Below are 538,855 nucleotides of genomic sequence, written 5' to 3'. Positions count from 1 at the left end.
AAATTAATAGAAAACTTCTCAGGAGGATTTGGTGGTATTTTAGAGAACGTACTCTCTGCAAGTGAAATGCTGAATGACCCATTTCGGGGTGGAGGGGAGCCTTGTTTGGGAACGCCTTGTAGGCACACGTGTGATAAACTAATTGGAATCCAGATTTAAAAGGAGGAGAGTTACTGTCCATTTTAATCCACGAACCAGAAAGCAAATTTGAGGCCCTCCCCCCTCCAAATCCTGAAGAGAATTCACGCCTTCTGTTAAATCCATTAACCGGATTAACAATGTTACCACGAACTCGCGACCGTTTGATTGAGTCAGTATGACGTCTTAGACACTCAGTTTTTTCCTACAGAGTAAGTTGTATGGTAACTCCTATCCAGCAGCCTCCACAGCTTAGCTCAGACAGCAAACTGGCGGTCTGTGGGCTGAATCGTTCTGCAGGCGTGTGACTCTTCCAACGTAATCTTCCAACTTCTAACGCACTGAGTGTTTTTCTAACTTCTCACAACTCCCAGTGAGAAATAGATTCTACACTGAAACCCAGTATACGCACAGATGCATAGCTGAAATACAGGTTTCACAGAACTTACCTTATTGTGTAAAATAAAGAACAAAATTCATACCGCATAAATATGTTTTGTAATACAATGTACAAACCAATCCATATAAATAGCACAGAAGATTTTATTTAATGCTGTGGAAATCCTTGCCTGTTCATGGGTTTCGGTCCACAATGCATGAGGGTAATGTTGCACGTTCATCTCGTCTACCATTGAGCCTGATCTGTAACTTTATTTTTCAAATGAGTCAAAACTGAATTTCTTAGTTCATGTACATAGGCATTGTGAATAGTAATGTGAATCCACTTTCTTTGCAGTAAATTCTTTCATCTTAATCCAACATAATGATTAATTTCATGTATGGCAATCATTTTTCTGTGTAAATGAGGTACTAATCCCCAATAATTTATTCTCCTCATAGACATCAACTTTAATAAAATTATTTAAGGTTTTGAAGACCAATTGAGTCTTCTATACATTTGTTTTCATTTAATATTTCAAGTTATCTTCTGTTTTTAGTAGTTTTCAATAATTTTTATATCTTTATGGTTTCCTGATTAATAAACTTTTTTTTTAACGTTTATTTATTTTTGAGACAGAGAGAGACAGAGCATGAATGGGGGAGGGGCAGAGAGAGAGGGAGACACAGAATCAGAAGCAGGCTCCAGGCTCTGAGCCATCAGCCCAGAGCCCGACGCGGGGCTCAAACTCACGGAGCGCGAGATTGTGACCTGAGCTGAAGTCGGACGCTTAACCGACTGAGCCACCCAGGCGCCCCTATGGTTTCCTGATTATATTTGTTGTCCCATCACTTGCAATTCCATTATAAATTGTAGTGGTTTTTTTTTTAGTGACTTAAATGCTATTTCCTAATTGTGAATATATTTTTCTCCATACAGACAATAACTCCTCTATAAAATTGTCTTGCTACACATATCTGGCATAAAAGTATTATATAATTTGCAATATTAGTACTGTCATCGAGTTGGACTGTTACTGCATAAGAATCATTGATTCTTCTCAAGGTTCTGTGATAATTGAGTTGATATCGTGTTATTTCCAGGAAGTATAGCTTTGAACTTATCAGCTTGTTTGCCACCAAAAACATATGTACCAACATATTGGATGAAGCAGCTTTTTAGCACTTAGCACTAAACCATTTTTCTTTTGCCACAGCTAAACACAAAGATTGTGTTCCTCATCAATATTTGTGAAGCAACTGATAATTGTGCCAATAACTTTATGCCCTTTTCCTTAAGAACATCTTTTTGGGGCTTATTGACAAGTTGATCATGCTGTATTTTCAAATGTCCTTTTACTTTTGAAGGTATTATTAAGCTTTCTTTGCAGGAAATGTATTATCTTTTCTTCTTTGAAATGTAAAGTCTGTTTTCTGATTATTAGAATAACGTATTTTTCTCAATATTTTCACTGCACATCCAAATCTAACAGCTAAACTTGAACATGGGGGCGCCTGGGTGTCTCCGTCGACTGAGCCTCCGACTCCTGATTTTGGCTTGGGTCTGGATCTCAGGATTCGTCGGATTGAGCCCTGTGTCAGCCTCTGTGCTAAGAGCACTGAGCCTGCTTGAAATTCTCTCTCTCCTCTTTCTCTCTCTCCCTCTCTCTCTCTCTCTGCCCCTCCCCTGCTCTTGCTCACTCTCAAAGCAAATAAATAAGCTTTTTAAATAAATAAATAAATAAATAAATAAATAAATAAATATTTTTAAAATTTTTAAAAATAAACGAACACAATTTTTGTATTTTTCTTTCTTACTTTTTTTTTTCTTTTTTGAGAGAGAGAGGGTGAAAGTGAGCGAGGGGAAGAGAGAGAGAGAGGGAAAGAGAGAGTCCCACAAGGGGCAGAGAGAAAGAGAAAGAGAAGTGGGGCCCACCCAAAGTGGGGCTCGAGCTCATCAACCGTGAGATCACGCCTGAGCCAAGGTCAGATGCTTAACTGACTGGGCCACCCAGGTGCCTCTATATTTCTCACATTATTATTTCTTCTAATAACAAAGAAACTTTGAGAACAACTGATACCAACTCGATTAATAAATAGTACACATTCACGATATGTATCTCACACACACACACATATACGTGATGACACCCCTTGCTCCAAAAACAGACTTTAAGTTCTTCATTGGCACTCAATTGAAAATTCTGGTTTTTCTATCAGCAAGTAAAATTTCTCCTGTACTTCACTGCATAAATCACAGGCTGTGATAGGTAAAATTAGGCTCTACACTGTTATCTGTACAACAAATTAACCCAGGAATTCCAATGAGGTAACTGTTTATCTACCAGCTTCCCCTCCTGCACTCCAGCCTTGAATAATCCAGGATTAGTGTGGCCACTGGAACTTTCGATTCAATTAAGTGCTGCTGTAGCCTAGTTCATTTTTTAAAAATGCTGCTTGTGACCCTCAAAATTGATTTCACAGTCTTCTAACTGGTTGCGATCACCGGCTTGAAACCGATAGCCACCTTAGCAACCACCTTATTAGAACCTGAATAGATGAGGAAAATTTAATTTTCTTACTTTTGGGATGTTTTAGGGGCAGAGCATGGGTACCGATGCATTTCCTTGGGAATTTGGGAAATCCTAAATACTCTTGTTCAGTAGTAAGGGCCTTTGAGGAGGCCAGGAAGAGGTCAAAGTCAATTCCTCTTTTTTTTTTTTTTTTTTAATGCTTATTTATTTTTGAGAGAGAGAACTCAAACAGCAGAAGGGCAGAGATAGAGAGGGAGATAAGGAATCCCAAGCAGTCTCCGCAGTTTCAGCACAGAGCCCATCGTGGGGCTCAAACTCAAGAACCGCGAGATCATGACCTGAACTGAAATCAAGAGTCAGATGCTTAACTGACTGAGCCACCCAGGTGCCCCAAATTCAATTCCTCTTGAATGCAAAGTTAGAATACCTTTGTCTAAGATTTTAGATTATCTAAGATATCTAAGATATTAGTGTTATTGAACTGTAATGCTATGAGATCAGGCGTTACGTTTTTGTTGTATATAAAATATCCTGTGAGATCAAGCTACTCATACCCTTTTCATGCAAAATTACCGTCCACCACATCTTTAGCACGGCAATGTAATAATTTTCCAAACTCTCAAATCTCGTGTTGAGGATTAAAGTTCAATCCAAGGTGTGGTGTTCTTGCACCTGTGGAGAAGTGTACTTATAGAAAAGGGACACACCAACCCCACTCTTTGGTGCTTCAAATTTAGTGGTATATCCTACAGGCAGAGCGGCAGGACTGTCCCCAAGTTCCTGTCTCCCACCTTCCCCAAAATGAATGAGGTAAGATGGTTGCCTTTTGGAGCTGAACAATAGGAAATACCTTAATTGGCAATAACAGCGACAATCGACGGCAAAAGGTAGAATGGACCATAGTTCAATGTTACTGTAATCCTTCCTGTGTTGGTTCTGCCTGAGGAACACCCATTTGAATCAAGACCAGAATGTTTTGGGAAGATCCAAGTGAAGAATATCACAGAGAAAGAAAAGCAAGTGTAAGTGTATGAAGGGAGTGAACTTGGTGGGTTGGGAGAAAGGTCAGAGTGGCTGAGAGCACAGTGAGCAAGGTGGGGAGAGATGTAAGAGATAAATCTGAGAGCGATTTAAGAGTCAGCTTACACAATGGTGTAAGGAGTTGGGATTTTATTATAAATGAAACCAGAGCCATTGGAAAATTTTAAGTAAAAAAAGTAACATGATCTTAGAAGAAAAGCATTTCTGGGTCCCTGGGTGGCTCAGTCAGTTAAACGTCGGACTCCTGATTCCGGCTCAGGTTGTGATTTTACGGTTCATGAGATCAAACCCCACATCGGGCTCTGTGCTGACAGTGTGGAGCCTGCTTGGGATTCTCTCTCTCTCCCTCTCTCTCTCTCTCTCTTCCCCTCCCCGGCTCTCTCTCTCTCTCTCTCTCAAATAATAAATAAACATTTTTAAAAGAAGGAGAAAAGCATTTCAAGAAAGTGGGTAGTCAACTCGCTGTTGAATGCTACCAAGTCTAGTAAGATGAGGGCAGGGAGATGATTCCCTGGCTTGACAAAATGGAGATTTTTGGTAACCTCGAGGCTTTGTTTTCTTCAATTCAGACAACGTTGAATTAATCTTACTTGGTTTATGGCACATTATTATCATTGGTCTATTCAAGACCCTTGTCAACCTCTCCTTCCCTCCCTCTCTGAAATTTCACCTTAATATCATTCCTCATCTCCAATGACAGAAATTATGAAGTTTAACTCTTTGTTTGTATGTGACTTTGTAATATGTGATTTTATATGCATATATTTTTAGTAGTAAGTTTATTATGTTACATATCTCATTCTGTTTCTTTTTCACTCAACATATTTTTAAGATCCACCCACATTGCTGTGTGTAATCATACACCAGTTTATAACTTTTTTTTAAAATGTATACTAATTTTTTGACAGAGAGAGAGAGCACGAGCAGGGGAGGGGCAGAGAGAGAAAGGGACACCCCGAATCTGAAGCAGGCTCCAGGTGCCGAGCTGTCAGCACAGAGCCCGACGCGGGGCTTGAACCCATGAACCACGAGATCATGACCTGAGCTGAAGTTGGACGCTTAACCGACTGAGCCACCCAGGCGCGCCTATAACTTTTGAGTACTCTGCAGTAGCATGTTTCGCCTATTTTCTTAGCGATGAAGCCTCGAATTATCTCCTGCTTCCCCACCACCACCACAGTGCAACTATGAACACACTCATTCATATGCCCTTTGGATGTGTGTGAAAATGTGTTTTGGGGACGTATGCTCGGGTGAGAACCGTTGAGTCCTAGGACACACGTTTGCATTGAGGGACTGCTCTCCAGGATGGTAGCACAAGTGGGTAAGGGTTCCCATATCACTTCAGCCCTCCACTCCACCACCACCACCACCGAATCCAGTTTAATTCTTGCCAGTCCTTATTATTCCAACTTGCATTTCTCTGATGACTAAGGGAGATGAGTATTGCTTCAGAGAACCTGTTGGTCTTTTAAGTTTTCTCTTCGGCAGACTGCCTGTTCATAATCATTTTCCACTTTTCCATTTGTGCATTTTCCATTTCCTGTCTTTCTCTTGTTGAATATACAATAATTTCAAATCAGTGAGGAAATAATGGATTATTCAATAAATAGATTAAGACAAGTGGATGTAAAAAAAAAAAAAAATTTAAAAGGGGCGCCTGGGTGGCTCAGTCGGTTAAGCATCCGACTTCTGCTCAGGTCATGCATGATCTCACAGTTTGTGGGTTCGAGCCCCACGTTGGGCTCTGTCCTGACAGCTCAGAGCCTGGAGCCTGCTTTGGATTCTGTGTCTCCTATCTCTGCCCCTCCCCCACCCATGCTCTGTCTCTGTCTCTCAAAAATAAATAAATGTAAAAAAAATGTTTGTTTGTTTTTTAAAGACAACTGGGTAGCCGTCCACACAGGAATAAAATTGTATCTTATGCCGTATGAAAGGCTACATTTCTACTGACTCAAATTTTAAATGTAAAAACAGAAATAAAAACTTCAGAAGAAATCAACTGAGATAAAAAAAAAAATAATCTCACACTGGGGAAGCCCTTTCCAAGTCTGGTTGATAATTTCAACCATTTAAAATAAATTGCTACATGACAAAAAAGCAGGACTAGTCAAAAACAAATGACAAAATTGAAACAATTTTGCAACACATTTCACAAAGGGTGACTGTCTCTAATCTATAAAAAACTCTCACAGATCAAGGAGCACCAACAATAATAACCAAATAGAAAAGTGAAGAAAGATATGAACAGATAGTTCACAGGAAAGGAAATACAAACAACTTTTTCGCAAAGGTAGTCTGTTCAACCTGACTCAACTGTAGAATCAAAGAATACGTGCACTTTGAATTTAATAAATTGCCCTCCATAGGAAGTATCCGTTTATATTCCACTAGCAATGCATGAGGGTTTCTATTTCCCAATACCCTTGGCAATATAACTTTTTGATCTTTGCCAAGCTGAGATATTTATTTAAGTGATTTTCGTGTACCTTTCTCTTATGATGACATGATCCATACAATGGAATTTTATGCAATCTTCTAAAAATCTCATCACTAAGGTCTATTCTTAAGTGAAAAAAGCAATAGGCGGAACAACCTTCAATATGCTACCATTTGTGTAAAAAGAGGAAGAACACTGTGTTCTTTCTGGGAGAAATGATGTATTATGTATATATATATAAAATATCTCTGGATGTATATTCACAAAACTAAAAAGCGATCTGGGGAGAGACACTGCACAGCCAGTTGTAGAAACAGAAGAGGTTTATATCGGTTGGAGGCAGTCTAGCTGTGCCTGTTTTGATTTGAAGCCACCTCTGGTAACTAAACATTTGCATCTTTTTTTTTTTTAATTTAGGAATTCTAAACGTACAAGAAAATGCATACTTGCACGTTTTTTTATATTTTATTCATTGAGACAGAGCGAGCACGAGTGGGGGAGGGGCAGGGAGAGAAGGACAGAGAGCAAATCCCAAGCTGGCTCTGCACTCGGAGCTCGAACTCAAGAACTGTGAGATCGTGACCCAAGCCAAAATCAAGAGTAGTTGGACGCTTAACCGGTGGAGCAGCCCAGGCGCCCCAGAGCTTTTCCTTTTGTAGACAGCCCTTTACCCTAGTACTCACTCCAGATAGGTAAGATCTCCTTCACCCCAGAAAGGTCCTTCGTGTCCTTTGCCGCTCAGTATCCTCCCAAAAGTAAGCCCCATTCACATTTCTATCCAGCATATATTACTTTTGTCTGTTCTTGAACATTACACAGAATCACACAGTATGTACTTAATAACACAGTATATACATATATGTGTGTGTGTGTGTGTGTGTGTGTGTGTGTGTGTGTGTGTTACGCCTGGCTTCTTTCCATCAACATGATGGTTTCGAAATTCATCCGTGGCATATTACCAGTAGTTTATTCTTTTTTCTTGTTGTGTAGCATTTCAGTTATGAATATACCACAATTTGTTTATACAGTGGATGTATTTTTTAATTTTTTTAATGTTTTTATTTTATTCTTGAGAGAGAGAGAGAGAGAGAGAGAGAGAGAGACGCAGTGAGAGCGGGGGAGGGGCACAGAGAGACAGAGACAGAATCTGAAGCAGGGTCCAGGCTCTGATCTGTCAGCACAGAGCCCGATGTGGGGGTTGAACTCACAGACTGCGAGATCATGACCTGAGCCGAAGTCGGATGCCCAACCAACTGAGCCACCCAGGCACCCCAGTATACAGTGTATGTATTAATGGATATTCTGAATGTTTATTCAGCTTTAATGCTTATAAAGTGTAATAATTTCCTGTTTTCTAATTTTAATGGAAAAGTTATGGAATGCACATGGAACAGCTCCCTTGAGCAGAAACTGTTTTGTTGCAAATTGTGCTATGAGTAACGAAATACTAAACTAATAGTAGATTCAGTCTTGAGCAGGTTCATGAGGTTGTACCCATGGGGCAAGGGTATGGGAATTTCACACTGCAGAAGCACGAGGACCGGAAGATTCTGTGTGAAAGTCAGATGCTTGAGTTGGAAAACGCTACGAGTGTTATTTGGCATAGCTGGGCCAACGTTTTTCAGTTCTTCCTCGAATGTGCGGATGGTACATAGACATTCAGACAAGGGAGAAATCAAAAAGTTTGGAATAGTTAGGGAAATGTTATGGAGGAAATGCACTTACGGATGATGAGGTGGTGGATAAATAGAATAAGGGAAAGCATGGTGATGACTTTGAGATGGACTGCAGTGACCCAGGGGGATGGAATGGGCGGCCATGCCCCACCAAGTGGGCTAATAGTAGATTATTCAGAACCAAATAGATGAGAACTTCTGTTTTCAAGTGTCATAAAGGAAATCAGCATAAGTGGGTTGAACACACAGAGCAGTTTATAAAGCAGATGCAAGAATATCTCCCAGAAGCAAAGGGAAGGAATTGCAATCAGTCCCCAAGAAGATGGAACCAGAATTAGGGATAGAAAACCTGCCGGACGCCAGACAATATTCCTTCTGTCTCCTTTCTGCGTCTCTTTCCGATCTATTTCATTCTGCGTTCCTTTCTCTGTGACTAGCTTTCTCTGCTCCCCAAGTTACAGGATTAAAAACATGGCCTTGTTATACTTCCTCCAGTTTTTCTTTACATCATCTTTGTTGGAATGACCGGCCCAGACGAAGACAGGAAAATTTTACACTCTACCAAAATTGTAGAGAAGGTTCTCTGACTGGCCTGGTTTGGGTCAGGTGCTCACCCCCAGATCAAACAACTGTGAAGAAGCATGGCTACCAGGAACTTGGGATCAGGTGGATGGGGATGGGGGTGGGGGACAGGACACTGTTCCAAGAAAGGGTAAGGGGCCTCTCAGGAATCCACTAGATGTCCACCGCACGAGACGGCAGAAAGTGTGGATGACTCTGTGGTAAAATCATTGTGAATCACGGTGATGATTTATCCTAGAACAGAAAACACATCACGTATAACAAAACTAATTCCAGAGATGACAAAAAATCCAGACCAGTTGCTATGGAAGAAATCAAGAATGTTGCCAAAGAACAAAGAAAGACTAGGACCATCCAGTTTCACAGAAAAATTCCACCAGGCGTTTATAGAACAATAGGTTTACTGTTATGTAAAGTGGTACAGTATAGACAATAGGGGAAAAGCCTACAGCTTCTTTTCATGACTCAAGGAAAACACTGATTCCACTTCTGACAAAGACTGAATTCATAAAAGAATAAACATTAAAAACCAATGCAGAGGAGTGCCTGGCTGGCTCAGTCGGTAGAGCGTGTGACTCTTGATCTTGGAGTCGTGAGTTCAAGTCCCACGTTGGGGATAGAGTGTACTTAATAACTAAATACATATATCTTAAATATGTTTAAATATGCTGGTGGAGACCGGAATCAGAATAACCTGCGTGCACAGCGATTCAGCACCGTCTGTGAGAATACTTGTGTATGCTCTCTTTAACCAAGTGTTTCCACTCGTATGACTTTATCCAAGAGCTGTAACATTTTGTATGTGTGTGCTCCTCCCCATCCCTCACCTTGATTCATTAGCTAAAGGTTAATCTATTCGTTTTTCAGCCAACCAACCCCTTCACTTACTTATTAGTTGTACCATTTTTCTGGTTTTAAATGAATTAATTTCAGAGTTTACTAGTTTTTCTTGCAGAGTCCTTATGTTATTTCAATGTTCTTTTTATTACTTCATTTAGTTTATTTATTTATTTATTTATTTATTTATTTATTTATTACGTAGGCTCCACACCCAATGGGGGGCTTGAACTCATGACTGAGAGATGAAGAGTCGCATTTCTACTGAGGGAGCCAGCCAGACACCCCCCACTTTTTATTACTTCTTGGTAAGTTGCTTAGGTCACTTGTTTTTATTTTTTTCTGTTTTTATTAATATATTAATATATATTAATTTCTGTTTTCTGTTTTTATTAATATAAAAATCAAAGGCCTTCACCTGTCCTCTGAACTTTATCTCCAATCCAGTTCGAATACAACTTGGCTTTTCTCTTTTACCCTAAAATTAAGAGAGGGTTTTTGTCTAAGTTTTTATTTGCAATTTGTTTGTTTTGTTGTTGTTGTTGTTGGTGGTGGTTTATTTTTATTTATTTTTGATTTTTTAATGTTTATTTTTAAGAGAGAGAGAGAGAGAGCAAGGGAAGGACAGTGAGAGAGGGAGACACAGAATCTGAAGCAGGCTCCAGGCTCTGAGCTGTCAGCGCAGAGCCCCACGCGGGGCTGGAATCCACGAACCATGAGATTATGACCTGAGCCCAAATTGGACACTCAACCGACTGAGCCACCCAGGGGCCTCTGGTTGGTTGTTTAAGTGGCTTTTTATTTTCTTTTTTTGATGTTTAGGTGGCAGAGCTCTTAGTTTTGTAGGTAACTTCTACTTATGACATTGTGATTTGAAAACCTCCGCATTGCTTTTAGTTATTTATTTAAAGGTTTATTTTTGAGAGAGAGAGAGGGAAGGAGAGAACAAGTGGGGGGAAGGGAAGAGGGAGAGGGAGACAGAGGATCCAGAGTGGGCTCTGTCTGAGAGCAGAGAGCCTGCCACGGGGCTCGAACTCACGAACTGTGAGATCATGTCCTGAGATGAAGTCGGGCACTTAACAGACTGAGCCACCCACCGCCCCACATTGGTTTTATTTTTGAGACTCTTGGTTACTAACTAACTTACCTCTGTGACTGGCACAAGCAATTTCAGCATTCTGTGCCTTGGTCTGCAAAAGGGGAATAATACACATACTTTAAAAGTTGTGGGGATTAAATTGAGTTAATATGTGTGAAGTGCTTAGATGTGTAGCTGGGGCATAGTAAGCACTTATATAAATGTTTGATGTTGTTTGCTTTGTGGCCTAATTTACTGACAGCTTTATTGAATGTTCTATGGGTTCTTGAAAAGGAAGTCAGTCTCTTTTCAAGGCATAAGCTACATTAACAATATATTCCTTATTAGTTGTCACGCGTAAGTTACCTATATGCTTTTACTTACATTTGTTTCATTTCAACCATTGTGAACTGTAAGCTTTTATTACTACTGTCCTTATAACTCTTATCATTTTTGTTTTTTGCTGCCATTTCTTTCATTTCAGATTCATAACTGTTATATCTTCACTGAGAAATGGGCCTTTTATCATTCAAATTGTGTTTCTTTGACTTGCTTAATGATCTTGACCTGGATTCAACCCTGTTTGGTTGTGACACCTGCTCCCTTTTATTTGCATTTGCCCAATTATACTATTACCCATATTTTTATTACCACTACTTATGTGTAAACAGCAGAGTTAGGTTTTGCTTTGGGATCTAATCTGCCAATCTTCTTCTCGTAATAGGTGAGTGGAGTCCATTAGCATTTTTGACATGAGAGGTATGTTTGTGCATAGATCTGACACATTATTTTATGTCATGCTTTCTTCTTTAAACCTCTTTAAGAATCCCCCTTGAACTGATCTCTTTGCTTTGTTTTGTGTATGTTACTGCATTGGTAATTTGGAAGGTTTATGTTTTTGTTCTAATAGGATAATGTTATAGCGCACTTAATCCTCAATTTCTTTTGGACATTGTAATTCCATTCTATGACGAATGATGAAATTTAGGACTTTCTTTTTTTGTTTTTAAGATTGAATTTTTAAGTAATCTCCATACCCAACATGGGGCGCTAACTCACAACCCTGAGATCAAGAGTTGCATAAAGAAGAAGAAGAAAAAAGAATCACACGCTGTACCGACTGAGCCAGCCAGATACCTCAGTATTTTCTCTTCTTTTAATTTGGTATTGCAAGATATACTTATATACTATTTGATTTATTACCTTTAATGATACCTTAAAGATGATATCTCAGTGAACTACCACTATTTTCTACCTTTCTGTAAGAGTGAAATATTTGGTTATGGTTTTCATGTACATATTACCAAATTTTCTGGTGATATTTTTGTTTAGCACTTGACTTCCTTCTTCCTTCCTTTTCTCTTGTATTAATTTTCTATAGACCCTTAGTTGTGTTGTCCATCTGTTTGTGTGAGTTGCTCATCTTTGAGGAAGCTGAGGTTTCCTGGACCAGCCGCTTTGGTGAATATGCATATCCGGGGACCCCACGGCCATGTGCCCACCTGGCAGGTACTAAGCTTATGACTCAGGGGTCTGCATTTACTCTTCTCCACCTCTTTGGTGAGTAGCTGTGGAGCCGTTCACAATGTTGCCTTCTCTGCTACAGGGCAAAGTGCTTCCTGCAAATATGGCTTGTCTCTGCAATTCTTTGGTTTGCCGGCCTCCTCTGTTTATCAGAACTAAATTGAAGACTTTTTTTTTTTTTAAGTTTATTTTGCGAGAGAGAGAGAGAGAGAGAGCACAAGCAGGGAAGGGGCAGAGATAGAGGGAGAGAGAATACCAAGCAAGCTCTGAGCTGTTAACAGAGCCTAGTGTGGGGCTTGATCGCGCAATTTGACTTGTGACATCATGACCTGAGCTGAGATCAATAGTCGGATGCTTAACTGCCTGAGCTGCCAGGGTGCCCCCCCTGTTTTTCCCTCTCATTTTATTTATTTAAGTAATCTCTACACCCAACGTGGGGCTCGAACTCACGACCCCAAGATCAAGAGTTGCATGCTCTTCAGACTCAGCCAGCCAGCCACCCCTCTTTTTTTTCATTTATTGTAGTGCAATGAAATATGAAGACAGGTTTTTCTCACGCACAACCCCATACACAGACACGTTCCAACCCCCCTGCTCCTAATACTGTTGGATCAGATTTTGGTTGAATCAGTGTTCAGTGCTTACAGTTTTATGAGCTATAAACGCTTTTTACAGCTGAACCATGAAGTACATTATGATTACTTTTCCTTTCTTGCACATTTTAATAATCATCTCATTTGCTTGGTTTTCTTTAGAGCTTCTCTAATACTCTCTTCTCATAGGTTAATAAATGAGGTATCCTATTTAATCTTGAATGAGTCTCTCTTGGAGCCTCTGACCCGCTCCAGTCTGTGCTGGTTGATCTCTGGGACTGTGCACAGCTGTCTTGAAGTATGTCCCCCATCGTTATCCTGGGCCTTCCCCTCACCCGCTCTTAACTTGGAGCCCCCGCTTCTCAGATGGTATGTCACCTTTTTCCTTAGTTTGTTCCCATATTCGTGGTCTAGCACATAATTCAGGAGAAAATTTTATGTTATATACATGTCTGAAAAGATATCTGTTCTATTACATATTTGAGTAACAATTTCTAGGCAGAAATAACTTTTCCTCAGAATTCTTAAGGCATTGCAGCATTGTGTTATAGCTTCCAGAGTTGCTGTTGAGAAGTCCAACGCCATTTATCGATCGTATTTTTGATGGATTGTTTGCAACTTGTGTCCACCTTCCCCCACACGAGATGCTTTCGTTCTTTTTGTTGTCATCAATGTCGCTGTAATTTTCCTTTTTTGTTTCTCTGCCACCCTGGACAAATGCCTGGGTCAAATCCCAGCCTCTGAATAGTGGTCGTGACCAAAGAGTGTGAGCATAAACTTAAACCTGGGATTCTCTATGAAAAATAGTTTGTATTGTACAAAAAAAAACCCATCAATCTATCTCTCTGGTGCTTGTTACGTGACTGTATATATTTGCCAAAACTCATAGAACTGTATGAGTTCGTATATTTGTATTTCATGATTTCCTCAGTCCTTTCCCAAAAGGGACCTATGGCCTTTTTCTCAGATGACAGGACACTAAGGAATACCCAGCTCTTCTGAGGACTGTGAGACACAGGGTCCTAGAATGTATCACGACCCCGTTGCTGGAGTGCAGACCCCAGCCAATGAATATAGTCCTGGCCAAAGTCTATCTTACTTTGGGTCCACTGGTCCACAGACCCACCTAGTGGTCATTTTCCCTCCTTTAATATATAATTAGGATCCACACACTTGGTAACTACAGAAACTCCAATAACGGGTCCTCAGCCTTTAAGGCACAGTGGAGCGTGAATTATTTTGTGTCAGATCAGGTGGCAAAACATTATGCTTTTTATGTAATGACATGATAGCACTGGCGAGAGAATACAAGTCACATTAGCAGATTACCCAGTCACTGCGGCAATCGCAACTCACAGGAGAGCAAAGGCCAAAAAAATTAGAAAATTTAAAACGGTATTTCATCACAGCAGAATTTCCTCGGCTGCAACCAAGTACGTGTCAGGACATCTGGGTGGCTGAGTCGGTTAAAAGGCGGACTCGATTTCGGTTCAGGTCATGATCTCAGGGTCAGTGAGACGGGGCCCCACGTCAGGCTCTGCGCTGACAGCATGGAGCCTGCTTGGGATTCTGTCTCTCCCTCCCTCTCTCTCTGCCCCTCCCCTGCTCGCGCTCTGTCTCTCTCTCTCTCTCAAAAATAAACATTAATTTAAAAAAACTTTAAAAAAATATAAAGAGCCAGATAATACATATTTTAGGCTTTGCAGACCAAGAGGCCAAATTGAGAATATTATGTAGCTACTTATGTGATAAGAGGGAAAACAAATTTCCTGAAATTTCTTATTGATAAAATAAAAAATATAATAATGGTAACTGACTCCATTTTTTTTTTTTTTTTTGGTGATAGAGGTCTACTAATGAGAAGAATGGATTCTTGGAAAGTGGGAGAACCAGACACTATGGATCTCCTGGCATGGCACAGTAGGAAGTACACAATAGCACCTGCCACCTAAGCAGCGTAAAATGATCCAGCTTGAATCTACTCAGTTGTTAGATCTATCCGTTTAAAGGCACTTTGAGTGATAGGGAACAAGTTCAATAATCCTAGGAGGAGGAAATCAACCAAATTCAGAATGTAGGATGTTCCAGCACACAAATAACCCAATGTTCTCCTGAATCGATGGCTTGGGGAAAATTGGGGAGGGGATGTCTTTTAAACAAATATATGTAAGGGTTTTAACAGCTGCCTGCGATGCTGGATTTAGTTTTTATCCTAATTCTAGAAAACTACTGTGGGGACAATGGGGAATTTGAATAAGGACTGGGTATTAGATGATACAAAGGTATTATTAATTTTGTAGGAATTATTAATTTTGTTAGGTATAAACTGAAGGTCTCTTCATTTTTTCTTCTTTAGTTTAAAATGTTTATTATTCTACTGGCCTTTTTCTTAAAAAAAATTTTTTTAACGTTTATTTATTCTTGAGGGAGAGAGAGACAGAGAGTGAGTGGGGGAGGGGCAGAGAGAGAGGGAGACACAGAATCCGAGCTGTCAGCTCAGAGCCCGACGGGGGGGCTTGAACTCTGAACTCATGAGCGCCGTGAGATCATGATCTGAGCTGAAGTCAGGGGCTTAACTGACTGAGCCACCGAGGCACCTCATGGCCTTTTTCTGATAATACAAGTAACATGTGCTCCTTGTAGAAAAGAATAGAAAATATAGAAAGACAGTAAGAACATGAAGTACAGTTATCTAATTCCATCATTTGAAAATAATCATTGTTTACATTTAAGAGTATTTCCTTCTAGTTAACGAATGTTTTGTTTTACCTCAGGTACTCAGGATCGGGTTGGTCATATTTTCAGTTCAAGACATACGCTCATTGTTGTTCCTCTTTTATTGAACTATTTCTAATTTGTCGTTAATAGTATATTTATAATTTGTTTTTATAAGTCATAAACTCCTGTGGCTCGCCATCTAACACGAAGACTAGAGCCAGGACAAAAATACACTGTGTGTGGTATCTTCTCTCCCCAGCCCCTGTCTCCCCACCCCTGGTAACCACCATCCTGCCCTCCTTGTTCATCTTTCTCCTGCCTCCCTTTCAATTGTGTATTGATATTTGAGTTGTCTTTACTTTCTAACAAGCCACTTCAGTGTACCCGTTCTCCAGTCGGAGGGTATTATTGGGCTGTTTCCAGGTGTTTCCCGGGGACAGTGTGTGAGGATCATTCTTGAGCATATCTCCTGTTACACATGTATGGGGGTATCTCCTGGACAGGTGCCTAGGAGTTTCATGGTGCGAAACTACAAGTTTACAAATAAGGCCGTACTGTTTTTCATAGAACCAATTGTATGAAAATAGACAAACTGAAACAAAGTTGAGACTAACCATCTGTAAGTATTTCTCACGCCTCCTTTTATGCTTCATCTGACACAATTGTTTACTTATTCTCTATTCTTATTCTCATATTCTCATATTCTCTTATTCTCATTTTTACACAAGTTTCAGCTTAAGATTCACTTGCTCCATGTAGCCTTTTCTATTTAACCTGCTCCACAGTGTTTCCCTGTCGAATCTCCTCCTATCATTTCACTGTTTTTACAGTACCTTGTAATTATTCTTTAGGTCACTGTTACCCACATTTCATCCCAACATACACTTGTAATTTTATTTTATTTTATTATGATTCTTTTAAATTTTAAGTAGGCTCCATGCCCAACATGGTGCTTCAACTCACAACCACGAGATGAAGAGTCACTGATTGAGCCAGTCAAGGCACTCCCACTTGTAATTTTAAAAACTTGAATAACATGTCTCAGCTCCACCATATTAATAACCACTCCTCAGTCAAAAACTGGCAAAGGAGAGTATAATTATGTTTATAGAGGAAATTAAAAATAGAAGGGCAAGTGTAATTATTTAATTGTACATAATAGGACTGACTCGTACATGTGTAGGAAAGCAATAAGATTCCCTTGACATTTCATTAAGCAGAGAGTTAATGTGTTAAGTTATAGCACAGAAAACCTAATTCAGGACCCCACGAACGATCAGAAATCACCGAGAACCCGGTTTTTTCTTCCCATTAGGGAGTTCATTCACACAGATGAACCGTGAATTTTGTATCTGATTATATTTCACCCTTTGCTTCGGTTGGTAGGAAGCTTGAAGGTGAACTTCTGGCCCATCTTTCGTAACTCTGGTAGGTACTTTTGTGTTCGAACCTTTACTCTGGGCTTCTTTTACTCTTAAGTGCCTTCTATTTGTATTTTGTCACATGTATTTTGGTAACTTATCCCAATCTTTTCTGGGACACAGCGGGGTAAGGAAGTGACCAAGTAAATACACGAATTCACGAATGAATGTACGAAAACGAGGATGCATAAAATGTATGCACAGTTCATGCAGTGGGGTCACCGAGTTCATGCCCTAGATCCGAGCTCCGTACAGTGTGTGGCCCCGAGAGGCGCGGCCTGAGCGGTGGGCCTGCCGCGGCTGCTGCCTCCCTTCCCTTTCCCCCAACCGCCGACACGGTCCCTAGTTGAACGTGGCATCTAGATTGCACTTAAAGGGTGTCTGATGCAACAAAAACCACAAATTTGACCGTGTAGCACACACTCCATACGCACCCAGAGGCTGGTTGTGTTCATCTAGTGTTTCGTTGTCCTGCCTCACGTTCTTCACGTGTCCAGAGTGAAGGTAGGTGACAGGCACGGATTCTCTGACAGCGTCTCTAAACAGGCAGAGTACCGTTTGAACATTACCATCAAAAACCTACCGACCTCAGAAGTATTTTACAGGATGAAGGAGAGACACGACTATTTATCCGAGTCAAATGGAGAGAGTCCTAGGTACAGGAACTAATAAACCGCGAATTCAGTTTTATCACTAGGAAGCAGGCATAACTACTGAGAGAGAGCACTGCCCACTCGCTCTCGACTTTCTGAGTGTGCCAAGCCTTAAGGGAGGGCCGTCCCCCGGCTTCCACGTCCTGGGACGTACGCTGCACGTCTGCACACACGGGAAGCCTGAGCACCGTGCTGGCTGCTGGGTTTCAGGACCCATCCCCACTGCTTCTCCCAAGTGAGGCAGGAGGTGTCCATTTGCAAGGGATACAAGCGTTCCCATTGCCTCGTTTCCTCTCACACTTTGCTCCTACTGACACCAAAAATCACACGCTATTGTGTTCGGTGCTACATACTTCTGTTAGCCTGGGTTCCGTAAGGGTCAGGACGCCACACTGTTTATCCTTGCCTCCCCAGCCCCGAGTATATGCTCGGCACACAACAAAATAAAAATTAGATGGGAACCAGAATTCTATGAGGTCAGGTCTCACAGGTCCTTTGCTCTACCAGCTACGATATGTTTAATTCTCAGTAAACAAGTACTTGAGAGCTTTCTGAGTGTGAAGTGTCGGCCTGTGCACTGGCCGTAACACTTCTGCCATGAGCTGTGATTCAGCAGAGCCAAACCTAAAACGACTAAGCACGAACCACAGCGTTGGTGGACAGGGATTCTTAAAAATATGTACCTTCTTTTCTCGTAAAGAGTTAGCTGTGACGCCCCAAACTGTGTTTTTCCCCTCCGCTCTGGGGTCAGGAAAGGAGGGAAGGCACAGGACATACCCAGGACCTGCATTCGCTACACTCGACAGACCACCATAGTAAGACCAAATAACAAACTTTAATTTGAATATATTACAGTAGAATATCATCATTCTTTTGAAGTACAAAAATAGTTAAAAATGTTTTCCATTTGCAAGTGATATTTGCTACCAACTAGAAAAGGTGCATCGACGCTCTGAACTGTACCCATGACACCACATTCCTAAGCCTGCACCTTCTTCTCTCCTGTATCATCAATCACATGTAAGAAAAGCAGCCATGCAACAGGACTCTGCAATCTTGAGACCCCGCCAAGACATTCCAGAAGGATCCTTAATAACAATTGGATGGTATCTCTCTAAAACTAGCCTTTATGCTTTTTTGGCTCAATTCTATAGATTAAAAACTTTTTTAAAAAACTAGTTTAAAATTCCAGGAATTGCTATTTTTGGAGTATCAGCTTTCCCCCCAAAACAGGAAAATGACAGGGACGAGCTAGAGCGTTAAATTCAATAAAAGCTCATTTAGAAGTAAATCACCACCAGTGGAAAAGCTTACCGAGTACAGGAGATCTGACGATAATGGAAATTAACCGGAAGACAAATTCCATTGCCAAAAGCCATTGAGGAGTTCCGTCTTTTCCCACTATTATGTTGCCTCATGTTTCAAGTGAGCTTAAGTAAGAATCACAAGGTAATTCTAAAAATCATATTGGGTTCTGCCCAGATCTGATCCACCTTAGATGCTGAGAACCAACTACTGAAAAAGGACGAACGACAACATGAGAACACAGAAGCTTTGGCATATGAAAAATGATAAAATTTTGTTTTTTAAAATGCAGTTATTCGGGCCACTTTAGTTTGACTTGTGCTCCGAACTGATTAGATCTGGGTCTAAGATCAAAGACAGGAACTGAAAGAACCCCTTGCAAGTGTCCGGATGGCCAAGGCTACCTGCAGTCGCTGGTCTTCTCCTGCCGCGTTCCCGGCTCCATTTTCTAGGACTCCCTCAGCCACCGCCGTGCTGGGGGTGCGGGGGACAACGGGCGCAGTGCCTATGGGACTTCTCTAAGCTGTCTGCAGTGCTTCAAGGAGTTAGGACGCTCTTTCAGTTCTCATGCGGGGAGGGGTGGCTCTGCACTTTCTACACCTGTAACGCTGGGTGCCTTAAGCTAACAGAAACAAAATACATGGTGTAGAAACAAAGGTAATCTGCTACATCAAAACATGTATGTGTATTTTCTGAAAATCAGTTGTGAGTCTAAAAGTACTCAGTGATAGGTTTACGTTGCAAGAGCTCAGAAACCCGGGGCTGGAATAGTACTTAGGACAGAGTCCAGCTATTAGGAAGTCCCTCAAAGGGCTCTGCACAACCCGTGTTTATTATCATTATATTAATAAATGGCCCCACTGCATACATATAGCCTTTGTAGCCCTACATTCAAAACTGATGTCTATTCAGCAAAACATATGAAAAAGATCCTTAACCTGTTTTGTTCCCTAAAATATAATGGAGCAGTGACTAATGAGATTTGCATACTATTTCCTGAATACCTTTAAATGTACCATACAGATTTTTTTCATAGTATGCACCTTTTAAACAGCTGTAATACTCCTGTTTCTTTGATGATAAATAACATGTTATTTATCATCAAAACTACTGAAAGAGTAATCCCCGAAGTCCATTATCTATTAATGACTGGACAGTTTGATAAAGGATCTTACTGCCACTCTTAGAATCATGTTGCTATTTCTAACCTCTGCTCTCCTAAGACTCAGAAATGCATTACAAAATTCTTTATGGAATGCCCCAGCGACATGGGATGATGTACAGATGACTAAAATGAAGAGGACAGAATGACGGTGGCTCTTGGGCATTAAAGGCATTTGTTATTGGAGTGATGGGAAAATGCCATGGAATGCTAACATTAAAAAAAAATTATGCCATTCTCCTTAAAGTCAGTTATTACATAAGAGTTCTCTGAGTATTTTTGGAAGAAAGGCACCAGACAAATCCAAAGTCTTATTGCTAGTCGGATCACACAGGGGCTGGAGCACGGACTATGGTGCTTAGTTCAGCCAGGAGGCTAGGTCTAAGCGAGTCAAGTCACTGATCTTGAGGCTCAAAGAGCAAGGAAGGAAATGTCAAAAAATAGAGCCCTGCATCTTACATTAAACTTGAGGAATTCTCCTCAATTTCCAATTTTACAGCAAAGCGGTGACCAGTTCCCCAGGACTCTGGAGCTATTTTAGATAGGCACTCTGTTTTCTTTGGCCCATTTCTTCATGATCCGGATGATGTACTCCACTTGGGTGTTCCCTGTGCTTCTCAGTAAATGGAGTACTTCTCGAAGAGTCTCTCTGGGGGAAAGATTTGAAGGGACAAAGAGTTTCAATAAGCATGTAAATTAACAGATCTAATCAACTCATACTTGTTCTTCGCTCCTTCCAGTAAGGCATTTTTGGTAACAGACTATTTCACTGTGTATTCACAAACCAGTTATGGGCTTCCAAGCCTTCTATTTTTTTTTAATGTCTATTTATTCATTTTGGGGGGAGAGAGAATGAGAGAGAGAGAGAGAGAGAGAGAGAGAATGAATGTGTGCGAGCAGGGGAGGGGCAGAGAGAAAGGAGAGAGAGAATCCCAAGCAGGCTCTGCACTGTCAGCATAGAAGCCCAACATGGGGCTCGATCCCACAAACCATGAGATCATGACCTGAGCCAAAATCAAGAGCTAGACGCTTACCTGACTGAGCCACCCAGGCGACCCCAAGCCTTCTATTTTTATGGTAGAATACTAAAATGGAAATTCTATGAAATCCTTTTCACCAACCCAAGTTTTCCTGTTTACTTATACTATCCATACACAGGCTATTAATCTTTCTGGCCTAACATAATGTAAGTATTCCTATTTCTATGCCTATTCTGCATGACCAAGTAGAACGAGGGTTGGGTTCAAAGAATTAGGTTCAAATTCTAGCTCCATACTAACAAGTTGCTTCTCTGAGTCCAAGACCTCTCTCTCTCTCTCTTTTTTAAGACTTTATTTTATTTATTTTAATTCAAGTTAGTTAAAATACAGTGTAGTCTTGGCTTCAGGAGTAGAACCCAGTGATTCATCTCTTACACATGACACCAGTGCTCATCCCAAAGATTTTATTTTTAATGTTTGTTTGTTTATCTAATTTTGTTAATGTTTTATTCTTGAGAGAGAGACAGAGAGCGCAAGCAGGGGAAGAGCAGAGAGAGAGGGAGACACAGAATCCAAAGCAGGCTCCAGGCTCTGAGCTGTCAGCACAGAGCCCGATGCGGGGCTCGAATTCACAAACTGAGAGATCATGACCTGAGCTGAAGTAAGCCACTTAACCCACTGAGCCACCCGGGCGCCCCAATGTTTATTTATTTTTGAGAGAGACAGCGAGAGAGCATGAACAGGGGAGGGGCAGAGAGAGAGGGAGACAGAGGATCTGAAATAGGTTCTGTGCTGACAGCTGACAGCAATGCAGGGCTCAAACTCATGAGACAGGAGATCGTGACGTGAGCTGAAGTTAGAAGCTTAACTGACTGAGCCACCCAGGTGCCCCCAAGTTCTCTTTTGTTTGAGGTGGTAATCACCTTAAACTGGGTGTCACCACCATATTTGTAAAATTTTATAAAGCCAGAGTAATGGATGATTTCTTCAAGAAAATTAATATATTAGGGTCGCCTTGGTGGCTCAGTCGGTTAAGTGTCCAACTCTTGCTTTTGACTCAGGTCATCATCTCGCAGTTCATGGGATTGAGCCCCATGTCAGGCTCTGCACTGACAGCACAGAGCCAGCTTGGGATCCTCTCTTTCCCTCTCTCTCTGCCCCTCCCCCTCATGCTCTCTTCCTCTCTCTCAAAATAAATAAATAAACTTTAAAAAAAATTTTTAAAGAAAATTAATATATTAATAAATATGGAAGGGAAGAAAATTCAGGGCCAAGATTTGGCAAATACCCAGTGTTTATGTTTCAAGTAATTTAATTTTCATTAAAATTAAAACTCATGTTTTATGTAATGCATACTAAAACTTCCCTGTTACCTTATCAAATGTATAGGTGACTCTGCCTATGGATCCTCTTCCCTAAGATTTCACTCATATTTTCTATTTCTGTTTTTTATTTCAGGCATCTTCTTTCACCTAATCAAATTCTTTTTTCTTTTTAAGTTCATTTATTTATTTTGAGACAGAAAGGGAGGGGGGGCAGAGAGAGGAAGAGCCAGAATCTCAATCACATGGGCTTTGAACTCATGAACCGTGATATCATGACCTGAGCTGAGATCAAGAGTCCCATGCTTAATTGACTGAGCCACCCAGGCACCCCATCCTAATAAATTTCTTTAAACCAGTATTTAGGAATGGAATCAGATACAAGGAAGAAAGTAGTTTTTGATACATTATATACTTATAAAATAACCACATCTATTTATACACCAGTAACAAATACATTCCACAAAGTTATTTTTAGAAAACTGAATTTAGTTTTAAGTATTTTAATTTTTGTTATAAATGGAGCTGTATGTTACTTAATTTTATGTAATCTACTGTCTCAGTTATTTCCTGAAATATAGGGAAACAAAAAAAAAAATTATCAACCATACCCACTCCGTTCCTAAATCTTTGAAGCCCAAAGTAAGTGCACAAGAAAAAGCTAACAGCCAAAGAAAAGAGTAGAAGAGATAGAAAGAGACTTTTTTAATGAAAATGACAATTCATTTGGAGCCAAATATATATCTTACTCTTACATTTGAAAGCTATAGTATACTCAATATCCCCAGTAAAAATGATTTGGAACATAAAAAATTTCTGGAGAGAAAACATCAGATAGACATATAAAACATCTTAATCTTCTATTCATCATTATAAAACATCATTATCGTTTTGGGTTTTCAGAAGATGTAATACAAGAAAATAATTCTTTTCCCTTACAAACACCAAAAGAATAGAGGTAGTGTCTCTTTTGGATTACTTACTTGGGTTCTCGTCCAGCTAAGATCATCTGGAAAATGCCCACACAGGCTCCCCTCTTGCCTTCCCAATATTCAGGGTTAGGATCCAGCCTCTCTAAGACATCAAAAGCTTTGGCTGAATAGTAGAACTGGCCCATCTGATTAAAAGAAAGTATTGTGATAATACTTGTAATCTAAAGATTGCACTGAATGAAATGAAATGTAAAGACAGCGTGAAACAGAACTATATAAAAAATGGTTAGTGATGACATTTTCAGCTAGCAAATTAGATAAATTTCAATTCCTTACTAAAACTAAAGAAGGAAAAATCACAATTTGAGTACATGGTTCAATTTATATCAGTTTTCAACAACGTAACATTTTTCCTACATATAGTCAAGTTATGCTGTAATCAACACATCTGTCATTTCTTCTAAGTATACTGTACTCTTTTTTTCAAGCTTACTTATTTGAGAGACACAGAGATAGCAAAAGTGGGGGAGGGGCAGAGAGAGAGGGAGAGAGAGAGAATCCCAAGCAGGCTCCGCGCTGTCAGGTTTCCTCAACACATTCTGTAGGTGACTACTATCATTCATTTTATGTTAATTTGATCATGTTCAACCCAAGAGAACATGACTTTTCCTGACCTTGTTCCTAAATTCTTAAAATGCCGAGATGGATACTGACTACTACTCTAAACATCAAATCTTCTAAACACTTAATTCATTTTGACAGAACTCTTTCCCAAATATACTACACATTTCCTCTGCCATGTAGAGCATGCCAAATACTATTAAACTGTGCTTAGGTGAGTTTTCTTGACTGGCAGCCAAAAACATATAGCATTGCCATTTTGTTGAAGTCTTCAACTTGCTGGGCAATCCTCCTCGCTCAGTGTGGTTTAGTTACCTCTCCACTCCCATAAAGTGCTATTCTAAACCTTTGCTAATTTCCTTAAGATCTCTACTGCAGTCTTAGCATTTGTCTATCCTCCAAGGAAAACACAACCTTCCTCCCTTCAGCTCAAATTATGCTCGTACTCGCATTCATCCTTCCCTCGTTTCTGTACATTTCACAGAAAGAAGTGTTCTTATTCCTTTTCAAGGTTAGTCCTTCTTCCTATGTGCTCTTCAAAAAATTATTTTTGGAGAAATAACACAGATATAGAATGGTGCCTGAAACATTAATGTACAATTTAATGCATAAAACATGAACACAAGAGTAATCCCTGCTCAGGTCAAGAAACAAGACATTGACAGCTATTTAGCTCTGTGTCACTGCCAGACCACAGCCCTCTCCTTCCCTCCAGAAGCAACTGCTATGCCAACTCTTATGGTCATCAGTTCTTTGACTTTTTTTATACTTATGTATATACCTTTAGACAATACAATTAAACTTTTGTCTTTCAAGACTTTATCTTTATGAACATCATAAATATTCTTCTGTGTCTTGCCTATGTTAAGATGCATCTATATGGCTGGATATAGCTCTAGTCGGTTCATCTTTAAAAATTACTTATTTTGAAATAATTCTAGATTTATAGGATGTTTTGGAGATAGTACAAAGAGGTCCCACATACCTTTTTCTTTTCTTTTCTTAAAGATTTTATTTTTAAGTAATCTCTACACCCAACATAGGAATCAAACTCACACTCCCAAGATCAAAGAGACATGCTCTAGCAATTGAGCCAGCCAGGTACTCTAAAACTTGGGGGTTTTTTTTGGTTTGTTTTTTTTTGTTTTTTGGTCCCAGGTACCTTTCACCCAAATTCCCCAGTTACAGCTTACTATAGTGCAGTATTACAGTATCTAAAACCAGGAAATTGACATTGCTACAATGTGGGTGTATAGTTCTGTCATTTCATCAAATCTGTAGATTCACGTAACTATCAAGATACAGAACGATTCCATCATCACAAATCTGTCCTACCCTTTTATAGACATACACACTCCTCTCCCTGTTGATCATCCTTAACTCCCAGCAATCACTAATTTGTTCTACATCTCTATACTTTTCATTTCATGCATGTTATGTATATGAAATCAAGCAGTATGGGACTCTTTTGAAATTAGCTTTTTTCACTCAGCATAATGTCGTTCTTATTCCTTATTAATCCAAGTTATTTTGGCACAGTACAGGGAGTATAGTCAATGGTTCATAATAGCATTGTATGGTGGTAGATAGTAGCTACACTTGTGAGCACAGTATAACATGTAGAGTTGTTGAATCACTGTGTTGTACACCTGAAACTAATGTAACATTATGTGTCAACTATACTTCAATTAAAAAAAAATCCAAGTTACTATGTATATCAGTAGTTGGTTCCTATTACATAACCTTGAAAAAGCAGGAGGCACCTCCACCCAAAGTTTGGTTTGGATGTTGAGAGTGATGATGCCATACACACACCAAGAGAGCATGGAAAGATTTCTTACTTAAATAATTGAGATCTCTGGGAGGAGTAGGGCAGGCCTCTCAAGAGAGAGCAAGAGAGAAAATCTCTTAAGAGATTTTTATTGTGGTTGGGGCTGGGGCTGGGATGAGGGTTCCTGAGCACCAGCAGGGGCTCATGTGGTCTGAATCACCTGGTGGCACCAGAGAAGGGAGTACCTAGCTTTTCTTATCATTTTGTCCAGATGTGGGGCACAAGGGGAAGAAGGAAGGGTGAAGCTTAAAAGGTGTCAGGAGTCAAACATCAAGAAAGGCAGTCAGGACTGTCATCACCATTCCTGTTTATTAATAAGCAGTAGTCCATGCCAAACCGGTTTGTTTAACCATTCACTACTGAAGCACATTTGGATTATTTCCAGTTTTTGGTTATTATAAATCAAGCTGCTATTGACATTGGGAATAGGTATTTGTATGGATACAGGTTTCATTTCTGAGATAAATGCCCAGGAGTGTGATTGCTGAGTCATATGGTAAGCATGTGTTTGTTAAACAAATTTCTTAATTCACAGTATATATTTTTTCTGTCCTTTTACTTTCAACCTACCTATATCACTATATTTGAAATGAGTTTCTTGTAAAAAGTACATAGTTGGGTCTTGGTTTCTTATCCACTCTGTCAACATCTCTCTTTTAATTGGTATATTTAGACCATTTACATTTAATGTGATTGACATGTTAGAAGACTTAATTCTGCCATTTTTTCCCCTATTTGCCCTTTCTATTTTTCCTGGACAAGGACATCTCATACATGTCTCTGTAGTTTGCAGCTGGAGAAAGACATGATTGTGCAATTAGCACAGAGGGAGGACAAAAAAGCCTGGGCTTAACCTCTCCAGTCTCCTCCTATACATATCTTTTTCTTGCTTTTTCTATATTGTAGTAAATCTTAGCCATGAGTTTAACTTTGAATCCTCTGAACCCTTCCAGTGACTCACCAAACTAGTGGGTGGTCATGGGACCACTGAGAAGTAGGTAAGACTGAACTGGTTTTTAAGGTCCTTCTCTTCTTTTTAAGGTCATTAACTCCATCTTCCTCTCATCTCCGTAGGGCCTTCTTCCATCAGAAATGCCCCCATTCTCTTGAATCTCTAACCTCCCTGTCCAACAGCTCCTCTGCCTAACGATACTTTAACTCCCTACTCTAAAAACGAACAAACAGGGGCGCCTGGGTGGCTCAGTCGGTTAAGCGTCCGACTTCAACTCAGGTCATGATCTTGCGGTCCGTGGGTTCGTGCCCCGCGTCAGGCTCTAGGCTGATGGCTCAGAGCCTGGAGCCTGCTTCTGATTCTGTGTCTCCCTCTCTCTCTGCCCCTCCCCCGTTCATGCTCTGTCTCTCTCTGTCTCAAAAATAAATAAACGTTAAAAAATAAAAAATAAACAAACAAACAAAAACAACCTCTCCCTCCACCTGCAAAAATACTCCCCGCCCCACGTCCTTAACCATGGTTTTCCTTTTAAGTTAGCGTCATGTTTCCCCCCCTTATCCTCAGCATCCATTTCTTTGTGGTCTACGCTCACTGTGTCGGCTTTCTAATCTCATTCTCTTCTCTACCCACTATTGTTTTCTCAAGTCTCATGCAGTTCCAACAGGTTGCAGATTTGTCATGCTCCTCCCTAGGCTTTCAATAAAACTGAAACAAGAAAAAGAGGAATGAAAAGCCCTCACCCCCCGCCCCCGGTTCTTTTCTTTCCTTTATATCCATCAGCATCCTCTGTCTCTTACACTGATTCTTCTATTTCTATGCCTTAAACACTGGTGTCCGTGTGGTTCCTCACCCCATTGGCTGGTTAACCTCACTGTCGCCCACACTCTCCTGCTACTGCTGCCGCCGCCACCACCACCACCACCGCCGCCAACTACTGTTAACTTCTACAACTGTATCTCTAATCCCGACCTCTTACAGGAACACCTGAGCTCCAGGCTCGCCATAATAATTTCCCACAGGTAACATCTCTAGCTGGAGCCCCAAACACACTTCAGATTTAACACATCTACAACTGAACTAAATTCCCGTCTGAATGTTTTCTTTCCCTCTGGTTCCCCTAACTTGCTTAATGTCATTGCCATCTACTAAGTCATGTTAAACATTTTCAAGTTTCCTATGTTTTACAACCTTTTCCATTGGTAGTGACTCACTTTATTTTTGTAATGATTCACTTTGAAATGAGCTGTTATTAATTTAACACTAGTCTAGTGTTACCTAAATATTCCCCAATAGGAACCTCCAGAATGTGAGGTTAATTTGTTAAAAAACTTCTAATCTATAGGATAAGGCCCCAAAGTCCTCCCTCCTTCTCCCTGCCTTTCCAGCTCCCCCCCCCCCCCCCACACACACACATAGCTAGTCTTTTATGAAACCTGATTGCTTCTTATTCTCTTTTCTGGTTCCTTTGTCTCTCCAGTCCACTATTTGCCCCTAAGTATTCCCTAAGGTTTGGTTTGTAACTCTCTACTCTTCTCACTTTACTTCCTTACCTAGGTAATCCTGTTTATCAGGGCTTCGATTACTATTGAAATGGTGCTGATTTCTCCAAATCTACGTCTCTAGATTTCAGAGGACATTTTTCCTGATCTTCAGAATTAAGTTTCCAACTCCCACATGATTATCTCTACCTGGATGATATCTAAAGATTCAGAGTCTTTAGAAATCTAAAACAACCTCTCTAAATCATTGTTTCATATACATTTCATATTTCACTTATATGCATACATATTTGATATGTATATAAAATCGTGAAATGCTGTCTATCTCTGAATTCATATGTTCATAAAAGGGATGACATTTCTTTTTTTTTTAACATTTTATTTTTAAGTCTTCTCTACACCCAATGTGGGGCTTGAACTCACAACCCTGAGATCAAGAGTTGCATGCTCCTCTGACTGAGCCAGCCAGGAGCCCCAGGGATGACATTTCTGACATGGCCATTTAATCTCTAGGACACCCTGCCCTAATATTTGGCCAGTGTAGCACTGTGTGACTGACCTTCAGTCTTCCCTTTAGGTGTCACTGGGACTCACCTTGTAGCAGTCATTAGCAATGAGCTGCAAGAGGCTAAAGGACTCGCCAGAAGTTTCCATCTTGAGATACAGTTCCCAGGCTAGTCTTGGTTTCTTATTCATTATATCTACAAAAAAAAAAAAAAAAAAAAGTTGGGGCATTTATTTATTTATTTGTTAGAGAGAGAAAGAGAGAGAGAAAGAGCATGCAAGCAGGGGAGAGAGAGAAAGAGAGAAAAAAAATCCTAAGCAGACTCCACGCTCAACACAGATCCTGACATGGGGCTGATCCCATGACCCTGAGATCATGACCTGAGCCCAAATCAAGAGTTGGACACTCAACTGGCTGAGCCACCCAGGCGCCCCAGAGTTTTGCCTTTTAAATGTGCAGGAAACACAATTCCGCATCTTGCTATTCTTTGGATTTGGTTCTATGTTCCAAACAGACAAAGGAATGGTAAACAGCCCTTATGTAGAAAGCTTGCAAGGTCATCATTAAGGTGGTTCTCCATCAGAACTCTACCATACGTAAGATATTTAAGTCAGGATTCACAGAATTATGTCTTTTTAGATTGGGTTGATTTCCAGTAGTTCCCACTTTGCTCATCTGCTCAAAAGTCACGTATCATTCATTAAATCCTTCTCATACAGTTTCAGCTCACTGAGAACATGTGATTGCTGAAATTTTTCTGTGACTTCAAAAACTCTGTGAACATTTTAAATCTGAGTGAAAAAAAAGGAGCAAGGAAAGATAATGAATAGGGGATGACAGACAGACAAAGGTTGTAGGCTACATAGTATTTTAAAAAATTATCGTTTGTGGGATTGAGCCCATGCTGTAGGCATGGAGCCCGTTTTAGATTCTTTCTCCCTTTCTCTCTGCCCCTCCCCAGCTCATGCACGTATACACTCTCTCAAAATAAATAAACTTTAAAAACAGATTAAAAAATATGTTTCCGACACATTACCACTTTTCAGGCCTTCATCATAATGAAAAGGTAAAATTAGCCTACTTAACACAGAATACTGTAAACTGAGATTCTGGAAACTTGAACAGGGCTGAAGGAAGAACTTGACACCTTTCAGGACTATTCATGGAGGTCAATGTTGTATGGTAGAACCAACTACAGGGTAAATGTACGTAATACGTGTACATGGCCACCCTAACTGAGTAGCATTAATGATGCTTAATTTCAGTGTTTACTCATTCTACAAAAAAAATTAGAAATGTTCACTGTAGGGGTGCCTGGGTGGCTGAGTCGGTTGAGCATCTGACTCTTGATTTCAGCTCAGGTCATGATCCTGGGGTCGTGGGATTGAGCTCCATGTCAGGCTCTATGCTGGGCATGAAGCCAGCTTGGGATTCTCTCTCTCTCTCTCTCTCTCTCTCTCTCCATTTGCCCCTCTCCCTGGCTTTCTCTCTTTAAAATAAAAAAATAAAACAAGGGGCACCTGGGTGGCTCAGTCAGTTGAGCGTCCAACTCTTGATTTTGGCTCAGGTCATGATCTCATGGTCATGATCTCACGATCAAGTCCTGCATCAGCCTCTGCACTGACAGCCTGGAGCCTGCCTGGGATTCTCAGTCTCCCCTCTCTCTTTGTCCCTCCCCTGCTTGTGCTCTTTTTTTCTCTCTCTCTCAAAATAAATAAATAAAATGAAAAAAAAAAAACCCTTAAAAATAAATAAATAAATAAATAAATGTTCACTATAATTTCTATCCAGAAGATTATGCAACAGAGAAGAAAAAGAGGATTCCTCTGTAACATTTAAAAGATGACTCACAGCACCGAGCTAACCAACTGAGGTAAATGTAGTCATTTTTCATCTTCTCACTTTGGATTAAAAGGAAAACCTGTAAGAAGAGGAAAGAAAAGGAATAAACATGAAGATATTTTTGCAATAAAAGTACCTATATGGGCTTGCCTTAGGTTAACACTTAGTTGTAGCCTTACAGATGATCAAATGCTATCCAGACTGCTAAGTAAAGGACAAAACAGGGTGATGTTGACATACTTCTCTCAGTTATTGATCTCACAAGCTGGCAAAAGGCTGGTAAGGATATATAAGATTTGAACAGAATAATTAACAACTGCACAATACACATTTGTTTAAGAACACCTGACCGTATTACTGGGTAGTAAAACAAGTCTCAACAAATTTTGAAGGGCTGGTGTCTTACAGACCACATTGGATAGCCACAATACAATTAAGTTAGAAATCAAAATAAAAAGCTTGGGAAAGATAATACACATATTTGAAAATCATGAAACACATTTTTTTTTCATTTTTTAAAAATTTACATCCAAATTAGGATATAGTGCAACAATGATTTCAGGAATAGATTCCTTAATGCCCCTTACCCATTTAGCCCATCCCCTCTCCTACAACCCCTCTGGTAACCCTCAGTTTGTTCTCCATATTTATGAGTCTCTTCTGTTTTGTCCCCCTCCCTGTTTTTATATTATTTTTGTTTCCCTTCCCTTATGTTCATCTGTTTTGTCTCTTAAAGTGCTCATATGAGTGAAGTCGTATGATTTTTGACTTTGTCTGACTGACTAATTTCACTTAGCATAATACCCTCCAGTTCCATCCACGTAGTTGCAAATGGCAAGATTTCATTCTTTTTGATTGCCGAGTAATACTCCATTGTATATATACCACATCTTCTTTATCCATTCATCCATCGATGGACATTTGGGCTCTTTCCATACTTTGGCTATTGTGGATAGTGCTGCTATAAACATGGGGGTGCATGTGTCCCTTCAAAACAGCACACCTGTATCCCGTGGATAAATACCTAGGAGTGCAATTGCTCGGTCGTAGGGTAGTTCTATTTTTAATTTTTTGAGGAACCTCCATACTGTTTTCCAGAGTGGCTGCACCAGCTTGCATTCCCAATGAAACACATTTTAAATAAAATTTCACAAAGAAGGGGCGCCTGGGTGGCTCAGTCGGTTGAGCGTCTGACTTCGGCTCAGGGCATGATCTCATGGTTTGTGAGTTTGAGCCCCGCATCGGGCTCTGTGTTGACAGCTCAGAGCCTGGAGCCTGCTTTGGATCCTGTGTCTCCCTCTCTCTCTGCCCCTCCCCTACTCATACTCTGTCTCTCTCTCTCTGTCTCTCTCTCTCTCAAAAATAAGTAAAGACATTAAAAAAAAATTTCACAAAGAAGACATCATAATGGAAGTTAGGAAAGAATTCGAATTTGAATAATAATAAGTGGAACAATTTGCTAAATAATAACAAAACTGAATTGAATAATTCAACTGAATTGCTTTGAATGATTCAGACAAATTAATCTACAGGGTTAGAAGTCAAAATAGTGGTTAGCCTCCGGGGAAAGAGACGGACTCAAACAAGTAGATGAAGGGATTTCTATGGGGCTAGGGTAATACTGTTTCATGATCTGAGTACTGATTATCTGGATATGTTCGCTTTAAAAATTCATCAAGCTGTATACTTTGATTTGATCTGTACAATTTTCTCACTGTATGTTATGCTTTCATAAATGCTATCAAAAAAAGGAAAACAGTACATAGTTACAAAATCTATGTCTATTCATATTTTACTTTTTAATATAACCTAAGAACAAAAGAACTTTTCATAATCCTTTGCCCTTGAACATTGTTTCAGTGACAAAAAGATAACAATGTTTTTATTTTTATCATTTATTTTCAAGTTTTTACTTAAATTCCAGATAGCTAACATATTGTGTAATAGTGATTTTGGATGCAGAATTTAGTGATTCATCACTTCCATCCAACACCCAGGGCTTACCATGTGCCCTCCTTAATACCCATCAGGCATTTAGCCCATCCCTGCCTACCTCCCCTCCAGCAACCCTCAGTTTGTGGTCTATAGTTAAGAGTCTGTTTTATGGTTTGCTTCTCTCTCTCTTTTTTTTTTTTTTTTTTTTTTTTTTATTTCCCCTATGTTTATCCGTTTTGTTTCACTCTGGAAAACAGTATGGAGGTTCCTCAAAAAGTTAAAGCAGACAGTGTTTATAAATAGAAATCATTCAAACGCATCAAAAGCAGATACCCACCTCTTCACCCTCGCTGGTATTGCCTGTTGCAGCTTTGGCTTGGGCATAATTAAAGTTAAAGATGTCATCATTGTAGAAGTAACTCTGGAAAACATCCCAAGAATAGGTCACATTGAGTATTAACATACAAAATATAAAAACATCAGTTATACCAGATAAACTCAAAAATCATTTTAAGGCACGGGCTGACACCACCAGCATCACCATTGTAAAAGGGCCATCTCTATGAGTATCTTATCTCTGACACATTATATATAGTATTTTGTATACAAACTCATCTAGAAAATTCTATACTGACCTTAAATGAGTTGAGGTAAATCAAGACATCATCAAATTGCTTAAGCAGAAAGAAACAGGAAGCCATGCACTGCCTCCCGGGTATTGTATCTGAAATGGAATGGGAAAAGGAACCAGGTATATTCATGAAACTGCAAGTTCTCTTTAGCTGAGATTTGAGTCACTTTATAATTCAGAGATAGGAATGTATTCCAAGACCTCTTTCTAGATTCTGAGATTGTAGATTCTGTTCAGTGGACAAAACCCCAGCATAATGGAGGTCACACAGTACTTGAGGGTGACCAATGATCTCTGTTGGGCCTAACTCACAGACTCCAGAATGAACACACGCCCTGCAGGCTACGGTATTCCTCGTATGTTTTCCCACGTCTTTGAGTCTCTCACCCGTTCCAACACGTGCACACTCAACTAATGTGGCTTAGTCTTCACCATCACTTGTCTATAAGACAACCTAGCACTTCCAGATCAAATGGAGAAATAATTTGCCGTGGAACCAGCTGGTCCTGATCCTGAACAACTTTCTGTCTGATATCAGATTCCTGTTTGAGATAGTAGAGAATTAGTGTGACCCCCACCCTTGACACTGGGACTCCTATTCATTCTTGCTCTGTTTAATTTTCCCCCCACAGCACTTATCACAGTCAGATACACCATGTGATCTACTTAATTATTGTGTTTATTGTCTGTCCCACTGGACTGTATGCTCCACAAGGATGGAGGACTTGTTGGTTTTATTTCCTGCTACATCCCCAGCACCTCAATAAAGTTTCTTATATAAATGAATGAAACGAGGAAAGGAAATATTATTCAATAAATGGTCGTGGTGAAACATTTGAAAGAAAATGAATATTCAGGGGTGATAAAAATATTTAACAACCAGTTCACTACGAACACTGTCCACCAGAAAAGATGCTGGCCTTAGACAACTGGTGCAAACAGCCGTACCAGCTCCCACTGGCCAACTCACAGACCTTCTGATAGCCCTTTCTCAAATCTTACACTCAATCTTGACCAATGAAATCAATACTTAAATTAAGAAAATAAAGCAACAAAACTACTAGTGGGAAATATAAGTGAATATTATATAACTATGGGGGTACGGAAGCATTTTCTAACCTACATACCCATGTATAATATCATCATAAAAAGGTAAACTTAATTGAATAAGATTTAAATATTTTTATATGTGAAAAAATACCACAGGCAAAATTGAAAGGCAAATGACCCGCCAGAAAAAATACCTATGACATGATAAAAGTTGAATACTTAGAAAGCCCTTGAAAAATCCAGAGAAGTTAACATTTCAAATCAAAACCAGAATCAGGGTGCCTGCGTGGCTCGTTGGTTAAGCGTCCCAACTCTTGACTTTAGCTCGGGTAATGATCTGTTTGTGGGTTTGAACCCTGCATCAGGCTCTGTGCTAACAGCATGGAGCCTGCTTGGGATTCTCTCTCCCTCTCTCTCTGCCCCTCCCCTGCTCACACTCTCCCTCTCTGAGTCAAAATAAATAAAAAACAAACATTAAAAAGAAACAGAATCGAATTTTAAGAACTCTTATGAACTAAAGATTACATTTATTCTCCTCTATTTATATATTCTCTCATCCCACTTTAGTTGAGATGTTGAGAAGAGCTAACCCAATACTCCCTCCTGTGTCTCTCCCACAGGACTTCCTACTTTATACTTTTCTTTCAAGCCTGACAGATGTATCTCCGGACAGAGACTCAAACTTCACCAGTCAATATATGAACCAACTCCAACAATTACAAATCATGTGAATGAGTACAGATTTCAGACATACCACACTCACTCGCTGACCCTCCCACCAGCTGGAAGAACTGCTGGGCAATTTTCATATGGTCCCTCTGAAAAACAAAGCAGAGCTGAGAGAGCTGATATAAGCTGAAAATATTTCATTTGTATTATATGTTATGCTTTTAAAATATTTGCCAGGATTTAATATATACCCTTCTTTCAAATCCTCTCCCAAACAAACTAATTCTTATTAGCATAAGCAACTAGAGAATCATAACCTGAAACTGAATTGAAACCAACCCAGGGTCAGATAAAAAAGAGAAAAAAATCTAATTCCCAAATTGTATCCTGAAAGTACCTTCATTAAATGAACTCATTCATTTAGTCATTCATTCACACAATGAACAGATATTTATTGCTCCTTTATCATATATCAGACCTTGTGGTAGGAGCCATAGTTATAACAAGGAGTATTAAATACACTCATTCATTGATTCAGTGACTATTTAATGCCTACTGTAGAGGGAGCCAGAGATAAAAAGATTTATTTATATCTATTTTGTTCCAAAAAGAATGTAATGTGCCATATTCGTATGAATAAGTACTTAATTTGGGGCAGTGCTTATAAAAAGTCTTTGCCAAAGCAACAATTATCCCCATTTTACAGATGCCAAGATTACAGCTCAGAGGTGTGCAAGGTTAATGCAACTCACTGAAAGTAAGAATGAAGATGTGCGATGATTTGCAGTTGTTATTAGGTATAAACACACTGCTTAAAAATGGGGCTTTTAAAAGATGAAGCAACAATTCTTAGGCTGAAAGATTTCTTTTTTTGGTCTTTAAATAACATAGAATTCTTTTTACAATGGATTCTAGGTTGGGGGATATGGAGGAACGAAAGGAACTGCAAATGAGCCTAATCGTAAGCTTATTGCTGGCTGAACTTGAATGTTCACTTTGATCTTTTCCACAACAGTGTAACTGCAGACTGTACATTACCAGTGATTTCATACTTACCGAACCCATTTCCTGGCCAAGAGCTGCATTGACCACTCCTTTGAGGATATACTCCTGGCAACATGGAATAACACTAATTACTGTTAAGAGAATGTGTAGCAATGAGATGTCTCCCAAATTAATTTCAACTTAATACTCTCAATATATTATCAAAAGTTACCCAGAGTCACTTTTCTCTTTTCCATCCTTGGCTTGAATGAAAGAATTAGGAGACTTTGATTTGGTTTTCAGGAAAGTGTCCATATAACAGAATTCACCATATTTGTAAATCTCAATCTTAAGCAGAAAAACTCAGTGGAAACTTTAAGTTTTATTTGAACTCAATGGAAAAAATTAACAATAAAATATTTATGTAATAATTTTTATCACCTTATTAGCCCCTGCCATTGTTCATAACAACAACATACACATTATTTTCTCTTTTCAATAATATAATAACTTTGTTTTCATAATAATCTTTTTCCTCAAAAAACAAAAAAGTATCCTGTAATTTCCATTTGTAAGGTATTCTCTCTTTTGGAGCCCTGAGACCTCACCTTCATCCCTTTCAGACATGGCTCTTTTCTTTAATAGACACCTTTTTTAGCAGCTTTATCAATTTTTTATGTAGGTACTATTTTTATTTAAGAGGGCTCATATAAAGAACACAAAAGATGCCAAAGCTTTTATTTTTTTATTTGAGAGAGAGAGAGAGAGAGAGAGAGCGCATGAGTGGGGTGGAGGGGCAAAGAGAGAGAGAGAATCCTAAGCAGGCTCCACACTCAGCATGGAGCCCAATGTGGGACTCAATACAATGACCTTGGGATCATAACCTGAGTTGAAATAAAGAGTTGGAAGCTCAACCAGCTAAGCCACCCAGGCATCCCAATGCTGAAGCTTTTAATACACTTGAGAACTATATCTGCTTGGATTTCATAGGGTCTAGAAACATTTTCAGTCTTTCATTCAATAAGTACAATGTCTACAACATACTTGTGTAGTGTTGGAAATCCAAATAGACAACGGTCCCTGACTGCAAAGAGCTAACAATCTAGTAGGGGAAAGACAAATTACAAACAATTATACTAGTGAGATAAGTTTCTTTCTATACCTTGCTGTTAGTTCCACTGTAATCCTAGATTTAGGTTTTTTCACACCTCAACCCTTTTGAGGAAATGACTACATATAAGGGAGTTTAAAAACATAAAAAATCCAGAATATTCATTCTCATATCAAAAGTCTCACAGGACATTCCTAGATCAATATATATGGTCTTCCCTGAGCTTCTACAAGCAGGAATCTTCTCTAATATGCCTTCTTGCTACCTTTCTGAAATTCTGCTTTCAACAGAAGTTGGTTAGTAAAATGGTAACACATTTTCAATTACCTGAGGAGTAGTAGGTTCCAGATCCTTAATTAAGTTATAAGCTTCTTGAACATCATCTGAAATACAAGAAATAAGTAGCTATACTAGTCTATATTCCAGCAAACTCTTCTGAAATAGTCCCAAAAACATACGGTCCTTCAGTACTCAAACGTTCATGGGAAGTATGAGTTGTTTTATCTGTCTTCTAACTCTCTATCAAGTTCAATGTGGAGTAATTATCTTAAGGATAACCAAAATATCTTAGGAGACCCGTAAGCCATGAAGCACCTAAAAAAGGGTTCAAGCTAAGAATATGGACTATTATATACCAATGGCATTGTAATTATACAAGAAAAACAACCGATTTTTTAAAAGAGAATATATATTAAGTTATATTAAGTATGTACGAGTGAAATGACATGAAGTCTGGGATTTGCTGTAGGGGGAGTATGGATGAAAAAATAATGGCAATATCTTGAAGACTGTTGAAGCTGGAATGAATACTTGGCTGTTCGTTTTGGGCATTTATACTATTTACTTTTGCTTAGTTTGAAATTTTTTATAATAAAAATTAATTTATAAAACACATACGATATTTAATTCCTGTCCAAAAGCCTACTTCATTGAGCTTATATATCAGATAGAACTGTTGACACGTTCATGTTCTTATTTTAATAAACACTTACATTTTCCTCGATGAGGAATATGTTGTCTGGTTGGTTTCTACCATGCACCTAAAAAGGCCCACACTGTTAGTCCGAGGTCCTTGACACAGCGCCACCACCAATGCATGGTAGCTCCTATCCTGCACTCATCACTGTTAGGTAAAAGACTGCTTTAGGCATGTGTCTACAATTTTAACCTTACTTAAGGGCAGTCAATGTCACATTCTCTTTGAATCATAATATTTCTCATAAGAAGCTGCAGGTAGAAAGAAACAGAAAGGCAGACAACTAGACTAAATAAAAAATAGTTAATGATAAAGACTCAAGAAAACGTGGATGTACACTATACACAGGGGAACACTAGAAAAATAACTGTAAGGAAGAGGAAGGAAAAACGATGGAAAAACTGAAATAGATGGGTAGAGAACAAAAGACAGAAAAATAAAAGGAAGAAAGAAAAACAGAATGAGGGAGAAGGTTGGAGGCAAGAGAAAAGGTACGACAACAAATAAGCACCAATAAATTTGTTCTATCCTATGAATCTGCCGCAAATACATTTTTGGAAGTATTTTGGATTTTAAAAGTTAAGCAACTAGCTCAATCAGAGATTAAATGTTCTACCATATCTCGTTGTAAGCAAGACCAAGACAAATTTTTCTTACCTTGACGAAGGTAGTAAATCACTAAGTTTAACCGAGCTTCAGGAATGACATCAACCAGGGGAGGCAAAACCTGCAAAGCCCCTTCACCTCCTCGGAAAACAACCTAACGACAGAAAAAGTGCATTATTATGGCAATAAGCATGAATGCACTTACTGGGGAAATGTGTAAGGAGCTGCCACTTATAACTCAGTTATTCTTTGAGAAGATGAATATATTTTTGAAGCTCTCAATATACACACGACTTTGACCTTTTTGAAAAAAGCCATTATCTAAATTATAATAAGTGTAAGCAACAGAATAAAGGCATACGCCTATTGCATACGTTTCCTTTTCATAAGAACTACAGAAAACTCTTAAAGTACCCAATAGTCAATAATAAAACATTTTCTAGACAAATATTCTATATCAAAAACTCCAGGAAGGAATTTATATAACCTTTTTGAGCCTTTTTCTTCATTATAAGGATTGAATGAGATCAAGAGGGGTAAATGTGTGGTACATAGTAGGTAACATTTAATGAATTGCATAAATAGTAGCGCCTACTGTTTGTCTGGGATTGTAGTAAGCACTGGCGTTGCAGCAAGAACAAGTCACTTCCTTGTCACTATAACACAGCTACACTCAAGTGGGGAGAGAGCCTCAAACAGCAAACACATAAGAATATTGTCATATGCTAATGACAACGGCTAAAACAAAAATACTATCCGAGAGAGCAGTTTTATGCACTGTAGTTTACCCAGAGCCTAGCACAGTGTCTGGCACATAGCAAGCTGTTTCATAAATAACTACACAGAGATCGAGGCCATCAGGCATGAGCTACCCAATCTCTGCTTTCTACCTCAAAAATATCCATTTGGTTTCTTTCTTGATTCTTCCTTATCTGAGATGTTCCCTTCTTTTGCCAAGATTAATTCTTTCATCTGGTTTCTTGATTTTATGACTTCAAAAAAATTAATTCTAGTACAGTTAACATCAGGTGTTCAATATGGCGATTCAACTATTCTATACATTACTCAGTGCTCATCATGACAAGTGTACTCTTAAACCCCTTCACCTATTTCAACCATCCCCCCACTCATCTCCCCTCTGGTAATCAGCTATTTGTTCTCTATAGTCAAGAGCCTGTTTTTTGGTTGGTCTCTTTTTTTCTTTGTTCATTTGTTTTATTTCTTAAATTCCACGTATGACTGAAATCATACGGTGTCTTTCTCAGACTTATTTCATTTGACTTTATACACTCTAGCTCCATCCATGTACCCCAAATGGCAAGATTTCACTCTTTTTATGGCTGAGTAATATTCCATTGTGTGTCTGTGGATTTGCTGTAGGGGGAGCAAAAGAATGAAACTGGACCATTTTCTTACACCAAAAGTGAACTCAAATGGATTAAGAACCTAAATATGACACCTGAAACCATAAACATCCTAAAAGAGAGCACAGGAAGTAGTTTCTCACATTGGCCATAGTAGCATTTTTCTAGATATGTCTTCTGTGGTGAGGGCAACAAAAGCACACAAATATATATATATTCATCCATTCACCTATTGATTGACACTTGGAGTGCTTCCATAATTTGGCTATTATAAATAATTCTGCAATAAATATAGGGGTACATATATAATTTTGAATATTTTCATGTTTTTCGTGTTCTTTTAGTAAACACCCAGTGGAATCCAGTGGAATTCTGGATCACATGGTAAATCTATTTTTAATTTTTCGAGGAACCCCCATACTCTTTTCCACAGTGCACCAATTTCATTCCCATTAACAGTGCACACGGGTTCCTTTTTCTCCACATTCTCACCAACACTTGTTACTTCCTGTGTTTTTTATTTTAGCCATTCTAGCAGGTGTGAGGTGATATCTCATTGTGGTTTTGATTTGCATTTTCCTGATGATGAATGATGTTAAGCATCTTCTCATGTCTGTTGGCAATTTGGATGTCTTCTTTGGAGAAATGTCTGTTCATGTCTTCTGCCCATTTTTTAATTATCGGATTGGTTTTTTTGGTGTTGAGTTGTGTAAGTGGTTTTTTTTTTGTTTGTTTTTTGTTTTGTTTTGTTTTGTTTTTGAGAGAGAGAGAAAGAGCACGAGTGGAGTAGGTGCAGAAAGAGACAGAGAAAGAATTCCAAGCAGGCTATGTGCTGTCGAACAGAGCCCCATGTGGGGCTCAAACTCACTAACTGTGACATCATGACCTGAGCCGAGATCAAGAGGCAGATGCTTAACCGAATGAGCCACCCAAATGCCCCAAGTTGTGTAAGTTTTTTATACATTTTGGATACTGACCCCTTATCAGATGTCATTTGCAAATATCTTTTCCCACTCTGCAGGTTGTTTTTGTGTTTTGTTGATTGTTTCCTTGGCTGGGCAGAACTTTTAATTTTGATGTTAGTCCTAACTGTTTTTTGTTTGTTTGTTTGTTTTTTGTTTTTTTTTTTTTTTGCTTTTGTTGCCCTCACCACAGAAGACATATCTAGAAAAATGCTACTATGGCCAATGTGAGAAATTACTGCCTGTGCTCTCTTTTAGGATGTTTATGGTTTCAGGTGTCATATTTATGTTCTTAATCCATTTGAGTTTACTTTTGGTGTAAGAAAATGGTCCAGTTTCATTCTTTTGCATGTAGCTGTCTGATTCACCCAACACCATTCGTTGAAAAGACTGTCTTTTTCCCATTTCATATTCCTGCCTCCTTTGTTGAAGACTCATTGATCATATAATTGTGGGTTTATTTCTGGCCCTTCTATTCTGTTCCATTGATCTGTGTCTACTTTTATGCCAATACCATACTATTTTGATTACTACATCTTTGCAGTATATCTTGAAATCTGGGTTTGTGATATCTCCAGTTTTGTTCCTCTTTTTCAAGATTACTTTGGCCATTCAGGATCTCTTACGGTTCCATACAAATTTTAGGATTGTTTGCTCTGGTTCTGTGACAAATGCTGTTGGTATTCTGAAAGGGATTGCATTAAATGTATAGGTTGCTCCGGGTAGTATGGGGCATTTTAACATTTGTTCTCCCAATCCAGGGATCTCAGGATGTTTTAGTCAACCTGGATCTTGTTTCTCTATTAATTATTCTATCTTCATTGCTCCTGGTCCTACTTCTCAACTTTAAACATGCACAAGGGTTTTTGCTCTCTTGAAAAATCTTCCTCCCTCTGGATAGTGCCCTATTTTTTTCCTTTCTTTCAGTACCACAGTTCAAAAGTGTGTGGCTTTACCGCTTCAACTTTATTATCCTCTTACTCCTTAACCTCCTGCTTTCAGCACACTAGTAAACTTACTCTCACAAGTCACAAATTAACTCCTTTAACCAAATTCAATGGACTCTTCTGCCCAATGATGCTTCTGCAGTTTGGACTGATGGCCATAGCATGATCACAAAAACATGATTTACTAAATGTGTACTAAGTGCTAGATATTGTGCAAAGCATCTTACACACGTTACGTCATTTGGTCCTCACAAGAAAATACGGTAGGCACTGTAATTTCCCCTGTGGAACACCTGAGAACACTGAGTCTCAACAATGCTAAGTGACTCACCCAGAGGTCCAAAGCTAGTACATGGAATAGGCTGATTTTGACCTCAAGTCTGACCGCAAAAGCCAATGCTCATAACAACCATTTATATTCTGTAGTAATTTTAGACTTTGTTTTAAATTATAAAAGTATTATATGTTCAAAGGGGGAAAACTTATATATTACAAACGGAAAATTTCTGTATTCTCATTTCTCTCTTTAATCCCACTCTCAGAAGAGAGTCCCTATTTACTAGCTGACATACTCCTTCCAGTCATATATACATATGGTGCTTCCTTACTCTGGCTGCACATTATATCCATCTGGGAAGCTTTTAAGAAAAGCTCCTTAAATACAGATGCTTTCAAAATAATATAAAAACAGGGAGGAGGACAAAACATAAGAGACTCCTAAATATGGAGAACAAACAGAGGGTTACTGGAGGGATTGTGGGGGGATGGGCTAAATGGGTAAGGGGCACTAAGGAATCTATTCCTGAAATCATTGTTGTACTATATGCTAACTAACTTGGATGTAAATTTAAAAAATAAATTAAATTTTGGGCGCCTGGGTGGCTCAGTCGGTTAAGCGTCCGACTTCAGCTCAGGTCATGATCTCACACTCCGTGAGTTTGAGCCCTGCGTCGGGCTCTGTGCTGACAGCTCAGAGCCTGGAGCCTGCTTCAGAGTCTGTGTCTCCCCCTCTCTCTGCCCCTCCCCTGCTCACGCTCTGTCTCTCTCTGTCTCAAAAATAAATTTAAAAACATTAAAAAATTAAAAACAAAAACAAACAAACAAAAAAAAACAAAGATGGACTCGAGTTTGACTTTCGCCAGAAAATCCTTCCAATCATTGTAATCCACAAGGATAGATGTTCCTTGGTCTTGGCCAACAAAATGAACCCTTGGACTTATACTGCCTTGCACTTCTTTCTAAATGTTATATATGTCTTACTGCCCTCCCAGTAAGGGTTTCCTTGAGGAGAGGACCTCATATCTAAAACTTATGTTCTCTCTCCCATAGCAAGGAGGAGTTCACTCGGAGTAGAGAAGTATTTGCTGCAATATCTCCCTTCACGTATCCTTCTAACTGCTTTCATATACCAAAGTAGGATTAAGACTCAATTCAGTCACGATGATAGTGCTATTCACCAGATTGTGCCTGATGAGTTCTTTAGCAAATTCAAAGGAAGAAGAAGCGTTGTCCATCAAGCTTTTGAGTTCTGCCTGAAATTGAAAAAGGAAAGGCTTAGGAAAACGCAAGTATACAGTCCTTACACCACATATTTTTACAACGTTTTATAGTTTACAAGGAATTTAACATACTATTTCATTTGTTTCTCAGGACTCTGAGAGTCAGTGTGATTATTATCCTCATTTTACAGATGAGAACATCAAGGCTTATAAATATTACATGACTTGAACCTTCCAATAAGCAGCAAGTTTGAAACTGGTCAACCCAAGCCTGAAGACTTCTACTTTGCAGAGCCAAAGGTGATAAAGGAGCTAAGTTTTTCACAACTGAGGTTGATTCTTCAATGTGATCATTCCACCTATACCCTGAACTCTCATAGTACCTCCTTCCTGCTGAACTGGCCATTACTTACATACCATAATTAAAATACCTTCTCCTATTATTTATTAGACCTATCAGATCTCTTCTGTATTCTCTCACCCTTTTAGCTCCCCATAGAACAAATGGTCAACCATTTCTAGCATTCTCACTAACACCCTCGATTCCCTTAGCCCTTCCTCAGCTTTCTGTTGTTCCTGACTTGCCAATCCATAATTTTGAGTAATCTTCCTCTCCTCCTTTTTCTACTTCCATCAGTAGGTAGCTAACCTTTTCAGGATAAAATAATTAAATTTTAAAAAATTTTATTTTAGAGACAGAGAGAGAGCAAGCAGGGGAGAGGGGCAGAGGGCTGAGGAGGGAGAGGGAAGGAGGGAGGGATGGAGGGGGGGGGAGAGAGAGAGAGAGAGAGAGAGAGAGAGAGAGAGAGAGAGAGAGAGAATATCTTAAGCAGGCTCCATGCTAAGCGCAGAGCCTGATGTGGGGCTCCATCCCCTGACCCTGGGATCATGATCAGAGCCGAAATCAACAGACGCTCAACCAACCGAGCCACCCAGGCTCCCCACTATTTAAATTCTCGATTGTTTTCACTAACCACTACAAACTTGCTCTACTTGATCTCATATGGGATTGTGCATCTACCTCAGCAACACTTTTATTAATCCCTTCTTTTGTCCACAGCAGCAATTCTAAAGTGTTTGGTAATATTAGGTTAGATCAGCAATTTTCAAGCTTTTTGATCTCAAGATCTTTTTTATAGTCTTAAAAATTATTAAGGATCCTAAAGAGCTTTTGTTTACATGGGTTATAGCCCACATAAATAGCGCACACTACAATATACATTGTATTAGAAATTAAAACAGAAATTTTAAATTATTCAATTAATCAAAAATAATAATAAAACCACTATATATTAACATAAATATATTTCATTAAGAAAACTGCATTTAGGGGCGCCTGGGTGGCTCAGTCAGTTGAGCATCCGACTTTGGCTAAGGTCATGATCTTATGGTTCGTGAGTTTTGAGTCCCACGTAGGGCTCTATGCTGACAGCTCAGAGCCGGGAGCCTCCGTTGGATTCTGTGTCTCTCCCTTTCTCTCCTCATTCATGCTCTTTCTCTCTCAAAAATAAATAAACATTTTTAAAAATCGCATGTAGGGGTGCCTGGGTGGTTCAGCCAGTTTAGTGTCGAATTCTAGGTTTCGGCTCAGGTCATGATCTTGCAATTTTGTGAGTTCAACCCCGATGTGGGGCTCTGTGCTGGCAGCACAGAGCCTTCTTGGAATACTCTCTCTCTGCCCCTTCCCCCACTCATGCTGTCTCTGTCTCTCTCAAAATAAATAAATAAACTTTAAAAAAGTCCTTGCATTTACCACTGCAAAAATTTAGTGAGAAGAGTAGTACTGTTCCATAAATTTTTGCAAATCTCTTTCATGTCAGGCTTAAAAGAGGACAGCTAGCTTGGCATGTCTGTATCTGCATTGGATCTATTTTGAAATCACGTTGTCTCTGGAAAACTTCAGTGCACACTTGAGCAAATGAAAGTGAAAAAAGAAAATCTTTTAGTAAGATGAGGATAGTTCTGATTCAGGCAGGACCAGCCAGAACTCAGGGGAAGGCAAGTGAGATGCCTAGGGCACAAGATTTAAAACAGTACTCACTGGGGTGCCTGGGTGGCTCAGTTCGTTGAGCATCTGACTTCAGGTTAGGTCATGATCTCACAGCTCTGTGAGTTTGAGCCCCGCATCGGGCTCTGTGCTGACGGCTCGGAGCCTGGAGCCTGCTTCGGATTCTGTGTCTCCCTCTCTCTCTGCCCCTAACCCACTTGCATTCTGTCTCTGTCTCTCTCAAAAATAAATAAACATTTAAAAAATTAAAAAAAATAAAATAAAGCAGCACTCACTGCACAAGCAAAGATGTCTAACACCATTAGTCATCAGAGAAATGCCAATCAAAACCACAATGAGATTCCACTTCACATCCAACAGGATGGCTAGCATAAAAAAGGCAGATAATAACTGTTGGCAAGGATATAGAGAAACTGAAACTCCTACATACGGCTGGTGTGAATGTAAACTTGTACAGTTACTTTGTAAAACAGTCTGGCAGTCCCTTAATTAAATAGAGAGTTCCATATAACCCAGCAATTCCTCTTCTAGGCATATACCCAAGACAAGTGGAAACAGGTCCAAAACATGTCCAAAAACACGTACACAAATGCTCATAACAGCATTATTCATAATAGGAAGCGGAAACAACCCAAATGTCTATCAGCTGATGAATGGAAAAATAAAATGAAATATATGCACACAATAGAATATTATTTGCTCATAAAAACAAATGAAATAGTAATACATGCTACAGCATGATGAACTTTATAAACGTTATACTAAGTAAAAGAAGATAATCATAAAAGTTCACATGTGGGCGCCTAGATGGCTGGTTGGTTGAGCATCCAACTCTTGACTTTGGCTCGGGTCATGATCCCAGGGTCATGGGATCGGGCCCCATGTCAGGCTCTGGGCTGAGTGTGGAGCCTGCTTAAGACTCTCATTCTCTCTCTCCCCTCCCCCGCTCTCTCAAATTAAAAATTTTTTTAAATTTTTAATAAATTAAAAGAGGAAATATTCTGCATGAAATGTATCTTTTTACATTCAAATTTTCTGTGCCCTTATATTTGAAACATATATTAGGGTTTTGTCTTTTAAATCTAATTTGCCAATCTTTGTCTTTTAATTGAGAAATTAAACCTTTTAAATATAACGTATTATAATATAATTAGGGGCGCCTGACTGGTTCAGTCAGTGGGCATGCAACTCTTGGTCTTGGGGTCATGAGTTCGAGCCCCACTTAAAAAACATAGAATCTTTGGGGCACCTGGGTGGCTCAGTCAGTTGAGCATCCGACTTCAGGTTAGGTCAAGATCTCACAGTTCATGGGTTCGAGCCCCATGTTGGGCTCTGCACTGACCACGTGAGGCCTGCTTAGAATTCTCTCTCTGCCTCTCTCTCTGCCCCTCCCCTGCTCATGTTCTCACTCTCTCTCTCTCTCAAAATAAATAAATAAACATTAAAAAAAATCTTTAAAAAAATAAAAAATATATATATAATTATAGATCATTTACATTTGAAAAAGGCAAAACAATGAGGTTTTTAGAAGATAATACCAGAGAATATGATCTTGAGCCAGGAAGTCCTCTTAAACAAAATAGAGAAAGCACCAAACATAAAGAAAAAGATAGTTTTGACAATGTTTCTGCCTACAAAATCCTTGATAAATGTTAATATTTACTGAGAGTTTGCCATGTACATCAAGTTAGGGACTTTACGTACATCGTATCACTTAATCTTCACAGCAGGCTATAATAAGTCAGTCTATTACTTTCCTTACTTTGCAGGAGGTTAAATAGTTCACCGAAGGCCACACAGCTGTCACCCGGGAGTAGAATTTGGGTCTATCTGATTTCAAAGCTCCTGTTCTTAACCACTACCCTGGAAGCCTTCCCAGTTTGGGGGGCGGATTTTTTTTAAGTCTTTATCCTCTGAGGGGTGCCTGGGTGGCTCAGTTGGTTGAGCGGCCACCTTTGGCTCGGGTCATGATCTCCTGGTTCGTGGGTTTGAGCCCCTCGTTGGGCTCTGTGCTGACAGCTGAGAGCCTGGAGCCTGCTTCAGATTCTGTGTCTCCCTCTCTCTCTGCCCCTCCCCTGCTCATGTTCTGTCTCTCTCTCTCTCTGTCTCTGTCTCTCTCTCTCTCTCTCAAAAATAAACATTAGGGGCGCCTGGGTGGCGCAGTCGGTTAAGCGTCCGACTTCAGCCAGGTCACGATCTCGCGGTCCGTGAGTTCGAGCCCCGCGTCAGGCTCTGGGCTGATGGCTCGGAGCCTGGAGCCTGTTTCCGATTCTGTGTCTCCCTCTCTCTCTCTGCCCCTCCCCCGTTCATGCTCTGTCTCTCTCTGTCCCAAAAATAAATTAAAAACGTTGAAAAAAAAATTAAAAAAAAAATAAAATAAAATAAATAAACATTAAAAAAAATTTTTTTAAAGCCTTTATCCTCTGAAACTAGCATTCTCCTTCCTTCCCCCAGCATCTTATATTCACTGCTTCTATTGCTTCACCATCTAATTGTCATCCTTCTGTCATATCCTTTATGACAAATTCCAGTCCAAGCAATTACTCACCCACTCCTCAACTCCTTGTTGTCTAGATCCAACCCCCAATGATAATGATATGCTAATCATCAGAGTAGGGAACTGTAGGAAATCCTAGTTATGGTACCCAATGGCTTTTTCTCAATCTTCATCTTTACTGACCTCTTTTGAACCTCCCCCTTCTTTGAACACAATTCTCCCTTAATTTCTAAGTCATACTTTAAGTTTCTCATTCAACCAATATACTGAGTTGACACCAACTTTATGTGTGCTTTGTGCCAGGTACAGGGATGCGAACGTCAAAATAAAGTTTCAAACCTCAATAAACTTGTCTAGATTAAAGACAATTAGGCAACTACCAAATAGTAGGCATGATATTTTATATATTATATATATACAATCACATAAAAGAGCTAAGAAATTTCATCTAAAATTGCAGTTAACTCTATGGGTTTTAGAGTCAGATAAACAAGGGTTTGAGAGCTGAATTCATCCCTTGTTGTAAAATTTTGGGCAAGTTATTCAAAATACTTTCAAAATTAAGTGAATCATTACAGATTACGTCATGCTTACTAGAGAAGAGCAGAATGCTACTGGTGTTTGTAGAGAGCCTGAGCCATATAAGGTTGAACCCATTATCCAAATTACTAGAGGAATGCCTTATTTTTAAATGGTTTGATAAAATTATAAGTAAACACAAACAGCTAAAGTTCCCCCTGCCAAAGCTTGTCAGGGTACATTTGACATAGTCATCTACTGCTGGAAACATTATAAAATTAGTATGTAAGCTGCACAGACACAATTTCAGATGAAAAAGAATGCCTTTTAGAGACCTGAGATGCAGCTTGGTGCCCTGGCTTGGGTAATGCCAGACCTACAGAATATTGGTTAACCACGCTACCCATACGAGACTACGGAAAGAGCATGGGCAGACAAAATGTAAACATTTAACAGACTGGGAAACATTGGAAAAGTCCCCAAGATTAACTCAAGGTAGAAAAGCGAGAATACATTTTGTTTATTTGTTCTTACCAAAGGCTATAAACCCGAAAGAGATCAAACTGCAAACCAGTTGACTATTAAACTGCTAATGCTGGAAACCAGCCAGTTAGGCAGACTGCAGGGACTATTTGGTTGAAATGAGCATACCCAAGAACGTATTTTACATGACATATAAATGGACTGTTCAGTGGCAAACTAAGCAGATGAAGTGGCGGGCATCTGTGTTGCCACAACAGACCACCCTTCACCAACATAAACCACAAATAGTACTCCTCTCCTCCCCCACGATTACGAAACACTGTTTCACCCATTAGTCGAATCTGCTGTCAGCTAAAGCGTGTCAATAATGTTCCTCGCGGTTGCAGTTTCACTGAATTTTGCTTGGATACAGTCAGTTCGCTGGTTTCAGTTCCTTTCCCTCCTCCCCCAGTGGCACAATGCCAGCTGGAACAGTTTTTTGGGCAAGGGTGGGATTTTGTAATTTTGACACATGCACAAATTTTACATTTGAAATTTGGTGGCTTCTGACATCAACTAAAATAGTGGTTGAGGAAGTAATTTCCAAGCATGGCCTCCATCATACAGTTAACCTAAAAATAACCTGTATAGGGGCACGTGACTGGCTGTGGAATGTGTGACTCTTGATCTCAGGGTTTTAAGTTCGGGCCCCATGTTGTATGTAGAGATTACTTTTAAAAAAATAAAATCTTAAAAAAAACCCTTATATATTATGTAAATAAATAAATAAATCTCTTTTAATAGATATAGTATAGAATATACCCTCTCCCTCTCTATATGTGTGCATGCATGAGTGTGTGTGTGTGTGTGTGTGTGTGTGTGTAGAGTGTTAAATAAAAGGGAGTCCCATGTATGGCCTCCTATGTACTCTCAGTTTCCTTTACAAAGAAAGCTATAACAGGGGTGCCTGGGTGGCTCAGTCAGTTGAGCATCTGACTTCAGCTCAGGTCATGATCTCACACCTCATGGGTTTGAGCCCTGCATCAGGCTCTGTGCTGACATCTCAGAGCCTGAAGCCTGCTTCAGAGTGTCTCCCTCTCTCTCTCTCTGCCCCTCCCAGCTTACCCTCTGTCTGTCTCTCTCTCAAAAATAAATAAACATTAAAAATTTTGAAAAAAAAAAGATGCTATAACAGATTTTATCCACAGGATAAGGGAAAATAAATAATATATACCGAGCATTTTGCATAGTGCCTTTAAGTAACTCAATTTCTAAATTTCTTTTTTTTATTAAAAAAATTTTTTTTAATTAATTTATCTATTTTGAGAGAGGCAAAGAGAGTGTGAGTGGCAGAGGGGCAAAGAAAGAGGGAGAATCCCAAGCAGGGTCTGCACTGTCAGTGGAGAGGCCATGCAGCACTTGAACTCATGAAACCGTGAGATCATTACCTAAGCCAAAATTAAGAGGTGGAGGCTCAACCGACTGAGCCACCCAGGAGCCCCTAATGTTTTTTTTTGTTTGTTTGTTTGTTTTTTTTTTTAAGTAAGCTTCATTCCCAACGTGGGGCTTGAACTCATGACCTGGAGATTAAGAGTCACATTCTTTACCGGCTGAGCCAGCCAGGTGCCCACAATTTCTAAGTATTTATAAAATGCTTACCAGTATTGCCTCTTGGGATGACCCTACAAGAGATGCTGAATTGTACCAAGTAGAATAAGGCATTCCAAGAAATGAGAATGTTATATGCAAAGCTCTGAGAGCAGCAGAGTGTGGTGTATGGAACAATGTCGGTGGCTAAACTGGAGAAGACAAGGCTAGAGGCAGGGAAATTATTGAAAGATGATAAGAGAGATGACGAGTGCCCAGACTAGAGCAGTGGCAGAGGAGAAGAGATAGATCAAAGAGATATCCAGGATGCAGAACTGATAGGGAGTGGTAGACAATTAGATGGGGGAGGAAGAAAAAGACTGATGGAAATCCTAGGTTTGTGATGTGATTTACATGCTGGCGATAATGAACCACACAGCCACAAACCTATTTTAGAGGAAGAAGCAGAAGTGTTTGGTGTTGACATCTTTAAGTTAATGTAAAGCATCTAGGTAAGGATCATCTGCAATATAGTAGACATTCAGAATTCAGAAGTCAACATTTTTTTAGAATACCTAATCAATATAAATACTTATATAATTGGTTCTTATAGAATCACCCTGGCAATGACAAAGGGATATTAATCACGAGTTAACAGATTATAACAGAGTTTTATGACTGACCCAGAAAGTATAGGGCTAGTCAAACTGGAATTAACTAAATTAAAAACAAATTTCCATCACTACCTCAGCTGCTTTGCCGTTGTAAAGGCGAAAATGATTACAGGCCTTAAGATTGAGTGCGATGGTGCTTTCAGGGATTTGCTGAAGGTAAACTGCCAGAACTTCCTGAGACACATCATAGTAATCCAGCTTGTAGTAACACAGGGCCACATACACATTGAGGGCAAGGTATTCCCTATTAGGTGAAAGGAATAAGGGTTAATAGTTGAAGTCTACTTCAGAGAAATGTTGTCAAACGACAAAGACTTTTTTAATGGTAAAAAATGGACAGCCAGGCGGAGAAAACCTGAATTTGCCTTTCGAAGAAAGAAACCAAGATACCATCAGTGTGATATTTTTCTTTTGTACTGTAATATTTGGGCGTTTTAAGTAGAATGAAAGATGACAACGAAAGGAGAAAGGGAAACATTCAACTCCTACTCGTTCATGTTAAAAAAAATGAAACTAACGTACTGGGCAAAAACTAAATGAGCACATGCGGTACAGGGGACTGACACACAAGAAGCAGACTCGATGAGGGAGGGGGAAATGGCTGGGGTGCAGGTAAAACAAAAGGAGAGACAGCAGGTGGGTGAGACATTTGGGAAAGTGAGAGAGAGACCACATGGTCAGTGATCAAAGTTGGAATGTTAATTCTCGGGAATGGTTTATTTCTAATTTTTTCCAACGTTTTTTATTTATTTTTGGGACAGAGAGAGACAGAGCATGAACGGGGGAGGGGCAGAGAGAGAGGGAGACACAGAATCGGAAACAGGCTCCAGGCTCCGAGCCATCAGCCCAGAGCCTGACGTGGGGCTCGAACTCACAGACCGCGAGATCGTGACCTGGCTGAAGTCGGACGCTTAACCGACTGCGCCACCCAGGCGCCCCTGTTTATTTCTAATTTTGTCAAAACGTTACCTACGATGTAATACAATGCTGAAATGATACATTTAGACCATGCATTTTCAACAGGAGTTAAGAATTCTTCTGAAGAAATGGAAAATCGTACTCATTTAAGTATAAAGCATAGATATACGTTTGAGATGTAAATGGACACACGGTATATCTGTGGTTTTAATATTTCATGAGAAGGTGGCTGGGGAAAAGAAGTCCAAAAAGGCTCTCTGGAAGGGTGATAACGAAATGAAGGTGGAGAAATCCTGATCTGGAGAATAAGGAGTTCTTAATGTGGCCAGATTATTAGCCAAACACATTTGAACCCATGGTGATAATAGATCGAAACCATACTGGGTCCTCAGCCAAACTGTTTCCAGGAAAAAAAAAAGAACAAAATGAGATTCTGAGTAGAATAAAAGGGCACAGACCTGTTATCTAGCAGTATTCGCTTATAAATATCAATAGCTTCTTGGTAGTGAGATCGCATATAGTGGATTGAGGCCAAACTGAGTTGATCTTCTGTGATATCCTGAAGATTCTGATGAAAGTTCATCAACTTCTTCTCATCATTAAACTAAAATTGTCAGAGGAAAAAACACATGAAAAGATTCATATTAGAGAACAGTTAATCAATACCTATGGTACAGAGATTTTAACTCCTCCTTCAACCACCTTGTCTCTCTGTTCTCCCTATTTCTCTTCAGTTCCTTATCTTCTCTTCTGTCTCCTTCAGAGAAAGAATGAAAACAGCCTCTGGAGGCATAGACTTGACAACGGAAAACCTTTAAGTCACAGCTAATAACCACCTTCTTCCTTCTTCTTCCTATTTCTTTCTCCCTTTTCTTTTTTTCTATGTCTTTTTATTGCTTTCATTTGCTGTTTATAAGAGAGACATTTTAAAATATAAAGACACATGGGGAGCCTGAGTCAGGCTCAGTCAGTTAAGCATACAACTTTGGCTTAGGTCATGATCTCTTGGTTTGTGGGTTCGAGCCCCTCATCAGGCTCTGTGCTGACAGCTCAGAGCCTGGAACCTGCTTCAAATTCTGTGTCTCCCCCTTTCTCTGCCCCTCCCCTACTTGCACTCTGTCTCTCTCTCTATCAAAAATAAATAAACATTAAAAATGCTTTTAAAACATAAAGACACAGTAAGATAGAAAGTTTAAAAGTATGTCAAGAGATATAATAGACAAATACTATACAAAAAAGAGCCAGTGTAGATATACAAATATGACAAAGTAGACTTTACGTGAAGAGGAATTTCTAGAGATAAAGAGAGGCATTTCATAATGATGTTTTAATCCACTAGATGGATATAAGAATTCTAAATTTGTATGCACTTAATGATACAGTCTGGAAAACATGTAAAGCAAAAACTGAAAGAACTAAACAGAGAGATAGATAATTACAGTGTGATGTTTTTAAATGCACCAATTATTTTCATATATTGCCCATGGGTGATGTGTAAAATAATTTAGCAATATCAATGAAAATCTTTAAAGTTGTTCAAATTCAATTAACTCAATAAGCTCATTTCTAGGATGTTCAGAATAACATTTTTGTAATTAAAATTAAAACAATCTAAATGGAAAAATAAATAAAACAATCTAAATGGGACTGATTCCTTGATTTCTCTTTGTGCTGCTTCATTTTTGGTGTACAGAAATGCAACAGATTTCTATACATTAATTTTTGTTTCCTACGACTTAACTGAATTCATGTATCAGTTCTAGCAATTTTTGGGTGGAATCTTTTAGGTTTTTTTTTTTTTTAACCAAGTTTTCTATATAGAATATCATGTCATCTGCAAATAGTGAAAGTTTTACTTCTTCTTTGCCAATATGAATGCCTTTTATTGCTTTTTGTTGTCTAATTGCTGAAGCTAGGACTTCCAGTACTATGTTAAATAACAGTGGTAAGAGTGGACATCCCTGTCTTATTCCTGACCTTAGAAGAAAAGCTCTGTTTTTCCCTGTTGAGAATGACATTAGTTGTGGATTTCTCATACATGGCCTTTATTATGTTGTGGTATGTTCCTTCTAACCCTACTTTGTTGAGGGTTTTTATCATGAACGGATGATGAACTTTATCAAATGCTTCTACTGTATCTATTGAAATGATCAAAAGGCTCTTACCCTTTGTTTCATTAATGTGGTGTATCACATTGGTTGATTTGCAACTACCGAACCACACTTGCAGCCCAGGAATAAATCCCACTTGATTGTGCTGAGTGATTCTTTAAATGTACTGTTGGATTAGGTTTGCTAGTATTTTTTTTTGAATTTTTTAATGTTTATTTATTTTTGAAAGACAGAGAGACAGAGCATGAATGGGGGATGGACAGAGAAAGGAGGGCACAGAATCTGAAGCAGGCTCTAGGCTCTGAGCTGTCAGCACAGAGCCCGACGTGGGACTCGAACTCACGAGCCACGAGATCAAGACCCGAGCCGAAGTCAGACACTTAATGGACTAAGCCACCCATGTGCCCCTGTTTGCTAGTATTTTATTCAGAAATCTTATATCCATGTTCATCAGGGATATTGGCCTGCGGTTGCCTTTTGTAGTGGAATCTTTATCTGGCTTTGGTATCAGGGTATGCTGTTCTCATACAATTAACAACACAAGAAACAACAGGTGCTGGTGAGCATATTAACAAAGGGGGACCCTCTTACATTGTTCTTGGGAATGCAAACTGGTGCAGCCACTTTGAATACAGTATGGAAATTCCTCAAAAAGTTAAAAATAGAACTATCCTACAATCCAGCAATTGCACTACTAGGTATTTACCCAAAGAATACAAAAATACTAATTCAAAGGGATACATGCACCTTGATGTGTATAGCAGCACTATCTACAACGGCCAAATTATGGAAAGAACCCAAATGCCCACTGACTAATGAATGGATAAAGAAAATATGGTATATATTTACAATGGAATATTACTTAGCCATAAAAAAGAATGGAATCTTGCCATTTGCAATGATGTGGATGGAGCTAGAGAATATTATCCTGAGCAAAATAAGTCAGTCAAAGAAAGACAAATACCATATGATTTCACTTATATGTGGAACTTCAGAAACAAAACAAACGAGCATAGAAAAGACAGAGAGGGGCAAACAAAGAAACAGATCCTTAATGATGGTTACCAGATGGGAGGTGGATGGGGGAATAGGTTAAATAGGTGATGGGGATTAAGGAGTTCACTTGTGAGGATCATGGGGTATGGAATGTATTAAAAATTTTTTAATAAATACATAAATATGATCTAAAAGTCAAATAACTACGAATTGTTAAAAAAATTATTACGATACATGATACAATGAAATGTTTTTTATAAAAAACATTTTAAAAAGTCACAGTCTTAAAGACTATTTGTGCCTCAAGGATATGCTCATAGTATAAAGATAAGTAGAAAAAAAAGAAGAATATAAAAATATATATTCAACATGAGTCTCACTCTTGCAAAGCAAAGAAATGCATATATAAATATGCATACAAAAAATAATTATCTTAAAAGGAGATATAATATACCAAAAGATTGAAATGTAGTTAGCTTTAAATATGGTAGATGTTATTTCCTTTTTCAATTTTTGTTTACTTACATTTTATCTAATGGAATTAATGTGTAACTTCTTTAATATGGAAAATTATTTGAAAAAAAAATTTTATGATGATGACCAAAATTATTGCTATAAGGTAATTTTGAAAAGTGTGTATGTATTTCTAGAAATTAAGACAAGGTGTCTTTGAGTGTGCTTCCAAGAGACAATAGGAGACAGTAGAAAGAAACTAATCTTAAATGACTGCTACTTAAGAAGAACTAAGATCTAACATCTCTTAATAAATTAGTAGGGTAAAGAACATTAAGGGGAAGAAAATCTTATAAAATTAACACCTATATTCTATTTGTTCTACAAATTCATTAACAAGCATTTCTAGTTAATTATCTTTCATCAGGGGCACCTGGATGGCTCAGTCAGAGGACTTTGGCTCAGGTCACGGTCTCAAGGTTTGTAATTTTGACCCCTGCATCCGGCTTCGTGCTGACAGTGCAGAGCCTGCTTGGGATTCTCTCTCTCTCTCTCTCTCTCTCTCTCTCTCTCTCTCTGCCACTCTCCACTTGCACACGCTTGCATGCTCTCTCTCTCTCTCTCTCAAAATAAATAAAACTTAAAAAAAATTTTAAATTATCTTTCACCATTGTTTTTAATAAGAAAGAAAAAATATTTTAAAAACAAAAAGTGTGAAACAAGAACATAAATACCTTATGAGCCAAGTGGAAGAGGAGGCGATTTTGAAGTCGACTTTTTGGAGCTAGAAAAAAAAGTTCAAGCTACTTATTAATTGTCAATGGCACTTAGTCCCCTGCAAGAATAACATGAGACAGGGGCGTCTGGGTGGCTCAGTCCGTTAAGTGTCGAACTTCAGCTCAGGTCATGATCTCACAGTTTGTGAGTTCGAGCCTCACAGTGGGCTCTGTGCTGACAGCTCGGAGCCTGGAACCTGCATCAGATTCTGTGTCTCCCTCTCTCTCTGCCCCTTCCCTGCTCACACTCTGTCTCTCTCTGCCTCAAAAATAAACGTTAAAAAATTAAAACAAAAAAACAAACCATGAGACAAAGATAAAACTTCCCAAATCCTACACACGTGATCATGATATGTCTCTACTATGATATATATTATTTTAGCCTGTTCTCTACTTACAGTAGCAGGAACAGCATCAAGAACCGGGAAAACAACATTGTAAGGTTCTATTATTCCCCAGCACTTGTTCTACTGGATTCTATGATGGTGACCCACAGCACAGCACACACAATTCTGGTAGCAGCCACCGCCGTGCTGTCCACACACTGATCAAACACTGGAAACAAACAGCTATGTTTATCTCATGTCATGTAGGAATCCACTCTCATTCAGTTGTGCTTCCCAGTGTTCTTTGTCAAGTCCTTCTGAAATCTCTTTTTCCACAATTATACAGCCATAGTTTCTTAAATACTAGCCCGATCTCTACTCCATAGATCTAGCATGATAATCTGCCACCCTGAAACAGCCAACCAAGAGAAAACGTTAACACGTTTCGAGTTCCAAATCTCCTCTGCACTGTTGGAGAATTTTCCTAATCCTAGATACCTAACCCTGTATCTCTTTACAGGAAAAAAAATGACACTTCAATGTATTAAAAAAAAAATTTAGGGGCGCCTGGGTGGCTCGGTCGGTTAAGTGTCTGACTTCGGCTCAGGTCATGATCTCACGGTCTGTGAGTTCGAGCCCCGCGTCGGGATCTGTGCTGACAGCTCAGAGCCTGGAGCCTGTTTCAGATTCTGTGTCTCCCTCTCTCTATGCCCCTCCCCTGTTCATGCTCGTCTCTCTCTGTCTCAAAATAAATAAACGTTAAAAAAAAAAAAATTTATACAGAAAGAAGGACAGCTACCTTGATCACTTTCTATGTGTCTAATACTGTTCTCACAGATAAAATCTAGAAACATGAGATAAAATAAGTGACTTAAAGGCCCTATAACAAAATTAAGAAAAACTACATTAGTACATGGGAAACAGTTTGGGTACAAATCAAGAAAGGCTTCAAGTTCCACAGTGTCCATGAATTTGAGCTGGAATTGCTCCTAAATATGTATATATCAGTTAATTCTCTAAGAATTCTACCCTGGAAATTTGTTATTCTTCCCTAACAAATTTCATAACAAATGTTCCTTTCCCCCCTTTCTCTACATTTCTTTGAATTTAATTTGATTCAGGGCACCTGGGTGGCTCAGTCGGTTGAGCATCCGACTTCCGCTCAGGTCATGATCTCACGGTTCGTGAGTTCGAGCCCCACGTCAGGCTCTCTGCTCTCAGCGCAGAGCCTGCTGCGGATCCTCTGTCCTCCCCGCTCTCTGCCCCTTCCCCGCTCACGCTCTCTTTCTGAAACATAAAATAATAAAACACTGAATTTAACTTGATTCATACTGTCATTATTCTTCATCTTTCCACCCCTGGTTCTCTTTGCCCAATTCTTATTTGCAAGTTGATGCCCAGTTCTTCTTAGACGGCTGTCAGGACAGGTCAAGCAAACGAAAATAAGTCTGGATTCTTTAAGCGGAAATTACTTGGCTTCTCATTGAGAAACAGGGAAAATAGCTATAAAACCCACATCCATAAGGGCTTAAACAACTACACCAATTCCCACAATAACATGAACATCCTACCATAGTGGGGCTTAAGAAAGATAACTTGCTCTTTTGCTTCCCTCATCCTTTTTTTTCAGCCTCTGGGGAGGTGGGGGAGAGGAAGCACCACAGAGATTAACTCTCTCTTTAAAAGTAAAATTGCTGGGGCGCCTGGGTGGCTCAGTCGGTTAAGCGTCCGACTTCAGCTCAGGTCACGATCTCATGGTCCATGAGTTCGAGCCCCGCGTCGGGCTCTGGGCTGATGGCTCGGAGCCTGGAGCCTGCTTCTGATTCTGTGTCTCCCTCTCTCTCTGCCCCTCCCCCATTCATGCTCTGTCTCTCTCTGTCTCAAAAATAAAAAAATAAACGTTAAAAAAAAAAAATTTTTAAATAAAAAAAAAAAAGTAAAATTGCTAAGGTTCAATATTCTTTGAAGAATAAAGCTATTTTTTAGTTTTCTTTTTCTTAATTATTATTTATTTTTTGATTTTAGTTAGTTAGTTTTTAGTTTTATCATGGTACTTGGTTTTTCCTCAGTAAAAAATGAATTGGGGCTCGTGGGTGGCCCAATCCATTAAGCGTCTGACTCTTGATTTCTGCTCAGGTCATGGTCTCACGGTTCATGAGTTTGAGCCCCGTGTTTGCCTCTGCGCTGATAGTGCGGAGCCTGCTTGGGATTCTTTCTTTCCCTCTCTCTCTACCCCTCCCCCGCTCACAAGCACATGCTCTCTCTCTCAAAATAAATAAACTTAAAAAAAAAAAAAAGAAAAAGGAATTAAATAAGTTTTAAAATCTCCAAAATAACTCTTACCATTAGTGATAATACTAGATATTAAAAGGGGCCATTTTACCTTTAAATCCAGCTGCTTCAGCTTGTTTATACATTCCAAGAAAAAAGTAGGTACAGGCTAGGTTCACCCAGACTTCAGGATTGCAGTTTTCCTCTTTTGTTGCACTTTCATATTCCTGAAATATACATTAAGCAGGGATCTCATTTCAGCCGTAAAGCAATCGATGAGCCATTCTTCTTATAAGGAATAGGATTTCTTACTGAGACTGGGCAACTTCACATTTAGGGAATCCTATATGCTTCTCAACTGTTCTGTACCTTCAAGGTTACATACTGAAGCTATAGCTCAATCCTACCCACGTGGGCTGTTGTGCACACAATCTTAAACTGGTTTTTCCCCCCTTTTAACACTGATCCATGAGCTAACAAACCGCAAAATTTAAAGTAACTAAAATATTTTATTTTTGCTAACTTAAAAAAAAAAATGGGTACATGGGTGGCTCAGTTGGTTAAGGGTCCAATTCTTGATTTCAGCTCAGGACATGAGCCCATGGTTCGTGAGTTCAAGCCCTGAGTTGGGCTCTGGGCTGAGAGGGTGGAGCCTGCTTGGGATTCTCTGTTTCCCCCTCTCTCCCCACTCTCTCTCTCTCTCTCTCTCTCTCTCTCTCTCTCAAGATAAATAAATAAACTTTAAACATAAAAGCTACCTTATAAGAAATATATAGGTTTGGTTAACTTAAAATCTGATAATCTTAATATACTATAAATATTGTTTCGTTCTAATTGTTTTCTGGGTTAGTTTATTTGGCTTTACATTCTATTTCTTTTAAGAGTTTATTTTATTATTATATTTTTAATGTTTTTTTTAACGTTTATTTATTTTTGAGACAGAGAGAGACAGAGCATGAACGGGGGAGGGTCAGAGAGAGGGAGACACAGAATCTGAAACAGGCTCCAGGCTCTGAGCCATCAGCACAGAGCCCGACGTGGGGCTCGAACCCACGGATAGTGAGATCGTGACCTGAGCTGAAGTCGGACGCTTAGCCAACTAAGCCACCCACGCGCCCCTTATTATTATATTTTTAAGTAGACTCCCCACCCAACACGGGGCTCGAACTCACAACCCTGAGATCCAAGAGTCCTATGCTCTACTGACTGAGCCAGCCAGGTGGCCCCATTTGGCTTTACATTTTATTTTATTTTATTTTTTTGACATTTATTTATTGATTTTGAGAGAGAGAGAGAGAGCATGCACACATGCAAGCTCAAACAGGGGAGGAACAGAGAGAGAGAGAGAGAATCTAAAGCAGGCTCTGAGCTGTTAGCTCAGGGCAGAGCCTGACACAGGGCTTGATCTTACAAGCCTGACATCACGACCTGAGCTGAAATCAAGAGTCAGATGCTTAATCGACTGAGGCACCCAGGTGCCCCCTGGCTTTATATTTGAAAAAGGTATTTTTTTCCTGCCAAGTGCACCTTCTGAGATTTACGTTGTCAACCACATTTTCCATATACCCTATTTACCAGTCTTTACCAGATTCCTTTGTTTCTTTTTCTTACTACATATGGGCTACTCTCTTTTCCCTATACCTTTTTTTTGGTTTTTGTTTTTTTAACGTTTATTTATTTTTGAGACAGAGAGAGACACAGCATGAACGTGTCATGAACACAGCATGAACTCTGAGCCGTCAGCCCAGAGCCCGAAGCGGGGCTCGAACTCGCGGACCGCGAGATCGTGACCTAAGCTGAAGTCGGACGCTTAACCGACTGAGCCACCCAGGCACCCCATCTTTTCCCTATACCTTTCAAAAATACCATCAGCCTCTATTGTCTTTTTCATATCTTCCCTTTGCCCTAATTGATTTTGTTGTTGTTGCTGTTTTTAATGTTTATTTTTGAGAGAGACAGACTGCGAGTGGAAGAGGGGCATAGAGAGAGGGAGACACAGAATCTGAAGCAAGCTCCAGACTCTGAGCTGTGTCAGCACTGAGCCTAATATGAGGCTCAAATTCACAAACTGTGAGATCATGAGCTGAGCCGAAGTAAGACACTTAACCAACGGAGCCACCCAGGCACCCCAGTTTTTGTTGTTTTAAAGTTTATTTATTTATTTTGACAGAGAGAGCATGTGAGAGCAGGGGAGGGACAGAGAGAGAGGGAAGCAGAATACCAAGCAGGCTCCGTCAATGCAGAGCCTGATGTGGGGCTTGAACTCATGAAATGTGACATCATGACCTGAGCCAAAATCGAGTCCTCTGCTCAACTGAATGAGCCACCCAGGCGCCCCTGTTGTTTTTGTTCATCATCTTACCTCATTACCTGACCTTGGACACTTTCATTCTGGTTATGCAGGTTTTAAAATAACCTTAGATTACATTTTGGGGGTAAGAATATGTGATAAGTATTTAAACAATTTCATTTATGATTTAAAAACTGTTTGACTAATGGCATCTAAAATTTTATCTAGATTCATAATCCTATAGATTGCTCATTAGATAGTACTGTTTAGGGGCGCCTGGGTGGCTCAGTCGGTTAAGCGGCCGACTTCGGCTCAGGTCATGATCTCGCGGTCCGTGAGTTCAAGCCCCACGTCAGGCTCTGTGCTGACAGCTCAGAGCCTGGAGCCTGTTTCGGATTCTGTGTCTCCCTCTCTCTGACCCTCCCCTGTGCATGCTCTGTCTCTCTCTGTCTCAAAAATAAATAAACGTTAAAAAAAAAAAAATTTTAGGTAGGTACTGTTTACAATGACAAAGAAAAACAACTTTCAAAACTGCACTTGCAGAAATATAAAGATAATATAATCTTTCTTATCTAAAATGAACCAAGAAAAATAAAAATGAACTTTTGAGGAAAGCATCATGGAAATTTTATCAAAAGGGTTTTTTCTTCTCCTGAAGCTTTCCTTAAGAAATACTAAGGGAGATTTGAAGAATCTCACTAGTATATATGCAAAAGCAAAGAATAAACAAGATATATATATGTGTGTGTATATATATGTATATAAGTATATACACTTGAACACATATAAAAGATTTATGAAGCAATACATCAAACAAGAGCCAATAGTTGCCTCTGTTAACAAAGAAATAGAATTGGGAAAGGGAGATAGGATGACTTTTTCTTTTTCTTTTGTTCCCTTCTGTATTGTTTGGATTTTACTAAGAGCATGAACTATTGTAATACAGAGCTTAATAACTTTTTCAAAACCCTTCTGTTATAATTTTTAAAAATTGTTTTAAGTTTTATTTATTTATTTTGAGAGAGAGAGAGCATGAGCAGGGGAGGGGCAGAGAGAGGGAGAGAGAGAGAATCTGCACTGACAGTGCAGAGCCCGATATGGGGCTTGAACTCACCAACCGTGAGATCATGACCTGAAGCTGAAATCAGGAGTCAATGCCCAACTGACTGAGCCACCCAGGCGCTCCATACCTTTTTTTTTTTTTTTTTTTACTAACCTCCAAAGCTCTCTTGTAGTCACCCAGGTGAAAAGCACAGTATCCAATCCACAAATTAGTGTCCTCTTCTTGTTCCCCAACATGCCGTTTGAACTTCAGGTTAAAATTTCATTTAAAAAAAAACAGAAAAACAGAACAAACAAGAAACATGAAAAGCTTTGAATAAACCCTCTGTTTAAAAAAACTGCTATGGGGGCGCCTGGGTGGCGCAGTCGGCTAAGCGTCCGACTTCAGCCAGGTCACGATCTCGCGGTCTGTGAGTTCGAGCCCCGCGTCAGGCTCTGGGCTGATGGCTCAGAGCCTGGAGCCTGTTTCCGATTCTGTGTCTCCCTCTCTCTCTGCCCCTCCCCCGTTCATGCTCTGTCTCTCTCTGTGCCAAAAATAAATAAAAAAAAAAAAAAAAAAAAAAAAAACTGCTATGTTAAGCTACGGATGAACAATAGGAAATTGAAAGTAACAGAAGCAAGACAATAACATTTAATTAAGTCTATATACCTAAGGAACTCAGCACAATTACCTTCTAATTGTCACAGAGAATGTATCTGTATATTTCTTAAATGATGCAATAACTATCAGAATCTAAATTTTATTTATTTTGTGAGGCATCATCAAAAGGCTGGAACAATTATTGTTACATAGCAACTGAAACAGGCTATACTGAAACAACATATATAGCCACATGATCTTCCCAATTCTTTTCAAGGTTAGGAATTAAACGAATGTTAATGTTTGACTTCTATATTATCCAAGAAAACTATAACACAGATAGATTATTTCTTAGATATTCACAAGATGAAAATTTCTCGTTCACTTAATATTTCCAGTTGAAAGAAATGCATAATTTCAAATATTTCACGTTCATTTTTCTTTTTTTTTAAATGTTTGTTTGTTTGTTTGTTTATTTATTTATTTATTTATTTATTTATTTATTTTGGGGAGCGAGAGAGAGAGAGAGCACATGCAAGGGAAGGGCAGAGAGAGAGGGAGACAGAGAATCCCAAGCAGAATCCCAACATGTCTGGGACATATTAAGGAACACAAGAATTACGCGAAGTATCTAACGCCAAATAACTGAAAGTTAGAGATTAAGCAATGAACTCAAGGCTACCAGAGCCAGAGAAGGTAGCAGCAGGGACTGTCACAGCCCACTGACTCCAACGCCTGTGTTCTCACCCTCCATGCTCTACGCATTCAAACTCACACTTCAAGCCTATCCCGTTAGTGCACACGTATATCTTTGATAGGTTATGACCTTCTGCTGAGAACGAATCAGTAAATCGTTCTGTAACCCTTGAACAGGTTTACCATGACCTGTGAGAATTAAGGATATTCAGAAGCCTGGCCTCATTTTTGTCCATTGTGAGAAAATATATGTGAATTCCCCAGGCAACAAAAGTCCTGTTTTCGAGGAAATGAATGAGGCTTTTGAAGGAGGAATCTGAACTCCCATGGTTAGGTGAGAGTTTTCCATTCTACGGGCTGATAAACCAAAAACATGGATAAAAAAAAAACTAAATAGGGAGCCGACACATATCTGCAGATCACTGCTACAGAATATTGGGTGCCTTGACTGTGACAAGATGAAGACATCCAATGATACTTTCTGGTCTGGGTAAGAACTTACTCCTATAGTTAATTCCATACGTTAGAAATCTTCTTTTCGCAAAATGCTGTGGATTTGAGTACAGTGCCTTAAGTCTGAAGACATTCTTATTTGAAGTCTTCCTGAATTTGCCCCAGGAATTATCGGGAGCCAAAGGAAAGCTCATGAGACTTCCTCACCGCAAACCATGGCAGTTCCCATTCCCATACCTCATGGCACTTGACAGGCCACCTAAGAATGTAAGCACAGAGCAGAGTCTCCCTGACAACCCAAAAGTAGTGCAAGTTTACACAGTAAGGGAAATGTGGTTGTTGTCTAAAAAGAGAGAAGAGAAATAGAGACCGACAAAAATTAGACATATACCTACCACTTAGTCCACTGACTTACAGAGCTAGAAGGTCCTTCCAAGTCAACTTCCCCACTTTAATGATGAGAAAGCTGACACCAAAAAAGTCAAACAAGATGCTCAATATCAGAGCTAGTAAGAAACATAGAACCACACGTGGAAGATTGAGAAATACATAAAGCTCACTAAAACAATCATTGTTGATAGATTATAAGTAAGGTAGCTGGAGTAGTAATTCGGAGAAATGACTGGCAAAACACAACTGGGCTATGCCGTCAAAACTCTTCAACTCTTCACTGTTTGGTGTGCTCCTTCATTCTCCTATAACATGTGATTCCCACAAAGCAGTTTCTCAAGGTGTAGTGTCCTTGGATCATCTACGTCAGAAGCACTTGGGCTACGTGACAAAAATGCAGGTTCCTGAACAGCACCATATTGTAAAGAATCAGAAGCCCTGGGGTGCCTGGGTGGCTTAATCGGTGAAGCATCCGACTCTTGATTCAGCTCATGACCTCACGGTTCATAAGATGGAGCCCCACGATGGGCTCTGTGTGGAGCATGGAGCCTGCTTGGGATTCTCTGTCTCCCCCCCGCCCCTGCTCCTCCTCTGCTCTCTCTCAAAAATAAGTAAATAAACATTAAAAAAAAAAGAAAGAACCATAACCCCTAAGGCAGGAGTCGAGGAATGTATGTTTTAATAAGTACCCTAAGTGATTCTGATGCATATTAGAAGCTGAGAAGTACTGCCATAAAGATTTGAAATATTTTCTGAAGATAGGGTATTCTAGGCAACAAGCATGAAGCACCATAGTATTATTCAAATGATTCAAATTTTATAAGATATAAGAGGAATAAATCATAAATTGGTCAGGGGTTGGGATAAACAATGTGTGAACTGATACTGTATCCAATGTCCCTCCAGAGTTTTAGCTGAATTCACCATCAGTGGGACTAGACATAATTAAAAGCGTCCCTTAAGAAGTAAGCCGATCTTGTTAGTTCATCTTTAATCAGGTTTATCGTTAACACGGAATCTGGAACCTGTGCCACACTCGATTTATAGGAAGCCCCCCCCCCAAAAGCATACACCTGTTCCAACAGCACAACGTTGGAATGCAACCAGCGTTCACCCAAGCATTCATCCATATTCTGGTATTCACCTCCTAAGAAGCAATCTTCTTAGGACATTACCTCCAATAGGGTAATAGCTCCAGTGAAATCTCTTTGTGAAAGTAGCTCCTCTAGTTTTGGAATCTTCCTACCTTTCTTCTTTCTCTTGTCAGCGTGCGGTAGGTCCCCGCCTACAGCAGGCTTGGCCCTTGAAAGCATCTGTGAAAGAAGCAACAAAGACAGCTGTATGATCCAATTCCGATGGTCAGATTTAAACTCAGAGTAACAGCTCCAGGATTTGCATGTCAAGCCCTTAACAACCAACCCCAGGGAAGCCCATTCAAACTCTTTGTAACAACTATTTTACTAAAAGGGCCATCACCCTGTACTTGGGCTGAACCCAACAGCTACTACATGTTATCTTCTTTATCAATTCATTAGAGCGGGGTAGGAGATGCTTTGGCGCAGCTTCTCTCATCTCAGTCTTCCCTTGGTCTGCTTTCCATCCCACGCGCAGCCTAGACGTGAAGTGGAGAAGCGGGAGGGAAGAAAGCATCGAGGTGTTTACAGTCGCATCCTCGTCTCCCGTGAGAACGTGGGTAGGGCAGGGAGATCATCCTCCGCTGACACTCCTAGACTTAACCCAAAGTGTGTTGGGAACCTCCGATCTCCAGGTCTAGGATCCACTCAAAGTTCTCCTCCCTCATTGTTCAGAGCCACTAACCATCTTGGGAGTTGGTTCGGTGAGCTTCTTCCCCAGACGGACAGAAAAGGCCCAGCCTTAGCGCCTCTCTGCATCCACACCGCTGGCTCCGTCTCCACGGCAACCCCGCGGGGGTGGGGTCTGGTTCGCCGCGCAGAAAAGCTCCCAGGGGAACCCGTGCCCTCCGCGTTTTGGTTCCGCTCCCTGCTGCCGCTGCGGGAGGAGAAGTTCTCCCCTCAGGAGGAGAGGCAGGGTTTGCTGTGCTGGGAGTGAACGTTTGTATCTCTACTTAGGGCTTGATTTTAAGAACAGGCGGATTAGAATGGTATTCTTTTTCCAATATAAGTTTCCTGGGAAAGTCATTTTCAAGGACCACTTCCGATTTGGACCGTGTTGGGTTCCATAGCAACCCCCGGCGCTGACTGGCACGTGATCTGCGGCCTCCGGTCTCCGGGAAGCTTCGAAAAAAATCGCTGAACCGAGGAAGTTGGCGTTTACAGGCGGGAGTTCACCAAAATAGTTTATTATTTACATAGATAAACATAATCCGTAACTGTAATAAATGTATGTTGGTTGGACGACTTAATTTATCTACTTTACTCCTGACCCGAATTAATCTGGCCGCATGCGTCGGGTGAAATCCCCGCATTGTGGAATTTAGAGCTGGAAGCAATCTTAAAGGACATCCAGTGCAACCTTTGTAGCCAAACCAGACATTTCGTCCGCTCGATGGGCGGCAAGCCAGTAACAACCGACACGGAGCTTCCGCAGTCGAAGAAAGGCTATTTATTGCTGTGGCGCCACCCAGAAGCAGGAGCGAATGCTCAAAAGTCCCAAACTCCACCGTGCTTTACAAGCAGGGTTTTAAAAGGGTGAAAATTCAGGGTAAGGATCCCAGGGCCTTGGATCATGCTGATTAGGGATTAGGTCATCTATGACATTTCCTTTCTTGATCATCTTATCCCTTCTGGCGTCTCCGTCTGGTTTCGGTGCGATGGTAGTGAGGTGGTCGTTCTGCTTCAGGGGCCTGGTCGTTCTGCTTCTAGGGGCCTGGAACTGCAAAACGCTCCGGGCAGATTGCATTGGTGAGGTCATCTCTAGAGTACAAAGGCAAAAGTTCTACATTCTGTAACTATCGCTAAGCTAAAAAAAAAAAAAAAAAAAATTCCCTTGGGAACATGACACACTGTGTTTGTTATCTCAGGCAGAACAGCATCCCACAGACTTGGGGCGGCAACTTTCTATTATTTCCTGAGGCATTTTTACAGGTTTCTTTTACAGTAACTAAGGACTACGGGACTCTGGTCAGAGGCAGCTGGGAGCAGTATGTCTAAATTGTAGGGTCTGTGAGGGCTTGCATCCCCAGTTTCGTACTGAGAATTAGCCAACTAAGAAACTAACATCTGGAGTATTCCCAAGTGTGTAGGTAGTTGTGGCATAGTTGAATTACATTACATACAACCGTAGATAACCAGCCCTGTAGAGACTCATGTATACCATAAGATCATAGAGGCAGCTATGGTTTCCTAGATTCTTTTGCATCCTGCTCATGCTCCAGCCCCCGCCTCCCACCACCTGTTACTTGGAGAATAAGTAAATGACCACATACCTTAATTCACGGATACATACACTTTTATGTACACACAAGTATCCTTATATTCAGACACAGGAACATAGACTTAAGAAATGCGAAAATTCACCACCACTATGCTTGTAATTCTTTTGGTTCCAAATATTAGAAATATCTCTACTTTTGGTTGAGTTTAAAACAATCATTTTCAGGGGCGCCTGGGTGGCTCAGTCGGTTAAGCATCCGACTTCAGCTCAGGTCATGATCTCACAGTCCATGAGTTTGAGCCCCGTGTTGGGCTCTGTGCTGACTGCTTAGAGCCTGGTGCCTGCTTCGGATTCTGTGTCTCCCTCTCTCTCTGCCCCTCCCCTGCTCATGCTCTGTCTCAAAAACAAATAAAAACATTCAAAAAGAACCAATTATTTTCAGCTCTTCTTTACAGAAGTCTGCATACTTTTGTAATTGTCTTGTAGCAGGATTCTTGCACAGAGAGTCGTGACATCAGGCTTTTCTTTCCAGGAAGCAACTTTATTCCTGCTGGCACAACTTCGTTGAGTTCATACCCAAAGAAGTGAGCCCCGAACACCACGTGGCTTGGTTTTTTATATATTTTTTACTTTTTGTTTCCCATATATGGTAACACACAAACGTGCAGTCTGATTAAGTGGTTTCATGTTACAAGGTCGTGAGGGATGTCACGTATGCGTATATCCAGTTTGCCTTGAGTTTTTTCTTTCTTTTTTTTTTTTTTAGGGAGGGGACCCTACCACAGTCTTATTGCAAGAGCATCCAAATATTAAACTCATCCTTTTATTTATTATTTAATTCTTTTTTTTAATTTTAGAGCAAGCAGCACAGGGGAGCATAGAGAGAGAATTTTTAACAGATTCCACTTTTCAGCACAGAACCCAACATGGGGTTCGATCCCATGACCCATGACCTGAGCTGAAATCAAGAGTTGGATGCTCAACCGACTGAGCCACCCACGTGCTCCTAAATTCATACTTTTAAAAAATGTTTGAGACAGAGAGAGACAGAGCACGAGCAGGGGAGGGGCAGAGAGAGAGGGAGACACAGAATCCGAAGCAGGCTCCAGGCTCTGAGCTGTCAGCACAGAGCCCGACGCGGGGCTCCCACTCAGGAACTGCGAGATCATGACCCGAGCAGAAGTCGGAGGCTGAACCGACTGAGCCACCCGGGCGCCCCTGTTCACTGACTTTTAGTACAAGTATCCCCTGCTTTTCAAAAGTTCATGTTTTGCCACTTCACTTTTATGAAAACCCTACATTGGTACCTGTTTTTGCTAACCAAAAGAAATCTGAAGAGGGTTTTCACTTTTATAAAGAAAAGCAAAAAAGAGCGTGCCAAATTTGTTCCACAACAAGCAGAGCAGCATGCACCAGTGCAGCAAAAGTGGCACCACCAAGCTCCTTTACCCGGAACCACGCTCGGCATCTCAGCATCAAACCACCTGAGCTTCGAATTGTGTCTGTGATCATCTGTGCTTTATCTCAATTTATTTTGTGCTTCTGTTAGCAAGATGTGTCCTAAGGGATCAGAAAAGCCTCAGAGAGGTGATTATTTGGATCTGGGAGCACTCAAAAGTTCTCCTGCACACATTAACAGTAGGGGGCGCCTGGCTGGCTCAGTCAGAAGAGCATGCCTGCGACTCTTGACCTCAGGGTCGTGAGTTCAAGCCCCACGTGGGGTGTGAAAATTACTGAAATAAATAAAACTTAAAAAAATAATTAATTAATTAACAGTAATTGCTTCTTTGCTTTAAGATGTTTTAGCTTCGGAAAAGTTTCATAGGAACACTCTACGTTCAGATGGCAGGGGAAAGCTGTGTTCACAGAATTGTGCATCTATTACCATTATCAAGTTCCAGAATCAGCAAGTCCCATATCCATCAGCAGTCATTCATCATTCCCCTCCTCACCTTAGCCTCTGGCAACCACTAATATATATATATTTTTAACTTTTATTTAAAACATTAAATGAGAGGGGGGAGGGCAAAGAGAGGTGGGGACAGAGGATCTGAAGCAGGCTCTGTGCTGACAGCAAACGTGGGGCTCGAACTCTTGAACCACGAGGTCATGGCCTGAGCGGAAGTCGGAACCTCAAAACAACTGAGCCACCCAGGAGCCCCTATTCTATTTTCTGTCTCTACGGATTAGCCCATTCTGGACATTTCATGTAAATGAAATTGTACAAATAGAGCTCCACACACCATATTTCTAAATATTGAAAAATCTTAAATCAATCTAGCAAACTGTTAGCTAAAATGTTTTATCCTCCTATCTTGACAAATATAGAAGGAAGTCAGATTCCAATTTAGAATTCTCAGACTTCCCAGAATTCTGTTGCCGGAGGGGGCAGTGTGGAGAGAGCCAGCCCCGGGTGCCAGCCCATGCCCTTCTCTCAACCCAGGCTCCATCCTACGCCGAGGGGCTTTGTGCATGTGTGTGGACACCCAGCCCACCAATGCAAACAGTACTCACCCACTTTCCTGACAGCTGTCACTCTCTGACAGACCTAAAGGCAGGATAGGCTCAGGGAAGAGACCTCTGCAGGTATGGAGACAAGTTTGGGGTTGTATGGGCAGGGAATTCAGAGTCCTGGGCACCACAGCAGGGTGAGGATGGCTGCAAGGAGTCTGAAGAGGGCTCCAGAGCGCCTGGGTAGCTCTGTCAGTTAAGCGTCCGATTCTCGACTTTGACTCTGGTCACGATCTCCCAGTTCGTAGTTTCGAGCCCTACATGGGGCTCTGTGCTGGCGGTGTGGAGCCTGCTTGGGATTCTCTCCGCCCCTACCCAGCTCACATGCTCTGTTTCTCTCTCAAAAAAATAAATAAACTTTTAGAAAAATAAACAAATAAACTTAAACAAAACAAACTTTGGCTCCACGACCTCCTCACCCCTGGTGCAGTCAGAACCCAGAGTCCAGGGCAGGGCTTCCCTCAGGAGGGTCTAAGGATAGTGTTGCCAATAATGGTATAAGCAATCCTGAAGATCTTGCCAAATCTATCGAAATAGTCTCTGATTTCCAGCAGTTTGGGATACTTCTTTAAGCATCTAAATCCCCATAGCGGCTGTTTGGGCTGTAGCTTTAATGGTGAAGGGCAGAACGTGGCATTCTGGGTGTACTTGAGAAGAAGCTATTGTTCCCAACTACAGCTGAATCGAGGGTGTTGTGAAACAGATCGCCACATAAACACACAAAAGCTAGGTGCATGCGTAAGAGGCAAAGCTGGAACTGGCAACTTTATTGTAGTTGCATTAGAACAGCAGTTTCTGAGAGATTAGAAAAAATAATCCACACTGTGATGACGGTTGTATGACTGTGCAAATTTACTAAAAATCACTGAATTGTACACTTAAAACAGGTGAATTTTATGATCTGTAACTTGCATCCTGTTAGATCTGTGTTTTTTGGGTTTTTGGTCTGTTTTTTAAAATAATTCAGACCTGGGGCGCCTGGGTGGCTCAGTCAGTTAGCATCCGACTTCAGCTCAGGTCATGATCTCACGGTTCACGAGTTGGAGCCCCTGGTCGGGCTCTGGAGCCTGCTTCAGGTTCTGTGTCTCCCTCTCTCTTCACCCTCTCCTGCTTGCACTCCATCTCTCTCTCTCTCTCTGAAAAATAAATAAACATTAAAGAAAAATTGGGGTGCCTGGGTGGCTCAGTTGGTTGAACGTCTGACTTCGGCTCAGGCCACGATCTCAAGGTTTGTGACTTCAAGCCCTACATCAGGCTCTGTGCTGACAGCTGGGAGCCTGGAGCCTGCTTTGGATTCTGTGTCTCCCTCTCTCTCTGCCCCTCCCTCACTCATGCTCTGTCTCTCTGTCTCTAAAAAATAAATGAAAATTTAAAAAAAATTAAAGAAAAATTAAAAAGAGAATGTTTTAAAAACCAAATTTTACACACACATACGCCAAAAAAAACCCCAAATTCTAGGAGCTCCTGCCTGGCTCAGTCAGTAGAGCATGTGACTCTTAATTTCGGGGTTGTGAGTTTGAGCCCCATGTTGGGTGTTGAGATTACTTTAAGATATTTAAAAAAAATTTTTTTTATTCCACTCCCTGCACTAAATTATATGGGCTCATGGGGAAAGAACCTTTTTTTTGACTGTTCTAAGCAAGAGAAAGTTGACTCCAGGATTATGCATTTGAATACATACTCTTCAAAGAAATATGCTTTTCAATTATTTTAAAATAACTTGATTTTTCTTATTACAAAAATGCTCCCTACTCACCATGGAAATTTTGGAACATATTGAGAATTAAAAAGAAGAAAACTTAAATTAGCTATAAATACATACCCAAGAAATGACACCTATTGACATTTTGTTTTCTTATAAATGATTTAGGGATGCTTGACTGGCTCAGAGGGTACAGTGTGTGAATCTTGATTTCAGGGTCATGAGTTTAAGCCCCGCATTGGACATAGAGCCTACTTTAAAAAAAATGAAAAAAAAAAATTATTCAACCAGTACTAAAAGATAATATAGTCATGGCTGAACTACTAATAAATTGAAGAACTAGATGACAGAAAATCTATAGGTAATCATTGTTGAAATTAAGTGATGAGCATGTGTGTATTTACCTTTATATTTTTGTACGGGAAATCTCCATAATCACTCTGCGATAAGCATGAAGACTGCTTGAGATTCTCTCTCTCTCTCTCTCTCTCTCTCTTTCTCTCTCTGCCCCTTTCCCCAGCTCACACTGTATCCCTCTCTCCTGCTCTAAACTAAAAAAAAAAAAAAAAAAAAAAAAAAAACATTTAAAAATAAAAATTAAAAAGAAAATTTCCATAATCTAAATTTTAAAAGAGACATCTATTTGAAAATCCCCAAATTCTTCTGTATGACCAAATTTTCTTTTTTTGAGAGAGAGAGCTAGAGCATGTGCACACACACACACACACACACACACCCAAGTTGGGGGGGGGAGAGAGAGAGAGAGAGAGGAGAGAGAATCTTAAGCAGGTTCCATGCCCAGTGAGGAGCCTGACTCAGGGCTTGATCTCATGACTGTGAGATCATGACCTGAGCCGAAATCGAAAGTCAGATGCTTAACCCACTGAGCCACCCAGGTGCCTCAGTATGGCCAAAGTTTTAACTGGAATGAGTTAAAGACATGGGAGTCAATATTTATTTCAACATACAAGGTAACGTGCATTTATACCTGTTAAAACTAAGAGGCGTTTTCTATGTGAGAATATAGAGAAACAGATTTCAACCTCCGATTGCTTATGTAATTATTTGGTGGTGAGATAACTGGAAAATTAGAAAGCAACATAAACATAATATAATGTAAACAGGAAAGATACCAGGCATTGCAATCCAGTGAGCCCTGAAAGAAGGAACTCCCTATGTCAGCCAGCTGCTGAAATGCAGGATCGTGAACTGAAGTTGACACAAGATTGTGTGCTTTTGACTCAGCAGGGCCTGGATTTAAACTCTATCTCCCCTGCTTCTTACCTGTGTGAACTTGAGCAGGCTACTTAACCTCTATGTATTTTAGTTTTTTCCCCTCTGTAAATAAAGGAAATAAAATCTACCTCACGGATTTGCTTAAGATTTATTGAGATCATTTATAAGCAAGAGGCAGGGTAACATAGTGGGTTAAATGTGGAGCCTGAGGAGAACTGCCTGGGTTCAGTTCTTGGCTCTCTCACTTGCTTTAGTGTTGTGACCTGGGCAGGTGATTTAACATCTTTTTTTTTTTTTAATGTTTATTTACTTTTGAAAGAGAGAGAATGTGGGGGAGGGGCAGAGAGACAGGGAGACACAGAATCTGAAACAGGCTCCAGGCTCTGATCTGTCAGCACAGAGCCCGACGTGGGGCTCCAACTCACGGACTGTGAGATCATGACCTGAGGTGAAGTCAGATGCTTAACCCACTGAGCCACCGGGGCGCCCCTATGATTTAGTGGTTTTTTTATTATATTCCCAAAATTGTACATCACCATTATCTAATTTTAGAACATTTTAGTCACCCCAAAAAGAAACCTGTACCCATTAACAGTCACTCTCCATTCCCCTTTTCCCCCTAGCCCCTGGCAACCACTAATTTATCTTCTATCTGTATGGATTTGCCGAGTCTGAACATTTCATATAAATGGAATCATGCGGTATGTAACCCTTTATGTTTGGCTTCTTTCACTTAGCATGTTTCATATTTTTTAAAATCTGTTTTTATTTTTTTATTTTTATTTTTATTAAACTCTACACCCAATGTGAGACTTGGACTTGAGACCCTGAGATCAAGAGTGACGGGCTCTATGACTGAGCCAGCCAGGCACCCCTTTCACTTAGCATGATTTCACAGCTCATCTGTGTTGTCGTATGTATTAGTACTTCCTCCGTCTTAGTGGCTGAATAATATTTCATTGTATGGACATGCCACATTTGTTTAAGCCTTCATGTTATTTCAAGCACATAACACATCGTAAACGCTTAGAGCCTGGTGGTCTCGTCACCCAGTGCCTTGGGGTTCACGGCACAGCCTCAATCATGTTGCAACCCAGGTGGAAACAGTAGTCGAGGAGGAAGCCCAAGCCATGAAAGGCCACCCAGATAATGCCCGGTGCTGGGTTTCTCTCTGCCTGCCATGGCCAGAACTGCCTTGACCTAATGTACACAGGTCTCAGAAATCTCAGGGTCCTTGTTCTCTGTCCAGCCTTACCCAAACCCGATAACCTGCTCTATTTCCCAGTCCCTCTCATCTGCTCTCTTCACTTAATCCATTCTTTCAGTCTTCCTCTGGACTTGATTACCTACCCGATTTCCCTAAACAGTCACATTATTTTGTGTTTTGGACTTTTGTCACTTTGTGTGTGTGGGTATATTATATTAATTATCCATTGCTTCCTAACAACTTACCCCCAAACTTAACAGCTTTACAATAGATACTTTTTTTTTTAATGTTTTCTAAGGTTTATTTATTTTTAAGACACAGAGAGAGAGAGAGAGACGGAGACAGAGACAGAGCATGAGCAGGGGAGGTGCAGAGAGAGAGGGAGACACAGAATCCAAAGCAGGCTCCAGACTCTGATCTGTCAGCACAGAGCCCGATGAAGGGCTTGAACCCACAGACCTCGAACCCACAGACCTCGAGATCATGACCCGAGCCAAACTCAGATGCTTAACTGAATGAGCCACCCAGGCACCCCTACAATCAATATCCTTATCACACGTGGTTTCTGCTGAGCAGCTCAGCTGGGTGGTTCTAGCTCAGAGTTTTTCCTGAGGTTAAATTCAAATTGTCTGCTGGACCGTAGTCGCCTAACATCTTGACGGGAGCTGAAGGATCCCATTCCAAGTGACCCACCCACTGGCCTGGCAAGTTAGTGCTGGTTGTTGGTGGGAGGCCCTTGTCCCCTGCCACAGGGATCTCTCCATAGAGCTGCTCGATTGTCCACACAAAGTCACAGCTGGCTTTCCCAGAGGGAGTGATGGAAGAAAGAGCAAGGAGGAAGTCACAAAGTTTTTTTATGATGTACCCTTGGAATTCACAGGCTCATTTCTTTAATATACTGTTGAGAAACACAGATCTCTCCTATTTGGTGTGGGAGGGGTTGACATACAGGTGCAAACATCAGAAAGCGAGACTCACTGGGAGTCAGCCTGCTACATCACGCCACCGTCACCAAATCGGCCCTACCCTTAGGTCACTCCTACCTGTTGCCTCCGCTTTCAGACTAGTGCTACCAGGTGAAGGTTGGCAGCCTGAAGTTCCTCATTTGAACACCACCAAAGCAAAGGCTGTAAATTCGTCCTCGCGGAGGAGAGTGGCCCTTCTCACTCCACCAATACCTGCAGCCCCATCCTTTCCCAGCTCAGTCAAATGAGGGAAATCCCCTCGGCTTGTTCCCCGCCTTTGCCCTCCTCTGTCTGGCTGCCTGACTCCTCCCTCGACTTCCCACACCTCCTGGGGAACATCTGTTTGCCGTGGACTTTGGACATTCCATCTGACTCACCCTTCTGATGTTTATGGACTTTTAATTTCTATGACTTAGCATAGCTGGCTTGTTGCTGCCCTGGGCTTCCCTCTCTGACTGGTGGTTCAGCTGACTCCTGTAGCCTGCTACCAGGCCAGTTTGCCCCAGCAACTGCAGCTCTGCGCTCTACCCAGATTTATTTCTTCCAAATGTTCACATTTGCCCATCTTCTGCTGGGCACTGCCCATCAGCACATTTGCTGATCTTCTAGTAAAACAGCAGCAATAAATGAGCAAGCAAACAAAAAAATCTCTCTCTGGCTACCTGAACAATTTCTCACGCTTCCCTCCCCCTTTCCCGCCACCTCCCCACTCGTCTCCTCTCGTCCCCTTTCCTTGTTAGTCCTCTAAAATGAGCCATCTGGGGCGCCTGGGTGGCTCACTCGGTTGAGCGTCCGACTTCAGCTCAGGTCATGATCTCACACTCCATGGGTTTGAGCCCCGCGTCGGGCTCTGTGCTGACAGCTCAGAGCCTGGAGCCTGTTTCGGATTCTGTGTCTCCCTCTGTCTCTGCCCCTCCCCCACTCATGCTCTGTCTCTCTCTGCCTCAAAAATAAATAAAAACAGTAAAAAAAAAAAAAATTTAAAATGAGCCATCTATTCTGATTTCCAACCTTCCCGTTCGGAGAAAACTCTTCTATCAAGCATATGGGAGAATTCATTGACATAGGAGCCGTCTGTGGGATACAAGAGTTAGCATCCTGGCAAGGCCAGAGGGGTAGAGCAACATTGCTTCCAAGTGCCTCCTAGAAGCCTGGGAAGGCGACAGCCCGTGAAGAGTGATATTGAGATGCCGGAATTTTTGTGGCATACAGTAGATGAAAGGATTAAAAGATTCAGAAAAGTGGGCATGGTAGAATAGATACATTATGTTAGGCCAGCAGAAGATCCACCAGAGGACTGGGCTCAGAGAACAGCCCAGCGGAATCCCATTTATCACCGATGAGGGGGGACACTAGCAACACTGAGATAGTTCTGTGGTGCTTTCCCCATAGGACATACCGGATGGGAGGAAAGGCTGTCCTAGGACTTGACTCACCGATAGCAGCGGGGACGAGAGGACCCTGATGCCGTAGACCCTGGACGATGGCCCTTAACTGAAAAAGCCAGGGGTGGGGCGCCTGGGTGGCACAGTCGGTTAAGTGTCCGACTTCAGCCAGGTCACGATCTCGCGGTCCGTGAGTTCGAGCCCCGCGTCAGGCTCTGGGCTGATGGCTCGGAGCCTGGAGCCTGTTTCCGATTCTGTGTCTCCCTCTCTGTCTGCCCCTCCCCCGTTCATGCTCTGTCTCTCTCTGTCCCAAAAATAAATAAAAAATGTTGAAAAAAAAAATTAAAAAAAAAAAAAAAGCCAGGGGTTTGTAAGTTCAGAGTGCCAGCCAGCAGCCCCGACCTGTGGAGAGCTTCAGAGATTTTGAACAGAACAGAATTTCCCAACGAGGGAAGTAGATGGGTAGCCAGCAAAGTACTGTTTCCTGTGTATAATCTAAAAAAAGAATAAGGATTAATGAGCAGGACAATGAGAGAGACAGTGACCCCAATAAAAGTGCACAATTCCTTACCTGGTTTCCATTCCTGAACCAGTGTTCAGACGCAGAACCCAGTGACTGAAGAGGTGGCCAGGTCCCCAGGGAGAAGGACCTAAACACCCAGGGTACCTGGATGGCTCAGTTGGTTAAAACGTCCAATTGCAGCTCAGGTCATGATCTCGCCAGTTCGTGAGTTCGAGCCCCGTGTTGAGTTCTGTGCTGACAGCTCAGAGCCTGGAGCCTGCTTCGGATTCTGTGTCTCCCTCTCTCTCTGCCCCTCCCCTGGTCGTTTTTTTTCTCTCTCTCTCTCAAAAACAAACATTTAAAAAATTTTTTAAAAACCCACTATGGCGAGAAGGAACTGTAATAGTGGCTCCAATCCTTCCCCAAAGAGATCTACAACATTTATGTGGATGACAGCACTGGGGAAAGGGAATGTGAGAGAGTGGAGGAACCATGCAGTATCCTCCAAATTGAAAAAGCACTTTGAGACCAAAAACCAAAGCAGGCGCCTCCATACAGTTTATGCAGAATTTTATTCAGGGTACCTTGCTGACAGGGGGGATCAGGCTGGTGACGATCGGAGGCTGAGCAGCTCTTCTCCACAAAGTTCAGATTTAGTTGATGGATTTTATAAAGAGAGGGATGTGAGGGTGAGCAGAGCAGTAAAATCAAAGTGTATACATTAACGTGACTAATACCTACCAGTAATTATCCTCCTGGCGTCTCCTGTGCTTCAGGAGGGGGCAACTATGTTGTCCGTGTTTATACCTCTATTAGTGAGCTGGGGACCATGACAGATCTCCCAGTGCTCTCCTTGCAGGATATGATCACAGAATATATGCATCATTCTTTAGGGGGGCGGGAACAAGCAGTGCTGGAGAGGCCATTGAGCTCGCATAGTAAAGATGGTGGGCCAAAGGGGCACCTGGGTGGTTTAGTCGGTTGAGCGTCCGATTTCAGTTCAGGTCATGATCTCCCAATTCATGAGATCGAGCCCTGCACTGGGCTCCGCACTGACAGTGTAAAGCCTGCTTGGGGTTCTCTCTCTCTCCCTCTTTCTCTCTGTCCCTCCCCGGCTCTCTCAAAAATAAATAAACATTAAAAAAAAAAAAAAAAAAGATGGCAAGCCAAAGATAGAGTCACTCTGGCCAACATTCGTACCGGAGATACCCAGATATTTGGGTGACTGTTGTGTAGAAGGTCAGAGGTCAACTGATACCCCGAGATGTGAAGGCCCCCCTGTTAGAACGGGAGCGAATGGATTCCTTAGAAGAGTCCAACTTATGATGAGTCCTCTGGGTCCATGGACTCACTGGTTGTCATTTCCCTCATCCCCAAATGTGCAGTTGGGATTGACATTCTTGGAAGTTGGGCTCGCATTACCTCCTTGTCCTGTTGCATGAGAATTATCACAGTAGGGAAGGCCAAGCAGAGCGGCTAAAACCACACCTCGCCCACCCCCTTCCCCAGGCCAATATAGTAACCACAAAATAGCATTGCATTCCAGGGGTGAGGGGGGGTGTCAGAGATTAGTGCCACTCTTAAATATTGAAAAGATGAAGAAATGTTGTTGCTGTCATATGTCTGTTTCACTTGTCATTGTTGACCCTGCAGCAATGGGATGGACCCTAGAGAATGACTAGGGACTATTGCAAGGAGGTAACTCCTGGTCAATACCGGTTGTGCCAGACGTAGTGTCTTAGCTGGAGCAGAGCCATGCAGCCTGAGGCGCATGGTTTGTGGCCACTGATTTGGCAAATGCATTCTTTCTATCCCATTCAACAAAAAAGGGTCAGAAATCGTTCGTATCCCCACAGAATGGAGAGCAAGTATTTCCTGTTTTGCCACGGGGTTGTGTTCACTCTTCAGTCCTCCGTTGTGGTATCGTCTGAAGAGAACCAGAACGTTTGGACATCCCACAAACATCCCGTTGACCCATTACACGGATGATACCGTACTGCCCAGGCAGGAGGAGGAAAAGGCGGAGACTGTGCTAGAGGTTTGGTATGACGTACCCACTCCAGAGAGTGGGAGATAAGTCCTACAACGATTTGTGACCTGCCACTTCACCAAACATTCTGGGGCACCGATGATCCAGCAGCATGCTGGGACATCTCCTCCCCCCAGAAAGACGCCTTGCTACATCTCCTATCCCTTCCTGGAAAAAACGAAATGCAAAGCCTGTTAGGAATCTTTGGGTTTTTGAGAAGACACATTTCATACCTAAGAACAGTCCTGCTGCCCACATACTGGGTTACGTGGAAAGCTGTTGGCTTTGAGTGGGCCCAGAGCAGGAAGGAGCTCTGCAGTAGGTCCAGGCTGTGATACAAACAGCCCTTCTGTTCAGATTATATAATCGAGCAGAGCCTACAGTGTTGGAGGTGTCAGTGATGGAATAAGTGTGGCATTGGCGGCACATCCCAGTAGAATTACTATGTAGACCCCTGGGATTACAAAACAAGTTCCTACCCACTGCAGTGAAGAGTTACACTCCTTCTAAAAAGCAGCTCCTAGCTTGCTACCGGGCCCCGGTAGAGAAAACAAATGATCATGGGTTCAGAATGGGCCATCACAAGCTAGGTCCTATCGGACACATCGACAGGTCAGGCAGGCCTAACATTAGAGCCATCCTAAGATGAAACCAGTCCATCTGATACGGAGCACAACCAAGACCAGAAGGTACAGACAAGCTGCATGAATACACAGCCCACGTCTCCATGTCATTCATTAGGTTACATTGGCGTCCCAGCCCTAGCTTACTCCTAGGACCATACGAGGGGGCCCCACAATAACCAGCTAAAGGAGGAAGGAAAAAGCCCAAGTTGGGGTTGTGAATGAGTCATCCCAGTAGGCAGTACAAGCTGAAAATGGAGGGTGGCTATAGTCTTGGAAAGCAGTGGTGAAGGGAAATCTCTGCAGTGCTCCCATAATAAGTGCAGAGCATTTATTTGAGAAGCTCAAATAAATTTTTTTTATATTCGTTTTTTTAAGAAAGAGAGAGAGAGAGAGCGCGCGCACACACACATACACACGTTTGAACGGGGGAGAGGCAGAGAGGGAGAGAGAGAGAAAGAGAGAATCCCAAACAGGCTCCATGCTGTCAGTGTGGAGCTGGATGCAGGGCTGGACATGGGGCTCAAACTCAAGAATCGTGAGATCATGAGCTGAGCCAAAATCAAGAGTGGGACAGTTAAGGTACTGAACCACCCCGGGGTCCCTTTGGTGGAGGGCTATGATAAGGGCTAGTTGTGGCCTTGCAACCAACTGCAGTGACAGGGGCTAGAGGTCATTCCATTAATTTTCCTCTTCTAAGTTTCCTTACAGGAAGAAGAGTGGCCCACGAAGCCCTGAAGGAGCCGTCCCCTGAATACGGATGGACAAATAGATCCATGTGGCACACAGGGTGACTGTAGTGGACAAGCGTGTGTCAGTCAGACCCCCTTCAAGGCAGGGCTTGCTGCCCAACAGCTAGAAGATGTGTGGAGCTGATAGCCTCCAGCTTTAGCCCCTTCAGGATCTGCTCCAGTGTTTGAGCCCGAGTCATGTACTTGTCCAGTGGCCCCTGGCCACGACTGAGCAGGGCGGCGGTACAAGGGCTTGGGCTTTTCTGCCCAATGTTAGCATGATAGGGAAAAATAGGATAAAATAGGCAGAGAGGGAAATATTAGGGCCTGAGTTTCCTGGGCGGGGTGGGGGGGACAACACATATTTTGGAACAATGTTGGGAGTGTCTGACCACAGCAAACCCCTCTGGGCATAAGGTTCCTCTTAAGAATGTAACAGATACCACACCTTCCCTCCCTGGGGTTTCCCTCAGGAATTTGACAAAAAGACCTGACTAAAAATAAGTAGACCAAAGAGGTATGACCCACAAGGAATGATATGGCCATAGGCCACCCCTCATACAGTGGAAACGAGCCAATCAGGAACGGACAACCCAGCACCTAGAGTTGTCAAGCCAATAAGGGTAAAACCTGAGAAGACACAAGAGGGGAGGGAAAGGGAGGGGGGGGACCAGAACCTTATAAAACAAGGACCCTTGCCTATAGTCCTGGGCATTCACTTTCGAATGTCTCCTCTGTGCAAAGAGAGCTTTCACACTCTTCTTACTGTCTAATCTGATACTCTAATAAACTTCTGCCGGCTGCTCATTTGTGTCCATCTCTTCATTCTCTGAAGCGGCGAGACAATGATTCCCGGGTATTGAGGTAAAACAAAATCCTGCAACATTTCACTCCTGCTCCCCATCGGGCTGGCAAACTTTGTCAGATCCGTATCATTGTCTGACAGCTGCCATAGCCCTAGTCTGCGCCTTCCCTTGACTTTCTCCAGTGCTACACCCCAGGGAATCGTCTGAACATCTCAACTCCTTATCAGGGGAATGCAACCTGTGACAGCACGAATTTCAAAATTTCCCCAAATGTCTGCCTCTTCCCTTCCCACTTTCCCTTATAATTGTTTTTCATGGATTTGAATTGAGAATTTTAGACCTCTATTCCCAACATTTTAGCCAGACTGTACTCTTCCTCCTCCATTCTCCTATATACCCATCGCAGCATTTAGCCACCGATTCCCTTATGTTTTAATATTTTTTTCATGTCTTCTCAAATACAAGCTTCTTGGGGGCAGGGACCAGTTTTTAGTTTTTTGTTTTTTAACTTTTGCATGTTCAGAGCGACTAACTAATGTAAGGGTCACATGGAAAATGCTATGTTGAATTTGACAATGAAAACCCTGTCCTGGGAACCTGTTAGAACACAAATAAGGCCAAGTGGATCGAAGACAATTATGGAAGTGATAGGTAGAGGGAACAAGCCAGATGATCCTGTGTAGGCCCCATGTTTGGCTGCCTTTTATGCCAAAGAACTCTACTCCTGAGAGACATAGTTCATCCACCATGAATTACCAAACTGAGAATTTCTGTTGATCATTTGAAGAATGCCCCCTCTCTCAAAAATAAATATTAAAAAACAATTTTTTTTTAATGTATAGGATTCAGTTGTAAACTTAAATTCTTCAAAACGGGGGTGCCTACGTGGCTCAGAGGAGCATGTGATTTTGATCTCGGGTCATGAGGTCTATCCCCACCTTGGTTGTAGAGATTACATACATACATACACACAAGTTTTAAAAGAAGAAGAAAGAGTGTGAGTAGGGGAAGGGCAGAGAGAGAGGGAGACACAGAATCCAAAGCAGGGCTTTGGGCAAATCCAGGGCCGTCAGCAGAGCCCGACACAGGGCTCAAACTCGCAAACTGGGAGATCATGACCTGAGCCGAAGTCGGATGCTTCACCGACTGAGCCACCCAGGTGCCCATGAATTCTATAAATTTTTTTAAAAAGGTTTATTTCCTATCTGATCAATGACCCCCCCCTTTTTTTTAACTTGGGAGTGTTGGATGGAAAACCTTTTTCTTCTTCCAACTTGGATAGGGTTGGATATGGTGGTTGGGGTCTGCAAATTAACTGACAATAGACAGATTAACAGGGGGAAAGACAAGGTTTATTTTCACATTGGGAGGTGGGGGGAGCTCCCAGTAATGGAAAAGTCCTGGAATAGCTGAAGTTTATCTATCTCAATTTAACAAAAGAGTTTATTTAGAGCTTCAATGGGAGAATTAGGAAGGTTCTATTGGGCTTTCTGATGCTAATGGATGGGCAGTCTGTCTTCCTTGGGCGGCTGAATTAGCAGGAAGCTCCCTTGGAAGGGGGTTAATGGCAGCTGTATCTGAAGGAGGCTCTGCTTTGAGATTGAGAATTTCAGGCAAAAATTCCTTCTGCATCTTCTGTAGCCCGAATGTTTTCACTTTAAGACAATCTTTATACCGACTCTGGGGGTCCAAGAGGGTCTCCACAAGGGATAAGGCCTTGTCCAAACGCACAAAGAGAGGAACCCATCTGAAATTTCGGGATATGTCTAAGCATGCCTCTCTGTGACCACTTGCCCTTGAGAATTAAGTGGTACCTGGGACACCCCAGTTACCGATCACAGGCAGGCAAAACAGTGGCAAGAAGGGGGAGAGGGTTCTTCAAAAAGCTCTTGCGAAGACGAAAAAGAGCGAGAGCAATAATCGCTGTTCTTTAAGAGGGCATGGTGTTGAGGGAGAAAGTGCACATCGGTCCTGGCCAGGTGGACCACGATCTGGGGCGTGGGGCCAGATCTGGAGAACCTCGGGTACATCCAGGTTCCAGCTTAATGGTTGTGTCTACTCAAGTTACTTACTTCCTGAAGTACAGAATTAGGATAATAGCATCTAATCCTTGGAGTTGTTGAGAAGATTCACCAAGAGCGAAGGCCGGGCACCCAGCTTCGGGCGAGCGCTCGCTAAGGTCGGTTCTTTTCCCGGAATGGGTGGGGTGGAGAACAGAGAACTCCTCCAGGGGGCTCCTAAGACTCGCGTCATTCGCCACTCGGGCTGGCTTATAAAAAACTCCACCGGGGCCCCAGATCATTTTTAGTTTCAATTCTTTCGGAAGAAGCCTCGCTGTGCCCAGCTGGGGAACGTCACCCTGGCGGAGCCAAGAACCCAGCGAAGGGGTCCGGCGGTTGCGGAAGTCGCCGGCAGACCCGCACGCGCCGTTCGCTTTCTTTCCCTTCGGCTGCCGTCGCGGTTCACTTTCAGTCCGGCACCGGGATCGGGTCGGGGAGTTCCGGCCTCCCGACCCAGGGCCGAGCGGGAAAACGAAACCGCTGGGCTCAGCTAACGGCGGCGAGGAGCGCGCGCTCGCTGGTCCCGGGCGCGCCCAGCGCAGCACCGCCCGCTCCCGCCCCCGCCCCCGGGGCTCCTATAAGTTTCGATTCTCCCCGGAGCAGCGTCCCGCGCCGCGGCCGGCCAGCGCAGCGCGCCATGGCGGACCCGGAGGTGTGCTGCTTCATCACCAAAATCCTGTGCGCCCACGGGGGCCGCATGGCCCTGGACGCGCTGCTCGAAAAGATCGCGCTCACCGAGGCGCAGCTCCGCGAAGTGCTGGAGGCGGCTGGGCCCGACCGATTCGTGTTGCTGGAGACCGGCGACAGGGCCAGGGTCACCGGCTTCGTGGTGGCCACCACCCGAGCCCGGGTCTGCCGTCGCAAGTACTGCCAGAGACCGTGCGAAGACCTGCACCTCTGCAAACTCAACCTGCTGGGCCGGTGCCGCTATTCGCAGTCGGAGAGGTGAGTGCACGGAGAAGGGGCGGCTTCCCCAGGCCCGGGTCTGGGAGCACCGTCGGGGGCCCGCTGCTCCGCGACGGGCGCGGGCGTCGTACCCGACCGCGTCTGCCTCCGGCGTCCCGCCTCTCTGCTCCCCTGGGAGAGCCCCTGCCCCGCCCGTGCTTCTGCTGGTGGAGGTTCTCCTCCGTCCAGCGCCTCCAGATCTTTTCTGGAATTTGGCCAACCCGATATCGCTCCGGGGAAGACTGCGGGGATACAGTATTTTGGGGCGAGCCTGGGTCTAGAACTTTTGGAGGCAGGTTTGAGAACGAAGGAAAACGCCCCCACTGTCTGGAATCTTGAGTCTTTCCCTCGGCGCTGTCTTCCTCCCTAGGCGTGTTGCACCCTCCGCAGCGGGATCCGTCTCCACCGCAGCGAGCTGGCCCTTTCGCTTGGGCGTTCATTCCTTGCCGCCTCCGCGCCCCTCATTATCACTTTTCTGATCTCCGAACCTAGTACGCACCGCCTGCCCTGAAAGGGCCTCCTCAAGGTTCCTCGATGTTGCAGTGTCCTCTCCCAGTGCTCCTGCCCCAACGTCTTCCTGATGGCCCAAACTGGTGACCGCCCATTCTTGGGACCACTTTGAAATAGTGCGGCTTTTCCCTCAGGCAGCTGCTTCTGGGTTTCCCCTTGTTCGTTTTTTTGGCCTCCTAAATCTAGTGTGCCCCGAATTTGGGTTAAGCCTTTTGACCTGTCTTCCCAGTGTCTCCCTAAGAGAGCTCACTCCCTAGGGTTCTGCTGTCACATATCCAAAGATGGCTCCCATTTGTACACGGGCTGACCCTGCCTTCCTGCTTCATCTGGGTTCTTCCTCTCATCTGTACCTGAATATGCTGCCAATCAGTCACTCTCCTCTTCTTTCCTCCGGGAAAGAACTCCCTCTTCACCTTTCTCAATACCTTAATCACCAAGCCTTTCTCTTGGTCCCCTTCCTGCCCAGTTCCGTCCCATCCCACTTCTTGTTGACCCTCTGTTCAATTAGTGAACGATTGTCTCCGACCATAGTCTTTCTCCCGGTGTTTTGTCTCCCTGTGCACTTATGCTCAATTTTTCTTGATGTAGTAGTACTTTTCACCCTTGGCTCCTTCTTAAAAACTTTTAAGGGATGTCTTGGTGTGCAAAATGGTGGCCATCAATCTTTTGATCTTGTGATTTTTAGGAAAAAATTTTAGACTACTAACCCCCAATATATGTGTTGTAAAAGCATACAAAATACAGGTGTTTTAAATGGATGAGGTCAATGAGATAGTTTTTTTTCTTTTAAAGTTTGTTTGGGACAAAATGGTAAACAATTTTAAAAAGTGCTGAATGTGCTCCGTTATTAAAAAAAAAATTATTGAATATGTTGTGAGACACCAATTTGAAAGTATGTTTTTAAGTTGGAGGTACATCATAAATGAGTGTAGAGGGAGTCCTCCTAAGTCACAGTAACCCAGGAAATCTGGGAGGAGGAAAGGAGGGTGGAGGGTAGAAGATAGAAAGGGATAGAATGTTCTAGCACTCTACTGAATAACACGCAGTTGTAAGGCCTCGTTACCTTTTTATTTTATTTTACTTATTTTTGGTTCTTTCCTGTTCTGTTACTAAAAATTCTTCAATTAGCATTGGCTTTTAGTTTTAAATACGTATTTCTCTTTTAATTGATTACTCTGGATATTTTCAAAATATACTAGAGAAAAGAGAATAGTGAACTGCCATGTGCCCATCATTTCAATTCAGCAGTCTTCACAATATGGCCAATCTTATTTCATTTATTTCCCCCTCTCCATCCCTGTCCCCGGCTCCAACATGTTATGTGTTTTGTAAATTCTTTAGTATCTCTAAAGGATAAGGACTCTATTTTATTCACATAAGCTCAGTAAACAATTATAATTTTTTACAGTTACAATTTTAATATACTCTAATATCCAGTTGGCATTCAAATTTCCCTGATTATCTTATAATAGGACTTGAATCTTCAGGAAAAAACCTATAAAGACATAATCCATAATTGTTTAAAAATGTTGCATATCCAGTATGTTTAGAAACTTTCAATTTTTTTTTAACGTTTGTTTATTTTTGAGACAGAGTGAGACAGAGCGTGAACGGGGGAGGGTCAGAGAGAGAGGGAGACACAGAATCTGAAACAGGCTCCAGGCTCTGAGCGGTCAGCACAGAGCCCGTCGCGGGGCTCGAACTCATGGACCGTGAGATCGTCACCTGAGCTGAAGTCGGACGCTTAACCTTAACCGACTGAGCCACCCAGGCGCCCCATAGAAACTTTCAATTTCTTACACACAATATGTTTAAAAACTTTAGTGTTTTTTTTTTAAGGAACTTTAGATTTTTGTTTTATGAATATTATTCTGGTATTTGTGTGGGGTGTGTGTGTGTGTGTGTGTATGGTTTGAAACATCAAAACCATTTTAAACCATAAGTTTAAACTTACTAGTGAAGTGATGAATTTTTACTTTATTGGTAAAGTATTGGTCTAGTTTATTTATTGGTCTAGTTGTATTTTTTATTTCCTTTTTCATCACTTTTGAATAGGAGAATTACAAATTTTTAATCCATTAAAGTGCATTGTGTCTTCATAATAGGGCTCTTGGGAGTATTTTTTTTTTTTTGACTCAAAACCTCGAAAATATGTTTTTTCCCCAAGTATGTTTTTTTTAATATATTAAAAAAAATTTTTTTTTTTAACGTTTTTTTATTTATTTTTGAGACAGAGAGAGACAGAGCATGAACGGGGGAGGGGCAGAGAGAGAGGGAGACACAGAATCGGAAGCAGGCTCCAGGCTCCGAGCCATCAGCCCAGAGCCCGACTCGGGGCTGGAACTCACGGACCGTGAGATCGTGACCTGAGCTGAAGTCGGACGCTTAACCGACTGAGCCACCCAGGCGCCCCTCCCCAAGTATGTTTTAAAACTATTCCCCCTTCTTAGAAAATTAATAAAATCATCTAAAACTTGACATGTGGAAGTCTAAAGGATTTTCCTTGTGGATTACAGGTTAATGGGATCTATTGACCAATTGATACTCATATTGAACTTAACCATTACCTTTCTCTCCCTGAGGGCAGTTTGCATTTGGCTGGACTTAGTAAATTTCCTTTATATTTCCTTATGTAAAAATTCTTTTATATTCATGGATAGGATTTCTCCTATCTATCTTGCAGTTCTAGTCTTTCTCTTATATTGCTTTTAGCAGTACATGTTAGTCAACAAGGGCTTGCTTCACTGTTGGGTGTTTATTTGTTTTGGTGCATCAGTTTAGATATTTCTATTTTGCTTTACTGAAATACATGCCCACACATGGAGCTCTAATCCCAGGTCTGTCGCAAACAATAACTACCATTCATTGAACAAATAGCTATCAAGCATTATGATAAGCACTTTGGAGATGGTATCCAAGAGAGTCTTTACTATAGCTCTCGAGATAGGTGTTATAAATCCCATCTTAATATAAAGAAACTCAGGCCCAGACCTCTTCAGAAATTTACCGAAGGTCGCATAGCAGGTAGCTGGCAGTTACTGTGGAATCCAGATCACTGCACGGTTTCTTAACTAGCCACTTGTGTTGTGAAGTAGCTGTATGAAGTACGACCTTTCATTAATTCAAGTTTTTTTGTTTTTTGTTTTTCAAGCAAGACTGTTTAACTGTGTAAAGCAGGCTGCCTGAGCGTTTTCAACTAGCTTTGTGGTTTTTTGCCAATGTGGGTGTTTCCTCTGGGCTCTTTCCTGTTTGTATGCCTTTCCCGTTTGGTTAATTGTAACTTTGGGTGGGGTGGGTAGATGGGAAGAGGTTTAATTGACTATTTAATAAATTGAAAAAAAACCGCCCAAATTGCAAAGAATAATGTGACGAGCATCAGAGTATGTATATACTCTCAATATGTAATATAACAAAAGTTCTATAAAAGAAAGTACTATATAATAAGATTACAACTCATCTCTCAGAATAAATATTTACGTTTTTTCATTTTTGCTTATCTTTTAAAGGAAAATAAAAACCATAACAAGCCTAAAACTACTTTCTATTTCCTAGTCTCATTCCCTCCAGTCTTCAGAAGCAACATCAGTTAGGATTATGGTGTGTGTTCTGCCCCCCCATGCTTTTATAACTTCCTCCCGCATACATTTGTGTGTGTGTGTGTGTGTGTGTGTGTGTATGTGTGTGTGTACATACATACACACACACACACACACACACACACACAAAATGTAGTGTTGTTTTGTATTTTTTTTAAGATTTTATTTTATTTATTAAATTTTTTTAATGTTTATTTTTGTAGGAGAGAGACAGAGCGTGAGCGGGGGAGGGGCAGAGAGAGAGGGAGACACAAGAATTTGAAGCAGGCTCCAGGCTCTGGGCTGTCAGCACAAAGCCTGATGGGGGCTCCAACTCACGGGCCATGAGATCATGACCTGAGCTGAAGTCAGACACTTAACCAACTGAGCTACCCAGGTGCCCCTAAAGATTTTATTTTTAAGTAATCTCTATACCCAACATGGGACTCGAACTTACAACTCCAAGATAGGTTGACTGAGTTAGCCCAGCGCCCCATGTTTTATGTATTTAGAATTTTTACTCTGTGTTACTTTTTTGGGGATCTATTCATGTTGATACATAAGGATCCAATTTATTCATTTTAACAGCTGTATAGTATTTCATATGATTTATAGCACAGTTCAGTGCCTACTGCTCCAATAATGGGCATCTGGGATATTTCCAATTTTTTTTTTTGCTGTAACAAACCATGCTGTCAAGAATATACATGTCTCTGGTGCTTTTCCAGAGTGGGTCATTACGAAGTGGAATTGCTGTGTTGAGTGTTGAATGGTTGCAGTTTCAACTTTTCTAGATTCTGACAAATATTTTCATGTTTGAGAGTCCCAGTGTCCCCATCTTATGGCCAGCTGGCACTTCGTATTATCAGACTTTTTACATTTATGCCAATTAAAAGGGCATAAGTTGTTTACTTTTAAAGTAATTTTCTCTCTGAAGTTTTTATTATGTGGTATTTGAGTCTTATGAAAATATATAAAGCATACAATGAGTTACCTGTGTACCCATGAATCGACTTCAGAAATACAATACTGCTGTTATCCCTCCCCCCGAATTCTCTTTCTTGATCATCTCCCCCATCTTATACGTGATAACTAGAGATAAATAAACTGTTCTTTTTTCCTCCTCAGCTTTATGGAGGTAGCATGGACTAATAAACATTGTTTATATTTAAGGTATTACAATGTGGTATTTTGTTTTTGTTTTTGTTTTTTTTTAAGTAATTTGTAAACCCAAGTGAGGCTTGAACTCCTGACCCCAAGATCGAGTCTGAGCTAGCTAGGCACCCCGCCATGTGATACTTTGATATATGTATACATTATGAAATAATTCCCCTCAGTCAAGCTAATTAAGCTATCTATCTCCTCATCAATTTTCCCTCTTTTTTTTTTTAATGATGAAAACACTTCTGATCAACTTTCTTAGCAAATTTTGAGAATACATTCTTGTTATCTACAGGCACCATGGTGTCCCTTAGAGCTCCAGAATTTGTTCATCTTATAACTGAAAATTTGTATCCTTTGACCGGGATCCCCTTACCAACCCCACTCCCCACTCCAGTCCCTGGCAACCACCATTTGACCTTGTGTGGGTGTGACTTTTTAGATTCTACGTATAAGAGATCATACAGTTATTTGTGTTTGGCTTATTTTGTGTGCACAACATGATGATTCTGAGACTCACCCCTAATGTGCAGAGCCCTGTTTATGTTTCTGTACCGTCTGGAGACCTGGACAAGATGGACTTCTGCCCTGGGGCCTCTGCTTTACAACCCTAGTTCTGGCCCTCTTTTAGTTGTGTCCCTGCTCACTCTTTGAGGAGTCCATGAGGCCATCTAGAACCTCTAGTCCCCACTTGCATTCTAGACCATGCTCTGGGTTTCTGGGACCCTGGAATTCCCGAACCCACAGCCACAGCCTGGATGGCTTCTTCCCCAGGTCTTCCTACATGCGGCTGGCATGTCTGTTGCCTCCGTATGATGGCTCCAGCAGTGTGGGACACAGCTGGGGGTGAGAAGAGAGAAGTGGTAGGCCAGAGTCGCAAGCCAGGGCCGATTGTCTTCATCCTCCTCTATCCTATTCTATCTATATCCTATATATCCCTTCTATATCCATTCTTCCATATCCTTCTATATCCACCAGAGAACTTGGTGGAGTCTGAGAATTCTCCGTTTGAACTTGGCTTTCCAGCTCATTATGAAAGTATGTTATTGAGACAGGAAGACGGAACGTATTTTATTGAACCACTTCGGAGCTTGATTGTTTACTTTTCAACATTTGGGCACTTGCTGCATGGACCTCCATTTTGCCCCGAGTCCCCTGCTTTAGTTCTTTCAAATGCAGAGCTTTCTTTTGTAGGAAATGTGTGTACTTTATATGTCAATGTTTTCTTATTATCAAAATATAGATTGTCTTTGATTTTTTGCTGTTACAGACCCTGATGCGTTGAATTTTATGGGATGTCTCTCCGTGTGTACCAAGAGTTCCCTAGATGTCTAGTAGTAGAACTTCCACGTTTATCTTTAGTTCTATGAGATGGTACCAACTTGTCTTCCGAGTGTGTATACAAGGTTTTACTACCACTGGGAGAACATGAGCGTTCCCTTGCTTCATATCCTCGCCGTTTGACAATCATCAGCCTTTTTTTGCGGGGCGGGGAACAGATAAAGAGGTACAATAGCTTTTATTGCTTTGCCAGGCAAAGGAGGCGGCAGCAAGCTATGGCCTTCAAAAACCTGCAAGCCTGGCTGGAGGAGACATCGTCAGCCTTTTAAAATTTGTGCCAATACAAGTAATGTGAAAACTTACCTCATCGTGGTTTTAACTCATTACATATTTCTGGGTCTCCAGCCGCTCTAAGACCTAATGCTCAAATTTATGTTTCCCTTCCTTGGCGCCTAATTCTTAGCAGTTGCTTCTTATTTCCATCTTTCATTTTTCTTTTGCATTTTATTGGTCTTAATTTTTGCTTGTAATGGTCTTTATTTATTTTTTTTTTACCATTTTCAAGTGTTACAGTTCACACTTACCTTGATGAGCACTGAGTAATGTTAGAATCGCTGAACCACTATAACATCCACCTGAAACGAATATAACGCTGTGTATTAACTATGCTGGAATTAAAATAAAAAAAAAGAATGACCTTCAAACTGGGGGAAAAAAAGCGTACAGTTCAATGGCAATAAGTACATTCATGATGTTGTACACCCATTACGGCTATCTAGTTCCAGAACATTTTCCTCACCCCAAACAGGAACCCTATACCCATCTGTAGTCACCCTGTCTTCCCCTCTCCCCGGCCCCCGGCAACCTCTAATCTGTCTCTGTGGATTTGCCTGTTCTGGATATTTCTTACAAATGGAATCCTACGGTATTTGTCCCACTGTGTCTGGCTTCTTTCACTTAGCACAATGTTTGTTTCAAAGGTTTGCCTTTTACTTTTGCATGTTACCTGTCATATGTGTGGCGTATTTACCGAGGAGTCTTTCTGGAAGTTCCTTCTGTTACCAGTTGTCCTCAGTCCGTGGAGTCTCGCGGTTAGGCTGATGGCCATAGAGACTGCTGTTTTCTGTGACATCAGGGCCCAGAGGGGTGTGGGGCCCGTAGGAATCATTTGGGAATTTGCATCCTCTTTTCACATTTGTTTCATGTTTATTTTCATTTGGCCGAATCTGACTTTCGATTTCTGCAGCTTTCTGCAGAAATTCAGCTAAGAAACATAACGACATTATAGGCGGCCCTATGAATCTTGGTAAAATGTTGAATAAGTGACAGAGAAGCATCTGATAACAATAGATTTTCTACTTTTTACATAGTATAGAGATAGCAGCATTAAATGGTGAAACTAAATACAGATTTGTTTTCCTCCCATAAAAGGGTTCTCATTTGCTTACTGGTCCTGACCATATTTACCTCCAAATGGGTATCTCTGATCTCTACCTAAAGGCTACTCTGCAATTGGCAAGGCTCCAGGGTGGGGGTGGAAAAGGAGTGAAGGAATCCAGAAGGACCTAGGATTTCAGGCCCAGGGAGAAATCATTTCAAACAAGCGGGAACAGAGGAGCTGGACTCAGGTTTCGAGGAGAGAATGGAGACCCGTTTCACTGTCTTTTGGGCTCTGCCACACTTCAGAAAGATTTTCATCCATTTCAGACCAACTATGAGCATCAGGTAACAAGTCACCTAGGGGAGTAATTTCCAAACATTTTGATTCCTGACTCCTGTCAATAGAGAACATTTTGAGCATGGACTCCTATTATAAATATATTTACTTAAAAAATCACATAACTAACGTGTAACTTCGTAGTTTGTATATTAAATATTTACTCACTTTTTTATCTTTTTAAAAAAATATTTTTGGGCGGGGGGTGGGCGGGGCAGAGAGAGTGAGAGAGAGAATCCCAAGAGGCCCCGCCCTGTCAGCACGGAGTCCGGTGCGAGGCTTGATCTCACAAAATAGGAGATCATGACCTGAGCGGAAATCAAGAATCGGACACTTAACCGGCCGAGCCACCCATGTGCCCCTCACTTTTTTATCTTTTAAAAGAACTTTAAAATCAACTTTATTGAGGTGTGATTCACATACAGTAAAATGCACCCATTTAAAGTATCCAGGTTGCGCGGCGCCCGGGTGGCTCAGTCGGTTGAGCGTCCGACTTCCGGCTCAGGTCATGATCTCACGGTTGGTGAGTTTGAGTTTCACGAACCCCGCGTTGGGCTCTGTGCTGACAGCTTGGAGCCTGGAACCTGCTTCGGATTCTGTGTCTCCCAATCTCTCTCTCTGTCTCTCTCTGTCTCTCTCTGTCCCTCCCCTGCTCATGCTCTGTCTCTCTCTCCCCAAAATAAATAAAAACATTAAAAAAAAAGTATCCAGGGTGCAGTCTTGATAAACGGATATATCCCCATGTAACCCTCGCCACGATCAAGGTGTAGAAAATTTCTATTAGGCCTAAGGCTATCTTGTGCACCTTCTGAGTTAACCGGTCCATCTTCCCCTACTCCTCCACATCTTATAGCCCAGGCAATATTTTTTTTTACTTTTTTAGGTAAGAAATACATGTAAAGAGTTGTAACATTTTTTTCCTGTACCCTGAGTTTATCAGCCTTGGGTAGCCCCTGGTGGATAGTAGGTACCCAGCTCTGGAGCAGTACTTCTCAGACTTTGATATATATCTGAATCACTTGGGGAGGGCTTACGAAAATGCAGATTTCCCTGTCACACATCAGACATTCTGGTTCAGAGGGGTGGGCTGGGCCCGGGGATCTGCATTTTCCCCATCATCCTACAGATTGTTTTGCAGGGGTCCGTGAACCACACTTTCAGAAACAGCACCGATCTGCTTCCTGGTAGATTGCAAAAACGAGGTTTCATGTGGCTTCGGCATTTGAGGGCATAAAAGAGAAATGAGATGGATTCTTTAGCGCAGGCTGAACACAAGTTGAAAAAAGTATTGCTTTTCTCCGGGGTTAGGGCGACCTATCTGTTACTTTTCTGTGATAGAACCACAAGACCTACAGGAAGCCTGGGGCATTCTTGCCCCCTCCATCAGCATATATTTATGGAGCACATGCTTTGTGTGGCAAAGAGTAGGCTATTCTAGAGGCTTCTGCCCCTTCCTCTCTCGCGAAAGGAACCCTCAAACCACCGTTAAATAGTTTATTACTTTTTCCCTCTAGTTTAACATTCCTCTTAATTTCCAAAGGGATTTATGTTGGGAAGTATGGCAGGGGAAGAAGGAGAAGGGGTATGTGTGAGGAGAGGAGTCTTGTGGGTCACTTTCTCTAATTGTGAACATTGTGGTGACACCACCACCACCTCTCAACGCTTTACCCTTCCTATGCTTTTTCTCAGCCCTGATGTGGACTTAGGGTGATGGGTCCAACCTTTGCAGTACATTGGAATCACTTGAGGAATCTTTAAAAAAAATACTGATGCCCAGGGCGCCTGGGTGGCTGAGTCGTGAAGCATCTGACTTCGGCTCAGGTCATGATCTCACTGTTCCGTGAGCTCGTGTCCCACTTCAGGTGAGCCCTGCCTCTCTCTCTCTCTCTCTCTCTCTCTCTCTCTCTCTCTCTCCCTCCCCCTCCCCCTCCTTCTCTCCCTCCCTTTCTCTCTCTCTGCCCCTCGCTCACTTGCGCCCTCTGTCTCAAAAAAAAAAAAAAAAATACAGATGCCCTGCTCCTACCCCTGCACATCCTGATTTAATTGGTATGGAGTATGGCTTGGGCACTGGCATTTATTAGAAGTCACTAGGTGATTCTAATAGGCGGTACTAAGGGTGCTGGAGTCTGGGGCATTGTCTGCAATAACAGAGAGACGATTTGGGGGTGCCTCACCCTTGGTACAGTAGACTACACCCAGATCCTCAGCACCCTCCCCAACCCCTCCCATCCTCTGTGGGCCCCCATCCTCCTATCACCCTCCGCTGCCCAGAGTCTTGCAGCCAACCAGGTGCATTCCTGTCCCCAGGCCGAGGCCTGCAGCTGGTACCCCTTGAGCTCACCCTGTGGCAGCAGTCAGTTGACCTCTTCTTTGCACCTTGTGTGTTCCGGGTAGTACAGTTGTGGTTAAAGCCGGTTCTTGTCTTCAGTTCCATGCTTTCTCTTCCCCCACACCGTCCCTTATCCTGTTCCTGCGCTTTCTATTCGTCTGCTCTGATTCTCCCCCGCCATCTTACTTGGGCTTCCAGATTCACTGAGCCATCCCTACCTCTAGTCACATGGCAACTTAACCTTGAACATCAGCTGTACAAACAGAGCGAACAGGAGTCTCATGGCTTTGAAATAATACTTCATTATGGCTTTTATGGGTGGGTGACATTTTCTTCTTAAATCAGCGTTCTCTAGATTTTATCTTTCACACATCCTGGTTCCTTTTTCACCTGGTTTACATCACGATGAGCTATTTCCTGTTTTCTGTGCAAATCAACTATATCTTTGTTTTTTATCAGCCCCTCCCCACAAGGTGTTGGGGAGCTGAGGGGGCTAGTGGGAGAAGGGAAGGGGTATTTGGAGACACATCACTGTCAAAAAACAAGACTCTCCCTTAGGTTGGTATGTTTTTCCCGTTGATTTGGTTGTTGAGTCCAGGGCCGGCTCTGTATTTACCAGCTCGCTAAGCGTCAGAGCTTGGAGGTGACTGTCTAATTCAGGAACCTCCCTTAGATTCTGATCTGACTAGTCCAACTAACAATTCTCAGTTGCCACTGCACAGTACCATCACCTGCCACCCCCTGTCAAATTAAATCAGGCTCTGAGGGTTTGGCTTAGGTATTTCTGAACACTCCCTGGTTGATGATTGTGCGTAGCCAGGGATGAGAGGCACTCCGCCGCCCAGACCTCATCTGAGGTGCGGGGGAGGATTTATTGCCAGGGTTAAAATAACATTTTGTTCTGCGGCTGGAAGGGAAGAGTGAAAAAAGGTCATTTGTTTGTAGGCTTTGGCCCGAGATCCCTGAAGCGGAGACCATTCTGCCTCTTTCAAGGCCATCTTTGCCCTTTTTATAAAAAGTTATCATCTCCCACCCCAACTCACGCTGTTTGAAGTTTATCTGCTCCAAGTACAGGCAGAATTGTGCCAACACTTGCTTTCCCTCTGAGCACTTCATAATGGTTTGCGGGAGAGCTCGTCTCTGTGCTGGGAGGTGGGGACTCTCTGTGGCCGTGCCCCCGCCTTCTGCAGGCCCCCCTGTCCTTTGTAGAAGGTAGCTGGAGCCTCTACTGGCAAGTGTCCCCAGCCAGCCAGCAGCAGCAAGCGGCTTTAGTACCTGGGCACTTGTTAGACATGCGCAGACCTACGGAGCACAACCTCGGGGTGGGGCCCAGCAACCTGTGTTCTAACAAACCTTCTAAAAATTTTTTTTTAATGTTTACTTACTTATTTTTGAGAAAGAGAGAGGGAATGTAAGCGAGGGAGGGGCAGAGAGAGAAGGAGACAGAGAATCTGAAGTAGGCTCCAAAGCTCCCAGCTGTCAGTACAGAGCCCGACGTGGGGCTTGAACTTGCGAACCACGAGATCATGACCTGAGCTGAAGTCTGACGCTTAACCGACTGAGCCACCCAGGCTCCCCCTCTAACAAACCTTCTAGATGACTCTGACCAGCGCTAAGAGTTTGAGACTCAACCAGTAGGTCTGGGATGGGACCTGAGAATTTGCATTTCTGACAACCTTCCAGTGACGCTGGTCGAGGGACCTCACTTTGAGAACCACTGGCTTAGAGAACCCGAGGAAGCCATGGCAGATTTTCACTCTTTTTCCCCACTTAAGCCTCCTGGTCAACATTACGGCCCTGGAGCTGGGGCAGAGTGGTCAGCACAAAGTGGGAAGGAAGGTTCTGCCACCTGAAACCTAAAACATGACCTCCATCCGGCTCTAACTGCAACCGGTTCGGCTGAAATTGTCTCCTCAATGCAAGTTGTAAGAAATAGTTTCTATCGTTTCTTGTGTCCTTGCTACATGCGATGTCCTTAATGTGATTTCTGTGCATTCTCTCTCCTTCTACTCCACTCTTGATTGATTTTCCATTTAATAGTGGGGAATAGCGGTTTAAATAAGCCAGAATGACTTTCCTTTCCTTTCCTTTCCTTTCCTTTCCTTTCCTTTCCTTTCCTTTCCTTTCCTTTCCTTTCCTTTCCTTTCCTTTCCTTTCCTTTCTTTTTTTTTTTTTCCCCTTTTGGGTTTGTAAAAGTTTCAATCTGTTTTTGTTTTTACCAGATTAGGTTTTTTTTTTGTTTGTTTGTTTTTTTAGATTGGGGTTCCTTTTTTGGAGTTACCTTTGATTTCCCATTTTATCCAGCCTCAGTCTCCCAAAGTAAAAAGTAAACCACTACATCATAGGATTATTGCGGTGACTATATTAAATAACAGAGGCATGGTTGCCGTCCCTCAGTAAACGTGCAATACACCTTGGGTTTTGTACTCTTGGGCTTAACTCCCAAACAGGTGAGCTTGAACCGCCCCACCCCCGAGGCTGACCCAACAGGCTGAAATTAGGGCAAAGAGAAAGCCCCTGAGGAGTTGGGAGACATCCAGGGAATGTGGGGAAATGGAGTAGGGCCTCCCATGGAGGAGCCTGCAGGTCAGAGAGGCTGGACGTAGATGTTGCAGACTGAAGCTGGGTGGCAGGTGAGTGTCATGAGTCTGGAGGAATGAGCAGTTTGCCTGAGGGTAGAGAGAAATGAGGAGTGAAACTGAGCCTTCATTCAGGCCCCAGCCAGGACCCGGCCCGGGCAGCTGGGGCTCTTTCTTCAGGCGGGAGTGTCGTGGGTGAGCTCGGAAAAGCCTACTGACTCTGGGTTTCAGGCAGACCCATTGGGCTGCCTGGTGGTCTTGAGTTATTTAGAGGAACTGTTGACTTTGGGGACCTTGGAAGTGCCCCACTCCTCCTCAGCTAGGACAGGTTAGACCAAGGCTGCCTCTCGGAGCTCTGTCCTCTACCATGACGCTTATTTAGCCATACAAAGGGGGACATAGTCTTGGCACGGTGTGCAGGATATCTGGGTTGGAGCTGAGAGGAAAGTGAAGATTCTAAATTCCTTTCAAGTAACAGTTGTCAGGTATCTCTGAGACAGACCAGCGGAACCTTCTAGCTGTGGGGTGTTTGTTTCAACCGAGGTCATTTTCAGCTCCCTCCCACGAGAGGGTCGTTAATGAGAATGGCCTGTAGAATGAGAAGCCTTATACTTAATGAGTCTCACATTCATCTGGTAATGGAGGGGCTTTCGGCCTGGGCTGGAGGCTGGGCCCTCCCAGCCACAGATTCTGTTCAGATTCCCCCCCTCCCATGGGGGTGGGAGGAGTGATAAGGTGAAGTCTCATTCCAGTTGCTGAGGGCTTAGGCTGGCCTTAGCCCAGGTGCTGAGGGCTGGGAGAAGTTATCTGAAACCATAGAGCCCCCAAACAAGCTGAGAGAGCCGATGTCAGCTTTATCAAGAGGCGCCAGAGACCTAGAAGGGCCTGCCTGAGAAAATGGCTAGGATAGAGACTGTCACCAGAGACTGACGAGCTGCGCCGGACTTCTCGAAGAAGCAAAGTGCGTGGGAGGGCTGGTTGGGTTTTAAGAGCTCAGATGGTAGCAAATGCAAGTCGTTGATTCCGTGATTTCTGTGATTTTTTTTTTTTTTTTTAGGAGATTCCATAGCTAGATCTGAAGGCAGTTCGAGAGAGTTTCAGAAATGCCTTACACACCGACAGCAGCATTTGAATAAGTGACTTTTTAAAGTAATCTCTACACCCAATGTGGGGCTCATTCATACTCACAACCCTGAGATTAAGAGTCGCATGCTCTACTCACCCCGGACTTTTATTCTTTAAGATTTTTTTTTTTTTAAGTTTATTTATTTTTGACAGGCAGAGAGAGCAGGGTAAGGGCAGACAGAGAGGGAGAGAGAGAATCCCGAGCACATTCCTTGCTAAGTGAGGAGCCCAATATGGGGCTTGAGCCCACAAACCATGAGCTTATGACCTGAGCTAAAATCAAGAGTCAAGTATTAAAATTGTGAAAGGCAGGTTGGAAGGGTCTGATCATAAAACAATTCAGCAACAACCACCTTAAAGTTCTTGGTAAAAAGGGAAAAAATGCAAAGCTATTTGAAATAAACAAGGCTGATAAAGATTAATTTTTAAAAATACAATGATCCATTATAAATCTGTAGGTCAGTAACCATTCTCCACTAGGTAAACAGTTAAAGGAGATGAACAGACAGGGAGGAAGGAAAGGAAGGAGTAAGTAAGGAAATAAAAGCATCAAGACAACATTTGGGAATATTCAGCCTTGTTAATAAAGTGCAAATTAAAAGCCTAAGTCTATTTCATGCCTACTGAAGTAGCAAAAGTGATAAAACTCCTTGTTAATGTGCTTGCAGGGAAATAGACAAAGCCACAGGTTGCTGGTAGGTTTCCTGGAGAGCAGTAGATCAAAAGGAAACACAAGCTGCCAAGAAAATTACTGTGTCTTTTGAGGCAATACTCCCAAAGGAGTAAATCCCAGGAAAATAACGTAGAAGATGGAAGGTTATTTGTACAAAGGTAATTGTAGCCAGGTAGCTGTTTTTATAGTGAAAACCTGGCCATTACCTAACCGCCTGACAATTTGATAATGGTTGTGCCAACTAGAAAATATTAACCTCCCGTCATATTAGTAACTATCAATACCATAAATCTGAGGGCTTTGGCAACAGTTACTGGTAGTGTATTTAAGTTAAAAGTGGAATGAGTTTGTTATGTGGACACTTGATAACTGTCAAATTATGTTTGTCTAATGAAAACAACATTGCTGTCAGGGTTTTTCAATGCTCTAGATCAGTGCTTCTTGGGCTTTAATGTCATTAAGTCGTTTGGGGATGCTGTTGAAAGGCAGATTTTGATTCATTATAACTGGGGCGGGGCCAGAAATTCTGAATTTCTGACAGGCTCCCAGGCGATGGTGACGCTGATTCTCCCGCTGCACTTCTAACACTGGCAACTTCAGTCTCTGCCATCCACATGGTAGGCACTAGTCACATGTGGCTATTCAAATTTAAATTAATTAAAATAAAGTAAAATAGAAAATTTAGTTCCTGAGTCTCACTAGCTATGTTTCAAGTTCTCAGTGGCCGTATTTGGAAAGCTCAGGTTCTAGAACAGTTCCATCATCATGAATGTGTTCTCTTGGGCGGTGTGGACGTAGATCATCAGTGCCTTAGAGTGAAGGGGATTTCTGCCTCTTCTTCCGTAGAGTCGTTTGACACCTACAGCTAAGAGCTTCTTCCATTACTTTGCAGTCACACAAATCATAAAGGTATGCATCGGTATATAAGACATGAGAAGTAAAGCGATGAATAATTGTGTACCATTAAAATATTTGAGAAATGGAACCTTTTTTCCTGTTGACTTTTTTTAAAAGTTTATTTATTTATTTTTGGGAGAGAGAGGCAGAGAGAGACGAAATCAAGAGTCTGAAGCTTAACTGATGGAGCCACCCAGGTGCCCCATCCATTTATATTTTTAAAGTGTATTCTTTAGGCAGGATTAGTAACCAAGGGGTGTGGACATTGATAACTGAAAGTTCCCTGAATGATCTGTTTTTCTTAACTTCTGTGAAGGGGCGACACTAACAATTATCGTTTTCTTTCAGGAATCTGTGCAAATATTCTCACGAGGTTCTCTCGGAAGAGAACTTCAAGGTCCTGAAAAATCATGAGCTCTCTGGACTGAACAAAGAGGAATTAGCAGTGCTCCTCGTCCAAAGTGACCCCTTTTTTATGCCGGAGGTGAGTTATGATTCCTTCGTTTCAGCAGCAGAGAGAATATTGGCAGTGTTGAAACACAATGACTCAAAGTTCCCACCAGGCTCTACAGATGGCAGTCAACAGGCGGCTATTGCTGAGTGACCCAAAGATTCCAGAAATTTCCTTCCTATGTGAAGTGATCTGAAGATGCGGTAGTAAGAATAGTTGACGCTTTACATCTAGATAGCTTCCTGGAAGGAGGCGGGCTTTGAATTGAGGTTTTGGAAGATGACAGGGTATATTGGTTGAGGGTACAGGCAGCACTTTTGTACCAGAGACCTCAAAATGTACTGATCCAGATAAAATAGAATTTTTGAAACTTATTTATTTAGAGAGAGAGCAGGGGAGGGGCAGAGAGAAAGGGAGAGAGAGAATCCCAAGCAGGTTCCGAGCTGTCAGCACAGAGCCTGATGCAGGACTCGAATGCAAGAACTGTGAGATCATGACCTGAGCCAAAATCAAATGTAGGACACTCAACAGAACGAGCCACCCAGGCGCCCTACAAATAAAATGTAATTTTATTTCTCTCTCACTTGATAGTCTAGATCCAAGGTTATCAAACTATGGCCCATGGGGCAAATATGGCCTGCTACCTGGTTTTATAAATAAAGTTTTATTGGAAATAGCCACACTCATTCATTTGCATATTGTCCATTCCTGCTTTCTTAACGCAATAGTAAGCTGAGTAGTTGGAAGAGAGACCAAATGGCTTGCAAAGCCTAAAACATTTCCCATCCGGTCCTTTACAGAAAAAGTTTGCTGATTTTTCGTCTTGCCTAGATGTAGGTAGGCAGGTAGCCAGTGGAGGGGTCGGGCAGCTGGATTCCACGATGTCATTCAGGGACTCAGGCCAGTAGGTAAACCTCTCTTTTCTTTCAACACGTGGCTTCCATCTCCAGGTACAGTGAGGCTGTTCTTATTGTCACCATTTTCCTACCAGCAGGGATGTGAAGAGGAAATAAGTGGAAGGCAGTTTCCTTTTTAGAAGACGTGACCTGGACATTGTATACAGCACATCTGCTCCCATCTTATTGGCCAGAGCTTATCACATGGTCACACTTAGCTGAAAGGAAGGCCGGGAAATGTAGTTTCTGGATAGGTAACCATGTGTGCATCTAAAACTTGGAAGCTTCTGTTACCAGAAGAAAGAGAGGGACAATGGCAGATAGTTAATGGCAGTCTCATCCATGTAGGAATATTGACTTGAATCGGAGGATGGTGTTTAAAGAATGGTACCTGGCCTGAGAAGAGTCCTCGAGCAGAGATGTTACCCTCACGCTGGAAGAGAAGCACAGAACAATAATGAAAGGACCCATGTAGAGTGGATGGAAGGGGCGGAGATAAGATAAGCAAGATTGGAATGCAGATGTGCTTTTATATAAGACAAGATAGCTATTAGGGTCCTTTGGAAGGTGTTAAACTTTTTTTTTAAATGTTTATTTATTTTTGAGAGAGAGAGAATACGAGTGCAGGGGAGGGGAAGAGAGAGAGAGGGAGACACAGAATCCGAAGCAGGCTCCAGGCTCTGAGCTGTCAGCATAGAACCCTACACGGGGCTCGAACTCACAAACTCTGACATCATGACCTGAGTCCAAGTCAGGCACTTAACGACTGAGCCACCCAGGTGCCCCATGAAGGTTAAGCATTTTTGGATTCTAAGTTCATGTGTTTCCCTAAGGGAAGAAAAAGCTTATGACAAGAGGGGTGATTTTGAGTTGACCACTGAGCTCAAGAAAGATAGGAATGCAAAGCACTCTATAAAAATGTTTGGGGAGCGGGATGAGGGGAGGAAAATATTCCCCATTTTCTCTCCCTGCCACATGCATTCTTTCACCTGGATACTTGGATTTGTCTCTCTCTCCGTTTCCAGGAGCCCAAGGTTTAGAGATCTTGTCTTGAGATGTCTATGGTCTTTGGCCTACGTGTCAGCCCAGCCCCCCAAGGCTACCAGCATGGGGAATGTACCTTATACACCAACCTCATTAAAGGTCCCATTGATGAACAGAGGCATCCCTCCCTTTTCCTTTCATGTGATGGAACAATGAATGAAGGCTTGTTAGGATGCTTGAGAAGAGCATTGACTCATGGTTCACCCTTAGTCTCGTGTTAAAGTTGGGAGTTTGGGAAGGTCACTCAGTAGATCTGATCTCTGCTTCAGTTCTCCCAAAGTCACCAAGGACTTTTTATATCAAGTCCTTGGAGAATAAGGGCAGTGGCACCTCTTCCATTCTCTAGGGAGGAGGCCAACAATTAAGAACCTACTAGAAGGTGCGGTTGCTGAGAGATCCCAGAAGAGCCCATTGACAAAAGCACTATGAAAGTCCTCCTAGAAGAATGCTCTTGTCATCGTTTATCACACAGTCCAGAGAAGGAGGCACGGACACCTTTCCCTTTTAAGAATTTAGTACCCATGATTAGTGGGCTGGGAGGCTCACGGCTAACGAAGTTAATTGCCATTTGCCATTCGTCAGGGCTGAGATTGCAGACGGAGAGACTGCCCTGTTTCCTGGACTAGATGTCTGAGGGGCTGGGTCCTGTAGTGGAAAATCGATGAGAGCCTTGGTAGCATGAGTGTGTATTCGAAAATGTTGGGCAAGAGAGTCCCTACCGGAGTGTTCTAGTGTGGGTGAGTAGGGTGGAATATTGTCATAGGGGTCCAGCAGGAAGGAATCAGCTAGAGTTCAGCTAGTGCAAGGAATAGTTGGTCAACAATGGTCCTTCCATGTCTCTCAAAGTCCTGACTGCCACCAACTACTTGTGTGATCTCGGACAAGGCATTTAATCCTCCTGGGTCTTGCTTCATTTGCTGTTTTGCTAACATTTAGGCGCGCCTGCAAGTGATAGGCACTGAGTTAAATCTTGGAGGCAGCAATGGACAAGACACACTCCTGTCCTAAAAACCTTAAAATATTCACACTTTGTCACTTTGCCTTGACCTGTGAGAACATGAAAGCATCCGGCAAACCTGACTTCCTGATATATAAGCTTGTAAAATTACAATGTACTTATGAAAGGAAGACATGTTGTCATTTGTTCTGGCCTAATAAAGGCAGGAGCATTCTTAACTTACTCGTTAGGACCGTCATAGGATTGTTAGCCAAAGTGGCATTTGTGAAGTTGCTGATTGTTTTTCTGCCCAAGCCTCAAGGACACTGGTTCTCAAGCTTTAGTGAGCGTCGGAATTGCCTGGAGGGTTTGTTAAGCCAGAGTGCTGGCCCCACCTCCGGTGACTCTGACCGAAGATATGGGGAAGTGTCTGAGGATTTGCATGTAAGTTTCCAGGTGGAATTAATGCTGCCCATCCAGGGACCACACCTGGAGCACAGATGGTGTAGAGTCTGGAATCTGGATCATAGGCTCTATAGCAGTGATACCTGTTTGAATCAGGTCTCCGAAGTTGTCTGTGTACTTAAATTGTTGGCTAGAGTCTGAATCTCATGTCCCTGTGCCCAGATAAATCAGTCAACCAATGAGGTGGTTTGCTCAGTCTCTTGGAACCATTGATAAATGTTTTCATCTTTAGGGTTCTTTATGTAATGATTCAAACATCTGTAGCCCATTTTATATTTTGCACGGCACATTTGCATATTTGATTATTTAATCTGCTCAACATCTTGGGTTAGGTGGACAGAGCAAGTATTTTCCTCCTTCACAGCAAAGGAAACAGGCTGGGGAGTAAGTAATTCAGGTGAGATCACTTAGCCGGTTGTAGGGCTGCGGACTTTTAAATCTGTGTCTTGCAGTCCTGCATCATATGGTCTGGCCCCCATGATAGTATTTCAGTAAGAAGCACTTATGCCCTCTTTTCAGTAGGAACTACATGTCTGCAGAGCTAGATGTGCAGATATTTCTACTTACATAGAAATATAGGGGCACCTGGGTGGCTCAGTCGGTTGAGCGCCCAACTTTGGCCCAGGTCGCCATCTTGCTGGTTCACAAATTCAAGCCCCATGTGGGGCTCTGTGCTGGCAGCTCAGAGCCTGGAGCCTGCTTCAGAATCTGTGTCTCCCCCCCTCTCTGTCTTTCCCCAGCTCATTTCTGTCTAACTCTCAAAAGAAAAAAAAAAAAAGAAATATAAAAATTACCTTCTTTACTTGCCCTTTTGAGGAACTTTGCCACATTCTACCTAGTAGAGACAACAGTTGTAAGACTCACGTGTCTTTTTGATTTTTTAATTTATTTCTTTTGAGAGAGAGAGAGAGAGAGAGAGAGGAAGAGAGCGAGCGTGTACGTGAGTGGGGGAGGGGCAGAGAGAGAGAGGGAGAGAGAGAATCCCAAGCAAGCTCTGAGCTGCCAGCGCAGAGCCCGACATGGGGCTCAGAGTCATGGACAGTTGAGATCATGACCTGACCCGAAATCAAGAGTCGGACGCTTAACCAGCTGAACCCCCTAGGTGCCCCAGATCCACGTGTCTTTTTAACTGCAGGTAAGACTTGATAGCCTTCCTCTTTGGGGTTCCTTTGTGACGGAGGGCTCCCTTTGGGTCCTGTTTGGTCCTACCTATGGCCGGCCATCTTATTTTGATTCTTCAAAAAGGTTATTAAATTCATGTTTCTTTTCATTAGTTTGCAGGCCTCTTCTACCCCAAATAAATCATCAGTAGAATACAACTCATCATAGATTGTGGAAGACGCATGCATTTTCTCCTTTGTTGTATGCCTGCTTGCTTCCAACATTTTTGCATACTTAGGCTTTTCTTCATGAATGTGTGGCAGATGAGGCAAGGTGTTACCGTCTCAGGCTCTTGTTTCTCTCTCTGCAGATATGCAAAAATTATAAGGGAGAGGGTCGAAAAGTTATTTGTGACCAGCATCCATCATGCGAAAGACTCCACATCTGCGAGCACTTTACCCGAGGGATTTGCGGTTATGCCAACTGCCTCAGGTCCCATAACCTGATGGATAGGAGGGTGCTGGCCATCATGAGGGAGCACGGGCTGAGCCCCAGTGTGGTTCAGAACATCCAGGATATCTGCAACAGCAAGCACGGCCGAAAGAAACACCCCAGGGGCAAAGGTAAATGCTTTTCTACTTTTCCATTTGCAGAAGAAACGGAAATAAGCAGAAATCACAAGGAAAGTGTAACTTTACCTATAATCATTTCTATCTCCCCGTGTAAGACTGTTTTCCCTTTCAGGACTTGTCTACATGTATACATAATTTTTGCATAATTATAATCATAGCATATGTTCAATTTTGCAATTTGATTTTCATGCTAACCACTATCCACCTACCACCCCCCCCTCCTGATTTGTTAAAATGTTTATTGTTTTTCTAAAAGCTAATTGGTGGGGCGCCTGGGTGGCTCAGTTGGTGAAGTGTCTGACTCTTGGTTTCAGCTCATGATCTCATGGTACGTGAGTTTGAGCCCTGCATTGGCCTCTGAGGCTTAGGATTCTCTGTTTCTCTTTCTCTCTGTCCCTCCCCTGCTCCCGCTGTCTTTCTCTCTCTCTCTCTCTCTCTCTCTCTCTCTCTCTCACAGAATAAATAAACTTTAAAAAAGGAGTTTTAAAAGCTAATTGATGAAGCTTTTTTTTTAAGGGAGGAAGACAATTTTTTTTGTTAGTTTCACCACTTGTTAACATTTTGTCCCCAAAATATTCCGTGACAATTATTCTATCCCTTTGTCTCGATATATCAACGCTGACACACACATATAACATTTTTGTGGTTAGAGCATTTGAGGTATGCAGTCATCAGGAGCCTTCACACCTAAATATATCAGCACACACTTCCTCAAAACCGGGCCACTCTACTGTCTTCCATAACAACAATACAATTAATGCAGGAAATCTAGCATTAATGCAAAACTATATGCAATTTAATTACAGTCCTCAGTACTATTTCTGGAAAAATGTATTTATTTTTAGTTTTTATTTTTGTTATTTTTTTTCTTCAATGTTTATTTATTTGAGAGAGAGAGCGAGCGAGAGCGAGTGGGGGAGCAGCAGAGAGAGGGAGACAGAAAATCCCAAGCAGGCTCCATGATCTGTGAGCACAGAGCCTGACTTGGGCTCTATCTCACGACTGCGAGACCCTGATCTGAGCCAGTATCAAGAGTCGGACGCTTAAGCAACTGAGCCACCCAGGCGCCTCCCGCCCAGACCATTTTTTTTTTTAATTTTTTTTTTTAACGTTTATTTTATTTTTGAGACAGAGAGACAGAGCATGAACGGGGGAGGGTCAGAGAGAGGGAGACACAGAATCTGAAACAGGCTCCAGGCTCTGAGCTGTCAGCACAGAGCCCGACGCGGGGCTCGAACTCACGGACCGCGAGATCATGACCTGAGCCGAAGTCGGCCGCCCAACCGACTGAGCCACCCAGGCGCCCCCCGCCCAGACCATTTTTAAGTGTTCAGTGGCATTGAGTACATTCGCATTGTTTTGCAGCCGATCTCTAAAACTCCCTTCATCTTGCAGAACTGAAACTCTATACCTATGAAACAAACACCTCATTCCCTCTTCCCGCCCCCCAGCCCCTGGCAACCCCCATTCTACTTTCTGTTTCGATGAATAGGACGACTCTGGGTACCAAATATAAGTAGAATCACACAGGAATTGTCTTTTTGTGACACTGGCTTATTTCACTTTGCATAGTAGTCCACCGTATGTATGCCTCAGTTTGTGTATCCGTTCATCCATGGCTGGGTCCTTGAGTTGCTTCCACCGTTAGCTGTTGTGAATAATGCTGCTGTGAAATACGGGTGCACAGATGCCTGCTTGAGACCTGGCTTTCCATTCTTTTGGGTAGGCAGCTGGGTGTGGAGAATTACCGTCACACGGTAATTCTATGTTTAATTGTGTGAGGAACCGTCATCCCATTTTCCATAGCAGCCGCGCCGATTTTCTCTTGCCAGCAGCAATACACGAGGGGTCCAGTTTCCCCACCTCCTCACCAATACCTGAATACTTGTTATTCTCTGTTTTTAGGTTATTAGCCATTCCGACGGGTGGGAAGTGGTCAGTTCCATTCCTTTCTTTTTTGAGATTTTTAAAATGTTTAATCTCACTTTAAGAGAAAGAGCATGTGCATGTGAGTGGGAGAGGGGCAGAGAGAGGGAGAGAGAGAATCCCAAGAAGGCTCTGCGCCATCAACGCAGAGCCCAACACAGGGCTTGAACCCGCGAACCTGTGAGATCATGACCTGAGCCAAAATTAAGAGTCGCATGCTTAACCGACTGAGCCAGCCAGGTGCCCCGATCAGTTCTGTTTCTTGAGCATTTTCACATTGTCTGATGATATTAACACTTGCAATTTTTTTATGCCTTGGTGAAATGGCTGTGAAAGACATGAATTTTATAAAACAAATAGAATACATAATTCTAAGATTCTATGATACGTAATAAACAATAACACCTCCTTATTCGAGAAATGCTTTATAATCAACCAGGTATTTTCACCCAAAATATCTCCTTATTGTTCCTGACAGCAAAGCTATAAAGAAAGGCAGGAATATTATTAGCCTTAATTGGTAAGGAGACCGAGGCTCAAACATTTTAGATGACTTTTATTGCAAGCAGTCTTAAATCGTTTTTACTATGAGTAAATAAAAGTGATGCGTTCAAGGCCTCACGCTGCCAGACAGGGGCGCAGAGGTTAGGTGTTCTGGCCCCACATCTGGTGTTTTTTCTCCCACATCACAGCGCTCTCTGAACAGGGGAACGCTTGGAAGGATGTTTCCTGGTGTAGTTTCCCAGTATAAATTCAGTGTGTGCGAGAGAGATCTTTATTATCCGCCCTGGTTAATTTACTTAATTAACTATTTTGTTGGCAGGAGAAGGCTGTTTGCTTTTACTATTCCTGCTGCCCTCTGAAATTTGAAGAAAAGGACCTCTTCCTCCCCTTCCTCCCCCCACAGTAGCTCATATATCACACTCATGCACACACAACACACCATGCACATACGTGCATACCACACACAAGCACACGTACGATCACATCATACACACATACTCCATACGACACCTATCACACATGCACGCCTTCCCGAGGGACACAGCTCACACACCAGTTATTTTCTTTAAATGTTTCTTTTTTTTAAGTTTTTATTTATTTATTTTGAGAGGGAGAGGGAGAGAGAGAATCCCAAGCGGGCAAAAGCTCTGGAAAATTTTGTGAATCCTTAATTTGTTGGGGAACCTTCATCACAATATGGGCAAAATCTAAATGCGTTGAAAAATCCTCCCTGACTTGAACTAGTTGGTCTCTCCGTCCGCCATAGCGGTTGACTGTTGGCTTGAACCAGAGCATAGTGGACAGCCCCACCTATGAGTGTGGGGGCTTAGGGCTCATATCTGAGTCTCAAGAGAGAAGTCGAGAAGAGCCAGGTTCACTCTGACTCTTATCTGAGACCATGGGGTGGTATTTCTTACTAGCACAAGAGCAGATTCCTTCGTCCTCTTGACAAGCTTCTCCAGATTTTTACACACCAGATTGGGACAAGTAATTTAATAGAGCTTGGGTAGCAAACTCGGAAAAGCTGAGGAAGAACCGTAGCAAGAGCCTAATCCTGTTAATGCTAATTTTCCTTGTGTTTTTCTTTTCCTAGCTCCTTGCTCCCATCGTAGAGATGTGGCATACAGAGGGAGAAGCAAGAGCAGAGAACGATCGTTTCAGGGCGGTCCAGAATTTCTCCCACCTGCTTCCGCTTCTACTCAGAAGTCCAGCACCCCCAGTTCAGATCAAATCGGCCACAGGCCTCCCCTGGATGACATGCCCGTAGGGGAGCTGGCCCACAAGTTCATGCATTTGGGAAGTCAAGATTGCCCTCAGCCTTCCCCGGTCTCGCCTAAGGTTGATAATCTTGGAGGATCAGGTCAAATGGAAAGAAGCCAGCGGTTTTCAGAGAATGGCGGTCCAGAGGATCTCTTTTTCGGGAATCAAGGCAGCACTTCCCTCCCTTCTGACCCAATGCCAGCTTCCAACCGGAGGGGCCCTGCGTCCTGGCTGAATGACAAAGGCACCGGGAGAGGGAGTTTGTTTGCCCAGAGTCGGGCTGCCCCTGGCTCCCCTCTGGCTTCTCCACAGACACCTGAAACCACAACCACCAGAAAGAGCGCGGGGATGCTTTCCACAGATGGCACGAATGCCGAGGGCAGAAGCGGGAATCAGAATGTCCAGTATTTCTCGCTTTTCAGTAATAATGTTGATGGCGCGGCCCCAGATGGAGCTTCCACAAGTTCTCTAAATTACAAAACCACAACCAGCGGACAGAGAGAAAAATCGTTACCTAGGAATCAGGACACTGGAACTACTCACGGTGGTCTCCAGACCACTGGCAAAATTACAGATGGCGCCGATCCAGCAGCGGCCTCTGTGAACAGTAACCACAGTGAGAAGACAGTTTGGCCTGGTAAATCCATCCACAGCACAGCAAATGGCTCTAGCCAAGTTGTGGACGAAACCACTGATGTAAATAAGACTGGTGCTTCTGGTTTTGGCTTCACATTGACCTGCAGAGGGGATAAAAACGTGCTGTACTTCGGAAGTCCGGGTCTGGGAGCCCAAGGCCTGCCAACTCCTCAGGAGACCCCTGCCCCCACACAAGTCAGCACTCTGCCCAAGGTGCCACCTTCTACATCCTTCTCAAGCAACAGAGCTGCAGCCTATGCAACCCATGGTCCGAACCCTGCCCAGATCTCTGCTGGCCCTGCCGGTGACCTTGTAGGTCCAAGCTGTGATCTGTGTAAGTCACTGAAGGACAAAGGGGGCCCCATGACTTGTGTCTGCAGCAGGCCGGTGGCTTCTCTTTGGATGTTCCCCAGTAGATACTAAGGGACGTAGAGTCGGAAGGTTAGGTGAAGGGGTGTTACTGCTGAGGAGACTGACATGAAGGTTGAAGGACCAACCAGTTGTATCGTGTGGAATAAGCCGCCTCATTTACTGAGAACAGGACTAGGTTGGCCCTGGTTTATTTTTGGTTATTTTTAAGCATCACTCTCACATGACCCAAATGTTCATGTTGGCTTTTACGGAGGGGCTGTCTAGGCTCTCACGAGCAACACGTGAATCTAGAATTTTCTCGAACATGGTCCCAGTTACAGATACTCTTTCCCATTGTGAGGTCAGGTGTCTTGATTTTGGGTTTAAACACTGAGATCGGCATACGTGCATTCTCTTTTGTTTTATAGATTCTGCATCTGACGTTGAGAATACCAGCTCTTCCAGGATGGATGACTGTAGCCCACAGGAAATTTGTCTTGACCATCTGTGTAAAGGTTGTCACCTTGGTGAGTTACTTAAAGACTTTCTAGAAGCAGAAGCTTTATTAGTAGTAATACGGCCAACATTTATTGAGCTTTTAGTGTATGTTAGGTGCATGGTCAACATATACCTGATGATGGTCCATCATCTTTGAACTTCACGTCAGCCCTAATAGTAGGTTCTGTTGTTAACCCATTTTACAGATGTGGCAACTAGAGGCACATAGAGGTTAAGACCTCACATACGTAACTAGCCAAGTTGGGTTTTGACCCTAAACTGCCCAGCCAGCCTGGGTTCTCCACCCCTGCATGGTAGACTTTTTCCTTTTGTAATTTGGCTTTAGGTAAAATATTCTAGTTAGTGAGACCCATGTTGTCATCTACTAAAAGCAAACAAACAAAAAACAAATCTCCAGAAATAAAGGTCTCCCGGCCGACACATTTTCACAGCTCAGGTCCTGCCATTGAGGCGTTGCCTCTCTTCTGGGCCGTGGGCTCGTCACATTTGATCCTCACACATGGCCTGAGTCTGCATGCCACAGACTGTGTGCCCTCCAGCCAAGGAGCCATACCTGGTCACTGTGCCCTCCCACCAGGCTTCCCATGGAACAGTGCCTGGGACAATTGGCTGTCCTCTCAGCGTCCTACCACTTTCTCCTTTTCATGGCTCAGCCCCAGATGTGTGCATCACACTGGATCTCCTCTGCTTGACCCCCTGAGTGGTCTTAGACTCACTGACCTGTGTCGGAAAAGGAAGATGCTGCCCTGTGTTCTCAAAATCAAGTTTTTAATTTTTTTCTTCATTTTTAATTAATTGTGGTAAAATACACATAACACAGATTTTGCTATCCGAATCATTTTTTTTAAGTTTATTTATTTATTTTGAGAGAGAGAGAGAGAGACAGAGAGAGAGAGAGAGGGAATCCCAAGCAGGTGCTTAGCTGTCATCGCAGAGCCCAACGTGGGGCTCGATCTCGCGAACCATGAAATCATGACCTGAGCCGAGATCAAGAGTCACGTTTAACTCACTGGACCTCCCAGGTGCCCCATCCTAATCATGTTTAAGTGTGCAGTTCAGGAGTGTTAGAGTCACATTGTTATGCCACCAAAATCCAGGACTCTTGTTCCTCTTGCAAAAGTAAACCTTTAATACCGTCTGAACAGCAACGCTTCATTCCCCTGCTGCCTCCAGTCCCTCCAGTCCCTGGCACTTTCGCTCCCTTTCGCTTTTTTTGGGGGGGTATACACCCAGGAGTGGAATCACTGGATATTATGGTAATTCTGTGTTTCTTTAAAAACTTGTTTTGTCAGGGCGCCTGGGTGACTAAGTCGGTTGAGCATCTGACTCCGGCTCAGGTCATGATCTCAAGGTTCATGAGATCGAGCCCCGCATCGGGCTCCGTGCTTATAGCTCAGAGCCTGGAGCCTGCTTCAGATTCTGTGTCTCCCTCTCTCTCTGCCCCTCCCCTGCTCATACTCCGTCTCTTTCTCTCTCTCTCAAAAATAAATAGACATTAAAAAAATTGTTTTGGCAATTCTGTGTTTGATGTTTAGAGAAACTGCCACACCATTTTCCACAGCAGCTGCACGATTTTACATTTTTACTAGCAGTGTGCGAGGGTTTGAGTTCCTCGTGTCCTCGCCAACACTTGCTTTTTGTTTTGAGTTGGTTTGGTTTTAGAGTAGCCATTCTAAGGAGTGTGAGTTTCGGACTTGATGAATAGTTATATACTTTTCAATCAGCCAGACCATAGTCATTGCCACTCTGGGTTTTCCTGGGATGTCGAAATCTGCCTCTTTTGGTTTCAAAGTAATCACACATCTTTTGAGCCTTTCAAAATGATGTAAACATGACATACTGAAAACTGAAGGACAGAACTGTTTTTTGTATTCCTGTATTAATGGGCTTATGACGTTAATTAAAAAAAATTTTTTTAATGTTTTCATTTATTTTTGAGACAGAGAGAGACAGAGCATGAGCAGGGGAGGGGCAGAGAGAAAGGGAAACACAGAATCTGAAGCAGGCTCCAGGCTCTGAGCTGTCAGCACAGAGCCCGACGCGGGGCTTGAACTCACGGAGTGTGAGATCATGACCTGAGCTGAAGTCAATCGCTCAACCGACTGAGCCACCCAGGTGCCCCCTTATGATGTTAATTTATCATTCAGTAAACATTCATTTTGTAGCGGTGTGTTGAGTGTGCACCCCTATGCCAGTCACGCAAAGGGGGCGTCAGCTAAACAACGATGCACGCTTTTCTTCAGTGAGTTTGTAATTAAGGTGGGCATCCAAACATCCACAAATGAGGAAGGGTCATTAAATAAGTACATAAATCATGTAAGTACCAACTGGATACTGGGTACTGGCTAAGGGAATATAAAATACAAATCAGATGAGAATAGAATTGCACGGGGCGCCTGCATGGCTCAGTCAGTTTAGCATCCGACTTCAGCTCAGATCATGATCTTGTGGTTGGTGGGTTCGAGCCCCCATCGGGCTCTGTGCTAACAGTTCAGAGCCTGGAGTCTGCTTTGGATTCTGTGTCTCCGTCTTTGCCCCTCCCCTGCTCGCGCTCTGTCCAGTTATCTCTTTCAAAAATAAATAAGCATTAAAAAAAATTTAAAAGAATAGAGTTGAGTGAGGGAATTTTTCTGGAAGAGCTGAATCTTAGGCCGGGGCTTCAAGGAAATACAGTTGCTGATGCTAGAGAGTGATTTGTTTCCACATACCCCTTGGGTGTGCAGAGAGGGTAACAATAAACTTACAATGACCTCAGATTTCCATTTGGATAAAGTGCTCTTTGGGGAGAGGGGAATTTTCCTTTCCTTTCCTTTCCTTTCCTTTCCTTTCCTTTCCTTTCCTTTCCTTTCCTTTCCTTTCCTTTCCTTTCCTTTCCTTATCTTTTTTCTTTTCTTTCTTTTTAACATTTGTTTTTGAGAGAGAGAGACAGACAGACAGTGCGATCGGGGGAGGGGCAGAGAGAGAGGGAGACACAGAATCCGAAGCAGGCTCCAAGCTCTGAGCTGTCAGCACAGAGCCTGATGGGGGGTTCAAGTCCATGAACCATGAGATCATGATCTGAGTTGAAGACGGACACTTAACCGACTGAGCCACCCAGGCACCCCGGAAGTTTTGTTTTTTGATGAGTCTCTATTGGTAATAAGGGAACTTGAACAAACGGATATGGGGCAGTGTGGGCCGGAACCGGAATGGGCAAAGGCGTAGCCTGGAAATGTGTTAGCATGCAAGCCTGGCAGGGTGGGAAAGGCAGCCCTCAATGGGGAACGTCAGCAATGAACTTGGTTGAATTGTTAGAACGCCCACTCACCAGATCCTCAGACCCCCTCTCTCTGTCTTTGTAGCAAGCTGCAACAAAGTTCACTTCCACCTGCCTTACCGGTGGCAGATATTACTTGCAAACACCTGGATGGACCTCCAGCCCATGGAGAACATTGAGAAGGCCTATTGTGACCCCCAGATCCGCAGGTAAGTTGGTGGCCAGACTGTGGCCTCTGAGGTCCACAGTGCCATCAAAGGGAAGCATAGTGCTAGGCTTACGGTGAGAAGGAAAAACCATTTTCCTTCAGAATCCCCTTCAAGTTTGAGATAACTCTTGAAATTAAAATGGCAAATGCCTGCCGAGTTCATGAAGAAAAACACGAGCTGGGTAGATTTAAGGTCACGAAGAGCCTGGCTAATTAATACTAGGGATTCTGGGACTATTTGCAAACTCGTGTGATTTAATTTTTTTTTAATGTTTTTATTTATTTTTGAGAGAGAGAGAGAGACAGAGTGAAACCCGGGGCGGGGGGGGGGGGGGGGGGTTGGGGGGAAGGACAGAGAGAGAGGGAGACCCAGAATTTGAAGGAGACTCCAGGCTCCGAGCTGTCCGCGCAGAGCCTGCTGACACGGGGCTCTAACTCACAAACCAGGAGATCATGACCTGAGCCGAAGTCAGATGCTTAACTGACCGAACCACCCAGGTGTCCCAACAAATTTATATGATTTAAACAGTGACACAGTTATTATCAGTATGTCCTGCAGAAAAACACAACACAGAGTTCAGCTTGTATTACTGTCAGCTCATGATAGGACTATGGAAAGTACAGTGATTGTAGCTCAAAATTAGCCTTTGGCTCAATGTCATAGTTGTAGAACGCGATTTGAGTAATTTCATACAGTTCTAGGGCACATTTTGTTGTCTGCTTTAGCATTTTATACCTTCCTTTGTGTTTGCTAGTTTCTCAATCCTGGAGGTATCTAAGAGGATAACTTACCTGTTTTTGCCAGGGGTGAATTGGGTGATACCATACATGACCGTATTTATAAAGTGCCTCCTAGCTTTCTAAAGGAAATTCTTTTTTTCTTCCCTACTCCCTATGCTGTATTTTTCATCCCTGTGATTTACTTTATAACTGAAAGTTTGTATCCCTTACTTCCCTTTATCCCCCAACTCCCTCCCCTCTGCAACCACCAATTTGTTTTCTGTGTTTATGATTCTGTTAACAACTCTTCCTCCTCCTCTTTGTCCTTCCTGTTATAAGGGAATTCTTTTTTTTTTTTTATGTTTATTTATTTTTGACAGAGAGAGAGAGAGAGAGACAGAGCGTGAGCAGGGGAGGGGCAGAGACAGAGAAGGAGACACAGAATCTGAAACAGGCTCTAGGCTTTGAGCTGTCAGCACAGAGCCCGACGCGGGGCTCGAACTCACAGACCACGAGATCATGACCTGAGCTGAAGTCGGATGCTCAACCGACTGAGCCACCCAGGCGCCCCTATAAGGGAATTCTCTGGGGGGAAATTGCAAACATGTCATCTGTATAGTGAATTTTTGGTGGAGATTCTGTGTTGCTGCATTTTGCCACTAGAGGGTAGCATCAGCTACTTACTTGTTTCTAGCTGTGTTTTTCCCCCCTAGGAAAATCTGCCTCTGGCTTTCTCAACCTTAGCACTCTTGACTTTTGGGGCTAGATAATTGTTTACTTTTGGGGGGCTGTTTAGCAGCATTCCTGGCCTTTATCCACTAGATTTTTATTGTTATAACCAAAAAAGTCTTTCTTTTTTTTTAATTTTTTTTTTTCAACGTTTTTTATTTATTTTTGGGACAGAGAGAGACAGAGCATGAACGGGGGAGGGGCAGAGAGAGAGGGAGACACAGAATCGGAAACAGGCTCCAGGCTCCGAGCCATCAGCCCAGAGCCTGACGCGGGGCTCGAACTCACGGACCGCGAGATCGTGACCTGGCTGAAGTCGGACGCTTAACCGACCGCGCCACCCAGGCGCCCCCCAAAAAAGTCTTTCAATATTGCTAAATGTCTCCATTCCTCATTGGGAACCACTGATGTAGGAGGTGTTTCTTAGAGCAGTAATTTTCACACTTGTTGGTCTCGGGTCCCCTCTACAGTCTTAAACTATATTGAGATTCCCACAGAACCTCTCTTTATGTGAATTGTACCTGTCGGTATTTACCATATTAAAAATCAAAACGGAGAAAAATTCAATTTTTATGGATTCATTGAAAAATAATACAAACTCATTACATGGTAACATAAATACCATATTTTTATATAACTATGTTTATATAAGTATATATTATCATATGTAGTAGCTATTTATGTATAAATAGTAGGTGTTTTCCAAAACAAAGCAAAAAAATTCATCTAGAAAATGCCATTGTTTTATATTTTTGCAAATCTCTTTAATTTGCTGTAGAATCACACATCGTGTAGCCTCTGGGAAAACTCCACTGTGCACCTGTGAGAATATGAAAGTAAAAAAGGCAAATAATGTCTTAGTATTATTATGAAAATAACTTTGACTTTCCTGGCTTCCTGAAAAGGTCTTGGACCACATTATGTAACTATTTAAATAGTATTACTTGAGGGGTGCCTGGGTGGCTCGGTCGGTTAAGCATCCGACTTCGGCTCAGGTCATGATCTCACGGTCCGTGAGTTCGAGCCCTGCGTCGGGCTCTGTGCTGACAGCTCAGAGCCTGGAGCCTGCTTCGGATTCTGTGTCTCCCTCTCTCTGACCCTCCCCGGTTCATGCTCTGTCTCTCTCTCTGTCTCAAAAATAAAAAAAACGTTAAAAAAAAAAATTTAGAAAAAAAATAGTATTACTTGAAAAAACTGACCTACCATGAGTTGCTAATATTAAGCCAATCAGTAGTTTTGTGGGCACAGTTTTATATTTATTTTTAATTTTCTTCCTTTCAGATTTGTGTTTAAATTCTAGTTAGTTAACATACAGTGCAATATTTGTTTCAGGAGTAGAACTGAGTGATTTGTCACTTACATACAACACCCCGTGCTCATCATAACAAGTGCCCTCCTTCGTCCCCATTCCCCATCTAGCCCATCCCCCACCCACCTTCCTCCATCAACCTTCAAGTTTGTTCTCTGTCATTAGGAGTCCCTGATGGTTTGTTTCCCCTCTCTTTTTTACCCCCTGATGACCACAGGTGACCATGTGGTCGTCTGTTTTGTTTCTTAAATTTCACATATAAGTAAAATCATATAGTGTTTGTCTTTCTCTGATTGGCTTATTTTGCTTAGCATAATACACTCTGGCACTATCCATGTCGTTGCAAATGGTGAGATTTCATTCGTCTTGATGGCTGAGTAATATTCCATTGTGTATTTATATATATATATGCATAGATATACTATATCCGTATCCACTCATCAGTTGATGGACACCCGGGCTCTTTCCGTAGTTTGGCTGTTGTTGGTAATGCTGCTATAAACATCGGGGTGGTATTTTGTTAACTTTAAACTCTTCCCCTTCAGCTTTTCTATCGGAAATAAAAACATCAACTTCCAGATGATGGTTTGTAATTGTAATCCTATCCGGCGTATCTCCACACCTTCATCTGTCACAGTGCTGACCAATTTTGTCTTTGCCACAAAATGGATTTGGTACTGGAGGAGCAAATCCGACAGATGGGTTCAATATGGGGAGAAGGTGAGTACCGTTCCTCCTTGTGGAGGCTCTTGTTTAAACTCGGCCACTTCAGGAAAAAATATTAATAAAATGTCTGACACCTACATGGTTACCCATGGCACATGGGTGTAGTTGAACTAGTGCGTTTTCACGTTATACACCACTGTATTGGTGTATTTTGTAGCAAACATATACTCCGGGATTGCATTCATCAACAGCAACAGCTATTAATTATTTTCTTTTTTTAAAGCTTATTTATTTGAGAGAGAGAGTGAGGGGGAGGGGTAGAGAGAGAGGGAGAGAGAGAGGATCCCAAGCAGGCTCCATGCTGTCAGCGCAGAACCCGACGGGGGGCTGGAATCCACCAACCGTGAGATCACCACCTTGTCCAAAATCAGGAGTCAGACACTTCACAGACGGAGCCACCCAGGTGCCCCTCCTGCAATTGAATTTTTAATATGAGTTGGGGCAACTGCGATTTCTGGGTTAGGAGCCCCCCTAGTAGAAAGGGAGACAACAGCAGCTTTTGTCAACGCAGGGCAGGTGCATATGCTTTGACTGTGAACTCTCCGGAATGTAGACTTGATATCCTTTTAAGGAAGTTCAAGTGCTTAACCAAGACCTGGCCCTACATAGATGGTAGACAGGGAGAGGAAGTGATGTTGGGCAGGATGATGATTGAATGGACGGGCAGCTGGGCAGCAATGGTGCAGGACAGAGTGACAGCTGGAGGGCGGGGCCTGGTTGTCACGGGGTTTGCATCAGGCGGATCCGGACCCAAGGAGATGTTTACCAGCTGGTGTACCTGTGACAGCTGGTGTAGAGGGGCAGGGAGCCTATGGCCCGAGAGAACCACCCGAGGCAAAGACACGCCTTAGCTCTAGATCAAGGCAGTAATGTAGGCACAGGACAAAAGCCAAGACCTGGCTACTGAACATGAGATACACATTCAAGTCTTTTGGGAGAAAAAAAAATAATCGAAGACCCTACCATGCATTCATTCATTCATTCACTTAATCAGAACTGGAGTACAGTGTGAGGGAAGGGCCCGAAGGAGAACCAAGTGTGAAGCTTGAGAGGCTGTCCAAATGCTCAGACACTGAAATTGCCTCGGTGTGTCCAGTAGGACAGCCACTAGCCCCTTGTGGCTGTTTAATTTTAAACTTCAGTTAATTGAATTTGAACAAAACGAATAATTCAATTCCACGGTAACAATAGTCACATTTAAGTGCTCTACGACCACTTGTAGCTAGCAGCTATCACAGGGGAAAACACAGAGAACATGTCCAGTGAAATGTTCCAGAACGTTCCAGTGGACAATGCTGATCTAGACGTGAGGGTCTTGCTCGTTAAAATCAGGTCCACAGACCAACAACATTGGCACCATGGGAGCTCTTTGAAATGCAGAATTAAAACCCAGTTCCCAGAATTTTATTCTGCATTTTATTTTTTTTATTTTTATTAAAAAAATTTTTTTTTTTTTAACGTTTATTTATTTTGAGACAGAGAGAGACAGAGCATGAACGGGGGAGGGTCAGAGAGAGAGGGAGACACAGAATCTGAAACAGGCTCCAGGCTCTGAGCGGTCAGCACAGAGCCCGACGCAGGGTTCGAACCCATATACCACGAGATCGTGACCTGAGCTGAAGTTGGACGCTCAACTGACTGAGCCACCCAGGCGCCCCTTTATTCTGCATTTTAAAACAATTCCTGGGTGATTCACATACAAATTAGAGTTTGAAAGGCCCTGGCCTAGAGTAAATTCCTTCCAGCCTAGAATGGGGTCCTGCAGAGATATAGGACTTCAGCTGTCAGAATGGGAGATGAGGACAGAGATTCGCATTGGCAAACCAGTGTCCCCAGAGGTGACAGACCTACCTTGCTGCTCCCTGTGTTCACAGGCGTTTGCCCAAGTCACTGCTCTTTGGGGTCGTAGGAAGGCATGTGAATTACCCGGGCCGTCATCTACCTAATCTTGGATACCTCATTTCCTACTGCCCACCAAGGATGGTAGTCTCTTTTACAATGATCCTGACAGATCATGTCCCAGCAGCTGTTGCAACAAACATCTTCACGGGGTTAATTGTTGGATGCTGTGGGGCACCTGGGTGGCTCAGTCGGTTGAGCGTCAGACTCCGGCTCAGGTCATGATCTCACGGCTTGTGAGTTCGAGCCCCGCGTCGGGCTCTATGTTGACAACTCGGAGCCTGCTTCGGATTCTGTGTCCCTCTCTCTCTCTGCCCCTCCCTTGCTTATGCTCTGTCTCTCTCTGTCTCTCTCTCTCAAGGATAAATAAAAAACATTTTAAAAAAATTAAAAAAGATTGTTGGATAATGCGGTTGAGAAAGTTCTTCTAAAGTTAGCCTCCTTAGCCTCCTTGTCGCTTCCACCCGTTTGTCCTGGTGCTACCTCCTGAACCACATTCTAGTTTATTCCAGCTTTACACCATGTACAGGTGTTGGGACCCAGCTTTCCTGCCCTTACCATACTCCTCTCCAGGCTAAAGAGACCTAGTTCAAGACATTTTCCTTGAAGGCTTTCATTGTGGCCCCCTCGCCTTATATCCGGCAGGCATCTTCACTGGGGAAGGAGTAGGGGTATGTGTAGCTGAAAGCCTCAGAATCCAGAGTGTCATTAAAGGGACCAGTAGCCCCTCCCCATCATAGGCTGCCAGCAGGAACTTGCTGTCATTAACTCCTCCAGTTTAGATCATGATGAACAAGTGTCTCCTTGCCATTAAATATTGGGAACCCCTCCTATTCGGGCTTACGTGCAGTCTGCCCTGGTCTGCCAGCCCTGCGTTGGGTGGGGACAGTGGAATGGTGGCCTAGCTTGTCTCCTCACTAGAATCCACACGCTTCCCTTTACCCATCCATTCTGATGTCTAGACCCTTCACGTAGGCCTTGAGACGTGGCCCCAGCCTGGCAACTTTACAGCCTGGTTTGGGAGGCAAGCTGCATTCTTGTTTAAGTCCCGTGGCTAAAATACAATTGTGTAAGATACAATGGCAGAGGTTTCTTAAAAGCCTACCCTCGAGTGTCTTTACCTTTTTTTTTTTCAATCAGGTCGACAAACAGCAAGCTGCAAACGTCGACTCTTCGTACCTGGAGTCTTTCTTTCTGTGCTCTCCGAGGGGAATTGTGCCATTTCAGGCGGGTTCACAGAGCTACGAGCTGAGTTTTATGGGTAAGACTCTGCGTTTGGCAGTGACCCCTACTGTTGGAATCTGGCACACGGTGTGCACGTGGGAATGGGAGCAGAGTGTATATACACGCTGAACACAGCATCAGGGTTCCTTTTTAGCAAGGCACGCGGGATGGTGGTGTGGAAGCCAGTGGAGACCTGTGCTGGAGAGCCTTGGCTCTCTATGTAACCCTGGGAACAGCACCTGGCCTGTCTGGGCCACAGCTCCCTCATCTGTAAAATGCGGGCATTGGACTAAATGGACGGGCTGTTTCCCAGGCCGAGGCAAAAGTTCAGGTGCTGATGACTACAGTAGAGACTTTGGACCCATTGGTGCCTTCAGAATTGTAAAACCTCCCTGTTCCTTCTGGGCTTCATCGTCTAGGTTAGTGGCTTTATCCATCACTTTTCCTTTTTCTTATCTTTTCTTTTTTTTTACATTTTTCTTAACGTTTATTCATTTTTGAGAGACAGAGACAGTGTGAGTGGGGGAGGGGCAAAGAGAGAGGGTGACACGGCATCTGAAGCAGGCTCCAGGCTCTGAGCTGTCAGCACACAGCCCGACTCAAGGCTCGAACCCATGAACCTGAGATCATGACCTGAGCTGAAGTCGGGTTCTTAACCGACTGAGCCACCCAGGTGCCCCTATCCATCCCTTTTTCTAGAGACTTTGCCTTCTGCCATGTTTGTTTGAGCCGCCATGGGAAGGCTTTCAGTTTAGTTTCTACCAATCTGTTGTGTTTAGTAAGAAATCAGGGCAGGAACTGCCCTCCCTCTAAATGTACTGTCCTTTCAGCTGCACCCCTGGGACGCTCCCTGTATACGGTTGGGTAGTTGCCCTTTCAGGATCAGCCCTACAGGTGCTTTGAAAGAGGTAAAGAAGACTTTCTCGCGTCCTTGACATTCCAGGTGGTACCTCGCATTTGGGCCCTGTACCAATTGTTGTGTATTAAGCCTCCAAAAACCATTATACCAGCTACTGTATTTTGGAAAGCAATCTGGTTATACATATCAAGAGATATTAAAATATGATTGCCTTTTCATGGTCTCAGGAATCTTTTTAAGGAAATAATTCACCAGAAGGGGAAAAAAAAAGGCTATGAACATGATGATGTTTATTAAAGCCTATTTGATATGCTATAGTAGAGGAACAGCCTGTAGGGTGGTCGGATAGTGATTAAAACAGGGTATTGAATTTCATTGGAGTATTGGTTAAAATTATGATTACGAAAACCATGCAGTAAAGTCAAAATTTGATATTGTTAAGTGAAAAAGGCAACCTCCCAAGTTTATGTTTGTACTTTTCCTCTTTAGATGTTGTATTTCAAATGTTTATTTATTTTTGAGAGAGAGAGAGAAAGAGAGAGAGAGCGCTATTGTGTGAGTGGGGGAGGGGCAGCGATAGAGGGAGACAGACAGTCCCAAGTAGGGTCTGTGCTGACATGGGGCTCGAACTCAAACCATCAGATCATGACCTGAGCCAAAATCAAGAGTCAGTTGCTTGACTGACTGAGCCATCCAGGTGCCTCTAGATGTTGTATTTCAAATCAAGGTTTTTTTGTTTTGTTTTGTTTTTAATTTTTTAAAAATTTTATTTGAGGGGCACCTGGGTTGCTCAGTCGATTAAGCATCCGACTTCAGCTCAGGTCATGATCTCGCGGTCTGTTCGAGCCCCGCATTGGGCTCTATGCTGACAGCTCAGAGCCTGGATTCTACTTCAGATTCTGTATCTCCCTCTCTCTTCCCCTCCTCTGGTCGTGCTCTATCTCTGTCTCTCAAAAGTAAATAAACATTTAAAAAAATTTTTAAATTTTATTTGAGAGAGAGAAAACAGGAGTTAGGGAGAGGTATAGGAGAAAGGGGGGGAAAGAGAGAGACAGAATTCCAAGCAGGGATTCTGATCCAGGCTCCAAAGATACTCCATCAGAGGCCTCTTTATATTTTGTACTTTTTTTTTTTTTTTTCTGAGAGAGAGAGCCTGGGAGCAGGGGCTGTGGGGGGAAGGGACAGAGAGGGGGAGAGACAGAGAGAGAGAGAGAGAGAGAAAGAGACAGAGAAAATCTTAAGCAGGCTCCATGTGCAGCATAGAGCCCGAGGCGGGGCTCGATCCCATGACCCTGGGATCATGATTTGAGCCAAAATCAAGAGTTGGACGCTTGGGGCTCCTGGGTGGCTTAGTAGGTTGAGCGTCCAATTTCAGCTCAGTTCATGATCTTGCAGTTCGTGAGATTGAGCCCCGTGTCAGGCTCTGTGCTGACAGCTCAGAGCCTGGAGCCTGCTTCCAATTCTGTGTCTCCCTCTCTCTCTCTGCCCCTCCCCTACTCACGCTCTGTCTCTGTCTCTCAAACATGAATAAACGTTAAAAGAAATTAAAAAAAAAAGACAAGAGTTGGATGCTCAACCGACTGAGCCACCCAGGTGCCCCTCAAATCAAAAGTTTTTTTAAAAGAATTAATATGCATGGTAAGTGCAACAGTGTGCACACATGACCAAAACCAGAGGGCAATAGGAAGGAATAGAAATCTCTTCCGTTGGATGGTGAAATTAAGAATGACTTAAATCAAAAAAAATTTTATTCTTTGGGTACTATTCTATTGTTTTGGCAATTTAAATGGGTGTTGGACAGAGAAGAACCAATAATGGACCTGGTTCCCGAATCTGGAGAAAGGTGACCAGCAGTTCTCGTTCACTTGGTTCATAGAAACTAGTTCGGAGCCATTTGCGGTATTCCAGGGTCTTTTTTTTCCTGTTTCTGATGTTGTCATTCATGAATCTAGTATTGGAACGCCACCCATGTCGCTAGGCACCATTCTAGGTGCTGACATACCAGGCAGTTTCTGAAAGTGATACCAGCTCTGGGGAAAAAGAAGCAGTGTGAAGAAGCAGCCAGAGAACTGGAGGAGTCCTAGGAGAGCATCTTGTTTGTATCCCAGGAGGAAATTTTGGAAGGAAGGGAGCACCTGTGCCCATGGGAAGGAGGGCCCCCAAGAGAGGGAGGAGCTGGCGCTAAGACCGAAAATTGCAGATGAGCTGGAGGTTTCAAAGGGCGGCGGGAAGGTTGGGAGCAGGGCTGTGGCATGATCTCATTTGATCTTTTTATCGTTTATGTTTGTTTCACTTTACACCAACTCTACTGAAGCAGAATTGCTACAATGGGGTGCATCCGTGTTAAGCGTGCAGTTGGATGCGTGCTGACCGATGGCGTGCAGCTGCTATCCTGATCAGGATCTAGAGCTTTCCAGTCATCGATCCAAAAAGTGTCCTCATGCTCCTTTGCAGTCACTCTTCCCACCCCCATTTGCTGTCTCTATAGTTCTGTCCATCCTAGAACGTCACAGAAGTAGAATCTTGTGGTGTTTTCTGCACGTGGCTGACTCCCTTCACTCAGAATGTTGTTTCGATTCACCTGTGTGGTTGCACGTGCAGTGGTTCTTCCCTTTTCAGTGCTGAGTAATATTTCATTGTAAGGCTGTACCTTGGTTGGTTTACCCATTCATCTGTTAATGGGCAGTTTGGTTATTTTCACATTTTGGTTATTATAATGATGCTACTAAGAACATTCAAATGCAAGTCTTCGTGTGAGTGTAAGTTTTCATTTCTCTTGGGTGAGTATGAAGGAGTGGGATCGCTAGGTCACATAGGCACCAGGTGTTTGTAGGAAACTGCCCAACAGTCTTCCAAAGTGGCTGTGCCATTTTATACTTTCACTAGCAATGTAAGTTGATTTACTTTTTTTTTTCAAGTTTATTTGTTTGTGTTGAGAGAGAGAACGTGGGAGGGGCAGAGAGAGACAGGGAGAGAGAGGATCCCAAGCAGTCTTTGCATCAGCAGCGCAGAGACCCAATGCGGGGCTTGAACCCACGAAATGGGAGATCATGACCTGAGCTGAAATCAGGAGTTGCACACCACTGATGTGCCCCGGGTGATGATTTACTTAAAAAACAAAAAACAAAAAACACTTTCTTTAACATTTGTTAATTTTTGAGGAAAGAGACAGAGCACAAGCTGAAGAGGGGCAGAGAGAGAGGGAGATGCACAATCGGAAGCAGGCTCCAGGCTCTGAGCTGTCAGCACAGAGCCCAATGCGGGGCTCAAACCCACGAGCTGTGAGATCATGACGTGAGCTAAGGGCGGACGCTTAACCAGTGTCAGGGAGCCACCCAGGCGCCCTGATGATTTGCTTTTTAAAGAGCTCACTCTGGCTGCAACTTGGACCTGGGTCTACAACATGCATGAATTAAAAATGACATTTCACACTTGATCTAGAAAAATCCTTCAAGTCTAGCTACCACATTCCAACCCATAATTATTAATGCCTGGTTTAGGGTAGCTTATATGGATGATGTGCTGTTATCTGGCTACCCATGTCCTCCCCTTTACTGTCTGACTTCAATTTAGAGATTAGATTAATTGCTGACTGCTCATCTCATCACCTCTTTGTTTTCTGGGTCTTACAAGAGGGCAGTGAAGGATACAGCTTTTTAATCACGAGAAACTTCCATCCAAAAGGATTTTCTCTTATTCATACATGTCACAGTTCAGTGGTGAAGATCTGCTGTATTCCTAGCCTACGAAAAATAACAAGAAACGTTTTCTAGAACTAATTCTTGGTTCTTGTTTGTTTTCTTTTTTCTGTCTAAAGGGATGATTCAAACAAACGTAGCTTCCAAGACCCAAAAGAATGTTGTCAGAAGGCCAAAATTCGTGTCTTACGAGGATGTGGAACAGATTAAAAGGGGGTTCAAGTAAGTGTTCAGAAGCACTGCCTGCTGGCGGATGCTGTAGGTGTTCACCCGCCGATCTCCCCAATCTACTCCTGCATCTGTTTTCTTGAGATCTTCCTGCTTGCATAACACTGCAGTTTCCTTTTGCATCCTCTATGCTTGTGAAGCGGTACAGGGTGGCTGAAAGGGTAGGCGAGCAGGAAATCTGTCTCTTCCTCTGACTCACAGGGGACTTGGCGGGAGCCTCAGCTACCTGGGTCTCAGCCTCTTCGCTGTGCACGGCAGGATCGAAGGGGTGTGCCTAGAAATAACCAGATGCACCATTAGAGGGGCTTGTGTTCCTGTGGGTTCTTCTGCATATCTTTTGTTTTGTTGAGTGGATTTGTAGAGGGTAGGCAGCTGAGGAAGAAATGGGCAAAGAGAGGGAAGCGTTAGTTGCCTGGGCAAGGAGATTTGGACATGATACAGTTGATTGAAGGGGATTGTTTGGAGGAAATTTTGCTGTGGAGGATCCTGTGTCGCTCTCCTCTGTGTGCTCATGAAACTCAGTAAAATCTACATTGTTCATGAAGGGTTTTGGGGTTGGGGTTTCCCCCCACCCTCCCGGGTGATACGTGGTTATGTGAAACAGATTTCAAGGTGGGTGTCAAATCAAGCATGACTTTTTCACAGTTGATTTATTTCATTTTTTATCAAAACAAGGTGTGTGTGTTGCATTTTGTTGTTTTTATTAAAAAAATTTTTTTTAATGTTTATTTTTGAAAGAGACAGAGACAGAGTGCAAGTGTGGGAGGGGCGGAGAGAGAGGGAGACAGAGAATGCAAAGCAGGCTCCAGGCTCTGAGCTGTCAGCACAGAGCCTGATGTGGGGCTCGAACCCGTGAACCGCGAGATCATGACCTGATCTGAAGTTGGATGCTCAATCTACTAAACCACCCAGGCGCCCCTTGTTGTTGGTTTTTAAGAAACTAAGCGATTCGTCCTTAGAGAATTTCCCACATTCAGAATGTATCAAATTGAATGCCTATGGGGTCATCTGATAAGAAATTTCTATGAGCTCATGGCTTGTTCAAGATTTAGAGGCTTGATTAGATCAAGGTTCCATTGTTGGTTAATGGTACAATTTAACTGCTACTTTGTACTTCCTGTCACATCACAGTAGGAGGCACATAATGTCTAGTTGTCCTCCTTAAAATTTGTTTAATGTTTATTTATTTATTTTAAGAGAGAGAGCAAGAGAGCCGGGGGAGAGGCGGAAACAGAGAGGGAGACAGAGAATCCCAAGCAGGTTCTGTGCCGTCAGCACAGAGCCTGACATAGGGCTTGAACTCAGGAACGGCGAGATCGTGACCTGAGCTGAAGTCCGACCGTTAACCGACTGAGCCACCGAGGCACCCGTAGTTGTCCTATTTTTAGTGATGAAGACGAGACAGGGTTGTGTTCATTCCAGTCTGACCTCTCTGTAACAACCTCTCACTGTTCCTCCTCTGTTCTCTCACTCAATGGTTACAGTCGCTCCTGCTGGTCACCGTTTCAATCCTTTATTTCATCAGCAGTTATGAAATGGTGGTTTTCTAATCCTGTCAATTCTGCAATTACTAGCTGTGTACTGTCTGCCAGGAAGAGTTTTCCTCCTGTATAGTTATCCTGAAATACAGTTTCTACAGGAAAGACAGCAGGATTCTTTTCCTGGTGCTTCTCGTCTACTCCAGTGTTTATAGTTTCTCAAAGACACTGTAAGACATCTTAATGCTCGCTCGCATATTAGATCCTTTGAAGGTTGAGCAGGAATATAAAAAGGAAGGAATGCTTTTACATCTTGAATCAGTGGGAAAATAACATTAAATTAATTTACCAAATTACGGATAATCACTGCATTTAAAAAGCTTTTTTTTATTATTATTTTTTAATGTTTATTTATTTTTGAGACAGAGAGACAGAGCATGAATGGAGGAGGGTCAGAGAGAGAAGGAGACACAGAATCTGAAACAGGCTCCAGGCTCTGAGCTGTCAGCACAGAGCCTGATGCGGGGCTCAAACTCACGAACTGCGAGATCATGACCTGAGCCGAAGTCGGCCGCTTAACCGACTAAGCCACCCAGGCACCCCTAAAACGCGTTTTGTTTTTTTTTTTTAACATTTATTTATTTAATTTAAAAAAAAAAAAAATTTTTTTTTTAACGTTTTATTTATTTTTGAGACAGAGAGAGACAGAGCATGAACGGGGGAGGGGCAGAGAGAGAGAGGGAGACACAGAATCGGAAGCAGGCTCCAGGCTCTGAGCCATCAGCCCAGAGCCCGATGCGGGGCTCGAACTCATGGACCACGAGATCGTGACCTGAGCCGAAGTCGGACGCCCAACCGACTGAGCCACCCAGGCGCCCCAACATTTATTTTTGAGAGAGAGAGAGACAGAGACAGAGCGTGAGCGGGACAGAGAGAGAAGGAGACACAGAACTGAAATAGGCTCCAGGCTTCGAGCTGTCAGCACAGAGCTCGACGCGGGGCCTGAACTCATGAACTGTGAGATCATGACCTGAGCTAAAGTCAGATTCTCAACCAATTGAGTCACCCAGGTGCCCTGGATAATAACTGCATTTTAATTAAAGAGCCTAATTACTAGTACAACTATACCAGGAATGCACAGGAAGGTAATCCAAAATAAAATACAAAGAAAATATTCTCTGGGAAACCTTGGCTTAGTGACTGGAATTTTGGGACGGAACTCGGGCCTATGGAACAGGGAGCCAAGTGAATTCTTTCTCTTACTTGTAGGCATCAGCCGGCACAGACCCTGTCAGAGCCGTTAACCTCGACATTGTTCCCTCAGCAGGAGTTTGGCTCGAATGGATATGAGGTACTGGTTTTTGCTTTTTGGTGTATCAATTGTTTAGAAATGGGGGAAGGGGCTTAGCTGTAGATCTGTGTGTTTGGATGAGAAAACAGTTGGCTTCTATGAAATTCATGGATCAAGATTCAAAGGCCTCCAAATGGTAATGGTGTTACTTTCCCAGAGAACAGCCACCCCCTCCCGGTCACCTTGCTGCCCTGCCTTACCCGATCCCTTTGGGTCGCGTCCTTGCGAGAACCCTCTGACCTATTAGGATCTCTGCTTCATGGATGACAAAAGCGGGAAGTCAGAGAGTGAAAGTGCCTCGTCTGTTAGTGGGACTTAAAAAGCAGGTTTCTGGGGGAGGGTACAAACTGCCTCAGCTCGTCACCTACCCTGGTTGGGGCAGTACTCCTTCTATACCGTTCCGCGTCCACGTCACGCTCCAGATTTGAGTGCAGACCTCTTACACACCTTCAGTGCCTCTGTCCCTGCTCTAGCTTAAGGCCCTCCCAGGTCACTGCACCAAGTCCGACACCTCCAGGGGGCGTCCCTTTGCCTTTAAGCATCGTGCGTTGCCAGCCATCAGTCAGCCTGCTCCGATGGGCCCAGTGCCAGCGAGTTCGTGACTAGAATGAACTGCCAGATGTGGAAACCCTAAGCCAGCTTATCCCACCTGCTGCTGGGGGCCTGGCAAGGATACCCCATGGCATCAGGGGCCACGTGTGTGGACATATCGTGCTCTAAATGTCTCGTGTTTCACGTTTACATGGTTTTTAATTTTCTCAGCTGTTAGAGATCAATCAGCAGACTCTGGAATATGACACAATAAGCGAGCGTTTTAAAGCTTCCATGAAAAATTTCAAGATTGAAAACATAAAGAAGATCAAGAATACAAAGCTCTTGAATGCTTTTGAAAGGTTGGTGGCCACACGATCAGGGTTTTTCTTTGTTTTTTGTTTTTCTTTTTGTTTCAACGTGAAGTTTGAAAGGATTAGTTACAAGCTGTACTTTAAAACCAGTTCACTGGTTTGTTTTATTTTACTCTATTTATTTATTTTTTTAATATTTATTTATTTCTGACACAGAGACAGAGCATGAGTGGGGGAAGGACAGAGAGAGAGGGAGACACAGAATCAGAAGCAGGCTCCAGGCTCTGAGCCATCAGCACAGAGCTCGATGCGGGGCTTGAGCTCACGAACCGCGAGATCATGACCTGAGCCAAAGTCGGACGCTCAACCGACTGAGCCACCCAGGCGCCCCATGGTTTATTTTATAGTGAAGAGTGTCTTCAGGGTCTAGTTCGTTTTTTCATTAAAAAAATTTTTGTTTTTTAATGTTTATATTTGAGAGAGAGACAGAGCTAGCAGGGGAGGGGCAGAGAAAGAGGGAGAATCAGATTCTGAAGGAGGCTCCAGGCTCAGAGCTGTCAGCACAGAGCCCGACACGGGGCTCGAGCTCATGTGAAATGGTGACCTGAGCCGAAGTCGGACACTTAACCCACTGAACCAGCCAGGCGCCCCTCATTTTCTTTTTTCTTTTTTTAATGTTTATTCACTTTTGGGAGAGACAGCATGAGCAGGGGAGCAGCAGACACAGAACTCAAAGCAGACTCCATGCTCTAAGCTGCCAGCACAGAGCCTGACATGGGGCTCAAACTCACCAACCATGAGATCGTGACCTGAGCTGAAGTCGGACGCTTAACTGACTGAGCCACCCAGGCACCCCTGGTTTTTTCATTGTGTAAACTCGAACTTCTCTCTTTCGGCTTCACTTTTATGATTCTTTGATTTCATGGGTCTGTCATTTATTTTTATTTAAAAAAAAATTTTTTTTAACGTTTATTTATTTTTGAGACAGAGAGAGACAGAGCATGAACGGGGGAGGGTCAGAGAGAGAGAGGGAGACACGGAATCTGAAACAGGCTCCAGGCTCTGAGCTGTCAGCACAGAGCCCGACGCGGGGCTTGAACTCACGGACCACGAGATCATGACCTGAGCCGAAGTCGGACGCTTAACCGACTGAGCCGCCCAGGCGCCCCAGATGTGTCTGTCATTTAAAAGTTTTCATAAATTTACTTTTTTTGTAGCTGGAACAAGAAAATTTTAAGGCAATTCGACTTTGGTTTGGGATTAAAGTCATTAACTGGAGTGGGGAGAGGAATGCTCTGGGCGTTAAGTCTCACATTTCCTTCATTAGGAAGAAAATGAAGATGAACAACAAAAGGGAAAACATCCTGTTTTGTGCCACAAGCCGCGCCCATGTGGAGTCTATCTGTGCGAATAATTTTGACTGGATCTTACACGGGACTGATGAAAACAAATATGGAAGAGGTTTGTGCTAGAATAGAGACGCCTCACTAGTAGAATCGTATCTCAGGCTCTATTATGAGGTATATGCCATGAATTTGTCCTCGCCAGCACGTGTAGGCTTTTGCATGCATGGAGAATTAAGCTCTTGTTAATCTTTTGTTTTTCTTTTTGAGAAAGAGAGAGAGAATGAGTGGTGGAGGAGGGGGGAGAGAGAGAGAGGGAGACACAGAATCCGAAGCAGGTTCCAGGCTCCGAGCTGTCAGCACGGAGCCTGTCGCAGGGCTTGAACTCACAAGCCGTGAGATCATGACCTGAGCTGAAATCGGACGCGTAACTGACGGAGCCACCCATGTGCCCTTCATGTTAATCTTAAATGCCCAAATTAGAGTGGTACATTGACCTGGGACGTGATTGCTGTACCATAGTCCTGCTCCTTCCTGTCTTGGGTTTTTTTACAGGGTGGAAGGACCGAAGAGTTTCAGACATGCTTGCAAAGGATTCTGCCTGTCAGCTACATTGTCTGCCATTACTTCCATTCTAGCTATGGCTCTTCCTGACTTGTGTCCAACCCTGTGAAGCCACTAGAAGTAGCCTTCCATTGCCACTGATAGGTTCTAATCGTGGGAGGAGAGGCCTCTCTCTGTCTCAGGCCATGCTGGGTCACCTGGGGACTAAAGTAGTGTGGGTCTGCCCACACACACAGTGTCTTTTTCAGCTCCTTCTTTCTGTTCCTAAATTCTCCCATATAATCCTTTTCTTTCTTTCTTTCTTTCTTTCTTTCTTTCTTTCTTTCTTTCTTTCTTTCTTAGAACTTCAGAAGTTCAGGGGCACCTGGATGGCTCTCAGTTAAGCATCCAGCTCTTGATCTCAGTTCAGGTCTTGATCTCAGGGTTGTGAGTTGAAGCCCCACGTTAGGCTCCATACTGAGCATGAAGCCTACTTAAAAAAAAAAAAAATCTCAAAAGTTTAATTTTATTTAAATTATGAGCTACTTTTTAAAAATGTTTATTCATTTATTTTTGAGAGAGAGAGAGCAGGGAAGGGGCACAGAAAGAGGGAGAGAATCCCAAGCAGGCTCCATGCTGTCAGCTCAGAGCCCGATGTGGGGCTTGATCTCGTGAACCGTGAGATCATGACCTGAGCGGAAATCGAGTTGGATACTTAACCAACTGAGCCACCCAGGCGCCCCTGAGCTACTTTTTACTTGACTTAATTTCTCTCTCTCTCTCTCTTTCTTTTTTTTGAATCTAGTTGACACACAATGTTACTTTCAAGTGTAGTACAGCTTGGTGATTTGATACGTTTATTCCTTATGCTATGTTCACAAGTGTAGCTGTCATCTGTCCCGTTACATCCCTGTTACGGTATCATTGACTGTATTCCTTAAGTTTTGCTTTTCATTCTTGTAATTTACTCATTCCATAACTGGAGGCCTGTATCCCTCTCCCCTCCACTCATTTTGCTCAATCAACCCTCCTGTCCCCTCCCCTCTGGCAACCATTGGTTTGTTCTCTTTATTTATAGGTCTGATTCTGATTTTTGATTGTTTATTCTTTCTTTTTTTATATTCCATTTATGTGTGGAATCATATGGTCTTTGTCTTTCTCAGTCTGACTTATTTCACTTAACATAATAACCTCTAGATCCATCCATGTTATCTCAGATGGCATGATCTCTTCCTTTTTTATGGCTGTGTAATATCCCATTGTGCGTACATGTATTTAGGTGTGGGTATATATGTGTGTATGTATATTTGGCACATTTTCCTTATCCATTCATCTGTTGATGGACACTTAGGTTGCTTCAATATCTTGGCTGTTGTAAATAGTGCTGCAGTAAACATAGGGGTGCATATATCTTTTCAAGTTAGTGTTTTTGTTTTCTCTGGGTAAATACCCAATAGTGGTATTATTGGATCCTGTGGTATTTCTGGTTTTAACTTTTTGAGGAACTTCCATACTGTTTTCCACAGTGGCTGTTCCGGTCTATCTGTACTGGTTTATCCACCAACAGTACACAAGCATACCTTTTTTCCAGATCCTTGTCACTGCTTGTTGTTTCTTATCTTTTTAATTTAGCCATTCTGACAGGGGTGAGGTGATATCTCATTGTGGTTTTGATTTGCATTTGTGCGAATCAAATCTGATTCTCGTTTGCATTTGATTCGCATTAGTGATGTTGAGCATCTTTTCATGCGTCTATTGGCCATGTGTATGTCTTCTTTAGGAAAATGTCTATTCAGGTCCTTTGCCCATTTTTTAATCAGGTTATTTTTTGGTGTTGGGTTGTATCAGCCATGTAATTCTTAAAACAAACACAAAGAATCACTCATCTTAAGGAAACAATTAATAGTGTATCAATTCTCAAAGGGGGCTCAACTCCTACAACTAAGATTAAATTCACACATACTCCAAAAGGTAAGAAGCCAGTCAGTCAGCCAACAATTTTTTTTAAGTTTATTTATTTTGAGAGAGAAAGAGAGAGAGAGAGAGGGAGAGTGAGTGCAAGCAGGGGAGGGGCAGAGAGAGGGAGAGAGATTCCCAAGCAGGCTCCACGCTGTCATTGCAGAGCCCGGTGCAAGGCTCCATGTCACGAACTATGAGATCACGACCTGAGCTGACATCAAGAGTCAGATGTTTAGGGGCACCTGGGTGACTCAGGTGGTTAGCGTCTGACTTCGGCTCAGGTCATGATCTCACGGCTCGTGGGTTTGAGGCCTGCGTCAGGCTCTGTGCTGACAGCTCAGAGCCTGGAACCTGCTTCAGATTCTGTATCTCCCTCTCCCTCTGCCCCTCCTCCGTTCATGCTCTGTCTCCCTCTACAATAGATAAACATTAAAAAGAAATGTAAAAAGAGTCAGATGTTCAACTGAGCCATCCAGGCGCTCCAGTCAGCCAGCAAATATTTTTGAGTGCCTTCTGTACACTAGATAGTGGGGACATAGATGTGAACTAACTAGATATGCCCGCCCCCCAAATTACTTCACATAATTAATTAAGTGATTGCAAATGTGCAGCTACTATAGAGGAAGTGAACGGGTCCTATGGACACCTGACCCGGCTGGAGAAGTGTTCCCAGGGAACGGCCCAGGAGGGTTTACCTGCATTAGAGACTCAGCGTGAAAAGTGAGGGATGAGTGGTGTAAGATACGGCCCCACGGGAAAGAATTGAAACCTGACTCTAAGGGCATGGGAAGCTCACGAAGGGTTTTAAGCCAATGACTTGATGAGAATTTCATGTTCATGAAGTTTAAATGCATCAGTAAAACTTACCTAGAAATGGGATGACTATCTTGAGATAATGTTTCTCTTATGGGATGACTATCTTGAGCGAGATAATGTTTCTCTTATATTAGAACTCAAAGGAATATATATCCTAGAAAATGGAAATCGAGTATATACGTGTTCTTAGGTTTTTGACCCTGATAGTGACATACATGGGCGTGTAGTCTGGTTTTCCTATTTTGTAAATGGCAGGGCACTGAAACCCTCTGAAGTGCATCTTGATAGTTTGATAGTGTTACTCACGTGCTATCACTTTTCCTTTAACTTGGCAAAAGAGGAGCGTTCTCAAGAGCCAAGAAAAAACCCTGTGGGTGGTGTGGAAGAAAGAGACAAGAATGGGGTCTGCAGTTCTCACAGATGGGCCAGGGGTCCATCCAGGAGCTGTGCCCATGTTTCCCATGCTACCCTCCGTTGAGAAGGTATTGATGCTTCTACTTGGCCTGCCTCCTGTTACACCGAGTTAGGAGGTGTTTTTGTTTTGCTTGTATCTATCTATCTATCTATCTATCTATCTTTAAAGTTTATTTATTTATTTTGAGAGAGAGAGAGAGAGAGAGAGCACGAGTGGGGGAAGGTAGAGAAAGAGGGAGACAATATCCCAAGTAGCCTCCACACTGTCAGCGCAAAGCCCAACGCGGGGCTTGAACCCACGAACTGTGAGATCATGACCTGAGCTGAAACCAAAACTCTGAACGCTTAACCAAGTGAGCCGCCCAGGCGCCCCTGTATTTATTTTTAATGTCAACATTCCACTTGCATCACCTGCGATGGTATCAGTCCTGTCTAGATAGATGGGTTTGAACCACTGGGCCCGTAATCTTAAAAAATTCAGACAGTTGTCCTAAAAGAGGCCCAGTGGTAGATGTCAGAGATGTTGTTCCTCTCTGAGGGAAAGTAAAGCCCCCCCCTTGTGCATGTGTGAAACCACTCCCTTAAGCTGTTACCTGTATGATTTCGTATGTGACTATGTTAAGGGGAGCAGTCTGGACTGAAGATAAGAACAACAGTTAGGTAGGGGCACCTCAGTGGCTCAGTTGGTTCGGTGTCCGACTTCGGCTCAGGTCATGATCTCACAGTTTGTGAGTTCGAGCCCCGCATCGGGCTCTGTGCTGACAGCTTGGAGCCTGGAGCCTGCTTCGGATTCTGTGTCTCCCCCTCTCTCAGACCCTCCACTGCTCAGGCTCTGCCCCTCTCCCTCAAAAATAAATAAACATTTAAAAATTCAAGAAAAAAAGAAAAGAACAATTGTTAGGTAAAAGCCACTCAACTTCACAGTCAGAGGAGATGATTAAAAACTCAGACTTGGATAAAGAAATAGAAGCAACATGAAATTAGAAGAAACGGCACATGTCTGGGGGGTAGCTAAGCAAAGAGGGACGTGTCCTGGTTATAAACTGGATTCAAGAGGCCAGATGGGAGGCCCTTAAGGCCAGGGAACATATTTGGGATCCAGGGTGCTGGGGGCATCAGAACATATCTAAAATCTCCCAGGATTCTGCAACCCAGGTTCCTCCCAGTGCTAAATGGTTGGAAAGAAAGAAACAAAAATGTTATTTTTGAAGGTAATGTGAGTGTCTTTACGTAGAAAACCTGAAAGGGACCCGCAGAGAATTGGGATGTTGGCGTTCTACACAGGAAGTGGGACACGGGTCCCTCTGCCACGGGGCTCCTCTCTGTCATCCCTGACAGGCCCCGCCCAGGATCCCTGAATAACCGAGTTGGAGCCAACTTGACCCGTTTTGACTCCCAGCCTAGAAGAGGGTTCCTTTCCCCGGTCTTACTCAGAGTTCTTTCTAGTTAACAGAGTCCATTATTTTTTTGCAGTGCGTATCCAGATCCTATTTTGGTAATCACAAGCTGACCGTGATTCTTCCTTTCTCCTTATAGATGTCTTCCAAAGATTCTTCTCTCTGAGGCCGAGAACGTGTCTGGCTAAAATAAAAGATGGTTAGATATAAAGAATGGGAAAAAGAAAAACAAAAAAGCACAATATTATCCCATTATATCAGTTACACTGAGAGTGAGAAAAAAGATAAAGTAGATTACAGGAAGACAGCATATTGTAAAGTCTAAGTAGGACCTCCAGGATAAACAAAAGCTAGCTAGGCAAAAAACAAGGCAAAACGAAACAAAAAAGTTGGGAGAAGAGTGTTTATGAAGACCAGCGATTGACAAAGGCCGGGGAGGCTGTGGGTCCGGTGTGAATGACAAAAGATGCGGCCGATAAGGTCGGTGTCTGATCCTGGAAGACCTTGCAAGCCATGCTAAGGGGAGGGATTTGTCTCCGGAGGGCAACCGGAAACCGCTGCTGGCTTTGGGAAGCAAGTGCCAGGGCCTGGCTGCAGTGTAAGAAAGGAAGCGGGTCCAAGTCTAAAGGTGTTGTTAAGAGTCCAGGTCAGGGGCGCCTGGGTGGCTCAGTCGGTCGAGCGTCTGACTTGGGCTCAGGTCATGATCTTGGCGCTTCACGGGTTCCAGGCTCAGAGCCTGGAGCTGCTGATTCCGTGTCTGCCTCTCTTTCTGCCCCTCCCCTGCTCGCACTCTCTCTCCATCTCTCAAAAGTAAATAAACATTAAACAATTAAAAAAAAAAAAGGGTCCAGGGCAAAAGTAGGGTGGCCGAGATCCATTTGGAGGCAGAAGGGATCAAGAGGATGTTGGGGTTCAGGGAATCTATCACGTGTAAGAGGTATTTGCAAGAAGGGTTGGATCACTGAATGAAGCAAATGTACTTCCAGATTATATAAGTATGATTTTTATTTTTATTTTTCTGTATTTTTAAAATGTGTATTTATTTGACAGAGAGAGAGAGAGACTGGGGGAGGGGCAGAGAGCGAGGGGGATAGAGGATTTGAAGCAGGGCTCAAACTCACCAACCCAGAGATCATGACCTGAGCCAAAGTCAGATGCGCAACTGACTGAGTCACCCAAGTGCCCCTATAAATGTGATTCTTAAAAACCGATGATTCATTTTATTTTTTAAAAATGTTTATTTATTTTGAGAGAGAATGTGAGCATGCAGGCAAGTGAGCAGGGGAGGGGCAGAGATAGAGGGAGAGAGAGGATCCTAAGGCTCCTTGCTGTCAGCTCAGAGCTTCTCAGTTGGTTGAGTGTCGGACTTCTACTCAGGTCATGATCTCACGGTTCGTGAGTTCGGGCCCCGCGTCGGGATCTGTGCTGACAGCTCAGAGCCTGGAGCCGGCTTTGGATTCTGTGTCTCCGGCTCTTTCTGCCCCTCCTCCACTTACTCTCTCTCTCTCTCTCTCTCTCTCTCTCAAAAATAAACATTAAAAAAAAAAAAAGAAAAATAGCTGAATAATCAAATCAGGACTCAGACTTTATTACAAAATAGACAAAAATTAATTTAACAAGTATAAAAGTAACTCAGTGCCCTTAAAACAGGCACAACTATGTCGGAATGTTGCAAATAATTTCATGGCTTTATCAAGCACTACAGATGCACACTGAAGACAAATACGGATGAAAATTTGGTTTATTGTTTTTATTCCATTTGCTTTAAGTCAAATACATTTTTACCAGTAACTCCATATTATTTATTTGACTTGACACCTTTTACATGGATAACTTAGAGTTCAGTTATCTGGAAATGTTGGCTTTCTGAAAGAAGGACTTGGAATTGGAAAGAGCGAATAACTGTGTTACGAGCAGCCCAAGTTGTTGTCATAAAATTCCTATAGTGAAGCTTGTGTACGTTTACTCTTGGGAGCTTCTCAGAATCATTTAGTTTTATTTCAAAACAGTGTCTTGTTTTGTCTTTTTTTTTCAGCCCAGCAAGCATGGAGTGGGAGTAAAGAGATGTTAGAGGTGGGCAGCGAGAAGAAAGTTAACAGTTTTAAGTGGAGAATGAGAGGGGAAATGATCCACAAGACACAAACACAACTTTAACATTTGTTTTTCGTGCTGCGGGTAGACCATTAGTGTCGGGGTAAAGGGCTCTGTCCCCCTTAGTAACTCAAAAGGGCATCCCTGTGTTGTAACACCCTATATATCAGGATTAATATATTCATCTGACGCATCAAGAAAAGAAAGGGCACAATAAGTTCTTTTTTTTTAAATTTTTTTTTTGTGTGTGTGAAAACGAGCACTTGTGGGGGAGGGAAAGTGAGATTGGGGGAGGGGCAGAGAGAGAGGGAGACATCCGACAGTTGAGAGCTCAATGCAGGGCTCTTGAGCTGACTGCATTGGACACTTACCTGACAGCCACCCAGGCACCCCAAGGTGTTCTATTTTTTAAATCCGAGAAACGTGTCTGTTTTAGAGAGATTTCCTTCCAAAAAAGCTTGAGTTGTTTAGAAGTTCCAGAAACTGATGTGTGAGGAATGGTTCTTTGCAGACTCATGTATAATGATGCAGAGAGATGGGTAGTGTGATACAGAGTTTGCAGTGGGTGTCCATCGAGTCAGAAATAATACAAATAAAGAACGCACAGCCTCTGTATACCCCAGGTTGTTTGCAGAAGGGCTAACTAACACAGTAGTACAGATGCGTACTTGGCCATCTGGGAAAACTAAGGAGCTGGAACTAGCTGGGAAGGGGGGGGAGGGTCGCTGGCAATGACAGAGGTGGAGTGTGTGGCCCAGTAGAATTGTTGGGGGATGATGAGTTTTGTTTGTGTTTTTGGTCATTTTCCAATTACCTACTGGCCTACTTTATGAAATTATTAAAAGATCTGGGTGGACACTGTCTTGAATATAAGCTTGTTTTGGGTATACGTCAGTTAAAAAACAAAGGCAGGGCGCCTGGGTGGCTCGGCCACGTGTCTGACTCTTGATTTTGACTCAGGTCATGATCTCAGGATTTGTGGGATTGAGCCCCGCATCAGGCTCTGCACGATTCTGTCTCCCTACCTCCCGTCGAATACACTTTCTCTCTCTCTCTCTCAAAATAAATAAACTTAAAAAAATGAAAAAAAAAGAAAGGCAAAAATACACCAGGAAACAAAGATATGAAAAAGCAGTTCAGAGGATATGGAATACGCCAATAAATGTATGAAAAGATGCTTTATGTCACTCGGATTAAGGGAAATGCGTACTAAATTCAGATTTTTTTTTTTTTTTTTTGCGCTTTGTATTGGCAAAAATTAAAAGGATAGTTGATATCCAATGCTGGCAAAGTTGTGGAGAAATCGGACTTTCTCCATTGCTATTAAAATTTTTAGGCTGCTTTTGGAGGGCAGTCTGTAATATGTGTCAAAATTTAATATGCTCTATCCTTTGACTCAGCCATTATGGTTTTACAGTCTGTTTTACAGAAGGACTTATACGGGCTACCAAAGGTGTATTTACTAGGATATTTTAAAAGCATTTATTGAGAAGTGTCTTGGTAATAACAAAAAAGTGACAACAACCTATATTTTAATCAGTACAGAAGTAGTTAAATTATGATACATCCATACAATGGAATTCTGTGCAGTCTTTGAAAAGAATAAGGTAGGGTGAGGTGAAGTGACAACAAAATTTTTAGGGCTAAAGTGGAAAAAAATACAGAGCAGTTCATACTGTATAATCCCATTAATGAGCAAATAAAAGAACATCAAACTGTGCCAGAGTAAATGTGTTATATGTGTATGTAAATACACAGAAACAGATGAGAGAATCCCCTCCAAGCTGGTAACTGTGTTTGGGAAGGAGAGCGGGGCCAGAAATGGTAGGTCAGTGATAGTGTTTAACATCATTTACCCAGAATAGCCAGTATCTGACCTATTCAGGATGAGCAATATTTCTGGAGTTCAAACATCTAAAATTATAAAAAATCAGTAATAAAAAATAAATAGTATAAATGAAAAAGTAGTAAATAGTTGTTACCATAAATACAGTGAATTCATTTTCCTTACTAACTTTTGCGTAGAAAATCAGAATTTGCAAATATACACATTTCTGTTAAAAAGAGAAAAGTATCTGGCAATGACAAAAATTAAAATAGGAAATTTTATTTATTTATTTTTTAAGTTTATTTATTTTGAGAGAGAGAGAGAGAGCGCGCGCGCACAAGCAAGGGAGGGGAAAAGAGAAGGAGAGACAATCCCAAGCAGGCTCAGTGCCATCAGCGCAGGGCTCGAACTCACAAACCGGGAGAGCATGAGCATGACCTGAGCCAAGATCAAGAGTAGGACGCTTAACCGACTGCGCCACCCAGACACCCCTAAAAATAGGAAATTTTAAACTTTTATTTTTTTTTAAGAGAGGGAGCACAGGCAGTGGAGAGGGGCAGAGGGAGAGAAACAGAGAGAGAATCTCAAGCAGGCTTCACACCCGGTGCAGAGCCTGATGCAGGGCCTGATCCCACCAGGACCCTGGGATCATGACCTGAGCCAAAGCCAAGAGTTGGACGCTCAACCAACTGAGCACCCAGGCACCCCTAAAATAGGAGATTTTGTCAGGAAATCGCTGTTGGTCTGCTGAGTATAGAAACCTCAGTGGTGTCGAGGTTGTTTTACAGTTGAGGACAATAGATCAACTATTTTGAAAAGCTCTGCCAGGGTTTGTGCTCTACCTTTCCCTTCCACATTTTCTAGGACCTTCCCATCAGTAGTAAATGAGCTTTGTTCCTTAAAATGTATGCAACATGGGGGGCATGCGTCCGGCTGTGCACTGGGTGTGGAATCTGCTTGAGTTTCTCTCTTTCCCTCTCTCTCTCTTTCTCTCTGCTCCCCCCACCCCCACTCTTGGGCTTGCTCTCTCTCTCTCTAAAAAAAAAAAAATGTACACAATTTAAAAAGGCCTCTGATGGAGTGTCTTTGGTTCATCATTTACAGTTCAACTCCTCCTGCATGATTTGCAGGAGTTGGGCTGCTGTGACCTCACCGCTTGGTTACTGTAGCCTGTGGCTCACACCATCACTGGGAGCCCCAGCACAGTGGCAAATGTTTTGGTAATTCCACTAGGGCTATATACGGCATTGAAATTTACTTGCATGATAGACTTTTGTACAAAGGAAGTACAAAGGAAGTTTATAAGTATCTATAACGTGTTGCTGACACGTGGGTAGTTAACACCCATCATCCGATAACACCATGGGATACATAATCTTACAAACTACATGCCTTCTTTTATGATAATTCTTACCCTTTTTCTTTTTCTTTTTCTATTTCTAGGAAATTACTTCAGAAAAGATGCCATCTATTCCCATAAAAATTGCCGGTATGATACCAAAAACATCGTGATGTTTGTAGCTCGAGTCCTGGTTGGAGATTTTACTCAAGGAGCTGTGGGAAGCATAAGCCCTCCTCCACCACCATATGACAGCTATGTGGATTCAAGGTTGAATCCCTCCGTGTTTGTCATCTTCGAGAAAGATCAGATTTACCCAGAATATGTGATTGAATATACTGAACTAGACAAAGCCTGCGTGATTAGTTAGAAATGATGACTACAGCGTCATAAAGGAGGCCATAACCATTCTGTTCACTACAGAGCCAGATTGCCCCAGATAGTAAACTTGTACATTTCCTCATGTAGTTATCAAGTTGCCTTAGATCAATGGTTCCCCAATTTTGTTAACACATTTGAATCATCTGGGAAGCCTTCTAGCAATCCCAATGTTCAGACTGCATCCCTTTCCAACTAAAACACTGTTTCTGCTGTGAGAGCTGGGCAATGGTACTTCTGTCTCCCAAGGATTCAAATGCGTCCTAAAGTTTGGGAACCACTGTCTTAGACGTAGCTGGGAACGACTGACTCCTAAAACTGCTGTCACTGCTGTAAGTTTCTCTCCCAGCTACTCTTCGTTTATTGTACGCAATGGCTTTGTTTTGGTTAAATTGCAAGAAAATTAACTTGGGCAATTTGAGAGGAATCTAAAAACGCCTTTTGATGTAAGGATGTAAGACAGTACTGCCTTTGGATGGAAGACTGGAAAGTTGGAGGGGGAGGCGTATTTTTTGGAAAATGCTGGGGAGGGGGGAAGAAAAGGTAACTTAAATGGTATTACAGCTGTAACTGCAGTATTGCACCTTCGTAGTAAATCTGAGTTGGGGCATATATTTCTTTATCTCTGCGTTTATTTAGGGGACTCCATCCAGGTTGACTCTCTGGAATGCAATAAAAAGAGCCACAAAGTATGGCTCAGAGAGAAGCAACCAACTGGAGTTTACTGCCCAATTTTGGGCTTTTTATATATATGATTATAGAGAAGGTTTTTCAGGTTGGACTTTCATGAAGTAGTTGTATTTTGGGGGGATATGAGTCACGGTAACAAGATTCACACAAATATTGCTGATAAACCTGAGTGCTATTTGTAGTCGTTCGGTGTAGCAGATGAGACTCACCAAGGAATTAGGAGCCGGGCCATCCCTACTGGAGGGTGGGCCCCTTAAGGAGGCGAGATGTGTTTCCTGGTGAGCGCGGAATCAGAACAAAGAAAACAACGCCTCAAACAGGCCTTGCACCTGCAAGGGGCTTCTTTTTTCTACATATAACGGATTGTTTGCAAGTGTAAGTACAGTTTTAAAGCAGTTGAGGGTCCTAGACCAAGAGTTCCTTCCTTATAACGAATCAGGTTTTTCCTTCCAGTTTTCCCTTTCAACATTGTGTAACATTCCTTCGCCAAAGTTTCCTGTTACAATTCCTTCTAGCAGACAGGTTATAAAAGTTAATTAACATTAGAGTTGATTTTGTATTAGTCAGATTGTAGATCAGTACAGACATCTGCACAACCCCTTGGTTTCAAGGACTCCACCAGTAACATGTATAGAGATTTTTTTAGGGCAGGGTTATTTTCTGGGAGGCTTGCCACAAATAATTACTCTAATGCACTTTTGGGTTTTTTTTCCTTGAATGGTAGCTCCTGTTTGGAGTTTTCATTTCCTGCTCTTGGTTCTCACATTTTCAGAGATGCAGTTTGTCCAACTCTGATTGCCCAGTAGACCTCTTTGCTTGGATATTTCACAGGCACCTCTAAGGCAATGTGTCCCAGGTGGAATTCTCTACCTGCCTCCCTCAAACGAACCATTTTCTCCCTCAGTGTTCTATAGTCAGAAGTCATTCTTGACTTCTTCCTCTCCTTCTCCCAAGCTGTTCCCAAGTCCAATTTTACTTCTGAAATATTTCTTTGTCCCCTTCTGAGATACTGTTTACTTAGTAGTAACAATGGCCATATTTAAAAATTTTTTCCTTAATCTTTAAAAACACAGATCTGATCATGCTTTTGGAATAAAGTTCACAATCCTTATTATGGCCCCACATGATTATGATTTCTCCCTTCCCTGCCCTCTGATATTTATTTTCTTCCACACAAGCCACACTGGCTTCCCTTCTTCTTTGGTTCCCCTTTCCTCCTAGCTCAGTGGTTCTCAGTTGGGACTCCTGCCTTTTTCGTTTTTGTTTTTGTTTTTTTATGACAAATACATTGTAACGTCTGTTTCATTATCCTCAAAATGCAATTCAATGGTCATATACTCTACCTACACATAATTGCCGAAATAAATTTAAAATTAGTTAACATTAACATAAAAGGGAAATAAAAAGCACATTACTTGGGCACAACTATGTTAGAAGACCTAGTCAGATGTTTATACCTAATGTGTAAATTTAAAAGAAGGTAGAAAATCAAAACTGATTTTATACAAAGAAGTGTAAGAAAATGAAAAAGCAGGGAAAGGAGTGGACCTTAGAATAAAAACTAGTGATGCATAACTTGTTTGCATATGATAGTACTTATAAGAGAAATATCGAAATAGAATGTTAATTGAAATAAACATATTATGCAAGGAAATCTACAGATTGTCGAGATGGAGAAAATGAGGAAATACAGTATTTTTTGCAGACGAGCTGTAGGTTATACAAGAATGTCTAGCGAGACATTCAAAATTCGTATAGGGTGCACAGTAGTAGTTTCTTACTGTGAGGAACTGTCCAGAATGTTGTAAGATGTTCCGCCTACTTGGCTCTCATGTACTCGATGCCAATAGCACCCTCTCTTCCCCTCCACTTATGGTGGCAACTATAAACCCTAGCAGATCTTTTCACCCTTTTCAGAGCAATAACATTTTGTCACATCTCCTTTGTTGGCCTGAGAGGAATCGTAGGGAATACAGTCTACTTACACACATGGATTTCTTTAAGAACCAATTTAATGCCCCAACTCTATTATAATGGAGAAATAGAAGGAAAGAAATTTGTAATGACAATAAAATGAGTTTCAATATGTAAATGCTCAGGCACGACTATTCTATACGACATCATGAAGTAGATACTTACCCTACTTACAATGAATGGGTTGGAGTTTCAGAGTTGTCCAGAGGCTACTTCCTATAAAGAAGTACTGGGAAATGAAAGATTTAGAGGTATGTGTGAGCGTAGGATGAAAACAAGTGTTAGGGTAAGTCGTAACAGACCATATATCTTATCTGTAAGAAACAGAGCGAAATTACCTTAACTGAAATAAGGATAACGGACTGCCTAAGAGGAAAAAATGAATGATATTCTCTCAGGCGCGCTGTAGGTCCTACATAAATGTCCAGTAGGACGTTAAAAAGTCGTATAGGATACCGAATAATTCTTCTTTGTGTGGGACTAACCCATCTACTGCAGACATGCGTTCTCCCTGGCTGCATCTACTCAATGCCAGGAATAGTTCCCAATAATTATGAAACCAACAACCTATCAATTTCTAAAATCCCACCGTGAGAACCACTGACTTAGTTCATGTCTTAGTATCCTCAGATCAGTTTACTATTCCCTCCATAAGGAGTCTTCCACATTAGATGAGATGCTTGCTTCCCAAACCCCCAGGTTTTAAAAGTCTTTGTGCCTTTCTTTGTTCATTTTTAGCATCTGTCCACCTTGCAGTTATCTCCTTTCTGTATTAGAATGTAAGCTCCTTGAGGGCCGAGTCAACCCGTCTTATTTACTGTGCCATACCTGATACTTGCCTGAATTCTTGATTGGCTGATACCTCGGATGCCTTTTGTTGAATAAAGTAAGCTCAACTATTTATATTTCAGTAGTTCAGTTGTATTTCTTCTTCAAGCTTAATTCTAGACTATCCAATAAAGAGAAATATTAATTTTGCTCTGCTGCCTGAATTTGCTATATTTATTTCTAGGTATCTCCAAAAATATAATCAGCTGCACACACTAAGTTATTCGATGGGGGATAGATGTTTGTCCCTTCTCGCTTTTTCGTTCCAGGACTTGATGACCAGGGAGCTGTCAGGATAATGCCAAAGAAAGGCAGGTGGTGGTGATGGACAAGCCCACAGTTGGTTGGCACATCTTCTGTCTAGGGGCTTAGAGAAGGAGGCGGAAACTGCGAATATACTTTTCTTGGTCTCAGGGGAGGGAACAGAGCCTGGCTGAACCCAAAAGTTAAAAATATAAATGGTTATTGGCAGAATTGTCTTATCAGTCCCTCCTTTAAAAGCTCTTCTCCACTCATTCTTTTTTTTTTTTTTAAGTTTATTATTTTGAGGGGGGAAGGGGCAGAGAGATAGAGAGAATCCCAATCAGGCTGTTAGCACAGACTCTGACGCAGGGCTTGATCTGACGAACCGTGAGATCATGACCTGGGCTGAAATCAAGAGTCAGGTGCTTAACCGACTGAGCCACCCAGGTGCCCCCTCCACTCATTCTTTTTTGATTACAAAGGTTGGATGGAAAGAAAGAGGAAGAAAATCCCTATGTGGCAGCAGAAATATTTTATTAAAAAAAATTTTTTTTTAATGTTTATTTATTTTTGAGAGAGAGAGAGAGCATGAGCGGGGGAGGGCAGGGGGTGGGGGGAGACACAGACTCTGAAGCAGGCTTCAGGCTCTGAGCTGTCAGCATGGAGCCCAACATGGGGCTTGAACCCATGAACTGTGAGAACCTGAGCTGAAGTCAGACGCCTAACCGACTGAGCCACCAGAAATTTGATTAAAGTGAAGGGAAACCCATTTGATTTGTATCCCTAGGTAAATGAAACAATGTGTAGCCAACCCATTGCTGTCAAAGCACCCACATTCAAATGCACAAAAATACTAGCAAAACCAAGCATGGGCAGATTTGGTCTTTTCTAGTTATTTATTTGCTTTGTCATAGAAGGCTCCCCGTTTTTCAGAAATGATTATTTGAGAAGATGTTATTTAAAGTCTTAATTTTTGGTCCTGCATTTGGGAAAAGGTGCCGTTATTTGATTTCTGTGGTGGAACTCAGTCCAGCATTTGGTGGGAGGAGAGCTAGGGAGCAAGCAGTTCAGAGTCCTGCCTTGGCTACCGTAAAGATAAATTACCATAAAGGGCCAGCGATGCTCAATGCTAAAGGCGCAGAGAACCACCGGGACCATGTTGAAGGACGTGGCTGGGAAGGAGCAGGGAATAACAGGCAGTTTTTCATTGAGAAGGTTCTAACAGTGATATTAGTGCATGCCCTTGGAGTGACTTGTTCAAAAATCTGTGCTAGACAAGTGTGCCTGGAGCGGGCAGCCGTTTGAGAACAAGCTTCAGAATCTGGGTTGGAGGACGTATCACCTTACAAGGAACCACCTGAATCCTGGAAAGTTAAATCCTAAAATACCACCTGAATCTCAACCCTCTGTGTTTCTCTTTTCCATTCTCTGGTCAGTCTTCTTGTCCTCTTCAGCCATTTCCTGATGTCTCTCCCTTTGTGCCCCAAAACTCTACATTCCCCAATAGTCTGCTCTGGGATCTTTGTTTTGTTTTTTTTTTTTCCTTTACACTCTTCCCCATGAATCTCATTTATTCCCATACTTTAGTTATCACACGACTTCTGATTCCAGAATCCATACCTTTGCTGAGGAGTAAAATAACTTACCCAGAGTCTCACAGTTAGTGAGTAACAGACCAGCCTTCCGAACCCCTGGAATCTAGCTCCAGAACCCACATGTTAACCACTCTGCTAGGCTTCCTCTCTAAGGAACAGTCCCTACCCTTCCCTTTGACGTCCCACCTCTCTCCCCCTTCAACCATTCATTGTGGACAACATAGCCAACACTCCTAGCCTTAGATCCTCATAATCTCTTTTTCTCTAACATCTTCACACTTCAGGCATCAACGTCCATCGCCCTCCTGCCGCTAGTCAGAATTGCTCTTCTGAGATTGTAAACTTTTTAAAAAGTTTATTTATTTTTGAGAGAGCGAGCAGGGTGGGGCAGAGAGAGAGGGAGTGAGAGAGACTCCCAAGCAGGCATGATCATCGTGGAGTTGAAGTTGGAGCTCGAACTCCCGAACTGTTGAGATCACGACCTGAGCCGAAACCAAGAGTCGGATGCTTAACTGACTGAGCCATCCAGGCGCCCCTGACGTTGTAAACTTGTATAACCTACCTCTGTATGGCCTTTAGCTCTCTTGCTCTCACGTTCCCTACACACATGCTGCCCCTTCTGGTCTTTACTTCCTTTCTTATCCAGCTCTGAGCCCCTTCAGCACCTGGCCACTCCTTCGGCGAATACTTTCAGTCACCTAGAACCTTTGACTTTATGTCCCATCCATTTGGCAAACCTAGCAATGTTCGTCAAATTCCGTTTCTATAAACATTGAGTAGTTTCGTTTTTACTTATTTTTAATATTGAGTACTTTTAGAGAGAATTGCAGAGCTGTTTGGATTAACACCATTACGTACACCTGGTATTCAACTTTGGCAAAGCCCTCTCACGGCCCACCTGCCCTCTCGGCCCTCATTCCCCCAACCCCACAGGACAGCTTTGTTAGACCTTCGCTAGCCTCCTCACGTGACGACTCCCCCCCTCCACACATTCTCAGTCTTATACTTAACAACACAAATGGCTATTAGACTTTTTCTCCTTCATCTTAAGCCTACAAACTTGTCTTTTTATATACTCATCCTTGCTTCTTTTCCTCTTGTTCTATGGTTTTTCTTCTTCCGTCTGAGGTTAATTCTTCCCATGTCCTGTCCTCTCCCACTGCCTTATGAAAATCACCCACTGAATTATTCTTCTCAGCCAAATTTCAACGTTCCCTTCTTATTGGCTCTGTTCACTTGGCATAGAACTACGCTTGCCTCTCCTATAATAAAACACCTCCCTCCATCTTACGTCTTCCTCTAATTATTATTTTATCACTACCTTATTTTTTCAGATAACTTATTTTAAAAAGTTGGACTTTCCCATGGGGCACCTGGGTGGCTCGGTTGAGTGTCGACTCTTGGTTTCAGCTCAGGTCAAGATCCCAGAGGTGTGGGATAGAGCCCCACTTGGGATTCTCTCTCTCCCTCTGCCCCTCTCCCCCACTCAGGTTCTTTCTCTAAAATAAAAGACAAAAAGTTGGATTTTCTCATTTTTCTTTTTATTCTTAGCCTACAGAATTCTGCCTTTTCTCATTATACCTCTGGAATAAACTTGCCTAGTTTATCAACACTCTCATAGGGAAACTCCCTGCAGCATTTTATAATGCTGACCACCTCCTCCTTGAAACTTTCTCCTCTGTGTCCATGAATGAATCTCATTTTTCTCTAGGCTCCCTTTATCGGTTTCTATCTTAGGCTGGCTTCCTCGGAAGAAAATAGAAAAGGATTGTATGCAAGGAGATTATTTGGGAGGTGATTCCAAGAAACACTGGTAGAGAAGTGGGGAGGTGAGTCAGGGAAAGGAAGGCAATATAGGGCATGTTAATGAGCAGGTTACAGCCGTGGGCAACTGGGGCTCAATGCCACTGACAAACTTTTGGGAAATTATGGAATATACACTTTGAAATTGTTCCACCTGAGGAACAATGCCCTGGGATATTTAGCCACTATCTGGTAGGAAAAACTCTTCCTTTATCCTCTTAGGTTCAATTTCTGGAGTGTGAATTTAACTGACAGCAGACAGATTAACAGGAGAGAAAGGGGTGGGGGGGGACGTTCATCACGCGCATATGGAAACAAAGGGACTCCCTAAACCGTTAAAGATTACGGTTTATGTACCTAAATTAATAGGGGAGAGGGAGAGGGGAGAAAAGCCTTCTGTGGGAAGAACAAATGGTTTCCAGAGGAACAAACGAGATATGGAAGTTTGTGATAATGTTTGTTTATGCAGGTGCCAGTGATCTCTGTTTTATTTTATTTTGTTTTTCCTCATGGCCATGAAACTTGCCCAGAGAGAGGATCTATGGCAGCCTCACTTCCAGCAGTTTCTGCCTTTGGTGAAATAAGGGAAGCTCCAAGAAGGCTTCTTTCTACATCTGCTGAATCTCAAATTGTCTTTAGTTTAAAATAACCTTCCTACCAACTCTGGGGGTCTGAGTGGGCCCCCACCTCACTCATTCCCTAACATCACCAGTCGAGGGTTCTTGCTGGAGTGTTGATGCCTTGGCAATTCCAGCCTGCCTCAATGGCCGGCAAGCTTGCTCCTTCTGGGGGACAAAGACCTTATGCAGACAGTCCAGGTGCAGATGTAGTCAAAAGACCTAGGCGAGGCAGGAAGGAAAGGCTACTTCCGCTTTCCTTAGGATTTTTCTCTTCCTCCCCTTGCCTCTCTAATGTCGCTAAAATAGAAGGCTCTATCCTCCCATGCTTGCTTTACACACTTTCCATTTTGCGGAGAGAGCTTATCGACTCTCGCCGTTTCAATTACCTAATAATCTGATGTCGCTCAAGTCTATATCCCCCGCATCTTTTGGAAACTCTAGACCTGTGCCTACAATACAACTGCCTACTGAGCCTCTTACCTTGGATTGTCCACTGCAATCCCAACACAATGAAAACTGAAGTTACAGTCCCTCAAATCCTCTTCGGTTATTCCTTATCTTGCCCTGCTCTTCTAGAAATCCATTCTTCTCACGCCTACCAGGGATCTTTCTGAAACACCTCTCCTAAGTATGGCCAGGCCCTGTTTTTTAAGTTTACAGACAGAGCAATGAACAGGACAAAGCCTACTTTGTCCTGTCCAACAGATTGCCTACTTTCGCCTGCTTGAATTCTACAAATACAGAAATAAGAAGAGACACGATCAGTGGTAAGTTCCGCGTGGAGAGGTCAAGAAAGGTCTTGCTGAAGACGTGTCATTTAATCTCAGATGAAAGGCAGAAAGGATACATCTAGAGCAGGAGAAACATTCTGCGCGGAGGGATCCTGCCACTTCCAGCTGAAATTCCTTTAATCGCTTCCCAACGTCTTCAGGATAGAAGTCCAAATTTCTAAGCATGGCAGAGAAGGTCTGGCCTCTTGCCAGTCAGTCACCTTCCTCTTATGTTCTTTACATTACATGCCATCAGCTGGTTTAATCCCCACAACCACCCTGTAAGAGAGCTGGTTGAGTTCCTCCGTTAGGTCTTAGGTGTCTCTGTTTTCTGTCACAGCATGAGCGGTGGCTCAAAAGCTGTTCATTAAATGAGCAAGCTGTTGGGCAGAAAGGATAGCTGCTTCCATTTATTCATTTTTAATTTACATCCAAGTTGGTTAGCATATAGTGCGATAATGTTTCCCAGAGTAGATTCCAATGATTCATCCCCTGTGTATAACACCCAGTGCTCATCCCAACAAGTGTCCTCCTTAATGCCCCTTACCCATTTAGCCCATCTCCCCTCCCCCCCCACAGCCCCTCCAGCAACCCTCAGTTTGTTCTCTGTATTTAAGAGTCTCTTATGTTGGGGCACCTGGGTGGCTCAGTGGGTTGAGCATCCGACTTCAGCTCAGGTCATGATCTCGCGATTCGTGAGCCCGAGCCCCGTGTTGGGCTCTGTGCTAACAGCTCCCGGCCTAGAGCCTGTTTCAGATTCTGTGTCTCCCTCTCTCTCTGCGCCTTCCCTGCTCGCACTGTCTGTCTCTGTCTCAAAAATAAATAAACATTAAAAAAAAAAAGTCTTATGTTGTGTCCCCCTCCCTGTTTTTATATTCTTTTTGCTTCCCTTCCCTTATGTTCATCTGTTGTGTATGTTAAATTCCTCATATGAGCGCAGTCTTATGATTTGTCTTTCTCTAACTAATTTTGCTTAGCACAATCCCCTCCAGTTCCATCCACATAGTTGCAAATGGCAAGACTTCATTCTTTTTGATTGCCGAGTAATACTCCACTGTATATATAAACCATATCTTCTTTATCCATTCATCTGTCGATGGACATCTGGGCTCTTTCCATACTTTGGCTAATGTTGATAGTGCTGCTATAAACGTTGAGGTGCATGTGCCCCTTTGAAACAGCATACCTGTATCCCTTGCATATATACCTAGTAGTGCAATTGCTGGGTGCTAGGGTAGTTCTCTTTTTAACTTTTTGAGGAACCTCCATACCATTTTCCACAGCGGTTGCACCAGCTAGCATTCCCACCAGCAATGCAAAAGAGATCTTCTCTTTGTGCATCGTCGCCAACAAGGATAGCTGCTTCGTAGACGTACAGGTCTAGACTGGTGTGGTCCAACGACAATAAAGTGAGCCCCACATGTAATTTAAAATTTGCTCGGAGCTACATCAGAAAAGTCAAAGAAACAGATGAAACTGTAAGAACATTTTTATTTCAATATCATCAAGTGAACACGACTGAGAAAGTTCTCAATCAGATATTTTGCATCCCAAAACCTTTGCAATCCAGGGCGTGTATCTCACACTTCCATCACCTCTCGGTTCCAACCGGTCACGTTTCAAGGCCTCGACAGCCACATGCCCACATGTCGCTGGTGGCTCCCTCGGAGTCCTTCCCCCAGCAACCCCCTAAGGGCCCTCGTACCTCATTACCCGTTTTATCTTTGCAGCCCTCATGGGCACCTCGGATCCTCTCATTTGCTCGCGGGTCACGCCTCCCCCCACCACCCACGTCCCTCTAGGCGAGGCCTCCCCTTGACCGGCGCTCGGTGAACGCGGTGGCGCCCGCGGGTGGCCCGCAGGCCCCCGCCCCCGCCTCTGCCGCCGCGGCGCGCCCTCCCCCCACCCCCGGCCCGGCCCCGGGAGCTCGGGCCCGAGTCGTGGACGTGACTGGGAGGAGTCTGCCCGCCTCGGGTTTCCGTGCTCGGCCGCGGCCATGGCGGAGCCCACGGTGTGCTCCTTCCTCACCAAGGTGCTGTGCGCCAACGGCGGCCGCATGTTCCTGCGGGACCTGCGCGGCCACGTGGAGCTCTCGGAGGCCCGGCTCCGGGACGTGCTGCGCCAGGCCGGGCCCGACCGCTTCCTGCTGCAGGAGGTGGAGATGAGGGAGGGCCTCTGGGACGCCGAGGCCGAGGCGGCGGCCGGCGCGGGCGGCGCGGGCGGCGGCCCCTGCGCCTGGCGGGTGGTGGCCGTGTCCTCCGCGCGCCTCTGCGCCCGCTACCAGCGCGGCGAGTGCCAGGCCTGCGACCAGCTGCACCTCTGCCGCCGCCACATGCTGGGCAAGTGCCCGAACCGCGACTGCTGGTGAGGCGGGCGGCGGGGGAGCGGGGCCCGGGGGGAAGGAGAAAAGGGATCGCTCGTTCGGGGGGTGCACCCCGCCCCGCCGTCGGAGGGCGGAAGGGAAGGCCCGGGAAGGGGCCCCCGCGGCGTCCTCGGGGGTGGGGGAGGGGGCTCCGGCGCGGAGCGAGGCCCGAAGTCGTCCCGATCGGTCGGGATTTCTTCACCGCTGCTCGCCCCCCGGAGTCCAGCCCCTGCCCGCGGAAACCGCGGCGCGGCCGCGGGAAACCCGGACTGGGACTTTTGAGTTCGTTTACTCCGGTGGTCCTACTGGGGGGCTTTTGCGGACCTGTGAGGTCCTCGGACCCTTTATCGAGAGTGCCCTTCCTTTCTTTGCACGTAACCTCAAAGTTTTACCCAAGTGAGTCGGTGCTCACCGGGTTTAGAAAGCCCGATCTGGAATGACCCCCAGGAAACCGAGGGCGGTGTTTTGAGGCCTCTGGTCATCCTTGGTTCACTCAGGCTCCCCAAAGCGGGGTCGGGGGCACACTTCATTCCCAACGTCGGGGGACTGTGGGGGGGGGGGTGGGCAGCTGTTCGGGGTGGAGAAGTACTGTCAGTCACCTTCCGGCCAACAACAGAAGGCATCAAGGCAGGTGACTGGGGCAGGGGGTGCCTTTGGCTGGCGTTCAGGCATCCCGATTTAAAATGCAAGTGACCTTGGGAGGAGAGTGGCTTCCACTCGGCTTTTTTATTATTAGCGCTGGCTGTATTAGCTGTGGTATCTTTGGGTTCAGGGAAAATTGTTTAACTTCACACGTGAGTCGAAGGCCAGGACTTTGGCGGACTGGCCCCTTCACCTGGGCCTCTGATCCAGAGCTCTGTGTTCTCCTAGGTCTACCTGTACCCTTTCCCATGATATCCACACACCCGTCAACATCCAAGTTCTGAAAAACCATGGGCTTTTTGGCCTCAATGAGGCCCAGCTTCGGATCCTGCTTTTACAGAATGACCCCTGCCTTTTACCAGAGGTGAGTTACCAAGAATTCACCCTCATACTGAATGCACGATGAAGGAGATCGAGAACATCAAAAGTCACCTTGCAGAGGTCAGGTGTATGGGTGGAGGTTATGGTGCAGTGCTGACCTTTATGCAGTCTCTGTGATTTTAGGCTTTGATCCACAAGGAGTGATGGACGCGTGTGGTAAAGAAATAATGAAAATGGCTACTAGTTTATTTTATTTTTATTTTTTTGAGAGAGATAGAGAGCAAGTGGGGGAGGGGCAGAGGCAGAGACAGAGACAGAGAGTCCCAAGCAGGCTCTGTGCTGTTTGAGATATCTCAAACTCACGAACTCAGAGATCATGACCTGAGCTGAAACCAGGAGTTGGAGGCTCCAACTAAGCCACCCAGGCGCTCTTAGCCACTAGTTTTTTGATTGCTTACAGAAGGCTAAGTCATTCACATATCTTAGCTCATTAATAACCTGTCCCGGTTTTACAGGTGAGGAAACTGAGACTCAGCTACATTAACTTGCTCAAGGTCACGTAGTACATAGCAGATTTGAATTTACATCTGTCTCTGAAGCCTGTGTTTTGTGAATTGCCTGTTCATGCTTTTGCCTATTTTTCTGTTGAGGCATTTGTTTTCCCTTTAATTGATAAGGTGTCTTTTTTTTAAAGTTTATTTATTGGGGGGGTTGTATAAGTGGAGGAGAGGCAGAGAGAGAGAGAGAGAGAGGGAGAGAGAGAGAGGATCCCAAGCAGGCTCCATGCTTTCAGTGCAGAGCCCAACTTGGGGTTCGAACTCCCGAAACTATGAGATCATGACCTGAGCTGAATCACGAGTCAGACATTTAACCGACTGAACCACCCAGGCACCCCTATTAGATGTCTGTAATGATACGGGTCCCTTTTGTGGTCACGTTTGTTGAAAGTATCCTCCCCCATTTACTTTCTTGGGGCTTTAGATACCAATTTTAATTGCTTTGAAATGATTTAGTTCCAAATGTTTAACCAGTGCCCATTAGAACTGCTGTCATGGTGAAATTAGCGTATTTGTATCTGCTTAGCTATACACAAAGACTTTTTGAAAACAAAACAGTTGGAATCCCCAAAGAAAATATTACAAGAGCCCACCAGTGAAAAGTAGAATTTTCTACTCTAGCACTGATGCTGTCGTAGACATTCAAGTTGCCAGAAGAGGGGTGGGGTGGGAAGAAGGGGGGATGTTGGGAAACCGGAGGGTCGTTTGTGAGTGTGGTGCCCCGTTAATGCTAAGGTAGTTCAGGGTCGAGAAGGGAAGGAAGTCACAGGCTGGAGGTATGAGCTGGAGCCTTTGGTGAGATGGCAAAGGCCGCCCTCAAGGCAGTAGAATCTGTAGGAGTCAGCCTTAGCCACGGGGTTTATCCTTGGCATCCACATCTCCTTTCTCACTTCTTTGGGCTTTGAAGCCAGACTTGATCAGTCATGGTTATAAGCCAGATACATCCCAACGATGTTGCCAAAAGGACCCGGAGCCGCAGCTGGAGCAGGTTATTGGCAGGAAGGGAGAAGAGAATGGCAGTAACGGGGGTCCAGTCCAGTCCTTCCTCTCTGACAGAGAAGGGGTGGCGACACTTCTAGTTACCTTTTAGTTAAAAAAAAAAAAATTTTTTTTAATGTTTATTTATTTTTGAGAGAGAGAGAGGGAGACACAGAATCCGAAGCAGACTCCAGGCTCTGAGCTGTCAGCACAGAGCCCGACGTGCGGCTCGAACCCACGAGCTGTGAGATCATGACCTGAGCTGAAGTCGGATTCTCAACCTACTGAGCCACCCAGGCGCCCCAACCTTTTAGTTTTTACGATATTGTTTGACTTACAGATGTTTAACGTTGTTACATTGTTGAACTTATTGAGCCCGTTTCCTTATGGCTTGTGCCTGCTCTCCTGGGTCCAGCCTCGTCTTGTCATACCCGACTACCGCAGTGTTTTGTGAGCAGCCAGTGGGCTGGCTGCACTTGGGACAGGAGCCCACCCCTGGTCCTGTCACCCAGCACTGGAGGTGTGTATCCTGTGACACGCAGCATGGCCACTTTGGTAGCGGGGACCACGGAGGAATCAGGAATGGTGCCCCACATCTCTTGTATGGAAATGGCTCTGACCCCTTTCCACCACTCTCCTAAAGACACAGTACACAGGAACAGATATATCACACAATAAAAAGACGATAGGGACAAACATTGTGATCTTATGGTTATAATGATAAATATATTTGGTCTTCATCCCCATTCCCGACATAGAGCTCCTAAAACCCTTGGAATTTCCTACATGATGAGAGCTCTAAAGGTGTCTGTTGTTAAGTGATTTTTGGAAAGCCCTTTGGTAACCTAAGGATGGGAGCTGGTTGTCAGGAGAACAACTTTTTTTTTTTTTCCCCAACACTTTTTTTTAACTTTATTTATTTATTTTGAGAGAGAGAGAGAGAGAGAGAGAGACTGTGTGAACAGAGGAGGAGCAGAGAGGGAGAGGGAGAGAGAGGTTCCCAAGAAGGCTCTGTGCTGTCAGTGCGGAGCTCAACCCCATGAACTGTGACGTCATGACCTGAGCCGAGACCAAGAGTCGAACGCTTAACCACCTGAGCCCCCTAGGCGCCCCGAGAGTTGTAACTTTTATCCCCTCCCCCTCACTCTTCCACCCCCTGGGAGGGCAGAGGGGCCTAGGGATGGAGTTCATTTACCAGTGGCCCATGATGTAATCGATCATGCCTGTGTTAGGAAATTTCCATAAAAACCCAAAAGGACAGACCTCCAGACAGCGTGCAGGGTGGTGAGCACACGGAGGTGCTGGGAGAGTGAGGCCCCAGGAGAGGGTATGGAAGCTCCACACCTTTTCTCCCCTCACGTCTCCACGTGCGGCTCTTCTACCTGTGTGTTCCTGGGTTATATCATTTTATAATAAAGTGGTCATCTGACTCCTGTGAGCTGTTCTGGCACATTAACTGGAGGAGGAGGTGGTGATGACCTTTATAGCAGTTCAGGCAGCAACAGATGGACATTTGAGGTGGGGCAGCCTCGTGGGACTGAGCCCTTAACCTGTGGGATCTGCCGCTACGTCCAGGTAGACAGTATTCGGGTGGAGTTAAAATCTGTGGGACATCTGGTCATTGTCCTCTGAGAATTACTTGGTGGTGTTGAAAGAAACACACATTGGAAATACGTACAATGTGATACTAATACATTTGAAAACTTCAATGAAATGGACACATTTCTAGAAAAAAATATGACTCATCCAAATGGTTTCAGGTTGCCTGGGTGGCTCCATTGGTTGAGCGTCTGACTCTTGATTTCCACTCAGGTCATGATCTCACTGTTCGTGGGTTCAAGCCCTGCCTCAGGCTCTGCACTGACAGTGTGGAGCCTGCTTGGGACTCTCTGTCTCTTTCCCTCTCTCTCTCTGCCCCTCTCCTGATCACTTTCTTTCCCTCAAAAATAATAAACAGGGCGCCTGGGCGGCTCAGTTGGTTAAGCGTCCGACTTCAGCTCAGGTCGTGATCTTGTGGTTCACGAGTTCAAGTCCCACGTTGGGCTCTGTGCTGACAGCTCGGAGCCTGGAGCCTGCTTCGGATTCTGTGTCTCCCTCTCTCTCTCTCACACTCTATCTCACTCTCAAAAATAAATAAACATTAAACTAATAATAAATAAACATTAAAAAAAACTGTTTTAAGAAAATACAGAAAGCCAGAATAGTGTTTATTTTTGAACAACAAAAGCATTAAGATAAAAAATTTAGGGGTGTCTGAGTGGCTCAGTCAGTTAAGTGACTGTTGATTTTGGCTCAGGTGGTGATCTCAGTTGGTGAGGTCGAGCTCCGAGTTGGGCCCTGCGCAGCACAGAGCCTACTTGGGATTCATTCTCTCCCTCTCTCTGTGCCCCCCCTCAAATAAATAAATAAACATTTTTAAAAAAAAGAAAAAATTTAAAATCGCACGGAACCACAGTATTAGTTAAAAAGTCTTCTACAAGAAAACATGAGGCTTGGGGCGCCTAGGTGGCTCAGTCAGGCGGCCGACTTGGGCTCAGGTCATGATCTCGCGGTCCGTGAGTTTGAGCCCCGTGTCAGGCTCTGTGCTGACAGCTCAGAGCCTGGAGCCTGTTTCAGATTCTGTGTCTCCCTCTCTCTGACCCTCCCCTGTTCATGCTCTGTCTCTCCCTGTCTCAAAAAGAAATAAAAACGTTAAAAAAAAAATTTTAAGAAAACATGAGGCTCATACAGTTTTATTGTGGAGCTCTATCAAATCTTTAAGGAATGGATTATTTTTATTTTGAGGCTAGGTGTAGGATCTCTTTTTCTTGATCTCCTCTACATCCCTGAACCAGTGTCATACTGTTCAGTTCGTTTATATTTTAACATATGTTGGCCCAAGTCTCTGCTGATCACACTTCTTTTACAGAAATGTTTTCTCAGGGTGCCTGGCTGGCTCAGTCAGTGGAGCGTGTGACTCTTGGTCTCGGGGTTGTGCGTTCGAGCCCCACGTTGGGTGTAGAAATGACTTAAAACTAAAATCGTAAAAATAAATTTTTTTTTCTTTCGTCAATTGCCGTAAATGACAGTGCAAACAAACGTGTCAAGCGTCGCTTCATTTCTGTGCCAGGTGTGTTTGCTGTACAACAAAGGGGAAGCGCTGCATGGCTACTGCAACATGAAGGAGAAGTGCAACAAGTTTCACGTGTGCAAGTCCTTTGTCAGAGGGGAGTGCAGACTTCAGAAATGCAAACGGTCCCATCAGCTCATTCATGCCGCAGCCCTGAAGCTGCTGCAGGACCAAGGACTGAGTGTCCCAAGTGTCGTTAATTTTCAGATAATCTCTACCTACAAGCATATGAAGCTGCACAAGGTGCTTGAAAGTCAAGGTGAGAATATCAGAGGGAGAACACTACCGACACATAGTTTTGACCAGAAAGTGAGTCTGGGGGGGATAGCACCTCACATTGTAAGTTTTGCTCTATCCTTGGGGAAACCGGACCACCAATATTTTCTGATGTTTTCTGATGGAGAACTATGGTTCTTCTTTTTTTTTTTAAATTTTTTCTTAAACTTTACTTATTTGTTTTGAGAGAGACAGAGAATGCACGTGCAGGGGAGAGGCAGAGAGAGAGAGAATCCCAAGCATGCGCTGTCAGCACAGAGCCCGATGTGGGGCTCGAAGTCACTAAACCTTGAGATCATGACCTGAGCTGAAACCAAGAATTGGACGCTTAACCGTCTGAGCCACCCAGGTGCCCCTAGAACTGTGGTTCTAACTAAAGGAAGGAAGGGATAGAGTTTAGTTTCTGCACCGCCGGCTAATAACATCTGCCCAAGGGTTTGAGCAGTGTACCTCCTCGCTAAGCTGGGGGCCAGGAAGTAGGTACAACTGTCCTCACAGCTTTGTTAGGAAGAAAGAGGAAGGAGGTGGGCCAGTGGCCTAGAAAGGGAAGGAAAACACAGGAATGGATTTCTTTATTAAATTTGAATTCAAGTGTTTTCTTTTTCTTTCTTTACTTTTACTGAGGTAGTAAACATACAACGTTGTATTAGTTTCAGAGGTACGTATTTCGATATTTGTATACACAGCAGAAATGATCGCAGTTAAGTGTAGGTAACATCTGTCATCATACATAGTTACAAAGTTTGTTTTCCCGTGATGAGAACTTTTAAGAAAGTATGTTCTTTTTTAGTTATTAAGAAATTTTAACCATATTACAGAAAAATTTAGGAAGTAGAGAGTAGAGATATAAATTGCATGATTCCACTCACTCCATCCACAATGATCGTTACCATTTATTTTGCAGGGCCGTCCCTCCTGTTACTATACAAATTCCGGTCTAGTTGTGGTCGAAGTGTGCATTAGTATCTTAAATTTTCACTTTATCAAGAATCATAAATATTTTCCCATGTTGCTGCATAGTCTACCATTAAAAAATGGGTCTACAAAGTGTGGTTTGGTGTACTTTTAATTACAATGCATTCAGGTTACTTATTCTATTCGATTTGTTTATAGCTGGAAATCAGTTTCAGTGGGTGGTGGGCTTAGGAGAATTGCTGAATTTGGGAAAACCAAACCAGCAAAGTCAGAGTCTCCAAACTATTGATACGGAGTTCTGTTTTGTTTTCCTTCTTCTTTTGAAATGTTTATTTATTTTTGAGAGAGAGAGGTGGGGGGGGAGGGGCAGAAAGAGAGGGGAACAGAGGATCTGAAATGGGCTCCATGCTGACGGCTGCTTAGCAGACTGGGCCACCCAGGTGCTTCTTTTTTTTTTTTTTTTTAAAATTTTTTTTTTCAACGTTTTTTATTTATTTTTGGGACAGAGAGAGAGACAGAGCATGAACGGGGGAGGGGCAGAGAGAGAGGGAGACACAGAATCGGAAACAGGCTCCAGGCTCCGAGCTGTCAGCCCAGAGCCTGACGCGGGGCTCGAACTCACGGACCGCGAGATCGTGACCTGGCTGAAGTCGGACGCTTAACCGACTGCGCCACCCAGGCGCCCCCACCCAGGTGCTTCTTGATACGGAGTTTTCTTCTGTTGGGATGGTCGTGGCTGACTTCCTGAGCGGGTGGTTTGAAGGTAGTGTTGGAGGCTGTCTAGGGAAGCCTGAATGATGGCGGGGATCTTCTAGGCCAGGTACAGGGCCTGTCATCACCCTCATCTGGTCTTGTTTAGTGGGTCTCTCCTAACTATGAACTTGTGTGTGTGTGTGTGTGTGTATGTGTGTGTGTGTGTGTGTGTGTGTGAAATAAATCTAGAAAACACAAACTCTCCAAATCCAGAGCAGTGTTGGGACTTTTGGCTGGGATCTGATCTGCTGGGCCGATGCTCCCAACACAAAATGAAATGGAGAGCGATAAAAGAGGTGTCCCGGGAAAGCTCATCTCTTCGTCTTCTTTTTAGGGAATTCAGCTTCAGCTGAGTGTTCACAGGGCCTTGAGGAGCCAGGAGTACACGTAGCCGGCGCTCCAGAGGCCAGCCCTCTGGTGCCCGGCCCCGCTCAGTCAGCCAAGAAACCACATGCAGGTAAACCTTAAAGGACGTCAGTGAAAGAAGAAGCGTGTCCAACTAGAAGGTCTGAAAACAAAGCTTCTGTTGAGCTTAATTTGTAAGCTCATTCATTTCATCATTTTCCAGTCACGGTCGTAGTAGTACCTACCTCACAAGTTGTTGTAAAATCAAAGAGGACGGTGGTCGGGGATGTGGTTGGACGCTGAGCAGGCAGAGAGGATAGGACGTGAGTATGGTTGGGGTCGGTCCAGCGTGCACCGTGAAGATGGCCCATCCTGCCCGAAGTCCCCAAGAGCTTTCCCCAGGCCGGCGGGAGCTCCAAAAGGAGTGGGTTCTGCTGACTTGCTCTGTGACCCACCCAGGGTTTTTCCTATGCGCCCGTATACGCAGTTTACATAGTGGTAGTTCTAGAATACGTACACTTTGTACTCTTGTTTTTTCTTAAAGTTTCATAAGCACCTTTCCCTATTCGCATTTTATCACGTATAATCATTTGAATGCACGGATACACTAACAGATGATCGCTTACTTCACTATTTCCCTTATTCTGGGATATTTCAATTCTTTCTCACAAATTTTGAATAGGACTCTTAAAATCCTTACCATACTGAATTTTTGAATTTCTTCTTTTGCTTAGGCTTGTAGGTGCTAAAGGATACCGTCTTTTTGGTTTGCGTTTCTTTAAGTATATGCAAGTGAGTATTTTCCTGTGTGTGTTTTCTGTATGTCTTATATAGTGCATTTCGTGTTTGCCCTTCAGTTCCTGGGGCCCTCCTCTGTGCTGATATGGCATGGCTTTCGATGAGGTTCCTCGATTTTCACGAGAGGATATCACTTGTACCTGCTCATATGATACCCGCCTCTGTGGATCCGTCCTCAGCCAGTACCATAGCTTTATAACTTTTGAGTGCTCACCAAAGATTTCTACCTCACTCTATCCACTCTCTGTTTTTTATTAAATTTCTTTGCCAAAGCTCCATTGCTGCCGTTTAAACAGTATGTTGTTCCTCTGTTCCTCGAAGTCGTATCCATTCTTTCTGTGGATCAGGAGAGACCATCAGAAACCTATATACCTCACCCATCTCACGTTGCCTTTATCTCCCTTCTCCACCCCGCCCAGCTCCCTTCATCCAGTTAAGCTCAGATGTTTGGTTCTTTGTTTTCATTGAGGGGTACGGAGAAGCAGCATCATGAGATCTTTTTCTGGGTTTCCTGTTGTGATATCCCCAAATGTCAGTGTGTAAAGTTTTGTTTGTTTGTTTTTAAGTTTAACTTTCCTGCGATAACACATTTGAGAAATAGGGACAAGGGTAGTGAGTTTTTCGTAAAGCTGCATTAATTTAGTTTAGAAGCATGTTTTATCATGAAATGCTGTCTTCTCTACTGGGGAAGGTGTGCAGAAACATCCTTTTCAGAGTGAGAAATTGCTGTGTTTTCTCCTCATGGACAATGAGAGTCACGCGGTTAATCTTTTCACTTTGGTTGTCCACAGCAGTATTTCTGAAAGCCCTTCTGTTCTGCGTACCTTGTTTCCTTTTTCCTAGTTCTGATTTTTCCTGGTGCTATTTTTTTACAAAATTATTTTTACATTTTATTATTATTATTTACATTTTATCCTTTTACTATGTGTATTTTTGCTATAAGCCATCTAAAATTCTTTTTTAATTTTTCATTAAATTTTTTTAGCCATCTTAAATTCTTAATGGAAAGTGTAGGGTATAAATGTATATCCTGTCTATTAAGAGACTTGGTGGACTTTTACAGTATTGTGTTTTTTTTTATACATCTTCTAATTATGCTTTTATGTGCAGTTATTAGCTCTCTGTAATCTCTGTTACAATATTTTATGTATAGTGAATACATAGGGAATGTATAATATTCCCTTTAAAGCTTAGTTCTGTTAGTATTCATTCTGTAAAGATATTTTATATAATTATACTTGACCCTCATTTCCAGCTCATGATTCAGCTGTTGGAAAGTTACTACAGGAGAATTGGAGATGATTTTTCTTTGGTCATTTATCAGGGTGTATGAGGGAAGGTGCACATCCATAGACCCCACAAATTCAACATAACCTAGGTTAAATATTAACTTTCCTATAGACTCGTCCCTTCTTTGGTTTCTTTATTTTTGGAGTATCAACAAACTACCAACTTAAAGCAAAACCCTACAAATTGTCCTCATACTCGTCTTTCTCCTGGTTCCTTATGTCAGACTGGTTACCCAGTGTTGGAGATTAGTTTCCCTTCAGAACTCTCAAGTTTTTGTCCTCCTCTGCCCCTTTCTTTCCATCCCCTACACACAGCCTTGTTTCCAATCCTCATCAGCTCTTGCTCTTATGCCACAGATCCAGGACTCCTTGGTTTTCCGGTTCTGTCTTGTGAGAGTATTTTTATAGAAGGTGTGAGGTAGCCCCCTGCTTTCCTTCAGTGATGGCAGCCCCATTTTAATTTTTCATACAATAGGCTTTTGTGGATTTCATTGGTCTCCTTACCACCTTCTACTCACCCCACCATCTCCAAGCCTTCCACCCTGTGCCCAGTTGGGCTTTTGAAATGCAGATCTAATCACATGCTATCTTTTGCCATAACCTTCATTGGTCCCCACAATGCAAGGTAGGAGTCATAAACTCAAATGCCTTCTTGGATGAGACAGATGACCTAAATGGATGATGTGAGCTGGCTGTAAGAGAAATGGGGGGAGAGAGGACGTGTCGTAGCAAGTTGCCCATCTGAAGGGGCACCTGCCTCTCATACCCATGTGGGCGAGCAGACCCAGGCTGTCATGTTGTCCAACTAGTCGAAAGAAGCCAGATCCAGATTTTATGATACATTTTCAGGTTTTTAAATATTGGCCTTTGACTGAGTTTTGAAAATGCAGACCAATATTGTGTGTACTGACCTACTTGTAATTTTTGGAATGTGCCATTTTATTTTATGACTCTCTGTTTGTAAAGGATGTTCCTGTTAAGTGCCAATCCTTCCCTCTTCCTGCCTTGAAATCTGGCAAAACCAGATTCTTTAAAATGCTAGTTAGTCTTTCCTGACCCCAAGAGAGGCCGTTCTCTTAGCATTCTCAAAGTTCTCAGAGTAGTACTTGCTTTGCCAGGCTTTCTGCTTTAACTCCCGAGCTTTGAGCCAAAACAAAACCGTAATTTCTTCTTTTTGGACACTTCGCAGTGAAGAAGTATTTTTTGTCATGTAATGAATCAAACTCTGTGTTTGAATCCATGGAATCAGTATGATACTGGTCTTCATTGTTCTTTTTTGCCCCCACATATATATTTTTAATTTTCAAAAAGTCTTTTTTCCCCTAAGGAATGTGTTATTTAAGGTAAACATCTTTTTGGTGCTTCATTTGGAATCATCAAGGCCTAAAATGAACTGCTTAAGACTTATGCTTATGACACTAATTCCTCCCATCAAGGAATTAAATCGCTTCCTTACTGATGGGTTCCTTGATTTCTCTCGTGATAATTTGTTCTTGGTTTTATCTAGGCCTTATATATCCCTTATTACATTAATTTTTTCTTGGCTAAATACATCTGTATTGCTACTCAGTATGGGAATCTCTGTCATTAGAATGCTATTAATTTTTTAAATGTTTGTCTTTTGTTGAATTATCTTTGTTCTACCAGTGTTAGGTGGCCTTTTTGTTTCTTCCAAATGTAAAACCATAGCTGCAAAAAAGACATGTTTGTCTTTTCTTGTGTATTTCTGTTTTGCTTTGTGTTAAATAAAATTGTGTTAAAATATAAATTCTGATGTTTCTTCATTACATATGAAGTTTATTGTTGGCTTTAAACAAATGTTCTCTATTTAATAAGGGAAAAAACATTTATTGTTGGAAGCTTTTAGTAAGAATTGGTATCTTTGTATAATCATATAATTTTTATCATTTAACCACCTAACATGATTATGTTACTGGTTTTACTATATTAAAACCTCCTTAAATTCTGAGTAACTCTGTTATGACATATGTTCTTCTAATGTATTTCTTTTCACTATTTGGTAATTTTTGTTATAATTATATACATCTATACATTCATAAATAAAATTGATTTATATTTTATATGTGTATGCAATTTCCTTTTTATTTTTATTGCTATATGCTCAAAGTATGTTTATTCTAAGCACTATTTTGAGTTTTGTACATTGATTCGGAATGTCATTATTATTTAAAAAAAATTTTTCCCAGCTTTATTGGGATATTATTGACATATAACACTGTATAAGTTTAAGGTGTATGAGATGATGATTTGATACATGTATATAATTGTGAAATGATTACCACCTTAAGGTTAGTTAACACATCCATCACCTCATATTCATTATTATTTGTAAAATAACGTATTACTCTATCATTGAATTTCTCTATTCTTATTTAGGAATATTTTTCCAAGAGATTTATTGGAAAATAAAGTATTATATCATTGTAGAAATTTGGGAGAATACAGGAATGTATTCAGAAGGAAGTAATAATCACTCATAATACCATTGTGTAGTGCTGTTCTAAGTTCTTTAGATATACTACCCTGTTTAATGATCAAAACACAGATGAGTTAAATCAGTACTGCCCTGACCCAGGCAAGAGAGGACCCTGCCTTGGGCCTCTGCTTTAAAAGGTTTTCTCTGCTTATGACTTACACCACCCAGGCCCCACGGAAATGCTTCTCCACATCTCTTATCCTACGTCCTCAACACAAAACATGATTGCTTGTGAACTCTGTGCAGGTCTGTGGGCTGAACCACTGTCATCATTGGAAACAGATACAGTTTCAGACTTTGTGGAGGGTTTCTGTGGTGGAAACGTGTGGGAAGCAAAAACGAATCAACCTGTCAAGGCCTGCCTTTTGGATTGCCTGGATATTATAGGTCCTTGCCTTTCGGATTGCCTGGATACTGTAGATCCTTGCACAATCAGTGGTTTCCAGTATCCATTTCCCTTCCTCTTTGTCTTCTGATCAGTAGCTCTGGGCATACCTGCAGTTGTGTGGTATTTACTGCAAGTACACATGGCAGCTGGGGCACATTTTTGCACTATTAGCCAATTCACATTACTCTTCAATATTTATAGCAGAAGTTTTCCATGTGGCATGCGAGAGGCAGGATTCAATTTCTTCCATTAGCAAGTACATGCACATTGAAGGTGGTAATGAATATATGGTTTTATGTCTTGTTTTTTACAGAAATATTCTTGATTTACTTAAATTTTCAAAAAGTTCGGGGTGCCTGGGTGGCTCAGTTGGTTGAACGTCGAACTCTTGGTTTCGGCTCAGGTCATGATCTGATGGTTTGTGGGATTGCGTACCGCGCTGTTGGGCTCCAGGCTGACAGCGTGAAGCCTGCTTGGGTTTCTCTCTCTCCCCCCTTCTCTCTTTCTCTCCCTCCCTCCTCCACATGTATGCTCTCAAAATAAATAAGTAAGCTTTTAAGAAATTAAAAAAAATATTCTTGATTTACTTAAATTTTCAAAAAATTAAATGTGGAGTTGCACTTCAGTTCAGGATGTGGGAAGTCACAAGAAGAATCAGATAACCTACAAAATCGTAACTTTTCTCAAGCTTGGTCATAAGTCAAGAGTAAGAGACTGGTCATAAGTCTCAGCAAAACTAAAAGGCACCCGACGGAATGGGAGAAGATATTTGAAAGCGACATATCAGATAAAGGGTTAGTATCCAAAATCTATAAAGAACTTATCAAACAACACCTAAAAAACAAATAATCCAGGGGCGCCTAGGTGGCTCGGTCGGTTAAGCGGCCGACTTCGGCTCAGGTCATGATCTCACGGCCCGTGAGTTCGAGCCCCGCGTCGGGCTCTGTGCTGACCGCTCAGAGCCCGGAGCTTGTTTCAGATTCTGTGTCTCCCCCTCTCTCTCTGCCCCTCCCCCGTTCATGCTCTGTCTCTCTCTGTCTCAAAAATAAATAAACATTAAAAAAAATTAAAAACAAAAACAAAAACAAATAATCCAGTGAAGAAATGGGCAAAAGACATGAATAGACACTTCTCCAAAGACGACATCCAGATGGCCAACCGACACATGAAAAAATGCTCAACACCACTCATCATCTGGGAAATACAAATCCAAACCACAATGAGATACGACCTCACACCAGTCAGAACGGCTAAAATTAACAACTCAAGCAACAACAGATGTTGGTGAGGATGTAGAGAAAGAGGATCTCTTTTGCACTGCCGGTAGGAATGCAAACTGGTGCAGCCACTCTGGAAAACAGTATGGAGGGTTCTCAAAAAATTAAAAATAGAACTACCCTATGACCCAGCAATTGCACTGCTAGTTATTTATCCAAGGGACACAGGTATGCTGTTTCCAAGGGGCACACACACCCCCGTGTTTTTACCAGCACTATCGACAATAGCCAAAGTATGAAAAGAGCCCAGATGTCCATCGATACATGCGTGGATAAAGAAGATGTGGTATATATATATATATATATATATATATATATATATATATATATATATAATGGAGTATTACTCGGCAATCAAAAAGTATGAAATCTTGCCATTTGCAACTACATGGATGGCACTAGAGGGTATTATGCTAAGCGAAATGAGTTGGAGAAAGACATCATATGACTTCACTCTTGAGGACTTTAAGTTACAAAACAGATGAACATAAGGGAAGGGAAGCAAAAATAATATAAAACAGGGAGGGGGACAAAACATAAGAGACTCTTAAATATAGAGAACAAACAGAGGGTTACTGGAGGGGTTGAGGGAGGGGGGATGGGCTAAATGGGTAAGGGGCATTAAGCAATCTATTCCTAAAATCATTGTTGCACCATGTGCTAACCAACTTGGATGTAAATTAAAAAATAAATAAATTATTAATTAAAAAGAGAGTAGTCATAAGTCAAGTTCTGAAATCCAAAGAGTGACAAGGTTGTGTATGGAAAGACATGACATAAAAATGATTTCAGCTTTGACGGAGCATGGGGGAGAGGTGGCATCCTTACACATGGGTAGGATGAAACCAGGTATAATTTTAATGAATTCTTAAAGGCCAAATATGGGCTAACCGGTCAATTTGTAACAGGTAATAGAATAAAACACCAAGAAAGTTATGCAGGGAAAACTAAAACAAATAGACCGCAATGATTACTAGCTGATCTCCTCCCAACACAGACTTTCATAGATGAGACTGTCTCTATAGTATAGCAGTGCTTACGAACATAGCAAAAGATGAAAAGAAATTATAATATCCAGTTGGACAAGGAGCCTGAGGGCAGAAGTTCTGTACTGCTGGAGGAATGGTATATTGGAGAGCAAGTTGGCAATATTGTAAAAGGTCTTAAAAATACACATGCTTTGAGGTGCCTGGGTGGCTCAGTCGGTTGAGCGTCTGATTTCGGCTCAGGTCATGATCTCGTGGCTCGTGAGTTCGAGCCCCGCGTCGGGCTCTGTGCTGACAGCTCGGAGCCTGGGGCCTGCTTCCGATTCTGTGTCTCCCTCCCTCTCTGCCCCTAACCCACTCTCATTCTGTCTCTGTCTCTCTCAAAAATAAATAAAAACATTTAAAAAATTAAAAAAAAATACACATGCTCTTTGATCAAATAATTCCAGTTTGAGAAATATATCATATGATAATAAAAGATGTATACAGGAATTTACTTACAAAGTTGTTTATATTTGTTAGGTTCCTGGCAAGAAGGAGATGGTACACTTAAAATGGATAAATGGAGACAATTTAATGAAGGACTCTCTATGAAGAAGTAGGCAGGGTCAAGGGAAACCCACAAAGGTGGGTGGCATAACTTGGGCTAGCAGTGGTGGGGGCACCATACCACCCTAAGCATGAAGGCACAAAGGGAAGGAGCTGTTCCAAGAACCCGGCAGGAGTAGACATAGGACAGAACCTCCCACCAGATGCATTCTAGCTCTTATGCTTGAGGACACGGCCAACTAGTAGTATTTTCAGGGTGGGAGCTGGGGGAATAAACACCCTTGGTTCCTTTTCCATGATCAGATTTCTTGCTGGTGTTATCCACCCCCACCCCCTCCCACACTGGCCAGATGCATCGGAAGCCAGAGAGGGAGGAAGCCCAATGAGGCAGTCTTGCAAAGTCTCGCTTCTCGAAGCAAACAGCATGGTGGAGAAGGGTGGAGGGTGGATCGTGGGCCAATAGAAATACCTAGCACGATGTCTGAGGCAGCATTACGTATGAAGGAAACCACCTAATTGTCCAACATTAGGGAGTGTGCTGAACAACTTATGATAGGTTAGTATTTTGGAATACAATGCCTCCATTAAAAATGATGGGAGTTTGGGGAGTATTACCTATTAAGGTAAAAAGACGTTCATAATATAGTGTTTAGTGCAACAAATTTTGTGTACAGCCCGATCCTAATTTTTTATCAGCATGATAATGTGGGTATGTATGTACACACATTTATGCATTTAAATGCTTGGGAGAGCATAGAGTCTAATGTTAACAATGCTTCTTCTGGTTAAGTGAGACTATAGATAATTTTAATATTCATAAACTTGATTCCCTGTATCTCCTACCTTTTCTACAATGTGTAATAAAAAATTAAAGTTCTTTTTAGAAAAATGAGAGCTATGTCATGATCCCATTTTAATTCTGTGAGCTAAGTAGGTGCTATTCTTAACACTGACAAGGAAAATTCCTTAAAGATTCCATTAGAAGCCAGTTTCATTTTTTGAATCTAGTTACAAAATTCTTAAATAAAATTCCAGCAAAGTACGGAACAATAATAATTATCATGGTATATTATTACTGCCAATAACACTACTGAGGGACCCAATTTTTTAACTTCTTTTCATACAACACGATGAGGTAGGTATTCTACTAACATTTCCATTTTTAGGTGAGGAAACCAAGGCTCGGAAAAGTCACGGCCAAAGTTACATGGTTATCGAATGAATGGTAAACCAGTATTTAAAGTCAGGTCTGTCTTCATCTAAACCCAGTGTTCCAAACTATACCATGGCTAAGTAGAACTTATCTCCAGAAATACAAGACTAGCAGATCATGAAACTCCGAATATATTCATCGTGTCAACAGGATGAATACTGAACATCAGAAGATTACTTTGTGGGTATTGCAAAGTCATTGTATAATATTTTTAAAAACTCTCAGAAGCTGGGAACAGGTACTTCATTAACTTGGTGTCTGTGTCTTTAAAAACAAGAAAAATCACATTAATCAGAAATTGACCAGTCACTATCATAGTTACTTAGCATGCTTTGAGAGATTATTGTCAATGCTTCAACCTGGCAGAAAGGGGTCAGAAGGAAAAAGATCAAAACATTACTATAGTATTAAAAAAAACAAACAAACAGGGACGCCTGGGTGGCTTGGCGGTTAAGTGTCTGACTTTGGCTCAGGTCACGATCTCACAGTTGGTGAGTTCGAGCCCTGAGCCCCGTGTCAGGCTCTGTGCTGACAGCTCGGAGCCTGGAGCCTGCTTTGGATTTTGTGTCTCCCTCTCTCTTTGCCCCTCCCCTGCTCTCTCTCTCTCTCTCAAAAATAAATATTAAAAAAATGTAAAAACATCACTGTAGTAGTCTGATGGAAATGCATTCATTCATTCATCCATTCATTTACTGAGACCCTATTTTGTGCTGGACCCTGTACCAGGCATTGACCAAATAGTGGCCATGGGTACTACTAACTAACACTAACACTGACGTAAAGCTTGCCAATGTGCTACGCTCTTTTCTAAGAGTTTTATGTATACCGATTCATTTAATCTTCATACAGCTTCGTGAGGGAGTTATTATTATTGTTCCATCCTCTAGATGAGGACACCGAGGCACAAAGGGGCTAATGTGTCATAGCTAACAAGTAGTGGAGATGTAACACAAATACAGAGAGTCCTGGCCCGAGTCTGAGCAATCAGCCATCGTGTAAAAACTCCTCTCTTAACAAGAAGTAATAGTGTCCGTCCTCAGGGAGATTACGGTTTAGTGGCAAAATAGACATGAAACCGAAGGCAGAATGAAGCATGCAGTTGTGAGCAGTAGGTGCTCAGGAATAAGAGGCTAAGGGAAATGGCTTCTTAGATGGGAATGGAGCAGTCAGGGAGGGCTGGCATGAGGAGGAGCGCTTCGAATCAATGGTGGGTGAAGGACAAGGGGCTGTGGGAGAGGAGCAGGTGCTGGGGCCACCAGAGGACCGTCCTCCCAGGCTGGACTTCTCGTGCAGGAGTCTGAGAACCTTTGCAGGGCGTGCTGAGCAATGGATTTTATCTGAAGCGTGAAGGGGAGTTTTCAAAGTTTTGTATCTATATTTATGAAGTGTTTGTCTTCACTATAGCTGTTTTATCGGCAGATGTCTTAGTTTTTCCTCACCTGGTGGCAAATCTGTGCTGTACACGGGAGTCCCTCAGACATCTATGGTCACAGGAGATGGTGGCTGCATTCGATTCTGGTCTGAATCTCAGGCAGACAAGCCCATCACACCCAAACCCCGAAGTTCAAGTTGATGCTCAGAAGATTAGAGGGTGCTATGGGGTGGTACGAGGTAGTTATGATTATTCCCATTTTACAAATGAGAAAACTCTGGTGTAGAAAGTTGTGTCTGTGGGGCGCCTGGGTGGCATCTGACCCTTGGTTTCAGCTCAGGTCACCATCTCACAGTTTGTGAGTTCGAGCCCTGCATCAGGCTCTCTGCTGATAGCGTGGAACCTGCTTGGGATTCTCTGTCTCCCTCTCTCTCTCTGCCCCTCCCCTGCTCATGCTCTGTCTGTCTCTGTCCCTCTCAAAAACAAATAAACGTTTAAAAAAAAAATAGTGTGTTGAATCCACGAAGCCATTAAAAAAAATTTTTTTAAACATTAAAAATTGAGCTCCTTGGTTACACTAGCCACACTTAAAGGGCTCCAGAGCCATTTGTGGCTAGTGGCTTCTTCACTGGATGGCACAGATTTATGGAACACTTCCAATGTCCCAGAAACTTTCCATCTTGTAGACAACGCCGGTCTAGAAATTTCTTAACTTGCCTTTTTAAAGGGCAGAGGAGTTCCACACACAGTTGTTCGTGGGCAGATAATTTTACCCAGCTTCTCACAATCCAATGCTCTTCATCCAGAGCCTATAAAATTCAAATTTTGTAAGCATATTTTATTGTTTGGAGATTGTCATTTCCTAAAGGGCAGAGATCGTGTTTTTCCTCTATTTCTGTGAAGAGTCTTGGTTGACTAAATTTAATAAATGTTTGCTGCAGCCAATGACCATAGCCTACTGAATTCTGTGTACGACCAAGGTAATGTCATACCTGAAGTGACCTTTTATATTTTTCATGCAGTCTCCATTGGTGTTTCATAGTGTAGAGTAGAGGAATCTGGCATTTCTGGACGTCCTTTGAGGTCGGAGAAGTTCTCTGTCAGTGTATCCCTTCTGGCCCGGGCACCAAAGAATTGGGGACACTCATGCTCCCCTTAGGGTAGTTTGCTGAGTTAACCTAATTGATTAATTAGGTGAATTGTTCATTGGAGTGCAGGGAGGCATGAGGTGAGGGAAGAGGCTGGCTTGGAAACTTGTACTTCTACTTATTCATTCAACAAGCATGAGTTGAGCCCTAAAACCTGCCATGCACCGCACTAGACACTAGGGAATAAATAGTTGCGAATGAGAAGGTCTCTGCCCTTGAAGGACTCAGAGACACATGGAGTCTTATCCTGTGTGGTCAGTGCCGTGACAGGGGCATCACGGGGACTTATGGCAGCCCAGAGGAAGGGCAACAAAGCCAGCTCTGGCAGATCAAGGAAGGCTTTCTGGAGAAGCGATGCTCTGCCCGCAATTCCAAGAAGTTCAAGAGCAGAGATCTCTTCTAGCAAGGGTGTCCATTGAGGGCTTTGAGGGAAGAAGGGGTTTTCTAGAGAATCAGGGTCATCAGGACAGATACATAGTTAGTATGGGTTTGGTTTATTTACTCATGTAGTTGGTCGAACTCACGACAAGACGGAAGAATAAGAGACTGAGCTAGACGACTATCATTTTTCTCATTCTGAATTTGAGCCAGAGCCCCTGAGTTTGAGAACACAGTCATATGTGAGTTGGAGTTAGTAGAATGCCAGAGAATGAGGGTGATTCTAAAAACAGCTTTCACCAACTGTTGCCGTGATTCTAATGTGGATTTTTGGCATGCCTCAGGGAGCTGCTGGGTGTGGGGCTATAGTGGGAAATGACCATGGAGAGTGTGGGCAGAGGACTTAGCCAGTTGGTCAGTGGCAGCTTGTGTGTTGGGGGGGAAGGATTTTAGGGGAAACTGCAACAGACAGAGAGGCAAGGTCAGGATTGTGCTTCAAGAACAGTCTCACTTGCCATGATGGCTACTAAACTGTGCAAGAGGGACAGACATTTCCAGCCCATTCCATCCAGGACAAGCACCCTGGTTTTAAACATTATACTTATGGTCATGGGTGCTTTGACAATGTCACTCCCTCCAAAGGCTTCCTTCCCTTTTGATAGGCAGGAAGTCCTTGTAATGACAAGTATCCTACACTTTCTGCAAGTTCACATTAGGCCACTTCGCTTTTGTAAAAGACTTATATTAGTACCTGTTTTTGCTAATGAAAGAAATCCAAAGAACATTTTCACTTTTATGAAAATAGTTGTTATTGTACTAATGTATGTCTTTCCAACTTTCAGAAAGTGGGATATACTCTCCACTTTGTGCTATTTCTATTTAAGAAAGGTTTCATAGGAGCGCCCTACTTTTGAATAGCGGGGGAAACCTATCTTTAGTTTAGATCATGGCAGGTCTAAACTCTTTGCTTGCTACAAGCTCATCAGATCCTACCTATTTGCTCTTTTGTCCCCAAATTCCTTCTAAATAGCTTTTCTTCCAGATAGGCAAGTGGCCCCTGCCCACATTCTGCTAATTTCTACTGTCTTGCCTTGCCTTTCTACTTTTCTCTCCTCTGTAATCCCCTCTCTCCTGCTCTCTCCCTTTTTAAGATTGATTTATTTATTTTGAGAGAGAGAACACATGGGAGTGGGGAGAGGGCAGAGAGAGGAAGAGAGAGAATCCTAAGCAGGCTCCATGCTGTCAAGGTGGAGCCCATCTTAGGGCTCAATCCCATGAACCCTGAGATCATGACCTGAGCCAAAACCAAAAGTTGGATGCTTAACTGACTGAGCCACCCAGGTGCCCCATCTCTTTTTTTTTTTTTAAACAAATGTTATCCATTGTTCCCATCGCTCAAGACCCAACTTAAGCCCCATGCTGTCTGTGACCCCTTTCCTACCTACTGTAGCTCATGCCGATCTTTTCCTTTTTTTTGGATTTTCACATTTATTTACTTATTTATTAAAAAACTTTTTAAAAAAATATTTATTCATTTTTGCGAGAGAGAGAGAGCACAAGAAGAGGAGGGGCAGAGAGAGAGGGAGACACAGAATCCGAAGCAGACTCCAGGCTCTGAGCTGTCAGCACGGAGCCTGACGTGGGGCTCGAACCCACGAGCTGTAAGATCATGACCTGAGCGAATGTCGGATGCTCAACCGACTGAGCCACCCAGGTGCCCCTGGATTTTCACATTTAAAGTTCAAATTCTGTCACCCCAAATTGCGACTTGTGGTGTTGAAGAGTGAGAAACACTTTAGAGACCACGTAAAGCCTCCATCTTGGCCCATGATCATCTTCTCTTGGAGGAAGACATTCCAAACAGTTTTATCGACAAGACAAATGGAACAACAACATCGAAGGGTAAAATGCTCATAATCCCTCATCTTACTACAGCAATCTTAAGTATTGCACAATTCCTTTCCAGTCATATATATTGTTTTATATTAGCCCATAAACCATTTTATATTTAGGTTTTATTTCCCCATTTAACGTTATAACCCCAACATGCTGTATGTTTTTCTACATTTATTGAGAGAGGAGCATGCATTCCCTCCTTACTGTAATATGATTTCATTAAGCCCTTCTGCTGATACATTGGGCACTGGATCTGCCTTTTCAAAAGAAGTGCGTGTTCCTCTTGGTTCCATCTCCTCTAAGCTCTGAGACTGTACTCGGTGATCCCTCCCTTGCACTTCTTTATTCCCTCACTGTCTTCAGACACCTTCCCTCCTGTCTCCAGGGATGCTCAGTCTTATCTGTCCTAAAATAGGTCTCAGCTCTGCTGTGTACCCTTCACTGTGGCCGCCATTATTTCCCAAGCAGCTCATTCTTTTACCCTAGTTGTTTGCCCCTCTCCCCCACCATTTCAGTGGCAAGTCTCTTTTTCATGACCACATCATCAGGTCCAAAGAGATTTTTCTCAGTCCTTGTTGTTTCTGACACGGACCATTCCCTTCTGAAACTTTCCCCCAGGCCTTTCCCTCAGAGTCTTTCTCTGACTTTTTTCATTCCTTTTCAGCTTTTCCATAATGAAGCTCTCTCTTGGGGGCCTGTCCTCGGCCCTCTTCTTTTCTTCTCGCCTGTCTTCCCAGACACAGCCATTCACTCGCACATCTGTAGCTAACAGCTCTGTGCAAATGATTTCCGTATCTGTATTTTGAGCCCTACCTGCCTTATCTCCCAAGCCTCAGCTCACCCTCACTGCCCACTGCTTGTGTTAACGTTGCTCCCTGGGTGCTGGCCGGCCTCCACAGCCAACCGCTCAGCCCCCCATGATCTTTCCCCCTAATCCAGCCTGTCCAACTGACTTCCCTTCATCTCTCCTTACGTATGTAGCCTTAGAGTCTCTGAATCGTCCGTCTTTTATTCTTTTCTTTCTTTATATTTCATCAGTGGATTTAGCATCCAGAATATGTCTCATCCGTTTTCTAATTGCCATTCAAACCCACAAAGTTTTTTTCTTTTAATTTTGAGAGAGAGAGAGAGCAGGGGAGGGGCAGAGAGACAGAGAGAGAGAGAATCCCAAGCAGGCTCCACACTGTCAGCACAGAGCCCGATGTGGGGTTTGAACCATGAAACTGTGAGATCATGGCCTGAGCCCAAACCAAGAGTCAGGTGCTTAACCGAATGAGCCACCCAGGCACCCCTATGTGAAGATTTCTTACATAGGACACAAAAAAAGGAGTAAATAAAAATTGGACTTCATCAAATTTAAAAACTTCTGCTTTTTGACAGATACTGTTAAGAGAATTAAAAGATAGGTTATGGACTAGGAAGAAATATTTTCAAAATACTAATCCACAAAAGGATTTGTATGCAGGATTTATAACGGTACTTACAACTTGGTGATAAGACAAATGTTCCAATTATAAAATGAGTAAAAGATTTGGGGCACCTGGATGGCTCAGTTGGCTGAGCATCTGACTTTTGATTTCAGCTCATGTCATGATCTCTTGGTTCATGGGACCGAGTCTGCCCTTCCCTCCCCTCTTAAAATAAATTAATAGACATTAAAATTTTTTTTTAAAAAATGAGTGACAGATTTGAAGAGTTTCTTCACCAAAAAAGAAATATCAATGGCAAATAAGCACATGAAAAGGTGCTCAGGGTTGTTAGTCATTAGGAAAATGCCAATTACGACCACAAGGAGATATCACTCCATACGCTACCACATTAAACGGACTGACCAAAGCCAAGTGCTGACAAGGATCTGCAACGACTGGAACTCTCATACATTTGGTGAGAATGTAAACTATACCCACTCTGGAAGACAATTGGGCAGTTTCTTCTAAAGTTACATATACAATTATTACATAACCTAGGAGTTCAATTCCTAGATATGTGCCCAAGACAAATGAAAACATATGTTCACATGAAGACCTGGAAATAAACACTGATAGCAGCTGAATTCATACAAGCCAAAAACAAACAAACAAACAAGCACCCAAAAACAAACAAAAAACAAAAAAGCAAGGGCTGCCTGGGTGGTTCAGTTGGTTAAGCAACCGACTTGGGCTCCAGTCATGATCTCGCAGTTCATGAGTTCAAGCCCCATGTCAAGCTCTGTGCTGACAGCTCAGAGCCTGGAGCCTGCTTCCGATTCTGTGTCTCCCCCTCTCTCTGCCCCTCCCCTGCTCACGCTCTGTCTCTCTCTCTCTCAAAAATAAATAAACATTAAGAAAACAGTTTAAAAACAAAAACAAACCAAAAAAAAAAAAAAAAAAAACAACTCCAAGCAAAACAACCCCCTGAAACGATAAACTGAAAACAACCAAAATGTCCATCAAATGGTGAATGGATAAACAAACTGTGGTACAACCATTATGGAATACTCATTAGCAATAGAAAGGAACCAATACATGTAACAAGGTAGATGAATCTCAGAGACGTTATGATAAGTAAAAGAAACCAGACACCAAGTCTACTGTATCATTTCTTGTATATGAAATTCTGGGAAAGGCAAAGCTCTAGAAGCAGAAATTAGATCAATGGTTTTCAGGGATTGGGATAGAGTTGGGGTAAACTGCAAGCAGGCATAAGGGAAAATTTTAGGGTAACAGAAATGTTCTATGTCTTGAACATGGTGGTGGCTATAGGAGTTTACAAATTTTCCAAAACTAATTAAAGTGTAAACTTTAAAAAAGGTGAATTTTACCTGATTAAATTACTGAATTTACCTATCTGAATTAAGCCTAACTAAAAAACGATAACAACATCAAAAACTGAAGGAAAATAAAAGGAAAAAGAAAGAAAGAAAGAAAGAAAGAAAGAAAGAAAGAAAGAAAAGAAAGAAAGGAAGGAAGGAAGGAAGGAAGAAGGAAAGAAAGAAAGAAAGAAAGAAAAAGAAAAAAAGGGATAAGCAAAAGTGTATTATATATAGAATTTTCTACACCAGATGGTGAGCTGATTTTAAATTTTGATAGATAAGGCCAAATTGTCCTCCAAAATGGCTCTACCAATTTATACCCCCACCAGCAGAATTTGAGAATGCCTATTTCCCCCACGCTATGGCACAAATGGATATAATCAATTTTTTAAAAGTTCTGTCCATTTGATGGTGAAAAATGTTATGATCCTGAAACTTCAGGCATGCACAGTTAAGACCTTGTCCTAATTGGTCTCTCCACTCTCTCCTCTCTCCAAATCATCTTATATATTGTTAATAGAGTGATCCTTCTTGTGCCTAGTTCTAATAATATCTCACGAAAATTATTAACGATACCCCATGGCCTACAAAATTATGTCCAGACCCTTTAGCCAGATATTTGCGTCCTTGCTCTACCCCAGCTCCTTTCTCTCTTCTCTATTCCTGTCTTCTCATTTTTAGCAGAGAGATTGGTTCAAACCTCTAACTCAATGGTTCTTATTCCCGTTTCCTTCCAGATTTTGGGGGTATCGGTGACACATAACATTGTACAAGTTTAAGGGATACAATGTGATGGTTTGATACACTTATATATTATTAGGCAAGGTAGGCATAATCAAGCCAGGCATCATATAAGAAAGGTTGAGGGTTGAGAGTAGCTTTTCCCTGAGATAAGAAACTTTTATGTGACAGAGCAGAGCTTAGAACTCAGCTGTTCTGATTCCCAGTCCAGGACTTTCAGTGCTATCTCCTACTGCCTTCCAGTCATTTCCAACATTTTGGGTAGTCAGTCTGTCTTCATTTCTATCCTACTCCTAAGAATTAAGGGGCACAGTTTCAAAATACAACTGGAGGCTTACATAGCATTCATTGAAATACCAGTAAGTTATATGCCAAGCAAGCAACCTATTAAATATTACTACCCTCCTCCCTTGATGAACATATCTTCATGATGACCTTGTAGGCTAGATTCAAAGGGAGAATTCCCAGACTCCTGGAGATCCTGAGCAGGAATATGGCAGCCAAGTTGCCATACAAATATGGAACTTGTTCCACCCTCTCTTCCCATTCCTGGTTCTTGGCTTCATTCCCTTAGGTTTCACATGTTCATCTCACCCTACCTGCTGCCTGAACCCTACCCTACCCCTGGCTGCTCCTTGGGACTAGACATACCTTGGCCCACCCTTTGAGAATAAGAGGCCATACGGGCCTTGGAAGTGAGCATGGGGCCAAGTAGGAAGGGAATTCTGGGGTCCTAGGTACCCAAGCATGGGGGAAAGTGGGCTCCTTGTCGGGTATTCCTTTGGCTTCTCCGACTTCTTGTCCTATGGGGGAGAGGTGCAGTTGGAGGAGGCCCAGAGTGGGCTTTCTGAAAACTGAGGCCCATTGTGCTTAGGTCTAAGGGTGGTACTGATCCTAACTCTCACCCTCCCCAAACCAGACAGCAAACCTTTTGAGAACCCAGGCTAATTTTCCCTCCTCCCCTAGAGATTATATTTTACTGGAAAACAGGAGATGAGAATTCCAGTTTGGGCTCAGCCCTAGGTCAGTAAACTCATCTCCCTGGTTTGTTTCTTTATCTATACAATGAGAATTGTAGGAGACAATCTCTAAAATCATTATTTTTATCATTTATTTAAAAAATGTTTATTTATTTTTGAGAGAGAGAGAGAGAGAGAGCAAGCACACAAGCGGGTAAGGGGCAGAGAGAGAGACAGGAATACACAGAACCTGAAGCTCACTCCAGGCTCTGAGCCATCAGCACAGAGCCTGACGTGTGGATTGAACCCATGAACCATGAGGTCATGACCTGAGCTGAACTCACGTAACCCACTGAGCCACCCAGGTGCCCCTGTTTTTATCTTTTATTTTTATTTTTATTTATTTATTTTTTAACGTTTATTTAGAGACAGAGAGTGACAGAGCATGAACGGGGGAGGGGAAGAGAGAAAGGGAGACACAGAACCGGAAGCAGGCTCCAGGCTCCGAGCCATCAGCCCAGAGCCCGACGCGGGGCTCGAACTCACGGACTGCGAGATCGTGACCTGAGCTGAAGTCGGATGCTTAACCGACTGAGCCACCCAGGCGCCCCTGTTTTTATCTTTTATATCTCCCTACAGCACTAGTAGTTCATAGTAGGTGCTCAGAAGTGTTTGCTGGATTTATTTTTTGCATAATTTGGTATGAATGCCCTAAGGCCTTAAGGTCTTCTCTTCTCAGACACAAGTGTGTATGGCTGTGTGTGTTTACACGTGTAGGGGCATGTATGTGCTTCTACTGTGTACCAGTCTGTTTTGGACTTCCAAGTCGCCCAATCTGCTAGCTGGATGGTTAGAGCCCAGGAGATATTTTCTTAGACACTCAGGCAGAATGCTCTAAATCCTAACAGGGTAACATTCAGTATTACGCCTTCAGAGCGTGGAAACTAGGAGACTTTCTATAGGGACTTGGTGACATTGAGCCATTTCTGTTATCTCAGATTTGCAGTTTTTATTTCCCACTGATGTCAATCCCTTTTTAATGGCTGGGCAAATATTTTATTTTCTTTGAATTGGCTGAGAATGGAGAGGGAGCCTACTTTCCCTGACACCCTGGTTCCAATGTAGGTGGGAGCTGACCGGAGGTTGGGGCCAAGTCCGAAAGGTTGAACTCTTCGCTGGACGGGTGGATATTCTGGCTCAAGTAAAACGGGGGTTTACTGGTGCTCTGGGAATTCTTAAGCAGGATGACACCATCTTCGAACTTCATATTAATTTGGTTCCAGAGGCAAAGCATACATTCATAACAGAAGATAATACAACAGGACAAGACAATTTAATCATCTCAGGGGGCACCTAGTTGGCTCAGTTGGTTAAGTGTCTGACTCTTGATTTCGGCTCAGGTCAGGATCCCAGAGTTGTGGGATCGAGCCCTGCGTTGGGCTCTGCACTGACAGCGTGGAACCTGCTTCGGATTCTTCCCTTCTTCTTCTGTCCCTCTCCCCGACTTGTTCTCTCTCTCTCAAAATAAATACATAAGCATTAAATGATATATTTAAAAAAAGATTCTCTCTCTCTCTAAAAAAAAAAAAATCCTCTCAAGTCAGTGGTTTGTAGTCAAATGACACTTTATACAATGAGTTCAATGGATAAAGACAGGCATGAATAAGAGGTCACAGATCTAGGGCCATCGTATCCAGGCGTCAGACTTGCCTGAACAGGCAATGTTTCTTCTTCTCCTTCTTCTTCTTTAAAAATGTTTATTTATTTTTGAAAGAGAGAGAGAGTGCAAGCAGGGGAGGGGCAGAGAGAGAGGGAGACACAGAATCCGAAGCAGGCTCCAGGCTCTGAGCTGTCAGCACAGAGCCCGACATGAGTTCACCCACGAAATGTGAGATCATGACCTGAGCCGAAGTGGGATTCTTAACCGACTGAGCCGCCTAGGTGCCCTGGCAATGTTTCCACAGAGGTACTCCTGGAGATTATGGGCTGATGGTAAGGTATGGAGCCGGTGGGGAATCAGAGGAGAACATGGGACCGTTTGTGATGGGGAGGCATGGTAAAGTAGAAAACAAATTAGGAACGTCAACAAAAGCTGTCTTTAACATTTATTCTCAGTTATCTTCCTTGAAACTAACACGGAAGGTACTAGAAGGGTGCCTCAGACTCATTCAGAGGAAGGGCTATTACTGATTCTCCAGTAATCTCACCAGGGAGCACATTGCCCAGCAGGGTTGGAGCTGGGAACCCGACTGGAGAGCAAGCCGGACCCTTTTGTCAATGGAGATGATTCACATTTTCCACTTAACCATCATAGTTTCCCGGGCAATTAGATAGTGCCCCCAGCTTACACCTTTCATCCCCTGCCTAGTGCAAGCATCCTAACAGGACGCAACGAACCCAAACTGCCAATTCCACGTTCCAAGACCTCTACACCACCAGGTGTGTTCAGTTAGATGCCCGGCACGTAGCAGGTACTCGACAAACGTTAACTCCCTTCCTCGCTTTCCTCACGTTCCCTCCATTGTCAAACTCTGACTCTCCCGACGTTCATCCCCTGACATCTCTCCATTGCCTAAGAGGGCTGCTTTCCCTAAGAGGGCCTGGACGTGCGCGGTTCTCTCCAGCTCCGCGGCAATTCGGTTCAGCAGGCGCCTTCCGAAGACCTACTACGCGCGGGGTTGGCGAGCCTCCCGGGCCCAGAGCGTCCGGTGGCTCCTTAACGACCCAGACCGGAGGCAGAACCTCTAGAGGGAGAAAGGACGGGTAGAGCTGTGCGTGCGCTCTTCTCACCTCCAATACTGCACGTGGGGCTCTTGCGAAGGGAGCCCGACCTTCCCTCCGCTTTGTCCCCTCTGCAGCCCCGAAGGCTGTCCTACGAACGCCGGCGTCCCACTCACACCTGCTGCCCCGCACTGGACGGAGCAGAGCGAAGCCAGGCGCCAGAGGAGGAGCGAGAGGCCCGCCGCCCTCCGGGCTTGCCAGGTTTTCCGGCCCTGACCCCTCCTCGCCGGCCTGCCTCCCTCCCTCCCGGCGCCCCCGGGGGCGGAACGCGCGGGGCCACCCGGGCCGCGGGCCCCGGTGTTCGGGGCGGGGCGGCCGGGCCCAGGCCTCCCGCGCTCCCCCCGCGCCTCCTCCCGGGAGGCGGGTCCTGGGGGAGACCCGGCACCGGCCCCGCGCGGCGCGGCCCCGGCGCGCCCCAGCCCCGCGCCCGCCGCCCGGCCGCCCCGCAGGCAGGCGCCCGGCCGGCCGGGAGGTGGTGCTCGCCTCCCCGCGCCCGGGCCCGCGCGTTGCCGAGCAGCGGCTCGGAGGCTCCGAAGGGGGCGGAGCGGCGAGGCCGGCGTGCGGCTGGCGGCCCCTGTCCGCGGTTCCGGCCCCCGGCCCGCCCCCGCCTCGCCGGCCTCCCTCCGCGCCGGTGCGCGGCGCCCCGTCCCAGCCGCAGCCGCAGCGGCCGCCCCTCCCGGGCCCGAGAGCGCCGAGCCGCGAGGCCGGGCCGGGGCGCCGGCCGGGACTGCCGGGGGCGCGGCGCCGACGCCGAGGCGCGGCCATGGAGGGGAAGACCCGCGCCGGGGTCGCGCTGGTCCCGGGGCCGAGCGGCCGCGGGCCTTCCGCCCGCCGCGCCCGCCGCCTCCGCCGCCGCCCGGGGCTGCTGCTCCCCGGCCTCTGGCTGCTGCTGCTGGCCCGGCCGGTCTCCTGCGCCCCAGGTAAGCACCGCCGAGACCCTCGGGCCGCGACCCTGCCTTTTTTTATTGCTGTTATTTTCAAAATCGTGCTTTCCCCGCCCACCCTCTTTTATTCTCCACCGCTCCCTAGCCCTCCTTTCTTGAGATGCTTTTTCCATTCTTCTTGGGCCCAGCAAATAAAAGGCACGGCGAAAATAAAAGGAAAAAAGCGAACGGATTCTGGCCAGTCTTGCCAAAGGTCTGCAAAGCTCTCCTGGTATCCACGAAGCCGGAGGCGGGTCTGTGGCTTCTCCAAATGTGCCTTTATTTTCTCTGCAAAATGCAGGCACTGAAATTGTATTTGTGCATGTTTCTATCAGTGTGGTATATCAAATGTTTGGGAATACTTTATTGTAGGGGCGAAGGGGCCCATTCGGGGTGTGTGCTTTGAGACGGCATTGCCTTAGTCCGAGTAGCCCGGCGTCCCCCAGATGCAGGCAGGCTGGCGGTGTCCCCCAGTGCACCAGGACACAAAGAACATTCAAAGAAAATCTCTTGGAAAGCGCCCTGGCCATGGATCTTTCCAGGGAAATAGCTATTGCTCTTACTTCTGCAAATGCATCAGTACAATAGAGTGTGAAAATATTGTGATTCTTAAGTGTCAGGGCATGAAAGGAGTAAGGGTTGTTTTATAATAGATGCAGTTTACTGACTCTTCGGCAGCATGGTATTAAAAGGCGTCATTTATGAAGGAGCATGTGGGCGGGTTTTGTTGTTGAAATGATTTAATTCATATTGCTTGTCTGAAATGTTTATTTGTCCACCCCGAGCACACACACAGGATGGTCTGGAAACCATCTCTGAGCTGACACGCTCCAAGCTGGTGATTGGCCCGGCACACACACTCGACCACTTTGGGGGCAGAAAAGAAAAGGTGGAATGAGCAGCTCTGGGTGGAGGGCTTCTGCACGGTGAGCACAAGCAGAGCCACGGAATCTCCTCCGAATCCTCCCTTCTCATGGGAGCAGGGCCAAAGGACTGCCAAATGGCTTTGGAAGGAAATGGAACACATTTGAAGGTGTCCCTTGGACATCACTGTCGGAATTATAACCAGTGCCACATAAGGGATGGTGCAATAGAAACACAGGCGGGGACTTCAGGAATCATAGAATGGAACCACTCCCCTTACTACAGAGGAGACTGATACAGAGAATTGGCTTGGTCAAGGTCACTGGCTAGTTAGTGCAAACTCATTACTTTTCCATTTCTCCCCTACTGCCCCATGACCTCTAGGCTTATAGACACCTGAGGCCTCCACAAAGATTTCCCACAGCTGGAGGGGGGGGGGTTAACCCTGCTTCAGGGAGCCACACCAGAGCATGGGCGACAGAACGGGTCTCTTGAAGGCAGTATACAGAGAGTGCAAGCAATTCGCCTACCCTAGCCCGTCAGTTCTCATTAGTGCCTTCTGCCTATTCAGAGGAGAGGAGACTCCGGGCTTTCTGTGAGAAGAGATAATCATGAAGAGTGCCCTTGGCTTTAGTTGGCAAAGAAAGCCCATCTGATACCTGGCACACTAATCGTTTCCATTTACGCAGTGCGTCCTCTGTGCCAGATGCTGCATTTTGTAGACATGATCCAATCATGTCTTGAGTTCGGCACGATTATGCCCATTTTACAGATGAGGAAGCTAAGACTTCGGGAGTTTAGGTTTGTTTGATTCCACACTCTCTGCATTTAACTTCTGCACAGCTTCCCTGTGTGAGCGTGGCCATCGGGATGTACTTGTAGATGGGGTGGAGAGTAGAAGTAATTCTTTTGCTAAGTTTAAAGTATCTAGCTGTTTGCATTGTCCCTCTGTAACTTGTCTTTAGAAGTCATTCCTGTTTCCCATCAACCCCCAATGCAAACGTTCAAGTTGGAGATGTGAAATTCATTATATTTCGGTGCTGGAGCCGACTTCACTGAAGTGGAGACTTCATCCTTTCGCTGATTTGTGTACCGGGCTCCTCGGGTTTGCATGGCTGCTTCTAGGCCAGGTGATAGAATCTCAATGCTAGAAGTGGAGGACATGGCGTCTGTCCTCAAGGATCCAGTTGGAAACCCAAAGCGAGTGCAGATCCCTGCGCGGACTTGTTGGCGGGCAGGAAGGCGTGGGCCATCCTTAGAGAAGACCTATCTTAAAGGTGGCCCCTGACCCCCTTGTTGAAGGCTGTGAGAAGCCACAGCAGTGGAGGCCTGGGCATGGCGAGTGCTGGTTGAATCCTGGGAAGAGGTTGCGTTTCACTTGTTTGTCCCACGTCTCCTCTGTGCCACTAGGACCCTCTGGCTCCTCGTCCTGAGTGTTGTCTTTTCACCATCAGAGTGGGGATGGGGGGAGGCTTTGCTGAACCCTGCTGTAGTGGTTCTCTTTCTAAAGAGCGTTGTTCAGAAAGTGGCACGTCTTAATCCTGCATGGGATTTCCTGGGTTAGGCAGCAGTCTCGCTCGTGTGGCCGGCTGAAAACCATCTCCTTCGGCAGTCTTCTCATTAACCTCTGTTAAATGGAGTCCACCTTTCAGTCTATATTTAAATTCCTGTGTTTTATTGATTTCTTGCCTACTTTGGTTTCATTCAGCATTTTGAGTGTGCCCTTTTTTTTGTTTGTTTAAACATTTATAAGTTTGGTCTTGACTGTTCACTGTTGTGGAAACAACTTGTAGTACTTTGGACTTGCTTTTGAATGTATTTTTTAGGCAATCCCACGTCCACAGTATAAAAAGAAAGAATTGTGCTCCATTTCCTCATCTTATTCGGGGATAAGTCCTTAAAATAATAGTTACTGTGAATGTGATAATTTTGCTGAGAATTTGGAAATTACTAGAAGGTACAGAAAACAGATACTCATAATCCCACAACCCATAGATAACACTAAATAGTTTTTTTGTTGCTGTTCACCTTAAAAAAGTGAAATGAAATATTTGCACAAATACATTTACTACTTTTTTCGCTCATTATTTAATTTAAGCATTTTCCTATTCATTAAATATTGTTTGAAAACATGGTGTTCCATCCTAATAATTTCCTTAATTATTCTTTTATATTTCCAGCTTTTTTGGCTGTTATAAATAATGCTATGATGAATAGATATGTAGATAAGGCTTTGTCTGTATTTGTTGTCTGTATTTGTGTGTGTGTGTGTGTGTGTGTGTGTGTGTGTGTGTGTGTGTTTGGCATACATTTCTAGAAGGGGAGTTAGAATGTGATTTAAATCTAAGACCTACCAGGCTGAATCTTTGCATGTTTTGTTTAGGGTGCTCGGTGCACCTACTAGGTGCTCCATACGTGGTTGTTGAATGAATCAACTATTTCTGTAACGCTGTAACACTGAAATCCTAAAAATTTATGCAGTTGCCTCTCTTCATCATCTCCAGCTTTGGGTATTATTTTTAAAACTTTTTTAAATTTTATTTTTTAAAATTTACATCCAAATTAGTTAGCATACAGTGCAACAATGATTTCAGGAGTAGATTTCTTAATGCCCCTTACCCATTTAGCCCCTCCCCCTCCCCCCACCCACCCCTCCAGCAACCCTCAGTTTGTTCTCCATATTTATGAGTCTCTTCTGTTTTGTCCCCCTCCCTGTTTTTATATTATTTTTGTTTCCCTTCCCTTATGTTCATCTTAAAGTCCTCGTATGAGTGAAGTCATAGGATTTTTGTCTTTCTCTGACTAATTTCACTTAGCATAATACCCTCCGGTTCCATCCACGTAGTTGCAAATGGCAAGATTTCATTCTTTTTGATTGCCGAGCAATACTCCACTGTATATATATACCACATCTTCTTTATTCATTCATCCGTCGATGGGCTTTTGGGCTCTTTCCATACTTTGGCTATTGTTGATAGTGCTGCTATAAACATTGGGTGCACGTGTCCCTCCGAAACAGCACACCTGTATCCCATGGATAAGTGCCTAGTAGTGCAATTGCTGGGTCGTAGGGTAGTTCTATTTTTAGTTTTTTGAGGAACCTCCATACTGTTTTCCAGAGTGGCTGCACCAGCTTGCATTCCCATTTTTTTAAAACTTTTGTAAAATAAATTTGTAATTCCTTGCTTAAATTTTTTTATTAGTTCTGGGTTGGGTATTTTTTTGGATATTTTGTATTTGTATTCTGTGAATTTTCTGTGTTTTTGATCACTTATGTGTTGGGTATATTTACATCTTTATGAAGGATAAGGACCACTTTCCTCTCATTTGTTGTACTTTCCCCTTTCTAACGCATTTTCTTTTAAATTTTTCATAATTTAGAAATGCGGAAGTTGTGATTATTTTGATTAGCAAAATCTGATTTTCTTTTTCTAACTTTTTTCATTGCATTTATTCTCATGGCTTGTTAAATTTTTATCTTAATGTACTTATTTTATTAGTCATTTTGAGGCGAGCATTTGTTGTACTTTTTGAGCAATTTAGTATCCTACAAAGACTTTAAATGTTTCACAGGTGTGATCCCTGGCCCTCCCGCATCAACATCGCTAAGGGATGTGGGGCTGCTTGTTAAGAATTTAGATTTCTGGGGCTCACCCTGGACGTATCTATATTAGAATCTTCGGTGGTGATGCCTGGGAATCTTCATTTTTAACAAGTTTATAGCTGAGTTTTAGGCGCTTTAACTTTGGAACCACTGATCCAGATAATGTAATCCCAGAAGCTTAAAACTAATAGCGTTTGGGGGGTACACCACTTAATATCTTGCAATTGTCTTTTCATGATTAGAACGATTGACTGAAAATTGTGATGTTGAAATTGTTTTTTGTTCAGTCTTGTTCGCTTGGTTTTCTTTGGGATGGGAGTCCAAGGGCATAGAGGACTTCGTTTTAAATTCTCAGTCCTGGCCGCTTGGGAACAGCTGCTACCTTCTTTGTCAGGAAATGCCTCGCTTAATCCTGAAAACAGAACCCAGCCAGGAAGTTGTTAAAATTCGCTGGGGACCTGGGAGTCACAGGTTGTCTATCAGTGCCCTGGGTGCTAGAGGCAGCTAGTTACCGCAATTACAATTATGATTAGGTTGATTTTCTCATATAGGAAGATGCTGCCGTAACTGGTCTAATTTGTTTCCAAGTTGCGACCACCCACCTTCCATCAGCGGCTCACGTGATTTCTCTTCCACGTGCTCCGGCAGCATGATTTGTTGGAAGGCACGTTGAACTGTGAGTTAGCAGACCCGAGTGTGGAGTGTGCTCTTTTCTGCTGATAACTTGCTTTGTGACCGTGGACAAGTTACCTCGTCCTGGGTTTCTTCATCATTGTAAGGAGAGGTCACTGAGATTGTCTCTAAATTCCCTTTTAGTTCTTATATTTCAAGTCCACATGTTGGATACCTTGGAATGAGCTGGTTACAGACAGCGACAGTCCTGTGAATGTTTGGTGTCGTGAATGTTGGCGAATGTTTGTGTCACTCTCTCCCTGTCCTGTCGTTCTAGCCCAGTGACTTGCTCAAGGCAGTTCATTCCATTCTTCTTTTTTTTTTTTTTTTTTTTAAATTTTTTTTTTCAACGTTTTTTATTTATTTTTGGGACAGAGAGAGACAGAGCATGAACGGGGGAGGGGCAGAGAGAGAGGGAGACACAGAATCGGAAACAGGCTCCAGGCTCCGAGCCATCAGCCCAGAGCCTGACGCGGGGCTCGAACTCACAGACCGCGAGATCGTGACCTGGCTGAAGTCGGACGCTTAACCGACTGCGCCACCCAGGCGCCCCTCCATTCTTCTTTTTTAAAGAAAATCCTCGGGGCGCCTGGGTGGCTCAGTCAGTTGAGTGTCTGACTTCGGCTCAGGTCATGATCTCGTGGTTCATGGGTTCAAGCCCCACGTTGGGCTCTGTGCTGACAGCTCAGAGCGTGGAGCCTGCTTTGGATTCTGTATCTCTCTCTCTGCCTCTCCCTCGCACGCGCTCTCTCTCTCTCTTTCTTTCTCACAAATAAAAATAAAACATTAAAAATTTTTTTTTTTTTAAAATCCTCTAACCACCTGCATCCCCACCCCTGGGACACATACTTTGCTCTCTCATGGTCTTTTTCTTTGTCTCTTCCTTTTATCCATCTTCAGTGATAATGCTTCAGGTGTGCTAGTGCTGTGGCTTAGAGCTTTAGGCATCGCTTCTCCTCATTAGTGAAAATCTAACCTTGCCACTCACTGTGAACGTGTGGTCCACAGGCCAGTACCGTCACCATCTGGTAGCTTGTTAGAAATGCAGAATCTTGGGGCGCCTGGGTGGCTCACTTGGTTAAGCATCCAATTCTTGATTTCAGCTCAGGTCATGCTGTCATGGTTCGTGGGTTTGAGCCCCGCATAGGGCTCTGTGCTGACAGAGTGGATGGAGGCTGCTTGGGTCTTCCTCGTACTCCCTCTCTCTCTCTCTCTGCCCCTCCCATACGTTCACATGCTCGCTCTCTCTCAAAATAAATAAATAAACTTAAAAAAATAAAAAGAAATGCGGAAAGAATCTCAGGTCCCACCCCAAACCTTCTGAGTCAGAATCTGGATTTTCACAAGATCCTTAGGCGATTTCGTACATACACTTGAAGTTGGGGAAGCTCAGGGCTAAGAGGTAATGCCTCCTGTTCCAACCATCTGGGAGTAAGTGGTGTTAGATCACTGGCGCCTGAGTCAGCCCAGACTGCTCTGGAGCCAATCCAGATTTTCAGAGACCTTGAGATACACCTGCCTTAGGGATTGAATCTATGTGCATAGTGTGTAAGAGCCCTATTGCATTTGACCAGGGAACTTTAGCACAAAACGGTTCACTAGACCTGCCCTGATTTATAACCCATTCGTTTATTACGGACATTTGGCTGGGAGTGAAAATACTGAAATACTACCATACCAGTCCGTAAATAGCTGCTATACTGAGCATCTCCAACCCTTCAAGTGCCTGGGGCCTCCATGCCCTCCCTCAGGCACTCAGGATTTGTAGACATTGAGGGTCAGCGCCGAAGGGCTTTCCAACCCCAGGGTGCACTTTGTGGTGACAGACCAGCAGCCTGCAGAGGACTATCTTCCACTTTGGGGTGGGGGGGGGGTTGCTGTGTGCGTTCAAGGAGTGAAATAAGGCGGAAAGTTAGGGGAAGGTAAAAGGGGGGGTGGAAAGGTAGGGGCTTCTTGTGCAGTTAGGAAATAGGAGTAATGAGACACTCTGTGGGGCTAAAGGAGGTGATGGAAAGGGGGCAGTGAGGGCGGGAGGGAGAAATGGGGGGGCTACTCTGGAGACAGACATTGGGGAGGGGATAGCTCTGTGGAGAGAGGTGGACAAGATGATCTTTTGGGAGGATGGCAAGCAGGGGTGGGATTCGGGGGCTTGAGAAAACACAACTGGTTTGTAGAGGAGCCTGGCAAGAGGTGAAGGCACTAATTGCCAGGCAGTGGCAGGGGTCTGGGGAAGTCGGAAGGCCGGTTTTGGTAGCAGGCTGGGTGAGTGCCCTCTGCTTGTTGCTTTAGCAGCCCTGGGTGGCCCAGAGCCTTGGCGACGGTGTCCCAGGGTTGTCTCCTGGCATGTCTTGGCTCGAGGTGGGCCTCAGGAGCCCCCCACCTCCTGGTGATCGGCAGAGTCATTTAGAAGTGGTTTTTGCTTCTTTGTTCTCCTGTCTCCTGTTTGGGCCTGTGGAAGGAACCCTTCATCCCTATCGTTTTGGGTGCTAGGATTAACTTTGGAGCCAGACAGCCTGAAGGGCTGCGTTAAAATGCTGGGTAAATACCTCTGGGGAGCTTTCAAAGGGGGAAAGCCTCAAACACACAAAACAAACCATCTGCTGAAGCCAGCTTTGAGGGGAACTTGGGCAAAGCCCAGGAGACAGGTGTGAACGGGTGGTGAGAAGGTGCTAGGCCTTTGCTGCTCCAGGTGTGGTCCAGAGACAAGCAGCATCAGCAGCCCCTGGGAGCTTGTTAGACAGGAAGTCTCTGGCCCCACCCCAGGTCTACCGAATGTACCTGTTACCAGCATCTCGCAGGGATTTGTACGCACAGTAAGGGCTGAGAAGCTCCGGCCTCGGCCGTTTCTCATTGAGGTTGGGTGCATTTCAGACATTTTTAGTTGTTACCTGATTACTGAGGAGTCTTTAACTTGTAAACAGCCCCGATTTTATTTTATTTTATTTTATTTTATTTTATTTTATTTTATTTTATTTTACTTTATTTTATTTTTATTAAAAATTTTTTTTTAATGTTTTTATTTATTTTTGAAGGAGAGAGACACCGAGCATGAGCAGGGGAGGAGCAGAGAGAGAGAGGGAGACCTAGAATTTGAAGCGACTCCAGGCTCTGAGCTGTGAGCACAGAACCCGATGCGGGGCTCCAACCCACGAACCATGAGATCATGACCTGAGCCAAAGTCGGACGCTTAACTGACTGAGCCACCCAGGCGCCCCGAAACAGCCCCGATTTTAAAGTTGCTTGGGAAAACTGAGGCAGGGAGCTGTAGCACGTTCAGAGCTGAGCTGGTGTCTGGCTGGACGTGCACGTCACAGAGCTGGTCCTGCTCCGTGTCTCCCCACGGGCCCTGAGCGTACTTGGAAGCCTTTTGCCTGGCCCTTAATTTCTCTGTGCTGATAGCAAGGGTCAGGGAGGGAGGCTGCCGAAGATTACAAAAGCACGTGGAGGTGGCTGAAGCAAACAGGTGTCAAAGCTGACGTGGAGGTGGCAGCAACCCGAGCGTCTGTCAAGAGGTGAACGGATTAACAAAATATGGCTTATCCTTACAATGGAATTATTCCTTCTTAAAAAAGAAGGAAATTCGGACACATGCTGCAACACGGATGGGCCTTAGGGAGATAACGCCAGTCACAGGAAGACAAAAACTGTAGGGTTCCATTTCTGTGAGGTGCCCAGAGTTGTCAGAGTCGTGGAGACAGAAAGTAGGACGGTGGTTGCCAGGGGCTGAGGGGAGGGGGGCAAAGGGGAGTTAGTGTTTCACGGGCTCCGCGAGATGAAAAGTGTTCTGGAGACCGGTCGCACGATGGTGTGAACATACGTAACATTACCGAATCGTACACTTAGAAGTGGGTGGTTAATACTTTTTTTTTTTTTTAAACCACAATTATTAAAAAAAGAAAAAACCACCCAAGGTGAGACTGGGTGAGGACTAGCTGGTTGGGTGGGGGTCTGGGGGCAGGGCAGGAGCACGCAGCAGGTGTTCACCGTGGGGACGGGTGGGCCGAGGTGACAGGCTGGGGTGAAAGGGCTTCTGCAGACCATCAGCGGCCACATCTGGATTGGGGCAGGGGGACGTGTCAGCGTCTGGTGGCCAGGAGAGGGCTCATAGCCCTTGCACTTGGCTTACGGCACCGGCTGGGATCTCAGGCCTCTCTGCCTCAGGCCTGCTTCGCTTCACCCTTTACCTCCCCTCTCACCCTTTATCTCTCCCCTCACCTCACCTGTCCCCTCACCTTTACCTCTCCCCTCACCCGTCACCCCTCACCTCTCACCTCACCCGTCACCCCTCACCTCTTCCCTCACCCCTCATCCCACCCGTCACCCCTCACCTCACCCTTTACCTCTCCCCTCACCCGTCGCCCCTCACCTCACCCTTTACCTCTCCCCTCTCCCCTCACCCATCACCCCTCTCCTCACTCTTTACCTCTCCCCTCACCCATCACCCCTCACCTCACCCATCACCCTTCACCTCACCCTTTACCTCTCCCCTCACCCGTTGCCCCTTACCTCACCCTTTACCTCTCTCCTCACCCATCACCCCTCTCCTCACCCTTTACCTCTCCCCTCACCCATCACCCCACCTCACCCTTTACCTCTCCCCTCACCCATCACCCCTCTCCTCACCCTTTACCTCTCCTCTCACCTCTCCCTTTACCTCTCCCTTCATCTCATCTCACGGCACCATCTGTGTATTATTGAATGTTTTTCTCCTGGGCAACTGTTTGATGGAGGATGGGTTCGGGGACTGGACTGGGGGTATAGGGTTGGAGGTTTCGACTTGGGCCTAAATAGAGGCTGAATAGAGCCTTAGGACTTTGTAAAATCAGATTCTTCTTCCTAGTCCTTGGAATGAGGCATTTATTTATTTTCAAGTATTTTATTCATTTTTGAGGGAGAGAATTCCAGCAGGGCAGGGGCAGAGAGAGGGGGGTACAGAGGATCCAAAGCAGGCTCTGTGCTGACAGCAGACAGCCCGATGCAGGGCTTGAACTCACGAACCGTGAGATCATGACCTGAGTCGAAGTTGGACGCTCAGCTGACTGAGCCACCCAGGCGCCCCTGGAAACGGGGCTTTTAAATATTTGTATGCATTTTCAGGATTATAGTAGCTTTGTTGGTTTTTTTCCCGATTATAAAAATATTATGTGTTCATGGCAATAATGTGTATGTACTGTTCCCTCTGCCTAGAACATTCTTATCTCTGATATTATCTGCATGGTTTACTGCATCCCTCAGGTCTGCTCAGGTCTCATGCGGTCAGGGAGGCTTTCTCTAACTAAGTTTTAAAAATTCAGTAACCTCCTTCATAATTCCTTGCTCCTGATTCTGCTTTATTTTTCTCCGTGGTGCTTATCCACACGTTGCATATGTCTGTTTATTCGCTGTCTCCATCCACTAGACCGCAGGCTTCATCAGGGCAGACTTTACCTGTGTCCCTCTGTGTGGTTTGCTCATTCACTCTTCAACCCTTTCTTGAGTGACTGGCCACTGTGGCGGGTCCTCGGGATACATCGGGTTGACTGTATGCTGTGTGACTCCGTGATAAGCACAGGAAGGAATAGAGAGCAGGGAGAGGGCTTGGGAGTGAGGAATTGAAGTTTTAATCTGGGTGGTTAGGGAGGCCTCATTGAGAAGGTGAGTCTATTAGTTCGCTAGAGTGTGCCGTAACAAAATGCCACCAACTGAGTGGCTTAAACAACAGTTTATTGGCACATGGTTCTCTGAGGGCTACAAGTCCCAGATCTAGGTCGGCAAGACCATGTTCCCTCCGAAGGCGCTCAGGGAGGGCGTTTCCAGGCATGTCCCCTATTCCTTGGCTTGTGGCCGTAAGCCTCTGATCCTCACGTGGCCTTCTCCCTGTGTGCTTGCCTGTGTTCAGATTTCTCCTTTTTACAGGGACAGTTCCATTGGATTAGGGGCCATCCTCCTCTTCCACTATGACCTCATCTTAACTAATCACATAAGGTCACATTCTGAGGTATTGGGGGTGGGGACTTCAACATAGGAATTTGGGGAGGACTCAGTTCACCCACGATGATGGCATTTGATCAAAGATTTGAAGGAGGTAAGCGCATGGGCCAAGCAGGTATTTAGGGAAACTGTTCCCAGCAGACGAAGTAGCCAGCGTAAAGGCGGGAGTATGCCTGGTGTTGGGGGATGGGGAGGAGGCCCAGATGCTCAAAGGTGAGTAGGTGGGGGCGGGGATCAGCAGGTGCTCAGGTGGGTGCTGGGGGTAGAGGAAGTGGGCGCTGGGATGGAGCTTCGTGGGCCCTCGCGAGGGCTTGGGCATTACTCCAGGTGAGGTGGGAAGCGGCGGGAGGGTTTTGAGCAGAGGAGCGATATGATGAAGCTTCAGATGTAAAGTCGATTGCACATTAAATGGATTCAGATGGTACAAAAAGATGTACGTTGGAAAGTGAAAATCACTAAGAGATAACCATTATGACATTTTGGTGGTTTTCCTCTCAGACTTCTTTTTCACACGTACAGGCACATACACATACACGCAAAGTAACGGTATCATCCTCGCCATGTTGTTTGCTAACTTGCTATTTTGCACTTCACACTTTATCATCGAATCTTTACGTTGTTAGGAAATGTAGATCCACATTATGATTTTGTTTGACGCTGTGGATGTTCTATACTTTATTTAGCCCGTTCTCCGTTCGTGGGTAATTCCGTGGCTTTCAGCTTTTGCTGTGATAAAAGACACTGCTGTGAGCATCTTTGTATATCATCTGCCTTTACGTACTTTTCTAATTATTTGCTTATAGGATGGATACATTCCCAGAGATAGAATTGCTGGACCAGGCAGTATTCGTATATTAACATTTGATACATATTGCCAAATTGCTCTCTAGAAAAGTTGAAGCAAGCTACCTTCTCTCTAGCAATGATTCAGAGTACGGGTTTTGCTTCTACGACCTCCATCATACAGGCTATTACGAATCTTTATTATCTTTGCCCGACTCCTTTACAGTTGCATTTCTTTGATTGCTAATTGGCATTGGGGACTGTCAGCTGAGGCCCCCTTTGCACTCCTTTTTCTGCTTGTATCCTGCAGAAATCTCAGCGCTGACCTGGGAATGATGAACAATACCCAACCATTAGAGAGTGCTAGCCATGTGCCAAACATCGTGCTAGGCACAGTGTATCTTTTTTTTTTTTTAACATTTATTTATTTTTGAGACAGAGACAGAGCATGAACGGGGGAGGGGCAGAGAGAGAGGGAGACACACAGAATCGGAAGCAGGCTCCAGGCTCTGAGCCATCAGCCCAGAGCCTGACGCGGGGCTCGAACTCACGGACCGCGAGATCGTGACCTGAGCCGAAGTCAGATGCTCAACCGACTGAGCCACCCAGGCGCCCCACAGAGTATCTTTTTTTAATCTAGACACTATCTCCGGGAGGTAGGTGCTGTTATGATCTCCATTTTACAGATGAGAAGGTAAAGATCAGAGAGGTTCACTAATTTGTTCAAGGTCACACAGCTAGTGAGAGCCTTCCTACCCCTGAGGTGGGGATGTGCACCCCAACCAGGGTTTCCTTCGCTCTGGGTCCACGCTAGAGAATGACTCTACCATTAAAACGTCTACTCAGAGGTTTTGCTTGCTTGGTGAAGTGAACTCTTTGGATGGAGCGTTGCAGTCGGGGTCACCTGTGGCCCCTGCCCGTGACAGAAGCCCTAGCTGTGCGGGCATGCCTAAGGCCCCCCACAGTGATAGAAACGAGGCTGGACCCAAAAGTCAAAGGCACAGACAAGGCTTTATTGCGACTACAGCTTCAGCCGAAGGGAGACACAGAGTTAACTTAGAGTAGGGGAGGCGCTGCTTGGATGGAGACCGTTCCCTTCCCCTGATTGGTTGGAAGGGCCTTGTCCTGATTGGTCGATATTAGTAGGCAACGGAGGCAGCTTATTGGTGCTTTTTGGAGCCGGGTCCTCTAGTTCAAGCGCAACGTGTGTGTGAGGTTGGCCTTCTGCTCCGTAAGAGAGGTGTGTTTAAAAGCCAGCAGAAAGCGCCCCAGGTCTTGATGTTTTTCACTCGGGTCTTGTTCCCTTGGTCCCTGACAGCCTCACATAGAGGGTGCTCACCATATTGGTTACTCGGAATGAAGGAACAGGCTTTTGAAAGTTACAGTGGTGCGTGGAAGTGTCGTTTTGTTTGATCCCAGCAGATAACAAATGAGAAAGTTTAAAAATAAAAATTTTCAGAAAGTTAATATTATGAGCCTAGCCTGTATTCCCTGACTTCCAGCCCAGAGAATAATATTTTTCTTAACACCAAGTGACATTTTTGTACTCCATTTCCTCTCTCGCGTTCTGGATCGGATCCTTGTGGGTTTGATAATATTTCTACTTTGTTTCGACTACACTTTTTTTCTGTGGTTTGTTTCTGACAGCAAAGCGTGTGGTTGTAATACATTCTCTTTGCTAGTAAATCGGTGTCGACCACTGGTTTAAAATCAATTTCTCATTAACTTTGAAATTTCGGTGGGAGTAAGTTGATGCCTTAAAAGAAATAGCTTGTTCAAAACTCAACCGGTGCACCTCACTGTCCGGCTTCCATTGTTTTATATGCCCAAGGCCTTTCTAGTTCTTCACAAAAAACAGCGTATTAAAACCTGGAGTTCTTGCCTGGATCTGGTGTTAAAGTTTAACCTTCTAAATAATATCAAGAAATCTTAGGCCTGAAGCTGTCCTATTTTTTTTTTTTTTTCATCACAGTTTATATTGATTTTACTCATTGACAAGCTTCAAGTTCCTCTTCTCCCTCTTTGCAATTCAGGATTCACTTCTTCCTGAGAGGAAAACCACATGTAGAATATGTATTCTGTCAGGATTAGCTGGTCGTGCTGCGGAAACAACCCCCAAATCTCAGCAGATTTCAACGTGTGGCTTCAGACTCCACCATGCTGTTACTTCCCTTTATCTCTTTCCTGTACCTTTTGCATTTTGTGTAGTTCTGGAAATTTCTCCATTCCATCTTTGTCTTGGGGTTTCCAGTGCCAGAATGCATGCCTGGAGGTAGACCCGGTTATATGGAGGTCCCATTCATCATACATGTGTGCATTTGCCAGCTGACATTTTCTGAGCTCTCACCACCCTGTGCTAGATGTTGGGGTACTAAAATAAATATGGCAGTCAGTCATGACCCTCAAGGAACTCAGTCAAGTAGGAGAGATGGTCCTATACATAAATAACTATACAACAGCATGGTCACTGCTGTAATAGAGGATGCAATGATGATACAAAGGAAGCAATAAGGATCAAGGAACTGTGTGGGATATTTTGTTTTTAAGGTGGGATATAAGATTGGAGCATTCTTTTAGGGCTAAAGAGGAGCATTGTTCAGTCATCTCTTGCTGCGTAACAATCACCCCCAAACTGAATGGCTTGAAACAATAATGATCTATTATTTCTCATGATTCTGTGGGTCAGGAATTTGGACAAGGCTCAGATGGGTGATTCTTCTCCCTGTAGCCATTAATTGGGCTGTTGGTGGTTCGTACCGGGATTGGGCTGCAAGGTTTAAGAGGGTTTCACTCATGTGTCCAGTTTCTTGGTGCTCCATATGCCCTCCCTCTCTCTTCTCATGTGACTGTCTTGGGCTTTCTCAAAGCATAGTGGCCTCAGGGAAGTAGGACTTCATATTTGGCGGCAGCCTTCCAGGAGGGATGAAGCAGAAGCTGCCAGTTCTCTTAAGATCCTCAGCTTGAAAGTTACCCAAAGAAGCCAGACTGTTGACGATAGCCAAAGTCTGGGAAGAGCCCAAAGAAGCCAGGCTGTCGACAATAGCCAAAGTCTGGAAACACCCTGAATGTCCATCAACAGATGAACGGATAAAGATGTGGCATATACATACACTGGAATATCACTCGGCGATCAAAAGGAATGAAATCTTGCCATTTGCTACAACGTGGATGGAGCTAGAATGTATTATGTGAGCAAAATAAGTCAGTTAGAAAGAAATATATGATTTCACTCATATGTGGAATTTGAGAAACTTAACAGATGATCATAGGGGAAGGGAAGAAAAAATAAGATCAAAACAGAGAAGGGGACAAACTATAAGAGACTCTTAAATACAGAGAACAGACTGAAGGTTGCTGGTGGGGTGTTGGGTGGGGGGATGGGCTAAATGGGTGATGGGCATTAAGGAGGGTACTTGTTGGGATGAGCGCTGGGTATTATACGTAAGTGATGAATCACTAAGTTCTATTCCTGAAATGATTATTACACTATATGTTAAATAACTTGGATTTAAATAAAAATAAAAAAATTAAAAAGAAGCAGCCACAGTGTTGACTCTTTTGTATATTGTTGGTCAGAACAACTCACAAGACCAGCCCAGACTCAAGGGGCAGGAGGGAATAGGAACTACGCATTGATGGATGGAATAGCATACACTTATGAATTGATGGTGGTCACCTTTGGAGATTACTACAAGCCCAAAATGGTTGAAAATGAAGAGGAAATGGAAAGGTACCATTACTGGAGCGAGTTCTCAGAGTGGACAGAAATAAATGATAACAATAGGCATGATAACAGCTAAGTAATATTTAATGTACATTTCCCATATGCCGGGCATTCTTGTAGGTGCTCAACATGTATTAATTGTGTTAATTTATTTAATTCTGACAAACAATGATTAACTCCCTTTCACAGATGAAGAAGTCAGCAGCATCCAAGGAGGTAAGTAACTTGCCTCAGGTCACACAGCTAGTAACGGGGTGGGGGGGGGGTGGGAGGAGGGATTCAGACTCCTTGGGCAGGAAAGATGGTGCCTCTTCTATGGAGGCAGGTGGGAGGGAAAGAGTGGTGGGTGCTGGTGAGGCTGGGAGGATCATGCTGTTGAGGAAGTTAATGCCCGATGGTCTCTTTTTTCTTTTTGATGGTGCTGTGATTATCATTTAAGTGTGACTTAAATGGAGCACACTTTGGGCTCCATGAAAAAGTTGTCTGATTGTAGTATCTGTGCATCACGACAGAAGGAGGAGAGCAGGAAACTCTGAAGGGATTGTTGAGTGGTTAAGGGCCTACGCAGGTGAGGACCACTTGTGTGCCGCAGCACACTCCCTTGGCCCTGTGGGGGTTTCTGTGGCAGGTGGAGAAGGTACACTGTGGGGCTGATCCCAGAGTGGCTCTGTGAACCCATGATAAAAGTCTCCTAGATCCATTTTCTGTCCAGCTGCTGGGACTGCCGCAGTCTCCCGAGAATTCCCCAGTGCTCTCAGCAGCATTTCCATCATAGACTTGAAGAGTGTCAAGCGACTCCCTGCGACCTTACAGATGTTCTTTGCTCTTTCATTGGGTGCCTATTCAAGGTCCCCTTCAAGTGCCAAACGTCCAGTCTTGAGCCTGCTCCTAGGACAACTTAGAATGGGATTTTACCTGTGCTCCCGGAGGAGACTCCACTGTGTTTTGGTGGAGGACAGGATGTGGGGATTGATTGCCACCTGGATCAGAGCCAAGGGCAGATGGCTCCTGCTCTTCAGGCTGTACTGCTGGCCTGCGAGGGGCCCGTCTGTCCACAGAACTACACGGAGAGAGGTTATGATGAACTTCCGGAAGAGACTGCACTTTGTGTCCCATCCACCTTTTTGCCCATATCGTGGGATCTGTAGTGCTCCTGCAATTTCCCAGTGTTTATCATTCACGTTCTTAGAGATTTTGATTCATAAGAGTACATCTTCCGAATAGCTTGATCTCTTTGGAAAATCCAGAAGGCACCTCCACATGTCTGTCGAGTCCTGCAGCGCCTTAGAAAGCGTTTCTTGAGAAAAGCACACTCAATATGGAAGGAACAGCTTTACCCCAGAAGGTTCCAGATAAACTGTGAGGTGCCTGCCATTGCACCTTGGGCTCCAGCCTGGGGTGTCTGGGAGGTTCAGCCCCTTGCTGGTGTTGGAAACATTTTAGTATGTATTTTTTTGACATATCACGCTATCTGATAAGCCATAGGGCTCCAGGAGACAAATTCTGTTTCTCCTGGACCCCAGTGGCCCAGTAAGCCTTCGACCAGTTGGAGTGGGGACATCACTCTAATTCCTGCTTTGATTTGTCTCTCTTGGATTAAGTTCTGTGGTGTAAGCTGAATCCTCTAACGCGACCAGATCTTATCCATGTCAGGGGATCAGCAGTCTTCTTGGCCTCTGCCCTGTAGTCCTGAGAACTGACCTGAAACCATGCGGCCATGGCATTTGCTATTGAACATGGGTAGTCCTCAAAGCTAGTGTTTAAAGAAGGGTCATATCTGATTTAGAGGCACGGTTCCCTGCAGTTGCTCTGTGATCATTACAAGTGAGGGTGGCTCATGCCCTTTGACACAGCAGGTCGGCTCCTAGGAATTTAACTGACTTACGACTCTTTGATGGTAAAATTTACATAACTCTGTAAATACATTTGTTAATGGATCCTCTAATCGAGAAAAATTAATGTCTAACAACATAAATTTCAATCTTATTTTGCAACCAAACTTTCAAGACCTATTTCATGCTAAAATAACTGATAGCCAATGTGCAAACAATCATAACAATGATTATATTTTCTCCATTTACAAGATATGGGTTTTAACTGCAGGCTTTTTATGGGAAATAAATGTAAAGACCTTTGACCCTGTGCTGTTTGGGCCTCTCCACCATGATCCCTCCCTTTCCCTTTTCCCCCATAGTGTAAATCCCATTAGAATCATCTTTTTATTCCATGATGCCCAACACAGTGTCTTGTACTAGTAAGTGAGTGAGTGAATGAATGGGTGCATGGTACTTTTTCTAGTTGTTCATGGTCATGATTTGTGGTATTCTTTTAGTTTTTTTTTTTTTTTTAATTTTTAAATGTTTATTTTTGAGAGAGAGACAGAGTGTGAACAGGGGAGGGGACACACACACACACACACACACACACACACACACACAGAATCTGAAGCAGGCTCCAGGCTCCGAGTTGTCAGCACAGAGCCCAACACAGGGCTCGAATCCACAAACCGTGAGATCATGACCTGAGCCGAAGTCGGACGCTCAACCAACTGAGCCACCCAGCCACCCCAGAAGTACAGTTTTAAATGACAGTCCCAGGTGAAGTTGTCATCATGGGAAGTATGTGACAGATTGTAAAATAGTTCCTGAGTTAGAGAACTTTACAGCTGGGAAGTTATATAAATAATCACATGTAAATGTCAATTTCTACTTCTGTGGCCTTGACAAGATGCCCCAGGGCCTGCATCTTCAGGATCCAGACTGTAGGAGTGGTGACTGTTCCTTCAGGGCACAGCCAGCAGGATGAGTTTTAGTCTTTTTATTATTCTGTCAAGATTCAAATCTGGGGGAGAGAGCCCGCGGCTTAGGATTGGTGCCCATTCCTTGGCCAGGAGAGAATGGGCATCTTGGGCAACCGATGTTCCTAGATCATAAACCATGGTGGAGGCAGCGTTCCCCAAGGCAAGACTGGGGGAGGCTGAAACCAACGTCCGCTCCCATGTTCTGCATGTGTGAGGCCTGCAGGTGCCAATGTGCAAAACCATAATCAGAGATAAACATGCATGGATATTCAGAGGAAAACACTCATGCAAAGATGAGAAAAGGCAGAAATATGCATTAATAGACATTTTCACAAATACAAAATATGCAGACACATCAGTATATCAAGAAGCATTGTGTGTACAAGTTTCCAGGTTAATAGCAGTATGTACTGAGATGCACATATAGATATATATACATGGAAATACATGTATAAGTACAGACACACTTTCATGTAGATGCCCATGGTGAAGTGCATGGGTGCTTGGAGAGAAAGTGAGCAGCAGAAGAAAGACCGAATAGTAGAAGGTGGATAAAGGAGAGAGAGTAGAGGGGCAATGCAAATAAAGAGGAGACGGCAAATGATATGGGGGGTGAGTTGGGTTGAGGGTTATGTGCTTTAACAAAGTAGCTGGTATGGTCAAGGTTTAGAAATTGACTTCGGATTTCTGCAGTATTCTTTGTAAGCCTCTTGGCTCGTGTCCTCGTTAGTGTGTTCACTAAGTTCATTTGATCAGAAGGGCAATGTGATGCCCCAGATGGCAGTCTTCCTGTTCCGTCTTCATTTTCTGCGGTCTGCCTGTGTTAATGGCCTCTTCCCCCTTTCCTGCCTTTCCTCCTACCACACTGTCCTGGCCATATGGTCATTCCCCATAAGGGGAACCATGTTGAGTTCTTTTGTGCATCTGTGCCTTTTTTACATGGTGTTTCTATGCTGTTCCTTCTGCTTGGAGTGCTCTTTCTTGTCCTTTGCCTGATTTTACTCTTCCCTCAAAAATCGCAGGACAGATATCACATCCTCCAGGAAGCCTTCCAGGAATACCAGAATGGTTTAGACACCTTTCCTCTATGTGCATCCCTATTATAGCACTGGCTACTCTGTGCTATAGTTGTTTTTAACTAGATTGGAAACTTCGGGAGGGTAGAGATGTGTGTTTATATCACCATCTAGCACCGTATCTGGCTGTCAATAAACATGTGTTAAATCATTAAATGGATGATTGAAATTATGATTCTATGAAAGAATGAACGATTGTGTAAATAATCAAATGAACTAGGATAAATAATGATTTGGTGAGTTTGGTAACCTGAACTTCATAAAGCTGGGCTTCCCCCCCCCCTTTTTAAATATAATTTATTGTCAAATTGGCTAACATACAGCGTGTACAATGAGCTCTTGGTTTTGAGGGTAGATTCCCATGATTCATCGCTTATATACAACACCCAGTGCTCATCCCAACAAGTGCCTTCCTCAGTGCCAAGCTGGGCTTTTATTTTTTACTGCCTCTTACCTGTTTCCTCCTTCTGAAACAGAATTCAGAACTCCTTTTCATACCCCCACTACTTTCTGGAAGATCTTAATCAGTCACCTCCATGTGGTTGAACCTCAAAACTACATCTTAACTTGAATCCCTGGAGATGATTGTCATTTAAAACAGTAGGGGCTCCTGCATGACTCAGTCGGTTAAGCATCTGATCTCCGATTAGGTCATGATCTCATGGTTTGTGAGTTTGAGCCCCGCTTGGGGTGAGCTCAAGCCCCCCTTCAGCTCCATGCTGACCAGACGGAGCGTGTGTGGGATTCTTTCTCTCTCCCTCTTTTCCCCACTCTCTCCTCTCTCTCTGCCCCTCACTCACTTGCACCCTCCTAAATCAATCAATCAATCAATCAATCAATCAATCTCAATAGCATCTGAGTCTGAGTTCCTGGCAATGTTGATTCCTTCTGTGCTGGGGTAAGAAAGGTTTGTCTCTGGTGGCAAATAATACTCATTTATATGTACTTTGTAGAGTATGGAAATATATTTAGAAGAAAATAAGCATCTTTATTTCTAGCATCTAACTATTTTGTGAAGAGTTTGTTATGTATTTTTCCAGGCTTCTAGGAAATGTACATACTTGTATATATAATAGATTTGGATTTTTTTTTTCATAAAATGGGATCATGCTATCTATATACTTTTGCATCTTATAATTCTTATTTTCTGGCAAACATTTCTCATACTATTACATATATTTTTTAAAATATTTATTTGTTTTGAGAGACAGAGGCAGAGCATGAGCGGGGGTGGGGGGAGAGAGAGAGAGAGAGAGAGAGAAAGAGATACGGAATCTGACGCAGGCTCCAGGCTCTGAGCTGTCAGCACAGAGCCTGATGTGGGGCTCAAACTCATGAACTGCAAGACCATGACCTGAGCTGAAATCGGACGCTCAACCGATTGAGCCACCCAGGCGCCCCACTATTACGTATTCTTTAAAATGTTTTTTTGTTGAATGCATAGTATTCCTTTGTAGGGCAGAATTTTTCAAGTCATCCTTTAATTGTTTGGTATCTATTGCTCCCTATTCTTGCCATTATATATGATGCTATGATGAACCACTTTGTACATAGATGTTTGAACTTCTAGTTATTTCCTTTAGGATGGGTTTATAGAAGGAGAATAACTGGGTCAAAAAGGATAGACTTTAAAAGAAAAAAAAACCCCTGTGTGTGTGTGTGTGTAAACCAGAATGCATTCCAGAGTAACTATTTCGAAATAATGCTCTCTGTGTTGGGATTTGCAAAATAGATTTATGGTTTGTATAGTTGAGCTGTTTTCCAGAAAGAGAGAATCTGGCCAGGGCTGATGTTTTTCCCAGCCCTGCTGTCTGGTTATGTACTGTTCCATCTCTCCTTCTGGACAGGTGTTTACCCAGAAGGAGGTCTCTACCCTATGCACATCTTTAAAGATTCAGAGCCCAGGAGACAGAGGGTGTGTGGCTTTGGGAATCTCGGCCACACTGCGGATGTGGGGACGTTGTTTCCTGGGCACTGGTGGTATGATCTGGAGGTGAGAGGATGGGGGCTGGAGAACTGGGCTCTTTTCTGGGGCCTCCCCTCTGCTGTTACCCAGCGTTGCCCCTCCTTTGTGCTGCAGCCGTTTTCCTTGTTTCTGTACTGCCTGTCGTACCAGTGGCTGATAGATCGATTGGCTGTTGTGGTAAATACACATGACACAAGATTTACCGTTTAACCATTTTTAAGTGCACCATGGATTGGCGCTAAGTACATTCACGTTGTGCAGCCATCTCCAGAGTTGATCATCTTGTACTGCAGCTCCTGTAGGGATTTATTTTTAATTCTGAGCAACTCGGGTCAGGGACAGTGTCTCCAGATCCCAGAAATCGGGTGCCGTCTGTGGCACATAGTAGGAGCCTGTCAGTGTTTATATAAGAGAAGGTAGAGCCACCTGAGGGCACTTCAGAGGAGGCCATGTGTGCAGGGACTTCATCGGAGTCCTGGCTTTACCCCGTTTGGGGTCTTTCCTGTTGATCTGTGTGGCAGCGTAGGCCCCTCCAAAGGCTCTGTGACTGCGCTGTGACAGAATTAAACTGCACAAATGCAGGACGCCTGGTTGGCCCAGTCAGTGGAGCACGTGACTCTGGATCTTAGGGGTGTGAGTTTGAGCTCCAAGTTAGGTGTGTAGAGAGTACTTAAAAAAAAAAAATCTTAGGGGTGCCTGAGTGGCTCAGTCCAGCTCTTAGGTCATGATCTTGTGGTTTGTGAGTTCGAGCCGTGCATCCGGCTCTGCACTGACAGACCAGAGCCTGCTTGGGATTCTCTGTCTCTCTTTCTACCTCTCTCCCTCTCCTTCCCTCCTTCTCTCTCTCTCTCTCTCTCTCTCTCTCTCTGCCCCTCCCTGGCTCACATACTGTCTGTCTTAGAATAAGTAAATTAACTTTATAAAAAAATTAAATCTTAAGAAAAACCTGTACAAATGCCCTCTGCTTCCTCTTCTTTTAGCACTTTCTGTCATTTGCCCGTATTAGTAACTAATTTTTATTATTGTCAGTCTAAGTTTTTGTGTATCCGTCTTGTTTCCCTGCTTCGATTATTAGCTCCTTGCCAGCATAAAGCTTTGACATAGTAATATTACTGCCGATTACTAGTGTGCTATGTCATTGAACCTAAGATGCCATCAACAGTGTGATGATGGACCATTTATTTTTCTGTACCTCTGAGAAAGAAAAATCATGAGTCGAAAGCACTTCCACTTAAGCCAGGAGACACTGTTGGTTGTTAAATGCAACCTAATTTCAGGTATCTTAGAATGTGAAAAAAAATGCACCTTTGAATGGACGAATCACAGTAAGTGTGAAATGAGCACTTGTTCCGTTGTTTTGTTTCATTGTGCGTATTTGTATCATGTGGATGATAGATGAGAATGTTTATACCTATTACAGGAAATAGCTTTAAAATTTTATTACGTGAAAATTCGTAATTAAATTTCCATTGACTCTCTTCTGGAGAATATGGATCACATAACTTGCCCTTTTGAATTTAGCTCTATGTTCTTTCCTAGGGTGGCTGCCCTCATTTTGTTTTGCTTGTTTTTCTTTCATATTTTTGTTTTTCACTGTAGATTATTCAGCTTGTTCATTGTGGGTCTTTTTTCCTTTTTTTCTTTGGCAGTGTTTTCCTGTAGGAAGGGTGACACAGTTGGTTACCTGGGTGGCACAGTTGGTTGCGTGTCTGACTTTGGCTTGGGTCATGACTTCGGCTTAGGTCATGATGTCACAGTTCGTGAGTTTGAGCCCCGCATTGGGCTTTGCACTGATGGCACAGAATCTGCTTTGGATTCTCTGTCTCCCTCTCTTTCTGCCCCTTCCCCACTCGTGTGCACGTGCTTGCTTGCTTTCTCTTAAAAATAAGCATTAAAAAAAAAAAGGCCTCATAGAACCTTCTAGAATATTTTTTCAGGATCCAAAAAAATCTTAAAAGTATCACAAAGTGACAAAACTGATAAGAGCAAGTGTTAGTGTCTTTAATGCCAAGTGCAGATTTCAGTGGCTGAAAAATAAATTTTTAGATGAGAGTATGAATATTTTGCTAAAGTGGCCCATTAGGTGATTATTATATTAGCAGCTGGTTGGATCTTCAGGTCCTGGAAATTCACATCAACAGTTCATAGTTCCTGCTGCTTAACTATGGGTGACCTTCATGAATACCACTTGATGTATAGAGTCCTTAATTTATTCCTGGGAACTACTTTTTTTTTTTTTTTTTTTTTTAATTTTACTGCTGAGAAAAGCAGGAACAAGAAAGCATGTTTGTTTTTAATGTGCCCTCAGACCAGTGTTCACTTAAGCTTCTTCTAGATTATTAAAACACCTGCCTTAGCTTGATTTCTTTTATGTGCCTAATCTTGTTTATGCCTAGAACTCTGAATTCTTATTTTTCTAGGCCGTATTATTATTATTAAAAAGATTTTTTTAAATGTTTATTACTGCGAGAGAGAGAGAGAGAGACAGAGACAGAGCACAAGTGGGGGATGGGGAGAGAGAGAAGGAGACAGAGAATCCAAAGCAGGCTCCAGGCTCTGAGCTGTCAGCACAGAGCCCCACGCGGGGCTGGGGCCCACAAACTGCGAGACCATGACCTGAGCCGAAGACAGGATGCTTAACTGATTGAGTCACCCAGGCACCCCTTCTAGGCCATATTATTAATAATTATATGAATAACTGACATGTGGTTTGAAAGCTTGCCACGGTTTTGTTCAGTGGCTCTTGACCTTGTACACATTAAATCACCTGGGAAAATGTAAAATTCCAGCCTATATCCAGACAAGTTAGTTTAGAATCTCAGTGGAGCCCAGGCATCAGTATTGCAGCCGTGCATTATCTCCTTTAATCTAACAAACCTGTGAGGCATGTGTTCTTTTCCTCCTTTTATAGATGGAAACACTATAGGTAGGATTGGTGAACTCAGCATTAGTGGAGACTCAAACCTAGTTTGTCTGATTCTAGATACTGTTCTTTCCATATGTATTAGTTATTCATTGGTGCCAAACTGTTTCACTGAAACAAAGCAGTTATATTCTGCAGTATTTATAAAGGTAGCTCACATCACTTCATGAACACTTTCAAAGTCCTGGCCATTGTTCGGGCTTCTAGACTACTCTCTTCTTTGGTAATTTGCTCTTCAGGATGTATTGAATTTACCTTGGTTCCAGAGTATTCACCAAATTGGCATTTTATTAACACAGATGGTCCTGAATGATCCTGGAGGAACGACTTGTTCAGTCGGTGGTGCTTCAGATCAGTTGTTGGAGAAAGCCGTGTTATTGTCTAACAAGTGGATTTACAGCGTGAGCCAGTGCAGTTCTGTTCATTGGGGAGTGGCTCCCAGAACTCCAGGGATGGACATAAACAGTCCCTGGGGCCAGCCACGTGAGTGTAAACCTATCAAAGAGGACATGCAGAGAAGAGATTGCTAACGGTGCATTTCAGGAAATGCCCAAGGAAGGAAAGGGAAAGGAAAAGGAGAAATAGCTGGGGCAGCGACAGGATTAAGGACAAAATGTTCTAGGGACAAAAAGCCTCTGATGTTTGAAAGAGAGAAGATTTTAAGGATGGGTGAGACGGAGCCATGGGCGGAGGGAAGGTCCCGTGAGTCTGGCTTCTGTGATGCCACATTTGGGTTCAGGTTACTCACGAAGATGTGTTGGTGGGGCAGGGAGAGGCGCATTTGACCTTGGGGAGGAAGGAGTGTTGGGGAGGTAACTGTGGTGACAGAGATGGGCCAGGGTGAGGGTGAAGGTGGTGGAGACATCATATGGTGCTGATAATGTAGCAAAGCAGGGGAGACGATCTGATCAGAGGGTGTGGTTTCAGCCCTGGGGAAGGGTGGAGGGAGGAGGGAGCCCGAGGAGTGGAGAGGGCAGGGATCACAGGGCTGGTGGGTTTGCCTCTGGCTTCAGAATTGCGATAAGGGAAGGTGAGAAGCAAGCACTGGAAAGTAATTTGGAAGTGATTATTCTTGTGCTAAATAGTCTTTAGGTGATAAGAGTCCCCTAAGGTATTTACATATAATTCAGATTCCAGAGCTGGTTTCCATACAGATTTTTAAAGAATTCATCTCATCACACAAATTACAGCTCACAAAGCATATTCTCCTCTGGAAGACTAGTAAGGCTAGAAGGAAGATTATAGGCAACCTTTCCCTTTTTGAATAGCTTAGCTAAGTGGCTTAAACTAACTGACCAGCTTAGTTGGGAGTGTTGGATGGATCTGTTAGAAGTGTTTTAAGGGTTTTGCAAATTTGATAGAAATACAATTTTTGAAATTTTCTTTGTCTCTACACCTTTTACTTGTAGCTTAAAGTGTTATATATTATGTTGTTTATTATATATTATAGATATATAAAAGTACTCTTAAGTATATAGCTTGATGAATTTGCCCAGACTGAATACAGCTGTATAACAACACTGAGGTCAAGAAATAGAACATTACCTGCCCTTCAGAAGTGCTTCTGCCCCCGCCCCCCAGGCCTCTGCCTCTTCTAGTCTCAGATCCCTCTTTTTTGAAAAAAAAAAAAAAAAAAAATGTTAATTTTTGTGTGAGAGACAGATATCGAGCAGGGGGAGGGAGGGCAGAGAGAGAGAGGGAGACAGAGAATACCAAGCAGGCTCTCTGTCAGTACAGAGCCCGATGTGGGGCTTGAGCTCATGAACCATGAGATCGTGACCTGAGCCGAAACCAAGAGTCAGATGCTTAACTGACTGAGTCGCCCCTCAAACCCCTCCTAGCAAGGTTTTCCTCTTCCTGACTTCTAACAGTTAAAGTATTAAATTGATGTGTGTAATTATGTCAGACACCAATTTGAATGCGATGGAGACCACCAAAGTATTAGCCCATGTTGCCGGGTAACTTGTTTTTGTGCAGATCTTAAAGTGGCTTTAGCCATCTTCTTGACAATGTGGCATTATTTAGGAGGATTACGGCTTGGCACAGTCTGTTGACCTCAGATCTGGTCACTGGTCTCTTGAACTTGCACAAGCTGCCCCATTCCTACGCTGGGGGCTGGCTCAGATGTGTTTGCTTAGTGTGTGTGACACATTCGTGGGGCACTGGGAGCCTGGTGTGTTATAGGCAGTTCTGGGGTTTGTCCAGGGTCCTCAGTGCCCCTGGGCCTCATCATTCATTCCAGGGAACACAAGTGATTATTAGGTAACTTTAAGATCTCTCAATGTTTTTATCATTTTTAAATTTTTTAAATAAAAAATAATTTTGGTATAGTTAACATACAGTGTTATATTAGTTTCAGGTGTACAATATAATGATTCACCAATCCTATACATTATACAGTGCTCGCCAGGATAAGTAGACTCTTAATCTTTCACCTATTTCAACCATCCCTACACCCACCTCCCCTTGGGTCGCCATCAGTTTGTTCTCTGTAGTTGAGTCTGTTTTTTGGTTTCTTTTTTTTTCTTCATTTGTTTCTTAAATTCCACACATAAGTGGCATCATATGGCATTTGTTTTTCTCTGACTTATTTCACTGAGCATTATAGCCTCTAGATCTGTTCATGTTGTTGCAGATGGCAAGAGTTCTTCCTTTTTTATGACTGAGTAATACTCCCGTGTGTGCGTGTGCATGTGTGTGTGTGTGCGCACGTATCACTTCTTCTTTATCCCATTCATCTATCAGTGGACGCCTGGGTTGCTTCCATAATTTGGCTATTGGGAACAATGCTGCAGTAAACATAGGGGTGCCTATATCTTTTCAAATTAGTGTTTGCATATTTTTCAGGTAAATACCCAGTAGTGGAGTTTCTGGATCATATGGTAGTTCTATTTTTAATGTTTTGAGGAACCTCCATACTGTTTTCCACAGTGGCTGTCCCAGTTTGCATTTTCACCAATTGTGCGCAAGGGAGGAACTCTCCAGTCTTGAGGCCAACATTTCCTGGTATTCCCGTTTTGAATTTTAGCCTGAAGAAGTTGGTTTCATTGGCCTGCAGACTTATTTATTTATTTGTTTATTTTACAGTTTATGTATTTATTTTGAGAATGAGAGTGAGAGTGGGGGAGGGTCAGGGAGAGGGAGAGAGGGAGAGAGAATCCCAAACAGGCTCTGCACTGTCAGCACAGAGTTGGATGCAGGGCTTGAACTCGTGAATCGTGAAATCATGACCGGAGCCAAAGTTGTATGCTTAACCGACAGAGCCACCCAGGTGCCCCGTATTTATTTTTAAAAGTTGGAACCATTGCCAACATTATCTTGAGGTAACAGAACCCCCAGCCTCACCAAGCCCACTTTTATGAATGGTGGCACCATACTGAGAATGTGTCTTTGTGGCTCCTTGTGCTTGATCTCAACACCCCTTATTTTGTGAGGTTCACTCCTTGTCTTTCTCCCTGGCTTCCTTCCGTAGCCATTTGTGTTTAAGAGCCTTCTGAGGCTGCAAAGTGAGGAGTTCAGGAAACGTTGCAACGTTTCGTAAGTTTGATTTAGGGTTTTCTCCATACAGAGCAAGTTAATTATTTTTCAGGAAATATGTATTTAAATCACGGATCACAAATTTCCGGCCAGAATCGGCAGGCATGGTATTATTGTATTTTGTTACTTTAAAGTTCTTAATCTTTTATTGAATAGGTCATACTTTCACGTGGTTCGAAATTCAAAAGGCAGAGGTCACAAACTCAGATGTCTGTAGGCAGGAATCAGGCAGGTAATAAATAAATGAAGCAGGCTCATCACAGGACAATAAGGGATGGTGGGGTCTGTGGAGAAGTGCCCCTTTAGGCATTAACATTTGAAAAACTATGTGCAAATGTTGGTAAGAGTCAGAAAGTGATTGCCTGGGAGTTAGGAACTGGGGATGTGGGATTGACTAGAAAGTGCCTGAGAGAACTTTCTGGGCTGATGGAAATGTTCTGTGTCTTGTCTTGGGTGGTGGCAACACGATATGTACTTTCATCGGATAAACTTCATCTAATTAACAAAAGGCACAAACTACAAATAGAAAGTGTCTCTCCTGGCCCCCCTGTTACCTGGCCACCCAGTGCCAGTCCTTGAAGGGTATCAGTATCTTCCGTATTCTTCCAGAGATTAATGCAAATACAAACAAGAGCGTGTGTGTGCTTGTGTGTATCCCTTTCCCCAAACGACTTTCCATGTTCACTGTTCTGTCCCTTGCTGTTTTCATTTAATGACACATCTTAGAGATCATTTTATGCTAATATGTAAGGAGCTTCTTCATATTCTGTTGTATATATTGCACTTCTGGAAGAATTTTTAGACTAACTTGAAACTGGATGTTTGAGGTCAGGTGTGCACTTTCTGGGTCACCCAAAGCCCCCCCATCCCCTGAGCGCCCCCCCCCCCCACCCCCCCGCTGCTTTGTGATAATATGTTCTCCCTGCTTGGCCCGAAAGACAAATGCCTTTGCTCTGTAAGTTTAGCCGTTTTTCAGTTCTGATCTAAGTCTCGCTTGTGCTACGAAGGCCTTCCTCGAGCACATCTCACCGTATTTTTGGAAATTCCATTGCTCTTGCAAACACACTTCATCGTCTTGCCACCCCCAGAATTTTCAAGTTCTTGGCTATCTTTTTTTTAATGTTTCTGTGGCACCATTTATTTCATTTATTGGGTATGTAGTAGATACTGAGTAAATACTGACCCAGTGAGACTAGACTATTTGACCTTTATCAACATGGAGTTGGTTGGCCTTCTGAATGGTAGATAAGACGTTAGGTGAGTCCTACAGGTGTGTATTAGCTTCCTGTCTCTTTCCTGTGTGATGAGATAGCAGGATGGGCTTGTCTCCAGGTGGGGCAGGAGAAAGGAGGAGAACTTTTACTTATTTTTAAAAACACCTATTTTGTATATAAAAATCAAGAAGAAGTTTTGCAATAGGTAATGTACGGGTTGACCCTGACACCCTCACTCGGTCTGTATGACAGAGGGTTTCATGTCACATACGGAGCATAAAGCATCCTGAGGGACAGACAGGGAGCCTGGGGCATGGGGGCGTTGGCAGTGAGTCTGTTCCGTTTGCTGTCTTTCAGTGGCTTGGGTTGGATGGAGGTGGATGGATGCTCTTGTGAGCAGATTTCTGAATTATATATAAACAAATTTTCGCTAGTAGACACGTGGCTTCAAATGGTTTTGCTGAGGGGGTAGAGACTCGTGGCATGTAGTCTAACTGTGCAAACAGGTAAGTGGGGACAGCCGAGCCTGTGCTCTTCCTGCTCCTGGGTGTGCTTTTCAGCCTCTTTGCTGTTAAGGACAGTGGCAGCATCTGTATGGTCTCCTGGGGCTGCCGAAACCAAGTACCCCACACTGGCTTCAAACAACAGAAACATATCATCTCACTGTTTTGGAGGCAGGAAGTCCGTATCAAGGTGTCCACGGGGCCCTGCGTCCTCCGAAGGATTTTTGTGTGCTTCTTCCAGCTTCTGGCATTTGCCGGCGATTATTGGCCTTCCTGGGCTTAAAGATGCATGACTCCAGCTGCATGACTATCTTTTCCCTGGTCATCACCTTATTTTTCCATCAGAGCATGTCTGTGTCTCAATTTCCCCTTTCTTTAAGGACACCACTCTCATGACCTCCCTGTAACTTCATTACCTCTGTAAAGAACCTCTTTGCAAAGACGGTCATGTCCTGAGGTAGCGGGGGTGAGAACTTCAACAGATCTTTTTGGGGAGTCACAGTTCCACCCGCAGGAGTATTTTATCAGATGTGGTAAGAAACTGGCCCCTGAATATTGATATTGAATAATGTCATTTATCACATATTTACATCCTTCTTAAATTTAAAAAAAAAATTTTTTTTTATTTTTGAGAGATAGAGACAGAGCACTAGCAGGAGAGAGAGAGAGGGAGATGCAGAATCCGAAGCAGGCTCCAGGCTCTGAGCTGTCAGCACTGAGCCTGACACGGGGCTCAAACCCATGAACCATGAGATCATGATCTGAACCAAGGTCGGATGCTTAACCAGTTGAGCCACCCAGACATCCCTACATCCTTCTTTTCTTTTCTTTCTTTTTTATTAAACAAACAAAAAAATTAATGTTTATATTTGAGAGAGAGAGTAAGTGAGAGAGAGAGACAGAGAAAGAGGGAGACACAGGATCCGAAGCAGCCTCCAGGCTCTAAACTGTCAGCACAGAGCTGACTCGGGACTCGAACCCATGAGCCTTGAGATCATGACCTGAGCCGAAGTTGGACGCTTAACCGACCAAGCCACCCAGGCGCTCCTACATCCTTCTTTTAAAATGTAGTTTGCATATGATTTGTAAGACTCCTAATATTAAAACATTAGGCTTTGTGTACAGTTTTTAAAAGAATGAAAGTATGTTAGTGGAAGTGTGCTTGGGAATTTTTTGATGGAGTGTGTGACCCGCCAGTTTGCAGACCACCGCCCGGGCTGTCTGTCCAGAGGGTTCAGGCGCATGAGCACCTGGCGGCCGGCAAACCCGTGTATAGATCCCTGTTCCACATCCTACAAACAGGTGGCCCTTACGGATTCCTTAACCTACCTTTAGTTTCTTCGTTGCAGAATGGGTTCTTGGGGAAGTTAAGTGATATAATGTCTTAAAGGTGCTTAGCACAAAACTTGGCCTATAGTAGGCAGTCAGTGAATGGTAGCTATCGCTGATGTTAATAAATGGATTTTTGTTGCTTTCGATTTCATCTCAGGGAAATTGGTCAGCACTGCGACCACAAATTACACAAGAAACACGATGGATAAACAATGATTCTGTACTAACAGACTTAAAAACAATGAGATCATGTAGAAGGAAGTGGGAAAGTGTACTTTGATTCCCTCCTACTTGGTGTGAACATGTTGATAAATAAAATCCAAGGGAATGTACTGTTGTGGTTTTCCTATACCAGTTGGCCGAGGGCGGCTTGGGGTTGTTCACCTGTCCTCTTCCGCTCTTCTCCCCAGGCTGCCCCGGTGGAGATTCATACATGTCAGTGGTGCTCAGCTGGGTAGTGTCACCTGCAGGGGCATTTGTCCTTGTCATTGTTAGATTGGTGGGGACATTACAGACAGCGGGTGGGTCAGGGATTCCAAACACCTGGGGACCTCTAGATGCCCCTGCATAAGACTGCTGTAAGTCCTTTATTTTTTTTTAAAGTTCTTTTGGTCTATGAGAGACTTTTCTTCCTGTCTCTGTAGCCAAGTGAAAGAGGCAGTGATTGTACCATGACAGTAGAGTGGTTTAAAATTCTCACTGAGGAAAAAAAAAAAATTCTCACTGAGGATGCCCTGTATTCTTTTTTAAATAGTGTCAGTAATCAGGACTCTTTTTTCTCTTAGAGGCCACTGATTCCTCTAGAGAAATCAACCAAGGCTTATATACAAGCAGAAAAAAAATTTTTTTAAAGAACAAATTATTACCAGTGTGTAAAAGTAGAGAATAATGAGCTCCACTCAGTAAGTGTAACAATGAATATAATATATTATTTGGTTTCATAGTCTTATGTGAAACCAGCTGAGGAAAGGGAGGAGACAAGAGGCAGATGAGAACACAAGGACTGGGGAGACATCGGGGAGGGACAGTGGGGGGAGGGAGGTCGGTAAGAGATGGGGGAACCAGTTTAAAAACTACCAAAACTTGCCAAGCTTGCTGTTGATCCATACTGGAGATACATTTCACAATTGCCACTCGTATAAAAAAATTTACAATTTTATTTAAAAACTGGTTTGTCTTAAAGGATGATTTAAGAAGAAAGAAGAAACCATATTAATAATCAGGTTATGTTTTATTTTTTATTTATTAAACACTTCTTTAATGTTTTATTTATTTTTGAGAGAGCATGATTGGGAGGGGGGAGAGGGACAGAGAGAGAGGACAGAAGATCCGAAGCAGGCTTTGTGCTGACAGCCGCAAGCCCCTCGTGGGGCTCGAACCCACAAACTGCGAGCTGAAGTCCGACACTCGACTGACTGAGCCACCCAGGTGCCCCAGGGATCTGGTTTTAAAGTGAAGGTGGTCAGAAACCAATCATAGTTTTGGGTGAGAAGGCAAATTTAAATATGTAACACCGATAGATGAAGTACAAACATAGAAAACCAAAAAGTCTCTTCAAGCTCAAAAGCAAGATAACCATCTCTGTGGACCACAAGTGGCACAGAACTGCAAATAGTTAGAGGGCCGAGGTCAGCTTCTGCCTGGTGGAGGGGCTTGACTTAGCAAATGCAACTGAGAGCTAACACAGCAGATTCTAGCAGCTCAGAGGGAGTACCCAGACGGCAGCTGTCAGCATGTAGTAAGGAGGTGATTAACACCTTCCTTTTGAGAAGCTCCGGGGAACTGGTGGGAACTGGCAAGAACTGGTGGGAAGGACAGGGGTGGTGGGTGCTAAGGCACTGATTTCCCCAGTCCCATCCTCTTGGAGAGTTTGGGGAAATGCCTGGAAAGCCACATTTTTTAAAATGTTTATTTTTGAGAGAGAGACAGAGAGAGTGGGTGAGGGAGAAGAGAGAGGGGGACAGAGGATCTGAAGTGGGCTCCGTGCTGACAGCAGGGAGCTTGCTGTGGGGCTTGAACTCACAAACTGCAAGATGGTGCCCTGAGCCGAAGTCGGTACGCTCAACCGACTGAGCCACCCAGGTGCCCTGAAATCCACATTTTATTTTATTTTTTTTAAATTTTTTTTTTTAACGTTTATTTATTTTTGAGACAGAGAGAAACAGAGCATGAACGGGGGAGGGTCAGAGAGAGGGAGACACAGAATCTGAAACAGGCTCCAGGCTCTGAGCTGTCAGCACAGAGCCCGACGCGGGGCTCGAACCCACAGACAGTGAGATCGTGACCTGAGCCGAAGTCGGAGGCTTAGCCGACTGAGCCACCCAGGCGCCCCTGAAATCCACATTTTAAAAAGATCTTCAGGTGATTCTGAGAGCAGGATCATTCTGAGAAACACTGAGCTGATAGGAAAGTCAGCTTTAGTATAGCAGGCTTACCAAAGTTAAATTGGCATAAGGATGTTTAATTTGGAGTGTTTGTATTTGAGCCCTTGAATTGATTGCTTTAAAAGATTATAGTAAAATACACGTAACCTAAAATTACCATTTTAATTAAAGCGTGCGATTCAGTGGCATTAAAGATATTCACTGTGTTAGGCAACCCTCACTTCTATTTCCATTGCTCCCCTCCCCCACCCCTGGTAGCCACTAATCTGCTGTTTCTGTGGGTTTGCTGATTCTAAATACCTCATGCAAGTGGAATCATACAATATGTGTGTGTGTGTGGCGGGGGGGCTGCTTTCACTTAGCATAATGTTTTCAAGGTTCATCTGTGTTGAATGTATGACTACTTCTATTTGTTATTTATGGCTGAATAATACTGCCTTGTATGGATGTACCATATTTTGTCTGTTCATCAGTTGATGGGTATTTGAGTCGTTTCCACCGATTGGCTGTTGTTAACGGTGCTGCTGTGAGCATTCCTGTACAATTTTTTGGGTTTTTTTTGTTGTTTAAAAAAATTTTTTTTTAATGTTTACTCATCTTTGAGAGGGAGAGACAGTGTGAGCAGGTAAGGGGCGCAGAGAGAGGAAGACACAGAATCCGAAGCAAGCTCCAGGCTCTGAGCTGTCAGCACAGAACCGGATGTGGGGCTCAAACCCACAAACTGCGAGATCATGATCTGAGCTGAAGTCGGGCGCTTAACCGACTGAGCCACCCAGGTGCCCCCAAGTTTTTGTTTTTTAAACACCTGTCTTCATTTCTCTTGGGTTTACTTTTTTTTTTTTAACTTTTTTTTTTTTAATGTTTATTTTTGAGAGAGAGAGAGAGAGGAGAGAGAGAGAGACAGAGGATGAGTGGGGAGGGTGGAGAGAGAGGGAGACCCAGAATCCAAAGCAGGCTCCAGGCTCTGAGCTGTCAGTACAGAGCCCAACGCGGGGCTCGAACTCACAGACTGTGAAATCATGACCTGAGTAGAAGTTGGACATTTAACCGACTGAGCCACTCAAGTGCCCCTACCTTTTTTTTTTATGTTTATTTTTATTTTTGAGACAGACACAGGGCGTGAGCAGGGGGGAGAGAGAGAGAGAGAGAGAGAGAGACAGACAGACAGACAGACAGACACAGAGAGAGGGAGGAAGAGGGAGATACAGAATCCGAAGCAGCCTCCAGGCTCTGAGCTGTCAGCACAGAACCCGACTCAGGGCTCAAACTCGCAGACCATGAGATCAAGATCGGACGCTTAACCAGCTGAGCCACCCAGGCGCCCCAGTTCTCCTGGGTTTACCCCTAAGTGTGGAATTATTGGGTCATAGGGTAATTCCGTGTTTAACTTGTTGAGGAACTGCAAAACTGTTTCCACAGCGGATGCCGCAGCAGTGTATGAAGATTCCAATTACTCCACATGCTTTCCAACACTTGTTTTTGGTCTCTTTAGAAAAGTATGGCTCTCCTAATGGGTGTGAATTGGTATCTCGTTGTGGTTTCTCTAATGACTGATGACACTGAACATCTTTTCATGTGCTTCTTGGCAATTACATCGCTTTTAAGTTAAAATTTATTCAGATGGGTGTTGTTTCCTTAATGCAGGGTAGTCATTTTGTATGTTGTGATCGAAGCTGCAGACAGACCAGGGTCCTCGTCCTGACTGTCTTGCCAGGCTTGGGACCAGCTGGAGTTCTGGGCGCCTCCCTTCCTGTACCTTCCAGTAGGGCTTTGTGAGAATTGAGGTTTACAGGCAAGGTATCCAGGAACAGAGGGAGCACTCTGGAGCCATTGTGATCACCGTTTTCATGAAGAATGAGGAGCTCTCTGATTATGTCCCTGCTTTTCTTGTGGGTCTAAAAGCATTCCTTAGCGATTGAAGATAGACAACCTGGAGAACACATTTTAGTTGCCCATCTGCTGTGTGAGACCCCAGGTTGCTGGGGGTCACAGGTCCTTTGGTCCTTTTATTCCTGCCTGAGTTTTCCTGCTGCGGGCCCCACCTCCCATTTGTCCTTGCAGGTGAGGCAGCGAATGCGTTACTGGCCCAGTGCCCAGGAAAGCTCATCACTGGGAAAGTTCCCAGCCCTTTCCCGGATCGCCTCTTTGGGCCTCCTCACGGGCCTAAGCATCCTTTGCCAGGTACACTGTCTTTCCGCGGCAGCACCCACAAGCGGTCCTGATGCACAGTTGGCCCTAGAAGCTAGTTTCATACCCCTCTGGATATAGTGTCCGACATGTTATTCTTACTGTATCACTTGTTTATTTCCTTAGGTATGTATTTATGTATTATGTTTATTTATTAGAGAGTGTGCATGTGAGCAGGAAAGGACAGAGAGGGAGAGAGAGAATCCCAAGCAGGCTCTGCACTGTCAACTCAGAGCCTGATGTGGGGCTCAATTCCACGATCCTGGGATCACGACCTGAGCTGAAACCGAGAGTTGGATGCTCAACTGATTGAGCCCAAGTTTGATAAGCCTGTGTTGGGATGCAATGAGCATAGTTTTCAACCTGGGAAGCCATTTTTAATATGTAGAATTCTTGTTTGCCGTGTAATTAGAAAGATTTTTGTGCATAGCTATTCAAGAATAAAAATGATAATCTAGAAATGTTCCTTGAAAACCCTTAGGTGCAGTTTAAGATCTGCCTCCCCACAGAGGCGGTGTGGTGCTGTGGAGAGACAAAGGGGTTTAAAAAAAAATTTTTTTTTAACGTTTTATTTATTTTTGAGACAGGGAGAGACAGAGCATGAACAGGGGAGGGTCAGAGAGAGGGAGACACAGAATCTGAAACAGGCTCCAGGCTGTCAGCACAGAGCCCGACGCAGGGTTCGAACTCACGGACCGCGAGATCATGACCAGAGCCGAAGTCGGCCGCTTAACCGACTGAGCCACCCAGGCGCCCCTAGAGCAAGGGGTTTTGACGGCAGAGAGATCACCCAGCGTGGAGGGGTGGTTGTCGCGGACATAATCCTGTAGGCTCAGCTGACCATTGCAACTTTTCTTATTGCAATAGAATACACACAACATAAAGTTTACCATTTTAATAACTTTTAAGTATACAGCTCAGTGGCAACCATTGCAACATTTGAAACATTTCTGTATTCAGAGAGTTCAGCCTCCCTCATCACCATCCCTGGAGGTCACACCTGATGGCAGGGCACCCCCACTTCCCTCCCCTACCACTTGGGCCAGGCAGGCATGTTCAGTGAGCTGCAGGCTCCCTGCCCCAGGGGGACATGCAGGGTGGCCTGGGAGGCTTGGCTATTAATAGAGACTTTCTCAGGGTCATTAAATGATTCCGCAGAAGGTATTAACTAATCTCCAGTGTCGGAGGTGGGGAGGATTCTTGCTTTTGTCCACAGAGGTATTAAACTGTTTATTAACTTCTTGACGTATAGGACAGGGAAGAAAAAGATTAAATTCTTTTTTGCTGTTTTCTAGAAGCTCCTGCTAAGGGGTATGGAAAAAAGTGAAATTGAAGCTGTTTGACCATCATGTTTTAAGGTTATTTTAGTACTTTGTTCATGTCTCCTTTGGGAAGGGACTAAAATAAAAGTACCACTTTGGAGATATTCTGACGTTTTATTTCCTCCTCCATAGTTCTCTTCATTTCCAAGATTTCCTTTATTTTTTATTCACTACCTTTTAGGAACTTTGAACTTCAGAGAGTGACAGACAGACATAAGGCTTTATTCTTTTATGTGCAGAGTTAGTAATTTATCTGTAATCTTTCTAAAGAACAGTACAGAATTCAACATCTTCGCATTGAATTCTTAATCAGGTGACTTAAGAAATGTTCTCAAACGCACACAAATATGTTGTTATGTAATTATGTTACTGTTTCAGACACCAAATAATTATTATTCTTTCTGCGAATATATCTCGGAAGTGTTAGGAATATCTTTTAATTAACAGAGGCTTGAAAACCTTCCAACCTCCCTAATAGATGTAAGCAATAATCATCTTGACTGTTTAATCATTAGGTGAAAAGTTGATGAAGAGTCTTACCATGGATAGAACAGACTGTCACCACCTAAAAGCCCTGATAAATTTTAGTGTCCCTCATTGTGGGACAGCCAGATATCAGGCACGTCCTGATGTGATGCAATGGGAAATATGAAAGACCACCTAGAAAGTATTCTTGCTAAAAATATTGATCCTGAATGTAATGAAGCCTCTCGATGTAATGACGAGTTTATAGAAAATTTGAGGGTTAGAAGAACATGCTAAATGACACCATGAGACTCTAGTCAGCCAAATATGGACTATGGGCTGGCTACAGGGACAAATGACCTTTTTCTTTAATAAGTAAATCGTGAGAACTTAAAAAAAAAAATAAAAAAGGAGGAGGAAACTAGTATAGAGTAAAAGAGACTTAGGAGACATATCACCCAAAGCAGGGTGTGTACCTGGTTTGGATCTTGATTTGAAAAAGGCAGTTGTACAAAAGTATTTTGAGGCCATCAAGGAAAACTAAGTGTGGAATGGGTAATTAGATGATATTAGGAATTATTTTTAATTTTGTTGGCTGTGATAATGATTATGGTTATGGTTTTTTAAAGTCCTTATCAGAGATACCAAAGTATTTATTGGTGAAATGAGTTGTATCTGGGATTTGCTTTACTGTCACTAAAAAAAGAGTGAGCATGGCCAAAAGTTAGCGTTGAAGCCTGGTAATGGGTTCTAGTCTTTCAGTTTTTTTTGGGTATTTCTGAAAATTTCATCATAAAGAGTTCAAAATGCTGAAATTGGTTTGCTGCTGGCATTTAGACACTTCAAATAGCAAAAACAAATATAGAACGCTGCATACTGGTAAAGCCTCAATTTTGGAAAATTGCCTTTTGGCTTATCTACATATTTGGTCTGGTTAGTTTCTCGGCAAATTAGTATTTACATTAACTTCATGTTATTCCTCATCCTGGAGTCCCACGGAGCCCTCAAATAGACTAAGAGAAGTCGTAATTATAGATACTTAGAGAGTTAATGCTATGGATAATTGCTAATCAGTAAGCTCTTCATACCAATAAGCAGGCAGAAGAGGGGGTTTGGGAAAGATTGTCAGTGACTAGAAATAAATTAAGTAAGGATGAGAATAATTTGTGTGCTTGACTGAATTGCATTGTAGAAAAGTGTATGTAAATAGCGCTCTATTTGGTGTGATTGCTAACGGTGGCCCCTTCTGATTGCTGCCCCTTAAATGAACCAGAGTATGGGAGTTGAACTTTGTTTCTCTCTCTCTTCCTTGATGGGGGTCATTTGACCCCCATGATCATCTTTCCGCCAATAATCACCAAATCTTTATCCTCAGCCCAGATTGCTCTTTGGAGCACTAGAATCACATCTCTGCCCACCTGGGGTTGGCTTTGTGCCTTCTGCGCCAGCCTCGCCCGGAGCCGGGCTCCCCTTGTGCTGTGCGCACCAGCTCTCCTGTGCTCAGCTGTGCACACCGGGCTCTCCTCTGTGCTGTGCACACCGGCTATTTTCACATCTGTCTTTCAATCTTTCCTGCTTCAGGCTTTTGCATGCACCATCCGCTCTGCCTGGAGTGATTTAATCTCCTATGCTTTTTCTCCTGGCTCCTTGTCTTCTAGGCGTTGGCTCAGACACAGCCTCCTTGGAGTCAACTTTCCTGACCTTCGTCCATCATTCTGGGTCACCAGCACTTTGCTTGTTCCTTAGTGGCCTCCTTAGACCTTTCTTTCTTGCTAGGGTGCTAAGCCAGGAAGGTTGAGGACACAGACTCTTACCTTAAGTGGTGGTGATGAGGATGAAGAGATCTGAGAGTTAACCGGAAGACCGGGACTGAGGGTGGGTGTTCACTGGCCCCGACGGGGGATCAGGGTTTTCTTAGGGGCCAGTTTGGTACTCAGATGGAGTTGTCTGTAGTGGGCAGTGGAATCTGTGACTCAGAAATCACCTCGGACTTCTTCTTCTCTCTTCCCTCATGCATCCCGCCAGCTGCCAAGTTTTATCATGTTTTACCTTTGTGCGGTCTCTCTGAGTTGTAACTTCTTTCCATTCCTGTGTGATCATGCTCTGCTTACTGTCACCCCGTTGGCTGTGTACCTGAGCTGTGTACCTGATGGATCACTGGTTCCTGCTTCTTTCCACTCTGCAGTGTGATTTTTCTGCAGTGTAACTGAGAAAAAGGCCACTTTGCTCAAAATACCCACTGGATCCCCATTGTCCACACGGACTTTCTCACATTCCTCAGCCAACTTTTCTAGCATTCTCTCCAACCAGTTGGAGCCACTACTGTTTGTTACGCAAACACATCCCACGTTGTCCAGACATGGAGCCTTTGTCTATGTGGCTGCTTCCAGCCGGAATGGCTCCCCTCTGTCTTTTAAACCTCTTGCTCCCCTTATGATATAAAAGCTTAATTTAGAGCTGAATTAAGGAATTGAGCCTGTAGCATAAGAGCATAAGCTCTTTACTGTTCGTTGGAATTGGACCCACCCAGTGAGGCGGGGATGTCTCCTGGTCACTTAGTTATGGGCTTGTGCATTTGTGTGGAAACTAATGTCTGCTGGCCCCTGTGTTTGGGAGGGAAAGTGCCTCCTCATGCTGAGTCATGGATGTCGTGTGCCACTCCAGGCCTGAGTGTAACCAGAGACGGGAGATTATCTTGAGGCTGACGGTGTCCTTTTCCCTGTTGTTATGGGACTGTGTTTTGAATTAAATTATTTTAGAAACAGATGGCTGACTGAGAATTTTTCGCCTTTGTTCTCAGTGAGCTGAGAGAGTTTGGTTCGGTTTGTTTTTGTTACTTCAAGTGCTGACAGTCTTGCTTTTGCAGGTTGGTAAAAGAGGACTGCGTTTCATTTCGGAAAGAATAAGACAAAGCAACACGACATCTTCCGATAAATACTCTGTCCCATGCTTTGAATCAAGCTGACGTTTCAATACCCTTGTCTGCTCAGATGAGAAAATCATGCCAAGAATTAGGGAGTCCCTAAATCCCAACCTGAAGCCTATAGCGTGGCCCCCCCTTATTCACGAGGTATGCGTTCCAAGACCCATTTCTGTGGATGCCTGCAATGGTGGATAGTACCAAACCCTATATATGCTGTGTTTATTCTTATCAGACATACCTTTGGTAAAGCTTAATTTATAAATGAGCACAGTAAGAGATTGACAACAAGGACTAATAACAAAATAGAACAATTTTAACAATATGCTCTAATAGAAGGTGAATCTGCTCTCTCAAAATATCTTACTATACTGTATTCACTCTGCTTGTGTTGGTATGTGATGACAAAATGCCTACGTGACAAGGTGAAGTGAAGTGAATGATGTCACGTTAGGCCGCTGTTGACCTTCTGACCATATGTCAGAAGGAGAATCATGTGCTTCTGGACTGTAGCTAATGGAAGTTGTGGAGGCAAACTACGGATAAGGGATGGGGCACTAGAACTACTGATGTTTTAGCTGTAATAGTATGAAACTTTTTTTTAATGTTTATTTTTGAGACACAGAGTGGGGGAGGGGCAGAGAGAGAGGGAGGCACAGAATCCGAAGCAGGCTCCAGGCTCTGAGCTGTGAGCAGAGCCCGATGTGGGGCTTGAACCCTTGGACCATGAGATCATGACCTGAGCTGAAGTGGGCTGCTTAACCGACTGAGTTACCCAGCCTCCCCAATAGTATGAATTTTTAAAAAAGCTTTGTGGTACCTTTATTTAGTCTTGCGTGCAGTTGTTGTTTTCTGAAGTTACTCACTAGCTCTCTTCGTGTTTTAGTGAAGTCTTAATTGTTATCTGTGTCCCCATCTCCTAGAGGAGGAAGTGGAAGATATGACTAATTATAGGGGATTTCTCCAGGGAAGTGAGCAAGTTTGAGATAGAATGGGACCCGCTTCTGTTCTCTGTGGAATCTTCTGGAGCTTTTGGCCCTATTGTCTCCTTCTCTGACGGGGATCATATTATACCAGTGTTGAAGGGCCGTGCTTTTTATTGGCTAAAACCAAACCCCCCCCTCCCACCCCCTGCCACTGATGTAGTGGCCATTTATCATTTTGGGAAGCTGCCTTTTCCCTTTTCAGGAAGTCTTTCATTGTGCGAGGGTCAGAGGACTGTAGGGTTGATGGGCAATGTGGCATGTGATTTAGGCATGGACGGTGGGACCCTCCTAGCTAGACTTTGAATTTTGCAGAAGTTTTGCCACGAAGTAGAAGAGTTGGGCGGGGGAGGGTGGTGGCCGTCCATTGGCAGCTGTGCCCGCAGAGTTCCAGCGTGTGTCGTCAGCGGACGCTGTCTGTGGCAGGCTTCTCTGCTGCTCGGTCGCACTTGGCTTTTGGGTCTCTTCTGAAATTGAGCCCCTTGTCCATTCTGTGGGCCCTCTGGTATTCTTCCATTGATTTCCCCTCCTGCTTATGTGGCCAGAATTGTTTCCGTTGCAAACAACAGAAAACCCCGACGGAGAAAACCTATAGCGTGAGCACAGGGTCATATTTCAGGCCTGCACATAGAGAGTCAACACTTGAATGCTCGTTTTTCAGGTAGTGATTTTCAGGAACTCTATATCTTATTAGCTGAAGAAGGAACTGAGACCCAGGAATGTGAACTGAGTTACTCAAAGTCGGCAGTTAATTGGAGCACCTGGGTGGTTCAGTTGGCTGAGCGTCCGACTTTGGCTCAGGTCATGATCTCACGGTTCATGAGTTCGAGCCCTGTGTTGGGCTCGCTGCTGTTGGCACAAAGCCCACTTGAGATCCTCTGTCCCCTTCTCTCTGCCACTCCCCCACTTGTGCTCTCTCAAAAATAAATACCAAAAAAAAAAAAAAAAGTTGGCAATTAACTGTGGTAGACAAGGGTAGGGCCCAAAGCCTGTAGGCTCCTGTTTCCGGTAATCCCTACTCCATCCTAGTGCCTCTTGTTAGAGTTGGGAATGAAAGGTGTTGTCTTAGTCACTTGGGCCGTTAAAACGCAATGTCACAGACTTCAGGGCATAAACAACAGACCTTTATTTTCTTATGGTTCTGGAGGCCGCAAGTCCAAGATCGAGGTGCCAGCAGGGGTGGTCTCTGGTGAGGCCTCTATCTGCTTCCAGATGGTGCCTTCCTGCTGTGTTCTTACGTGGCCGTTTCTCTGTGCCAGTGCTCCAGGAGAGTGAGCTCTGGTGTCTCCCCCTCTTCTTACGAGGAGGCCCTGTTGGATCAGGGCCCGACTTGTATGACCTCATTTAACCATGTCTCCCTCTGGAAAGGCCCTGTCTCCAAATACAGCCTCACTGGGGGGTTAGACCTTCAACATACGGATTTTTATGGTGGGGTGGGTGATGTAATTTAGTCCACAACAGATGTGCACTATGGGAATATAGGCATTTTAATGTTGCCTGTGACTTAATAAAAGTTGAACAACAAAAGATGTCACAGGAAGATTTCTAAAAGAAATTTTACATAGTCTGAGATCTTCAAACACTGGGGCTATGCCGTTGGGTACTGCCATTCACTCTGAGGTTGATACTTTTCTTTGCAGAGTGCTCATCAGCCATTGTTCTTTGGGTAAGGCCCCACATCCAAATGTAGGCTGAAAGGCTGATTTGGGAACAGCATGGGACACGGAGAACCTCCTTTCTGTTTTAGACTGTGGCTCCTTGGTAGAGCCTGGCCATGTTGTTTATGTCTGTAGGCAGCCCTGCTCCCCGCTCCATGTCGACGTAACACATTCTCCAGTGTGCTCTGCCCCGTCCTTCCTCTGACCAAAATTCCCTCCTGTTCTCACCAGCATGTGTGCACAGAGGCCCTGTCTCTGCACTCCCCTTCTCAGTCTGTCCTCCAATTGAGGATCAAAGGCCAGTTCCCCTCTGGTTGCCATTTCTTCTTCCTCCTCTCCCACCTGGGTTCCTCACTTATCCACTGCATCTTCCATCTCTTCCTCTCTTCTGGATTGTTCCATTGGTATTGCTCTAGCCCAGTACCTTTCAAAGAAAAGTCCCTGTACTTGCAGTAGAATTACCCATGGCATTGGTTCAAAACGTTGATTCTGAAATAAGAGCAGCAGCAAACACAAGCACACCCCAATTCCTAAGCCCCCGCCCCATCTACTGAATGACAACCTGAATTTAGCTTTTATTTTCACACAATCCTAGACATATAACAAAGTTAAAAAATTAATACACAGAGTTCCCATAGACCTTTAATTAGCTTTCCCTAATGTTAGAATCTTAGATCATCTTAGAGTTATCAAAGTGAAGAAATTAACCCTGGTACAATTCTGTTAACTCGACTACAGACTTTACAGGATTTCACCAGTTTTCTCCCTTCTGTTTTGGAATCCAATCCAGAATCCCAAATTGCATTTGGTTGTCACATCTCCTTAGTCTTCTCTAGTCTATGACTGTTCCTCAGTCTTTCCTTGTCTTTTACGACTTTGAGGTCTTTGAAGAGTCAGGTCTTTAATAGAATGCCTTTGGGTTTGTCTGATGCTTTCTCTTGATTGGGTGACATTTTGCATTTTTAGAAGCCTGCATCTTTATTGAGCTCCTCGGTGATTCTTACCTATTATCTGAGAACCAGACACCTTTCCCTGGACCCTTCTGGTTGTCGTCTTGTTCCTCTCCTGCCCTGTACAGCTAAACCTCCCCCAAAAGTTGCTGCACATATTCCCCATTACATCACCTGTCAGTCACTTTTCAACCCACGGCAACCTGACTTCTGCCACCACAAGGCTAAAGAGACCTGTTGTCACATCTAGGAGGTGCTTCCCAGCTTTCCTTTTCTTGACCTCTCTGGGTCATCCAGACCCCTTCCTGACTCCTAAACTCTTTTTCTGTTTGCTTGTCATCTCACATTCCTGGTTCTCCCTGCTTCTCAGATTTCTCCTTCTTACTTTTGCAGGTTTATCTCCAGGCTCACATATCTGTTTGCAAACTTGATATCTCCATGTGGATTTCTCTAAAAAAAAAAAAAAAAAAAAAAAAAAATCTCAGGCTAGTGCTCTCACACTTTCACGGGCACACGAATCACTTGGAATCTTGTTGAAAGCAGTTTGTGACCTAGTAGTGTCTTGATGGGCCAGAGAGGTTGTATTTCTGAAACACCCCGGCTGATGCTGATGGTCTTCTGGCCCCACTGAGTAGCAGAGTTCTGAAAAGACGACTCTGATGTGAGCCACTGTCTTCTCAAGCTTCAACTGCTGTGACCATATAACCAGTCTCTCCACATCTCCTCTTGCCTCCTTTTAACCTGTTCTTCATACTATAGCAGGAGGGATTTTTAACCACCATTCTGATCATGTCATGTGTCTGAATGCCTTCAATACTCCCATTGAAATGCAGTCCTCCCATTGTGTTTATTAAATTGTTATCTGCAACATCATGGCTTCCAAGCCTTGAGTGTTCTGATCCCCTGACTCCCTTTAACCTTTTCTTTGGGCACTTTTTCTTTCCTTCCTTCCTTCCTTCCTTCCTTCCTTCCTTCCTTCCTTCCTTCCTTCCTTCCTTTCCTCCCTCCCTCCCTCCCTCCCTCCCTCCCTCTCAGACATACTGGTCTTCTCTGTGTTCTTCAGTGGGCTGCATTACCAGTTCTGTCCCCACCCGCCCCACCCCACTGGACCCTGTACAGATCCCACATCCTCTGCCCAGATGGTACTGTGCAATGAGCTGGCCTGCAAACTCTTGTCTTCCATCCAAGATGAGATAAGGAACTCAGACCAGAGCATAAATTGACCACTTGCAGAGCATGCTTTCTGGTTCAGCTGACGTATTTTTGTAGCACGACCTACTCTCTGAAGAATCAATGCATTGAGTTGTATCCTGGCTCAAGCACCTTATTTCATCACAGGCCAGTAACGCAAAGTGCAACTGCTTTGAGTGGCATCGGTCTGGGATACTCTTGTCCATGCTCACATTATGTACATGTACACACACACACACACACACACACACACACACACACTTGCATGCACACACTTTACACCTCCAGGCACACGTGGCTTTAAGTGAGAAAGGCAAAACTTTAAAACCTTTGTATGACAATATAAGACTATTGTTATGGCTTTTGATGTAGGGAACGATTTCTAAAACCTGCTGTCTTAAGACCAATGCACGTCTCAAACAGTAACAGAAAAGATTGGTAAATTTGACCATATTAAAATTGAGAACTTCTGTTCATCAAAAGGCCACATAAAGAGAATCAGTCAACAAGCCACAAACTGGGAGAAGTTATAACTGACATAGTATTATGTATTCGGAATGTATTAAAAATGCCTGAGAAGGGGGCACCTGGGTGGCTCTGTTGGTTAAGCATCTGACTTCGGCTCAGGTCATGATCTCATCGTTCGTGGGTTCAAGACCTGCTCCAGGCTTTGGATTCTGTGTCTCCCTCTCTCTCTGCCCCTCCCCTGCTTGTGCTCTGTCTCTGTCTTTCGAAAATAAATACAACGTTAAAAAAAAAGGAAAAGACAGGCAACCCAATAGCAAAATGGGCAGTAGAATTGAAAAGACACTAGAAGAGGCAACACCAATGTCTGTTGTAATCAGGGAAATGCAAATTAAAACCTTAAAACCTTTCACATCAGCCAGATTAGTAAAAACATGAATGGCCAGGAATGTTTAAGTATGAGTAAGAATTTGCAGGATCAAGAGTGGGATTATAAATTGATTCAACTGCTTTGAAAGATTATTTGGCATCATTTAGTAAAGTTTCAGATGAACATCTCCTCTGACCCAGTAGTTCTATTCTCGTGCGTGCATATGTACACAACACATCAACACCCATACACATACACATGCGTGTGCACATGCATATACATTCTCAAAAGGCAAGTGCACACGTACAAGCATACCTATTCACACACATACGTGTACACACACGTACTCACATGAACATCTATACTTTAGGTATACATTTGTGTACCAAACGATGGGTAAGAAAATTCATATCAGAATTGTTTGTAGGGGCACCTGGGTGGCTCAGTTGGTTGAGCATCTGACTCTTGATTTTTGGCTCAGGTCATGATCTCAAGTTTTATGAGTTCAAGCTCCACACTGAGGTCTGCGCTGACAGCATGGAGCCTGCTTGGGATTCATTCTCTCTCTCTCTCTCTCTCTCTCTCTCTCTTTCTCTTTCTCTCTCTCTCTCTTTCTCTTTCTCTCTCTCAGCCTCCCCCGTGTATACACACACACACACTCTCTCTCTCTCTCAAATAAACTTAAAAAAAAGTTTGTAATAACAAAATTGACAGTGGTCCAGCTGTACATCAACAATACGTGGTTAAATTTTAGTATGTCCGTACAATGGAATTCATGTTGAAGTGAGAATAATAACTACATGCGAAAAAAGTACACTTGGATGAATCTAAAAAAATATGCAGTGAAAAATAAGTTGTAGCAGAATACATGCAATATAACACCATTTTGATAAAGTTTGAAAACGCTCAAAGCTGGAGAATATATTCTATTTACGGATACACACATGTGAAAAGACTAGAAAGAAAAGCAAGGCTGTGAGAAAGGCAGAGTTCAAGAGTGACTCAGTGGAAGGGAAGGGGTTGGGAGGGATCCCCAGGGGATGCCAGAGGGAAAGGGTAATCTTTTTTCTTAAACTAGGTGATGGGATCTCAAGTCTTCTTTGTACTATTACCTGTATACCTGGCAAATATGTTTTTATAAGTAGTATTTCTTATCTACCTGATAATTTGATGAAAAACAAAACAAAACAAAACAGGACCAGTTGGAGGAGAGAGTAATCTGGCAGAAGGTATTCGTGTACAGTTGGGTTCTGAGAAAGAAAGTGAAGAAAGATCCTGTTTTCTTTTTTTTTTTTTTTTTTTTTTTTAAATTTTTTTTTTCAACGTTTTTTATTTATTTTTGGACAGAGAGAGACAGAGCATGAACAGGGGAGGGGCAGAGAGAGAGGGAGACACAGAATCGGAAACAGGCTCCAGGCTCCGAGCCATCAGCCCAGAGCCTGACGCGGGGCTCGAACTCACGGACCGCGAGATCGTGACCTGGCTGAAGTCGGACGCTTAACCGACTGCGCCACCCAGGCGCCCCGAAAGATCCTGTTTTCTAAACTACGGAGAAGAGTGGGAAGGGGGAAGGATGATTTTAATAATGGCACTAAAATCATCATTAGGACAACCTGGGGACTACACGAAGAATAAAAGTTGCTAACTATTGACCAAATTGGGTAGTGGTTAGATGATCTGCTTTTCTTGTTAAACTCTTGGAAACTCCAGGGGGCTCTCGTCTGGTAGTAGGCTGAATGTCTACACAGAGTTGAGATGACTCCTCAACGTTTTGAAAACTTCCCAGTTTCACACAGAAGCAGAAGTTATCGATCCCAAGTGTTTGGATTAAAGCTCTTCAGAGATTTTTGTCACTGGGTTTCCCAGGCTAGCCCTCAGAGGGTGTTTTGTTTTCGTAACACCCTTGCCTGTACCTGAGAGCTGTCCCCAGGTGGACGGTGGCTCCTCACAGCTCCAAAGGCAGGCCTCTGCATGGGTTTCAGCAGCACAGAATTTAGCCTGTGCTTTCGGCTCCTTTCCAGTATAATAGAAGTTAGCGTGTTTTCCAGTGTCATTTCCTCACTAGTAATTGTAATTAAACGGACTGATTTGACTGAATGTGCTGTGGCAGTTGAGGAGTATTCAGTCACTGAGAATTTATGAACCTGCCTTTCTAGGCTGCCGTACGGCCCGGGTGCTATTTTAAGCAAGTCAGCTTAAACTCTGAGCCTCCTCTGCAACATGATCGGATTGGCTAAGGTCTTAACGATCCATTCAGGTTAGAAAGTCCATGACTTCATGATCGACTATCATATTTGGGAGATGATTTCCAGATAGAACAATGTGATTAAAAAGAAAAAACATGGGGCGCCTGGGTGGCGCAGTCGGTTGAGCGTCCGACTTCAGCCAGGTCATGATCTCGCGGTCCGTGAGTTCGAGCCCTGCGTCAGGCTCTGGGCTGATGGCTCGGGGCCTGGAGCCTGTTTCCGATTCTGTGTCTCCCTCTCTCTCTGACCCTCCCCCGTTCATGCTCTGTCTCTCTCTGTCCCAAAAATAAATAAAAAAAAAAAGTTGAAAAAAAAAAAAAAAGAAAAAACAAAAAACCCACCAAATTATCTTGCTTGTGTAAGACCATCAAGTTCCTAGAGATGGGCATCTCCCTCATGGATTTCTACAAAAGTTTTTTAAGAGCTTCATAAATATGTTTTTTCAAAAGATTTTGTATTTTCAAAGAGCAGTTTTAGGTTCACTGAACAGGAAAATTGAGCAGAAGGTGTAATTTCCCATATGTCCCCTGTCCCCACACATGCATAGCCTCCCCCGTTATCAGCGTCCCCACCGAATGACACCTTTGTTACAATTCATGAACCTACATTGACAAATCATTTGTCACAGTCCAGAGTTTACCTTAGGGTTCGCTCTTGCTGTTGTGCATTCTGTGGGTTTGCCTTGTGAATTAAAAGAAAATTTTTTTAATGCTTATTTTTGAGAGAGAGAGCAGGAGAGGGGCAGAGATAGAGGGAGACACAGAATCCGAAGTAGGCTCCAGGCTCCGATCCGTCAGCACAGAGCCCGATGTGGGGCTCGAACCCATGAACTAGAAGATCATGACTTGAGCCGAAGTGAGAGACTTACCTGACTGAGCCATCCAGGCGCCCCGCCTTGTGAATTTTTAAGCACCATGACTCAGCACTGGCACTAGGGCAGTCCCTACTCTTGTTACCTACAGCACGGTGAGATCCCAGCCCAGGTTGAGTGAGGCACAAGGTAGGCACCTAGTAGGTATGTGTTGTGTGGTCTCCGTGGCAGAAGGTGTCTCGACACCGGCTGTTCAGTGTGGTTGCAGACCTGGCACCACCTGAGAGCCACACGGAAGCTCAGCGTCCGCCCCAGCCCGCATCTTAACGCTGGATGGTGCCCGCATCTTAACAAGACCCCCACGTCATTTGGGTGCGTGACGAGTGAGGAGCACTGGTGTTTCCCCAGCCCCTTCCTTTCTCTCTGTCATCACAGAGACAGCCTTGCACTCTGGTGAACTAACGCTTTAGAGCTTGAAAATTGATCTCCGGGGCTTGAAATTCGAGTCTGTGAAGCCTTTTCTGCTGGGAGAGCCTCGCTTGGGTTTTCTAACCTCTTCCTGAATTAACCATAGAAGTAATTCCCGTGGCATTTCAGCTGCTGTCTCTTTCAGAGCCGGCTTCTCCTCTCCTGGGGCTTGGCCAAAAAGAAGAGAGCTTGGCACACGTCACATTTCTTAGAAGTGTTTGTTCCTCTTTTTTACTATCTGGTGAATTTTTCATCTTTTTGACCGCTTTGCTTTCCCTCTTCTGTGTCCTTTGTAAGTAGAGTTGATGGAATTCTAATTTACATCGGATACTTGGGCTCATAAATTAGCCACAAAATGTTGTTTTTCTTCACTTTTTTTTTTTTTTTAATTTTTTATTTTGAGAAAGAGGGAGAGAGCACACATACAAGCAGGGGAGGGACAGAAAGAGAAAGGGAGAGAAGGAGAGAATCTCAAGCGGGCTCTGTGCTGAAAGCAAAGATCCTGACTCAGGGCTCTGTCTCGTGAACTGTGAGATCATGACCTGAACTGAAATCAAGAGTCAGGTGCTCAACTCACCGAGACACGCAGGCACCCCTTTTTGTTACTGTTTTATCCTCGCTAGTGTATTTTCAAACATGTTTCTGATTCATTTTAAAAGGGATCTTGCTGTCTATTCAGATCTTATATTTCAAAATAAATCATAGCAGAGTTTTAAAGCACATAAAATGGTCTGTCCTTAGAAAAACCTTAATATCTATGTGCTTCGTAGTTGGATAGAATGTTGATTTTATTCCTTCTTAGATTTATAACCATTTAACCTTTATTGTGGAAAAGTAACAGCCTCTACTTACTTCAACAGAGTTGTGGGAAGTACCAGGATTACTTTTACCCATGCTTGGAATGGGATAGGTAAATAGTAAAAGTGCATAGACAAGAAATCCTAGAGCCAGGTTGTAACGAAGACAACAAATGCCTAACAGTATTGAAATCTCTAATATTATTTTTTATTGTATGATTTATTATTTTTTATTGTTTATTTATTAAAATTTTTTTTAACATTTATTTTTTGAGAGAGAGCATGAGTGGGGAAGGAGCAGAGAGAGAGGGAGACACAGAATCTGAAGCTCTGAGCCATAAGCACAGAGCCCGACTCGGGGCTTGAATCCATGAACCGTGAGATCATGACCCGAGCTGAAGTCGGACGCTCAACCAGCTGAGCCACCCAGGAGCCCCTAATAAACGATAGTCTCATTTTTTATTTTATTTTATTTTATTTTATTTTATTTTATTTTATTTTATTTTATTTTATTTTATTTTATTTTATTTTAATTTAATTTTAATTTTTTTAAATATGAAATTTATTGTCAAACTGGTTTCCATACAACACCCAGTGCTCATCCCAAAAGGTGCCCTCCTCAATACCTATCACCCACCCTCCTCTCCCTCTCACCTCCCATCAACCCTCAGCTTGTTCTCAGTTTTTAAGAGTCTCTTATGCTTTGGCTCTCTCCCTCTCTAACCTCTTTTTTTTGTTTTTCTTCCCCTCCCCCATGGACTTCTGTTAAGTTTCTCAGGATCCACCTAAGAGTGAAAACATATGGTATCTTTCTCTGTATGACTTATTTCGTTTAGCATAACACTCTCCAGTTCCATCCACGTTGCTACAAAGGGCCATATTTCATTCTTTCTCATTGCCACGTAGTACTCCATTGTGTATATAAACCACAATTTCTTTATCCATTTGTCAGTTGATGGACATTTAGGCTCTTTCCATAATTAGGCTATTGTTGAGAGTGCTGAATAGTCACATTTTTAAAAGTCACATTACATAGAAAGGAGTGTGACCCTTTAAGCAGCTTATATCTGGTGTACGTTTGTGACATTCACATGCTGGTGGAGCCAGCTAGAAATATTTTATCTAAATAAATAGATGACTAAATATCATTTACTAATTTTAGTGACTACGCACAAAATCTGTTCACAGAATTTTGTCTTAGTCTTGATTTCCATTTCTGCCGATGAGTCACAGATATCTCTGAATGCCCTCTCTCAGCTTCTGTGTGATTGTAATAAACTATTTTAATTCTGTAGTACATGTTTTTTAACCTCACAAATTACATAGTAGTAATGTTGTCCATTTATACCACCAGTATTTGTTTAGATTTAGCCATATCTTTATCATTTATTTGTCCTCTGTTCTTTCTTCTCAGATCTTCCGTCTGGGATAATTACCTTTCCCCTGGAAGTATATCCTTGTTTAGGGAGGTTCCTCTACTGAAGGTCTTCTGTTGGTATTACCACTTTTGGTTTATCTGAAAATGTCCCTAATTTAACAAATAGAAAGTAGTAGTTATTCAAATCTAAGATGTCGGATATTTTCTCTTTGCACTTTCAAGATTTTCCTCATTATCACTTGGCTCCTAGTTCTCTGAAGGGGTTACCTGATGGTGTAATTGCCAGTATTTTTCTCTGGTTCATTTACAGTTTCTCTCTGTCTTTGGTGTTCTGTGGTGTCATCATGTGTGTAGGTGTGAATTTTTACAAAATTCACCTGACTTGGAATTTCTTGGTTTTCTTGAAGGATTCATGTCTCTTACTAATTTTGGACAGTTTTTAGCACTGTTTCTTCAAATACTGTCTCTACCCATCTCCCTCTATTATTTCTTTTAAAAACTTGGATCAAATGTATGTTGGACTGTGTCATTCTATCTTCCATACTTCTTAACTTCTCTTTTTTATATTTCTCACCTTTCTGTTTCTCTGTACTTCCTTCTGCATAGTTTTCAGATCTATCTTCCAGTTCACTAAATCTCTCTTTAGCTATATCTAAATTGCTATGTAAAAAAAAAAAAAATTAATGTTTATTTACTTCGGAGAGAGAGAGTGTGAGTGGGGAGTGAAAGAGAGAGAGAGTGAAAGGGAGGGAGGGAGGGAGAGAGAGAGAGAGAGAGAGAGAGAGAGAGAGAGAGAACCCAAAGCAGGCTCTCTGCTGACAGCACAATGCAGGGCTCAGAATCACAAACTGTGAGATTGTGACCTGAGCCAAAGTCAGATACTCAACCAACTAGGCCACCTAGGGTCCCCTCTAAATTGCTATTTTGTATATTGCATATTGAGTTTCAAAATTTTAACTATTAAAATTTTTAAATTTGTTTAATCTCTATACCCAGCGTGGGGCTTGAGCTCTCGACCCTGAGATCAGGAGTTGCATGCTCCTCTGACTCAGTCAGCCGGTGTCTCTTTGTTTTTTCATTTCTAAGTATTCTTTTAATTATTTTTCAAATCTTTCTGGCCATTTTTACAGTCTCTTGCTCCTTACTCATGTTTTCAGTCTCCTCTTTACTATTTTAAGTGGATTAAACATACTTTAAAAAACGTATCCCACATTCCAGTATCTAAAGTCTTTACAGCTCCAACACTATTTCTGTGGGCTTCTCTTGACCTTTTTTCATAGTACCTTATTTCTATACATGTTTTGTAATTTTAAATGTAGCACTCATATTTATTGGAACTCTAGCTGCACGAATACTTTGATGCCTGCTCTGTGAGTGTTCTTCTAGAGATGATTTATGTTAACCTCTGATAGGCGTTGGAGAGTCATGATTCTAAACATACAATTTTTAGGACCACGCAAGTAATAAAGATTCCAAAGTTGGGAGGACATTTTATAAAATATCTACATAAAGTCAAGGTTGAGACAGATATTTTTTCTTACTGTTCTCGGAGAGGTGGCTGTTTTTCTTCCTAATTCACTCTTGCCCGGAGAGTATGGTCCTTCTCAGGTCTCACCTTTTTGGAGATGGTCTTCGTTTGTGTTTTTTACCTGTTCAGACCCAACACTCGTCCCTTATTCCCCCGTGTTCTAAGTGTCCCTCTATCTGAGGCTCTCTGGTCCAGTGTCCCTCTCTCCAGTGACTGCAGTGCTTGATGACTACTCCAGCTCCTCCTTTGTTCCTGTGTATGGCACACGTCCCTTATCGCCTTGCAGGCTCATCTAGTCACGTAAAAAGATGTTTTCGGACATTTAGTAAGCATAATTCAGCGTTATGATGTGAGAAGACATCGAGATCTCCAGTCTGCCCTAGTGCCAGGAATAGAACAGAAACAATTTACTTCAAGAAATAAAATAAAAAGGTCAAGTTCAAGATTGTCTCTAAACGATTCACACACTCACGTTCTGATAGACTGTTTGGACAAGCAAGAGGAGGGTCTTGTTATGGGTCATGATAGCTGCTCAGTCCTCAGCCTGTGCTTCAGTGGACATACCATGTGCTCTTGGCCTTCATTAGGGGCCTGGGCCAGTACATATCCTGCCTCTCTGTATCCAAATTATAGGTGGAGACACCTCAGCTACGTCCATGATCAAGACAGCTGTCACAAGGGTAAAGAATACGAAAGTTTTGAGAGGAAGATAGGATGTTGTGGGCACATAACAGAACTTGGTTCTCAGACACCCTTCCTTCCTTCCTTCCTTCCTTCCTTCCTTCCTTCCTTCCTTCCTTCCTTCCTTCCTGCATTCATTCATTTAGCACACATGTATTGAGCTCTGACTATATGTCAGTCACTGTGCTAGGCACTGGGAAGGCAGATCAACTGTCCTTGTCTTCAGGAAGCTCGCAGTGTAATGAGCAGACCGTTAATTTCAGTGAGGCCTGCTAAGGGATACGACAGGTAGGAAGCCTTGGGAGAGGCACTCACTCCACTTTAGAGCATTGAAGGAGGAGGCGGTATCTGTGTTGCATCTGCAGGGCCAGTAGGAATAATCCCGGTGGAGAGCCGGGGAAGGGTATCCCAGGCAGAGGGACAAGAATGTGCAGAATCCCTAAGCCAGAGGGAGTTTGGATGGGCCAGAGCGTAGTCAGGAAGGTGTGAGAGTGGAACAGGGAATGATGGGAGCCGAGCCTGGAGGGAGTCTGGGGCCTTGGTATGGGTGGCCCTAAACTAGGATCTTTTGAACTCTCTTACCTGTGTAGAGAGTGATGCTGTCAGGGTTCTCGTGTTCATTTCTCTTGAGAGCCGGCTCTTGTGGAAGAGAAGGAATGTGGGCTTGGAATTCAAGGCAGGCTTCTCTTGAGGTTCTCACTCCACCTCTGTCTGGGTGGTCATGTAATTGATTTAGTTACTTTCTCTCATCTCTCTTTCTTGTGTGATAAATGAGACAGAATGGACCACACAGCCTCCTAAGACCTCCTCCATTTCCGGTATTCTGTGGTGTCGTTTGAAAGTAAGAGAAAAAATGGCAGGATCTGCTTCCACACAAGCTGAGGTGAAGGTGGTGCTCACATTGATGAATATTTGTGGATATTACCCTGACGGTTGTTCTGGCAATTTCTGGCTCCCAATTAGCTGTTTTACTTCCAACTGTGAATTGCACATATTCGTAGTCGAGTGGATATTTGTTCAATGAATAAATTCTTACATCTGAAACAAAGCGTTAGCAGTATGGCTTTGATTGCAACTAACCCAGCTTTTATTCTCTCTGTAGATGAGCTCTTTCTGGAACAGCACAACCTCTCTTTATCCTCCATGGAGCTCACGATGAAGAAAAGCACCGTGCACAGCACTGCACATGTGGCCTTAACAGAAACTGCTCCAGGGTCCCAGCAAAGCCCTTCTCTCCAGGTCACGTCATCTCCATCTGCCACTATTTTTGATACAGTCTTTTTAAACCCAGGAACACTGACCCAAAGTATGGCAGATCACAGCATCCTTGTGGCCAATTATGTGTCGATGACGAGCAGTGAGGTGGTCAGAGATGATGATGAAATGGATAACTTTTTGCCGGAAACTCCCTGGGCCACTTCGCGCGCGGTTTCTCCGCTCCAGCATCTCCCGGTCAGCCCGCCAGTGCTGACTCCCTCTTTGCCCATTATTTCTTTCCAGGATGAGCAAATGACGTCAGCCTGGCAAAACACAGTGCCACAGCCAACAACGTATGCCGAAGCCGCCAGTCATTTCAGTGCTTTTTGGTCAGCCTTTTCCACTTCTGAGGGCATACTGCCGCGTCCCAGTAGGAATTTGGTGCTTTATCCTACTGACACTTACGGGCACTCAGCAAGCAGGACTTTGCCGGAGATCGCGGCTTCAGGAACAGAGGATGGAGAAACCCTTCCTTCTGGCTCTCTGGCCGCACAGCCTCCCCTGTCAGGCAGTGGCATCCCTCCACAGGCTTTTCCCTCCTGGGACGAGGTCTCCCCACCTCCGGAGGATGTTCTGGCCACAGGCACGGACACATACCCCGACATGCCCACGGCTCTGAGTCGCAGTCTAGAAGAAACCATCTTCCCCAGAACAGACCCCGCTGCGAGTCTGGCACAGACAGCCCTTGCCTGTGGCCGCGGCCGTACAAAGTCGGCTTTGTTCTCATCTCTCGCGCTTGTGTCCTTTTCTACTCGGCCAGCGGATGTTTCTCATAACCCCTTTCTTCCCGGCAGCGCCAGGGAAGCGTCAGGGTTGCCTGGCGAGTCAGGGGTCCCGAGGCCCGTGGACGACACTCACGTCCCGAGCCCGGCGGCTTCGTTCAGGCCGTACACGTGGTGCGTGTCCTGCGCCGTGGCGTCGCCTCGGCACGTTGCGTCAGCGAGCGTGGTGGAGAAAGACGTCGGATCAGGGGATGGTGCCCTGACGGTGACCACGCTGGGAGTGAGCAGCCTCTCTCCGCCGAGCAGCAGCGTAGCGGACTTCCCTGAATTTGAAGACGATCCCCAGGAATTTAATACACTTTTCCCCTCGCGACCGGTCATTCCGCTTTCTTCTCCATCCGCGGGCGTCTCAGGAGCCAGCGTCGGTCTTTCGGCCGACGTGGGTACGGGGAGCGTTGGGACCACTCAAGCGGATCCTTCCCGCGGCCGCCTCTCTGTGCCACTGTCACCCGATACTGCCCCTCTGGGCTCCTCCTCTGTCCCCGAAAGCCCGGGAACGCCGTCCGGCGTGACAGCCGTGTTTCCCTCGCTCCTCGGCAGTGTGCTCCCTGACTCGGGCACAGCAAACCCAAACACGCCGTCGCCCGCTAGCGCAGACCAAGGTCCTTTTATGTCTTCTACTCTGGGATCGTCAGTAGAGCCTTCACTCTCCCTCGACTGGGAGCCCGGCAGCTCTTCCCAACATGCCACCGGCCTCGGTCTGGATTCCGCATCCAGTTTTTTCTCAACTCCACCCCTGGAACCCAGCAGTTGGGTGTCCCCATCTTCAGAAACACTTGCCTCTCCGTCTTCAGGGACATCGAGTGATGCGTCGGCCTTCATTGCTCAGGCGTTTTCTTCCTTGGTTGAGACACTCCCGTTGTCCGACTCTGTCGATTTGGAGGCCCCTCCGCTTTCCGTTCCTAATCCCACGAGCTCTGAATTTTCGCGGCTCTGGCCAAGTTCAGACCTCCTTTCAAATACATTCACTTTTCTTCCTGGTTACTCTGAAATGCCCCTACTCTCCAGCTTCCCTTCGGGTTCTCTCAAGGTCTCTGAGGCGTCCACGGTTTCGCTGACCGGTCCCGAAGCTCATTTTACCTCAGCCCTCACTGAAACTACCTCCTATCTTGAGTGGTCACTCATTGCCCATGAATCGGCGGTCACCACCCTGGTGCCCTCCAGTTCTGAGCCCACCCTTGACATTTTGACTGTTGGGACTCACTCCGCATCACCTCTGACTGCTTCTCGTACAACCCCCGTTGTCGTGGAGTCTTCCCTCTTTCCAACCCCGCTACCTTCCAGCGACGGTGTCAGTGCTTCGGACGGCCACACGTCGGTCTTCCCCTCTTTCTCCAAAGTCATTCCCGGCACTACGCTCCCGGTCACCGATGTGTACCTGTCGTCAGCCTCCTCATTTGTTTCTGAGGCGAGCCCCTCACCTCTTCCAACAGAGCCAGTCCCCGTGGGCCCGTCGTTCACACCCACAGACTTGCCAGTGCTCGCCTCCACTGATCCGAGCACCCCCACTGCCGGTGCTGCCCCTGGGGATACCGTGGACGGCAGCACCCTGAGCAGCAGAACCGCGAGTCGGAATCCCCACGAGAGCAGCTCTGTGCACCCCCCACCATCCCTTCATCCCGTGCCCACCTCCACTTCTGAAGCAGCGGTTCATAGTCCAGCACTGGTCACCACCAAGCCGCCGTATGTGTGTGATATTACGGTTCCTGATGCCTATCTGATCACAACCGGTAAGGCCCTGTTTCAGGTCACTTCTCTTGGTCGGGGCGATCTCTCTTCGGTGCTTGGATGGAATGTTCCAAGACACGGCATCCTGGGAAAGAGCACAGGCTTCGGGCCCGGAGAGCTCTTGGGCAGTAGCCCTCACTCCTTCGCCTTTCTCCTGTGAGTTCTCTGGACACTTAACGAGTCTCTCTACACCTCGGTTTCCTCCACTATTAAACGAGGACGATCATGGCACGTACTGCATTGGGTTATTAAAGATTTAAATGCATCACTGCATATAAAATACTTAACCTAGCGTTTGGCACGTAAGAAACACCCACAGAGTACTGCATGTTCGTTAATAGTAGCAGTAAGAAAAATAAAAGATTTAAACGACCATAGAAACATCTGCTAGGATCTTTGTCTTTGGAACTCATAACCCAGTGCACGCGTAGTTGGTGTCGTGAAAACAAAAACCTTCAGGTGTGGGTCGAGCAGTTAGTTGGGCAAATGTGTAAGGGCAGCCGCTGTAATTTCTTCCTCATTTATTATTCTCTTCCTTAAGGGGGCCGCTGTGCTCTTACATGTTCCTGGAAATGTCATTTGGATCCTGACAATCCAAGAATGAAACAGAGAGCGGCCCCGTGTCCGCTGATCTCGGTCCACAGACTTTTATCTCTGCCCCTTGTCCACAGCCTGAGTGATTAGCTTCAAGCAGACGCTTCCCCCGCATCTGCCCCACTGCTGTAGTCGCACGAAATCGTAGAGAACAGGGAAAGGTGGGGTGAGGAAGGAGGAGATCACGTCAGTGAGGTGAACCATGTATCCTCTGCTCATCATGGCGGAGACCCCATCCTCTGAGATGGTGGGAGCAGCTGAAGCCTGTGCTCTCCTAACTCCCTCCCTCTCCCAAACAAGGAAGTATTTGTGAATTCACGTGACAAATAATTTTGAGCACTCAGCATGCGTGAGGTGTCTTTAGAAGGTTTAAGGGTTATCTAGATGAATGACGTGGTTCTGACCTTCAAGGAGCTTAGATTCTAGCAGGGTGGACACGAGCCGTGTTTTCTTGGTGGCTGTGATAAGAATGGTTGAAGCTGTTCAAGAAGAGTTCTAGAAGGGTGGCCCTGGGATGATGAGGGATGGGTTTGGAAGGATGTGAATTGGACTGACATACTCAAGAAGGCTGTCGTCTGGAGATGGAAGAAAGTGTCCTCATGGTGGAGGGTGTGAGCACAGGTGGAGAGGTCAGACAGCCCAAGGAGGTTCAGCTTGGCTGGTAATTAGGCTGTGCAGTGGGAGGAGGAGGTAATTATGCTAGGAAATGAGGTTGGGGCAGGTGATAAACGTTCATCTAGGGGATAACAGTAGTCCCGATGAGAGAGAAGAGTTTCTTATAGACATGATACTTTTACTGCCTTTCTACAAAACTATTTCATATGGTCCGCTACAAGAAGCTCATTGAAAGAGCTACTGAAAGCTTCTTTATTTCTTGAATTCCATGACATTTATTGATACTTAGAGTTGCAGTGTGTCCTTTCAAATTAAAAAAAAAAATTGTTTTCAATGTTTATTTTTTGAGAGACAGAGCGTGAGGGGAGGAGGGGGAGAGAGAGAGAGGGAGACGTACAGTCCGAAGCAGGCTCCAGGCTCCGAGCTGTCAGCACAGAGTCTGGCACAGGGCTCGAACTCATAAACTGTGTGAGATCGCGACCTGAACCGAAGTCGGACACTTAACCAACTGAGCCACCCAGGCGACCCTCAAATTTTTCTACAAATAATGAGAAACCATTTTAGAAGTGTCTCTTAAGGATATCATATATAGAATGGATTAACTTTCATATAGGACATACAGTTAATGGGTTTGGCATCCTTTGTTAGGGATTGTGTATTTTTTAATAGCCTTTGGGGTAAACTTGACCCACTGTAAATGTACACATCAGCAGTTTTAGTAAATGTGTAGAGTTGTGCATAGGTACCCAGGCTGTTGCATTATGGGTTTTTTGCTACGTTGTATTAAAAAAATTTTTTTTAATGTTTGTTTATTTTTAAGAGACAGAGCACGAGTGGGGGAGGGGCAGAGAGAGAAGGAGACACAGAATCGGAAGCAGGCTCCAAGCTCTGAGCTGTCATCACAGAACCAGAGGCGGGGCTTGAACTGGAGGGGCTCAAACTCAGGAGTTATGAGCTCATGACCTGAGCCGAAGTCAGACGCTCAATCGACTGAGCCACCCAGGCGCCCCTGCATTGTATTTTTAAATGGAAACAAATGCTATCTTTGACCCATAAGAAGGATCACTTCGTGTAGAATCCTCATTTAGATTTGGCCTTGGTTTCTTTTAGGTAATTACTTAAAAGAGAGAGAGGGTTGGGGTGAGTACTTGTCCTCTCAAAGGGTTCTTTTTATGGAGTTCTGTAGTAAAAGTAAGAACACTCTGTCGATCCTTAGTGGACTCTCGGGAGAGTACTTGACTGGATGTATCTTCTTCTTTTTTATTTTTTTATTTTTTTGAGTTTATTTATTTTGAAAGAGAGAGAGAGCAAGGGAGGGGCAGACAGAGATGGAGAGAGAGAATCCCAAGCAGGCTCTGTGTTGTCAGTACAGAGCCGGATGAGGGGCTTGAGCTCAGGAACTGGGAGATCATGACCTGAGCTGAAACCAAGAGCCTGGGACTTAACCGACTGTGCGACTCAGGTGCCCCCGACGGCATGTATCTTTTAAGGGGTGAGGCTGTGCTTCCCATTCAGGACCTGTCAGACCCTGGCCACCCCTTTTGCCTCTCTTGGCCTAAATTAGATCTTTGGAGAAACTGTGAGATATATGTTGCCGACGATCCTTTTCCCCCAAAGACTCCTACACGTATAACCTGATGTTACAGTTTTAGGTCTTACCCAGATTAACCAGAGAAGGTGGAGTTGATCATGGTGGGCCGTGTGGACTATTCAGAGTAATATTTGGATGGTTCTCCCGAGTGATACCTTTATTTATTTAAAAAAATTTTTTTGTTTAATGTTTTTATTTATTTTTGAGACAGAGAGAGACAGAGCATGAGCAGGGGAGGGGCAAAGAGAGAGGGACACACAGAATCCAAGGCAGGCTTCAGGATCTGAGCTGTCAGCACAGAGCCCGACATGGGGCTCGAACTCACAGACTGTGAGACCATGACCTGAGCTGAAGTCGACTGCTTAACTGATGGAGCCACCCAAGTGTCCCCCCGAGTGATACCTTTAGATGGGGCTACGTACGATGTGTGCTTCCTCGTGTCCTCTTTTGGGTTTATCTGTCACTGATTTTCCATTCTGTCTCTACATTCCCCAAGTTCAGCTTTTCAGATCTTTCCTCCCTCCTTCCCTCTCTCCATTCCTCCGTGCCTCCGTCCCTCCCTTCCTTCCTTCTTCCTTTCATTTGCTTTTTTCCTTCCTACTCATTTTTGTCTTTCCCTTTAAAATCAGTGTTGCAGTCTAGTCCTCCTGGAGCCCATGCAGGCCAGGCCAAGCTGGCCATTGGTGTCACTCAGCAAGGCAGTCAGGGGGTCTGGATTTGTTCTCCTGGTCTCATGAACTCTCCTTTTTCCTATCAAAAGTTACTGATCAGTAGAGAAAACAATCAAATGTAACTTAAACGCTTGGGTTTTTTCAAAGAATGAAAGATACAGCATGATTCTGTCTCTAGTTTTAAAAACTTAGACTAGGGAAGAGGGAAACTGAATCATAATTTCAAATGTATTTAGATTCCGCATTATGAGAAGTTAATGGAAGAGGAAAGAAAAAATGGGGAAGAGAAGGGGGAGCAGGACATGTTTCCAAACCCCGAGAAAGAGGCTTACTTATTACAGATTTTAAAATAGAATTTCTTAGATGTGAAAGGAGAGTTAAATATAGCTAGACTGTGTTATAAGAAATATTTTACTTCCTACATAAAATTTTAATACATGGGAATTGTGAACATCTTTTCCCCCATTACTAGTGAAACCCCTTCACTTCCCATGTTGAAAAGCTGGGGTAGGAGACCTTGTTTTATAGTGGAAGAGGTCATCTAGTTTTGTTGAGTAACATCGTAAGGCCTTTTAAAATATTCCTGCTGAGCGTTTTTAAAACTTGGTGTTTTACCATTAGGGACATAGCCAAGAGAAAAACCTACTATTTGCCCAGTCGACAATGAGAACTCTGTGTTCTTTGTTCCCTGGCGGGGCCCCAGCCACTGATCCCTGGTCTCAGCCCCTGGGGCAGAGACAGTCGAGGGTTTTCTTAGTGTGGTGAGCACGGTTTACCTGGTAGCCTCAAGATCCGCTGCTGTTCCTCTGTTCTTCCTAGTCTGGGCCTTATTTTAAAAAATGGTTCTGGGCCCTGCTGTCGCAGTTTGGCACAGCATGGGCTCTGCCTTGGGGACCAGAAGTGTGATGCCCACAGTATTCATAATGAAACTGATGTGCATTTGGTGGTCGGCTTTGCCTTGCAGTGCTGGCCCGGAGAGCCGTGCAGGAGTACATCATTACGTCCATCAAAGAGGTGTTGAGGATCCACTTCAACCGTGCTGTGGAGCTCAAGGTGGGTCCCTGTGGCCCTGGAGCCCAGGTTAACGGCACCTCTCCGTCCTAGCACGCGCTTTCCTCTCCCCCCTCCTCCTGTTGGTGAACACTTGCTCCTGCTTTGGCTAGCCATTCAAACGTCACTTTATCGGGGAAGCCCTGATCTCATGTGAGGCCAGGTGTAGTCCACTGGAGAGATGTGTTGGCAGAATTGGAGGAAAAAGTCTCTAAGACCAGAGATGGGGATGATGATGTGATACTTTTGCGCCCCTCGATTTACGTAAAAGGACTTGGATTAGAATTTGAATTAGATGTTAAAATGAGCGCATATGCATATATCTGTACACTCAGTGAGATAGATGTAGATCTCCGTACGTTTTACAGTGGCCCCTGTGCTCATACCTCCTGTCCTGTGGTGAGGTCAGAGAGCCACGCTGCAGACCTGCACCATCCTGAACAGAGCCACGAGCCACACGTGGTTCCCGAGCACGTGACATTTGGGCTTGTCTGAATCGAGATGCGCTGTCAGTCCAAAATTTACACAGGATTTCAAAGACGAGTGAAGAAAGAAACGTAAACTATCTCACCAGTGATTTTTTAGGTTGACCACATATTGAAATGTCATTTCAGATATATTGGGTGAAGTAAAATTCATTTCACCTGTTCTTTTTATGTTGTTTAATGTGGCTACTAGAAATTTCAAAGCTGAGTTTGTGGCTCATGGATGTCTTTTGGCTAGCACTGCTCAACAGAATAAGGGCTCCTTTATATGTGGATTAAATGCGACAACTTTGAAGTTCACCTTGTAAAATACAACCTGGAATTCTCCATAACTCATTATTCAGTTCATATTATTGGCTGCTCTTCTTTTTTGCTGTCTTTGCTCTTACAATTTTATGCTGTTTTTGAGAAGGTCGGCAGGTCTGTAAAAGGGAAAACTAAAATAAAATTTTGATGACCTTTGCAGCCCTCCCCCTTCATTTAAAGCTCCCCATTTACTTTTCACCTTACTTACTCTGTTATTTTTCTACTTTGTACAACTTCCTTTAATTCTGAGTTACAGTACTCTCAAATTTGATAATTATTGTCTTTTGTATTTTTAAATTTTCATAGGTTTATGAACTGTTCGCTGACTTCACTTTCCTGGTAACATCTGGGCCTTTTGTTTACACGGCGATATCAGTCATAAATGTACTTATAAACAGTAAACTTGTACGTGACCAAACTCCTTTAATCTTGGCTGTGAAACCTTCCTTCCTTGTGCCAGAGTCCAGGTTCCAAGTGCACACGGGTGAGAAAACTGAGCATAGTTGTTTTGATTTGTCAATAAAATGTCACTGTATTTTTTATGTTTTTCAAATATTGGGGGAGGACTTAAAAAAATTTCTTTAAAATTATGGGGGTGGGAGGGAGGGGGAAGTGGGTGATGGGCATTGAGGAGGGCACCTGTTGGGATGAGCACTGGGTGTTGTATGGAAACCAGTTTGACAATAAATTTCATATTAAAAAAAATAAAATAAAATAAACACGTTGTAATTATGGAAAATTTCCAGCAGATGTGAAAGTACACAGAATAGTTGAATGAGCCCCCCATGTATTCCTCATATGGCTTCAGCAAATTTCAACTCCTAAGTCAGTCTTGTTACATCTATGTGCCCTCCTCTCACATTATTTTGAAATGGCACCATGTCATCTCCCTCATAAAGCCCATGCTTCTAAGAGACAAAGACCTTTAAAAAAAAAATTCATGGGGCGCCTGGGTCGCTCAGTCAGTTAAGCATCTGACTTCGGCTCAGGTCATGATCTCGTGGTTCATGGGTTCAAGCCCTGCGTCGGGCTCTGTACTGACAGCTCAGAGCCTGGAGCCTGCTTCGGATTCTGTGTCTCCCTCTGTCTCTGCTCCTCTCCCACGCACGCTTTGTCTCTCTCTCTCTCTTTCAAAAATAAACATTAAAAAATTAAAAAAAAAATAAAAGTCATTATATTTTTACGTAAGCTCCATGCCCAGTGTGGGGCTTGAACTCACAACCCTGAGATCAAGAGTTGTGTGCTCTACCGACTGAGCCATCCAGGTGCCCTAAGAGATGAGGACTATTAATACACGCCACACACATCCGCACTTGAAAAATTATCGATGTGTTCCCAGTTTTGTGTCATCTGTCCCCACAGTGTTTTTTTGGAGGAGTTGAGTGTTTTAAAGTAATACCACATATCCTGTCATTTCACCTGTAACTATGTAAGATTTCACATTTCATATTTGGAATGTTTTGGTCGGTTGAATCTTTTGATGCTGATTGTTTTTCCATTAAAAAAAAATTTTTTTTAATGTTTTATTCATTTTTGAGACAGAGAGAGACAGAGCATGAACGGGGGAGGGTCAGAGAGAGAGGGAGACACAGAATCTGAAACAGGCTCTAGGCTCTGAGCTGTCAGCACAGAGCCTGACGCAGGGCTCGAACTCACGGACCGCGAGATCATGACCTGAGCCGAAGTTGGATGCTCAACCGACTGAGCCACCCACGCGCCCCTGTTTTTCCATTTTAAAATGATACGAGCCACCTTCACATCGTATATATATATATGCTTGGTGCAGAGGCAGCCCTCTTAGGTTTCCGTGCTACCATACCCATCAGTGATACCTCTTAGTACTTCATCCCGTGCTATGGATGTGTTAGTTGAGCTAGATAGTATTTTTCCCATCCTCATTCGTCAATACTAAAGCAACGCCTGGTTCGTGGGCCTGTGATTGCTTTCCTTCTCTCAGTACTTCAGTTTGTGCCTCAGAGTGTGGATACTGGCTTGTGCAGCTTCACCCAGCGCATCGAGAAAGGCCTGATGATAGCTCTTTCAGAAGTGAGCAAACACCACCAGGGGACGCATAACCTCACTGTGCAGGTGAGAATAGCGCGGGATGCAGAACAAGGTGCTTTGTCCTTGGAAGACGAACTAGCTTCACATGTTTCGTTTAGGCCATAATGCACTCTTCCTCATTTCCTCTCTTAGAAGAGGTTCTGTTCACATGAATCAAGGTTGATCTCTTTCCAGGGCCCTGAGTTCACATGGCGTGAGTAGGCTAGGCATATTTGAAGATTATAGAGTAACAGGATAACTAGGGAGCTCAAATGTGGCGAGCTAGAGAGAGATGAGCATATGCCAGAAATTCTAGAATGTTCTAAGAAGGAATGGTATCAACCTAAATGCCTAAATACACTAGCATTTCACTTTGTGGAATACCATGAAATGTAGCACTTCACTCTAAAAACAGAGAATATAGCCACGAATTAAAGAACAGGCTTTGGGGACGCCTGGGTGGCTCAGTCAGTTAAGCAGCCGACATTGGCTCAGGTCATGATCTCATGGTCCTTGAGTTTGAGCCGTGTATTGGGCTCTGTGCTGACAGCTCAGAGCCTGGAGCCTGCTTTGGATTCTGTGTCTCCCTCTTTCTCTGCCCCTCACCAGCTCACACTGTCTCTCTCTCTCTCTCAAAAATAAATAAATGTTAAAAAAAAAAACCCCAGCAAAACAGGCTTTGTATGTATTGTATGGAAACTGCTAATGTTTTTATATTTCTTTGATATTTTTCTCCACATTCTTTTTTCTCTCTTTCTATGGCTTACACATTTTTTACAGGTTATTTATTTATTTTGAGAGAGAGAATGTGTGTAAGAGAGAGAGATTGAAAGAGAGAGGGAATCTCAAGTAGGCTCCACACTGTCAGTGCAGAGCCTGATGCAGGGCTCGAACTCACGAATTGTGAGATCATGACCTGAGCCAAAGTTGGACGCTTAACCAACTGAGCCACCAAGGCCCCTCTACAATTTATATTAAATAGATTTTGGTGTACCTGGATCCACCTTTCATATTTCTTATTTTTTCTTCTATGGTCCATCTCTTTTGAAAATTCCCTATTTTTACAGATTTTCTAAACTTTGTCCCCCGAAGTCATTAATTTCATCTTCAGCTGCATCCATCATGTTTTTCAGTCCCTCTGCTGAATTTTCTTTCAGCTATCCTTTGTTGTTGTTGTTGTTCTTTGCTCCTTTTTCTTTGTGGCTTCTCCTGCAAAGATGCAGGATTACCTTGAATGAAGATGCCCTATCACCTGGAAAAGTCTCTGAGGAGATTACTGAGAATTTGCTTGAAGTTGCCTTCTGGTTCCCAAGTTGTCTCTGTTTTCTCTGCAGCTGTTGTTCTGTGTTGATCTTGTTCCTTCGCGTTCATGCTCCTAGTTTACTGTAAATATTTGGAGACCGTGGGTTGGTCGCCGTTAGAAGTGAAGAAGCAGGTTGTTGATTTTGGCCGCTCTCCCCTTCAGCTGTGGTGTCTGTGTCTGTATCCGCCCTGTCTCCTGCTGGGAGAATTCGCTGGAGCACCGGGTCGGGCAGAGTATGCCACTGCAGGTGGTGGGACAGACTGGGACCCCCCGCCTCCCTGTAGGATAAGGATTCCTGGGGATGGAGTGCTTCGGTGTAATTTTCACCGCAGCTCTGCTGCTTTTTTCCTTTTGTTTCCTTCTCTGTCTCTTGTGTGCATTGGGGTTATCGCAGTCTCGCTCCACCTTCTTGTTAGGGTCCAAACCCACAGTCTTGAAGCTTGCTCTGACGGGAAGATCCTTTCTGCCCAGGGAGCGGTTTTTTGGGCCGGTCAGGGTGAAGATGTGGCTGCCGCCAGCTCCTGTGTGTTGGCCTGTGTGTGGCAGTTAGAAAGGAAAGAAGAGGGAGAAAGTCAACTCGACTTCTTGGCACACGGGCTTTGATTAATTGTCCTGATTGTCTCCTCTGGTGACCGTTGCTGCAGAGCTCTCCTGGGGCAGCCAGCTCTTGGCTCCTGGGCTCCAGGCCTGTGTGTGGTTTGGGTCTCAGTTCCCTCAGTTCTGGCTTCTATCATGATGATCCCATCCTCTCTCCATCTTCCAGGAATTTGACAGAATCTCTGATTTTCTTCCATTCTCAGCCCTGTTGTGGGTTTACTCCCCTTTGTTCAGCTCTGTTGTTATTTCACTGGGGATTTGGGGTGGGAGGGAGCGGGAGGGACTATAAATACTTGTGTTCAGTGCACCACTCAATGTAAAAAACATTTTCAGTAAACAGAATTTTAAGTATCGCAGACGGGAACCAGGTGGTGAAGCCAGTTCGTTCCTTTGAAAACGTTACCTCCTTCAAAAAAAAAAAAAAAAAAAAATCAACGAGAGAAATGGTGAGGGAGAAATCACAGGCTTTTAGCCGAATGTTTTCCTTCCTTTTGGAAGCTCATCCCACCTTCCTTCTTTCAGATCTTGAATGTCACCATGGGTGCTTCCAGGCCGGCTCCTCGGCGGGGCCCGGTGAATATCGTCTTTGCGGTCAGAGGCGCGCAGGGGTTTTTGAACGGGACGGAAGTGAGCCAGCTGCTCAGGAACTTGAGCGTGGTGGAGTTCAGTTTCTACCTGGGATACCCAGTGCTCCAGATTGCTGAACGTGAGTACTGCCGTTGCCTGAATCCCTGGGGAAGTGACCACGGATATTTTCATTGCTGGACTTCTTCTTTTCACTTGAAATACTTGGCTGAAATCCAGACTATAAATCAGCTAAAATTGGAGCTTCTCAGAGTCAAGGCAGGGTCCCCAGAGCCCTCCTCACCCCCAGGCCTGGGTGTAGTATTGTCTTTTGAGAGTAACCTGGGCTGTTAAAGATGAGGACAGTTCTGGAAAAGGTGAAGCCCAGAGGCACAGAGAGCAGACCTATGGTTGCCAGGGGTGATGGGTGGGAGGAAAGCTAGACAGCAAGAGAGTAGCAGAAGGCAATTTTGGCGGGGGGCGGGGCTGATGTGCCTGTTCTGTTCTTTATGGTGGCGGTGGTTATGCAAGTTTGTGCGTTTGTCCAAAGCCATAAAACTGTATCCTAAAAAAGAGTAAAATTTACTGCGTGTACATGTAAAACTGAAAAAAAAAAAAAAAAAAGGAATAATAAACAACACCAAACAATACCTTTCTTCCTGGCTGAAGCAGTTAGGTTCACAGTGCAAATGGAGTGGGGGTGGGGGTGGGGAAAACGTTTACTTCAAAAAAACAGCAGATTCCAGAGTTGAAGTCAGGCAAAAAAAAAAAACCACATCAAATTCTTTTTCAAAATGGAACAGCCAAATGGTCTAAGGACCTTTCTGTGTTTTAGTGTGCTGTTAATTAAATTAGAAAGAGTAACTTATCAAATGCAAGAGCAGGCAGGGAGAGAATTGTTCTTTACAAATAGCACCTTTCAGTTCTGTGCAGTGCAGATAGGGATAAAATAATAAGTATGTGGGACAGCCGGGGTGCCCTGGGACTATCCCAGGCAAGCCAGGACATAGGGACCCTGAGTCATTGCTGGGAAAGCCTAGGACCCTGGGGAACACAGTGTGAAAAACCATTGCTCTGGAACTATGAGATTTCAAGGGGACCTTGTGGGCGGGCTCTCTCTCTGAAGCACTGTCCACAGGGTCACTCAAACAAGTCTTCTATTTTCTTCTCTGTGTCTTTCTCCTGGAGACTCTCATGCTCAGAAACTGCATATTGTCTGTGCCTTCACACCAGTCTGGGATCTTGTTCTTCCATATTTTGTGCTCGGTAGTATAGGAAAGTGAGTGTGCTGTGACTTACCGTGTACTCCCTAGACTTACCTTTCTGATGGTTGCAAACCTGCTTTTTACAGATTTCCCTCCTTTTCTTTTTATAGCCTTCCAGTACCCACAGCTCAACTTATCCCAGCTGCTGAAGTCCTCTTGGGTGAGAACAGGTATATTTAACTTACATAATGTTTTGGAAACTGTAAGAATAAAAAAGTCTGTGCGGGCGTATTGAGCATGATACTGCCTTTCTTGTTTCCGAGTCCTAAATTCAGGGCATAATGTACCTTAAATTCCTGGCAAAGAATGAATGAGAAAGGAATTCGGATTCAGCTGTGGGAATGCGCCCCACTGAGTTATGGCACAAAAAGAACTGGCTTTCTTTAAAATCCATACGTCAGGTCCGGGGGAACGTCTATCAAGAATTGACTGTCTTCTGATCCAGAACAGGATGAGGTTCCAAAGCAAGGATTTCTTTTTTTCTAAAAAGCCTTATTTATTTGGTTGTAGGAGGATGAAAGCTTGGTGAGCAAGTAAGAAGCTTTTTTGTTTTGTTTTTGGTTTTTTTTTTTTTTTTTAAAGAAGCTTTTTTAAAAGTTGTGTGGGCCTGGGTCAGATATTTATAGCTGTGGCATTGCAGATAAAGGCTTTCTAACTGGGTAATCAAAGTGTAAGAGGTAGTTACACCCTCACTGTGCGCCCAGCATGTGAGCGGCACAGTAAGGAACTGGAAGCATGTACAGTGGTCATGGTCACAACTTATGGGTTCTCGATACCTGCAGACCCTCCTCGCTTCACATACAACAGCCCATGTAAAGCCTCTACCTCTTTGATAGTACAGTGGCACCATTTTCCAGATACTTTCCTTTTTATTTTACTTTTTTAGAGAGACAGAGAGCAAGAGACACATAGAGTCTGAAGCAGTCTCCAGGCTCTGAGCTGTCGGCACAGAGCCCAACGCAGGGCTCGAACCCACGAACTGTGACATCATGACCTGAGCTGAAGTCAGACATTTAACGGACTGAGCCACCCAGGCGCCCCTCCAGATAATTTTCAAAGCACTTAAGGGACTTGTCTGTGGTCCTGTCTCAGAGCAGATTTGAGCCAGTTCTGGTTGAAAAGCACAAGCCTTTTTCTCCTGTAATACGCCGACCAGCCCGTTATCTGTTCGATAATCTTGTTTATGGCAGATGGTTTAAGGCAGGCACCCTTCTCTCTTGGGTCAGTTTACGAGTCTAAGTCTTGAGTCAAGATAACATATGAACTCAGACCATTTCCAGAAGTTTTGAAATAAGTGCAAATAAAATGTTTGGTCTTGTGTGGGAGTTCTTAGCTCCAAAGCTCTTCCACTGCTGAGTTCCTGGGACTTCTGGCCACCAGTTTGTGTAGCGCTTGGAGCTGTAAATGAGACCTCTGAGCAGCCCTTCCTGGCTCCCCGTGACCCTGTCCACGTTCCCTTTTTCTCCTCTTAGTGTGTCCTCCCTAGGGACTGGCACTCTATAGCAATCCTATGTTAACATCTCCTGCGCACGCACCCATGTTTCCTCCGCTGCTAACTTGTTTTGGCGCCTGCATGTGTTTTGTTTTGTAAATGTAGTTCTCCTGGGCGTGGTGGAGAAGCAGCTCCAGAATGAAGTGTTTCAGGCTGAGATGGAACGCAAACTGGCGCAGCTGCTCAGCGAGGTGTCCACCCGGAGGCGGATGTGGAGAAGGGCCACCATCGCTGCCGGGAACAGCATCGTGCAGGTACTCTGAGAAGGCCAGGGGAGGAGGGGGGGAGGGGGGAGGCACTCGTCTAAAAACACGCTGTATTTTCATGCAAATGGAAAGTGCCGTGAGAAAATCCTCATTTAGACTGGTGGCAGTATCAGGTAGCGGCTGAACGTGGGAGCATTTCAGTTCAACTAGCGTCTAGACAAATAGACCCCGTGGGGAGCAGAGGAAAGGAAGTGTGTCACTGGGTTGCCCTGCCATCAGGTGACCTTATTTGCAGAGTAGTTTTTTAATTACCAAAAATGTCCATTTTATGCAGTGGAAGTATTATTAATAGCATCCTCGCTGTAAATCATCCAGTTGGAAGAGACCTTAAGCCATCGGAGAGAGGAGAATTTCGTGCCCTCTCTGCAGGCGCTTCATCCTTGCTGCCTCCTGTCAACCGTGGTTGTTTCGTATTACCCAGTGGTCTTCACTTTTTTTTTTTAATTGAAGCAAAATTGGTATATACCATTATATTAGTTTCAGGCGTGCAAGATAATGATTGGATATTTGCATACACTCCATCGTGACCGCCACAGTAAGTCTGGGTACCTGCCATCTGTCACCATACGTCTCATTTCGTAAACTAGCAGAAAGGTTATGAATGACAGAACCGAAAAATGATCTCTGAAGAAATTCACATGCTCACAGAGAGTCGGAGGTTCGGGCTATAATTTATTCCCATCTCAATGTGAATTATGTTATTTTTGGATTTTTTTTTTTTTCTTTTTTGACTGCTGACTTACAGAGCTAGCAAACTGGGATATTTAGAGCCATGGCATTGCAGAGACAGGAAAGTGGGATGAGACCCAGAAGTGCAGGGGCAGAGAGGTGGGTGGTTTGGAGGCAACAGAGAGGAATGTGCACAGCTGGACCTGGGGTGGGGGACGACGTGGGTGGGGGGGGTGCCTTGAGCTGGCATTATTGTTCTGTCACCCTCTTAGCAAGTTTTGCCCATAAGCACAGTTCTTGATTCCCCTCCCCAGAGTAGTTCCCTTGTCAGGTGCAGTAGAGTATAGAGAAATTTTTAAAAACTAATAAAACATTGAGAGTAATATTAAATAAGCAGAAAATAAAAAATTAAAATGACATGTAAAAAGCCTTGCCCTATTTAGCAGCCCTGGCTTCATAGAGCTCAAGGTCTTGGTGGAGGTTAACTTATGCACATGAAGCAGTTATAGGGCACCGTTGTAGACTCTGGGTCTGAAGTTCTCTCTTGTCCAGCAAGAGAGCCGATGGAGGATTAAAATGCGAGAGAGGCTAATGTCCGGGAGGAGACAAGAGCCCGGAGTAAGGGTCTTTGCTCCGTTTTTATTAGGATCGGAAGGCTTATTAAGCGTGATGGACGTGCACAAAGAGACAATGAAACCGTGAACATTAACTCATGGGTATGAGGGAAAAGGGGTTTTCGAAGATAGGCAGTGTTAGGGATTTTAGTCAGTATAAAACAAAATCCTGGTGCTGGGCAGATGGTTGTTTACTGCGGGCATGAGGCACCAAGGTGTGTTTATCTAGCTAGCCTAGGGGACAAGGGGAACAGAGCATGCCACCTCAGGGTCAACATGGCACCTTTCTTTTGCTACTTAGCTCTGCTCTGGGCAACTTAGTCCTGCTGTGGTCTGTAGCCCCGCTTACCTATTTTGGTCCTTCCTTGCTGTGAAAGCAGCTTTCTGCTGTTGTACTAAGTTGGGGGGCGTTTCCTCCCTGAATACCTAATCTTGTTTACCTGATTTTGGACGCTTTCATCCTGAGGCTTCCTATTCCTATATGCCCTGTTAACCCATAGGTGCAAGCTCAGGGAATTCCTAAGCTTATTCCCCGCAGAGCACCACAAACTGCATAATGAGGTGCTACTTTCATTGTGCAAGTTCCCTAAGGTAGGAATATGAGATTTGTGGGAGCCAAGCCACATGGCCAGTGGTGCCATCTGATGGATTACGTAGAGGCCTGCCCGACATCTCGTCCCCCTTAGAGTGACACAGTGTGAAGATGTGTGGACAAGGGTTCATCTACAGAGGTGCAGGACTCTTTATCAAAATATAATCTGCAAAAGTGAAAGTATTAAAACTACCTAAATGTCCTGCAGTTGGAGAACGAGTAAATAAATTACAGTGAATCTTCTTATGTTGGAATGTTATGTAGCCAGTGTCATTTTTTAAAAATTATTGAGTGATACAGAGAAATGCTCAAGTGAAGAGAGACTACCAAAGAATGTCTGTACTCTCATCCAAATATTAATATAAAACCTATGCAAAAAAATGGCAATATGCCAGAATGTTGGCAGTGATTTTCTTTGGTTGGTTGAATTTCAGGTGATTTTCATTTTGTTCTTTATACTTTTTGTGTGGTTTTCAAAATTTCACAGTGAGCGTATAATTTGTAGAGTAAACATGTGATTTGAATCAGAAAATAATTTAAAAAATGAAATTGAAAATGTTGCCCCAAATGATGGCCACGTTGTACTATGGTTGTATGGATTCCAGATATGAATCTGATAAATCATCTAGAAAGGGTGCTAGAATTAGAGTCTACTGATCATTGCTTTCAGACTGAATAAGCTTGTACAATCTTTAATTATGTACCCAAGTAGATGGGTACCTGGTTTCTGCAAGAAAAACCCATTTCCGAAATGTATCAGAACTTTTCAGTGTAATAAACAGGCATGCAGGTATTGACACAGGTGGATATAATCTCCTTGCTTTTCAGTAGCCCTTTGATAGTCTTCCACTCTAAAGGCTAATAAAAATTAATCACTACAGCCCAGTTCGGGGGAGGAGGAGGTGGTTAGGGAATAGAAGTGGTCAGGGAATTAGCCTCGAAATAGCAAACAAAGGGCAGGATAGATGAGCCCTTCTCAGGATGGAGAGGTATAAAGAACAGATTCTTCAGGGATGAGAGTTTGGACCTGTGTTGTTAAGGAGCTTATAAATAATCTGAAAGAAGGCATTCACAGTGAAATCATGAAATGGTTGATTTGCCAGAAGTTTCCGGTGATGAGGGAGGAGTCTAGCAGCCAAGTCCAGAACACGGGGCAGCATTACAATTCTGCACACGTGGCTGGCCAAGTAGCAGCTGCATTTTGCCAGTTGCAAACGTAGAGACCAAACATTCAAGTTGTCTGTCTAAAATAGAGGGCTTGGACTCATTGTTGGCATTTCCCCAGAACATCAGTCGTGCAGTTTGCTGGAGTCTAAAGGGTCAGCGAAATTGTTGCATATTAATAAGAGAAACAGCAACAAAATAGAAAGGTATATTTGTATACAGCTGATATAGGAGGTACACAGATTCCGAAGTCCTAATGTGAAAGGACTACCTTTAACACCTGAGAGATAGCAATTTTGGGACAAAGTACTGTTTGACCTAGGAGATTGTGAATATAAGCATGGCTTTCTAGCTTGATTGAGATATAATTGACATATGACGCTGTATAGGTTTAAAGTGTATCACGTCATGACTTCATGTATGTATATACTGCAAAATGATTACCACAGTAAAATTAGTTGACACATTCATTACTCACATAGTTCCCTTTTTTGTGTATCTGGTGAGAATTTTTAAGATCTACACTCTGAGCAACTTTCAAGTATATAATACAGTATTGTTAATTAGGGTCACTATGCTGTGCGTTGGACCCCTGGAACTTATTTATCTTGTCGCTGAAAGTTTGTACCCTTTGTCCACCATCACCCATTTCTCCCACCCCCTGCCCCTGGCAACTACCACCTACTGTCTGTTCTTGTGAATCTGGCTTTTTTAGATTCCACATATAAGTGAGATCATACAGTATTTGTCTTTCTCTGTCTGACTTATTTTGCTTTGCATAATGCCCTCGTGGTCCATCCATGTTGTTGCAAATGGCAGGATTTCCTTCTTTCTTATCACTGAATAATGTTCCATTTGTGTGTGTGTGTGTGTGTGTGTGTGTGTGTGTGTGTGTGTGTGTGACATCACATCTTTATTCATCCAGAGGCGGACACTTAGGTTGCTTCCATGTCTTGGCCATTGTAAATAATGCTGCAGTGAACAGGGGTGTTCAGATATCTTTTCAAGATTTTGTGGATTTCACTTCCTTTGGCTATGTATCTGGAAGTGGGAGACCTGGATCATATGGTAGTTCCATTTTAATTTTTTTGAGGAACCTCCCTACTGTTTTCCACAGTGGCTGCACCATTGTACATTCCCACCAACCATGCATAAGGGTCCCCTTTCCTCTACTTCCTGATCAGCACTCATCTATTATCTTTCCGATAATATTCTAACAGGTGTGAGGTGATACCTCATTGTGGTTATGATTTGCATTTCTCTGATGATTAGTGATGTTTACCTTTTCATATAATTGTTGGCCATATGTATATATGTTTTGGAAAAATGTCTATTCAGATCTAATGCCCATTTTTTTTAAATTTTATTTTTTACTTTTATTTTTTTGGAATTTACATCCAAATTAGTTAGCATATAGTGCAACAATGATTTCAGGAGTAGATTCCTTAATGCCCCTTACCCATTTAACCCATCCCCCCTCCCACAACCCCTCCAGCAACCCTCAGTTTGTTCTCCATATTCATGAGTCTCTTCTGTTTTGTCCCCCTCCCTGTTTTTATATTATTTTTGTTTCCCTTCCCTTATGTTCATCTGTTTTGTCTCTGAAAGTCCTCATATGAGTGAAGTCATATGATTTTTGTCTTTCTCTGACTAATTTCACTTAGCATAATCCCCTCCAGTTCCATCCTCCAGTTGCAAATGGCAAGATTTCATTCTTTTTGATTGCCGAGTAATACTCCATTGTATGTATGTACGTACATACATACATACATACATACACACACATCTTCTTTTTCCATTCATCCATCGATGGACATTTGGGCTCTTTCCATACTTGACTATTGTTGATAGTGCTGCTATAAACATGGGGGTGCATGTGTCCCTTCGAAACAGCACACCTGTATCCTGTGGATAAATGCCTAGTAGTGCAGTTGCCGGGTCGTAGGGTAGTTCTATTTTTAGTTTTTTGAGGAACCTCCATACTGTTTTCCACAGTGGCAGTACCAGCTTGCTTTCCCACCAACAATGCAAAAGAGATCCTCTTTCTCCGCATCCTTGCCAATGTCTCTTGTTGCCTGAGTTGTTAATGTTAGCCACTCTGACAGGTGTGAGGTGGTATCTCATTGTGGTTCTGATTTGTATGTCCCTGATGATGAGTGACGTTGAGCATTTTTTCATGTGTCAGTTGGTCATCTGGATGTCTTCCTTGGAGAAGTGTCTATTCATGTCTTTTGCCCATTTCTTCACTGGATTATTTGTTTTTTGAGTATTGAGTTTGATAAGTTCATTATAGATTTTGGATACTAACCCTTTATCTGATATGTCATTTGCAAATATCTTCTCCCATTCTGTTGGTTGCCTTTTAGTTTTGCTGATTGTTTCCTTCACAGTACAGAAGCTTTTTATTTTGATGAGGTCCCAGTAGTTCATTTTTGCTTTTGTTTCCCTTGCCTCTGGAGATGTATTGAGTAAGAAGTTGCTGCGGCCAAGATCAAAGAGGTTTTTGCCTGCTCTCTCCTCGAGGATTTTGATGGCTTCCTGTTTTACATTTAGGTCTTTCATCCACTTTGAGTTAATTTTTGTGTATGGTGTAAGAAAGTGGTCCAGGTTCATTCTTCTGCATGTTGCTATCGAGTTTTCCCAGCACCATTTGCTGAGGAGGCTGTCTTTATTCCATTGGATATTCTTTCCTGCTTTGTCAAAGATTAGTTGGCCATACGTTTGTGTGTCCATTTCTGGGTTCTCTATTCTGTTTCGTTGATCTGAGTGTCTGTTCTTGTGCCATAATGCCCATTTTTAAATCAGAGTTTTTTTGTGTTTTTTGCTACTGAGTTGTTTGAGTTCCTTATATATTTTGGTTTTTAACCCCTTATCAAATATTTGATTTGTGCATAATTTCTTCCATTCTGTAGGTTGCCTTTTCATTTTGTTGAATCTTTTTTTCCTTTTTTGCTGTGCAGAAGTTTTTAAGTTTGATATAGTCTGCTTGTATATTTTTTGCTTTGTAGCTTGTGCTTTCAGCGTTATATCAAGAAAATCATTGCCAAGAACAGTGTCAAGGAGCCTTGCCCTTATGTTTTATTCTAGGAGTTTTGTGGTTTCAGGTCTTACATTTAAATCTTTCCATTGGAGTTAATTTTTGTGAGGGGCCCACTTTCATTCTTTTGGATGTGAATATACAGTTTTCCCAGCACCATTTATTGAAAAGACCATCTCTTCCCCATTGAGTATTCTTGGCTCCTTTGTCACCATGGTCCTCTGTGGTTCCATATGAATTTTAGGATTGTTTTCTGTTTCTAAATGCCACTGGAATTTTGACGGCAATAGATGGCACCTATAGATGGCTTTGGATAATATGGATGTTTTAACAATGTTAATTATTCCATTCCACGAACACAGGATATCTTTCTATTTATTTGTGTCTTTAGTTTCTTTGATCAGCATCTTATATTTTCAGTGCACAGATCTTTTTTTTTTAATTTTTCAGTGTTTATTTTATTTTTGAAAGAGAGCAAGAGACCACAAGCAGGGGAAGGGCATAGAGAGGGGGACAGAGGAGCCAAAGCAAGCTCTGTGCTGACAGCAGAGGAGCCTGATGTGGGGCTCGAACTTATGAACCATGAGATCGTGATCTGAGCCGAAGTTGGGTGCTTAACTGAGTGAGCCACCCAGGTGCCCCTCAGTGTACAGATTTTCTAATTCCTTGGTTCAGTTTATTCCTTAGTATTTTATTATTTTTGATGCTGTCGTGAATGGGATTGTTTTATTTATTGTTTTTTCGGATACTTTATTGTTGATGCATAAAAACATAACAGATTTTCATGTGTTAATTTTGTATCCTGTAACTTTACTGCATTCATTTATTCTAATAGTTTTTTTTTTTTTTTTTGGTGGAGTCTTGAGGGTTTTCTATATATAATATCATGTCATCTGTAAATAGTGATAGATTTTACTTCTTTCTTTCTGATTTGGATGCCTTTTATTTCTTTTTCTTGCCTAATTGCACTGGCTAGGACTTCCAGTACTGTGTTGAATAGGAATAGTGGGAGTAGGCACTCTTGTTTCTGATCTTATAGGAAAAACTTTCAACCTTATACCACTGAGTATGTTAGCTGTGGGTTTGTCATATATGGCCTGTAGTATGTTGAGGTATTTCCTTCTACACTTAATTTGTTGAGAGTTTTTATCATTAATGGATATTGAGTTTTGTCATATACTTTACTTACATCTTTTGAGATGATCATATGATTTTTATCTTTCATTTTTTTATGTGATATATCACACTTACTGATTTGCATATGTTGAACCATCCTTGTTTCTCAAGGATGAATCCCACTTGATCACGGTACATGATCTTTTAAAAAAAAATTTTTTTTTAATGTTTGTTTATTTTTGAGAGAGAGACAGAGGCAGAGCATGAGCCTGAGCATGAGCAGGGGAGGGGCAGAGAGAGAGAGGGAGACACAGAATCTGAAGCAGACTCCAGGCTCCAAGCTGTCAGCACAGAGCCTGATGTGGGGCTCAAACTCATGAAATGTGAGATAATGACCTGAGCCAAAATCAGTCTCTTAACTGACTGAGCCACCCAGGTGCCCTGGTGCATTATCTTTTTAATGTGCTGTTGCATTTGGTTTGCTAGAAATATATTTTGTTGAGAATTTTTACATCTAATTCATCAGAGATAGTGGCCTGTAGTTTCCTTCCTTCCTTCCTTTCTTTCTTTCTTTCTTTCTTTCTTTCTTTCTTTCTTTCTTTCTTTCTTATAGTTTTCTTTCTTTCTTATAGTTTTCTTTCTTTCTTTCTTTCTTTCTTTCTTTCTTTCTTTCTTTCTTTCTTTCTTTCTTTCTTTCTTTCTTTCTTTCTTTCTTTCTTAGTACCCTTATTGGAGTTTGGTATCAGGGTATTATTGGTCTCATAAAATGAGTTTGGGAATGTTCCCTTCTCTTTATTGTTTTGGAAAATTTTGAGAAGGATTAGCATTAATACTTCAAATGTTTGGTAGGATTCGTCAGTGAAACCATCTGGTCCTGGGCTTTTTTTGTTGGGAAGTTTTTGATTACCGATTCAATCTTCTCAGTCCTTATTGGTCTGTTCACATTTTCTATTTCTTTGTGATTCCGTCTCAGTAGGTCATGTGTGTTTATCCATTGCTTCTGAGTTATCCAATTTGTTGGTGTATAATTTATGGTATTCTCTTATGATCCTTTGTATTTCTATTATTTGTTACAGTGTCTCCTATTTTATTTATAACTTTCATTTAAGTCCTTTTTTTTGTTAGTCTCACTGAAGATTTGTCAATTTTGTCTTTTTAGAGCCAACTCGTAGATTTGTTCATTTTTCCTATTCTCTGTTTTATTTATTTCTGTTCTAAACTTTATTATTTTCTACCTTCTGCTAACCTTGGGCTTAGGTCTTGTCTTTTTCCTTCCTTCCTTCCTTCCTTCCCTCCTTCCTTCCAGTTCCTTGAGGTGTAAAGCTAATTTTTATTTGAGATCTTTCTTTTTTCTTGATGTATGCGCTTATAGCTATAAACTTTCCTCTTAAACTGCTTTTGCTGTATCCCATAAGTTTGTGGTATGTTGTGTTTCTTTCATTTGTCTCAAGATACTTTTTAAATTTCCCTTTTGATTTTTTCTTTGGTCTATTGGTGTTTTCAGGAGTGTGCTGTTTAATTTCCCTGTATTTGTGAAATTTCCAGCTTTTCTCCTATTATTGATTAGTTTCATACCATTGGGGTCAGAATAGATACTTGATATCACTTCTGTCTTCTTGAATTTGTTGAGACTTGTTTTGTGGCCCAACATATGGTATCCCAGAAAATGTTCCATGTGTGCTTGAGAAGAATGTGTATGCACTTCTATTGATACTGGATGGAATGCTCTGTAAATGTCTGTTAGGTTCCTTTAGTCTATAGTGTTGCTCAAATCTGCTGTTTCCTTATGATTCTCTGTCTGGATGATCTATCTATCACTGAGAGTGGGATGTTAAAGAACTTGTGAGATTTATCATCCTGAGAGCAGTGGTTCTCAAGTGAGGGTGATTTTGCTGCCCCTGTCCCCTGCCATGTAGGGTACATTTGGCAATGTCTGGTGACATTTTTGTTTGTCACAACTAGTGTGGGAGGGTATGGTTACTGGTAGTGGCATCTAGTGAGTGGAGGACAGTGATGATGCTGAATATCCTGCAATACTTGGGATAGCCCCCCACTGAACCAAAATGGCAGTAGAGAAGATTGAGAAACCTCGTACCAAAAAAAGAGAGAATCCTGATAAGATTCAAGATGAGATTGGATAGAACCAGTGATAGTTTCTGGGAACCAGGGGTGTACCTAACGGTTACGATTCATGTGGGGAGGACATTAGTGTTCTCTTATGATGTGCTGGAGCTGTTTGGTAGCAATTCTAGACTGCCTGGACTTGGCAGCCTTGTGTTCTCTGTATCCAACTTGCCTATGTGTCTCAGAGCAGACTCTGAGCAAGATGAAGCACATTTGTTATTCCGTACAGAGTAACTTTCGTTTTAACCGTCCACCTTCCCATCAAGACAGCCTCGTGGGGATTGTGGGATCCAGAATGGTGTAACGAGCTCAGTATGAGGACTGGAATGAATCCTGAATACCACAGTCAAGATGGAGTGCCCTGAGAAAGGGCATCTGGAAACATGAGCTTTGAAAATGCTAATGGTTTCTGTTATCTTTCAGATGGTAAACGTGTCAAGGCTAGAGGGAGATGACAATCCCGTGCAGCTCATCTACTTTGTGGAGGATCAAGATGGAGAAAGACTCAGTGCAGTCAAGTCTTCAGATCTGATTAACAAGATAGATATCCAGAGAGCAGCCATTATCTTGGGTTACCGAATTCAAGGTGCTGTTGCCCAACGTAAGTGCATGAGGCATAGACCCTAAGTATTGTCAAGTATTGTCAAGCTGTGCTGTGGTCAAAAGCCAGTCTGTTTTCTGACAACGAAATCTGAGTTTAAAGCATTCTTATGTGCACAGAGTAGATTTCTGTCTTAAACCCTTATTACAGGACGCTCGAATAAGATGTCAGTTGTGAAAATTCACTCGACAAGTCCTTCTTTGTTTATTTTGTTGATTTAGCCTTCACTGCTGTTTTTCTTACCTGGCATTTTGTATCCCAAGTGTTAGAGTGAGTTCTCGTAGCTTAAGTTAACTGTAATATTTTTTCCCCTGCTTCTGTACTATTTTTCTTTTGAAAATTTTGTCTTCGGTAAAATAACTTGCTTTCTCTGTATTTATTCCAAAATCTTGTCTGTCGTATTTTGAACGTTGGTGGGGACAGTTAGTCACACAGGAAGCTGGGAGGTGCCCTCTGCATTTACTGGCTTCCTTCTGAGTTTTTTAACACAAAGAAGTCCTTGATCCGTCCCCTTTTCATTGCTATTTCTCTCCCTCCCCATCCTCACAGTACTTCACAATTTAGAAAGAGGTATTTTGATATTTCTGTATTATTGTTGGAAGATACTTGGCCCCCTGGCAGTGATTGCTCTCGGTGCCTTATTTTTCAGCTCCCAGATTTTGGGTATTTAAAATGAAGGAGAAGGAGGGGCGTGGAAGAGCGTATTTCTCTAAATGTTCCCTTATGAATCAGGCTGCTATTTTAATGTGGATGTTCTTGCATTATGAGCCAGAGAGCAATCCTTGTAGGGAGCTTGGTGATATTTTCTCCCAAGAGTAAGGGGATAAGTAAGTGTTGAGAAGTAATTGAGCATCAGAGACTCTTGAAAAGGTCTTTGTAGGGAACACAGAGGAGGCAAAGGCACTTTTGAAAAATGACAGCTTCACGGTTATCCTTGATAATGGAAGATTCTTTGTGAAATCTGTACTTGTCCCTGGAAACTAAGCAGGACGAGGACTCCCGGGCACACTTTGCCTGATTCATAGATGACAGTGGAGAGAGTTTAAGCAAATAGCTGTTGGTGGTTTGTGTTTGTGTATTTCAGATATGGTCGCATGTTAGTATGTTCTGTTTCAGAGCAGTGAGAAAAAAAATAAACAAAGCTCTTAGTTTTCTTCATCTAGGACGTTTTGTATTTTATTTTATTTTATTTTATTTTATTTTATTATTTTATTATTTTATTTATTTTATTTTATTTTATTTTATCTTATTTTATGAAAAATAATTTAAGTTTATTTATCCATCCTGAGAGAGAGAGAGAGAGAGAGAGAGAGAGAGAGATGCAGGCAGGCAGGCAGAGAGAGAATCTCAAGCAGGCTCTGTGCTCACAGCATTCCAGCTAAGCACTTCACTTTTGAAAAAAGATCGATCGCGATATGGTACGGGCACCTTTCCCACTACTTCCATTTGCTCTTTGCACATCTCTTTCCTCAGTTTCTTGCTAAAATCCACAGGGTAAGGATCCTAGGATTGGAAGCCTCAGCCAACGTCAGGCCCTAGGGCAGCCATAGACCCTGGTATCAGGGCCTCATTTGGTGAATCCGTGCCTCCCCCACGGTGTTACTAGGTGAGATCCAAGGAGAGGATCCACTTGTCCCAGCTCCTTGGTTTGATTCTGTCACTCTTTCCGTATGGTCAGTTGTTTTCATGCAAAATGAGTCACATATATAGACTATATTCAGGTCAAATTCAAAAATAAGATTAACACTTTGTCCTCTTTTTCACTTCTCGCATAGCCTGTGCTCTCTCATTTGTGCTTTCTGCATAGTGCGTGTGCTTCAGAGGGCTCGCTCCCTTCCCTTGTCACCCTCTCAGGGCCTAAACCCACACTTAAGCCAGCACCGGGAATGTTTGTGTTGTTACATCTTTGAGCAGAAACATTCTGATCCCATAGCACATGTTAACCATTATAGGATATGAAAAAAGCGTAAGACTTAGCCCGTGCCTGTGGAGACTGAAATGTATTGCAAGAGACAAGACTTAGAGTCATGACCATATTAATGAGTGGAGTGGCGCCGTATGTCAAGATAACACATTTATGTAATAAAATGCATTTTAAAATATAGTAAGGTACCGTTTGCAAGGCCACAGTAACCAGAGTAAAATAACTTAGAAAGGGAGGAAACTAGTATTGTCATGGAGAGGTCTTTAGGAAGTGATCACAACGGATGAGGAGGTTGGGCAGAGGGGAGGGGGACATTTGGGTTTGGGTTGTCGGGTGTTTGGAACCTGAGCTTTGAGTGGAGCTGAGACCTTTGAGAGGATGGGTGCAGAATGAAGAGGTCAAGGGCCCTGGATCAGGAGACAAGGTTAGGGAAAGGAGCTGGTGAAGGAATTGAAGGCAGAGGGGTTGAAGCCTATCCCTCCAAGATCACGTCAGATGGGAGGCTTGGCAGTGGTTGGGGTGGTCAGGAGGGTGAGGAGTGGCAGATTTGGAATAAGTAAGTGGGATTTCACATAATTTAGAAATTGACATCTGGTACCTCAAATCTTGCTTTAGGGGTTTAGAGGGAGAAGCAGGTGAGGAAGTTAACGCGATGCTCACAGATTACTTGTTGGGGTTTCTGGTTTTTAGTATGGAAGCGTTCCTAGAGTGAGGTTACAGTGGAGCTGGTGGGACACACTGGAAGTCAGGAGACCTGGAATTAACCTAGCTCTGCCATCAGATGAGCCATGTTCCTTTAGACACGTCACCTATGTCACCGTGGTCGCTAATGCATTGAGGACGTAACAGGCTGTGTTGTGTTTGTTTACTGAGTCATGTTTCTAGCCATCAGGAGATCACAGCCTCCAACTACTTGTTTTGACCTGAAACGACAAGGACTCTCCAGGTTTCTCACAGAAGAAGGCATGTTCTTCGTGTTCCTTACAGAAGGGCTGTCCAGTAAACGAGTGCAGAATTAGCGAATGACCTGTCTTCTTTGTCTGCAGCCTTGGACAGAGTGAAGAGGCCGTCCCCAGAGTCCCAGAGCAGCAACCTCTGGGTCATTGTCGGTGTGGTCATTCCAGTGCTCGTGGTGACGGTGATCGTCATCATCCTCTACTGGAAACTCTGCCGCACGGACAAGTTGGACTTCCAGCCTGACACGGTGGCCAACATCCAGCAGCGTCAGAAGGTAAGGGGCGTAACTGCCCCGTGTTCACATAGGCCGTCTTACGGGCTAGGGTAGGCTGAGTTCAGGCTCTTGATACTGAAAGACAGGAGAGGGAGCTACTAGGGACATTTTGTGGCTTTAACGGTGGTATCCCTTTGCCTCATATTTGCTTACTGGAACCCCGTTTCTTCTTAGAATTAAATATGTGCCAAGAAGATGAAGCTGTATCAAGGCTTAGGAATGTTATAAGCTCCCAGGTTGTGTGATTTTATTTATGAGATGATTAAAGATCACATCCATTTTTGTATGAATTCTGATCTATTTTAACCCTGGATAGCTTCAGAGAACAGGAGCTAAGGGAGGGTTTCTCAGATCTGTATCTCAATTTCGTTCATACACGGCCTCACTAGACAGTTTATTTTCCATGCACCATATTGGAAGTCCACTATCCACTTTGATTAAGATCATGTAATCATTAAAAAATGATACTGCATGCCTTAAACATTTTAAATATACAAGTGGGTTCTTATTTGCCAATCTTTTGATATACTCTGAATCTTTTTTTCTTTTATATTTTATTTTTGGGATTGTTGGTTTACTGAGAAGATTCTGTGTGGTTTTTCTTGTAAGAAATAACACCTCTAATGCATCAGCTGCTGTTTCCAGCTTGGGTTTCTTTAGAGAAGAGCAAGCAACCTGAGTGCAGAATTCTCTAGATTATTTTTTTCAACACCCACTCCAAGTCTGCCATCTTTTGGAGTTAATTCACCTACCCCTAATTTGACAGCAGTGTTTTTAAAACATCTTTTTCATGTCATTCCAAAGCACTCAATTTAGTTTTTATAATAATAGCAGTTCTCACATTTATGTTTGAGTGGTTCCTGCAATGTTTGTCACATAGCAGTTTCAGAGCAAAGATATTGACTCTTAGTAAGTGTCTAGTTTTGGTTGATCTTTTCTGAGCAAAAACATGCCAAATACCCAAGAAGAAGTCAGTAGCTGCACACGTCTAGCCCACCGTGCCAATTAGCCATTGCCAAGGGAATGGAAAATGGTAGTCCGTCTACTGTGTTTATGAATGTACACCCTCTGTGCGTCTCACACATTTAGAGGGCTCATTTGACTCTAGAAGTTTGATTTAAAAAAGCAAGCAAGAGGCAGAACAAGAAGAAATAAAGGGCTGCCTGTTAGCCTTTGAAATTTATTCTGTTTGGCTGTAAGAAACGCTGCCCATGACAAACCTATACCTATTGAAAGAAAAAAAATAAGTATTTTTTTCTTATGAATTAACTAAAATGCAAAGCCGTGACTAAGTTAGAAGCTTATGATTATCAAATGTATTGGAAGCGTTTTAAATTTTTTTTTTTAACATTTATTTATTTTTGAGACAGAGAGAGAGAGAGCATGAACAGGGTAGGGCCAGAGAAAGAGGGAGACACAGAATCTGAAACAGGCTCCAGGCTCTGAGCTGTCAGCACAGAGCCCGACGCGGGGCTCGAACCCACGGACCGTGAGATCGTGACCTGAGCCGAAGTCGGACGCTTAACCCAGGCGCACAAATGTATTGGAAGCATTTTATACACTAAGGTTCTATTTATTACCTGTCTTCATTTATTATTTACATAGTGTGCTAAGGTTGTTTTGTTGTTAGGCGAGGTAGTGGCCTGGAAAAAACCTGGAAAAAATGCTTGATGTGCTGAATCATTCATTGCGTGAATTTCATTGTACTAAGATCAACAGTAGGTTTGGAAATGTTTTTGTTCCGGTGAAAGAGTAATGTTACAGAGAGATTTACCAAGTATAGATGGTTATGTCGTCAGGTCTTTCATGTTCCATGTTGCCCAACATAAACACTCCCCATGGAAGCCCATCTGTCATCTGTTCCTTCATTCAACTGTCAGAGGACAACATCCCTTGAGTTCAAAACAGGATATTCCCCAAGTTTTCTCCTTCTCCTACTTTTACTTCTGAAATATTTTCGTGCCCCAGATGTTGCTATAAATCAAATGGACAGAGTTTCAAATAGAACCTCCAGCCCTCGGAGTTGCCCTTTACGGCATGTTTGTAGGAAGGTCTCCTGCATGAAGAGGACCCCTGAGGGAGTGTCTTCTGACACTGGAAGGGGGGCCAAAGCCCCGTGACATTTCAGAAGCGTGGTCTTTGTTTTGCTGGCATAGGAACCCACTATATAGGTCTTGTCTCGTGTTTATGATAGGAAAAGGATGATCTGTGTTTAGTTTAGAAACAAATATCTCTACTTTACAACTGTTTCTTCTAAGATTTACGTGGCAGTAGTGAGGGGCCTCTAGCCCATCCCTTGGGACAGTTTGAAAAGATGCCAGCTTCCCCTGTGACGTCAAGAGTTCTTTCTCCTTCTTGTGCTCACCCTGTCCCCCCCCACCCCGATGTTGCTGCACTGCTACTCCCCTAGATCCCCCGAGCAAATCTCAGAGCTACAAACATCTGGAAACAATAAATGTGCTGACCAAGAGTCCACACCCACTACCCCTTGTAATGAGCAGGAAACCTCTTCAGATTGGGAGTGGATTCGTTTTGACATATGATAAGTGGGAGAGACCATTCTGTTACATTTGGAGACAGGGTCCTTTTTTATTTCCACTAATTAAAAAAAACAAACCTAACCCATATCTTTCTTTTTTCTGTAGTCTCTTTAATGTGTAGCCCAAAGCCATCACTTTTTACTGGTATCAGAAAAACTGCAGCTTGGACCCACCTCGCCCTGTTTGAGGCTCTATTTAAAGACATGGATGGCATTGGCTAGATGCTGCTGATCCCACGGAAGCTTGTTCCTTCTGATGGGGTAGTCCATACTCTGTTGTTGGCGTGGGACCATGGTTCCTGACCTGTGGGCAGCCAGAGGGAGCTGCTTCAGTCACTGCTTATCCGTTCACCCAACACCCAGCCTTTGCTCTGAGCCAAGCAGGGCCAGGCTGGGTCACAAGCCCAGATGACATGCAATCCCTGCCTTCGAGGCCTTTAGTAAGAGAGGACAAGTGACCCAGACACTGACACATTGCAGCCTAAGTCTGTCCAGGCTGCCACGGAAGCAGGGAGGAGGGGCAGCTACCCCATTGGGCAGTGGGTTGCCTCTGCCCTCTGGGAAGGGGTGATGCTGGGGCTGAAGCTCAGAGGTTGAAGAGATGAACCAGATGAAGTGGGCTCAGGTGGAGGGAATGGTCCATCTGTCAGGAACGATGGAGAAAAGGTTTATGGAAGGGCACAGGAAAAACTGAGGGGACGGTAGGCAAGAGCCAGGCTGGGAGGGGTTGTAGGACAGATCAGGGGTTGGCAGTGGTGCTGTAGGTAGTGAGGAGCCAGTGATGGATTTTCAGCAGGGAGAACAGCTTGAACATATTCATGCCGGGAACGACCACTGTGGAAGGCTGTGTGGACAGCTGATGGAAGAGAGAAGCTTCATGGGCATTTCTTCCATCTCAGCCAAATTCCTCTCATCCCCTGCGGTTGCTCTTTGATTCTCTGCAAGGACCCCGTAGCACCTAGTTTGTGGGGAGTTCAGTTCCCCCGCTGTCACTTGGCTGCTACCTCCAAGACTGCAGGGTGACCAGAGGTCCCAGGGCTGCAGCAGGGACAGACGGTGGTAACGTCTCCTTGTCTTCGCATTCTGAATGGAATCAGCATGGCGACCGTGGTGACTTTTCACAGATCACATCCACCAAATAAGAAATGCATAGACAGTGCTGCGGTCTGCGAGACTGCAAATTTTTATTCAGGCACGTTTGGGGTTTGCTCTGTGGTTTCTATTGTCATCTTAACTGCTCCTTCCCAGGGGTTCAGGCTAACCGGAGAACTGGGGATTCGCTCTGTCTTGTTCCACCCAGGTCGTATTATATTTATGGCTCATGCATTTTAAAATTCATCAGGCATCTTTCCTATTCTTTGGCTGACCTGCTTTACCAGCCCTCTCTGACTCGTCGGCGACGTATTCCAGTGGGGCACGGACAATGGGGACTGCCCCCTCTGTGACATATTAAAGAGGGATGGAACAAAAGAGAGCCATCTTTCCTCAGAAATAATGGGTCCTTAGAGAAATATTGAAGGCCCTAATTAATTGTGGCTCTTCTTTTATAAAATACTGATTGAAGCTTATTCTGCATGGGGAAGCCGGAGACACAATACAGCCAGACTTAACTCTAGATTTTTTGTTTGTTTGTTTGTTTTTAAGAAATGGAAAAACTAGAAAAAAAGCATTCTGGAAAGTAGGGATAAAACAAAAGGAGCTAATTGCATAGGTGGGCAAGGTTTCCTCTAATTTCTTCCTTTTGTGTGTTCTAAGGTAGCTTTTGTTTTGTGCAGAAGCACAGGTTAGTTGCCAAATTTCTATTGTTGAAGGTGGTGACTCACCCTGCCTGTAAGTAGTGCAAGATCTAATGGATATATTCGAAGACGTTGGTGGGAATCAACAGTGAGCCGGCAGGGCCTTTCCTTGGTTCCCCACAAGATCCAGTAAGTTTGGAGCCCCAAATGACTTTTTAAAATTCATTTAGTGGGCGCCTGGGTGGCTCAGTCGGCTGAGCGTCCGACTTCAGCTCAGGTCATGATCTCGCGGTCTGTGGGTTCGAGCCCCGCGTCGGGCTCTGTGCCGACAGCTCAGAGCCTGGAGCCTGTTTCGGATTCTGTGTCTCCCTCTCTCTCTGACCCTCCCCGTTCATGCTCTGTCTCTCTCTGTCTCAAAAATAAATACACGTTAAAAAAATTTAAAAAAAAAAAATAAAAAAAAAATAAAATTCATTTAGTTATCAAATATTTATGGAGGGTCTACCCTGTCATATCTTGGTGCTGAATTAGAAAATTTTGTATCTAACTTTATAGCTTTTATCTGACACCTGAGAACACTTAGCAATTTCTGTTAACTGCTTGACATTTCATCAGCCAATAGCAACAGCGATGTTGTCAATTGCACCTGGATGGTACTTAGACATTTATGAAGCATTTTGACATATACATGTGCTTGTTTCTTGCACGAACTCTGAGAGTTTGTCAGGGTAGGTGACCAGTATTAATCCCTAGACTTGGGGTACACAGACTGGACCACAGAGGCAGTGCCGTTTGTATTTTTTCCTTTATTCACTTTGGAGACCTTTACTTGGAGGAGGCAGTCTGTGGCTCCTCCTTCAGTTTTTCTAAAGCTGACCGTCTACCTTGCAAAAGTGATTGTTTCCTGGTCATTAGAGGCATTTACTTTCTTACTGGGAAGTACACTAAAGAAGATTTTACCAAGATTTACTAAATGGTGTTGATGGGGTTGACTCAGTGACTATTGATTATAGCCGTGATTCTTCCATTTAGAGGCAGTTTGTTTATGGAACTAACAGGAGGTGTGGCAGGGGTAAAAAGCAAGGGAAGGACTCTTACGACAGGAGGTAGGAAAGGGGAACCAGAGTGATGCCCAGACCACAGGCACACTCACGAACAGCCCCCGTCTGTGGTGGAGTAGTCCGCTCTGGTCACACGGGATCATTAATTTAGAAAACAGAGCCTCACCGGGTCTTTGCCTCTTGTTTCCAAGCAACAGCTTTGTAAACTACATTTATAGTAAGTTTTGTCCCCCTCTGCTGGAATAAGTCATTATTACCGACTACTTCCTTTCTAGTCACAGATTGTAGACTTTTAGTGCTAAAAAGACCTTCGAGATCACAGATGTAAGCCTTTGGTGTTGTCACTCGTTTGGCATGAAGTTAGCACAAATATGACAAAACTTTTGCTCCTACACATAGCCCATTGTCTAAAATAACTCCTTAGGTTGTTTTGGCCTTTGTCTTTGACTGATGGACTCTCTTTAGGAATACAGCCTCGCCAAGGGCTTTGGTGTGCATGTGGCTTTCCTCCCAAGGAGACCCGTGGGGCAATTATTGAAACGCAGTTTAGTTTCCTATACTCTTCAAGTTCCAATTAATGACACATAATGCCTCCCCCCAACCCCCGACACTTTCAGTGTCACCGCAAAGGGTGCCTCACCTTTATTGCCCACATTTCTATATACTTTTGAGCTCTTTTCCTGTGTTAGCGCAGCCCTGGGAGCTGAGGCGTGGACTCCGTCATGGCAGGTCCACGGGGTGTTGGCTGTGGGTTTGGTGTTGACACCACGTACCTAAGGTAGGACTTCCGCATCCACCAATGTGAGAGCTGGGCTTTTTCAAAGACCTCTTTCTCCTTTCTCTTTGTGCCCGCATTACTTATTTCGGCCACTCCTTTCTAGAACTTCTCTATCCCCTTGCCTTCTATTACGTTAGACTTCACAAATTCTTTTATTTCTTTGAAAGTCACCTATTTATTTCCCTCGCCTCTTCCTCTGAGCCCCAAACTATTAGATGTTACCCAGCATTTTGTCCACAGACTCTGTTTCCATCTTTAAAAATATCTCAGGACCCCTTCACGTCATCTTCTGTACAGATGCTCTCCAAGTCCTATCTCCAGCCGGAAATCTCCCCCAAGCTGTCATCGTCCATGTCCAGTGACACCAAGCTCTTCTCCTTTGGAGCGTTGCCTGCTATCCCAATCTGAAGCGTGTCTGAAGTGAAACTTGTCTTTTTATCTCCTCAGGTTAGCATTCTTTCGTGACGAATGTGCCTTCCACTGTTCAGGATGCCTGCCTATAAGTCATTCAAGTTATCACTGGCTGCTTTCCCTCCTTTGCCTCTTGCGTCTATATTTGGCTTCCAGATCCTTCTGCCTCGTCTTTAGAATTGTTCATTACTTCCCAATTGGTCTCTTTGTGTCCTGTCTGCTTGGATTTTGGAAATCTGCCTCTTTAGAAATGCTTAGTGGTTTTCTGCTCTAGAAACTGGCACTTGGTGTTAGGCAGCCTTCTCTCTGTCCCCACATTCTGACCCTTCTAGGGCAGCTGATGTGCTCTCTTCCCAGCTTTCAGGTGTTCTCTGGCCCCTGACACAATCTTAGGACATTCTCTGTGTAGCTGCCCTTTTGCATTTATTTCCAAGTTCTTCCTGTCCTGCGAATCCCGGCCTCAGTCTCCATTTCTCGATAAAGAATATCTCGCCCGTGCCACTGTCTCCATCTAATCCACTGCATAGCACATGATCATGCTACTGTGATGGTGGCCAGGTATTGTCTTGCAGCGTCTTTTGTATTATGGTCTAGATATTTGGTCCCATAATCTTCTTTCATCTTTCGCAAGTATCTGTCTTTTCTGCCAACTCTAGGTATAAACAGCCCTGTGCGCACTGTTGATGTTTTAGAGATGCTTGTTCAGTTAGATTGGTGGGGTGGCAAGCACGATCTCGGGTCGGAAGTTGGCACTCACAGTCTTGCCGGCCCTCACAATCCCCTTTTACAGTCCCCGGACTTCAGATTGACTCTCTCGCTTGGGTGTGTCTGTGTGTTTTAGTTGCAGATCCCTAGCGTGAAGGGCTTTGATTTCGCGAAGCAGCATCTGGGTCAGCACAATAAAGACGACATACTGATTATTCATGAGCCAGCACCACTGCCGGGACCTGTCAAGGATCACACCACACCCTCTGAAAACGGAGATGTGCCCAGCCCCAAGGCAAAGATCGCTTCCAAGAACGTCCGTCACCGAGGAAGGTTCTTATTGGGCTTTCTGTATTGTTCTCTATCTCAGAGCATGTTTCTGTTTTCAGTTTGTCAGTTTCCAGTGTCAGAAGAGCTGATGGTGAGTATTCCCTGGGTCTGGAACCCCAGGAGACTGGCGCCAGCTTGCCCAAAGTTAACGAACCCAAGGGCTCTTGATCCACTCCGGTGGACTGCCATAGGAGGCCAGGCGCTTTTCTCAAGTATTTAGCGTTATAAATCGCTGCCTCTCGTGGTTTGGTGGTCCCCCTGAGACTTGGTGAGGTATTGACTAGCTCAAGTGTGTGTATTCTGGGGTGGGTCATTCTAGGCCCTCAGGACATGATATCAGAAGTCCTAGATAAAACATGCCTGACACATAATACACACTCAGTCCATATTGGTTTTGCCCTTGACATTATGCCAGAGGCTGGCTATGACTTGGTAGCTTTGTCTGCAGGTGACTTTCATCGCATCCTCCTTTCTTCGCCTGTCTTTTCGCCAGCCGTCTCTGTTGTCTCTCTCGTTAGCGTGTTTCCATGGGCTCCGCACCACCTCCCCCCTGCCCAGCTCCCCATTCCCAGTGTATTTCCATTCTTCCTATCAAAGCAAAGTGCACGGAGGATTGCCTGTTAACACGCCGCCTGGAAGTCCCCCTTTCACCCTCTGATCCTGTGAGAAGGGCTGGAGCTTGGTCAAAGATCAGGATCAGGTTTTATGCAGTTGACTGTAGAACTCAGCCTGGTCACGCCACGGTATGGAAGCTTCAAATTATCAGCCCTCCTTGAAGCTTTGAACTCCAAATCTTGATCTCCTGCTAAGAGGGGGAGAAAAATGTGTGATCATACCAACACTTGAAACGATGTCACAATTTCTGACTTATCAGAAAACGTACCCCGGGGGTTCTGGCCTAGTTTTAAGAATTTAATGGATGTTACAACGTGATCTTTACAAAAGAAAGCGAATTATGTAGAGAGATGTTACTTGCTTAATTATCTTGCAGGCTAAGAATAAATCAAATCATTAAAGATCGTCAAAAACGTTAGTATAATTTTGCCAAGTTTTTTTTTCCCCCTCCCTTGGTAGTACCATTCTAAACATTAGTCACATTAGACCATTTCAGTGGTCTGTGGTTAAGGTAGTATTTCAGCATCCCTTAGGGACACACAGAGAAGGGCTACTAACTGCTTAAGGGTTTTCATTAGCCTGGTGCAGCCTGGGTTCTCTGACATCCTTGCTCTTTATATGTAGAATCAAATCTCAGGAGTGATTGTTGCTTTTGTGTTATAAGTGTTGGCTTCTGCCGAAGCTGTGGGGTTCTTTGGGGTGTCTTCAGGACCACCCTGGGTTCCTAGGAATTCTGTAGTCTCAGTTGACCTGGAACCGGGCCTTAACCCCAGATCTTCTGATACAGTCTCTGCTGGACCCAGACTGCCAGGCCAGGGCCCTGGTAGCCGAGGGACCATCCTCCAGTGTGGCACTTAGTTTCCTGGTATTTGCTGAAACACAGCCTGCTGAGCCATATAAGCCCTGTTATACTGTCTTCACGAGGGGACTGTGTGCTGTGAGTGTGTGTTCCTTGTAGATGATTTTTTGGACGGTCTCATTTCTGTCTGTTTTGCCTCGAAGGCTGCCTTCCACACCTAAGTTAATGTGACCTTCCCCTCCCCTCCCCTCCCTTTCTTTCTTTTTCCTAATGCTTGTGTTTGTTTTGTGTCTGTAGAGTTTCTCCATCAGATGCTGACTCTACCGTAAGTGAGGAGTCCAGTGAGAGGGATGCAGGAGACAAGACGCCAGGAACGGCGAACGATGGCCAGCCCCACAGAGCCCCACAGAGCGGTCAGTGATTCTTCCCATTCTCCACGTTAACTGTAGTAATTAGGAGATTCCAGTAGGATAAGGTTTTATGCTATTTCACATGCTAAACATTTAACAAAAAAATCTGCAGTGGAATATTTGTTATCCATATGGTGAGTTTCTCAGCATCGACCGTCACTGTCTGATGTGGTACTGGTGTCTGGATGGAGGCGGGGGACTGTGCTAGAGGTTAGGGATTCACTCAAGTACGTTTGGAAGTTCATAGCCATGTTCCATTCTAGTGGAGAGTCCAAATGGTTTGCCTCCCCCAAGAACAAAGAGGAAATCAAACTACAACCAGACTCGAAAACACTACCTCCAGGATTTAGTGACCTTCTTAGGATCCAGTTCCAGTATTTCCCAGCTGCCACTGCCAGAAAGTCGTTTATGTATCATGGGTCCAAATGCATTATATTTGGTTCTGTTCCTAGATCATTCTTCCTATAGGTCATTCGGTGCAATCGGGTGGCGTAGCATATTTGAATCTGTAGTCTGTGGTTGTTTAGGCCAGGTATGAAATGAACTTCGTGTCCGTCCCAAAGACATGAACGTGGAGCTCTTGCTCCGTGACAAAACTAAGCCCACAGGTCTAACCAGACTTAGGAGCATTTTTTCGTGTGATGGCAAGGTAGCTTGGCTTTAGTTTAAGAGATTCTGTTAAGTAAATGTGTTAGTACAGCTGTTGTATTTGCTGGAGTTTTATTTATATTTCAGGGCCGTTTCAGTAATGCAAAGAAAATTGGGATGCCCCAGGATACTGTTTTTAATAGTAATTTTTATACTTTAACATTTGCCGTCATAAATTTCTTTGTTTCAAAATGCAGTACCGAGTGAACCATATTCTATAAATGAACAGATTCTAGATGGAAGCTAGAGGGCCTGATCTATCATTGTCATGCTGGTGACCTTGCAAGTCCCTTAGCCTTTGGAGCTTCTGTAGGACTAAACTAGCTCATTTTTGAGATTCCTTCCAGCTCTTTTTTGATGTTAAAGAAAACTCCCTTAGAATAAAGGAAGAGTTTTTTCTTTGGATCCAGTTTCACAGAATTGTAAAAGTTATTTAAGCACCATGGTAACAGGTGCCCTGTTTCAGACAGACAGAACTAAAATCTAATTTTGATTCTAGGAAGGAAATGTTTGAGAGGGAAAAAGAAAAAAAAGAATCAGTTCTGGAGTTTCTCAGTTTCTGTTCATTGCTTATCTGAGAAAATCTTGCTTTTAGTTCCTGCATTTAACTCCTTACTAACAGTATTAAAACCAGTATCTTCTGTGTGGCTAACAAAAATCAAATATCAGTATCAACACGTACTCAAAATCCAACTAGTAAGCATGTCAGGTGTGGGACTGAGTTGTCCGTGGAAGGAGGCAAGTACACTAGATGTTGTGAGTTCTGGAAGCTAAGATGTCACCATTATGATTTGAAGAGACGCCACAATCTGTACGTTATTTTCATATTTTAGAAAGATGATTTTCTCACTACAAATATCACTTCGCTTGAAAGATCTTGTTTACTTCTTTAAAGCTACCATGAAGGTATTTTTTTGCTTGCATAGAACTTAAATACCCTACAGAAAAGATTGGGAGTTTTAAAAAAAAATTTATTTATTTTTAAATTTACATCCAAGTTAGCATGTAGTGCAACAGTGATTTCAGGAGTAGATTCCTTAATGCCCCTTACCCATTTACCCCATTCCCCCTCCCACAGCCTCTCCAGCAACTGTCAGTTTGTTCTCTGTATTTAAGAGTCTCTTATGTTTTGTCCCCCTCCCTGTTTTTATATTCTTTTTGCTTCCCTTCCCTTATGTTCGTCTGTTTTGTAATTTTTTTTTTTTAACGTTTATTTATTTTTGAGACAGAGAGAGACAGAGCATGAACAGGGGAGGGGCAGAGAGAGAGGGAGACACAGAATCGGAAGCAGGCTCCAGGCTCTGAGCCATCAGCCCAGAGCCCGACGTGGGGCTCGAACTCACGGACCGTGAGATCGTGACCTGAGCTGAAGTCGGACGCTTAACCGACTGAGCCACCCAGGCGCCCCAACGTCTGTTTTGTATCTTAAATTCCTCATATGAGTGAAGTCATGTGATATCTGTCTTCCTCTGACTAATTTCGCTTCGCATAATACACTCTAGTTCCATCCACGTTGTGGCAAATGGCAAGATTTCATTCTTTTTGATTGCCGAGTAATACTCCATTGTGTGTATATATATATATATATATATATATATATATATATATATATATATACACACCACATCTTCTTTATCCATTCATCCATCGATGGACGTTTGGGCTCTTTCCATACTTTCGCTATTGTTGATAGTGCTGCTATAAACATGGGGGGTGCGTGTGCCCCTTGGAAACAGCATACCTGTGTCCCTTGGATAAATAACTATTAGTACAATTGCTGGGTTGTAGGGTGGTTCTATTTTTAATTTTTTTGAGGACCCTCCATACTGTTTTCCAGAGTGGCTGCACCAGTTAGCATTCCCAAGGATTGTGAGTTTTTAACATAGCTTTTGAATTATTTTGTGATTCATGTAAAAGTCCTTCTTTTGTGACAAGTCATAGTTGCCTGAGAACCACTTGGGTCCCTCCTCCATGTTGCCCTGGGACCAGTGTTCTGTCTTAACACAGCAGGTGCCCTGGCCTCTGACTCGTTGGTAAGACTTGCGATGGATGTCACAAGTCCTCTGACCCACACTGCAATGGTGGCTGAGAAAAGAGCATCATTGATTTTGGTCTATTAGAGGTTGTGCTTTATCCCCTGCCCAGCTGACTATTTTTGGAAGGTGGGTAGACCATGATGCATATATATGACCGTCTATGGACCCTTAGGAGGTTACTTAGATGTCATTGTGTTCACAGTTACTGTGGTTTTAGAGTAAGTCACATTGTTACCACGGGTTCCCTTTAGCAGAGCTGTGAAGAGAGAGATGAGCTAGGGAGACGATGCACCTTCCTCGTGTGAAGGCAACGGCATTCAGCCTGGTACTGTGCCACCATTGTGGTGTTCTTGCCTAATGTTGTGTCCCTCCTCCTCTGTCATCGGGAATCCACTGAGTAGGTAAGGACTGCGAAACGTGTGTGCAAGGATGTGATTTAAAAAAAAAAATTTTTTTTAATGTTTATTTCTGAGACAGAGAGAGAGCCTGAGTCAGGGAGGGGCGGAGAGAGAGGGAGACACAGAATCCGAAACAGGCTCCAGGCTCTGAGCTGTCAGCACAGAGCCTGATGCGGGGCTCGAACTCACAGACTGAGAGATCATGACCTGAGCTGAAGTCGGACGCTCAACCGACTGAGCCACCCAGGCGCCCCAAGGATGTGATTTTTAAGTAGTTGGCACTTCGTTCATGAGAATTCCACAAGTTCTGAATTGTAGAATGGACTTCTAGAAGTTTCAGTTGGAGCTAAGCCGATACCTCCTTTGGCGTTGCTACGGAGTTTGCAAAGCAAATGAATAATTTGGGGGAGATTGCAGGGCAACTGTTTTGACTGCCTATCACATCAAAGTTTGTCAAGGAATTGTGGAGCACTCATTCATAGAATGACTAAATTCACAGATTAGAATTCTTTTCATTGAAGCAGATTCCCGGATGCCTTTGTGGGGTAAAATTTTATAAACTTAGTTGAAGTGACTGGTTGGTTAGTCCTGCATTTGGCATATCTGTGCTTAGTGCCTGTGGCTGGTGAGGTGCTAGAATGGGAGGAAGAGGAAGACAGAAATGTGATCCCTGCCTCCCAGGACACTAATGGGGGCCACGGGCCTTAGCGATAGTGTACTTTGTATTCACCTGCAGATAATGAAATTAATATTCTTTAAAAATGTTTTATAGCTTCACCATTTCAGCACTTCCTATAGTTCTTTCCCCTGTCGTCCTGCTTTGTCTACATTATCCTATACTCTAATTTCTATCATTACAGTTTTTTTGGTTTTCTATTTGAATATAAATGGATTTTAATCCAATATCTCCTATTACCTTAAGGTATATTCATGCAGATTAATCTCTGTGTATCCAGTTGTACCTTCCATTGGTCATTATTGTCCATGCAGTTTTTATTTGTACAATATATAGCAAACATAAAAATAACCAAGTTATGGGGCGCCCGGGTGGCTCAGTTGGTTAAACATCCAACTTCGGTTCAGGTCATGATGTCACAGTTCATGAGTCTGAGCCCCACATCGAGCTCAGCACTGATGGTTTGGAGCCTCCTTGGGGTTCTCTCTCTTTCCCTCTCTCTCTAACCCTCCCCACCCCTCCCCCAAATAAATACACTTAAAAAAGTATATCCCCGTTACAGATATATACACATACATATATTGTCTGGTTGCAGTTGGTGAATTGTGCCAAACCGTGACCACAGCTGGGGACTGGAAGAGGGCACCGACAGGAGCTAGGCATAGGCTTGCAGCTCGGAGGTACCCAGGCAGGAAGACAGCACGGAAGTCGGGGAATGGTGATCTTCTTTTGTCATCTGTGTGCCCCGGTCTGTTAACCCTTCTGGAGGAAAGCGTCTCATCTTTAAGTGTCAGTAGCTTAAAGGGTTCCCCTTTGTGACATTTGCTGTTACTGTGAAAGTTTGGGTTAGCAAGGCTAGCCTGTCTGGCGAAGCTAATTACCCCCTTTTAGGCTTTGTGCCTGCAATTTGAGTAGCTGCCACAGGATGAATGGTGGTGCCGGCTGTGCTTGTGTTGCACAAATAGGCTCCCTCTGGGCCCAGGGCAGGGAAGGAAAGCCCGAGAATAGCCCGAATCCAGATAACGATGCTCCCTTGCTAGAGAGGCGTCATTCATTCACAGTTCTATAAATCATTTCTAATCGTGTGGGATATAATTCAAATTGAGAGGAAATACAAAGACGTACACACCACTGATGTGCGTGCATTAAAACAGATTCCACACGCTCTCGCTCCTTCTTGTGACCTCTTGGTCGTGTATTGTAAAGCACTGTCCAGAGTGTTCAGGGGACAACTGTGGCTTAGCAGAGGGAGTGTATCTAAGTACCTCTATCAAGCTCTTCCCATCTCTTCATCCCTTCTGCATCTCTCTCTTTGCCTTTTGAAAAGTAAAGTTTATTGGGATTATATCTACTACCAAAGTCATATGCATTAGAGAAAATCCCCACTAGAGAAAATGCAAGAAATTGGAGAAAATCACCCATTCTACTAAGATCCGGTCTCTGTTTTCTTTTTAATTTTTTTTAATGCTTATTCATTTTTGAGAGACAGAGACAGAGTGTGAGTGAGGGAGGGGCAGAGAGAGAGAGGAAGACACACAATCTGAACCAGGCTCTAGGCTCTGAGCTGTCAGCACAGAGCCAGACACGGGGCTCGAACTCATGAACCATGAGACCATGACCAAGCTTAAGTTGGACACTTAACCGACTGAGCCACCGGGGCACCCCTCTCTTTTGAAGTTCTGGTTACTTTTCTGAAAAGTTCAATGTTGGGGCGCCTGGGTGGCTCAGTCCGTTGAGTGTCCCAACTTCAGCTCAGGTCATGATCTCACGGTCCCTGAGTTCGAGCCCCACGTCGGGCTCTGTGCTGTCAGTTCAGAGCCTGGAGCCTGCTTTGGATTCTGTGTCTCCCTCTCTCTCTGCGCCCCCCCCACTCATGCTCTATCAAAAAAAATGAATAAACGTTAAAAAAAATTTTTAAAGATCAATGTAGTAAGATATGCATGCCATGTAGTATCCCCCTTTTTTAAGGGTACCACTCCTGTTTTTTTAAGTGGGAAAAATTCCCTCTCGGCAGCAACTTTTTCTTTTTGTGGCTCTTCAACTTCGTTTTCTTTGTGTGTCAGAACTGAAAGACTAGATGTGTTCATTATTTTAATTTTTTTTTCTTTTGCCTTGAGAATTCTTTTTTATTTTTATTAAAAAAATTTTTTTAATGTTTTATTTATTTTTGAGATAGAGACAGAGTGTGAGCAGGGGAGGGGCAGAGAGAGAGAGCAAGACACAATCCGAAGCAGGCTCCAGGCTCTGAGCTGTCAGCACAGAGCCCAGCGCAGGGCTCGAACTCACAAACCATGAGATCATGACCTGAGCCGAAGTCGGACACTTAACTGACTGAGCCACCCAGGCGCCCCTTTATTTTTATTTTTTAAAATTTACATCCAAGTTAGCATATATCGTAATAATGATTTCAGGAATAGATTCCAGTGATTCATCCTGTATGTATAAAAGCCAGTGCTCATCCCAACAAGTATCTTCCTTAATGCCCCTTACCCTTACCTTAGCCCATCCCTCCACCCATAATCCCTCCAGCAACCTTCAGTTCTCTATATTTAAGAATCTCTTATGTTTTGTCCCCCTCCCTGTTCTTATATTAGTTTTGCTTCCCTTTTGTTCATTTGTTTTGTATCTTAAATTCCTCATATGAGTGAAGTCATATGATATTTGTCTTTCTGTGACTAATTTGGTTAGCATAATACCCTCTAGTTCATCCACGTAGTTACAAATGGCAAAATTTCATTTTTTTCTTTTGTTTATTGATTTATTTTTGAGAGAGAGACAGAGAGAGTGAGTCGGGGGGTGCAGAGAGAGAGGGAAAGAGAGAATCCCAAGCAGGCTCTGCACTGTCAGCACAGGGCCCATTGTGGGGCTTGAACTCACAAACCATGAGATCATGACCTGAGCCCAAACCAAGAGTCAGATGGCTTAACCAATTGAGCCACCCAGGCACCACAGGATTTCATTCTTTTTGGTTGCCGAGTAATACTCCATTGTGTATGTATACCACATCTTCTTTATCTATTCATCCGTTGATGGACATTTGGGCTCTTTCCATACTTTGGCTGTTGTTGATAGTGCTGCGATAAACATTGGGATGCCTGTGCCCCTTTGAAACAGCCTATCTATCTGTATCCCTTGGATAAATACCTAGTAATGCAATTGCTGGGTCGTAGGGTAGTTCTATTTTTAACATTTTGAGGAACCTCCATACTGTTTTCTAGAGTGGCTGCACCAGCTTGCATTCCCACCAACAATGCAAAAGAGATCCTCTTTCTCCGCATCCTTGCCAACATCTGTTGTTGACTGAGTTGTTAATGTTAGCCGTTCTGACAGGTGTGAGGTGGTATCTCATTGTGGTTCTGACTTGTATTTCCCTGATGATGAGTGATGTTGAGCATTTTTTCATGTGTCGGTTGGATGTCTTCTTTGGAGAAGTGTCTATTCATGTCTTTTGCCCATTTCTTCACTGGATTATTTGTTTTTTGAGTATTGAGTTTGATAAGTTCTTTATAGATTTTGGAAACTAACTCTTTACCTGATGTGTCATTTGCAAATATCTTCTCCCATTCTGTCGGTTGCCTTTTAGTTTTGCTGATTGTTTCCTTCGCAGTGCAGAAGCTTTTTATTTTGATGAGGTCCCAGTAGTTCATTTTTGCTTTTGTTTCCCTTGCCTCTGAGGGAGGGAGTGTTGAGTAAGAAGTTGCTGCCGCCAAGGTCAAAGAGATTTTTGCCTGCTTTCTTCTCTAGGATTTTGATGGCTTCCTTTCTTATGTTTAGGTCTTTCATCCATTTTGAGTTTATTTTTGTGTATGGTGTAAGAAAGTGGTCCAGGTTCATTCTTCTGCATGTCGCTGTCCAGTTTTCCCAGCACCACTTGCTAAAGAGACTGTCTTTATCCCATTGGATATTCTTTCTTGCTTTGTCAAAGATTAGTTGGCCATATGTTTGTGTGTCCATTTCTGGGTTCTCTATTCTGTTCCACTGGGCAGAGTGTCTTTTCTTGTGCCAGTACCATACTGTCTTGATGGTTGTAACTTTGTAATGTATTTTGAAGTCCAGGATTGTGATTCCTCCAGCTTTGGTTTTCTTTTGCAGGATTGTTTTGGCTTTTCAGGGTCTTTTCTGGTTCCATACAAATTTTAGGATTGTTTGTTCTAGCTCTGTGAAGAATGCTGGTGTTATTTTGATAGGGATTGCACTGAATATGTAGATTGCTTTGTGTAATACCAACATTTTGACAATATTTGTTCTTCCAGTCCAGGAGCATGGAATGTTTTTCCAATTTTTTGTGTGTCTTCTTCAATTTCTTTCATAACTTTTCTGTAATTTTCCAGATGTGTTCATTGTTAACCAGCACATACCTGCATGTCCACTGTTCCCTATTCTCTTGTTTTTCTATCAGTATAATTGCCCTGGTAGCTAAATTTTTATCATTCCAACTGATAGCGGAAGTTCAGAGCTGCTTTCAGTGTTCCTCTAAAAGTTGTGCAAGTTGCTTAGTGACTGACTAAGCAGCTCCTGTCCTCTCTCTTTCCTTCCTGAAGACTTTGAGATGCCGTTAGACGAAACATGGCAAGTTTTGACACCATGCAGCGTCACGATTGATTATTTGCTGTTTCTTTGGGATGGCTTTATTTATGCTTTTGCTTTTCCTTCTGCTCCAGGGCCACCGCCGCCCAGTTCAGGGAACGAGCAGCACTCGTCAGCCTCCATCTTTGAGCACGTGGACAGGCTCTCCCGGTCCTCAGAGGCCAGCCGGCGGGTTCCCAGTAAGATACAGCTGATCGCCATGCAGCCGATACCAGGACCTCCAGTTCAGCACACCGTACTGGCCGACCGGGTGGCAGAAACCAACAAAATTAACAAAGAGGTATTTGCTCATATTGAAAAGTACATTTATATTAAAAAAAAAAAAAAAACAAAAAAAACCACATTCTGATTTGGTCAGTGCTTACCAACAAGTGAAAATTGCAGTGTTGAAGGTCGGAGCTGCTAAGAAGTATGCTTAATTTTAAGTTTTATGCTCCGCTTTTTTAGATCAGATACCATTCAAGGACCCCGTTTCGCACACTGGCCGTTGTGCAGAGAGTTCACGTGGCAAACATGAGACTGCTATCCTTCAAGAGTCCTGTTTTGGCCCTTGGCTGATGTTGAGGAACTTACATGTCAGAAAGGCTCCTGTCATTCCCAGAACAGAGTGGTTCACTGTGCCCAGACCATTTTTGCAAACGTTATGACTTACTCGAACATCTCTTTTCCTTCTGGGACTCTGGGATTTTGGTACACGCTAGACAGAGGGTGCCTGTTGGACCAGCCCCCAGTACCGATCCTGGGCACTGCATCTCTGATGGGCTTCCTTGGTGGACAACATCTCACATGTGTTGTCACAACTCATTGCTGGAGGAATTAAGCATATTTAGTGTGACTCCCCTGGGAAAGGCCTCTTAGAAGCTTGTGCTTTATTTCCTCCAGATTTCACCCCACATACCCTGTGCTTATTTTAATTTGCGTCCTTTTGCTGTATTAAATGGGACTAAATGCTAAGTCCTATCGGTTTTCCTAATGAACCTTTGAATTGGGGGGTGATCCCAGATAGATCCGCTCTGATCCCAAGGATCTAGGAAGGCGTAGTAAAATCGTCTTCCAGTGAATCCTGGAAGAGTGAGTTGGTAAGATTTGGGGAAGCAGAAGGCCAGGCCAAGGCACTGTTACCTTGAACTTGAAAGGTTTGACCTGGCCTGAGCCATTTAGGACTGCACATAGCTTCATGCTGTGCATTTCCTGCCTCTAACAAATACCTGCTACTGTTGTGAGTTCTGCCAGGATGAAGTCATAAGCAATTGGTGTGGCGGAAACCCCCTGCCCACTTTAAAGGTGATCCTTGAAGTAGATCATCTTACCAAAGTCCCATCAAGAGTTCCTAGAGTTTTCCCTCTCTAGCCCTCATTGGCTTCTTGCTAAGAATGTGACAAGAACGTGTGTCCCGGGTTTAGGATGGTGTGTGTTGTCTCTTCTCACCGAGTCCTGGCCCTGCTCAGCCCCAGTCCTAACCTAGAGCTGTCTGCACGCCTCTGCACCTGCTACGGGTAAATCCTCCCTAAAGTGGATTTTCCATCTCGTGGAAAGAAAGAAGGGAATGTGCTCACCAGGCCTGTGGCCTCACAACTTGATAGCATACATCTTTTTTTTTTTTTTTTTTTTACTCTCTTTTTAAAATGTAGTGCTTGATACATAGGTATGTATGCCCCCATGTGGGAGTGCCTGTCCCTTTGGGCCTGGACACGGGTCTGGGGAAAAGAAAGGCCTTCCCTAAGATGCTGTCTCAGCGTGGGTGGCAGGAACCTTCGGGAACATTCCATGTGACTCATTTCTCTCCCCTCGGCCACGCAGATCCAGACGGCCCTGCGGCACAAGTCCGAGATCGAGCACCATCGGAACAAGATCCGGCTCCGCGCCAAGCGCCGTGGCCACTACGAGTTCCCGGTGGTGGACGACCTGTCCTCGGGCGACACGCGCGAGCGGCACCGTGTATACCGCAGGGCGCAGATGCAGATTGACAAGATCCTGGACCCCACGGCCAGCGTGCCCTCAGTGTTCATAGAGCCCAGGAAGAGGTGGGCGTCCGCAGAGGGGGCAGGGGCACCCCCCAAGGGTTGCCTGTGGAGGCGCCGTCGGCCTTGCTCCTGCTGGGCCTCTTCTCATGCTCCCGCCTGCTCCTCCAGGGGCCTCAGAACCCCGGCCCTGGCTTTATTCTGCCTTCCCGAATTCACCTAGTTGGATATGGCAGGCACCTTCTCTTTCTCAGATGGCTGTGCTCGAGTCTCTCTCACTGGGGAATGTCCCTCCTCTCCCATCCCACCCTCACCTCCAGTACCTTCACCTCCTTCGCGTGGGCACCCGTCCGTGTCAGGTGCAGGTGCATTTCTTTTCCCATAGCTGCCCTCCAAGTCTTGGTCTCTTGGCCTTCCGGACCCCTGCCCCTAAGGCACGTGTGTGTGCTATAATCGCTGCTCTGGTTGGTCTTGCTGTGCCCAACACCTGTAACTGCTTTGGTTCCCTGCCGCATGGAACCTGCCCTGTAACAGGAGGCGCCCTGCCTCCCCATTCCGGCTGCTACTTTCCACCATCCAGCAGTGTAGACAGAACTGTCTCTCCCTTAGATGGGCCTGCTGTTGCCCGCCATACATTCATCTGCTTCGCATTTCTCCCCACATCCCTCCCCTTCTGCAGATCCTACTTGCTCTTCAAGACCTAGTTCAGGTGCTATATAGCCAGCCATGATACTGGTAGCTCACACTGATCTTGCCCTTCTCTGAAAGTCCGGAAAAAGTCACGGTTATATATTACCTTATATTATTCTCTGTTGTTGCGTGCATTTAATATGCTCAGGTAGACTGTGGCTTCCTCATAGCAGAGACTATGTCTTACATATTTGTATCCTATGGGGTGTTCACCACAGTGGCCACCATATCCCAGATGCTTGGAAAATACTTTGTGTTTAGTGGATAAGCTACTGGCAGGAAGGATTATTTCCTATGAAGATAACCTCCTTCCTGCCCCCACCCCCTCCCGCAGCTCCAGGATAAAACGATCTCCTAAACCACGCCGAAAACACCAGGTCAACGGCTGTCCCGGAGATGCTGAGAAGGACAGACTCATCACCACAGACAGCGATGGCACTTACAAGAGGCCCCCCGGTGTCCACAACTCTGCCTACATTGGTTGCCCAGTACGTAACGCTGACTCTAGCTCCCGGAGCCGGGGTGGGGTGGCTCTTCGGAGAGTGACCGCTAGTGGCTGCTGCCCTGTGTGCTGTTGCTGCCGATGACTGACACTCAGGGCCATGAGACAATGTGGAGTGAGGGAACTGGTAGGCTGCTCCTTTGAGAGGAGACTTGAGTCACAGAGCCCAGCAGGCTGCGAAGTGAGCCCTCTGGAAACGTAACCCTGTGTTTGTCCTTTCTGTACACAAGCCCTGTTCTCTTATGCTTCAGGATGGGTACTCCTGGAAGTTAACTGGAAAACAATTTTTTCTTCCTTCCCCCGGTCATAGAATTGTTTGGGTTTCTTGGTGATAGGAGGGGTATTTAGGGTTTTGTCTATCCCTTCTCTTCCTAGAGTGCAAGAAGGTATTGTGTGTGTGTCTGTGTGTGTGTGTGTGTGTGTGTCTGTGTGTGTGTAATTTTAATGGAACAAAGAGCTTAATGGAAATTAAGAAATACGGAATTAAACTTTTTTTTCTTCCAACGGAAAGGGGCACACACAGAATTGCTTGAAGTGTTAAAGGCAGACATTGAGAGCATTAAGGCGCACATACACAGACCTCATTGAGTAGGGAAGAAAGTGCCAGCCTCCCCAAAGGTCTGTGACACAAAGACAACCCAAGACGGAGGGAGAGCCAGATGTGGCTGACTTCCAGCAGTGCGGGAAGGACACCGGTAGCCTTGGGCCGGGGTGCAAACCTGGCTCATTGCACAAGACCCCTTCCTCCTTCCGGAGATGCGCTTACAGAGGCATCCTTGTTTAGAGAGACATTAGCAAAAAAAAAAAAAAAAAGATAATAATAAAAATAAAAAAAAACAAAAAAAAACCCCACATCTTGGAGAAGGGGCTTGTGATGCGCATGATCACTTTGGACAGAATTTATGCAACCAGCCATTGCCTCCTAAATTAGACAAATAACTACCCTGGAAAGATATGAAGACTAATGGAGATAGGGCAAACACCACACTGACGTTAGGGCTAGATAGCATCGAATCATGATCATCCGAAAGAACCAGACTTTTCCTTGGCAACTGACTGTATTTCTGGTGTTTTAAAGACTGGCCGTGCCTGTTTGTGAGGATTGGTGCAATCCCAGGGGGTCTGTGGATGAATTCCTGAGACGGGGGAGCCCGGGCTGGCAATTCATACAGCAGGTGGCGCTCTTGTAGTGTTCTTGTGCTGTGGACAGGTGGCTGTCTGGGCTTCACCTGGAAAAGACTGTCCCCTGGGCTCCCCAGGATGGTCACTTGAACTTTTGCTTTTGTCTCACCGGGGACTTGCAGGCCTGATGGGGACTTGCAGGCCTGATGCGTGAAACCGATAAATAGAAGAGGTGGCGGGGGGGGGGGGGGGGGGGCGCATTCCTTCTTACCCCTTGACTTCCCGAGCCAGCCAGGGCTCATCTCTCAGAGGAAATCCGCAGCCCCATCCCGTCTTTTTTTAAGTAGCCCTGAGTCCCGTCATCTGTTGCCATGAAGTCTTTTGTCGTCTTCTTGCTCTCTCCATTTGTCTTCATCAGTGATCCGAAATCAGGCCTCCTTCAGGGTGACCGGATCATCCTTGTACTTCCTGCTCTTTTTCTTAGTGGAAAGCAGAGACCCCTCCTTCAGCTGGTGGAAAGCAGCCCTTCCCTGGAGAGCTCCGCCTCAGTCAGCCGGCTTCATTTTTTCAGAGATTCCTTAAAATGAAATTTTTCTTACGTGGGCTTTTTCCATTCCATAAAAATTCTGAAACACACGCTTTCAAAGATAATCCCCCCCCCCTTTTTTTTGAACTCATTTTTTCTTAGGTAGTATTTCATCTTGAAGATTATACTACTCATGTGTTTTTTTCTTAAATTTTACACTCTACCTTCAAAATGTCTTCTCGTTATGAGCTCTTTTCTCCTAGGGTGAAAGGAATATTCCTAGATTTCTTGGCAACTGGGGTTACCATTGTAATTCAGGCCTCAGCACGGTATGGCCCTCAGGCCAAATCCAGCCAGCCACTTGTTTTTGTAAAGTTTTATTGGAACACTGTTGTGCCCTTGCACTATTCATCTGTGTGTTCTCTATGGCTGCTCTTGCTGCAGTGTTAGAGTTAAATAACAGAGCAGCAAAGTCTCTGTGACTCACAGAGCCTAAGATAATTGCTGTCTGGCCCTTTACGGAAAAGGTTTGTCTACCCCTGATACAATTTATCATCCAAGCCTGGCACTTGGGAGAGTGAAAAGAGTCTCTATTAATGATTATACTGGGACAGCAGGCATACTCTGACATTGTCCTGGGCCAGCCAGGGTGTCTGATCACTCTCTTAGAATTCCTACGGAAGACTGCAAAATGGGCACCAGAGTACATCCTGTCTGATGACTGAAGGTAAAAACTTCCTATGTATTTCTGAGGAATGATGGGCGAATGTGTACCTGTCCGAAGGAAAACACATTGACTAATAACGAAATTATCAGGCTGAGATTCAAGAGAGTGGAATTCAAATTCCAGCAGGGATCCTGGGTAAATCTTCCTTTCCACACACCACGGTTCCCCCTGTATTATTGACTACCACCTCTATGTGAAACACCCTACAGGTGTCGAGATACAGAAAAATGAAGATCTCTTGTTGGCCTGCAAGTTGCTGGCAGTGTAGCCTGCAAAATGAGGAGACCGGAAGAAGAAAGAACGGAAAGCTCTAACGTCATGGCTCCGTAGCTCTTTGCCTTCTTGGCAAGATTCATGAGTCCCTCCTTCACAGCATACTTTTTGCTGTAAAAGTTAAACCGTTGGAATCTCTGTTCAGGCTTGCAGTTTTTTGTGTGGCCACATGCTCGCTTCCTTGCCACACAACGCTATAAAGCAGGATTCACCTGAGTAAGTTTGAAGATCTCATAGACTTTACTCAACAGCTCTTGAAACCCACAGCATCAGACGCGGAGAGTTGAAAGGAGCTCCGAGGAGCTGTACAAAATGGAAGGGGGCAGAAAAGGAAGTTTTCTAACAAAGAGCGAATTGTTTCAGGCAAGGTCACCTTTCTCTGGGGGAAGGGGGGGGGGTGGTCTATCGCGCCTGTTACCTCACTAGTGCAGATCAGGAATTTCCAGATTGACTGGTTAAAGGTCACATTCCTGGAAGAGGCTGAAAATGCAGTGAAGTCTTGGTTTGCTCCTGGGGGGGCAGCGACTCCATTTTGGGCCTGTTGTTTCTTTCTTGCCTTCTTTCATTTAAACAACAGGTAACTAGTCACTTACTGGAACCACCACCAGGAGCATCACTTCTGTCTTTGGAGAGACCCTTTCACTCGCCAGTGGGATGTGTTTATAGACACCCTTTTCCTTTGTTCCACCATGAACTGTTAGTCTGGTGACGCACTACTGACCACAGTCTTCCCTTTCTGCTCTTCAAGAAATCCAAGAATGGGAGAGGGGTCTGCATGTGGACCTTTTATCCACCTCGTAAGGAAAGGAACACAGAGTTCTTCTAGCGCTCGTCATACGTCAGAGAACCCCTTGGGACCCCGAATCCTTACTTACAATTCCTTGAGGACAGCTCTCACTTACTGGAACCTTTCCTGGGATAGCCCAGTTTTAGAGAAAGAGACCGAGGTGTCATGCATACAGCAGTGGGACCATCCCCCTGCTGTTGGGAGGGGAAGGGCCCCGGATCCATCTCAAGAGCCAGCCACTGCTCAATGGCAGTTGTTTCTGTCAGAGGAGTAAGGGCCGGGTGATGCCACAGCTTCAGGTTCTGCCAAGAGAATCCACAAATCTGAGTGTTAATATTAAATCTTCAGGTTTTAAAAAATATTAGCTCTTTATTTTTTTAAGACTGCACAGGCCAAGCAAAACAGGTCTGAGGGCCGTTTGTGGTTTGCCAGTCTGTAGTGTGGTTTTCTGTCTGGAGTTAAGCAGTGACTGCCCTTAAATGTTTGATGCTGGCATGAGTAATAATGGATCATCTGTTGGACAGGACAGAGGCTTTTTTTAAGAAGTTTTTTTTTTTAATAATTATTTTTGAGAGAGAGAGAGAAGGAGAGAGAGAGAGATCCAGCAGGGGAGGGGCAGAGAGAGAGGGAGACACAGAATCTGAAGCAGGTTGCAGGCTCTAGGCTCTGAGCTGTCGGCATAGAGTCTGATGTGGGGCTCAAGCCCACTTACTGCGAGATCATGACCTGAGCTGAAGTCAGACACTCAACCAACTGAGCCACCCAGGTGCCCTTCTTTTTTTTTTTTTCCCCCTCTTTTTAATATTTATTTTTGAGAGAGCACAACCCTGGGATCATGACCTAAACCAACATCAAGAGTCAGGTGCTTAACTGACTGAGCCAGCCAGGTGCCCCTGTATAGAATAATATTTAAACCTTTCTTGATGACTCACGTTATCCAGAGATAGTTCCATTTAAAGACATGTGGTTTCTGGGGGCACCTGGGTGGCTCAGTCGATTAAGCATCCGACTCTTAATTTTGGCTCAGGTCGTGATCTCATGGGTTTATGAGTTGAGGCTCCGCATCGGGCTCTGCGCTGACAGTCAGAGCTTCTTGGGATTCTCTCTCTCTCCCTTTCTCTCTGACCCTCCCTACACCCCTCAAAATAAATAAATACACTTAAAAAAATTAAAAATTAAAACGTGGTTTCTGAATACTCTTTGTTTACTATAACAAGTAGTTATAATAAGTATTAAATTTTTAAAAGTTTGTTTGAGAGAGTGCACACGTGTATGTGTGTGTGCGTGGGGGAGGGGCAGAGAGAGACTCCCACACGGGCTCCATGATGAACACAGAGCCCCACGTGGAGCTCTGCCTCAAGACCACGAACGAGATCATGACCTGAGCCGATATCCGGAGGCAGACACTTAACAGACTGAGCTACGCAAGCACCTCAGTGTCAACATTTTTTATACACACAGGTGTAATATGGTGGTGACTTTGAACTCTCTTGAGGGTGTGTAGGGCTGCTTTTTCTTATTGTAGTCAATAGACTGCTTTAGACTTCGGTATCTATGAAAAGTTGACTAGGTAGTTTAGTAACTAAGACTCTGAGACATCATTTTTGGCTGCTTAGGGACATTTAATGAAAACACATACTTGCAGGTATTGAAGTGCATTTCAGCTCGTTGGTTGAATTTTGCTGGACAAGTGATTTTTGAATATCTTCACTTTTTCCTTTCGTCCTGATTCAGGCTCTGCCTGCCACCACCACCCGTTAGCCGCCATTTAAAAAATTCTTACGGTGACCTTTTCCTCACTGTCAGTGAAAATTGTTAAATCCCATTTTGGCCCTGTGGTTTTCACGTCACCACATAAGCTCACATCTGATCCTTGTTCCCTTTGCTCTTTGTCTTGCCCTAGTCTGATCCCGATCTCCCGGCCGATGTACAGACGCCGTCCTCTGCTGAGCTGGGGAGGTATCCGGGCCTGCCCTTCCCAGCCTCCCAGTACATCCCGCCTCAGCCGTCCATCGAGGAGGCGCGCCAGACCATGCACTCCCTCCTGGATGACGCTTTTGCCCTCGTGGCCCCCAGCAGCCAGCCTGCCAGTGCTGCAGTCACAGGCCCCGGGGTCCCAGCTGTCCTGCCTGTGAACAGCACCCCTTCCCGGGACGAGAGGCGAGCCACCCAGTGGGGTTCCTTCTACAGCCCTGCTCAGACAGCCAGCAACCCCTGTAGCGTAAGTCCTGGCCTTCTAGAATTCTCGTGTGGGTCATATGTTGGAATTTTGTGGCCTTCCTCCCTCAGTTTCAGAATCACTGCGATGATACTGATTGTATTTGATAAGAATTAAAGCTTGGCTGAGGAGTCTCGGTTTTCGTTTTATTCTAAGTTAATTCTTAAAAAAAATTTTTTTTAATGTTTGTTTATTTTGGAGGGAGAGAGAGAGAGAGACAGAGTGTGAGCAGGGCAGGGGCAGAGAGAGAGGGAGACACAGAATCTGAAGCAGGCTCCAGGCTCTGAGTTGTCAGCACAGAGCCCGACATGGGGCTTGAACCCACGAACGGTGAGATCATGACCTGAGCCGAAGCCAGACCGACTGAGCCACCCAGGCGCCCCTCTCCTAAGTTAATTCTTAATGTGGGAAGTATCCTTTTATGTTTTTATGCAACACTGGTATTTTATGGGAGTCTCTTCCTGGGTTCCATTCAGTGTCCTGAAATGGAGGTGGGGTAACTGTCAAAGCATATTCTCGTTGATGTCTTTATAAAAGGTGCATTTTAGAACATACCAGGTAATTAGGCTTCTTGGAGGGCCCCCGGGGACTGGAGTGGTCCTTGAGGCTCTGGGATTGTAGGCAGCTAGCCCACAGGCAGGCAAGGACAACCGTTTCAAATATCAGGTTTCCATCTTGGGACTTGACATTTCAGCATTTCATCTGCCTTTGTCATCCTTTTTTTTTTTTTTTTTGTATGCCATCAATCCTTTCAAATGTGGCTTCTCAAAATATGGGGAAGAAGTAAAACTGAAAGATGTGACATTAATATTTTTTCCACTAATTTTAGATCGGGTGATTGGACTAAAGCATTCGACTCTGGAGGGAAGTTAATTAGTCACAATTTGAATTTCTCAAGGAGTGTTTATACTGGGTCCTCTGATTTCATTACCCATATTAAGGTAAAATTGGGTGGTAATGAACATATGTTAAAGGCATCTTTATCTCTGAAATTGGTTTGAATGTTCACAGTACGCCGTTAGTAATAGATTATTTTCTTCAATACCTGCTACCACGCGGCGGGGGGCGGGGGCGGAATACCATTCCATCTTGTTATTGTTTTCAATGTTACAACTGTAACTATTAAATACTTCATAATTATAACTAGTAGTTTATAATCTTTCTTTAAGGAAATGGATGATGCACAACAAACTCGTTGATAAAGTGAATGTGGCTTCAGCTGCTGTCTGAGCTTCTTTCATTTGTTTATTCCTTCAGGTAGATTTGTGGAGCACAAATCTGTGCTGTGTTGGGGTGTTCTGCTAGGTGTCGGGATAGAGCAGTTGCACAGCGCACAACTCCAGCTTCTGCATGATGGCAGGGGGTATGTGGGCAGTTGAGGCAGTAATTCTAACACAGCATGGCAGGTCCCTTGGCAGGGGGAGAGTACCTCCAGGGAGCCCTTGCCTGAGCTGTGAGGTGTTCAGAAGGATTTTCCAGATAAAATGTGATCTAAGTAGAAGACTGAAGATTAATTAGTGGTTGTAGTAGGGAAGCATGGCGGAGACAGAAGTAAGTGTCCAGTACAAACTTTTTCTGGACAAGATGAAGGAACAAGGTTGGATTACTTTGCTTCCAGAAACACCTAAAATAATGGAAAAGGAAAGATTTTTCACAACCCTGGGCATTAGGCAGCAAGGGAGGGATTGCTGAGAAATGAGCTGAGCTCTACACATGTCCCAGTTTATATCTTTTTTTTAAATGTTTATTTATTTTTGAGAGAGAGAGAAAGAGAGACAGCATGAGTAGGAGAGGGGCAGAGAGAGAGGGAGACACAGAATCCGAAGCAGGCTCCAGGCTCTGAGCTGTCAGCACAACCCATGAACGGTGAGATCATGACCTGAGCTGAAGTCTGGACACTTAGCTGACTGAGCCACCCAGGTGCCCCTGTCCCAATTTATATCTTGAGAGAGTTTCTGGTTGCAGTGCAGGGAGGGAGACCTCAGGCAGAGCACAGTAGTCTCTCTGAGTTGAGAAAGACAGTTGGAGGCAGGGGAGGAAAAGGTAGCTACATTTCACAATAGAGAGTACAAGAAAGCAGAGAGAGAATTCTAGAGATCTGCAAAGAGTCTTCATCTGAGTACTCATCAGTTTAAGGGTATGATGAAACTATCTAAGACTAGGGAAAGAACTGCCTAAAAAATTAAAGGGAATAGTCCTCAGAGCTCACACAGATGTAGAAATAAGTTCCTATTATATGATGAATTGTGTGCCCCCAAATCCATATGTTGAAGCCTAAAACCCCACGTGGCTATATTGGAGCTGGGGTCTTTAAAAAGGTGATTAGCTTTAAATGAGGTCATAAGTGGGGGGTGCCTGGGTGGCTCAGTCACTTAAGTGTCCAACTTCGGCTCAGGTCGTGATCTCACGGTACGTGAGTTCGAGCCCCGCGTCAGGCTCTGTGCTGATAGCTTGGAGCCTGGAACCTGCTTCGGATTCCCCTCTCTGTCCCTCCCCTGCTCCTGCTCTCTTTCTCTCTCTCAAAAATAAACATAAAAAATATATAAACGATGTCAGAAGTTGGAACCCTGATCTGATAGAATTGGTGCTCTCATGAGAAGAGGAAGAAACACCAGAGTGCTCTCTCTGTCATGTGGGAACACAGCAAGAAGGTGAGCTGTCTGTGAGGCAGAAAGAGAGCTCTCATCATAAACCCTGCTGGAACCTTGATCTTGGACTTTGTAGCCTACAGACCTATGAGAAAATAAATTTCTTTTGTTTAAGCCACCCAATCTGTGGTATTTTCTTGCAACAGCCCAAGCTGTTCCTTTCTTTCTAGAGTGGAAAGCTGCATAATTCATGGAGCACCAGTTAGATTACTCAGAAGGAGCATTGGTTTGCCTCCGTAGTGGGGCAAAATGAACCCCAGATTAAAGCTTCCCTAGTTCTACCTAACAAAGCATAAACACAATACCTGAACCTGAACAGAGCCCCAGAATATTTATAGGGAAACAAAAGTATATAACATCCAACAAGGTAAAATTAATAATGTCTGAAATCCAAAACTAACCAGTTAAGCAAATAGGCAAGAAAATGACACAGAACTAGTCGACAAGGATTTTAAAAGAATAATTATAATGAAGTTCCATGTGTTTAAGAAGCTGGAGGACAGACTGAATGTATTAGAGGCATTGAGGACATGAAAGGATGCACATCAATTTAGAGATGAAAACTATAACGTCTGAGATAAAATATATACTTATGGGATTAGTGGCAGATCAGATATTAAAGAAGAAAAGATTAATGATTTTAAATACATAGTAATAAAAAATAAGCCAACATGCAACAGAGTAAGTAGACTGAAAAAATGAATAGAGCATTGATGACCTGAGGACAACTTCAAGTGGACTAATATACATGTAATTGGAGGTCTCAGAAGAAAAGAAGGAGAGTTAGAAAAAATAATTAAATAATGGCCAAAAGTTTTTCAAATTTGATGGAAACTATGAATCTGCAGATCTACAAAAATTGATGACCCCCTGTGCACAAGAAACACGAAGAAAACTGTGCCAAAAAATATAATGACATTGCTTAAATTAAGTGATAAAGATTTAAAAATCATCCAGAGAAAGAGGACACATTGTATGCAGTGGAACAAAGGTAAGGATGACAACAATATTCTCATTGTCCAGAAGACAGTGAGACAAATCTTTAAAGAACGAAAGGAAAAAATTGTCAACCTAGCACTCTCTATCCACTGAAAATATCTTTCAAAAACCTTTCACACATATAAAAGCTGAAAGAATGTATCACTGGCAGGCTTGCATTACAAGAAATGTCATAGAAAATTCTTTTTTTTAAAAAATATTTATTATTGAGAGACAGAGCATGAGCATGGGAGGGGCAGAGAGAGAGGAGGCACAGAATCTGAAGCAGGCTCCAGGCTCTGAGCTGCGAGTACAGAGCCCGATGCGGGGCTCAAACTCAAAAACCATGAGATCGTGACTTGAGCTGAAGTTGACGCCTAACCGACTGAGCCACCGAGGTGCCCCTGTCATAGAAACTTCTTTAGGCAGAAGTAATATGATACCAGATAAAGATCTGGATCTACATAGATGAGTGAAAAACACTAGAAGTGTAAATATGTGGGTAATTTAAAAAAATTCTGTATTATTTAAATCTTTTGAAAAGATAATTGGCTGTTGAAAGAACAAGGATAACAGTGTTTTGTAGGGTTTATAACATATATAGAAGTAAAATGTGTGAAAACGCAAAAAGCACAAAGGCTAAAAGGAGAAATTGAAGTGCACTGGTTTGATGTTCTTATACCATACACGAAGTGGAATGATAGTATGTGAAGGTAGACTGATAAGTGAAATATATAGAACATAAACTCTATAGCAACCACTAAAAACAAAATAACAAAATAATAGCTAAAAACCAACAAAAGAGTAAAAATGGAATGATAAAAAGTACTCAGTCCAAAAGAAAGCAGGAAGAGAGGAAAAAGGGGAACAAAGAACAGATGGGAAAAACAGAAAACTGATACCAAGATGGTAGATTTAAATCTAGCCCTATCTATAATCACATTAAATGTGAATGGTCTAAATATTCGTGTTATGTGACAGAGATTGTCAGATAGGCTAAAACATAAGAACCAATTGTCTGTTGCCTACAAGATACGTACATCAGATATAAAGCCATAAATAGGTTAAAAATATGGAGAAAGAAAAATGTATGGAGAAAGATATACCATGTTAACACCAATCCCAAGAAACTGGAGTGGCTATATTAATAATCACCAAAATCATATTATAGTGAAGAACATTACACAGAGGATCATTTCAAGATAATACATTGGTCAGTTCATCAAGAAAACCTAAAATCCTAAATGTTTACGTGCCTAGTAATAGAGCATCAAAATACATGAAGCAAAAACTGGGAGAACTGCATGCAGAAATAAAGGAAGCCGCAGTTATAGGCAGAGACTTCAACACTTCTCTTTCAATAATTGATAGAATGAGTATACAGAAAATCATTAAGGTAGAGAAGACTTGAACAATTCTTAAATTAATACTTACTATCAGCTTGAACTAATTGACGTTTATAAAATGCTCTACCCAAGAAGAATAAAAAGAGTATACATTTTCAAGAGTACATGGGTGATGGGGACTTAAAAGTGCACTTATCATTATGAGTACCGAGTAATTTATAGAGTTTTTGAATCACTTTATTGCAGACCTGAAATTAGTACAACACTGTATGTTAACTACACTGGAATTGAAATTTAAGAAGAGTACATGGACCATTTACTAAGATTATAGACTGTATCCTGGGCCCTAAGTCTAATCTCAATAAATTGAACGAGATTCATATTATCAAATGATCCCGTAAGAAATGGGAATGTTTTTGAACACAGATGTCACCAAAAAAGAAGTACAGAAAATAAGCAGACAAATACAAAGAATCAGCAGATGGAGAGATGTTCAGTTTCATTAGTCATTAGTGAAATGCAGTAAATCCTAATGAGATGCCCCTATACACTTGTTAGAATATGAACAAGTGGAGCTCTTATAAACTATTGTTAGGAATGTAAACCAAGAAAAACCACTTTGAAAAACAGTTTGGCAGTCTCTTAAAAAATTAAACCTATACCTAACTTATGACCCAGGCATTGTATTCTGAAATATTTACTGAAGAGAAATGAAAGCATATGTCCAGGTAAAGACTTGTACGTTGTGACAACTTTATTTGTCATAGACTCAAACTGGAATCAACTCAAATGCACATCAACAGGTGAAGAGATAAACAAATTGTACCGTATTTATGTAGTGGAATACTACTCGTTAATAAAAAATTGAGTTATTTATATGTATGACAAAATGGTAGGGAAAGAAGCCACCCTCTTGACAACAAGAAAGTGCATATTGTATAATTCCGTTTATATATAATTCTAGAAAATACAAACTGTCGTGACAGCAGGTCAGTGGTTGCCTAAGGCGGGGGTGGGTTTAGGAAAGGGTGTGGGACAGAGGGATTACAGAGGGTCACCAGGAAACTTGGGTGGTGATGGATATGTTCATTATCTTGTTGGGCATGGTTTGCAGGTACAAACAGATGGCAGAATTGATCAATTCATATACGTAAATATGTGCAGTTCATTGTATATCAATTATAATGGAATAAACCTGTTTATATTTTTGCCCCCAAATGTTCTTAACAATGAAATCAGTTTTGGGTGACTAATAGCTAGAAGTAAGAGTGGTGAGACATGAGGCAGAAGAGAGAAAGCAAGAAGCTGATGGGATAGAGCCTAGACCTTATCCTGAGGGTAGTGGTGGGCACTGAAGAGTTTTGAGCAGGCTAAAGACATGATTTGTTGTGCCTGTTTGACAGATGGCTCTCATTTTAGACTGGAGAATGGTTTGTTAGAGGGCAAGACCAGAAGCAGGGAAACATTTTTTTTTTTTAACATTTATTTATTTCTGAGAGACAGAAACAGAGCATGAGCGAGGGAGGGACAGAGAGGGAGACAGAAGTCAAAGCAGGCTCCAGGCTGTCAGCACAGGGCTCGACACAGGACTCGAACCCACGAACTAGGAGATCATGACCTGAGCTGAAGTTGGATGCTTAACCAACTGAGCCACCCAGATGCCCCAGCAGGGAGACATTAAGAGCAAGACGCCGAAGGGCGCAGACAGGGAGTTGGGGTCAGTTAAACATGCTGCATTGTTATAGATTGTTCCTCTCGAGTCCTCTGCCTTACCTTGATTGGAGCCACCATCGTCTCCTACCGTCATTGCAGGAGCTTCCTAATAGTCCCTCTGCCCCTGGTCTTGAATGGAGGATGTCAGGGTGGTGGCTGATATGTAAAATGCCATATACTGGTGTTGAGCAGGGTGGGGAGCTGGGAGGCTGACATAGGAGATGCCTCCTACGGAGGACAGGAGGACCTGGCCGGAGAGGGAAACCTGCGGGAGCTGCTTGACTTAGTCTGGAGTTTTCCAAAGGAAGAGTTCTCATCTCACTTTCTGACATGACCTTGTTCACTGCTGCCATCTATCTGTTACTTCTCTCTCCTCCTAATGCTTTTTGAATTGTTCTGCGAAGAAATCCATGGCCGTCTTAATTTCCCCTTTCCTGATAACAGATGGATGTACCCTACGTGCCAGGAAGCGTAAATAATTCTGGGCACTCAGCCAGTCTTTCTGAATCATTCCCCCTCCCCCCCTCCCCAAATAACCAGTGGCCGTTTTATCTTCAGATTCAGTTCTTTCATTCACTTCAGGGAAACTTTCTTTTGTATCTGAAAAATAATTTTCTTACTCTAATTATTGAAGTCAAAGATACCAATTATCTTCGTGTTGGCTCATCTTTGTTTTTTGTACCTATCCTCTTATCTCTAATTGCCTTAGCTACTTTGTCCTGGTTTCTCTGCCTTCATTATAATTATCATGGGCCTTTTCTGTGTGGCATCGATTTGATTTTAAGCCATATCTGTTATTTCCCCTGCTAGTTGATTTCTTAGAGTCATAATGGCTTTGTTTTGGTCCTCAAATCATTTCCACACATAATTTGGTACCAAATTGCTTCAGTTCTTTGGTTCCTCATTTCCATTCGTTCTGTTGTTGTATCATCTCATCTTTGAACTTAAAAAAAAGAATTGAGGGATGCCTGGGTGGCTCAGTCAGTTAAGCACTGGATTCTTTATTTCAGCTCAGGTCATGATCTCACAGTTGTGAGACTGAGCCCCACTTCGGGCTCTGTGCTGGGTGTGGAACCTGTTTGAGATGCTCTCTCCCTCTCTCTCTCTCTGCACTTTCCCCACTTGCACTCTGGCGCTCTCTCTCTCTCAAAAAGAAAAAAGAAAAGAATTGCTATTCTTACTATATGAGTCATTATTCAGCCATAGTCCTTTTTCTTTCCTGGTCACTACTTTCCTCCATTTATAGCATGAATCTGTTCCTTTCTTTGCTTGTTTGGTTTCTGCTGATGAATTTTAGCAATAATTTTTTTACTGATTTGGGTTATTACTTTTATTATTTGTTCGTTGTTGATAGGTGTTGGAGATGAACAATTCTGTGATAGTGCCTTAATCTACGATCTTAATCAAGATCTCAACTCCATAGCAAGATTTTCGTAAACACTGTTACTGAGTGGTTTTCTCATCATGGACCTTTGATGTTATCCTTATGTATTTTGATGATGATAGCAGTTTGATATAGTAGAAAACCAGAATCACAGCTGTGTCTGTGCATACCTAATATAATTTTATCAAGTTTATAAATTGGTCGTAAATTACTATTTGTTCCCAGGAGGAACCTGATTACCCCTTATTTCCTTCTGACTGCAGTAAAAACTATAAGAATGTGGATTTCAAAGTGTCTTCAGTTACCACAGGGATGGACCTTTGTTTACCATCTGATGACATTTTTACTCTTTCTGTGTTGCTGGTGGAAGGGTATTAGTTATGCATTGGTGCGGAGGCCACTTGATAGGTGTATTTCTGCTTTCCTGAGTAAAGTTCACCTCCCTGGAACAGTCTTCTAAGGACCGAGTGTGGATGCCTGAACCAGGACATTTAACGACTCATCCCAGATTCCACCAACCATTTAATGTGCCTTCTTGCTCTCTTGGCCTGTTTCATACTGAATAGAAAGAAGGGATGCATTAAAATGGGAGTTTTATTTGATGTCGCTTGTTGAAACCATAAAATTCTATTTCATCCCCCAAAGATTTATACAGGTGTGACCCACTTAAACACCTGTCATTATGTCTGTGATTTAAAAAAAAAAAAGTTAATGTTTGTTTATTTTTGAGAGAGAGAGAGAGACAGAGCACGAGCACGGGAGGGGCAGAGAGAGAGGGAGACACAGAAACAGAAGCAGGCTCCAGGCTCTGAGCTGTCAGCACAGAGCCCGATGCGGGTCTTGAACCCACAAACTGTGAGATCGTGACCTGAGCTGAAGTTGGACTCTTAACCAACTGAGCCACTCAGGGGCCCCTGTGATTTTTTTTTGTAAACCTTTCATCCGGGCATGCAGCCTCTGGACAAAGCACTTTCTTTTTCTGATTATAATAGAGTTGAAATGCCTGGTGCCACGATAGCAAAATATGTGAAGAGTGGACAGCTATTTTTTTACTGTTTGTCTTTTAGTTTATTACTTACCGGACCTCCTGAAATGCTGATACATAAACTTCCATCTTTTTTTGTTTTGTTTTATTTTGCATATGAATGTGTTTAAAAAACTCAAACTCTGCTGAGAAGCAGAAGGGCTGCTGGGAATAATCTTTATCTGGTCTCAGATTTCCCTTTAATTATTTGGAGAAGGAATTGAAACTCCTTTTCCTTCTATTCTGGCTATTTTACATCAGTTGGGGAACTCTGCAAGGTTCTAATCCCCCTCCCTCTGCCAAGGGGATGGGAACAGAAAGGTTCAAAAGGTGAAGTAATTTGAGCACAGTTTCGGACGTGATAATCCCATCAAACTGTATGAGGTGTAGGGTTCATTCTATTCTTCTTGGCATCAGGAAATAGGCCCAGGGAAGTCGAGTAGCTTTGTCAGTCTGTTTGACTCCAAAGCCTCTCCTTTTCTTCACAAAGTAGAGATTAATTCAAGGGGGGAAATCTGGTTGGCAACCATGGGCAGTGTAGTGTAGTGGTTAAAAGCATGGTCTTTTATTATTAACCCTGGACTTACTAGGAGGAAATTACTTAAATTCCTTGTGAGTTGATTTCATCTATAAAATAGAGGTAGTGAGCCCTTTGTTACTGTTACTGGGGTCTGAGTTAGTGCTCATAGCACTTATCACAAAATAATAATTCATGAAATGGCAGATTTAAAAAAAAAAAAAAAAAAGATCTAAAGTGGGGACAGGTCCAGAAGCAAGGCTGACTTAGTAACTTGGAACACTAGAACCTGGACAACCAGTTGGTTCAAACTGACTGAACTTGGATGGACTCTGTCCAGAGTTATTGTTCTGCTGAAATATCTGGTTCCAAAATAACAATTCACAGTTGTTGAAAGAACCGTTGGAAGAGGAGTACAACGTATGATAGGGACAGGGTGTGTTGATTTCATGAGGAATGCAACAGATACACGTTTATTTAAATCTGATGCCATATTGACATTGATTTAGCCAAAGAATACTTGGTTAGCGGAGATTAGCTCAAGTAAGAAGAGTTGATTGAAGGCTCTGGGGCCCTGGATGGAACACAAGGACAGAGTATGGCTGGGCTCTTTGGAACAGGAAAACTATCAGAAACTGAAAGTGTGCACTTCATCTTTGAGAGTCTCTCTAATTTCTGGTTCTCTTTGTATTTTTTCTTTTTTCACATTGTTCCACAACATGGTGCAGCGTTCACATACTTTACTTTTGTGAGTGTATTTGAATTGCTACTGGACACCCACTGGTTCTGGGAATGATCATGCTCACGTTGATGGGGGCATTTGTACTAAGTGTGGCCATCAAGGCCGACCTTTTTAGAAGATACAGATTTGTAGAGAATGAGCTTGTAGGGAAGAGAAGCTGCAGAAAGGCTATCTGTTACTCATTCTTTTATAAAAGAAAGAAAGGTCTAGAAAATAGTTGTGTGTGTGTGTGTTTTTTTTTAAAGCGTGGTAGCCCAGTTCCCTAAGCTGAAACTTCTGGTATTATTTGATGGCAGAATGCCTCAGTGCCATGCCAGCTTTTTATGAGAAAATAATTCTCCTGAAAGTTGATCCTGCAAACCTAAACTTGTAAGTTTGCTGTTGTCACTTTCTAATAAGCGTTGCACGTTAATCTTCATTTCCTTTTGCTTTTCTTCCAGAGATACGAAGACTATGGAATGACTCCCCCATCAGGCCCATTGCCGAGGTAAAGTTTTTGGGAGAAAATACATTAGGACTTCCTCACATCGACTGTTTTTTTTTACAAATTTTGTAAACTCGTTTCTTTTAGCTCATATGAGCAGATGCAAACCTCTGGGTTGTGTGTTCTCTTGAGTTAACCTGAAGAGGAGAAAAAAGGTGGAATTTTAAGTTCTGCTCCCAGTAAAGACAGGCTAGATTGTTTGCTCAGGGCATCTGGAAAAGCCAGACAAGATTTTAAAATGAAACAAAATAAAACCCAGATAGCTAACAGGGCAGTGGAATGGTATGGGGCCAAGATCCAGGGAGTCCAGAGAAAGGAACCCTTCCTTTTGGGTGAACTTTCTCCCTGGGGTGCCTGCTAATCCCGGAGGAGGTGACTGAGAACCTGAGCAAGACTTTGGGCAGACCTCTGGGCCTTGGAGTCTTGAAAATTTGACATAGTGAAAGTTGCGGGGACTTTGATGCCTTAAATGAATCAAAATACATTTGAAAAGAAAAATGGCTGAATACCAGTGTTCTAAGCATCCGTCTCAATGTAAAAAAAAAAAAAAAAAAAAAAAAAAAAAAAGGGTCTAATTAAACCTAAAGGAAGTAGAAGGAAGGAAATAATAAAAATAAGAATAGAAATTAATGAAATAGAAAACAAATACCATAATAGAGAAGATCGACAAGGCTAAAAGTTACTTCTTTGAAAACTAATGAAGTTGATAAATCTCTGAAGAGCTTGATCAAGTAAGCTGTGTATCATTATCAATAAGAGGAATGGAAAAGGACATATTAATCCAGATCTTTCAAAAATTAAAAAGATTTTGATAGATTTTTAAAAGATTTTTAAAAGATTTTATAGGAATTAAGATTTTCTGAACCTTTTTGTTAATAAATTTAAAATGGAAAAATTCCTGGAAAGAGAATATCTGAATTGACATATAACTATTAAAGAAATTGAAATCATTACCAAAATCCTGCCCACAAAGAAAACTTTGGCTTTAACGGTGAATTCTACTAAAGATACTGAAGGAAGAAAATGCGCCAGTGTTCAACAAATTCTTTTAAAGAATATAAAAACAGAGAATACTCCCCACCTCATTCTTTTTATTTCATTATTATTTTTAATGTTTATTTAATTTTGAGACAGAGAGACAGAGCGTGAGAGATGGAGGAGCAGAGAGAGAAGGAGACACGGAATCCAAAGCAGGCTCCGGGCTCTGAGCTGTCAGCGCAGAGCCCGACGCAGGGCTCAGACTCACGGACTTCGAGATGATGACCTGAGCCAAAGTCAGATGCTTAACTGATTGAGCCACCCAGGTGCCCCCCGCAACCCCCAACCTCATTCTTCCTCTATCAAGGAGGAGACAAGGACAAGGACGTTGTAAGAAAGAAAACATTACGGGCCAATTTTACTTGTGAACATAACACAGGTGCAGAAACTTAAATATTAGCAAAGATATCCAGTATTGTATATGGAAGGATGTCATATCACAGCCAAATTAGATTTATTCCAACAATGAAAGGGTAATTTAACATTTAAAAAACAAAATCAACCAATCTAGGGGTGCCTGGGTGGCTCAGTCGAGCATCTGACTCTTGATCTCTGCTCAGGTCTTGATCTCAGGGGATCTCAGGGTTGTGAATTCAGGCCCCACATTGGGCTCCACACAGGGCATGGGACCTACTTAAAAATAATAATAATAATAAAATAAAAAATCAATGTAATTCACTGTTTTGAGAATAAAGGAGGGAAATCTTATTCCACTAAATATAGCATTTGATAAAATTCAACATCCATTCATGGTAAAAATCTTAGCAAACAAAGAATAGGATTGAACTTGTCTAATCTGGTTATAGTTATCTCAGCAAAGATTATATTACCTCTATTCAACTTTGTCTCGGGGTTCTTGATAGTGTAATAAAGCAAAGAAAGAAAGAGAGAGAGAGAGTGAGGGAGGGAAGAAGGGAAGGGAAGGAAGAGATTAAGGAATTCTAGGAAAGAAATAATACTGTTATTATTCTCAAATGATATAATTTTTTTTAGTAGAAATACCTAAAATGTCAACACATAAATTGTTAGAATTAAGAGAATTTAGCAAGATAGATAAATTACAAAGTAGCTGGATATAAGATCAGTATACAAAAAATCTCTTCTATTTCTGTTTATGAGCATCAGACAAAATAAAAACTTTTACACAGACTACATAAAATAGCATTCAGAAACATAAAATATCTCAGTATTCACCTCACCAAAAATAGTCAAGCCCTCTAAAGAAAATGTTCATGGATTGGGTAACTCAGTATATTAAAAATATCAGTCTTCCCTAAGTGATCTACAGATTCATTGTGATCCCATTTAAAATCCTAGTCATTTTTTTTTTTTTAACGTTTATTTATTTTTGAGACAGAGAGAGACAGAGCATGAACAGGGGAGGGTCAGAGAGAGGGAGACACAGAATCTGAAACAGGCTCCAGGCTCTGAGCTGTCAGCGCAGGGCTCGAACTCATGGACCGCGAGATCATGACCTGAGCCGAAGTTGGCCGCTTAACCGACTGAGCCACCCAGGCACCCCTTGTTGTTTTTTTCAAAAAAAAAAAAAAAAAAAATATGTGGAAACTGACAAGCTGATTTTAAAACTTCTGTAGAAATGTGAAGGGCCAACAATATTCAAGACACTTTGAGGAAAAAGAACAGGGTATGAGGAATAATCTGAAAGTTGTAAATTGCTGTAAGGTAATTCAGACAGTGTTGTATTGCTATAAAGCTAGACAAATAGACCAAAGGAACAGAATAGAGAATCCATAAGCAGACTCACACATGAGTGGACAAATGATTTATTACAAAGCGGGAATTGCAGAAAACCAGAGTTAATTGCAGAAATCATAATCAACTGTTCTTTTTTATTTGGTTTATTTTGTGAGAGAGTGTACACACAGGTGCACGTGAGTCGGGGAGGGGCAGAGAGAGAGAGAGAGAGAATTCCAAGTAGTTTCTGTGCTGATAGCATGGAGACTGATGTAGGGCTCAAACTCAGAAACTGTGGGATCATGACCTGAACCAAAAGCAAGAGTCAGATGCTTAACCATCTGAGCCACCCAGGCACCTGTCAACTCTTCTTTCAATCACCAGAAGTCACACAGAAGTAGGAATGTTATCTGGTTTCCTCATTTTTTTCTGTCTTTTGTTTGTCCTCATTTTCAGAGGGGCTTGTTTTATTTTTCCCCAACCCAGGCACTGCTTTGTGGTCCACAAGCAACAGAGATAAAGGGAGCATGTGAAGATTAGGTGACCCAGGGCAGAAGTTAATGATGGGGGCCATGTGATCTGGTTTGCCCAGTTCAGTTCAGTTTACACCTCTTTTTCTGGCATAGATACTAGTAACTTCCACTCTGAAAAGTGTTCTGGTTTGGATGACCGATTTTACAGTTACATTAAAGGGTTCTGGGGGATTTGGATCACACGGAACTATCCGAACACACAATTTAGGATAAAAACGACGTAAACGTAGGCGGGAGGAGGATAATTGGGCAAAGTAGAAATAAGGAAAGGGCAAGAGCTAGTTCTTCGGTGGATGGTCAAGAGGGTCAGGAGATGAGGAGATTATGTGAACTCCAACATCCAGATGTTGAAGGAAAAGTGTGCCTTTTAGATCTGTAAGGTCAGAGATACCAGACATCTCTCTCTCAGGTCAATCTAAAACAGTCACAGTTATCTAAAGAGAGCAATACATAAATAGCCTTGGGTTTCAATTTATGAGATATGCTCTGGAAATAACGCTACAGAATAGAGGCAAAGTCAGTCTGTGTTCTCATCAAACTAGTTTGATCTGTTAATTCCTGGTTGACTGTCATTTGCAAAGCACCGTAATTAAACTATCATGCTTTTTCATTCTTGAATTTCTTTAGAAGAGTGGTTCTCAAAGTGGGATTCTCAGACCTGTGATGGTCCTTGAGACCCTTTTGTGGGGGGGGGGGGGGGGGGCTGCCTGTGAAGTCCAAACCGTGGTTCATAATAATACTAAAACATTATTTGATCTTTTTAATTGTTGATGATTACACTGAGGCACAAAAGCAGCGGTGGATGAAACTGCATGACCCTTATTATGAATCAGTGGCACCACACGGCCCAAGTGATCATTGTATTCTTCACCACTGTGCAATCACAACGTTTTCAGAACGCCGGTGTTTTGGTTATGCAGTATGTTCTTGATGAAGTAGTAAAAATTCTTCTTTTTTTTTTTTTAAACCTAAACCCTTGAGTCTTTAATCGTCTGTAGGACAAAGGAGGAAAGACTCATAAAGCGCTTTGCAGAGAACGGAATTGTGAAGGAGGAGCACTTGTTCCGTTGTGGGAGTTAAGAACTCATCTGAACTGCTGCCATGTTTTTTGTTTGAGGAGACCATCAGATGACATTGTTATTCAGACTCGGGTTGTTTGGCAGCCACTGTCTTGAAAATAAAGGAAGAGAGCCTGTCACGTCAAGAAAAATAGCGGGCAGGATTTGTTGCCAGTGATAAAATTGAGCCTTCAAGTGAAAATTTGAATTTTGGAAACTTGTCTGCCACTAGGTGCTTGACAGCTTCCTAGTGCTTAAAGGATTTTTTTCTGATGAGCTCAGTGGTGATGCTAATGAATGTGATTTTTGGTACTCTGAAATGAAATGTGTCAATATCTGGAAAGTCTACATAAAGCATGGCACTGATATTTTCCAAATGACGCATGTCAAAATCTCAGGGCGCCTGGGTGGCTCAGTCGGTCAAACATCGGATGTCGGCTCAGGTCATGATCTCATGGTTCGTGGGTTCGAGCTCTGTGTTGGGCCCTGTGCTGACAGCTCAGAGCCTGGAGCCTGCTTCGGATGGTGTCTCCCTCTCTCTGCTCTTCTCCTGCTCATGCTCTGCCTCTGTCTCTCTCTCTGAAAAAACAAACATTGAAAAAATTAAAAAAAGAAAACAAAAAGTCATGCATGGGTCCATTCAAAGTGCAAACTAGTAGTGGGTTTGAATATATCTGAGTATGAAAAGTTAATTGATACTCTTCAGATTGTATATTGCCACTAACCCTTGAGGAAACTTTGCTGAGTTCTGGTATGTCAAAGAAGAATATCTGTCTGAAATATTATTTGAATATTATCTGAAAAGCCTATTAAGATCTTCCTTATCCAAAAAAATGAAAATAAAAAAATAAAATCTTCCTATCCAACTATGTATTTATGTGAAGCCAGATCATCTTCTTTAAATAACTTACAGGGACTGTGTTGCTCAGTCAGTTAAGCATCCGACTCTTGATTTTGGCTCAGGACACAATCTCAGTATTCGTGAGATTGAGCCCTGCATCAGGCTCTGCATTGACCACGTAGAGCCTGCTTGGGATTCTCTTTCTCCCTCTCTCTCCACCCCTCACCTGCTCGTGTGCACACACTCTTTCTCTCTCAAAATAAATACATTTAAAAAAATAACTTACAGCAACTGATTGAATACAAGGTATATGAGAATCCAGATATCTTCTATTAAGGAAATTTGAAAAAAAGTAAAACTACTTTTTTGGGGGGAATGGGTTAGAAAATATCATTGACTACTTGAGAAAATGTTAACATGTGAGATGCTTAATATTGTTACTTAAAAATTTTTTTAAAGTGTTTTATTTATTTTTGAGACAGAGACAGAGCGTGAGCAGGGGAGAGAGAGGGAGACACAGAATCCAAAGCAGGCTTCAGGCTCCGAGCTGTCAGCACAGAGCCCGACGCGGGGCTCGAACTCACCACGAGATAATGACTTGAGCTGAAGTCGGACGTTCAACCGAATGAGCCACCCAGGCACCTCAATATTGTTATTTTTAAATGAATTTTGAAAATAGTTATTTAAAAAAGTTTTAGTTTTAATTCTGAATGCAATAAATATCTCTCCACATAAACACAAATTCTCAGGAGTCCCTTAATAGTTTTTGAGTGGAAAGGGGTCTGAAGACTAAAAAGTTTGAGAACCCCCGCTTTAGAGCACTGGTTTTCAGCCTTAATGAATAGCAGGATCATCAGTGGAGCTTTAAAAATTGCTCTGTCTGGGTTTCACCTCTAGAGATTCTGTTTTCATTAGTCTGGGGTACAGCGCGGCCATCGGGGTTTTTGAAAGCTCTCCAGGGGATGCTCATGTGCAGCCAAGACTGGGAGCCAGCGCTTTAATCCAAGGCTGGAGACGCACAGGCCCTGGAACTTGACCTGCACCTGCTTTTGGTCTGTAAACGAGGGCATGTCTTCTTCAGTCATCCGGCATCGGCTCTATTCCAGGCACCGTACTTAGTACCGAAGATATGTCAGGGAGCAAACAGGAAACATTTCTGTGTTGTGAGAGAGGAGATGAGGCTACACCAATAGATAGGCCTTCTTTTTCTGTAGCACGGAAGGTGGAGTTAATAAAATGCCAGAGTCAGGGTCCAGTGCGGTTCTGATGCTTGGGCTTGCTTTGCCTTCAGACCAGGTTTTGGCCCCGGTTTGCTGCCGTCTTCGGAGCTGGTGCCTTCTGAGTCCCAGCAGACACAGGCATCGGCTGACGCCCCGTTCGCTGCCCGAGGGATCTACCCCGAGGAGATGCCATCGGTGGCCCGGCCACGGCCTGTCGGGGGCACCACAGGTACATGTGGCTGTTTAGCTTGCGTTTCTGAACTAGAGAACATCTGCTTTCTGGCTATTCCGGCAGAGTACCTTTCAGACTTCCCAGGGTACCGCTGTCCCCGTGTCCGTCACCTCCTCCACTAGTCTGTGCTCCCTGGGATCCCGGTAGAGGTGCAGGCAGGGGAGGGGGGAAGAGAGAGTGGCGGAGATCCCAAGACTGATGTCCTCCGATTTGTTCCTGTGTCAGTGTCTCAGAACATCCTTTCACGTGGAGTGCACAGCACATCTCCGCCAGGGAAAGTGTTTCTTAATGCTTACGGTAAACTGAAAGATCTGTTTCTGAGCACTTGGTATGGCTTTAAAACAAGTGTCGTTTTCTAAAAAGGCACTTTTCCAGCCTGTGATAAACAACTCCAAATGTTGCTGGACAGTAACCTAGGGAGATTTTTGTTTCATTTGGTTCTCATGACGAGGGACACTGCTCATAGGTGACAGTCAAGTCCAACATGGCTGAGCTGAGTCTCACATGTCATGTGGCTGGTTGGCCCTGGCGGTTTACCCAGAATTAAAAATTGCTGTTTCATGTCACGGAACTGCGTCTCATGAATAGTTGATACTACAAATACCATATTTGTGAATGTTGTTCATTGTTCCTCAAGCGTCTGTGGAGTTTAAGATTTTTTTTTTTTGTACAGCTCAGCATGCTTTGAAAAGTCTTCGAAGTTCGTTATACCCATCAGACTGTTTTACTCAAAGTCACTTTTATTTTCATTCCTTCACCTTCCTGTTTGACGGTTTAATAAGAAATCGAAGCTTTAAAAAGAGGAGCTATTACATGTTTGCTTATCTTTTACAGTTTTCTAACTTTCTGGACAATATATACCTTTATAATGTCAACAAGGGACTAGTTTAAGCCTTTTCAAAACTTGTAATAATTGGTGGATAGTGATCCTTTATGGTTTCCTAGGCATTTATTATAGGTTGCATTGTCTATCAGTCAACAACAAAAATATCTCTGGATATCCCACAGGATTTCCCATACTTTACAGGTGCTGTACTTGCAGTGAGTTTTCTTTCTCCTGTTAATTACTGCTTATTTGAACATTGGTGGATATTACATATCCCAAACAAAATTCAGACAGCTTCATCTTTAATCTAGAAGAATAGAGAAATGGTACATATGAAATATTTGAAGAGGAAGTTATTTTGTAATAATTTCTAATAAGAGATTAAGTTGTAAAAGAATGTATAATAGAAAATATTAAGATATACTGGAAGAGTTACCTTTTGACTATTTAAAATAATCGAATATGTATATGTCTAAAAGTTACTAGAAGCAAAGGAAAATAGAATCCAGGGAAGTATTCAGCAGGTATGCCCATGAGGTATTTTTATGAGAGGATGATTCAAAGAAATTGATAAGTGGGCAGACTTCAGAGCCTAAATGGACAAAGGACAGGAAGGATGAATTCACAGAAGGAATATGTGTGTGGGGTGTATATCACAGGAAAGTAAACATGAAAGATGCCCAGTTTTGAACATGACTGAAGAAATGCACTTTAAAACCATGGGGAGACACCATTTCAGTCGTGAAACTGTTTTCATAATAACGTAGCAGGACAACATTAACGTCCACTTTCTTCTTCTGTACAGTGGAGGTAATGTGGCTGTTGTGTGGATTACAGAAGATAACAGGTGCAAAGTGCTCAAAATAGTGCCTGACGTGTTGCAAACTTTCAGTGAATATCAGCTGCAATTATTATTAGTATATTTCCAGTGGTGGTGTAAATCACTAAACATTGGGAAAGCAGCTGGGCAGTATGACTTACTAAGCTTTGCATTTGCTAATTCTACTTTTGAGAATCTAGGATCCTCCTCCCCAAAGAAATCCAAATATTGGGGAAAAACGAGTGCAAAGGTGTTTATCAGCACATTATTCATAATAGAGAATTGTGAGCCCTCTAAATGCCTAGTAATGAGGGGATCAGTGCATAAATTGTGCAGCTGTTTATTATTAATTAATTTCATTTTAGTTTTTTTTTTTAAATCCCAGTATACTTAGCATGCAGTGTTATATTAGTTTCAGGCATACAATATAGTGATTCAACATTTCTATACGTTACTCAAGTCTTCATCAAGAAAAGTATACTCTTTTTTTAAAATTTTTTTTAAATGTTTATTTTTGACAGAGAGAGAGACAGAGCATGAGTGGGGGAGGGGCAGAGAGAGAGGAAGACAGAATCCGAAGCAGGCTCCAGGCTGTGAATGGTCAGCACAGAGCCCGACGCGGGGCTCAAACTCACAGCCCGCGAGACTGTGACCTGAGTCGAAGTCGGATGCTCAACCGACTGAGCCACCCAGGCGCCCCAGATACTCTTTTTTATTAAGTTTATTTTGAAAGCGTGTGCACATGCATGTGCTCATAAGTGGGGGAGGGGCAGACAGAGAGGGAGAGAGAGAGAATCCCAAGCAGGCTCTGCGCTGTCAGCGCAGAGCCCCCCATGTGGGTCTCGAACTCACAAACCGTGAGATTATGACCCGTGCCAAGATCAAGAGTTGGACTCTTAACTGACTGAGCCCCCCAGGCGCCCCAAGATAAGTGTCCTCTTAATACCCCTCACCCTTCCCCCCAACCCCCTCCCTTCTGGTAACCATCTGTTCTCTATAGTTAAGAGTCTGTTTTTTTGGTTTATCTCTTTTTTTTTTTTTCTTTGTACGTTTGTTTTGCTTCTTAAATTCCACATGAGTTAAGTGATACGGTATTTGTCTTTATCTGACTGACTTGTTTCACTTAGCAGTGTACCCTCTAGCTCCATCCATGTTGTTGCAGGTGACAAGATTTCATTCTTTTTACGGCTGAGTAATATTCCATTGTATATATACACCACCTCTTCTTCATCCATTCGTCTGTTGATGGACACTCGGGTTGTTTTCACAATTTGGCTATTGTAAGTAATGCTGCTATAAACATAGGGGTGCATATATGTTTTCAAAATAGTGTTTTCATGTTGTTTGGGTAAATACTCAGTAGTGTATTTCTCTTTTTAGATCACACGGTAATTCTATTTTTAATTTTTTGAGGAATCTCCATACCGTCTTCCACAGTGGCTACGCTAGTTTACGTTCCCACCAGCAGTGCACAAGTGTTTCTTTTTCTCCACATCCTCACCAACACTTGTTTTTTGTGTTTTTGATTTTAGCCATTCTGACAGATATGAGGTGCTATTTCCTTGTGGTTTTGATTTGCATTTCCCTGATGATGAGACGTCTGTTGGCAATCTGGATGTCTTCTTTGGAGAAATGTCTGTTCATGTCTTCTGCCATTTTTGACCTGCGTTATTTGTTTGTTTGTTTTGGTGTGGAGTTGTGTCAGTTCTTTATATATTTTGGATACTAACCCTTTATTGTTATGTCATTTGCAAATATCTTTCTCCATTCTGTAGGTTGCCTTTTTGTTTTGCTGATTGTTTCCTTTGCTGTGCAAAAACTTTTTATTTTTATTTTATTTTATTTTATTTTATTATTTTTTAAGTTTATTTATTTTGAGAGAGGGAGAGATGGGGGTGGGGTGGGAAGGAGCAAAGAGAGAGGGAAAGAGAGGGAATTCCAAGCAGGCTCAGCACTGTCAGCGCAGAGCCTGACATAGGGCTCAAACTCATGAACTGTGAGATCATGACCTAGCCAAAATCAAGAGTGGGATGCTTAACTGACTGAGCCACCCAGGTGCCCCCAAAAGCTTTTTATTTTGATGTAGTCCCAATAGTTTATTTTTGCTTTTTTGCCCTTGCCTCAGGAGACATAGCTGGAAAAATGTTGCTGTGGCCGATGTCAGGGACCTTACTGCCTGTGCTCTCATCTAGGATGTTAAAGGTTTTAGGTCTCACATTTAGGTCTTTAATCCATTTTGAGTTTATTTTTGTGTATAGAAAGTGGTCCAGTTTTATTCTTTCGCATGTAGCTGTCCAGTTTTCCCAACATAATTCGTTGCAGAGACTTTTTCCCATTGCATATCCTTGCTTCCTTTGTTAAAGATTAATTGACCATATAATTGTGGGTTTATTTCTGGGCTTTCTGTTCTGTACCATTGATCTGTGTCTGTTTTTGTGCCAGTACCATACTGTTTTTATTACCACAGCTTTTTAGTATATGTTAAAATCTGGGATTATGATACCTCCAGTTGTTTTTTTTTTTCTTTGTCAAGATTGCTTTGGCTATTTGGGGTCTTGTGTGGTTCCATACCAATTTTAAGATTATTTGTTTTAGTTATGTTGAAAAATGTTTTTGATGTTTGTTTAGTTTTGAGAGAATGCAAGCAGGGGAGGGGCAGAAAGAGAGTGGGACAGAGGATGTCAAGCAGGCTCTGCACTGAGAGCAAGGAGCCTGATGTGGGGCTCAAATCCATGACCTGTGAGATCACGACTTGAGCCGAAGTTGGACACTTAACCAACTGAGCCTCCCAGGCACCCCTATATTGCTGTTGATAGTATGGACATTTTAACAGTATTCTCCTAATCCAGGAGCATGGAATATCTTTCCATTTGTTTGTGTCATCAGTTTCTTCCATCAATGTTTATGGTTTTCAGAATGTAAATCATTCACCACTGTATTAAGTTTATTCCTAGGTGTCTTATTCATTTCGGTGCAGTAGAAAATGGGATTTTTTTCAAACTTCTCTTTCTGTTACTTCATTATTAGTGTATGGAAGTGCACTAGATTTTTGTGTATTGATATTGTATCCTGTGACCTTACTGAATTCATTTATCAGTTACAGTAGTTTTTTGGTGGAGCCTTTAGAGTTTTCTGTGTTTAGTAGGTGTCTGCAGATAGTCAAAGTTTTACTTCTTTCTAACTGATTTGGATGCCTTTTATTTCTTTTTGTTGTCTGATTGCTGTAGCTAGGACTTCCAGTACAGTGTCGAATAAAAGTGATGAGAGGGGAGCCTGGGTGGCTCAGTTGGTTGAGCGTCCGACTCTTGATTTCAGCTCAGGTCATGATCTCCCCGGTTTGTGGGTTCAAGCCCCCTGTTGGGCTCTGCAGTGACAGCAGGGAGTCTGCTTGGCATTCTTTCTCTCTTTCCCTCTCTCTATCTGTGCCCTGCCTCCATTCCCTCTCCCTGTCTCTCAAAATAAATAAACTAAAAAAAAAAAGTGGTGAAAGTCAACGTTCTTGTCTTGTTCTTCCTGATCTTAGGGGAAAATCTCTCAGTTTTCCACCATTGAGTGTGATGTTAGCTGTGGGTTTTCAAAATGGCCTTTATTATGTTGAGGTATTTTCCTTCTAGACCTAGTTTGTTGAGGGTTCTTAGCATGAATGGATGTTTTACTTTGTCACATGCTTTTTCTGCATCTGTTGAAATGATCATATTGTTCTTATCCTTTCTCTTGTTGATGTGATATATCATGTTGATTGATTTGGGAATATTGAATTACCTTTGCATCCCAGGAATAAATCCCACTTGACTGTGGCAAATGAGTTTTTTAATGTGTTGTTGGATTTGGTTTGCTAATATTTTGTTGAGGATTTTGTATTTATGTTCATCTGAGATATTGGCCTGTAGTTTTCTCTTTTTGTGTTGTCTTTATCAGGGTAATGCTAACCTCACAGAATGCGTTTGGAAGCTTTCCTTCCTGTTTTTTGGAATACTTTGAGAAGAATAAGTATTCTTTAAATGTTTGGTAGAATTAATCTGTGAAGCCATTTTTTCATAGACTTTTGTTTGTTGGGAGCTTTTTGATTACTGACTTGATTTTATTACTGGTAATCAGTGTGCTCAAATTTTCTATTTCTTCCTGATTCAGTTTTGGGAGGTTATTTGTTTCTAAGAATTTATCCATTTCTCCTAGGTTATCCAATTTGTTGGCATATACTTTTTCGTAATCTCTTAGAATCCTTTGTATTTCTGTGGTGTTGGTGTTATTTCTCCTCTTTTGTGTCTGATTTTGTTTATTTGAGTCCTTTTTTTTCTTTTTGATGAATCTGGTTTAAAGGCTTATCAATTTTGTTTGCGTTTTGAAAGAACCAGCTCCTGTTTTTCATTGATCTGTTCTATTATCTTCTTAGTTTCTATTTCATTTATTTTTGCTCTAATATTTATTATTTTCTTCCTTTCATTGGTTTTGGGTTCTATTTGTTCTCTTTCTGGCTCCTTTAAGTGTAAGCTTAGGGTATTTATTTGAGATTTTTCTTGCTTCTTGAGGTAGGCCTATATTGCAATAGGCTTCTCTCTTAGATCAGCTTTTGCTGCATCCCAAAGATAATAGGCCATTGTGGTTGTTTTTCTTTTTTTCATTTATCTCCCTGTGTTTTTTGATTTCCTCTTTGATTTCTTGGTTGACCCATTCATTGTTTAGCAACATGTAATTTAACCTCGATGTATTTGTGGTCTTTCCATATTTTTTCTTGTGGTTGATTTCTTGTTTCATGGTATTGTGGTCAGAAAAGATGCTTGGTATGACTTAAGTCTTTTTGAATTTGTTGAGACTTGTTGGTTTTGTGGCCTAACCTGTGATCTATTCTGGAGAATGTTCTTTGTGCACTTCAAAAGAATTTAACCTTCGTGTATTTGTGGTCTTTCCATATTTTTTTCTTGTGGTTGATTTCTAGTTTCATGGTATTGTGGTCAGAAAAGATGCATGGTATGGCTTCATTCTTTCTGAGTTTGTTGAGACTTGTTTTGTGGCCTAACCTGTGATCTAGTCTGGAAAATGTTCCTTGTGCACTTGAAAAACATGTGTATTCTGTTTTGGGATAGAATGTTCTGATGTATGTTAAATCCAAGTGGTCTAATGTGTTATTCAAAGCCACTGTGTCCTTGTTGATTTTCTCTTTGGATGATCTATCCAACAATGTAAGTGGTGTGTTTAAATTCCCTACTGTTATTGTATTACTATTGATACTTCCTATATGTTTGTTAATAGCTGCTTCCTGTATTTGGGTGCTTCTATGTTGGGTGCATAAATATTTGTAATTGTTATATCTTCTTGTTGGATTGTTCCCTTTATGACTATGTAGTGTCCTTCGTTGTTTCTTGTTACAGTCTTTGTTTTAAAGTCTATTTTGTCTGATATAAGTATTGCTACCCCAGCTTTCTTTTCACTTCCATTTGCATGATAAATATTTTTTCATATCTTCACTTTCAGTCTGCATGTGTCTTTAGGTCTGAAATGAGTCTCTTGTAGGCACCTTATAGATGGGTCTTGCTTTTTTATCCATTCTGTCACCCTGCATCTTTTGATTGGTGTATTTAGTCCATTTACGTTCAAAATAATTATTGATAGCTTTGTACTTACTGTCATTTTGTCACTTGTTTTACAGTATTTTTGTAGTTCTTTTCTATTTTCGTCTTACTCTCTTATCTCGTGGTTTACTGGTTTAATTTAGTGATATGCTTGAATTCCTTTCTCTTTATTTTTTCATATTTATTACTGGTTTTTCCTTGTGGCTACCATTAGGTTTATATAGAATGTCTTATGCATGGGGCGCCTGGGTGGCTCAGTTGGTTAAGCGTCCGACTTCAGCTCAGGTCACGATCTCGCGGTGCGTGGGTTCGAGCCCTGCGTCGGGCTCTGGGCTGATGGCTCGGAGCCTGGAGCCTGCTTCCAATTCTGTGTCTCCCTCTCCCTCTGCCCCTCCCCCGTCATGCTCTGTCTCTCTCTGTCCCAAAGATGAATAAACCTTAAAAAAAAAAAAAAAAAAAAAAATTAAAAAAAAAAAAAGAAAAGAATGTCTTATGCATATTGCAGTCTATATTAAGTTGATCGTCACTTGAAGTTGAACCCATTTAGTTGAATGCACTAAATTTTTACTCCTCTCCCTCCCGTGTTTTAGGTATATGGTGCATATTTTCCATCCTTTTATTTTGTAAATCCCTTGACTGATTTTTATGGTTATGCTTAATTGCAGAGCTTTTGTGCTTCCTATTTTTCTTATTCGTGCTTATGTTCTCTTGTTTCCACTCAAAGATCCCCTTTAACATTTCTTGTAGGGCTAGTTTAGCGGTGGTGAATTTCTTTAACTTTTGTTTGTCTGGGAAACTCTTTGTCTCTCCTTCTATTCTGAATGATAACCTTGCTAGATAGAGTGTTTCTCGGTTGCAGGTTTTGTTTTTGTTTTCCTTTCAGCATTTTGAATATATCATGCCACTCTCTTCTGGCCTGCAAAGTTTCTGTTGAAAAGTCCACTGATAGCCTTATGGGGTTTCCCTTGTATGTAACTGTTTTCTTTTCTCTTGCTGTTTTTAAAACTCTCTTTTTATCACTACTTTGTGCCATTTTAATTACTATGTGTTTTGTTGTGGACCTCCTTGGGTTGATTTTGTGGAGGGCTCTCCGTGCCTCCAGGATCTGGATTTTTATTTCCTTCCTCAGATTTGGGAGGCTTTCAGCTATTATTTCTTCAAATAAATTTCTGGCCCATTGTCTCTCTCTCCTCCTTCTGGGATCCTTCTAGTGCAAATCTTGTTGTACTTGATTGTATTGCTGAGTTCCCTTAATCTATTCTCATTTTTTATCCTGTGGAGTTTTTTGTTTGCTTTTTTTTTTGTTTTTGTTTTTTTTAAGAAGACCTGGCTAGCTACATGCCAGGAAACCGATTCCCTTTATTAAAATAAAATTAGAAATATTAAGGACTATGCCTTCTGACTTGTATTTTTACAACAAAGATGGTGTAACATATTAAGAGAGATCAATACATCTGCAGAGGCAAAGAAAGCTTTACCAAAACATGAACCACTAAGAAAGAAAAACTAGACATATGTGGCACAGCATGTTGAAAATGGTTAGGATTTAAAATAAATTAAAAAAAAAAAGAGTGGAACCTTTCAGGGTTCCTGGCACACTGCCACACTCAGGGCCCTCTTTGGATGGACTCCTGCCAAGGGCATTTTGGAGGGGGTGTGTCTGCAGGAGAATGCGGGAATAGGGTGCCTGGTATTAGCAAGGTTTCTCAGTTCTGCCCTGGGAGGAACCTGGAGCCACTTTGGAGAGGTGCTAAGGGTGGGTGGGAGGGGGTAGGTCCACAGAAGAGTGCAGGGGTGCAGGGCACTCTTAGCGAGCTCGGTGGAGAGTATTTGTGCTGCACTGGTTCCCGCAGGTGTCACCTATATAGGCTGAGGGGCAGGGCAGGGAAGTGACACCTCTATATCCCAGGCATTTTTCCAACTGCTGCTTCTATGCTGTATCTAAGTGGAGCTGTTTGTTGTCTTGTCTCTTTAAGGGTGGAGACTCAGTTTCCTCTTGCCCTCTGACTACCAGAGTTGAGTCTGCTTGTTTTTAAAGTTTCGGGTGTTCAGCCCCACTGATTGTAAGAATTCATGAAGTTAAGCTCCTCTGGTTTTTCAAAGCCAAACGATAAGGGGGTTTGTCTTCCCAGTTCGAGTCCCCTGTGCCTGGGGTGCCTGGTGTGGGGTCTGCTCCTCACCCTTTTCTATACTTGAAGTGACCCTCCCTCCTGAGGACAATCTGGAGGGTCCATTTGGTTCCTGACCATGCCTCTGCCCTCCCTACCCTTTTGGATATGGCCTCTTCACTATGTTCACTATTTAGTTGTGGAGAGTCTGTTCTGCCAGACTTCAGGTCGTTTTCTGGGTTATTTACACTGATGTGGGTGTTATCTCGGTGTCAGTGTGGGACGAGGTGAGCCTCAGATCCTTCTATTTCGCCACCTTCTCTGGAAGTCCCCAAGTGTGTAGCTATTTAAAATGAAGAGCTCAAAAGGAATCAGAAAAAGAGGATTTAAGATTTCCCAATTGCCTCTTATGTTTATGGTACTTGACCTATTTTATCTCTTTCAATTCTGAAAATAACATCATGAAGTGGGTGTTTTTTCCCCATGTGAGAAATGAGGCATCAGGGCTCAGTGGGAGTGGTAGCCGGCTGCCCAAGGTCACAGGGCTGTCACTGCCAGGGCTGGAATGCAAACCCGGGCTTCCTGGGCGTGATGCCCCACTTGAATCATGGGGAAAGCCCGTGCCGTATTGTTAAGTAAACAAAGCAAGATACAGAATTGTGTCTGAATTATGATTTCGACTACCATTGCACTTTTAACACAAAGGTATGCTTTTCTGTCTGTGCACTTGTGTGCACCTTGGTAAATGCTGGGGAACAGCGTGCTACATTTTTGTTCTTTGCAGGTTTTGCTCAACCAGTATCTGTTGAGCAAACCATACTGATGGTACTAATAATTTTATTTTTTTAAGTTTGTTTATTTATTTTGAGAGAGGCAGTGCAAGCGGGGAAGGGGCAGAGAGAGAGGCAGAGAGACAGAATCCCAAGGAGGCTCTGCACTGGCAGTGCAGCATGGGGCTCGAACTCACAAACTGCAAGATCATGACCTGAGCTGAAGTGGGATACTTAACTGACTGAGCCTACCAGGTGCCCTGGTCCTGATAATTTGAATCAATTTTATGAAACTTCAGTAATTGGCAAGAGCTCTTCTGGGTACATTGCTCTGACAGGAGCCTAGCAGGTTTTTTTCTGACCTTTAGCATTTAGTTATTACACATCCAAATGAAACTGTGGCATTCCTTTGTTTAAAAACATGTATTTGGTTCATGGAGGCTGTTACTTTGACAGCTAGAGTAGGAGAAGGCTGGAAGAAGGAGAGGGCCCCCTTCCCTACCTCTGAAATCTCTGAACCTCGTAGGGCCAGTCTGCACAGCATAGACGGATTTGATGATCCTGGGAGCGTTTGGGAACAAGTATTTGATTCCCCAGAGCTTAAAGGTCACTTTTTTTGTCTCCCTTAATCTATGGAGTAGGGATATATCCATATGCCATAAGTTGATGGAGTAGGAAAATATGTCATTTACAGCCTGGCCTTCATAGCTCCCCGAGGCCACAGCTTGTCTACGTGTAGAGAATGAGCTGTAGAGAGACTCCTGGCTTTGCCATCAGCATAGCTCCCTGAAGAGGCTGGGTGGGTGGCTTTAAAATTTTAATTATGACATGCCTAAGTTGTGGAAACAGTGTAAATATAGTGAACATAAATGTACGTAAACATTCTGAAATCAAAGAAATACACACCCTGCCTTTTAAGAACAAATACATACTGTATTTTCTCTCCTCGTGAGTCTCAGAAACACGAGCACACAGGAGCCAGGTTTCAGCTTTCTCCAAAACCTTTCCCTTCTTTCTTTGGAATCAATAAGATCATCCTTCTTTATAACCTCTTGGAAATGAGTGGAAAGGCCCTCTGCTATAGCCTTTATTCCCCGTCCTCTGATGTCTATATAGGAACATAAGAACATCACTGTTAGGCACCGTATTAAACGGAAGTAAGAGGAACCAAGAAATCCACAGTCCGTTTTTCCTAGGAAGTATCATCCTCTGGAGATGGAATTGGGGCCGTGTTTGAACAACGCTTGTATCCCTTGTCCGTAAGGAAGATCTATAGTCAAAACCCAAGCGTCTTGCCAGGCGACTTCGCTTCTCAACAAGTGTTGACCCAAGTGCCTGCTCTGTTCCTTCAGGCTCCCAGATTCAGCACCTGACACAGGTGGGGATTGCAAGCAGAATTGGAGCCCAGCCAGTGGAAATCCCACCGAGCAGAGGCGGCCAGTATGGGGGACCAGGCTGGCCTTCCTACGGGGAGGATGAAGCGGGCCGAAGAGAGGCTGTGAGTATCTTGTGTGTGGGTCATCACGGAATAATCACTTAATTTAGCTGCTTCTGCCTCTGCTTTGAGGATCACTCTTTAAAACCTACATACATAAAAGTTGTAACTAACTCCCTCACTTTTTTCTCCACAAGTGTATTTTTGCCTGCAGTTTTTAGATCATAAATTCCCACCCACCGAGAGGGGGAGAGTACTGGCATTGAACTTTTCAAAAGTGTATCATCTTTCTTGAGGCAGATTTTAGACTTAAAGTAGTGAATTTTTGAAAATAACCTTGCAGAAAAAGTAATAAAAGTGATGTTCGTTACATTAAAATCTGGGCAGAGACCTATAGGTAACAGCTACTTTGAAAATTTTTCCAATTTTTTTATATTGTGGTAAAACACGCATAATATAAAATTTACCATCTTAACCCTTCCCAGTTCCCAGCTCAGTGGTTTCAAATACATTCATGATGTTGCACAACCATCACCCCCATCCATCTCCTTGGCATTTTTCATCTTGTAAAATGGGAAGTGTGTGCTCATTAGACACTAAGTGCCCTTTGCCTCTCCCCCAGCTACAGGCAACCACAATTCTGCTTTCTGTCTCACTGATTTTAACTTTCAAGTAGAGAATGTGAACCTGTAGGTGACTAAAATCTGGACTTGATCTTTGGTGTTACTGTTGTATACACGTGTATGATCTCACATGCCTACTTGCTCACCATTTGTGCTTTGTGGTGGGCTAATCAACATCATATCCATTCTGACCCCCATGAGATGCTTCTGCCGTAGTCTCACAGGTTGGAGCATTCCAAGGCATAGGGTTTCTTTTATTTTTTTTTTTATTTTTTTATTTTTATTTTTTCAACGTTTTTTATTTATTTTTGGGACAGAGAGAGACAGAGCATGAACGGGGGAGGGGCAGAGAGAGAGGGAGACACAGAATCGGAAGCAGGCTCCAGGCTCTGAGCCATCAGCCCAGAGCCTGACGCGGGGCTTGAACTCACGGACCGCGAGATCGTGACCTGGCTGAAGTCGGACGCTTAACCGACTGCGCCACCCAGGCACCCCGCATAGGGTTTCTTTTAGAGGCTTCTCCTTGCTTTGGTTGCTCCTTTGTAGGAATGGAGTCAATACGGGCACAGGTAATTTCCACAAATGATTTCCTTCATTTTTCTCAAGACTTTTACATGCATTTATGTGTCTTTCCAGCAGATACACTAAATTCTTTTCATGGCCAGATGGTTCTACTATTCAGAGAAAGAAAATTAACTCCAGAATGTAATTTTCCCCTATCAGATATGCTCTTATACTTAGAATCTCAGGTGTCTACTTGACATTTGCTCACACTTTTCTTTTTCTGCCTTCGTTGTGCCCAGCTTATTTTTTTACTGTGCTTTGTGTTTTCCTATCAGATCTAGCGTTCACTTTATACTGCCTCTTTTATCACTATTTGGAAACGTGAAATGTAGGAATATTCTAGAGCTTGAACGCCATGTTTACCATTAGGCTAATTTTTAGCATAAGTGAAACCACAGATTTAGTACTTATATGTACATCCAAAGAGAGATTTTTCACTGAAAAAATATGAAAAAAAAATCACTGAAAAGTAATAATTCTGGTCAAATGAATGCCAGATTAATTTATATTATGTAAATATAGGCAAAACTCTCGTGTGTTACAGTACAGATAACTATTTTAAAATGTTTATTTTTTAGAGAGAGAGAGAGAGAGCGTGTAGGGAGGGGCAGAGAGAGAGGGAAACAGAGAATCCCAAGCAGGCTCTGTGCTCTTAGTGCAAAGCCTGACATGGGGCTTGATCCCATGAATCCTGAGATCATTATCTGAGCCAAAATCAACAGTTGGACGCTCAACCGACTGAGCCACCCAGGTACCCCAGTGCAGATAACTTTTTTTTTTTAATGTTTATTTATTTTTGAGAGACTGAGAGAACAGAGCATGAGCAGGGGAGTGGCAGAGAGAGAGGGAAACACAGAATCCAAAGCAGGCTCCAGGCTCTGAGCTGTCAGCACAAAGCCCGACGGGGGGCTCGAACTCATAGACCTCGAGATCATGACCTGTGCTGAAGTCAGACACTTAAACCGACTGAGCCACCCAGGTACCCCAGTGCAGATAACTTTTTAAAGAAAAAGGTCTGCAGAACAGTCAATAGACACACATGAATAAAATGGAAAACGATTTTGTGATCTTGTGCATGTTCTGTGGTCTCAGCATGTGTCACAGGCACACCCTCCCAAAGCTCCAGGCCCAGAGCAGAGGCAGTTCTTGTCATTTGCTCTGCAGGGACTTGCTCACCTCTTCCAGCTCTCAGATGCCCTCATTTGACCTTTCACCTCCTCAGGGAAGGGACTCCAGCTCTCTAGGTCCCTTCCTGTTCTCCCAGTGGACCACTGACCTCCACACATAGAGGCCCAGAGACTTGGCCAACCTCATCATTCCTTCTGTCTGCTTTTAAGCAAGTATTTATTAGGCATCTGTGAAGTCCAAGGGTTTCTTTATTGTACTGCTCCCCCTCCAGCACTTCTTCCACAGTCTGTCCAGCCCACCTTGAGGCCTTGTTGGAGAGCCAGGGTGGGTGGGCAGTGGTCAGAAGTCGTCCTGGGAGTACACCTACCACCAGCGAATTTGACTTTCCCTGCTGTTCTTACATGGGAAATACAGTAACGTTTGCCATGTTCTTTCAGACGCACATGCTTGGCCATCAGGAGTATTCTTCCTCACCGCTGTTCCAGGTGCCAAGGACTTCAGGCAGGGAGCCCTCCGCTCCTCCTGGGAACCTCCCACACAGGGGGCTGCAGGGCGCGGGGCTGGCTTACGCCACCAGCTCCACAGAAGACCTCCAGCCCGGCCACTCCTCGGCTTCTCTCATCAAAGCGATCCGCGAGGAGCTCCTCCGGCTTTCCCAGAAACAGACCGCCGTGCAGAACTTCCACAGCTGATCGGCCTCGCCTTGCAGATTTGCCAAGTATCTGCTTCCCGTGGAAGCAAGACTAAATGGAAATCAACTGAGTGGGTGTTTGTAAGAGGATGTGCATCTCCTGGGCTAGGCGCCCATGTAAGGGAGCAAGTTGCAATTTTAGAAGATGCCATAAGTCACATGACAGCTCATGATGCTTTTAATCGGTTGGCAATTTTTTGACCACTTGGGTTTCAGTCGAAATTTACGTACTTTTGGCCAAAAGCCAGCAGCACTTCATGAAGACAAACCATAAGACTAAGCTAACAAAAATCACTAAATTAGTCTCCTTTTTAAAGGTAAAGGATGAAAATTGTGTAGATGGTTTAGGGATTATTGGAATCCAGCGTTTCTGTGGGAAGATGTGATTCAGACTGGTTTGTATGATGAACTTGCTGCTTTGTTTTTTGAGAAAAGAGATTTGAAGACATTTTATTAACAGCTTGATTTTCCTCTTTTTCTCCATAGGAACTTATTTTAATAGTCGTATTAACAACAAAAATACTAAGACTGTTGGGGAATTTACAAAGCTACTAGTGAGAAACCAAATGATAGATTGTAGAGCCTGATGATTCCAAAAGAAGCCATCATCTGCATTTTTCCTTCTACTTCTGGTGCTACAGCTCCGAGGGCCCCCTTCACCTTTATGTCTGTGAAATGCAAACTTTGGCTTTTTCAGTGGAAGAGTATGTTGAGGATTTCATTTTGTCCTAGGGAGGAGAAAACAAACAAACCAACCTCCCAGCGCAGGGAGGGGAAACGTTACTATTTATTTGGTTATTCAAAATACATATCGAAGTTTAGATTTACATTCTTAAGTGTATTTGCTGTTTAATTAATTGGGCGCATGTGACTGTCAGTAGCATCCCATCTCAGCGCATGCCATCAGTAAGGCCAGTGCTAGAGGAGGCGGCTTTCAGGAGGTCATAACTAACCCTTGCACTTAGCTGATGAGTTGCTCGCAAATCACATTTGAATGAGAAATCTCCCACGAGCAAAAATTGTCTATGAAAACTCCTAGGGCCAACAGATTGTTATGCACGAGTGCATTTCTAGTAATCACGTTCTCTGTGTTCAAGACCTGGAAATGAAATGGAGTTCGGTCCAGCCTCTCTGTAATAAATCAAGAAATGTAAAGAGGAGCCTTGAGGACCACAAGGGAAAGGAGGGAGTTGCTCCCAGTTTCTGATTTTATTGTGCACGACCGCTGAGTGACTGTTAAAACCATCTTACGTCCTTGGGGCCTGACAGAGGGTATCGCCTCTCTTGAGATTCACTCTTGAAGTAAACATTTCCCTACTTCCCAGATTCGAGGAAGGATCATAATAATAAGGGCCGTTCTGCTTTCTGGTACTTGAGTGAAGTTCAGAAGAAAAACAGATAACTGATTTCCACTCTGAATCCTTTTTTATTAGATCAACTATTACTTGTAACTAACCACAAATCAACAGGCAGAATTCAGGACTCTGAGGAATCAAAATCTGCATCAAGTCTTAAGAACCCTGCAACAGCTGAAATAGGTTTCCAAAATGTAATCACTGGGGGCCAGAATCATGTTTCAGCGCTTCCTCATTGAAGTCTGTCAGATGGTCTTACGATACAGGGCATCTCGCTTCTGGGAAGTTAAATGTAGCCATTTCATCCCTGCCCCTCTGGAAGAGAAGGGGCGCAGGAGAGGAAGTCTCTCGAGGATGTTAAAGGAACGGAGACCCCTTTTCAGGCAGCCCTCAAAGGCTCCAAGGAGTGTGGGAGAGAAGACCCCCCTCTGGGCTTGATTTCTTACCTCTCAGTCTTGGTCGCATACCAGACTCTCCCCAAAATGGAGGAGTACTTTGCATGTCATTCAGAAATACCAGGTTTCCTGATACCCAAGCAGAATTTTATTTGGGACACCTTACAGTGAGTTCAGACTGTGTGACAGCAAGTGGAATAAACACAGGCTCCCTTCTGTTCTGCTCAGTGTTGTGTTTGTACCCAGTGTACTAAGAATCGTTACCTCCTGTGTCCATCACAGAACCAGATGTCTGTTCTCCAGGGAGCTGCAGTAGGGGATCTTGATGCCTTTCAGATGAGCATGAAAGGATTCTACCTGTATTGTTGTGCTTAGAATTGATACACTTTTAAGCAAATGTCAAGACCAAAGATAACATGTGATAACCGGCAGGGTGTGGTGTGGTGTGAGCAGGCCTGTGGGATCACAACGTTCGTGAGTTGGTCGTAAACCATACTTGGTCTGCACTTGTGTTCTCTGAACACCTGCAGCAGTCTACCTGTCACAGAACTCAGGACAGACTAACTGTTGTGGGGAGCACCACACCCAAATGGATCTCCGGACGCTCAGTTAACGTGATCTACTTAAAAGAAAGGTCCTCATGTCGATCGTGGGTGGCCTTGGAGTTCTAAAATGAAAAGTTAAATTTTGTGTCTCTTTTTCCTTAGTTTGAAAGTTCTAGTGGTAATAATGCAAGCTATGAAGTTGAGTTACAGTTTTAGAGAGAGTTGGAGAAATGATCGTTTTCAGAGACTACTCTGTCACCAACTTGCTGTGTCAGGTCCTTTCCTGAGCCTCATTCTCCTCATCAGCTGAATGAGAACAGACCTCCCCTGCCCACCTCCCAGAATTTCTTGTTTTGAGATTCACATGTGCTCATATGTGCAAACAGCCTTTGAGGAGGGAGCACAAAGCTTGGTGAAATGTAAGATGTTATCTGTATGATTGCACTGGAATTGGACAGTCTGATACGCTGTCATCTACCAGTGAATGAATTCACGTGGAGGTAACCAGAGCAAAACTAAGGTCTCCGTGTGTCTCTTCTTCTCTCCCGATTTGCTTTAAATTTGCTTCCGTTGCCATTAATTTCAAAACAGTGTTTATCAAACATCTTTCTGCTCATGATTTTTTGCTGTTTGTAGCACCAAAAAAGTCACCATGAGCCCTGTGTTCTGAGATCTTAGAGTCTAAGGCAGATAGCACAGATGGGTATAAAAGACAGAAGAAGATACAGATACATAATGTGGTGTGAACGTCAGAAAGATTCATTGAAAATACACCGGTGCGTTGGGTACTCACTCAGGAGAAGGGAAGTTGCACTTTGGAAACCACGGGGTTCTGGGGAGAAGCCCACTTGAGAAGCTATTGTAATGAAGACGGGGGAGCTGGTGAGATGGCAAGGAAAGAGCTGGGAGTAGGCCTGAGGAAGGACGTAGAAAGTGGGCGAAGCTGTCATTGAACATGAACTTGATCTGCTGCAGTATGAGGACAGGATCCCTAACCGCACTCTGTAAGGAGTTTTAATAAAACAAGAGGAGGAAATGGGACTGTGAGAACGGGTTTGCAGTAGTACAGCAAGAAAATGGCCAGGTCCGAGAAGAAGGTCTGCTCAGCAAGAGATCCAGTCTGGAGGAGGGAAGAGAAAGGTACCAAGAACTGCTGGAGGAACCAATTCTAAAGTATGAAAATATTGCAAGAATTCCACCAAGGTTTATGGCGTAGAGCCGATCTCAGTGGTCAGCCCTAAAACCACATTAAATCCTTTGTGGAGCAGAGTAGGTTATAAATAAATCCATTCCACTTCTTTGTAGCTACCTACACAATTTTTCGCCAGATTTTATTTAATTTCAGAATATGGTTTGATTTTGGTGGCATATGACTTTTGAGCAGCAGACTAAGCGGGTTTTGCCAACCGGACTTTTCAGGGCATGAGGCCTGTGATGCAAAGCACAGGTGAGAGGGGCACCTGAAGGCTTTGGGCCAAAACAGGTAATGCTGTGCTTCTTGAGCCTCCCATTTAACTGTGTACAGGGTCAGTGTTGACTGTATTCGCACTTCTTGGTGCTCCAGTGGCCAAACCGGTCACTCGGACACCGATTTGCTTTTGCAGTAATTCACACGTTAATCATTACATGAACTTCCCGTCCCCTTTCCTACTGGATTCTCAGACATGAATGAATTTGCTGGTTGAAAGGAAAGCTGGTTGAGGTTCTGGGCAGGGGAGAAGGGGGCTTCCAGTCTTAAGTACCACACTGACCTCTGCTCGAGGTGAGTTGCAGCCATTCCATTTCTACCTCCAAAGCCAGTCTCCAGAGCCTGCTTATCCACATTTGTCCCAGCGGGAGGGTGAGGGGGTCTGCTTCTGTACCTGCACACTGACCATTTGATCACAAAATGCATTTTTATGGGATGGTAACTTGAACTTCATTCTGACATTTAATCCAACACATTAATGGATATTCTTGTAACAGGTGAGAGGGGTTTCTAAGAGCAACTGCTGTAACATACTCATAAAATGTAATAGGCTCACATTTACTACCTAATGAATAAGGGGTGTGTATATTTCAGGTTTCTTTTGATATTTTTGGAGGCAACTTTCAGTGCTTAGGACTCCTCTCTCTAATATTAAAAAGACTTGAAAACTGAAACCTCACGGTACGATCCTAATTCCATGCTTGTGTGTGTTAACAGTACATTTGAGAATTTATCTTAAGAACACGCAGCAGCATTGAAATTTAGGAAAAGCATTTTAAATGCCTTTGGAAACATGAAACAAAGTTAGGAACCCGCAAGCAAGTGAGAGAAGGAATGAATGTCTTAAACTGAGGTGGTCTAGTCCAAATTAGTTTCCCACAGGGTAGTTATGCAGGCTCCTTGCTTTGCCTTTCTTCCTCTGGGTTGCTCTGCCCTGGGGCCACTTCACATTTAAAGAAAGAGTGAATAGTAGAAGGGACAGAGATTTGAGTCGCTTGGTCCCTGATTCCACCAGAACTTTCTGGACAACTTGGAGCGTCGTGAAGGGTCTCATGCCCCTGATTCAAGTATTCATGACTTGACAACCTAAGTGTGCAAGTTAGGAAGAGCACAGGGCCAAGTTCAAGCCAGACACCCTGTGCTGTTCCTCTTGTTCATGGGGGGAAAGAAGGAGGCTTTCACCGATTAACGCACTTGCTCTAAGCACCAGAGGGCTCATTTCAGGAAGGGGTATACACTCTGCTTAGCCCTCCTCCAGAGCATCTTCGAAGGAGCATGGAGATTGGGCTCATTACCCTTGCAGGAAAGGAGGCTCAGCAGAGCCATTCTGGGATACCTGCTTGTCTCCTCCTACTTTGTCAAGGTCCACGTTCCTCTGACTCTTCCTGCACTCTCCTTCCTGGATTGTGAGTGATAATGTACGAAAATACGCAGAGTCAATTGAGGCCACTTGTGGCATCAATACTGCAACTTGAACTTGACAATCATGGTTTGCTGGTCTCAAACGGGCACTTAAATTTCAGTGTGGGTATATGATTTAGTAATCGAACCTTCCCTTCTATTTGTCAGTTATGTTTCTACCCTTCAATTAGCTGCACTGTTTTCTAATGTGCTGTAGAGTTTTTGAAATAATTTATGCAAGTGTTTGGTTTCCATGTTTACAATTTATACTGCTTTCCTAGCATTTTAAATGGAAATGTCAATAAATGCTATGAATTGGTGTCAAGTGATATTTTTCTGTTTCTTTCCTTTGTAACGTGATCATTTTTCTCATTTGTGAAATGTGATGGTTGAAGGAGATGATCTTTTTCTCTAATTTTTGTGGCCCTGGCGAGAACACCTACGACTTTGATTTTCTGAGGAATTAAGTGGAAAGGAGTCTCGTCAGCCTGTGGAATTCGCAGAATTGTTTTCACTCCCCTGGGTTGGTGCCACCCCCTTCTGCTCACTGTGTTTTGCACTAATCAAATTGATGCTTGCAGATTCATTTAGGAATTAAAAGATTAGGACTCTACAATCTAGAAAGGTAAATGAGAAGATCAAAGTCTGCACAATCTTGAAAGGTAATAGGGTCAACCTGGAGTTGTTTATGAAACCCAAGACAACGCCTGGAAACGGAGGAAAGCCAAGGGAACAAAATGCCGTAGAACATAACAAGGAGATGAAATGTGGAAGCCTGGATGGGATCCTGGAGCAGCGAGAACAAAACAAATGACATTAGAGGAAAAAAAAAAAAAACAAAAACCAGTGGAACCCAAATAAAGTCCCTAGGCTAGTCAGCGGTATTGTGCAAAGGTTAATTTTGTTGGTTTTGCTAACTTTACTAGGATTACTAAGACTTCTCTTAATGTCAGTAAAGGACATGCAACACTATTTTTACAGCTTCTCTCGAAATCTAAAATCATTTAAAAATTTTAAAACAATTTTGGTGCAGATCAAGCCCCTAGACCCGTGCAGAGGCTCGCGTGAGCCTTCCATGGGCACCCACAGCCCAGCACCTGCCGTGCTCCTCTGGGTGGCCAGCTCTTGCTGAAGTCGGAACCGTGGTTAGCAGCTGCAAGTCGTGGGTGAAAATAAACCTTCATGAAGGAAAAGTCGCAGGAGCAACCACAAGGAGAGTTTGGACCTAAAAAATCAGAAAAAAATAGACCACTATGAAAGAGACCTTCAAGTATGTTTTAAATGATTAAGAGGTTTAATGTTAAAGAGAAAACAAAAGCCTAGTAAGCAACAGAATAGGATATTATGAAAGTTGAAGCACATTCAACAAAACCAAATATTAATCCTTGAAGGAAAAATAAAGGAAATTTAAAGCATACACATGCACACACAAGGGCCAGATACTCTGGTGTTTTTGACATAGCTGAAGAAGCAGTCGTTGTGGTAGTTTTGATTAATAGATCCTTATGTTTTAGTAAACACAGCTTTAGATTAAAAACAAAAAATAAAATACAGGGTAGACCAACTGGCACACCTCGTTCCCCTAAGGCATTTTAGATGTTCTGCATGCAAATCGCTTCAAAACTATAGAAGAACAAGGAGTTGCCAGAAGTAGCTAAGGCTTACAAGAAAGGTCGGGCTGGTCCCATGCCCAGACCTCGAACACCGAGTTGACATGAATATGAATTTAAACTGTAATTGGCATTTCTTTTCCCTCTGTCTCCTCTTCCATATTATACCTGCCAAGCGTAGCTTAAGGTAAAAAGAAAACGAGAAACTGTAGCATTCCCAAGAGAGAGCCTTTGGTCCAGTGTCTGAGATAGTCAAACTAACGAAATGTTTTTATTGTTGTTGGACCACCTGCTATTTGTTTAGTAACTTTTTTCCTCTAAAGATCTCCTGAACGTTCCTTGCTACACCCTCATGAGGAATAAATGAGGCTGGTGTGGGCTTGATTTTTCCTGTGTTGAGGACTTGAAAAATTACAGCCCCACGTCCAGGTAACCCACATTTGTGTAGTTGAATGATTTTTTTGCTGTACTCTTGCCAAAGGATAGCATACAGAAGCGTAAAATAGAACATGTCTAGAAAACTTACTGTGAACTTGCTTTAGAGTGGCTGTGTCATGGATGGTTTATACCAGTGTCTTGAAAATTCAGTAGTGTAAATACTTAGGTGTTGATTCTGCGAAATGATGATATGCCTTAAATCAGTGCTTTTCTTTCAGCATCTTAAAGTTCTGAGATTGTTCTTTAAAAAAATTTTTTTTAACATTTATTTACTTTTGAGAGAGAGAGAGAGAGAGAGAGAGAGAAGAGAGCACAAGCCAGGGAGTGACATGGAGAGAGGGAGACACAGAATCCAAAGCAGGCTCCAGGCTCTAAGCTGTCAGCGCAGAACCCGATGCGGGGCTTGAACTCACAAACTGTGAGATCATGACCTGAGCTGAAGTTGGATGCTTAATCAACTGAGCTGCCAAGGCACCCCAAAATTCTGAGATCGTTCTAAAGGAGACAGTACAAAGAGTTAAAAGAGAAAGAGAATGGCTTAAAAGCTGAAATGGGGTTGCTGATTTCAGTACAAATGAATGTTGGTCTTTTTTTTTCCCAATAGTAGTTGTGCACTGTGGTTGCTTTTTTTAAAAAAAAAATTTTTTTTTAACATTTATTTATTTTTCAGACAGAGAGAGACAGAGCATGAATGGGGGAGGGTCAGAGAGAGGGAGGCACAGAATCTGAAACAGGCTCCAGGCTCTGAGCTGTCAGCACAGAGCCCGACGTGGGGCTCGAACTCACGGACCGTGAGATCATGACCTGAGCCGAAGCTGGCCGCTCAACCGACTGAGCCACCCAGGCGCCCCTGTGGTTGCTTTTAAAGAGCAGCAAGAATGGTCTACTTTGAGCAGAATCTAGAAGAAGCTATTCCGCCTTAGATCGTCCTAAAGTGTAAGAGACAGGAGTCCTCACTGCCTGGGTTTGAAGTCCAAGAGCCCGTATGTTTTTAGATTGCTTTACATTTCTCCAATACTGTTATTTCTGGATTTCTTGTGAGACCAGTTTTATACACAGATTAGGAATACAGTTGTTTTTTTTTTAAAGAGGACATAACCAAATTTTAAATCAGAACATCCTATTACTGTATGTAGCCCTTTAGCCCTAACCTTTTTTGTTCTACCTTTTCTGGTCAAGATGCAGATTAGCAAAAAAAGAAGGAAACAAAAACAACTCCACCATCAGAAATACTGCAGTCAAGATTTTAGTAAATTTTGGTCTTTAAAAAAAGCCAATTTCATCTCGTTTGGTGACTGGGACTGATTTGCTTTCTAGTTGCTATTACAATAAGCTGTTGATTTGGATTCCAAAGCATGGGGTGAGGGGAGGGCGGGAGGGGGGTGGAGAGGGCGAAAGGATTAGAATTGGTGCTGGGGGTGATCTGGAAAGCAGCACAGGGAGATGTGTCTGAGGGTCTTCAAGCAGTAGTTTTCTAACTGCTGGAGGAAAATGGCACCATGACCTCGAGAGGCCCAACTAGTGCCTAATTCTGCACACCAGTGGGGGGCACTGCTCGACGGGTCCCCTGACACAATACGTGGAATTTTGTAGGGGCTTTGTGCCTGGTGTTTGTAGCTCTCTTGGAGGACTTCGTGGGTAGCAGAAAGCATTATTCTGGTCCAGAAAGCGATATTCTGTTTCTGGCCCTTGGCCTTAATGCTAGTAATTTACAGACTTCAGCCCACAAACGGCTTTTGGGGGACCCTTGTGAAAAGTGTGTGCTTTGATGTCTTTTCCTTGACAGTGGGCTTCTCTTTAACTGGTGAATTTAGGCATACACATCAACTCTGCACAATGCATTTCCTGCTCTGGTTGGCCCTTCATCTATCTCTACCCTCTGCCACTTACATACCCATTGACCACACGGAGAATGAAGCAGGAATAGTGCCTCAGCTCTATCTGCAGGGTCCGTGACCTGAGGTTTCTGACACACTTCTCTGTGCCTCAACCCTTTTCCAGATAACTAAAGCTTCATCTTCTGAGGTTACTGGCCCCTGGACCTCAGAAATTAGAGTTTGTATGGTCTTCACATCAATGGGTTCAGAGTGACTTACTAAATTTTATATGCTTCAAAATTTAGAAGGATGATATTGTGATGGGTGGCAGTCAGAAACACAGGCCAAAAAATAAACAAAAATATCATTTATTCCTACTAAGTTTAAAGCCCTACTTCTAGGATTAAAATGTGTGTGTGTGTGTGTGTGTGTGTGTGTGTGTGTGTGTGTGTATCCCATATATATATGGAATATGGCCTAACAGGACTTAATAGGAAAAGAGTTGAGGATGTTAATGGGCATGTTAGGAGTGCTGGGGATACTTGAAAGACCAACCCAGCCTCAGACACTTCAAATAAAAATATATTGACCCAATGAGAGGATATAAGAATTTCCACCTCCCCAGCTGGTTACTTGAAGAATATAGGTGCCAAATTTGGAAAGGGATGTTTATGAATTGGATGGAGAGACTGGGAGAAGAGGAGCCAGAATGGCAAGATTAGAATCCATGTCATTTGAGGAAGTGTTGAAGAACTTAGGTGTTTTGCATGAGCAGGGAAGGCTTTGTAGGAAGAAAAGCTGTCTTCAAATATCCGAAGAGTTGTCTTGAGAAGGGAGATTGATTTGCTTTACGGTATCTTGGAAGACAGAAGTAGTACCTTGTAGTAAGTCTTGGCCCAGTCAAAAGAATTGAACAATTAATAGGTCAATACAGAAAAACCATTCTCTAGAAGTCCTTCCCATTGGCCTCTGGTGAGGACCTGTTTGCCATGGCACTGAGCTTATCCATCATGTGGCCTCCAGCAGAAGGGTGGCATGTCTGGGCCCTGAGACCTTCCAGCTCACCCAGTCCTTTTCTAAGACTTTCATGAATTGATAAGGTAGAAGGTGAGGATATGGACCCCTGGAGGAGAGATGGTGCTATGGAGGAGGGACTGACCAAAACCAGCTCAGGCTTTCCCCAGAGTTAGTACAATGGGGAAATACTCCATCCCCCACACCACTGGGGGGGCGGGGGGGGGCAGAATATTGTTTTGTATGTCTGGGAAAAATAACTATGAATAAGGTTTAATGGCTTATAAATACCCTTCTGCAGTTAGAACTTGGCATATCACTTGTGTATAAAAGCAATCTCAGCTCCAGTGTTAAGAATGTCATGGAACAGCAAATACGTTCACTGCACTGGACTAGTGTGTATGGAAATACGACCGGCACATGAATGCATCATGAGGACCTTGACAGGAGCAGTCTGTGTGGAGTCCTGGAGAAAGAAGCTAGGTTGGAGGGGGAATGAAGGAAGACTAGGAGATGGGAATGGAGAGACAAGTGAATTTAGACAGTTCTTTTCAGATATTTTGCTGAGAAGGGATGCAGAGAAATGGGGTGGTTACTGAAAGGTAGGGATGTAGGGTAAATGACATACAAGTTGCCAAATAAAATACAGGGAAACCAATTAAGTTGAATTTCAGATAAACACGGGATACTTTTTTTAGTTTAGGTATGTCCTAAATATTGCATGGACACACATACGAAAATATTGTTGCTTATCTGACATTCAAATTTAGATGTGTATTTTTATTTGCTAACTGGAAACCTTAAAATGACAGGTACCAGATGTGTTGCATGCTTATGGGGATGATCCACGGAATTGGGGGAAGTTGTTACTGTTAATGCAGAAGACAGAGAAGAAAAGTGAGAGATGCTGGGATTCAGAGCATAGTGGGGAGATTAGCCTTCGGAAGAGCAGGGATATTATTCCATTGTGCAAAGGAGAGAAAACAGAGCAGAAATCAGATTCAGGCCAGTGAATTTTTGATTCTGAAAAAAAAAAAATTCCAAGTGAATATGCTACCATTTCCTTCAATTTGTAAGCTCAGGGATTGTTTTTAGTAGGTAGCAAAAACATTATTTGATTTCTCATTAAGTTGTCTAACCTTGTGCTTGTTTAAAGATGAACTCCGGTTCATTTTACGTGGCTGGTAAGATATATTCAGGTTGTTAGTGTCTGTTATTTGGGGTAACATAATGAATGAGTGACATAGTAGTATTTATTATTTTAAATTTGTGAAGGTGTGTTTTATGGTCCAGAATGTAGTCTATTTTTGGTGAATATGACATGTAGGCTTGAGAAGAATGTATCATCTGCTGTTGTTAGATGGAGTAGCCTATATATGTCAATTAAATCCAGTTGATTGATGGTGGTGTTCAGTTCAACTGTGTCCTTACCGATTTTCTGCCTGCTGGGTCTGTCAGTTACCGATAGAGGGGTGTTGAAGACTCCAACTGTAATAGTGGATTCATCTGTTTCTTCTTGTGGTTCTATCAGTATTTGCCTCACACATTGTGTTGCTCTATTGCTAAGAGTTTACACATTATGGGTTGTTAATGTCTTCTTGGAAAATTTGCCCCTTTATCATTCTGTAATACTCCTCTTTATCTCTGATCAGTTTTCTTGCTCTGAAGTCTGCTCTTAGTGTAGCTACTGTAGCTTTGTTTTGACTAGTGTTAGTATGGTATATTTTTCTCCATCTCTTTAATTTTATCTATGTCTTTATATTTACAGTGCGTTTCTTGTAGACAATATATAGCTGGGTCTTATTTTTTTAATCCATTCTCATAGTCTCTGTCTTTTATTTGGTGTATTTAGACCATTCACATTTAAAGTGATTATTACTCTATTTTTTACTATTTTCATCTACTGACCTTGTTCCTTGTTTTTGTTTCCTTGTCTTCCCTTCTTTTTCTGCCTCCTCTGTTTTTTTGAGCATTTTATATCATGCCATTTCTCTCTTAGCATATCAATTTTTACTATTTTAAGCAGTTGTCCTAGAATTAGCGATATACACTTATGACTAATACAAGTCCATCTGCAGATGACACTGTACTGCTTTACAAGTAGTGTAAGGACCTTACAACAGAGTTCCGAGTTCCTTACATGTTGGACTAAAACTTGGAAGACATGGTGTATCTAATTCACAAACACATACACACACTTGCCATTAAGAGACACACATTTCCTCATCATGTTGCTCAAGATTAGTATGCATTTACTCAAACAGTCTTCAACATTTAGATGAAATTTCTTCCAGGCTCTTTCCTATGCCTTTTCTTTTACCTAGTACAGGGACATAATGTATATATATAATGTTTTATCCTGTTTTCCTTCTTTATTTTTTAAGAAAAAGTTTTAATGTTTATTTATTTTTGAGAGAGAGAGAGCATGAGCAGGGGACGGCCAGAGAGAAAGGGAGACACAGAGCCCAAAGCAGTGCTCCAGGCTCTGTGCTGATAGCTCAGAGCCTGATGCAGGGCTCCAACCCATGAACCATGAGATCATGACCTGAGCTGAAGTCAGATGCTTAACCGACTGAGCCACCCAGGTGCCCCCTGTTTTCCTTCTTTAGCATTATCATAAACGTTATCTTGTGTCATTAAAGATTCATTTTTGTCCATGATTTTCTGTCTAGATAGACATATTTTCCCCAAATTCTTGTATAATTTATTATTTTTTTATCTTACAGCTTCCATGTATCCGAGTTCATTTCTTTACTAAAAACATTTTTTTTTTCCTCTTTGGCAACTCAGTTACACTTGGTTCTTTTAAAATTTTTGTGGTTGTCACTCGTGGTTCCTTTAAAATTTCTTTTTCTTTAAAAATATTTTTTTTTAATGTTTATTTTTGAGAGAGAGAGAGAGAGAGAGAGAGAGACAGAACATGGGTGGGGGATGGGCAGAGAGAAAGGGAGACACAGAATCTGGAGCAGGCTCCAGGCTCTGAGCTGTCACCGCAGAGCCTGACATGGGCTCAAACCTACAAACTGTGAGATCATGATCTGAGCCAAAGTCAGATGCTCAACCAACTGAGCCACCCAGGTGCCCCTCCTTTAACATTTCAATAAAGGAATTGCTGATTTGTTCATCAATATTGTCTAAATATGATGTACATAATTCTGGATGTGGATGTTGGAGATCAGGGTATCAGCTTGGTAAGGTGAGTGCCCTCCCTCTGCCGAGTTACAGAATCCTCATTGTATCCTCACATGGTGGAAGGGGCTAGATATTTTTTTCTGCATAATGTTTTTTTTCTATGGATCTACCACAATTTGTCCATTTCTCTAGTGTTGATGTTTGGTTGTTTCTGATGTTTTGCTATTGTACATAATGATGGGCTAAATACCTTTTGTGTATAAGTTGTCTGATTTTCAGATTACTTCCTTGGAATAAATTCCTAGAAGTAAAATTACAGAGGTGAATGATCGGAGTAGATTTAAAGGGACTCCTTTGTATTTTCGATTATTTTTCAGAACTCCTGGGTCAGTTTAGATCTCCAGTGTCCACCTTGAGAATACATGCCATTGTCCTCAGAAACCAACATTGAGAAAACAAAACTATATTTATATTTATTTTTTTATAGAGACTTTTAAAAATTATTTGTTTATTTATTTTGAGGGAGAGAGAAAGACAGTGTGAGTGGGGGAAAATCAAAGAGAGAGAATCCCAAGCAGGCTCTGTCTTATCAGCAAGGAGCTGGATACGGGGCTTGATCCCATGAACCACAAGATCATGACCTGAGCTGAAATCAAGAGTCAAATGCTTACCTGACTGAGCCACCCAGGTATCCCTTTATTTATATTTTTAATATTTTATAATTTGACCAACAAGAAAGTTTCCACATAGTTCTCATGGTTATCATTTTACATCTATCTAATATCCCACAGTGTTATCTTACCTTTACACTGTTCTTTGTTAGCAGTCTTTTTCCAATATGTTACATTATCTAACATAGTAAATTATTAGAAGCAACTATTTTCCAGACTGTTTTCTAGTCTTGTTTTCTTTGAATTATTTTCTGTCAGGCAAATTATCAGCAATAAGTCATAAGTTCTGAACATTTTTATTATGTATGGATTTTAAAGGGCTCTCTCACAGCGTGATGAACATCATTTCCTGGAGGTCACTGAGCAAGGACACATCCTTCTTGAAGTGTGGTAAAGTGTGGGAAAGTGTGTGTGTGTGTGTGTGTGTGTGAGAGAGAGAGAGAGAGAGAGAGAGAGAGAGAGAGAGAGGGGAGAGGGAAGGGGGGAGGGAAGAGGAGAGAGAAGGGAAAGATGGGAGGGGAGGGGAGGAGAGAGATGGAAACCATTGGCCTCTAAGGTCTCATCTAACTCTGATTTTGTGACTTAGTATATCGTCTCAGTATCCAAGGCAGTCTTGCTGATGAGAGTTTGAAGAACTCCATTGTGACTTTGGCCAACTCACATTATCTCCTTGGGTTTCATTGAAACCCATAGATGCACATAAAGATAATTTATGTAAATCACATTAAATGCTAAGTTAAATATCTCTGGGTAAAAAAAAAAAAAAAAAATGTTGTCACCCTTAGACCATCATGGAAATCTGATTTGCCTTACATGCAAATTCCTTCCACCCCACAGATTTTGTCCACCTGGCTCCTTGCTACTCCCTACCTGCCCCCCACCCCCCAGCTTAGGGTTCTTCAAAGGGAATTACCCTTGGGAAACTGGAGGTGAGAGGTTTGTTTGCTCCTGTTGAGCTGGCTGCCTTCCACATGGCTTTATCCAGGATGGCTTGGAAAGCTGACATCTCTGAATGCAAATTGGAGATGATGGGAGACAGTGGGAGGTTCATTGTATCCTGGAGAATTGAACTCTTGCAATAGTATGTGTCAAGCCTGTGAAAATTAGTTTAAAGTACTAAAAATAACTTTTAAAAATTCCACTGTAGTATTTTATAGAATAACACTGCACCTTGGGGCACCTGGCTGGCTCAGTCAGTAGAGCAGGAGACTCCATCTTGAGGTTGAGTTTGTTCAAGCCCCACGTTGGGTGTAGAGATGACTTAAAAATAAAATCTTTAGAGGTGCCTGAGTGACTCAGTCAGTTAAGTGTCTGACTTCAGCTCAGGTCATGATCTCACGGTTTGCGAGTCTGAGCCCCGCATCAGGCTCTCTGCTGTCAGCACAGAACCTGCTTTGGATCCTCTGTTCCCCTCTCTCTCTCTGCCCCTCCCCCAGTTGTTCATTCTCTCTCTCTCTCTCTCAAAAATAAATAGACATTAATAAAAATAATAAAATCTTTAAGACAAAACAAAACAGTGCACCAAAATATCCTCCACATAAGCCTCATAGGTCATGGTGTCTGAAGTTTTCTCAGCATCTTAACAGAAAAACCGGGGTGGTGTTTAACCTCATAATCTGCTCATTGTTCCGCAGACTTGGAGAAGTGACCCGCCTTGTGTACATCTTCATTCATTTCTGAGAAAAACACATGGTGGTCTCACTCAGTACCAAAAAAGCCAACTGCCGATTGCTCTCCTGAACAAAACAGTTTCTTCACATTCTCCCAAACTTGGCATGATCCTGGTACATCTGAGGGCAAGAAGACCGTGCTGGAGCCCAGAATCTGATAACAGGGCCGTACATTTTATTTTTAACCAGCCAGAATGCATACTTGCCTAGAATTTTATTTACAGCCAACTTTTAAAAATCTCACATTGAAAGCAAAATGCTAAATCAGATACAAATCAATAACAATTCTGTCTTCAGATTCAAAACAAAATTGAATTCAGTAAATCGAATTCAATATCTAACAGTGGGAACGCTGTGCATGTTATTTTGGGAGAAGGCGTGGACATGATTGATGTCTATCATGAACAGGCAGATAGAAATAGTAAAAAGTCGATTTCAATTTCTGAGGCAATTGAATGAAATACCTACGTGTGGATTTAAAAAGCATGTATCCCATACTACTTAAATTAAGAATGTGTTTCTTCTGTGACCCAGCATTACTGCATCTGGCAATATTTCCCAAGGAAACACATTCACAGGCCCATAAAGAGAGCATGTGTGGATTTTCATGGTGGTGCAGTGTGGAAGGGGAGCTTGAGCCCATCAGGAGTGCATATCTGAGGGAAGGGAGAAGTGGACCGTGGTGCAATTCTGTGTGGCAGGTAGAGGCTTGGGACATATGGACATAGTGTAGATAGATCTTAAAAACATTACTACTGAGTGAGCAAAGAGGCAGGATGAGATCTAGGTAAGGTAGGTTCAAAATACCCGAACTTATAATCGTTCACTTATTGTAAGAGCATAGATAGGAATTCATGTGGTTGCCTTATGGGAATGGGAGCAGGAAACTGAGAGAGGATTGGGGATGAAAGCGAATAAAGGATAAAAATGCATGGGACCTTCCAGAGGCCAATGACGACAGAATGGCAACAATATCCTGCACAGACACCCAGAAAAGTGGAGGAAAGTACAAGGTGTGAGTGAATAAAACTTCACGTGGAGGAAGGCTGGGTCTCACACTGGGAATATGGCATACACTTTCCCAAAATAAGTAAAAAAAAAAAAAAAAAAAAAAAAAAAAAAAATGAGTTCTGTTCTCTTAAGGATAAATGCATATTCATAATTTTAATTTATTCAGCCATCCCAAGAATGGATTTAGTGAGCTAATTGGGCATTAAAGTTTGATGCTAGTGCATGTGATGCAGAAGGTGTCCATCCATTAGTTGGTCTTCTCTAAGTTGGTTTTTCAAAAAATACACTCTTCCCATTCATCCTTTTCTCTCCCACAAACTACTGATCTGTTCCCTGTTGACGTAGTTTTGCCTTTTCCAGAATGTCATATGGTTGGAATCAAATGGCAAGGAGCCCTCTCAGATTGGCTTCTTTCACTTACTAATATGCATTTAAGGTTCTCCCGTGTCTTGTCACAGCTCGGTAGCTTATAAATCAGTTTTCAAAAGAATATTTGATCTGAGTATCTTCAGAGTATAATTAAGTATTCTCTGTGCTTAATATATTGCTTATAACAATATGAAATTTGTATCAGACAAGCCTGTAATTGAAGCCAAGTGTTACACCTTACCTGTCATTTTTTCCCCCCTCTTAGGTTTTGGTGGCCCCTAGGACACCTCTCTGCAAATTAAAAAAGGTGCCCATTCCTCAAGAAAAACTGTGTAAGTGCAATGAACAACATGAGCTACCCTAGAAGGGCTTTCCAGATGCCAGTGGGCAGCAGCCTTGCTGCCTTCAATTGCCCTCCTGCTCATGGTACCCCGGACTCCCGGGTGCCCTGTGTTGGCTTCTCAAGCGCTCCATGTTCCTTCCATGCTGCCATGTAGAGTCAGGCAAGGGACTCTGGCTCACCAGTGTCAAGGGACAGGTAGGTGAGGGAAGCAAGCTCTGAGCCCCCAGAGAAGGGCTGGGACAAGGCGTGGGCATGCACGTGAGCTCTGCAAGTATGTTCACGGCCGTGTGTACAGTGAAGGCTGATTAGAGGAATTTACCAGAAGGAGACTTCCTGCTGCCCCAGAGCTTGTACAAGAAGCCTGAAATGGTACATTCTCCACCCACTGCTGCCACCAGCTCTCACATAGGGTAAGTCTGGATGGAATGGTGACTTTGTGGGGTGCACGGGATGTGTGTGACCCTGGGGCTGGCATCCATCACCTCAAGTAGCATCTCCCAAGGAGAGTCTCCACCCTCTTGACCTGTTCTTGGGCAAGTAGTGTGTGGTGTGGGGGAGGAGAGCCATGATGGGGCCCAGGGAGGGGCAGGAAGGCCATCTGGACGTCCTGTGGCAGAGGGTGAATCACTGCACACTCCCATGGCTTGAAGCTCCCTGGGTACTGCATCTTGCCTATTTACCTACTTGCTTACAGTTCTGCGGTCTGTACTTTGCAAGCCTTTGAGCACAAGGCTGCCCTTGGTTTCCAGTTGAAACTACCCTTTTCAAAAACTCCTGCTCTGCATTAGTTTGCTGGGGTTGCTATAACAAAGGACCACAAACTGGGTGGCCCAGACCAACAGAGATGTGTTGCCTTACTGCTCAGAGCCTGAAAGTCTGAGATCAACATGTCAACAGTGCTGGCTCTTTCTCTCCGAGGGGGAGAATATGTTCTAGGCCTCTCCCCTAGTGTCTGGTAGTTTGCTGGGGATCTTTGGGATTCCTTGGCTTGTGGACGCGTCACCCTGATCTCTGCCTTCAGCACGTGTTGTTCTCCCTGTGTGCAGATCTGTGTCCAAGTCTTCCTTTTACATAAAAAACCCGCTGGATTAGGGGCCCGCCCTATTCTCATGTGACCTCTTAAACCATTATACCGGCAACGACCGTATTTCCGAATAAGTTCAACTTCTGCGGTCCTGGGGGCTTCAACGTAAGAAACTGCAGAGGATACAGTTCAGCCCATAATACTCCCTCCTTCCCAGTAGTTTCCTTCATTTGACCCAGTAACAGGAATCTGTCAGGTGAAAACGTCTCCTTGAGGGTACGAAGAATGGGACAAAGTTTTCAACAAAGAGTCACTATGGAAATAAATGAGGACCACTTGAGGAGCCAAAGCTATTCATTCCGAGCTTGCTCTAGCGACGGGGCCGGCCACTGTCACTTCCATTTGGCAGACAGGCAGGCAGGGGAGGGGGAAAGCTTTATCGTGAAGAGCGGGGAGGCCCTGCATCTTCCATGCGCCCTGATTGTAGGCTGTTGGCATGGATCAGCCGTAGGTGGGCTAAGGAGTGGGGTATCCTGTGTGCCTGGTTAAAGGGGCACATTTTGCTTTCCCTGGATGGTCCTACGTTGGAAACGGGGGCGAAAATTAAATCACCCAAGCTATCTGTTACTAACCAAATCCTGGCTGTTTGGGCCAGTTGCTGTGGAGGGGTTTGGCTTCCTGACCTGGGTGCTGCAGGTAGTAGTTGGACTTCCTAGACCAAATTGACTTCCTGGACAGGTAATGGGTTGGCTGCCCAGACTCGTTGCTGCAGATTGTGAGCCAAAGTTCCGTTCTTATGTATGATCTGGCCCCTGGTCCATTTGTCTCTCATCGCAGAATTAACTTGTTGGGCAGACCTGCCAGTTACTCGCTTCCACAAATGACTTAAGCATGTCTTATTATAAACTTATGGAGACAATAATTTAAATGTTTCCCCATCTTGAGGACTTTCCCAAGTTTTCCCAAGAGCCTCCTCCCCTGTAATGGCTTTACTCCGGTTGTTAGCACAGGCCACATTCTTGGGTCTCCTGTGACTGGCTAAATCATCAGATGTTTACTAAAGCGTGTGCTGCACACATAGGCCTTGGGTGGATGGACCCCTGCCTTCAGAGGGACCAGTGAGAAAGACAAGCAGGTAGATAGTATAGTCCAACCTGCTCCGTTGTCAAAGGTAAAAAAAAGTCAGACGCTGAAGTGGCGAAGGACAGATTTTAATTGTAATATACTATTACTCTAGGGAAGAGGGTCTAGCGGGAACTCAACTTCAATTATACAGAGGTGATTGGGTGTGTTAGGGGGAATGAGGGGGTAGGGAGTGGGGTGAGCCGGGGCTCAGTAGAGTTGGCGGAGTGAGAAATTACAAGAGTCAGGTCAGTGTAAATGTCGATTAGGCCAGCTCTGACTGCCCGCTGTCAGTCGTCCAAGTTAGGATTCTGTCCTCCCAGAGGCTGGGGAGACAGAGGCCCTGTCCTTCCCGATCATTACGTTATAAAGGATAGCTTTCAGGTCCCGGTTGTGGCGGATAGATAGATGGATAGATAGACAGATATGTAGGTGTAGAAATAGACATTTACATCTCAAAGGGACAGAGGCAGAATTCACAATTGTGAGGCTGTTTTAGTAAATGCTCTAAGAAATGCTCTAAGAAAGAGTTAAATCTTTCGTCAGTCTGGAGCTTTCTCAGGCAAGCATTTGGTGAGGTTGGATCATCCTAGGGATGTGACCTTGAGCTGTTAGAATCTGTTGGTGTTTAAGTCTCTGAATATGTGGGGAGAAGGTGGACCTATCAGAAGAGGGAAGAAGGGGAGGAGCAAGGTTGAGGTTTATGGGGCCTAACATGTATACAATTAAAAGACCCTCTTAAAAAAAATACAGAATTAGGGGCGCCTGGGTGGCTCAGTCGGTTAAGCGTCCGACTTCGGCTCAGGTCACGATCTCGCAGTCCTCGAGTTCGAGCCCCGCATCGGGCTCTGGGCTGATGGCTCAGAGCCTGGAGCCTGCTTCCGATTCTGTTTCCCTCTCTCTCTGCCCCTCCCCCGTTCATGCTGTGTCTCTGTCTCAAAAATAAATAAACGTTAAAAAAAAAATTAAAAAAAAATACAGAATTAGAAATACAAAATTAGGTAGTTGGGGGGGGGGTGGGGTGTGGTGGAGCAGGCAGTGAGGTGACCTGAGCTGTAAGCTTCTCTTGGTTCGTGAGAAATCTACCTCTTGGGAAGGGTGTCTTTTGGGCCCTGTGAATGTCAAGAGCAAAACTGGTGAGGATAGAAAGGCCTGGCATGTTTAAGAACTGAAATCACTCAGAACTGGGTGTGGGTGAAGGATTTGTAAGACATTAAGCTAGAGAAATGCCCGGGGATCCAATTACAGAAGGCCTTAGGGGTCATCCTAAAAGTATGGATTTTACTCTGTCAGCTGTGGGAGTCACAGGGGCATTTCAGGCAGAGGAATGCCTTGATCATTTACTTACGTATTAGAAAGAATGATTATTCTGGAAGGAAGTCTGGAGGATGCGCTCGACCAGGTAAGGCTGGAAGGAGACGCCAGGTACAGGTTGGCTACAAGGCACTCCTACCACATGCCAAGGAAGACCTATGTAGTCAGTCACAGCACATTATGTGTACATGACCTTAGAACAGATGCCAGGGTGCCGACAGAGAAAGCTGCTTTCCATCAAAAACATTTCTAGGGGCACCTGGGTGGCTCAGTCGGTTTAACGTCCGACTCTTGATTTCAGCTTGGGTCATGAGCTCACGCTTTGTGAGTTCTAGCCCTGCATCAGGCCCTGTGCTGACGGTGCAGAGCCTGCTTGGGATTCCCTCTCTCCCCTCTCTCTCTCTCTGCCCCTGCCCTGCTCATGCTCTCTCTCTCTCTCTCTCAAAATAAACTTAAAAAAAAAATTAAAAAACAAACATTTCTAGATTATTGTTTCTCTAAGTTTAAAGGTAAATTTATATGCATTTTTATGGAAAAGAGGCCCAGGCCAGCCTCAGGCTTGTTGATGAGTTTTGCATGCATAGTATCACATTTTATTTTTAATAAAAAATTATATATTTATTTGTCCTTAGGTATCATACATATAAAACAGAATCGATTTTCAGATGATGATTTTTAAAAGTCAGATAATTATACCACACCTTAATGTTTAATATTCTACCTCTATGCCTTACACTTTGGTACAGAAAATGCCTTGAGCAGTGTGGGCTCTGTATCACACAGCCTGTGACAGTGCTGAGGGCGACATCATTTACTAAAAGCAAAAATCTTAAATGAAAACTGCTAGGCAAGTCCTGCTGCTTTATACCAGGGAGTTCTTAGATCCCTGGAAGGGGGTACTTGGTTTTCCCCTCCAGGTTTTCCTTTTTAATTTATTGACAAATCTTTGCTTTGATAGAATAAAGAGATTCCATGCTGAGAGGGAAGATCTGAGATAAAGCATGTGGAAAGCATAACCGTCAAATTATATAACTGTCTTTCTCATCTCAAAGGGAAGAGGGATTATTTGCATTTGGTCTGTCCTTCCTCTTGTACAGATGAAAGAAGGGCAATTGATTCACAACACGCCTAACTCTGAATTCGGCAGTGGCGGCCACATTCACTTGAATTCGCTTGAACGTAGTCTAAGAACTTACAAGTTGTCCAGATTGGAGGGGATGTCAGGCACCGACCGGTGTTCTGGCTTTCTGCCTATTAAAGCAGCAAATGAAATCTTACCGTGGGGGTCTGGTATAGACGGGGTAAGAGCCATGCTGCTCTGGTTGCAGGGACGGGCCTTATGCCCGCCTCCTTCCGTGCGGCCCTCCAGGCTTTTCCCCTGAGTTAGTAAACACTGATGTCCATTTCCTACATTTTCCACTTAGAAAACTGACACTCTGAGAGTACGTGGGCTCAGTTGGTTGAGCATCCATCCAACTCTTGATTTCCGCCTGGGTCATATGATTTCCTGGTTTGTGAGTTCGAGCCCTGTGTCGGGCTGGAGCCTGCTTCGGATTCTGTATCTCCCTCTCTCTCTGCCCCTCCCCAACTCATGCTCTATCTGTCTCTGTCTCTCAAAAATAAATAAATGTTAAAAAATTAAGGGACGCCTGGGTGGCTCAGCCGGTTAAGCGGCCGACTTCAGTTCAGGTCATGATCTCGCAGTCCGTGAGTTCGAGCCCCGCGTCGGGCTCTGTGCTGACAGCTCAGAGCCTGGAGCCTGTTTCAGATTCTGTGTCTCCCTCTCTCTCTCTGACCCTCCCCCGTTCATGCTCTGTCTCTCTCTGTCTCAAAAATAAATAAACGTTAAAAAAAAATGCTTGCAGATGTTAAATCAAAGGGTGGGACTTCCCGAGTTTTTCCATCTCTAAGGAATTCAACCATCACAGATTGTGGAAACCCTTTCCTCCGCTGTCTAAAAAAGTGGATCATGCTCGTGTATGTTCATACCGTTGCGTCGTGCCGACACTTCTGTGCACGTTGTTTATTTAACATGTAGGAACAGTAAATCCACCCATTTTATCGATTAAACAACTGAGATTCTGAAACTACCTGGCTCTTGAGAAAACAGCAGACTGAGGCCAGGCAATTGTTTCAGTGCCCCTTGTCAGGGAGATGTACTGAGATTTTCTTTTTTTAAATGCTTAGTTTTGAGAGCCAGCACAAGCGGGGGAGGGGCAGAGAGAGGGTGACAGAGGATCCGAAATAGGCTCTGTGCTGACAGCAGAGAGCCTGATGCAGGGCTCGAACTCACACACTGTGAGATCATGACCTGAGCTGAAATCAAGAGTCGGACACTTAACCCATTGAGCCACCCAGGTGGCCCGTATTGAGATTAAAAAAAAAATTGTTTTAATGTTTATTTATTTTGAGAGAGACAGAGCATGAGTGGGGGAGGGCCAGATAGAGAGGGAGACAGAATCTGAAGCAGGCTCCAGGCTCTGAGCTGTCAGCTCAACTGACTGGGCCACCCAGGCGACACCACCCCCCCCCCCCCCCCCCCCCCCCCCCCCCCGGCATCGAGATTTTCTAAAAGAACAGCCAAGCAGCTTTGAATCACCTGCCGCCTCCAGGAGATGCTTCTTCCTGCTTCAGAAGCCTCTCCCTTTTCTGTATTGTTATTTCGTTTGTCCAATCTAAATACATACTCCCTCCCAAAGGGCAGAAATCAGCTCCCAAAGAGAGAGTCGTTTTGTCCTTTCTTCCTTCTGGTGAACCCACCCTCCTCTCCTCCTGACCCCACTGGAAATGTTCACGATGACCAGCAGCATCCTCATGCAGGATGAACAGAGACCAAACCAAGTGGCTTTTTTAGAGACTGGCTATTTTCAACCATTTATAGAGAAATGGAAGTGCTGTATGCGGAGCGATAAGCGTAAGTTCATCTAGGGCAAGGACTCATTCGTTCATCCATTCATTCATCGAACAAATGTAACGAAGAGCATTCTGTCCCCAGGAGCGAGAGGAAGTAGCACGGACTGTGTCTTCACGAGGGCTGCACTTCAGGGCGGAGCAGATGCGCCCCAAAAAGCACCAGCTCCAGGTCCCCCATGGCCGTCGGGGAAGGGAGTTCCAATCCTCCAATCTGGAGGCGGAGTTGGAAGGCAGACCCGGAGGCGAGGGCCTGGCAGCAGAGAAGTGGAAGATGTGGGGCTGAAGACTGGGCCATCGGAGCCCCGCGGCGCCCTGGCCCTGGATGTTCAGGGAGACAGGCCTGGGAAGGTGGTCAGACTCCCTCGAGGAGCCGAGGGCCAGACTGAAGTTCTTGTTAGGCGTTACTGAAGGTCATGCTCACAGCTGCCCCGGGAGTGGCCAGTGGGGAGGCAGGTTCCTGCCGGCGGTGAGAACTACACGGGATGTGTCTGCGACAACGTAGGGGCGATGTAGGAAGGCCAGAACCGGGGTGCCGGCGGGGAGAGTGGGGCGGGATGGCCCTGGCAGATACCTTGAAGAAGGGACAAGAGCTGGAGAAGCAAGGCACATGGGGGTGAGGACAGAGAGTGGGTCAATGGCGACGCTTCCGTTTTGAACTGCGACAGCGGCGCCCGTGACTGAAGCGAGGGATGGAAGACAATGACCTTTTTGGTGAGAAGGCTCTGAGTTTAGCTCCGAATGCATGGACAAGAGTCTAGGTCGCATGTTTCTTGTGCTTCCAGAAGGAAGCAGCGGTTATAAGAGAAGCAGTCCCCGTAGACCGAGAAAGGAGACTGTCAGCGCTCAGAAGGCACGACCGCCTTGTGAATTTAGGTGTGAAACGGCACTGGCCTTCCTTCCTTGGATCCCCTTTTCCATCTTCCTCCCCTTTCAAGAGCAACCGAAGCACAAAGGTGACAGATGACCGTTACATGGCAGAAACCACATCGGCAACCACACTCCCCTCCCGCTGTTACCCACCCAATGGTGGCCACGGCCATTCTTGGGGCTGCGGCTCTAAGCCTCATGCTTGCAAATCCTTGGGCTCCTCCGGAGTGAGCTTCATCAGTTTATCCACACAGAGCAGGATGAGGGTGAGGAACCACAGGCTCCAGCCAACCGCGGCCGCGATCCAGCCGTATTCATCCACTCCAGTGTGGCAGCACCGGGCTGCCTGCGGGCAGAAGTCCACATCTAGTGGGGAAGAGAGGGCAAGAACAACGGGGTGCATCACACCAGCCCACCCAGCTCTTCTCCAACGTCCGCAAGAACAGGCAAAGAGGAAGAATACGGTAGCTAACATTTCCAAAGCGTGTGCATGCGCTGTTGCTACGTGCTTCACACACGTTCCCTTATTTATTCCTGCCAGAGTGATGGATACAGTTAGTGTTCCCATTCTACATGAACAAGCTGAGGCTGTGACTCACCCAAGATGGCAGAACAAGAGCTCCAACCCAAGTCTGTAGGAGTCCAAAGCCACGTGCTTCACCTCTCTGTGTTATTGCCCGTTACCCTCCTTCATAAGTGCCCGTAAGTAAACACATTCGGTCATTCAGTGAGGGCAGCATAAAGGGAGCCAGATATAGCATAAAGCAAAACTTTCTAGTAATTGGACGTGTGTGACAGCGGTTGGTGCTTTATGAAGTACGGGCCTTCTTGCCATTGGGAATATTCAAGTGGGGGATGGACAGAAATAAGCAAAAGGTACAAAACCAAGCTCCTGCAGAGGATAGAGGCGGATTTTCATGGCTTTTTCCTCTTCTAAGTTTCTAAGGCCTCTTTGGCTGCTGTCCTGTGGATGGGTCATTAAAGCCACCTATACTAAATATCATGAGCTTAGATCGAGGCCAAGGCTGAGATAGCTTTTTATATGTGCTATGCATGCAGTTCTGGAGGCCATGAACAAACCACACCGGTGCACAGAAAGGCCAGGCAGGGACTCAGCCAGTGGACACCAAACAACAGAAAGCAAGGAGGCTTAAGATTCCCTCCCAGGTCCAGGGCCACCTCTGCAGTTAGGGCAGTTGCCAGGAGAAGCTTACTGGGACACTGCTCCAGGGTTCCGGGGTCTGGGTGGTGGGTGGTCAAGGTTGCGTTGATGCTGTTCCTTGCTTCTGGAAGAAAAGATAGAAGATGGTCTCAGGTGGTAGGAAAAGTCATTCCCAGGTATAGAGTTTGAAATCTGTTTTGTGAATCAGTAGTGATACTATGAGATTATTATAGACGTTCCACTCTAGGTACATTACGACTTCATGCAACAAAGCCAACTCTCTGTTATGGACTGAACTGTCTCCTCTCCCATGAAGTTCATTGAAGTCCTAACCCACAGGAGTGACTGTATTTGAAAAAAGCGCCTTTAAAGAGGCAGTCAAGGTTAAACAGAGTCATATGGGTGGGTCCTCATCCAATATGACTGGTGTCCTTGTGGGAAGAGGAAGACACATCAGGGAGGCACCTGCACAGAGAAAAGACCTAGTGAGGTCACAGAAGATGGTCATCTGCAAACCAAGGAGAGGGGATTCAGGAGCAAACAAACCTGGTGGTGACACCTGAAGTCTTCAGAACTGTCAGAGAATAGATTTCACTTGTGGAAGCCACCCAGTCTGTGGTATGTTGTTATGACAGCAAATGAATACACTCCCCTTTTCCTTTCACCGTTATCATTCAGAGATGCTTTATCTGCATATCTCATTGACTCATTCCTTCACACCTCATATCCTCCAAATCTCATCTCTTCAGTGGCCAAGGGCCTGTTGTGTACAGCTTTCCAAACACTGTTTTAGCTGTTTTCTATACAAAGAGCTACATCCATAAGTGGTTTTTCTAGTATATATTAAAACAATCACTTAAAAATCTAGAATGTCGTCCCATAATTCTTCAATTCCCTTTAAAAACTTGAGCAAATGTTGAAACCTGACTTTGATTCTGTACTTCTGATGATTATGTTGGTATTACTCAGGCAGATGGTTATCACAAAAATGAAACTCTGTACAAACAAGTCCACAGGTTGATAGAATATGCAGCCTTTAGAATTGGCTCTCGTTTAATAAGTAAGGAGCACAAAGATAAAAAGAGCTCTAGCAGGAATTCTCAAAGTTCTATCATTTTGGGGGTGAGGTGGGGCTATGGACATGAGCATAAAGATCCCAAGCCAGAAAAGCCATTGTCCATGTTCCCTCTCAAACTGACAATGAGCAGATGGATGATCTAAGTCCATTTTGTCCAATATGGCAGTGACTTGCGGCTATAAAAAATTCAGCTTCCTGGTCATATTGGCCACATTTAAAGTGCTCAGTTACCACAATGGATCACCACATTCCAACATACTACCATATTGGAAGCACACCCTGGATCTGGAACATTTCTGTAGAGGCCACTTTTAGGCAATGGGCTTGAACCCTGGAAACTTGAGGACGACAAAAGGGCCCACAGTGACCACGGAGCTGAATGCCAACAGGCTGATCAAGTGACCCACCTTGAAATAGCCATAGGCCCCAACTGACCAATTATAACCAGGCACAGTTCCTAAGATTACCAAAAAAGAGGAAAAATTCCATACATTCCCCACACTCCTCTGTTCTGCCCTATAACTACAGCCCCTCACCACCACCGTGTGGCAGACAGTATCTCCTTTGCTGTCCTGCCTGCTGCTCCCTTGCAAAACTTCTATCTCATTTGTTCCGCCTTGGGTGAATTCTTTCACTGCCTGTACTGCTGGCCCCCACCCAGCAACTTGCATCATCAAAAAAATGTTTATTAGATAGTGTTAATCTAGGTAGATCAAAACCAAGAGATCAATTTTAAAGATTTTTTTCTGGACGTTATATTGATGTTCTGCTTCCTTGAGGATGCCAAAAACAAAAAGCAAAAACACAAAAAAACGTGTGGCTTGGAAACTTTCAAGGCCCCACTGACTCCAGGTCAGCGTGTCCTTCAAAGAAGCTTGTTGTCACGTAGCAGGACAAGTCAGGAGGAAACTTCTTGTTTAGCCAAAGCCATGAAATTGCTGCCCACTAATTTTATGCCACCCACCCACCCAGGCCACTCCAATGTCCTGCCTAAAGTCTAGTAATTACTTTGATGCAATCTGATTGTTACTGTAAATTATTTACAACTAAATGACTTAGAACTCAGTCTTTATTTGTTTTGGAGAGATTGATTCAACATTTAATTTCCCTTTTAACCCAGATGACTTCCTTGGCCTTGACTTTCATCTCCCCTCTGCCCTAGAATGGAAGTGGTCTACATCTAGAGCAAGTGAGTGGAAAAAACCTACTTAATCAGATGCTGGTATTAGGTTAAACCATTTGAAATTGCCATTTCAATAAGTCAAAAAATTGCTCAATATCAGTAATTTTCTATGGTTCAAACTGAATAGCTTAGTTATTAATTTCTAACAATTTAAATCTCATCCTCCTCCCTTATAAGCACAGCTGGTCAGGGACTGGTCCTAGGTGGGGTCACTTCCAAAGTACAGGGTGCTGGGAGGACCCAACAATTCAGTGTAGTTAGATTTGTCAAGTTTTTTGAGAGCCTATCATAAGCAAGTCTCTGTGAAGGTAAATAAAATGAGTAAAACAGTCTTACTTGGGGAGGGGTATTGGAAAATAAAACAAATATGCTAACAGTCATTGAATGTTTACCATGTGCTAATTTATTGAAAGTTCTTTACCTGCAGTACTCTCATTTCATCTTTATGACAACCCTATATATAAGCACTGCAATTATCCCCATGGTATAAGAGAGAGAACTGGGGCACAGAGAGGTTATGTAATTTGCTAAAGTTCACACAGCTGGTAAGTTGTGGAAGCCAGAATTAAGTTGAGGTTGAGTGGCTAGAGCTCACACTCGGAACCTTCAAAGAAGAGGTGGTGAGGCTGAGAGAGACAGATACTGCCCTGAGGGGGACGTTGACAGTTGACGGGTTGGCTTTGGGAGGGGGAAATCTCAAGGAGCTGTGGAGCAAGATCAAAGCTGGAGGGCAAAGCCAGGAGCTTAAGAGTGTAAGGGAGGTCTCTCTGCATGAGTTGCAGAGCCCAGCCTGAGAAAGCAAGACAGGGGCTGCCACTCAACCCCTCCAGCCTCTGTGATAAGTCAAGACAATAACTCAACATCTCCCACGCCCGCCCGCCGGAGAAGGTAGGAGAATGGTAGGCAGGCTTTGGCAGCTTTCATACCTTAAGGTTTTGTGAAAGTTGCAGAGGAAGTGCAGGATCAAGGGAAGGAGGGAGGACCTTAGGTGAGGATCAGGAGTACAAAGAGGGGATTGCAAACCACAATAGCCAGGGGCACTGAGAAGGAGCCATTGAGAAACAGCAACCAAAAAAATTTTAAGACAGTTTGGTCCCTTGCTGGGAGAGACTGTCAGTACATTGCTTTCTCCTCTTTGTGGCAAAGGCCAATTGAGATGGTTGCTCCTGTCCTAGCTAAGGAGTTGATTATTTGATCATGGTCTTAGGTAAACGTAAGACACCCCCACCCCAACCCACTACCTTCTGCCTAATCCTTTAGATGAAAAAGAACTGTTTGCTCTTTCCTTTGTGCAGGACCAACCCTAGCCAAGGAATCCTCCTCCCTCCTTCCCTCCCTTCCACCCTCCCTCCTTCCTTCCCTCCCTTCTTCCCTCCTCTCCCTCCCCCTTCCCAGGGTGGCCAAGAATAAAGTTCACAGTTCTACCTGCCAAGCAAGCCAAGTGGAAGGAGGCAAAGACCAGGCTGAGGGCCAGAGTGGCCCAGGGTGCAGGGGTGAGGTGCTTCATGCTGAGAGGAAGGCGTCTGTCTGCACTATCTCCACAGAGGAGTGCTGCGTGCCATGGGTCCTGTATGCACCGTGTCCGCAGGAGCTTGAAAGCAGTGTTGTCAGAGGTGAATTTCTGCTCTGTGTTTGGGGGAAAAGAGAGGGGGTGGAGCAAAAGAAACCAGCTGTCACTCCTTGCTCTTACCTCTCTAGAAAGGAAGCTGAACTGTGTTGGCTGGGGAGGGGTGGGGGTGAGGTGGGGGGAGGAAGGGAGGGGCGATTTATGCAATTCTTCCTTGAGTTCACATTTTATCCCTACTGATAAAAAAGAGGACAGGAGAGAAGTTTTGTGCTCTCCTGGTTCCTTGAAATTGAGCTGGCTGCCTCTTCCATTTGAGGTGGAGCACTGGATTCCTTCTTCTCTTTAGTCCAGTTTTTACTGAAACCTACTGTGTGCACCACACTATGCTAAAGTCTGGGGGACACCTGCCCTCAAAGTGCTTTTATTACAAACACACCTCTTTGAAACACAGTAATGTTTCAGGAATGACTCCAGAAGGACAAAGTACTTTGGTTCTTATCAACAAGAAGCCACATTTACTGATAGGATGCTTCATGAAAAACATGGCATTGGCATTGGGCCTTAAAGGATGAATGGAATTTTGACAGGCAAAGAGAAGAGGAGGGCACTGTAGGCAGGAGGAACAGAGGAGTAAAGGTCCAGAGAGAAGGGGTGCTCGAGAGTCCACTGTGGCTAGAGTGCAGATAGGGGAGGAGACCAGAGGAAGGTGAGGTGGGTATGTGAATGGATAGCCATGAGGCTAGCAGATTGGAGTGCCAGGCTGGGGAGTTTGAAAGAATCAGTAGGCAAAAACAGGCTTTGTAAAGATTTTGAACCAAGTAATAACATTGATTGAATACCCACCATTTATATGAAAGGCATCATTCTAGGTATTTGGGATTCAATACCTGGGATTCAATGATGCCTGGCATGATCCTACTCTTGATCCTACTCATGGGCCAGCAGTGAGACCAAGTAGTAAAGAAAGACTTGTGATGCTGTATGGTAAGACTCCAATGTAGTATCCTCGGCAGTTGTGGAAATACACAAGAGAGAGTGGTTAAATCTGCCTGAGAGGTATGGGGGAAGCATTCACAGGGGAGGTGACATTTGGGCTGGGTATTAAAGTTTGCATACACAGATGGGAGCGGATGGCCTTTCAAATAAAAGGAATAGCACGCACAAGGGCAAGAGAATTGTCTGTGTGCATGCAGGCCTGCCATGTATAGATATATGCACTATTTTCTTGTACAAAAATTGGTTCAGTCAAGAGAGTGAGAGAGAAAGTCTAGCTCATTCAAAGCTATGCGGAAGGACATGTAAGCCATGTGTAAGCTCAGAGGAAAGGTGTCTTTGTATTGGACTGTGTATTGGAATACATCAGCTTAGAGGAGGCATTGTTTTCTAATTTGCCCTAAGGTACAAACTTTAGTGGTGGCCCTGTATTCTTGGGCTTGAGAGCTGGGGGCAGAAGTGCTTTAAGAAGGCTAATATGCAGGTACACAAATCTAATTTAGACCTACCACTTGGTTGAACATTCAGTTATTGAGTAGTAGCCACTATGTGCTGGGCCTTTGGTGTGGCAGAGGGATCTGAAGTGGGTAAGGCAACACAGCTCCTGTCTTCAAGGAGTTCAGGGTCCAGTAAGGGAGATGGACAAACAAATGATGACAACACAATGAAATAAGTATGGTGAGGAAGTCTCTACAAAGAATGGGAAAATCGTGGAGGAGAGTTGGGGATGAGGGGACTCAGTGAACATTTCAAAATAAAGATGGCATTCTGACCTGAAACTTGAAAGCTGTGTAGTCCGCTAGGTACCGGAGAAGGGAACAGTGTGTGCAGGACCTCCGAGACATGAACGAACGTATGCCCCTTGTCCGGGGAGTAATTACCATCTTGGAAGCACGGGGTGGGGTCACAATGTGTTTGGTTTGACTAAGTGCACACTGTAAATGGTCTTGAATGCCAGACGAAGCAAACTGGACTCTGTCTTACAACTGGGGCACCTTGTAGGGAACTTGTACATGTGGATACCATTATATTTCAGAAACATGGAGGACAATCCACCAAGGGCAGGCCTGGATTCAGAAGATCCTCTCAGAAGCTGTTGCAAAAATCCCAGCCAGATGGGGTGTCTGGCTGGCTCAGTTGGTAAAGCATGGAGCTCGTGATCTCGGCATCTTGAGTTTCAGCCCCGTGTTGAGTGTAGAGCTTACTTAAAAAAAAAAAAAAAAAAAAAAAAAAGAAAAGAAAATCCCAGCCAGAGATGGAAAGAGCCCTGAATTTAAAAGTTGGACTAAGGATAGAGAAGAGGGGAACAGAGTCAAGAGGCATCTAGCTGGCTAATTCAACAGAAGGGAACCCGGGGAGTGGCATCTTGAGCGAAGACACGGTTTCCAGCTGGGGTTCCTGGGTGGCCATGAGGCCAGCCTCGGGTGGAATTCTAGCCTGGTTCTTCTTGACCAAGTGGCCCTGGCAAGTTACTTTATACATCCAAGCCTCAGGTTCTTTATCTGAGAAGGAAGAGGGTCTATCTCATGACTTGCTTTGATGACTTAATGAAGTAATCCATGCGAAGTGCTTCACACAGTGCTGCTGGCCGACGGCAGTAAGTACTTAGTGAATGTTAACTACCCTTTTGACGGAAGGGTCCTTGCACTTAGAAAATATGGGACAAAGGCAGTTTTAGGGGAAAAAATAATGTTATTTACGTATTGGCTTATTTATATCCTGCCTTGGTCTAAAAAGGGCTTAAGGAAGCTTACATAGGATTAATTAAACTAGATAAAATAAATTTGAAATGAGTGGGAAGAAATGAGGCGAAGAGAAAGTTAGGGTAGGAAATATATAAATGAGTTTAGAGCGCAAAATGGCATGCATGTTTTCTAAGCTTTGTGGTGGTCAGTGGGAAGAGGGTAACATGGTCACGTGGATGATTCATGGGCTCACAACATGAAAAAAAACCCAAAACAGCGTGAATACAACAGTTCCTGATACAAGACTAGAGAGACATTTTCTCCTTGGGTTCTCACAGAGATGACATTCCTTAATGGGACGGACACTCTTCTCGACATTTTCCTCACGGTAAACCCCACACTGAGCTTCATAGACGAGGGCTGATTTATCCAGTGGGCCCTAGAGATGACAGCAATGTGTGGGGTCAACGAGATTTTCAAGGATCTCAAAAATGTTGGAGACCTTCACGAAAAGAGGTTCTCAGCTGAAATATGAACAACAACAACAGCAGCCTGTGCATTCGAGAAGAAAAGATTTTTTTCTCAAAAGCAAATTTTATATAATTCGTTTTAAATATGGAAACAGGGGCGCCTGGGTGGCGCAGTCGGTTAAGCGTCCGACTTCAGCCAGGTCACGATCTCACGGTCCGTGAGTTCGAGCCCCGCGTCAGGCTCTGGGCTGATGGCTCGGAGCCTGGAGCCTGTTTCCGATTCTGTGTGTCTCCCTCTCTCTCTGTCCCTCCCCCGTTCATGCTCTGTCTCTCTCTGTCCCAAAAATAAATAAACGTTGAAAAAAAAAAAATTTAAATATGGAAACAGAAACAATTGAGTGTAGGAGGTTGGGTGCATGTTCATATGTTTGATGTGAGCGGGGCGTGTCCCTCCAAAATGATGACAGCCTGGGACATGGAAAGCCCGGCCTAGGGTGGTAGTGACAGTGGTTTGAGTGACACCCCTGATCTAAGCTGACAGCATCGTATCAAATTGTGCCAATGAAAATAATTCTGGATCTAGTAGATGGAGAGGGCAAGAACAGTAATCTGTCCCCTCTCTCCTTTTTAACCCACTGTTGTTTGACTGGGGACTGTTTTAGATGTTTCGAGTCAATTCAAAGAGAAACATTCTCTTAGCAGATGAAAGGATTTTATTATCCTAAAATAGGAAGGGCTTGACTGGTGTCTGCTAACTCATTAATTCCCAAAGGAAGGGCTGCATAGCAACTATTTTCAGAAATGTCACCACTATTAGCTGGTTTTTTTTTTTTTGTTTTTGTTTTTAAAAAAAGAACAGGTCTGTAATAACTCCATGCAGTTGCCTCACCTAGCAACTTCTCCCATACATTTTATATCAGGTTTGCTTTGGAGAGCGTATGGGGAAGTTGATTGCTTAAAGCTAGACGTTCTGCAGGAACTTCCTCAAGATTTTTTTTTTTTTTTTAATAGTTAAGATAGGTGTTTGGTTACACATACTTTTAAAAAAGTCCAGGCTAAAATATTTGTGGCCAGGCTCCATGGTGGTGATTGGGATGGAATTGGCCAGAGGGGTGGGGATTCCATGGCCCTCAGTGCCTCCGATTTTATCTGCTTTCCCTGATAACATTGCATGTAAAAAAAGAGAAGAAGGGGGCACAGTGTTCCCTGTGCCAAAAGACTGAAACCCAGCATTCTGTGGGCTGGAATGGCCTCCTATGGGTAGGATATTTTATGTTAAGGAAGCTTCCCTTGTGATTCTGATAGGCCCCTTTCCCATCCCTTCCATCTCTGGGAAGAGACTACTGTCTTTGAATTTGGGGCTTTGAACTGAGCCTGGGTGGCTCAGTTGGTTGGGTGTTGGGCGTCCGACTTTGGCTCAGATCATGATCTCACGGTTTGTGGGTTCAAGCCCCTAGTCGGGCTCTGTGCTGACAGCTTGGAGCCTGCTTGAGATTCTGTGTCTCCCTCTCTCTCTGTCCCTCCCCTGCTCGCACACTGTCTCTCTCTCTCTCTCTCTCTCTCTCTCTCTCAAAAATAAATAAACGTTAAAAAATTTTAAATGAACTTGGGGCTTTCATTTCCAATTAACCTGTCCTAAAGAGAATCTTGGCCCCAAATACAACTATGCCTGCTATATTCTAACTTGTGACCAGAGATAGGTCCATAGCTCTTCCTGCAGAGGGCTTTGTCCAAATGTGTTTTCACAAAATAATTGCCAATCTCCAGCTGCTCACAGGACTGAAACATGTAGTTTCACCTGAGCAGGATCTAGTTAACCACACTCACTGCTGTTCCGTTATGGCTCTATAATTTGGAGAGATTTGGAGTACACTTTTAAGAAAAATGAAGTCCAATCTGGAGATCATGCCATAGAGTTGATCAAAGTAACAAGGTGAACAAGGTCTAGAGCCCTCCATTTGGAACCATTTCTGAACAGTTCCCAGGATAATTCATTCATCTGCATTAATGCTTCTGTTTGTACCTGACAGAAGTGGGGTTAACAGAAGGATGGGATTTCCTCTTGGCTAAAGCCATCTTCCATGTGGGTCCTGGATCTCATCCCCTCCCTGCCCCCATTTTCTTGGATTGCCCTGCAATCTGTGAACATACTTTGATGATTTCTATGTTTTGCTATTCATTAACAACCATCGTATGGCCATTTTTTGGGTAAATATTTGGCAGTGATTGAAAAGAATGTGTCATGTAGTTGTGGGGTTCGGTGTTCCGTGTAAGTCCATCACATCAGGAGTGCTAATTGTGTGGTTAACATCTCCTGTATTTTTCCTGTTTTTAAAAGTCTGGTCTGCTTATTCAGTTGAGTACTGAGACAGATGATTGTGGGTTTCTCTCTTTGCTTTGTAGTTTTGTCTGTTTTCGTACTAAATATTGGAGGCTGTAATTAGGCCTCATGCAAATATAGAATTGACACCCCAGTGAACTGAACCTTCCTTAAAAAGTCATTTTGAAATACCCCTCTCTATCCCTAGTAATACTTTATGCCATCAAGTTTACTTTGTCTGATGTTAGTATACCACTTTTCTTTTGCTTAGTTTTGCATGCTGAATCTTTTCCCATCATGTCTTTGAGTTTTTCTAAATTCTTATTATGTCTTAGAAGTATACCTTATAAAAACACAGTGTAGGACTTAAAAAAAAAAACAAACAACCCAGTCTTACAATCTTCGTCTTTAATTTGGCCGCTTAATCTGTTTACCTTGGCATGTGTTTAGTGATCAGTTTAGATTTGAAGTTCTGTCTTACAAGTGCTCTTTGGTTTTCCCATCTGTTTTATATCTCTTTTCTCTTTTTGCTCACCACTTTTGGGTTGAGTCTTTTATTCCCTTTTTTTAGAGATTACTACATGTATTCTTGTCTTTATCAAAGTCTAATATTAATTGATACTTTTACCATCTTCCCAAATAATGGGAAGAGCTTGGAACTTTAATTCTACCTGTCCATTCCTGATTGTTCTATCATTACAGTCATGTATTTTAACTATATACATATCTTTTTAACTTGGTAACTCATTATTACTTTTTTTTTTTTTACATTTATTTATTTTTAATTTTTAATTTTTTTTTTTTTCCAACATTTTTTATTTATTTTTGGGACAGAGAGAGACAGAGCATGAACGGGGGAGGGGCAGAGAGAGAGGGAGACACAGAATCGGAAACAGGCTCCAGGCTCCGAGCCATCAGCCCAGAGCCTGACGCGGGGCTCGAACTCACGGACCGCGAGATCGTGACCTGGCTGAAGTCGGACGCTTAACCGACTGCGCCACCCAGGCGCCCCTACATTTATTTATTTTTGAGAGACAGAGACAGAGCACAAGTTGGGGAGAGACAGGGAGAGAAGGAGACACAGAATCCGAAGGAGACTCTAGCCTCTGAGCCATCAGCACAGAGCCTGACGTGGGGCCCGAACTCACAAACTGTGAGATCATGACCTAAGCTGAAGCTTAACCCCTGAGCCACCCAGGCGCCCCTCATTATTACTTTTTTATTCAGTGAATGTTTACTTAAATTTATCCACATATTTACCAATTTATTGTTCCTTGATTCATTTCTGCATGTCTGGTCTTCCATTTATGATGCTTCTTAAGTATTCCCGCAGTGGAGTGACTAATGCTGTCAGTTTTTGTTCGTCACGATATGTTCTCATCTTCCTCTATTCTTGAAAGTTATTTTCACTGAATGTAGAATTCTAGGTTGACAGATATTTTCTTTCAGTGCTTTAAAAATATGATTCTATTTCTTTTGACTCCCACTGTTTATGTTGAGAACTGTCCATCTAACTGCCCTCCCTTATAAGTAATTTGTCTCTTTTATCTTTGGTTGTTTGTAAAATTCTTGTGTTGTCTTTGGTTTTCAGAAATTTTATTACAGTGTGTTCAAGTATGGATTTCTTTTTAATTGTCTGGCTTGACGTTTGTAGACAAGTGAATATGGAGTTTGAGGTCTTTCATCAGTGCTGAGACGTCGGCCATCAAATACTACCGTCCCATTCTTTTCTCTCCACTGCAGACTCTAATTCTCTTACTATTTCCTTTATTCTCTATCCTTTTGTTTTCATGGGCTTTATTCTGAATATTTTCTTCAGCCCTATATATTTTTTAAAATTTTTAACGTATTCATGTTTGACAGAGACAGAGTGGGAGCAGGGAGGGGCAGAGAGAGAGGGAGACACAGAATCCGAAGCAGGCTCCAGGCTCTGAGCTGTCAGCACAGAGCCCAACGTGGGGCTCGAACCCATGAACTGTGAGATTGTGACCTGGTTGGATGCTCAACCAACTGAGCCACCTATCTTTTATTAGAACTCTTATCATCTGTGTCTAATTTATTTTTATAACTACCCATTGGGTTCTTTTTTTTAACGTTTTATTTATTTTTGGGACAGAGAGAGACAGAGCATGAACGGGGGAGGGGCAGAGAGAGAGGGAGACACAGAATCAGAAGCAGGCTCCAGGCTCTGAGCCATCAGCCCAGAGCCCGACGCGGGGCTCGAACCCACGGACCGCGAGATCGTGACCCGAGCCGAAGTCGGAGGCTTAACCGACTGAGCCACCCAGGTGCCCCTTCCCATTGGGTTCTTAATTTCAGTTATTTTAGTTTTAGAATTTCCATTTTGTCCGCTATGAAATAACTTTTTGTTATACAGTCTCATTTTTCATGTTTGTGAACAGAGTGACCATAATTTTTAAAAATCTGTTTTATAACTTTAATATTTGTTCACCCCCACTGATCTGTTTCTTTTGTCTATTATTTCTGCTGGTTTTCATCCATGTTGCTGTGTTTCCTTATGTACCTGGTTATTTTTATTGTGTGCACAATTGCAATTACACATATTGTAAAAATAAGTAGGATGAGTCATGGGGTTTTTTGTTTGTTGTTGTTGTTTGTTGTTTTTTTGTTTTTTGTTTTGGTTGGGTTGCCTCAGTCAGGTACTTGGGGCCAACAACATTGTGTTACCATATGTCTAGTCTCCGATATTGGGCTATTTGTAGCTAAGTTGTAGACTTTGTAAGGGTTAATTTATTTTAGTCACCTTTCTTTCTATGTGAGGCTCATTGGAAATTTTTTTTCCCCAGGGAAATAGAGATGAGCATAAAAATGTATATCCAAGATTCTCTACCTCAACATTATAATATTTGTGAAAATGTAAGCCTAGAAGCACCTTATAGCGGAATAAAAGATAGCTTCTATCTGTTAAAAAAATTTTTTTTAACATTTATTTACTTTTGAGAGGCAGAGTGTGAGCAAGTGAGGGGAAGAGAGAGAGGGAGACACAGGATCTGAAGCAGGCTCCAGGCTCTGAGCTGTCAGCCCAGAGCCTGATGCAGAGCTTGAACCCATGAACCATGAGATCATGACCTGAGCCAAAGTCAGATGCTTGACCGACTGAGCCACCCAGGTGCCCAAAGATAGCTTCTAAAATGATGTTTTAGAATGATATATTTTTTCCTTTGATATTTAATGATTTGGAAAAACACTTGCTATATAATACAAAGAAAGAGCAGGATGTGAAACTATATATTCAGTGGGATTCCAGCTATTTATTACACATGCATAGGCAAAGAAAAAGCTTGGGAAGCATCCTATCAAGATGTCAGCAGTAGCCATATCTAGAATTAACACTTTGAGATAATTTTTATTTTCTTCTTTACACTTTTATGGGTCTTTCAAATTTTCTGCAGTGAACACATATTACTCTTATAATCAGGCAATAAAATCAAATTAATGCATTTTATTTAATTATTCATTTATTTTAAAGATTTTATTTTTAAGTAATCTCTACCACCTATGTGGGGGCTTGAACTCACAACCTTAAGATCGAGAGTTGCGTGCTCTACCGACCGAGCCAGTCAGGTGCCCCTCAAATTAATATATTTTAAAAAAGGATATTTCACAGGAAAGCAATACAGTCACAACAGAGCAGATAGACTACATTTAACAGTACCTATCTGGTTGTGTGGGAAAATTTTCAATGTCAGGAAATCCTTGGTTGCATTAAAGAAAAATCTTAATCAAATTTCAAGTTGTATTGGGGCACCTGGGTGGCTCAGTCCATTAAGTGTCCGACTTCAGCTCAGGTCATGATCTCAGTCTGTGAGTTTGAGCCCCATATCGGGCTCTGTGCTGACAGCTCAGAGCCTGGAGTCTGCTTTGGATTCTGTGTCCCCCTCTTTCTCTCTGCCCCTCCCTTGCTCATGCTCTGTCTCTCTCTCTGTCAAAAATAAGTAAACATTAAAAAAAAAATTAAAAAAAAACCCCATAGACTCTCAATGTTGGAAAGGGATCTAGAAGCCGTCTGGCCCAATCCTTAACCTAGTAAGGATCCTCTCCTGCAATGAAAGGAGAAGTTAGAGAGTTTGGTATGGCTGCATTTGACTTCTCCTGGCTCTCAAGGTTGTGACTTGACTAAGTAGCAGGCTTCTTACCAATTGTTAAGGCAGCCAGTTCCACTGTGGGATAGCTCTACCTGTTAGAAAAGTTAGTGAGTAACTAGCATCAAACAGGTAAGGGCATTTTAAGGTGAAGTTAATGAACAGTAGGAGGGCAGGTCCTGTTCAGCTCTGCAGCCCTATGAGTGGCTATTTCTGGCTCCTTCATTCCCAGCCTTACCATTTGTACAAAATATTTCTGTTGGCACAACACTGCGTGTGGTCAGATTCATTTTGTGTTTAATAAACAGAGATGTGTGTTCTCAAAGAGTAATTTTAAGCTAAGGTTTTGGGGAAATAAACTACACGTTTGTAGTAAACACTCAGCCAGTTTTTCTTTTCCAGTTTGTCCATGTGAAAAGTAAAAAGGACCAGAGAGCCGAGTCAGAGATTGTTGGCCTTCCTTCCCGGTATCCAGCTTCTTCTCTCCGGCCGTGTCTTCTGGTCTCTTCTGTAACCTTCCTTCACCATCTCTCTCTTGTCCAGGCTGCCTGTGGCTTGGACAACCAGCCCTGAGTCAGGAGTCCTGGGTTCCCTTTTCACGTTGTCACCCTCTGTGTGACCTTGGGGGAAGTCATGTAACCTTGGTGATGATGCTTCCCAAGAGATGTGGTGGGGGTTCTCTGGGAGGGAGTCACTTGGGGAAAAATCCAGGGAAATGTTGCCTTCAATTCTCTGTGAGAAAATCTTTGTCTGGGGTCCCCAGGACTCTCCAGAGGGGATAAACTGGTTCTGCTACATATAGTACCTGATACAAAGGGATGTTATGTCCTTTGAGAAACAAACAGGAAAGCTGTGAACAGACCATGAGAATCAGGAGCACATATTCTGCGTCAGGCTCTGCCACTAATTTGCTGCAGGACTTAGGCACATCCCTTCACCCCCTGGGGTCGTTTACTCAACCCTAAAGCAAGGGGATTGGACTAGAGGATCTCAAAGTTTTCCTCCAGGGGTACAATTCTGTGACTCTGCTCAACACAGTATATTAAATGGAGAAGAAACTAGAGGTGGGAATTGTGCTGAAAAGAGCCTCACCAGTGGATTTGGGGGAAAGTATTATTACAGAAAAATAACTGGGGAGGCTCCCGAGTGACAAATTTGGAGATCTGATGGGTAAAACGCATCCATGACAAACGTTGAGGCGTTCTCTTCTCTTCATAATGAAATTTTATTTTCTTATATCTCACTTCCAGTCAGTCAAAAAGGACGCGGGAGAGTTCCATGATGGAGGGTCTTCTCCTAAGGAATGAGACTCAGCCTTGTGCTGAGGGGAAGGAGGTGAGATGAGATGGAGGGGAGAAGAGAGTGTGCCAGTCAGTGAGAGACGTTGGAGGGCTCTTTCTTTTTTAGGGCATGATCTGGGGGACAGAAAGGTGTAGACCATCCGTGAGGACCCACCTGATGTTGGATGTGCGCCATTGTTCCCTCTGACACTCACTGGAGGGAGTCCACGGCCAGGAGGGAAAGGGAATGTACGCGGCAGGAGATGATTCTGGTTTCAGCACAGAGAACACTGACTTCAGTGTGCTGATGACGTGAATCTTGGACATTACTGTCAACAAATTGCATTTGTGTGTGTGTGTGTGTGTGTGTGTGTGTGTGTGTGTGTGTGAGTTGAATGTCATTCCCTCTCTTTTTAGCAACCTCAAGCCATTCTCTGTCTCTAGTACTTTGTCTCCATTAACGCATATTGTGAAGGTTTGTGGGTGGTGGGGTCAGTGCCTGGCCAGTGGTGGGAACTGCTAGGTAAGTGGATGTTAAAATCAATTATGTGAAGGAAGGTCATCTGGCTGGAATTCAGTTCAGAAAAATCAGACGCTGTGGAGAATCAGGTTGTTACTTCTGCAGCTACAATTTTATTTTTGGATTAAATTCCTTGCAAGCATTTTAGCTTGCTCTCCACTTACCCCTTTTCATTTTTTAAATTATAATGATCTCCTGAAAGTTGATCCTGTACCGCTGAACATGTGGTCGTGCACAGTATCTTCCTAATCCCCGGTAGAGGGATACAGGGACAAAGGGGGCCCTTTGTTTAAAGGAATGTCCACTTTGAAGAGATGTACAGGGAGTGCTCGCCTCTTTAGCTGGTCAAGAGCCACCTTATAGAATGTCCTCGGGCACAAAAGTGCCTCGCCTGAGACCTGCCCAGACAAGTGTAAAGTGGCCCAAACTGGCATTGTGCCCCAGACTTGTCTAAAGAACAGGAGTAGTGGTACGAAACCACTAAATGTCCAAAACAGTACTCTTACAAGTGGCCTTAGGGGACTGATTCTGTTCTAAGGGGGTTGTTTCCCTCAAGACCTCGTGCCAACTGTAAGTGTCATTTTCCTTTAAAGCATTGGGTTGAGAGGTGCCTGGGTTCCTCAGTTGGTTAAGTATCCTATTCTTGATCAGGGCTGAAGTCATGATCTCACGGTTCGTGAGTTTCAGCCCCGTGTGGGGATCTGCACTTGGAGTGCGGAGGCTGCTTGGGATTCTCTCTCTCCCTCTCTCTCCGTGCCTCCCCTGCTGGCCCTCTCTCTCAAAGTAAATAAATAAACTTAAAAAGAAAATAAAATCTTTAAATGAATAAATGAGGAAGGATGCTTTCAGGCCAGTGAGTGGTCAGGACTCAGTCTTTGGCTCTTTTCTGCCCGTCACCGGAAACCCTCTTGAGGCTCATCACTGTGAAGGGCTCTCCTCTCCCCTTTTCTCTCCTTCCTCCACTGTTGAGATCACAGGAGAGAATCTGGGAAGTTTACTTTGGTCCTAGACCACCTGGACTGTGGGTGCTCGCACTTGAATCGTTCCGACCTTGCATGAGTCAGCGATGCTATGAAATCCTGCGTGTAAGATACCGAGCTCAGTCGGGACACTTGCAGAGAGATGTAAAAGATACCTTTATGGGATTCAAGGTGATTGTGCCACAAGCACCTAAAAGATAAGGAAAAGTAGAAGTTGCCAGTTTCTACACGTGCTGGGCCCCTAGAGCTCACAGAATTGTCTTGGATTATTAACTGTGTCTTCCTTGAAAAAAATAGAGGAAATCTTCCCACGAGGCTAATTTTCTCCTCAGTTCCTTCCCTGCTCCCTCCTTCCTTTTCACAGCCTGGTATTTTGGAAGAGTTGTCTGTATTGTCTTTCTTCACCGGCCAGTGACTTCCCAGTTCCCCAGTCTCTGAATTCTGCCTCCTTCATGCCCCTAAAGGAGGTCCATCAGTGTCACCAGGCACCTCCAGATGCTTCTCAGCTCTCCTGTTGTGTGAGCCCTCCACGATTCTTGAGACACTTCTCTCGAATTCTCTTTCTTCGGACTGTTCTCCTCGATCTCCGTTCCTGGTCCGTCTCCTCTGTCCTGCCTTGGAACCTTTCAGGTCTCCCACACTCAGGCCTGATTTCATTGCTTCCCCCTTGTCACAGACCGAATTGTGTCCTCCACCTGCCCCCCCCATTCATATGTTGAAGTCCTAACCCCGCACTTCAGAATGTGACCTTATTTGGAAATAGGGTCTTTGTAGAGGTAATTAGTTAAGATGAAGTCATACTCTTACTGGAGTAGTGTGGGCCCCCGCCCCCAACCAACATGTCCGTATTAAAAGGGGAGATTTGGAAACAGACACACACACACATGTGAAGATGAAGTCAGATCCCAGAGGCTTCTGTAGCTAAGGAACCCCAGAGATGGTCAGTGAATCACCAGCAGCCAGATCAGAGGCATAGAACAGATTCTTCCCCATAGTCTCAGAAGGAATCATAACGCCCCACCCCTATCACCTTGATCTTCGACATCCACCTCCAGGACTCCTAGACGATGAGTTCTGTTGTTTACGCTACCCAGTTTGTGGTGTCCCCTGTCGAGGCAGTTCTAGTGAGCTGATAAACCCCAGGCCAGTGGCGGACCAATGTGTTGGTCTAGAAGCCTCTTCACTCTTAAACATTATTGAGAACCCCAAAGAGCTTTGGCTTATGTGGATCCTATCTACTAATATTTCCCACACTAGGCATTAAAACTGAGAAATTTAAAAATGCTTGTGTGTGAACTCATTTAAATTCATATGAACCTGTTTATTATGTTAGTATAAACACCTCGTTTTATGAAAGTACTGTATTTTCCAAAACAGTTTCGTGAAGAGTAGCACTGATTGCTTTCTTTTGCAAATCTCTTTAATGTGTGACCAATAGAAGACAGCTGGGTGTCTTTTGCATATCTATTTTTACATTCAGCTCATTGCTCTATGTTATTTTTTTTTTTTTGAAATATACGATGAAAATCTGGTCTCACGTAACTAAGTAGTTTTTAGAAAGGGAAAAAAAATTTTTTTTAATTTTATTTAAATTCAAGTTAGTTACCATATAGTGTAATAACTAACACTACTACAGTAGTAGAATTCACTACTAATTCTAGAGTAGAATTTAGTGATTCATCCCAGGAAAAATGTTTTACTAGACTTTTCAGTAGTTGTGGACATTTTTCTTCGATACTATAGGCCTTTTAAAAAATTTTTGTTAATGTTTATTTATTTTTGAGAGAGAGAGAGACAGAGTGTGAGCAAGGGAAAGGTAGAGAGCGAGAGAGGGAGACACAGAATCCGAAGCAGGCTCCAGGCTCTGAGCTGTCAGCACAGAGCCCCACGCAGGTCTGGAACCCAGGAACTATGAGATCATGACCTGAGCAGAAGTCAGACGCTTAACTGACTGAGCCACCCACGTGCCCCAACAAGTAGTACTTTTTAAAAGCTTAGTTGCAGTGTGGACTCTGAAACCAAATCAATGACCTTTTCATTAAAATCCCTTGGTTACGCATGTACTTTTCAATGGATCATTTGCCCAAGCATGACTTTATAACATCATGCATTGGGCATTTGGGAAATAATGGTTCATTGAGTTTTGCAGATCTCCCAAATGCTGTCCCATTTCATTATACAATAACTTTTAAAACTCACATTTATAAATATCCCCACAGAAATATCCTCATCAGAAAAGTTGTTAGCATTGAGAAGCTGTCACGTTCATGTGGGCGCATAAAAGTTTTCCAAAATGTTAATTGTTATTTGAGAGTTAGAATTTCATCACTGGCAACAAACAATGTCAGTTGTTTTCCTTTGAAGTGACAGAATCATTTGGATCATTTCTGAGAAAATGCCTGCCAAATGCCTATGTCTGAATAACCACAGTGTGTCAGCTGTTCTTTTCAAGTAAGAATGGTGTTCTGTCAAAATAGCTAATTCAGCTGGCAAATCAAACCATCACTCTTCTTACTTCGTTATGCCACAAACGGGCTTTATGTGTGCTTTCCGTTTTGTCACACGGGGTATTAACGATGAAACGATATTTCGTCTTTTGCCTGGGCCGCAGTGCTGGTCTCAGAACTGCTCTGTCTGCTGCGGGGATTGCCTCTCCTTGCGTCCACTCTGCAGTTAGTAACGTGTTTTCTGGGGCGCCTGGGTGGCTCAGTCAGTTAAGCATCAGACTCTTGTTTTCAGCTCGGGTCGTGATCTCCTGGATTGTGGGTTCGAGCCCCTTGTCAGGCTCTGCAGGCAGCTCAGAGTCTGCTTGGGATTCTCTCTCTCCCTCTGCCCCTTCTTCGCTCTCTCAAGATAAATAACATTAAAAAAAATAAATATGTTTTCCAAGTTGTGCCATTTACCCCTACCCTACCTGCTTCAGAGCCGTCAAGGGCCCCAGATGCTCTTGTGATAAAGGCACAGTCCTTAATACAGCCTGCAGATCATGTCCTCATCCTGCCCGCTTTCTCCCCACCCCCTCATTCTCTCTGCCCTGTGTATACTGCCTTCTTTCCCCAAGAAGGAGTCAGGTTACACGACTTAGAGAGCTGTGTTCTCTCCTTCAGTGTACCCATCTTAGTTCTGACACATTTGTCCCCGTGGTTGTTTAATAATTTGATTACTGAGACTAGACTGTCTCAGCTCTGGGGCCACACTACCTGGATTCAAGTCCCCTCTCTACCACTTGCTAGTGAGCAACCTTGAATGTGTTACCCATCTCGGATTGCTAATCTGCAAACCAGACAAACAATAACAACGAGGGTTTTAATAATACCTATTTCTTAGGGTTTTGTCTTAAATTTGCCCGTAGTGGGCATCATCTGTTTGCCATTGATATTGGGATTATTACTTTTGCCTGCCCTGCTAGAGTTTACCACAACAGGCACTGTTTTGCCCAATTCGTGCCTTAAGTGCCTAGTACCTTGCCTGGCACTTCATAGTTGCTCAGTCAATATTTTTGAGATTATTTTATTTTATTGTCGTTTTAATTAAATGTTTGATTTTCTTCAAATTAGCTGATGGATACAAACTGTAAAAATCAAGTCGTACAAAGGGTTTGAAAGAGCAGTGCTCAAATCTCCTCCCTCTCCATTCCATCTGCAGCCTTGTTCTTACTCTTGACTAATTTTGTCCTTTTGTGGTTACTTTCAAAATCTCCAGGGGCGCCTGGGTGGCTCAGTCGGTTGAGCGACCGCCTTCAGCTCAGGTCATGATCTCACGGTTCATGGGTTCGAGGGTTCGAGCCCCACATCAGGTTCTGTGCTGACAGCTCAGAGCCTGGAGCCTGCTTTGGATTCTGTGTCACCCTCTCTCTCTGCACCTCCCCTGCTCATGCTCTGTCTCTCTGTATCTCAAAAATAATATAAACATTAAAAAATTTTTTTTTTAAATCTCCAAATAATATGCTCACACTGCTCTTCTCAGTTTATTGGCGTTTGACATTATCTTTTGAATTGAATACTTGTTTCTTTTTGGTCTCTCCCATCTCCACTAAAACGTAAGCTCCATAAAAGCCATGACTTTGGGGCGCTTGGGTGGCTCAGTCAGTTGAGTGTCTGAATTCAGCTCACCTCATGATCTCACAGCTCGTGGGTTCGAGCCCCGTTTTGGGCTCTGTGCTGACAGCTAGGAGCCTGGAGCCTGCTTCGGATTCTGTGCCTCCCTCTTTGCCCCAACCCACTCGCATTCTGTCTCTGTCTCTCTCAGAAATACATAAACGTTAAAAAAATAATAATAAAAAAAAAAAGCAGCGACTTGGTTGTGTTTCCTGCTGTGTCTGCAGAGCCTAAAACAGGGCCTGACGCACTGGGGGTGCCCCATAAATAAGCCCTGGATGAGTAAGCATCAAGACATGCTTCATGAGCATCTGTAGATGCTTACTGTTGTGCTGGTCTCTGAGAGGCACTCAGCGAGCACCAGTAATGCTCCATGGAAATGAAATCGGTGCCATTTCTATCCTTACTCTCGTAACTGTTACCTTCCCTCTCTTCTTTTGTCTGATCAGTCTCCAGGTCCAGGTCCATTTTATTACTTACACAGCTGTGAATATGAGGCCCGCTCAAGTTGACATTTTGTTTTGTAACATTGCATCACCGAGGGCTTAAAGTTTCCCCTCAAAGCAGTTTCTTGTACTGTTTTTGTCTTTACGGTCCATAATCTGTGATCTGCTCTCCAGAAATCCATAAAGCTCTGAAAACAAAGATGTTTTTATGCACGTGGCAGCACAGTCTGACCTGATTTAACGTGAGGCATGTGTAATTTTTATTGATTCTTCATAGTGAGGATGTATATATTTAAGTACAGAAGGATTAACATGCTTTGATTACAGCGTGCTGCCCCCAGGGCCCATGTGGTGTTATATAACATATAGTATATACCTGGCTTAACTTTCTAAAATAGACGACATTCTGAAATCCAAAAGCCTTCTGGCCCCAAAGTTGAAGACCTGTAATATATGAGCTTTATGTGTTCATTATGGAAATATCAGGGAATAAAGAAAAGGACAAAACACATAAATCTAAATCCAAATCCTATCCACCATGATGATCTCAGTATAGTTGCTTCCACATCTTTCCTGTATTGATTATACATGTTGAAGAAAGTTCAATGATACTGTTTCATAAAATACTTTTTATCAACAGCGTTCCAAGAACCTGTTTCCTTGTCTGTAGAATGCTTTTCATGCTATTTTAATAGCTGCACTATATTCTATCACAGAGATGTGTCAGAGTTCGCTTAACCGTCTTGATCTTTTACTTCTTCCTCAAAGCGGCCCCTGAAGAGGGTTCTGCAAAATCTCCAGGGTTCTGTGCACCAGTTTGAAAACCACCAATCTGGCTTAGGATCCTTTTCCAGTGAAGGAACTGAGTCAGTCCAGACTCAGTGAAGGAACTGAGTCTCCTGACGGGTAGCCGCCTTCCCTGGGGCCACTCAACCCCCCCGGGCTACTTTGATTTAGAACACACATCTCCAGAGATTTGTCTCTGTCCTCTCTCCACTATATAACGCCAGCTAAGCACAATTCTTCTTTGCTCTTTCTGAAATCTTTTTTTTTTTAACCTTTTATTTTGAAATAATTACAGATTTTACAGAAAGTTGCAAATAGTACAGGGAGGTCTTGTGTGCCCTTCAAGCAGTTTTCCCCATTGGTTATTTACATGGGGAAATTGACAATGATAGAAAGCTTGTATATGGTTCTGTGTCATTTTATCACGTGTATAGATTCACATCTCCAGCACCATAGTCAAGCTCTAGAACTGTTCTGTCACCATGAAGATTTTCCTCATGTTGCTCCCTCATAGACACACACATACACCACCACCATGACCATTCCTAATGCCTAACAACCAGTAATTTCTTCTCCATCTCTATAATTTTTGACATTTAGAGAATGGTGTCTAACTGGAATCATATAGTGCATGACTTTTTCAGATTGGTTTTTTTTTTTTTTTTTTTTTTCACTTAATCACCTTGAGATCTATCCAGGTTGTTGTGTTTATCAATAGTTATTGCTTTTAGTGATGAGTGGTATTCTCAGGTATGAATATACCATAAGCAGGATATTTTGGTTGTTTCCAGTTCTGGGCTATTACAAATGAAACTGCTATGATTGATGTATAGGTTTTTTAGGGGTGAACATAAGTTCCATTCTCTGGGATAAATAGCATGAGTGTGATTGCTGGGTCCTAAGGAGAGTGCATATTTAGTTTTTTTTAAAAAGCTGCCAAACAGGGGCTCCTGGGTGGCTCAGTCGGTTAAGCATCTGACTTTGGCTCAGGTCATGATCTTGTGCCTTGTGGGTTTGAGCCCCGTGTCAGGCTCTGTGCTGGCAGCTCAGAGCCTGGAGCCTGTTTCAGATTCTGTCTCCCTCTCCCTCTGCCTCTCCCAATCTCATGCTCTGTCTCAGTGTCACAAAAATAAGTAAACACTAAAAACAAATATTTTTTTTAAAAACTGCCAAACAGTTTTCCAGAGTGTACCATTTTACATTTCCACTGGCAATACATGACACATCCAGTCTGTCCACATTTTTGCCAGTGTTTGGAATTGTCACTATTTATTATTTGTCATTGTTCTGATAGGTATATACTGATATTTCATGGTGGTTTTAATTTGTATTTCCCTAATGGCTAATAATGTTGAACGTCTCTTCCTGTGCTTAGTGGCCATCTGTACATCTTTTTAGGTAAAATGTCGTATGGCTTTGGCCCATTTTTCCAATTGGATTGTTTGATATTTTGTTGAAGTTTGAAAACCTGATAAATTCTAGGTATGAGTCCTTTATCAGATACGTGACTTGCGTATATTTTCTTCCAGTCTTGAGCTTGTCTTTTTATCCTTTTTTCTAGAATCTTTTGCACAGCAAATTTTTGAATTAATTTTTTTTTACTTCTCTTGTGGATAGCAATTTATGTGTCTTATTATAGGAACTCTTCACCAAACCGTCGGTTCTGAAAATGCTCTACTATGTTTCTGCTCAAAATTTTCTAGTTTTACATTTGAAATTTATCCCTGATCCATTTTGGGTTAATTTTTGTCAAGGGCGTGAAGGTTGTTAGGTCTTCGTTCCATTTTTGGCCTGTGGATGTCCATTTGCTCTAGCACCATTTGCTGAGAAGGTGATCTTTCCTCTACTGAAATGCTTTCCACTTTTGTCAAAAATCAGTTGGCCTGACTTGTGTTGGTCTATTTCTGGATTCTCTATTTTCTTGCATTCACCTATTTGTCTGTCTTTCCCCTGGCAACACAATCTTGATTAGTGTAGCTGTATGGTAAGTCTTGAAATTAACTAGAGTGGTTTCTCCTACTTTATTTTTCTATTCATTATACCTCTGCTGATAAGACCCTGGCTGGGAGGAGAGGAATGCCTGGTTACTGGTCCCCACATGGCCTCAATGAGGGGGTGGCCTCATTGCCAATGGCAATCGGGAAAGTTCCCATTAGATCTCCTCTGACATCACCCAGTGAGGTTAACAAAGGGTGTCTTATTACCACAGGGTGAGTCTGGGAGTTCAGACTCCGCACTTGGCCTTCTCTGACACAATACTGGAGGGTGTCGCTTTGGTGCACGTGGGGGAAGGTAGAAGACTGGGCTCTCCCCACTTGGGCTTTGCTGACATGGGTGGGCATAGAATCACAGTTTTTTCTGTGGTGTTTGGCTGGATTAGAGTGATTACTATCTGAAAGTCTTCTTTCTTACTAGGCTGCCTCTTTCCTGATGCCTTGGCTAGAGAGAGCAGGCTGTATTGGGGATTTTTTTTCTATCTGCCTATCTTGCTGGCTTCTGCAGCACCATGCCTAGAACATAATAGGCAAAAGAAACCCCAGAGAACTTGCCTCTGTCATTCCTCACACCCTGAGGTTCCTAGAAGGTCTGTCTTCTCTCTACCTTTCAGAGTCTTCTAATATTTCTTGTACGTATAATGTTCCGGGTTTTCAGTTTTAGTTATTGGGAAGAAAAAGTATTTCCACTCCATCTTTCCAGAAGCAGAATCAAAGTAATTTTTCAAAAATGTCAATCAGTTGGGGCGGCTGGGTAGCTCCGTTGGTTAAATGGCTGACTTGATTTCGGCCGAGGTCACGATTTTACGGTTCATGAGTTCGAGCCCACATTGGGCTGTACGCTCGCATACAGATCCTCTGTCTCCCTCTCTCTGCCCCTCCCACGCACATGCACTTGCACGTGCGCTCTCTCTCTCGCACTCTCTCTCTCAAAAAGAAATAAATGTTAAAAAAAAATTTTTTTTTAATGTGAATCAGTTAAGTAATGTCATTTCTCTGCTTCACAATTTCCAAGGGCTTCCCGGTATGATTGTAAAAAATAAAATATATATAAATCATAATCAAAATATATAAAATCAAAATTTCCTAATCATAATCAAAATATATAAAATCAAAAGTTCCTAAAAAAAGCGAAAGAACAAAATCCAAATTTCCTATCGGCCCATCAGAACTTCCGTGGCTCCCTGTTTCCACTCTGATGTGCTTTATACTCCCTCTCCCCACCCCTCTCATGCCCCAGCCACATTGGCCTCCTTTCTGTTTCTTGAACGTGTTGCGCCTTCTTGGACTATGAAACAATATCACGCGTAGTTGTCAACAGGGACTCTGGTGTTAGATGACCTGTCCCGAGTGACTGTGTGACCTTGGGCCACTTTCTTGGCCTTTTTGCGCCTCTATTTCCTCATATGTGATTTGAGAATAAGAATACTGTCCGCCTCCTAGGGTTATTGAAACGATTAAATAGATTGGCCCATGTGATGTAATTTGAGGTACTCTAAAGTGCAGGAACGATACCCAGCGCAGAGGAAGCATTCAGCTGTGGGGATGAAGTTACCTACACCTCCCTGCTCTTGAATGGCTGTTTCTGTTGCCTGGAATACCTCCTGCCCGCCCCCCCCCCCCGACTCCCACCCCCCCAACCCCACTTTTTTTTGCAAGACTGACTCATTTAAATCTTCCACGCCTCAGCCTAAATGGCCTTATCTGCTTATGTAAAGTAGTCTCTCTTCCTTTCTCTAAAGCCTATCTTTCTATAATAGCACTTTTTATAATCTGTGATATCTGGCTAACTTATTACTCGTTTACTGTTCGTCTCTTGCCCCATGGACAAGAAGCTTCGTGAGGGCAAGCACTCTTGTCTCTTACTCACTGCCCTACCCCCACCCCGCCCCCCCACCCAGCCCCGAACAGAAGGAGCCACATAGTAGACTCTTAATAAAGATTTATTGAATGGATGCAAGAATTCAGGTCATTTATGGTTACACACCTATTACACATAATGCTGCAATAGACATTATTGTGGTTAAATTTCCGTATACAACTTCCAAATTTTTTCGTAGGATGAACTTCCTAGAGTGGGGTTGCTGGGTCAAAGGATATACACATGGCCTTTCAGACAGATTGTATTAATTTATTGTCCTGCCAGTGTCCTGTGAGTGTGTTGTCCTTCTGCATTTTCCACTTAGGGCTTTAGGAGGGAAAAAAAGAAGCAAACCTTGAAATGCATTCTCCCTCCTCTCCTTCTCCATTCAAAATAATTAATATTCTGTTATACTTTGCAGATGAGGATACTGGGAACCTGGGGTTAAATAAGCTTCCCCAGGGTCAATGGCAGAGCTGGGATCGTGGCTCGGGTCGTTTGGTTGTAAACTCTGGTCTTAACCATCAAGGTGTGCTTTTCGTTTATATTTTTCCTCAGTGATTCCTGGGCACTGGGACATTTGAGGACGTCTGCACCACCCACTGACCGGGGGACCCAGCAAACCCCACCTGGGCTGAAGAGCAGAATGGGAGGTAGGCAGCGGAAGGGGCATGAGGAGGGAGGCACCAGTCGAGGCAGGGGCTCCTCTTGCCTCGAGTTCATCTGGCAAGAGAGACGGAATCAGTGTCGGTCATTCTCTTTGCAGTTGCCAGTTCTAATCCTTCTGCTCTGCTTTGTGGGTCCTGAGTTCAGCCTTGAGAAGTCTGACCAGGTGAGGCTGGGCTCGAGTGATTCTGCCATGTTGGGGTGGGTGGCTCTGGCCAACCTCTGTGTCTGAAGAAACCCGAGCATTGCTTTTCCTACAGGCCTCGTTACAGGCCACCTGCTCCCCCCAGGGGCCCTGGCCTCCGCTCCCCCAGGTTCAAGCTGCCCCTTCTCAGCTGATCTTCCCAAACTGCCTGCATTCACCCTGCTGCCTCCCAAGGTAAAGTTAGATTTTCCACCCTGTGTTCTCAAAAGCAATAGTTCTAATTTGATGACGCACAAGCATCACCTGAGGCGCTTACTAAAAAGACCTCAGACAACCTGGGCCATTTGAATATTGACGGGATATTTGATTACTGTTGAATTACTGTTGAATTTTAAGTGTGACCATGGTATTACATATGTGTGTATTATATATGTAATATATATGAATATGTATCTTTTAGGTTACATATGTATTATATATATATTATATTATTATATAATATATAATATATGTATATGAAAATGTATCTTTTAGGTTACATATGTATTATGTATATTATATAATATATAATATATATTATAATATATATAATATAATATATGTTAATGAAAATGTATCTTTTAGGTTACATATGTATTATATATAATATATAATACATAATATATAATATATAATATATATTATAATATATATAATATAATATATGTATATGAAAATGTATCTTTTAGAGATACATACTGAAATATTTTGAAAGAAGAAATATGTGTGGGATTAGCTTCAACGTAGCCTGGGGTGGGTAGGAGAAGTGGGAGAAAGAACTGATGATACAAAATTCACCAGTTGACGCTGAGCAGTGTGAATATGGAGGTGCCTTATATTGGTCTCTGTACTTTTGCGGTTGCTTTAATTTTTCCACTCTAAAAAGTAACAACAACAACAAAACACCCTTCTTATTCTAGGGTACATGTGCCACTCACCCCAGGTGGGTGCATGAAGGGATCTGCACCCCCCCCCCCCCAGGAAAGCTGCTTTGCCAAGCTCATTATTGTGAACGAAGGTGGCCACTGCAGAGGACCCCCAACCAGGAGACGCGGTGTAATTGCTTTACTCCTCTGCTCCTCGGCCCCCTCCACCAAATAAGTTGATCAGGACAGTAATTCTCGGTCAAAGGGTAAATAGTCATGTCTGGCCCTGTCTCTTTACCTGGCCCACAATGGAAGCCGATCTTAGCTATTGAGTGTTTATCTGTCTGTTCTCTGTTGCAAGTGAAGTGTTTTTGAAGATAGTTGTTGATAAGATAGTGGGCATGATTTGTTTTTCATGTCCCAAACGATTTCATTTTACAGTGACAAGAAGGAGTGTTTGATGTGCTTAGTAGATGCACTGGAAGGTTGTCTCCAGGGCCCTTCTAAGTCCTCTAGAAACCTTTCCCAAAACTCTGCCCACCGAGGGGTGAGTTACTTTTCTTACAGGAGAAAGTCACTGCTTCCACTGCTGGGGCTCCAAGGTCGTGGCCCTGGGCTCAGGTGGCTGGGGGAGGGAGGGGGTTTGAGCAGGGCTGGCCGGTGAGGCAGGTTCTCCTCACTCCCAGGCAGGTGTTGATACAACAGAGCTGCCTCTGGGCTCTGTAGGCACCTAGGGAGGAGAAGCACCGGGAGGGGCTCTTTGCCTTAGGGAAGCTACCGGAGGAATCCTGGTCCCAGGCCTGTCACTCACAGGCCCTGACCAAACACAGCTGCCTCTGGGGGATCCCTGCTAGGGGGGTTGGGCCGAGGGAGTACCAGAGAGCTGTAGCCCCCGCCCTGCTGCGGATCCCTGTCTAGAGCCTGCTGGGACAAAGCCGGGGTAAGAAGGCCCTTTACACTGTGTTCTTGGTCTGCTTGATGCTAATGTCTTGTGTCTCTCTTCTACGGAAACATTCCTTTATTTATCAGAGAGGGTAGTATGAAAAGTTTTGAGTCATCTTTTGTCAAAAGGCAAAAAATGCAGCATCAGGCGATGCATTCTGGAGGGAGGGATGATGTTTGGTCTCTAGTCAATAAATTGGGCAATAACTTTTGAGAACCTGCTTTGTGGCTGAGCTATACTGGTGATAGAATGGAAAACATGACATAGTTCTCACCTCATGGAATTTACTGGTTAGTGGGCAACACAAACGTGAAACAAGTAGTTGCCGATGATTTATCTTCTGGGAGTACTGGTTTCACGTGGTGGTGGTGGTCTGAAAGGGCTTAGGGTAGAAGAGGATCTTTGCACTGAGGCTCCAATGACAGGATTGTGTTGGGTGCATGGAAACCAGGGGGACTTGGGGAGGAAGAAAGTGAGGTTCCAAATCTAGGGGAATGCATGGACAAAGGTCCTGAGGTAGGAGGGAGCTCCGGGAGACATTGTGTGTCCAGAGAGCAGTGTGAAGGGCAATGAAGCTGGAGGGGAAGGCAAAGGCCAGATATACAGCCTTTTTGTTGGCCAAATCAAGGGTTTTAGACTTGATTCTATGAGAAATAGAGATAAAAGAATAATTAAAGCAGAGAAGGGATAACCCCAGTGTCTGTCAAACAGCAGCTACTGTATATATTATAAAATGAAATGAGAAAAAGGGGCCCATTCTGGAGGTGTGATAGTTATTCCAGAAGGTTGGTCTTTGGGGAAATTGATTTGGCTTGGCAGTGGTAGAGCAGTCCAGAGGGCCTTTGATGGGAGTGGGTTCTACATGAATACCCTTTTTCCATACAGAGGACATACATACAGATTTATTTCATTCTGGCTGACTGCACAGGGTTCTGTGAGTCAGCTTAATCACTGTCCTGTTGATGGATATCTGGGTTAGATCCATTTATTATAATTATGATATACAATGTTATCAGGAACATCGTTGTGCATGCATTTTCCCATACATCTCCAAGTTTGTCCGGATGAATAGTAGTGGAAATCCTGGGTCATGGATATGAGTGCTATAAAATTTGATAGACACTGACAAATTGCTCTCTGAAAAAAACTGTCCAAATGTACACTTCCAAGACTAAAGTACAGTGTATGAAGATGCCTGCTCTCTCATACCGTCCACAACATGGGTCTTTACTCATATTTTTTAATCTCTTGCCAGTCCGATAGGTGGTGAAAAGTGCTATCTTGTTTTTGTTTATATTTTTAGAATTAAGAGTCATTCCTGTTGGATTTTTTTCCCCTGTCGGATATTAATATAATGCAACTAAAGCCAGTTTTCATCCTAAGGCTTCTATACTCTTATTCCCTCTGATGTCTTTGTCTCCTGCAGACCAAGGCTGTGTCAAGATGGCGTCCGTGTTTCGCAGTGAGGAGATGTGTTTGTCCCAGCTGTTTCTCCAGGTGGAGGCTGCATATTGCTGTGTGGCTGAGCTTGGGGAGCTTGGACTGGTTCAGTTCAAAGATGTAGGTGCCACATTCTTGGGAGACCAGAGGAAGATGGGGTGGGTGTAGACATCTCTTTCACACCAACTTCTTGGTAGTGAACTAAGTTCAGGGAGTAGAGCCCTGAGCTGGGATAGATGGAGTTCCACGTGGTTCTAGTTGTTCTGGCTAAGGTTTGTGATAACGTTGAGAAGTGACTTGCAAACATGTTCTCCTTTCCTCTAGATGTATCTCTTCTATAGGAATGTTTTGAGGCTCTAATGCAGTCACTACATGTTAGATGACATTATACTTTATTTCCTACATAGTACCTTCAAAGAATTAGAGGTCTCCAATGGGCATGTGGACTACCAAACCTTGTTCCGAAGACAGAAACCAATTGTTCCTAACTAGCTGGTCTGAGGACAAAGTGCACAGTCTCCCTAGAGTGACATTCTAGGGCTAGACAGTCTTGAGTGTGATGTTGGGGTATCATTTCTCAGAGGTGGTTTGGATCCTTACCAAGCTTTTTTGAACAACGTTCTTTACTCCTTTGCTTCCTCACCAAGATCACAATCAAAACTAAGCTCCTGCAGGGAAGGATCTTGTCTTGTTCTGTGTGTTCTTAGTTTCTAGTACAGGACCTCACGTGAGGCAGTTCCTTAATAACATTTGTTGGGCTGAGCTGAGGGTCGCCATCACTAGGACACTGAATTTTTGTTGATGATTGTGATAACATTGCATGGAGCTATGCAATTTCAAGATCCTGTCGTATTCATGACTCCACTGAGGATTTCAAGGCTCATTTGGATGTAAATCCAACTAAGAGCAAGGAAACCTTAGCTGTGGGAGGACTTTCTAAGTGTAGGAAGACCAGAGCTGAGGCATTTGGGAGATTGTGTATAAGAACATCAAGGTGTGTTTTGCCTGTAACTTACCTGTCTCATGCATGGAAGTATCTATTCCGAAGATGGTTCTGGCAACCTTCCCCAGCATTAATAATAATAATAATAATAATAATAATAATAATAATAATTCCCCAGCATTAATAATAATAATAACCAAAGGGAATACATTGGCATCTGTTGCTACTAATGTGTGGCTTCTGGTTTCCCCCCACTCTAGTTAAATGTGAATGTGAACAGCTTCCAAAGAAAATTTGTGAATGAAGTCAGAAGGTGTGAGTCACTGGAGAGAATTCTCCGTAAGCCAGTTTTCTGTTTACTGTCTAAGTGTCACCTGGTTGGGAGGTAAATCGTTTGCAGAACTAGATTATAACAAACATGTACCTGTTTGTATACTTTTTGAGGTGATTCCTGAGACAGAGTGGGGAAATTAGGGTTGGGTTGCTGGTGCCATGGCAGTCCTGGGGGGCGGGGGGCGGGGGTGGCGGGGAACTCAGGTGGCTGGGCCGGCTGAAAGGTACCTGTCTGCTTGGGCCCACTTCTTAGGTGAGAAAACACAATCACCTTGGGCTCTCTCGTGGGGTTTCATCCCACAGGTTTTCTGGAAGATGAGATGCAAAATGAGATCGCAGTTCAATTGCCAGAGAAAGCCCCACCAACCCCTCTCCCACGGGAAATGATTACCCTGGAGGTAGGTTCTTTTCTACTTTGCTAAAGACAGTCACGAAGCCTGTCTCCTGAGGAGCTCAAAAAAACCACTCACGGATCTTTACCCAGTTGTAGAAGGTGTAGGGGCGGATTTATGTGACTGTCTACTTTTCAGTATTAATCCCCCAGGAAAATCCCACTGTAAAATTTTTATTTTCATTTTAAATGTTTATTTACTTTGAGAGAGAGAGTGGGTGTGTGCATGTGAGCTGGGGAAGGACAGAGGAGAGGGAGAGACAGAATGCCAAGCAGGCTGCATGCTGTCAGTGCAGAGCCCGAGATGGGGCTCAATCCTGCCAACCATGAGATCATGACCTGAGCTGAAACCAAGAGTTGGAAGCTTAACCCACTGAGCCACCCAGGCACCCCACCCCCACTGTACAATTTTTAGAGTCACTTCTGATCATGGGGAGAGCTCTTTTTTTCTCCTACTGCAGCCCGAAGGGAGCTCACCCCACTTTGAGAAGTGGTTTTCATTGATGGACATAAATTCTCTCTCTCTCTTTTTTAATTTTGTATCTATCTATCTATCTATCTATCTATCTATTTGAGAGATATAATTTTTATTGAGTATTCCCTAGGTCCAAAATACTGCTCAAAACATATTGTATGTTTTACATGTAATTGTAATTGGTCAGTGATTGTCCCTATTTACAGGTCAAATATTTGAATCAGACGTCAAGTAACATTTCTGTCATCATAGAGTTAATAAATGAAGGAGCCAGGAACTTATCCCATTGGTATTCAGAACCCATATACTTTTTGTGAGGGAGATACATTTTGTTTTGAAATAATTACAAATTTATAAAAAAATTGAAAGAATAGGCCAGGAAACTCCTGTTTACACTTGTCTCAAATACCTTAACCGTTAATATTTTGCATATTTTTGCTCTCTTATTTTCTTTCACTCCGTTTCGCTCTCTTTTTCTTTCTTTTTCTTCTCCTTATACACACTACACACAGATAAATGTGCATACAAGTTTTTTCTAAACTATTTGAGAGTAAGCTGTAGATACGTCCTTAACCCGTAAATACTTTAGAGTACTTTTCGTGAGAACAAGGACATCCTTTTGCATAAACACACTACAGTGATCAAAATCAATACATTAACATTGAGACAATACTATTATATATCTCATTTACAGACCTTGTTCAAATGTGACCAACTGTCTCAACAATGTCATTTACAGAAAATTTGACAAATTTTATAGTCTGTCTATTCTCCTCTCCAGTCTAGTATCATGCATTGTATTTAATTGTTATTGCACTTTATTCTTATCTCTCTGCCACAAGTCCTCAGTCTTACTGTCTTACTCAACCATAACAATTTTGAGAAGTCTTAACCATTTACTAGAGTGTCCCTCAACTTGGGTTTACCTGATTTTCTATGCTTATGATTAGATTCAACTTTTGCATTTCTGCCGGGAATACCACACAGTGATACTACATCCTTCTCAGTGCATTATGTAAGTTGGCACATGATATCCATTTGTCCCAGAATTGGTGACATTAAATTTGATCTCTTGGTTAAGGTTGTATTCATCAGATTGCACTCATGTAAAGTTAATATTTTCCCATTGTTCACTTAAATATTTTGTGTGGGGATACTTGGAGGCTATGGAAATACTCTGTTCTATGATCCATTGATGATTTTTTTTTTTTACTTTATATTTCTTTTTGTTTTAAATAATTTGTTTATTTTTTAATTTACATCCAAGTTAGTTAGCATGTAGTGCAATAATGATTTCAGGAGTAGATTCCTTAATGCCCCTTAACCCATTTGGCCCATCCCCCCTCCCACAATCCCTCCAGCAAGCTTCTGTTCTCTATATTTAAGAGTCTCTTATGTTTTGTTCCCCTCCCTGTTTTTATATTATTTTTGCTTCTCTTCCCTTATGTTCATCTGTTTTGTATCTTAAAGTGTCATATGAGTGAAGTCATATGATATTTGTCTTTCTCTGACTGACTCATTTCACTTAGCATGATACCCTCTAGTTCCATCCAGGTAGTTGCAAATGTAATGTTTTATTTATTTTTGAGAGACCGCAAGCAGGGGAGGAGGAGAAAGAGGGGGACAGAGGATTGGAAGTGGGCCCAGCTCTGAAAGCAGTGAACCTGATGTGGGGCTTGAACTCACCAACTGCAAGATCATGACCTGAGCCAAAGTCGGACGCTTAACTGACTGAGCCACCCAGGACACAAAGTTCTTAGAAGCAGTGAAGTCTTGTCTATATGATGCTACTGAACAAGACTTTTGCTGGCACAATGGGATCTTCTTTTTCTTGTCTTGTCTTCCTTCTTTTCTTAACTATTGTCACTGTACTACACATTATAGCCTAAGGATTTATTTATCTTTTAGCTGGAAGACCACCTTCACCCATTTCACACCCTGAAGCCCCCATAACCACCAATCTGTTCTCTGTATCTATGAGTTCAACTTTTTGTTTTTTTTTCTTTTCTTTTGTTTCTTTCTTTTTTTTTTAAGATTCCCTATTTAAGTGAGGTCATAAAGTATTTGTCTTTCTCTGCCTGATTTATCTTACTTAGTATACCCTCAAGGTCCGTCCATGCCATTGTTATGGCAGGATTTCCTTCTTATTATGGCTGAGTAATATTTCCCTGTGCACATATACCCCATCTTTATACGTTCATCTGTTGATGAACAGTTAGGTTGTCTTCACTCTTGTAAATGATGCTGCAATGAACACAGGACTGCAGGCATCTTTTCGAGACAGTGATTTTGTTTCCTTCGGATAAATACCCAGAAGTGAAATTGCTGGATCCAATGTGTTGTTAACTAATCATCTTTCTGGTGGGAAATGACTCATGCTTTGTATCTACTCTAGACTGAGGCCTCTCCTCGATTGGCTTCTGGGATCAGCTGTGCCTCAGCCAGCTGTTTTCTTTAGCCAAGGACATTATAACTGAGGGGACTACCCCTTTCTTTCCCTCTCTCCTTCCTTTTATAAAACTTTGAGTGCCCACCATGCACGAGGTAGCTTAGAGAGAAAGAAAACATGGCCATGTCCATTAGGAGCTTCTAGAGCAGATGGTGGTGAAAGGAGGGAGGGGTGAGGCAGTGAGAAAGAATGTCAAAAGGTAGGCAGAGCCAGATCCTGGAAGGCCCTGTAGATCTTGATTTAAAAAATTGGATATTTTATGCTAAGAAAAGGAAGGGCCCATTAAAGGAGGCAGGAAGGTAGGGGAGCTTCACTGAGCTGAGCCTTATCTCTGGCTGGGTTTGTTTGTTTGTTTTCTTTAAAGATAATGTAAAATTCTTGAAATTTTTGAAGCCTTTAGTAGTATAAATAAAGATACTCTAACAGAGATACGAGCCTGGCAACTCCCCTGGAAAATATTTTGGATCTGGCCATACTAAAGCCTGGATATTTTGGAAGATATTGAGTTGGTTATACGTTTCAGATAGTACTTAAAAAAAACAAAAATCATTGCCTCCAAAGGAGGTAGGCATTGGCCCACTGGTTGGTTTTGAAACTCTACACTTTCATACATTTATACTGGTAACCAGTTAGATTACAGTCCAATGTGTACCAACAGCCCTTCCTCAGTATTTTCCTCCTGGGTATTATTTGTTGTAAAGATGAAATTAGAATGGCATGAACTTATACATAGCAATATTTGTCTAACCATTGACCAAGGGAACAGACTGATTCAACGGTCTGGCAATTAGTTGAGTGTTCCTCCAGCATTCCTATGAAGGGGAATCCTTCAAGATTGTGCAAGAGTACACAAGTGGCTTTGGGCCCTTGACTTGCAAATTTTCTAAAGAGGCTTTCATAACAATCCTAGAGGAAATATTAATTCAGAAAAAAAATCTACCCACAAATCCACAAATCTCAGCAGAAACGGCCATAACTTCTCAGTTTTTAGGTTTTATCCTTTTCAGCTATATTTTTATGTAACCCCATGTCCATTGTCTACATTATAATTTTCTACTTTTTGCATTTAACTATCACTTTGTAAACTATGTTTTAAATAATGGGCTGTTGTCCAAAATATTTTTAAAGGCAGAATTATTTTAAGAAAGGTTTTTTTTTTAAATGTTTATTACTTATTAAGAGAGAGAGAGAGAGAGAGAGACACGGAGTGTGAGTGGGGAGAGTTAGAGAGGAAGACACAGAATCTGAAGCAGGCTCCAGGCTCTGAGCTGTGAGCACAGAGCCTGATGCGGGGCTCGAACTCATGAACCGTGAGATCATGATTCGAGCCGAAGTTGGATGCCCAAGTGACTGAGCCACCCAGGTGCCCCAGCACTATTTTTTTTTTTTAATATATGAAATTTATTGTCAAATTGGTTTCCATACAACACCCAGTGCTCATCCCAAAAGGTGCCCTCCTCAATGCCCATCACTTACCCTTCCCTCCCTCCCCCCCCTCCCCCCATCAACCCTCAGTTTGTTCTCAGTTTTTAAGAGTCTCTTATGCTTTGGTTCTCTCCCACTCTAACCTCATTTTTTTTTCCTTCCCCTCCCCCATGGGTTTCTGTTAAGTTTCTCAGGATCCACATAAGAGTGAAACCATATGGTATCTGTCTTTCTCTGTATGGCTTATTTCACTTAGCATCACACTCTCCAGTTCCATCCACGTTGCTACAAAGGGCCATATTTCATTCTTTCTCATTGCCACGTAGTATTCCATTCTGTATATAAACCACAATTTCTTTATCCATTCATCAGTTGATGGACATTTAGGCTCTTTCCATAATTTGGCTATTGTTGAGAGTGCTGCTATAAACATTGGGGTACAAGTGCCCCTATGCATCAATACTCCTGTATCCCTTGGGTAAATTCCTAGCAGGCCCCAGCACTATTTTTAATAGAATCATTGAGCGTATAGAGCAAATGGTTAAGAGGCGGTTAAGAAAAAACTTCGTTTTCTCCCCCAACTTTCTGCCACTATAGTTAGTGTTCAAAATTTAGGGTAGTGATTATCACTGGGTGATGTGCATGTGGGGCCCATGGTGGAGTTCTCTCTGCAACGTGTATGAAATTTTCCATCATAAAAAATACTAAAAATTCAATTTTTTTCTGATATTAATATGCTTTTTTTGGGAGGGAGGGGAACTAACATTTGCAGGAATATTTTTGTTTTATTGTTTATTTTTGAATAAATAGAAAGTTTATTAGACCTTTGGTAAAGGTGTCTCTTAGGTAGATTAAAAAAATATCTAGCATGATCTTCTCTGTCTTTTAACAGGTGACCTTAATCCACTTTCATCTATTATGGTTGCTGATTCACTGACCATTGTTTTTGTTAAATGTTGAATTGATACAGTAGAATTTTTAGAAACTGTGTGTAAGGTATGAAGAATAATGACACAGTAAACACTGAGTGCCATCACTCTGAATGAGATAAAGATGACCACAGTGATGGTGTTAAAGCCCTCTGTGTGCCCTCCCCTCCCCCCTCTCCCCTCCACTCTCCTCCCCACTCCCCTCTGCACTCCTCCCCCCTTGGAGATAATCACTGTCCTGAATTTTGTATTTTTCTTTTCTTTGTTTCTGTAGAGTTTTATCGCATATTTAGTCTTCTAAATAGCATATGATTTAGCTTTGCACATTTTAGTTTTATGTAAATGAAATCATGTTTATTCTTTTGCAACTTTCTGTTTTCTTACATCGTTTTATTTTTAAGACACCATATTGTTTCATGTTTCTGAAATTAATTCATTTTCACTGCTGGGTAGTGTTTCTTGTATTGAATGTACCACACTTTATCCATTCTATTGTTGTTGGACATTTGAATAAGTGAGAAATGAGCTTTCATATGTGTGTGTGTGTGTGTGTATTTTTTTTTTTTTTTTTTTTTTAGAGAGTCAGGGAGAGGGGCAGAGGGAGGGAGAGAGAGAGAGAGAGAGCGAGAGAGACAGAGAATCTTAAGCAGGCTCCATGGTCAGTGCAGAGCCTGATGTGTGGCTCGATCCTACCACTCTGGGATCATGACCTGGGCTGAAATCAAGTTGGGCCCTTAACCAGCTGAGTCAACCAGGCACCCTGAGCTTTCAAATTTTTTAATTATTTGCCAAATCTTAGTAGTGCATTCACAAATTGTGCCCAACAGAGAGATCCTCACCTATTACATTTTGAATTTCAATACCTATATTTTACATTTCCAAGATTTCTTGTTTTTAAAGTTTATTTATTTTGAGACAGAGAGAGTGAGCACAAGCTGGGGAGGGGCAGAGAAGAGTGGGAGAGAGAGACTCTCTCCCCCACTGACAGTGTGGACCTGTCAGAACAGAGCCCGACTCAGGGCTTGAACCCATGAACTGTGAAATCATGACCTGAACCGAAATCAAGAGTTGGATGTTTAACTGACTCAGCCACCCAGGCACCCCACATGTCCAATGGTTCCCCTTTTATATTTACCTGTTTTTTCATTTTAGGACATGCTTATTTAATAATTTAGTGGTGTGTGTGTGTGTGTGTGTAGGGGTGTGTGTGTGTGTGTGTGTGTGTACGTGGTGCTCTTTGAGCATTCTAAAAAAAAAACCTTAAACTCTTTTTCAGACTATTCCATAAAAATAATTGCACCCAGTGTGAGTTTGTGTTCTGACTGTTGATTTTGTTGGTGATTTTTCTTATCGTTAGATTTCTTCTTGAGACTTACTCATTTTGTATGCTCATTTTGGAAGGAAGATTGTTTCTTAGTTTTTGATTTTGTCTTCTTGCCTATCGTGCTCCCGTTTCTCTATGTAGCCTTTTTCTCTTGCTCGTACCTGGTTCTCCAGACTCCAACCCAGAACTAGCGATTTCTCTTCTTGTATTTTATCAGTACAGTGTGTTTGAGGCGGAAGGAATTCTCAACATGTAAATTCACTTTAGCTTCCCTTTTAAGTGTTTGAAATGGGGGAGAGACACATACTTTGCTGAAATGCCTTGGCTTCCCGAAGCTAATTTCTATCCCCCCAAAGTGTTTTCTAATCCTCCCCATTTGGTGAAAACGGATCTAGCTTGTAGCTCTGCGGTCATACTGTGTTGCACTGAATGGGCCACTCAACTCCAGGCTACCTTATGATGCACTGAATTCTTTTTGATATTTAGTTATTTGTAGTGGTGAAGGTAGGGCAAATGTCATAGGACTTTCTGCCTGCTTTACCTTCTTTTTCCATTCTGCATAGACTCTTCTAGAAAAACTGGAAGGAGAATTACAGGAAGCCAACCAGAACCAGCAGGCTTTAAAGAAAAGCTTCCTAGAACTGACCGAACTCAAACATCTCCTGAAGAAAACCCAGGACTTCTTCGAGGTTGTTATCTGGGGATTGATTATTTATTAAAGGGAACTTTCCCCCAGGGCCTCAAGTTTCCATTTTGAAAACTGACTGGTTTTGGAATATGCATAAATCACTGTGTTTCTGTCCCATGGCTAGGTCATTAGTGAGGGGGAGGGTATTCTGGGTGAAACATGTTGCCATTGTGAACTAAAGGCAGAAATATCATGGCGCTCATTAAAAAGTACGTGCCCTAAACACGCAGAACAAAAGTCAGAACAAAGCATGAGATTGGACAGGTTTGGGCTTTAGGTAGTAAAAGACTGGGGAAGGTTTTGATCTGGCAAGGAGCACTCCACTTTTTGAATTCTACTAACTCTTTGTGGAAAATTAAAGTTTCATTAAACATGGGCAAACCCTTGAGACGCAGGGAGATTTTAAGGTAGTCCAAATGCATGTAAAAGAAAATAAATGGTTCTTTGACTTTCAGACCGAAACCAGCCTAGCTGATGATTTCTTTACGGAGGATACCTCTGGCCTCCTGGAATTGAGAGCTACGCCTGCATATGTGACCGGAAAGCTGGGGTTAGTGTCTCTCTGCTCTGAAAGTTACATGTAGATGGGTTTCTGGTCCACAGCTCAGTGCCTGGTTGGTGTTGGATTTCCCTGAGTGTTTGAGTGAGTGAATGAATGAATGAATGAATGAACTAGCCCCTGGAATGATGACTATTTCAATAAATATAAGGCCTCCACACAGTAATAAACCCCAGAGTAACCTTTTCAGATTGGTGGAGTGATAACTTCGAGCTAGTGGTGAAACTAACATGCTGGAGCCTGAAGAGTACAATGTTTGTGTTGTCCCCACACGCAAGGGCAAGACTATGGCCAGAATTGTTTAGATGGGTTTTCGCAACTGTTCCCTGCTTCCTTATCTTTGGAATACTGCTTTGATAATAAAATAGATTTGGAGTTTGACATCTGAAGTGCAATTAGAAATGAGGTAATTATGTGAGCAGCTCATCCATAAGGAGCAGTAATGTGATATGATGACACCACCAAAATGTGTGGTGATTCAAAATGGAGGGATTTCATTCAGTGTCCAAGTCAAATTGATGAATCCGTACAGAAAATATTTGATCAGAAGGTAATATGGGGTCAGCGTAGGTTTAAACTAATAGATCGCCGAAAGTAACCATTTTGAAATGAGTATAAAGTTTCTGTCAGAAATTAGCTAGACACCTGGATGGTTTTAAAAGTAGAGATGAGGGGCGCCTGGGTGGCTCAGTCGGTTAAGCGTCCGACTTCAGCCCAGGTCACGATCTCACAGTCCGTGAGTTCGAGCCCCGTGTCGGGCTCTGGGCTGATGGCTCGGAGCCTGGAGCCTGCTTCCGATTCTGTGTCTCCCTCTCTCTCTGACCCTCCCCCGTTCATGCTCTGTCTCTCTCTGTCTCAAAAATAAATAAACATTAAAACAAATTTTTAAAAAAATTAAAAAAAAAAGTAGAGATGAATGGAAATTAGTATGTATGTTACACTTCTATTTTTTAAATTAAAGTTTATTTATTTAGAGAGAGAGAGGAGAGAGAATGGGTAGGGGAGGGGGGCAGAGAGACAGAGGGAGAGGGGGAGAGAGAGAGAGAGAGAGCGCGCACATGAGTGAGCTCATCCTAAGCAAGCACCACATTCAGCACGGAGCCTGATCTGGGGCTCTGTCTCACCACCGGAGGGGCAGGACCTGAGCAGAAATCAAGAGTCAGAGGCTTAACTCACTGAGCCACCCAGGCGCCCTGTATATTTCATTCTTAGTACATTATTTGTAAAAATATCCAGAGCCCATTGTTGAGCAGTTGGGATAGTTCCTTTCTTTAGTTCTGATTCCATAACAAATGGTCTAGTGTATTTCTAATCGTAAATAAGTGAATACGTAGTATCGGGGTGATTAGGGAAACCTCAACATGTGAGAGGAAACACGACTTGGTGGGGTTGGGGCTCTGATGCAGGGTGGCCTCCCTACGCCTGCCACCAAGGGCCGAGTCGTTGCCTCCTGCTCAGGGCGAAGCGGGCCTGTGTCTCCTGGTGGCACATCCTCACGTCCTACGGGGCCTTCTCCCTGCCTCCCGCTCTCCGTGCTTCAGCAGTGCCTCTGTCTGACTGCCCAGGTTCACGGCCGGTGTGATCAACAGGGAGAGGATGGCTTCCTTTGAGAGGCTGCTGTGGAGAGTCTGCCGAGGGAACATCTACCTGAAGTTCAGTGAGATGGACGTGACTCTGGAGGATCCCGTCACGGTGGGTGTCCCAGGCTACAGAGAGCTCTCTCCTCGGCTTCCTGGGGCCTTGGGTCTGCGGGGTGGGGGTGGGGCTTCTCTGAAACAGTGAGTCTGTAGTTCTTTGAAGCTAATATCTGCTTCCTTTCTTTTCTCTGCCCCCCCCCCTTTTTTTCCTCGTTTCTTTTATTTTTAAAATTTTAAATCCAAGTTAGTTAACATATAGTGTAGTAATGGTTTCAGGAGTAGAATTTAACGACTGATCACTTACATGTTAATACCCAGTGCTCATCCCAACAAGTGCCCTCCTTAATGCCCATCACCCATTTAGCCCATCTCCCCGCCCAGGTCCCCTCCAGCTACCCTCAGTTTGTTCTCTGTATTTCAGAGTCTCTTCTGGTTTGCTCCCCTCTCTGTTTTTATATTATTTTCCCTTCCTTTTCCCTATGTTCATCTGTTTTGTTTCTTAAATTCCACATATGAGTGAAATCATATATTTGTCTTTCTCTGACTTATTTTGCTTAGCATAAAACATTTACTTCCATTCACATTGTTGCGAATGGCAAGATTCCATTCTTTTGATCACCGAGTAATATTCTATTGTATATATATTCATGGTATATTTTATTAAAAACTTTTTTTTTAATTAATTGATTATTTTTTACATTTATTCTTTTTTGAGAGACAGAGCACGAGCAGGGGAGGGGCAGAGACAGAGAGAGAGACACAGAATCCGAAGCAGGCTCCAGGTTCCGAGCTGTCAGCACAGAGCCTGACACGGGGCTTGAACTCACAAACTGCGAGATCATGACCTGAGCTGAAGTCAGATGCTTAACCAGCTGAGGCGCCTCTATTTTTAAAATTTTTTAACGTGTATTTATTTTTTTTTTAACCTTTCTTTCTTTTTTATATTTATTTTTTAGTTTACATCCAAATTAGTTAGCATATAGTGCAACAATGATTTCAGGAGTAGATTCCTTAATGCCCCTTAACCCATTTAGTGCATCCTCCCTCCCACAACCCCCCAGCAACCCTCTGTTTGTTCTCTAAATTTAAGAGTTTCTTGTGTTTTGTTCCCCTCCCTGTTTTTATATTATTTTTGCTTCTCTTCCCTTATGTTCATCTGTTTCGTCCCATGAAGCCCTCATATGAGTGAAGTCATATGATATTTGTCTTTCTCTGACTGATACTTTCACTTAGCATAATACCCTCCAGTTCCATCCTTGTGGTTGCAAATGGCAAGATTTCATTCTTTTTGATTGCCAAGTAATACTCCATTGTATATGTATATACCACATCTTCTTTATCCATCCATCTGTTGATGGACATTTGGGCTCTTTCCATACTTTGGCTATTGTTGATAGTGCTTCTATAAACATGGGGGTGCATGTGTCCCTTCAAAACAGCACACCTGTATCCCTTGGATAAATACCTAGTAGTGCAATTACTGGGTCGTAGGGTAGTTCTATTTTAAATTTTTTGAGGAAGCTCCATTCTGTTTTCCAGAGTGGCTGCACCAGCTTGCATTCCCACCAACAATGCAAAAGAGATCCTCTTTCTCCGCGTCCTCGCCAACATCTGTTGTTGCCTGAGTTGTTAATGTTAGCCATTCTGACAGGTGTGAGGTGATATCTCATTGTGGCTTTGATTTGTATCTCCCTGATGATGAGTGATGTTGAGCATTTTTTCATGTGTCGGTTGGCCATCTGGATGTTGTCTTTGGAGAAGTGTCTATTCATGTCTTTTGCCCATTTCTTCACTGGATTATTTGTTTTTTAGGTGTTGAGTTTGATAAATTCTTTATAGATTTTGGATATTAACCCTTCATCTGATATGTTGTTTGCAAATATCTTCTCCTAGTCTGTTGGTTGCCTTTTAGTTTTGCTGATTGTTTCCTTCACTGTGCAGGAGCTTTCTATTCTGATGAGGCCCCAATAGTTCATTTCTGCTTTTGTTTTCCTTGCCTCTGGAGGCCTGTTGAGTAAGAAGTTGCTGCGGCCAAGGTCGAAGAGGTTGTTGCCTGCTTCCTCCTCTAGGATTTTGATGGCTTCCTGTCTTACATTGAGGTCTTTCATCCATTTTGAGTTTATTTTTGTGTCTGGTGTAAGAAAGTGGTCCAGGTTCATTCTTCTGCATGTTGCTGTCCAGTTTTCCCAGCACCACTTGCTGAAGAGACTGTCTTTATTCCATTGGATATTCTTTCCTGCTTTGTCAAAGATTAGTTGGCCATACGTTCGTGGGTCCATTTCTGGGTTCTCTATTCTTTTCCATTGGTCTGAGTGTCTGTTTTTGTGCCAGTATCTGCCCCCTTTTCTAAAAAAAAAAAAAAACCTACAAAAGTTCAGTTCAAGGTCTGATTGTTGGTAACACCTCCAAGACACAGCTCTACCAGTTCCTGGAAGTTTAGCTAAGAACTGAGTTCAGTCAGTGCAATCCAAGCTTCAGTGTGCACAGGCACATGAGTGACCCTGGTACCTAGTTAAATGCAGATTCTGATACAGTGGGGTGGGGGTGGGGCCTCAGATTCTGCCCTGTTTTTTTTTTAGAGGGTTTATTTTATTTTTTTTTTTAAAGTTTATTTATTTATTTTGAGGGCGAGGTGCAAGCGGAGGAGGGGCAGAGAGAGACAAGGAGGGAGAGAATCCGAAGCAGGCTCCGCACTGTCACTGAAGAGCCATGAATTGTGAGATCATGACCTGAGCCAAGATCAAGAGTCAGATGCTTAACTGACTGAGCCACCCAGGTGCCCCCAGATTCTGCATTTTTAACAAGCATACTGATAATGGTAGTCAGTGGACGGGATGCTTCAAAGAAGGATGCTGAGAGGGCTCTTTGCTGAGTGCCACACACTTCCTGCTATTAATTCCGTACGGTTTACTTCCTCTGCCCTTCCAGTTAGTATTTAAATTCCCTTACTTAAAAAAAAATTGTTTTAATGTTTATTTTTGAGAGAGAGAGAGAGAGAGAGAGAGAGAGAGACAGAGCATGGTCAAGGGAGGGGCAGAGAGAGGGAGACACGGAACTTGAACCAGGCTCCAGGCTCTGAGCTGTCAGTGTAGAGCCAGGCATGGAGCTCGAACCCATAGACTGTGAGAGCATGACCTGAGTTGAAGTCCAGTACTTAACCAACTGAGCCACCCAGGCGCCCCTAAGTCGCCTTACTTTTTAATTCCAAGTTGGGCTTATTTCTGAGTGTCATCATCTTTTCCAGGATAGAGGGGGAAAAAAATTAACTTGGGTTTTATTTCATGGAAAACAATTTCATAGTTAAATGAAATTTAAAATAGGAAGAAAGCTTACTTGTCTCTAGTGCTATTTTTCTCTTGTTCATAAGCCATAGGCAGGTCGTAGTAATAAACATGGAATCATTTTTTTGGCTTTCTCTTGATCTGAGCTAATACAAAATTCCTCTATATCACTATGTGTCCCTTATAGATATTATTTCAAAAATTGACTTTAAATCATCACTTTGACCACCATGTTTTGGCATGTAATAGTCATGGTGGTAGAGACAGTATTTATAAAGTCAGCATCTGGAAAAGGATGACCTTAGCCTGTTAACATTGAAGGTCACTGAGCAGATCAGATGAGATCAGAGCAGATTCCTGGTTCTGGTGGATTAAGGGACAAGTGGAATTGAAGGGTTCAGAAAAGGACCAGTGTTTCTTGGACAAAGGAAACTTTGGAAATAACGTAAATCAAGTAGCTCCCCAAATCTTAAATACCCCTCACCTGCTGCCAAAGAGACGATTCAATTTATCTTCTTTTTAATTGATGCCTAGGTTTTCCAGTGAGTTGATGTGACATTAACTATCTATTTATGGACTTTATTTCCTGTGTTTCTCCAGAATATAGACACTATGATGAACATCTTCGTGCATGTGGATTATTTTCTTTTGAATTATTTCCATGATATAAATTCAAGGAAATAGGGTTGCTGGTTTAAAGGGTATGGGCATTTTCATGACACTTGATGGGTCCTGACAAATGAGTTTTCAGTGGGGCCATACCTGATTCCAGTGCCCTGAATGGTGTGTGGTTATAACTTTTCCAACAATGGATTTCATAATTTTACCTTTACCCCCATCCACCCCGAACTAAATAAGAGCAAAATAGCTCATTTCTTTGCTTGAACATTTTCATATATATTTGTGAAATATATATTTTCTCTTTCTTGTGAACTGTCAAACTTGAACTTTCGATTTGCATTTTAATCAGTGTTCTTATGGTCATACAGTGAGTCAAAAATTAGACATGGCTTTATCTTTGTTAAACATCGAACACCCACTCACCCCTGAAATATAGAAGTTGTGTTTGAGTTGGGGCACCTAGGTGGCTCAGTTGGTTAATCATTCGACTTTGGCCTAGGTCATGATCTCGCCGTTCCCGAGTTTGAGCCCCGTGTTGGGTTCTGTGCTGACAGCTTGGAGCCTGGAGCCTGTTTCAGATTCTGCGTCTCCCTTCCCCCACTCATGCTCTGTCTCTGTCTCTCTCTCAAAAATAAATAAACATTAAAAGTTGTGTGTGAGTTAACTTTAGCGAGCTAGGTCAGCTGTTTTCATTTTAAGCTGTATAATACCCTGGTTCCTGTCTTCTGCATGGTTTCTTGTTTATCAACCTGTCTCTTAAGTGTAGGGTTAGAGCTGAAAACAGGCCCAGCTGTAGTCCAGCTAGTGTAGCCAGTTGTTGGTTGTTATTTTAAGGCTGTCTTGACCTGTTTCAGGGGCCTTGCCTTCAACCATAAGGAATAACGAATTAGATTAACTGGGAGAGGGTGAAGTTTTCTTCTTTCTTTTTTTCTTTCTTTCTTTCTTTCTTTCTTTCTTTCTTTCTTTCTTTCTTTCATTTGGATGCTTAGCCGACTGAACCACCCAGGTGCCCCAAATTTATAATTTTTTTAAATATGAAAACAAGATTTTACATTTCTGTTACATTATAACCACAAAGAAAACATTATATATATATAAATATAATTCTGATTTTTGATTTTCCAGAAAGAAGAAATTAAAAAGAATATTTTCATCATATTTTATCAAGGAGAGCAACTCAGGCAGAAAATCAAGAAGATCTGTGACGGGTAAGAGACTGTTCATGGCTCTTTCATCAGGGATTGGGTCATGATTAGGTGAAGAGGGATGGGAGACAGAGTACTCTTGACTGGGCCTTCTTTGAGATCCCTTAGGATTTTAGAACAACTTTCTGACATTTGACCAGATAATGTTAAACATGAGACTGATTTTTATGGGGCACCTGGGTAGCTCAGTCAGTTAAGCATCTGACTTCGGCTCAGGTCATGATCTTGTGGTGAGTTCGAGCCCTGCGTTGGTCTCTGTGCTGACAGCTCAGAGCCTGAAGCCTGCTTTGGATTCTGGTCTCCCTTTCTATCTGTCCCTCCTCCACTCGCATTCTCTCTCTCTCTCTCTCTCTCTCTCAAAAAAAAAACCAACATTAAACAAATTAAAAACAATTTTTTTTAATGTTTATTTATTTTTGAGACAGAGACAGAGCATGAAGGGGGAGGGTCAGAGAGACAGGGAGACACAGAATCTGAAGCAGGCTCCAGGCTGAGCTGTCGGCACAGAGCCCGACAGGGGGCTCGATCTCACAGACTGTGAGAGCATGACCTGAGCTGGAAGTCGGAAGCTCAACTGACTGAGCCACCCGGGCGCCCCTAAATTTTTTAAAATGCAAATAATTTTTAAGAGCTGTGGGACTAGGAGCAGAGAGGACTTGAATCAGCAAAACTCAAGGTAACTAAAAGTAGACATTGTAATCAAGTAAGTGTATTCCCTCTCGCACCCCTTTATCAGCCACTAATGAGTAGGCAAACTGCATGCTGAATTGTTTCTGATTTTACAGAATCGTTTTATTCCAGCAGAAATTATTCAGTAGGGAAGGACGTTATTGCATTAATATATTCTGGGGAGAAGAAGAGACAAGTCACGCTGTAGTCTTATTTACATAACAGCCCACAGTTTCTTTGGTTTAAACGAAACTCATTCATATAATAGAACCATAGCTTTAATTCAAATAGTGCGAGCGATGCGTTGGGAACCCTTAGAACTGGGATTCGCTTTCCGAGTGCCAAAGAGACAGTTATTCTAGAAAAGGATGGTCATCCAACCGAAGCCAGTGATGGCTAGCAGAAGAGGACATGCGGAATGTTTTTCCGCAGTAACCCCCTGCCTTGTGACCTTTGGAATGTATGAAACACAGGTTTCGAGCCATCATATATCCCTGCCCGGAGCCTGCAGCAGAGCGCAGAGAGATGCTGGCCGGCATCAATGTGAAGCTGGAAGATTTAATCACCGTGAGTGAGGCGTTGAGGCGCGTGACCTACCTCCCCCACTTCCAGAGAAGTCCTGTGTCCCAGGGCCCTCGCTTCCAGCCTGGCTGGAATGGTAGCTGTGCTCTCCCAGCTACCACTGCAGGAGATTTCGTAATCAGAAAGCAGTGTTCACGGGGGTGCAGGGGGTGATTGGGGATGTCAGTACTGCTCTTCCTGGGCTGAGAACTGACCGCAGCCCCAGTCGGCTTTTGGGTGGCCAGCCCAGTCTGATATTATCGCCGAGGCCACATCTATGGTATAGCTAAGTAGCCAATTCAGTTGACCAACCAGTCCGACTGATTCTTTTTCCATGGACTCACACACTTCTTTGAGCTGACCAATTACTTCTGTAAAAACAGTGAGTGAGTCCTGTTTCACCGAGGGCACACACCTCAAATTCAGATCCTTTTGTAAAGTTAGTCGTCCCCCAGGGTGACACTCAGCACTTCTGTGATTAGAACACTTGCTTCAGTAAACTTTCAAAGTAGTCTCTGAATGCTGCTGGGCCTACGTCAGGTTGTTTATTGTAGATGAGTGCGTTCCACCGGAACTTTCTGTGGACATGTCGTCTGACTTGCATTGCCTTGGCCATGAGCTCCACGTAACCACGGAGCACTTGACACGTGGCTAGGGCAGCTGAGGAACTGAATGTTTTTTTCACTTTTTTAAAATGTGTTTTTTAAATTTTTTAACATGTATTCATTTTTTTTCTTTTTTTTAAATTTTCTTTTTTCTTTTTTAAAATTTACATCCAAATTAGCTAGCATACAGTGCAACAATGATTTCAGGAGTAGATTCCTTAGTGCCCCTTCCCCATTTAGCCCATCCCCACTCCCCTCACCCCTCCAGCAACCCTCAGTTTGTTCTCCATATTCATGAGTCTCTTCTGTTTTGTCTCCCTCCCTGTTTTTATATTATTTTTGTTTCCCTTCCCTTATGTTCATCTCTTTTGTCTCTTAAAGTCCTCATGTGAGTGAAGGCATAGGATTTTTGTCTTTCTCTGACTGACCAGGAACTGAATTTTTATTTTCAATTCATTTTAATTAAGTTTAAAATTTTAATGGCCGCATGTGTCTGCCGTGTTGGTTGTTAGCACAGTTCTGGGTCCTCCGTGAGTATCTTCAGGAATTAGGTGTGCGAGTGTGTGTGTGTTTCAGAACTCTTAGGGTAACAAACGTCTTTGCCTTCCCAGAAAAATCTTTGCTTAATTTCTTTAATCCCTTCTCCTCCTTCTTTCTCACTTGTCAAAGAGACTGTGCTTCCCTAAAGCAATTACCCTTGAACTCCTTTCCCCGAACGCTCCCTACTAGATTTTAGGAAAACCTCATGGGGAAAAGAAGTTATGCCAAACTTACGCTCCTGGGGAGCCACCTGAGAACGTTGCTGAGAGGGGTACTCTCTTGTAGCCCTGAACAAAAATGAATCCCATTAAATAAATAAACTCTGTGGGCAAAATTGTCCATTCCCTCCTTCATTAATTCACTTGTCGTTTATTGAAGACATTAGGTACGAAAAGCATTTTGATAGATGTATTAATTTCCTCGGGCTGCTATAACAAATTACCACAAACTGGGTGGCTTAAAACAACAGAAATTTATTCTCTCATGGTTCTGGAGGCTGTAAATCTGAGATCTAGGTGTCAGCAGGGCCGTGCTTCCTCTGAAGGCTCTAGGAAGGGGTCCTTTTCTGTGTTGTCCCCACCTCCAAACTCCTGGGTTGAAAACCTAATGCCCAAGGCGACGGTATTAGGAGGTGGGGCTTTTGGGAAGTGATTGGGTCATGAGGAGGGGGCCCCCGTGAATGGGATTAGTGCCCTTATGAAGGAGGCCCCGGAGAGCTCGCTTGCCCCTCCTACCATGTGAGGATAGCCCAGAAGAGGATCCTCACCTGACCGTGATGGTGAGTGCGTTGATCTCAGACCGCCAGCTTCCAGGACTGCAAACGATAAGTTTTTGTTGTTTGTAAGCCACCCTCTATGGTATTGTATTATAGCAGCCTGAAGAGACATAGACATCTCCCTAGCCCCTGGTCGTTGTCTGCAATCTTTGGTGTTCCTTGGTTTGTAGATGCCTCACTCCAGTCTCTGCCTGAATCGCACAGGGCATTCTTCCCTGTGTGCCTAGATGTCCAAATCCCTTATAAGGACACCAGTCATATTAGTTAGGGCCCACCCCACTCCAGTATGACCTTAACTTAATTCCATTTGCAAAGACCTTGTTTCCAAATAAGGTCACATTCATAGGTACGAGCGGTTAGGACTCAACCTATCTTTTTTGGAGACACAATTCAACGTATGACAATAGTACTGTAAGGAATTTAGAAGAAAAGGAAGATACAATCTTTGCCCAAGGGTTTTAACCTCTACAAGGGAAGATACTCTGCTCATGAGGGTTGAGGGCAGGGAAGGGCCACAGGCGGGAGGAGGGAGCCCAGAGCGGAAGAAGCCTTTATGACTGACGAGCTTCCATTTTGCCTCATTGCGGGGCTCCCTGTGAGTGTTCCTTGTTTCTCTGTGTGTCTGTCTCGCCCAGGTCATCACACAAACAGAGTCTCACCGTCAGCGCCTCCTCCAAGAAGCAGCTGCCAACTGGCACTCCTGGGTCATTAAAGTGCAGAAGATGAAAGCTATTTACCACATCCTGAACATGTGCAACATTGACGTCACCCAGCAGTGCGTCATTGCTGAAATCTGGTTCCCGGTGGCAGACACCGGGCGCATCAAGAGGGCATTAGAGCAAGGCATGGTGAGTGGCAGATGGAGCAGGGGAGGGGGAGGAGGAGTCGCGTCCAGCCTCCGCAGCCCCTCTGTCAGGCGCTAAGGTTGTCATCCTCCTAAGTCACACGAACTTCATAAGTGACTTGCTGGTGACAAGTGGCAAGTCTCCTTCATCTTTGTGTCTTCAGTTCTTTTTCTTTTCTTTAATTTTTAATGTTTATGTATTTCTGAGAGAGAGAGAGAGCGAGCACGTGCACACAGGTGGGGGAGGGGCAGACAGAGAGAGAGAGAGGGAGGGGGCCGAGGATCTGAAGCAGGCTCTGTGCTGTCCGCAGAGAGCCCGATGCGGAGCTCGAACTCACGAACTGCGAGATCACGACCTGAGCCGAAGTTGGACGCGTAACTGACTGAGCCACCCAGGCGCCCCCGTATCTTCAGTTCTTTTTAAAAATTTTTTTTTTCAACGTTTTTTATTTATTTTTGGGACAGAGAGAGACAGAGCATGAACGGGGGAGGGGCAGAGAGAGAGGGAGACACAGAATCGGAAACAGGCTCCAGGCTCTGAGCCATCAGCCCAGAGCCTGACGCAGGGCTCGAACTCACAGACCGCGAGATCGTGACCTGGCTGAAGTCAGACGCTTAACCGACTGCGCCACCCAGGCGCCCCTTCAGTTCTTAATCTAGTGCTGGGCATGTATCAGAAAATTCCTTTTCTTCTCGATGTTTGACAGATATTCACCATCTCTCTGATTTACTGCAAGCGCATGTTGAGCACTGATGTGCTAGTCACTCTGCTAGATGAGACTGTAGGTCCCGCATGCGGTGTGACCGTAGGTATGTCCGTTCCCTCATGAAGGTCACCGTCTGGCCGGAAAGACAAACAGCCAGACCCCTGTGCTCACTCTGTGCCCACAGCTATGCTCCGCACTCTGTACCTTGGTTAATCTTACAGCCTTCGTCGTTCACCTCTCCAGATGGTCACTGTGCACCAGGAACAGATCCAGGGCTATGCAGGCAGAACGAAGCCCTGGTCTGACAGACTTTCTAGAAAGGAAGACAGATAGTAGGCATGTCCATAACTAATGTGATTTCAGGTGGTGATGGTGGTGAGCAGGAGGGCGGCAGATGGTGGATGGGGTGGGGAGAGACAGACTTTGTTCTGATCACCTGTTCACCCCGTTGGTGAAGAAAGGAAACTCTGCCCTAAATGGTACATGATGGCCAAACACACAACACTGGCCATCGGACACATGAAGCTGGCAGCGGTTGATTAGTCACATACTCTTATAGCCCAGGGCAGGAGGACACCACTCCCCACACAGGGCCGCATGGAGGTTGTACTTGGGGCTTGCACTTGGGGGCACAATGAGCCAGCCGGGCTATGGGAGGCAGCCTCCCACAAGAGGAGGGGGTCTGGTTTCCATGGGAGGATGTGAGTAGCTTGTTAGAATACCTTTCTGGGGTGGCAGGGGGGTGAAGCCCATTGGGTCGAAGACTAGGCAGTGTGCAAATGGTCTGGCCTATGGGAGAGCTAGCTGGGTGGGGAGCCCTTCCCCCTCCATGGGAGGCAAATCTGATGAAAACAGAGGAACTCGTGGCTTGGACTTTGGGGCCCTGTGAGACTCAAAGACATCAAGGTGACACCTGGAATTTTAGGTCTTACAATACTGTGATAGGGCTGTTGCCCTCAGAAGGCCCCTCTGAGCGGGTGGCTTGGAGCAGGAGCAGGTGACAGGATAGGAAGGAGAACTTTCAAGCTGAAGGATCTGGAAGTAAAGGCCTTGACATGGAATTGGCCTAAGAGGCAGGAGCTATCTTTATCCCCTTTGTACATATGAGGAAACTGAGTCACACAAAGTACAAGTAACCTGACTGTGGTCCTGAAGCCAGAAGGCTGGATTTAAATGTCCCCATATGGTAGTCCAACAACTGCTCAAATGGGGCACCTAAAAAGAGCATTTCACCCAGCTTGGGAAGGGCAGGGGTGCTCCCTGGAGGAAGTGATGCCTGAGCTGAACCATGGAAGGGTCATCAGTGAGCAGGTGGATGGAGGTGGGGAGGAGCGTGGAGTGCAGGCCCACCTGGCTGGAGTGAAGGTGTGGCAAGTTTCAAGAATGGGAAGAAGGTCAGGGAGAGGCTGCAGGGCAGGTCCTGAAGGACTTAACAGTGGTATAAGGGATCTGATTTTATGCCCATGCTAGAGCGGCACAATCCAGGTTGCATTTTAGAAACATTTCCGTGCGATATGGACAAGACAGCAGGGCCACCGGGGAGGTGTCCTGATGCACGTATGTGAACTAGACAGGGTCATCCTGTAATCACAGAGGGGCCAAACTTCTACAAGTCTGCTTCGGACTGTTTCTTCAGTGTCTTCAGCCCTCTGAAATAACAAGTCTTTCCCAGATAGGAGTAGAAAGCTCTACGTGGGTAGGAGGTGAGGAGAGAAGTGTAATAGGCTAACTTTTGTTGTCAGCATCACAAACAAGCAAAATATACTTACTCTATGCCACTTGTTATGTCAGCTGCTGGGGCACATGTTAAGAAAAATGAAGCACCATAATTCTTGCCCTTAGGGAGATCATAATCTCACACATGAAAAGATATATCACAAGAGAGTAAAGAACTCCACCGCTTGCGGTGGGACCTAGGGGAAGTTACTTAACCTCTCTGGACATTTGTTCCCTCATCTGTCAAGTGGGGCTGGATAGGAAGGTGATACGGACCTCATGGCATTTTAGGAGGATTGATGGGCAGTCATTTAGCCAGTGCTAAGTCCCACTGAGTATGCAGACTTTGGACTGACCGAAAGGTTCCTGGGGAGTGAGCCTGGGGAACGGTTCATACCTGGGTAAGTGAAGAAGAGAGATGGCTGGTGTAAAGTCACCTGGTTTCTGTGCAGAAGTAGTGGGGGTGAAGGTGTGAAGGGAGTAATAGTCAATATTGGAAGGAAGTCTTGATGACCAAATGGAAGAATTTTGATTCCATTCTTGAGGTAATAGGAAGCCTTTGAAGATTTTTGAGTAGGGGAGTAACATGACGGAAGCAGTATTTGTTTGTTTTATTTTATGAAAGAAGGATTGCACCATCTGGAGCATAGGCTAAATGGGGAGGCTCAGGGCTAGGCTAGTAGGTTATGGGAGTGAGAAAGAGAAGGACTTTAAAGGGACAATCAGCAGGATTTGGTGATCGATTGATTGAACCAGGAGAAGAGACACGTCTGATGATTCCCAAGGTTCAGGGATCTGGAGAACGGAGTCTGCTGAAGGAGCAGGGAGGCCAAGAGAGAACCTGGCTTTGGGGCAAGTTGATGAGTTTGATCTTAGGCTCCTGGATATTGTGGGGTTGCTGAGACATGAGAGTTTGAAAGCCCAGACAGGAAATTAAAACAGAATCGAAACTGGGGAGGGAGTAGGACAATTTGGAAGAAAAGGGCAGAATCAAGAAAGTGGGTTAACTCTTGAGGGTGTGAGTAGAGAGAAAGGAAGAGGAGAGGACCCAGAACTGGGCATAACAAGTGAATTGGCAGGAGCAGGAGAATGGAAATGGCCAGAACTCCACTCTCTTGATGACTCTCCTGTAAGATAAATTAGATATTAGGAAGGTATTTTACAGAGTGGTCATGGGTGTCAGAGAGGTCAAGAAATTGTCCCAAGTTCACCTATAAGGGATGGCAGGAATTGGACATCCATGTGCTGACATTCTTCCTTACGTTTTTGTCAAATTTTTTTTTTGTTGTTTTTTTGTAGGAACTAAGTGGCTCCTCCATGGTCCCCATCCTGACTGCAGTGCAGTCTAAAACATCTCCTCCCACATTTAACAGGACCAATAAATTCACAGCTGGCTTCCAGAATATTGTAGATGCATATGGTGTGGGCAGTTACCGGGAAATAAACCCAGGTAAAGTGTCTGATGCATTGTATAATGGGGCAACTTGAAACTGAAAACTGGTTAAGATTTACCCCTTGGGTGGCCTGGGAGGTGAATTGCTTAAAACTGGATCATTCCTAAAATTTTGTTTGGCTTCCTAATGCCCTGCATTGGTTGCCTAAATGGTGATTAGTGAAATATTTGTTCTTTGTCAAGATTTCACCTGTTCTCCCTTGAACCATCGCCTTATTAGGCAGTCAAATTCAGTTCTTGTTTCCTTAACGATTCAGTGGGGTCATCTCTCAACATTTTCACAGAGCTGTAGCTGTTTTGTGGGTGAGATGGGAACACACAGCTGACTTCCAGGACTTGGAGTCAGAAGACTGGATTCTAAGTGACATAAGCTGTGTGATATTGGTAGTCTGGTTTGTGAAATAAAAAGGGTAGACCAGGTGCCCTTCAGCCACGTTGTCTATAGTGCTCTTTTTCTCTAAGCAGAGTCCTAATCTTGTGACCTGTAATGCAGCGACCCCATAGGCTGGGTATCCTGTGAGTAGAGGTGTGTGATACATGTGGAGTATACGAAACACTCAGAGATGGGAAACTGGTTTTAAGACCCGATACATTTTGTGATCTTGGGCAAGTCACCAAACTGCTTCAAAACTCAGGTCATCTGTAAACAGGGACTTATAATGCTTACTTATTGATAAGCTGATGTGTGTGCGAGCTCAGCAAATGTTGGGGATGGGGAGGGAAGACAGAATCAGAAAGATACGAGGGAACCAGCTTGTGGGTCACGGATCATGTTAGACAGATCTTTGATGGAGCCACTGGCTGTCGGAAGGACTCAGGCTGTTGTGGGTCTCCCCTCTATAGCTCCCTATACCATCATCACATTCCCCTTCCTCTTCGCTGTGATGTTTGGAGACTGTGGTCATGGGATTATCATGCTCCTGGCAGCCCTTTGGATGGTCCTTAATGAGAGACGCTTGCTCTCCCAGAAGACCAACAACGAGGTGGGTGTCCGTCGAATACCTTGCCTCAGTTCTCCGAGGTTATAAGTAGAATCTGAAAAATGTGTATGTTGTTTTCACCAAAGAAACAAACCTATTTTATGAAAAGCAAAGGGTAGAAAGTAAAAAGGGGCCAAAATTCAGCCTAGAAATTCCTGTCCAAAGGTCAGTGCTTTGGATGGTGTGGTGCAATTTCTTTCAGCATTTTTGTTTTTTGTACATTGCTTGACAAGGCATTGATCTCTCTTTATTTATTTATTTATTTATTTTTTTATTATTATTATTTTTTTTTAAATTTTTTTTTCAACGTTTTTTATTTATTTTTGGGACAGAGAGAGACAGAGCATGAACGGGGGAGGGGCAGAGAGAGAGGGAGACACAGAATCTGAAACAGCCTCCAGGCTCCGAGCCATCAGCCCAGAGCCTGACGCGGGGCTCGAACTCACAGACCGCGAGATCGTGACCTGGCTGAAGTCGGACGCTTAACCGACTGCGCCACCCAGGCGCCCCTGTCTCTCTTTATTTTTAAGTTTTTTCCCTCCTAACATGATTTTTTTTCTTTGATTATAAAAAACAATATATGTTTATTTTTAAAATTGGGAAAATACAACAATTTAACTACGTAGAGAAAATCACAATTAATGTTTTTATCTTCCTGTATTTTTTCTGGGCTTATACACAAATTTTTCAACATTTTTAAAAATAGGGATCACATATTGCATATTAATTTGTGGCCTTTTTTTTCCACTTAAAATATCACAAATAGTTTTTCTCATGGCAGAGCCCTTCTCCCACAATCAGTCCATGATCAGTGTTCTTATGAGCTCTGTGTTCACTGGAATACATTTTGTAAGCTGGAAACATGCCTTTAGCTGTGTTCTGAATTTTAAGAATATCTGCAAACTTTTATTACAAGTTGTCTTAACTAGAGCTAGTTCAGTGATGTCACAGCAGCTTAATCATAAGTGAGGTTAGTGGGAGACTCCACCTCTGGCCAATATAGTTTTGTGTGACCAACACTGTAACAGCCGTAGCTTCCTAGAATAAAGAATTGAAATCTCAGAGCTACACTTTGGCAGGTCTGTGAATGATTGACACCCATCATCCAGTATTATATAAAGCACCTGACTCTTCTTAGTGGACGTGCTTAGACAAGACTTGATTTTATGACCGAATGAGTGGAGCTTTGACTTGCCATGAAATTTAGCTGCCATATGCATCCAGCTCGGAGCTTGTCTCCTAGAAGTACTTGAAAGAGTGACTGCACACTTTCATGGGCCTCCATAACGTGTGAGGCCTCAGCCTCCGCTTCAGTTATGTTTTCTAACCAGTGATGACTTAAAGATTATGAGGCTTATATGGTTTTTCTTCCACAGTAACAACCACCGGTCTAGGACTTTTCTGACTGATGTATGTAGGCTCGGGGAAATCACGGTGTGTGTGCTCTCTTTGGATCCACTTTGATGTTGCCCCGTGCTGTGGCCCCTCTGTGTGGGGCCTGTGTGCCTTGCCGTGGATGTTCCACTGGTGCTGGAGACATTCCATAACACATTCCCCCCCACCCTGGGGCTCTGGTGCCAAGCCCCCTGACGGCCATCTTCTCTGTCTCCCTGAGACCAGATCTGGAACACCTTCTTCCACGGACGCTATCTGATCCTCCTTATGGGCATCTTCTCCATCTACACGGGCTTGATTTACAATGACTGCTTCTCCAAGTCTTTCAACATCTTTGGCTCTTCTTGGAGTGTCCGACCGATGTTCAGAAATGGCACGTGGAAGTAAGTTTACAGACAGAGGTGGGTCACTTGCTTGGCTGCCCAGGTGGCTTCAGGGGCACTTTTCATGGTCAAGAAGTCTATGCCTGGCTCTGCTCAGAAGCGTGCCCACAAATTCAATGAATGATTCCATTTTATTTACCAAGTGAGCAACCTCCAACCAGTCCCTCCGTAACTGTGCTGGTCATTCTATTGTGTGGAGATAGTTTGTAACATTTCAATTAAGTATATATCATGGTGTCCATAGCATGTGCCAACACTACTGTGAAAACAAATAGTGAAGCAGGTACAAACTGGGCATCTTGGTGTCAGTCACAGAAGCTAAGTTCCCCGGAGGAGAAGGTTGCATTTGAAGCAGACCTAGTTCCAGCAGGGGACTGGACGCAGTGAGCACTTAGGGCAGAAGCCTGATGTGGTGTTGAATTATATAAATCACTGGTTTCCAGTGCTGGAGGCCCCAGACTCACCTGAAGGGCATTTTCTTTGATGGTTCAGAGTGACTCCATTCAATGTCAAAAGCAAAGGAGGGGGTGGCTAGTTTTCATAAGCAGCTCTCTGTGTTTGTCTTTTGGGTGATGGAGTGAGGAGGGCAGGTAGGATAGAGTAGCTGGCGAGGAGTGGCTGCGTGGGTGGCTGTGTCATGGGGGGGTCAATGCATCCCCCCTAGTTTCTTTGCTGGTCCAGCTTCCTTGCAGTAGAGGACAGGACTATTAAACAATAAGGAAGGGAAGGAAGGAAGGGAAGGGAAGGGAAGAAGGAAAGGAAGAAGGAACAGAAGAAGGAAGGAAAGAAATGAAGGATAGGACATTTTCCAGAATCCAGACGGCTATATTGACAAGTGCTTTTGTTTTTGTACTTGCTTTACAATTAAGTACCCTGAAGAGATGCCTAGGAGAACAATGCTTTCATAAATTTAAAGACAAATTACTTGGTTCTGCTCTTTAGATGTAAACTCGTAAGCATAGCGATAGACTTTGAAGCATGTTAAATCAGCAGAATTTCACCAAACTACCTACATGAAATCTCATTTACCCAGGAGCATGATTGGGAAAGGTCTGAGTCACTTAGCTTTTTGTCATTCTGCAAATGTGGGCTCAAGTACTCTTTCATGCACCTGTGAATGGAATGACCCCTGCCCCAATTCAAGGCTCTCGGAGGCCAAGCCCAGTCTGAGGGACACTCAGCCACATGCCAGGCATCACTTGTATGAAGTGGGACCTTATTAACAGGGAGACAAAAGAAAATTGCAGTCATCCATCAGAGTGGCAAAGGACACAGCAAGCTGGTTTTGGTCACCAGTCACAAGCTAGGTCTTGAGCTTGCTTTCCCTGAGAATTGACTAGGGGCACTGTCACAACGTTCTTCAGCCAAGGACCACCAGAAGCATTCCTGGCATCACCCAGAACTGAATTTACTAACTCAGGGAGGTGGTGTACCAGTGGGGGAGCATGGGCATCTCAGCAAGAGGACGTAGGGAAAGGGCCTACAGGGTCTGGCTTCTAGGAGGATGAGGGCAATGTTTGGTCATTTTTGTGGTTCAGGCATTGCCCTTATTTTGATAGGTCCATATTTTAATATCAGATATGATGTGGATCGGTCTTGTTTTTGTCTGGGTCCATCAAGGTCAGAGGATGACTTTGTCTGATGTTGGTGTTCTCTGAACTTGTTTATGTCAACAGCAGAGATCATGCCTTAGCTGTGGGTGCCTGTTCCCTCTTATTGGGAGCGGCTTTGTCCACACACAAACAAACTTCTTCTAGTTCAGTGTAACCGTATGCACTGAGCCATGCATTAGGGTCTGTGTCTGAGATGGCCAGTGAGGCCATCTGTTCCCACTGTGTCCCGAGGGTCTGGTCATTGAGATCAGGCTTCCTGATCCCCCCTGTTGCTCTCTAACACCTTCAAGCACCTCAGTTGTAGGAGGGAGGGAGTATATTTCTAGGTAGCCAACCAAAGTTGCCAGCACTCTTTTCTTCATCATTTCAGTATTCCTTCTTGGCCCTTCTATAGATGTGTGCTCTGTTAAACAAACAAACAAACAAACAAACAAACAAACAAACAAACAAACAAACATCCCTAATATTCTCATCCCCTTGGGGCTTGCAGAGATAGTAAGAAATTCCTACCCACTGACGTTCATGCTTCTGGGCAAAATTGGGACACTGATTTAAAGACATTCAATGATTTAAACAAACCTACAGTTAAAAAGTTATGAGTAATTTGGGAAAATTTGAGCAATGATTGCATGTTTGATGATTTTAAGTGATTGCTGGTAATTTTTAAGGTATGATACTAGACTGTGTTAATTTTCTTTAAGTCTGTATCATTTAAATACATACTAAAATATGTGTGGATAAAAGTAGTGGTCTGTTAATCAGAAATGATTCATTTGGTAGGAGGCAGCACTGGGTAGAGGGTCAGATGGAAAAGACTGGCCATGTATTGACAACTGGGAAATGGGTAGCTATATGGAAGTTTAATATATTATGCTCTCTACTATTGTGTAGTTTTGAAATTTTCTGTTCTAAAATTTCTTTGTTGCACATAAAATAAAAACTAAGAAGATTTAAAAAACTTATCTGAGCAAAAAAATAAATAAATAAATAAAGGCATTCAATGGACTGCAACTTTTGAGAGCTAAGTTTCATGAAGATTAGGGTCTGTGGGTGAAAGCCAAATTATACCTCCAGATGAGCCCATGTGTACGCAGGGATGATTTCCCAGGCTTGTCCCCGGGCTGAGATTTCTTTCTTATATGCTCCTCATCCCTGACCAACTTTTTTTCTGACGTAGTATAACTGCTTTTCTTTACAATACTCCACCAGGCTGAGAGCCTTTGGAGACTCAGACTGTGAGCGTCTTGGGGCCAGATGGTAATGTGCATAGTCTCAGCACCTAGGACAATACTTCGCACATAGCAGGTATTCATTACCCACTCATGGAATGATTGAATGAGCCAAATGATGAGTTGCACCAACAGTGAGGCTTTGATTGGCTTACAAGTTCATGACCAACGGCACTATAGTGTTTTTTTTTCTACCTCTGGTTAATCATTGGTTTTGTTTTTATTTTTCCTTTCCCCCTCTCTAGTGCACACGTAATGGAAACAAATCCATATTTACAGCTGGACCCAGCCATTCCAGGAGTGTACTCTGGAAATCCATACCCATTTGGGATTGATCCGGTAATAATGTCTTCTTGGGTTAGATATTTATTACGTAAAATGTCTTGCTGAGGAGATCTCTATGTAGAGGGGAGGAAAGTGCCAGAACCTTTGAAATCAACAAACTTACACACTGAGATAGAATTACATATACTGGAGGTTTTGTGGCACTGTGTAGGACTCAAGTAAATGTCCTACCTGTACCCTTTACCTAGCCCCTGGGTCATTTTCCATATAGTTGCTCAAACATCTGCTTCCTTCTCCAATAATTTATACCCCTGGTGGTTAATGATTGCTTCTTTAAAAGGCCCTTGGTTGCCTGGAAAGAATGCATGTTAGAGAAGTTATTAGCATCCGGATCAAGTTCCTTACCTTGGCATTTTCTTGTAGTGAGTAACATCTCCCTTATCCTAGCAAAGTATGGATTCGCTCTTAGCTTTGCTTAATTTTACCGCCTAGAATTGACACAAGTTTTTTTTTAAAAAAATGGTACGAGTTAACTTTTGTGTTCGTTATATCTATCTCAAATGGATTTGAGCCAAGCGAAACAAAGGTGCTTCCTTGCACAGCCTTTCAGATCTAAAGGGATTTCCAGAAGGCTCACATGCCTATTGGCTTACACGGGATGGCCCAAAACATAACTGCCACTAGGTGGCAGCCTTGTGCTCCGAATGAGCTTGACGAGCTAGACCGAAACTTGGCAAATGTTGTCAATAAATGTTTCTTCTAAGCTCTTTTTGTGGGAGAGATCCTGAGACATTAGTTTTAGTTGCTGCCATTTGAGAGTAAACAGTACGGGCCCTAAAACTGTACTCTCCGATCTTTTGGGGTGTCTCCTCCTCGGTTAGCCTGAGTCCTCCCATTGCTTGCCTGTCTCTCCTCCCTTACAAAGGCAGAAGACATCACCCGGGATTTGTTTATACTTGGCCACTCAGGGACACTCGTATTCTAAATTTTATCACACGAGGTAAAGTCCTTGAAAGTTGAGCTGTAAGTCGCAAAGTGCTGAAAACAAACGCAAGTTGATATTTTTGTGGCTTGAAAGGCTTTTTCTGTGGTCCGAGGAATTTCATGATTAGCCCGCGGGCTGCGGAGGAGGACAGACAGAGGGTCTGGTTGACCTTCCTTTGCTTTGAATGTCTTTGCTGCCACTGTCCTCTTTTCACCTTCCCAGCCCACCCCTGAATCATCAGCATATCCTGTCTGCCCGGGTCTGCTCCTCAAAGGCCAGTGTAGCCCAGAACCCACGGAGCCAGAGTATCTACTCTGGCAATTTTATCATTTTCCCGATAGACAAGAAAGGAAAAATGTGAGGGGTAGAGGAGAAGTGCGATGTTGAGAAGAATTAACTTTTTCCCTAGTAACATTTACGTTTTTGAACATTCCTGGTCTTTTTGTGAAAAAATAAGAGTTATATGAGATTAAAAATCCACAAAATAGTATAAACTAGAAAAGAAAGAGTCTCCTTCCCTATCTCTGCTGTTCTGGCAATTCTGTTCCCCAGAGATACCCCCTTTAACAGAACGTTTCTGTGCCTGTGTTAGACCCTGTATATATTAATGAAGGGTTGGATTTTTACATAATGTAAATTTCTACAGCAGCATTTATTGACCATGTGCAGCCTTTTTTTGTGAATCAAATCATAAGGTATTTGGTTATCAGAGCTGACAGGTCTTTCTAAAATTTTTTTAACGTTTATTTATTTTTGAGACAGAGAGAGACAGAGCATGAACAGGGGAGGGTCACAGAGAGAGGGAGACACAGAATCCGAAACAGGCTCCAGGCTCTGAGCTGTCGGCACAGAGCCCGACGCGGGGCTCGAACTCACGGACCGCAAGATCGTGACCTGAGCTGAAGTCAGACGCTTAACCAACCAAGCCACCCAGGCGCCCCTATCTAAAAGTGTTTGTAGAGGGGCTCCTACGTGGCTCAGTTGGTGGAGCGTCAGACCCTTGATTTTGATTCAGGTCATGATCTGAGCCCTGTGTGGGGCTCTGTGCTGACAGCACGGAGGCTGCTTGGTTTTCTCTCTCTCCCTTTCCCTCTGTCTCTCTCTCTCACCAAAAAAAAAAAAAAAAAAGAAAAGAAAAAGCGTATGTATTTTTAAATAAATGAACGTAACACAATGGTTAAAAGACTATGCTTTTGGCTCAGATAGCTGTGTATAAATCTTGCCTTTTCTATTTCCTCACTATGTGGTTTTGAGCAAGTTAATACCTCTGTGTCTCTGTTTCCTCATCTGCAAAATGGATATAACAGCAGCCCTAACTCACTGGGTTGCTCAGAAGATTAAATGATTTTTATGTGTCAAACACCTGGAACAGAGTCTGGGAAATAAGTAGGTCAAATACCCTATTTGCTATAGTATTATTTCTTCCTAGGTGTGTAGAGAACTTAATCGCCCCGAGATTGAGATAAATTTCCCTTCTCTGTAAAATGCGAATATTTACATCTATCTCGTGGGGTTTTTGTTAGAATTAAATGAGATAGTACATTTAAAGAGATTAGTTTGTGCCTGGTACTTAATTTATAGTTCATCAGATTTGACTGGGCCTAAACCGTGCTGGGGACCCTGCCCTAACCGGGTTCGGTGATCCCGTAGGGCTGGCCAAGCAGGCGGGCAAAGGGAAGAGCAGAGGGCACGGGGCAAGCCTGGCGCAGCTTAAATGCCAAGGCAGATGGCGAAGGGAGAGGAGACGTCTCTGGTGTCTGGGCACCTGTTACTGGAGACCCTTTGCCTACCTTGCCAGCAGCCCCCTTAGTGATGGTCCAGCTGGCAGCTGCTCAGGACATTGTAAAGGACGTGTCGGTGAGGTGTGGTTCCTGCCTGCTTGTGTGCCTGGGGTGGGTGCAGGGTGACCTTGCATTGAGGCCGTGCCTAGCAGAGCTTCGAGCTCTTACCCAAAGCAAAGTAGTTTGGAGGAGGAAGTCATGTTAGGTGGGAAGACGTGGCTTTGTTACTTTTGAGATGTGGTATAGAGAACCCTTAAGACATATGTATAAGCTTTTTAAAAAATTTTTACATTTATTTATTTTAGAGAGAGAGTGAGCAGGTGCGTGAGTGCACAAGTGGAGGAGGGGCAGAGAGGGAGAGGGAGACACAGAATCCGAAGCAGGTTCCAGGCTCTGAGCTTTCGGCACAGAGCCCAACACAGGGCTCAAACCCACGAACCATGAGATCATGAGCTGAGCCGAAGTAGGATGCTTAAGCACCTGAGCCACCCAGGTGCCCCACCCTTAAGACATAGCTAGCAGGCAGTTTGGGATGTGTCTAAAGTTGAAGAGGGCTGAGAGGTAAGAGCAAAGACTGAACCATTTACATAGGGGTGGGAGTGGAGACCATGGGGATATTGGAGATGTCTTTGGGGAAGAAGAATGCCAGTGAGTGGGGCCATTAACTAGCATGGGACCCTACCCAGCCCCCTAGCCACTCTGAGTGCTTGCTCTGTGTGTCAGTCTTGGTGGGAGGGCCGGGACACATGCCCCTCACTTTTCAAGCCTGGCAGTTCTGCTTAAAACAGGGACCTCGTAGGGGCGCCTGGGTGGCTCAGTTGGTTGAGCGTCCGGCTTCGGCTCAGGTCATGATCTCGCGGTTTGTGAGTTCGAGCCCCGTGTCGGGCTCTGTGCTGACAGCTCAGAGCCTGGAGCCTGCTTCCGATTCTGTGTCTCCCTCTCTCTCTGCCTCTGCCCCCAATCATGCTCTGTCTCGCTCCCTGTCAAAAATAAACAAACATTCAAAAAAATTAAATTAAAAAAAACAAACAAAACAGGGACTGTGTGGAAGGCAGGGAGCATGTCTTGCCCATAGTGCTAACAAAGACTGACTCTATGTGTGGTTTCTTGCGATGGGCCCTGGAAAATGCTTTGTGACGTGAAGCATTTTAGAAATGCCAAGTCAAAGGTGTATTCTCAAGAAGGGATTGGAAAAATTCTTGGGCCGGAGCTCTACGTCACTACCAAGTGGAAGTGAGGCCAGTTTGAGATCTCTCCACGATGTTTCAGAATGTCTTTTCCCTTAGAACAGAGGAGAAATCGTGTAGGATTTTTTTTCTTCTAGCCACGTAATATCTTCCTAATGGCACTAATAATTCTGCCAAACTTGTCATTAGAATCGCATTTAAAAGGGGTTTGGTCCCCTTCCTTTCCTGAACCTAAAATGTCCGCATTGAACTGGATCAGAATGTGAAAATATGGATGGTCCCCAGAGTGACTTCCTCAGGAGGAGTCCTGATATTTCCCCCGATGCCGGGAGAACTTCTCGACTCTGATCTCACGTATTCCTTGTCATGTCTCCCATTCAGATTTGGAACTTGGCTTCAAACAAACTAACGTTTTTGAACTCCTACAAGATGAAGATGTCAGTTATCCTGGGAATTGTCCAGATGGTTTTCGGTGTTGTTCTCAGCCTTTTCAATCATGTGTGAGTTTCATGATGAACTTTCTGCCCGTTGATCTGACCGCGTCATTGATGAGCGGTGACTGAGCCACCACATTGGTCCTGCGTTTCCTTGTGTGAGGGTTTCTTCCTTGCCACGGGGAGGGCTTGGCCGTGTCTCTTGGCTTGAGCCAGGATGGGCAGGTTTGGCAGAAATGGGACCTCTGTCTCTCCCGAGCTGGGTTACTGAAATATGAGTGACCTTTCATCTCAGGCATATTTGAGGGTTCAGAAAGAGACTGGCAAGCACATAGCATCTTCTGTCCCCCCCAACCTGAAAAACTTGGGGTCACTGCTATATCCAGGATTAGCTCCCACCAGTGGGCAAATGGAGACATAAGTGCATTTGGGCCACCGTGCCCTCAGAGTCCTAGAATCCTGATGTAGTGTCTTCCAAATGGCTGCACCCTCTCTCTCACTTGGACTGTTAATGTTGTCTTATCTTTCCTTTCCTTCTATCAACCTGCCTCTCTAAACGTCTCAAACCTATTCTCTAAGGATGTAAATGTACGAAAACATGGAAACTGGTCAATTACGCATTGGTTCTTAAGCTTCCACCCCAAAGTGACACATACCCCTTCCGTTTCCACCGGCCAGAGCCAGTCCCGTGGTGACCGCCGACCTGAAAGCTCACGGAAGTACAGTTCTGCTTGAAAAGTAAGATCTATTTAGTGAGCAAACTAGTCACGACTAGTGACTAGGGACCCCTGGTACTCCTGCTTACCTGAAAGGGCCGTGGGGATTAAATGGGAGGTAATCCCAGAATGTATTTTCTGGAGCAGATTATCATTGGTATCACTGCATGTCAGGCAGGCCCCTGTCTAGTAGTCATGTTTTGTTGCGGGATCTCCCCTTTCCCTCAGATAACTCTTAGAATTAGCAACGGGGCTGGGGGCCCTTTCTGACATTTTAACTTGGTGGCCCCCAACTCAGCCTTCTGAGCCTCTCTCTGTATCTTAGAGCAGGAGTTGGCAAACTTTCTCTGTAAAGGGCCAGAGGGTAGATACTTTAAGCTTTGCAGGCTCGATGGCCTTTGTCACAGCTACTCAGTCCTGGCATTGTAGCATGAAAGCTGCCATAGACAATTTGTAAGTGGAATGTGACTGTGTTCTGATAAAACTTTATCAATGAACCCTGAAATTTGAATTCCGTATAATTTTCATGTGTCATAAACTAGTCTTCTCCTTCTTCTGATTTTTTGGCCAACCGTTTAAAAATATAAAACCTATTTTTATTTAACTTTGGGCTGTTTAAAAACAGGTGATGGGCTCAGTTTGGCCCGTGAACCTTAGCTTGCCGACCCCTGTCTTAGGAGAAGCTCTTCCTAGTCGCTCCTCAAGGGCACACTCTTTGTGCCCTTGAATGTGTTCATATAAGCTAGATGTGCAGGTGAAGCTGTGGCCGGATCCCCAGCTCTCCCTACAGGCATGCCCTTTGCTTCCGACGCTACCTTCCAGACTCTGGCTCTCTTGAATCCTTCCTTTCTCTTCTTCTCCATCCATGCATAACTGCTGCTTGCCAGGAGAGTGGATGCGGTGTGGGGCGGGGGGGGGGGAGGGGGAAAGAACATTTCGTGCTTTGGGGGAGAATAATGGGTGCGTTTCCCACCCCCAGATACTTCGGAAGAACTCTCAACATCATTCTGCAGTTTATTCCTGAGATGATTTTCATCCTGTGTCTGTTTGGATACTTGGTCTTCATGATCATTTTCAAGTGGTGCCACTTTGATGTGCATATGTCCTGGCACGCCCCAAGCATCCTCATCCACTTCATCAACATGTTTCTGTTTAACTATGACGACCCTTCCAACGCACCCCTGTACAGACATCAGGTATCTGTGGCGTTTCCTTCTTTTATGCGCTGGGGCGGGGGGGGGGGGGGGGGGGGGAGGGTGTCACGTCTGTCTCATGCTCCCAAGTGTCGCAGAGTGTAGTCATTTGCAAGACTGCGCCAGGTTAGCACCCCGCCGGGGTTGTTAGGTCCTTTCAATTTCCGAAGGTGTTTATTAGACTTGGATGAGTGCACAGGTGCTGGGGGCGGTATGCCACTGCTGCTCTGCCGGCTCCTGTTGGGGTGAGGCCCGACGTGGCTATTGCTGTGCAGTTGAAAATCGGCTTGTGCGTCGTCTATGAAGAAAGGAAAAAAAAAACCCAGTCCTTCAGATGGGTTGGCCTGAAACCACACATGGTCTGCATAGCACCTTAAAATGTCATCATCTTTGATTCTAAACATAAGCTGAGGTGTATGAGAAAGAAACTGGCAAGAGACCAGAAGAGGAGTCCCTCTGTTGACATGGGCAGGGGGCCCCTGGAAAACTAGAATCCAAATCCCCGCTCTTCCTGCTCAGAGCTTCCATGGCTAGTTAGAGATGACTTCTCTCTCTCTGGCTCTCTTTTTCTTTTGATTCTTCTTCCGGGGACAGCACCTCCCAACACCTGGACCGTGCGGCCGTTCTGACTTCTTCCGCTTCTGGCACTTCATTGTCAACTTAGCAATTCAACCTCATTGTCGACTTAACGTTTTTGTTTATGTTTTTTTTTTTTAAAAAGCATAAATGTTCCATGGGAGCTGGATATAAAAACAACTCAGTGAGTAACTCTTGGTTAACGCAAATAGTTTTCCTCTGGCCTCTCTCCGTGATGATACCCTGTGAAGGTAGATTTTCGTTCAGGGAGGCTGTGCTTACGTAAGTTGTGATTGCCCTGTAGCAAGTACCAGGGCTGTTTGCCCAGTGCCAGGTGACCCTCTGTTGCTCGTGTAACTTACCCGTGGTTGCTCACCCTGCATGTCCGCATTAAACACATGCTCCGCTCCTCCCGTGCACGGCCTCATGAGTTTGATTCCTAGGTGTGGCCCCCTCCTCTGTGGGAGCAGCAAACAGTAAGAAGAGAAAATGCTTTGTGACAGGGCATTTTTTTATGCAAAATAAGGAATAATTTTGTTTTTAATTTTTAAAGTTTATTTATTTATTTTGAGAGAGAGAGAGCGTGAGTGAGCTAGGGGCAGAGGGCAGAGAGAGAGAGACGGAGAGACAATTCCAAGTAGGTTCCGTGCTGTCAACGCACAGCCTGACGTGGGGCTCGATCTCACGAACGGTAAGATCATGACTTGAGCCAGGATCACGAGTCGGACGCTTAACCGACTGAGCCACCCAGGCACCCTGAAAAATCAGGCAGGATTTTAGATGATAGTGAAAGAAGACACATACCTCTGAAAGCTCTCTTGAGGTATCCCTACTTTACTATGGTAGCATGTTTTGTTATACATCAATGAATGGTTGTATGAACCACCCATAGATTGTAAGCACTAAGTAAATATATTTGGAAGGTTCATTGACTCAACGCTGGAGTCCGAATGAAAGTTTACTTGTATTTCCCAGAAGAGTCTTCCCTTTGAGGCAAAGGACTCAGACTCATCAATTATTTCATGTGCTAACTCCTTCCCTAGAGACTAAAGTCCTCACCTGGTCTGGCATATACACTGAACATTGCACAGTGAGTGACTTTTCCAGCTTTTTTCCCATTCAAAACCCTTACTGGGAGTTGGCTGGTTTCCCCATGCCCTAGTATGAAGATGAATTATCCTGACATAGTTTCAGGTTTCCATGACGTCATTTTGGGGTCATGCAGCTGGAAGAGACGATGTCAGTTGATAAATTCAGCCCCTTCCCGACACTGCCCTGGCCGACTTGGTGCCCTGTCTGGATATCAAAGGACAAGAGCAACAGATAAATATAAATATCTGGTTGCTGTGTACATCACGAGGTGGGAAAGCCTCACATAAAGATGGACAAACTGCAGGGAGGTAGCTTTGTGTGCAGGGAGTCAGAGCTGGCAAGCACAGTGTGTGTTTCTGTGGCTTCCCTCCCTCTCCTGAACCTTCCAGAGTGGAGAAGCGTAGAAGATTGGGCAGATAAGATGTTCCCACCGTTAGCAGGGCAAATCTTGTTACAACTGGGCTAAAAATCATCCCCTGGCGTTCAGTGAGAACTTGGCCAGAACAGTTGAAGAAAAGGGAAGGCTCAAGGAACGTTTTTCCTTTCCTCCAAGCACCCAGTGTCCATTCCTTTCCAATAGCTCTGGCCAAGCCTCCCTGGGCTGCCTGGTTATTTTGACAGCTCTAGGTCACTCCTCAAAACTGGTGACTAGAAGGTGTATCACTAGACAGGTGGGGGCATGAGGGCGTGATAGGAAGCGTGTAGCAGGATGATAAGGGGGGATCACTCCCGAGTTTCAGCGGAAGCATAAAGACTATGGGTGCCTCATCCCAGAGGGAACCGTGAGGGAGGCAGCCGGGGAGAGTTCAACATGGCTACCCCAGAGCCCCATGTCAGGTGACTCACCCACAGCGAGAGCGTGCTGGTCAGGGGAGAGCGTAAGGAAGCTTTCTTTTTTTATTTTGGAAGAGCAAGAGAGCTCAGATAATTATCTAGCACTGGAAAGATAAAATTACTAATTGAGATAAATGCTTGTGACTTAAAGTGACCCAAGGACTTCTGGCTACAACAGAGTGACCAGTGAAGTCATGGGGCCTGTCACACTTTTCATGCAGGGCCAGGGGCTATTCCCACGGGGCAAGGGATACATAAAGCTGCCCTTATTATGTGCCTCATGAATACTTCTTGTTCACATATGGTATGGGTAGATAGCAAGGGGGTACTCGGTAAAGAATAAGAGAGTGGGTTTCCAGTGACTACCCTGGATTGACACAGGGCACCGCTGGTCTGAAATAGGAGTACTCCAAGATGTAAAAGTGAGTGGATTCATTGGAATGCTTTAGATCTCTTAAAACAGGTACAACGAAAATGATCCATGTTTACCATTTTTATCATATGAAGTATGTTGTGTGATCACCTTAAAATGACGGGATCTTACCATTTTAATCTTACAGCAAGAAGTCCAAAGTTTCTTTGTTATCATGGCTTTGATTTCTGTGCCTTGGATGCTTCTGATTAAGCCGTTTATTCTTAGAGCCAATCATCAAAAATCCCTGGTAAGAGCCGTTCATTTAAATTCACTCACTGTGGGTAAGAACGTGGGCTCCTTGAAAATAGAAGTCTGGGCTTTAGACAGATTGCTGGGCTTCCCGAGACCCGAAGGACCTAAAGAAACTCCCCCCCCCCCCACCCCCCACGGCATGTTTCCTTCTACAGAGCTCCACATTTACCTGGGGTCTTATTTTATTTTATTTTATTTTATTTTTTAAATATGAAATTCATTGTCATATTGGTTTCCATACAACACCCAGTGCTCATCCCAACAGGTGCCCTCCTCAATGCCTATCACCCACTTCCCCCTCCCTCCCACCCCCCATCAACCCTCAGTTTATTCTCAGTTTTTGAGAGTCTCTTATGGTTTGCCTCCCTCCCTCTCTAACTTTTTCCCCCCCTTATCCTCCCCCATGGTCTTCTGTTAAGTTTCTCAGGATCCACATAAGAGTGAAAACATATGGTATCTTTCTCTGTATGACTTATTTCACTTAGCATAACACTCTCCAGTTCCATCCACATTGCTACAAAAGGCCATGTTTCATCCTTTCCCATTGGGGGGTCTTATTTTAGAATAATGTTCTACTAAGGGCAAGCATGTTTAAATCTTATATTTTGCAAACTTTGCTCAGGGTGTGTGTGTGTGTATGTGTGTGTGCATCCGTGTATGTGTGTGTATGCACGTGTGTGTGCGCCAAGTCTACGGGTAGTTAAATACTTACAACAGTCTGAACACGGTTGTTTCATTAGTTGGAAATAAAAGTACTTTACTACAGTTTTAGTTTATTAATGAATATTGAAAGTTGTTTTTACTAGATTTTAAAGTTGTGAGGTTTCACTGTTCATCTATCATGTCATAGATTGTTTGAGTGAAGTGCAGTTGTAAACACATACAAGTAAGCCAGCTTCTGTTTATTTGTGATTTTTCCCCATTGCCAAACACCAATTTCAGTCCATTTCCTCCTTTTGTCTGAACTGCTTCTGAGCCCCAGATTTACTCAGGGAGCGAAGAAGAGTTTACTGTCAGTTTAAATCAAATGGGATTTGGGAAGATTGACCTCCTAGGGCACGTCAAAGTCTAGAAATCCACACGAGCGCTGTTTCAGATTATCACTCTCTGCTTTCTCTATCTACATCAGTACAAAAGAGTAAGTGGGACTTGCTGAGATCACATATGTTTTAAGTTGTTGTAAATATTTTCAGATAAATTCCCCCCCAGTATCTGTTGGGTATTGACCTGGCTGAGTTCTGGACCTGGAGATGATGAGACTGGAGTTCCAGAGGTTCGTCCCTAGGTGGCGCCCTCTCTCTACATCACCTGCTTCTCTCCCTATTGTGTCCTGCCCGCCTCGTTTAGTTATGAAATTGTCTGATAAATACAATTTATATGGGAGATAAATAAATAGAAAGGCGAAGCAAAGAAGAATACTTGTTTATTGTTTAGTCCATTTGTAAGAGACCCAGATGGTAAAGCGTGGCTGAGGTGGAAGGCTGTCTAGAGGTGACCAAGTATTTCAAAGGAAGGTGGCAAATAGCTCTTTATAGACATAGATGCAACTCTTTTCTACCTGTCCATAAATTTAATGAGCTTAAGTCCATGAGTCCCACCCGAGTCCCCAGACTCTAAAACAATAGCTTCCCTTGCTCTTTGCTCTGCAAAAAGTGTAAACAGTTGCTGATCTCAGCCTGGTTGATTTCTCTCTTTACCCCATGGTAACTTACACAATAAGGAAGGAAATATAGAGGGTTTTCTTAGTCTGCCATCTTGGATGATACCCCCTAAACCAACTCTGGGTAGTAGGAGCTCCCTAAGACTGCATGGAGGGCTGTCTCCTTGGGATTCCTTGGAATGCATAGCTGTTGATCGGTTTTATAGGCTGCTGATTAGGGTCTTGGTGATCCTTTTTCATGTTTCGTTAGAACTATTTCTACCACCTCCATCCAAGAGATGATCCCACCAGGGCGTTATTTGCCCCCCATCCAGTTCCCTCCGTGAAACCTTAAGGAGGCCCAGTGTATTGAGATTATAAACATATTTGTTCTGATGGGCCTCAGGGGTATGAGCAGAAGTCCCATGTATTCAGGCTCCTCTATACGCTATAACCCGGGGCCCCTGCAGAAACTGGTTTGGAAACCTCTGCACTAGAGGGCCACCGAGTAGTATTCCATTGTGTACGTATATGTATATACACCACATTTTCTTAATCCATTCATCAGTTGATGGACATTTGGGCTCTTTCCATAAATTGGCTATTGTTGATAGTGCCGCTATAAACATTGGGGTGCATGTGCACCTTCAAATCAGCATTCCTGTATCCTTTGGATAAATTCCAAGTAGTGCAATTTCTCGGTTGTAGGGTAATTCTATTTTTAATTTTTTAAGGAACCTCCGCACTTTTCCAGAGTGGCTGAACCAGTTTAGTTTACATTCCCACCAACAGCGCAAGAGGGTTCCTCTTTTTCCACATCCTCGCCAACATCTGTTGTTTTTCTGAGTTGTTAACTTTAGCCAGTCTGACCTGCGTGAGGTGGTATCTCAATGTGGTTTTGATTTGTATTTCCCTGGTGATGAGTGATGTTGAGCATCTTTTCATGTGTCTGTTTGCCATTTGGATATCTCCTTTGGAGAAATGTCTATTCATGTCTTCTGCCCATTTCTTCACTGGATTATTTGTTTTTTGGGTGTTGAATTTCATAAGTTCTTTATAGATTTTGTATACTAACCCTTTATCTGATACGTCATTTGCAAATATCTTCTCCCATTCCATTGGTTGCCTTTTAGTTTTGTTGATCATTTCCTTTGTTGTGCAGAAGCTCTTTATCTTGATGAGGTCTCAGTAGTTCATTTTTGCTTTTGTTTCCCTTGCCTTCAGAGACGTGTCAAGTAAGAAGTTGCTGTGGCCAAGGTCAAAGAGGTTACTGCCTGTTTTCTCCTGTAGGATTTTGATGGTTTCCTGCCTCATATTTAGGTCTTTCATCCATTTTGCATTTATTTTTGTGTATGGTATGAGAAGGCGGTCTAGTTTCATTTTTCTGCATGGTTACTGTCCAGTTCTTCCAGCATCATTTGCTAAAGAGACTGTCTTTTTTTCCTATTGGATACCCTTTCCTGCTTTCTCAATGATTAGTTGGCCATATATTTGTGGGTCCATTTCTCGGTTCTCTATTCGATTCCATTGATCTATGTGTCTGTTTTTGTGCCAATAGCATACTGTCTTGATTACAGCTTTGTAATACATCTTTAAAAAAATTTTTTTTAACGTTTATTTATTTTTTGAGAGAGGCAGACAGAATGCAAGTGTGTTAGGGACAGAGAGAGAGGGAGACACAGAATGCGAAGCACGCTCCAGGCTCTGAGCTGTCAGCACAGAGCCCAACACAGGGCTCGAACTCACGACCTATGAGATCATTACCTGAGCTGAAGTCAGACGCTCAACCGACTGAGCCACCCAGGTGCCCTGAAATACATCTTGAAGTCTGGAATTGTGATGCCTCCAGCTTTGGTTTCTTTTTCAACATTACTTTGGCTAGTCAGGGACTTTTGTGGTTCTGTACAAATTTTAGAATTTTTTGTTCTTTTTCTGAGAAGAATTCTGGTGCTATTTTAATGGCATTGCATTGAATGTGTAGATTGCTTTGGGTGATATTGACATTTTAACAATGTTTGTTCTTCCAATCCATAAGCATGGAATGTTTTTCCATTTCTTTGTGTCTTCTTCAATTTCTTTCATAAGTTTTCTTTAGTTTTCGGCATATAGATCTTTTACCTCGTTGGTTATGTTTATTCCTAGGTATTTTCTGGGTTTTGGTACAATTGTAAATAGGATCGATTCCTTGATTTCTCTTTCTGTGGCTTCGTTATTGGTGTATAGAAATGCAGCCAATTTCTGTACATTGATTTTATATCCTGCAACTTTGCTGAATTCTTCTATCAGTTGTAGCAATTTTTTGGGTGGAGTTTTTTGGGTTTTCCTTGTAGAGTATCATGTCATCTGTGAAGAGTGAAAGTTTGACTTCTTCTTTGCCAATTTGGATGCCTTTGATTTCCTTTTGTTGCCTGATTGCTGAGGCTAGCACTTCCAACACTATGTTAAACAACAGCAGTGAGACTGGACCACTGTCATGTTCCTCATCTTAGGGGGAAAGCTCTCAGTTTTCCCCATTGAGAATATTAGCTGTGAGCCTTTCATATATGGCTTTTATAATGTTAAGGTATGTTCCTTCTCTCCCGACTTTCTTGAGGGTTTTTATTAAGGATGCTGTATTTTGTCAAATGCTTCTTCTGCATCTGTTGACAGGATCATGTGTTTCTTCTCCTTTCTTCTATAAATGTGACGTATCACATTGATTGATTTGCAAATATTGAACCAGCCCTGCAGCCCAGGAATGAATCCTATTTGATCATGGTGAATAATTCTTTTAATTTACTGTTGAATTAGATTTGCTAGTATCTTGTTGAGAATTTTTGCATCCATGTTCATCAGGGATATTAGCTTGTAATTCTCCTCTTTAGTGGGGTTTTTGTCTGGTTTGGGAATCAAGGTAATGCTGACTATGTCATAGAATGAGTCTGGAAGCTTTCCTTCAGTTTCTATTTTTTGGAACAGCTTGAGAAGAATAGATATTAACTCTGCTTTAACTGTATGGCAGAATTCCCCTCGGAAGCCATCTGGCCCAGGACTCTTATTTGTTGGGAGATTTTTTTATAATCAATTCAATTTCTTTGCTGTTTATGGGTCAAATTTTCTATTTCTTCTCTTTCAGTTTTGGTAGTGTGTATGTATCTAGGAATTTGTCTATTTTTTCCAGATTGTCCAGTTTGTTGGCATATAATTTTTCATAGTGTTCTGTAATAATTGTTTGTATTTCTGTGGTATTGGCTGTGATCTGTCCTCTTTTATATGTGATTTTATCTATTTGGGTCCTCGTTCTTTTCTTTTTGAGAAGTCTGGCTAGGGGTTTATCAATTTTGTTTATTTTTTTAATTTCATTTTTTATTTTTTAAAGTTTACATCCAAATTAGTTAGCATATAGTGCAACAATGATTTCAGGAGTAGATTCCTTAGTGCCCCTTACCCTTTTAGCCCATCTCCCCTCCCATGCCCCCTCTAGTAACCCTCTGATGTTCTCCATATTTATGAGTCTCTTCTGTTTTGTCCCCCTCCCTGTTTTTATATTATTTTTGTTTCCCTTCCCTTATGTTCATCTGTTGTCTCTCTTAAAGTCCTCATATGAATGAAGTTATATGATTCTTGTCTGACTAATTTCACTTAGCATAATCCCCTCCAGTTCTATCCATGTAGTTGCAGATGGCAAGATTTCATTCTTTTTGATTGCTGAGTAATACTCTGTTGTACATATACCACATCTTCTTTATCCATCCATCCACCGATGGACATTTGGGCTCTTGCCATACTTTGGCTGTTGTTGACAGTGGTGCTATAAACTTCGGGGTGCATGTGTCCCTTCGAAACAGCACACCTGTATCCCATGGATAAATGCCTAGTAGTGCAATTGCTGGGTCGTAGGGTAGTTCTATTGTTAGTTTTTTGAGGAACCTCCATACTGTTTTCCAGAGTGGCTGCACCAGCTTGCATTCCCATGAATTTTGTTTATTCTTTAAAAAAAAAAACAACCCAGCTCGTAGATTCATTGATCTGTTCTACTGTTTTTTTGTTTTGTTTTTTTTTTTGGATTCTATATCGTTTATTTCTGCTATCATCTTTATTATTTCCCTTCTTCTGCTTCCTTTGGGCTTTCTTTGCTGCTGCCTTTCTAGCTCCTTTAGGTGTAAGGTTAAGTTGTGTATTTGGGACCTTTCTTGCTTCTTAAGATAGGCGTGAATTGCAATGTATTTTCCTCTTAGGACTGCCTTTGCTGCATCCCAAATGGTTTGGACTATTGTGTTTTTATTTTAATTTGCTTCCATATATTTTAAAATTTCTTCTTTAATTTCCTGGTTTACCTGTTAATTCTTTAGTAGGATGTTCTTTAGCCTACATGTATTTGGGAGCTTTCCAAATTTTTTCTTGTGGTTGATTTCAAGTTTCATAGCATTATAATCTGAAAATATGCATGGTATGATCTCAATCCTTTTATAATTATTGAAGGCTGCTTTGTGACCCAGTATGTGATTTATTTTGGATAATGTTGCATATGCAATCAAAAAGTGTGTATTCTGCTGCTTTTGGATGAAAAGTTCTGAATATATCTGTTAATGTGTCATTAACATCTGGTCCAGTGTGTCATTGACCGCTGTTGTTTCCTTATTGATCTGCTGCCTAGATGATCTGTCCATTGTTATAAGTGGAGTGTTAAAGTCCCCTACAATCATGGTATTATTATCTATACATGTGTTTATGTTTGTGATTAATTGATTTATATATTTGGGTGTTTCACATTGGGGACATAAACATTTATAATTGCTAGCTCTTCTTGATGGATAGACCCCTTAATTATGATGTAATACACTTCTTTATCTCTTGTTACAGTCTTTGTTTTAAAATCTAGTTTGTCTGATGTAAGTATAACTACTCTGGCTTTCTTGTGCCATCCAGTAACCTGATAGATGGTTCTCCATCCTGTCACTTTCAATCTGCAGGTGTTCTCAGGTCTAAAATGAGTCTCTTGTAGGCAGTATATAGATGGATCTTTTTTTTTTTTTTTCATCTATTCTGATACCCTGTGTCTTTTGACTGGGGCATTTAGTTCATTTACACTCAGAGTGATTATTGAAAGATAAGGATTTAGTGTCATTGTTTTATCTGTAGGTTTCATGTTTGTGGTGATGTCTCTGGTCCTTTGTAGTCTTTGTTGCTTTCCACTCACAAAGTCCCCCTTAGGATCTTCTGCAGGGCTGGTTTAGTGGTCATGAACACCTTCAGTTTTTGTTTTTCTGGGAAAGCAAAGCCTTTATCCCTCCTTCTATTCTGAATGACAGCCTTGATGGATAAAGGATTCTTGGCTGCATATTTTTCCTCTGCAGCCCATTGAATATGTCCTGCCGCTCCCTGCTTGCCTGCCAAATTTCAGTGGACAGGTATCCTGCCATCCTTATGTGTCAACCCTTGTAGGTTGAAGCCTGTTCGTCCCTAACTGCTTTCAGAATTCTCTCGTTATCTTTGTATTTTGCTAGTTTCACTATGATATGTTGTGGTGTTGACCTGTTTTTGTTGACTTAAGGGATTGTTCTGTGCCTCTTGTACTTGGATGTCTGTTTTCCTCTCCAGATTAGGGAATTTCTCAGCTAATTTGTTCAAATAAGCTTTCTGGCCCATTCTACCTTCTTCTTCTGGAACTCGTATAATATGGATATTATTTCATGTCATGGAATCACTTAGGTCTCTAATTCTCCCCTCGTGTTCTAATAATTTCCTTTCCCTCTTTTTTTTTCAGCTTCGTCATTTTCCATAACTTTATCTTTTATTTCACCTGTTCTCTCCTCTGCTTCTTCCATCCTCACTGTCACTGTATCTAGTTTAGCTTGCATCCCATTTATAACATTTCTTAATTCACTGTGACTATTTCTTAAGTCTTTGATCTCTGCAGCAATAGATTCTCTGCTGTCTTATACGCTTTTTTTTTTTTCAAGCTCAGCTATTAGTCTTATGACTGTTCTTGTAAATTCTTGTTCAGATATATTGTTTATATCTGTTTGAAGCAATTCTCTGGCTGTCATTCCTTCCTGGATTTTCTTTTGAGGAGAATTCTTCTGTTTTGTCATTTTGGCTAGGTTTCTGTCTTTTACGTGTTTTAATAGCTTGTTATGTGCCCTGCACTGCAAGTACTACTATATTAAAAAGGAGCCATACACTGTCCAGGGCCCGGCACTTCAGGAGATGTTTCTGGAGTGTGCTGCGTGCACTCTCTGGTTGTGTATTTGGCTGTTCTGTCCCACTAGTCAGTCCTCTGCAGAGCTCCTCCTTACTCATCGTGGTGGAGTGTTGGGACTTTCCACCAGGTGTGCTTTGATTCGTTCGTTGAAGTAACCCTGGAAAAAAGGAAAGGGCTGGGAACCTGATCCCATACAAAGAGAAAAATGAAAGGGGTGAAGAAGAAAAAAAAAGACCAAGCAGAGAATCAAAGAAACGATAAGGTTAATCCAGAGAGAGAGAAAGGAAAAGAAAGGAGATCTAGAAAAGGTGTAAAAGAATAGAGTAGAAATGCCTGATGAAACAAACAAAACCGAAAAAACATATATAGAGAGAGAATAAGGATTGACCAAAAATCAAATCAGAAGCCATGAGCCGGATTCCAAAAGAAAAAACAAGGTAGAAAGAAAAAAAAGAGAGAGAAGAGAAGAGAAGAGAAGGGAAGAGAGAGAGAGAGAGAGAGAGAGAAACAGACTAACATACAAAACTGCAGGACAGTTGTCTGTTGGTGCCTAGACCAGTGGCTGTGCTGGTCTAGAGGAGAGACTGGTTTTATCAGTGTCAGTCCCACTCAGGTAGGTAAGCAGTTGCCAGGAGGGGTGGGGTTTGGTATAAGTGGGTTCTGCCTCCACTGGGGGCTGTGTGCTGCTCTCTGAAGCCCCACCATGTAGGTGATGGGGAGAAAAATGGTGACACCCCAATCTTCCCTCCCCTGACTAGGTGTCCCAGACCACACTGTTCAAGCAGCCTTCACAGGGTAGCACAGGCAGGCAGCTTGCCCTGCTCCACAGTCTCCCTCGCCTCCTAGGTGCTCGGCTGGGATTCAAAACCCAATGTCTTAAAGGGTCCTGCACTATGTGGACCCTATTCTAGTGTAGCACCCCTCCACCCTGCCCTGTAAAGGCCTCTGACTGGTGCCTGCAGGGTCTTTTGTCCTTGGGGGAGGCAATAAACCCTCCTCCCACAGTAGTCGAAGAAGGAGACTGTTCTCTCCCAGTGTGCCCCTGAGATCACTACTGCCCCCCAAGGATGGCCCCCCTCCCCCCGAGACACGTGCACACTGCCACTCAGGTCCAGAGAAAGTTGTCCCTTTTGGAAACTCTGATCTTCAGCTCCTGAGGCTGTTTGCAAATAGAAATGGACACTCTCTATATTTCTTGTTCCCCAGTCCATGGTCTGGAGAGGTTTTTCTCTTGTACTAACACAACATCCCAGTACCACAGCCTCTCTATCTTTCTCCTTTGTCTCTCCACATAGGGGGTTCCCTCCCCTCAATGCCTACATTGTTTTATCTCCCCCAATTCCGATACACACACCTCTGTCCTGCCAAGCTGTCTCCCTCAACCTGTGGATATCCCTCTGCCACTCTGCAGGTTGATTTCCTGGGTGTTTCAAGTGTTCTGACCTCAATACAGCTGTGTTTGAAGGACTAGGGAAATCCCAGTCTCCGTACTTCTCCGCCATTTTAACTCCTCTCCTACTTATTTCTGGTCATTTAAGTTTTACTGCTTCCTCACCAATTCAGATCCCATCTATTTCCTTTTGCTGTCTGATTGTTGTGGCTAGGACTTCCAGTAATATGTTGAATAAAAGTGTCAAGAGTTTACATCCTTGTCTTGTTCCTGATCTTGGGGTGGGGGAAAGCTCTCAGGTTTTCACCATAGAGTATGATGTTAACTGGATTTTTCATATATAGCTTTTATTATGTTGAGGTGTGTTCCCTCTAAACCTACATTGTTGTGGGTTTTTAAAATCATGAGTGGATGTTGTACTGTGTCAAATTTTTTAATGTATCTATTGAAATGATCGTACGATTTTTATTCTTTCTCTTGCTGATGTGATGTATAACATTGATATTTCTTCCTGCTTCAGTTTTGGTAGGCTATATATTTCTAAGAATTTATCTGTTTAATTTAGGTTGTTCAGTTTGGTGGCATTTACTCTTTTATACTATTATAATTCTTTGTATTTTGGTGCTGTTGGTTATTATTTCTCCTTTTTCGTTTCTGATTTTGAGTCCCCTTCCTTCCTTCCTCCCTTCCTTCCTCCCTTCCTTCCTCCCTTCCTTCCTTCCTTCCTTCCTTCCTTCCTTCCTTCCTTCCCTCCCTCCCTCCCTCCCTCCCTCCTTTCTGATGAGTCTAGCTAAAGGTTTATCAATTTTTGTTGATCTTTTCAGAGAACCAGCTCCTGGTTTCATTGATCTGTTCTCTTGTTTTTTGTTTTTGTTTTTTAAGTTTCTGTTCTGTTTATTTCTGCTCTAATCTTTATTATTTCCTTCCTTCTAATAGTTTGGGTTTTGTTTTTTGTTCTTTGTCTAGCTCCTTTAGGTGTAAGTTAGGTTGCTTGATAGTTTTCTTGTTTTTTGATGTAGACCTGTATTGCTATAAACTTCTCTCTTTTTTTAATGTTTTATTTATTCTTGAGAGAGAGAGAGAGAGAGAGCAAGCATGAGCAAGGGAGGGGCAGAGCGAGAAAGGGACACAGAATCTGAAGCTGACTCCAGGCTCTGAGCTGGTAGCACAGAGCTGGATGCAGGGCTTGAACTCACGAGCTGTGAGATTATGACCTGAGCTGAAGTCAGACACTCAACTGACTGAGCCACCCAGGCGCCCCTAAACTTCTCTCTTAGAACAGCTTTTGCTGCATCCCAAAGATCTTGGATCATTTGTCTTTTCATTTTCATTTTAATTTGTCTACATGTGTTTTTTGATTTCCCCTTTGATTTCGTGGTTGCCCCATTCATTGTTGAGTAGCCTGTTAATTAACCTCCATGTATTTGTGTTCCTTCCAGATTTTTTTCTTGTGGTTTATTTCTAGTTTTATAGCCTTATTGTTGGAAAAGATGTATGCTATAACTTTAGTGTTTTTGAATTTGTTAACACTTGTTTTCTAGCCTAACAGGTGATCTGTTCTGGAGAGTGTTCCATGTGTACTTGAAAATAATGTGGATTTTGCTGTTTGAGAAAGGAATGTTCTGAATATATTTGTTAAAGCCATCTGGCCCAATGTGTCATCCAAAGCCAGTGTTTTGGGGGCATCTGGGTGGCTCAGTTGGTTCAGCATTCACCTCAGGTCATGATTTCATGGTTTGTGGGACTGAGCCCCACCTTGGGCTCTGCCTTGAGAGTGTGGAGCCTGCTTGGGATTTTCTCTCTCGCCCTCTGTCTCTCTTTGTCCCATGCCTCCTCTCACTGCTCTCTATCTCTCTCTTAAAATAAATAAATACACTTTAAAAAAAAAGTCTATTTTGAGGGGTGTCTGGGTGGCTCAGTCAGTTGAATGTCAGACTTCAGCTCAGGTTATGATCTCCTGGTTCATCAGTTTGAGCACCACATCAGCCTCTCTGCTGTCAGTATGGAGACTGCTTCAGATCCTCCTTCCCCTCCTCTGCACCTTCCTCGCTTGCACTCTCTTTCAAAAATAAACATGCATGGATTTCCTGTCACTGAACTTGCTTGTACCGCACAAACGCCCAACACGGTGGATCCATCCCTCTGATGGGCCTGCCTCCCTCCCGGTGCTGCAGGGCCCCTCCCACAGGGGACCACAGACAGCAAAGCTAGCTAAGTCTGCCCCTCTAACCCCTGTGCACCTTGCAGATCCATCCCGTCTAATATGACCTTGGCCAGATCCCATTGAAGCAGCACCACAAGCCTGGCAGTGTGCAAGCAGCCCAGACGGGGCCAAACCACTCCACAGTGAGTCCTGGCCCTGGAAGAGGGGAAGATAAGGTACACACCAGTCTGACTGTGGCCCCAGCGGTGGGCTGCGGGCAGACATCGGGTCTGACTGTGGCCCCACCCACCAACACAAGTTTCTCCAGATAGCACAGGGGAAGTGCCCTGCAGTTTGGAGCTACCACAGGGACTACCCAAAATGATGAAATGGAAGAATTCTCCTCAAAAGAAACTCCAGGAAGTAGCGACAGCTAGCGAATTGATCAAAACCGATTTAAGCAATATAACGGAACAAGCATTTAGAATAATAGTCATAAAAGTAATTGTTGGGCTTGAAAAAAAGAATAGAGGACAGCAGAGAATCTATTGCTACAGAGATCAAGGGACTAATAAATAGTCATGAGGAACTAAAAAATGCTATAAATGAGGTGCAAAATAAAATGGAGGCGGCCATAGCACAGAGTGAAGAGGCAGAGGAGAGAATATGTGAATTAGAAGATAAAATTATGGAAAAAGAGGAAGCTGAGAAAAAGAGAGATAAAAAAAAATCCAGGAGTATGAGGGGAGAATTAGAGAACTAAGTGATGCAATCAAACGGAACAATATCTGTATCATAGGAATTCCAGAAGAAGAAGAGAGAGACAAAGGGGCTGAAGGTGTACTTCAACAAATCATAGCTGAGAACTTCCCTGATCTGGGGAAGGAAACAGGCATTGAAATCCAAGAGACACAGAGAACTCCCTTCAGATGTAACTTGACTCTATCCTCTGCATGACATATCATAGTGAAACTGGCAAAATACAAGGATAAAGAGAGAATTCTGAAAGCAGCTAGGGATAAACAGGCCCTAACTTACACAGATAGACACATAAGGGTAGTAGCAGACCTATCTACTGAAACTTGGCAGGCCAGAAAGGAATGGCAGGAAATCTTCAATATGATGAACAGAAAAAAATATGCATCCAAGAATCCTTTATCCAGCAAGTCTGTCATTTAGAATAGAAGGAGAGATAAAGGTCTTCCCAAACAAACAAAAACTGAAGGAATTCGTCACCACTAAACCAGCCCTACAAGAGATCCTAAGGGGGACTCTGTGAGTGAAATGTTGCAAGGACCACAAAGTACTAGAGACATCACTACAAGCATGAAACCTATGGCCATCACAATGACTCTAAATACATATCTTTCAATAATAACACTGAATGTAAATGGACTAAATGCTCCAACCAAAAGACAGGGTATCATTATGGATAAAAAAAGAAGACCCATCTATTTTCTGTCTACAAGAGACCCATTTTAGACCTGAGGACACCTTCAGATTGAAAGTGAGGGGATGGAGAACTATCAATCATGCTACTGGAAGTCAAAAGAAAGCTGGAGTAGCCATACTTATAGCAGACAAACTAGACTTTAAATTAAAGGCTGTAACAAGAGATGAAGAAGGGCATTATATAATAATTAAAGGGTCTATCTATCAGGAAGAGCTAACAAATATAAATGTCTATGCACTAAATGCTGCAGCCCCCAAATATATAAAATAATTTATCACAAACATAAGCAACCTTATTGATAAGAATGTGGTAATTGCAGGGGACTTTAATACCCCACTTACAACAATGGATAGATCATTTAGACACAGGATCAAAAAAGAAACAAGGGCCCTGAATGATACATTGGATCAGGTGGACTTGACAGATATATTTAGAACTCTGCATCCCAAAGCAACAGAATATGCTTTCTTCTCCAGTGCACATGGAACATTCTCAAAGATGGATCACATACTGGGTCACAAAACAGCCTTTCATAAGTATACAAGAATTGAGATCATACCATGCACACTTTCAGACCACAATGCTATGAAGCTTGAAATCAACCACAGGAAAAAGTCTGGAAAACCTCCAAAGGCATGGAGGTTAAAGAACACCCTACTAAAGAATGAATGGGTCAACCAGGCAATTAGGGAAGAAATTAAAAAATATGTAGAAACAAACGAAAATGAAAATACAACAATCCAAATGCTTTGGGATGCAGCGAAGGCAGTCCTGAGAGGAGAATACATTGCAATCCAGGCTTATCTCAACAAACAAGAAAAATCCCAAATACAAAATCTAATAGCACACCAAAAGGAACTAGAAGCAGACCAGGAAAGGCACCCCAAACCCAGCAGAAGAAGAGAAATAATAGAGATCAGAGCAGAAATAAACAATATAGAATGTAAAAAAACTGTAGAGCAGATCAATGAAACCATGAGTTGGTTTTTTGAAAAAATAAATAAAATTGATAAACCTCTAGCCAGGCTTCTCAAAAAGAAAAGGGAGATGACCCAAATAGATCAAATCATGAATGAAATGAAATTATTACAACCAGTTCCTCAGAAACACAAGCAATTATCAGGGAATACTATGAAAAATTATATGCCAACAAACTGGACAACCTGGAAGAAATGGACAAATTCCTAAGCACCCACACACTTCCAAAACTCAAACAGGAAGAAATAGAAAATTTGAACAGACCCATAACCAGAGAAGAAATTGAATCAGTTATCAAAAATCTCCCAACAAATAAGAGTCCAGGACCAGATGGCTTCCGTGGAGAATTCTACCAGACATTTAAAGCAGAGATAATACCTATCCTTCTCAAGCTGTTCCAAAAAATAGAAAGGGAAGGAAAACTTCCAGGCTCATTCTATGAAGCCAGCACTACTTTGATTCCCAAACCAGACAGAGACCCAGCAAAAAAACAGAACAACAGGCCAATATCCCTGATGAATATGGATGCAAAACTTCTCAACAAGATACGAGCAAATTGAATTCAACAGCATATAAAAGAATTATTCACCATGATCAAGTGGGATTCATTCCTGGGATGCAGGGCTGGTTCAACATTCGCAAATCAATCAACATGATACATCACATTAATAAAAGAAAGAAAAGAACCTATATGATCCTGTCAATCAATGCAGAAAAAGCATTTGACAAAATTCAGCATTCTTTCCTAATAAAAACCCTCGAGAAAGTTGGGATAGAAGGAACATACTTAAACATCATAAAAGCCATTTATGAAAAGCCCACAGCTAATATCATCGTCAATGGGGAAAAACTGAGAGCTTTCCCCCTGAGATCAGGAACACAGCAGGGATGTCCACTCTCACCGCTGTTGTTTAACATAGGGTTGGAAGTTCTAGCATCAGCAATCAGACAACAAAAGGAAATCAAAGGCATCAAAATTGGCAAAGATGAAGTCAAGCTTTCACTTTTTGCAGATGACATGATATTATACATGGAAAACCCGATAGACTCCACCAAAAGTCTGCTAGACCTGATACATGAATTCATCAAAGTTGCAGGATACAAAATCAATGTACGGAAATCAGTTGCATTCTATACACTAGTAATGAAGCAATAGAAAAACAAATAAAGAAACTGATCCCATTCTCAATTGCACCAAGAATCATAAAATACCTAGGAATAAACCTAGCCAAAGATGTAAAAGATCTGTATGCTGAAAACTATAGAAAGCTTATGAAGGAAATTGAAGAAGATACAAAGAAATGGAAAAACATTCCGTGCTCATGGATTGGAAGAATAAATGTTGTTAAATTGTCAATACTACCCAAAGCAATCTACACATTCAGTGCCATCCCAATCAAAATTGCACCAGCATTCTTCTCGAAGCTCGAAGAAGCAATCCTAAAATTTGTATGGAACCACAAAAGACTCCAAATAGCCAAAGTAATTTTGAAGAAGAAGGCCAAAGCAGGAGGCATCACAATCCCAGACTTTAGCCTCTACTACAAAGCTGTAATCACCAAGACAGCATGGTATTGGCACAAAAACAGACACACAGACCATTGGAATAGAATAGAGACTCCAGAAGTGGACCCACACACGTATGGCCAACTAATCTTTGACACAGCAGGAAAGAATATCCAATGGAAAAAAGACAGTCTCTTTAACAAATGGTCATGGGAGAACTGGACAGCAACATGCGGAAGAATGAAAGTAGACCACTTTCTTACACCATTCACAAAAATAAACTCAAAATGGATAAAGGACCTGAACGTGAGACAAGAAACCATCAAGACCCTAGAGGAGAAAGCAGGAAAAAACCTCTCTGACCTCAGCTGCAGCAATTTCTTACTTGACACATCCCCAATAGTTCATTGGGACCTCATGAAGATAAAAATCTTCTGCACTGCAAAGGAAACAATCAGCAAAACTAAAAGGCAACCGACAGAATGGGAAAAGATATTTGCAAATGACATATCGGACAAAGGGCTAGTATCCAAAATCTATAAAGAACTCACCAAACTCCATGCCCAAAAAACCAATAATCCATGAAGAAATGGGCAGAAGACATGAATAGACACTTCTCTAAAGAAGACATCCAGATGGCCAACAGGCACTTGAAAAGATGCTCAACGTCACTCCTCATCAGGGAAATACAAATCAAAACCACACTGAAATATCACCTCACGCCAGTCAGAGTGGCTAAAATGAACAAATCAGGAGGCTGTAGATGCTGGAGAGGATGTGGAGAAATGGGAACCCTGTTGCGCTGCTGGTGGGAATGCAAACTGGTGCAGCCGCTCTGGAAAACAGTGTGGAGGTTCCTCAAAAAATTAAAAATAGATCTACCCTATGACCCAGCAGTAGCACTGCCAGGAATTTCCCCTAGGGATACAGGAGTGCTGATGCATAGGGGCACTTGCACCCCAATGTTTATAGCAGCACTTTCAACAATAGCCACATTATGGAAAGAGCCTAAATGTCCATCAACTGATGAATGGATAAAGAATTGTGGTTTATATACACAATGGAATACTACTTGGCAATGAGAACGAATGAAATATGGCCTTTTGTAGCAATGTGGATGGAACTGGAGAGTGTTATGTTAAGTGAAATAAGTCATATAGATAAAGACAGATACCATATGTTTTCACTCTTATGTGGATCCTGAGAAATTTAACAGAAGACCATGGGGGAGGGGGAGGGGGAAAAAGTTAGAGAGGGAGGGAGGCAAACCATAAGAGACTCTTAAATACTGAGCATCAACTGAGGGTTGATGGGGGGTGCAAGGGAGGGGAATGTGGGTGATGGGCATTGAGGAGGGCACCTGTTGGGATGAGCACTGGGTGTTGTATGGAAACCAATTTGACAATGAATTTCATAATAAAAAAATAAACATAAGCCTATTTTGTTTAATATAAGTATTGTTACCTTGGCTTTCTTTTCACTTCCATTTGCGTGATAAATATTTTTCACTCTTCACTTTCAATCTGCATGTGGCTTTAGGTCTGAAGTGGGTCTCTTCTAGGCAGCATGGAGATGGGTCTTGTTTTTTTATCCATTCTGTCACCTTATATCTCTTGATTGGAGTGTTTATAGTCCATTTACATTCGATGTAATTATTGATAGGTATGTACTTATTGCCATTTTGTTAGTTGTTTTGTGGTTGTTTTTGTAATTCTCTGTTCCTTTCTTCTCTTGCTCTCTTCTCTCACAATTTGGTGGGTTTCTTTAGTGATATAATTGGATTCCCCTTACTTTATATTTTGCATATGTGTTACCAGTTTTTGGTGTGTGGTTACCCTTACATTTATATATAACATCTTATGTATGTAGCAGTCCATATGAAATTGATGGTCACTTAAGTTTGAATCCATTCATAAAGCACTAAACTTTTACTCTTCTCCGTTCCTCATGTTTTAGTTATGTGGTGTCTTACTTTACCTCCTTTTACTTAGTGAACATCTTGACTCGTTTTTATAGATGTACTTAATTTTACTGCTTTTATGCTTCTTTTCTTACTCTTTATTACAATCTTTCATTTCTACTCAAAGAGCCCCTTTTAACATTTTTGTAGGGCTGTTTGAGTAGTGGTGAATGTCTTTAACTTTCATTTGTCTGGGAAACTTTTTATCTCTTCTATTCTGAATGATAGACTTGCTGGACAGAGTATTCTTGGTTGCAGGTTTTTTTTCTTTCAGCACTTTGAATATATCATGTCACTCCCTTCTGGCCTGCAAAGTTTATTCTAAAAAGTCCACTGATAGCCCTATGGGGTTTCCCTTGTATATAACTGTTTTTTTCTCTTGCTTCTTTTAAAATTCTCTCTTGATCACTACTGTTTGCCATTTTAATTACCATTTGTGATGTGAACCTCCTTGGGTTGATTTTGTTGGGGGACCTCTGTGCCTTCTGGATCTGGATTCCTGTTTCCTTCCCCAGATTCAGGAAGTTTTCAGCTATTATATCTTCAAGTAAATTTCTGCCTCCATTTTTTTTTTTTTCTTTCTTCTTCTTTTGGAACCCTTACAATGCAAATGTTATTACATTCGATGGTGTCATTGAGTTCCCTTAATCTATTCTCATTTATTATTATTATTCTTTTTTCTTTCTTTTTTCTGCTTGATTGCTTCCCATCACTCTGTCCTCCAGGTCATTGATCCATTCTTATGCTTCCACTAGCCTACTATGTATTCCTTCTAGTGTATTTTTAATCTCAGTGATTGAGTTATTCATCTCTGATTGGTTCTTTTTCATGTTTTCTGTTTGCTTGTTGAGAGTCTCACTGAGGTCCTCCACTCTTTTCCCAAGTCCAGTGGGTATCTTTATGACCATTACTTTAAATTCTCTATCAGTTGTATTACTTATCTCTGTTTTGCTTAGCTCTCTTGATGTTATTTTGTTCTATTTCATTTGGGACATATTATTCTGTCTCCTCGTTTTGTCTCACTCTCTGTGTCTATGTGTTAGGAATGTCAGCCATGTCTTCTGCTCTTGAAAGTAGTGCAATGTCCCCTGTTCGCTAGGATCTTGTGCTTCAGGGATGTTTCCTATGTGTATTGTGTTTGCCCTACTTTTGTGGCTGAGCTGTGTCCTTCTTCAGTCCAGTCATCTGCAATGACTCTCTTTACCTGTTGTGGGCAGGGTTTGGTCCCTGTGGCCAGTCTGGGACCACCTTGGGCTTGAGGTGGTTCACACCAGGCATTTGCCAGAGATGCAGTGGCACTGAACTTCAGGACACTTTCCCTGTGTTGTCCCTTGGAAGCTTTTGTTGGTGGGCAGGGCCTGCAGTTAGGCCCGATATCTGCCCCCAGCCCACTGCTGGGGCCACACTTGAACAGGTTTGTGTGATTATCTCCCCCTTTACCCAGGACAAGAATCACTTTGGGATGGTGCTGGCCTCTGTGGGGGCTGCTTGCACACTGCCATGCTTGTGGTGCTGCTTTAGATGGACTTCTGCCAGGGGTGGGTTGGAGTTGTGGTCCGCAGAAAAGCATGCAGAGGCATTGGTGGGTGGGGTTGCTGTTAACAAGGTAGATGGAGAGTGTTCGCTGGCTGCACTGGTTCCTGCAGGTGCCTGTCTACCTAGGCTAGGGGATGGGGGAGGGAAATGGCTCTGGCAGCTTTTTGTTCATGGAGAAGTCTCTTAAAGGTCTCTGCCCCTCCAGCACAAGTTCTGAGTTTAATAAGTAAATCTCCTTCCCTTATATCCCTATTTTTCAAACTGCGGCTTCTCTGTTGTATCTCAGCAGGTCTGTTTGTTATGCTGTTTCTTTCAGGGTGGGGACTCAGTTTGCTGTCACCTCCTGACTTTCCTTGGGCAGAGCCTGCTGAGTTTTACAGTTCTAGGTGTCAAGCCCCGCTGATTATAAGAACTTGTTACGTTATGCCCCTCTGTTTTTCAGAGCCGAATGATATGAGGATTTGTCCTCCCAGTGTGGGTCCCCCAGGCGTGGGGTGCCTGGTGTGGGGTCTGCTCCTCTCCCTTCTCCATGCCTGTGTGTCCCTCCCTCCTGTAGACAGTATCATAGGTCAGTTTGTTTCCCAACCTCATCTTTGTCCTTCCTACCTTTTTCTGATGCGGCCTCTTCTCTACTTTTAGCTGTGGAGGGTCTGTTGTTCTGCCAGTCTTTGGGTTGTTTTCTGGGTTCTTTACACTGATGTGGGTGTTATTTAGGAGTGTCCATGGGATGAGGTGAGCTTAGGACCCTCCTATTCTGCCATCTTCCCTGAACGTCCTCGACCTGTTTCTAGTTTTAGTGACTACAGATAATCTGTAAATATCCTTGTGCATATCTTTGGGCACATGTGTTTTTAGAAAGTTGTCAGTAACTAAATTTAAAATTGAGTTGTGCATTTTATTTCGCTGGGCACTCTGCTCAAACATTGTGGGGTATTTAGTAAAGTGGGGGAAGATGGGCAGTAGGATTCACAAAGTCCAGTATCATGTTTCTATAAAATTATTCATCTTCATTTTAATCAATTCTAGGATAATGACCAGAAAGGGCTAGAGTTTAGGGATGGATATGTTTAGGAGTCTGTTGGCTTGATTTATAACTCTTAAATATTTAAATATATGGCATATGGACTTCCATTTTTACCTTTGCCCATGGCTCTGTAAATAGTAAGTGCAGAACCACTAAAGAAAGGAAGGCAAAGACATCTTAATGCCTAATTTGCAATACCCCCCTCCCCCCATGAAATCATTCTAGGAAACACTTTGGACATGGGACATTAAGTTTCACAGTGACTTGAAGGAGATCTTCTATTCAGACCTAGGGATAAAACTAGGCCAAATTATATGCTAATTATACCTAGATTTTCTTTCTTTGAATTTTTTTCTTAGCTATTTTTATAAAGTGATGTTTTTATTTTTAAAACTTATGTTAGTATTGAAAAAGTCATTGTCTTAGTCCTTTTGGGCTGCTATAACAAAGTACCACAGACTGGGTAGCTTATAAACAACAAATTTATTGTTCAGTGCTGGAGGCTGTGAAGTCCAAGATGAAAGGCTGCAGCATATTCACTGTGGTGAGCACCCCACCCCCCCACCACCTTCCTGGTTCTTAGCCACATTCTCACTGTGTCCTGACACAGTGGAAGGGGTGAGAGTTGTGTAGGGACTCCTTTCTAACGGCACTAGTCTCGTTCATGAGGGCTCCATCCTCGTGACCTAAGTACCTCCCAAGGGCCTCACCTTTGACTACTATCATCTGTGGGGTTTAGGATTTCAACATATGAATTAGGGAGGGGATACAAAATATTCAGACCATAGCAGTCACTAATCTCTCCTAATTTTGCCTATAGAAATCTGGCTGTGCAGGTCGGTCACAAGATTATGTCAAAGGTACCAACGGACAATTTTATGACAATGCATATTATTTTTTAACAATAAAAGGTACTCTTGTACGTGCACTGGTTTACTGTAAAGACGGATTAATTTGGCACATTCTGGAGCACCATGGAGAAGAGGGCATACTCAGGAATCGGATTGCCTGAGTTTGAGTCCTAGCTCTGCCACTAACTAGCCTTACAAGCTGTATGATCTTGAGTACATTTCTTAACCTTCCTGTGCTGTCGTCTCCTTCTCAGTAGAGTAAGGTGATAATTGTGTGTATCTGAAAACATTGTTACAAAGGCTAAACGAAGTGATATAGAGAGAGTTTAGAACAGTGTCTGGTACATAGTTAATATTTGGCAACAGCCTTTATTTTATGTAGAATTGTTGTAATTCTAGTTCTAAGGGTGAATTTAGTGCTTCACTTCCTTCCTTGCTGACAGCTGCAGGCATCCATGATCCAAGAAGATGCCACCGAGGACATTGAAGGTGACAACTCCAGCCCTTCCATGAGCACAGGTCAGAGGGCTTCTGCAGGTGGCCACGGGGCTCAGGATGACCATGAAGAAGAGGTATGTGGGATTCAACACCCAACAAAGATTTCCCAGTTTGTACAGATTCTAGATGTGGGATCTCACCAAGGGTGATGGTCAAATGTTTAACAGCCAGTAAGTAGGGCATGGGCACCAGCTCACCTGAAAGCACTTAGGCAGTAGATCTGGGAGGGTCAGGGAGACCCTGCTGGTGGCAGTCCTGTAGTTGCAAAGTCATGGGAAGTTGGGGTGGTCCCAAAGGAGGGGGAGTGCATATAGGATCAGAACAACAGCTACTCACCAGCCAACCTAGGAGTGTTTTAATATTTTAACCCAGTTACTGCTGTATCTGTGAGTGTGGGGTGAATATCAGCCTTCAGATTTACTGACAGAGAAGGTCCTCAGTGCTAGTCGGTCCTCTTTTTTTTTTTTTTTAAAGTGTATTCATTTATTTTGAGAGTGAGCGAGCAAGTGTGAGTTGTGGGAGAGGGTCAGAGAAAGTGGAAGAGAGAGAATCCCAGGCAGGTTCCACGCTGTCAGTACAGAGGCTGAGGAGGGGCTCGATCCCACAAACTGTGAGATCATGATCTGAGCCGAAATCAAAGAGTCAGACGCTTAACCAACTGAGTTGCCCAGGCGCCCTGCTAGTGAGGCCTCCTTGACTCAGAATTGTACCCCTGGGAGTCAGCTATGTTTATTATGAGGTGCCCAGTCAGTACCCCTCACACCATGAGAGCAGAGCCCGAATCTAGCCCGACTGAAGAAGTAAAAGGGAGGCTGTTAATTCTCAGCCCGCCTCCCCAGCAGAAGCACGCCCAGCTGCTGTCCCCTCTTTGTTCTCCTGTCTCAACCCAACCCTGGCTCTGCTGAGACTTTGCTGACCTATCTTTGTAACGTTATCTGCCTCTCCTGTGAATTCAGGAATTGCTTTGTTCCCTCCTCCCTCCCTGCGCCTTTCTGTCCAAGAGCAGCCACTCCCCCTCAGGAATGTGCCACATTTTCCCAGCTGAAGGCAGGTGGCTGTTTTTATATTACCACCGAAGGATCCCATAAGCCTGAACGGGCTGGAGACTTTAACTGGAGCTCTGTTCTAATCCTGGAGTGGGGACGGGGTTCCTGTGAAGCCTGAGAGATGCTATAAGAAGTTCCATTTGTGGTGTTAATTACTTAAAAAAAAAATTCATTTAAACTAATGGATAGTCAATTAGAAATAATGAAAAATCTGGATCAAGTTTTTCCGACAAGATTCCAGGAACAGAAAGTAACCCATATTAGTGGCTATTAATATTACTAAGCCTGCCAGACCTGCGGGGATGTTTTAGAATCCAGCCCACACATCGTTGACTCATCCAGTCCCAGCCCGTCCAGTACAACCTCTCTCGTCTGTTCTTCCCATGCCCTCAATATTTACCCTCTCGGTGTTCATCTTCTGCCTCTGCCATGTACTGGCTGCCCTTGTTTGGGCAACTTGAGGCTCCATTTGTAGGTCCCTTCCCCCAAGTACAATCATGTGTGGATCGTCCATTGCCAAGCATATATACAGGTTTGGCTCTTTTGTCCCCTCAAGGTCCTCTCTGACCTCTGTCTACACCAGGTGTTGGCCAAACTCTGGGTCAAGTTCTGCAGACTGCCAAGTCTGCCCAAGACTTCCGACACTAGCCACAGGTTTGGGGGCCCCCAGGACCACCCTCTCTTCAGACCAGTCAGTTACAAATTCAGGGTCCCCTCAGATTCCCTCAGGGTTGGTGATTTATAGAACGACTTACAGAATTCAATGAAGTTTAACCCTTACTTACAGTTAGGCTTTTACTGTAGCTCAAATATACAGATCAGAAGCAGCCAGAGGAAGAGGCGCGTAGACAGAATCTGACGCTGGGAGGGTTCCAAATCCCAGAATTCTGTGTCCTTAGAGAGACATTAGTCTCCGGGCCTCAACATGTGGCACTGTGCACACAGCATTGCCAGCCCAGGAAGCTCACCGGAGCTCCAGCATCCAAAGCTTTATTGGGGTTTCATTACGTAGGCGTGCAACTCAGTGGTTGTGCTCACTCTCCAACTCCATCCTCTCCTTGGAGGCTGGGCTGGTAACACATGGCTCCAAGTCTCAACCCTCCAACCACAGGAACCATCCGATGTGGTCCCAGGGGCTCACCGTGAAGAACACAGACAGTTCTTTCAGGTGGGAGACGTCAGGAGTTTAGAGGTTGCCTCCCTGGAGCCAGGACAAAGCCAGCCCTCTCCTTGGGTGGGGTTCATTCTTCACCACTCATTCCTCCATTCCCTTGCCTCACTCCCCTCTCTGCCCTTCCCTGCCCTTCACCTCCTCCCAGCTGTTTTCATTGCTGAGTCAGAGGCATTGATTCCTGTCTCCTCTCCAGAGCTCCTGACATGGTTGACTGCACCCTCCATGCCTTCCTCGGTATTTCTCTATCCTTGGCCGCAGCCCTGTGACTCCTTCTGGGACTCTGACCTCTTCTTTCCATCATCCATGTCTTTCTTTCTCACCTCCAGATGAACTTTTCCCAGGCTGGGAGCTCTGTGATCTTTCCCTCGTGTGTCTTCCTGGTCCCCTTACCTCCCACAGGTGAGTCCTAGGTGTTCACTTCCAGCCCTGACTGTTCTTCTGAACCTGTTCTTCCTCTGTCACTGTGTGCTGAGAGATTCTACTTGTGTGGCCAGCTGTCACCTGAGACACAACACACCTGAACCTATCACTAATGTCCTTCTCCAATTTATCCATTTCTGTCAATGCCATTCTTTTAGCCCCTCGGACTCAAGACCCTCAGAGCCCTGTAAGACCCTGGCCCCTGCTGGGTCAGAGGCCCTTTTTCTGCATTCCCACAGTACTGCTGAGTCTTGATTATTGCACTTTTCCATGCACCCTGTCCCCACCACGCTGCGAGCCACCCGAGGGCCAGGATGGTGCCAGTCACACTGTTCCCCTGACAGCATCAGAGTGCGTGAAGGGAACAGCATGCTCTTGCTGTGTGTGTGCTGTTTCTTCCCCTTCATCTCTAGATTAGTGAGCTAGTCAACAAACAGGCTTTTTTGCTTATAAGGCTCTGCCTTTGCTAGTCCATTTTGCCACCAGATTAATCATCCCCCCAAGACTTCTTTATTCCCCCTCCCCACCCCGGCCACTTTTCATTCAGATGCTGTTTATGGTTCCTCATTGACTCCAACTTATTTTCCCAACTCTGTTCTTTACTGAAACTTCAGCACCTGGGGGCTCCTTTCTAGTCCTCACCAAACAAGCACCTACTTCCAGCCAAATTGTTTCCCGCCCAGAACTTGCCTTCCTGATGTTCCCAAGCACCCACTTTTTCCTTACCGGGAGTCATTTTCTTCACCAGGAATGATCTTGCTTATCTTTTACTTCCAGATGCCTCCCCAGCCTTCCCGGCCCAGCACAGACCTCACCTCCTGTGACACCTTACCGACCGGTCTCTCTTCTTCTTTGAACTTCTTTCAGCTACTTCTGGCAAATGTTCCTGCACACACACACTGTACCCTACTTTGTGCTGCTAACTCTCTCTCTACGAGCATATTAATATTTGTTTTCCCCTAGTTCGACTGGAAGTGCCTTAAGAGCGGAGCACATGTTTTATTCATCGGTGTATCATTAGTAAGACCTTTCATGGAGGAAATACTTAATGAAATAGAATAAAAAAATTCTCTCTTTCAGTTCAACTTTGGAGACATCTTTGTGCATCAAGCCATCCACACGATCGAGTACTGCCTGGGCTGCATTTCAAACACAGCCTCTTACCTCCGGCTCTGGGCCCTCAGCCTGGCTCACGCACGTGAGTGAGCTGCCCTCGGGGTCACGATCAGATCTCCCCTGGGAAACAGAAGCAAAGTGCTTGTTTGGAGAAGTGCCTTCTCTGGGTTATTTATGGCATGTTTGCCCAAAGAATGGTTGGTTTTTCTTAGGAAGAAGTGACTTTTTCTGTAGGTCTGACTTTATGTTACTGGAGTAGTTAGCTAGCCTCTGTGTCAGTTTCCTGTTGCTGCTATAACAAATTGCCCCCGTTTAGCAGCTTAAAACAAATGCAAATGTACTGTCTTACAGTTCTGGAGTTGTAGAACCAAGATGTCAGCAGGGCTGGGTTCTTTCTAGAAGCTCTAGGGGGTAATCCATTTCCCTGCCATTTCTATTTTTAGAGGATGCCTGCATTTCTTGGCTCTTGGGCTCATCAGTCTGATTCCTGCTTCATTCATCATGTCTCTATTTTCTCTGGCTCTGACTCCTTTGCTTTCTTCTTCTAAGGACCATGTGGTTACCTTGGGCCTACCTGGATAATCCAGGATGATCTCCTTATCTCAGCACCCTTTCGCTTTAATCCTGTTTGCTTAATCCATTCCTTTTTTTTTTTTTTTAAGTTTATTTATTTATTTAGAGAGAGAAAGAGAGGGCACATAAGAGCATGAGTTGAGGTGGGGGGCAGAGAGAGAGGGGGAGAGAGGATCCCAAGCAGTCTCCACGCTGTCAGTGCAGAGCCCAACTTGGGGCTCGAACTCATGAACTGTCAGATCATGACCTGAGCCAAAATCAAGAGTCAGGTGCTTAACTGGCTGAGCCATCCAAGTGCCCCCTGCTTAATCCATTCTTAATCCCTTTTTGCCATATAGCTTTTTCTTAAGATTAGAACATGGCCATCTTTGGGGGGTTCACTTTGAGAGAAGGCCTGCCTTGATTGTGAGCATTGGTGGGAAGTAGGCCAGTTGGCTGACCCTTGAGCTGCACCCACCCCGCCCCACCAGGGGTACTCACCACCTCACAGGGTCATGCTAAGCCCAATTTTGGTCATGATTCCATCCCAAAGGGGTTACTTAAGTCTGGAATCCTAACTCATCAAGTTACTTTGTAAGATCCTTCTTGATCCCTGCCTGATTCTCCAGTCTTGTCCCTTGGTATTGCCCTCAATGCCCCACCAGTCCCTGGTACCCACCCATTTCATAGGCAGTGGCCACCAGGACCTGCACTGAGGCTCCTGAGGCTGCCACACGCTCTGGGCCCCTCTGTGTTGGCCCTGCAGCCCCCTTTCCTGAAATCTTCCTTTCTTCCTTAGCTTTCTCCTCACCTGATTTCTAATTCCTCCTTCAGAGCTCACTCAAACGGCACCTCCCCTGGGAATCTTCCTCCCTGATCTCCAGTCTGGCAGGTGCCCTTTCCCTGGGTTCTGGGAGTGCCCCCTCCTAACACTGATTGCAGTTCAGTCCTGATTGGCCTGTGTCCCTACTGGACTGCGAGCTCCTGAAAGGCATCGACCCTGATTTCCACCCCTGTATTCCCAGTCCTGAGCACAATGTGTGGAACAGAGAGATCAGGCCAAAGTATGTGCTAGATGGGTAGAAACCAAAGCAAGGAAAGTGAGCCTGCTTCTTGATTTTTAGCAGAAATGCAAGTACTCACTGTTAGCCTTCGCAGCTTGGGCTGTGTTCATTTCCTTACATCAACTCCCACACATACACTTTACCTGTGTGCACACAGGTGCTTGGATGCATACATCCACAAGCACCTGCCTGTGTTTGCTTGTGCATTGACATGCACTCATGTGAGGTGGTTTCCCAGGGCCCTGAAGTGGATCTCTGAGCTTCGTGTGGTCAAGTGGTGTTTGATGTCAGTCTTTAGCTCTGATCCCAGATGCGGTTTGGAAGCATCATGTCACAAGAGGGCTGAGCCCAGATGGGACAGGAGGGTGCTCTCTGACCAGTCCATGCCCATCGAAGATGCAATTTGACATCAGAAAATCCATATGGCTTGTAGCTGCCTGGCACGGTCTACCCGTTGGATCTTTCTAGAACTCCCTGAGACATATAGTTCCCACGGAATATCTTCAACTCATGCTAACAAACTTGCTTGAAGAGGTGGTTTGGCAGAAAACAGATGCTGATTTAAGTCCTAGTTTCTCTTCTGCCACTTTTAGTTCAGTAACTCAGGCAAGCAGGCTAACCTGTGTGTGCCTTGGCTTTCCTGTGTGGTTCCGGTAGTGAGCCTGCTGTGTCAGTCAACCGAGGCTAGAATGTGTTGCAGTCACTACCAGCCCCGGATCTCAGCAGCTTAAACAATGGAAATGTACTTACTCTATCACATCTGTTCATCAGTGCCATGCTGAGACCTAAGTTGAGGGAGGCTGTATTTGGATACATGCTTCAAAAATCACCCAGATGGGGGTACAAGGAGGAGGTGAGAGTGAAACACTGGAAATTAACACACTTTCCCGTTGTGTTACTCCAGCAGAAAGCCAGGGCTGGGGGACAGGGCACAGCACAGGTGCAGATACTCCCCCTTGTGCCCTCACATGTCTCTCTTCTCATCGTGTCCAAATATCCACTTGCAAGTGACAGGTCTTTATCTCTCTGGGCCATGCCACTTTGACCTTTTGGCTGGGTGACCTCCAGTCTCAACCCAACAATGTAATGGTAGTATCTCCCCGAAAGGGAGAGTGTGAGCAAGCTTTCTGGTGTCTCTTCTTATAAAGGCACTAATCCCATCATGAAGGCCCCACCTTTATGACCTCATCAACCCTTAATCACCTCCCAATGGCCCCTTCTCCAAATACCCTCACTTTGGTGGGTAGGGATTCAACATAGGAATTGGAGGGTGGGCGGGACACAAACATGCAGTCCATATCAAATCATGTTCTACGCATTCTGTTGTGTTTCGCTTCTCTGGTGTAACATTTTGTTGCTCAGATTTATTCATGTTGCTGCTGGTAGCTGTAGTTTGCTCACTTTCACTGGTGAATACTGTGCCTCCGTATGTTTGTTGTCATGACAGAAACTCCTCTATTGTGAGCACTGCCCTAGACAGTCTCATACAGGTGCCCCAGGGCACATGTGCCTGAGTTTTCTAACTGAAGAGCACAGTGTTGGGATTCTAGGGTGTGCAGACCCAGGTATATGGCATGAAAAAACCCTGCACTTGCTACATAAACTCTGTGGTTGAGAAGGTTTCTCTTGCTCTTACAGAATTGTCTGAAGTGCTCTGGACCATGGTGATGAACATTGGCCTTCGTGTGCGAGGCTGGGGAGGACTCATTGGAGTCTTTATCATTTTTGCCATATTTGCTGTTCTGACGGTAGCCATCCTTCTGATCATGGAGGGTCTCTCTGCGTTCCTGCATGCCCTGCGACTACACTGGTGAGCGTGGCTGCACTGGGGAGGCTCTGTGTGCTCTAGAGAGAGATGATGGGCCATAGGACCAGCCAGCTGAGGTCACATCCTGACCCAGTTTGAGTCACCTGTTAGCCAACAGGTTGGCTATTACATGGCAATATTACATGATGAGGTGTGTGTATGTGTGTGCCTATGTGTATGTATATACACATATGATGGCTGCCCTAGGATTAATGTTAGTTCCCATTTACTCATTCTCTTTTATTTTTATTATTACTTTTTAAATGTTTATTTATTTTTGAGAGAGAGAGAGAGAGAGGGATAGAGGGTCCAAAGCAGGCTCTGTGCTGACAGCAGAGAGCCCGATTCAAACTCACGAACTGTGGGATCATGACTAGAGCCAAAGTTAGATGCTTAACTGACTGAGCCACCCAGGCGCCCCTTACTTGTTCTCTTTTAAGAGTTCGTTTGTTATATCACAACTAGCTTCAAGATAAAGAACACTTCAAGTATTGGGAAGATGACAGATCTGAGATAGTCTCACAGCGGCATACTTAGTGAATCTGGGACATTAGGCCCTTGGTGCTGAGTGCAGGAACTATACCAGAAGTACAGGCTACTAACCTCTACAAAGTGGGAACAGAAGAAGGGTACCTGGAAGGAGGAAGGCACTCACAGGAGGCCCTTGACATCCGCAGATGTGTCCGGAGATTATGAGCCCTCACTAGGCTTACAAATATGAAAACATTTGTTGAAGCTCCTGTTTTTCTAACAAGTCATAGGTTGGCCAAGAATTTTGAGTGTGTGCTCATACCCTTAAACCGCAGAGACTGTCTTTAGCTCTCACCGATGCTTTCTACCTCCCTCTGTGCGCGCTGTTCATAAAGAAAAGTTTTTACATACTCCGTGTATGGAGTGGAGGGAATCACAGCGCCCCTGCCTCAGGTTATGACATCGGCTCTCCCCATGTCCTTAAGGAAATGAACCCTGTAACATAATCAAGCGTGAATGATCATGCGTGATGTCTGCGATGTAAATTACAAGAACGTTAAGTCAGGGTCCTGGGTATTGTGAAATAGCATAAGCCCCGTGGTTAAGATGAGGATGGAGAAGAAAAACCACGTGGAACCTCGTGAAGCATTCTCTCATCACTAGCTCGTGAGACAAGACTTCACAGCAAATGCTTCCCTGCTTGTGGGAGCCGTGGTGGGGGTCGGGTGGCTCTGCCGTCGTCTGAGAGGCTGGTGGCAGGGGCCTGGAGGAAGTGGGGTGGGATAGGAAAGGAAAAGTGTGACTGGGAGGCAAGAGAAGGATTTTTATAAGCCTCAGAGGATCCCTGTAGTGGCCACCAACGTGAGTGTCTTCCCTGGCACACCTTCCTGACCCTGTGCTTGATTTTACAAATGCCCCGCTTCTTCCCTTCCCGGCCAGCCTCTAGCTTACATGTTTTTATCTCGCTTTTTTTTTTTTTTGCCACCCCTCCCCCCCCAAGGGTGGAGTTCCAGAACAAGTTCTATGTCGGGGCCGGTTACAAGTTTTCTCCTTTCTCCTTTAAATACATCCTGGAAGGGACATCGGAGGAATAGCGGCAGGTCCCATGGCTGCCGCATCTTCTGCCTCAGTCTCTGTGCCTGTGAAAGAAGTTCAGCTTTGTCTTCAATGTCGGCCTGTGCTAGGCGGTCAATGGATGATTGTTCTTAGCTATCTGGAGACAGGAAGCCGTGTATATTTTACTTATAAGCCTTGGAATTTGATACGACTTAACCATGTCACAGAGGAACTGACCTCATGTGGGGTCGTCATTGTCAAAAACTAAAATGACTGAGAAATGGGGAGTGCTACACTGATGTTTTCCTGCAATATTGTAAGTATTATATGCAAGAAAATAAACTTCTGGGCCATTTCCTTGTTCTTTAAGATGTCTTTGTCCAAAATTATTCTGTAATATTTAGTATTGATAGTTACAGGCCAAAGCTCAACAATAGAGTTACACAAACTAATTTAAGAGGATTATGTTTATTTTATTCTTTCATTTCCTGGTTCCTCAGACGTATTTTTTCCTTGGCCGGGGCTAAGCTTTATAAGATTAGAAACTTTCTCATGAATCTCCACTCCAGGTGGGAAAGAAAGGGTAATGTTCCCTGCACGGATGGCTGGCCCCATGTGGCTCTGTTGTTAAACCCTGTGGAATGAAGTGTGGCAACATATCATCAGCGACTGTTTGCTGGATGCACATTGTGCTGCAGGAACTGGAGAAAGAGATTTGAAGACTCGAGAAAGTTCTGGAAAACAGCCTGCCAGACAGGAGTCTGCCAGACAGGTCTTCCCTGATACTCTCTGGGTCTGTCAGCCCTGAAGTCATTTCTAAGCCTCCTGGATTGTCAAACTCTTAAGAGCCAGTTTTGTAGAGGAAGATATGTGTCATCAACTACTTAGATAACTATTTAGTTATCCAGGTTAATCATAATCTTCATGGTAACTAGACCAGTGGAATTAAGCATTGTTACCATTGGTACAGTGCTTTACAGTTTACAAGGCACTTTAAAAAAAAATGGTTTTAATGTTTATTTATTTTTGAGAGAGAGAGAGAGAGAGAGAGGAAGGGGCAGAGAAAGAGACACACACAGAATCTGAAGCAGGCTCCAGGCTCTGAGCTGTCAGCACAGAGCAGGATGTGAGGCTTGAACTCATAAATCGTGAGATCGTGGCCTGAGACAAAAGTCAGACACTTAACCAACTGAACCATCTAGGCGCCCCTCATTTTTTTTTAAGTAAACTCTACCTCCAACGTGAGACTTACACTCACAACCCCAAGATCCAGAGTCGCATGCTCTCATGACTGAGCCAGCCAGGTGCCTCAAGGCACTTTCTACATAGCATCTAGTTCTTAAGATTTCAGAGTATTTGACCAAATCCAAAATTGCCTTTTGGACATATCTCTGGGTTCTTCAGCTCCCTCCTGCCCTGCTTGATAGTGGGGTTGATGGGTGCGCATGGAAGTGTCATGGCTCAGACCCGAGGAAGGTTCCATGTCACCTTCTGTATCAGTGTCATGACTTGTCTAGCACAACTTAAGGCACAATTAGCTGCTAGAAAATTTTCAGAGATTAAAGCAGGTTGAGCCTAAGAATGATAGTTGACATCTTTGACTTCCAATTCTGATACTTTATCATGTGTGTCCCCAGGCAGGAGACCCAGTTGTTCTGCTCATTGCCAAAATGGGGATTAGTGATCTCCATTCTCTGGGTTGTGGAAAGGAAGTGTAAAGCATGGGGCATGGACCTGCTACTTATCTGGTAACATTGCCTAAAGGAAAGAACAGACAAAAGCCGTATGTAAATGTTAGTTTAAATCCATAAAAGCCAAGATCACTGGATAATTTCAAGTTTCTCAGGACATCACTGCCCTTCTCAACAACTATCTAAAAATATGCTACGTGTACATGGATCACCAGGCTTTGCCTCTTTACTTCTAAGCAGTGATGGCTGTGAGAAAAGGTTTGAAAGGACAAAGCTTCCTTCTGCCCCTCACCTAGAGCCCTGCTTTTCCAGAAGTTCCCATGGCCTCCCTGAAAACTGTTATTTTCCTCCAAGATTTGGCAGCCTTCTTTAATCTCAATGAGAGACATAATTTCCCCTTTAAAAAAGGATTGGGTGAAGGGCTACAGAAAAGGGGGTGTAACCTGGATGTCACTCACTTGCCCACACCACAAGGTTGCTCCTTAAAGAATTCCACTCACAGAACTGAGCCAAAAGAGGAGGAGAAGACCAGGGGGCCGGGCTTCTTAGGCAGGTAAGTCCAGAAGCCCCTCCTAGGGCCACCAATGGTCTAACTGCTGCGTGACACTTGGCTGTGTTAAGAGTGAGCAAAAGAGCCTGAAACTGGAAAGCTTTCCAAGGACTATACAGAGGTAAGAAACTCCGACGGGCAGCATAGATCTGGATGTACTTTTCCTGCTTTGGAGTGGGGGTTGGGGAGGTAGGAGTTTGACCATTTGTACTTGACTGAAGGCACATGGAATATGAAAAGTTCCCTCTTCATACTGATGATATTGCAAAATCAATTACATCATACACACATACAAGCACGTTCAGTTTTAAAAAGCTCTGACATGGCTCAATTATTTCTGGCTAAAAAATTCAGTATAGCAAAATGCAATGGAATAAAAAGTCCATCAGTGCCCTGGAATTTATTTTAATGAAGCTTGAATGCCACGTGAGCCTTTTGACTTTCAGAGTAGACCCTCAGCGTGTCAGTTCTTACAGATATTTTGTTTCTTTATTTATTTATTTAAAGGTTTTATTTTTTAAGTAAAATAAAGTCCCAACATGGGGCTCAACATCACAACCCTGAGATCAAGAGTCATAAGCTCCTGAAGTGAGCCAGGCAGGCACCCCTTTTACAGATTTTTTGAAGCTAGGTCATGGGTTACTTTCCCATTGTAGTTTTTAAGGAGCTGATGGTAAGGGGTGGGAAACATTCTTCACCATGTTATTCCTTCTCTTCTTGAGTTGGTCCAACTAATTATCCCTCCTCTTCCTAGGTTAGAATGGATTCAGAATGATTTAGGGAAACAATAGAAGACGCCAACTCAGCTTTTCCAACACTCCATTTCAGACTTGAGATTACAAGTTCTGTCTGTAATGTACCTCATATCTATCTCTATGGAACATTCTGTCCCCTTTTTTATGAAAATTTTTCCTTATGAAACTTGGCTGAAACCCTAGAGAATACAAGGAGAATATCTGTGATCTATTAAATTTGAGTTAATGTTGGGTGTCCTCTTAATAACGTGTACTGTAAGCCCATTTATAGCATGCAGATGTGAATGCCCAAATCCTGATAATCTGTCTACACTGCTGAACTCCCCTCCCCACCACCCAACATGGCACCCAACACCCAAATAGTCAATCTATTTCAGAAAACAAGTAATTTCTTTTCCCATTTGGGTGGTTTTTCATCTGAGGCCAAGGTGTTTTAATGTTAGTGGAATATTAAGCAGTAAATGCTTTTGCACACATTTGATAACTCTGAAAATACTTAAGAACTTATGCTGTGTGTATTTGATTTGTGATTATGGAGAAATTTTAGACATTTAGTTGATACCCTTATTCAGGGATAAGAAATAGTACTCCCATGGGTGCTTAGGTTGCAGCGGGCACTGTGCCATGTTATACAAACCTCATCACATCTGATCCTTGTAACAAACTGAAGAGGAAGCTTCTCAGTTAAGAATTATACACAACTGGCTGGTCTGAGTGCAGTGGTGTTTATCATCCATTGATCACGGCCATCTACATATTTCTTTGTTCCTTCTTCCCTCCCACTGCTACACTCAGCTAGACTAAAAATAAAATAATTGCACACAACTTCAAGGAACAGAGACTAGAAATAACAGTGTCTTCAAGAGAGAGCACTTAATTTTTTTCCCATGTAGATGTCTGGAGGTAAGTGGTCCACAGCCGTAGGAGAGGTTTCCAGGCTCTTTCTAGCTTATGCTCTGCCAGACTTGGCCCGAAGTTTCCATATTTCCATCTTCACATTTGCATCATGACCCAAGATGCCTGATGAAGCATCAGCCATCATGCAGGGGGGAGGGGCAGAAGGGCCTTCATCTGCCTCTCGGTGACCACCTTCTTCAGCGAGGTGCAAGGGAGGACCTTATTGGGAAGACAGCAAGCTACTTCTGCCACAGGTAGCTGGGTATTATTTCCATTTTCAGAGAAGGAAACTGAGGAAGAAACAGAATCCATTCAATCTCAGTCTCACCGTGGCTACTGATTGCCTTCCTTTTCCTCCCTCCCTTTCTCCCTCCTTTCCTCCTCTAATTCTTCTTCCCCTTTCCTTCCCTCCTCCTTCCTTCTTTCTGTCCTTTCTTCCTTCTTATGTTAATTTAGTAGGTATAAAATGATACCTAAGGATTTTTTTGTGACTGCCATTTTGTCAGTTACTACAGAAGGTGAACAATTTTCCAGTTTTGCTTCCAGTTTTTATATATTCTTGTGAATTGTTTGTTCATGTAATTTGCCCATCAATCTATTAGAATCTAATGTTTTTCTTGTAATTTGTGGTTTATATGTACTACCGACATTTATTTGTTGAGTGCATAGACATGTGCATGCACACACATGCACACACACACATTTGCAAATGGCTTTTCTTATTTTAACTTTTGAAATCGTGGTAAAATATCTATAACATAACACTGACCATTATACCAATTTTAAAGTGACCCATTCAGTGGCATTTGGTTGTATAATTTACAATGTTGTGCAAACACCGCTACCATGAAAGAGGGCTTCCTGTGCCAGGCCACCTTGGACACTTCCAGCCAGTTAGTGATTTGATCATGTCTGGGTCAAGTGCCTACTGCTGACCCGATAGGTCATGGCCGGTGATGGGGGGCAGTGGGGGCAGTGGTCAGGCCTGCCTAGGACAGTGACCTAGTGAACACCGGAAGCAAGACGTCAACTATACATTGGTTCACTTTTGCAGAAAGAATTTTTGTGGTACAAGAACTAGCCTTTCTAAAAATTCAAACAAATTAGATAAGCATAAAGAAGGAAGAATGGGGAAAAAACCCTAACTTCTCCCTGCCCTAGGTAATTCTTTTCTTACCCTTGTCCTCATGGCTGGCTCCTGCTTCTCCTTCAGGCCTCCACTTAGAATTGCTTGCAGAAGCCTCCCCAGGTCTGAGGACTCGTTAAGCAGGGGCCCCCCTTTGTGTGCCAGAGCAACCTCCACTTAACCCTAGGACCCACTCTTCCTGCCTGAATCTGTCCCTTTGTTCGCCAGAGACCCTTTCATTATATTCTATGGTCTAGTACATAGTAGTACTCCACAAATACTTACTGAAAGACAAAAAGTTTCAGACAACATCTCTCCTGAAATCTCCATGCAGGTACCTATTTAAGTGAAATATTATAAATTGGGATCAATACGTACATACCCATACGTTGTGGATACATCTGCATTATAGACACACATCTTGGAAAATGCTTTCAGCACGTGATGGCCTTTCACTAAGAGCTTTTAAATGGTATTCTGTTTAGCCACTTCTCCACTGGTGGGCGTTGAGGGTGTATCCAATTCTTTTGTTGTTGTGAAAACAACAGAGTGGTGACCTTCCTTGTATGTATCTTTGTCTACCTTTCGACTACTCCATTAGGATGAATCCTAGGAATGAAATTGCTTAGTCAATATTCTTTCATCTCTGCCTAATTGCCTTGTGCAAAGGTAGCAGTGGACATTCCCAGTGATAATTTGAGTGCCTATTTCCCTTTCGCGGTGTAGAATCAATTTTTAAGACTTTGGCAAACCTGATAAAGGAAAATGGTAACTCTTTTTAATTTGAAGGCATGATAACTACTTAGGTTGAACATAATTTCATTTGTCAGCACTGTATGTATTCTTTTGTGTTTGTCCCTCATGGCTTGGCCCCTCCATTGTTTCCTTCCTGACCTCCATGAGCCTTTGTTAAACATGTGTGTTGCAGATAGTCTGTGCTTTGTCTGCATGTATTGAATTTTATAATTTCTGTATTGAGGTAGAAAGTGCATATGGCAACAAATCAAGTTGCCGGATGAGTTTATAACAGAAATAAACAATCTCCTGACTTGATTTTCCCCATCCCCAGAGAAATTTCTTTTGTCTTGTTTTTTGTTTTTTAAGTTTTTCTGGTAATTATCTTTATAGTTAAAACAACATAATTGTATTTTATTTCTTAGTTTATCAACTGAAGGCAGTCTCAATCCATTATTCACTATAAAAGATGATGGTTTATGTCATGATTTCCTCTTTGCCATTCTCCTAATATTTTATAGGTATCCTTTTAAAAAACCAATCGCAACTGTTTTTCATGTTACTAAAAAGTCTACATCAATATAAAATTATTTGTTTTATTTTATTTTTAGAGAGAGAGCATGAGCCAGGGAGAGGGGCGGGGGGGAGGGGAAGAGAGAGAGAGAGAGAGAGAGAGAGAGAGACAGAGGCAGAGAGAGAGAGAGAATGAAACTTAAGCAGGCTCCATGCTTAGCATGCAGCCCGATGCGGGGCTTGATCTCATGACCATTAGGTCATGACCTGAACCAATATCAAGAGTCAGGTGCATAACCACCTGAGCCACCCAGGCGCCCCCCTCAATATAATTTTAGATGCTGTATGTATTATCAGTTTAACCATTTCCTCTCTACTACTTTCACTACGTAGGTTGTTTCCTATTTGTTATTGTTAAAATAGACTTGGATAAAAAAGTGTTTAGATAAACTTCTTTGTATAGAGAGCATTTTCCATATTTGAGATATTTCCTTGGAACAAATGACAAGAACTGGGATTACCCGTTCAGATGAAACTAGTTTCTAAAGCTTTTGACCCATTGCCAAATTGACACGAACTGTTCCAAGGGCATGGAATGATGGATTTCAGATGGGGGCTACGTAGGGCTCACAGTAACGATCACCTGGAAAAAATGTTCAAGCCTCCCATGCCGCTGGTTGAGAGTCACTGGTAAGGAAGGAGGAATAGGGGCTTTGAGGTAGTGGTGTGTTTAATAAAAAGATTGGGTTGAAGAGGGGCGTGGTGCCTAGATTTGTAGTGTTTGCCGATCTCTCTGGTGTAAATAGTCTCACCATGGCTGGTTTTGAATTACCAACATGATGTTACTGAATACAGAGTTGGGAAGAGATGTATACAGTCCGCCCTCGGAAGCTGGTGGGAGCTCCTCCAGCAGCACGGACACGCTCTAATGCCTGGCATGCACAAGGTGTAGGTTTATATGGATGCATTTTTTCATTCCGGTTCACCCGCATCCCAAGCTCTCCTTCCTTTGCCCCGAAGATAGTCACTGTCATGGAATTTTCATATATCTACGTAAAATATAAAATGTATACCATCTGGGGGTACATATTTTCACGTTAGGTAAGTTATTGTTCTTGTTTTTTTCCTTTTATTTTTAGTTACTCTATTGGCTGTTTTTGCGATTACTAATAGTATACTTAGAGCTCCGGTTCTCATGCTTTTTTGGGTGGGCTGCCGCCCCATCCATCCAACTTTCCTCACTGACTTCATCTCTCTTTTTTTAAGGATAAGTTTAGTCATTGTTGAGGGTATTAACATTTTCATTCAGTTCTGAAACCACAATCAAGTCCATGTAGTTTTTCAAATGCTGACTCTAAACCTGAAAATGAATGAACAAACTTTTTTTTTTTTTTTTTTTTTGACCATATACATATTGCTCACTTTAGGACCAAGTGTTATATGCAAAGATTTTATGTTTTGAAGTCCAATGTCATGACCACAAGGAATTCTCTTTTCTTTTTCTCATCGGTGGCCTAAAATCACGCTACATTTTAGTTTCATTTATATGATAGAAACAAAATGAGTCTCCCTTTCAATCAAGAAAAATATGAAATCATATGGGGTGCCTGGCTGGCTTAGTAGACTGTGAAACTCTTGATCTCAGGGTTGTAAGTTTGAGCCCCCCATTGGGTGTAGAGATTACTTAAAAATAAAATCTTATTAAAAAAACCAATTTGTTTAATTTATATCCAAGATAGTTAGCATATAGTGCAACAGTGATTTCAGGAGTAGATTCCTTAATGCCCCTTACCCATTTAGCTCATCACTGCCCCCCACAACCCTTCCAGTAACCTTCTGTTTGTTCTCCATATTTAAGAGTCTCTTGTGTTTTGTCCCCCTCCCTGTTTTTATATGATTTTTGCTTCCCTTCCCTTATGTTCATCTGTTTCATATCTTAAATTTGTCATATGAGTGAAGTCATATATTTGTCTTTCTCTAATTTCACTTAGCATAATACCCTCCAGTTCCATCCATGTAGATGCAAATGGCAAGATTTTATTCTTTTTGATTGCCGAGTAATACTCCATTACACACACACACACACACACACACACACACACACACACCCCACATCTTTATATATACTCCATTATATACACACACACACACCCCACATCTTTTTTATCCATGCATCCATTGATGGACATTTGGGCTCTTTTCATACTTTGGCTATTGTCAATAGCACTGCTGTAAACATGGGGGTGCATGTGCCCCTTCAAGAGAGCACACCTGTATCCCTTGGGTAAATACCTAGTAGTGCAATTGCTGGGTTGTAGGGTAGTTCTATTTTTAATTTTTGGAGGAACCTCCATACTGTTTTCCAGAGTGGCTGCACCAGTTTGCATTCCCACCAGCAGTGCAAGAGATATCCTCTTTCTCTACATCCTCGCCAACATCTGTCATTACCTGAGTTGTTAATGTTAGCCATTCTGACAGGTGTGAGGTGGTTTTGATTTGTATTTCCCTGATGATGCGTGATGTTGAGCATTTTTTCATGTGTTAGTTGGCCATCAGGATGTCTTCTTTGGAGAAGTGTCTATTGATGTCTTTTGCCCATTTCTTCACTGGATTATTTGTTTTTTGGGTGTTGAGTTTGATAAATTCTTTATAGATTTTGGGTACTAACCCTTTATCTGATATGTCATTTGCAAATATCTTCTCCTAGTCTGTCGGTTGCCTTTTAGTTTTGCTGATTATTTCCTTCGCTGAGCAGAAGATTTTTATTTTTATGAGGTCCCAAGAGTTCATTTTTGCTTTTGTTTTCCTTGCCTCTAGAGACATGTTGAGTTAGAGGTTGCTGTGGATGAGGTCAAAGAGGTTTTTGCCTGCTTTCTCCTCTAGGGTTTTGATTTCCTGTCTTACATTTAGGTCTTTCATCTGTTTTGAGTTTATTTTTGTGTATGGTGTAAGAAACTGTTCCAGGTTCATTTTTCTGGATGTCGCTGTCCAGTTTTCCCAGCACCACTTGCTGAAGAGACCGTCTTTATTCCATTGGATATTCTTTCCTGCTTTGCCAAAGATTAGTTGGCCATACATTTGTGGGTCCATTGCTGAGTTCTCTGTTCCATTCCATTGGTCTGAGTGTCTGTTTTGGTGCTAGTACCATAGTGTCTTGATGATTACAGCTTTGTAATACGTCTTGAAGTCCGGGATTGTGATGCCTCCAGCTTCAGTCTCCCTTTTCAAGATTGCTTTGGCTATTTGGGGTCTTTTCTGGTTCCATAAAAATTTTAGGATTGTTTTTTTGTAGCTCTGTGAAGAATGCTGGTGTTATTTGGATAGGGATTGCATTGAATAGGTAGATTGCTTTGGGTAGTATCAACATTTTAACAATGTTTATTCTTCCAATCCAAGAGCATGGAATGTTTTTCCATTTTTTTGTGTCTTCTTCAATTTCTTTCATAAGCTTTCTCTAGTTGTCAGTCTGTATATTTTCCACATCTTGGTTATGTTTATTCCTATATATTTTATGGTTTTTGGTGCAATTGTAAATGGGATATATTCCTTGTTTGTCTTTCTGTTGCTTCATTATTGATGTATAGGAATGCAACCAATTTATGTGCATTGATTTTATATCCTTCAACTTTGCTGAATTCATGGATCAGTTGTAGCAGTTTTTTGGTGGAATCTTTTGGGTTTTTCATATAGAGTATGATGTCATCTGCGAAGAGTAAAAGTTTGACTTCCTCCTGGCCAACTTGGATGCCTTTTATTCATTTGTGTTGTCTGATTGCTGAGGCTAAGACTTCCAATACTATGTTGAATAATAGTGGCGAGAGTGGACATCCCTGTCTTGTTCCTGACCTTAGGGGGAAAGCTCTCAGTTTTTCCCCATTGAGGATGATAATTAGTGGTGGGTCTTTCATGTATGGCTTTTATGATCTCGAGGTATGATCTTTCTATCCCTACTTTCTTTAGGGTTTTTATCAAGAAAGGATGCTGTATTTTGTCAAATGCTTTCTCTGCATCTATTGAGAGGATCATGTGGTTCTGGCCCTTTCTTTTATTAATGTGATGTATCACGTTGATTGATTTGTGGTTAGTGAACCAGCTCTATATCCCAGGTATAAATCCCACTTACAATGGTGAATAATGCTTTTAATGTATTGTTGGATCCGGTTGGCTAGTATCTTGTTGAGGATTTTTGCATCCACGTTCATCAGGGAAATTGGTCTGTAGTTCTCCTTTTTAGTGGGGTCTTTGTCTGGTTTTGGAATCAAGGTAATGCTGGTTTCATAGAATGAGTTTGGAAGTTTTCCTTCCATTTCTATTTTTTGGAACAGCTTCAAAAGAATAGGTGTTAACTCTTCTTTAAATGTTTGGTAGAATTCCCCTGGAAAGCCATCTGGCCCTGGACTCTGTTTTTTTGCGAGATTTTTGATGACTAATTCAATTTCTTTACTGGTTGTGGGTCTGTTCAAATTGTCTATTTCTTCCTATTTCAGTTTTGGTAGTTTATATGTCTAGGAATTTGTCCATTTCTTCCAGATTTTCCATTTTATTGGCCTATAATTTCTTATAATATTCTCTTATTATTGTTTTTATTTCTGCTGTGTTGGTTGTGATCTCTCCTTTTTCATTCTTGATTTTATTTATTTGGGTCCTTTCCTTTTTCTTTTTGATCACACTGGCTAGAAGTTTATCAATTTTGTTAATTCTTTCAAAGAACCAGCTCCTGGTTTCATTGATCTGTTCTGTTTTGTTTTATTTTGATAGCATTGATTTCTGCTCTCATCTTTATTATTTCCTGTCTTTGTCTTATGCTGGTTTGAGGTTTTATTTGCTGTTCTTTTTCCAGCTCTTTGAGGTGTATTCAGCTCTCAGGTTGTGTATTTGAGAACTTTCTTCCTTTTTTAGGAAGGCCAGGATTGCTATATACTTCCCTCTTATGACCGCCTTTGCTGAGTCCCAGAGATTTGGGGCTGTGGTGTTATCATTTTCATTGGCTTCCATGTGCTTTTTAATTTCCTCTTTAACTTCTTGCTTAGCCCATTTATTTTTTAGTAGGATATTGTTTAGTCTCCAAGTATTTGTTATCATTCCAAAATTTTTCTTGTGGTTGATTTTGAGTTTCATAGCGTTGTGGTCTGAAAATATGCACGGTATGATCTCGACCTTTTTGTACTTGCTAAGGGCTGATTTGTGTCCCAGTATGGGATCTATTCTGGATAATGTTCCATGTACACTCGAGAAGAATGTATATTCAGCTGCTTTAGGATGAAATGTTCTGAATATATCTGTTAAGTCCATCTGGTCCAGTGTGTCATTCAAAGCCATTGTTCCCTTTGTTTAGACGACCTGTCCATTGTTGTAAGTGGGATGTTAATCCCCTACTATTATGGTATTATTATCAATGAGTTTCTTGATGTTTGTGATTAACTGATTTATATATTTGGGCGCTTCATGTTTAGAGCATAAATGTTTACAATTGTTAGGTCTACTTAGTGGATAGATCCCTTAATTATAACGTAATGCCCTTCTTCATCTCTTTTTACAAACTTTATTTTAAAATCTAGATTGTCTGATATAAGTATGGCTACTCTGGCTTTCTTTTGGTGACCATTAGGATGATAGATGGTTCTCCATCTCCTTATTTTCATTCTAAAGGTGACTTTAGGTCTAAAATGGGTCTCTTATAAACAGCATATAGATGGATCTTGTTTTCTTACCCATTCTGTTACCCTATGTCTTTTTATTGGAGCGTTTAGACCATTGATGTTTAGAGTGAGTACTGAAGGATAGGAATTTAATGCCATTATGTTGCCTATAGAGTTGGAGTTTCTAGTGGTGTTCTCTGGTCCTTTCTAGTCTTTTTACTTTTGGTCTTTTTTTTTTTTTTTTTTTTTTTTTTTTTTTTTTGGTCTTTTCTCCCCTTAGAGAGTCCCCCTTAAAATTTCTTGCAGGGCTGGTTTAGTGGTCATGAACTCCTTTAATTTTTGTTTGTCTGGGAAACTCTTTATCTCTCCTTCTATTTTGAATGACAGCCTTACTGGATAAAGAATTCTCAACTGCATATTTTTCTGATTCAGCACATTGAATATATCCTTTCCGGCCTCCCAAGAAAAGGCCACTCCTTTCTGGCCTCCCAAGTTTCTGTGGATAGGTTTGCTGCAAACCTGATCTGTCTTCCCTTATAGGTTAGGGACTTTTTTCCCCCTTACTGCTTTCATGATTCTTTCCTTGCCTGAGTATTTTGTGAATTTGACTATGATATGCCTTGTTGATGGTTGGTTTTTGTTGAATCTAATGGGAGTTCTCTGTGCTTCCTGGATTTTGATGTCTGTGTCTTTCCCCAGGGTAGGAACATTTTCTGCCATGATTTGCTCACATAAATTTTCTACCTCTTTTTCTCTCTCATAATCTTCTGGGACCCCTAAGATTCTGATGTTATTCCTTTTTAATGAGTCACTGAGTTCTGTAATTCTTATTTCATGCTCTTTTGCCTTAGTTTCCCTCTTTTTTTCTGCTTCATTATTCTCCATAAGTTTGTCCTGTATATTGCTCATTTGCTGCTCTGCCTCATCCATCCTTGCTGCCAACATCCATTTGAGATTGCAGCTCAGTTATAGCATTTTTCATTTCATCCTGACTAGCTTTTACTTCTTTTATCTCTGCAAAAAGGGATTCTAATCTATTTTCAACCCCAGCTAGTATTCTTAATATCATGATTCTAAATTCTGGTTCAGACATCTTGTTGTATCTGTGTTGATTAAGTCCCTGGCTGTCATTTCTTCCTGTTCTTTCTTTTTGGGCGAATTCCTTTGTTTTGTCATTTTGAAGGAAGAAAAGGAATTAATAAAGTGAAAAAAATAAAAATTAAAAATTAAAAACAACACAAAGAAATCAAAGAAAGGATGCTAGATCCTAGGTGCGTTTTGGTCTGGTTGTTGGAAGAGGCTTGGTAGATTAGAGAAAGAAAGGAAAGATAAGAAAAGAAAAACACAAAATGTTTGAAAATTTGAAAAATGAATACAATAAAATAGAATAAGATGAAATGATGAAAGTTGAATAGAATTTTAAAAATTGTACAAAAAAGTAAAAAATAGAGTAGAGAAAAATAAAGAACAGTCTTGTAATAAAAATGGAAGATAATAAATTTTTTCTTTCTGTATTCAAGAATAAGAAAAGAAAAAGAAAAAAAAACTGAAAAAAAGACCAGTGAACAGAATGAAATAGGAAATTACCTCCGATTTCCCATAGAAGTCAAGCAATGAAGCACTTAATCCTCCGTAAACTAAGCAGGTGGAGAGACTTGCGTTGTCAAGAGCACTGTTGGCCCGGTTGGGCGGGGTTTACTGTAACAGCTCCACCTCCACTAGATGGCGCTGGTTAGCTTTTGGAGTGGATTGCTGTGGCGTATCTAGGTGTGTAGGCACATGCATGGGGTGGGGCGGGTGAAATGGCATCACCCAGGTACCCAGTCTGTAGTATCGGAACTCTGTGCTCTCCCCCACTGGCAATCAAGCACCCCGCCTTTGTCTCCCGCTTCCGTCCACTCCCTGCTTCTACGCTGTCGGTGACCAAGCCGCCAGGCTGCCAGGTGGCACCTGCCTCCTGAGTTTTATCTCAGATGCGGCTGTGTTTCCTCCCTTCTGAGGGACTGTAGCTTTGATCGGCTCGGATCCTCTGGGGGAGGGTCTCCTGAGCAATGGCCTGGTGCCAGCCACACCCAGGAACGTTCACAGGACTGCCCTGCTGCCGATGCCCAGAGACTGCGGCTGGGTGCCATCCCACCCCCAGAAAAAGCTCATGCCATTGTGTAGCTGCAGCGCTGCAGGGATTATGGAGCATCACAACACACACCGGGTGCCAGTCTTCACCCTCAATGTCCTTATTCCAGCACCAGCGAATGTGGCTCTTCTCCAGGGTCTGCTGGGACCTTAGCCTGTGGGGAGGCTGCACAGCTTCTTTCAAATGTCCTCCCAACAGGGGAACCGCCACTCCCTGTGTGACCTGAGGACCCCTCGGACCTTGCTCTCTACTCCTGGGAATTCACCCTTCCCACCGGAGCTGTGCCAGGTATGGAGCTGCAGAGTTTCACACTCTGTGCTCTCCCAGTGTATAGAGTCTTAATGGAATTTAAACCCTCTCCTTTCTCCCTTTTTGGTTCAGACCTACATGGCTGTTTCCACTTCTCCTTTTTTCTTTCCAGCTTCTTTCGGTGGGACGGGGTGGGGGTGGGGTGCTTTTTCCGTACTCTCCCCCCTTCTCTTTGAGCAAAAACCGCTCCCTGCCCTTGCAGCTTCTCTCCCCGCCCCCCTCACCTCTCTGCACCAGGTACCTGCCAAGTTCTGTGGTTCAGGTGGTGTAGATTGTTGTGTTAAGCCTCAAATTAGTTTTCTGGGTGTGCAAGATGGTTTAGTGTTGATCTGGTTGCATTTTAGGGGCGAGAGGCACACAAAAAAGCTTCTGGGCTATTCTGCCGTCTTGGCCCCTCCCCAAAAATAAAATCTTGAAAAAAGAATGAAATCACGGATGTGAATCTCCCTTACTGGGATCAGTTTTCATTCACGAAAGCTGTGAAGTAATTATCTTGGACCTAATACCTTTTTCCAGGTCCTCCATGATGAATCGCTTCTCTTTGCTGATAAGAAAATGGAGGAATGTAGGATATTTATGACCCCCGGAATGATCTAATCAGGTTAAAGCATATGAATTAAAACTTGCTCTGCTCAGTAAAAAACAGATTTCCTGTGTGTCTTTTCTTGCCACTCACTACGAAAAGGAGAATTGCTAGAGGTTGTTTTATTACTCTTCTAAAACATAAGCCTTTGTGATGGTTAAAATTGTAAAACATGTTTTGATTGCTATGAGAAGTCGTAAAACTTGACTCGTAGGAGAGATTAAGTGTTGATTGAAGATTGAAGATTGAGCTTATTGTTAAGCATTTTATTTGTAACTGAACTTAAAATGAACTTACTGGGATTTAAAAGATTATTTTCCCACCCAACTAAATGGTTTTATTCTCTAAGACTATAAATGGCCTGAATCACTTTTGATTTTTAAGTCTGCTGCTATGATTTGCATTACTGTTTTTTAGAAAAAAAAATGATGTGATTTGCATGCAATAAAACTTACCATTTTAAAGCATATAATTTAGTGAATTTTAGTACAGTCACAAGGTTGTACAATCATCACCACTATGCCATTCTCATGGAATGGTCTTGTTTTCAAATTTTGATTGAGTTAAATCTGTTACTTGTTCATCTTCCAAATTGTAAGTGTGTTAGTCATAGCCAATTTTTGATGTGTATAGAAGTCCTTTTTATAATCAAAAGAAGGGGATTTTTCCGCTAACTACTTCATTATAAAAGTTACCAGATAAAGAGCACTTCTCCAAAGGGTGTTTGGACAAAGTCTGGAAAGGGAGCGGTAGTTCCAGAACAGTCTGTCTGAATGATTTTCAGGCTCTTACATGGGCTGAGAGGCCAATTATTTTTTACTTTTTCCACTGTGGGAAAGTAACAGCTTTTTGAACTTTTCATGTTTTCCTTTGAGAAAGAGGATTTCATGGACTTACTTCTGAGCATTATTGATCTCTCTCTCATCTGGGAATATTTGTGTCTCTGTGACAGCATTTTAGGAAAATAAATAATAGCTACATTACAGTACAGTTGTTTTGATGTGTATCTTTGGTGTCCCCAACTAGAATAAGGACTCCTTAGGGCAGAGAACATATCAGACCTTCTTTCACCGTCTTTACAGGAGTCCATGCAATACAAGATACAGAGCTGGCCTTTAGCCAACTTAAATGACCTTGATATGTGGCTACAAACTGGTTTGTGGCTAGTTCTTTATGCTGGGGAAAAAATACCTTGGTTTGAGTTCTGATCCTGCTATTTACTAGTGGTCTGACATTGGAAAAGTTATTTTAAAATCTTAGAACTTCACTTTTTGAACTATTTATTTCGAAAAATATTACACATCTTCAAAGGCAGATATTAAATGAACCCCAATGAACCAATCACCCTCCTTCAATAATTTTCCACATACGGCCATTCTTTATTCTTCTATATGCCCATCTACTTCTTATGCACCCTCTCCCACCCTACTATTGAATTATTTTAAAACAAATCCCAGCCATCACATCATTTTGTCCCTAAATATTTAGTATACATATCCCTACGATGTAAGGATTCTTTTTTTCTGCCATAGCCGTAAGATCATTGTCCCACCTAATGGCGTCATCAGAAATTCCTTGATATCATCCAACTTTCATGCTTGTTGACATTGCCCTGATTTTCCTCTCATCGCTTTTTCCTCTCATTCTCTTGGTTGTTGCTGTTTTATAGTCAGTTTATTTGACTGAGGATCCAGATAAGATCAACTCATTTATTTGGTTGATTTGTCACTTTTGTTTTAGTCTACAATTTCCCCTTTCCTCTTTTTAGCTTGCCATTTCTTCATTGAAGAAGTTAGGTGACTTATCTTATACAACTTCCCACATACTGGATTTTGTTTTATCGCATCCACATGGTATGGTCTAATGAGCTTCTTCTTCATCTCCTGCATAAACTGGTAGAGGTAGAGGCTTGATCAGATTCTGGTTCAATTTCTTCTTAGGAGAGTACATCACAGGTGATGTTGTACACTTCCGTCCTATTGCATCTCATCAGGACCACGTGATATCTGACTGTCTCTCAGCAGCATTAAGATTTTTCTGTTTTTTTTTTTTAAGTGTATTTATTTATTTTATGTGTGTGAAAGAGAGAGAGCTGGGGGAAGGGGGAGGCAGAGAGGGAAGAGAGAGAATCACGGAACCCAATACAGGGCTCCATCTCATGAACAGTGACATCATGACCTAAGTGGAAATCAAGAGTCCAATGCTTAACCAACAGAGACACCCAGGCACCCCAGCATTAAGATTTTTCCATGGCTACGGGTGTTATCAGTCTTATCTATCTCTTATCCATCTTTTCATCAGCCTTTCACCTAGTAATTTATCAGCCACTGGTAATCATTGCCTAGATCCATGATTTCACTGAGTTGTAAAATCATAACTTAATTCCATTCATCCTTTTTTTTTCTGCATGTATTAGGTAAAATTAAAAAAAAAACAATTTTCTTTAACAAACTGTTTGGTTCTCTTGAAGTACAAACAACTTACACAAGAAAGACAAGACATTTACTAGTTTTCAGAATAATGAGTTGGTTTCTTAGTATCAAAGGTGATCTGTGAGTTTTTCATTTTAGTGTTGCTGTGAACAATGGATTTTGATATCTTTGATGTGTTTCAATTCTTTGCAGTCATTATTCTTCTTGATGCTTAAATTGTCCCATCTTTGGCCCTTGGGAGCCTTTTCAAGTTGAATCTTGTAATCTTTTGTCACAGCCCCAGGAGTGTTTGATACCTTCCTTGCTGTCTGGTATGACAAGATGTTCCAGGCTCAATTTACACATTTCCTGTCCCAGATCCAGAATTAGCCATTTATCTAAGGCGCCAGGGTTTCTTTTAATGGGAAATAGGAAAGAAAACAATCTGGGCTCTAGGAGTGCTTATTAGTCATCTTTTCCAGGCTCTTCCAGTGGATAATATTAGGAGATATATATATATGTATACAAAATACATAGTGAATTCATATTGGTATTTCCAATTTAAAGTTAGGATTATAAGGTTTTTATATAACTTCTTTAATTTTTGTATCTTTTACACCAAAAGTCTTGGTTCCTAATAATATAATTACTACTTGCTTTCTCCTACAATACATACTAGTATCCAAATAAGGATACCAGTATTATTAGTAACAATCTAATTACTGAGAACAGGTTAGGATTTCCATGTATCCCGCAAGGGATGTAGAGTTAAATTACCATGTCTTAAAGTCATTTGGAAAAGATTTCATTAAGTTGATAGTGAGCTTTCTTTGTTTTATTTTTCTTTTGATTTTTAGAGTTAAGAATCCTTTGGGCTAAATACATAAAGGGGGAGGGGGCTGACAAACAGAAGTGCTCCTGGGTTTCCAGCAGAATGAAATGAAAATGTTGCATAGAAAGCACACTATAAACCACAAGATCTATGGGAATGTAAAGCTCTGCCTACTGTGATTATTGCCCTGTGGCAAAGGCCATCTTCACTCCCAGTTAGAGGATGCTATTGTCCAAGTTGTTCAGAGCTCCCCTGGCCCCTGACTCAGGGTTGATTACTAGCCACTGGGGCCCAATAGTCTCCTTTGGCCATTTGACCTCTCCATGTCTCAGGCTTCTCATTTGGGGAGAAGTTAGAATACCTACCTCATAGATTTTCTGTGTAGATTAAAGGCAAATGTGTACTCTATTACATATTTTTCTTCTTCCCTCTCCTGCTTCCATCAGGGAAGCTGTGTGGGAAATTTAGACCATTTAGAACATGGCAACCAAGCAGACAGAGCCGGTCACCATCATTAGCCTCCAGAAGCTGAGCCTGGAGACCCCAGAGCCACAGCCAAAAGGTAAGAGGATCACGGAAGTCTCATATCCTGAAGCTGCTGCTTAAACCGCCCCCCCCCCATCCCACCCCGTATTTACTAGTTTTTATAAAAACGGACTGGTTTCTCAATATCTTCCTCCTCATTATTAGTGGCAATCCTCCACATACGTTCTCTTTTCACAGAGGCTATTTCTCTCACTCTGCCCTTCCTTGTTAGAGTCAAAGACATTCACCGTGGAAGACGCCGTGGAGACCATTGGATTTGGACGATTCCACATTGCTTTGTTTCTGATCATGGGCAGCACTGGAGTAAGTGCTCCTTGGAGATCATTTGAGTCTCCAAAGCTAATACATTATTGGACACATAGAATTTTCACTGACCTCCAGGTCTGGAGTGTCCATTCAGGGAAGGGAGTGATGGGGAACAGGAATCCTGGGAGGTGGTTAATTCAAAAATAATTTTCATTTTTTTGGTTTGGTCATGAGCAAATAAATTTCTCTGTCTTTATGTTCTGGGAATTCAATATTCATTTTTTTTAAATGTTTATTTTTGAGAGAGAGAGGGAGAGAGAGAGAGAGCGTGAGCAGGGGAGAGGCAGAGAGAGAGGGAGACACGGGACGGAAGCAGGCTCCAGGCTCTGAGCTGTCTGCACAGAGCCTGATGCGGGGCCTGAACCCACAAACTGTGATATCATGACCTGAGCCGAAGTCAGACGCTCAACCGACTGAGCCACTCAGGTGCCCCTTTTCAGTATTCACTTTTATTTATTTATTTTAAATGTTTATTTATTTTGAGAGAGAGCGGGTGTGTTTGTACTTGTGCGTGCATGCGTGCATGCAAGCGCCAGCTGGGGAGGCGCAGAGAGAGAGGGAGAGAGAGAGAGAATCCCAAGTAGGCTCTGTGCTGTCAGCCCAGAGCTGGGCTCAAACTCACGAATCATGAGATCATGACCCGAGCCGAAACCAAAAGTGGGATGCTTAACTGACTGAGCCACCCAGGTGCTCCTCAATATTCATTTTTTTAAATGCTTTAAATCACTTCCTTCGCTGTGAAGAGAGGAGAAAACTAATATTGTTCTAAGAAAAATTAGACACATGGTCCTCACATATTTTGTGCATAAGAATCCCATGGGACACCTGTTGTAATTACAGATTTCCAGAACATTTAAGCGGCACTAATGCAGGTTTGCTATTTACCGTCAGCTGTTATGAGGAAAGAAGAGAGACGTCTCAGCCCCAGGGCTTTTGCTGACAGTGAAACCACTACAGACAAAGCTACTACTCCTTCTTTTTTTGTAGGTGCAGTGAGAATATGTCAGGAATATGATAATAACACCGAGATGGAATGGAAAATCTGAGGGAGGTGGTCCACATGACAGTGGCTTAAGGTGGGAGATAAAGATAGCCAAGAGACCAGTGAATAAATAATAGCCCTGGCCCTCACTCTCTGCTAAGTGGTTTGAGAAAAACGTGGCACTTGACATGTCTGAGGCATCACTCCAAAGCCCCACACTCCCAGGAGACAACTAGGTAAGGAAGGAGAGAAAGGCAAGACACATCCTGGCCCTACTTTTATGATAACCAACAATACAATTTAGAGCATGTCTTCATCTATAAAGTAATATCTCACCTAGGGTCCAGAATGTTAAGATTCCATATTTCAAGGCATGAATGGATATGAATGGCCAGGGTTTTATCCTAACTCTCCTCTACTTTCAACCAGAATATTTCTACTTCTGTTTTTCATATTTGGTTTCCAGTATGGTTTCACTACATGGTCCTCTTGGCTTAAACACTACTAAACTCTCTGCATCTTTTACCTTCAAATATGGCAAGAACCCTGTCTTTTCTTCCATAGCAGTAAGTGAAAAGGATATGCAGAATGTTTTTACCTTCCCAAATCAAACCATCTGTACAAAGAGACTGCATTTTTATTGGTTATTATTTGTATTGGAAGGATGGTACTTGGGGGGATGGTGCCTGGGTGGCTCAGTCAGTTAAGCATCTGACCCTTGATTTTGGCTTTGGTCATGATCTCATGGATTGTGAGTTCGAGCCCTGTGTCAGGCTTTGGGCTGACAGTACAGAGCCAGCTTGGGATTCTCTCTCTCCGTCTCTCTCTGCCCTCCTCTGCTCATTCTTTCTCTCAAAATAAAAATAAACTTAAAAAAAAAAGAAAGATGGGGGCACCTGGGTGGCTCAGTTGGTTGAGCATCCATCTTCGGCTCGGGTCTCATCTCACGGTTTGTGAGTTCTAGCCCCGTGTGGGGCTCTTTGCTGACAACTCAGAGCCTAGAGCCCGCTTTGGATTCTGTATCTCCCTCTCTCTCTCTGCCCCTCCCCCACTCACACTCTGTGTGTGTGTCTCTCCCTCAAAAAATAAATAAACATTTAAAACAAGAAAGATGATGCTATTGTACTCCCTTCCCGAAGGATAGTTACCACCTCTATATAACTAATCCCTGATGTCCAGATCCAGATCCACATCTGTGGAGATTGTATGTCTATTGCCTATTTATACTTGATGTTGTTGTGAAATAGCTTCTGGTTTTCTTTAAGTGTTTTGTAAGTTGCTTCAGTTCTTCCCAATGCATCAAGATAGGAAGGGCTGTTTACCAGGTCTCTTCCTCCCTCCTTCCCCCCTCCCCCCCCCAAAAACTGTTTAATTGGGTGTTGTAACCAAATCACTCCCCTGTTTTTTGGATGGGGCTGCTTTGGATGGATCTTTTCATCAGAATAGGTGTGCTGACAACGACGGGCATGGCTCCTCCAGTCCATGGTCTGTTAAAGTTCTTGGTCAGAGGCAGCGGGAGCAATAGTTGGGTTTCAGGGCCTCACACGACCAGGGTATATGTAATAGCATCACAGCAGCAGCACAGCCTCAGTCTGTGACCAGGCTTCCTGCATCCCGGTGTCCTCTGAGGTCTTCTAAGATCTTCTTTTTCTTTTCTTTTTTTTAATGTTTATTTTTGAGAGAGAGACAGAGCACAAGTGGGAAGGGGCAGGGAGAGAGGGAGACACAGAATTGGAAGCAGGCTCCAGGTTCTGAGCTGTCAGCACAGAGCCTGACATGGGACTTGAACCCATGGACTGTGAGATCATGACCTGAGCCGAAGTCAGATGCACTACTGACGGGGACACCCAGGAGCCTTTAGATCTTCTTATGCAGTGCTGCTCCTTGATGCCCCCTTCCCTAGGTCCTTGCTGGTCCCTCTCCCCTAAGCCTCCTGTATCAGAGTGAGGCAAAGCTTTATCCCTTATTGACTTACTTTCTCCTAAGACCATTTAGAAGGGTGGAGTCCTGATTAATGTTGACCCAACTGCTCTATATTACTGAGAGATGTATAATAAACCAAACATCCATCAGAGGTTGTCATGCCATCTCTTATTTATTATACTTTTTGGGCTAAGACATACCCACTATCTGAACTCTAAGCATGACTGTAATACTCTCCAAGAAGAGACAAGCCTTTACAATACCTTTCCAATTCCCATGTAATAGCTAACACCGTTATACTTCGTTCATCCCAGACCTTCACGTTATAAATATGCAAATATATCATAATACATAATCCACATTACTATCAACTCTTCCCTAGCATCTGCTTCTTCCTTTCCCTGGGAGATAAACTCACTCCATAATGGATTGCAAGAAATAAACAAAGGATGATGCCCAAACTTCCTATTGAAAGAAATATTTAGTAGCACAGCGTACCCTAAGTCTGCTGAATAGACACTCTTTCCTGATGATGAGCTCATTGTTCTGTACATGCTGCTTTACTCTCTTCTAGTTTTCATGAAGCCTGCCTTCTATCTCAGCTTCTTGAGTTCAGAGACTAGTTCACAAATCCATCTGCAAAGGCTATGCCCTGAGACTTTCACAGTCGTGAGTGTGAAGCAGCAAAGCTAGGTTGATGTAGATGCTGGTGATTAGCTAGATTCTTCCACTAGCTAAGTGGCTGCCCCCTCCCCACCCCAATACCCTCATAGTGCTGCCATGCAAATGCATAGATTAGCAACATCACAAAGAGATACGTGTCATAAATCTGTGGGAACCCTCTCAAATTGTTCAAACCATAGCTATTACATCCATGGAAGCCAGAGTTCTACTATACTTCTTTATCCAACTAGAAGGGCCGAGTGAGTTCACAATAGATGCTCCCTAAATGGGGGAAGGGGACGGAGGAGGTTAGGATTAGAAGGATGGGTAGACAGGCACACATGGGCAGAACTGATGAGAAACCAGACAGAATACTAAGAATGTAAGAATACTAAGACATGGAATTCTCTCTCCTTCTTTAAGGTTGCCGAGGCCATGGAGATCATGTTAATAGCAGTCGTGTCTCCTGTCATCCGCTGTGAATGGCAGCTGGAGAATTGGCAGGTGGCATTAGTGACCACGGTGAGTGCCTGCTTTGAATGAACCAACTGAGAACCTAGGATTTCTGTTCCCTTTCCCCCATCCTACAGGGCTGAGAACCAGAGGCTCCCTCCCTGCTTGGTGTGTTGGCTTCCAAAGCTCATGGGTTGTCAGGGTCAAACTACCATTTTAGGTCTTTCTCTGTTTTTTTTTTTTTTTTTTCTCTCTTTTCCTGTAGGGAGCACAACCTTGAACTACTTATTTTCTAGCCTCTAGCAAGAGGTTAGACAAGACAAATGCAAATCAGAGAGAGTAGCCCTTAAGTCATGGATTAGTTATGGTTTGAGTCAGACTGCAAATTAGTTGAACCGTAGTCACTTAGGCAATCATCAGATCACCCTCACTGCAGTGAACTCTATTATGCATTCAACTTTCCTCAAAGATGATTATGAATAGCCTTATGAATTGCACCCCAAGGTTTGCTACAGAGGGAATTAAGGATATTATATATCATTCTTTCAAAAGATATTTATTAAGTGCCAATTGATTGCCAGCAGGCTGTGTGCAGGCATGAGTGTTGGAGGGAGTGCAGGCAGTTCCGTGTTGCTTGAATAGAAAGTCAGGAAGAGAGCGCAGTATGAGACAAGGCTGCAGAGACAGGTGGGGACCAGAAGCATCTTGGAGTCCGTGCATGGACTCCATTCTGGAGACTACTGTAGGCTCCCGTGCCCCAACTTGCATCAGCATGTGCAAATTCTCCAAGCAAAAAATAGTTGGCCTATATAATAGTTTTTCAAATTACTGTTTTATGTAACAGGAATCAATTTCACCCAAACACATCATTGACTTCATAGTTGTCATGTGTTTCTCATTAAATGGATATTAAAGTATACTTCCCATCATGCACAGCTCTGGTAAATCTATTTCTTTTTTTTTAATCTTGAAAGAGGTTCTTCATGCTTAAAAATGTTGGAGGCCACACTGTGGATGACAGGGAGCCATTCATGGGCTTTAAGGAGGGACACACACGGTCAGCTTTCCAAAAGCTCTGAGGAGATAAGGTTGGACGGTAGATAAGTTAGTGGTGGTAAAGCAGCAGAGTGAGTGGAGGTGAGGAAGCGTGTTCTGGAAGTATTTGAGAGGTCACATCAGCCAAGGAGGCAAAAGAAACACAAGGTGAGAAGTGGAGAATTGACTTACTTGGGTATTGAAGCTGGTTTTCATGAAGGCAGGACTTAAGAGAGAACTCTGATGAGCCAGGTGCCAAGATTCTCACTGAAATGGGAGTGTCAAGGGCAGGTGGGCGGTGATGGGTATGGGATACAGAGTCACATGGCAGAGTTCTTGAAAGAGGGTGAGGCTCTGTAAGAGAGTAAGAGTTATGACCTGAAATTGGCCATGGAGAATGCTGGAAGTTATCCCCATCCCCCTTGCCTTCTGCGGGTTATGGGCAGAGAGCAGCCTTCGCTGCAGAAGACTTCTGGGGAAGGGCTGTCCCCTCCTCACACTGGGGAATTCTTGACCTGGGAATTCTCATCTGTGTTGGGAACCAGGAACCTCCTTCTCACCTCGGGGACTGATCTGAGTTCTCTCAGATGACATATAATGTCCACCCAGTTGTGTTTCTCTCTTTGTCATGGAGGCCTCAGTCCCAGCAGCACATGTACAGATGTGCTTATTTTCTTACATCCATTTCCCTCTTTACAGTTTCTTTTTAAATTTTGTTGCACTTTTTCCTTTTTTTTTTTTTTTTAAGTTCTAGTACTTTGGGGGCATGTGGGTGGCTCAGTTGGTTGAACACCTGGCTCTTGGTTTCAGCTCAGTTCTGATCTCAGGATTTGGGTGATCAAGCCCTGCGTCAGGCTCCATGCTGCCATTGAGGAGCCTGCTTGGAATTCTCTCTCTCCCTCTCTCTCTCTCTCTGTGCTCCCCACCCCCCCCCCCCGCCAATTACATGCTCTGTCTCTCTCAAAATAAATAAACTTAAAAAAATTTATAGTACTTTTTTAGTCTGGAAAACCTCCAAAAGCATGGAGGTTAAAGAATACCCTACTAAAGAATGAATGGGTCAACCAGGCGATTAGAGAAGAAATTAAAAAATATATGGAAACAAATGAAAATGAAAATACAACAATCCAAATGCCTTGGGATGCAGTGAAGGCAGTTCTGAGAGGAAGCTACATTGCAGTCCAGGCCTATCTCAAGAAGCAAGAAAAATCCCAAATACAAAATCTAACAGCACACCTACAGAAACTAGAAGCAGAACAGCAAAGACATCCCAAACCCAGAATGAGAGAAATAATAAAGATCAGAGCAGAAACAAACAATCTAGGATCTAAAAAAAAAACAGTAGAGCAGATCAATGAAACCAAGAGTTGGTTTTTTGAAAAAATAAACAAAATTGATAAACCTCTAGCTAGTCTTCTCAAAAAGAAAAGGGAGATGACCCAAATAGGTCAAATCATGAATGCAAATGGAATTATTATAACCAATACCACAGAAATACAAGCAGTTATCAGGGAATATGATGGAAAATTATATGCCAACAAACTGGACAACCTGGAAGAAATGGACAAATTCCTAAGCACCCACACACTTCCAAAACTCAAACAGGAAGAAATAGAAAATTTGAACAGACCCATACGTAGTGAAGAAATTGAATCAGTTATCAAAAATCCCCCAACAAATAAGAGTCCAGGACCAGATGGCTTCCCTGGAGAATTCTACCAGACATTTAAAGCAGAGATAATACCTATCCTTCTCAAGCTGTTCCAAAAAATAGAAAGGGAAGGAAAACTTCCAGGCTCATTCTATGAAGCCAGCATTACTTTGATTCCCAAACCAGACAGAGACTCAGCAAAAAAAGAGAACAACAGGCCAATATCCATGATGAATATGGATGCAAAACTTCTCAACAAGATACGAGCAAACCAAATTCAACAGCATATAAAAAGAATTATTCATCATGATCAAGTGGGATTCATTCCTGGGCTGCAGGGCTAGTTCAACATTCACAAATCAATCAATGTGATACATCACATTAATAAAAGAAAAGAAAAGAACCATATGATCCTGTCAATCAATGCAGAAAAAGCATTTGACAAAATTCAGCATTCTTTCCTAATAAAAACCCTCGAGAAAGTTGGGATAGAAGGAACATACTTAAACATCATAAAAGCCATTTATGAAAAGCCCACAGCTAATATCATCATCAATGGGGAAAAACTGAGAGCTTTCCCCCTGAGATCAGGAACACAGCAGGGATGTCCACTCTCACCGCTGTTGTTTAACATAGTGTTGGAAGTTCTAGCATCAGCAATCAGACAACAAAAGGAAATCAAAGACATCAAAATTGGCAAAGATGAAGTCAAGCTTTCACTTTTTGCAGATGACATGATATTATACATGGAAAACCCGATAGACTCCACCAAAAGTCTGCTAGACCTGATACGTGAATTCAGCAAAGTCGCAGGATACAAAATCAATGTACAGAAATCAGTTGCATTCTATACACTAGTAATGAAGCAACAGAAAGACAAATACAGAAACTGATCCCATTCTCAATTGCACCAAGAATCATAAAATACCTAGGAATAAACCTAGCCAAAGATGTAAAAGATCTGTATGCTGAAAACTATAGAAAGCTTATGAAGGAAATTGAAGAAGATACAAAGAAATGGAAAAACATTCTGTGCTCATGGATTGGAAGAATAAATATTGTTAAAATGTCAATACCACCCAAAGCAATCTACACATTCAGTGCCATCCCAATCAAAATTGCACCAGCATTCTTCTCGAAGCTCAAAGAAGCAATCCTAAAATTTGTATGGAACCACAAAAGACTCCAAATAGCCAAAGTAATATTGGAGAAGAAAACCAAAGCGGGAGGCATCACAATCCCAGACTTTAGCCTCTACTACAAAGCTGTAATCACCAAGACAGCATGGTATTGGCACAAAAACAGACACATAGATCAATGGAATAGCATAGAGACTCCAGAATTGGACCCACAAAAGTATGGCCAACTAATCTTTGACAAAGCAGGAAAGAATATCCAATGGAAAAAAGACAGTCTCTTTAACAAATGGTGCTGGGAGAACTGGACAGCAACATGAAGAAGGTTGAAACTAGACCACTTTCTCACACCATTCACAAAAATAAGCTCAAAATGGATGAAGGATCTGAATGTGAGACAGGAAACCATCAAGACTCTAGAGGAGAAAGCAGGAAAAAACCTCTCTGACCTCAGCCGTAGCAATTTCTTACTTGACACATCCCCAAAGGCAAGGGAATTAAAAGCAATTTCTTACTTGGCACATCCCCAATAGTTCATTGGGACCTCGTGAACATAAAAATTTTCTGCACTGCAAAGGAAACAATCAGCAAAACTAAAAGGCAACCGAAGGAATGGGAAAAGATATTTGCAAATGACATATCGGACAAAGGGCTAGTATCTAAAATCTGTAAAGAACTCACCAAACTCCACACCCAAAAAACAAATAATCCATGAAGAAATGGGCAGAAGACATGAATAGACACTTCTCTAAAGAAGACATCCAGATGGCCAACAGGCACTTGAAAAGATGCTCAACATCACTCCTCATCAGGGAAATACAAATCAAAAACACGCTGAGATACCACCTCACGCCAGTCAGAGTGGCTAAAATGAACAAATCAGGAGACTATAGATGCTGGCGAGGATGTGGAGAAAGGGGAAACTTCTTGCACTGCTGGTGGGAATGAAAACTGGTGCAGCCGCTCTGGAAAACAGTGTGGAGGTTCCTCAAAAAATTAAAAATAGATCTACCCTATGACCCAGCAGTAGCACTGCTAGGAATTTCCCCAAGGGATACAGGAGTACTGATGCATAGGGGCACTTGTACCCCAATGTTTATAGCAGCACTTTCAACAATAGCCAAATTATGGAAAGAGCCTAAATGTCCATCAACTGATGAATGCATAAAGAAACTGTGGTTTATATACACAATGGAATACTAGTTGGCAATGAGAAAGAATGAAATATGGCCTTTTGTAGCAACGTGGATGGAACTGGTGACTATTATGTTAAGTGAAATAAGTCAGGCAGAGAACGACAGATACCATATGTTTTCACTCTTATGTGGATCCTGAGAAACTTAACAGAAGACCGGGGGGAGATGAAGGGGGGAAAAAGTTACAGAGAGGGAAGGAGGCAAACCATAAGAGACTCTTAAATACTGAGAATAAACTGAGGGCTGATGGGGAGTGGGAGAGAGGGGAAGGTGGGTGATGGGCATTGAGGAGGGCCCCTGCTGGGAGGAGCACTGGGTGTTATATGGAAACCAATTTGACAAATTATATATATATATATATATATATATATGTAATTTTCTATTACATTTTTTAAAGTTTATTTATTTATTTTGAGAGAGAGAGAGAGAGCGAGTGAGAGAGTACCAGCAGGGAAGGGGCAGAGAGAGAGGGAGAGAGACAGAATCCCAAGCAGTTTCCACCAACCGTGAGATCATGACCTGAGCTGAAGTCAAGAGTCAACCGCTTAACTGACTGAGCCACCCAGGCACCCCCGAAGTTCTACTACTTTTAGAAAAGGGAAGGGGTATAAATAAAAATAGCTGAAGACCTTACCTGGGCTTGTAATTAAGTGGCTCAGCCATTTTTCATTTTCTTCTATGTACAAAAGTTAGTTGCAATTTTGAGAGCATTGCTTGTCGATCCTGGACCCGTAGAGTGACTGTTGTAAGGTTTCGTGTAATGATAGCTGCACATGCCCCGGCTGGTTTTGTGGCCACACACGTCTTGATTCCCGAGGATGCTGGGAGGTCCAGCTGCGGTGTTTGCATCTGTCACCTCATGGAACTATATTATATGGTTCACTTTTGACACTTACAACTGACATTTCATTGGTTGGGTTTATGTTGTTCTCGGTGGCATCTAAGGAGGCTCCCTAACATCAGCAGTAACATGACTTCCTTATTAGGTGGGTCCCCTCTCCAAGAACTGTCCTCTAGGGAATTCAAGTCACCCCTGATGAGACCATTTCTTGCTCAGAGTTCCTGGCCGACTACCATTCTTTAGTGTCTGTCATCCTGGCTGTGAGCCCCATCCACCGTGGGCAACTGTGCTCTGGGCTCACTGACCACAGCCTTGCTTACAAGGAGGGGCCCAGACTGATTCAGCCAAGTGGCCACATGTTCACCATCTCCCAGGCTTCCCTTTCCCCAACCCCAACACCACCTTCTGGTCAGCCTGGCCCGAGAAGTTAATTGTAAAACCTTGAGGAAGGTGGATGAATTACGGTTCCTCGTGTTTTGTGACTGAAGAAACAAAACTTCATGAGGTGTGTGAAACAGAAATAGAAGAGTCATTTCTATGCTAGAAATAAGGGCCTGCAGAAAAGGCAGACCCCTTGGAAGAGAGGGGGGAGAGGCAGGGAGAAAGAGAGAGAGTTTTGTGTCTTCCAGCCTCTGTGTGCTTTTCCAACAGGATCAGCATTCACAAGCTTTGGGGTTCACACAGGCTTTGAGTCAAGGTTTGTGCTCCAGATATGCTTAATAATAAAAAACTCAGCCTTAGGAAAGTCATTTCTTTATCCTGAATGGAAAGAAAACAGGAAAGAAAAAAAAAGACAACTGCCACTGATGGGAGCGAACAGAGGAAACTTTAAATTTAATCTTATTTGACTCTTTCCTTCACCTTTATTAAATAGTTAATTAAATTTAATCTGGTTGCAACTTAGATGCAACATAGCACCTCAATGAACAAAAATGTTTTAAATCCAAAGAGCCACTTTCCTCTCTGCCCTGGGTGGTTTATGTATGACTTCCTTTTATTCAAGTCTGGTCAAGTCGTCTTCCCTCTTGGAGGGAGTTTGATAACTCCATGATAGAAACTGCTTAATTTCAGGGATACCCAAATTTTGAGATTCACCAACTGATATGATTTTTTTTGTAGTTTTCACACCCAGCACAGAGCCCAATGCAGGACTTGAACTCAGGATCTGAGATCAGGACCTGAGCCGAGATCAAGAGTTGATGCTTAACTGACTAAGCCACCAGGCACCCCACTGACATGATTTTTTTCTTAAGTTTGCAAAAAATTAATTTTTTTTTTATTTTTGAGAGAGAGGGGGGAGGCAGAGAGAGGGAGGGAGAGAATCCCAAATAGGCTCCACACTGTCAGCGCGGAGCCTGATGTGGGGCTTGAACTCATGAACTATGAGATCATGACCTGAGCTGAAATCAAGAGTCAGATACTTAACCAACTGAGCCACCCATGTGCCCCTGATATAATTATTTTTTAACTGGTATAATTTTTTTTTAACTGAGTGGCTGACATAGGGTTGACATTAATACACACACACACGCACATATACACACACACACACATATTTGATAATTGATAATTAAGGTCATTAGACAATGAGAAAGAGGTAAAAAATCTTGCTATCAGCTATCATCTTTCAAAAAAAAAGTGCACATTGGGGCACCTGGGTGGCTCAGTTGGTTGAGTGTCCGACTTCAGCTCAGGTCATGATCTCACAGTCCATGAGTTCAAGCCCCGTGTCAGGCTCTGTGCTGACTGCTCAGAGCCTGGAGTCTGTTTCAGATTCTGTGTCTCCTCCTCTCTCTGCCCCTCCCATGCTCATGCTCTATCTCTCTCTGTCTCTCAATAATAAATAAATGTTAAGAAAAAAAAAATTTAAAAGAAAAAGTGCACATTAATACCAACAATCAGAAAGAAAATATTCCAGAATAAAAAGTCTTGGCATTTAGAAAGCACTGACTTCTTCCCTCCCCCCCGCCCCCCCTTCTATCCTGGAAAGTACAGTGCACAGAGGAAAAACATGGCTTTGTATTCAAGAATAGATATGGGTTGTTGTTTTCTTTTTTAATATAGTTCCCAGTGGAAGAAATGTGTTTGAGTCTTCCTTAAGATGAGTAGGGAAGGGAGAAAGAAAGAAAGCAAAGCAGGCAGAGAGAAACAGCTCTCTTATTGAAAAAGTTTTAGAAATGCAAGCTAACACCTTTCCTTTGATTACCCTAGAGGCAATCAGTCGGAGATCTTACTAGGAAGGAAAGCTAGTGAAGCCTGGAACTGCTTGAAAGAAGAAAAATAAGTAGCCTAAAGGCACAGACATCAGATCACAGCTCAGGCTGAGTTAAAATGCTGGTAATCATATCTAGCTTCTTGAATTTTATCAGTGTAGGACAAGCCATTGTGAGAGCAAGTGAGGAAAAGAAATAGATTTGTATTAGTTTTGAAGAGTGTTTCTAAATGATTCTTTTGGTGTTTGTTTAAAGTTTCTGTTTACCTGTGAGAACACAAAGGAAAATTGCTTCTAGAAGTCTCAACTTACGTGTGGAATAAGGCAGGTCGTGAATGACTGGAGTTTTTTTTTTTTAATTCTTAAAATGGAAATTCACGATGATACATCTGAGTAGAATGAGGCCAGTGCCATCATCTTGGATCAGAGGGGAAGCAGTGACCTGTTCCTTCGACTCCTGTTTCCACCTGGAGGCAGTGTCTCCAGGTGTGGGGTGAGCCAAGGGGAGACGTCAGCCTCTGGAGCCCTGAACATGTTAACCAGAGACAGGAAAGTTTTGTGAACACACATTCTTCACTTTCCTTTACCTTCACACGCTTCCAGTCGACTTTTCGTTAAAATGGAGGAATGGGAAACGGAGTAAGCAGCATATTAGCCTGCCCACAGGATAATTTTTTCTCACTCCACCTCCAGATGGTGTTTTTTGGCTACATGGTATTCAGCATCGTCTTTGGCCTTCTGGCTGACAGATATGGCCGCTGGAAGGTAGGTTGGCCTTGAAGAAGGATTTGTAATTCTCTTTTATGTTTTCCTTTGTGATGATGCCACCACTGCTTCTCTCTCTCTTTTTTAAAAAAATATTTATTTTGGGAAAGAGAGAGAGAGTGTGTGTGGGGGGGGGAGGGGGGGGACAGAGAGAGAGGGAGAGAGAATCCCAAGCTCAAACTCACAAACTGTGAAATCATGATCTGAGCTGAAACCAAGAGTTGGATGCTTTCCTGACTGAACCACCCAGGTGCCCCTGATCATTTTCATTCCAGAAATCTAGCCTGTTTGGATCACCAGAGAACCACAGAGATTTATGCACAGACATTGTCACAGCTAATTGTAATAGTGAGAAAACCTCAGCATTAAACTATAGGGGACGGGTTTATGCATTGTATTATGTATTCTAGTCCTTCTTTCCATTGGAATATTTTGCAGCCATTAAAAATATTTTTTCCCTTTCAAACAGGGAAAATAGAATAAAAACATGTTAACAGTATTTTCTTTCGGTTGGGGAGTCAAGCAAGTCAAGCAAGATTTAAATATTTTGTTTTTCTCTTTTTCTTCCATATTCTCTACTGTGAATTTGTACTATTCTTAAAGTACGAAGAAAAAGAGAAAAAGCAATTACTGAAAATTTTCTCCTCATGCCCATTCCAAGACCGTGCTTCACGGTGCTCTAGTGAGGGCAATTTTTTGCACCCTGATTTACAAGTTTAGGCTCCTGTCACCTGTCAGGGTGGAGGCAGTTGGGCGGTTTTGACACATGGTGTAAATTTGGAACGCCTGGGCTTTCAGGCACTACAGTGGCACTGTTTGTGTCGCTTGAAGATCCGGAGAGATTGGTGATCTGCCTGTGCATTAGCTCCTCAGAGAAGCAAGTGTCCGGATGGAAATTACGAAATCACCTTCGGAAGTTAAATTTTCTCCTGTGCCTTCCTTTGATGCAGGCCCCATTAATAAGTCTCCTTTTGTTGCTTTAGATTTTGTTCATCTCGTTCCTGTGGGGAGCTTACTTCTCCTTGCTGACCTCTTTCTCTCCCTCGTACATCTGGTTTGTCTTCCTGCGGACAATGGTGGGCTGTGGTGTGTCTGGCCATGCACAAGGGTAAAGACTTCAGCTGGGGGATGCTTGACAGGAGGATGTGTACACCCCCAGATACTTACACACACTCTGTGGTCAATGGGTCAATAGCATCAATAAGTTGCAGATGGATAAGACCCCACTTGGGCTAATTTTTCAGCGAATGACTGGTTGATTGATTGATTGATTGATTGAAGTGATGGCTGCTAAGAGCTATTTGCTCATTAAATGACGTTTGTTTGATGGTGAGGCCAGCAGAGTGCACTAGATTGAACGTGTGTCAACTTTTCCGTCCCTAAGGTTGATCTTTATCTCGTTAGACGAAATGCTAGGCAGAAGTGCTGTATGAGGTAGGAAACAAATGCAATCTATTCATTTCTTGAGGATTTGTTGCAAGAGTTTAGTTTGATCAGAAGCCCCTTTCACATTTAGGAGTCACTGTGTGTGTGTGTGTGTGTGTGTGTGTGTGTGTGTGTGTGTGTGTGTTTCAATGTTTATTTATTTTTGAGAGAGAGACAGAGTGCAAGTGGGGAGTGCAGAGAGAGAGAGAGAGGGAGACACAGAATCCAAAGCAGGCTCCAGGCTCCGAGCTGTCAGCACAGAGCCCGACGCGGGGCTCAAACTCACCAACCTTGAGATCATGACCCGAGCCGAAGTTGGACGCTTAACCGACTGAGCCACCCAGGCGGCCCTAGGAGTCACTGTTTTAAAGTGCCCTTGCCCTGTGAAGGAAGACTGTGTCTAAGTGCATTTGCAAAGCAGAGGGGGAATGCTGAACCAGATTGTGGCTGCTTGTCCTCATCTGCCCCGGGATAAGTGCATGGTGTCTTCTGGGCCTGGGCATGGGAAAGGTGTTCCATTGAATGTTCAGCAATTTGGAGCCTCCCTTAAATTAACAGGGCCCCTCAGGCTACTCTCTCCTGGGTGCCTTGGAGCAAGTTACCCTTAGAATATATTAGGAGATATCAAAGCACCTAACTATTACCTTAATGTGTTGAGGAAAGACTATTCTTCCCTGGGGCATAAATTAAGCCCCACTCTGAGCTTTGGAGCCCTACAGGAGTAGAAGTGAGCTGGAATTTTAAAACATCCCTCAGGAAGGAGCAATAAAGCTACCAAGAAAGCCCAAACCCTGGTTAATAACCGCAACAGAGAAGGGCAATTAGAAAACTGACGGAATATGATTCTCTTTATTTGTCTATACACAAAATTAATATGTACTTTATTAGAAACCAGTGCTTTGACTGTCATCATTTGTTGTGGCAACTATTTACTTCCTTTCAGGTGTATTTTAATTTCCCAAGTGTGTTTTAGAAAAGGGAATCAGGCTTGGCAAAACATTTTGCCAACTTTGCGGCATGGCGGGGGGAGGGGAGTGGTGGTGCAAAAAAAAAATGAGGCTTATCTCTCTTAAATGGTAGAAGGCTTAAAATAATTTTGGGAATAAACATGTCAACAGAGGAGCAGCTGTAAGTTTCTTCTTGTTCTCTTATGTGGATATTGGCCCTGTTAGCAATTATACAGCAAAACATAATTGTTGAGGAGAAACTTCTGTTTTCCTTTACATGCTCACACTCAGTACTTCTGACATCTGCACTTCCGACACTAAGTGTGTGGGTTATTTACACACCAACCAGTTTTTCAACACCAGCCGGCTGGTATACAGTTTGATTCAATTCTGACCCTAAGTGATCTGAACCTAACCCTACAAGTGTAGGGCTCAGTCCCACGAGGCTGTCACCCATCTCAGACACCAATCAAAAGTAGTAGGTCCCCAGGTTCTCCACAATTTCTGTCCAACTTGCTACAAATTGGAAGTTGCCACAAATTGTTCCTCGGACGCACTAATTTGGTAGAGAAGCTCGCAGAACCCCGGAAAACAGTTTACTTACTATTGCAGTTTTATTACAAAGGAGATTTTAGAAGAAACAGATGAACAGCCAGATGAAGAGATGGACACAGGGCAAGGTCTGGAAGGGTCCTGAGAGCGGAGCTTCTGTCTCTGTGGAGTTTCTGGCACACCCACCCACCTGGCCCAGCCCTTAGATGTGTTCACCCGCCTGGCAGCTCTCTGAACCTTGCGTGTTAGGGATTTTTATGGAGGCTTCGTTCGGGAGTCATGACTGATTATCAGCTCATTTTCCACCCCCTCCTCTCTCTCCAGAGGATGGGGGACAGGGCTGAAAGATCCAAGGTTCTAATCACGGCTTGGTCTTTTATGACCGGCCCCCATTCAGGAGCTCACCAAGAGCCATCTCATTAGAACATATGATGCTCCTTTGGATCAGGGAATTCCAAGGATTCTCAGTGTTCTGTGTCAGAAACCAGAGTCAAAGACCAAATATTAGCAGGAACTGGGAGCTATATATATGCATACACACACACACACACATATATGTATATACATATATATATATATACACATATATGTATATATATACACATGTGTGTATATATATATATGTGTGTGTGTGTATATATATGTATGTGTGTGTGTATATATATATATATATGTGCCATTGCTCTGTGACTGAAGACTAAGTGCATTTGCAAAGCAGAGAGAGACCACTGAAAAAGATTGTTATATATGTATAACAATATATGGTTACATATTATGTATAAAAATATATTTCTTGCCACTTCATAATGGTGAAGTCTACATTTTCACCTCTGTGACAAGAAAAGTTATGATTTTTTAAAAGTTATTTGCTTTGATAAAAACAAAATTATTTTGTTTCACCTCCCTTCCTGTTTAGGCTAATCATAAAGACTGAATTTTTGCCTACAAAATATCGAGGCTATATGCTCCCCTTGTCTCAGGTAAGGTAAAATAGGAAATCTACTCGGTCTTCGGTCTTCGGATCCTAAAGGATACAATGTACATGGTTTTTCTTCTGGCCGATCGATTGTTGATTATTTGATCAGCACACTGCCGATTTCTTGGTTTGAACTGGTGAGCACTGGGAATGTTTGATGCTGGAGGTCCTATTCTGAGGTGCTCTGAGCCCTGGCTTCAGGGGAATGAGAGAAGCCCAGGAATGCATCTGGGATGGACTTCCTCTTCCCACTGAGTGGGAGCGGGGGTGGGGTTGGGGAGGACACAGCTATCCCTTTTTGGGCATCCCATCTGCTCTCCAGGGTTAGTGGTAGCTGCCAGGCTTTCTTCTGATCTTGGTTAAACTGAATGCACACACTTTTGATACTTAGCATTTGGATTTTACACTTAACATTATTTAATGGGCTAGTCCTGCTCAAGCTTATCTGTGGACATTGTCTCTTTCGCCTGCCATTCATTCGTCAGCATGCTTGCTGGTTAGGTCTTCTCCTTGCTCGTCTTACTTTCCTGCTCTCCTTGGGTCATCTAATTAATTCCAGTGTTTTTAGCGATCTATATTTGTAAACACCAAAAATCTTTATCTACAACCAAGAGCATGTCCTTGAACTTCAGATGCAGGTAGCCAACAGACTACTTGACAGTCACTTGACTATCATATAGGCTCCACAAATATAATATGGATAGATTTCACCTCTTCATGTTCCCCTGAAACCTCTTATTTCCATGTTCCCACTGTATCAGGGACGCAAACTCAAGAACCAACACCGACCCCTCCTGTCCCATCACCCCCGCCCGTTCAATCTGTCACCAAGCCCTGCTGATTCATTCCTTATTGATGGGCCCTCAGTTGCATTGTCCTATCAGCAGACCCTGTCACCTTTACCTCTAATATCTGTGCCGAATCTTCATCTTTTAAATTTTTTGCCATGTTGCTACTAAAATCCTTTACAGTGCCGCATCACCTGTGATCTGGTCCACTGCAACAGCTTACCCCTAGTCTTGTTTGTTGCCTCTTCAGAAAGTTCATCCCTCAGCACTCAAGTCACATTCCCGGACATTTCTCTCTCTCTCTCTCTTTTTTTTTCATAGTCCTTAGCACTTTCTGAAATACTCTTGTTCATGTTTTATAATAAAAGTCTTTCGTGATAAAATAATCATCCCTTAATTAGTCTCCCCCAAAGGGCCTTTTTTTTTTTTTTTTTTTTTTTTTTTTTTTTTTATCGTCTTCTCTCCACCTCTGTGAGGTGGAGTTGGGTTGTCATTTAGTCTCTATCTTCCAGCGGGGAGATAATGCTCGGGCTAATACTTGGAATTGTTCTAATTCCCAAACCCATGGAGCCTGGCCATAATTGGCTGCCATGTTATTTGTTGATGTGAAATTATCTTCAAGATACATTTTTCAGTACAAAAAGCAATATTTATACTCTGATGCCATTTGTGAAAAAAGAGAAGAGCAAGATATATCCTTATTAGCTTGTATATGCTTAGAACAACTTTGGAAGGACACACAGGAAATTGGTGATATTGATTCCTTCTGAGAAAAGAACTGAACAACAGGGAACTCAGAGAGGAAGAGAATATTTTCAGCATTTTCCTTTGTGCCTTTTGAGTTATGAACCAGTAAATCTATTATTTATTCAACAGGGAAAGCAATATCACTGTCTCAGGTTTTTAAAACTTTGGCGACATTGCTGACCCCCTGTCTAGTGAGCCTTCTATTTATAGACAAGCAAACTGAGCCATGTTGAAGTGAAGCGATGTTCCGAGTTCATCCAGGTCATAGAGGTCGTGCTGGGATTAGAACCTGGGCCTCAGCTCCTCAAAGACCCTTTCCCCCCTCTCCTCCTCTCCCCCTCTCTCCTCTCATACTGAAATGCTTGACAGAGAGGCTCCCGGGAGAGGTGGTGTTGAGCACACTCGATAGGAGGAATTTTAAAGATTTTATTTTCAAGTAATCTCTACAGCCAACATGGGATTTGAACTTACAACCCTGAGATCAAGAGTCGCATGCTTTACTGACTGAACCAGCCAGGCACCCTGATGGGAAGACTATTAATCTTCCATTCTCTCCCCAGGTTTTCTTTTCTTTTCTTTTCTTTTCTTTTCTTTTCTTTTCTCTTTTCTTTTTTCTTTTCCTTACCCTTATTCATTTTTGAGAGACAGAGAGAAACAAACTGCTAGTTGGGGAGGGGCAGAGAGAGAGGGAGACACAGAATCCGAAGCAGGCTCCAGGCTCTGAGCTGTCGGCACAGAGCCCCACGTGGGGCTCGAACTCATGACCCATAAGATCGTGACCTGAACTGAAGTCGGACGCTTCACCGACTGAGCCACTCAGGTGCCCCTTCTCTCCCCAGGTTTTCTGGCTGGCTGGCTCCCTGCTTATCATCGGCCTGGCCTCTGTGGTCATCCCCACCATCGGGTGGCGGTGGCTCATCCGCATCGCCTCTATTCCTGGCATTATCCTCATCTTGGCCTTCAAGGTGAGGACGCTCACAGCCTCCCTCTGGTCCTCCCCTCCAGCTGGGCCAGTGTCCCCACAAGTACCTACCTCATACCTGCGTCTTCCCTTTGCTCAAAACTGTCTCAGTCCACTTCATCCCTCCCCTCCTGTATCCTGCCTTATGATTGTTCATTACTGAACGTTTCGTCTGACAACTCCTCCCTATTTGGGCTGACCCCTCTCTAAGCTTTAGAGCAGGTAGTTGGATGCCTTGTACGCATTCTCAGGCCACTGCAGACCAGCTGGTTTGTCCTTCTGCTCTCCCACTAATGTGCAGAATCGCCATCTTCCTTAGGTTCCGTTGAATTATGTTCATTGTTCAAAGTCGGGGTTGGCCACTCAGTGGAACTGGGATGTATTTTGTGTGTTTGTCACCTAACACTGTAGAATCAAAGAGTTTCAGATTTCAGAAGGGTGCTCGAAGGGCATTTGTTTCATACCCCAGCCCAAAGTACACATCCTGTCTCTGCCAGAATACTTGCAGCTTTGCTGGAATACTTCAAGTTTGGGGCATTTTAATTTTAATTAATTAATTTATTTATTTTGAGAGAGAGAGAGAGAGAACACTAGAAGGGTAGGGGGCAGAGAGAGAGGGAAACACAGAATCTGAGACAGGCTCCAGGCTCTGAGCTGTCAGCGCAGAGCCCGATGCTGGGCTTCAACTCACAAACTGTAAGATCATGACCTGAACTGAAGTGGGACACTTATCACCTGAGCCACCCTGAGAAGTTTTAGACTTTAGACTTTATAGACTCCTTCAGTATGTTCCAACTGCAGTCAGTCCCAGTTCTTAGGAAGTTCTTTGTTCTCTTGAGAGGACCCCTTCCTCCCTTATGAATTTACCTGCGGTCTTAGCACTTCTCTGTGAAAAACCAAAGGAGTGTAGTCTACATGGTATTCTTCCAAATACTTAAGAACTAGCCTAACCAAAGCTTTCCTTCTCTGAATTAAACAGTACCATTACCTTCAACTCTTTCCCATGACACCTGATCCCAGATCCCTGTCCATTTTTTTTTTTCTGGATGAGCCGGGTGGTCAGGGTGCTCTCTGCACTGAACTGTGACTTGATGTCCCCCAAAGACCTGCAGGTGCCTGGGCCCAAGGGTTTAGCGGGCTTGGTGGTGCTTCCCGTGAGCAGCCCATCTGCCTTGCTTGGTGTAGGCCGACTGTGCTGCTTCTTAGCCAACTGCCTCCCACAGCTGGGTACTGCTGGGCTTAGGATCAACTACAACCCAAGGTCTGTCCTATGTGAGTTGTTTCCAAATCTAGACACCTGAAAACTATAATTGGACAATTGATACGGTTTTTAAAAAATTTTTCTTTAATGTTTATTTACTCTTGAAAGAGAGACAGAGACAGAGCATGAGCAGGGGAGGAGCAGAGAGAGAGGGAGACACAGAATCTGAAGCAGGCTCCATAGATATGAATGAATGTAAAAGCTGGTAGTACCAGTGAGACTGGGTAGGCGCCATAACAGCTTTCCTTCTGTGAGTGTGCAGGGGAGAGAGTGGTTTGTTCCAGTGGGGTGGTGCTCTTGAATTTGGCCTTGTGGGATGGAACGGCCTGCATTGGGATCCCCGGACAGTGGGGAAAGGGCATTTTGGCAGGACTGCTGCGTCAGCCCAGTCATGAAGGCATGAAATGCGGACACGTTTGGGGGAGAGCAGGCAGGCTGGGATGAGGGGTGCTGGGAAGCTGGCTCATGGCTCCATGGAGCCTGGGTGGGAGGGAACACAGAAAAGGCCAGGAAAGCAGTCAGGATAATCCTGGTGGACGATGAGGAGGAGCTGCCCTGCCCACTGGCCCCTGGCCTCCAGGTGGGGAGCAGGGTGCTGCTGGGGGAGGTGCTTTTCTCAGGAAGAACCATCTGGCCTTGACTGGTTGCGAGGCATGAGGGGCAGGAAGTGGTCCAAGGTGATTTTCAAGGTCCCACCTTCCATAGAGGCCTGTACCGTTTTCTGGGTGTCGTGTTCAAGACATTCAACAATCAGTGGGGTTGAGGGTCTGGCCAGTCAGGAGCAATTCTTCCACCTCATGGGTGCTAGAGGTCCCTGCTGTAGTCATGCTGTGGGGTGTTGCATGTGGGAGGTCGCAGGGCTACTGGGGAGAGGCTAGGGTGACAGAGAAGTGGAGGCCCTGGGGCAGCAGTTATTTCCCAAGCAGATGTAAGAATTTACTTGTGTTAACAAGTAGGTTGAGCTGAATTGCTGCAAATCCGTACTGACCCGCTGTCATCAAGATGGAACTCCAATAAGGAGAAGATGACCTTATTTGTTCTGGAACCACTTGGAATGCACAGGATGCCTGCCTGCTGTTGATGTGGCTTTGTGCTTGCTAATCTTCCATCTGGAAACTGGGGCGGCATGACGTATGCAGCAGTAATAGCCGAACCCCCGGGGTCCCAGCAGTTGCAACTCTGATGTTCTTTCCTTCTGCACCCAGTTTATACCTGAGTCTGCTCGCTTCAATGTCTCCACTGGGAACACTCAGGCTGCCTTGGCCACACTGGAGCACATCGCCAAGATGAACCGCTCTGTCATGCCAGAGGGGAGGCTGGTGGAGCCCATCCTGGTAAGTTCCCAGCCGGGAGGTCTCTTTCCCCCACCAGCCACCTCCTCGGGGAAGGGTGGAGGGGAGGGGACCTTCACTCTGGAGCCCTGCCCTGGAGGGAAGAGAAAAGAGCAGAGTAGACTGGGACTAAATCCAGCTCCACTCAGAGACCGGTGGCCCTGGAAAGTTCCCTGCCTTCGTTTTCCTCATCAATGAAATGGGAATAGTAACATCTACCTTGTGGAGCTAGTCACATGATTTGGCATCATTGTTTATATCGGTGAGAGATTGTTTTATAATTTCATTTTCTTGTGCTGGCCTTATAAATGATATAAAATGGTATAAATAGTAAGTGGTCTCAAACTTATAAACCTCATTAAATGATTTGTAGTGCTTTTTAATTTATTTTTTATTTTTTAAAATGTTTATTTATTTTTGATAGAGAAGGAGGAGAGGGGCAGAGAGAGAGGGCAGAGAGAATCCCAAGCAGCCTCCACACTGCCAGCACAGAGCTTGACGCGGGGCTTGAACTCATGAACTGTGAGATCGTGACCTGAGCCATTGCCAGGAGTCAGATGCTTAACCAACTGAGCCACCCAGGCACCCCTTTTTAAAATGATTTTTTATTTTTATTATTTTTTTAAACGTTTATTTATTTTTGAGACAGAGAGAGACAGAGCATGAACGGGAGAGGGTCAGAGAGAGAGGGAGACACAGAATCCAAAACAGGCTCCGGGCTCTGAGCCATCAGCACAGAGCCTGACACAGGGCCTGAACTCAACGAACCACGAGATCATGACCTGAGCTGAAGTCGGACGCTTAACTGACTGAGCCACCCAGGCACCCCTAAATGATTTTTTAAAACACAGTTTGGCATTTACAGTCTAATGTTTTCAGGACTCTCAAGGTTAATTTGAAATCATTTCTCACACCAGTGCTGACCACCCACCCGTAGGCAGGCCAATCATAAGCTCTGGGAAGTTTGACCAATGGCACCTCCCTCACCTGTCCAGCCAACTTGGAGTGCTTGGTGAAACTTGCCTCGAAAGTAGTTTATGCCTAATATTTTTTTTGAGGTGAGGGGTGGGGGATAATGATGGGGTGTTATGGGGAGTTTTTAAAAGTATGATTCAATTTATGTAAAGGTCACAGTCTACTTTTGTTTAAGACTTTTGGTTGAGTCAATTTTGGTAACATATATATTTTAGAAAATTGTCCAGCTCATCTAAGTTTTCAAATTTATTGATGTAAAATCCCACTGTTCCCAGTGTTCTCTGATGAGTTTCAAAAATCTATGTATGTCCCCTCTTTCATTTTAATACTGTTTATTTGTGGCTTCTCTCTTTTTTCTTGGTCCTCTTACTAGAGGTTTGTATAGTAACTTCAAAGAACAAGGGTTTTTTGTTTTTGGTGTTGTTGTTATTCTCTTTATTGATTTTTTTGGCGGCCTCATTAATTTCTATTCTTTGTTTTCTTCTTTAGCTTTTTATGTTTTTCTAGCTTCTTGAGTTCAGTACTTAGCTCATTTGTTGTCAGTCTTTTTGATTTTTAATGAAGCATTTAGCTACATTTGGCAAGTTTTGTTAGAGAGTAATTTTATTTTTATTTCTATTTCATAACTGCTATGAACTTCTCTTTAACCAGTGTGTTATCTGTTAACACTCTTTTGTGTTCTTTGTGTCTAATTTAATTGCATTTTGGTCAGAAGATGTTATCAATTGTTTGGAATTTTGGAGACTTTTCTTTTGTTCTCTACATAGTGACTTTTCATTGATGTTCCATATGTGCCTCAAAAGAGCGTGTGTTCTCATTGTATGTATTTTGTTATACGTTGTTAATTGTGCCATATAAATATCTGACACTTGTGCTAGATTTTGCTTAGCTGAGCTAACAGTTTGCCAATAACGTGATGGCTTTGTTCATTTCTCCTTATAAGCCTGACAGTTTACTTCATGTAATTTGAGAATATCTTGGTGCTTCCTAGCATATGATTGACTTAATCTTATGGATAGATTTTATTATGATGTCACTTCTTTATACCGCTTTGGGCCTTACATTTTATTTTTGCTCATATTAGTGTATTGAAACTAGCTTAGGTTAGCATTTTTGCTGATGGATCTTTTTTCCAGACTTCATTTTTAACTTTTCTGTGTTACTTTGCTTTAAAATTGTTTCTTCTAATTATATAGCTGATCTTTTTTTTTTTTTTCACTCAATCTGGTATTCTGTGTCTTTTAGCAGTGAATTTGATTCAGTTACATCTATTGTGATTACTCACATATTTGGACTTCTGTCATTTTATTTTATATTTCCTCTTGACCATATATTTCCTTTTCTCCTTTCCTACCTTTTACTAGAGTGATTCAGTTTGATTTTCTCCCACTGTGCTTCCTTCTACTGGCTTATAATTTATTCATTCTATTCCTTTTATTATAGAGGTAGCCCTTAAATATTGAAAATGTGCTCCCACAATACCTATGTTTTTTAGTATCTTTATTTGCCATCTGAACAATACAAGGACCTTGAAAATATTAATTCTGATCTGCCCCAGTCTCATCTTCCAAATTATTTTTGTCTGATGTTTTGGTTTCCTGTTTATAAGTTTTCCTAAATTAGACATTACTTTCTAAGCAGGTATCTATTTAGGTTTATTAATGTTTTTACTACTCTCTTTTTCAGTGGTTTCAGACTTAATTTTTGCACCTACATTCTTGTATCCTTCTTCTTCTTATTTGGTTAATTTGGTTTCATACTTATTATTTAAATGTTGGATCTATCTGGGTTTAACTGAATATGAGAAACATGGTACAGGTCTAGCTTTGTCATATCCAAATGGCTAACCATTTGCACTCATATATTTTTATCAAATAATTCATCCTTTGTATATTTGAATCTATTTTTGAATTCTCTATTGTGTTCTAATGATAGATTTGTAGATTCAAGTATATATGGGGACTTATTATGTAATAAAGAGGGCATTTCATGTTGTTGGGAAGAGGATAGAGATTAATTGTTGGTCCAATGTGATGCTTTTAATAACAGTATTTTTTTGTATTACTAGGGTAAGTCCCCCTTGTCAAAATTCTTCTTCAGAATTTTCCAAATTATTTTCTGAGTACTATTTTTCTAGAACAGCTTTGAAGTCACTTTATTAAGATCTTCTCCTAATTTCCCTCCAAAATCTAGGAGAGTTTAATTGGGATGGTGTTGGGGCACCTGGGTGGCTCAGTCAGTTAAACGTCTGACTTCAGCTCAGGTCATGATCCCGCGGTTTGTGAGTTCAAACCCTGTGTCAGACTCTGTGCTGACAGCCCAGAGCCTGGAGCCTGCTTCGGATTCTGTGTCTCCCTCTCTCTCTTTGCCCCTCCCCTCTTCCCTCTCTGTCCCTCATTCTCTCAAAAATAAATAAACATTTTTTAAAAGTTTAATTGGCATGGTGTTGAAATTATTAGTTAATATGTAAAGAGAATTGATACCTTTATAGTATTAAAAATTCTTGTTTTGATAAAAGTTTATGTTCCCACTATTCAAGTCTTTTTATATTCCTTAGCAACATTAAAAAACAAAAAACAAAAAACAAAATAGAAAGGACTCTTACCAGAAGACTGAATTTCCTGAGGGGAAAGTTCTCATATGTTTTTTATCTCTATTCTTTGTTCTCTTTATTTTTATTTTTATTTATTATTTATTATTTTTTTTTGAGAGAGAGAGAGAGAGAGAGCGAGCGAGCGCACATGCACATGAGCAAGGGTAAGGCAGAGAAAGTGTGAGAGAGAATCTCAAGCAGGCTCCATGCTGGGCACAGAGCCTGATGCAGGGCTGGATCTCACAACCCTGAGATCATGACCTGAGCTGAAATCAAGAGTTGGACCCTTAACCAACTGAGCCACCCAGGCACCCTTTTTTCTCTTTACACACACACACACACACACACACACACACACACACACACACACACACACACATTTTTTATTTGATACTTAGAGAAAATCCCTATGAGGTAGGCAAATATTATTACTTTTATTTGTCAAATTAAGAAACTGACCTCAGAAGGGGGACCTGAGTGGCTCAGTTGGTTGGGTGGCTGACTTTGGCTCAGGTAGTGATTTCACAGCTCGTGAGTTCCAGCCCTGTGTCAGGCTCTGTGCTGATGGCTTGGAGCCTGGAGCCTTCTTCAGATTCTGTGTCTCTCTCTCTGCCCCTCCCTGCTCAAACTCTGTCTCTCTCCCTCTTTCAAAAATAAATAAACTTTAAAAAAAAAAAGAAACTGACCTCAGAAAAGAAAAGTGAAGAATCCAAGATTCTAAGGTGAGCATAGTTGGCTCTTGAACAACACGAGGGTTAGGGGCACTGTGGAGTTAAAAATCTATGGGTAACTTTTGACTCCTCAAAAACTTTACTAATAGCCTGTTATTGACCAGAGGCCTTACTGATAACATAACCAGTTGATTAACATAGATTTTGTATGTAATATGTATTATATACTGTGTTCTTTCAATAAAGTAAGCTAGAGAAAATAAAATGTAATTAAGAAAATCATAAGGAAGAGATGGAGTGCCTGGGTGGCTCAGTTAGTTGAGTGTCCAACTCTTGAATTCCCCTCAGGTCATGATCCCCAGAGTTGTGGGATCGAGCCCCGCATCAGTCTCTGCACTGAGCATGGAACCTGCTTGAAATTCTCTTTTTCCCTCTGCTCTCTCCCCTGCTGTCTCTCTAAAAAAAAAAAAAAAAAAGTCATAAGGAAACATTTATACATACATTTATACACACATTTATAGTACTGTTCTGTATTTATTAAAAACAAATCTACATTTAAGTGGGCCTGTGTGGTTCAGATCCACATTGTTCAAGCGTCAACTGTAATCTTTTTTTTTTTCCAGGCAAGGCTTTTTAAAAGTTTTAATTCTAGTATAATTAATGTACAGTGTTGTGTTACTTTTAGATATACAGTATAGTGACTCAACAATTTTATACATTGCTCGTTTCTCATCATGATAAGTGCACTCTTAATTTCCTTCACCTATTTCACCCATCTCCCCACAAACCTCCCCTCTGGTAACCATCAGTTCTCTATAATTAAGAATCCATTATTTTGTCTCTTTTTTTCTTTGTTCATTTGTTTTGTTTCTTAAATGCCACATATGAGTGAAGTCATGTGATACTGTCTTTCTCTGACTTGTTCCTCTATACCCTCTAGATGTACCCATGTCATTGCAAATGGGAAGATTCACTCTTTTTGATGGCTGAGTATTATTCCACTGTACTTATACACCACCTTTTCCTTATCCATTCATCTATGGATGGACACTTGGGTTGCTTCTATAATTTGGCTTTTGTAAACAATGCAACAGTAAACATAAGGGTGCACATATCTTTTCAAATTAGCGTTTTGGTATTCTTTGCGTAAAGACCTAGTGATGTGATTGCTGGCTCATGTGGTAATTCTATTTTTAATTTTTTGAGGAATCTTAATACTGTTTTCTATAGTGACTGCACCAGTTTGCATTCCCACTAACAGTGCGAGAGGGTTCGCTTTTCTCCATATTCTCACCAACACTTGTTGTTTCTTGTAGTTTTTAAAAAATGTTTATTTTGAGAGAGAGAGTGAGTGCCTGCACATTTGTGAGTGGGGAAGGGGCAGAGAGATAGGGAGAGAGAGAGAGAGAGAGAGAGAATCCCAAGATACAGAGCTTGATCCAAAGACTGTGAGATCATGACCTGAGCTGAAACCAAGAGTTGGACACTTAACATACTGAGCCACCCAGGCTCACAAGAAACACTCTGTTTCTTGTGTTTTTGATGTTACTCAAAATTAACTATAGTGAGGATATATCTCATTGTGGTTTTGATTTGCATTTCCTTGATGGTGAGTGATGTTGAGCATCTTTTCTTGTGTCTGTTGGCCATCTGGATGTCTTCTTTGAAGAAATGTCTGTTCATGTATTCTGTTGTTTTTTAAATTGGATTTTTTAGGTTTTTTTTTTTTTTTTTTTTTTTTGGTGTTGAGTTGCATAAATGGTTTATGTATTTTGGATACTAACACCTTATTGGATATGTCATTTGTGAATATCTTCTCCCATTCAGTAGGTTGTCTTTTAGTTTTGTTGATTGTTTCCTTCGCTGTGCAGATGTTTTGTATTTTGATGAGGTCCCAAAGTTTGTATTTGCTTTTGTTTCCCTTGCCTCAGAAGACATGTCTTGAAAAATGCTGCTATGTCACCGTCAGAGAAATTATTGCCTGTGCTCTCTTCTAGGACTTTTATGGTTTCAGGTCTCACAGTTAGGTCTTTAATCCATTTTGAGCTTATTTTTGTATATGGTGTAAGAAAGTAGTCCAGTTTCATTGTTTTGTATGTAGCTGTTCATTTTTCCCAGCAGCATTTGTTGAAGAGACTGCCTTTTTCCCATTGCATACTCTTGCCTCCTTTGTTGAAGATTAATTGGAACATACAATTGTGAGTTTATTTCTGGGCTCTCTATTCTGTTTCATTGATCTTTGTGTCTGTTTTTGTGCCAGCACCATACTGTTTTGATTACTATAGCTTTGTAGAACATCTTGAAATCTGGGATTGTGATGCCTCTGGTTTTGTTCCTCCTTTTCAAGTTTGGTTTGACTGTTCAGGAGTTTCTTGTGGTCCCATACAAATTTTAGTATTATTTGTTCTAGTTCTTTGAAAAACGTTGTCGATATTTTGGTAGGGATTGTAGTAAATCTGTAGATTGCTTTTGGTAATATGGACATTTTCACAATATTTTTTCTCCCGATGCATGAGCATGGAATATTTTTCAATTTGTGTGTGTCATCATTTTGAAGCATAAAGTTCAGTGGCATTAAGTACATTCAGGATTTTGTCGTCATCCTGAACAGATACTCTATGAGGTGATAACTCCTCACGCCTATCTACCCCAAACTTCTGGTAACTTCTGCTTTCTGATTCTAGGAATTTGCCTATTCTCTATTTCATATAAGGGGAATTATACAATATTGTGTCTGGCATATTTCACATTGCGGCCTGAAACAGGTGTTCATTAATGTTCATCTCGCTGTGGGGTTTCCTTTGACTCATTGTAAGCCTCTGCACAACCAAGAATGATCGGCTGCCAATCCCATTGGTTCTTCTAAAACGGTGGCTTTTACTCTAGTCTCTTTCTTTCACACAGCTACCTCCTTGCCCCATGCTCCGTGATTTCATCTAGCACAACACTGTCAGACAAATTGTCTTTAAACGTCAATACCACCCCTGCTGCTCAGGAGCCTTCAGTGCCTCCCACCTCCGCCCCTCACAGTCCCTGACTATGAGTGAAGTCCAGAATCCTCATCCCAGCATTTAAGGCTTCCTGTGACCTTTATCAATCAGCCTTTGCATCCTTAGATCCATGGCTAAGCGCAGACTTGAATAGGAGGAGGAAAGACAGAATACAAGGATGCTGGACATATGACAGAGCAAAAGGCATCACCAGAGAGGTGGGGAATGACACAAAGCAGGGACACCAGTGATATGGAGAAAAGTTGTGGGTTCTTACCAGGGCTGGCATGGCAGTTGGAGAGCCTATTCTTTTGTTTTTTACTCTCCCAGCTTTATTGAGATGTAATTGTATAAGCTTAAGGTGCACAGTGTATTGATTTGGTACGCTTATATATCTCAAAATGTTAGCTGCCATAGAGTTAGTGAACACTTCTGTCATATCACGTAATTACCCTTTGTTTTTCTGTGGTAAGAGCATGTAAGAGCTACTCTCTTAACAAGTGTCAAATATATTACACAGTATTGTTACTGTACTAAATTACTAAATTGGAGAGACTCAATTCCCATAACAACTACGCTCCCTCCTCCACCCCTCTCTGGTCTCCATCTTCTCTCCACATTCCATATCCTCCCCACCCCTGCCTCTTACATCCTTCTCCTTTTTCCCTCTTCCTTTTCTTCTTCCTCCTGCTTTCCTTCTCTCGCCTTCAGCGTGCAGCTTCCATCCACATGCCCATCAGAGGTTCTTGTCCATCTCCGCCATTGTCTCTTGTGCGAGGCCCCTGGATACAGAGCTACAAGTCATTGACCCTGCCTTCAAGTCTCTTACACTCTGCTTGGTGAGATGAGGCTCACACAGCAAAGAATCACCCACAGAACAGTCAGATGTTAGAACCAGGTGAGTGGCATAGGCAACATCGTATAGGATTGGAGCAGAGAGGTGACCAGGAGCCAGGGCAGTCGAGCCCCCTTGAGGGGATCGCTGTGGCAAAAGTCAAACCCTGAAAGGAGAGGCAGCCTCAGGGGACGAAAGAGGAGGAATGGTGTGAATCAAGACCAGAGGCAGGAATGTGCAGTGGATTTGGTCACGCCAGCTGTTGTCAGAATGCCATGCGGAGGAGGCTGGACGAGATGGTATGGGCAGACCAGCCTGTGCAGCTTCACGGCACAGACACGGAGATGAAAAGCTCCGGGCACTGGCTAAGGAAGAGCCACACCACAGATGAGATGAGTGAGTCCACCAATTTGGCTTGTAGTCAAAGGTTCATGGCCAAATAATTTACGTGAATGCAACTTGTAATTCATTATGATTCACTGAAGACTCAGCATTCTGAATCTCTGGTTACACTCGGGAAGTTGAGGGGACCATAGTCACACATAAACTCAAGGGGGCATGTCAGAAAGGTAGATGGGCAAGAGTCAGGACTAGTACTTAGAAGACCTGGATAGCAGGCTGGCTCTGCTGCCCACCAGCTCTGTGACCAGGGGCAAGTCACTTACCCTTTCTGGGCCACATTTTCTGTATTGGAAAAATGGAAGGCTAGGACTAGTTCAGAGGTTTTCCAATGATAAGTAGCCAGAGCCCCAACATGTAAAGCAGATGAAAGAGGACTGTCAGTCGCTCCCCTGTTTCCACAGTGACCTCTAGGAGCTGAGCCTAAAAGTCACTGGAACAGCAGTGTCCCTGGCTGGCTCTTGATCTAGGGGTTGTAAGCTGGAACCCCATGGTGGGCATGGAGATTACTTTTTTAAAAAGTCCCTGGAGCAAGCTCCTTCAAACTGGAACTTTCTGTGACAACAAAATCCAGGATGCCTGGTTTACTGCTGGTCTCGCCAGAGGGGACCTGTAATTTCAGGTCTATTCGTGAGAAAAGAATAGTTGGTTTTCAACAGAGCACGCTTTGAAGCATTCCTAGCTTTATTTATTTATTTTTTTAAATATGAAATTTATTGTCAAATTGGTTTCCATACAACACCCAGTGCTCATCCCAACAGTCACCCTCCTCAATACCCATAACCCACCCTCCCCTCCCTCCCACCGTCCATCAACCCTCAGTTTGTTCTCAGTTTTTAAGAGTCTCTTATGATTTGGCTCCCTCCCTCTCTAACTTTTCTTTCCCTTCCCCTCCCCCATGGGTTTCTGTTAAGTTTCTCAGGATCCACATAGGAGTGAAAACATATGGTATCTTTCTCTGTAAGACTTATTTCACTTAGCATAACACTCTCCTAGCTTTAAATAACAATCCACCACTGCCCAATCATATATAACCCATCTTTGTTTATTTTTATTCAAAATATTTAATTAGCACTGACTATGGATAAGACTTCTGCGAATCACCCTAAAGACACAAAAAGAAATCAGACATTCTATCCTTTTTCGACATGTATGCCAGTTTTTCCTTACACAATTCTCTTGCTATGAAAAATAATGCTATTTTTCATTTCACTATGAAGTTTAAAAGAATCTTCCACCAGGGGTACCTGAGTGGCTCTGCGGGTTTAGCGTTTGACTCTTGGTTTCTGCTCAGGTCATGATCTCAGAGTTTCATGAGTTCAAGACCCATGTAAGGCTCTGCACTGGCAGCATGGAGCCTGCTTGGGATTCTCTCTTTCTCTCTCTCTCTCTCTCTGCCCCTCTCCTGCTCACTCTCCACTCTCTCAAAATAAACAAACATATAAAAAAAGAATCTCCAATCAGCTTTACAATTATACTTTTCATGTATCCTATTTTCCATGCTCAGCTCCACCATTCACCGGCACTGGTGAGAAGAGGAAGAGAAAAAGGGTTAGAGTCTTCAATTCAATGGGTTGGTCCTTGCCAGTGATAATAAAAAGCACGCAGAGGTGCCTGGGTGGCTCAGTTCACTAAGTGTCTGACTTCAGCTTGGGTCACGATCTCACCATTCATGAGTTTGAGCCCCACAGCAGGCTCTGTGCTGACAGCTCAGAGCGTGGAGCCTGCTTTGGATTCTATGTCTCCCTCTCTCTCTACCCCTCCCCCACTGTGCTCTGTTGCTCTCTCTCTCTCTCAAAAATAAATAAACATTTGTAGAAGTTCAAAAAGAACTTAAAAAAAGCATGCAAAGACTGACTGAGATGAACGTGCAGAAGCAATGATCTGTGGGCCTGGTGAGTGCACTCCTGGGAGTTGAGTGGTTCTCTCGCTCCACCACATTCCCAAGCTGTTCTTATTTTCTGTTCTCCAAAATGCTAGAGAAAGCTTTGCCAGTCCTTAAGCCACTAAATCTAATCTCCCTGTCCCTTTTCACTACCCCAGGAAAAAAGAGGAAGATTTGCAGACCTATTGGATGCTAAATATTTACGGACCACATTACAGATCTGGGTCATATGGTAAGAGTGTAATTATTTCAAAATGACTTCTCAATAAACACAAAGCTGACTTAAGTAAATCCACTCTGTGCCACTGGACAGAAAAACCACAGGCTGACTCCAGCAATGTCTTATCTTTCCACCACCACCAACAACAAACCAATAAGTAAATGAACCAATTTTTTTTTAAAGGAGAAAGAAATTGTCCATGACCAGTGTTTTATTTTTCATATGAGCTCACGTTCTAAACTTTTGTAGTCTGGGTTTTTTCCTCACCACATGATGGAAAGGGATCCTTTGGAGTCACCAATAATCAAATTCAATGGAATAGGCTATGGCAGTTTTCTTTGTACTTCACATCTCTGTAGCCATAACCTTGGGTCCGGAAAGATTTTCTAAACAAGATACAAAAAGTGCTACTACATTAACTTAGAAGCTCTGTGCCGTGAGATATGAACAATCTGAAAAGTAGGTCACCAACTGGGTGAAAAAATTTCTAAAATATGTACCAAATAAATCCATATACATATTATAAATATCTCAAAAATTACAAGACTGGACAAGAAAAAGATATACAACCCAGTAGAGAAATGTTACCCTCTATCGCAACAAGAGACTTGAATAGGCATTTGACCAAAATTGTATTAAATAAACATATGAAAATATGCTCAACCTGAAAGTCACCAGGGAAATGCAAATTAAAACCAATGACACTGTTACATATCCACTGGAATGGCTAAAATTGAACAGATTGACTACACCAAGTGTTAGGAAGAATATAAAGTGGAGTCACATGCTGTTGACTGAAGTTCAAGTTAAAACCACTTTGGGCAACCGTCTAGAGGTATTTATCACAGTTGAAAATATGCACAGCCTACAGCTCGGTAAGTCCACGCATATGTTTCCACCTAGCGGAAATGCATACATATGTTTACCACAATATATTTTTACATGAATGTCCGTAGCATTATTTTATTTGTCACAGCCCCAAACTCTAAACAGCCCACAATTCCATTAACAGTATAATGGATAAATAGTGTTACATTCATAAACTGGAAAACTATGCAGTAATGGAAAGGAGATAACTAGTTATCTCCATTCAACATCGCTGAATCTTACAAATGTCATAACGAGCAAAAGAAGCCAGACACACAGGTACGTATTATGCAATTCCATTTATATAAATAGAGAAAGCAGACAAAACTAATCTATAGTGTTTCAATCCAGAAAAGTGGTTGTCTGTCTATCTGCTTTTCCCGGATGTAATAATTGTTAATAGGTTCGTATGTCACCTCCTAAGATGTTAAGTTTTAAAATATTCTTAATATTTGGAAATTGAACTCAAGCTACTTGAATAACAAGGGAGAGTATTATAATTACTTGTGGGGTGTTTTTTGATATTTCATTGTGAGAATTTGCAAATGCACACAAAAGTACAGGATACTGTGATGACCTGAAACTGACCCGTCACCCAGATCTGACAGTCATTGATAGTCACTCATTATTGCTTCAGCTGTTTTCCTGTGCTGACATATTTTCAAGAAAGCCCAGGCTTCATGACATTTCAACCCCAGATACTTTAAGACTCTCAATTACTTGAGGGCCTTTTCTTAGATGACTCCAATTCTGCAATCAACCGATGACAGAGATGAACAGTCATCTGATTAAGATCGGCCAATACCCAGAACATTTGTGATTTCCCCTGGTTTTCCCTATATGTGTCTTTTACAGCTGACTTTTGCAACAATTTCTGTAAAACTGAGAGGAGCAAAAGGGGAGTTTCTGAGAGGCTGATACTATTCCTTTTCCTGACTTTGATACATGAACTTTTATATAACTCTATATCTCAACAAAAATATTAATTAAAGAATAGACAGAATAAAGACAGGAAGAAAACATAAAGCAAAAGCAAAACCCTTCTGTTCTCCTCTCATGGCCTGCTAAAGACACTTGGGGATAGGCAGGATTCTAAAGATGAACCCCAAGATTACCAGCTTCCATTGATTTAATCACACACTAATTTGGGTGCTCATGTGAAAGGACTACATAGATGTAAATAAGGTTATGGGCCTTAAAATAGGGAGAGTATCCTGAATTAAGCAAGTGAGCCCAATCCAATCACTTGAGTTTTATTTATTTATTTATTTTTAAAATTTATATCCAAGTTAGTTAGCATTTAGTGGAATAATGATTTCAGGACTAGAATCCAGTGATTCATCCCCTGCATATAACACCCAGTGCTCATCCCAACAAGTGTCTTCCTTAATGCCCCTTGCCCATTTAGCCCACCCCCGACCCCCAACCCCTCTAGCAACCCTCAGTGTGTTCTCTATAGTTAAGAGTCTCTTATGTTTTGTCCCCCTCCATTGTATTATTTTTGCTTTCCTTATGTTCATCTGTTTTATATCTTAAATTGCACATATAGGTGAAGTCATATGATACGTGTCTTTTCTCTAATTTCGCTTAGCACAATACCCTCTAGTTCAATCCATGTTGTTGCAAATGGCAAATGGCAAGATTTCATTCTTTTCGATTGTTGAGTAATATTCCAGTGTGTGTGTGTGTGTGTGTGTGTGTGTGTGTGTGTGTGTGTGTGTGTATGACATCTTTATTCATCCGTTGATGAACATTTGGGCTCTTTCCATACTTTAGCTATTGTTGATAGCACTGCTATAAACATTAGGGTGTATGTGCCCCTTTGAAACAGCACACCTGTATCATTTGGATAAATACCCAGTAGTGCAATTCCTGGGTCACAGGGTAGTTCTATTTTTAATTTTTTGAGGAACCTCCATACTGTTTTCCAGAGTGGCTGTACCAGTTTGCATTCCCACCAGCAGTGTAAAAGGGTTCCTATTTTTCTGCATCTTCGCCAATATCTCTTGCTGCCTGAGTTGTTAATTTTAGCCATTCTGACTGGTGTGAGGTGGTATCGCATTGTGGTTTTTATTTTATTTCCCTGATAATGAGTGATGTTGAGCATTTTTTCATGTGTCTATTTGCCATCTGGATGTCTTCTTTGGAAAATGTCTATTGATGTCTTTTGCCTATTTCTTCACTGGATTGTTTGTGTTTTGGGTGTTGAGTTTGATAAGCTCTTTATAGATTTTGGATACTAACCCTTTATCTAATATACCATTTGCAAATATCTTCTCCTAGTCTGTTGGTTGCCTTTTAGTTTTACTGATTGTTTCCTTCACTGTACAGAGCTTTTTATCTTGATGAAGTCTCTATAGCTTATTTTTGCTTTTGTTTCCCTTGCCTCTGAAGACATGTTGAGTAAGAAGTTGCTGCGGCTGAGGTCAAAATTGCTGTGGCTGAAGCCTGCTTTCTCCTCTAGGATATTGATGGCTTCCTGTCTTACAGTTAGGTCTTTCATCTGTTTTGAGTTTATTTTTGTGTGTGGTGTAAGAAAGTGGTCCATGTTCAATCTTCTGCATGTCACTGTCCAATTTTCCCAGCCTCATTTGCTGAAGAGACTGTCTTTATTCCGTTGGATATTCTTTCCTGCTTTGTCAAAGATTAGTTGGCCATATGTTTGTGGGTCCATTTCTGGGTTCTCTATTCTGTTCCATTGGTCTGAGTGTCTGTTTTTGTTCCAGTACCATACTGCCTTGATGATTACAGCTTTCTTTTCTTTTCTTTTTTTTTTTTTAACGTTTATTTATTTTTGAGACAGAGAGAGGACAGAGTATGAACGGGGGAGGGTCAGAGAGAGGGAGACACAGAATCGGAAGCAGGCTCCAGGCTCTGAGCCGTCAGCACAGAGCCCGACGCGGGGCTCGAACCCACAGACCGCGAGATCATGACCTGAGCCGAAGTCGGCCGCTTAACCGACTGAGCCACCCAGGCGCCCCGATGATTACAGCTTTCTAATATATCTTAAAGTCTGGAATTGTGATGCCTCCAGTTTCAGTTTTCTTTTTCAGGATTGCTTTGGCTATTTGGGATCTTTTCTGGTTCCATGCAAATTTTAGACTTGTTTGTTCTAGTACTGTGAAAGATGATGGTGTTATTTTGATAGGATTGCATTGAATATGTAGATTGCTTTGGGTAGTATCAGCATTTTAACAACATTTGTTCTTCTAATCCATGAGCACGGAATGTTTTCCATTTTTTTGTGTGTCTTCTTCAATTTCTTTCATAAGCTTTCTATAGTTTTCAGTGTATAGATTTTTCACCTCTTTGGTTAGGTTTGTTCCTAAGTATTTTATTGGTTTTGGTGCAATTGTAAATGGGATCGATTCCTTGATTTCCCTTTCTTCTACATTATGGGTGCATTGAAATGCAACTGATTTCTGTGCATTGATTTTTATATCCTTCAACTTTGCTGAATTCATAGATCAGTTCTAGCAGTTTTATTGTGGAATCTTTTGTTTTCCATATAGAACATCATGTTGTCTGCAAAGACTAAAAGTTTGACATACTCCTTGGCTGATTTGGATGCCTTTTATTCCTTTGTGTTGTCTGATTGCTGAGGCTAAGACTTCCAATACTATGTTGAATAACAGTGGTGAGAGTAGACATCCCTGTCGTGATCCTGACCATAGTGGAAAAGCTCTCAGTTTTTCCCCATTGAGGATGATATTAGCAGTGGATCTTTCGTATATGACTTTTATGATCTTGAGGAATGTTCCTTATATCCCTACTTTCTTGAGGGTTTTTAATCAAGAAAGGAGCTGTATTTTGTCAAATGCTTTCTCTGCATCTATTGAGAGGATCATGTGGTTCTGGCCCTTTCTTTTATTAATGTGATGTATCACGTTGATTGATTTGTGGATAGTGAACCAGCTCTGCCTCCCAGGTATAAATCCCACTTACAATAGTGAATAATGCTTTTAATGTATTGTTGGATCCGGTTGGCTAGTATCTTGTTGAGGATTTTTGCATCCATGTTCATCAGAGAAATTGGTCTGTAGTTCTTTATAGTGGGGTCTTTGTCTGGTTTTGGAATCAAGGTAATGCTGGCCTGATAGAATGAGTTTGGAAGTTTTCCTTCCATTTCTATTTTTGGGAACAACTTGAAAAGAATAGGTGTTAACTCTTCTTTAAATATTTGATAGAATTCCCCTGGAAGGCCATCCAGCCCCAGACTCTTGTTTTTTGGGAGATTTTGAATTACTAATTCAGTTTCTTTAGTGGTTATGGGTCTGTTCAAATTTTCTATTTCTTCCTATTTCAGTTTTGGTAGTTTATATGTTTCTAGATATTTGTGCATTTTTTCCAGGTTGCCTAGTTTATTGGCATATAGTTGCTCATGATATTCTCTTATTATTGTTTGTATTTCTGTAGTGTTGATTGTGAGCTTTCCTCTTTCATTCTTGATTTTATTTATTTGGGTCCTTTCCTTTTTCTTTTTGATCACACTGGCTAGGGGTTTATCAATTTTGTTAATTCTTTCAAAGAACCAGCTCCTAGTTTCATTGATCTGTTCTACTTGTTTTTTGGTTTCCATAGCATTGATTTCCTTGCTATTCTTTATTACTCCCTGTCTCCTCTGGTTTTGGGTTTTATTTGCTGTTCTTTTGCCAGTTTTTAAGGTATAAGATTAGGTTGGGCATCCGAGACCTTTCTTCCTTCCTTCGGAAGGCCAGGATTGCTATATACTTCCCTCTTATGACCGCCTTTGCTGTGTTCCAGAGGTTTTTGACTGTAGTAGTATCATTTGCATTGGCTTCCATGTGCTTTTTAATTTCCTATTTAACTTCTTGGTTAGACCATTCATTCTTTAGTAGGATGTTCTCTAATCTCCAAGTATTTGTTGTCTTTCCAAATTTTTTCTTGTGGTTGATTTTGAGTTTCATAGCATTGTGGTCTGAAAATATGTACAGTGTGATCTCAATCTTTTTGTACTTATTGAGGGCTGATTTGTGTTCCAGTATGTGATCTATTCTGGAGAATGTTCCATGTGCACTTGAGAAGAATGTATATTCAGCTGCTTTAGGATGAAATGTTCTGAATATATCTGTTAAGACCACCTGGTCCAGTGTGTCATTCAAAGCCATTGTTTCTTGTTGATTTTCTGCTTAGATGATCTGTCCATTGCTGTAAGTGGCGAGTTGAAGTCCCCTACTATTATGGTATTGTTGCCAATTCTTTATATTTGTAAATAATTGATTTCTGTTTTTGGGTGTTTCACATTGGGGGCATAAATATTTACAATTTTTAGATCTTCTTGGTGGATAGACCCCTTAATTATGAAATAATGTCCTTCGTCTCTTGTTACAGTCTTTATTTTAAATTATAAATTGTCTGATATAAGTATGGCTACTCTGGCTTTCTTTTGGTGACCATTAGCATAATAGATATTTCTCCATACCCTTACTTTCGGTATGAAGTCATCTTTAGGTCTAAAATGGGTCTCTTGTAAACAAGATATAGATGGATCTTGTTTTCTTATTGATTCTGTTACCTTATGTCTTTTGATTGGAGCATTTAGTCCATTGACATTTAGAATGAGTACTGAAAGATATGAATTTATTGCCATTGTGTTGACTGTAGAGTTGGAGTTTCTGGTCATGTTCTCTGGTCCTTTCTAGTCTTTGTTGCTTTTGGTCTTTTTTGTTTCACTTCATCTTTTCTCCTCTCAAAGAGTTCTCCTTAAAATTTCTTGGAGTGCTGGTGTAGTGGTCATGGACTCCTTTAGTTTTTATTTATGTGGGAAATTATGCCTCTATTTTGAATGACAGCCTTGCTGGATAAATAATTCTTGGCTGCATATTTTTTGATTCAGCACATTTAATATATCCTGCCACTCCTTTCTGGCCTGCCAAGTTTCTGTGGATAGGTCTGCTGTGAATCTGATCTGTCTTCCTGATAGGTTGACTTTTTTCCCCCTTACTGCTTTCATGATTCTTTCCTTGCCTGAATATTTTGTGAATTTGACTGTGATATGCCTTGTTGGTGGTAGGTTTTTGTTGAATCTAATGGGAGTTCTCTGTGCATCCTGGATTTTGATGTCTGTGCCTTTCCTCAGTTTAGGAAAGTTTTCCACTATGATTTGCTCACATAAATCTTCTACCCCTTTTTCTCTCTCTTCACCTTCTGGGACTCCTATGATTTGGTTATTCCTTTTTAATGAGTTACTGAGTTCTCTAATTCTTATATCATGCCCTTTTGCCTTAGTTTCCCTCTTTTTTTCTGCTTCATTATTCTGCATAATTTTGTCTTTTGTATCACTGATTCACTGCTCTGCTTCATCCATCCTTGCTACTATGGCATCCATTCGAGATTGCATCTCAGTTATAGCATTTTTCGTCCTGACTAGATTTTACCTCTTTTATCTCTGCAGAAAGGGATTCTATGCTTTTTTTTTTCAACCCCAGCTAGTATTCTTATTATTGTGGTTCTAAATTCTAGTTCAGACATCTTAGATATATCTGTGTTGATTAAATCCCTGGCTGTTATTTCTTCCTGTTCTTTCTTTTGGGGTGAATTCCTTCATTTCATTATTTTGGAGGAAAAAAAGAATTAATAAAATTAAAATTAAAAAATTAAAAACAACACAAAAAATCAAATAAAGGAAGCTAGATCCTAGGTGTGTTTTGGTCTGGAGTTGAAAGAAGCTTGATAGAATAGAGAAAAAGGGGAAACAAGAAAGAAAGAAAAAGAAAAAATTTTAAACTTTAAAAAAATGTATAGAATAAAATAGAATAAAATGGAGAAAGTAAAATAGAATTAAAAATTACCAAAAAATGTAAAAAAAAGTAAAAAATTTTTTATAAAAACAGAAAATAAAAATATTTTTTCTCTTTCTGTATCCAAGAATAAGAAAAGAGAAAAACAATGAATAGATGGATCAGTGAACAGAATGAAATCTGAATGAAATTACATCCAGTTTCTACTAGAATCACTTTATAGTCTGTAAACTAAGCAGGTGAAGAGACTTGTGGTCATCCTCTAGGGCTTGGTTGCTGCATTTGAACAGGGCTTGGTGTAAGAGCTCCGTACTCTACTAGGTGGTACTGCTTAGCTTATTGCCGTGGATTGGTGTGGTGTGTGTGTACATGTATGCACAGGTGTAGGAGAGGTGAAAATGGCATCACACAGTGACCCAGTCTGTAGCATCAGAACTCTGCCCTACTCAACCAGCCATCAGGCACCCCTCCTTTATCTCCAGCTTCCATCCACTTCCTGCTTCTCCACTGTCTGCGACCAAGCTGTCAGCCTGCCAGGTGGCACTGCTTCCTAAATTTTACCTCAGATGGGGCTTTGTTTCCAAACCTCTCACTTTTGAGGGCCCTGCAGTTTGGGCCCGCCCTGACCCTCTGGGGGAGGGTCTTGCTGAGCAATGGCCAGGTGCCAGCTTGACTCTGTGAACACTTGTGCAACTGCAACACTGCAGAGGCCCAGAGACTTTTCTGCATCCGAAAAAGTTTGCATGACTGTGTAGCATCAGTGGTTCAGGGACTATGGCAAATCACAGCACACAACTGGCACCAGGTTTCACCACATTCTGTTGTCCTTGTTCCAACACCAGCAAAAGTGGCTGTTCTCCAGGGTCCACTAGGACCTTTTCCTGTGGGGAGGCTGCACATCCTCTACCAAATGTCCTCTCAGCAGGGGAACTGCCTCTCCCTGTGTGGCCCAAGGACCCTTTGGACCTTGCTACCAGTTCCTGGGGATTTGCCCTTCCCATCAGAGCACCGCCACGTATTGGGCTGAGGACTTTCCAGTGCTGCTCTGCCCTATTTATAGAGTCCTAATGGTATTGAAACCCTCTCCTTTCTCCTTTATCCCTTTCTTGTTCAGACCCTTCTGGGTGTTTCCACTCTTTCTTTTTCTCTCCATCTGCTTTTTGGGGGGAGTGCTTTTCCTATACCTCCCCGCATCTCTGTACTCTCTCCACAAACTAAATCAGCTCCCAACCCTCCATGGCTTCTTTCTTCCCCCAGTTCACCTCTCTGCACTGTGTATCTGCCAAATTCTGTGGCCCAAGTTATGCAGATTGTTGTGTTAATCCTCAGATCAATTTTCTAGGTGTGCAAAATGGTTTGTTGCTGATCTAGTTGCATTTCAGGGACAAGAGAAGCAGAGAATTTCCATGCTGCTCTGCCATCTTGGCCCTGCCCCCTCCCCCAATTAGATGCTTTAAAAATCACAAATGCCTGCTTTGTAATTCTAAGAAAAGGAATTGTTTTGAAATTTTCTGGAACACCCTACGTATTCTTAAGGAGAATGAAACAAAAACAAAATGAAACAAAGTATGTAGAGTATGACATCAAAATGGAAGACTCCAGTCACTTGGGTTTTTAAGAATAGAGTGATTTTTCCAGTTGGAATCAAAGATGGAGCAGAGAAGAAAGCAAGAGGTGAGGTGGGTGATTCCAGGGCCTGAGAAGGAATGGGTCCACACTCACTGACTGAAGACAAGCAATGAAGGAAGCCTGCAGAAGCTGAGAGCAACTGGCCAATAGCAGCAAAGGAGGGGCACCTGGGTGGCTCAGTCAGTTAAGTGTCCAACTTCAGCTCAGGTCATGATCTCATAGTTCGTCAGTTTGAGCCCCACATGGGTTTCTGTGCTGACAGCTCAGAGCATGGAGCCTGCTTTGGATTCTGTGTCTCCCTCTCTCTCTCTACCCCTTCCCCGTTCATGCTCTCTCTCTCTCTCTCTCTCTCTCTCTCTCTGTCTCAAAAATAAATAAACATTTAAAAAGAATAAAAACAAATAGCAACAAGCAAGTGGAGAGGAGTTTTCCAGCCCCATGGAGAAACTTCTGCCTAGAATCTGGAAAGATTCTTCCCCCCACACCTAGAAAGGAATGCAGCCCTGCCTACACTTTGATTTCTGTCTCCTGAGGCTCTGAGCAGAGAAATCAGTCAGACCCATACAACTTCTGGCTTACAGGACTGATGGAATAAATGTGTGTTGTTTTAAACAAGCAGTTTTGTGCTTCAAACTCCCTCACTGACTGTGGGGTCCTCCGGGATCTGGTTCTAGGCTGTGTTTGCAAATCCATTTCCCACTCCAGTTCCCCTGCACACTTCCCCCAGGCTCCATGAGATAGGTGAGACTTGCCTTCCATGCCCTTCCCACCCAGTGCCTCCTGTCCTGACTGCTAGAAGAGGGTGGGGGTGGGGGGCTTCTATCCCCTTCTCTCTACTTCTGGTGGCACTGCCCCTCCTTCAGGCTGGTGGCAGCCGTTCTAATGACTGGCTTCTCTCACTTCCAGGTTGGGAATTTCTTTCGCCTACTATGGAGTCATTCTGGCCAGTGCCGAGCTGCTGGAGCGGGACTTGGTCTGTGGCTCGCGGTCTGAGTCTGAGGTGGTGGTGACTGTGGGGGACACAGAAGGGAGCCAGAGTCCCTGCCACTGCCACATGTTTGCCCCCTCTGACTACCAGACCATGATTATCAGCACCATTGGGGAAATTGCTCGTAAGTGTCTACCTCTGTGTATTGGGTCCCTCTCTGTGGCTCCTGCCTGGTAGAGCTGAACAAGTCCCCACATCTTGCTGACATGTCTCCAGTGCAGATTGGTATAGGGAAAATCTGGAGGAGTAGAGCTTTGAATTACTGTATTATATCAATTCTAGGATGCGTGTTTTCCTCCATGTTTTGACATCTCTGAAAGTGAGATGTGTCTTACAGTGGCATGTTAGATTCAATTTGCAGCACTGGTTTTGTTTCAGTAGACATAAAATAATGGTACTTAAAAACCAACAGAACCTTGAATTTGATGAAAAACAGTATAAACCATTTAAAATATAGATCTAGCAGGGTTTCAATTAGTGATTGACCTACATGTTGTAATAAGAATCTTGGGCATAAAATATCCTTTATATATATGCCATTGCTTTTCATTCTTGGACCTATGAGGAAAAAACATATTGAAGGGGAATCCTGAGTTTGATGATCATGTTACTGGGTTTTGGCTGGAACACACATGAGGTTTGGATGAAGTTGCCTCTTTCTTAAATGACAGTGAGGAATCCTTGCCAATGTTGGTAAATGCATCTTGCTTTCAAGATTTCAGAAGTTGTTATTGTCATTTGCTTTCTAGTGAATCCTTTCAATATCCTGGGCATTAATTTCCTGGGAAGACGGCTGAGTCTTTCTATCACCATGGGATGTACAGCCTTATTCTTCCTTCTTCTCAACATTTGCACATCAAGGTATTTTCTCTCTGGTTGCTTCAGAACAATCTAGTTTTGTGCAGTGGTTTTAAGTTGGAGTTTCTTGACCCATAGTGTTCATTGGGGGAAAGAACCTTTCATGAGCAGAGTAGTGAATAGGCTGCTGGTCTTACTGGAATGGCCTTTCTGTTCCATGCCACCCCCACTTCCCTCTTCCACAGACCCAGCCCTCTATCAGCTATTCCAGGGTATAGGTGCTAGTGCTGGTGCAATCATTGCACCCACCAGGATACTTAGGATCTTTATGCAAAGCTTCCTGGAATCTCAGGACTGTAATTGTTTACCAAATTTCCCGGACCATTATTAAGATAGTTCAGGGAAACAGGTAATATACCTGTGGCATAAAAATTTATTTCACTATTAATTTGCAATCCTTAAATGTCCTCAATTATAGTATGTGTTGTTCTGTGAACTGCATTGGTTTTGGAGGGTGGTGGCAGAAGATGTGCTAATCTGGGATTGGGGGGCAAGCTGGAATTGCCCACTTTGGGGAGGGGGGGACAGAAAGTTGGGTTAAAGGTTGGAGTCAGGCATTTACTTGAGGACCCCACAATCAGGCCAGTTGAGAAGCAGCACCTCCTGGGACTTGGTTATCTGTAGGCGTGTGTTAACACCTGTAATGCTCAGTTATGTAATGTGAGCACTTGTCAGGGCCATGGAAGGCCCTCCATACTGCCTTTCCTAACTTCTCTGGCATCTTGTTTCCTAGTGCTGGCCTGATTGGCTTCCTGTTCATGCTGAGGGCTTTGGTGGCAGCCAACTTCAACACCATCTATATTTACACTGCTGAGGTCAGTTGTTGGGAGGGGCTTGGGTACACCAAGGCATGCAAGGTGAGCTACTCAGGGTCTCTGTCCACAGACAATGCATCCTAGCTTCTTTTGACTTTGAATGATTTTCTAAAAATACCTCCTAAAAATGATAGCAGGAGGTTTATTTGATAGCTTCCTCTGATCCATAAAGTCTAGTGCAAGCCAGTCTCTAAGAAGAAATTTAAGACCTGCCTTTCTTGTGACACATGTAAAAAACAACTTATTGTCCTAGCACTATGCTATTTTTCATCCATCTGTTACTTGCAACATGTAGCTTAAGTTTGAATAAAATAGAAATAGCTTAAACTTGAATATGATATTCTTTATGAATTTATTAAATTGATACATCTATTTTATGCAAGGTACTACCTAAAGAAGCTTGAGAATTTCCTCATAAACACCCATACTGAAGAGCTAGTATTCCTAGAAATAAACAATATCTGAACAGGAAATTCAACCGTATTTTAACTGGTGTTGTCCTTCATTAAGCTAGAGAAAATTGCACTATAGGAACTGGTAAAGCTGTGCTCATTTTCTTTTCTGTCTTTCCAAGTTTTTATTTAAATTCCAGTTAGTTAACATACAGTGTAAAAATAGTTTCAGGTGTATAATATAGTGATTCAACACCTCCATACATCACCCATTGTTCATCCCAACAAGTGCACTCCTTAATCCCTATCATCTATTTCACCCATCGCCCCCTCCACCTCCCATCTGTAACCATCAATTTGTTCTCTATAGTTAAGAGTCTATTTTTTGGTTTGCCTCTCTCTCTTTGCTCATTTGCTCTGTTAAATTCTATGTAAGAGTGAAATCATACAGTATTTGTTTTTCTGATGGACTTATTTCACTTAAGCATAATACTCTGTAGCTCCATCCATGTCATTGCAAATGACAAGATTTCAGTCTTTTCTATGGCTGAGTAATATCCCATTGTGTGTGTGTGTGTGTGTGTGTGTGTGTATACCATATCTTCTTTATCTCCTTCAGTCAGTGGACATTTGGGTTTTTTCCATAACTTGGCTACTGTTGATAGCACTGCTATAAACATTGGGGTGCATGTGCCCCTTTAAATCAATATTTTTGTATTCTCTGAATAAGTACCTAGTAGTGCAATTGCTGGATCATAGGGAAGTTCTATTTTTAACTTTTTGAGGAAATTCCATATTGTTTTCTACAGTGGCTACATCAGTTTGCTGGGTTTTGGCTTCATTTCTTGTTCTTTTTCTAGTTCCTTTAGGCGTAAGTTTAGGTTGTTTGAGATTTTTCTTGCTTTTTGATGTAGCCCTGTATTGCTATATACTTCTCTCCAACGACCACTTTACTGCATCCCAAAGACTTTGGACCATTGTGTTTTTATATTCATTTGGTGTCATGTATTTTTGTTTTTTCTTTGATTTCCTTGTGGACCCATTCATTCTTTAGTAGCATGTTGTTTAATTTCTGTGTATTTATGGTGTTTCCAAATTTCTTCTTCCAGTTTCATGGTGTTGTGATCATAAAATTTGCATGTTAGGATCTCAGTCTTTTTGTATTGTTGAGGCCTGATTTGTGACCAGTATGTGATCTCTTCTGGAGAATGATCCGTGCGCACTTGAAAAGAATGTGTATTGTGCTGCTCTAGGATGAAATATTTTGAATCTGGTCTAGTGTGTCATTCAAAGCCATTGTTTCCTTGTTGATTTTCTGCTTAGGTGATCTGTCCATTCATGTAAGTGTGGTACTGAAGTCTGCTACTATTATTGGGTTATTATCAACGTGCTCTTTGATATTTGTTATTGTTTTATATATTTGGGTGCCTCCACTTTTGTGGGAATAAATATTTACAACTGTTAGATCTTCTTGTTGGATTGTCCCCTTTTTTATGATATAGTGCCCTTCATCTCTTGTTATAGTCTTTGGTTTAAAATCTAGTTAGTGTGAAATAAATATTGCTACTCCATCTTTCTTTTGCTATCCATTTGTATGATAAATGTTTACCCCTCACTTTGAATCCGCAGGTATCTTGAGGTCTAAAATGAGTCTCTTATAGGAGGTTTATAGATGGGTCTAGTTTTTTTTTTATCCATTCTGACACCATATGTATTTTTTTTAAAGTTTATTTGTTTTTGAGGGAGACCAAGACAGTATGAGTAGGGAAGGGTCAGAGAGAGAGGAGACAGAGAATCCCAGGCACGCTGTGTGCTGCCAGCACAGAACTCAAGAAACCTGAACTCAAGAAACCATGAGATCATGACCTGATCCAAAACCAAGAGTCAGAAGCTTAACCAACTGAGCCACCTAGGCACCACTGACACCCTGTGTCTTTTGATTAGAGTCTTTAGTCCATTTACATTCAGCGGAATTGTTGATATGCATTTAGTGCCATTTTATTACTTGTATTATGGTTGTTTCTGGAGTTTTCTCTGTTCCTGTCTTGCCTTTGTCACTTTTGGTCTCTCCTTTTCACTCAGATAGTCCCCTTTAATATTTCTTTCAGGGCTGGTTTAGTGGACACAAAGTCCTTTAGTTTTTGTTTGTCTGGGAAACTCTTTATCTCTCTTTCTATTCTGAATGATAGCCTTGCTGGATAATGTATTCTTGGCAGCAAATTTTTCCATTCAGCACTTTGAATATATCATGCTACTCCCTTCTGGCTTGCCAGGTTTCTATGGAGAGATCTGCAGCTAGCTTTATGGGTCTTTCATTGTAAGTTAGGAACTTCTTTTGTCTTGCTGCTTTTTAGGATTTTTTCTTTAACACTCTATTTTGCAAATTTAACTGCAATATGTCTTGGTATTGGTCTGCTTTTGTTGATTTTTGTTCACATCTGACAGATACATAGTGTGTTTTATTGAAAGAAACTAAAACCTCAAAATGTTCTCTGAAACAAATTGGTTAATCAGTCACCACCTTTTTGCTTCTTCATGATCAGGAATCCTGCTGTTAATAAAGCTTCTATCTTCTTATGACTGCCTTCATGTTCCTTTTCATCAGGTTTTTTCCTTTCCTGTCTAAACAAAGAATGAGTGTGTATATAGTCTTGATGGGAGAGAGTCAAAGTCAGGATTTTGTCCCATGGCCAAGAGGAAGCTCCAAGATATTGTCTCCAAGGTCGTATGTCATCTAAAATCATGGACATGTAATAATAAAAATGATGATATTGTTGGCTAACATTTATTAAAGTCCTATTATAGGTGGTAAATTAATGTGCCTCTTTCTTTCTTTTTAGCCTTAGTTATCCCTTTACTTACGAATGCACCTAAGAAATGTTTACTGAATCACCTTAGATAGATGTTTGATTAGATTCATTCATTTATTGATACCTTCTCCCCATATGTTGGGGGTACAGCAGTGAACATAAGATATCCCTATTCTCAAAAAACTTAGATTCTAGTGGGGTGGGGGACAGACAATACGCAAATCTACTTGTCAGGTAATAAGTGCCGTAAGGAAAAAAAAACAAAAAGAGGGAAAAAAACAATAGTGATAGAAGCAGAGTAGGAAGCATTATTTAAAAAGTTTATAAGGGTGGTCAGATAGAGGAGAATTACAAATTTTTGTTTTGACGTTTTGGAATTGTTAAAGTTTCCTTTTTCTCATAGAATAAATTCAGATAATCTAAATCCCTTTAGGGCAGCAATTCCAGAATTTGGACTCTAACTTGTTAAAGCTCTCTTCACATGCATTTGCACACCTTCAGAGATGTACCTGGAGAAGGCAAATAATCTAAAGAAGCATGAGCATATGACCCTAGAGGTTACTTTGCCCTTAACTTGTAAAACAACATTTGTAGCCAGTCTAATATCAATCAGCAAAGGTTGACAGATGATTCATCCGTGTTCGTACCATTGTTGGTCCCTGTTATTGTTTTTCTCCTCACATTTTATTTATTTATTTATTTATTTATTTATTTATTTATTTATTATTTTAAAAATTTATTGCCAAGTTAGCATATGATGCAACAATGATTTCAGGAATAGATTCCTTAATGCCCCTTACCCATTTAGCCCATCCCCCCTCCTACAACCCCTCCAGCAACCCTCTGTTCTCTATCTTTAAGAATCTCTTATGTTTTGTCCTTCTCCCTGTTTTTATATTATTTTTGTTTCTCTTCCCGTATGTTCATCTGTTTTGTCTCTTAAAGTCCTCATATGAGTGAAGACATATATTTGTCTTTCTCTGACTAATTTCACTTAGCATAATACCCTCCGGTTCCATCCACGTAGTTGCAAATGGCAAGATTTCATTCTTTTTGATTGCCAAGTAATACTCCATTGTATATATATACCACATCTTCTTTATCCATTCATCCATGGCTGGACATTTGGGCTCTTTCCATACTTTGGCTATTGTTGATAGTGCTGCTATAAACATGGGGGTGCATGTGTCCCTTCAAAACAGCACACCTGTATCCCGTGGATAAATGCCTACTAGTGCAATTGCTGGGCCAAAGGGTATTTTTTAATTTTTTGAGGAACCTCTATACTGTTTTCCAAAGTGGCTACATCATTTTGCATTCCCACCAGCAGTGTAAAAGAGATCCTCTTTCTCTACATCCTTGCCAACATCTGTTGTTGCCTGAGTTGTTAATGTTATTCATTCTGACAGGTATGAGGTGACATCTCATTGTGGTTTTGATTAGTATTTCCCTGATGATGAGTGATGTTGAGCATTTTTTCATGTGTCGGTTGGCCATCTGGATGTCTTCTTTGGAGAAGTGTCTATTCATGTCTTTTGTCCATTTCTTCACTGGATTATTTGTTTTTTGGGTGTTGAACTTGATAAGTTCTTTATAGATTTTGGACTAACTCTTTATCTGATATGTCGTTTGCAAATATCTTCTCCCATTCTGTCAGTTGCCTTTCAGTTTTACTGATTGTTTCCTTTGCTGTGCAGAAGATTTTTATCATGATGAGGTCCCAATAGTTCATTTTTGCTTTTGTTTCCCTTGCCTCGGGAGATGTGTTGAGTAAGAAGTTGCTGCAATGTGTTTGTTGATTTTGACAGGAGTTGTCTCTGCCTCCTGGGTCTGGATGTCTTTTTCCTTCCTCAGGTGAGGGAAGTTTTCAGCTATTTCCTCAAATAAATTTTCAGTCTCTTGTTCTCTCTTCTTCTGGGACTCCTATACTAGGAATGTTATTATGTTTGATGGAGTCACTGAGTTCACTAAGTCTATTCTTGTGTTTCATAATTCTTCTTTCTGTCCATTTTGTTCAACTTCATTGTTTTCAATTTTTTCTTCTGTGTCACTTACTCCTTCCTCTGCTTTTTCCATCCTTGAGTTCTTGCATCCAGTCGGTTCCCAGTATCAATTATGGCATTTTTCATCTCTGATTCTTCTTTAATTCTTGTATCTCTGTGGTAATGGCCTCCCTTAAGTCTTCCATTCTTTTCTCAAGCCCAGTGACTATCCTTAGAATCATTGCTAAATTCTTCATCAGGCATGTTACCTATATCTGTTTCACTTAGATATCTGGCCATGACCTTATCTTATTGTTTCATTTGGGATAAATTCCTCCATCTTGGCATTTTTGTCCAAATCTCTGCCTTCCTCTGTGCATTAGAAAGGCCTGTTATCCTTCCTGTTGTTCAGAGTAATGGTTTTGTGAAGAAGAGGTCATATGGTGTCCAGGCCTGGTGCTTCAGTAAATGAGTGACTCTGGTGTTTGTTGTGTGCACTCTGCTGTTGTGTTTGGGTTGCTCTGTCCCTCAGGCCAGTCATCTGGAGAGGCTCTGCTTGCCTGGAGAGGCTCTGCTTGCCTGCTATGGGCAGTGTTTGGAGCTTTGCCAGAATGTGATGAGTTTAACTAGCTGTGCTCTGGTCTGCTTGTTAAATGAGACCTGATGCTGCTTCACTAGAACTGAAGCCTTGAAAAACTCCCTGGTTGGGAGATGTGGTGTGGATGGGGATTTGTGCTAGTCTTCTGGGGAGGACCCTGCCACCCTAGGACTGAGGTACACTTACCCAAGGAGGGCAGTACAGGCAGACTGCAGGGGGAAGCTATGTTCATTTTCATCTCAGGAAATGCAAAAGTCTGTTTGTTCAGATTATAGATATGGCATGTCAAAACCATTAAAGCCACAGTGAAGAATACTCTTTTCTCCCCATACAGATAAAAATAGGAAACTGGCGTATTTGACATGAGTAATACAGTGTGTTTCTAGTTATATTTGAAATATTCAACTTAACGTATTTTGGGGCAAATTGATTTAAAAGGTCATTTCTGAGTAATCTTTGTGATACTTGTTGTCTAAAAAAATCAAAGGTATATACCTGAAGATGATTATCTTCTATTATCCCACCCAGAATTGTCAAAACATGTAAAAAAGACTTTATTTTCATTGCTCTGATATTGTCACCATGTATCTGAATCCATTATTTTTAGTCATTTTCAGCCTCATTTTCCAGAAAAAGAAAAAAGCTTCCAAAAAAGGCACTCAACTCCTAGACCTTCTCTTACAAAAACGGTGGTTTCAGCTAGGCCAGAAAGCTTCTTGATTTTGTATTTGACAGATGCTACTTAACAAAATGTGACTGAGGAAAGGGGCTATGTGCTTTGCTTTAGTGAATGCAATAAAAACTACTGGTATTGTATAGCTTTGAGAGAAAATTCTTGAGTTTTGAAAAACCATTCTTAGATTAAGTATTCTCCCTATAATGTGTTAAATACCATTTGCTTACTTTTGCCAGTTCCTATAAGAATTTGGAATTAATAAAGTCCAGATTAATGAAGTTTTATTATAAATGTAATAAAGTTGCATCAAAAAAGTAGATTATGCCATAAGATTCTTTTTTTCTTTTAAGTATGTTCCACGCCAAACATGGGGCTTGAACTCAGATCCCTGAGATTAAGAGTTGTGTGCTCTACTCATTGAGCCAGCCAGGGGCCCCAGGACATAAAATTCTGCAACAAGAATGTGATGAATGGTATAGCATGTACCTGGCACACTGGTCAAGTCTTTTCACTGTATCTGTATTAAAGGTTTCACTGAATCATTATTTGGGGAGGATTTTCTTTCCCTTCAGTAGAACCACTTTATTTTTTATTTATTTATTAAAACAATTTTTTTTAATGTTTGACAGAGAGATAGAGCATGAGTGGGGGAGGGGCAGAGAGAGAGGTAGACACAGAATCCAAAACAGGCTCCAGGCTCTGAGTTGTCAGCACAGAGCCTGATGTGGGGCTCGAACTCACAGACCGTGAGATCATGACCTGAGTCGAAGTCGGATGCTCAACAGACTGAGTCACCCACGCACCCCATTTATTTATTTTTTAAATGTTTATTTGAGAGAGAGGGAGAGTGCAAGCAGGGAAGGGACAGAGAGAGAGCGAAACACAGAATCCGAAGCAGGCTCCAGGCTCTGAGCTGTCAGCACAGAGCCTGATGTGGGGCTCGAACTCACAGACCGCGAGATCATGACCTGAGTGAAGTCGGACATTTAACCAACTGAGCCACCCCAGCACCCCATTAGTAGAACCACTTTATACATTTATAGCTTTAAAATGGAAACCTTCTGTTTGATTCCAAAGCTTACCTTTTTGAAATTATACTTGGAATATTCAATTAAACATATTTTGGAATTTGGTCATTTAAAGGATAATTGCTAAGTGTTTATCATTTCTCTAATATTTAAGAATGCAAAGTTGTATGCCTGAGAACACACATGTCCTGTATCTCATATCCTATATATCTGTATAGAATATCTGGTATTTGAGGGGCATCTGGGTGGCTCAGTCAGTTAAGTGTCCAACTCTTTAATTTTGGCTCAGGTCATGATCTCACCATTGTGAGATCAGGCCCCACAATGGGTTCCATACTGAGTGTGGAGTCTCCTTAAGATTCTCTCTCCCTCTCTCTCTGCCTCTCCTTTGCTCATGAGCACATGCTTTCTCTCAAAACAAAACAAAAAACAAAAAAAGAAAGAAAAGAAAAAAAAAAGTCTTGTATTTGATATATACCAAAGCTTGGCAAGGGGAGGAAGGGAAGGGGACTTGGGAAGGAAAAAGTCCAAGCAAACTGATGCTTCTTATGCTCCTCCCTCCAGGTCTATCCCACAACGATGCGCGCTTTGGGGATGGGGACCAGCGGCTCCCTGTGTCGCATTGGTGCAATGGTGGCACCATTTATATCCCAGGTACAGTCCAGGAGTTTTTGTAGGGGGGCGGGGGAAGAAGTCTAAAGTAGATGGGGAAAGATGCATTCCACATCCTTTCAAGTTAAGGGTTTAATCAGGGATTTCTGTTTACTTAATGATTTTTCTTGCGTTGCTGTTTTCCCATTGTTTGGTGAATATGGGTTAGGGAGAGAGGCTAACTAAAAGCTTCCAGGCTTGTAGCTGGTCAATAAACTGTATTTCATCTCATGCAGGGTTTGAATTTTGTGGGGCATTGTTGTGGGAAGATAGAAAAGAAATGGAGGATGCGAGGAGCTTGAGCAGTTGAATGACAGTTGATTTGAGCCCTGACCCTATTCTGGGGCACAACTGAAAAACAGACTATAGAAGTGCCCGGGGGCATTTGTGGGCAGCATAAGTCTAGTGCTAGGGCAAACCTAGTGCAGACTGGGATAAAAATCCAAAGGTGGCCTGGAATCATGGATGGACCCTTGTTTGAGGAAGGATATAGGCAGATATGGTGCTACACATGGTAATGTTTCTTCAGAGGGCTAAACAGCTGGCTCATCTGCACTGGTCCTTCTCTTTTGGCCACAGAAATGGAAATCCACCCAAGCTGACTGCAGCAAAAAGACAGGAGTGAGGCTAGGCCCTGGGAGAATCTGATCCAGGCAGCGGTGGTAACAGGGACTCAGGCCCTCTCCTCCTCATGTCTGTCTGGGCCCATAGTCACTCCTTTGCCTTTCTGAGCATTCAGGATTTACCCCACTCTCCCTGAAGACCAGTACTATGCTTGCCTGTGTACAAGGCCATCCCATGAATCTCAAATGTAGACCCTTAGATCCAGCCACCAGAAGACACTGATGCACTCTCTCTGCATCCATAGAAAGGGACTGTCACTAGTCATGTCTGGTCAGATGTTCATACTTGAGCTAAATCAGTTGTGACCAGGAGTCAAGGTTACCTACAAATGCAGCTGGGGGAAATGCAGTTTTCAAAGAAAGGAGGTTGTTGCGGGCTGAGCAGTCTGTCTCATGTATTTGCTATAAAATTGTTTGTGTGTTTTTAGCTATTTTGGGAGTGCTTTTTCCACTCATCTTAAGGAAAAATGAGGGCAGCTTTTGTCTAGTGATTTTCAAAGTTCTGTTATACTGACGACTTCACAATTTTCAGAAAAGAACATAGTGGTGAAACACAGAAGTAAATTATTAATCCTGTTTCTGGATGATCAGGCCAAGGTATAGTTTATTTTCCAAGCTTTCATTAGAAATTGAGACTGTTTTTCAACCACTTGAAAGAGGTTTTCTGGGTATTTGTGGGTATTTACCCTAGAGACCACATGGCTTTTAGTGGTTTTGTGGACCAGGAAAGATTGCCTACTGGGACTGAGTCTTCTGGGGCCATAAGGCTCTGGTCTGCTTAGTGTCCTGCAGCCAGAGGGTCACAACTTTTTATAGTTAAGTCACTCGTCTCTATATCTGCCCCCCCTCATTTGTAAAATAAAGATCAATGATAGCACCTACCACATAGATTTGTTCTGAGCATCAAATGAGATTAACACATGGAAAGCACTATGACACATAGTAAATAATTAATGCTACCTAATAGTAACAATGATCACTAATAGGGCCAAAATGCTAAATATTCAAACAAATGTTTCTCAATCACAAAAGTACTTTTAAGTCCGGTATTTCAATCACGATACAATTGGAATGTTTTGCTTTCTTAACAGATCTGGAATGGGAAGTTAGAATCCACTCCTAGGATATGTGCCTGCATTTGGGGTGGGGTGAGCTGCTTCCAGTGAGGTCTTCGTGTCGCTCTAATGAGCTCATAATCTGTCAGCCTTCCCTTGGACGTGGTTCTCAAACTTCAGTGTGTGTCAGAATTACGAGTAACACGGTAACAAGAAGGTTGCTAGATTCCGGCCAGAGATAGATGCTGGTCTGTGGGACCACTACAGTAGTTGTAACAAGTCCCCAGAGCAAAGCTGATGGGATTGGTCTGTGGACCGCCTGCTGAGAAGCACGGCCATCAACAGGGAAAATACCAACCAAGAGACAAGCTTTCCTTGCACTTAATTCTTCCTCTTCCCCCTTCCCTTTTCACTCCCCTCACTCTTGCCTCCTCCTCTTCCTCCTCCTGTTGCTCCTCACTTAGGAACCTCTTGTAATGACCCACTCAACAAGCTGACTCCAAAATAATTGTCTGCAAATTCTAGAAACAGTTTGGCAGCTGGCAAAAAAAAAAAAAAGGACTCAACTAGCTACCATCTATATCTGACTGAACAGAATTGAGACTTATTTTATTCCAACTCAACACCCCATCACCACTTACTACACACTTGGCTCTGTGCCTGGCATTGTTCTAGTTTTATTTAGTTGTAGCAGTAAATAAGTCAGACAAGTTTCCAGTGGTGGGGCTGGAGCTGGCCTGCCCTGGCTTGTGAAAGTGAACTGTTAAGTTTTCAGGAAATTTTACAAGCTGGTTGTGGTCACGGTGGACCTTGAAATTACCCTTGGTGGTAGTGTAGTATGGAAATTAGCATATGGTAGCCGTGGGACTTTTCCAGGGAAAGCCTACTGTTAACGCTTGGCAGAACACCCACCCCAAGATTCTTGCTCTCAAGAGGCTTCCTTTCAAGTTGGGAATTTACAAATATGAAATAATTATGATAATTTCAGATGATATAAGTGCTGTGGAGGTAATTTGATAATCGAAGGGGTGGCAGGCAAAACCTCTCGGGGAAGGTGACAATGGAGTTGAAACCTGGAATATGAGAAGTTGACAACTTACAAAGAGAAATAGCATTTCAAGTAGGATGCCTGGTGGTGCAAGGGCCTGGAGATGCGGCCGAGACTGGGGTGTTCCAGGAACAGAAAATAGCTGTGCTGAGTTAAGGGGAGAGATGTACAGGGAGAGAAAGTGCCTGACAGGCATATTGAGGAGTTGGGATTTTTTTCTGAGGAGTAGTGGGAAATAATCGAAGGGTTTTAAGCAGGGAGGTGACATGATGAATTTTGCGTTAGGTTGAGTTGAGTTGATTTTTGTGTATGATTTAAGATAGCGGTCTAGGGGCACCTGCTTGGGATCCTGTCTCTCCCTGTTTCTCTGCCCCTCCCCTGTTTACCCAGGTGTTCTCTCTCTGAAAATAAATAAATAAACATTAAAGATTTTGGCTTAGGTATCAGGGTAATGCCGGCCTTGTAAAATGAGTTTGGAAGTGTTCCCTCTTATATGTTTTAAAGGAATTTGAGAAGGATTGGTATTGATTCTTTAAATGTTTGGCAGAATTTACCAGTGTAGCCAATGGTCTTAGACTTGGGTTTGTTGGGAATTTTTTGATTACTGATTTAATCTCCTTACTAGTAATTTACCTGTTCAGATTTTCTATTTTTTTTAAGGTTTATTTATTTATATTCAGAAAGAGAGAGCATGAGCAGGAGAGGGGCAGAGAGGATTCCAAGCAGGCTCCATGTTGTCAGCACAGAGACTAATATGAGGCTTGATCTCATGAACCGTGACATCATGACCTCAGCTGAAATGAAGAGTCAGGTGCTTAACTGACTCAGCCACCCAGGCACACCCACATTTTCTATTTCTTCATGATTCAGTCTTAGTAGATGGTATATTTCTGGGAATCTTTCCATTTCTTCTAAGTTGTCCAATTTGTTGATATAATTGTTCATAATAGTCTGTTATGATCCTTTGTATTTCTGTGACATTAGTTGTAACATTTCCTCTTTCATTTCTGATTTGAGTCCTCTCTCTTCTTGGTGAGTCTAGCTGAAGGATTGTCTTTTTTTTTTTTTTTTTTTTTTTACCAAAATAGCTCTTAGTTTTATTGATCTTTTCTATTGTCTCTTTAGTGTCCATTTATTTCCACTTTGATCATTGTTATTTCCTACATTCTATTTTTTTTTAATGTGTATTTATTTTTGAGAGAGAGAGAGAGAGAGACAGAGTGAGAGTGGGGAGAAGCAGAGAGAGAGGGACACAGAGCCTGAAGCAGGTTCTAGGCTCTGAGCTTAGCACAGAGCCCAATATGGGGCTCGAACTCACGAAATGCGAGATCATGACCTGAGCCAAAGTCAGACACTTAACTGACTGAGCCCCAATTTCCTACCTTTTATTAACTTTAGGCTTCATTTGTTCTTTTTCTAGGTCCTTGTGGTATAAAGTTAAGTTTTTTAGTTGAGATCTTTCTTATTTCCTGAAATAGGCTTTATCACTGTGAACTTCCCTCTTAGAATGGCTTTTTATGTATCCATAAGTTTTAGTATGTTGCATTTCTATTTTCATTTATCTCACGGTATTTTTTTATTTCTCCTTTGATTTCTTCTTTGACTCCTTGGCTGTTCAGTAACATGTTGTTCCATTTCAACATAATTGTGAATTTTCCAGTTTCTTCTTGTAATTAGTTTCTAGTTTCATACTAATGGGGCAAAGGGTACTTGATAGGAGTTTAGTCTTCTTAAATTTATTAAGACTTGTTTTGTGGTCTAACACATTTATTATCTATCCTGGAGAATATTCCATGTATCCTTGAGAAAAAGGTGTATTCTGTTGCTTTTGGATGGAATCTGTATATATGTTGAGTCCATCTGGTCTAACATGTCATTTAAGACCAATGTTTCCTTATTGATTTTCTGGTTGGACAATCTATCCATCGATCAAAGTGTGGTATTAAAGTCTCGTATTATTGCTACTTATTTCTCCCTTTGGTGTGTTAGTATTTGCTTTGTATATTTAGGTGCCTCTCTGTTGGGTACATAAATATAAGTGCTATGTCATTTTTGTTGAATTGATCCCATTATCATTTTGTATTGCCTTTCTTTGTCTTTCACAGTCTTTGTCTTAAAGGCTATTTTGTCTGATAAAATATAGGTACCGCAGCTTTCTTTTTGTTTCTATTTGCATGGAATATAATTTTGCATCCCTTTGCTTTGAGTCTGTTTGCATTTTTACATCTGAAGTAAGTCTCTTATACACAACATTGAGATGGGTCTTGTTTTTGTAGCCATGCAGCCACTCTGTGCCTTCTGATTAAAGACTTTAGTCCTACATTTAAAGTAATTATTGATACGTATGCACTTACTACCATTTTGTTCATTGTTTTCTGGCTTTGTTCTTCTTCTTCTTCTCTTGCTTTCCCTTTGTGACTTGATCATTTTCTGTAGAGGTTTGCTTGGATTCTTAATCTTTTGTGTATCTACTCTAGGTTATTGCTTTGTGATAACCACGAGGCTTATGTAAGACCTTGTATAGATACAACAGTCTATTTTAAGTTGATGACAGTTTAAGTTTGAACTCATTTGTAGGCATCCATTTTTTTACTTACCCATTTTATGTTTTTGATGTCACACTTAACATCTTTTTGAGTATCCATTCACAGATTAGTGGAGGGGTTTTTTTTGTTTTGTTTTTTTGCTACTTTATGGGGTGGGGCAGAGGGAAAGTGTGAAGCTGGTACTGCTTCTCTCGAGAGTGGTGTAGTCAGCCCCTAAATGTATGTTGAAGTGGAAGTCTGCCCCTCAGGCCACACCTTGAAGATAAATGAATCGGCCTCTTTACAGAAAGACTGGTTGTGTGTTTGCCGTGTTTCAATCGGCCGTGCCTGCGCTGTGCTCTGGGTGGGGTCAGAGGGCAGGCAGCCAGCTGGCAACTGTTTCTGTCTGTTGCGGTCTTATGGGACCAATGAATAGAAGTTCTGCTGGCCACCAGAACCAGATGACCAAGGGGTGTCCCTGGGTGGCAGCCACCAAAACTGGGGCAGACATATGTTTAAGCTCCTTTCCGGGAGATGCTGGTGACCTGGAGTGAGCCAGAGGGAGAAGATGGCACTCACCCTCTGAAGGGTCTGGGGAGGATTACAGTTGGCCCCTAAATGTGTATGTAGTTAGACACCTGACCACAGGCTACAGCTATGAAGATCAGCTAATTGGCCTCTTTTCCAGAAATCCAGACAGACAGAGTTTCTGTGTGCTGGCTTTCCACTGCTGTGTCCTGTGGTGTAGCTGGTTACAGTACAGGAACTGTTTGCTTGTTATATTCCTGTGGACCCATAAACTTCAGCCCTGCTGGCCATCGGAGACAGGTGATCAGATGTCTCCTGGGCAGTAGCCACAAAAACTAGGGCACCAGACATGTGCACGAGCTCCTTCCTTGGAGATACCAGAGATCTGGAGCAAGGTCGAGGGAGGATGTAAAGCTGGCAACTGCTGGCCTCCATATTTGGAGAATATTTCAGTAAATTCCTCTTTGTGTGTTCAAGTAGATGCTTGCCTATCAGGGTGATGCTTTAAGAGAAGAAAATAGGCCTCTTTCACAAAAAGACTGGATGTGTTTCAGTGTGTTGCCTCTGTACCCTGGGTGGGGGTGTGGGAGGGTGGCAGTTGGTGGGGGAGGGAGAGCGGGGATGGGTGGGAGGGAGGGGTAGGTAGCCAGGTGAGTTCATGTGAGCCCTTTAAGAACTGTTTCTCAGATTGATGTGGCTGTGTGGATCTCATGGATACAAGCCCATTCATTGGCTTTCAAAGCTAGATGTTGTGGGGACTCATCTCTCAGGCACAGGTCTTAAAAGTTGGGGTGCCAGATGTGGGATTCAAACCCTTAGGTCCTCAGGGAGAAGCTTGGAGTTCTAAGTTCCCTCCTGATTGTGGCGGCTGCACCAGGGGTGGGGTTTATGGCAAGATTGTGTCTCAGCCTCTCCTACTGTTTTGATGTGGATTTTTTTCTTGTTTACCTTACGCTTAGGAGTTGCTCGGCTAGTTTCTGTGTTTCTTTCAGAGGAAATGGTTTCCTATTTAGCTGTAGATTCAGTCTGTCCACAGAGGAGTTGCTTTCAGGATCCTCCTATGTTGCCATCTTGAATGGGAACTTTTTAGGTTGATAACAACATACATTTTGTAGTCTGCTTTTTGTATGCAACAATACATTGCAGACATTTTTTTCATATGAATAAAAGTCAAGCTCTCTGTTGATGCTGAAAAATAGACCCTTGTATGCATATTCCAAAAGTAAATTTCCAATTACTTTATCGGTTCTATATTGTTAAAGGTCTAGACTATTGGATATTTTTCTATTATAAATAACAGTAATGAGCATCCTCGTGCTTGCATTTTTATCTAACTTTGGGATTATCTCTTTAGGATAAATTCCTAGGAATTGGAGTGGTAAGTAGGTCAAGGGGTCTGCTCATTTTCCATTTTGACACATTGTGCTAAAACTCTCCTTTGGAATGTTGCACTGGTGAGTAAGGTCTTGCTGCTTCACAGATTTGCCAACTGGGTTTGTCAGTCTTTGTCATATTTGCTAGTCTCACTGGCAATAAATGATCTTTGTTATTATATTTAGCATTTCTTTGACGAGTAATGAAACTGAATGTTCTTTGCGCATTTTAATTGGGTATTTTATCTTTTTTAGCTTGTCCATTCAGGGTCCTTCCCATTTTCCAATTCAGTTTTAAATCCTTGATTGGTGAGTCCTTCATACATGGAGGATTTTAACCATTTTTCCGGCATATTGTAAATATTTGTCCCAATTTTCCATTTGTTTTTCATTCTTATTTATGTTCTCCTTGCTTTGTACAGAAACTGTAAGTTCACAGACAAATTTATTAGTATTTTCTTTACAACTTCTGTGTTCTGTGATTAGGATTGTGAAAATACACATCTCCTTGCCCGTACTCTGTGGACTTCTCATTTTGGGGGAGAGGATTCATAAGCATTTTATTGAAGTATAGCATGCATATAAAAGTGTTTAAAAACATCCCTGGTTCCGATCGAGAAATCCCTGACTTGTCCTCTCCCAGGCCATTGGGATACAGCAGTAGGAGGCCTAATGCAGCAAACAGCTTTATGATTCCCTAGATGGAAGGCCAGTGGTGCCTACACACTTGATTTAATAACCTATTTTTTACTCCTGGATTAGAAATGTCTATTTGCTTACCTTTCCACAATTTCTTGGTCTATTTCTAGCCTAACTATTTTAGTCCATTAATCTGTCTGGTTTCGTCATTGTCATATTCTTATTAGTTGAATATTTATAGTACATTTTCAAAACTGGCTGCCTAGGCCCCACCTAATTGTTCTTTTTTCTCAGATAAGCCTCAGAATCATTTAATTACAATGTGCCTCCCTTGCCTGTCCAAATCCTATTAAGATTTTAATGATTAATTCATTAAATGTATCCATTAATTTAGGAAAAAATGGACTTTTCTTCCCCCTTGGTATTATCTTCCTAAGAGCAGAGTTTGTGTCAATTTGTTCAATGTTTGTTCTATGCTGTTCCTTGCTGACATGTTAGTGTTTCTTCAAAGAGCTCCTGCATATCTTGTTAAAATTTATTCTTAGGCATTTTAAGGCTTTTCATTGTTATTGTGAATAGATTATTTGCTTTCATTATAAATTCTAGTCTTGCATTCTAAGTTATTTGTATTTGGAAAAGCTGTTGATTTGCAAACAGCCAGCTCACTGAATGCATTCAAGATGGTTTTTCATTCGAGCCTCTTGAGTTTTTCAAATTTATAATCGCATCTGTATTGTGATTCTAGTCTATCCCTCCAGATGGAATGCTTCCAGTCAACATTTATTTAAAAATTTTTTTTAAAATGTTTATTTATAATTGAGAGACAGAGCACAAGCGGGGGAGGGTCAGAGAGAGAGGGAGACAAAATCTGAAGCAAGCTCCAGGCTCTGAGCTATCAGCACAGAGCCTGATGCAGGGCTCAAACTCATATGCCGTGGGATCATGACCTGAGCTGAAGTTGGATGCTTAACCGACTGAGCCATCCAGATGCCCCTCAAGTCACATTTAATGTACTTACGATTCCATAGCTTACAAAAGGTAAACTCACCCCCATTGACTTTCTTTCCTTCTCTTTCCAGCCAAACTACTTGAATGGGTTCCTTTCCTACACTGTCCTCACTTCCTTTCCCCACTCATTCCCTTGCCCCCAAACCTGCTGCAGCCATCCCTACTCCACCAAAATGATTCTTGATGGTGTCTCTGATGATGACCATGTCTCTAAATTCAAACCTTGTTTTAATCTCCCATCACACTTGACTTCTCCCTCACTGTAAACACTGATGGCTACCTCTTCCCTTGGCATCCATCACCTGGCACACTTTGGGTTTTCTCCTGGATCTCCAGCTGTTCCTTCTCAACTTGTGATTGATCTTCCTCTGCTTTTTCTCTATTGTTGAGGATTCTCGGTGCTCAGTTTTAGACCCTCATCTTTTTATAATCTATCTCCATGTAGGTGATTTCACTAATTTTTATGATTTTAGTTACCAGTCATTTGCTCATGAATCCCAACTTTGTATCTCTGGACTAGGTCTTTCTTCTGAACTCCGGATTCATGAATGTAATCACCTCCTGGGCATTTCCACTCAGATGTCTCAAAATCATACTCAGGATATCTTTCCCAAACGCATTCCTCTTACACAGTCCCCATCAGTGAATGTTGTCACTTTCCAACCTGGTCTTCACTCCCTTCACCCTCCCCAGCTATTCAGTCCCCAACCATGTGGATTTAGCCTCCTAGTAGATCCTGCATAATTCACCTTCCCTCCTTTTTCACCACCTGCACCACTCTGGTTCAAACTACCCTCACCACACTGGGCTGCCAAGAGAGCATCCGGACTATTCTGCAAGCTCTTACTCTCCTTCAACTTCCTCTCCTCCCTGTATCCATGTTGATCTGTGTTCTTTTGTTTATAATCCTTTATTGTCTTGCCCTTCCTCTTAGACGAAGACCCAGATCCTCAACTTGGTTTACAAGACTCCACCACTAAGGCTCCCAACCTTGTGCTCATACCCATTTACCTAGCTGTAAGCAATCTGGTGTTTGTAGTTGATTACCACAGTTACCGCCTTCCGGGATTCTCTCACTTGCTATTACCATGGACTGGAAACTTCTCCCTTTCTACCCTGTCTCCACTTCCAGTAAGCTAGGATTCTTTGCTCAGAAAAGCCCTCCCTGATGCCTTAAATTAAGTCTGGTCTCTCTGCTGTGAGCTTTTATGACCCCTTGAAATTTTCCTTCAGATTATCAGATTATAATTGCTGATTTGTTTTGCCAGGCTATTCAAAATCGCTCTCTTCCAACACTTTAAGCCCTGTGAGGACAATATGGGCTTGTTTTACTATCTTTTGTATTTCTAGCTCCTCCAGTACCTGGCATGTAGTAGGCATCAAAACATTTTTTGAGGGGCACACCTCGGTGGCTTAGTTGGTTGAGCATCCTACTCTCAGCTCAGGTCATGATCTCATGTCATGATCTCACGGTTCGTGGGTTGGAGCCCTGCATCGGGTGCTGTGTTGGCAGCTCAGAGCCTGGAGACTGCTTCCAATTCTGAGTCTCCCTCTCTCTCTGCCTGTCCCCACTTGCACTCTGTCAAAAAAGAATACAGGTTAAAAAATTGTTTTTGAATGTTTTAATATAGAAAATGCATTTATTTTTTATTATTTAAGTAATCTCTATACCCAACATGAGGTTTGAACTCATGACCCCAGTATCAAGAGTCACATGCTCCTCTGACCCAGCCAGGTGCTCCTGAATTTATTTTTTATATTGATTTTGTATCCAACTATTTTACTGAAATAGTTTCAGTCTTTGGGAAAGCTGATGCTAACAGAGAATTCAATGTGCAAGAGACTTGTTGGGGAACACCTGGCAGGGCAAATGAGGGAGGGAGCAGGAGTGGGTGGGGAGAACTTTCACACCGTGGTGCAGGGGATAGCAGCGAGGGTCCACTTAGCCAGTGTTTTGTTAGTGAACCCCTAGGTTTTATTTACTGGTACTTATTTACAATTTTTGAATCAATACACTTGAGAGGGCGGTTGGGGTTTTGTGTGTATGTATTTTATTTTTGTTAGGTTTTATAGTCATTGTCTTCCTGGTTTCATTAAAAAAAAAAGGAAATTGGAAGAATAGAAGGGAAGGGGTGATGGGCTACTAGCAGTTATCAAATGTTGTAACTTGTCTATGTACATCTGTGTGAGTATATATGTACCTAGGCTCATATATAAACACACATACACAAACTCTCCATCTATCTACACATATATCTACATATTGCAAAATTTTAAATTTTTATGTAGTCAATTTACCAAGTATTTTCACTTCTAGAGTTAATGTTTTGTATCATGTTTATTGGCCTTCATCATTCATGCATTATTTCTAAAAATATTTCCAATATACTACCAGTTTAACAGCTTTCAGTGTTTTCATCTAAAACATTAAATTCTTTGATCTTTTCACAATTTATTTCTGCTTAAGGCCTGAGGTAAGAATTCAGCTTTAAAAATCAACAAAACAATGGCTAGCTAGTTGTTCCCAGGGCCACTAATCATCCTTTTGTCTGGCTATTCTCAGTTGATTTACCATGACTCCATTGTTGGAAACCCCCACTTCCATACTGGATTCTATTTTGGCACCAGTATCACACTGCTCATGGTTAGAACGTTATTACCACTTAGGCTGGTGACTTCCCTCAGATTCTCTCACTTGCATTTGTTCTCAGAAATTTCCAGATTTTCCTTGCATGTTAATTCTTTCCAATAAACCTTAGGGTCAATTTTTTTCCCCTAAATTGACTAAAAAAAAAAAATCCTACTGGAATTTGGATTGAGAATCCATTAGAATTACAGATGACTTTGAGAAGTATACTTTCACAATTTTCTAAGAACTAGATTTACTCAATTTTACATATTCTTTAGTTACAATTTTCTTCATATACGTCCTACACATTTCTTATTTATTCCTATTTTTTTATTTTTTGTCCCTATTGTGTCTCACACATTTAATATTCTTTGTTGTTTTTATTTTTGAGATGTGACCCATGGATTAGAAGTGGAGATTTTGCTGTTATATTTCTGTTATTTCAGTTTGACACTCTTTTAGTCAGAACACATTCTAGGATTTTAAATCTTTTAGGTTCATTTTATGCCGCAGAACATGGTCTATCTTAGTGAATGTTGCAGGGGCAGTAGAAAAGAATACGTACTTTGCTGCTGTTGGGTAAGGTGTCCTGTAAATGTCAGTTAGACCCTGTTGGTTGATGGTGTCATGAAGTTCTTCTATAGCCTCCATTTTCTGCCTAGTTCTATCAATTGTTGAGGGAGGACAGTCTTGAAGTTTCCAACTGTATGTGGATCTATCTAGATCTCCATTCAGTTTTTACTGAATATATTTTGAAGCTTTTTGGTACGTAAACCTTCCAAATTGTTTCCTCATTGACTAAACCTTTTATCACTGTGTAATGTCCCTCTTTGTTCCTGTTCTGGGCTGGATTTTAGAAGTAGAGATGAATAGATCTTTCTTTTTGATACAGTACATCAAAGGGGGGCCTGGAAATCCAGGAATTTTAACAGAGAACAGAGAATTCTCAATTGAGAATTGTAACAGAATTCTCAAATTATTTTTATAATCAGGCATTAGGGTTCTTGGTTATAAACAAGAGAAACTGACTTTAGGCAGAAAGGAACTTACTGGAAGACTATCCACTCACATCTACTAGGTGGCTAGAGCCCTGTTAGGAAGCCCAGCACGGTTTCTCTGTAGGGAAGCTAAAAACAAAACAAAACCCCCCCAAACCCAAAATGCAGTTGCCTCTGGTCCTAGCTAGGAGAGCAGTTAGGTTTTGCAACTTCAGGCAGCTCTGGGTTAATGGATGTAGGAAATGGTAATGTGTGAACTAGCTAGTAACACAGCATGATCTCAGCCAAAGGTTGTGTACAAATTGGTAGAAATTCATTCTGAATGTGGAAAAATGAACACCAGTTTCGATTGTCACACCTGAAACATCATGAACATAGATAGACATGTCATCTTTCCAGACACTACAGATTACATCTCCAAAACCTTTTCCCCTAATTCATCCTGTCAGAACTGAAGGGGACAAGTGGATGTTTGGCAGAGGGAGTTCTGCATAAAATGAACTAGAGGTTGAAAAAACTAAACTGGTATGAGAGTGTGGGAAAACCAGATCTTTTTACCTTTCCTAGGTACTGGTTTGCTCTGGAGATGCCGGAGGAGTGGGTGCAGAGAGGTCTGACCTGGCCAGTACATGCTTATGTCAGTCCCCACTCACAGAATCACACAAAATGCCTGCAGTAGCTGGGCCCAAATAAATAACTCCCCTGAGGCGTCAGGAAGGCACAATTTATAGAATGGCTGCAAAAGACATTCTTTCTTGTCTGTGGAGAGATGATTTCCCCTTTGACATAAAAAAAATCAGCTGACAAGTGACTGGGACACAATAAATGGAGTCATTCCTTGTGACTTGCAGGTTCTTATGAGCGCATCCTTCCTGGGGGCCCTGTGTCTTTTCTCATCAGTCTGCATTGTATGTGCCATTTCTGCCTTTACTCTCCCTATTGAGACCAAAGGACGAGCTCTACAGGTAAGTGATGCAGAAATCTCTTAGGTATTCTCAGCTACCACCTTTTGACCAAAGGACATGACCTTGGAGCATGGAAATTCTTTGAAGTAGACATGACATCCAGGTGTGTACTAACACAATGGTGTTGAGTAAAAAGCCTGAGTATCCAGTTGGCTTGCATGTAACTTTGAGCAGCACTGAAGCTAGAGTAACCAATTATTCACTCCAAACCTTTGCTAAACTCTTCAAAGACGATAGTGTGGTGTGATTTTCCCTGAATAATGTCTGTATTCCACTAAAATAACAACTATAAAACTACCATTGCCATTACCAGGTACACAAAGGTAAATGTGAGGCTCTTAATTCATTGTAAGTTTATTAAGAAATCATCTATTACTAGTTTCTAGTGTCTGACAGCTGAGGATGAATGGAGAAGCCTTTTTATTAAATGTATTGATCCACTAAATCACTTCTTATTCCAGCAAATTAAATGAAGACCTGCGAACCAATGTCTACCGGAGAAGAAAAATGCATTTTGTGTTTACAAAGAGCTGTGGCACAGTTTTAAAGACCTGGTTTAATTTCTGTATGCTACTTGGTAATTAAGAAACTGATTACGTATTTCTGAAAAATAAGGCACATGAGAATGAGGTGGGTTAATTTTATATTCCTGTCTTTTTTGGGAGACTACAGAGAACTTTTGTAAAAATATACTTCAAAGATGGGAAGGGTAGGTCTATGGGAGATGGGCAGGGGGAAGTAAAGTTTCTCAGAGAAAGCGCATATATACTTGATATTCTCCCATGAGGTTTGTAGCAAAAGTTGGACTGAAATTTTGTAGCTAAGGCATGAACTTGGGGTTGTATCATTAAGCCTTTCACAACAGTCACCAACTTCACGGCAAAAACGAGCATTTAAATTGCCTCCGTGTTGATGAAAGTTGCTTATTTATAAAATATGCTTAAATGAGTATGAGTCTTGTATATAATTAGGAAGAAGCTGGGAATACACTATTTTTTTCCCATTCTATTTGTATTCTAATTTCATTACTTTATGGGAGAATCTTTGATTCCCATGATGAGATTTAAAAAAATGAAAGTGCAGCAAGCTCTCTGACATCATGTCACCATTTGCCCTTTGTTAAGCAACTGCTTTCACGCAGGACATCACACCTGTGCATATCACTTTAGTAGGTTAGGTATGGTGTGGAAAGAAAACACCGAAGGCTTTTACATTTAGATTCTTTGATTGCTATTCAGGCTTACTGCGGACACCTCTAAAACTGGGGACCCTATGGCTTGGCTCATCAATTCCTCCTATCCCCCCTCTGCAGGGGAAAAAAGAACTCACTGCAACTAGAATCAAGTATCACTGTATTACCAAACTATGATAGGGTTTATATCCCTGCTTCCATGAGGGTGCAAGTCACCCCTATTTGAACAAGAGGCACAAATAGCTTAAAGTCAGGAAACTTTTCCTGTCAAGGGCCAGACAGTATTTAAGACTCTGTGAGCTAAACATGGTCTCTCTCACACACCCCCAACACTCCACTAGCCTTAAAAAATGCAAAGGGGTGCCTGGGTGGTTCAGTCGGTTAAATGTCCAACTCAATTTCAGCTCAGGTCATGATCTCACAGTTCGTGAGTTCGAGCCCCACACTGGGCTCTGCACTGACGGTGTGGATCCTGCTTGGGATTGTCTCTCCCTCCCTCTCTCTGCCCCCTCCCGTTAGCTCTTGCTCTCTCAGAAATAAATAAAAAACATTTAAGTAATGTTTAAAAATGTAAAAAGCATTGCTAGCTCTCAGACTATTGAAAAGATGGCCATAGGTTAAATTTGGCTAACAGGTCATAGCTGAAATAAATTTTTAGGCCCAAGAGGAATCAGCTCCTGCCCAGGGTGCCTAATCAGCAAACTGAAATTTAGATAACTTTCATGTCCCTGTAAATGTTCCACTTGGCCAGAAATAGTGTGTGCAGTCAGCTGGCACCAAGCCAACTGTGGCCGCTTACTTTCTTCCTTATCTTTTAATCCTATAAAAGTTTCCTGCCTTCTGGCCCAGGTTGCAGGTCTCTGGGCTCTTGGGAGTGGACATTGCCTGCTTCATAAAGCATCAGATAAGGTTTGTTTGAATCACCTATGTTGTCTTCTTAAATCATTTTTTTAAACATATTTTTTAATGTTTATTTATTTTTGAAGGAGAGAGAGACAGAGTGTGAGCGGGGGAGGGGCAGAGAGAGAGGGAGACACAGAATCTGAAGCAGGCTCCAGGCTCTGAGCTGTCAGCACAGAGCTCAATGCAGGGCTCAAACCCACAGACCATCAGATCATGACCTGAGCCAAAGTTGGAAGCTTAATTGACTGAGGCACCCAGGTGCCCCTCTTCTTTAATCATTTTTAACTGATTTTGGCAATGAGGATAATCTGAAGCTGACTGCCAATGGCTTGTGGGACAATGAAACACACAGGCAAGGAACCTGATAAACACTTTGAGTTCTCTGTTATTCTAGTCAAAACCAAAGGCTGTGGATGAGTCACTCCAGGCTTTGAGTGCAACTCTCTGATCTAAACAAACTATAGGTTTAAAAATATATATTTATATATGATGATATATAAAAATATGTATATATTAAAATATAGTTCCCAGAAAGGTTCCAGACAATTATAGTGGGAATCTGCAAAGAGAGGCAGCAGTTAGGGAACTCCTAAAGCTTGGAGGTATATCCATTGCATAAACTTCTGGGAGATGTGGGGAAATAAGAAATTTGACCTCTTCTAACCAATGGCACAACACAATGGAAATAGGCACAAGTTGGACTATTAAAAGCCACTGCTAATAAGAATCTTGGAAGCCAAAGGTGCAAAGTTGGTAGGTGGGGAATTGAGCAAAGATGTTAGATTGAAGTGGCCAGTGTGCCCAGACTCCATGCAAGGACATATTGGTCACAGAACAAACACTAGGTCACTTAGCAACCTCAAGAAAAAAAACTCTGTGTCACAAGGTACATAGAAAACACCACAAAATCCTAACCTTCCAGTACATCCCTCTTAGGTATTAATTTGGCTCAGAGAAACCCAAGGCTTAGAGGAATAAGATGTTCAAGTCTCAGAGAACTGAGTGCTTTACCTTCCAGCCCACCTACTTAATGTCTAAGAAGTGTGGTCCTGGAAGCTCAATCTACTGACTAGAAGTGCACTTGAAGGGTTCCCTTATCAACAACCAGGATGGGATACCTATTTTAATTGGTATGTAGAAGTCTCCAAAATTCCAAAATACATTCACTGATTCAGTACAAAAGGCTAATGAGAAGTTAAACAGACACAAGAGTTACCTAAAAGACTCTAAGACCACGGGACATCTACAACCCCTTCAATCTTCCTTTACCTGAGTACTCAGTCTACTAATTCATTACCTGAATTGCCTTTCCACTCTGAAGAGACCACTGGGCCATAAACAAGTGTCCTTGACTTTGGTGGCCTTAAAACTGCAACAGTTCCAAAGCCAGAAACCTAAGACAACAGCTGGGCCTCCCCTGTTGCACCCATCTTGGGGGGTCCATTAAAGCACAGAACCACAGATTGGTGCAATCAACTGTGACACTGGAAAAAAGATTGTTCTTGAAGATTTTATCAAATCTGAATGCCTCCTTATCTACTCAAAGGAGGGACCTCTGCCCCACACCCCCCCTCCCTCCAGGCTAGGGTTGATGGGACCCTGAGGGCTTCTCTTGTAAATCACTATCAGTTATTCCCTTAAACAGCCAAGGGGAAGCTAAAATTAATGGAAACACTTACAAAGTGAGATCCTTGGAAAATTGGCTGAAGCTGGTGAAGAGTGAGTCTTCTGGGGTGGTTCAATATTGCCAGGGCAAAATCTGAATGAATGTTTATTTGTGCTCATTGAAACTTGACAAAGTAATTCAAAGACCTTTTTAAAATGGAACTCCATGGTACTGATGAGGGAGCATAAGGTAGGCTGAAGGCCAAGTACAAGCTATCCTCTCCCCTTCCCCCCCTTTCCCCCCCCTTCCCCCCCCTCCCCTGCCCAGCACCCCCCTCCCCCACCCCAGGTGGGATATGTGTGAAATTCCTTGGACATTCCTGGCTACCCCAAACCAGAAAGGGAGAAAATAACCAAACGGTTAAACTGGTAGGAGTCTCCACCAGTTTACAAGAAAAAGGCAATCCTAGGAACTCCCTACTGTCTTAATGTTAATGCCTTGCTAGGGGGACAAACCATCTTAGCTTGATAATAGCTAGGCCTCCAGTAATCTGTGAGTCTTGAGCATATTAGTCTCCTTGGAAACTTACCTTTTGACTTTATCGCCCCCAAGTCCATAGTGTATAACTAGTCATTCTACACAGCTCTTTCTGTCCATGGGTCCTGTCCCTGTGCCTTAATAAAATCACCTTTTTGCATCAAAGATGTCTTCAAGAATTCTTTCTTCACTGTCAGCTCCAAACCCCACCATCATCCCAAAACCTCATCAGTACCCTATGGTCAGAAGTTGGCCAAATAATGGGGTGCCTGGATGGCTTAGTTGGTTAAGCATTGTACTGATGATTTTGACTCAGGTCATGATCTTGGTTGTGAGATAGGGCTCCAAAGACAAACAGCTCTAAATCAAGAACACAGGAATCTTCTGATTTCTCTTAGTTGGAGATAATCTCCCAGATACAAAAGAGCAAATTGAAGATAAAGTAGTTGGATAGGTAGGTCAGCCCCTTCCTTAATAGCACTCAGGGTGCAACCCAACTCTTTGAGGAATTATAAACAACTATCTTTGTGTTACAAACTGAGTCTTTACAAGAACAGAAAAAGGCCACCCCTCCTTTTTACCAATTCCCAAACCTCCTCTATTCATCTCAAAAGTCTTGATTCTGTAAAAATTCTGGTTTTAGGCAACAAAGATTCTCTTAGAGGAACTTGCATTCTTTCTGTGCCTTTGAGATGTAAAATTCTTTTAAGTCTTCTCCAGAAATACTAGTAAAAAGTTTGAGCCATCTGATCAGGTAAATTTATTTATCTGCTAGAAAGACAATTTGGATCCAATTATTTATAAATTAGTGGGGATCCGTTTGCATCTGTATGTTTATATATGTGTACATATATGTGCATATACATACATGTCTAAAAATGTTATAGATGTGATTTTTTTCTACCTT

The 538,855-nt window shown here is 42.9% G+C and overlaps 7 protein-coding genes and 1 long non-coding RNA gene across 17 annotated transcripts; 6 read left to right on the top strand and 2 right to left on the bottom strand.

Moving 5' to 3' along the window:
- Positions 1-18,428: 18,428 nt before the first annotated feature.
- On the bottom strand, positions 18,429-67,276 carry IFT56 (intraflagellar transport 56). Of its 4 annotated transcripts, none has more exons than XM_019452903.2 (18): positions 66,186-67,276; positions 65,543-65,680; positions 62,403-62,495; positions 59,009-59,123; positions 56,258-56,307; positions 52,422-52,567; positions 51,118-51,289; positions 43,257-43,331; positions 38,578-38,680; positions 37,272-37,327; positions 35,906-35,959; positions 34,935-34,998; positions 33,135-33,223; positions 32,837-32,920; positions 30,574-30,643; positions 28,812-28,918; positions 23,366-23,499; positions 18,429-20,729 (listed from the first exon to the last, which is right to left on the bottom strand). In XM_019452903.2, exons 1-18 carry the CDS (start codon positions 66,186-66,188, stop codon positions 20,618-20,620), a joined length of 1,665 nt encoding a protein of 554 aa, XP_019308448.1. In that variant the 5' UTR covers positions 66,189-67,276; the 3' UTR covers positions 18,429-20,617. The 4 variants fall into 4 exon arrangements, with proteins under 4 accessions (XP_019308448.1, XP_019308450.1, XP_019308451.1 ...); XM_019452905.2 differs by having other exon boundaries at positions 65,614-65,680; XM_019452906.2 differs by lacking the exon at positions 66,186-67,276 and having other exon boundaries at positions 65,512-65,620.
- A 16,149-nt stretch (positions 67,277-83,425) lies between these two features.
- On the top strand, positions 83,426-145,273 carry ZC3HAV1 (zinc finger CCCH-type containing, antiviral 1). Of its 2 annotated transcripts, none has more exons than XM_053896673.1 (13): positions 83,426-84,423; positions 100,619-100,754; positions 105,535-105,787; positions 109,320-110,456; positions 110,902-111,000; positions 114,334-114,457; positions 117,760-117,934; positions 120,980-121,100; positions 125,740-125,842; positions 128,596-128,677; positions 129,440-129,570; positions 130,850-131,042; positions 141,357-141,439. In XM_053896673.1, the coding sequence occupies exons 1-12, from the start codon at positions 84,116-84,118 to the stop codon at positions 130,992-130,994; spliced, it is 2,814 nt and encodes a 937-aa protein (XP_053752648.1). In that variant the 5' UTR covers positions 83,426-84,115; the 3' UTR covers positions 130,995-131,042; positions 141,357-141,439. The 2 variants fall into 2 exon arrangements, with proteins under 2 accessions (XP_053752648.1, XP_019308447.2); XM_019452902.2 differs by having other exon boundaries at positions 83,428-84,423; positions 130,850-130,983; positions 141,357-145,273.
- Positions 145,274-152,096: 6,823 nt separating this feature from the next.
- Positions 152,097-164,579, top strand: ZC3HAV1L (zinc finger CCCH-type containing, antiviral 1 like). The gene is made up of 4 exons (XM_019452901.2): positions 152,097-152,517; positions 153,386-153,521; positions 158,123-158,381; positions 160,401-164,579. Exons 1-4 carry the CDS (start codon positions 152,150-152,152, stop codon positions 160,532-160,534), a joined length of 897 nt encoding a protein of 298 aa, XP_019308446.1. The 5' UTR covers positions 152,097-152,149; the 3' UTR covers positions 160,535-164,579.
- LOC128775562 (uncharacterized) lies at positions 159,434-160,235 on the top strand. Its single transcript, XR_008420347.1, has 2 exons — positions 159,434-159,753; positions 160,007-160,235. It is a non-coding gene; the product is annotated as an uncharacterized LOC128775562 (long non-coding RNA).
- KIAA1549 (KIAA1549 ortholog) lies at positions 161,300-329,862 on the top strand. The gene is made up of 23 exons (XM_053896747.1): positions 161,300-161,391; positions 179,819-179,978; positions 181,062-181,164; positions 181,552-182,394; positions 237,272-239,938; positions 244,372-244,460; positions 245,555-245,732; positions 247,206-247,336; positions 249,714-249,897; positions 251,131-251,190; positions 252,618-252,766; positions 262,518-262,695; positions 265,666-265,850; positions 273,217-273,413; positions 275,122-275,237; positions 283,654-283,859; positions 285,380-285,603; positions 286,565-286,718; positions 292,071-292,388; positions 303,178-303,224; positions 309,678-309,835; positions 321,285-321,430; positions 324,120-329,862. The coding sequence occupies exons 1-23, from the start codon at positions 161,300-161,302 to the stop codon at positions 324,372-324,374; spliced, it is 6,840 nt and encodes a 2,279-aa protein (XP_053752722.1). The 3' UTR covers positions 324,375-329,862.
- Positions 329,863-347,914: 18,052 nt separating this feature from the next.
- Positions 347,915-353,811, bottom strand: TMEM213 (transmembrane protein 213). Of its 2 annotated transcripts, none has more exons than XM_019452897.2 (3): positions 353,701-353,811; positions 350,067-350,138; positions 347,915-349,218 (listed from the first exon to the last, which is right to left on the bottom strand). In XM_019452897.2, the coding sequence occupies exons 1-3, from the start codon at positions 353,780-353,782 to the stop codon at positions 349,049-349,051; spliced, it is 324 nt and encodes a 107-aa protein (XP_019308442.1). In that variant the 5' UTR covers positions 353,783-353,811; the 3' UTR covers positions 347,915-349,048. The 2 variants fall into 2 exon arrangements, with proteins under 2 accessions (XP_019308442.1, XP_019308444.1); XM_019452899.2 differs by having other exon boundaries at positions 350,067-350,135; positions 353,701-353,802.
- Positions 353,774-449,193, top strand: ATP6V0A4 (ATPase H+ transporting V0 subunit a4). 4 transcript variants are annotated; one of them, XM_019452892.2, is made up of 24 exons: positions 353,774-353,888; positions 375,936-376,030; positions 376,144-376,209; positions 376,304-376,422; positions 379,463-379,596; positions 380,680-380,758; positions 381,056-381,150; positions 388,309-388,434; positions 388,889-388,983; positions 390,558-390,684; positions 395,657-395,739; positions 396,879-396,972; positions 399,522-399,734; positions 403,453-403,603; positions 404,450-404,589; positions 406,207-406,364; positions 409,452-409,545; positions 413,826-413,944; positions 415,574-415,790; positions 418,850-418,951; positions 440,064-440,192; positions 443,839-443,956; positions 447,129-447,300; positions 448,769-449,193. In XM_019452892.2, the coding sequence occupies exons 5-24, from the start codon at positions 379,480-379,482 to the stop codon at positions 448,860-448,862; spliced, it is 2,523 nt and encodes an 840-aa protein (XP_019308437.1). In that variant the 5' UTR covers positions 353,774-353,888; positions 375,936-376,030; positions 376,144-376,209; positions 376,304-376,422; positions 379,463-379,479; the 3' UTR covers positions 448,863-449,193. The 4 variants fall into 4 exon arrangements, with proteins under 4 accessions (XP_019308437.1, XP_019308436.1, XP_019308438.1 ...); XM_019452891.2 differs by lacking the exon at positions 376,304-376,422; XM_019452893.2 differs by lacking the exons at positions 353,774-353,888; positions 376,304-376,422 and adding an exon at positions 356,245-356,432.
- An 18,147-nt stretch (positions 449,194-467,340) lies between these two features.
- SVOPL (SVOP like) lies at positions 467,341-534,983 on the top strand. 2 transcript variants are annotated; one of them, XM_019452890.2, is made up of 15 exons: positions 467,341-467,561; positions 467,757-467,848; positions 471,843-471,941; positions 480,637-480,708; positions 481,692-481,816; positions 484,549-484,612; positions 486,983-487,108; positions 489,571-489,699; positions 500,203-500,276; positions 510,428-510,633; positions 511,259-511,370; positions 512,101-512,182; positions 520,233-520,322; positions 533,597-533,710; positions 534,172-534,983. In XM_019452890.2, the coding sequence occupies exons 1-15, from the start codon at positions 467,480-467,482 to the stop codon at positions 534,181-534,183; spliced, it is 1,479 nt and encodes a 492-aa protein (XP_019308435.1). In that variant the 5' UTR covers positions 467,341-467,479; the 3' UTR covers positions 534,184-534,983. The 2 variants fall into 2 exon arrangements, with proteins under 2 accessions (XP_019308435.1, XP_053753538.1); XM_053897563.1 differs by lacking the exon at positions 534,172-534,983 and having other exon boundaries at positions 533,597-533,734.
- Positions 534,984-538,855: the final 3,872 nt, after the last annotated feature.

Source organism: Panthera pardus, unplaced genomic scaffold, assembly GCF_024362965.1.
Source record: "Panthera pardus isolate Hobbes unplaced genomic scaffold, ASM2436296v1 HiC_scaffold_8, whole genome shotgun sequence".
Lineage (NCBI taxonomy): Eukaryota > Metazoa > Chordata > Mammalia > Carnivora > Felidae > Panthera > Panthera pardus.
This window is presented reverse-complemented; position numbering and strand designations above follow the sequence as displayed.

Bases quoted from the DNA above. Each gene is read 5' to 3' on its own strand.
- TMEM213 (XM_019452897.2), bottom strand. From the start codon at position 353,782: ATGAAGCACCTCACCCCTGCACCCTGGGCCACTCTGGCCCTCAGCCTG. The intron at 350,139-353,700 runs GTAGAACTGTGA...CTTTTCTTCCAG, and splicing joins CCACTTGGCTTGCTTGGCAG to AAGCAAGGAACAGCATCAAC. The intron at 349,219-350,066 runs GTAAGCTTCTCC...CTTCCCCACTAG, and splicing joins AACCCTGGAGCAGTGTCCCA to ATGTGGACTTCTGCCCGCAG.
- KIAA1549 (XM_053896747.1), top strand. From the start codon at position 161,300: ATGGCTTTCGATGAGGTTCCTCGATTTTCACGAGAGGATATCACTTGT. The intron at 247,337-249,713 runs GTGAGAATAGCG...TCCTTCTTTCAG, and splicing joins CGCATAACCTCACTGTGCAG to ATCTTGAATGTCACCATGGG. The intron at 286,719-292,070 runs GTACGTAACGCT...GTCTTGCCCTAG, and splicing joins CTGCCTACATTGGTTGCCCA to TCTGATCCCGATCTCCCGGC.
- ZC3HAV1 (XM_019452902.2), top strand. From the start codon at position 84,116: ATGGCGGACCCGGAGGTGTGCTGCTTCATCACCAAAATCCTGTGCGCC. The intron at 110,457-110,901 runs GTAAGTCACTGA...TTTGTTTTATAG, and splicing joins AGGTCCAAGCTGTGATCTGT to ATTCTGCATCTGACGTTGAG. The intron at 114,458-117,759 runs GTAAGTTGGTGG...CTTCCCCTTCAG, and splicing joins TGTGACCCCCAGATCCGCAG to CTTTTCTATCGGAAATAAAA.
- IFT56 (XM_019452903.2), bottom strand. The intron at 51,290-52,421 runs GTCTGTGCCCTT...TTCACCTAATAG, and splicing joins CGAATACTGCTAGATAACAG to GGAATACCTTGCCCTCAATG. The intron at 34,999-35,905 runs GTAAGTATGAAA...TTTGTTTTTCAG, and splicing joins TTGGCCAGGAAATGGGTTCG to AGGGACCATATGAAAATTGC.
- SVOPL (XM_053897563.1), top strand. From the start codon at position 467,480: ATGGCAACCAAGCAGACAGAGCCGGTCACCATCATTAGCCTCCAGAAG. The intron at 511,371-512,100 runs GTATTTTCTCTC...CTTGTTTCCTAG, and splicing joins CTCAACATTTGCACATCAAG to TGCTGGCCTGATTGGCTTCC. The intron at 512,183-520,232 runs GTCAGTTGTTGG...TCCTCCCTCCAG, and splicing joins TCTATATTTACACTGCTGAG to GTCTATCCCACAACGATGCG.
- ATP6V0A4 (XM_019452891.2), top strand. From the start codon at position 379,480: ATGGCGTCCGTGTTTCGCAGTGAGGAGATGTGTTTGTCCCAGCTGTTT. The intron at 406,365-409,451 runs GTAAGTTTACAG...CCCCCTCTCTAG, and splicing joins TTCAGAAATGGCACGTGGAA to TGCACACGTAATGGAAACAA. The intron at 409,546-413,825 runs GTAATAATGTCT...TCTCCCATTCAG, and splicing joins ACCCATTTGGGATTGATCCG to ATTTGGAACTTGGCTTCAAA.
- ZC3HAV1L (XM_019452901.2), top strand. From the start codon at position 152,150: ATGGCGGAGCCCACGGTGTGCTCCTTCCTCACCAAGGTGCTGTGCGCC. The intron at 152,518-153,385 runs GTGAGGCGGGCG...GTGTTCTCCTAG, and splicing joins TGCCCGAACCGCGACTGCTG to GTCTACCTGTACCCTTTCCC. The intron at 153,522-158,122 runs GTGAGTTACCAA...TTTCTGTGCCAG, and splicing joins ACCCCTGCCTTTTACCAGAG to GTGTGTTTGCTGTACAACAA.